Here is a 519599-nt window from a genome sequence, read left to right on the forward strand (position 1 = left end):
CATTCACACTGGATATCTATTGTGTTGGCCCTTGTCATTTTTTAACATGACATTCAAAGGGAAACAAGATCTCCTTGACTAAGTGGTCAGATATTGCATGTTTTAAAATTTTTTGCAGTACACCAGTTGAAAATCACTGCTCTAAACATATTTAGGAGACTACCAACAATTTTTCTATTTTGTCTTGGAAATGCTAATTTCACTTGCAAAAGAGAAGTACCAAAATAGTATTGTTATTATAACATAGAAACATGGAAATATAGCCCTAGCAAGTTTGGCTCAGTGGATAGAGCATTGGCCTGTGAACCTAAAAGTCCTGGGTTCAATTCTGGTCAAGGGCTTATACTTGATTGCAGGCTCCTCCCGACCTAGGTTCTGGTCAGGGCACATGCAGGAGGCAACCAATCAACGTGTTTCTCTCACATCGATGTTTCTCTCTGTCTCTCTCTCTTCCATGCTCTCTAAAAGAGAGGGTTTTTACACCCATGTTTGTCAGCTCTTGGATTCATTGATCTTTTGTATTGTTATGGGTTTTTTTTTTTTAGATTCTATTTTATTTCTGCTCTGACATTTATTATTCCTTCCTTCTACTCACTTTGGGATTTGTTTGTTGTTCTTTTTCTAGTTCCTTAGATGCTAGGCAAGGTTTTTTTTTTTTTTTTTTTGAGATTTGTCTTATTTTGGGCGGTAGGCCTGTATTGCTATGAATTTCCTCTTAGGACTGTTTTCACTGTGTCCCATAGTTTTGGAGTTACATTTTCATTTTAATTTGTCTCAAGATTTCTTACTTGATCTCATTGTTAATGCATTTATTATTTAGTAACATGTTATTTATCCTCTATGTGTTTGTATGTTTTTCTGTTTTTTCTTGTAATTGATTTCTAGTTTCATACCACTATGGTCAGAAACGATAACTTGATATGATTTCAATCTTCTTAAATTCACTGAGACTTGTCTTGTGGCCTGATATGTGGCCTATCCTAAAAAATATTCCATATGCACTTGAAAAGAATACATACTATATTTAAAAGTTGCTAAGAGAGTAGTTCTCATCACAAGAAAAAAAATGTAATATATGAGGTGATGATATTAACTAAACTTATTGTGATAATCATTTCCCCATATGTACACATATCAAATAATTATGTTGTACACTTTAAACTAACACAATATTTTATGCCAATTATATCTCAATAAAAGTGGATGGGGGTGGGTGAGACTGTTGCTCTTTGGAGGCCAATTGCTTCCAAATATACATCCAGAGCCCATTATTGTATGTGGATTATTTTTTATTATTATTTTTTAATTTTTAAAAAATATATTTTATTGAGTTTTTACAGAGAGGAAGGGAGAGAGATAGAGCGCCAGAAACGTCGATGAGAGAGAAATATCGACCAGCTGCCTTCTGCACACCCCCTACCGGGGATGTGCCCGCAACCAATGCACATGCCCCTGCCCGGAATTGAACCTGGGCAATGCACATGCCCCTGCCCGGAATTGACTCTACCACTGAGCCAAACCGGCTTCGGCTATTTTTTATTCTTTAATATATAGATGGCTGGATCTGGGTTGAGGCCAGGAAATCTATACTTTCACAAGCCTCCCAGTGATTCTGATGCAAGGCCAGTTTGAAAGACACTGGAGCAGATCACCTGTTCCTGTCACTTAGTCCTCCAGATGAGGAGTATTGAGTGGGCCTGTGCTGCCCTCTAGTGTCCATGGCTGCTTGCCACATTTCTGCATGGTAGAGAGCCAGATGCATGAGCGAGTGCTGGTGAGCTTGCTGCCTGACACTACTCTGGGGCTTCCAGTCCAACACTCTGTAAATCTTAGATCTTGGGTGTTAATAAAGACGCTCACATAAAAAAATGTTGCTGTTGAATAACAACAATGATGCTTCTCTAACCGAGCTCCTTGGCATATCCAAGGTGTTCCATAATGTATTCTGAGAAGGAGACACAGCAAAACTTCACAAGGCTTGTCTTTGAGGAACAAAGTAACACCCGTGGCATGTCTGTATGACCCATGGTTCCTATGAATCAGAAACTGTAAACAGTTTACTGGGGAAATTCTATTACAATAATGGTGGTGCTGTAACATTATAATGGAAGCAGCGTCTGGCTTAGAGGTTTTCTAGAAATAGATGAATATGAACCCTTTCGAGTTGTGTAGTCCTCCAGAGTTCAGAGACTTTTCCTGTACTTCACCTCCAGTGTTTGCTGTTCACTAGGAACCATGAGTCGGGAAGAGCAAAAGTGAAGATCCACACCCACATCATTAAAAGTGACAGGCAGGGCTTTCATTACACGAATGTGCCTTGTTTGAAAGGCAATGGTTCCACTGTCCACGCAAGCACCCTTTGTCCACAAGAACCAAACCAATAAGTAAACTTTCACTGAATGCCAATTCTGAAAAAGGCATAAGATTATCTTTGATTCTAGCTCCACAGCTCTGAGACAGAGAAGCAAGGGCTGGTGAGTTGCTGGAGAGATTCCAGCAGATGGTTTTAATGGCTTGCAGTGTCTCCCAAACTTCTCTCAGGATGAGAATCACCTGGTGGAGTTGTTAAACTACAGATTCCTGAATCCCAACTAAGAAGTGCTAAACTATAATTTTGGGGAACATAGAGGTAAAATTGTATACTTAACTAGTGCTCTAAGCTTAGAGTATACAATTTTACCGATATGTTCCCAAAAATTCTAGTTTAGCACTTCTTAGTTGGGATTCAGGAATCTGTAGTTTAACAACTCCACCAGGTGATTCTCATCCTGAGAGAAGTTTGGGAGACACTGGAGTGGATTAAAAGTACCTGTGGGTAAGTGCTCTGGTTGTAGCAGGTGTGAAGTTTGCAGAATTTGATGATTTTGCCTGGAGCAAGGGGTGGGGCTAATGTAGCAAATGCAATTGCAGTTAAAAGGTGGCAGCAGTTGCTGGAAGCAAGAGCTGATTGGTAGGATCCATGGTATTCTGTTTACCTCCTCTACAGCCCATTGGTGAGGGAGAGCGGCCCACTCTAGAGCCCTGGGGATGGCTGAACGCACGACACTGGCACTGGACCTATGAGGGTGATAGTAGCTTATTAAGCACATATGTTCAGAGACCAGAGGACACCAAATACCACACAGCACCACACTGGACCAGGTTCATGGGAGGCAGGACTATTGCAGCCCCAGAGAGAGAAGTAGCAGCTGCAGGAAGCAGGACCAGGTTGGGTAGTAATCGTAAAGGAACGTAAGAGTCAAACCAGCCCAGCCAGCATGGCTTCCATAAGGTTGAGCCAGGAGGTCACGGTTCCATTCCCAATTAGCACCCATGTCCGGGTGTGGGCTCGATCCCCAGTGCAGGGCGTGCAGGAGGCAGCCAATCAGTGATTCTCTCTTATCATTGATGTTTCTATCTCTCTCTCTTCCACTTCCTTCCTCTCTGAAATCAATTTAAAAAAATGTTTTTAAAAAAGAGTCAAGCTACTTTGTAGGTTCCTGACCTGCTACTGAAAAGCTGATGCAAGCTGCTTTTAAATTGATTTTTTGTTAACCTGTCATTTGGTGCTCTTTGGTTTAAAAAAGTCTTCTCTTTCCTGTACTATGGAATTTGCAAGTTTGGAAAAAATGTCGAAATGGCTCAAATCCATCCTATCTTCAAGGATGAAATGTAAGGATCTATTTTTAAAATTTTCTTCTATATAAAAATAATATTTAAAAAAACCTCTTATCCAATATTTCATCAAATCATTTTCAGAATATTCTTCCTTATAGCTAGCAAAAAGTCCCTTATGCTAAGGATTTTTAAATATATATATTTCATTGATTTTTTTCAGAGAGGAAAGGAGAAGGATAGAGAGAATCATTGATCAGCTGCCTCCTGCACACCTCCCACTGGGGATGTGCCCGCAACCCAGACACATGCCCCTGACCGGAATTGAACCCGGGACCCCTCAGTCCGCAGGCTGACGCTCTATCCACTGGAGCCAAACTGGTTTCGGCTAAGGATTTATTTATTTATTTATTTTTTAAACTGTGGTTAAATATACTTAACATAAAATAAACTATTTTAATCATTTTAAGTGTATAGTTCAATGTCATTAAGTACATTTATATATTGTGCAACCATCACCACTACCCTTTTCAGAACTCTTTCATAGTTTCAAACAGAAACTCTGTACCCATCTATACTAATGAAAGGTAGTATGCTCATTAGACCAGACGTCTTCCGGACGTCCTTCCGGACAAAGCTGCAGCGGCTGCTGCTGTGAGGGCCGGGCCGCGGCTCAGGCAGCCTCGGGTGACCTGCAGCAGCAGCAGTGTGATGGGGGTGTCGCCTTCCCCTGACCAGCAGTTGCCTCCCGCAGAGGGAGGCCAGAGGCAGCAGCAGTGAGAGGGTGATGGGGTCGGTGCCTTTCCATGATGGGCTGGTGGCCTCCTGAGAGGGAGGCCAGACTGCGGCTTAGCCCAGACGGTGAGAGTGGGCAGGCCTGGCTGAGTGGTCCCCCTCCCCAGTGCAAGAACTTTGTGCACTGGGCCTCTAGTTAAATAATAACCCCCCTACTCTCCTCTTCCCAGACCCCTGGTAAGGTTAGTTCTTGATTCATGTGAATTAGTTTTGTCTTTAAAACTAGAGTTTTTAAGTGTCTTGTGAACAGGCAGGTAATACAACTCAATGTCTTTGTGCTTTGACATACTCACTGCACTTGTTAGGCGGGAGACTGGATGCTGGAGGCAGGACCAAAAGCCTCTTCAGAGAGTTGAGCTTAAGAATATTTGGGCTGTAGGATCACTCTCATCAGGGCAAGAACTTATTTTAAAAAAATATTTTTATTGATTTCAGAGAGGAAGGGAGAAGGAGAGACAGAAATATCAATGATAAGAGAGAATCATTGATAGGCTGCCTTTTGCATGACCCCTACTAGGAATCAATCCTGCAACCCGAGCATGTGCTCTTGACTGGAATCAAACCAAGAACCCTTCAGTCCGCAGGCCGACATTCTATCCACTGAGCCAAACCAGCTAGGGCTGGGCAAGAACTTCCTAAGGAAATTCAGAAATCCAGGAGTGTTGGAGCCATATCACACTGTCAACAAGGACCATGAAGGTTAACATTAATATGTGAATCAGTGGATACAAGGTGTGGTGGGTATTGAAGTTGAACAGGAATAAACTTGCTCTGCCTAAATGTGTCCAAATTCAGATTTTCATAGCACATTCAGCCAAACATTCCAACCATGATGGAATCAACCAAAGAGCCACAAGTTTGTGGTTCTTAATAAAAAAATAAATAAATAAAATAAAAAAAAACCTTGCTGAGACCGGTTTGGCTCAGTAGATAGAGCGTCAGCTTGCGGACTGAGGGGTCCTGGGTTCGATTCCAGTCAAGGGCATGTACCTTGGTTGCGGGCACATCCCCAGTAGGGGGTGTGCAAGAGGCAGCTGATCAATGATTCTCTCTCATTGATGTTTCTAACTCTCTATCCCTCTCCCTTCCTTTCTGTAAAAAAATCAATAAAAATATATTTTAAAAAAATAATAAAATAGGGTGTTATAAGATCTGTTAGGCCATTCTGGAACATCAAGCTCCAGAGGTAAGCCTCCTTCACGTGCCTCCCTCAAAGGCACTTTACAGTCTCCCTTGTCCATCTCAAGCTTGGCCAGAGTGGAAAGTGCCTTTTTTAGTAATTTAGAAAGTTATTTAAAAGCACAGCAGTTATTTCCTTTCCTTGCCACATCAGACACAGTGCTCTTTCTGAATTTTTCCACACTGACCACCTATTTATTGCCTGTGACATCAAAACCCTCACTTTCCAAGACTTAACAAGACATTGGGTGCCCTATCCTCTTGGCGTTTTTGTTTGTTTGTTTGTTTTGTTTTGTTTTGATCTTCTCACTACAGGTGATGTTGTTTATGGAGTTCCTCTGACCTAGCCACTCTCTCACTCTTACAGGGCAATGCAGCATACATAAAGACTCAGTTACCGGGGATAGATGTCCAACTACCGTCTTAAAGGAGCGAAGTGAGTCATCAAGATATAGGAAATAGAAAGAGCATGAAAAAATATATGCTTCCCGTGACCTTGGCATCTTTAGGCTTACACCCTGCACTCCATATAGACAACCAGATACTCTCATCTGAATACTGAATCACATGAGCTTTTCCTAGACCAGAGATTTTCAACTGGTGTGCCACGAGAGTTTTAAAGCATGCAAACATGACTAGTCAGGAATACTGATCTCTTTTCCCTTAAATTGTCAATTTTTTAAAAATGACAACAGGCAATGCAACAATAACCATCTGGTGTGAATGAATCAAGATTATAGATTTCTTTTTCTTTTTTTTTCTTTTTTGTCAGATTGGCAAAAATATGTACTTTTTGGTGTGCTGCAGAGTTTTAGCAACTTGCTTATACGTACCATGAGATGAAAAAGGTTGAAAGTCACTGTTTGGACAGATAAAGGTCTGTAATGATCCACATACCTTGTGAAACAGGAGGCTTTGTGATGTAGTCTGTTGGTCTGTTGCATCCTCTGTGAGGCGGAGATGACAAGGCCTAGAATGTGGACTCATTAGGTTTTAAGATCTTGAAAGCCTAGGAAGAGGATGGCTAGGTTTAGATCATGTTGAACCCTACATTTGTTCTGTGGGAAATAGGATATCCCATATACACTTATGGCTCCATCATCATTATTGCATTAATTATTTGGCAAGCGAAGAAGAACCATCCAAGATTGAAGTTGGGACCTAACAAGAGCGGTTGCCGGGTAGAGAAAATCTATATCCATGACTGAACCGATTAAACCTCAAATGAGATTTTATTTCCTTATTTTCTCTTGTACTCTTACTCTCTGCCTTTTTAAATGGGGGTATCTTTATTGGATCCCATAACTGCTCTAAATGTGGGTAATTCTTGCTGTTGGTAGGCATTTTAAAAACATATTTTGTTGATTTTAGAGAGGAAGGGAGAGGGAGAGGGAGATAGAAATATCAACAATGAGAGAGAATCATTGATTGGCTGCCTCCTGCACACCCCACATTGGAGATTGAGCCCTCAATCCAGGCATGTGCCCTGACCAGGAATTGAACTTTGACCTCCTGACTCATAGGTCAATGCTCAACCAACCACTGAGCCCTGCCAGCCGGGCTGGTGGGTAAGCACTTAGAGACTTGGATGGCTAAAGTCCCTTGGCTGCTAGACCATCTATCCTTTAATCTGCTCTACTTTTTTCTCCTGTCTCCTGATTTCTCCACAGAACTTGTTCAGGGAATGGGGGTGGAAGTATGGAGTATGGAAGTGCCTCAAATGAACCAGAAATAAGAGAAAGAAAATGATGGGGTGAAAAGGGCAGAGTAGGGAAAAGAAAGGTAGAAGAATATGTAACATTGGTTTACAGAAAAAAGTTGGGAAATGTTTGCAGGTTTTGTCTCATTTTGACATGAAAAAAAAGTACGCTCCAGCTTCATACTCAAACTTTTTTGTTGTTTTGTTTTTAGCATCAACGGAAAGTCAAACAAAGGACTAAAGATAGAACATCAAGAGGTAAAGTCCCAGGCTCTTCTCTGGCTCCCCTCCACTGTGGGCCAGGTTCCTGTGGAACACTTCTCTGACCTTCAGCTTCCTATAGTATGTCCCTGACTCCTCTCCCATCCCATGTAACACTGTCTCCTGGTTTCTCAGCCAGAAAACATTCCCACAAAGAAGACGAGAAGCCATGGGAGCTGCTCTCTGTCATGAAAAGGTGATCACTTGCTCTTTGTAGTCTTCCCACTCCAGCCTGAATTGTGACGGTTTCTCTGCTTGGCCTGGGACAGGGATGAAAAGAGGGCTGATGACTGGGAGGGAGTCAGACACAGCAGAGGCTGGATGGAGCATTGGTTGAGGGGCTTGCCAGGGCAAGGGAGGCCTCACATATCTCAGGAGGAGGAGTCCTGGTTCTGCTCTGGGCTGAGCTCACAGTGCTCCTGAAATTCAGAATTTGATGTGCACTTAATTCCTAAAAGGCTCTATATGGATGTGCACTCAGCCACAAGACAAGTTATTCAGCCAAGAGAATGTATAAATAAGTGCATACATAAGTCATCACTGTCATATATTCCTACAGCTCCACCCTTTCAAGGGCAGACCCCTGGGCCCTGCTGATATTACTTCCTCTGGTTCTGACTTCAGGGAGCCCAGTTCCTGAAACAGCCCTCTGCCAGGAGCTTGTCCTTTCGTCCTCTTCTTAAAATTCCTAGAGAATGGGATTGGCTCACAAGAGATTTTTATTTATAGATACAACTCATTAGAGTCCCTAGAATGCAGAATTCTCACAAGTACCTCATTTCCCACAGGTTGGAAACACTAAATACCAGGCCGTGGCCTTCTTAGCCTTAAATGAGATTGAGTCCAGGTTCTAGCTGGTGATGGCCCTGGCGATGCCCCATCAGCTAACCATTGCTCCCCCATCCTTTGTTCCCATCTCTGGTTCAGCTTCTCAGCCCAGGTCAACAAAGAACTCACCCACCTCTCAGTCACTCATGGCTCTGTGCTCCATGGGTTGTCTGAAACCTTGCCCAACAAGCCCCAGACCCTCAGCCCAGCACACAATAACTTGCCAAGTGGCAATTTCCTGGAAGAAAAGTAGGGGAGTAACCACTGGGTGGGGCGTATGCCCCAGGGTGTCAAGGACTCTGAGGCAGGGCCAACCCTCAGGCCACAGCTTCCAAAGAGGCAGCTGTCACCCCATCACTAACAGTTGCCATGTTTCCTCTTCCAGCCAGAGCTGGTTTCCTCAGGAGGGAAGTGTGCGGAGGATCCTGTGTGCAGATCCCTCCTGCCCTGTCTGCGATGCTATGGCTCTGGAGATTAAGCAGTTGCTGGCCAGTGAGAAAACCCCGATCTCTCCCGCTTCATCGAGGCGATCGCAGGGCTCCTCTTGCCTAGATATTTTGTCCATTTCTGATCTGTCTTTTGGCCAAAGTCAGAGTTCCCAGCACTCCGGAGAGCTTTCAGTTCCACCTGTAACCCTCTCAAAGACACAACTAAAGGATCACAAATCCTTAACCCAGTCAGCTCCCCAGTCAATGGGCGCAATCAGCATCCAAGATTACTGGGCTGACCACCAACTAAGGCGGGAATTCCAAGCACCGGATGTGTTCTGGGATGCAAGAGACCCGAATTCTTTAAGCCTTGAGGAGTGCAGGATTCCTGTGGACCAGCAGAACAAGAAGAGCAACACCCACCGTGCCTCAGAGAAGCAAGGTCAGCAGCCCTTGAGTACCTTTTCCTTCCCTGAACCCAAAGCTCACAACCTAAAATACCCCCATGGCCTTGCACTCCCTTCACCTGTTGTTCCTGTGTCACAAAAGGTGTGAGGCATCTTTAAATGCAGATAGATAAATTCAGGTATTTCTGTAGCTGAGGGCTTCCAAGACGGTGCGGAAGAGGCCCCGTGGCAGCTTATATCACGCTGCCTGAATAGTTTCCAAGCATGGAGGGAGAAAACAACCTTTTCTTTCATCAGAACACTGCCTGTAAGGCCTTCTTTGTCTCACTGACTCAGCAGGCGATCAGTGACAGCCTCTGGTGAGATTTGTTGCTGCTGGTCAAGACCTGTCAGTATTCAGGGTGTCAGTTCCTGATCCATGTAAGGGCTTATTGCTGCCTCCACGAAGGGGCTAACTTTTTAGGGTGTCAAAGAACCAAGTTGCTTCCAGGGCCCCTGGGGTCATGGGAGGTCAGCCAGTCCACCCAGACTTTCTGGGGTTTTGGAGGATCCACTATGGATCTAGAGCAAATATCACTGCAAGCAAATCCCAAACTCCATGACTCACTCTTTGGTTACTAGGTGGTCTCTGTTCATTACCTCGGCAACACACTGAGGACTCAGTGTATTAACTGCAGCATAAGCACAGCTGTTTGTCTATGGTTCCTCTTTTCTGCACAGTCCCTGGTCCATCCCTGGGGATCTCTCCACAAAAGGGGTGTCCCCAGTCCCTTTTTCTTCAATGATTTCTCCTTAATCTCTACTGTCGGTTAGCTCTATCTTCTTCCCACATTTCTGAATTTGGGCTCCTCCATCTGACTATCAACAAGCCCCTATCAATGTCCTACTTCCAACTCTGGCCAATTGTGAAGCCTTGGAGTGGCCCATGGCAAAGGAAGTTCCAGCTTCGGTGTGACTTGCCAGCTGTTGCCCAGAGATCTCTGTAGATACACAGAACCCTGCAATATAAGCCCTGACACATGTTAAGCAACCGGTCTCCTGAGAATCAGGGGCCTGCCTGTTGGGGAAGCCTATTTCAGTCAGGAAGAGGCAGGCAGTGTTTTCCTGGAGCAGCCCAAGAGCTGCTAGAGCTCCACCTTCAGAAGGGGTCAGTTTAGCAGGTCAATTCACCATTGCTAGGGCCTGCACCAGAAGACCCAACAGTCCATCTGGTTTCTTCTGTCCCCTGATGACCAGCAGCCCTTTCCCTGGAGCAGCACACTAACCGGTGTGAGTGTCCCCTAGTCTGCAGACTTAGAAGCCAGTGGGGACAGGGACCTGTTCTAATACATTGTGGCAACAGGACCAGTTCACAGTTGTTTGCCCTGGCCAAGGCAATGTTGCAGAGCCAGACTCCAAATGAGGGAGATCTACTGAGGTATTGTCCCTGCCCATGTCTGCACTGGGGAGACTGTAAATCACTGGTCTGTAGCATTTCAGGGGCTTTGGAAGCAACTTTGTTCCCTTACACCCCAGAAAATAAACTCCTGTGTGGAGGCAGCAATCAACCCTTAATCAGGAAATAACACCCTGAATACTGACAGGTCTTGACCAGCAGCAACAAACCTCACCAGATGCTGTCACTGATCACCCTGGTTGGCACCTGGATGGGTATCTTTGTAGTGAGTCACTGAGAAACTGAGTCAGTGAGACAAGTTTTGGCCTTTCTGTCAGGGGTGCTGTCTCTTTACTATATGGCTTTCTCCAAGGTCATGGCCCCAGCAATCAGTAGCCAATCAGCAAGCACAGAGATGGAGCCTGGGTTTGTTGGGGGTCCAATAGAGCCTCTGACTCAATCTCATGTAAACGGCAATGTATAAGTCCTTGGCCATGCTTTCAGGATGCCATGAAACTTGTGCAGACAGTGCTCGAGCATTCCAGACTGAAGTACAGGTGAATGGATATGGAGCCTCTAGGTAGCCAGACAGATCCTAGAACCCTGTTCACTCAATACACCCATCTTGGCCAAACTAAATTTTTTCCTTAAAAAGAAATTCATGGAAATACATTTGGGACATCTCATAATGACAAAGGAGTCCAGGGAAGGAACTGTGGCTATCTCCAGGAAGAGCTGTGCCAAGGAGTCCTTTAGGAGTCTAAACAACCAAGGGAAAACATTGCCCCAGAAGCTCCCCATCCCACCAGGCATCCCATGTGCTCCAGAAGGGTCCACTCTAAAGAAGAGCTTGCAAATAAACTAAACTAATTAGCTTGCACAGAACCAAAAGCAAGCTAATTCCAGAGCAGTCCTTATGGTTCTGCTCACTGGGCCTTCAAGATCTCACAACCCAGTGGGGACATGACAGAAATTCAGGTGCTTTGTGTTCAGTTGGAGGCCAGTGTGAATAACCTCAGCCAGGAGGAGCCCTAGGCTCCTTAGCCCCAGGTCTCTACAAGATAAAGACAACTCCCTACTCCAGCAGATAAAATAGACGATCCAGGGAAACTCAAAACAGCAGAGAGATGAAACCGGTTTGGCTCAGTGGATAGAGTGTCGGCCTGCAGACTCAAGCGTCCCGGGTTCGATTCTGGTCAAGGGCATGTACCTTGGCAACTGGTCGATGATTCCTCTCATCGATGTTTCTAACTCTCTATTCCTCTCTCTTCCTCTCTGTAAGAAAATCAATAAAATAGATATTTAAAAAAAAAGTAATATTAAAACAACAACAACAACACACACACATACACACACACAGCAGAGAATTACAGATAAGAGAGTGCAATACGGAGGCTCCCCAACCAGGACATCTGCTGTGCCAAAATTCAAGGTTAAATAGGGACACTTCTAAGTCGGACACCGGAGCCCCTGACTTCCCAAATGCATCTCCAGGATCTTTCTCAAATAGAATTTTAGTTTGACCAAGATGGTTGCCTTGAGTGAGTAGGGACTAGCAATGACAAGTCTGGATCTATAGGGTCACCATCTCCATCCTTTCACTTACTACTCCTTGTTAGCACATTCACCAGCTTCTCCCTCTCCTTGAGCTCTTAGACCGTCCTCCAGGATTTCTTGGGGCAGAATGTCCACATAAGAATGGTCTGTAGGGCTGGTAGAGCAAGCCGAATGACCTCATCCAAATAAAGATTCCTGAGAATGCCAGATCTGGAATGCCCAGAGCTGAAATGGCCTGACCTTACAGGATCAACTTACTGGACCACAATTCACTAGGTCAAGTTTTACAAGTCCAGCATTTGAAGGGGCCCACATTTTTCAGATCCATACTTTTCAGGAAGAAAATTTTCAGGGTCACACTTTCTAGGGTCAGGAACTTTAGGGTCTGGTAAAGGCAGCTCATACTCACAAGAGCCCTACCCTTCCAGAAGCTGCAGGAGCTGGCTTGGGAAGTAAGACGAAGCATTTTCCACACTGGATTAAACCCAACGTGAAAGATCAAAGGCATAAAGAACCCATTCTCCTTTATAAGGATGAGCTAGTGGCCAAAACCACAACCAAAAAGGTTGAGAAGAGTCCACCCTCCACCAGAAGCCAGGTGAAGCATGTACAAGAACCCCACCTTCTTTGATGCCCACCGGTGCCTACACAATGAACTCCAGCAACACCCCTTTGAGCCTGGCCACTCCTGGTCCCAGTGCCTTTCCCACATCCGATCTAAGCACTATCCTCAGCTGACTTGTGCTACTCAACCGAAAATCCATCCCAGATCTCAACTCTCACCTGTATAGAAGGTCTATACAGGGAGAAAACCCATTCTGGAAAAAAAGGAGCTCCGGGGTTTCCAAAACCTCTTCACATCCCTGAAAAAGGCTGTCATCATTTCCATTTATGTACAGGTGAGGGCAGTACCTTTTCCAAATATACACTAAAACCTGTTTTTGCCTCCTTATTTTCAACGTGATAAGTAATGAAGAGAGTAGAGGAGGTAGATAGTACGTCCACTATGGTATAAGAGCTTAAATTCGTATTTCAGATGGATTAGCATTCCATGTAACTCAGCTCCACCCTGAACTACAGAGAAAGGGACCTCAGCAGAAAAGGAAGACCCTTCTCTAAGGTGCACTGAAGCCAAAGATCAGGCTAGAATTTCTTCTGATAGTATCTTTGGGCCCCAGAGGAGCAATGTGAACATGAAGACAGCACAGGAAGTAGTGGCCAGGAATCCAGTGCATGTTCGGCCCATAGACACAATGTATGGATAACCTCTCTCTATCCAGAACCTGGAGAAGGTTTTTAGAGGAGTGTGCACCATCCTCGGCGAGGTGCTTTGTGTTTATCAAAAGCACAAAGCTAATATGACAGATGTCAAAAGTAAATGATAGCCCCTTCCCTCTCTGTGCCCTGTTGTTGTTGATTAACTCCTTAAGGGTAAGCCACCTGGGAACCTGCTATAGCTGTTGCCTATTTGACCCTCATTGCCTTTCAGTTGCATGAGTGAGTGCCTCCTAAAATGAAGAACAGTTGATGAGAAGTTCCTCAAAAGGGTCACAATAAAATGACTTTTAGCTGAATTTTTCATTCAACAATTCAAATATCCGAGTACTTTCTATCTTAATATGCTAGGTACTATGCCAGACCCTAGGGACATAATAGTGAAGAGCACACAGGCCTTCCTCCAATGGCGCTCAGGGAATCATAGAGGAGACAGTTAGGTAAAAAGTCACTAAAAGCCCAGCCAGCCTGGCTCAGTGGTTGAGTCAGGAGGTCACAGTTTGATTCCTGTTCAGGGCATATGCCCAGGTTGCAGGCTCAATCCCCAGTGTGAGGCTTGTAGGAGGCAGCCAATCAATGATTATCTCTCATCATTGATGCTTTTGTCTCTCTCTTCCTCTCCCTTCCTATCTGTAATCAATAAAAATATATATTTTTAAAGTCACTAAAAGCTGTTTAGATAAATAAGTGACAGGGAGATATAAAGTATAGCATAGGGAATATAGTCAATAATATTGTAATAAATATGTGTAGTGTCAGATGGCTACTAGATTTATCAGAGTGATCCCTTCCTAAGTTATATAATGTCCAACCACTGGGTTATACACCTGAAATTAATGTAATATTGTATGTCAACTGTAATTGTAAAATTAAAATTGTATTTTGAAAAAGAAATGTGACAGACACAGAGGACACTTAACCTAGGCTTGGAAATTTTCCTGGAAGACATGACGCATAGACTGAGTTTCAAAGAATGAGCAGAAGTTAGCCAGCAAGGAGGTGGGGTAGAGAGGTTCCCCAGGCTGAGTACAGCATAGGCAAAGGCATGGTGTCAAACTAATGGGCATGCCATATCAAAAAACAGTGACTTGCTCCAGAAGTACCTGCAATAATCAAGAGTATATTAAAATGGTTGAAGGTTCAGAATGAGGTTGGCGAGTGGGAGAATGAATGATATTCAATCATTTATTTTTTCATTTCCCTAACTAATATGAGAGCTTATTCTATGCCAAGCACTTGTGGGCACTGGGAATACAGCAGTGAACAAAAGAGGGGGGAAACTGTGTCCCCAGTGAGCTTTCATTGGTGGTGCATTAGAGAGAGAGACAAAAAGAAGCATAAGTAAAAAATAGAGCATGTACACTAAGATTGCAACATATATGCAAAAAAAAATCAGGGTAAGAATCTTGGGGAAGATATAGGTGGGATACAGTTTAAATAGGGGATTCAGCCAAAACCGGTTTGGCTCAGTGGATAGAACATCAGCCTGCGGACTGAAGGGTCCCAGGTTCGATTCCGGTTAAGGGCATGTACCTTGGTTGTGGGCATGTCCCCGGTTGGGGGTGTGCAAGAGGCAGCTAATTGATGATTCTCTCTCATCGATGTTTCTAGCACTCTGTCCCTCTCTCTTCCTCTCTGTAAAAAATCAATAAAATATATATTTAAAAATAAATAAAATAAATAGGGGATTCAGGGCAGGTGTTTCTAGGCCATCAACATATGAACATGGCTAGAGGGAGAGAGAAAACCACATGGATAACTGAGGAAGAGGACATAGCTAATGCACATGTCTGGAGGCTGGGGCATGCCTAATCCAGTGGTCTGCAAACTCATTGGTCAACAGAGCCAACGATTAAAATTTCTTTTGAGAGCCAAATTTTTTAAACTTAAACTTCTAATGCCACTTCAAAATAGACTCGCCTAGGCCATGGTATTTTGTGGAAGAGCCACACTCAAGGGGCCAAAGAGCTGCATGTGGCTCTTGAGCCGCAGTTTGCTGACCATGGGCCTAACCTATTCTAAGGAGCAAGGGCAGTGAAATTGAAGCAGAATAATCCTATATAATGAAAGAGTAATATGAAATCGACCAAATGGCAGAATTACCTGTCACTATGATGTGCACTGACCACCAGGTGGCAGACTCTCAACACAGGGAGCACCGCTCGGCCAGAAGCCAGGCTCACCTGAGCCCAGCTGTGGTGGCAGGAGCCTCTCCTGCCTCTGCTGCAGGTGGGTGGACATCCCCCAAGGGTCCCGGACTGCGAGAGGGTGCAGGCCAGGCTGAGCTCCCCCACCCCCCACCCAGTGCACAAATCTCATGCACTGGTCCTCTAGTCAAGGGATAAAGTACTAGAGTATGAGGTCAGAGTGGTAAAGGATGCAGATGAGGTAAGGCCTAGAAGGTCATTGCAAAGATATGGACTCTGAGTAAATGGGGGAGTTATCAGAGGATCTGCTTAGATCTGACTTATTTTATTCTTAATTTTAAAATAATACAGGTATACATTTTATTTTTTATTTTTTTTAAATCCTCACCTAAGGATATTTTTTCTATTGATTTCTGGAGAGAAATGGAAAGGAGGAAGAAGAAGAAAAGAGAGACACATCAATTGGTTGCCTCTTGCACATGGTTCTGCTGGGATGAGGGAACCTGCAACTGAGGTTGGTGCCCTTGACCAAGAATCGAACCCACCCTTGACCAAGAATCGAATCCAAGACCCTGGTTGTCCTTAGGCTGCCACTTTAACCACTGAGCCAAAGCAGCTAGGGTCTGACTTCTATTTTAAAAGGATCACTTAGGCTGTGGTGCTAGTAGAGGGTTGAGTGTATAGACTTGGGTAGAAGCAGGGAGGTTAGTTATCAGGTTACTCCAGTAATGGTAGTAGTAGAGGAGATTGGAAGTGTTTAGATGCTGGATTCTTTTTGAAGGTAAAGACAACAGGATATATATAGATAAGATTCGATGTGGGCAGTTAGAGAAGAAAAAGTCAAGGATGACACCAATGTTTTCGGCCTAAATAAATGGCAAGATGAGGTTGCCATTAACTGATGTGAGAAATGCCAGGATTGGAGTAGGGAAGCGATTTTTAACCTGTATGTCAAAATAATTTTTAAAACATGCAATACCTGACTATTTAGATGGTCAAATAAAAAAAAAATAACAACTGACACAATGATAGCAATCCAATTTGAATGAAATGAAATTATACCAATTTTTAAAATCAGATCAGCAAAACATATATTTTAGTGTGCTGCAGAAGTTTAGTAATTAGATTATGTATGCTATGAGATGAAAAAGGTTGAAAATCACTGGAGTAGGGTGATGTGTGTGATTGGTTGTATGTGTGGTTGAGTAATTAGGAGTTCGGTTTTGTACAGTTAGAGATGGATATTGGACATTCAAGTGTTTACGTTGAGTAGATGTTTTGGACATATGAATCTAGAGTTCTGGGAAGGGCCCAGTCTTTGGGCAGGCAAGAAAACAGCTAGAGAAATAGATATACATAGATGATGATGATAGATAACAGATAGATACATAGTTAGAAAGATGAATTTAAAAACGTGAACCATTGGTCGGGGAAGCAGACCAATGACTACATCAATGTGACGAGTGCTATGGTGTGTGGGGTCCTACCACAGGAGGACGTACTCAGCTGATGAGAAAAAACCTAGAGTCACATAAAGGGGTCACAATAAAAATGACCTTAAGAGGCACAGTTCGATGCCAGGTTGCAGGCTCACTCCCTAGTGTGGGGCACGTGGAAGGCGGCCAGTGATGATCCTCTCTCACGATTGGTGTGTTTCTCTCTCTCTCTCAAAAAGACATATATTTTTATAAAGAGGCATATTGCACTCAACCATTAAAATATTTGAGTAACTGACTATGTTCCAGGAACTATGCCAGACACAACATTCACCAAGACACAGGCCTTGCTTCCATGGAGGTCATTATCTTATGGGGTAGACAGTCTCACATGCCCAAATTGTCTAATCAAAATAAACACTTGCATGTCCAATATTCATCTCAAAAGTGAACACCTGATTCCACGCATCCACCACCACCACCCAATCACACATACCAAACCTGTTTTCACCGCAGTAATTCCCACATCTGTGAATGGCACCTGTCTCTTGCCAGTTGTTCAGGCCAAAAACATTGGTGTCGTCAATGACTTGTTTCTAACAGTCCACTCCCAATCCATCAGTAAATCCTTTTGTCTCTACCTTCACAACAAATGCGGAAACATGAGCACTTCTCACCTCCCCTGCTGCTACGATTACTGCAAATACTATCATAACTAATCTCCCAGCTTCTTCCTGCCACAATATCTCCAATGGTCTGTCCTCAACACAGAATCCTGATGGTCCCCAGGGAAGGTCTTGGCTACAGATGAATGGTTGGTTGGTTAATTGACTGATGTATATAAAACCATGAGACCAGGTGGTCACAAAGGAATAAGTATAAATGAAGGAGAGAAGCATCGGAAGGGCTGTTGTTTCCTTATGATGTAATGGGGACTGTGGGATGCCCCTGCCTCTCTAATTCCTGAGGAAATCCAGGATTAATCAACAACATTCTATCAAATGAGGAGGAGGTAGGTGGTGGCAGGATGGGAAGAAGCAAGAATGTGTCCCTTCTCCGAATGGCGATTTTGTGCCTAAGGGATGGGGGCTCCTAGTGTGGCCTCTAGAAAAGAAGGCACAAGCCCCAGATCTGCTGAGACAACACCCTCCAGGTGTTTTCCTAAAGCATCCCCAGAGATAATAGGAGGCCTGGTGACAGGCACATCCTCTCTGCCTGGTGGGATTTGGGTAGAGAGTCGTGTGAAGGGATGCCCGGGAAATGGAAAGTGACTCGTGGGGGGGGGGGGGGGGTCTCAACAGCATCAGATGGGAAGCCAAGGTCAATGTGCACACATCCTGTTTTATGTGGAGCAGGTCCTTCCCATGGTCCCTCCCCCCTCCCCCAGGCTTTTACCTGCCCCAGCAGATTTCTATTATGGAATTTCAGGCAACTGAGCACCACAATTGCCTGACTTTTTACCTGCTCACTCCACCCTTGCCGGGAAGTCATAGAAATATGCTGAGCCACAGGAGTGAGTGTGAGACCTCTCCTTGCTCTTGCTCAATCCTGTCATGCCAGCCTCTTGCCAGCAGGGGGCCAGAGTCTCTATGTAATAAACTGAAAGTCCCTGCCCTGCTAGAATTCAAGGGCCCTGTTAGCTCTACCTGTCCTCTCAAATTCTAGTTCTTCTCTGTGGGCCTTTGAGTACCACATCCCCTACCTCTATATCCCCACGTCCTCTGGATCTCATCCTCCTTCCGCAGCTTCATCTTTATTTTGGTTAACCTTCCCATTGTCACCCTATATTTGCCTCTGCCTGTGTAGGCTGAACCCATAGGAAGATGTTGATAATGTATGAACAGTGAAAAAAGTTAGAAAAATATGCCTATTATAGTATAATTTTTAATTATATTAAAATTTAATAAATATTGAACAGCAAGTACAGAGTTTTCAATATGTCCACTTCCCACCCTTAGTCACATACAGTTTCCCATATTATTAACATCTTGCATTTAGTGTGGGGTGTTCGTTACAATTGATGGGCCAATACCAATATATCATTGCTAAAGTTAATAGTTTACAGTAGGTTCACTTTTGGGTTTTGGCCAATGTATCCACCATTACAATGTCATATAGAATATTTCAGTGCCCTAAAAATACTATGTTCTATCTCTTCATCCCTTTTTCCTTTTTTTTTTTTTTTTTTAAACCCCTGGAAACCCCTGATCTTTTTTTTTTTTTTTTTTTAATTGTGGTAAGATATACATTACATTTTCACCATTTTTTATTGATTTTATTGGGCTGGCATTGATTAATAAAATTACCAATGTTGTATAACCATCACTACTACCTACTTCCAAAACTTTTCATCAACCCAAACAGAAACTCTATACTCATTAAACAACTCCCCTTCCCCCCCCACCCCTAGTACCTGTTAACTTGTACTCTATAATTTGTCTCTATCAATTTCCTCCTTGTAGGTACTTCATATAAGTGGAATCATAAATATTTGTCCTTTGGGGTCTGGCTTATTTTGCATAGCACAATGCAATCAGGGTTCATCCATGCTGAAGCATCATGCATACGAATTTAATTTTAATGGCTAAAATAATATTCAATTATATGTATACCAGAGGCCCAGTGCACGAAGTCATGTATGGGTGGGGTCCCTCTGGGTGGCCTGTGGGGATCAAGCTGAAACCCGCAGTCCAATGCCGCCTACAGCTCCTACCTGCTGCTCCCACTCATCCTGACCCCACTGCACCTGCAGTGGGCTCACGCCCAATCAGTCCCAATCAAGAGAGGCTCATGCTGCTCTCAGCAGCACTTGCCAGCTGTGAACCTTGTGTCTGGCACCCTCCAGAGGGGAGTGGCCTGCAGGATCTGGCCAAAACCGGCTCTCTGACATCCCCTGAGGGTTCCTGGATTGTGAGAGGGCGCAGACCATGCCAAGGGACCCCACTGGTGCATGATCAGGGCCAGGGAGGGACTGCTGGAGGGCTCCAGGGTATGTCCGGCCCATCTCGCTCAGCCCTGTTCCTCCAAACCCCAGCAGCAAGCTAACCTACTGGTCAGAGTGTCTGCCTCCTGGTGGTGCATGTCATAGCGAGCGGTTGAGCGGCCTTAGCATATCATTAGCATATTATGCTTTGATTGGTTGAACAGTTGATTGGTCACTGGATGACTGGACAGTTAGCTTATTAGGCTTTTATTATATAGGATAGCACGTTTAATTTATTCATTCATCTGTTGATGGACATTTGGGTTGTTTCAATCATTTGGCTATCATGAAAAATGCTTTCTATGAACATGATGTGCAAGTATGTTTTTGAATTCCTACTTCCAGTTTTTTTTGGATATATACCTAGGAGTGGAATTGCTGGATAATATGGTAATTCTATGTTTAATTTTTAAGGGAATCCCTGCTAATTTTTTGTCATAGCAGCTGCACCAACAGTGCACAAGGGTTCCAATTTTTTCACATCTTTGCCAACACTTGTTCTCTCTTTTTTTAAAATAATAGCTATGTTAATGGGTATTAAATGTTATCTTATTGTAATTTTGATTTGCATTTCTTTAATGACTAATTATGTTGAGCAACTTTTTATGTGTTTATTGGCTATGGGTATCTTCTTTGGAGAAATGTTTAAGTCCAATGTCCAGTTTAAAATTGGTTTGGGGTTTTTTGTGTGTGTTTTGGTTGTTGACCACCAATTTTTTTATTGTCTTTAGAGTTTTGCCTTTTCCAGTATGGTTCAGAGTTGGAATCATATAGGATGTAGTCTTTTCAGTTTGACTTCTTTCACTTAGCAAAATATACTTCCTCCATGTCTTAAATAGATTGCTAGCTCATTTCTTCTTAATGCTGAATAATATTCCATTGTATAGATTTACTATGGTTTGATTATTCATTTGCCTATTGAAGGATATTTTGGTTGCTTCTAAAGTCTAGCAATTATGAAAAACGCTGTTATAAACATTTAAGTGCAGGGGTTTTTGTGTGCACATACATTTTCAGTAAATTTGGTTAATAAGAAAGAGCACCATTGCTGGATCCATATGGTAAGAGTACTTTAGTTTTGTAAGAAACTGCCAAACTGTTTTTCAAAGAAGTAATACCGTTGTGCATTCCCACCAACAGTGAATGAGAGTTCTTGTTGCTTTACATTTTTACCAGCATTTGGTGGTGTCAGTGTTCTAGATTTTGGCAATTTTAATAGTGTGTAGTGGTATCTTGTAGTTGCTTTAATTTTCAATTCTCTATCATTGGATATGCTTACTTGCTATTTGTACATATTTGGTGAGGTGTTCAGGTCTTTTGTCCATTTCTAAATTGGATTGTTCATTTTCTTATTATTGAATTTTAAGAGTTTGTTGTATATTTTGGGTACCAGTCCTTTATTAAATAGATGTTTTGCAAATATTCTCTCTCAGTGTATATTATCTTTTCATTTTCTCTTAACAATGTCTTTTGGAGAACAGAAGATTTTGATTTTAATGAAGTCAGACTTAATTTTTTTTCATGGATTGTGCTTTTGGTTATATATCTAAAAAGTCATCACTAAACCCAATATATATTTTCTCATAATTTCATTCTTGAAAGAAAAAAATGTATGTATGGCTGTATTTTTTATCTTTTCATTAATCTGTTCTTTTAATTTTCTTGCATTGCAATTTTTAAATATATTTTATTGATTTTTTTACAGAGAGGAAGAGAGAGGGATAGAGAGTTAGAAACATCGATGAGAGAGAAACATCGATCAGCTGCCTCCTGCACACCTCCTACTGGGGATGTGCCCACAACCAAGATACAAGCCTTTGACTGGAATCAAACCTGGGACCTTTCAGTCCGCAGGCCAACACTCTATCCACTGAGCCAAACCAGTTTAGGCTTGCATTGCAAATTAATTTTTTTGTTAGGTAATAAAATAACCTGGGTTGGCAACATAGTGGCTTTTTAAAGTTATCTATAACACTCTGTGACCCAGAAAACAGATTTATTGCCCTGAATTCCATTTTCTCTATCAGTGAGCATTAGAGAGTCAGAGTGCCCTTTCTGTCATAAACATCTAGAATGCTCATGCCTTTAAAAAAAAATTCTTTTAATGGGCCTAATTGGGGCAGAGGAGGTGTGTGTGTGTGTGTGTATAAGTGTTTTAAAGGCTATTCACCTAGAAGTTTCTTTTCTTTTCTTTCTTTTTTAATCCTCACCCGAGGATTTGTTTTGCATTGGTTTTGCAGAGAAAGGGAAGGAGAGGGAGAGAGAGAGAAACATCTGTGAGAGAGAAACCTTCGATGGGTTGCCCAGGCATGTGTCCCAACCAGGGATGGAACCCACAGTCTGTGTAGGTGCCCTGACTGAGAATCAAGCCAATAAACCTTCAGTATATGGGTCGAAGCTCTAACTATTGGATAACACCAGCCAGTGCTCGTCTAGAAGTTTCTTAAAGTGAGAGGTGAACCTATAGTCCCTAGACACTGCCCACGTGCCTCACAAGCACAGCTGTACTCTGTGGTTAGGTGGGAAAGGAAGTTCTCAACACGTGAGAGGAACAGGCATAGGCACACCACACCAAGAGGAACAATGCAGCCCTGCTCGTGTGGCTCTGTGGTTGAGTATTGATCATTCCATGCACTGAGAGGTTGTTGGTTCAATTCCCAGTCAGGGCACATGCTCAGATTGCAGACTATATCCCTGATAGGTGGCGTGCAGTAGGCAGCTGATTGATGTTTCTCTCTCTCTCTCTCTCTCTCTCTCTCTCTCTCTCTCTCTCTCTCTCTCTCTCTCCTCTCCATCTCCCTTCCTCTCTTTTTAAAATCAATTTAAAAAGCATATTAAAAATAAAGTGATTATTGATAGGTATGTATTTATTGACATTTTATTCTTTTAACTATGCTCTTCCGTGGTTTTCTTTTTCTTCTACTTCTTAAAGCAGGCCCTTTAACATTTCTTGTAATACTGGTTTAATGGTAACAAAGTCACTTAGATTTTTCTTGTCGGGGAAACTCTATATTCCTCCTTCAGTTTTAAGTGATAGCTTTGCTGGGTAAAGTAGTCTTGGTTTTATGTCCTTGCTTTTCATCACTTTGAATATTTTATGCCAATCTCTTCTGGCCTGAAAAGTTTCTGTTGAAAAATCAGCTGACAGTCTTATGGGAGCTCCCTTGTAGGCAACTAACTGCTTTTCTCTTGTCATTTTAAAGATTCTTTCTTTGTCTTTAACCTTTACCATTTTAATCATGAGGTATCTTAGTGTGGACCATCAGTAGATGAGTGGATAAAAAAAAAAACTTTGGTACATTTACACAATGGAATACTACTCAGCTGTTAAAAAGAAGGGAATCTTACCTTTTGTGACAGCAAAGATGGACCTGAAGAGTATTATGCTAAGTGAAATAAGCCAGTCAGAGAAAGACAAATACCATACGTGGAATCTAATGAGCAAAATAAACCAACAAACAAAGTGGCGACAGACTCGTGGATACAGAGAACAGACTGACAGCTGTCAGAGAAGAGGGGGCTGGGGGATGGGTGAGAAGAGACAATAGTATGGTGATTGCCACAGGGAAGCGAGGAGGGCAAGGAAGAAGGGAGAGAGGGCAAAATGGTAATAGAAAGAGACTTGACTTGGGGTGGTAAAACACAATACAATATACAGTGATGGATTGTAGAATTGTATTCCTAAATCATATATAATTTTATTAACCAATGTCACCCCCATAAGTTCAATTTTTTTTAAAAAAAAAGATCCCAAACAAACAAACAAAAAAAGAATATGAAATTATGTTTAGATTGTTGACTCTTTCTTCTTTAGTCTTATCTTGGAAGCTACATTAAATATCTTGAGAGCAGGAAAGCAACTCCACTGAAATGTCTTTGTACACTTGGCGCTACCCAGCTTAGGGATGAATGCAGATTGGGAGTTCACAATACCAGTTGGGTGGAGGATTGAATACTGAGGAAAGGACCAATTAGCCTCTGCATATATTTTGAGCTCAAGGATTTTTGGCTGTGAGACCAAGTCATCTAGGGCAAGACTCTCTCAAGGAAAATTCAGAAAACCTGGAATGTTAGAGAAATATGACAGTATCCACTGAGGTAGGGAAGGTAACATAAATGGAAAGAGTATAGGAGTGATGGGTCTTGAGGATGAATTAAGAAACAAGAAGCCTCCTTGATGGTTTTAAATACCCAGGTAAAAAAAAATTATATATATAATTTTTCCCCCCAAGCAAATAGCAGACATCCAGAGTAGATCAATACATTGAACCAGGTCAGCAACTAGTTTATCATCTTAAACCAGAAGTGGCCACTAACCCATCTCTGCAGGTAGTCATCTCCATGAGCAGATAGAGTTCTATAACATGGTAACAAACAAACAAAAACCAGCTCTACAAAATCAACTGTTAAAAGTACTTCATACATGAGTCTCATTAGAGTATCTCCACGAAATAGTGTTTACAATCTCTTCCCAGTCATCTGCAAGCTTAAGGCCACATAGCAATTGGAGATACTACCACCTTGGCCATACTGAGGAGTTTTCAGAGATACCTGCCCTGCCATGTTAGCCATGGTCCCCTTTATGCACCTCTGATTTCCCATCACACATTGCTGATAATATCAAAGCTCTCAATTTCCAAGCCATAACCAGATTCTACCCACCCTCAGTTTGTATATGCTTCTTACATATATTTCCAGTATAGATGGGGGTGAAGATCCTTCTGTACCTCTTTCTTAAGAGGTGTCCTGTGTCCCTAGACACTCAGTTTTCTGGGGACAGGTGGCCAGAAAACTGTCGTGATGGAGAGGACCAAGTCATCAGGCTGGCGTAGAGGGTGGAAAGTGAAGACAAAGTGGGCACAAAGACACTGCCTATGCGTGGGTACCTTTAGTCTCTGGCTCTGTAATCTTTACAGAAAACCAGACACACTCATTGACAGACTGAATCATCACACAAACTTCCCGAAGGCACGAAAGTCTTTGGCCCTTTGTCTTGTGAAGCAGAAAGACTTTGTGATGCAGTCGGGTGCCATGGTTCCATCCTCTGTGATGTGGGAATGACAAGGCATGGCACTGAGGGTCATTAGGTGCTAATGACCTAGATATAAAGAAGGGTCATCTCCTCGTTCTTAGAAGTTTTAGACCATGTTGAATCCTACTTTTATCCTATGGGATTTGATGTATCCCTTATATGCCTATGGCTCCATCTTTATTATCGTACTAATTATCTGGCAAGTGAAAAGTAGTTACCATGGATTAAGGTTAGAAACTAGAAGGAGCTGCTGTCAGGTAGGGAAATACTATGATTAAACTGATTAAGCCTTGGATAAGAAGCTTTTAAGACCTCAGAGTCTCTCCTTTTACCTTCCCCACCCATTTTTATACCATACATTTATTTACTTTAATATGGTACTTTTTTTCTCAGAAACTAGAGTAATTCCTGACTAGACTATCCCGGCAATGTATTCTAATGGAAAAGTCAAGAACCTTTCTATTAACCTTGTTTGGAGACCTAGATTAAATGAAATCTATATCACTAGATCTTAGAAAACTCCCCGATATGAAGGATTCTTTCCATTAGTGGTCCATTAAGGTATTTGTTAGCAAAGGTCCTTTGGCTATTAGATCTACACACCCTTTCTCATTTCATCATAAACCTCACATAGAACTTCCCTTGAAAATGAAAGGGAGATTAAAGAGTATGGAAGTCTTTTTTTTTTTTTCCATGCTAACACATAAAGGCAATATTAGATGAAAGTCTATGTGTTTTCATAGAAATCCTGGTGAAGCCCCAAGTTGGTTTGCATATATAATTTTTTAAAAATAATTATTGTTGAAAGTATTACATATGTCTTCTTTTCCCCCCACTGACCTCCTCTAGCCTTCTCCTTCTTCCTCCTCTCCCCCAAGCCTTCAGCACCCTATTATCTGTGTCCATGGGTTATGCATATATACATACAAGGTCTTTGGTTGATTACCTCCCACCCACTCTCCCCCACCTACCCACCCTCACCTGCCTTCCCTTTGAGATTCCACACACTGTCCCATGCTTTGAGTATGGAAGAGTTTTGAAATAAATCAGAAGCAAGCAGAGAAAGGAAATGTTGGGGTGAAAAGGATGAAGACAGAAATGAAAGTAAATAAAAATATAGAGATATAAATAGAAAGGGATTAGTAAACAGATTTGTCTCATTTTGGACATAAAAATGTCCCAGTTTCATGCTTTAACTTTTTTGTCTTTAAGCGTCACCGAAAACTCAGACAAAGGGCTAGAGATGCAGCACCAAGAGGTAAAGTCCTAGTCTCTTCTCTGACTTCCCTCCCATTCCATGCAACAATGTCTCCTGGTTTATTTTTATTGTTTATTTTTTTGTCTCCTGGTTTTTCAGCCAGAAAACATTCCTGCAAAGAAGATGAGAAGCCATGGGAGCTGCTCTCTGTCATGAAAAGGTGATCACTTGCTCTTTGTAGTCTTCCCACTTCAGCCTGAACTGTGATGATTTCTATACTTGGCCTGGGACAGGGATGAAAAGAGGGCTGATGACTGGGAGAGAGTCAGACACAGCAGAGGCTGGAGCATTGGTTGAGGGGGTTGCCAGGACGAGGAAGGCTCAGACATCTCAGAAAAGAGGAGTCTCCTACTTCTGCTCTGGGCTAAGCTCACAGTGCTCCTGGAATTCAGAATTTGAAATTGTACTTAATTCCTAAAAGGCTCTACATGGAACTGCACTCAGCTACAAGAGTTTTTCAGCCAAGATAATCTAATCTAATAATACAGTAATATGCAAATTAACCATCACTCTGCTACATGAGCCACTTCCATCAGCCACACCCACCAACCAATCAGAGCACATATGCAAATAAACCCAACAAAGATGGTGGTTAATTTGCATATGCGGAGGGAGGGAGGAGTGAAGACTGAAGACAGCATAGAAGGAAGAGGGAGGGAAGTGGAAAGCAAGGCAGCTGCAGTTGCTGGAGAGAAAGCACTGGCAGTGCATGTGGGGCAGGGAGGAGTGAGGTGCACGCAGCAGTGGAGGTGGCAGCAGGAGGCAGTGGGAGTGGTGGGCAGGGCTGGGCACACAGCAGCGAGAGAGGTGGGGGGGAGGAGAAGTGGGGGTGGTGAGAGGGAAGCCCGCTGGAAGTCTTGCAGGAATATTCCTACAACAGGTGCCTAGTGTATAAATAAGGGCATACATAAGTCATCACTGTCATATTCTTCTTACAGCTCCACCCTTTCAAGGGAAGACCCCCGGGCCCTACTGACGTTATCTCCTCTGGTTCTGTCTTCAGGGAGCCCAGTTTCTGAGGCAGCCCCCAGGCAGGAGCCAATTATCTCATATTCTTCTTAAAACCCCTAGAGAAAGGGATTGGCTCCCAAGAGATGTCATTTATAGATACAGCAACTCATCAGAGTCCCTAGAATGCAGAGTTTCCACAAGTACCTTATTTTTCCAGAGCTTGGAAATATTGAATACCAGTCTGTAGCCTTTTTAACCCAAATGAGACTGACTCCAGGTTCTACTTGGTGATGTTCCAGGTGATGCCCCGTCAGCTAAGCATTGGCTCCCCCATCTGCCATATTCCCTTCTCCTGGTCAGCCGAGAATTCACCCCACTTCCCAGTTGTTCATGGCCCTGTGTTCTCATGAATGGCCTGAGACCTTACCCTACAGGCCCCACACGCTCAGTTCAGCACACTATCACCTGCCAAATGGCATTTTCCTACAAAGAAAGGTTTAGGAGTACGCACTAGAGTCGGGGAGAGGCCCCAGGGTGTCCAGGACTAGGTAGGACAGGATCAATCTTCTTCGGGCCACAACTTCCAAAGAGGAAGATGTCACTCCATCGTTAACAGTAACCATGTGTTCTCTTCCAGCCACAGCTGGCTTCCTCAGGAGGGCAGTGTGCGGAGCCTCCTCTGTGCCGACACCTACTGCCAAATCTGCAACGCCGCGGCCCTGGAGATCCAGCGGTTGCTTGTGGGTGAGAACAGCCCGGTCTCTGCCACTTCACCAGGACCGTCAGAGGGCTCTTCTTGCGTAGAGATGTTGTCCAAGTCCAATTTGTCTCTTGAGCAGAGTCTAGAGTATCATTCCATGCTCCCAAAGGAGCTTTCATTTCCTTCTGCAGCCCCTTCAGTGTCACCATTTATGGATCAGAAATCCTTAACCTTGTCACCGGCACAGCCGGTTAGTTCAGATAGCATCAAAGATTGTGAGGCTGAACACTCCCAGCTAGAGCAGGCATCTCAGGTGCAAGAAATTCCAGTGGATTCAGAGACTATAGTTTCTTCAAGGTTTGAGGAGCCTAGGAGTACATTGAACCAGCAGAATATTATGAAGAGCAACTGCAACCTTGTGTATGGGAACCAAGGTCACCTGCCCTTGCATTCCCAGGTCCCTCTGCTGATCCTGAACCAAGAAAGCACCACCCTGACACATCCTATGGCCTTGCCTGTGGTCACTGTCCTCCCTTCCTACCTGCCATTCTCCAGCCCCGAAGTCCTGAGGCTCCTTGAGGTGCATGTAAAAAAATGGAGGCATTTCCAGAGGTGGGGGCTACCCAGACGTGTGGAGGAGTCCCTGAGGCAGCTGATGCCAAAAGAGCCATTGCTTTACCAACCTCTAAACAGCCAACCAGTTTCTTTCATACAAAATGATATTGCTAAATTCTCTGTAGAGAAATTTGCGAACATTTCTTACCAGATCTGGGGTTCATATATGGCTGGCCAGGCTACCCAGTCATTCTGGGTTTCTGAATGGTCCATGATAAACCCAATACAAAGACACCACTTCCAGCAAAACCCACACCACGTGGTGACTCTAGACTTGCCGTCTACAGCTGTTAGAGATGTAAATAGCCGCAACATATTTCCCGGGCAACAGGCTAACAACTCAGTGAGCCACTCACAGCAGAAATACATCCAGCTATTCTGCGGCTTACCTTCTCTGCACAGCGAGTCTCTGGCTGACACCTCCTTGGGCTCTCAAGATCACTCCGCACATGGGAGCGTGTCCAAGCTCTCCGTGGAGGATCCTTTACTCTTCAAGGAGCTCTCCTTCCCCCCTCTGCTGCCTAAAACTCCACCTCACTCAGCCCCACCCTCTTCCCCAAGATCCCCAAATTGGGTCATGCCATCTGGCCTTCAACAAGCTCAGATCCATGTCCCGTTTCTGACTCTGGCTGAGTGTGAAGCCTTAGAGTGTCACCTGCTGCAGAGGCAGCTCCAGCGTCAGGGAGGTCTGCCAGCTGTTCTCCAGCGAGCTCAGCACACCCAGAACCCCGTGCACTATAAGCCTTGTGGCAGAGCCCAGTCTCCCCGGACTGTGAAAACTTCCTGGCCGGGAAAGCCCACTTCTGCCCTCACAAGGGAGCTGTCCTGGTCAGAGCATGCCCGGAGGCTGCTGGACTTCCACCTCCAGAGGCAGCTGATTCACCATCGCTGGGGCCTGCCCCCGATGATCCAGCAGTCCTTCCAGTTGCTCCTGGCCCCCACTCACCAGCAGACTCCATCCTGGAGCAGCACAGCCCTAGCCAAGGGGAGTGTTTCCCAACATTCAGCCCTAGAGGCTCCTGGCGCTGATGACCCTTTCTCACCCTCTAAGGACTCAGTGTCAGTCCTCATGCCACACTTATTTGATGAGGTCAAGGCAATACTGCAGAGCCACATCAACTCCAAATGTGGGCAGATCCATGAGGGTAAGGTCCCTGCCCACGTGTATTGGTCTGGTGAGGGCCTAATTCCTGGGGGCATCCCAGAAAGCAAGCTCCCAGAACTACAGGCAGCAACCCACCCTGACCTACAACAGAAAGCTAGGCCCTGGATGCCAACAGGCCTTGATCAGCAGCAACAGATCTCCCCAGATGCAGTCACTGAGCCTCGTAAGCTACCTCAAGCCCTGTCCAAGGAAGTCCTTGAGAAACTGGAGATGATTTTCAGGCACAAGTATCTGGCCTTCTTGTCAGGGCTGAATCCTCTTTATTACCTGGCCCAATCTGCCCATGGGCCCTCCAAGGTGACCCAACCCTGTAGAGACATGACACAGGGCTCAGTGCTTGATGTGCAGCTGGAGGCCAGTGTGGACCACCCCGGCCTGGAGGAGTCCCAGATCCCTGAGTCCCAAAGCCCTGACAAGAGCAAGTCCTCAGCCCCAGTCCCCATGCTGACTGAAAAGCAAGAAAACCCAAGGAAACCCAAATCACCAGGAAAACGTGGAGAAGGAGATGCATGGTTTGTGCTCCCCTCTATAAGAAAAAAAGGCTACCCTGCTGGAGCCCAGCAGTCAAAAGGGATGCTTCTGAACAGGATATCCCAAAGACCTTGGCTACAGAGACATGGCTTTCACCTTGGTGCTCTCTGTCAGCACAGTTCCCAGCATCGCCCTCAGCTTAAGCCCCCAGACCTCCTTCCAGGAGTCCTTGGTAGGAAGGAATCTAAGAAGGATGACCTGCAAGACAATCGAGCCAGGCTCAATGTCAGCCTCCGGGGAGCGAGGACTCCTGAGAATGCCCAGCCTGCTGGGCCCCAGGCGTCACAGGCCCAGCCTGTCCTGCCCCGACTCATTCAGCCTAAGTCATTACAGGGCCAAACTTCGCAAGGTCAGGTATTGCAGGGGTCGGTGATGCCAGCCCATACTGGCAAGAGGCCCAGCTCTCCGGAATCAAAATTGAGATATAAGATGAAATCCTTTCTGCAGTATATAAGCCTCAAGGCAAAAGGCAAAGAGCACAAGGAATCCATGTTTGTGGCAGCTGTGCAAGTGGCCCCCTCCAGCAAAGAACATGGAGCAAAGAGGCTGGCTCCAGCCAAAAGTCCCACGGAGCAAACTAAGACAAAGATGCAGATAAGAGGGGACCCCAAAGCCCAGTCTCCCCTGACTGAGAAGCAGGTGGGCCTGGCCTCCTTGGCAGGCTCCCATTCCCCACACAGTAAGCTCCTCTGCTCCTGCTCCCATCAACTCCCATCTGCCTCAGGCTTAGGCCACCCCACCACTGCCTTTGGCACTTTCCTTGAGTGGCTTGTGCTACCCAGCCTGGATCCCACACCAGTTCTCAACTCTTATCTCTAAGGAAATGTTGGCCTGCTCAAGGAGATCTAGCACAATCAAAGGACTTTGTAGGCTCCTTCAGGTCTTCATCCCTTGAATGGGCAGCTACTGTCCTTTTCATTAATGTGCAATGGGACAGACAGCACTCCACCCAAAGTACAGTCTGTATCTCTAAGCAAATAATTGTCTGTCTGTTTCTTCCCTCCACTGTTGCGTGATAAGGGAAAGCGTGAGGGGAGCTAAAATGTCATTTCTATCTAGGGAAAGAGCTTTAATCCACATTTATGTGGGGTCAGCATTCTATACCACTCCTCCAAGCCCCACCCTGGACAGTGGATAAAGGGACTTGAGCAGAAAAGGAAGACTCTCATTTAAGGTGCATTGAAGGGAAAGATCAGACTTAAATTCTAGTATGGTTTCCCATGGTTTCCTTGGGCCCAGAGAACCAATATGGACATGAGGATAGTTCTGACAAGGAGGAGTGGAGAGGAATCCCATAGGCAAAATTCACTGGTGACTTTTATATATGGCCATATCTGGAGAGGACCTTTTTAGAGAAGTGTCACCGTGATCCAACCTTGAGAAGGGGCTTTGTGTTTATCAAAAGCACATAGCTGCTGAGACCGGTTTGGTTCAATGGATAGAGCGTCGGCTTGGGGACTGAAGGGTCCCGGGTTTGATTCTGGTCAAGGGCATGTACCTTGGTTGTGGGCATATCCCCAGTAGGAGGTGTGCAAGAGGCAGCTGATCGATGTCTCTCTCTCATCGATGTTTCTAGCTTTCTATCCCTCTCTCTTCCTCTCTGTAAAAAAATCAATAAAATATATTAAAAAAAAAAAAAAAAGCACGTAGCTAATGTGATGTAATGTCCAAAGTAAATGTTAGAATCTCTCCCTCTCTGCTCCCTCTTGGTTATTGGTTAGATCTTTCTGGAGAACTCATCTGGGAGGCTGCTGTAGCTCTCTTGCCTATATCCCACCTCCACTGCCTGCCATCTACATGGAGTGAATCCTGCAATGAAGATCCCACTAGGATATGGAGAGGGGCTTGTTTCCCATCCCCAAGGGCAGGTAGGAGGAAGGCAGGGAGGGGAGCATATAGACAAACAGAGGTCTGAGTATTTGGGACAGAAACTGACATGTTCTGACCAGGCTGTGTAAGGGAACAAAACCAATTTGATTTGTACTCACAAGAACCTAAAGCCAGAAGGCCAACCAAGGCCCAAGTGCTTTGCGGGGAATTAATTAAATCTGAGCTTCAATCTGCTTGCATGTGGTGTTACAAAGGGAAGTGAGTCCTGGCAAGGAACCACAAACTGAAGGGGTTTGCTAACGGTCTGGGCTTGTCAAGTTACCACCAGCAGCTTGTACTTGGCACTATTGCTGTCTCATTTCTACATCACCTACGCCTGGGATTCTGCTCCACTTTCTTCTTTTCCACCAACCTTGTCTTGTTGGGGGGAAAAATCATACATAGATAGATAGACTTTAATGTATTTCATGTATATTACATGGTGTTGAACTTAGCTATATCCCCTTCCCAGGACCTACCTAGTTGCCTCCTTTGGTGACTTCCCCAGATGGTGACTCCCGTCCTTTCGCCAATGAAAGGCTGAATCATATAAGCCTGCTAACTCTTTGCCTTTTGCCTTGAGATTTATGTACTGTGGAAACGGTTTCATCTTATATCTCACGCCTGATTCCTGTCATCCTTTCCCATATATTAATGTCCCATCGCATTTCATAAAAGCACCAGAACTATTCACCTTGACTTTCAAAGTTTAAAGGCTTTAAAGGCTTTTGGAAAGTAATTTGTGCCATTAACCAACCACAGAAAGTGGCCAGAATCTAGAATGTAATGGTATACACATGAGTCTCTAGCAACAAGATAGCTTTTGCTCAGAACAAAACTGGAATTGCCCTCTCTGAGACTGTCCAAATTTTCTATTCCAGAGAAATAACTGTTTATCATTAATGGACATATAATGTGAAATTCTCTGAAACCCTTGATATGAAATGCTGAAACCCAAGAGAAAGGCCGAGAGGCATGCTGAGATCTGTAAGCAGCTTTTAAGAAATGTAAGCCCACACACACTCCCATCTCCACAAAAAACACAACAAAACAAAACAAAACAAAAAAAAAACACAAAAAAATATATATCTTGTCCACTCCCTCACACAGAGACTCAATGAAGTTCCTCATGTAGACCTATTTCAGGAGGCCTCCCAAATAACTTGTCACACTGAGACATATAGTGCTCTTTCCTGCTTTCTGTTCAGTTGGTCTACACGTTTTATTTTTATTTTTTTATTTTATTGATTTTTTACAGCGAGGAAGAGAGAGGGATAGATAGATAGAAACATCAATGAGAGAGAAACATCAATCAGCTGCCTCTTGCACACTCCCTACCGGGGATGTGCCCGCAACCAAGGTACATGCCCTTGTCCGGAATTGAACCTGGGACCCTTCAGTCCGCAGGCCGACGCTCTATCCACTGAGCCAAATCGGTTTCGGCTATCTACACTTTCATCTCTAACCCCCAGAACCATCACCAAATAGGTAACCTACCACCACCAGTAGCCTCTGTAGTACCGCACGGAATGGATCTCTTAACAGTGGCCATCATACTCATGTTCTCTTGACCTCCTGAAGAGGTGTGAAGTGGACGAAGTGGATCTTGTCCTACCTTCTCTAGTTAACTGGGATGGAGCAGGTATTGGTCTCCCTGGAAGGAATACTGAGACCCTGGACCCTTAAGGAGGCTATAGCAGAACAGCATAGCTCAAGGCTGTGCTTGTTCTACTCAATATAAGCTTAAGTTTCAGTGAAATACTTGGGTCAGCTTTAGAAGGTAACTTCTGGCTGAAGTGGATGGAGAATGATTTCAGAGACAGATGATAAACATGAACAAAGGGCAGCAAAACTACACCACCAGGAAAACATTACAAAATTCTCGAGCATGTGTTTTCATGATTTTCAGCCCAAATGTGTGACCCTTGGAGAGGATGCAGATTTTAAGGTCAAAATCACAAGATGGAATGTGGAAAAAAATTGTAAGTTAGAATCCTAACTCTGACATTTGACAAGTTATTTAACATTACTGAGCTTCAGTCTGCTTGCCTATGACCCCCTACTGCGGTCTCATTTCTGCATCACCTACACCTGGGACTCTGCTCCACTTTCTTCATCTTGGAAAGAGGGATATAGCTGGACATCCATACCCTAAACTTCAATTACTATTAAAGTACTGGTGATTCCCAAAGCCACTTCTCTATGCTAGTCTTTCCTCTGAGTCCCAACTATAGTGCCAGTAACTGGGCAGGAGCCAATCTTGTTCCTAAGACAATGTAAATTAATTCAAAATTTCCAAATGCCTTCCACCCCATCACGTTATTTTCCAGTGTCAGGGAATAGTATCACTGCACATCCATTTTCCCCCATACATCAAATCAGTCACTGGTTTCCAATTTTGGTGTCTCTTAAGTTGTCCCCTTTCCTGTTTTTACTGCCTCTACTTATAGTTCAGTTTTGTTTTTGTTATTGTTTTTATCCTTTCTTTCCTGAGTAATTACTATTAGTGTCTTGTATACCCAGGGTTTAGGGTAGGGTGGCACCTTATTAGTAATAGTAACACCTTATTAATAATAGAGTCTAAAGTCTGGGCTGCGGAGGTAGATAAATTATTACATCCATGTGTGTGAGTGCTATGGTGTGTGGGGTCCTGCCGCAGGAGGAAGTACTCAGCTGATGAAGAGAACCCTAGGGGTCACATAACGAGGTAACAGTAAAAATGACCTTTAGAGGCATCTTGTATACAATAATTAAAGTATTTAAGTTCTTACTATGTGCCATGGATGATGCCACACACAACAGTCACCAAAATACAGGTCTTGCTTCCATGGAGATAATTATTTATAGGGTAGATAGTCTCACATGCCCAAATTATCTAATTAACATGTATACTTGGATGTCCAATATTTATCTCAAAAGTGAACTACTGATTCCCTATACCTCCACACCTCCACCCAATCACGAACACCAAAACTGCTCCAATTGTAATAATTCACACATCTGTTAATGGCACCTGTCTCTTGACAGTTGTCAAGGCAAAAAACATTGGCGTCATCTTTAATGTATTTTCTTTTAATAATCCACCTCCAATTCATCAGAAAATCTTGTCATCTCACCTTCAAAATGAATTCAGAACATTACCACTTCTTACTTCCTCTACTGCTGCAATTATTGCACTAATTAATCTCCCTGCTTCTTCCTGAGACTATAGATGATTAGTTGGTTGACTGACTGCTTGACTGATGTATATAAAACCAAGAGGCCAGATAAGAACAGCTAGGGAATGAGTGTGAAAGAAGGAGCGATCTAAGGACTGGGCTCTGAAACATCCCAAATGTTAAGAAATTGGGAAGAGGGAAGCAAGCAGAGGAGACTGAGAAGCCAAGAAGGGAGAAAAACTAGAAGAATATATATAATACTGGAAGCCAAAACAGGAAAGTATTGCAAGGAGAATGCATAAAAAGTTATGAATTGGCCAAAAGAGATGAGGACTCAGATTTGACGGTTAGGTTTAGAAACAGAGATCATTCATCACGTTGAAAAGAACTGGCTCAGGTCAGGTGGAGATGTGACTGTAGTAAATTCAAAAGAGAACGATTGGTGATAGAAAGTATAATCAATTCTTTCAAGGAGGTTGGCTCCACAGAGGAACAGAAAATGAGGAAACAGCTGTAGGAGGAAGTGTGAACCAGAGAGGGTTTTGTGTTTGTTTGTTTCTTAAGGTGAGAGACATAGTATGCTGAATGTTTCTCGAACTGATGCAGTCAGGGGGAATAAAAATGATAATGCAGGAGAGCAAGGCAAGAACTGTTAGAGCAATGTGATGTAAAGGTAAGGGATAGGAGTGAAGGCCGAATCCAAGAGATGGCCTTGGCTAAAGCTCGGACACTTTGCTGCTTGTAAGTAGAAAGAAGGTAGCACAAATGAGGAAAGACTTTCTTTTAGCTTAGAATAAAGGTTTCTCTCACTTCTAAGAGAGTTTGTACAGAAACCAAAAAGGGTGAGAGAAGAGCTGGAAGGGACCATGGCAGTGGGTGGAGGAAGGGAAGAACAAAACCCAAAAGCCAGAGGTGAAGATGGATTCTGGAAGTTACCATTGCGACCATCAAAGCTTAGGTAGTGTGTGTCAAACTGAGAGTCCAGGTGGGCATAAAAAAGATGGTTTGAAGGCTGGCTGGTGTGGTCCAGTGGTTAAGTGTCAACCTATGAACCAGGGGGTCATGGTTTGACTCCTGGTCAGGGCACATGCCCGGGTGGCTGCCTCATTCCCCAGTGTGGGGCGTGCAGGAGGCAACTGATCAATGATTCTCTCTCATCATTGGTGTTCTCTCTCTCCTTCCCTCTTCCCTCCTCTCTGAAATCAATAAAAAAAATATATTTTTAAAAATAAAATTAAAATACCATGGTTGAAGTTGCTGATCATGTGTGTGAAGCAGGTGCTCTTAGAAGACGGAAGCAGCAGGAGAGAAGTTCTGGATGCATGGAGCCCAGAAAGAGGGCAGGTGTGGCATCTAGTGCTCAGCAAGGGGCAATGGAGCCTGGGAGTAGGGAGGAGAGAACTAGAAAACAGAAAGACAAAGAGGCTGCCCTGAGTAAATAGGATGGACCTCTGATGTGGACACCTCTTATCTCCCAGAAGGTGGCACCTCTGCATCCCCACCTTCTGACCTACTGCCGAGCAGCCAAGAGCTGGAGGAAGCATAGGAAGTGCCGTCACTTCGTTATGATGTGTTGGGGGGGACTTCCTATGCTTCCTTCAGTACAAGTGAGGCAGGGACTTCCTATGCCCCTGCCTCACTGATTCCTAAGGAAACCCAGGACCACTCAACATTCCACCAAATGAAGAGAAGGTTGTGGCAGGACTCCCTTCCTCTGCGTAAGGCCCAGCACTTACAAGCAGAAAAGCCAGGATGGGGGAAAAGCAGGAATGTGTCCCTCCTCTGAGTGGCGATTCTGTGCTTAAAGGATGGGGCCGCCCTCCTAATGTGGCCTCCAGGACAAGAAGGCACCCCTGCTGAGCCAACACCCTCAGGTGTTTTCCTAAAGCATCCCCAAAGAACATCAGGGGTTGTGACAGGCACATCCTCCCTGCCTGGTGGGAACTGGGCAGAGTGCCACAGAGCAAGGAGACATGAGGCCCAGAATGAAGGGAATGACCCAGAGAAGTCACAGCAGCACCAGGTGGGAGACAGAGGTTAATGTGCACACATCCTGCTTTAGAGTAGAGCAGAACCTTCCCATGAAACCTACCTGCCACATGCCAGCGCTGGTGATGCTGTCAAATCCAGTAACAAGGGGATCGGAGAAGAAAGATGAGCTAGAATCAAGACCTTCAGGATTCTTAATTCTCATTAAAGTCAAGAGCTGAGAAAAGACAGGATCAGAACCTATGACTCATATAGGGTCTTGAGAGAGCCTTGATCATCCCATCGCATAACCCTAGCACCACCACTATTCACAAGCACCCCCTAGGCTCAAGAGAGAGAAATTTAGAAGAAAACAAAAACCTGATGAAAGGCAAAAACTCAAGAATTTACTACTACAGAATTGGTGGTAGGTGCTAGAAATGTATCGATGCTTGTTTACAAACACTGGAGCTCACCTCTGCGCCTCTGAGGTATGGATCATCATGCCATGGTGAGGGCTCTGGCCTTCTGAAGCCCTTCCCGTGCTCGCTGCAGAGGACACCACAAAATTCTAGGGAGGGAAGCTCAGGCCACTGACCACCTTCCATGGAGGATAGTGGCTTCTCCACTAAATTACTTCTTCTGTTAAACACTGGGCTCTGGAGCATAGGGACCACGTCTGTCCATTTCTGTACCTGCTCACCCCAGCCCACACAGCGAGGACAACAAGCACAGGATGAGCTCAGGCATAAACCCCAGGGAGACACTGCTTCCTGCTTTCCCAACCACCCAAAGCCCAGCGTTCCACCTGGGCTCAGGGGCCCATGGCATAGGCCAGGGCTGCCAGGGAGTTAAGGACAAGCACGGTTCCTGTGTTCACTGCAGGGAGAGAAAAGAGGGGAGGACAGCTGAGTTCAGGTGGGGATGTGAGGAATGAGCCCACTGCAGGCATGTAAGATGCTGGGAACAGAGAGCGCCAGAGCCCTAACAGGTCTGGCTGGGCTTGTGGACAACTGTCCATTCTCATCTCCAGAGACACGGAGGCCAGGACCCCAAATACTTGGTCTGGATAAGAGCACGGGGGGAAAATAGGGACCTGGGAAGGGGCCAGATCTCAGTTTCCAGAAGGAGGGCTGGGTATTGCCAATTGGCGCCCTTTCCCGCCTTCCCCTCTCCTGCACTATAATTCCTCTGGGTTCATGGCCAAACAAGAAGCATATTGGGGGCTTTCCACTGACAAGGCCAAGCCTGCAGTAGGGGCAGTAGGGGCAAGGCCCTGGGCAGGCAGTTAGGCCCATGGGAATCCAGATGGCAGCGGGAAGGAAAGGGAAGGGAAGCCATTGCTGTGTGAACAGTGCTAGCAGCTGGCGTGCATCAGGGGAGAGGGCCAGGCTACAGTGAGAGGCCAGGCAGAACCTCACACACGGCCGAAGTCACACAGACACAGACATGGGCCACACCGATACAAAACAGAACAATTTCCGACACCAGTTCGGCTCAGTGGATAGTGTGTCGGCCTGTGGACTGAAAGGTCAAGGGCATGTACCTTGGTTGAGGGCACATCCCCATTAGGGGGTGTGCAGAAGGCACGATGTTTCTCTCTCATCAATGTTTCTAACTCTCTATTCCTCACTCTTCCTCTCTGTAAAAAATGAATAAAATATATTTAAAAACCAAAACCAAAACAAACAAACAAACAAAAACAGAACAATGTCACATAGAAATTAGTTCAGAGTTACAAGAGACATGTCCAGGAAACACAGCTACCCAGACTGGGAACAGCCTGAGTTTGTTACGATCACACAGGCACAGGCACAGGCACAGGCACACGTGCAGACACAAAGACAGCCTTGCACACATGCACACAGACACACCCATCTTGCAGACCCACAGACACAAATGCAGTGCAAACCCACCCCTCAAAGCTGCTCTCCTCCATAAAGCCTCCTCCCCACCTCACACCAGGACTGCTTGTCTTTCCTCTAAACGCTGCTTGGACATTTCTGCCCTTCGCTTGTGCTTGAACAAGGATCGTCTCACATCCCAACAACTTGGCTGTCTGCTTTCAAAGAACTGTCCAGATCAGCAGCCCCATCCATCCATCCATCCATCCATCCATCCATCCATCCCCACCGGTGTCCCCAGTTTACTGCAGAGTCCGGACCCCCCAGCCTCTCTGACACAGCTGACACGGACTCAAAGGAAAGAGTGAACCAGACAGACACAGCCTGTCAAGGTAATGCTGGTGGGTGTTACCCCAGTCACCTCCACCTGGCCCTGTGCTTTCCACCTCCAACTGCAACCACTGCATCATGCTAGTCCAGCAGAGCCCTAACCCAGGTTGCTATCCATTGAGTAAAATCGGCGCTAGGCACACAAATATCACACACTCGGGAAGGTTTGGGGTCATTTGTGCTCAGGAACTCAGAGGCTCCTTCAGTAACAGCTGCACAGTCACCAGGGCAGCGTGTCCCTGGAGGGCTCTGAGCTCCTCTGAGAGCCCAGGAGCACCCAGGCACCCAGGCCTCTGACCTGTGTTATCGCGCCCACAGTAGCCCCGAGCACCCAAGCTCTGTTCCGGGATGAGCCCAGCCTCTGAGCTGAAATTCCTGCCATACCCCTCCCAGCTCCTGCCTGTCAAACTGGGAGCATCTGTTGCTCTGAAGCCCCCAGCAGGCTCGAGCAAATGTGCATGGGGCCTGGGGCCAGAGGGATGTGACCACTTCTCAGTGTGGGGCTTTCCAGACTCTTGCAGCACCACACCTAGACCTCTCCGCCCACGGACCTGTCTTAAAGAGGCAGTGGGCCTTGTGACACTGTGGGCGAGCAGGGGTTAATTAACACACCTTCTCTCCCCGGATTCAGGCTCTCCATATGGTGATAGGGTGTGTTCGTTGTGAACTCATCTGCAGAGGTAAAGGCCAAGTCAGCTGTGTGTACCTCCCAACCCCTCCCCCACCCACAGGCCCCAGGACCTCCAGGTCAGCATTCCTCTGCACCTCGGCCACCCCAGAGACTGTCGCACACGACTTGGGCTCTCTCAAGAGCTCACCAAGCCATACCTTCACCCAAGTATCTTAATTACAGCGTGTGAGACCATAACCAGAGGCCTAAGCTAGACTCCTGATCCACGGAGACTGAGACAATGAATTGGGAGCTGTTTTAAACCACCGCGGCCATCGTTACACAGTACCATAGCATGCACACACTGCTGGGGCCCTGCGGATAAGAGCAGTGTCTGTCAGGAAAACCGGGAGCTCCTTTTTCTACCTGTGAAACCCAGTGGCTTGGGTTGCTTTCCCGTTTCATTTTTTTCAGAAGTTTCTTTTGCTTCATTACTTCCATGTTCTACATTTTTTGGTCCTTTACAAATATCTGCCACTGCCACATCAATTGAAAGCACGTAAGGGTAATTTACATTTAACACGTGGGATGAGGTGGTTCCAGCCCATTAGACAGCTGCAGCTTCTCCGCAGCTCTGCATCTTTATAGAACCAACCGAGGGAGAGAAGTTCCCTGGATCCCTTTTCCTCCCCTAGCTCAGTCTGTGGAACAGTTTCCACTTGCCCTTGTAAATAATCCCACTGCATTTTTATTTATTTATTTTTTTAAATATATTTTATTGATTTTTTACAAAGAGGAAGAGAGAGGGATAGAGAGCTAGAAATATCGATGTGAGAGAAACATTGACCAGCTGCCTCTTGCACACCCCCTACTGGGGATGTGCCCGCAACCAAGGTACATGCCCTGACTGGAATCGAACCCAGGACCTTTCAGTCCGCAGGCTGACACTCTATCCACTGAGCCAAACCGGTTTTGGCCCCATTGCATTTTTAGCAGATGAAGAGCCTGAATTCGGGGAGAGAAGGTGTGCTAATTCACCCCTACTTGCCCACAGTGTCACAGGGCCCACTACCTCTTTAAGACAGGTCCTAGGGGGTGGAGGGGGGAGGGGGGATAAGATGGCTGCAGCATAGGTAAACAGCTAAACTGATACTTGGCACACTAATTTCAAAACTACAACTAAAAGAAAAAATGGACATCATCCAGAACCACAGGAAGGCTGGCTGAGTGGAAATTCTACAACTAGAAGGAAAGAGAAAATCACACTGAGACTCAGAGGAGCTGCAGGAGGCAGAGGTACTGAGACATGCATGAGGAGGACTGGCAACTGAGTTCGTGGCTGGCTTTCTTAAGTGGGAGGGAGACAAAAGCTCCCGACTGCACTGAACTCCAGACTGACAATTCTTGGGTGGGGGGTAAGGACTGTGGGGGGTGCGGGAAGAGACTGGACAAAAATTGAACACCTATGGATGAGGACAGTGGGGGGGTGGGTAACGGCAGAGGGTAGGATGGGAAGCGGATGAAGGGGAGCTATGAGGATAAAAAGAGGAACAATTGTAATAATCTGAACAATAAAGATTTATTAATTTTTTTAAAAAAAAGCCAAAACCGGTTTGGCTCAGTGGATAGAGCGTTGGCCTGCGGACTGAAAGGTCCCAGGTTTGATTCCGGTCAAGGGCCTGTACATTGGTTGTGGGCACATCCCCAGTGGGAGGTGTGCAAGAGGCAGCTGGTTGATGTTTCTCTCATCATCGATGTTTCTAGCTCTCTATCCCTCTCCCTTCCTCTCTGAAAGAAAAATCAATAAAATATTTTTTTAAATTTTTTTTAAAAAAGACAGGTCCATGGGCCAGGCTCTGGCGGAGAGGTCTAGGTGTGGTGCTGCAAGAGTCTGGAAAGCCCCACACTGAGAAGTGGTCACATCCCTCTGGCCCCAGGCCCCATGCACATGTGCTCGAGCCTGCTGGGGGGCTTCAGGGCAACAGATGCTCCCAGTTTGACAGGCAGGAGCTGGGAGGGGTATGGCAGGAATTCCAGCTCAGAGGCTGGGCTCGTCCCGGAACAGAGCTTGGGTGCTCGGGCTACTGTGGGCGCGATAACACAGGTCAGAGGCCTGGGCGCCTGGGTGCTCCTGGGCTTTCAGAGGAGCTCAGAGCCCTCCAGGGACACGCTGCCCTGATGACTGTGCAGCTGTTACTGAAGGAGCCTCTGAGTTCCTGGACACAAATGACCCCAAACCTTCCCGAGTGTGTGATATTTGTGTGCCTAGCGCCGATTTTACTCAATGGGTAGCAGCCTGGGTTAGGGCTCTGCTGGACTAGCATGATGCAGTGGTTGCAGTTGGAGGTGGAAAGCAGAGGGCCAGGTGGAGGTGACTGGGGTAACACCCACCAGCATTACCTTGACAGGCTGTGTCTGTCTGGTTCACTCTTTCCTTTGAGTCCGTGTCAGCTGTGTCAGAGAGGCTGGGGGGTCCGGACTCTGCAGTAAACTGGGGACACCGGTGGGGATGGATGGATGGATGGATGGATGGATGGATGGATGGTGGGGCTGCTTATCTGGACAGTTCTTTGAAAGCAGACGGCCAAGTTGTTGGGATGTGAGACGATCCTTGTTCAAGCACAAGCGAAGGGCAGAAATGTCCAAGCAGCGTTTAGAGAAAGGACAAGCAGTCCTGGTCTGAGGTGGGGAGGAGGCTTTATGGAGGAGAGCAGCTTTGAGGGGTGGGTTTGCACTGCATTTGTGTCTGTGGGTCTGCAAGATGGGTGTGTCTGTGTGCATGTGTGCAAGGCTGTCTTTGTGTCTGCACGTGTGCCTGGGCCTGTGCCTGTGCCTGTGTGATCGTAACAAACTCAGGCTGTTCCCAGTCTGGGTAGCTGTGTTTCCTGGACATGTCTCTTGTAACTCTGAACTAATTTTTATTTGACATTGTTCTGTTTTTGTTTTTTTGATATATTTTATTGATTTTTTTACAGAAGGGAAGAGAGAGGAATAGAAAGTTAGAAACATTGATGAGAGAGAAACATCGATCAACTGCTTCCTGCACACCCCCTACTGGGAATGTGCCCGCAACCAATGTACATGCCCCTGACTAGAATCGAACCTGGGACCTTTCAGTCCGCAGACCAATGCTCTATCCACTGACCAAACTGGTTTCGGCAATTGCTCTTTTTTTGTATCTATATGGCCTGGTATGCAATTCTGCCTGGCCTCTCACTGTAGCCTGGCCCTCTCCCCTGATGCACGCCAGCTGCTAGCACTGTTCACACAGCAATGGCTTTCCTTCCCTTCCCTTTCCTTCCCGCTGCCATCTGGATTCCCATGGGCCTGCCTGCCTGCCCCAGGGCCTTGCCCCTACTGCCCCTACTGCAGGCTTGGCCTTGTCAGTGGAAAGCCCCCAATATGCTTCTTGTTTGGCCATGAACCCAGAGGAATTATAGTGCAGGAGAGGGGAAGGCGGGAAAGGGCGCCAATTGGCAATACCCAGCCCTCCTTCTGGAAACTGAGATCTGGCCCCTTCCCAGGTCCCTATTTTTCCCCCGTGCTCTTATCCAGACCAAGTATTTGGGGTCCTGGCCTCCGTGTCTCTGGAGATGAGAATGGACAGTCCTCCACAAGCCCAGCCAGACCTGTTAGGGCTCTGGCGCTCTCTGTTCCCAGCATCTTACATGCCTGCAGTGGGCTCATTCCTCACATCCCCACCTGAACTCAGCTGTCCTCCCCTCTTTTCTCTCCCTGCAGTGAACACAGGAACCATGCTTGTCCTTAACTCCCTGGCAGCCCTGGCCTATGCCATGGGCCCCTGAGCCCAGGTGGAACGCTGGGCTTTGGGTGGTTGGGAAAGCACAGAGGGCCTGTCCCCTCTCCCCTGTAGCAGGAAGCAGTGTCTCCCTGGGGTTTATGCCTGAGCTCATCCTGTGCTTGTTGTCCTCGCCGTGTGGGCTGCGGTGAGCAGGTACAGAAATGGACAGACGTGGTCCCTATGCTCCAGAGCCCAGTGTTTAACAGAAGAAGTAATTTAGTGGAGAAGCCACTATCCTCCATGGAAGGTGGTCAGTGGCCTGAGCTTCCCTCCCTAGAATTTTGTGGTGTCCTCTGCAGCGAGCACGGGAAGGGCTTCAGAAGGCCAGAGCTGGTCACCATGGCATGATGATCCATACCTCAGAGGCACAGAGGTGAGCTCCAGTGTTTGTAAACAAGCATTGATACATTTCTTTCACCTGCTATAGAATCTACAGTTGTAAATTCTTGAATTTGTGTTCTTCTCGAGGCTTTTAATTCTGATGTTCTCCCTCTTGAGCCTAGTGTTTATGCCATGGTTATAGGATGCGAAGAGCAAGGCCTCATCTCTCATCAACATCCTGAATGAAGTCATAGGCTCTGACCCTATCTTTTCTCAGCTCTTGGCTTTGCTGAGAAACCAAACCTGTTACTGGACTTTGGTCAGCACTATGAATTCAGGATGCTCTGGGACAGGTAGAATCCTATGGGAGATCATGGGAAGGGCCCAATTCCTGTAAACTAGAACGCATGCACATTAATCTCGTCTTCCCACCCGATGTTGCTGTGACCTTTCTGGACATTGCCTTCATTCTGTTGTGATCTGCCTTGCTCTGTAGCTGTCTGCTCAGTTCCCACCAGGCAGGGAGGATGTGCCTGTCACGAGACCCGATGATCTCTGGGAATGCTTTAGGAAAACATCTGGAGGGTGTTGGCTCAGCAGGCCTGGATCTTGTGCCTCCTCATCCTGGAGGCCATATTAGGGGCGAGACCCCGACCCCTTAGGCGCAGCATCACCATCCAGAGGAAGAACACATTCCCATCCTGGCTTTTCTGTATCCTGCTAGCAGCGAACACATTGTGCTACCCACTGTCCCTTGTTGAACTCCAGGGTGGCACACCTGCCCTCTTTCTCTATCTCTGGGCTCCATGCAACTGGAACTTCTCTGCAATCTCTCCTGATGCTTCAGTCTTCTAAGACTTCTAAGAGCACCTGCTTCACACTCTGTACTGCCTTCGCTCTCTGTACTGCCCCTCCATCTACTCCAGTCATGCCTTTCCCTCCATCACTCACCTGAGTCTATTCTTCCCAAAGTCATGAATGATCTCTATGTTGTTAAATCTAATACTCAACTCCAAGTCCTCATCTCACTTGACACATGGGAAACTTTTCATGCAATTGCTCACCTTCTCCTTGCTTTCCTCTCAGCTTCCATTATACCACACTCTCCTGGTTTAGCTCCCACCTACGTGGCTATTACTACTCAGTCTCTGCTTATTTTTTCTGTTTCCCCCTCCATTTTTTAAAATATATTTTATTGATTTTTTACAGAGAGGAAGGGAGAGGGATTGAGAGTTAGAAACATCGATGAGAGAGACACCGATCAGCTGCCTCCTACACACTCCCTACTGGGGATGTACCTGCAACCAAGGTACATGCCCTTGACTGGAATTGAACTTGGGACCCTTGAGTCTGCAGTCGGATGCTGTATCCACTGAGCCAAACCAGTTAGGGCCCCCCTCCATTTCTTAATGTTGGAGTGTCCTGGAGCCTGGTCTTCAGTCGCTTCTTCATTTACACTCATTCCCTTGTCATCTTATCCAGTCCCATGGTTTTTACATCTATCTAGCTATCTATCATATATCTACCTACCAACCACCTGTATTTCAAGCAATAATCTATAGCACATGTGTCAAACACAAGGCCCGCGGGCCAAATCCAGCCCGCCAGGCCTTGCAATGTGGCCCGCACCGCGCTGTCATCACTGCACTCCGCTGTCAGTTTATGACATTGTCAGTTTATGACTGTTCAGTAAACCATTCGGCCTGCGATTTAGGCTGGATTTTAGATTTTGGCCCCTTCTCTGATTGAGTTCGACACCCCTAATCTATAGCCAGAACCTTTCCTGAAGATCATCGGTCTTCCATGTTGGTCTAGACTATTAAAAGTATGGTCTCAGGAAAAAGCTAAGAGATCAGTTATGTTACTGCTGTACTCATAGCAACAGAGGGAGTGAGAAGTGATCATGTTATGAATTCATATGAAGGTAGAGACAGCTAGATTTACTGATGGATTGAATGTAGACTATTAGGAAAAAATGTCAAGGATCACGTCAATATTTTGTCCTAAAGAAATGAATAGATGGAGTTGCCATTTACTGATATGGTGAATGCTGTAATTGGAGCAAGTTTTTCATGTGTGATTAGGCAATAGTGGTAGGTGGGGAATCAGTAGCTCAATTTTAAATTTTGAGATTAATATTAGATATCCAAAATATATGTTGATTAGACAATTTGGACATGTGACATTCATGAGATCATGAGCTCCTGTGTCATGTCCATTGTGGGTTTTTTAAAATTATTTTTTACATATGTGTCCTTATGTCCATTGTTGTGTTTGCTATATATTAAGTACTTGCATATTTTAATTGTTAAACATAAAATGCTTATCAAGGCCAATTTTATTGTGATTCTTTGGGGTTTTTACCAGCAGGGTATTTTCTCCTATGTCAAGATCCCCCATTTCACAGTTTTTATCACACTAACGTAATGATTTGTCTGCCTCCCCAGCCCAGGCTTTTGATCCAAGTACTATTAAGGTGTTACTATGTGCCAGCCATCATCCTAAGACCTGGGTATATGACACACTATTGCAATTATTCAGGTAAGAACAAATGAGAATCAGAACACAAGCTGAAGTAGTAAAAAATAGAGAAAAGGAGCAGGATTAAGATATATCAAGATTAGAACCCATTGACTAACTTTGTGTTTGGGGTGAGCAAAAACATGGATTTATACATAAAGGATGAATTTCAGATTTTTAATTATTTTGCATTGTTTTTTCATAACAAAGTTCAACTTAGTGCTCTTCATCACATCATGGGCAGAAGACCTAATCTCAGGGTTGTTCACCTCCCACCCACCAACCCCCTTCCTGGCCCCCACCCAAAGCACATGGGCCTTTCATTGGCTTCCTGGGTCTAGATTCTTGTGAGTACAAATCAAATTGGTTTTGTTCCCTTACACAGCCTGGTCAGAACATGTCAGTTTCTGTCCCAAATACTCAGACCTCTGTTTGTCTATATGCTCCCCTCCCTGCCTTCCTCCTTCCTGCCCGTGGGGATGGGAAACAAATCTCTCTCCATATCTTACTGGGATCTTCATTGCAGGACTCACTCCATGCAGATGGCAGGCAGTGGAGGTGGGATATAGGCAAGAGAGCTACAGCAGCCTCCCAGATGAGTTCTCCAGAAAGATCTAACCAATAACCAAGAGGGAGCAGAGAGGGGGAGATTCTAACATTTGCTTTGGTCATTCCACACATTAGCTACATGCTTTTGAAAGGGCAGGGCAGGGCTAACTCCTTGGGCAGAATGAGAGGGCAGGGCAGAACTCCTGGTAACTGGACCCTAGCCCTCACCCAACCAATCAGGGTCAGCCAAAGCAGTGACATCACCACCCCTATAAAACCCCTTGATCTGTTGAAGCTCGCTCTCTTCCACCATGTCGATGTCGGTGTAAGTGGGACAGAGCCCATGGTAGCATGGAACAGGCTTTCTGCTATTGCATCGGACTCAGCTCCCTGGTGGTCCTTGGGGATCACGAAATCTGGGCATAACACTTTTGATAAACACAAAGCACCTCCTGAAGGTTGGATCACCCTGACACTTCCCTACAAAGCTGCTCTCCAGATATGGCCATATATAGCAGTCATCAATGAATTTTGCCTGTGGGATTCCTCGCCACTCCTTCTTGTCAGTACTAGCCTCATGTCCACATTGCTCCTCTGGGCCCAAGGAAAACATGGGAAGCCATGCTAGAATTTAAGAGATCAACTAAAGAACGTGTATGCATGATATAAACATAACCAATGGACACAGACAATAAGAGTCAGTGCTGGGGCTTGGGAGAGGGCTGACAAAGGTCAATGGCTGAAAAATGAAACATATGCAATACTTTCAACAATAAATAATTTTTTTAAAATTAAAAAAGCTCCTTCCCTAGATAGGAAGAGCATTTTAGCCTCACTCATGCCTTCCCTTAACAAACAACAGTGGAGGGAATGAGCAGACAGACAGCTCTTTGCTTAAATATATAGACTGTATTTTGGGTGGTGTGGTGCCCCACTTACATATTAATGACAAAGACAATAGCTATCCCTTCGAGGGATGCAGACCTGGAGGAGCCTACAGAGTCCTTTGATTGTGTTGGATCTTCCTTGGGCAGGCCAACATTTCCCTCTGAGGAGAGAGTTGAGAATTGGGGTGGGATCCTGGTTGGGTGGCACAAGCCACTTGAGGACAGTGCTGTGGACAACGAAGGGTGGGGCCTAAGCCTGAGGCAGACGGGAGTTGATGGGAGCTGGAGCAGAGGAGCTTACTGTGTGGGGAATGGGAGCCTGCCAAGGAGGCCAGGCCCACCTGCTTCTCAGTCAGGGGAGACTGGGCTTTGGGGTCCCCTCTTATCTGCATCTTTGTCTTAGTTTGCTCCGTGGGACTTTTGGCTGGAGCCAGCCTCTTTGCTCCATGTTCTTTGCTGGAGGGGGCCACTTGCACAGCTGCCACAAACGTGGATTCCTTGTGCTCTTTGCCTTTTGCCTTGAGGCTTATATACTGCAGAAAGGATTTCATCTTATATCTCAGTTTTGATTCCGGAGAGCTGGGCCTCTTGCCAGTATGGGCTGGCATCACTGGCCCCTGCAATACCTGACCTTGCGAAGTTTGGCCCTGTAATGACTTAGGCTGAATGAGTCGGGGCAGGACAGGCTGGGCCTGTGACGCCTGGGGCCCAACAGGCTGGGCATTCTCAGGAGTCCTCGCCCCCTGGAGGCTGACATTGAGCCTGGCTCGACTGTCCTGCAGGTCATCCTTCTTAGATTCCTTCCTACCAAGGACTCCTGGAAGGAGGTCTGGGGGCTTAAGCTGAGGGCGATGCTGGGAACTGTGCTGACAGAGAGCACCAAGGTGAAAGCCATGTCTCTGTAGCCAAGGTCTTTGGGATATCCTGTTCAGAAGCATCCCTTTTGACTGCTGGGCTCCAGCAGGGTAGCCTTTTTTTCTTATAGAGGGGAGCACAAACCATGCATCTCCTTCTCCACGTTTTCCTGGTGATTTGGGTTTCCTTGGGTTTTCTTTCTTTTCAGTCAGCATGGGGACTGGGGCTGAGGACTTGCTCTTGCCAGGGCTTTGGGACTCAGGGATCTGGGACTCCTCCAGGCCGGGCTGGTCCACCCTGGCCTCCAGCTGCACATCAAGCACTGGGCGTTGTGTCATGCCTCTACAGGAGGGCCCATGGGCAGATCCATGCAGTGCCGCTCTGGAACTAGGTTGCTTTTGGTCCTGCTGCACTGCCTTTAACTCAGTGGACAACTGTCCCTTAAGGTAGAGCCGCTTTGCATGTGGGGCACAGGGAGTGTCTGGTGAGATGGGCAGCTCCTGGAGGTATGTTTTTCCTTGGTTGTTTAGACTCCTAAGAGACTCCTGGGTGGATGTGTTCTCTGGGATTTGTAAAGTTTGCTCCCTGGACTCCCTTGCCTTTGTGGGAATTCCCCATTGTATCTCTAAAACCTTCCTTCTCAGGTGGAAATTTAGTTTGGCCAAGATGTGCTTCTTGAGTAGGCAGAGCCTAGCAGACTCTGTCTGCCTCTCTAGAGGCTCCATCTCAATCATTCCTTCCACTTGCCCTTCAGACTGAAAATCATCTGCAATTTCTGCACAAGTCTCATTGGTACCTTGAAAAGATGGTTCACGACTTAGGCACGGCTCTTCAAGTGAGATCTTCTGAGTCAGAGGTTCTGTTAAGAGTTTGACAGCCTCTGTGCCAGCAGCATGAGTAGTGATTGCTGGGGCCGTGGCCTTAGAGGGAGGCACGTAATAAAGAGGATTCAGCCCTGACAAGAAGGCCAGATACTTGTGCCGGAAAATCATCTCCAGTTTCTCAAGGACTTCCTTGGACAGGGCTTGAAGTAGCTTACGAGGCTCAGTGACTGCATCTGGGGAGATCTGTTGCTGCTGATCAAGGCCTGTTGGCATCCAGGGCCTAGCTTTCTGTTGTAGGTCAGGGTGGGTTGCTGCCTGTAGTTCTGGGAGCTTGCTTTCTGGGATGCCCACAGGAATTAGGCCCTCACCAGACCAATACACGTGGGCAGGGACCTTGCCCTCATGGATCTGCCCATATTTGGAATTGATGTGGCTCTGTAGTATTGCCTTGACCTCGTCAAATAAGTGTGGCATGAGGACTGACACTGAGTCCTTAGAGGGCAAGAAAGGGTCATCAGCGCCAGGAGCCTCTAAGGCTGAATGTTGGAAAACACTCCCCTTGGCTAGGGCTGTGCTGCTCCAGGATGGAGTCTGCTGGTGAGCGGGGGCCAGGAGCAACTGGAAGGACTGCTGGATCATCGGGGGCAGGCCCCAGCGATGGTGAATCAGCTGCCTCTGGAGGTGGAAGTCCAGCAGCCTCCGGGCATGCTCTGACCAGGACAGCTCCCTTGTGAGGACAGAAGTGGGCGGCCAGGAAGTTTTCACAGTCCGAGGAGACTGGGCTCTGCCACAAGGCTTATAGTGCACGGGGTTCTGGGTGTGCTGAGCTCGCTGGAGAACAGCTGGCAGACCCCCCTGACGCTGGAGCTGCCTCTGCAGCAGGTGACACTCTAAGGCTTCACACTCAGCCAGAGTCAGAAACGGGACATGGATCTGAGCTTGTTGAAGGCCAGATGGCATGACCCAATTTGGGGATCTTGGGGAAGAGGGTGGGGCTGAGTGAGGTGGAGTTTTAGGCAGCAGAGGGGGGGAGGAGGGCTCCTTGAAGATAAAAGGATCCTCCTCGGAGAGCTTGGACATGCTCCCATGTGCGGAGTGATCTTGAGAGCCCAAGGAGGTGTCAGCCAGAGACTCGCTGTGCAGAGAAGGTAAGCCGCAGAATAGCTGGATGTATTTCTGCTGTGAGTGGCTCACTGAGTCATTAGCCTGTTGCCCAGGAAGTGGGTAGAGGCCGCTTGAGTCTTTAAATATTGGAGAGGGCAAGGCTAGAGCCCTGTGGTTTGGGTTTTGCTGGAAGTGGTGTCTTTGTATTGGGTTTATCATGGACCATTCAGAAACCCAGAATGCCTGGGTAGACTGGCCAGCCATACATGGACCCCAGGTCTGATAAGAAATGGGCACAAAAGTCTCTACAGATAATTCATTTTGGATGAAAGAAACTGGCTGGCTGTTTAGAGGTTGGTAAAGCAAAGGCAGGTTTGGCATACGCTGCCTCAGGGACTCCTCTACGCGTCTGGGCAGCCCCCACCTCTGGAAATGCATCCATTTTTTTACATGCACCTCAAGGAGCCTCAGGACTTCGGGGCTGGAGAATGGCAGGTAGGAAGGGAGGATAGTGACCATAGGCAAGGTCATAGGATGTGTCAGGGTGGTGCTTTCTTGGTTCATGGTCAGCAGAGGGACCTGGGAATGCAAAGGTGGCTGACCTTGGTTCCCATACGCAAAGTTGCGATTGTGTGGTGTCACCTTCTGCTGGTTCACTGGAATCCTAGGCCCTTCAGTCTCATGCCCCCTGGGCCTATCTTGACATTGAATTCTCTGTCCTAGATGGACATTTTTAGCCAAGTAATCTTGCGTACTCACTGGATCGGCTGATTGGCCAGCTGACCCGGTAAATGACTGGGATAAGGATTTCTTAGCTGTTAACTGTGGCACTGTTTGGGTTGCAGATGCAAGTTTGGGCTTTTGAGTATGTGTGGAATGATGCTCCAGACTCTGCTCAAAAGGCACATTGGACTTGGGCAAAGTCTTTGGGCAAGGAGAGCCCTCCGATGGCCCTGGTGAAGTTGCAGAGATCGGGGTGTTCTCACCCACCAGTAACTGCTGGATCTCCAGGGCCGTGGCATTGCAGACAGGGCAGTAGGTATCTGCACACAGGACCCTCCGCACACTTCCCTCCTGAGGAAGCCAGCCCTGGCTGGAAAAGGAAACACGGCAACTGTTACTGATGGAGTGACAGCTTCTTCTCTGGAAGTTGTGGCCTGACTATTGGCCCTGACCTTCCTGTAAGCCCTGAGTCCTACCCACCTAGGGCTTAGTCCTCTACTTCTCTTCCTAGGAAATTGCCACTTGGCAAGTTATTGTGTGCTGGGCTGAGGGTCTGGGGCTCGTTGGGCAAGGTTGCAGACAACCCATGGAGCACAGAGCCATGAGTGACTGAGAGGTGGGTGAGTTCTTTGTTGACCTGGGCTGAGAAGCTGAACCAGAGATGGGAACAAAGGATGGGGGAGCCAATGGTTAGCTGATGGGGCATCGCCAGGGCCATCACCAGGTGGAACCTGGACTCAGTCTCATTTCTGGCTAAGAAGGACACAGGCTGGTACTTAGTATTTCCGAGCTGTGGAAAATGAGGTCCCATGGAAATTCTGCTTTCAGGGGACTGTGTTGTGTACACAACAGCTCTTGGGAGTCCATCCCTTTCTCTAGCCTGTTAACCGGGGAATTCCCTTTTTAATTGCGCAACATATAATGGGTGTGTACTCTTTCACTAGGATGTGTCAGTACATCACGCCCGGAGAATGTAATTTCATATTATTTTTTTTTATTTATACTTAAAATAAATGAAAAGACTATGAAATATATATTTTTTCATTTACTTATATATAAAGCAGAAAGGAAAATACAAAATTACAAACAAATAAAAAAGAATACCAACAAAAAAAATGGAAACATCGAATTTAAAAAAATTATAAATTTTACAATTATAAAGATTACAAAAAATATATTTTTTTCAATACACAATAAAAAATATAAAAACGTTAATAATTACAGAACAATAAACAAAAGCATACAAATAAAATAGAAATATTGAGTTTAAAAAATTAAAATATAGATGTAAAAATTCAAAACTCAACTTCCGTGTTATATATAATATTTTAAAACAATTGTTGATACATAGTGCTACCTTACAATCCAGACACCAGTATGTAGATTCTTTCCTAATACCTTTTTTGTAGCAAACTCGGCATTTCCTGGATTTATTGTAGTTTTTCCTATATCGCTTTTCATTTGTTCTGGAAAATGCCTTTCAACTAAGTGTGATGGTTTAGATGTAGAGCTGCTTGTTGATGTCTTGGGTGGGTTTTCACTATGTTGTTATCTACCAATTTCTCTACACACTCTATCAAAAAGTGTAATCAATCCAAATGATCTTTATCTTTTTTGTATATAATATATGCATTGAAGGAGCACATATCAGTTAATCATAGAAAAAAATTTTTATAAAATTTTTTTACCCTATTACGGGCAGCTGTGTAGGCCACCATAACTCCATCTCCCAAATCTATGCCGCCCATATTCTTGTTATAATCCAGGACAACATTCGGTTTTTCTTGCCTTCTTCCTCTCTTTTCAATCATTGTCTTTTCGTCATTATGAATAGAACTGAGCATCAATACGTCTTTTTTATCCTTCCATTTTAAAACCATAAGTTTGTCTTTGAATCTTACTATATGTTCATTTTTCTGTAATTTTTTTTGTTTTTATTTCACTGGGGATTCCAACTCTGTTTATCCTCATTGTCCCAACAATGTCTGTATTGTTTTGACACAAGAGTTCAGCCAAATGAATTGACGTATAGAAATTACCTAAGTAAATCCTATACCCTTTATTCAGTAAGTCATGTGTTCACTCCAAAACAATTCTTGTTGAACACTTCCACCACTCTCACTAGGAAATTATACTGATTCCCTCCGTGTCTTAATTTCATGTCTGTTGGGAGCCATCAGAGTTGAGACAAGCAACTCTGTCTTAAGAAAATACAACTCTGTCTTAGAATTAAGTTCCTTCTAGCAGAAGTTATGCGGTGCCCTGCGGGTTTGGCCAGAAGCTAAAGATTAACCTGCCGCTTAGCACATCTTGCCCCAGAGGATCTCTGCAAAGTCCCCTTCCTGGTCCTCCCCCATAGCTAGCCCAGCCTTGGAATGTTACGCCGCCCTGGCAGTTAGCCAATCCTGTGTTGCCAGATACCTTACCACCTTGCCACTCAGTGCCTAAACCAGTTATACACTGCCAAAGACCCCACTGCGTAGGCAACCCTGCCCCCCTTTGTTCCTGCTGTATATATACTGCCATTCCAAAAATAAAGTTTGAGGCTTGATCAGAACTTTGTCTTGCCTCCATTTCTCCTGTCCCTTGTCCCTTCTTTTCATCCTCCACAGGTCCTCCTTCTCCCCACGTTGTTGTGCCCCGCGGGCCGGGGCACATGTTCAGACAGTATGGATGACTAATACTTTTGTTGTTCGGAAATATACATCCAGCCCAATATATTTCAAGGACGTATTCATATGTCCTACCCGTACCCGATATTGTTTACGTTTGACGTATTTATACGTCCCGCTCGGTTAACAGGCTAGAGATCTTAAGAAGAGAATGAGAGGACAAACTCCTGCCTGGGGGCTGTCTCGAGAACTGGGCTTCCTGAAGACACAACCAGAGGAGGTAATGTCAGCAAGGTGTAGGGTTCTGCCCTTGAAAGGGTGGAGCTGTAAGAGGAATGTGACAGTGATGACTTATGTATGCTTATTTATCCATTCTCTTAGCTGGATAACTGGTCTTTTGGCTGAATATCAATCCCTTTAGGATCTTTTGTGAATTAAACACTAGTCAAATTTTGGATTCCAGGAGCACTGTGAGCTTAGCCCAGAGCAGAACTGGGACTCCTCCCTCCTGAGATGTCTGAGCCCCCTTTGCCCTGGCAACCCTCTCAACCAGTGCTCCAGCCTCCGCGGTGTCTGACTCCATCCCAGTCGTCAGCCCTCACCCCTGTCCCAGGCCGAGCAGTCCAGGCTGGCGTTGGAAGACTACAAAGAGCAAACAATCACCTTTTCATGACAGAAAGCAGCTCCCACGGCGTCTCCGTTTCTTTCCATAAATGTCTCCTAGCTGAAAACCCAGGAGACAGTGTTACATGGAGCGAGAGGATTGAGGGCATACTATAGGAATCTGAAGATTGGAAATCCCACAGCCAATGCTCTGAGGCACGTCTGTATAAAACGTAGCCAGTTACAATGAGTTGTCCAGGACCTAATCTCACTTAGATGGTCATGGCCGCACTGTGAGCGAAGCAAAATCTTCAAATGGGCATTTAATGAACCAAGGACTGAAAAATGAAGGGACTTACACAGGGTCATAAAACTAGTAAATGACTTAGGTGGGAGAATGTGTCAACTTGTGGAATTGGAGCAATCCCTTGATTTAGGGGACTCTGCAGAGTCCCATATTCAATCCATCAAACATATGGCTCCCACTCACCAGCTCCCACTCTCCACGGTGTTTAGAGAACCTGTCCCAAGCACCAGAGATCAAAGAGGGACAAAACCCACGGAAACCGCATCTGCAGGAAAGGGGAGTCAGAGAAGAGACTGGTACTTTACCTCTGGATGCTGCATCTCTAGCCTTTTGCCTGAGCTTTTGTTGACACTTAAAGAGAAAAGAGTGAGTGTGAGGTTGGGACACTTCATTTTTATGTCCAAAATGAGTCAGAACGAATGAATATAAATTTCCAAAATCCTGTCTATGTATGTAATGCACTCACATTCCCTGCCTCTACTCCACCCTTTCACCCCGACTTATTTCACTTTCCTACTTATTTCTCAGCTCAAGAGTCTCCACATTCCTTACTTCCTGAGAAAGGTTAGGACAGGTTCTTTAGAGGGCTAAGCGTGACACAGGAGGGAAAGTGAAATGAATTAAAAGGTGATGGCTTAGTAGGAAATTACGTCTAGGCTCTGAGAAAAGCACCATATTGGAGTAACTGAATGTATAGTATAAAAATTGGCAAGAGCCGAAACTGGTTTGGCTCAGTGGATAGAGCGTCAGCCTGCAGACTGAAAGGTCCCAGGTTCGATTCCGGCCAAGGGCATGTACCTTGGTTGTGGGCACATCCCCAGTAGGGGATGTGCAGGAGGCAGCTGATTGATGTCTCTCATCGATGTTTCTAACTCTCTATCCCTCTCCCTTCCTCTCTGTAAAAAATCAATAAAATATATATATATATTTTAAATTGGCAAGAAAGGTAGAAGGAAGTTCTGAGATCTTAAAAAGCTTCTTATCTAAAACTTAACTAGTTCAATTACGGTGTTACTATTTCCCTACCTGGTAGCAGCTCCTTTTAGGTTCCAACCTTAACCCAAAGTAACTCCTTTTCACTTTCCAGGTAATTAGGATAATAAGGAAGATGGCGCCATATGTATATAAGAAATTTCCAACATTCTGAAGATCATAAGTGAAGCTCAACATGACTTTCACATGAGGGGAGGAGCCATCCCTCTATCTAGGCGTTCAGGTTCCTCCTAATGATTCCCCATGCTCTCTGCCTTGTCATCTCCGCCTCACAGAGAATAGAACCCGGTCAGCAGATTGTATCACAAAGCCCTTCTGTTCCACAAGGCCGGGGCAGCCTCGAAGAGCATACGTCCTAGGGAAGCTTGTGTGGTGATTCAGTCTGTCCGTGAGGACGTCTGAAGTCGGGGTTTGTAAAGGTTACAGAGCCAGAGGCTAAACATGCTGGCTCACAGGCCTGTCTGTGCTCCCACGTTCTCTTCATTCTCCACACCGACACCAGCCTGACAGCTTGGCGTTCTCCTTCACGGCTACTGTCTGGCCATCGGTCCCAGAAAATTGAGTGTTTAGGGACACAAGCATCTCTTGAGGGAGAGGGACAGAAGACTCTCCGTGAGCAACAATTAGGTTGTGACCCTGAACTGAAAGTGTCACTTCCCTCTACAAAGAGGCATAGTCCAGGTGGGGAGAAACTCGTCAACATGCAGAGCACTTAACATTTGGCAGTAGGAAAGGCAGTCTGGTTTGTTTGTTTGTTTGTTTGTTTGTTTTTTAAATATATTTTATTGATTTTTCACAGAGAGGAAGAGAGAAGGACAGATAGTTAGAAACATCGATGAGAGAGAAACATCTACTCAGCTGCCTCTGCACATCTCTGAATGGGGATGTGCCCTCAACCCGTGTTCATGCCCTTGACCGGAATCGAACCTGGGACCCTTCAGTCTGCAAGCCGATGCTCTATCCACTGAGCCAAACCGGTTTCGGCAGGCAGTCTGTTTTTACCAGACAATTAAGTGGGTGGATTGGAGAGAGCTTGTGAGAAAGACTGGAGGAAGAGGTGAGGCCTCAGGATGAAGGGCCAGAGCATTTACTTGACTTCAGTCACCAAAAATAATCTAGTTTATAAAAGCCACAGCGACCTTTATGGCAGAAGGACCGGAATGACCAGCCGCTATGATGCACACTGACCACCAGGGAGCAGATGCTCATCACAGGAGCTGCCCCTGGTGGTCAGTGCGCTCTCACAGGGGGGGTGCGGCTCAGCCAGAAGCCGGGCTCATGGCTGGCGAGCACGTGGCAGTGATGGGAGCCTCTCCCACCCCCGCTGCAGTCAGGTGGTAAGGAGCAAGGGGTCCCAGACCACGAGCCCCAGACTGCGAGAGCCCCAAACCCCCTCAGCCCAAACAGCCCCCAACTGGAGATCGGGCCTAAGCCGAAAGGCAGACACCACCTGCGGGGTCCCCGACTTCCAGAGGGTGCAGGCTGGGCTGAGGGACTCCCCCCACACACACTTTATAATAACGACATAAATATACTTTTTTAAAATATATATATATATATTATTGATTTTTTACAGAGAGGAAGGGAGAGAGATAGAGAGTTAGAAACATCGATGAGAGAGAGTCATCGATCAGCTGCCTCTTGCACACCCCTACTGGGGATATGCCCGCAACCAAGGTACATGCCCTTGACCGGAATCGAACCCGGGACCCTTCAGTCCCCAAGCCGACGCTCTATCCATTGAGCCAAACCGGTTTGGGCATAAATATAAATATACTTTTTTTAAAAAGCATGTACTATGCCTCTTTCCCACCTTTGTCTCCTCTTTTGTTTCCCCATGTATCTTTCAAATTAGCTTAGCAAAGGACGCACAAATAAACTGATACATTTTCTGCACCAATGAAAAGATGTGATGGACCTGTTTTCCCTCTTTCTTGTTTTATTTAATCATATAAATATATTTTTCCATTGCCCTAGGAACAATCAAGGAGAAAATAAACAAATGGGACTACATCAAAATAGAAAGCTTCTGCACCATCAACAAAACCATCAACAAAGAAACCACCAACAAAACAACAAGAAAGCCCACTGCATGGGAGAAAGCCCAATGCTTTCTCAGATGAGGGTTTAATTTCCAAAATCTACAGGGAACTCATGCAACTTAACAAAAGGAAGATAAACAATGCAATCAAAAAATGGGCAAAGGACTCTTTTCGAAAGAGGATATACAGAAAGCCAAGAGACATATGAAAACACACTCCAAGTCAGTAATCATCTGAGAGATGCAAATCAAAACAACAATGAGGTACCAACTCACACCTGTCAGAATGGCTATCATCAACAAACAAGTGCTGGCGAGGATGCGGAGAAAAAGGAACCCTCGTGCACTGCTGGTGGGAATGCAAACTGATGCAGCCACTGTGGAAAGTGGTATGGAGTTTCCTCAAAAAAGTAGGAACATATCCCCAAAAGCCAGAAACATCAATTAGAAAGGACATGTGCACCCCTATATTCATAGCAGCACAATTTACAAGGAAATAGCCTAAGTGCCCATCAGCAGATGAGTGGATTAAAAACCTGTGGTTGATACACAATGGAATACTACACCACTATAAAAAAGAAGGAACTTGTACTACCATTTGCAACAGCATGGATGGACCTGGAGAGCATTATGCTAAGCAAAACAAGCCAGTCGGAGAAAGATAAATATCACATGATCTCACTCATGTGTGGGATATAATGAACAATATAAACTGATTATAGGACTCTCTTTCACGCCCGCGTAGAAAGAGTTCCAATTCAGGGTTCAGGTTCTGGAGAAGGGCCGCACACAAATGAAAAGAGACTTGAAGAAATTCAATTTGGCGATTTGGGGGGCCAGGCGGCAGTCCAACTCTAGTGGGAGAACTACTCCTGCTCTGGCCCTGCCATCCCCTTTTATTGAGGCTTTGGGGAACACATCTTAAGCAACATAAACAGAAATTTACATGTAGCCCTTAGGCAGGAAATAACAGAAACTTTCACAGACAAGGTAGATTCTGCTTCAGCTAACAAAATCTCAACTAAAGGTTAGAGTAGGGGTGTCGAACTCAGAGAAGGGGCCAAAATCTAAAATCCAGCCTAAATCGCAGGCCGAATGGTTTACTGAACAGTCATAAACTGACAATGTCATAAACTGACAGCCGAGTGCAGTGATGACAGCGCGGTGCGGGCCACATTGCAAGGCCTGGCGGGCTGGATTTGGCCCGAGGGCCTTGTGTTTGACACATGTGGGTTAGAGCAATTAAGGTTTTTGACCAGCCTTCCTGGCGTCCTGTCAATATCTCTTTTTCAGTGAAACTGATTTGGTTTCCAGCATCTCCCCCGTTTTCTTTCCTTAAAAAATTTTGCATATGTAGACTAGAAATAAACAAAAAATGAAACAAGCAATGCTGAGAGTCAAATGAAATCAGTCTGCAGTAAGTTTCTTTCTGGGCCAACAGTTTTTGAATCCCAGATTCAATGTCCAACAGTTTTTTTTAGTCCAAATTTTAATGTCCAACAGTTCTGAGTCCATGTCAGCAATGGTATCCGGATGGTGTAAAAATGGTGGCAATGCAGGTCCGACCTCTGGTTTGGTCCTGGACAACCTGCAGCGACGCACATCTGCTGACTGCTAGTATGGCAAGGCGTCGTCAGCATCTTCCATCTCTGGTCTGTTTTTCCTCCTGTCTTTATGGCTGGAGTATTCCTGTCAATTCTTCTCTGTTGCAGGAATCCACATGGTCTTGGAGTTGTTTTCTGAAAATATACAAACATATCTCGACCAAAATTAATAAAGGAATCTTTTCTATAAATTTTACTTGGGATACTTTTAATTTTTTGCCCAAACAATTTTTCTTTGACTTATTTTGGTACTATGTGTGTTTTTCATGGCTGTCTTACTGTTATCATTACAAATGAAAATTGGTTTTCAAAAGAAAAAAAAAATTTCTAGATGTAATTTACTTACAGGACATTTTTTCTTACATGGTATTTTCCACTATCCCCCTTTTTTCTATTTAATTATTAAGAGGCTTTTGGAAAAAATTTTTATAATGCTGTTTTGATAACTTTTAATTTTTAATTTTTTGTACAAAAACTATGACTGTTTTAGGGTTTATTGTATGTTAAACAATTTTACCACGAAATGGACTACCAATAGAAATTTTGGTTAATACTTTAGGAACAGCCTGTTGTACAATTAAATTTTCTTGAATATTAACTCATTTCATTTAGCCAATTTAAATTAATCTGAAAACTTGACTATTTTACTGTCAAATTAGTACTTTAACAACAATTTTAGTTTACTCTGTAAATATTAATGGAAAAGATTATATGCATCCTTGAGAAAGCCCTGAGCACTCGTAGATTTAGGCTGGATTTAGATGTAGGACAGTCGCCATCAGCCACTTCTCTGTTGCTTGGGTCTCAATATGAGCCGTGCCAAGTCTCTTGTTTGGAGCTGGGTCTCAATCTGAGCTGGACCAAATCTGTTTGTTGCCTGGGTCCCAATCTGAGCTGGGTATGGGAAGCGTGAAGCAGCCATGGGGCAGGAGACATCCCTCAAAAGGGCGAGTGTTCAAGCCTCTGCAGCGTTGGGGGGGTGAGGATCTGTGCCCCACCTCTGTTGGCCCCCAGGTCCTCTCCTGATGGCCCTCTGCGGCTGTGCCTGTCTTAGGTTGTCCCTCCCTTGAGGAATCTTACCCGTCATTGGCTAACCAGCCATCCTCTGGGGCCAAGCAGGGTGATGTGAGGTTCAGTTCTGTCTCCTTGGTAGCCTATGCCCCTATGGCCTCCATGCCCAGTACCTGCCTTGGGATCCCCTCGCCTGCTGGCAGGGCCCCGGCATTGATCACATATCTTGGGGAACCCAGGTTTCTTCTCCAGGGAGGATCCAGCTCACCCCATTGTGTGAGAGACGGATCCATGGTACCAGCCACCATGAGGTTTTAACCTCAGCATGAACTGAAAACTCAAGCAACAGCTGTGGGCAATTGAATTGTGACGAGAGGGTCCCTCTTCTCAAATAAGGCAAGAAAGGCCAATATAGAATGCTCAAGCGCCTTCCCAGTGAGGCTTTCCACACAGTGGAAGGGATTAAATCCTTTCATGTCCTTTTAAATTGCTGCCAAACATTCGAAAATTAGATTTTTAATTTTGTTTGGAATAATTGTACAATATGCTGTTGTAAAATATCAAAAATTATAAATGACATTGTAGAATAATACCATGCAAGGATATTCTTTGCTTTAATCCATGATAATTCAATTTCAAACTGGAAGAAATATTTAGTTACTTCATTTTGCCCATCTTAAGAGGCCAAAACCTTCATAACATTTAAAATATATCTTAATTTTTATTTGATAAGGCTTTCCATGCAATTTCAAGTATATTAAATCTGTTTTAAATCATTTAAGAAGAGAATAAATTTCTTGTATTTCTCCGGGCCCTTGGAGCTTTCCAAGAATCATCTCTGTTAAGGCCTTGAAATTTTAATATGGGAAAAGACCATCAAACAAATATCTATATATGATTTAAATATTATAATACATGTTATTATTATCTATTGTTATCTTAAGATATCAATTAGATTTAGAGTAGTTTTTGCATAGAAAATTTTTGGTTGAGATCACAGAATTAATACTCTTTTTTAATTAAACCAATAATAAGCATCTTATTTTGAATTCTTAATCATTAAAGAAAACCCATTTTAACTATATAATTTCTCCTCATTTAATTTCCACTTTGAGCTTTTAAAGCTGGCAAGTCAAATATATTTTGCATGTCCTAGATTAATAACACTTTACATTTCTAAGAAAATACAAGACATAGTCAATTAAGAGCTTCCATTCTGTCCTCTAGATTTTTTATGAGGCAACTTTAAACTTTTACTTTATTTTTATAATTAAGCAAACTTCCACAAAAATTTTGCCACAGGAGTTTGGAGGAAGTTTGTAGCCATTCAAATGCAAGTTACCACATTCCTTAGCTTACTGGGAGAGTGGTCTTCCTTATAGGATTGCCTGGTCTCTCCCTTCCCCCACATCAAGCTTACTTTGGGAGAAGTTTCAACAACAGATCTGGCCACACTTTTTCATGCTTAAAAGATAAAGACAGGTCTTAAATTTTTTCTTTCTTTTTTGCTTTCTGAAGTAGTAACTATCACCCAATTTGGCCAAGATAACACCCAACTTGCAAGTTCTTTTATAACTTTTAAACAAAGCATTAAGTAATCTCATTTTCGGAGAGCAGATGGCTCTGCCCTCTCCTGCCACCTTTGAATTTCTCTGCACCAGAGGCGGTTCCAATGGTGGAGTTTCATTTCTTATTACAGATTTTAAATTCCAAATACAAACTAAGACTTTAATTTGCACAATAAACCACATTCTTTAATCATACAAACCAAAATTCTATAATAAAGTTTACTTTATTTTTATAACCTAATTCTTCCCCATTAGCCTGGCTGAAAAAAGACGTTCCCACCCTGCTTACAGTTCGCGACGCTGCAGCTGGCCGTGGGCTTTGAGTGCGGTGAATTTCCCTCACCTTTTTTCTGGTGAATCTTCCACACCTTTTCTCGGTGTATTTTTCCTCCTTTGCTCTAGGCGAAAAATACCTTCTCCTCCAGAAGCCCCGCGTTGAAGGCGCCAGATATTGGACTCTCTTTCACGCCCGCGTAGAAAGAGTTCCAATTCAGGGTTCAGGTTCTGGAGAAGGGCCGCACACAAATGAAAAGAGACTTGAAGAAATTCAATTTGGCGATTTGGGGGGCCAGGCGGCAGTCCAACTCTAGTGGGAGAACTACTCCTGCTCTGGCCCTGCCATCCCCTTTTATTGAGGCTTTGGGGAACACATCTTAAGCAACATAAACAGAAATTTACATGTAGCCCTTAGGCAGGAAATAACAGAAACTTTCACAGACAAGGTAGATTCTGCTTCAGCTAACAAAATCTCAACTAAAGGTTAGAGTAGGGGTGTCGAACTCAATCAGAGAAGGGGCCAAAATCTAAAATCCAGCCTAAATCGCAGGCCGAATGGTTTACTGAACAGTCATAAACTGACAATGTCATAAACTGACAGCGGAGTGCAGTGATGACAGCGCGGTGCGGGCCACATTGCAAGGCCTGGCGGGCTGGATTTGGCCCGAGGGCCTTGTGTTTGACACATGTGGGTTAGAGCAATTAAGGTTTTTGACCAGCCTTCCTGGCTTCCTGTCAATATCTCTTTTTCAGTGAAACTGATTTGGTTTCCAGCAACTGATGAACAAAAATAGATCCAGCCTCAGAGAGGGCAGGAGAGGGGTAAGAGAGCAACCAAAGAACTTGTATGCATGAATATTAGCATAAACAATGGACATGGACCCTGGGGCCTTGTCCTAGGGGGTGGGAGTGGTGGGGCAGGGTGAGGGTGAGGGTGGAAATGAGACATACGTAATACTTTAAACAATAAAAAAAAATAAATAAATAAAAAATAAAAAAAAATAAAAAAACATTTGCTAAGGAATAACCTTTGTACCAGCCTAGATCAGGAAAGGAGAGGCATGCGTAGTATCGAGAGAATAGTTCATTTCCTGGTGTCCCCCCCCGCCCCCGCCCCCAAGGAAGTACTGCATAAAAGGCCTGCCCACTCCAGGACCCCCAACTGCAGCTGACACCTCACCCACAGCTGTGGCCTTCTACTCACCCTCCGCCACAGCCATGGCTCAGTCACTGGCTCTGAGCCTCCTTTTCCTGGTCCTGGCCTTCTGCATCCCCTGGGCCCAAGGTATCAGGGAAGGGGCCGCCTGGGGTGGATGGGGAGGGGCTGGAGAGGCCTGGCTGGGAGCCTGTAAGCAGCCCCCCGGCGCCCTGTGACCGCCCTCTGCAGGCAGCGATGGAGGGGCGCAGGACTGCTGTCTCAGGTACAGCGTGAAGAAGATTCCTGGCCACTTTGTTAAAGGCTACAGGAAGCAGGAGCCGAGCCTGGGCTGCCCCATCCCGGCTATCCTGTGAGTTGGGTGCCAGGGCGTGGGCGAAGCTGGGTGGGCTGGGCGAGGCGGCCGAGGTCAGGACAGGCTTGCGAATGCCCGAATGCCCCGCTCCAGGTTCTCACCTCGGAAGCGCTCTCAGGCGGAGCTGTGCGCGGACCCGAAGGAGGCCTGGGTGCAGAAGTTGATGCAGCGTCTGGACTCACCACCTGCCCCACAGAAACCACGGAAACCACGCCACAAGAAGGACAAGGCTGGCGAGAAGAGAAAGAGCTCCAAAGGCTCTAAGAGGTAAGGAAGCTGAAGGGACTGGGGGGCAGGGGAGTGAAGAGAGCCTCTGTCAGTCCTTCAAGCCCCTCTTCTCCCTTTCCAGGACTGAAGAGCCGCGGACCCTCCAGACCCCCCGGACCCCCCGAACCCCCCAGACCTCCGAGACGCCCCAGACCCCCCAGACCCCAGAGACCCCCCAAAAACCATAGCCCAGTGCCCGGCCCGGAGCCCAGGGAGCCCCCATCAGCCGCACCAGGATTCGGAGCTCCAACCCAAGGGACGAGAAGAGGACTGGACGACAGGGAGGACTCGGGGGCCCCAGAGCAGTGCTTCTGCCCCCACGCTGGCCTTGCCTCCGCCCTTCTCCTGCTTCAGCTCTCCCTTCTGTACTTGTAGCCCCCGCCCGCCTGCAGGGCTGAGCTGCCCGCCCCAGGCCAGGCCCAGAGAGGCAGAGGAGGCAGAGTGAGAGGAGGCAGCAGGACTGTCCCCTCTGAGGAATGGTCAGCCAGGACCCTGGACCTGACCCTGCTCCCCACTGCACCCACCTCTTCCTTGTAAATATGACGTATAAGCTGAATAAAAAGCTGCTCCGGCTTCCTGCCCAGGTATCTGTTCCTGCACGTTTGTGTCCCCGGGGAAGCCAGTGTCACTAAGGGGGCGAGGGCGTCAGGAGCTCAGGCTGGTGAGTGGTATGTCCTCACCACCACCACCCCGGAGTTTCCTCCTGGCCCAGGTGCCCAGACCTGTGGGCAGTAGAAGGGAAGGGGACGGGTAGGGTGGGACCTGGGCTGCTCTTGGTCTCTGAGAAATTCCTCTCAACGAGAGATGGAGAGCCTGCAGAGATCCCTTCCCTGATTCCATGCAGCACTCTCTCACTCCCCCCCCCCCCTACCCTTCAGAGACTGCCCTCTTTGGCTCACAAACTCCCAAGGACCTCTTGGGAGGGTCCCCAGGAGGGAGGCTGGCACCTGGGCCCACCGACAACACAGGTCTACTGAGATCTACCCTAAGCAGAGTCCCAGCATTCCCTCTCCCAAACCCCCAAACCCCAAAGCCCAGAAGGACTCCCTTCTGCCCCCATCAGTGAGGCGGGCTCCCTGTCCTCTCCTCTTTGTTTGCTGCGACTGTGCGCTCCCCATTCCCATCTGGGCTTCTGGACTCCCTCCGACTCCTTCCTGTTGGGAAAGTCTCCTCCCTTCCCTTCTGTTTCCCTTCCATCAGTCCACACCGAGGACTGGTCTCCGAGGGCAGGCACTTAAAACCCAGGATCCAGATGTAAATCCAGGTTCCCCTCCCAGAGGGCACCTGCCTGGCTCTCCTCTACCTGCTCCTCCCCAGAGAAGACTCCCCCATTCCCTGCGACCCCCGGTGTGGGAGAGGGAGGACCATCGAGGGGCGGGGCAGGACGTGAGGGAAAGAAGGGCCCAGGGCTTGAGAAGGGGCCAGCGCTCTGGCCTAACGGCTCCGTTAGTTGGAGCGATGCCCCCTACACCGAAGGGTCCTGAGTTCCGTTTCCGGTCTGGGAAAAGAACCAGGTTGGGGGCATACATAGGAGAGGCGACTGCTAAGTGTTTCTTTCTCTCCCTCTCTCCCTCCCTCCACCTCCCTCTCTTTCTGAAATTAATAAAAACATATCCTTGGGTGAGGATTTTTTTTTTTTAAAGATCCATATTTTTAATTTTTTTTTTTTTTAAAGAAAGGGGCAAGAAGCTGGAGGTGGCTGTCCCACCACCTTCTCCTTCCCCCAGAGCCTGAGCCACAGCGCTCACCACTTACCACCAAGTTTTATGATGTCTGTGAAGGCAGGGCTCCTCCCTGCCTGTCCTCAGGCAGCAGGTGTGATCACAGTCGACAAACACAGATGTGCAGGAGTGACTGCTTTTTTAAATGTTCTTCCAAGGAACTTGGTTCCCACTCCCACCCCCTGGCCGGAGTGCTGGTGGGAAATAGATCCTGTCTCCCTGGCGGGGCCGTGCCCAAGTCCCAGAGACAAGCCACCAGAGAGGCTTCTCACCGCCCCTCCCCAGCCGCTCACTGGACGCCCACCTCACCGGTGAACGCTGTGGTCCCTGGGGTTCCAGCAGGTCTGGCTCTCCAGGTCCTGGACTCCCAAGCCTTTAGCTCCTTTTTTTTTGGTTTTGTTTGTTTTTTTAGATACAGGAATTCGGTTATGAAAACCACTGCCTGACCTTGGACGTAGTTTCCCCGGACAGATCCCAGAGCCCTGGCTGTCTGGCCCTCCCATCCCCTCCGCTGTCTTAAAAAATCTCCAAAACCCTCCCTGAGTCCAGCCTCGTCAGGGCATAACCTCTTCCCAGACTTGCTTTCGACTTTTATGAAGATAGAAGGGCCTTTGACATCAGGATGTCTCTTCTCTCGGCCCTGCCAAAACCCTTGCTTGTTTTTAAAGAGAAAAGACACTCGCCAAAACCGGTTTGGCTCATTGGATAGAGCGTCAGCCTGTGGACTGAAGGGTCCTGGGGTTCGATTCCGGTCAAGGGCATGTACCTTGGTTGTGGGCACATCCCCAGTAGGAGGTGTGCAGGAGGCAGCTGATCGATGACTCTCTCTCATTGATGTTTCTAGCTCTCTATCTTTTTCCTTTCCTCTCTGTAAAAAATCAATAAAATATATTTTAAAATAAAAAAATAAAAAATAAAGAGAAAAGATACTCATATGCAGAACAGATAAAACTTTGCATCTCACTAAATTATCCTGCCACGCTTGCATGCCTAGTATTTACCGCAAGTCCTGTCTTGAGCAGGCATACCGTCTGTTATTTGTGCCATCAAGAGAATAAGTAGTCACTCTCCTTGTCTGCCTTCCTGTTCTTTCTTCTTTCTGTAAGATGTGTGATTCAAAACACAAACAAACAAAAAATAATACGTACTGTTTATTTATATAGTTTATATCTACACTAATAAAAGGGTAATATGCTAATTAGACCGGGAGACCTTCCACAAGTCCTTCTGGTCAAAGCCATGGTGGTGGGACGGAGGCAGAGGCGGTTAGGGGTGAGCAGGCTGGCAAGGGGGGGCAGTGGGGTGGTCAGGCTGGCAGGGTGTCGGGGGAGACAATTGGGGAAAAGCAAGCCAGCAAGGGAGGCAGTTGGGGGCTATCAGGCTGGGGGGGCAGTTGAGGGCAAGCAGGTTGGCAGGCAGAGTGGATAGTGGCGATCAGGCAGGTGCACAGTTAGGAGCCAGCAGTCCCAGATTGTGAGAGGGATGGCCGACTGCCAGGTGGACATCTCCCGAGGAGGTCCCATATTGGAGAGGGTGCAGGCAAGGCTGAGGGACACCCCTCCCCCCATGCAGAAATATCGTGCATTGGGCCACTAGTACGTAGTTATATAAAGGCTTATTCTGAAGAGTATCCATTTACTGCAACTTTTATCTCAAAGCTACTACTTCTAGGATATTGCTATATGTATAGACGAGAGGCCTGTACACTGGGAGGGGAGTCCCTTAGCCCGGCCTGTGCCTTCTCATAATCTGGGACCCCTCAGGGGATGTCTGACTGCTGCGTGAGGCTGAGGCGGGAGAGGCTCCCACCACTGCCGCTGTGCTCACCAGCCCTGAGCCTGCTTCTGGCTGAGAGGAGTGTCTGCCCCCTGGTGGTCAGTGCATGTCAGAGTGACCAGCCATTCTGCTCTTTGGTTGATTTGCATATTAACCTTTTATTATATAGGATACTTTGTTCATATCTCTGTTTCTTTATCTATTTTAAACAGTACCAACTGACTGCATAGCATTAAAAAAAGGAAAGATACCAACCCTCCTCTCCTATCACTCTATCCTAAAATATAGTTATACCACTATAATTGGATCATGATCAGAATTTACATTATTATGACCATGTAAATGTTCACTGCAGAGTAGGGTACTGCTTTTCATTCTTTCTCTCTCTCTCTCTCTCTCTCTCTCTCTCTCTCTCTCTCTCTCTCTCTTTCTTCCTTCCTTTCTTTTTTTCTTCCTTTCTTTCCCTTCCTTCCTTCCTTCCTTTCCTTCCTTTCCTTCCTTCCTTCCTTCCTTCCTTCCTTCCTTCTTTCTTTCTTTCTTTATTTCTTTCTTTCTTTCTGTGTTTTTTTGTTTGTTAATCCTAAACTGAGGATATTTTTCCATTGATTTTTAGGGAGAATAGAAGAGAGAGGGAAAGACAGAAACATTGATGCCAAAGTAACACATCTATTGGTTGCCTCCTGCACTAGCCCTGATCAGGGGGCTGGCTGGGAAGGAGTCTGCAACCCTTGACCGGAAGCGAACCCAGGACCATTTGGTCTGCAGATTCACACGCTATCCTCTGAGCCAAATGGGCTAGGACCCTTTGTCACTCACTTTTTTATTTTTCTTAAAAGTTCTAATTGTTGCCAAAACGAGTTTGGCTCAGTGGATAGAGCACATATGTCAAACACAAGGCCCGCGGGCCAAATCCAGCCCGCCAGGCCTTGCAATGTGGCCCGCACCGCGCTGTCATCACTGCACTCCGCTGTCAGTTTATGACATTGTCAGTTTATGACTGTTCAGTAAACCATTCGGCCCGCGATTTAGACTGGATTTTAGATTTTGGCCCCTTCTCTGATTGAGTTCGACACCCCTAGGATAGAGCATCGGCCTGCGGACTGAAGGGTCCCAGGCTCAATTCCAGTCAAGGGGATGTATCTTGGTTGCGAGCACATCCCCAGTAGGGAGTGTGCAGGAGGCAGCTGATCGATGTTTCTCTCTCATCGATGTTTCTAGCTCTCTATATCTATCCCTCTTCCTTCCCCTCTGTAAAAAAAAAATAAAAATTTTAATAAAACATTTTTTAAAAAAGAAAAAAGTTCTAATTGTTGCCCTAACCGGTTTGGCTCAGTGGAGAGAGCAGCGGCCTGAGGACTGAAGGATCCTGAGTTCGATTCCAGTTAAGGGCACATGCCTGGGTTGCATGCTTGATCCCCAGTAGGGAGCATGCAGGAGGCAGCCAATCATTGATTTCCTCTAATCACTGATGTTTCTCTCTCTCTCTTCTATCCCTTCCCCTCTGAAATCAATAAAATAACATTATCAGGGCCTCAATATATATATATTGTAATTTAAGATTACTATATTTCCTTACAAGAGGAACGGTTTAACAGATTTTACAGGTGTCAATTCAACCCTTGCTCAAACTGGGCACACATCAAATCTAGCATTATGGGAGTTTTATTCGGAAGTGAACTTAACTATTATTAATACAAACGTCAAGATACTACACAAAACATCCACAGAAACTTCCCCCCCCCCTTTTTTTTTTTTAATTGTTCACAAACATTTCCTACATAATCCAACATACAACAAAGAAATGGTACATCTTTTTCTTTCACTTTGCATACAATGGAAAAACAAGAATATATATATATATATATATATATATATATATATATATATATATATAATTTTTTTACAGAGTTTAACTAATAGACACTAAGCAGGCTGACAGTTTAAATTTGTTGATAAGAAATTATCTAATAAAAAATAATCAGAATGTATTTAGCATCAGTCACTTCCATAACCAAGTATTACTCCAATTAATAAAACTTGCTATCAGGCTGCTGGTATACATTTATGCAATTAATTAATTTTTAGTAGTGCTCCCCACCTTGGTTCTTCACAATTACTAACATAGGAAACTGTTGCAAAGTAGGGGTAAGCATTTACAAAAACAAAATCCCCAGCTGATTATAAGCTTGAGTGCGTATGATGGGATTTCTTCCCAAGCTATGGACGTTCAAACCATCCAGAAATCACCAGAACTGAATTTGCAAAGATTATTTTTTTTGCCTAAGTCCAAGTCCAACAGAGGAGCTGAAAATCAAACTTAGTGTTTAGTTGGGGGTAGGTTGGAGAATTCAGCCATTTGAAAAATGACCATCTTAAAAAAAAAAAAAATGAACACCAAAAATAGGTTCACTAAATTTATTTTAAAAATCATAAAACGTTTCTTACAAAAGAGCATTACATTCTGCACACTGCTCTGAATAGATGCCAGGGACATATGGACTATTATCACTTTTCCTCCCTGTCCCACCCTCCCCCCCCCAATGTCACAGTGACCACAAAGCAAAGTGTTCACAATAATTCCATAGGGGGAATTTTCTAACCACCAACAATGAACACAAATTAAAATTCACTCACTCTGCTGCTGTTTCAAAATTTCAATGTTAGTTTTGCACACTCTCCCCCCTGTTTGTAAGGAACTAGAACATTACATCTGGTGAACAGCCAAGATTTCACTACACCTCAAATGCAGAACACCTATGAAGCAGAGGGATGTTGGCTTTTTAAACAGAAGCAGATAAAAAAAAAATTTTTTTAAAAGATGCAGGACTCCTTCAGTCCTTCACTAGTCTTAGAAAAACTTCCCGGATACTGCTGCACACTGTTCTGCAGCAAACACTGTGCCTTCTGTATCTGGTCCTGCGTTCCTGTAATGGTAACGATCCGATCTTCAGACCCTTCGAAAGGCTCATCAAATTTGATCGAGGTTCCTGACTCAGGACGAATGTGTTTAATCCTCTGACCACCTTTGCCAATGATAGACCCAGCCAAAGCTTTGGGAATAGTCACTTGTGTTGTAATAATAGGTCCACCAAGATCACCATAGGAGCCACGACCCCCTGCACAGGAGTCATCACACCCAGAGCCACCCTGTGGTTCCTCAGCACCTGCCATTCTGAAAGGCTCCACGGATCTATTGCCGAGTCCCAGGCGCCGTCAGCACTGAAGCCCACCATGCCGTCACAATGATCTCCGGGGCTTCCTCTCCTGTCAGAGGCCATCAGACCCCTGCAAACACAGCACTGGCTGTAACCTCAGCTTATTAACATCACGCACATCAAATGAAAAGAACCTAACCCCGCTCGCCCCCTAAACGGCAGCCTCTTGCATGTTAGTAACATACGGATGAAAAGAAACTCACCCTCCTCGCGGCGGTGGTGGTGGAGGACGAAGAGGAAGATTGCGAGCTCTGCCACCACCCCGGCCACCTCGTCCGGGAGGAGGGGGAGGGGGTCCTCGCCACCGAGGGCTCAAATCATCATAATCTCTTCTAGACGGAGGCACGGGATGCCCGCCCCGACCAGGACGCTTTCTGTCAGAACCACCTCTTGCCGAAACCGGTGTGGCTCAGCGGTAGAGTGTCGGTCTGCGGACTGAAGGGGGTCCCGGGTTCGATTCAGGTCAAGGGCATGTACCTTGGTTGCGGGCACATCCCCAGTAGGGGGTGTGCAGGAGGCAGCTGGTCGATGTTTCTCTCTCATAGACGTTTCTAGCTCTCTATCTCTCTTCCTTCCTCTCTGTAAAAAATCAATAAAATATATTTTTAAAAAAACAAAAACAAAAAAACCACTTCTTCCCCACATGGGAAACCCCACAGGAAGTCACGGCGGTCATCAGGTGTCATGGTGAAGCCGCCGTAATCATAGGTCTCCTCATAGAAGTTGGGATCATGAGGCTGTGCACGTCCTTTGATGGGCGACTCTGATATAGGATCAAGGATGGTCTTCCTGCACTCTACAACCCTATCAGCTTTTCCTCCAATAAGAACGACTGTTGTCAGTGGGATGAGGACAGCATTCCTGGAAAAGCATGATTGTTGTCTGAGTGTTCTCTCAAGAAGTTCTTTGATTTTAGCACCTTTGACCCCAATAATCCCTCCTGCCAGACTCTGATGAATCAACAGTCTCAACTCGCAGTCAACGTCGCTTCCTTTATAGTGCTGGTCATAGAAGCATTCATTCCACAGTGTCAGAGTCGGCGGGAGCTGGCTGGTCGCAGTGGGTGACGGCAGCTGCAGGTCCTCTTCCAAGGTAGGGATGATTTCCTTCAGAATTCCTCCAATTGTTTCAGTATCGGCACTGATACTCAATATGCGCTTGAGGCCACTGCTGTCTGGGACTGAGACACTGGCGTTGTGGTCTGTACGCAGGGCCTTAATAGGCTTGCCTCCTTTTCCAATCACTGCCCCCGCGTTCTTGCTCTGAAGCAGAATGCGTAATCCAACCACCTCATCAGTGCTCCTACCCTGTTTCCCCGAAAATAAGACAGTGTCATATTAATTTTTGCTCCCAAAGATGCGCTAGGTCTTATTTTCAGAGGATGTCTTATTTTTCCATGAAGAAGAATACGGTACATATTTATTGTTAAATGAAAATAAAGGAAATTTATTACCTGTATACGGTACAGTAGTACGGTAGTTGTCAACACAAACCAGACAAACTGTGAATCCTACAGTATCAAGAATTTACTCATTTATTTAATGACAACCATGTCATCATCTTCTGGAACATCATCATAACAATCCAATTCCTGAATTTCCTGGTGAATTTCTTTTGGTGAAAGACTCCATTTCTTTCAGAATCAGTGGACCAAATCTCTCATGTTTAGCCTAGGGGGGCCTTATTTTCAGGGGGGGGGGATGCCTTATATTTCACTCAGAAGGAAACTTGTAAGTAGGTCTTATTTTCGGAGGATGTCTTATTTTCGGGGAAACACAGTAGATCTTTTAAAAGCTTCTTCCTCCTCCATATCTTCTGCGGGGCGTTTACCAAACTCACCATCGGTTTTGGAGTTGGGGAAGGTTTCCTCTGGCTGTTCAGTTTCCATTTTCCTGGATGAGATGCACACACCGATCTACAGGCTGTAAACGAGCGGGACGTAGAGGCCAGTGCAGCAGAGACACAGAGGATAATGGCTCCTGCAGCCGGGCCTCAATATTTTTAAATGCTTCGTTATATTGGGATTGAGATTTAATGTTTAAAATACTATGTAATAGCCAAACTCAGTGGATAGAGTGTCGGCCTGCGGACTGAAAAGGTCCCAGGTTCGATTCCGGTCAAGGGCATGTACCGTGGTTGCAGGCACATCCCCAGTAGGGAGTGTGCAGGAGGCAGCTGATGGATGTTTCTAACTCTCTATCCCTCTACCTTCCTCTCTGTAAAAAAAAAAAAAAATCAATAAAAAAAATTTTTTTTTAAATACTATGTGATAGAAAAAATAATAGGCGGGGATGTTTACAACCTTGAGGTAGAAAAGAACTTCTTAAACAGGATGTAAAACCATTGAAACATAAGTCATAAGGGAAAAGCCCTGGCCAGTGTGGCTCAGTTGGTTGGGTGTCGTCCCATGCAAGAAAGATTGCTGGTTCTAGTCCTGGTCAGGCCGGATGCCTGGGTTTTGGGTTTGATCCCTAGTACCGTAGGAGGCAGCTGATCCATGTTTTGCTCTCACATCCATGTTTACCTCTCTCTCCCAAACCCTTAACCACCTGAACGCTTCCGGCTGTCCACGTGGTCCCGCCCCCTTCGTGACGTCAGCACTTCCAGCAGGTGTCAGGGCCCCAAACCCTTAACCACTTCGGACTCTCCACGTGGCCAATCCCCCTTGATGATGTCAGTGCTTCCAGCTGGTCCCCAGTCTACAACCCTTGTCCACCAGAGCACCTCCCGCTGTTCACCTGGGCGAGGCCATATCCTAGGTCATCTCAGCACTTCCGGCTCTCCACCTGGCCCCTCCCCATTGATGACATGAACACTTCAAACTGGTCACCAGGCTCCAACCCTAGTTCACGTGACTATTTCTGGCTGTTCCCCAGGCCCTAGTTTGCCTACCAATGAGCCACACTGGCCAGCTACATACCTCCTAAGAAAAGGGGTGACTTCCAGTCTCTGGAAGTTGTATTAAGGGCCTAACACCCAGAGCCCAGGTCACCTTAGGGTCACAGGCTGCCTTGTCCCCGGTGGGGAGGGTGGCAAGCAGGGGGCCACCCGCACTCCTTTCGGACAATCAGGGGCGTATACATGAGCACAGGGACACCCCAGGCTCCTCAATACAGGAGCGTCTCATCCTGGAATGGCCTGAGACGCAGACAGCCCTGCCTCTGGACTTTGAAATCCAAAAAAAAGCCCCGAAAACCCTTTCCATCCTGGGAGCAGGTGGGCAGGGTGGCTCTGGACTCCTGCCACCCTGACCTGGCATGAGAGGGATGGAAAGTCAAGGTGTTTCCCTCAAAACACCTGAGGGAAACTACATGCCATATTCTTGAAGACTTTTGCTTTATTTTATTTTCATTTCTATTGATTGATTTTAGAGAGGAAGAGGGAGAGAAACAGAGAGAGAACACGATTCATGGTTGCACTCATTTCTGCATTCAGAATCAGAAGCCTCTGGCTTCCCCTGGTCCCCCTGGTTCTTGTGTGGGAGGGGGATTCAACCGGCAGCCTTAGCCTAGCAGTTCGGCGCTCTAACCTTAGCTGAGCTACCAGCCAGGGCCATTGAAGGCTTTTGCTTTAGAGCCATGGATTGTGCTAATAATAAATTCCAACCCAATATTAAGAGAATAGCCAAACTCCCTTCTGACCACCTGAGCGAGCCATGGGCTCAGAATATATTTGGTTGGGAGGCCGTCATTGCCCCGCTCCGCCACAGGGAGGCAGCATCGTCGTTGAGATCCTCGGTGGGCTGAAACCGACAGCGGGCGTGTGAGCTGAATTTTTCTGGTCTCATTTCCTTAGTCTTTCTGGAATCAATTTATTCTTATTTGTCCTCAAATATGCCCCAGGCAAGGCCAAACGTCTGGCATTTTCCTGTGCGCATTGGTGAACAGGACAAGCTCGCGTTCCGCCTTGTGTCCAGGGCACCCTCAGGCTCTGAGCATCACCGAGCCGAGCCGTCAGCCTCTCGGTCAGTCTCCGTGGAATAAAGAAACCTTTCCTGCCGAAATCGGTTTGGCTCAGTGGATAGAGCATCGGTTTGTGGACTGAAAGGTCCCAGGTTCGATTCCAGTCAAGGGCATGTACCCAGGTTGCGGACACATCCCCAGTGGGGGGTGTGCAAGAGGCAGCTGATGGATGATTCTCTCTCATCGATGTTTCTAACTCTCTGTCCCTCTCTGTAAAAATCAATAAAATATATCTTTTTTTTAATAATGATTTTGTCAGCCAAATATCAATTTTTAAAAATATATATATTTTATTGATTTTGTACAGAGAGGAAGGGAGAGAGAGAGCTAGAAACATGGATGAGAGTCATTGATGAGCTGCCTCTTGCACACCCCCTACTGGGGATATGCCCGAAATCGAACCTGGGTCCCTTCAGTCCCCAAGCCGACGCTCTATCCATTGAGCCAAACCGGTTTCGGCAATAAAATATATCTTTTTCAAAAAGGAAAAAGAAACCTTTCCTTAGAGCTGACACCGTCATTAAGTGGCTTTAGGAATCGATTGGGTGCATGATATTTATGCTGTGAAGCAAGTGCCGGGGGTGAAGTGAGCTTCCTTTGGCCTTTTTAAGGCAAACATGATTTCAGAATTTAGCGTTGGATGCCTTGGACTCCGGGTAACTTGGCAATGGGGGGAAGAGGGAAAGGGAGGGTTATATTCGCAGACAACACCAGTGTCCTCGGTTCAGAGGCCTGAGCGGCTGGGGTCTGGCTGCAGGGCCGCCCTGCCAGGCTCGGGGACGCAGCCTCCGGGGGACTTCCAGGGCCACGCGGAGCCCGGGTCCCGGGGTGCGGTCTCACGCACAGCCCAGCTCTCCGCTCCGCACGCGGGGCCGCACCCCGGGCCTCGGACCCGTGGGTACCCGAAGCCCCGGGGACCAGGGGCCAGCAGCGTCCTTCGCAGACGCTAAGCAGCCGGCGGGCGGGGTCGGGCCACACCTGCTCCCTGCAGGACCCCACAGAGCGCCCCCACCAAAGCGCCCGAGCCGCGCGCCGCTCCGCAGCCTCCCTCCCTGGGCTGGAGCGCCCTCTGCTGGCCTGAGAGGGCACACGTCAGACACACAGGTGGCCGAACGACACACGTGATCCTCAGTAAGGTCGTTTCTTTCTACTCTTTTCTTTATAACGTTGTTGGGGGGCGGGGAAGGAGGGTAGAATCGGTTCTCGGGGGCTATTGGTGTGTGGAATTTGCACACTTTCTTTTTAAAAAATATATATTTTTATTGATTTTTTTTACAGAGAGGAAAGGAGAGGGATAGAAAGCTAGAAACATCGATGAGAGAGACATCGACCAGCTGCCTCCTGCACCCCTCCCTCCCCCCAACCAGGGATGTGCCTGCAGCCAATGTACTGTACATGCCGCCGAAACCGGTTTGGCTCAGTGGTAGAGCGTCAGTCTGTGGGCTGAAAGGTCCCTGGTTCGATTCTGGTCAAGGACATGTACCTTGGTTGCGGGCACATCCCCGGTAGGGTGTGTGCAAGAGGCAACTGGTAGATGTTTCTCTCTCATCGATGTTTCTAGCTATCTCTCTTCCTTCCTCTTTGTAAAAATTCAATAAAATATATATATTTTTTAAAATGTAGATGCCCTTGACCGGAATCGAACCTGGGACGCTTCAATCCAGTTTAGGCAGGAATTTGCACACTTTTTAAAAAATATATATTTTATTGATTTTGTACAGAGAGGAAGGGAGAGAGATAGTTAGAAATATCGATGAGAGAGAGTCATCGATCAGCTGCCTCTTGCACACCCCCTACTGGGGATATGCCCGCAACCAAGGTACATGCCCTTGACTGGAATCGAACCTGGGACCTTTCAGTCCCCAAGCCGATGCTCTATCCATTGAGCCAAACCGGTTTCGGCAGGAATTTGCACACTTTCCCCACATCTGCATGGGTCTTCTCAGGGTACTTGGGTTGCCATCCCCATCCCAAAGCCATGCAGGTGAGGTGAGTTGGGCGTGCCTAAATTGTCCCAGTCTTGGCGATCGTGGGTGTGTGATGCACCCTGCCGTAGAATGACACCCTGTCAGGAGCGGTTTACACCCTGCACCCCGGAGCTGCCGCCAGGAGAGGCTCTGGACCCCTGCCACCCTGACCTGGCCTAAGGGGGTCGGAAAATCATTATCTTGTTTATATTAACCTTTCTTAAATACTATATGCACAGCTCATTTTATTTCAGTGCTGTTAGTATTAGAAGTGTTAGAATTTTGTTGATGTTTTGTGACTAGAAATATGCCCTGGGAACTTAACTCTTGTTTATCTCAGTTAGCCTACGGTAATGTTGGCTTTGTTATACCTCGTTTCTCTTAAGTCACAGTTTCCAAGAACCTATCGATGGCATCAAGTGAGGACTTGCTGTACACCTGGCGTGCTCATGAATCAGGAGGTCACAGTTTGATTCCCAGTCAGGGCACATGCCTGGGGCTCGGTCCCCACTAGGGAGCATGCAGGAAGCAGTCGATCAATGATTATCTCTCATCATTGATGTTTCTCTCTCTCTCTCCCTCTCCCTTTCTCTCTTTGAAATAAGTAAAAATGTATTTTGACCCTCCCTTCCAATACTTCCTCTCCCTCTAGCCTTCTTTATTTTTCTTATAGCAATTATTGCCATCTGATATACTGTATGTTTTTCTTGTTTGTTTCTTGCCTGTCTCCTTCATTAGAATAAAAATACTGCAAAAGCAGGAATATCTGTTTGTTTGTGTTTTTTTAATATATATTTATTGATTTCAGAGAGAAGAGAGAGATCAATGATGAGAGAGAATCATTGATTGGCTGTCTCCTGTATGCCCCACACTGGGGATCAAGCCCACAGCCCAGGCATGTGCCCTTGACCAGAATCAAAACTGGGAACCTTCAGTCGACAGAACCTCCAGTTCCACTGGGCCAGACCAGCTAGGGCTGTTTGTTTGTTTTCTTAATTGCTGTATCCCAGTGCCAAGAGCACTGTCTGGAACATAGAAGCCCCTCAGTAAATATTTACCGAATAAATGTGATACAAATGTCTTTTTTATTATTTCATTATTTCACTCTCCCTTGCCAATTCTCAGGATATTTCACAACAAGCTTTCCAGGCAGATAGCATTAAATTGTAATTAAAACCTCTCCACCAGCTCTGCACTCCAACCTTGTGTCACTCAGGATCTTGGTGGGAAACCAAGGACACGCTCAGAAAGGTCTGACGGAAATGAAGTCAGTGACGGGGCCGTTTACAGAGGGGAGGGCAGGGTGCGATGCGGGCAGCCACTGCGCGTGATTACCATAACTTCAACCCTCAGGCCGTCTCCCTCCTGACAGCGTGGACATTGAAGGTTCTCCTGCCCACTAAGAAGACTGCCCTTCACCAGGGTCTTTCAGGCTGTGCCTGGATGTAAGCAACTGTCCACTTCTGACTGGGGCCAGCATCCTTTAGAGACCCCTCTGAAAATCAAGACCATGCATTTTCTCCCTCTGGTAACTGTTTATAAAAAACTTCCCCACGAAGGCCCAAGTGTGATCAAAAGAGGAAGACAACAACACGAGTAGGAATCTGAGCCACCAGCCAATGCTTCCACAGTCTCACAGGCACAATGTCTATATGACAATGGAATGCAGCTGTGCACACCCAGCAGCATGATTTGCTATAATTATACCCTTAGGTTGCCTGGTCACCGGGTGATCACTAGTCTTGAGTTTTAGGCCAGGGCCCAGGGGCACATCAGGAGTAGCTTCCCAAATAGGAAATAATCGTTAGCAGAGGTGCAGCCTACTCCAACAGCCAAGGGGACTTCGCTGGGACTCCTACGTGCCCTTCTCTGCCGCCGACAATCCGAGGTTCACGGGACTTAAAATGCATAAGAGTCAAGCAGCAGAGCAACTTGCCACGGAGCCTAGGCCTGCTGCCAACACCTTCCCTGCTCTGGACCTCATTCAGAGCTATCAGCTCTGTGTCACACCCAGCCAATGGTTTGCGGCAGTAGACCAAAATACGGAATATGTTGCCTCCAAAATCCTTGTGCCTCCTTCTTCATGGGGAAGGTACAACAAGCCCCAGACCATTGTTTTTCAGCTTCTGCCTACCCCTGATAGCCTAGAAGCCTCACCTATAGGGCAGGACGCTGAATTTTTGTAGGATTCCTTTCTCTCCCTCTGGCAAACACGGGTCCATCTAAGGTATTTAAGGTTATTGTTAATTTTTTTTTTTAAATATATTTTATTGATTTTTTTTTTTTTTTTTTTTTTTTTTTTTTTTTTACAGAGAGGAAGGGAGGAGGATAGAGAGTCAGAAACATCAATGAGAGAGAAACATGGATCAGCTGCCTCCTGCACACCCCCTAGTGGGGATGTGCCCTCAACCAAGGTACATGTCCTTGACCAGAATCGAACCCAGGACCCTTCAGTTCATAGGCCGACACTCTATCCACTGAGCCAGATCGGTCAGGGCAGGTTATTGCTAATTCTTATAAGCATAATGGCATCAGTTTAAAAGAACAGTTTGATATTCTGTGGGATGTCAAGATTATATTTTGATATCAGAGTAGGAAAGTTGCCATATCCCTGAGGAACAACAGTGAAGGTGTATGGCTGTCACTCCCGTTGAAAAGGGCTGATATCAGTGGTCTTTAATTGACTGTACAGAAAGAAGGCATGTGCTAGATTGTTAGCTGTAACGTGCTGTACCAAGGGCTGCAGCATCCTTTAAGTCTTTGAAGGTGCTCTAATCCATGCGACTCCTCTAGCAGCGTAGCGGTGCTTCGGGTTTAGTAGTGTAAGCAGGAACGTGGTGGGGCAAATACTGTTCAAAGGACTTCCACTGGTCGCATAATTTTCCTTACTCCGTGGTCAAGGAACCATTGTGGAGATTTTGTTAATTATGAGATATATCTATTCCCACTGTGCACTCTGAAACTAGAGAAATAACCACTGGACAGGTCTTACAGACTCACCGTGAAATGTCACTGGACCAAGATCCTCCTATCACTTGGCCTCCGTAAAACCTCCTTCTGACTGGCAGACCACAATGAGGTTTTGGGTCCCCAAGTCTGGTCTTATCACAATACGGTATCTAATAATCCCCCCAAAGGTCTGGCTATTTCCTGTTCCCCATTCATAGTCAGCCTCGCAAATGGCTACAGGTCTCTGGGGAGGAGGTGTAGACCAGTGATTCTCAAAGTGTAGCATATGTCAGAATCGCCAGAAAGGCCAATGGAAACACCGGTTGCTGGGCCACTACCAGAGTTCCTGATTCAGTGGAGATGGTTGGGGCAGAGCCCAAGAATGTGTTGTTCTTGCAAGTTCCCATGTGATGCTACTGCTGCTGACCCAGGGACCACACTTTGAAAGTCACTGACTAACAGTGTTTCCCAATCTTCTCTCACGATGAAAATCACCTGGTGGAGTTGTTAAACTACAGATTCCTGAATCCCAACTAAGAAGGTAAAATTGTATACTTAGAGCACTAAGCTTAGAGCACTAGTTAAGTATACAATTTTACCTATATGTTCCCCAAAATTCTAGTTTAGCACTTCTTAGCTGGGATTCAGGAATCTGTAGTTTAACAACTCCACCAGGTGATTCTCATCATGAGAGAAGTTTGGGAAACACTGGACTAACAGAAGGATTTATACAATCCACCTGTGAAAGAAACGCAGGCTTTCCTCAATCCAATCTAGGGACTTTGTAAAAGACTAGAAATCCTCTATATCCGCGGTCAGCAAACTGCGGCTCTCAAGCCACATGCAGCTCTTTGGCCCCTTAAGTGTGGCTCTTCCACAAAATACCACGGCTTGGGGGAATCTATTTTGAAGAACTGGCATTAGAAGAACTTTAAGTTTAAAAAATTGGGCTCTCAAAAGAAATTTCAATCGTTGTACTGTTGATATTTGGCTCTGTTGACTGAGTTTGCCGACCACTGCTCTATATAATTTGCATCAAGTTTCTCCTCATCAGACGTAGAAATTTTCCACTTACAGGGGTCAGGTAGGACAGCCGTAAGCTGTCCATGGATGCTATCCAGGGGTCTTCAAACTACGGCCCGCGGGCCACATGCAGCCCCCAGGGGAGTCTGATCCTGCCCGCCAGGTTTTTTGGACAGTGAGCGCAGCCAAGGTGTTACAGTAGGGATTAGTAGTTCATATAGTCCGGCCCTCCAGCTCTCTGAGGGACCGTGATCTGGCCCCCACTTTAAAAAGTTTGAGGACCCTGCATCAATTAGCTACTATCAGAGATCCCCGTGCGCAAAGCGTATTGATTACCACTTGTCCCTGCAACTGATTAGTCATTTCATTCACCTTCGTGCTCATGGTTAAGTGCCAACATCTGTCCTCCGCCACTCAAGGTTTCCATTATTTCTTCCTCTCTTTCTCTCTCCTCTCCCTCTTATTCCTCCTGAAATAAGATTGCCCAGTCCCATCTCCCATCCTCATAGTCTGCCTACTAAAGAAGGCACGATAGAGCTTCTTAAAGAAGCTAGTGTTCCCCTCACCAATGGTGTTCTTATTGCCTTGGAGAAGGAAGTGTCTTTTTGGGCCCTTCAGAGATGTCCATCTTTCCAACTTTTGCACTTCTTCCTCCATTTTGCTACTCAAAGTATCATCTAAGGACTGGCAGCATCAGCATCACTTAGAAGTTTGATAGAAATGCAACAATTTAGGCTCCACGCTAGACCTACTGCATAAGAATCTACAGCTTGTCAAGACCCCAGAATGAACCTTATGCACCTCAAAGTCTAAGGAGCACTCCACAATATGTCAGTGAGGTTCTAGCATCTCAGCCTCATTGATCATAGTGAACCCACGCTTCCAACAGACTACACCCAAATCCTGGGTGAGGACACTCATATCAATAAATTTGTCCTCGCCAAAACTGGTTTGGCTCAGTGGATAGAGCGTAGGCCTGCGGACTAAAAGGTCCCAGGTAGATTCCGGTCAAGGGCATGTACCTTGGTTGGGGGCACATTCCCAGTAGAGGGTGTGCAAGAGGCAGCTGATCGATGATTTTTTCTCTCATCCATGTTTCTAACTCTATCCCTCTCTCTTCCTCTCTGTAAAAAAAATCAATAAAATATATTTTAAAAATAAATAAATAAAATAAAAATAAATTTGTCCTCGCTTGTCCCCAGGATTCTCCCAGTACAGTTGACAACTTCCTGCTACAATATTTCTCAGTGTATATGCTCTTGTTCTTGGAGCACACCTGATACACCTTGTCTGAGCCATATTAGAATCAAACTCTCGCTATGGCTATGGAGACTATGTGGAATGGTCAGGATGAGTCCTGAAGAGAAAATGCATGCCCCTTGCCAGGGAGTTATTAATAACTATTTTTTAAATATGGTTTTATTGATTTTTAGAGAGAGAGGAAGGGAGAGGGATAGAGAGATAGAAACATTGATGAGAAAGAAACATCAGTCAGCTGCCTCCTACATGCCCCCTAATGGAGAGTAAGCCCACGGTGCAGGTGTGTGCCCCGACTGGGAATCAGGCAGGTGACATCTTGGTTCATGGATCCATGCTCAACCACTGAGCCACATTGGCTAGGCTAATAACTTTTTTAATGATATGGAAGGCTGTAGCATTCACAGTTTTCAGAGAGAGGGAGAGGGAGGATGTTCTTCTACCAGCAAAGAAGATTCAAAGGGATTTGAAAGTCCAAATTCCCAGCTTTGTTCATCTCTGCCCAAATGCCCCCTTACCAAGTCTCAGAGTCCTACTCCTTCTCAACAATGCCCTATTCTAGCATAAGGGATGTGGTGGGGTTGGGTATTCACCTGGTGTTGCAACTCAACACCATATCATCAGGTCTTGCGCTTGATCCTTAGCCATACCTGCTATGTGGTCACATAAAATAAAGATTCCTTAAGAATTCCATGGAGGTTGTTGGGATCGCCACCCAAACCTTAAGTTAGAAGTTCATGATCTTAAACTTACCTTTTTCTCATGTAACTTTGCTAGCACAATCAGAAGCAGGCTGCCAGCTGGGCCGACATGGCTCAGTGGTTGAGTGTCGACCTATGAACCAGGAGGTCAAGGTTCAATTCCCAGTCAGGGCACATGCCAAGGTTGCAGACTCTATCCCCAGTGTGGGGTGTGCAGGAGGCAGCCAATCAATGATTCTCTCACATCATTGATTTTCTATCTCTCTCCCTCTTCCTTCCTCTCTGAAATCAATTATTTAAAAAATCAATCATCTCTAAAAAAGAAAGAAAAAAAGAAAGAAAGAAAAAGAAAAGAAACAGGCTGCCCACCCAACAATATATGCAATCACCATTTGAAATCACCATTTGTGACCATAGTGATCAAGTGCCTCGAGCGTTTTATCTCCTAATGCCTCTCCCTCCACCAGCATTCCACCCTAGACTATCACTGATGATAGTCTGAGTGATTGCGATGCTTCTCGTGCTCCAAATTATTAGTGTCCTCTTGTCTTATGCAAGGAAATTATCTGTTTGCTTATCGGACATATGAACAACCCAGTCCATTTTGGGTGTCTATTTCCTGGGATCTCTTCTGGTACATTTACTGTATCTGTCGGGATCCTGGCACAAAACAGATGGCACACTCAAAAAAGTTTAACCAGCCCTGGCTGGTTTGGCTCAGTGGATGGAGCGTCAGCCTGAGGACTGTAGGGTCTCAGGTTCAATTCCGGTCAAGGGCATCTACCTTGGTTGCAGGCACATAGCCAGTGGGGAGTGTGCAGGAGGCAGCTGATTGATGTTTCAAAAAAAAATCAATAAAATATATTTTAAAAATAAAGTTTAACCAGAAAGATTTTAATAAAGGATTTTAATAATCTATTTAAGATGTGGAGTCAGGATTAAGGAACCAACAGGGGATGATGAAACACTCAGGGTTTAACAAATACTGGGAAGTTATTACTGTACCAAGGCCTGAGGGAGTAAGAGGAAGGACAGACTAATGAAGAGGAAGCCGCCCGAATGCATCTGTAAATGGTCAATCAGTGCTTCTCACAGTTCAGCACAGATAAGGGTCCCTGGAGGGTGTGTCAACCTGCAGATTACTCTAGGAGGTCTGGAGCAGGACATGAGAATTGGCATTTCTAACAAGTCCCCGGTGCTGCTGCTGCTGCTATTGCTGTCCAAAGACAGTTCTTTGAGAACAACTGCCCCAGAGGAAATTGTTCACTTTCAGAACTGCAGAAAGAGGAAGGATTTGCGGAATTCATACTTCAACTGACTTGGCCTCCAGTGGGCCAAATCCAAACAAGAGCTAGAGGGCAAGGGGTCTTAAGTAATGCTGAGTGCAAAGGTTAGCCTTCCAGAGTCCAGAGCAGGGCACAGAAGAGTGGATAATGGGGCGGGGGTTGGGGGATGGGGTTAAGGGGACAAAAGAGACTAATCAGAACCACTGGTGGATAAGTGATGAAGAAGATGGGTAGCTCAGTAGAAAGATGGCTAGATGAATTAACTGACAAATATTTCCATAAAAGGGTACATTTTAATAATGGTTAGTAGTTAATGAATGTTTATTATATGCCAGCCTAAACTAAATCCTTGACTCAGATTACCTAACTTTATCCCAAGAAGTAGGTCTATTACTACTCCTGATTTACAGGTAAGGACATTGAGATACAAAAACTGGATCATTTGCACATGGTCTCACAGCTAGCAAGTGGTAGGATCTGAATCCCAACCCACGCATGCTAACTGTGGAGTCTTACTCCTCTCTACTCATCTATGATCAACGGACAGGTGGTAGGCAGGCAGTATGGGACAGTAGAAGAGTGTAAATTTTACAGCAAAATACACCTATATTCAAGGCACTTGTTTGCTGTGTGACCTAGTATTCTAAGTATGTGTAAAACACAGATAATCCTATATAATAAAGAGGTAATATGCAAATTGACCCTCATGCTCTTGTACAAAATGGCTGCCCACATGTGGTCAAAGATGGCTGCCACAAGATGGCCAGCAGGGGAGGGTAGCTGTGGGTGATCAGACCAGCAGAGGAGAGCAGTTGGGGGTTACTGGGCCAGCAGGGGAGGGCAGTTGGAGGCAATCGGGCTGGCAGGGGAGCAGTTAGTGGCAATCAGGCAGGCAGGCAAGAAAGTGAGCAGTTGGGAGCTAGCAGTCCCAGATTGTGAGAGGGACGTCTGACTGCCGGGATTGGGCCTAAACCAACAGATGGACATTCCCCAAAGGGTCCCAGATTGGAGAAGGTGCAGGCTGGGCTGAGGGTCAACCCTCAGAGATTGGGCTAATGGGGCAGTGGGAAGGCATTTGAGGGGCTCCACACAAATTTTGTGCACTGGGCCTCCAGTAATATGATAATAATAAAAATGACTTTATGGTTTTCTTGGGAAAGTTAAGTAAGACAATAGTGGTAAAGTCCTTAATATGGATTATATTACTATATTACCTAGAATATAGTAAAGAAACAAGAATGCTAATACTACTATTATTGTTATTATTAATGATGGAAAGAAAGATAAATTAAAAACTTATGAGGGAATCACCACCCCATCCAGAAGAGGGTCCAGAGTTTAGCTCGGCTGATTGAATGGGTATCCCACATATTAATTTCTCTTTATTTTAATGTACATATTTTATTGATTTTTTTATTTTAATTTTATTTTTTTAATATATTTTATTGATTTTTTTACAGAGAGGAAGAGAGAGGAATAGAGAGTTAGAAACATCGATGAGAGAGAATCATCAATCAGCTGCCTCTTGCACACCCCCTACTGGGGATATGCCCGCAACCAAGGTACATGCCCTTGACCGGAATCGAACCTGGGACCTGTCAGTCCACAGGCCGAGGCTCTATCCACTGAGCCAAACCAGTTTAGGCAGAGAGAGTATTTTATTGATTTTTTACAGAGAGGAAGGGAGAGGGATAGAGAGTTAGAAACATTGATGAGAGAGAAATATCAACCAGCTGCCTCCTGCACACCCCCACTGGAGATGTGCCCGCAACCAATGTACATGCCCTTGACCGGAATCGAACCTTGACCGGAATAGAGCGTCAGTCCGCAGACCGACCCTCTATCCACTGAGCCAAACTGGTTTCGGCTAATTTCTCTTTTGAGGCCTTCTCTCCTGGCCTATCTCTAGTCTTTCTTATAAGGATGGGAAATCGCTTGTCCCCTTCCCCATCTGTTAATTCCTTGAAATTTGGAAATCTGTCTGAATATGAGCTGGCCAGCTTCTCTCCTTAGAAATCCCCTCTTGGTTCCCAGGCTGGAGAGGAGGGGAGAGACGAAGGGGGCTGTTCTGGGCCAGGCTCCCTCCAGCTATTGCATCGACCAGGTGTCGGACAACGGAAATTGGTCAGTAGAGAAAGGGTCAGAGCTCACTGAGCCAGGAAGCTGAATCCTAAAGGTCTGACCTGTGGGATGCGGGTGCTGGGCCTCCTTCAAAGCAACATGCCCTTTCAGTTCTGCTTGCCTCAAGGGAGGGCCTAGATGACGGTTCCCAGATGACGGATGGGCAGGCACCGTGATGACTTGGGGGCTACCCCAGCCTCCATGCTTGTGCTGAGGGCACCAGGAAGCCTTCTTTTCCTCCTGCACCAGAGAGAAGAGAAGAACCACAAAGAACAGAATGAGGATGAGGGATAAACCTAGAGAAGGGGGCCCTAGCCTGTATTGTGCGTGGTTAGAGCATCAGTTGTGCACTGAAGGGTCGCTGGTTCCATTCCTTGTCAAGGGCGTGTACCTGGGTTGCAGGTTCCATCCTCTCATTGGGGCACAGGCAGGAGGCAACCAATCAACGTGTCTCTCTCACATTGATGTTTCTCTCTTTCTCTTCCCTCAGTCCTCCTCTCTCTCCTCTTCTCACTTTCTCCCCTCTCCCCAGCTTTCCTCCTCCTGCTCTCTCTCCCTATCCCCCCTCCCTTCCACTTCCTGAAAATCAATGGGAAAAATATCCTCACGTGAGGCTTGACAACAACTCCAAAAAACGACCTAGAGAAGGGGGCACAGCTCCTCGCTCTGCCCCCCGTCCCCCAATCCTGGCCACCACCCCTGAAGGCCAGCTCTGTGGTTCATAATGCGAATGCCACCACACCACTGCGACAACAGTTCAGGCCCTCTTAGATTCTCAGAGCTAAAGCCAAGGCTGCTGAGGGGAGGAGGGGAGAGGGAGGGAAAGAAAGGTCACATTCCCAGAAAGAGGCGGAGCTGGGGGGAGGGGGGGGCAAAGGGGAATCCACAGAATGAATTTGGAGGGGAATTTTTTATGAGAGATAGTGAAAGTTCTGGTCCACTTTAAAATAAGAAGCAGTCGCAACCTCACACAGCCTTCCACACTCTGACTTCCAGGCCCCTGCACACTGCACGCCTGTGGCATCCCAACTCCCAGCCAACCTCAGCCTCACGCAGTCTCCTGCCGAAGCTCAGAGACGCTCACACGCACACTCCGCTCTCGCTGTCCGTCAGCCTCCGCTCACCCTCCATGGCATCCCCTGCAGCCGCACTGCTGGCCATCAGCCTGCTGGTCCTGTGGGCCTCCCCAGGTAAGGCTGAGGGGAGGCTGGCGGGGTGGGGAGGGGAGAGGGGATGTCTGGCCCCCAGACTGCTCGGCACTGGGCACGCGGGACGCTGGGAGTTAGGTCTGCCTGGGTCAGTGAACCTGGAGTGCCCTGAGTGTATGCCAGTGAGGGCGGGTATATCTGGGCCCTGAATTCCAACATGTGTCTGTCTCTTCACGTATCGTAGGGCCTCTGGCCGCCCCTCTCTCTGTGAGCTCTACTTCCTGCTGCCTCAGTATCCCAGGCAGAAAGAGAGAAATGTATTTGCTCAAGGTGGGGATAATGAGAGATGCTGAGGCAGAACTAATAGTCAAAATATTTAACAAGTCAGCTGAAACCGGTTTGGCTCAGTGGATAGAACGTAGGTCTGTGGACTGAAGGGTCCCAGGTTCAATTCCAGTCAAGGGCATGTACAGTGGTTGCAGGCACATCCCCGATAAGGGGGTGTGCAGCAGGCGGCTGGTTGATGTTTCTCTCTCATCGATGTTTCTGGCTCTCTATCCCTCTCCCTTCCTCTCTGTAAAAACTCAATAAAATATATTTTTAAAAATATATTTAACAATTCCTAAGTCCTCTAACCCAGCCTCCTATCCCACACTCACCCCTTCCCCGTCAATTCCATGCTGTGACCAACATTAACTCTTTGTTTGTGGGGGAGTCGAGAAGCCCTGAGTGAGAGACTGGGGTATTGGGGCAGCAGGAAGGCATTTGTGGGGTAGTTATTTACCAAAGAGCGTGTAAGTATTTCAATAAATTTTGCGCACACACACACACACACACACACACACACACACAACTGTCCTGAATCCCAATGAGGGCTGTGGCCTCCCTCCTCAGGGTCCCTATGTTCTAACACTACCTTCTCTGGCCCCTGGCCACCCAGCTCAGGGTGGTGCCAACGATGCGGAAGACTGCTGCCTGTCTGTGGCCCAGAAGCCCATCCCTGGGAATATCGTGAGAGACTTTCGGTACCTCCGCATCCAGGATGGCTGCCGAGTGCCCGCCGTCGTGTGAGTTGTGGGGAGGAGTGCATCAAGCCTCACCTCCCATCGACCCCCACCCCCACCCCGCCTCCTTCTCTCTCTTCTTCTGGCCAAGCCCAACCCTTCAAGGAAGCCCCTGAGACACTTTTAGGATGTGGTCCTCAGCTTCTGCCCCACACACCTGGGTCTGCCAGGAAGCTGGGTTCCAGGGCTCCGTTCTCTCTGACCTCTGACCTCTGACCCCAGGTTCACCACCAAGAGGGGTCGCAAGCTTTGCGCGCCGCCAGACCAGCCCTGGGTGAACCTCATCATCCACAGACTGCTGAGGAAATCTGCCAAGGCAAGCCCGCCCTCCCCACCCGCCTCCCCGCTCCGAACCCCTGCCCGGGACCCCAGCCCAACACCTCCCTCTCCTTCCTCCCCCAGAGCAAGCGCCACAGCAGTTAGCCCCTGAGCCTCCCAGGAAGCCCTGCGTCTGGGTGAAGGGATGTGAATCGCTGCCGTCCGGAAGACCCAAGGACCAGAAGAGAGAACCTCAGCTCCTCTGCACCAGACCTGACAAAGCCGGGCAGGGCCTGGAGTGTCTGAGTGTGAGTGTGAGTGTGAGTGCGAGTGTGAGAGGGTGAGTGGCAGGAGCACAGTTTCTCCACACCCAGACTGCAATGCTTCCAATAAAGCCCACTGGCACCACAGATTCGTCTGTTTGCTGTTTGTCCAGGATGACTGGGTAGGAAGGGGGAGATGGAATGGCAGGATCTATTCCAGGGGTCCTCAAACTTTTTAAAGTGGGGGCCAGATCACGGTCCCTCAGAGGGCTGGAGGGCCGGACTATATGAACTACTAATTCCTACTGTAACACCTCGGCTGCGCTCACTGCCCAAAAAACCTGGCGGGCCGGATCAGACTCCTCTGCGGGCCGTAGTTTGAAGACCCCTGATCTATTCTTTCCTTGTTTTTAATAATTCTTTATTGTTGAAACTACTATATATGTCCCCATTCGCCCTCCAGTCCACCCTCACACCCCTCCCACCACCCCAGGGGCTTACCACCCCATTGTCTGTGTCCATGGGCCACGCACACATCCACACAAGGTCCTTGGTTGATTACCTCCCACCCATCCACGCTCGCCCACCTTCCCTCCTAGATCCCACACTCTGTCCCATGCTTGGCAGGATCTACTTTCCTCTCTGCAACCTGAGCAACCTTCTCATCCACCTTCTCCTAATGCCCTGTATTCTCAAGAGAAGCTGCCACAACCAGGGCCCGCCGCCTGTCTCCTCAAAATCCTGTCACACTCCATGGTTCAGCGACACTAACTCTGTGTCAGTCCCCTGAACAAGCCGAACTCTCCACCTCCCAGCCTCAGCTCATCACAGGCGTCTCGTGGATCAGGTGTCAGTGGGGGAAGGGAGCTGCCAGGGACTTGCTCTAATGGCCAGAGGAGAGACCGGGACCAGCTCCCCTGCCTGGGGGAAGGTCCCATCTACCCATGCCATCCCCTCTGTTTGGAACGCTCTTCTCTCTCCTGCTCAGAGGACTGCCCATCTAGGTCTGGATGTCAAGGAAGCATTCCTGACCCTGGGCTGGGGTTAGACAGCCTTCCTCTCTCCCCAGCTCCCAGAGACCCTGTCCCTCCTCCTCACAGCACCCATCACACTGAGCTATAATGAACAGTTTGTCCGCCTTCCGGGACAGGGGCTTTTGTCTATTTGGTTCCCACTGACTCCCTGGTGCTCAGCACGCTGCCTGGCACAAAGTAGTTACTCAGAGATTTTTCTAGATAATGAACACATATGTGGAAAAGACTTTACAGCCAGGCTCATCTGTCCATACAGGCTCTAACCTCCAGGCCAGCTCTCCTCTCTCATCCAGACAGTCCGGGCCAGGCCCAGCGCCATCTGAGGCCACCCTTCTCAGGATACTGACAGACAAGCCTAGGAGCCAGGAGTGAGAGATGGGAGAGAAGGAGGGGCAGCCCGGGAAGCTAGAGCGGTTCTGTCTGAAGGAAGCTCCCCAACCCCTGAAGCCCTTAGGGGCGCCAGGGCTGAGGCAACAATGATTCGAGGGGGTTCCCAGGGGAGGAACCTCGGCTCTGGGAGACCAAAGTCCTAGAACTCCCGCGTCCCGGGACAAATCGTTAAAAATCGGGACTGTCCCGCCAAAAGCGGGACGTCTGGTCACCTTACCCTAGGGCAGCTCTGCGGGGAGTAAACCTCTTGTGGGTGGGAAATCCCCGGGGACAGCTGGCTGGCCTCCCAGCCATGGCCTCTGAGGTCCAGTTGGGAGCAGCAAGTCTGAGCCGCTGGGGTTGAATGGCAGCTGGAATGCCAGACTACGCATGTTCACTTGGCAAGAGCGGCCAACATTTTACCAGATGTAACTCATCTGGTAACAAAGCCAGGCCTGCACAGGCCTGGGCACCTGGGAAGGGGAGAAGCAGGGAGCGGGCTGTGCCTGCCTGTGCCGCGCCAGCACGGCCAAGGGTGGACCCCAGGAGGGGCGGCGAAGGATTGAAGAAGAGACAGACGAGAGAATACAGCAGCTGGGGCTCGTGGATCCCCCGTGCCTGGATGAGGAGACCCAGCTGCAAGCAGATGCTTTACTTTATAGTCCGATTAAAACAAGGGTAGAATGATATGTATACAAATGCTCTTGTTTTGGCACTACTTGCTGCACCTCCCACAGCCCATTAGCTACTTAGGAAGGAATTAGGGAGGTCGACAAGGCCAGGCTTAATTGTGCTGAGAGAGCTCTGACCTCCGGGCTGGGACTTGTTGGTGGCCCAGCCACAGGTCAGCCCGGGCTTGGCCCTAGAGCCGCTCCCTGCACCAGACCTGCCTCCCTGAGCTGAGAGCATGACAGCTTCTTCCCCCCTCTGCTCCCAGAGTAAGGTGTTTACAGCCTCGGGTTTCTCAGGTCTCAGAGTTACAAGGAGTGGAAGGGATGGGGATTTTTCAAGAACACTGTTATGGCTGGGAAGTTTGGCTCTGCTGCCTGGGGGGAAATTACCCATCCATTCATGCATCCATGCATCCATCCACCTAATGTCCCTGCATCCATTAGACCTCCATCCACCCTCCCCTGCACACACACATCCATCCATTAAACCATCCATCAAGTCAGCCAGCCATGGAGTTCAAAGGCCCCAGGTGTGAATGCCATTTTTATCCTATCCCCTGCACCCCAGCAGGCATAGAACAAACATAGGTGGGGGTGGGGGGCACCCTGCCTCAACTCCTTCTCAGTTCTCAGTGAAGCCATGCAGAGGCCAGCTAACCACAAAGGCAGACACGGACTGTCCCTCCGGACCCTCAGGAGGACACGCAGATAGAGTAGGGGAGGGGAAGAGGGGAGGCCTGAGGAAGATGCTACCAAGACAGAGATCCCTGGACACTACTTCCCTGCCACTGCCACTGCCACTGCCACTGCCACTGCCACTGCCACTGCCATTGCCACTGCCACTGGGTGTTACAGGAATAGGCTTTGGGCTCAGTGCTCAGCCATCAGTCCCACAATCCTGTTCCCACCCCTCACTGTTCAATTCTAGGCAAGATTTTTCCTTACCAAGTCCCCTGCCCAACGCCTTAGTTCCCCCATCTGTCAGGTGTGTGTGAGTGTGTGTGTGTGTGTGTGTGTGTGTGTAGTGGGGTGGGAGGCTTAACTTTTTAGTCCCTCCAAAGACTTAACTCATAAATCTTTGGATCCCCCTGTGGTTCATATGGGCTTCCCCAAAGTCACACATGTTCATACATGTCGCCACTTCCTAGGGCCACAGGGAATCCCTCTGGGAACGTAGGAGAAACGGAGATGGGAAGGGAGATAATGCAGGAGCAAGCGAGAATGAAGAACTTAGAGGAAGTCTGGGGGCACACAGCAAAGTCCCAGAGAGAGCAGGCACACAGCCCTCCTGCCTTTTCTCCACCCAGTGCCTTTCCTCCTGGCTTGCTCCCTTCCTTTGTCCGCATGCCCAGCCACCAATCCTTCTGGGCGCAGGTTTGTCTTCTCATCGCCCACCAGAAACATGAGAGCTTAGCCCAGCAATTCGGGGCTTGTCCCGGCTCACTCAAACATTCTCAGTTCTGTGACTTCATCCGACCAACACCTGCTCTCTGTTTCACTGTCATTCACTGGTAAATGTGGCGTCTTTTTTTTTCCAATACGTTTTTATTGTTGTTGTTTTGTTAATATATTTTATTGATTTTTTTTTTTTTTTTTTTTTTTTTACAGAGAGAAAGGGAAAGAAATAGAGAATTAGGAACATCAATGAGAGGGAAACATCGATCAGCTGCCTCCTGCACACCTCCTACTGGGGTTGTGCCTGCAACCAACGTACATGCCCTTGACTGGAATCAAACCTGGGACCTTTCCATCCGCAGGCCGACGCTCTATCCACTGAGCCAAACTGGTTAGGGTTGTTTTGTTTGTGGGTTGGTTTTGGTTTTTTTTAGAGAAAAAGAATAAGGGAGAGGGAGAGAGAGAAACATTGGTAAGAGAGAAACATTAATTAGAGAGAAACATTGATCAGCTGCCTCCTACAGGCAACCAACCAGAATCAAACCTGCAACCTTTCAGGACACAGGATGATGCTCAACCAACTGGGCCACACGGGCCAGGGCTGTGGCATTTATTTATCCTGAGTTCTGGTGGGCCAGAAGCCAATCTGCCTCCCTGACAATGATGAAGCTGCCACCAGCTAAGGGGTGGTGTGGACTCCTAGCTCCCCAACCAGGATACGGGGACCTTGCTGCCTGTCTATAAGTAAACACCTTTCTCTCTAGGGCGAAGGGTCATCAACAAGTGGTCCACGAGGTCCAAAAGGTTGGCGACCACGGGTTTAAGAAAACCTTTCACATGGTACCTGCTACAGGCTTTTTTGTTTGTTTTTTATCTGACACCATCTTTAATGGGCAGTGTGGGCACGGGGCGGGCAGCAAACTGGCTTGAAGGTCCTCCGGGGTTGGGGGAGGGCACGACGGGGTCCCCACTCCCAGCCAGCTGGAGGCCAGGCTGGGCCCATGTGGGGAGCCCACCTCATGCCTCCTTGGGCAGCCAGGGGAGAGGTGGAGCAGCTCAGGGCTGGGGGGCTGGGGACAGCCGCCCCCCTGCTACAGGTTTAAGGCCAGCAGCCGAGTGAGACCTCTCTACCCAACAGCCAGCATCTCCCTAAAGGGACTGTCATCCCTGCTTTATCGGCGAACAAAAAGCTCCCTGTCCGGTCTTTTTTTTTTCTTTTTTTTCTTTTTTTTTAATTTATTGTTGACAGTCCCCATCCTGTCTATTGATAAAGTTCCCAGGGGCTGGCACAGAACAACAACGAATGGAATGAGCATGGCTCTTTCCCACAATGCACCTGGAGCACATCCAGTTCTCACAGCGGTGTTGTGGGTAATTGGTCAGAGCCAGCCACGCAGTTTTGATCATATTTTCATCATCTCGTGTCAATTTCTTGGTAAGCCCCCACCCTTGTGCCCCCCTTCTCTGGCCTCCGGGAAACTCAGAACCAGCCAGAAACCCTTGGAATTAGTCTCACAGAGGGACAGGGTTCCCAAGTAGGGAGTTTCCTTCACAGGCTCCTCCGTAAATCAAGCAGGCACCTCTCTGATTAGAGAACTGGCTCGATGGCCCCTGAGCCTTCACCCACGGGGTGAGAGATGGCTCTGTAGTACCAGCTAATTCACCCCTAAGTGCTCAGTAGGTGCCGGGCACTGCCTTCGGAGCTCCTGGCATTCCATGTAACTTCCCCAGGCTGGACAGCTGGTAAAGCCACAGAGCGGAGGGTCCTCGCTGGGCAGTTTGGCTTCAGAATCTGTACTACATACACTGCCTCCCTTAGTTGACCTATCTCCTAAGTAAAAATGGGGAGCAATACAGCAGGCCCAGGTCTGAGGAAGCAGCCCTCAGGAAAAGAGGGAAAGCCATTATTGTGAGGTACTGACCATGTGCCAGCCTCCAAGCTGGGTCCTTTATGTGAATGACATACTGCATCTTTAAACAACCCTGTAAGTTGGGGATCACTGGTCCCATTCTATGTCTGAGAAAACTGAGGCATGGAGAGGTAGAGTGACAAAGCTGAGACTGCAGCCCAAGTCGGTCTGGTGGGTAGCACTTGGGAAGAGGGCTGGGGTCTGCGATGTCCACTTGGGGTGGAAAGGCTTGACCTGCGAGGAAGAGTTGGGGGGAAACAGGAAGAGAAGCTGAAGGCCTCAGGCAAGACCCCAGTGCTTGAGCCAGACACAGAAGCCCCTGGAGGGCCTCCTGCCTCCTGGGCCTCTCCAGCAGAAGGGGAACTGGTTTCCCCAGAGTCTCCCGGAGGAAGTAGGCACAGTTTCTCGAGGCCTGCCCAGGCCTCAGTTTCTCCAAGTGGAACAGTGGAGAAGGGATCAGGCTACAACTGTGCCTACCTTCTTACCTCCATTCTCAGGGAGTAACAGAGGCCAGGTGATGTTGCAATAAAAATGGGAATGAAGGGACAGGGCAGCGTTGGGATCCAGAGGGTGGGAGTAGGGGCAGGACCAAGGGGCCTGTGGGCAAGGCTTTTAAAAGGGGCAGGTCTCTCGGGGGGACGAAGAGGGGGTACCTCTTCAGAGCAGAGCATCTCACTGGGACGGCTTTAACCCCAGGGCTCTGGATATCAGAACCGTAGTCCCGAGAAACCTGTAGTCCCTTGAAAGACATTTCTGATTGGGCAAGCCTAAGTCATCTGTTCAAATCCTCAGGAGTGAGATTAGACTCCTGAATGACCCTCTCCAAGGATAACTTCTATCTCTTGAGGGGTCAGGTATAGGCAGGACAGGGGAGAATGACAAAGGTTAGGGCAGAGACTCTGAGGATCAGAGTAGATGAGGGAGTCAGACACCCAGCCCTGCTTCTGTTCCTATGACCCATGGCTCCGGGGGGTGGGGGGTTGGGCCGAAAATATGAGCTGCCCTGGGCTCCAACCCACCAAAGCGGGTGGCTTTACCCCCCAGGGCTCTGGATATCAGAACCGTAGTCCCTGGAAATCTGAACCCAACACTTACCAAAACCCCAATCACTTTGCTGATCCCATACCTGTCAGACCATCATTTCAAGGATCCTCTCCCAAAAGGAAGCCACCCGTTCCCACAGGGGCACCACACTCAAGCCCTCCATCAATTCGGGAACCCTGACAGGTCATACCAATGCCTATTGGTGCCCCCATTGCTGACAGGACTCCACTGATGTCAAGGTCCCCCCATCACTATCAGGCCACCATTCCTCCTGGGAAACTCGAGCACTGTCAGGGGCACCCATGCCTGTCAGGCGGGACAGCACCATTGCGCATTCCAGGGACACCGTTTTCGCTGGAGTGTGTGTAAATGGCGCCTCCTGCCATGGCAGCCCTAAGCATCAGAATGTCTGTGAGAGTGGGGCCCTCAGCAAGCTCGGAGCTGCCATGATATAGCGTTACCCCCACCCAAAAAAGGGCAAATACAAAGTTATCAATCAGGATTCTTACTTTCAAGCCACTGAAAATCACTAGATGATTTGAACAGAAAAGTAAGTTATTTTTTTTAATGTATTTTATTGATTTTTTTACAGAGATGAAAGGAGAAGGATAGAGAGCTAGAAAAATCGATGAGAGAGAAACATCCATCAGCTGCCTCCTGCACAGCCCCCACTGGGGATGTGCCCACAACCAGGTACATGCCCTTGACCAGAATCAAACCTGGGACTTTTCAGTCCGCAGATCGATGCTCTATCCACTGAGCCAAACCGGTTTTGGCAAGTAAGTTATTTAAAAAAAAAAAAAAAAAAAAAACCCTGAAGGTACAGAAAATGAGAGAATAAAGGGGCCTAGGCAGCCAGAACCACTGGCAAAGCATGCAGGAGAGCCAGGACAGTCCAGACAGCCCTCCAAGACAGCGTGGTGGCACAGAAGGGGATGCCAAATGCCAGTACCACCCTAACATCCAGATAACTGAGGCCCTTGTTCTATAGTGCATGGTTTAGGGGACCTTGTTCTGTCCCTCTTCCAGTCATACCTCTGGACGTGGCATAAACAGTACTCAAGGCTAAGGGGGCATGCCCTCCTGGAGCTAGTGCTTCTCCTTCTAGACCACATGTCAGGGATTGAAAACTGGAGAATCCCCTGCCCAAAAGGCCCCAAACAACTTCAAGAATCCATAGAGACCTCTTCCTTAGACCTGTCCTTCCCATGATAGACTATGTCATTGCTGTGCACACTGCTAGGTCCAGCGAATGACCATGCAGTAGCTATTGCCAGATAACATGAGAGAAACTTGTGTGTGGGGGGCTGGGGTGTCTACATCAGGTTTATGAGACCCTTCATGGTGCAATTGGAACTGAGGTTAGTAAGGGAAGAAAGTGGGTGGACAAGTTGGGACTGGAGCTTGGTTCTCCCGTTGCCACATCTCTCCATCAAGGAACTCCAAGGATTCCAAGAATTCTAAATTTGAACCTGGTCTCCAAGTTGTTTTGAAAGTATGCTTTTCAAGATGGTAAGACAGACCATTTTTATTTGGCAGTCTGTCAGCTTGATTTGTAACTTTTAAATATTTAGGTATATGCTATGTGGGCCTCCATTTGTACTGTGGTCACAAGCCCTTCAGATATTGGGTGATCAGCCTGCCAGCTTCCACTCCTAGAATCACAGCTCAGCTGCCCATGAGAAACAGACCTCACCTCTGCCACCACTCCTACCACCATGAAAATGGATGTTCTACTAACCCTGCTCCTTTGCATCATTGCTAGCTTCCCACTCACAGTCCTCAAAAGGCACTTCTGATTGGATGAGCCTAAGGCATGTGTTCACATCCTAGCTGGAAAGGAAGCTAGGAAAATTAGTATGTGACCCCTAGGGGACTCTACCATATGTTGGAAGGTAACTAAAACTCATATAATAGGAAATTCCTCAAACCATAGAGAGGAATTAAGTTTGTGGGCAGTGAAAAAAAAAAACTCTATAGTCCACCCTATGGCTATCCTACATCAACATACATCCTTCTTCCCAAATCCTAGACTCCTTAAAAATTTAAGGATATCACCTAACAAATATCTGCCTCAGTCAGCCTAAGCTGTCATAATAAAACACCATCGGCTGTGTTGTTTAAACAACAGAAATTTTATTTTCTCACAGTTCTGGAGGTTAGAAGTTCAAGATCCAGATGCCTGGTGAGAGCCCTCTTCCTGGCATGCAGATAGCTGCCTTCTCACTGTGTCCTCACTGTGCCCTCTCTCTTCCTATTCTTTTAAGGCTACAGTCCTATCAGATTAGGACCCTTCCATTACGGCCTCATTTAGCCTAAATTACTTCCTTAAAAGCCTATCTCTAGATACAGTCACATTGAAGGTTAGGGCTTCAATTATGAATTATTGGGGGGGGGGAGAAACACAATTCAGCTGGGAGCAAAATCCCATTCTAAATCCAAGATCTCAGGCTGACATCCAGTCCTTTCCTAGTTCTCTTGCAACTTCATCTCTCTATTCTACAATACCTGAAAGCCACCACCAACACACCTGATTGGTCAGGGTAGACGGAGTTATGCTGCAGTAATAAATGACACCCAAGTCTGAGTGGCTTAACACAACAAAATTCTACTCCCCATACATACCAAGCCTACTGTGGGCCTAGGCAGGTCTGTAGTGCCACTCTATTCCATGAGGTGGTTCAAAAGATTCCAGGCCACCTGGATCTCTTGGCGTGCTCCTTCTTCTCAACAAATGTTTCCATGGTCGTTCCAGCCAGGTAAAACAGCAAGGAGAACCCTGGCTTAAATGCTTCCATCCACAAATGACACATGCCACTTCTGCACACAGTTAACTGACCAAAGTAGGTCACGCAGCCAGGCCAAACTTCAAGTGGGGGTACTGCCAGGAAAAATAAACAGCCGTCTTGATGAGCAGAAGTCCTCTACACAACAACCTATAATGAAGAACGGAATAAAGGCGGATGACAGAAAAAGGGAGTCGGTTAAAGAAACAGTGACATTTCGCAACCTGGAAGGCAGTAGGAATAAAAGCTCTCGTCAACAGTTCTGAAACTGGTCCTGGGGCTTAATTGGCATTCATTCCTTCGTCTTTATATTAGTTTCCTATGGCTGTGTAACAAAATTGCCACAAACTTAGCAGCTTCATCGTTTCTGTGGGTCAAGAGTTCAAGTACTTGTTGCCTGGGTCCTCTGTTCCGGGATCAGCCAGGGCTGCAATCTCATCTCAGGCTCAGAATCCTCTTCCCAGCTCACTGGGTGCTGGCAGTCGTGGTTGCAGGACTGAGGCCTTGCGTGCCTAGAGCCGCCTGCCGCGGCCTGCTGCAGGGCCCTCTCCACTGCACGGCAGTTCGCTTCTTCCAGGCCAAATAAGAGCATCTGCTGCCGCTTCTTACTTCTTATCTCTAGACACTTTTTACAAGGGTTCGCCCGATTTAGTCAGGCCCACCTAAGGCAACCTCCCTTTTGAAGAACTGAAAGTCAACAGATTTGAGACCTTAATTATACCTGCAAAATCCCTTCATTTTGCCCTATCTAATCACCTAATCCCATCATATTCAAAGGTGGATTGTCAAAAACAAACAAACAAACAAACAAAAAACCCTCAAAGCAGGATTAGACAGGGCATGCACACCAGGGGGCAGGGAACTCAGAATTCTGTTTACTGTATTTTCTGTATAACTCATTCCCTTCATCCCCAACTGGCACTTCAGCCGATCCTGTGCTGCTAAGGAACTCAAACCTTCACACTCAAAGGATGTGAAGCTCCTATTGGTCCTGCCTGATTAAGGTACCGGAGTCTTCCATTAACTTTGACCACTGCGCCTGGCATCATCAGGAAGTACCCCAAGGACTACCCCTATATGCATAGCTTCTTTCACCAATTACCCTTCCCCTGCCTCACTGGGATTAGTCACAAACCCCTGTCCTTCCTCTGAGCCTTTGCTTCCCCACAGGGCTCCCCATCTCCAGCCACACAGGTCACCTTCTGCTTTGGGTTCAAGGACCCTTGTTCCCTGCATTTCTCCCAAGCAAGATCAGTCCAAACCCAGGAACCCTGGGATCCAGAGTGGCCCAAATTGCAGGAAGTAAAGGAGGGGGTTGTTCAGGAAACCCTGGCAGTGATTTTACTTCAAGCTCCAGGGGGTAAGAGGCAGGGAAGAGGGGGGTGTACTATTGCTCAAGAGTTCCCCCATTCTGATGACCAATCACCTCTGGAAGTCCTGTGCAATGTTCTACCCACACCGCCCCTCTGGCTGGCCAGAAGCCTCTGGTGGAGGTTTTGGACACGAATGGAGTGTGAAGCAGATCTCTTCCCAGGATCAGGGACTTTCAAGACCTGACTCATCATTTCCAGTAAGAAATTCTGGAGCAAGACAACTGAGACTCCTCAGGCCAGAGCCCTCTTCCACCGCCCAGGAGTCACTCATCCTGTTTTCTCTCTATACCAGATGCCTTCTGCAGGCCCATGAGATTGAGGGAGCCTCATATCCTCTTTCCCTTTGCACTGGGCGCCCCCTGCAGGCCCTATGAGGCTGAGAGCCACAAAGTGGATTGAACAAACAGCTAGCAGGCTCATGCACGCAAGCGCACACACACACAACACACACACACATGCACACACACATACACACACGCCCGAGCCCGCGCACTCCAACACCTTAATCCACCTACACGTCTGTCCACACAGTCAGATAATCAATCACACAATCATTTACATACCCCAAGGACACAGCACAGATAGTGAAGCATATACATTATTACAATACAGATACAAGGACATAGACAGACACACATAATTACACACAGGCATGTGCACACAGACACTCGCTCACACAAGGACACAATCTTTTCTCCTAGAAAGGAGTATTTGTTTGCGGGAAATAGGTTGTAAAGCCATCTGAGAAACAGGGCAATATCCTGAGTGGTGGACTTAAGAAAAAGGTGGCTAGAGCCCGGCCAGCGTAGCTCAGTGTTTGAGCGTCACACCTATAAACCAGGAGGTTACAGTTCGATTCCTGTCAGGACACATGCCTGGGTGGTGGGCTCAGATCCCCAGGGTGCATCATGCAGGAGGCAGCCGATCAATGATTCTCTCTCATCATTGATGTTTCTCTCTCTCCCTCTCCCTTCCTCTCTGAAATCAATAAAAAGATATTTTTAAAAAACAGCCGAATGAAAACACGCACAGGGTGAATTGTGAGAGGGTCTCTCTCAAATGCTCTGTCCTCTTAGAGACATGCAGGGCACATAGCCCTCCCAGCATATTGTTTCATTCACCGAACAGGAAGTCCCAGGAGCTTTGGTGTCCAGAGTTTTTACTGAGATTTCATTACATAGGCATCATTGAGCCACATGACTGAACTCAATCTCCAGCCCCTTTCTTTGGAGCTTGGGCTGGCTCAAAGCCCCAATTCTCCAAGGACATAGTTGATCTTTCAGTGATGAGCCCCCATCCTAAGTTATCTCATCTCCAACCAAAAACCCAGGTGTAATCCAAGGAGCTCATAAATAACAAAAACATCCTATTGCTTGGAAAATTCCAAAGATTTAGAGTCTCTTGCTCAGAAACCAGGGACAGAGGTCAGTGGAATCCTATATATATATATATATATATATATATATATATATATATATATATATATATATATAAAAAGCCAGGGACCAGAGGCTATAATGACCAGAATGACTGGTTGCTATGACACCCACTGCCACCAACGAATTGGTCCCATCAGGGATGGGTCCAGCTAACCTCTCTAGATCTATCTGTCACCTGTCTGTGGCCCAGACAAGGCAAGACGGGAATGAGAGGGAGAAAGGGTGGGATGCAGGGAGAGAGTAGATGTATCCATTCTCCACTTCAGGCTGAGGGAACTTTCACTTCACTCGTTTATACAATAGTCACTCTTTCTCCTTCAGTGCAGCCACAGAGCTCCCGTCCTCCCTCCAAAGACCATCTAGGGCAGCTATTCCCAACCTCAGATGATTGCTCTTTCCAGGTTCTGCCACAGCACCCTCTACTGTGCCAGTCTTCCAGATTCATTCTCTTTCAATTCCCCCAACTCCAGCCCAGATGATAAGCCCTCTGAGGGTGGAGACTGTGCCTTTCTTCTTCTTTTTAAATTTTATTTGAGAGAGAGGAAGGGGAAAAGAAATATTGATGTGAGCAACATTGATTGGTCGCCTCCTGCACACACCACCTGACCTGGCTATGTACCCTGACCGAGAATCAAACCTGCCACCTTTTGGTGTACAGGACAACACTCCAACTGAGCCACACCAGCCAGGGCTGTGCCTGTCCTCTTCACAGTTGTCTCCCCACACCCAGCACAGTGCCTGCATGTAGCAGACACTAGATAAATAGTTGTTGATTGAATGACTGTAGGAACAAAAATCACAGGAAGGTAGGTCTCAGCCCAGATAGGAAGGGCTTTGACCCTCTGGCCCCATTAAGTGACTTGGCCAAGGCCACTCATCCGAGAAGTATTTCCATAGCCTGGCCTGTCTAGACTGAGCCCTCTCTGGAGGCCTATCCCTCCTCAGCCCAGGGTCACACAAGTAGCACAGGGCAGATAAGAAAAGGCCATTGTTGGGGCAGAAGCCAAGGAGATTGAGAGAAGAAGAGAGAATTGAGGAAAACAGCACTGAACAGGTCTCAAAGCTCTTTTCTTTTTAATATATTTTTTTTATTGTTGACAGTATTATAGATATCTCCAACCCCTTCCCCCCCCCAAAAAAAAACTCTTTTCTTGCTGCCTATTACTGAGGTCTCCATCTCCCAGGGTAGACCTCCAAAATCGACTCCATCCTTATAAAAGAGAGTCCAGAGCCTCGCATCTTGGCAATAAATAAAAACTTGATCCTTTAGGGACAGGCCCTACCTCCACCTCCTGGAGACACTTTGACCCCGCCCCCTCTGAAGAGATGCTTTGACCCCGCCCCTTCCGGGCAGAGGGAGCCCCGCCCCGGTGCGCGGAGTCCCTGTGACGTCACGGTAACGGTCTGTTTCCGGGGTGGAGCCAGGGAGGGCGGAGTTTAGGCTGCACCGACCCCTCAGCCCCCCTCCAGGTGACCCAGTCCCCGAACATCCTCACCTGGGGCCCCAAATACCCCCAACTCCATGGCCGCAAAGCCTGTCGCCCTGACCCCGTAAATGCCGCAGGCCCCTGCGGTGGCCGACCTCCTAATCCCATAACATCTCGTGCCTCCGAAATCCTCCTCCCCATCCCCTCCCCGATGTGCAACTGAGCCTTCCCGGGGGCGCCTGCCTCGGGTCACCCGGGAGCCAGTCAGGCCGATCCGGAGGATGCCGGAGAAGGGGGCCGGGAGCGGGGAAGTGCTTGATCCGATCATTCCGCCCCCCAGGAGACGTGCGGAGCCCGAGACATGCCGGGATTGAGGAGATACGAGGTGGCGCTGGAGGCGGAGGAGGAGTGAGTGGAGGCGGGTTCTGCGGGGGAGAAGCGAGCGGCTCGGGGTGGGGGGAGGGCGCGAGTCCTCCGGGGGCGGGGGGAGCGGGAGGGGCGGGGCCTCCGATGTGAGGGGCGGGGTCTCCGAGGGGAGGGGAGGGGCCTCCGCGGGGCGGGGCGGGGCCTCCGGGAGACCCGCGGAGTGCGGCGGGGTCAGCCGCCCCGCCTGGCCCGGCTCTGCCTTCTCTCCGCAGGATCTACTGGGGCTGCTTCTACTTTTTCCCGTGGCTGCGCATGTGGCGGAGGGAGCGGAGGTGAGGGGGCTGCGAGGCCGCGGACCCTCCCCGGGCACGGACGGAGCACAGATCTGGGGGGGCGTCCGGGAGAGCCTGCCCAGCCTCAGATGCCCGTGTCGTGTCGCCCCACAGCTCGGCACACCCCCGGGAGCCGAAGCTGGAGCCTCTGCGGGGCCTGATGAGCTGCCTGTCGAGCGGCCTGGGCCCCGTGCCCCAGCGCTCCGGTCTCACCCTCCCCCGCCGCACGCCCGCCGCCACTGCCCAGCCCGCCAGTGCATTAAAGGTTTAAACCGGAGCCGCCGCCGCGCCGCCCTCCTGACTGCCGCCGCCGCTGCCGCCGCGTTTACGCGGGGAGCCCCTCTCCGTGCTGGCTGTGTCCTTCACTGGCGGGGCCTCGCTCCTCAATAGGGTGCCCCTCCATGTCTTAGTTTCCTGTTACATCTAAGGGTCTCCCATCGGTGTCAGGCCCTCATGACCGTCAGTGACTGCCCTTCACTCCCTACACCTGCACTCACCACGGAGCAGCCTGTGGGGAGGGTTGGTCTTCCTCCCAACTTTATGCCCACACCCTTGTGTCCTCACAACCCCAGCTCTCTGTCTGCTACCACCTTCCTCCTCGCTAAGACTGTGCCAGATCTTCTTTTCCTAGGAGTGGACCTAAAAGATCTTAATGCCGAAACCGGTTTGGCTCAGCGGATAGAGCGTCGGCGGCGGTCCCAGGTTCGATTCTGGTCAAGGGCATGTACCTTGGTGGCGGACACATCCCCAGTGGGGTGTGTGCGGGAGGCAGCTGATCCATGTCTCTTTCTCATTAATGTTTCTGACTCTCTATTCCTCTCCCTCTTCCTTCCTCTCTGTAAAAAATCAATAAAGATATATTTAAAATAAAATAAAATAAAAGATCTTAAGGCCAGAGTTGTGGAAGTAGGCTGTGAGGGCAGGGGAAAGAGTCCTAGAAGCTGCCTCCCTCAGCCTGCCATAGGGAAGAGACTTGGGACTGTGGGAGGGCTTTCCCTGTAATGAATACCCCAACTTCCAGCTCCTCCATCTGACCCCAAGTTTAAAGACACTTGGAATCCACCTACCTAGAAGTTCTTACTGCTCCTTAGGTCACAGGGGTCTTCAAACTACGGCCCGCGGGCCACATGCGGCCCGCAGAGGAGTCTGATCCGGCCCGCCAGGTTTTTTGGGCAGTGAGCTCAGCCGAGGTGTTATAGTAGGAATTAGTAGTTCATATAGTCCGGCCCTCCAGCTCTCTGAGGGACCGTGATCTGGCCCCCACTTTAAAAAGTTTGAGGACCCCTGCCTTAGGACAACCTAAGGGCCACTGTTCCCTGTCATCCCTTTCTCTCTCGTCACCCAGTTGACCACTATCTCCTAAAGGGCTGAGGGTCAGGGACTCCAGTAGGCCAACCCCCCCATCAGTTAGGGGCTGGCCCCCGCACCAGAAAGGGCACGAAAGGATTACGTTAAAGAGACAGCCCAGTTTGTGGGTTGGGGGCAAAGCTAACTTTCAGCCTGGGGCGGCCCCTGCCACAGCAGGTTGTGGCTGAGGAGACCTGGCCCTGTCTACAGAGAAGCCAATGGGAAGAGTACCTGGAAGAACCCATTTCTTGCCTTCTCAGGTCTCTGGACTGACTTGCCCAGGAGACAGACAGCTGACGCAGGTGTGTGACAGGACAATGGCACCTCAATCACTGCACCCAAGCTCTGGGCCACACGTCCAGACTGGAGGGTGGAGAGAGCCCCTCAGGCTCTGGCACTAGAAGTTCAAGATGTCTCTGGTTGTGTCCACCTTCAGAAATGGACCCGGGTCTTGAGCCATTTTATCACAATGTCTACATCAAGAACCCTATCACAAGGGAGGACCCTGTCTAACCCCGGGCCTATGCCTCACCAGGAAACTGTCAGAACTCCTGAGTGGCCACAAGGCAATTCCCGGGAAGGGCCTTCAAGTTCCACCTGGACCAGAGGGAGAAGCTCCGTTGTTCAGCCTGAGAGGGGGCTCGTTTCTGCTCTCGGAGCCGATGGTCCCCCTGATTGCTGCAGCAGAACAAGTTACCCAGCAAAGGTGTGAGTCCCCAGGCTGAGAGAAGGCTAAAACAGCGGAAATGCTGCAGACAGCGCTCCTGCAACAACTAGATAAGGACTTGATTACTGGGTTATGACTCAGTTTATACTTCAAATACAGATCAGGACGTGAGGGTTGAAATCCCCAGACCTGGTGTGGGAAATTCTTCAAGTTGCCAAGGGCACTAAACACCTAGGCCAGTGGAAGGCAAACCTCGGCTCACGAGCCACATGCGGCTCTTTGGCCCCTTGAGTGTGGCTCTTCCACAAAATACCACGTGCGGGTGTGCATGTACAGTGCGATTAAAACTTGGTGGCCCATGCTGAAACCGGTTTGGCTCAGTGGATAGAGCGTCTCGGCCTGCAGACTAAAAGGTCCTGGGTTCGATTCCGGTCAAGGGCACGTACCTTGGTTGCAAGCACATCCCCAGTGGGAGTGTGCAGGAAGCAGCTGGTAGATGTATCTCTCTCATCAATGTTTCTAACTCTCTATTCCTCTCTGTGTAAAAATCAATAAAATATATTTTTTTAAAAATTAAATAAAAAGCAATGGAAGATCAACCAAAGGGGGAAAAAATATTTAAAAAAAAAAAAAAAAAAAAAGCTTGGTAGCCCATGCGCGAAGTTGGTTTTCGGCTCTCAAAAGGAATTTCAGTCATACTGTGGATATTTGGCTCCGTTGACTAATGAGTTTGCCGACCACTGCCCTAGGCAGTTCCCAGCTTCCTGGAAAGGACCGGAGGAGGAGTTTCTCTTTGACTCAAAAGACTTTGAGGGGTAAGGGGAAGCAGGGAGTGAGGGCTGGGTATGGGAATAGAAGGGACAGGAAGTAGATGGGAGGTTGGGGTGTTAGCAAGAAGATGGGGTGCGGAGGGCGTTGGTGTTCCTGGGTATTACTGAGCCTGGGTGGGGACAGGGAGTGTTTTCCCAGGCCCACAGTGGAGAGAAGCCAGAATCTGAACAGAACAAAAGAGAAGCAATTGAGCTCTTGAGTCTGGTGTCTCCATAAGCCAAGTAAGGACGGAGTATGGAAACCCCAGGCCAGGCCCCTTTTGCCAAGAAGCTGGCATTTCTGGGACAGGACTAGGCAAAAACAAAAAGATTTCTTGTTTTTTGTGTGGGTTTTTATTGTTGTTTGTTTTTACTTTAGTAGCAACCTGGCACCAAAGAACTTTTATCTTCCCTCATCTGCCCTCTCCTACCCACGCCACCCTTCCTTCCTGTCTCATCTTGCTGGGGAAAGCAGCGCCCACCTCAACATCTCCAAGGCACCCAAATACCACCAAAGGGGCTTCCCAGACCCGCCCATCAATGTCTCCTGATAAGATAAGCAGGCTAGGGCGGGAAGTGGGGAGGGGAAAATGAAGGCACTTGTGCTGGCTTGGCCTCAGCTCCAGCCTACCCCCAACACCCCCGTCAGAATTTGTGTGCTAGTCCGACTCGAATATTGTGAAAACAGCTGTGTGGCAGTGGGATTTTGCATAATTCTGTCTATGGTTAGTCTGACCATGTGAGGTTGATGGAGTGAGGTGTGACTGTGAGTGTGTAGCTGTGGGTATATGAGTGTGAATGTCCATCCTTGGATGCCACTGCGGACTCTTGGCTGCTCTTATTCAGTCGCTGTCCCTTCGGGCCCCACATCATGCACGATCCCTCTCCCCAGCCTCTCTGCCCAGGGCTTAGGAGCCCATGGGAAAAGGCTTTCCTAAAAGAAGAAGGGTCCTCTGGCCCAGAGCCCAGGAATGCCACAGGCTGAGGCGTCATCTTCACCCGCCTCTGACTCACCTGGCGCCCCAGGTTAAAGGTATCCGATAAAAGATAGGGGAGACGGAGGAGAGAGAAAGACGTATCCAGGCTGCGCAGCATGAAGGCGCCCTCACCCACCCTCAGTCTCCTGCTGCTTCTGTTGCTTCTGATTCCAGACCTGGGAGCAGGTCAGTGCTTGGGAGTCTAGAAGGCCAAGGATCTGGGTGAATGGGATGGGGGGAGGGGGGGCAGGGGGCCAGGAAGTCCAGCTTCCAGCTGTCTGAGTGAGGGGCTTTCGGGCAGGAGCCCTCTGAACATGTGGGCCCATTATTCCCTAGCAGTGCTACTGCCATCCAGCACTACCTGCTGTACTCAGCTCTACCGACAGCCACTCTCGAGAAAGCTACTGAAGAAGGTCACCGGGGTGGAGCTGCAGGAGGCTAATGGGGACTGTCACCTCCAGGCTTTTGTGTGAGCTCTGACCCTGCCCTTGACACTGACCCCTAACTCTGACCCCAATCCCGGATGCAGATCCCAACCCCAGTCCCACCTGCTACTTCGGATGCCAGCCCAGGCTGTCATCCGGCCTCTGCCCCTCATCCCTGGACCCTCACCTAATCTGCCAACTATGACCATGGCTTTGGGCCTTTCCTTTCCCAGGCTTCACCTGCCTCGGCGCAGTGTCTGCATCCACCCCCAGAACCGCAGCCTGGCTCGATGGTTTGAGCGCCAGGGAAGGAGGTTCCAGGGGACTCTGCCCAAACTGAATTTCAAATAGGGAAAGTGGGCCGGGACCCCCACCGTCAAAATAATAAAGCTGTATTGAACAATGGTCTCTGATGGTGGTCTCCAAGTTCTATGTATTCTCCTGCGAGCCCTGAACCTGAAGCTGGGAGACATGTAATTAAGCAAAGAACCTCCTCATTCTCTTTATTCACACCTTTCACAACCCCCGCCAGGGGCAAGGCAAACAGCCAAGGACCCACACACACTCCCCAGGTAAGTACATACATACATACATACATACATGCAGAGAACACATTTTCCCTGCCTCACATACACATGGGCATACATGGCCACAGATATACACATCTATAAACATTCCACTGGTGGACCTCTGGCTCTGGGATAACATCAGAGGTCCAGGTACCTTTCATCTGGCAAGTTGGAACAGAGAGACTCATAGAAATGGGCTCCAAACAAAACTTCAGCTGAGACACCTCCCTCATGAGGATCCACTGTCCTGCCTGGGTTCTATCTATCCGTCCATCCAAACCAGCAAGACAGAGTTATATGTGGAATTAGCTGAAGTCTTCCTGGGTTCTCTATAGGTTTGGGGCTCCTAGAAAAAGGAAAAGGCAAATCAAGGGAGATAATTGGACCAGATTTCGGCCCAGACACCCTGAGTATGAGGAAGGAGACCCAGCTCTGAGCTTAACATTCCAAGAATGAATAGGGGAACTTAGCTCTGAATGAGCTCCAACACCCTAAAAATGAGGGAGAGAACCTAGCTCTAGTGCAGGCACATCAAGAATAAGGGAGGCTGAAAACAGTATGGCTCAGTGGATAGAGCGTTGGTCTGCAGACTGGGAGGTCCTAGGTTCGATTCCGATCAAGGGCATGTACACTGGTTGCGAGCACATCCCCAGTAGGGGGTGTGCAGGAGGTAGCTGGTCGATGTTTCTCTCTCATCGTTGTTTCTAGCTCTCTATCCCTCTCTCTTCCTCTCTGTAAAAAATCATATATATATATGAATAAGGGAGAGGCCCTGACCAGGTAGGTCAGTTGGTTAGAGCAGTGGTCGGCAAACTGCGGCTCTCGAGCCACCTGCGGCTCTTTGGATCCTTGAGTGTAGCTCTTCACAAAATACCATGGCCTGGGCAAGTCTGTTTTAAAGAAGTGGTGTTAGAAGAAGTTTAAGTTTAAAAAAAATTTGGCTCTCAAAAGAAATTTCAATTGTTGTACTGTTGATATTTGGCTCTGCTGACTAATGAGTTTGCCGACCACTGTCCAAGGCCAAACCTCCCGGAGGTCTTAACTCACCTGGAAGCTTGTCCACTGGAATCATCGGGGCCAAGAAGCCAGGCTTCTGGGGTCCATCTTTCCCATCTGGCCTCAGCCTCAGCCTGGAGCATAAAAAGGCAGCTAGCTGTTTTCCTGACAAGGTGGGGCATCTCAGGCTCCTCCAAAAGGGTTTATTAGGAAAGGTTAGGAGAGGAATCAGAGAGCATCATGAAAGTTGAGGAGAAGAAAGAAAAGTGGTTCCAGAATCATGTTCAGCGGGAAGTCATGAGGGGCGGGGAAGGGTATGGTCTGTGGCTATCTGAGCATCTGTGTGAGATCAGAGGCTAAGGCACCAATGACAGGCACTTACCAGAGCCCCAGTGCCAGGGCCCCAGCTGCCAGTCCCAGGAAAGAGAAGATTCCCAAAGATGCCAGGACAGCCACCTGCTCCAGAGGGTCCCTGTGGACTGGAGGGGCGCGGATCACACATGAGAGTGAGCCTGACCAAACTCAGTGCCCCCTTCTCTCTGGAACTTTCCCATCCTCTACCACCTTAGCCCATCTACCCAAGCTCACCAAGTGGCTGGAGGTCTGGCAGGAGGGAGGGCCTTGGGGGAGCAGGGCTGTCTGCTTGAGGCTCCTTCTCCAGCTGCATGTAGGGCTGACCCCCAGCAGGTATCTCCTTAGGTAGGGGCCCTGAAGAGAGGCAAGACCGGAGGAGAATTGTCCGCACAGGGTAGAGGCAGAGGCCAGGGCCTGCCCGTTGAAGCCAGGGGCCTGGCTTGGACACAGGGGCACCTAGGAAGCGGGGCCTGAAAGGCCAGAGTCGATTTCTGGAGATGTACCAGGGGTGGAGGCTGAGGAGCAGGGCGGCAGGCAGCCAAGGCTGAAGCCTGGAACAGCGATTGCCATGCCTACGTATGTGGGTGGGGCATGTGCCCCGCAGGCCTGTTCGTGCCAACCTGCCCGGCTGAGGGCCAAGGCGCATTCCTGGGTTCTGTCTCTCACCGGTGCTCGGAGTCCCCCAGGCCTCGGGGCTCCAGGCGCTCCAGCTGCCAGCATCCAGAAAGTCCCGGGCACTGACCCGGACAGCATGGGGCAGCCCCGCCACAGCATCTGTGATCACCTCCTCCAATCCAGCTGGCTCCACCTGGCGGTGAGGGTGGTTCGCCGTTGAGTCATCCGGATTATAAGCACTGAGCCTCCCTGGCCAGGGGGCCCCCCAGTCTGCAGAGTCCCCCTTCCTCCCTGCCCTGTCCCTGTCAGCCTGGGAGAGCCATGTGGGCCTCAGGGAGAATGGCTGGTGGTATCGGGTCTACACACAGTGTGTGGAAGACAAAACGTAGTGTTTATATAGACAGGCTGTGCTGTCAGACTGCCTGGGTTCAAATCTTCCTGGGTAACCCTGAGCCTCTCTATGCCTCAGTTCCTTCATTTGTAAAATAGAGGTGAAGCTGAAACCGGTTTGGCTCAATGGATAGAGCGTCAGCTTGGGGACTGAAAGGTCCCGGGTTCGATTCCGGTCAAGGGCATGTACCTTGGTTGCGGGCATATCCCCGGTAGGGGGTGTGCAAGAGGCGGCTGATTGATGACTCTCTCTCATCGATGTTTCTGACTCTCTATCCCTTCCTCTCTGTACAAAATCAATATATATATATAAAATCAAAATATATATATATAAAACTTTGGTTTCCTTATTAAATAAATAAATAAATAAATAAAGTTGCTCTATTCCTGTTTAAAAAAATTTAAAATTAAAATTAAAAAAAATAAAATAGAGGTGAAAACACCTCAGTGAAATAATGCCTATACAAATGTGTGGCTGGTGCCTGGCGGGCAGACAGCGCTCAGTAAATACCGGTTATTAGCTGAGGCAGCCACTCCCCAGGCGTGATGCGGCCCACCTTTGGCATCTCCCGAGGTGGGAATTCCCTGCGATCTTTATCTGGGATATGAGTGTTTTGTATCTGGGCATACGAGGATGTGCTTCTGGATGAAAGGCACTTCCAATTATAGTATATGTGATGCCCGAGTGAGCACGACACTTCTTTTCCTAGAAAAGTTATTTTTAAAAAGCCACTGCTGCCTCCCCACAGATAGGCTTACATCAGAGTTCCATCCCACAGGACAGAGGCTTGGCTTACTGCTCCCGCTGCAACCCCCGCCCCCAGACCCCAGCACCAAGCCTGGCCCGTGGGAAGCCCTCTCTATGGGGAGCCAACAAGGCTCCAGGGACCCGCCAATGCCAGAAACCCATGCAGAACATCAGAAACAGGAAACCAGAGGCAGGACCCGCAGCCCTGGGACACATCCAGGCCTCACCGTAGACCAGGTGGGATGCTGCACTGGACGGTACTGCAGCCGGAACTTGAGCAGGAAGTGGGGCTGGCGGGGCCAGGAGGCAGGGTACGTCCAGCTGGCACGCAGGCGGCGGGGGTAACCAGGTACTGGCTCTACCCGCAGCCCCTGGGGTGGGTCAGGACGCACTGCGGTGGTGGAGACACAAAGTCAGGGCAGGGGGCAGGTACCCATCCCTCACCCACCACCTCCCACGGGAAGGGGGTGGTGTGCCTAAAGGTGCCTGAAGGAGGCACTTCCAAGTGGGAGGGGAAATCTTAGGATTGATCATTCTTTAGGCTCAGGACCTATCTGTTATCCTTGGTATACAGTGAGCTGAGATCTGGAGACAGGTTTTTGGAAGCTTTGTGAGTGGTTTGTTTTTGTTTTTTGTTAATCCTCACCAAAGGATATTTTTTCCATTGACTTTTAGAGAGAGTGGAATGGAGAGGTAGAGACACAGAGAGAAAAACATGGATGTGAGAGAGACACATCGATTGGTTGTCTCTTGCACACTTCCTGACTGGGCCAAGGATTGAGTCTGCAACCAAAGTATGTACCTGTGAACAGAATTGAACCCACAACCCTTCAGTCTAAAGGCCGACACTTGCCGAGGCCGGTTTGGCTCGGTGGATAGAGCGTCAGCCTGCGGACTGAAGGGTCCCAGGTTCCATTCCGGTCAAGGGCATATACCTTGGTTGCAGGCACATCCCCAGTAGGAAGTGTGCAGGAGGCAGCTGATCTATGTTTCTGACTCTCTATCTCTCTCCCTTCCTCTCTGTAAAAAATCAACAAAATATATTTTTTTAAATAAAATAAAATAATAAAATAAATGCCAACACTCTAACTACAGAGCCAACACAGCTAGGGCTGTAGAGGGGATTAAAAAGTAACCCTGCTTTCCATCAAGGAAGAAGAGGAGTTAGCCCAAATTCCAGCCAGAGCTCCAGTGCCCCGTCCCACGTACAGATGGAGAGGAAGGAGGGCCAGTGATGGCTTCCAGTGGACAGGGAGGACTTGAGACGTGGCTGCCTTCAGCTCAGAGCTCAGAAGCGGAGAGACCGCTCTGAGGCTCGGTGGCTAAGAAGGACTCATGGGGAGAGGGGAGGGGCAACCGCCCTGGGCTCCGATCGCTTTGGCTCCTTGGTCTCCACAGGGCCCATCTGTGTGCTGGAACAGGGGTCTGTGCTGGGAGGGAACTGTCCGGGCGCTCCGGGGAGTTCTGTGTTGGGACACGGAGCCCCTGCGGTGAGGATCGGGGAGGGGGGACTCCAAGGCTGGGTACTCACAGATGCTCTGCAAGCTCACGTCCAGCAGGCGGGTGCTGGCTCCCAGCGGGTTCACCTCCGTCACATTGATGCGGTACTGGCTCCAGAACTCCGCCCCGTAGACCACACAGCGGGCAGCCCCGGGGGGGTCCTGTGGGCACGGCCAGGGCCCTGTCGATGGGCTTGTCCTGCGAGAGAGGAAGTGGTCTTGGGCTTCGGAAAAGCTCATGGTGGGATCCAGCTGTAGCCCCCAGCCTCTCCCACAGGTCCTACCTCTGGCCATCAGCTCCTGGCACTGTCTTCTTCCTGGCAGGGAGGGGGCCACCTGAGGTCAGGTAGGAAAAGAGGGTCCTCCCTCTTTCCAAGGCTTTCCCCGGAAACTCCCTCCCGGCCTCCCAGCCGCCCACACCCACGTTGTGCTGGCACACGTAAATGTACAGACCTACACGCCCCGTCACGCACGCACCTGTAGGAAGTAAGGTAGCGGGTGGGCAAACCGCTGACCTGGCTGGGACTCCACGCGCAGGAGAAGTTCTCATAGTCGGCTGCTCGGCAGGAGACGACAGGCCGAGCCGGGGGGTCTGGAGGCAGAGGGTGCAGCTGGAGACTGAGAAGTCCCCCACCTCCCACCTCAGAGGGCTTACTCCGGACCTCGATTCCCTCAGGAGCCCCATGTCTCAGCACTGCCACCCCATACTCCCTCCCCAACTCACAGCCCAGCTGCAGGGTCACTGTGCCCCCCAGTGCGCCATCCAGGCTCCGGCAGATGTAGGTCCCCTCGTCAGTGCTGTCTGCCCGGGCCAGGACCAGCTCATGCCCCAGCCCAGAGTCAGGGCCCTGGAGCAGCCTTGTCTCCCCGTCCCGAAACCAGGACACGGGGGTCCTGCGGGGGAGACAGGGTGATGGTGACAGACAGAGGAAAGGTTTCAAGTGTAAGTCGGACCAGGCCACAGCTCTCCGTGTCTTCTCGCTCACCTGCATTAAAGCCCACGCTCCTTTCGCTGATCCACAAAGCCTCTGGTTAACTCAGCCCTTCCATTCCTTCTTCAGCTCCTCCTTCCACCCCCTCACCTACTGTGCCCCCATCCTGTCCCGTTAGTCCCTTTTTCTGTTTGGGAGTGCTGAGCTCGCCCAGCTGGTGTGGCTCTGTGATTGGGCGCCGACCCATGAATCAGGAGGTCACGGCTCGATTCCTGGTCAGGGCACGGGCCCAGGTTGTGGGCTCCATTCTCGCGTGGGGCTGTGCAGGAGGCAGCCCATCAATGATTCTCATCATTGATGTTTCTCTCTGTGTGTGCCTCTCCCTTCCTCTCTCTGAAGTTTAAAGAAGATAAAGTGTTGAGCTCATTCCCACCTCAGGGCATTTGCACTGGCCTTTGACAGAAATGCTTCTACCTCCATCTGTGCCTGGTTTTCCTGACCTTCACAGATCAGCTTCAGTGTTACTTCTTCAGAGCCCTTCCCTGATTACCAAGAAAAAGGAGCCACTCAGTTATCCTCTTTCCATTGTCTGCCCAGCAGGTATTACTAGCTGGCAAGATTCTTTTTAAATATATATATAATTGATTTTTTATAGAGAGGAAGAGAGAGGGATAGAGAGTTAGAAACATGAATCAGCTGCCTCCTGCACACCTCCTACTGGGGATGTGCCCGCAACCAAGGTACATGCCCTTGACCGGAATCGAACCTGGGACCTTTCAGTCCGGAGGCCGATGCTCTCTATCCACTGAGCCAAACTGGTTAGGGCTGGCAAGATTCTTATTTGCTTATTGAGTGACTGCCCCACTGGGATGTAAGCTCTGTGAGGGCTGACGTCTTGCCTGGCTGGTGCACGGCTGTATCACAGGAACTAGAATAGACCAGGCACTTAGCGGGTGCTCGATACATGTTGGTTGAAATTGTCTGATGAATAAGGATGGTTTGAAGATTAGGGCAGATACAGAGGCGACAATTACAGACACCGGGGGCAAAGGTGGGAGGGGCATGAGGACTGGGCAGGGTCAAGAAAGGGTCGTGAGTGTCGCCCCAACAGGCAGGAGGGCACTTACCCAGCAGTCACTCCAGGGCAGCACAGCGTCATGGGCCTTCCAGGCTGCCCATACTGGACCCCTGTGGAGGGCACTTCTGAGGAGAGGCTCTTCCTTTCCCTCCCCCCAAACACCCCATTTTATGAGAGTGAAGGGGCAAGGAGTAGACTTTTAAGCCCTGGGTAGAGTCATTGGGTCAGAGTATCATGTTATAATGAGGAGGCAGAGGTCCGAGGACAGGTTGGAAAGGGGATGGTGCCAGGTTGAATGTCAGGAGTTTGGGGGCCACAGATCAGATTTGGGGTGGGGACCGCAATGAGGGTGGCAGGCCATAAATCGGAGTTGGGTTCACGCAGCAGGGCTCTCACCTGGGGGGCCCCAGGCCTGGGGACAGGAGGAGGAGGCGGACACGAGGGCTGCAGCTACGGCCACCAAGACCCTGCTCAGTCCTGAACAGCTGCTGCTCATCTGTGGGGGGAGAGGCAGTGTCAGCAACCCCGTACCCCCAAGATAAGAGGCTGACTTCAGCTTCTTCTTCTTCTAAACTGTGGCTTTCTAGGAGGAAAACTGAGGCATCAAGTTGGGGTAAATATATCAGAAATCACTGGGGGATCTGATCTAAGATCCCCCTTTCCACCACACATCCCTGTGCTGTGGCATATCACACACACACACACACACACACACACGCACACAGTGCTGTGCGCGCACAAGCACACACACACACCCTTCGTCTCCATCTCAGTCCTGGGCTTAGAGCCCAGAACAAAAGCTGGAAGCGACAGACTGCCAGCACCACCCCCCTGCACCACCCTTGGCGCCCACTCCCTGGCACCAAATGCCAGCACCGGCTCCGTCATTCCTATTAACTCCTCCAAGCCAGCTGTCAGGAATCCTGGCATCCACCTGGCCCACGGCGAACCACAGCCTCTGACTGACCTGAGGCAGCCCCCGTCACCCCCGAGCTGTCCTGGTGGGTCTGAGCCCACCCTGCACGCCTGCCACAGAGCCTCGCCCTGCTCCAGCTGCCAAGCCTTTTCTCGCCTGGACCTGCCTGGCCTCCTGCTCTGGCTCCTTGAGCCACTCATCTGGCCCAACTCTGCAGTCTTGGTCGCAAGCCTATGAGGCTGGATGGGGCCAGGGTGCAGGCTCGGGCTGTAGAGTTAAGCAGATCCAGATGCCCTGGCTGCTGCCAGAGGCTGGGGGCAGGCGGGGAGCCAGCAGATGGAGACAGGGTGGCGGGAAAGAGAGAGGAGGCTGAGGGGAGCTGGGGGCCTGCAGGGACAGGGGTCTGGGTGGGGTCCACAGGACCAGGATCGGGATGGGGCCGGTGGGACTCAGTGAGGTGAGAGCTGAGCCGGGGCAGCAGGAATTCAGGAAGGCAGAGGAAGTAACCAACTATGTGATATGGGGTTTGGAAGGTGCTAAGAGAGAGGGATTCTGGATGGACAGGAAGCAGGAGGAGGAAGGCAGTGGGGAAGTGGCCATGGGGACAGGAGAAGGGCAGATGGGGGAAGGGCCCTGGGCAAGGGCTACAGACCCCTCCCAAGAAGAGCAGAACAGGGACCTCCATGCGTCTGTGTGTCTGTCTGGGTGTCTAGTGGCTCACCCCAGGCTCCCCAGCCACATCTACCCTGCTCAGCCCCACCCTACCTCGGTGATCCCCGTGGCTACGGGTCCATGGCCTCCAAGACTTCCTCCCACCAGCCACAGCACCCGTCTGAGCTCCACAAGTTCTGAGACCCCAGAGCTATCTCCTCCTCCCCCTTCCCCTTCCCCGCCCCTCTGAGTGCTGGATCTCAGCCACTCATAGCCAAGCCCCCTCCCCCGTCCTGCCTTCAACCCCATTCTCCTCCCTCCTCCCTTCCCACCCTCTTAACCTCCTCCCCGCCGAGGCCCTGGGAAGGGAAGAGGCCTACCCCCAGTCTGGAGAGGAAGCCACAGGCACAGCCAGGACCAGCGAGAGGGAGAGGAGGGCTGCTTAAGTCCCCATCAGTGACCGATTCCCTACGTTCTCACAGAGCCAGACACAGCCACACGTACGCGTGTGCTCACCAGGCGCAGTCCACAAAAAAGATACTGCCCTTGAACAAACGCCAGCGCAGTCAGATGAAAAATCAGATACTCTTTCCCCTCCCCAGAAAAGGCTTCCTGAGGGCACAGCCAGGGGGTGTGTTTGAGGGGAAGGGAGGCCCAGGTTGGGGGATATAAAGAAAAGCCAAAGAGTCCAGCTTCCCCTCCCCTGGATGTTCCAGCCATTTCTCACCTCCCCCTCCACTCCTTGGGCCCCAGCACCAGGAAATGCCTTCGGTCCCTTGGTGCCAGATACACAAGACCCACGCTTACCCTCAGACACACACTCTCAGATACGGCCACTCACAGCCGCACCAGTGTGCTCAGATATCCTCTCTCAGGCTCAGGCTCACGTACGTGTACACATGCCCACACCCTCACACAGATACACACGTCTCGCTCTCCCTCCCACAGTCACACGCACACACTTAGCATTCTGCCTCTGGAATGGGGTCACCGCATTTCCTAAAGGCAGCGTCTCGTCCTTCTCCTCGGAGTGCAGGCCCCATCTCCCCGGGAGCCCTTATCACGGCAGATCCCGCATCTCATCGCTGTTACGGGGCAGCAGGTCAGAGAGGAGGGTGAACAGGAAAGTCAGGCCTAGAAGTGCTGAGAGAGACAGAGATGGAAGAACCGGAGAGGCAGAGTTATAACACAGATACGCAGATCCCCGAGGAGACAGACCCGTGAAGAGAGGCAGCGAGCCATAGCTCTAGGGAGACAGGAGTCGGGGAGAAAAAGAAATATAAGGAGCCCGGCCGGCATGGCCCAGTGGGTGAGCTCGTCCTGTGAACCAGGAGGTCACAGTTCAATTCCCGGGCGGGTGGCAGGCTCCATCCCCCGTCTGGGCCATGCCGGAGACAGCCGGTCAATGATTCTCTCTCATCATTGATGTTTCTCTCTCTCCCTCTCCCTTCCTCTCTGAAATAAATACAAGTATATTTTAAAGAAATAAATATAAGGAAACTGAGTCAGGCAGAGAAACAGGAAATAAAGAAGCAATACACCAGCGACAGGGGCTCTTGAGCACAGAAAGGAGAGGGAGCCACATGTGCTGGGAACGGTCCTGTCTACGGGGACATCGGTAGGAAGGTCGGTCCCCTCGTGTTTATACTGACCCCCCAAATATAAACACAGCTCGGCTCCCGCACAGCCTAACACTTAGGACACAGGACACACACACAGAGTTCAAGCCTCGCTCTTGCTCTCTAAGACTCCTTGCTCGGCCGTTCCTGAAGTCACACTCTGGCTTACACAAACCCAGCCACGCACTCTTACCCTGGCAGAACAGACCTCAAAGATTTCAGTCTTGCTGCTCCCGAAACACATTCCCCGGGTGGTCACAGGACCTCTCACAAACACCCGACCCAGTCCCTCACCACAAACTTCACACTGACACATATACCATAATCCCTGGCGCAGCCACATGCACAGTGACAGTTACATTTGCTGGCACTTGCAGCAAGTGACACACACAGATGCGGAGCTTCACACAGACATCATCACACACGGACACACACATACACACACCCACACGCACGCACGCACACTGACAGTCCCTCAGCCACACTGAGCCCTTCATCGCACTTCACCCTGCCCGGCCCTCTGCTGGCCGGGCTCCCCGTGCACGCCCACGGCCCCCCCCCCAGGCCTCACCTTCCGCGGCCGCCGCCGCCAGCGCCCTCCGCCCTCGCCCTCTGCCCCGGCCTCTGCTCCCTGCAGCCCCGGGGCCCGCTTTGGGGTGGCTCCGCCCAGGCACCAATGGAAGGAGAGGGGTGAAATAGGGGGGCGGTGTCCGGCCCATTGGAGCCTCCAACTGCCAATCACCTCCTCCCCCACCTCTGCCGGACACTTCCTGTCCCGTCCCGGGGCCGAGCAGGCTGCTAGGGGACAGAGGCCCGGGCTGGATCCCTGGGTCCTTGCCTGAAGGCTTCTCCTCCAGGAATGGCAAGACTGAAATCTTCCAGGTCCCTCCCCCTCCCTACTGTCCGCAAACAAAGCCTCAAGTTCGGTGGCTCAGGAGCCGCCGCCGGACAGGTGACTGGACAAGCTTGAAGGTGCCCCTGACTGCAAATAAGGAAGAATGGTGCAGGGCTGAGGTTCTCAAACGTTGCTGAACATTGCGGTTTTAAACTGCAAGCCACACTCCAAACCAATTAAACCAGAAGCTCTGGAGGCTGGACCGAGGCATCAGTTATTGTTTAAAACTCCCCCAGATGATTCCACAATGCAGCCCAAAGGTGAAGGGAATGGTTCTGTTTACAACTTCTGCAGGGTGTAGGCGGGTGGCTGAAGGAACAGGGTTCCCATCCACGATCCCGGCACCGGGGGCTTAAAGAAAGTGTGTGCCATGCCTGTCTGCGCTCCTTCCAGACCAGGGCAGCACTCCAAGTCCCAGACCCTGCCCCTCGGGGTCTCCAGAAAGAGCCTTGGGCTGGAAGGCAGGGTTCTCCTGGGCCAGATCACTGCTGTGTGGCCTTGGCACGATTTCCCCTCCCGGAGACTCAATTCCCTTAAGAGAAGAAGGGAAACAAAGAGCATTCTGGCCAGCCTGGCGTTGTCCACAAGCCCTGTCCTCACCTGAAAGTGGGAAGGACACTCGGTGGCATCAGGTCTCCTGGGTTGTGTGGCCTATGGTTCCCACACAGGAACAGTCTTCCCGAGGAAACAGGTCCAGAAGGGATGGGGCCAGACTCCACAGACCATCCCACCCTTCCAGGCCCTGGGGCTCCTAACTGCGGCGGCCTCTCTCCTGCCATAGCTGTTTATTACCCTGAGCAGCGATGAGGCACCGGGAGGGACCACAGAGGTGTGTGGAGCCTGCGCATACATGCTGCACATGGAAGTCTGGAGAAGCCAAGGACACAAAGCCACGTACACGCTCCCTCCCGGCCCCTTTAGCCCCTGTGGGCTGGAGCAGAGCCAAGCTGCAGCCACTCCACAAAGCCAGGGTTCTGGCCAGCAGCCCATGGTCTGGCCGCTGACCACTGGGACCGGGATCCTGCTCCCCCCCGCTCCCCACCAAACACCCAGGGCCCAGGCTTGGTGAGCTGACGCCCTATGGGTGGTGGTGAGGGGGCCTCTGGCCTTCTCCAAATCCTCAGCCACAGACAAGTGCCTGGGAGTTTTAATTGTTTTTCTTAAATTGGGATGCTTTTGTTACTCCAGGAGTGAGAGAATCCATTAGACAAGACATAACCCTTAGTGTTAATTTTGTTCAGAGATGTAGAGGAGATGATTTTTATCCTTAAGTTTTTCACATCCGTGGACAAAGGAAAGTCGTGGTTGAGGCTGTGCCTTCAGCCGTTAACCCAGAACTCCCGAGGGTTAGCGTTCACACGCCTCTGGCATTAGAATATGTGATTATAAAGTTTGAGAAGTTTTATTGATCCCACATCTGCCCAAACCATAGGCTCTGGTTCTCTTGGGCAGAAAGGCCTTGAGGTCAGTGTGGTCAGGCGATGACTACTGTCGCCCTGTCCTTCGGTCTCAGGCGGTAATGAACTTCAGGAAGTGCCCTCAGTCTCTCCGCAGCCTGAAAGGGGAAGAGGGAGGGTAAGAGCTGCCCAGAAGGGTGGTATGGAGCTCTGTGTGCCTAAGAGACACTGAAGGAGGGCTTGTAGGACCAGGAGGCTGGTGGTAAGGATTGCTGGAATAACCAGAGGAGGAAGGAGTTGAGCGGCTCCTGGGGCCTTCAGAATGCCTAGGTTATAGGGATTCTCGAGGTCCCGATTGCTGGGATCTTTTGAGGAAATGGGAGAGAAGAGGGGACCTAGGATGCTCCGAGTCTTGACCTGCTCAGGAGTGAGGTCCCTCTGAGCCTGGGCAAGCATTTCGTAGCCAACCATGAATTTCCGCACAGTGGCAGAGCGCAGGAGAGGAGGGTAGTAGTGAGCGTGCAGCTGCCAGTGGTCCCAGTTGGCTCCGGCCTCTGGTCCTGTGGGAGCCCCTGAGAGGAAGAAGGCAGAGACAGTAGAAACAGCCCTTTCCTAGTTCTACAGCCTAGCCATGATCCCCCGACCCCATAACTAGGCAAGGTACTCGAAAACTATATTTCCCAGCATTCTCTGCCAGAGAGCAGACCAGGCATTGGAAAGCTTACCAAGCCCCTGCTCCAGCCTCAGGCCTAGCAGCCCTGCTCCGGACATTTCCCCCAGCAAGAGCTCAAAGGCCTGCCAGGGGCTGCAGTCCCCCAGGCTGGGCCACGGTAGCCCCCAGATGATGTTAGGGCTAGATATGGGTGCTCAGAGAGCCTCACCGTGCCAGCCCATGGAGTAGGGAAAGGATGTCTCAAACAGGTTGTCGTACTTGGTCAAGAGCTTCTTCATGATGCAGGCTAGATCTGGAAGCAAAGCCTGACTCTCAGCCTGGGGCCTGGATGTTTGCCCTACCAGAGCAACCCCCCGATCCAGAGCCTGGTCCCCCCCTCCCCGCAGCGAGGAGGCTCGAGGAGGCTCACCATCCCGCTCCTCGGGCGTCAGCTCCGGCAGCCGCCGCACATGCCGGCGGGGGAGCAGCAGTGTCTGGAAGGGCCACACTGCCCAGAAGGGGACCAGCACTAACCAGTGCTCACTGGTTAGGACCAGACGCTCCTGAGCAAACCAGATGGAGATGAGGTCATCAGGCGGGCGTTGGTGGTCAGCAAACAGGCAAAGGGAAGCAGAAGGGAAAAAATGTACTCAGAGTCTTACAGTTTCCCACCACCGTCACCATTATCACCCTGGTCTAAGACACCACCACCTTTCGTTGATCACTGCTATGGCCTCCTGACAAGTCTCTCTTCTATTATCCTTCGACCCTTCCCCTTCACACACCTGTCTCTTTCGAGGCGTGAGGTTAGAGACCCCTGGGGACAGGGCCTAGCTTTCTCCCACCTTCCTGAGCAGCTCCTGGCGGCCATATTCCATTAACAGGGGCTCTCCGTGCTGACTCCGATAGGCTTGCTGAGATTTCTCCTCGCGCTGGGCAATATCTGGCAGGAAGCTGCTGGCCCACACCTGTCAGAGAGCAGAAGAGAGAGAGAAAAAAAAGGCAGGTCCCTCATCCCCAATCCTCCGCATCAGTAGCATATTCCCTCTGTCCCATCTCCTACTTCAGTTCCCCTCCCCACAGTGCTGGCTTAGACTCAGCCTAGAAATGTACTGGAGCCCCCGACACACCTACCTGGCAGTGGGGGTGAGGGTTGGAACAACCCATCATGGCTCCTTTGTTTTCAAAGATCTATTGAGTAGGAGGGTAGGGGTGGGGGTTAGGGAGTTTTAGTAGCCAAGAAGACACCAAGTCAACCCTTCCAAACCACACCCTGTGGAAATAGGAATGCCAGTTCCCAGAACCAAAGCTGCACCACCCCCTCCCTGCTCATCCAGGGGAGGGGGTCACCTCACAGACCTGTACCCAAGGGTACCGGGCACCCAGATCCTCTGTGATTGAGGCCCACACATCGATGACAGTCCGGATCTCAGGGATTGACATGAGTGGCAGTGTCACATCCGACCAGGGGTGGAAGCACAAGACCTTACTATGTAGTGCGGGAGGGAGGGATGACAGAAACATAGGGCTTGGACGTGCTAGGGGCAGGGTCCAACCCCAGCGCTCGGTCTCTGGGACATGGGTTGAAGGTTATAAAGAGAGGAAATCCATAGTTACCAAACGCCTCGAGCAGCCTCGGCTACAAAAAGCGGGTGATCACTGGGTCCTGAGATAAAAGGGTATCATTCTCTGCAACAGAAGTCCCCCCACAAAGTCCAGCCTCCTTCCCTCCCCAAAAGCAGTAGAGCCAAGTTACCTGGATCGGGGGCATCCGGCTGCAGAGCTGGAAAGTCATTGTCAAACAGGAAAGTGCCCTCGTACTGGGGATTCACCTGCAGACAAGGGTGAGCTAGAAGTAGTCACGGCCCCCTACCACCAGTCACCTGGTGGGCTTCAATGACGGACAGGGTACAAGAGGGTGGGGAAGGCCCACTCTGGGGTCAAAAAGACCTGATGAGATATGACCCAGACCCGGAAGGAAGTTCACTGCCCTCTGGGTGAGGGGCAGCTCTGAGCGGGAGCACTTCCCCTGGCCCAGCCTGCAGAGCGAGGCTCTCAAGGCTTACCTCCCCGTTGGCCCGCGTGGCCCCCGGGCACAGAGGGTTGCGGGGGTCATGGCGGGGCACCCTCTCCGGGGGCGAGGGCTCTACTTGCCCCTGCCAGGGTCGCTTCATACGGTGAGCTGACACCAGCACCCACTCATCCTGCAGCGGGTTGTAGCGGATATGCTGATGCTCTGGGGGCCAGGAGACAAGATCAGTCAGCAAAGCTCTCTGTCCACCTCTCCAGTGGACCTCACCCCCACCCCCACCCCCACCCACCCCCGCAGGCCCAAGCTCGGAGGCACCTCCTGGGCCCATCTGGCTCAGGAACTAAAGGACCGGGCCAGGGCGTTCCCAGTGCACATGAGTGTGCAATCCCACAAGGGTGTGTCTCTTCGCCCTCGGGCCTGGCCGGGTGGGCGCGCCCCCCTGGGGGCACGGACGACAAGGTCCTAAGGGCGGAGAGGGCTGGGCTCCGCGTCCCCGCGCGTCCCCGCCGCCCCAGATACCGCTCGCCCGGAAGGTGGCGGTGGCGTCCGGCTCGGACGCCCGCTGGCGCCGCTCGGGATCCGCTCCGGGGCCTGCTCCGCCGCGCGACATGAGGCCAACGTCGGGACCTCCGGGAGCGTCTGCCCCCCTGCCGGGCACCCACCTAGGCCAGGCCAGCCCCGCCTCGCCCCCCGGTGATTGGCCGGTCGCCAGCACGTGACTGTCGGAGGGGCCGACCGGCCACCAAGGGGCGGGACTCAGGGCGACCTAGCGCTATAGGGGGCGACTGGGATAATTCCGTGGCCAAAGTCAGTCCCTGGGGGAAAATCTCTGTGAAAACTGCTGCTTCCTGCAGATCCCTCGGCTTCGGATGCCTACGAGATTTCTTTACTGCTTTCAGGCATCGTTTGGTCATTCATTCATTCATTCAGCAAATATTTACTGAGTCTCTACCCTGGGCCAGGCACCGAGGCTGCGTGTGAGGCCAAGGCATGCCCCTGTGTGCACCAGTCAGGCATGGCCTCTGCCCTCCTGGAGCTTATGATCTAGGGCAAAGGAAAGGTATAACCCTGGATCCGCAATTACCTCACTTACCTGCCCCGTGACTGTGGTGGGGGAGGAGAGGCAGTTGGAGGGATGGGAGAGGGTGGTGCTGAAGCAGAACCCTGGCCTCAAATATCCCCTGGAGGAGTGTGCACTACACTAGAATCATCCCCGACAGTCAGCAGAAACAGGTTTGGGGAAATAGGACTAAGTAACTGTGAATGAAAAGGGGGCTATGCAACACGCCTGGCAAGTTCCAGGGTGGAAGGTGCACGCGGCAGGCAGGCCTGGCAAGTTCAGTGACTGAAAGTAACTGTGAAAGAAAAGAGCCACATGCTAACCTGACAGGCTCAGGGAAGGCCTGCGGGGCAGGCCTAGCAAGTTCAGTGACTGAAAGTAAGTACACAGGATGGTCCGATCACAAGCTCCTAACTGGACAGTTTCTAGCGGGTAATCATGTCCCAGACCTACAGCTAAAGGTCAACCTTTTTACCTCAAGTGAGCTCTATGCATTGTCCTTGTGCATCTAGGATAGCATAACTTTGAAATGTCAGAGTAATTTTCTTTCTCAGGCCCTTTGATGGCACAACCACAGGCCTCAGAACACAAGATCATCAGACCCCTCATTGTTTTCTTGTTCCTGGAATACCATCTCTATGTACAGTGAATGTTAATTATTAGCTATAGTGTACCCACCAATGTACAAGAAGTATGTGTTCCTCCGTTTTGCTGTTTATCCAGACCTGGAGATTTCTCTGCTTTGCTTTCTCCTGCCTCTTTAATTTACCACCAATGGACTTAATGTAGCTCCTTTACATTTCTCCTTTGATTCTAAATGCTTAAAAGGAACAGCGAAACTGCCATTCTGTTGTGCATTTTCTCAACCCATTTAGATTTTACTTCTGGGCACATCCTAAAAATTTGGCTCAAATAAACTCTTACAAAACTTTTCTAAAGGTTTGGACATTCTTTTGTTGACATAACCATCTCTCTCTTTCTGTGTGTGTGTGTGTGTGTGTGTGTGTGTGTATTACATGCACACATCAAAAGCAAAAGAAGTGGGTGAGGTAAGAGGTATAAGAAATCTGAACATGTGAGAAAGACAGGACTATCAGTAACTCTGGCCACCGTCTGGGTGGGACCGAGAGGCTTACACACCCCTTTTTCTTCTCCAACTTTTCCCTGAATCAAACCAATTGGTTAACATTAGAATAAAATTCAAATTAATTCTTCACTGGCATTCTTTCTTTCTTTCTTTCTTTCTTTTTTAATAAATGTTTTTATTGATTTTTAGAGAAAGAGGAAGGGCATGTGTCCTGAGGGGAATCTTGCCAGCAGCCTTTTGGTGCACAGGACGTCACTAAAAAAAAATCTAAATATTGAGTGAACATTTTTCCCATTTCATAGTGGGAAACAGAGGCTTCAAGGTCATCCAGGGGACAAGTGGCCAACCTAGGATTTGAACTCAAATTTCCAGTCTCTTCCCACTGCTCTAAAACGCCTCTGAGACTTAGGTGATACTCAAGATAGAAAAATAGTGGACTGGAATCTGGGCAGTAGCAGGAAGGCCCCTTCCCCCAAGCCAGATGTTTTGTGGCTCAGACACAAAAACTGGGTCATTGGTCATTTACCTAATCTCTGCCCTAGGGTCCTCTGACTGAAATCTGGAGAGGCCACCGGGTAGGAGGCAGGAAGCAGGGAGCTGAAAAATGGAGGTGGGGAGTACCTGTCCCACTGGCTACTCCTGGTTGTGGGGGAAAGGGATAGAAGATCTGCTTTTCTACTCTCTCAGGTGTCTTTGTTGTTTGAGTGATTGGATTTCAGAGGCAGCCCCATTTTTTCAAGAACACAGCGTTTCAGTGACACTCCCAGGATCATGCCAAGTCACTCCTGACCCCTTCAGAAACATCTCTTCAGGACTATCACCAAACCTCTCCTTTCTCTGTGTCTCTCCGAGGTCAGGTTCTGGGGGATGTGGAGAATGGCTGAGATGGGGCCCATCCAGCCACTTCCCTTCAAGATCCCAGAAGTGTGATCTCTTCAATGATATTTAGGGAAGGTGTGTGTGATGCCTGATTACTTAGTCCCCTTCCTTAGACCCTCTTAAGGCTATGGAGTGGAAGAAACTTTCCTCTATCCTTCTAGGTTCTTCAGGCTGGCTTAATAAAAGATTAACAAGAGAAAACAATGGAATTTAATTACATATGTGCATATAACATGAGAGAGTCAGAGACCCCACATGCATGAGAGGTTCAGAGACAGAAAGTTAAAATGAGGTATACATGGCATTCTGAGCTAAGGATGAGGTAAGGCATGTTGGGTCTTCAGAGGGGAGGGAGGTCATTGCAGGATAGAGCAGCAGTTCAGTAATTAGAAGTTTGCCCTGGCATATAGATAGGTCATGAAAAGTTATTTCTGGTAATAACTCTTATTATGAGCAAGGCCCCAAATTCAAATTCTTTAAGGAAGAGGTAATAGTTTTTCGTGAGCCCACAGGGTCTTGATTACCTTCAGTTCATAATAATTCATGTATCAAAGTGACATGCCTTGGGGAGTCCTGTTCTGAACCCTTCCAAGGCCAAAGGACAATTGGGTGTTTGTTTTTTTGTTTTTGTGTTAATATTGTGTGTAGGAAAAGCTTTCTGAAAGACCAGGTAGGGGAACTGCAGGCCTAGATAGTCCCAGAAGGCTTTACGTAGAATTGAGGGGCAGAAAGCAGATTTTTGGGCTAGTCCTTATTATTCGAAGTTCTTAGAGAATGGTCAGCTCAGAAGTATCACAGAAACTAGAGTCAATAATAAATAAATAAATAAATAAATAAATAAATAAATAAATAATAAAAACACATCTCATCAATTCTGCATTCTTCTTCAGATAATCACTTCATTACCTTTCCTTTCTTGGCCAAGTTTCTCAAAAAATAGTGCAACTTCCCAGCCTCTACCCTTATCTGCATAGTATACTATAACATGTCTTTTGCCCTATATTAATCAGGGTAAGTAATCTTAGTTGCTATAACAAAGAATACCCAAGCTTAGCACCATACATAGTCCATGGTGGGTAGAAAGAGAGCTCTATCCCAGGCAGCATTCAGAATTCTCCACTAACTAGTTATTTCAATATAATTATGAAAATAGGTCAGGGAAGAGAGAGAATGTAAGAAATTTCACGGAAGATCTTAGGAGCCAGAACTGGAAGTGGCATACATCATTTCTGCTTATACTTCATTAGCCAGAACATAATCGCATGGCCTTATTTAATAATCAATTAGAGTAGACTATGGAATGTAATCTGGCTGCATACCCTACTGAGAAAGCTAACCACCATTTCTCATCATTGTACTGGATGGAATACTCAATTATATTTGACTGTGTTAACCCTTCATTTCATTACTCTCATGTTTGAGGCCATGTTCCTCCAGTTCCCTTCTCCTTTGTTTTATTTATATAACTAACACATATGACACCACATGCCAGATATTAACTGCTTTAAAAATATTAATTCACTTAATATTCATCACAATGAAGGTATGTACTATGAGATAGGTACTTTTTATTCATCCCATTTTACTGATGGGAGAACCAAGTCACAAGAACTTAAGTAACTTGGCCAACATCACACAATTAGTAGGTGGCAGGAGCCAGGCTTTTAATCCAGGCAATTGAGTCCAGAGATTTTTTTCCTTGACATTGCACAATGCTGCCCTTTTCTCTCTTTTGTTTCTCTTCTGCTTTATTACTCCCCTACCATAACCGTTGTTGGTTTACAGGGACTCCTCTCACATTTTGTGCTTCAGAATAATTCATTGTAGGCCCCTGGAGGCCCAGGCTTCTCCTCATTGCCTTTGCTCTTGGAGTGGGTCTCAGTGTCTGGAATGCCCTTCCCATTTCTCTCTCATTCTCTCTCTCTCTCTCTCTCTCTCTCTCTCTCTCTCTCTATATATATATATATATATATATATATATATATATATATATATATATGGAAGGGAGAGGGAGGGAGAGATAGAAACATAAAAAATGAGAGAGGCCGAAGCTGGTTTGGCTCAGTGGTAGAGCGTCGGTCTGCGGACTGAAAGGTCCCAGGTTCGATTCCGGTCAAGGGCATGTACATTGGTTACGGGCACATCCCCGGTAGGGGGTGTGCAAGAGGCAGCTGGTCGATGTTTCTCTCTCATCGACGTTTCTAGCTCTCTATTTCTCTCCCTTTCTCCCTGTTAAAAATCAATAAAATATATATTTAAAAATAAATAAATAAATAAAAGAGAAAAAAAATGAGAGAGAATCATTGATTGACTGCAACCCGGGCGACTTGGAATCGAACCGTGACCTCCTAGTTCATAGGTGGACACTCAACTACTGAGCCGCGCCGGCCAGGCCCTTCCCAACTTTCTTTTTCTTTTTATTTTCGGCATTTAAATTTTCTTATCATATTTTTTTAATTGTTTAAGGTATTACAAATAGTAGTACATATGTCTCTTCCCCCGCCCCACTGACCTCCCCCGCCCCGGCCTCCCCTATCCCTCCACCCACGCACTTGCCCCCTCGCCCCCAGTGTCTTGCGTCTGCTGGTTGTGCCTATATGCGTGCCTACAAGTCCTTCGGTTCCTCCCTATCTTTCTTAAAGACCCCGCTCAGATGTCACCGCCTCCAGGAAGTCTCCCGTGACATTCCCGGGCTGAAGCGCCCCCTCGCACCCTCTGCGCTAGCCGAGGCGGGCCTTCAGCATTGGGAGTCCTGCTTCCGGGCTCGCCGGGCTCACTAGTTAGTGAGTCCAGGGCGGCTCCCTTTCTGGGTCTCACAGCCTCCAGCCCCTAACCTATGTGGGATGGCGCTATGAGAGGTTCTACCTAGATGTCCTACTGCAGGCAGCTGGGAGGGCCCGGTTCCGCCCCATTTGCAATGTGCCCACGGCGCCGCCCCACGTCCATGGGTGCTCCCCGCCCCCCGTACGAAAGTGGTACAGCCCAAGGGGGCGGGGCCCGGCCTCCCGGGCAGCTCCGATTGGCCAGGGAGAGCCGTACCACGGCGGTGGCGGGGCAACAGGACGCGGGCGGCGGGCGGTGGGCTGCCAGGCGGTGGGAAGCGGAGCCTCGGGCCCAGCTGGCTTCTGTGCGGCCGAGTGGTGCCCGCTGCCCGCAGGAATGCAGTGGGCCGTGGGCCGGCGGTGGGTGTGGGCCGCGCTGCTCCTGGCCGCCGCGGCCGTGCTGGCCCAGGCGGTGTGGCTGTGGCTGGGCACGCAGAGTTTCGTCTTCCAGCACGAAGAGATCGCGCAGCTGGCGCGGCAGTACGCGGGTGAGCGGGCGATCGGGCGGGCTGATGCACGGATGGAGGGCTGGGAAGGCCCGGTCCGAACCGGGGGTCCCGGGGACGTCGTCTCCTAATTCGGGACCGGTGCCGGCTCTTAACGGTGTGACTCTTCTGCCCCCGCCAGGGTTGGACCACGAGCTGGCCTTCTCTCGGCTCATCGTGGAGCTGCGGCGGCTGCACCCAGGCCACGTGCTGCCCGACGAGGAGCTGCAGTGGGTGTTCGTGAACGCGGGCGGCTGGATGGGCGCCATGTGCCTCCTGCATGCCTCGCTGTCGGAGTACGTGCTGCTGTTCGGCACCGCCCTCGGCTCTAGGGGCCACTCTGGTCAGTGCTGGCGGCGGCGGGCCGGACTGGGAGGCTGGGGGTGTACAAGGGCCCATGGACCCTCCTTTCTGTTGTGCCAACCCGTGCAATGGCGTGGGATACTCTGATATTTGGTGTGTCCATCTGATTGTCCCGCAGGACGCTACTGGGCTGAGATCTCGGACACCATAATCTCCGGCACCTTCCACCAGTGGAGAGAGGGCACGACCAAGAGTGAGGTCTTCTACCCAGGTGGGTAGGGCGGTTCTGCCAGAGAAGTGGCTTCCTTCGTTGTGGTATGCTCATAGTTGGGGGAGGGAGCCATGGCATGCGGAAGGGGTGCATTGAGGGACCCTCTCCCTTTGTCCCCCCCATCCTCTAGATAAGCCACAGGTAGTTAGTTGAGGCCGGACGTAGGGCCCCGGTTGCTTTCCTCTGTCAAAAGGAAACAAAACAAAAGAGTTTCTTGTTAAATGTTCATCTGATTTTTATCTGCTGAGACACTTGTACTCATCATTTTCCAGCAATTGTTGGGGAAACAGTTGGGTGATCAGAAATGTTTTCTTATCTCCAAAAGCAAGGCAGATTGTTGTCTCCCACCCCCGTTTTTTTTTTTTTTTTAATCCTCACCCAAGGATATGCTTTTATTGATTTTAGAGAGAGAGGAAGGGAAAGAGATAGAGAAACATCCATTGACTGCCCCCCATACCCACCCCGACTGGGGATCGAACCCACGACCTTTTGTTATACAAGACCATACTCCAACCAACTGAGCCACACTGGCCACGCTGTCTTCCTTTTTTATAATAGTGAAATATTTTACATAAAACGTAGAGGTATGGATTTCCAACTAAGTTTGAGGTTGTGTTAAAGCACAGCAGGCATTGTAATTGAACAGTTACATTTCTCAGAAAGCCTCACAAATCTTATAACCACCCCTCTGTATCTAACTGGCCCAAATTTAGCTAAATTTCTGCTTGACATGACTGAGGCTTGGGAATGACCCCTGTATACAGTGGCCCACAGTCAGTAGGTGCTCCTCCTTGGCTTCCTTCAAGAGAGGATATGAGCCAGGTGAAGCCACAGAGGAAAATTTAGGAGTCGCCATCTTGGCCTCTTACCCCTCCAGATAGGGGACTTGGCCAATGAGGTCAGACTTTTTCCTTTCCTTAAACGCTCCTTACCATTCGATAGCCCATGGGCCAGGGAGGGGGCAACCATGGAAGGACAGGGCTGGGCTCCTCACATGGGTGCTCCCTATCCCCCAGGGGAGACAGTGGTGCACGGGCCTGGAGAGGCGACAGCTGTGGAGTGGGGGCCAAACACATGGATGGTGGAGTATGGCCGGGGAGTCATCCCATCTACCTTGACCTTCGCTCTGGCGGACACCGTCTTCAGCACCCAGGACTTCCTCACCCTCTTCTACACTCTTCGCGCCTATGCCCGGGGACTCCGGCTTGAGCTCACTACCTACCTCTTCGGCCAGGACCCCTGAGTAGCCGGGCCTGAAGGAGGACCTGTGGGTGGACAGGAGCGGGCAGGCCCGCACACACCCACTTGCTGGAGCCCATGTGAAAAAATGGACCTACAATATATGTAGAGTTCCTGGTATCAAGTAGGGACATACATGCTTATACCACCGAACACAGGGACTTATGGGAACATATGGGACACACATTCAGATCATGAATCCCCATGTACACCAGGGGGTCCAGTCATGTTCAAACATAACACAAGCTTGACTCATTAACTCAGGCCTTTCTAGAGCTTCCCTTCGCCCAGTCAGAGCTCTGGAGTTAGGGCTGGTGGGGTATTATACTCTGCCAGGATTTTACCCCTCAACCCAGCAGCAGTTGGGGAAAGGATGAGGAAGAAGAGGAGTTGCCTTTGGAGGTCCCCTTCACCTGCAGCTACCATGCGCTTTCTTTCCCTTGATCTCCCTGTCCTCACCATATGCCTTACCCCTGCTCTGTTCCCCTGCTATGCAAGTCCCCTCATGGCCTGTCCTCCATCCTCAGCAACCACGTCAGTCGGGGAGCCAGGAGAATGGAGGATGCTGAGGTCAGGGTCCATTCTATCCTGAAAGACGACTCTTCTTCCCTCAGGAGTATGGTGGGGTGGCTGATCTCAGACTAGGGCCCACCCTGATGAGAAATCCTGAAGATGTGGGCCTAGACCCAAGGGATCATCCCTGGCCTAGAGAGAAGGCCTTTTCTGTGTGTGTGCGCCCACACACATACACACACACACCCATCACAGCTTTCAGACACTACCGGCATTTTCTGTCCATCTGACTGTTAATAAAGACTTGTTGAACAGTTCCATTTCTTTGTGTATCTGAGCAGCAAGAAAACATGCGGTATGATTGAGTTTGTCTTTATACTTTAGTGTGCACACAATCACCCAGGAGGCTCATTGACTACAGATTACTGTGCCCAAGTCCCCAGAGGTTCAATTCTGGGTTGAGGCCTTGAGATCACTATGTTTAATAAGATCCTTTCCACAAGTTTTGAATGTGACAGTTTAAGAAATTCAGGGCTGGATGAGGTATGTATCTTGATCTTGCTTCTGCCATTGCAGGCCTGGAAACAGCCTTGGGAGTCCTGCCCTGTATAGCCACGAGATGGCAGTGTGTACCCACTTTTGAGGCGATCTGAAAGAGAACTGGTCATTTTCCATTTGCTTGCCTCTGTGTTTCCAGACAGAAGTTTCTCTCCAGTCTGCCTTCTGCAGGACCCCTCTCCTGTGGGGAGGCTCCTGGGGGTGGAGTGCAGGTGGTATCTGAGGTAGTGTGGGAAAGAGGTGCCCAAGGTGTACTCCCAGGGACCTTGCACTTGCCCTCTTAAATTTTGTGCTCTGGTTGCATCACTTGTCCCATCCTGCTGGCCCTGCTCTGAGGGTAAGGCCCAGATCACTCTTAGAATTCCTGGTATATTGAAAAATGAAAGGAACATGATTACAAAAATTCTATATTCTAGAAAGTTGACATTCTAATGAACAAAAATACAGGAGACTGCATGTATAACCACTTGTAAGCAACATCAAGTCTAAATTTGTGGATCTGAATGAATATAAGGTTCAGGCAAGATTGCCATCCTGACATCTGTCATAGTCACCACCATCTTGGCCATGACAGAGCCTGGCTGGGGCCTCTCCATAGATTGTGGGTTGTAAAGTCAAGCATTCAAGGATTTCTCCCACCCTAAAACCCAGCTCTGCCTCTAGGTTCATCCCACATCTATCAGGGATGTCCAGCTCCCCTGTCATCCCTTCCTCTCACATGTACTAGATTCCCAGGGTCCTCCTCATCTCTGTTAAGCCCAGAATTGTTTCTTCCCAACTTTCATTTGAGACAATCACTCTTAAAATACTTGTTTTCCAGTACATTTCTCCTTTACTAGATCCTAACCTGTCCAACCTCTGTTGACTTGCCAGGACTTAATCCTCAAAGTTCTGTCTACACCCCTCTCTGGTGCTCTCAATCATTTTAAGACTTTAAATAGCATCTGTGTCTTCCCTCCTCCCAGTTCTATTGAGCTATAATTGACATATAATGTTAGTTTAAGGTGTACAACATGGTGATATACGTATACATTGTGAAATGGTTACCACAATAAGTTTAGCGCCTCACAATGACATTTCTTTTTAAATGAGAACTTTCAAGATCTACACTCTTAGCAACTTTCAAATATATAGTGTAGTATTAACTATAGTTACTATGTTGTACATTACATCTCCAGGACTTACTTCTCTTACAACTGGAAGTTTGTGCCTTTGGACCACATTCAACCATATCATCCATCTCGGGCCTCTGGCATCTACCAATCTGTTGTCTCTAAGAGTTTGTTCTTTTGAGATTCCACATATAAGTGAGAACATGGAGTATTTGTCTTCCTGGCTTATTTCACAGCATAATGTCCTCAAGGATGAATGGATAAAGAAAATGTGATCTATATAATGGAATATCATTCAGCCATAAAAAAGAAATCCTGCCCAGACCGGTTTGGCTCAATGGATAGAGCGTCGGCTTGGGTACTGAAAGGTCCCGGGTTCGATTCCGGTCAAGGACATGTACCTTGGTTGCGGGCATATCCCCAGTAGGGGTGTGCAAGAGGCAACTGATCGATGACTCTCTCTCATCGATGTTTCTAACTCTCTATCTCTCTCCCTTCCTCTCTGTACAAAATCAATAAAATATATTTAAAAAAAAAAAAAAGAAATCCTGTCATTTGCAACATCATGGAAGGTCCTTGAGGACCATCTATATGATTCAACTCCTAATTTCTTGTCTCAGCCTAAACCTCTTCTCTGACCTCCAGATATCAGCTTCACATATCTGACTGCCAACATCTCCACCTGGTTGTCTAATTGGCATCTCAAACTTAAAATGTCCAACATAAAGTTATTTCTCCCAATCCTGTACCTCCTACAGGCTTTACTGTCTCAGTTAAGTATACCTCCATTTACCTACCTGCCCAGGCCAAAAGCCAGGGAGTCATCTTGAATACCTCTTATTCTCTCACATCTCATATTCAGGACATCAACAGAGCATGTCAGCTCTATCTTTGAAACATTCAGAATCTAACCACCCTTGTTCAAGCTGTCAACATCTTGCATGGATGACTGCAATGGCCTGATTGATCCGCAGGCTTGCGTGCTGTGCATGGGGTTCACCACGCAACAGCTAGACTCAGCCTTCCACTCTGTGCAGACATTTCTATCAGCTTCCCACTCATTGTTTTTACTGCCTCCAGGAACCTACGCCAAGGTCCATGTTACCTCTGACCATATATCTCACCACTCACCTCAGCCACCCTTGCTTTTTTTTTTACTTTTACTTTTTGACAAAACAAGCAAACTTCCACCATTGGATAGTTGCATCTACTATTCTGTCTGTAGTGTTCTCTAGGTATCTTCCTGGCTCTATTCTTCCACGCCTTCCCAATTCAGTTCCTGCTCTGAGTCCTTCCCTTAATCTGTGAATTAGATGCCCTCCTGTGGTGGTTTTTAAATACCTCCATAGCCTGGCCAGTGTAGTTCAGTGGTTGAGCATTGACCTGTGAACCAGGAGGTCATGGTTCAATTCCTGGTCAGGGCACATGCCCAAGTTGCAGGCTTGATCCCCAGTGTGGGGCAGGTAAGAGACAGCCAATCAGTGATTCTCATCACTAATGTTTATCTGTCCCTCTCCCTTCCTCTCTGATATATATATATATATATATATACCCATAAATATTTTTATATTTCTCCCTTTAAGAAATGAATCCTAATTCCCTTACCCTTTAATGTGAGCTGGACATAGTTACGTTGTTGGTTTTTTTTAACATATAAAAATCTCTACCCTCTGCCCTCTAGTCCCCAGGAGACTCCCAAGCCATGTTTGTCTGCCTCTGCACATTCAGTGGTTCTCCACTCTGGGCTCAGCCTTAGAGAGGGCTTGACTGCCCCAGAACTCACCACATAAAGCTATGTAGGGGATGGCATCAATACTGGCTGGACCACCAAGGCTTCCTGGTGGGGAGGGTGTCTGACACTCAGGTCTGAAATCCGAGTGGGAGGACCCTGGAGTGAGCCAAAGGTGTGAGCAGAACTGAGCCTTAGTGTGGCCAAGGGTGGGCCAAAGAGAGCAAGGACTTAGGACCACAGTGGGATCCAGGCTGGGGACAAAGGTAGAGGCGGGAGATAGGGAGAGCGAGGGTCACCCTGGTCTGAGAGGAGAGGACTGGTTGGGGGGAGGGGAGAGTCACACCTGAATTTCTGCCTCTTGGGGAATCTTGGCCTGGGAGGAATCTTGCCTCACTGGGTATGAGGTCAGGGCGTGATCCTCTGTGCTGGGTTGAGTTTGACATAGCAGTTTCACACCCGGGTCAGGTGTCATCACACGACATCACCTCCAGGTGGCCCTCCTGCTTTTGGTAGGGTGATTCCCTTAGATACAGGAAGAAACTGGGATATGTATGAGGGTGCCAGAGAGGAATGGGGTCCACACTGCTCAGAGCAGGAAAGATGACCTGCCATCAGGACCCCCAAATAAGGAACAGCATCTGGCGGTAAGGGGGGGTAGGGTAGGCCTGAATCAGTGGGCAGAAGGGGTCTGGAGATACAGACTAGAGAGTCACACACATGAGTGAAGATGCTAAAATGCTGATCACTGTTGAAATGTGTGATGAGTATCGCTCTTTTAGTGTATGAGCTTGAAGATGTCTGTAATAAAGCATCCAGAAGAGCTTTAAAAAGAAAAAAAAGAAGAAAGAAAAGAAAAAGAAAAAAGAAAAACAGCAAAGCCCGGCTGACCTGGCTCTGGTTGATCAGTTACCTATGAACCAGGAGGTTATGGTTCGATTCCCATTCAGGGCACATGTCTGGGTTTCGGGCTTGATCCCCAGTGTTGGGTGTTCAGGAGGCAGCAAATCAATGATTCTCATCATTGACGTTTCTATCTCCCTTCCTCTCTGAATAAAAAATATATTTATAAGAAACCTGTGTGGCTGTGTATCTCCATGTAGTATGTGTACCTGCGGCAGGTATGGAATCAGTCAGTGCAGAGATGTCCCAGTGTGTGTACACAGGCGTGCGTCCACCACCATAAGCACATATTGTACAAACCGCAGCATCAGGAGAAGTGTCAGTTCTGTCCAGGCCTTCCGCACCCGCCCCAACATCCTTTGGAGCGACGCCCCTCAGGAGCTCAGCCATCAGCGCTGTGGTGACCTGCAGTGTCCCGTTAACTCAGTATGTGAACCCGGGCAGCAGTGTGCCTGAACTTGGATGGGGTATGTTGGTGTGTGAGCACAGTTGCCTGTGTGTGAATGCCAGGCACTCACTGAGTGTGGGTGTCTGAGCGCCCTGGTCCCCAGTCCAATAGCGGTGGATTCCTCCTTCTCCTTTGCACGATCCCCACCTGCTCCCCAGCGCCCCCTCCCCCGAGGAACCTGGCTGTGCGGAAGGTGGGAGACACCTGTTGGGGGGCTGGGAGCGACAGAGCCCATCGGGGCCTCTCTCCCGGCGTCCCCGCCCGCCCTGCCCCGCTCCGGTCCCGCCCCCGCGGCCTCTCGGAGCAGAGCTGAGAGCGCACGGCGGCCAGCGGAGCGCACGGCGGCGGGAGCGCACAGCGGAGACCCAGCGCGGGAACCGAGCGGAGGCAGCGGCCGCCCCGGAGGCGGGCGCAGAGGGAGAGCCGTGGAGACGCCGGGGCCGGCGGGCCGCGCCAAGCTGGTGAGTGCAGCCGCGGGGTGCCAGAAGCCAGAAAGCGGGCATGGAGACTCCTCAGTCCCCTGCTCACCCTGTCCGGGACTCTGTGCCCGCCCGCCGCCCTCTATTCCTGCACTTCCACTCCTTGGCTCTAGTTCTCTGTGTCTCTGCGGCTCTAGTTCTCTGTGTCTCTGCCGTGTCTGCTTTCCCTGTGCCGGTCTGTCCCCTCCACGGTCTCGCCCTGTCTCTTTTTCATCTCTTCTGTCTCTGTCTCCTGCAGCGTCTGTCTTTCCCGTTCTCTCTCAAGCCCTGGCCCCCTAATTGTCTCTCTGTCTCTGTCTCTGTCTCTCTGGACTGCCTGTTACTCAGATCTTTGATATTTATCTCTTGCTCCCTTCTTTCTCTTATCTCCCCTGTCTCTCTACCTAGTGTCTGTATCTCTGTCAATCTCATCTCTGTCTCTCCATTCTTGAATCTGCCTGATATCTCCATCTTGGTCTCTCTCGGTCTCTGTCTCTTCCCACCTTTGTCTCTCCTTGTCTCTCTGTCCCATCTTGATTTCTATCACCTTGTCATGGTCTCCTCTCTCTCTCTCTCTCTCTCTCTCTCTCTCTCTCTCTCTCTCTCTCTCTCTCTCTCTCTCTCCTCCATCTCTCTCTCTGTTTCTTGGTCCTTGTCATCCTCTTTGGCTCGCTCTCTGCCTGTCCTCCATCAACGCCCATTCCTGTCTCTTGGGCTTTGTCTCTCTTGCTCTGTCTACCCCTCTGTCAATCTCTGAGAAAGCCATCTTTCTGTCCTTTTCCTTATGGCCTCCCTGCTCTTCCCAAACCCATGACCATCTCCCCTCGTGTTGGGGGTTGCAGGCGCAGCAGGGCCCAGCCACCATAATGCCCTCTCCCACAGGCGGCCCTCTCTTCCGGGCCCCGCCTGGTGCCCCCGCCCTCGCCAGCGGGGGGACTGCGCCTGGAAGCTGTGATGGAAGCCCTGCAGAGGCAGCAGGCCGCCAGGCTGGCCCAGGGGATGAAGCCACTGGCCCCTCCACGCCCACCGCACCCACCGCCACCTCCACCACCGCCACCACAGCCTCCCCTGCCTGGCCCTGGGATTCTGCAGGCCCTTGAGAGGGCCTCGGGGAAGGTCGGGACTGAGAAAGAGGAGGATACCGGAGAGGATGAGGAGGGGGAGGAAGCTGGAGCCGAGAAAGAGGCAGCTGAGGAGAGTCCTCCAGGAACCCAGGGTCCCAGCTCACCTTCCAGCCAGCCCCCTGGACCTCAGCCCCATGAGTGGACCTACGAGGAACAGTTCAAGCAGGTAGGAGCCCCTCATGTCAGGCCCCCCTCTCTTCCTCCTTTCTGAGCAAAAGCAGAGCCTGGCCCTGAGTAGCCTACCCACCCCTGCTGCCCTCTGGAAAGACAGAGACAGAGACCTGGAGAGAGACAGTGGGAAGATTGAAGGACAGTGACAGGAAGGAAGAGGTAGGCACCCGGAGCACAGAGACAGGGAAAGAAGTGCATAGGCAAATAGTAAGAGGTGCCGGAGACACCCAGAAACATGGAGGCCGGCAGATGGGAGGCTTTTGGTGAGGTCAGAAGGGAAAGTGGGAGGGATGTAGGAGCCCTTAAGAATTCTGAGGATGGGGAATCTGGGGACTAGGCATTCTAATGTCAGCAGCATCCTACTCTAACTTCTCACACACCAAGTCACAAGGTCATATTTTAGCGACCTGTGGGAGTGTCTTGGGCTGCCTACTTCTGGCTTTGGAAGTAGAATGGAGGTTGCCCCTCTTTTGGTATCCCCATCATCTCTTCTCTGTCACATTCCCCCCATCCCAATCCTCTGACTGCCTGAGAGCTATGAGTGACAGTTCCCAGCCTGTGACAGCCACTACAGGCGCAGTGTGACTAACGGGCCATTGTGTGCATCTGGGAGCCACAAGATCTTACTCGTAGGGCTGTGTTTGAGTTCTTCCTCCTTACCGAACCCATTGGGATGTTATTCTAAGGCACTGCTCCAGGCTGTCATCATGAAGCATTCAGCAGGGCTGTGACTCTAGGTGTGCTATTCTGGAGGTGGTACCTGTAGGGCAGGCACGTCAAACGCGTGGCCAGCGGGCCGCATGTTTATTTAAACAGTGTAGGGTGTTAGTCTTGGGTATTTCCCAGAACTGTTCACCTGAGGTTGGTAGTCTGTGACATTAGTGTATAAAGGAGGTTACTCGGGACTGTGTTACTCTGGAGATATGGCTCTGGCGACTGTTCCTCCTGGGTATAAATCTGGGGATTATTACTTAGAGAGGGTGTATGTTATTTGTGGGCATCCATCTAAGGGCTCAGTGCTTGTGGGAGCATAGATCTAAAGGTGAATCTCTGAGGTTTGTTACTAATGGGGTTTTTTACCAAGTTTTTATTGGGGGACTGAGTGTTACCTATAGGTGTTCCTCAGGGACTCTTACTCTGGGGTAAATGGCTATTATTGTAGGGACTGCTCCTCCGGGTGGTGTTTGGGAAGTGATATTGGAGGGGAGGCTGCAGGTGGCTGGGAATGTGTGGGATTACCCCCTGGGCCTTTCAAGTCCTGACCCCACCAGTCCTGGGTGGTGCGGGGCCATTGCCTCTGTGGCAGCTTCTGTAGTGGGAAGGTCACTCACTGTCCCTGGAAGGAGATCAGACTAGACGGTGGGGGCCCTAGGTTTCCATCCTGAAGCTTCTGAGCATCCATCCTGCCTGAGGGATGGGTGAGAGTCATTGTCCCCAACTCTGGCAGAGATGTGACAGGCAAGAAGCCCTTGCAGGAATGACCAAGAGTGAATGAGATAGACCTGTCAGTGTCCTCAGTGGGGAACACAGCTCCAGTTTGACTCCCTCCCTGCACTCTGCACTCCCAGGAGGGCAAGCTGAGCCTCCTCAGCTTCCTCTCTTCCCCTGCTCCCCAGTTGGGCGCTTGACCTGCCCAGGGCACTAGCTGTAGAGGGCCCCTGCACCCAGGGAGAGAGGGCCCAACGTTTGGGAGTTCACATTTCAGATCCTTCTTACCCCTTCAGCTGGGGACTCTTATTCAAGGTACAACCTGGGTTGGGGTCACAGGGGGAGGGAGGTGAGCAGAGCTGGAAAATGACCTGTCCTTCCCCAGCTGTACGAGCTCGATGCAGACCCCAAGAGGAAGGAATTTCTGGACGACCTGTTTAGCTTCATGCAGAAGAGGGGTGAGTGTGGTGACGTAAGGTTTGAGGACGGGAGACCTCAGGGTTCAGTCCCCAGCCTGGGTCCTCCCTGCAGAGGCCTGCGCTGGGCAGCACCTATCCTCTGGACCCTCAATAGCGTCTTTAACCTCTGACCCTGCCCTCCTCCTCCACCCAGCAATTAATTAGTGGCCAGCCCACTGGCAGGTTAATGAGTGTGGGATCAATTGGGAAGGTGGGAAGGGGAACTGGTGGGGGGCTGGCCTGATGGGAGGGGGCTTCCCACGACTAGGGGGCTGGGGACGCCTTGGCCCTCTTTTGCTGACCCTTCTTCCAGCCTCGTCTCTCCCCAGTTTCCCCTCGCTCCGGGCAGGGGACACCCAGCGTGCTCTGCAGCAGAAAGGACTGGGGTTAGACTGCAGGAAGGACTTCTCCAGGGGTAGGCCGAGAGCCGTGTGTGCGTTGGGGCTGTGGAGGAGGAGGAGGAGGAGGAGGAGGAGGAGGAGGAGGAGGAGGAGGAAGAGTCAGGGTGGGTGGCCGTCCATCACTTAGGCTTCTCCCCAGATTCATGGGTCCAAAGACTGACTCATTATCTCTCTCTACAAAGCTAATTAACTCACTCCGAGCGTGGCCTGATAAGCTGCTAATTAACTGGCTGCACGGAGTCCCCCTCCCCAGCGCAGAAGCTGGCCAAAGTCCCTCAGGCCCCGCCCCAGCCAGGCCCCGCACCCCTGAGGGTTCACTCCTAAGGAGGGACCCTCATTGGGGCCCAGATCCTTTTGTCCCCCAGGGAGACCTAGTCACTGTGGTCCCCGTGTACCCTCCCTGCCCCTTTCTTGGGGTCTCCCCTCCACTGGAGGTTGGGAGGTAGGCTGGCCAGAGCAGACCCTCTCACTTCCCCCACCAGGCCCAGAGCCATGCCTCCCTCAAGTCTTCCCTCCCTCGAGTCCTGCCTCCCTCCGCTCCCTCTGCAGGGGGAGGGGGTCTCCCGGGGCCGATAATTTCTCCCCATTAATCAGGCCGCAGCTAATTGTTCGGGTCCAAAGGCGGCAGCGGAAGGGGACGGGATCGGTAAGGAATTAACTGGGGCCCATCGCTCAGCGCAGACAGGCCCCTTTGTCAGGACTGGCCGGCGGGGGCGGGCTGCGCGGGCTGCGGAGTCGGCCAGCCGGGGCTGGGCCGCTTCTCCCTCCACCGCCCTCCGGCTTCGCCCCGCCGGCCGCTGCTCAGGGGAGTCCGGCTGCTCAGCACCGTCAGGAGGTCCTTCTTATGGTCTACCCCAGGGGTCGGCAGACTGAAGCTTGGGGACCAAATCTAGCCTCCTGAGAGTTAAGAATGCCATTGTATTTTTAAATAGTGTAAAAACCTCACTTCCAGACGTGTGAAATTCGAATTTCAGCGTCCATAAACGACGTTTTATTGGGACAGAGCTGCCCAGCTGCTTTCAGCTACCATGCAGGGCGGAGTCGCTCTGGAGAGACCGTTGGGCCCATAAAGCCAGGACATCGCACATCCGGCCCTTTGCAGAAGTTTGCCTGCCCCGGGTCTAGCCTCCGGCGCCTCCTTGGGGCTCTCCGGGCTCTGCCTAGAATACCACCTCCCTCCCACCTCCCCTTCCTTTCCTTTCTCCGTGCCCCGCCCTGTACCCCCCCCCCCCACCTCGTCCCCGCAGCTCACTGCTCCAGCCCCCGCCCCCTCCCCGCACCCCAGGATGCCCGGAGGCTGGGTCCTCTCCTGCGGCCTGACTCCGCTCCCCACCCCGCACCAGGGACGCCGGTGAACCGCGTGCCCATCATGGCGAAGCAGGTGCTGGACCTGTACGCGCTGTTCCGCCTGGTGACGGCCAAAGGCGGCCTGGTGGAGGTCATCAACCGCAAGGTGTGGCGCGAGGTCACGCGCGGCCTCAGCCTGCCCACCACCATCACCTCGGCCGCCTTCACGCTCCGCACCCAGTGAGGCCCGGCGGGGGGGTAGGGGAATGTGGGGGTGGAGGGAGTGCGAGGCGGCTCCGGGTCCCGATCGCGGGGCGCCGCTTCCCCAGCGCACACGCCCCCCTTCCGCCCGCAGGTACATGAAGTATCTGTACCCGTACGAGTGCGAGACGCGCGCGCTCAGCTCCCCCGGGGAGCTCCAGGCCGCCATCGACAGCAACCGGCGCGAGGGCCGTCGCCAGGCTTACACCGCCGCCCCGCTCTTCGGCTCCACCCGGCCGCCCCCTCGGGGCACCCCGGGCCCCGCCTCCGTGCCCGGCTCCGCCCTGCCAGCGCCCCCGCCCGGCCCCCGCCCCGCCCAGGCCTCCGCCTCCAGGCTGCCGGCGCTCGCCTGCGCGCAGCTGAGCCCGAGCCCCATTAAGAAAGGTGTGAGGGGGCGAGGCGCTGGGGTTTTTATGGGGCTCTGAGACCCAGGGGGTACGCTGAGATATAGGGAACATTAACATAGGGGACAATGAAGTGCGGGAGGCGTGGAGGGACGGGGCAGTGGGGACTGATGGGGCACTGAGATTTGATGCACTCTGATCTTAGGGGTCCTGAGGTTTGGGGTCAATGAAGCCTTGTGGACCCCGGAGTAAGGGTTACTGTGGTAAGCGGCTGAAGGTCCTTTATCCAAAGCAATTCCATTTACACCTGTCCACCCAGGGTTCCTATTTGCATGTGGTTTGTGCCTTCTGTGACCTGGGTTATTTAACAACTGAGAACAGGAGATCCTCCAAATTTTGGGCCAATTTAGACATATATTGGCACTTTGAGTCCTAGACGATGTGGCTCAGTTGGTTGGATCGTACTCCTGTACACCAGAGGGTGATGGGTTCTATTGACACATACCTGGGTTACAGAGGCAACTGATTCTCTCATTCTCTCTCTCTCTCTCTCTCTCTCTCTCTCTCTCTCTCTCTCTCTCTCTTTCTCTCCCCCCCCCCCCCCATCTCTCTATCTAAGTAACAACAAATCAACATATTGGCCTTTTGGGCTCTCCAGTTTCAGAGCCTCTAGGCTGAGACTCCGGATGGGAGTGGAGATTGAACATGGTGCTTGAACTTGGGTGACTGACCTCCCTCGGTGCCAGGCCTGGGGAGGGAACTAAATGCAGAGACTGACGTGATTGGGTCAGGGGAGCTGAATTGCCTGTTTTTCCAGAAGAGAGTGGAATCCCAGCTCCTCGACTGGCACTGCCTATGGGCCTGGCCCTGGGACCTGCACGGGAGAAGCTGGCACCAGAGGAGCCTCCAGAGAAGAGGGCTGTGCTGATGGGGCCCATGGAGCCACCTCAACCTGGTGCACCCCCGAGTTTTCTGCCCCATGGCAAGGTTCCCCTAAGGGGTGAGGAAGGGCTTGTTGCTAATAGGGTTTTGGGCCTGTGCACGGTGGGAGGACAGACCCATTACCTGACAGGCATTGGAGGTGGGGCAGGCAGATCCCTAAATAGACAACTGTGTGGTTACAGGTGTGAGGCTGAAGTCGGGGGTATCTATGGAGATGGAGGGGGGAGGTTGTAAGTCTGAAATGTGATTCCCAAAAATGTGACTCCCCTGCTCCCTCCTGGACAGAAGAGCAGCTGGATGGGCCTCTCAATCTGGCGGGCACTGGTATCAGCAGTATCAACATGGCCCTAGAGATCAACGGGGTGGTCTACACAGGTATGGGTACTGCATGCTGTCTGCACTGGCATGGGGTCAGGGGTATTTACATTGGCGTGGGGATTTTAGACTTTTTCTACTTACATGAGATTCAGGGATATCCAAACTTGCATGGGTAATATGGGGTTCAGGGGATTGCTGCATTGGCATGGGTTAAAGGGTCTGTCCACATGGCATTGGGGTCAAGGCATGACCCTCTATAAGTACCATGGTTACCATGGGATGTCAGCCTTGTCATGGGCCTATCTATCAGTGTAAATATTGTTTACCTGTTTGAGGGTATCTATGTTAGCATAGAAGTCTCTGACTGACCCAAGGGTTTGTCCTCATTAGTTTGTGGCAGAGGTGTGTGTGGTGTAGCGATAAGGTCACTAACTTTTGTTTCCTTCTTCTGTTTCCCTGTCATTCCCTCTCCTGCTTGTATTTTCCCTCTACCATCTCCTCACCCCTTTGCCAGGCATCCTCTTTGCCCGCCGCCAGCCTGTGCCAGCTTCCCAGGGCCCAATTAACCCTGTGCCCCCAACCCCTACAGGGCCCCCTTCCAGCACCTCACCCTGAGAGGCCCCACCTTGAATTAGGAGTCCTAGCCCATTGCTGGTGGACGGGGCATGGGGGGAGACACCCCCCCCCCCACTTTGATTCTTCCAGAGGGTTCACCCTAGGACCCAGTCCTGGGAGGTGACCACTCCCCCTACATGCCATGTGGACTTGAAGCCAAAGAGTTGTTTGTTTGTTTGATGTTATATCTACCTCATTGTAAAGGGAGGGCACTTCCTCTCTGGCCAGCTCCAGCAGCATCTACCAAAGAGTCCTGCCCCTAGTAACCCCCATCATCTCCTCACTTTGTCGATGTCATGTCTAGGACCCTACCTCTTGGAGTCAGACCTGCTTCTTCTCTTCAGGAGCCATATGAAGGGTTGCATTGGGAGGTTGTGAAGGAGATGTCCCTCTGGATAATAAAGCTGTAGTCCCTCCCTTCATCCCCAGTGCCTCTTCATGTTTGTATCTGGGGGTTGGAAAAGGAATTATGTGGTTTACAGGCTGCATTGGGCCAAGGGTTCTCAGAGGGAAGACAGAACAGCAAAGGCCTATGAGAATAGAAGAGCTCGGTCTCATGAGTCAGACTGCCGGGGTTCAAATCCTGATTCTGCCACTGTAGTACTGAGTGGTCCCACCGTTTGAACCTTATTAGACTCTAAAAGGTTATGGTATCTATTGATCTAAAGTAGGGGTGTCGAACTCAATCAGAGAAGGGGCCAAAATCTAAAATCCAGCCTAAATCGCGGGCCGAATGGTTTACTGAACAGTCATAAACTGACAATGTCATAAACTGACAGCGGAGTGCAGTGATGACAGCGCGGTGCGGGCCACATTGCAAGGCCTGGCGGGCTGGATTTGGCCCGCGGGCCTTGTGTTTGACACATGTGATCTAAAGGAATGGACCAATCCTGGAATAATGAGTGTATTTATATGTGCAGCTTCGGGGAATGAGGTGGAGAAACCTCTTTGGTACCATGAAACGAGAAGAAGAAAGGTAAAGGTTGTCTTGACAAACAGGCGTAGTCGTTGCCTAGGTAACCAGACAACTTTCGACTCTCTTCGCCGGCCCAGCCGGTCACTTCCGGCACTGAAGGCCTGGGCCGTGAGGTAACTTCCTGAACGGAGGGGAGCCCGTGCACTCGGATTGGCTAGCCTTCTCCTACTTGGACGGACATCCCGCCCTCCAGCTGTTCCGCGGTTGAGGCGGGGCGGAAGCGATGGCGGCTGTGACCGATGTGCAGCGGCTGCAGGCCCGCGTAGAGGAGCTGGAGCGCTGGGTGTACGGACCGGGTGGGGCGCGCGGCTCGCGGAAGGTGAGCGGTTTGAGCCCAGGGGTCCCTTTCTGAGGCAGAGCGAGGGCGGGCTGCTGGCCTGTGCCTCGGGATGGATGCCGTGCCAGTCCCGTCGCCTACCGTCCGGCCTTTGAAATAACAAAGGTCCGAGACCTCCCGGAGCACTTTGGACCCCCTGGGTCCATGCCCTTGCAGGGAACTGCGGGGTATTAGGTATTAGGCCCGTCTGAAACGGGCTCAGGATGAACCCTAAGACTCTGCACCTGCCAGCTGGGGAGACCTGACACCCTCCGGAAGCTGGCTAGCGAGAGTTTCAGAAAGAGCTGCAGCCCACGAAGCCCTTTGTCACGAAGCCCTGTGTAATTAATTGCTAAGTGAATTGTGCAGAAGGAGGTCCATGGGATTAGAGGAAGCAGAGCAGAGGTGCTTAAGAAGGCTCCGGGGCGCGGGAGGGGGGGTTGCCGGGACGGGGCGGGGGGTGGGGGGTAAGAGATGAGGTCACTGGGATTAGGAGGGGAAAGGATTGGACACTGGGTTTTTCGATATGGACTGGCACTTCTTCACACCAGTAACTGAATTTTGACAACTTTGAAGCCTAATCGCCCTCTTATCCCCCTTTTTACTATGGGAAGACCTTTTACTGAAGGTGGAGTGTCAGGGATGTCCTGGATTTAAGTGCATCAGAGGCAGTGATATCTGTACACCCTTGTGGAATTAGTGGGTAGCAGCAGATTGTGCCCCATTTGAGAACAGACTTCTCAAAACATTTTCTCCCTTAGACATCTATGATGCTTACCCTCATGGTTTTCCTTCTACAAGAATGGCTGTGCTGCTCAGTTTTATTTGCCTCCCCATATATTTGAACCTTGAATTTTGGGTGAGATCATTTACTTCCATTGCCTCTCCATCTATTCAGCCCTTTAATATTGGGATTCCTCATCCTCTACCCTTAACGTGTAGGTAGGTTCAGTCAGAGAGGTGGGAACCAGAGAATATACACTGAGTGGCCAGATTATTATGATCTCGGAATACATAATAATCTGGCCACTCGGTGTATATCCTATATAATAATCCTATATAATAAAAGGCTAATATGCAAATTGTTTCCTCAATCAGGAGTTCCACCAGCAGGCAGGCTGGCCAACCACCCATGTCTCCTCCCTCTGGCCAGGCTGGCCGGACCCCACCCATGCACGAATTCATGCACCGGCCCACTAATATATATATATGTACTGAGTGGCCAGATTATTATGTGTTCAAAAATCATAATAATCTGGCCATTCAGTATATAGTATATGCCAGTGTCCCATAAACTGTAAAATAGTTCATTATCTCGCCAATCAAACTAGAAACTCCCCCAAGGAGTACATGATTATCTCCCTGTTCACACTGAGGATTCCTGGAAAGTAGAGTTACATCTCCTTTAATACAGGAGAAAGTGACCAACCTAGATTTCTGGGGCAAAGAGGTTTGGGGGTCTGAGGGAATGAGGATTCTTCATATCTTCCAAGCCTTGAACCAGGTGGTGCATCTTGGAAATAACTTTCACTCCCCTTACAGGTGGCTGATGGCCTGGTCAAGGTGCAGGTAGCTTTGGGGAACATTGCCAGTAAGAGAGAGAGAGTGAAGATTCTCTACAAAAAGAGTAAGTTTCAGTCGGGCGCCTGCCTGCCTTTTTCTTTCCCATGCCTGTACTTCCTGAGGACTGGCCGGGTTCTTCAGCCCCTTAGGTCATTGGAGTTGCCCTTTGGGGATAGAATGTGCAGATGTTTCCCTGCTGAAATGGTGAATGGGGGTACGCTTTCTATTTTGTGGTAAAACTTCAAGCCCATGGCAGTGTCCCAAGTGATGGGATAAGAGCTCTGACTGAGAGATCCCTTTGGTGAAGTATGGAGAACAGGTATGGGATTTCCACAGGCAAGATCTCGAGGCAGGAAATGAATTAGCCACCAGAGTTCTACCTTTGGCTCAGCCAGGCCTTTTTGGTTGTGTCAGAGCTAGCAACCTGCTCAGTAATTAGAAATCAGATAAAGCTCTGGTTGTCTTGGTGGCACTGAGGGGCGAGGGGCCTTCCACCCTTGGTGAACATAGGTCAGTGAGAATACCGAGGGCCCCAGGATACTCCAAGCTCTAAAGTTTGAGGTCAGCCAGCAGGTGATCAGAGGGGAGAGACAGGGAAGTATGGATAGGAGCCCTGGTAGAGGCCCTGCTAACAGACACTGTAGGCGTCAGCTCCTCACTGAAGCCTCTCCCCAAGGTGGACCATTCCCCCAATATCCTTCCTAAAACAGACCCTCACTCCCCAACCCGAATCCGTTTTCCATCTTGTACTTTTCTAGTTGAAGACCTGATCAAATACCTGGATCCCGAGTACATTGACCGCATTGCCATACCTGATGCCTCTAAGCTGCAGTTCATCCTAGCAGGTGTGCATGTGCCTCTGGGGATGCGGATTGTGGGGGAGTTTGGGCACAGAGATGGCCTCCCTGCCAGTGCTAATGGGTAAAGCCCAGGGAACTGCTGTCTGGAATTCTGGCCATCGGCTGGGCTGAAGCTGGGGTGGTCCTGTGGTTCTTGAGTAGCTCTGGGTGTGGGATGCTTCTGAACCACCTGGAGGCCATGGTGCTAGCCCCAGGGGGAGTGACTCCAGTGTTCTATCAGTGGTTTATCTCTAGGATTTTCCTTTAGAATCTTTCCCACTTCTGCTCGCAGGGGACCTTCTAGGAAAGGGAGGAGCAGAGAGCATTGCATTTGGGAGAGGAAAATATTGGCATGAGTTTCTACATCTTTTTTTTTTTTTTTTTTTTTTCATATGAGAAAGCTCTGGGATTTCAGAGTTCTAGGCAATGTCTGCTCATCAGATAGTCAACCACTCTATGAGGCAGGGTTTTCCAAGCACCTGTGCTTGTTCATTCTTTGAAAAGATGTTTAATAATCATCTATTGCATCAAATTCAGAAAATCTTCTCTTGCACTAACTCTTTTTTTAAAAATATATATATATATATATATTATTGATTTTTTACAGAGAGGAAGGGAGAGGGATAGAGAGTTAGAAACATAGATGGGAGAGAAACATCGATCAGCTGCCTCCTGCACACCCCCAACTGGGGATGTGCCTACAACCCAGGTACATGCCCTTGACCGGAATCCAACCTGGGACCCTTCAGTTCGCAGGCCGACGCTCTATCCACTGAGCCAAACCGGTTTTGGCTCTTGGACTAACTTTTGAATCCACCCTCTCCATCCCTCCCTTTGGCTGCTGCCTCAGTGTTCATCCACTCACACTTGAACGGTTACAGTTTCCCAAGTCCTCTTGACCCTAGCAATTCCCTTCTTGCATGTGGTCCAGTGTCATCTTTCCAAAACACATTTCCAACATGCCACTTTGTCTGCTGAGGAACTTCAGTGTCTCTTTCTCTCTCTCCTTGCCAGGATAAAGTCCTAAGTCCTTAGCCTGCCACTCAAAGCCTTCTGCAGTTTGCTGGATCTCCCCTCCCATCCAGCTGTTTCCTGTGCTCTCCTTTGACCAGTTCAGCAAGTTAAATTTTTTTTCCTCTGCTAATTGACAAGCACTCCTGCCTCCAGATGTTTGACATAATAGTCCTCCCTCCTTCGGTGCCCTTCCCACTCTTTGCAACCATTGAAATCCCCTGCACAGGGCCATGCTGTCCTTATTGGACTCTTCTGTCACTGCCCCAGTTCTCCAGAGCCTCTGAGCAGAACCGGCCTGGCAGTGGCCACGCCTCCTCTTTCAGACCCTTCTTTCCCAGGAGCCCTGAGTGCAGGGTCCTAAGTCCGAAGTACTTTGTGTCCTGTGGCCTCCGAGGGGCTCACTGAGTTTGTTGAGGCTGGAGGAAGAGGCCTTCAAGTTAAAAATTGGAGAAAGGTTGGATTTGGAGAAACTTAGAGGCTCCTTGGGCTCAAGATGGGTCAGACCAGAGGCATTCAGGGAGGTTGGGGGCAGAATGGGGGAATGTGCCCCTTGAGGAGGGGGCAGTGGCTCCAAGCTCCAGGACCTGGCCATCTCCCCTGCCAGGATCTCAGCCTCCTGCATTGGAGTAGCAGTGCCTAGGCTTGCCTCATTGCCACTATCTTGTCTGTTTCCTCCTCAGAGGAGCAGTTTGTCCTCTCCCAGGTTGCACTTCTGGAGCAGGTGGAGGCTTTGGTGCCCATGCTGGACAGCGCTCATATCAAAGGTACTCCTCCACTATTCCGCCTGGGGAGGTGGGTGGATGGGCAGGACTTCCCTGTGCCTCAGGCTCCCTGGGCTCAGGCTAGGTCTGCTCCTTGTCTTTATCTTTTTTTTTTTTTCCTTTTCATTTTTAACCCTTATCTAAGGATTTATATATTTTTTAATTGATTTCAGTAAGGGAGGGGGAAAGAGAGAGAAACTGATTGGTTGCCTCCCATATACACCCCGACCAGGGATTGAACCCACAGCCTGGGTATATGCCCTGATCAGAAAGTGAACCCATGACCTCCATGGGATGCCGCTCCAACCAACTGAGCCACACCACCAGGGCCCTTATCTTTACCTTGAACCTGGCGGCTACTTGCCTTCTGCGTTGGGATTAGAAATTGCCAAGGCAGAACCCCGCCAATTTTGGCCTAAGGATAGCAATGTAAGCCCAGCAGCCCCGACTCTGAGGATGCCTTCTGCCTTTTATCCCACCTCTCAGCACCTGTCTTTTAGGGTGCTGCAGAGCCCAGCTTTTACTGTCAGAGTCTCTCTGCCAGGTATGTGAATGTGTGTGAATTCCTCCTGCCACGCTGCTGAGAGCAGTCTCTGTGCCTGGGTTTTGACAAGCAGACAGTGACTTTAATTGAATCCAGATATCCATCCTGTCTGTCTCTGGAGGTATTTCTCCCAGCTCCCCCTCCCCGCCCCTGGTGAGCTCCCTGCTGAGCCTCTGACAGCCTTAGGCTTTGGGCCTGGCGTGGTGGCCAAGGCTTTGGGTATTGGATCTCAGGTGGCCAGCGTAGGGACCTGGCACTTATCCTCAGCCCACCCGCAGGCACCCTGTCCCCTCCGTCAGGCAGACCTGGTCCCACTGGCCGAGAGCAAAGGGACAGGTCCCACGATAGGCAAAGCTCTTTTTACCTGCCGCTGCTTCTGATGCTGGAGTGGAGGTATGGGGAACCTCTGGGGACCCCGAGGTTTTGTCTTCTGGGGGCCGGTATCTTCCCCTCCTTCTTGGGTCCTAGAATATGACTGGCCTGAGCAGGGCGTCCTACCACCTCCTCCAGCTGCAGCGGTCGATGAAGCCTGGCGTTTGTTTAGTTTCTCCACTCAATACTCTAATCCTGCCAAAGACCTAATAGACTATTGAGCAGTCTCGGGGGGAGGCACAGGCATCATCGGGCAGTGTGCGTTGTGTTTTACAGCCGTTCCTGAGCACGCCGCCTGCCTGCAGCACTTGGCCCAGATCCACATCCAGCAGCAGGTATGGGGGGAGAGAAGGCGCGGGTGGTGAGGCTCCGAGTCCCCACCCCAGCCGCCGGGGGAAACAGCCTCGGGCTCCCCTGATATCAGCTCCCGCGGAAACTTGGGGATCTATCCTTTATTTTCCATCAGCCTTAGAGAAGGGAAGGCACTCTGCTAGAGCCACATCCAGGTCTCCTGCCTCCCAAAATAGGGTTACCCTGAAACACCAAAAGGTTGAGTTGGGAGGTATCCAAGAATCCCTGGGGATGGTGTATCCTTGACTGTGGGTGGAGAAGCTGTGTGTGTGTGTGTGTGTGTGTGTGTGTGTGTGTTTTACTATTACCAGGCTTTGTTGTAAATTCAAAAAGGGTTCAGAAATAGGGGAGGGGGTGAGGTGAAGATGTTTCCTTGAATGTGCAGTCCATTCCTCCTTCCATCAGCTTTAAAACTGCTGTTTGTGCACCCATTTTGTGGCCTCAGAGTACCCCTTTAGAAATTTGCTTCTTTTGGCTCTGGGGTTAAGCATCGCCTGTCTGGGGGGTGAGGGGCCCTGATGAGGCCGGAAGGTTGTGGGAAACGAGGGCTTTGTCCATCTCCTTCCTTTTCCACCCTTAACTCCGCAGGACCAGTGTGTGGAGCTCACCGAGGAGTCCAAGGCTCTCCTGGAGGAATACAACAAAACAGTATCCTTTCTGCTCTGCCAGGCCCCTGAGGAGTTGTCCAGAGCCCTGTCCTTTTCTCCCATCTTTAGCTCTGTCTCTCAGCCCATCCCAACCAGCTCTATTCCCCTGCTCCCCCACCCTTTTGGCAGATGCAAAATATCTGCACCACCTCACTCAGACTCCTGTTTTCACCTTAACTTGCAACTAGACAATGCTTCTCTCCAAGCAGTTCGTGCAGTGGGATGAGCTTCTTTGCCATCTAGAGGCCGCCAAGCAAGTGAAGCCAGCAGAGGAGTGATGGCTGCTGCCCATCCCACGGTGGGCCAGGGCAGCCAGGCTCTGGGGCCCTGTGCCAGCCTCCCCTCTCTTAGGGCAGAGGCAGCTCTGTATTTATTGGATTCACAGCCTACCTGTCTGCACTCAGATGGGGCCCTGGGGTCACAGGTCAGGCTGCTTTGCATACCCCCCCCTCATCAATGTTCTATTCCAGTGACAATAAACTGTACAGATCACCGGAGGAGTGTGCCGGATTCTTGGTCTAGGATGGGGATGGGATGAGGATGGGGGTGATGGAGGGCAGTGTTGTCAACCTTCGTAGTGGCTGAACCAGGAGCTGTACTCATCCAGGTCTAGCTTGCAGGGAGTGTAGGGCTCTCAGGACGAATGCTCTCATTTGATTAGTGTGAGTGGAACATTCACTTACGTATCTATTTATCCCACATTTCCCAATTATCCCTCTTTATGTATGATTCCATGCCAGGTGGGGAGGATACAGTTAGGGTCCACCTGATCCCTGCTCTGCACAGGCTAGCTGTGAGATAGTCGTGGAAAAGGGCAGTCCCATCAGGTGGACACAAGAAAAGGATGGAGGAGGCAGCCCTAGGCGATATGCAGGGTCTTTGAGAGCCCAAGGAGCAGCAGGTGCAAAGGCAGAAAAAGCCCCTAAGTTTCTTAATTGGTAGCCTTCTTGGTAAGAGGTTTGGACCCATTAAGGAATGAGAAGGACTCATGAGAAAGAGCAGAGATTAAAATTGTCACCTCATTCCACCAAGTGTTTGCTGCCCCCTTGTGGCCTCAGGAAGTGCTGTGGCTCCAGGCTCCTTTTCAAAGGCCTGCCCTGTCATCCCACCTCTGCTGTCTCAGGCATCTCAAATTCAGCTTGTCCGAAACAAGTCTGGAGCTGGGAGTCATCCTAGGCCCTTACCTCCTTTGTCCAAAAAGTCACCAGCTTCTCACCGTGCATACCTCCTAATATCCCAACTTAATCTGCATTTCTCCATTCCCACTGCCATTTTTCTGCTTCGTTCACTAAATAATTTAACAAACATTCGGGTACCTGTTATAAGCCCGGCACCTGAGTGTCTCAGTGGTCACATCCCCAGGACCCAGGGGCCTGTGAATCACTAGCGATTACGGCCAGGTTCTTCCCCCTCCTTCCTTCAATGCAGCCAGAGTGAGCTGTGCACACGAGCTATGTTGACTGGCCCCTGAAGAAAACTCCCTGGCCCGCTAGTGCCCAGGAATGAGGTCAAAGCGCAGAACTCGGCGACCAAGGCTCCGCCCACGCAGCAGCCACTCTAGATGGAGCCTCATGCCCCTGTCCAGAGTGAAGCCTTTGCTATTGCGGTGTGCTCAAGTAGCAGCGTCATGCCTGCTAACGTGCAAAGGCCAAGACCTTCCCGTCCTTCAGATGCGGGGCGCCTCCTCCCGCCCCAGTAGGAGTGCCCCTTCCCCAGGCGGGACACCATAGACAGAGCGTGCTTTGGATCCCTAGACGTCCCAGACGTCCCGGCCATTCCGGCCGAACTTACTCCTAGACTTCCTGGTCACCCAGTCTACCGCAGCGGCTCCGCGGGTCCCGCCCCTCAGGCCCCGCCCCGCCAAGACCACGCCCATCACACCAGGCTCCGCCCCGTCCATCATACTGGGCCCCGCCCTCCTCAGATCTCGCCCCGCAGGCACCGCCCACCACAAAAAACCACGCCCCCAGGATAGGCCCCGCCCACCGGCATGCGCGGTCCCGTGGCCTTGGCGCGCTCCCGGCCCGCGCGCCATCTTGGCTCTGGATCGGGCTTGAGGCGGCACAGTTGCGGCGGTGAGAGCCGGAACCTAGTGGGTTGGGGGTCACCTGGAGGGGAGGGCGGGCAGGAGAGGCCGGCGTTGGGCCGTGCGGCCTGCAGGATCTGGGGCGACCTGTGGCGATAGAGGCAGCCGAGCCGGCGGGCCCGACGCCTGGAGTTCCCCAAGCAAGTCCGCGCCCGCCACTCTCCCCCCATTCCATGGGGTAGGGTGACTGGGAATCTCGGGGTGAGGGGTGCTCGACCCTGTTCTGGGGATTTCGGTGCGACGGAGGGGTTAGTTCTGTCTTTGAGGGTTTTTAAAAAAATAATTTATTGTTGAAAGTGTTACATACGCCCCCTTTTCCTCCCCATTGACTCCTAGCCCGCCCTGGCCCCAGCCCTTCCCCTTGTCCGTGAATTATATATCGATACACACTAGGGCTTCGGTTGATCTCTTCCCACCCACCCTTGAGGGGCATTTGACCGGGGCTCTTGTCTCTGCCTCGGAGCTTGAGGGGATTTGGACCTTTCTTTTCTTCCTTTTTAAAATATATTTTATTGATTTTTTACCGAGAGGAAGAGAGAGGGATAGAGAGTTAGAAACATCGATGGGAGAGAAACATCGATCAGCTGCCTCTTGCACATCCTCTACTGGGGATGTGCCTGCAACCAAGGTACATGCCCTTGACCGGAATCCAACCTGGGACCTTTCAGTCCGCAGGCCGTCGCTCTATCCACTGAGTCAAGCCGGTTTTGGCTGGACCTTTCTTAAAGAGCCCAGTGCAGTGGGAATTTGGTCCAGCCTCTGGCAGAGGGAGGGTTATGGCCCTGCCGGGGGAATGGGGTGTGTGAGGTACAGCCCTTCCCAAGGTGAGGCAGGAGTGGTCCCTGTTGGTTGTCTTGTTCCTGGAGATCGGGGATGCGGAGCGGGGCTCTGTCTGGGAGAGCCAGGGCACACTGCTGAGCATTCATCTGGTTCTTCCTTGCAGTGGGCAGTGAGAGTCAAGGCTACAGCCAGCAGGATGGAGCACTACCGGAAAGCTGGCTCTGTGGAACTCCCGGCGCCGTCCCCGATGCCCCAGCTTCCTCCTGATACCCTGGAGATGCGGGTCCGAGATGGCAGCAAAATCCGCAACCTGCTGGGGCTGGTGCTGGGTCGTTTGGAGGGCGGCGGCACGAGACACGTGGTGTTCTCAGGTTCCGGCCGGGCTGCAGGGAAGGCTGTCAGCTGTGCTGAGATCGTCAAGCGGCGGGTCCCAGGCCTGCACCAGCTTACCAAGCTGCGCTTCCTGCAGACTGAGGACAGCTGGGTACCAACCTCCCCGGACACAGGCCTAGATCCCCTCACAGTGCGCCGACATGTGCCTGCAGTGTGGGTACTGCTGAGCCGGGACCCCCTGGACCCCAATGAATGTGGCTACCAGCCCCCAGGGGCGCCCCCTGGCCTGGGCCCCACACCTAGCTCCAGCTGTGGCCCCCGACCCCGAAGAAGGGCTCGAGACACGCGGTCCTGAAGACCGGCTGAGCAAGCTATTCTCCAAGCCCGAACGTCTCTGACAAGCCTCTAACTGCTCAGCATCCCCAACAAGACTTGAATCCACAGAGTGGGCCTCCCTGTTCTGATTCCCCTTCCCTCTGGCATATGGAAGGGGCTGCTACAAAGAGTGACAGGTGTGGGGTCTCAGCTGGCTTACTCTGCCTTCCATACAGTGCCCCTGATCTGCCTTCAGACAGAGGTCCAGGGAGAGGGTTAGGAAATAAAGGTTTTGCTGTTTGTCTGTCTGATGAGCCGCCTCTGCTTGGTCTGCTATGTGGAAATGGGGTTAAGGGGGTGGGGGTCTCTGCCCTTGTCCCCCAGGAGCTCACAGGCCGGACAGAGACAGGAAGTGTAGGCTCAGGCTATTGCTGGGAGGATCTAGAGTCGTTAACAAGCCTCAAACAGTAACCTGACTAGATCTAGATCTCTGGGTGGGTCTTCTGGGTGCTTTGGGCTGGTTTAAGGACTCTGCCTGGGCGGACATTTTTCTCCGTCTGTGGCATATATAATAGCGGTTATGATTATGGTCTCAGGCACTAGACTGTCTAGATTTGAATCCTGATTCTGCCTCTAGATTATTAGTTACTGCTTGGTGCCTTAGTGTTCTCATCCATAAAACAGGATATAGTGCTTACCTCACAGGGTTTTTATGAGGATTGAATGTAGAAATACACACGTAACTCTTAGACACTACCTGGGCTTGTAGTGCTATGTAAATATTAATTGCCAAATTATTAATGCTCACCTCACAAATGCGCTTTTTCTTTTTTTAATTTTTAAATATATTTTATTTATTTTTTATAGAGAGGAAGAGAGAGGGATAGAGAGCTAGAAACATTGATAAGAGAGAATCATCGATCAGCTGCCTCTTGCACACCCCTTATTGGGGATGTGCCCGAAACCAAGGTACATGCCCTTGACGGGAATCCAACCTGGGACCTTTCAGTATGCAGGCTGACTCTCTATCCACTGAGCCAAACTGGCTTCGGCAAATGTGCTTTTTCTTATCTTAAAAACACACCTTCATCTCATATCTGCCCTTCAGGTTTCATCTTTGCTTTTTTACCCCTGGCTGCTCCTTTTCTGTCTCACATTGGCTTTAGACTCTTAGATTCACCATGGTCAGGTCAGGGGCATGAGGGAAGAGGTAAAGATTGCAATGGGAACCAGGGGCTGCAGGGACCAGAGCAGGATTGTGGGCCGTGGTGGACTTAGTGAAGAGGTGAGCCAATTGGGTCTCCCACTGAATTTTTTTTTAAATTACATTTGAAAAAAATTACATTTGATGTTCAAAATATTAGTTTCAAGTGTAAAGCTTAGTGGTTGGACATGACTTAGGAAGTGATCCCACTGGATTTTGGGGTCTCCAATGTATCTAGTAACCTGGGTGTTCAGTCACCAGGGAAGCACAAAGTTAGGGTTCTTCTGGGCTCATGTTGTAGCAGAATGGGCTCAGCAATTTGAGTATTGAAGTGATGTTTGGCTGAGTGCGGGCAGGAGGGGTTGAGATGTTGGTGAAGACAGAGCTGGGGGGACTTGAGGCCTCAGTAGGGCTTAGAGCAGGAATGAGGAGACCACAGGACCAGCAGGTTGTGGTCAAAACTGAACACTGCTTCACCCTTTGCTTTCTGAGGTATGTTCCCAGAGTGATGAAGACGCTGAGGGAGAGGCAGGTGATGGAGATTCAGGGGTTATTAGGAGAGATGGGGGAAACTCAGCAGCTGCCTGGCCAGGCTTCTCAAATGTAGGGGGTCATGAAACACCCAGTATACTCCTAGCACTGTGGTGATGACTCAGGTGTCTTGCTACCAACAACTGCCAGACTTCTCCCTATGCTCTTTGTGGCTAATCCAGGTGTTTTGCTTGTTGTCTTTTTCTGCATATTGTCTTTTCTCTGAGCATTTCCACTGGTGTGTCTTCGACCATCAACAGCTCTTTGAGTGGCATTGGTCCCCAGAACTTTGGAACCAGGCTACTTGCAGACTGTTGGTCTTTGGCTCAGCATCCCATCCTGATCCAGAGTGGAATGATCGTGTGGAATAAGCATGGTGACTGTGGTGAAGGAACGATTCAGTAAGGTGGCATTACAAGCTCCGGGTGTTCTAGGAGGGGCTCCCAATTAGGTGGCTCATCATCAGAGGACCATCTGGGATCTCCAGGGTGATGGTAGGGGTAGTGCAGAGAGAAACAGCTGGGGTCAAGATCTCTTGGGAAGAACAGTGTCTGCAACTCAGAGAATCAGGAAATAGGCCACAGGCTGAGGAAGGGATGGATGGCTAGTGATTCTGGGTTTTTTTTCCTCTCCTTGGCCTTTATAGGGCCCAACTGGGGCCTAGAGAAGGGAATGTGGGGAGGGAGCAGAGAGAAGGGAGGCCTTTGGAGGTTGGAAAGAGTTTTCGTTGTGTATAAGTGCTGATTCAGGTATTTGGGCTTTTGTTTTTTGTTTTTCACTTTCTACTCTATTGTTAAGCCACTGCAGTATGGCATTTTCCTCCAACATTTTTATTTTTTAAGAAAAGGTTATGCATGCCAGCTGGCATGGTTCAGTGGTTGAGCGTCAACCTAAGAATCAGGAGGTCACAGACACATGCCTGGCTCAATCCCCAGCGTGGAGTATGCAGGAGGCAGCCAATCAATGACTCTCTCTTATCATTGATTTTTTTCCCCCCTCTCTCCCTCTCCCTTCCTCTCTGAAATCAATAAAAATATATTTTTAAAAAGGAAAAGGTTATGCTACTTCTAAACAGCTCTTTCAAGAAGTTGGATTGTGAATTGGTGGAGAGAGGTGATAAATAGCTGGAGAGGAATGTAGACTAAGTGAGAATTTTATTTTTAATGAGTTGGCAGAGATTTGAACATGTTTGCAGTCTAATGGACAAAGCTTCTGATTTTCCTTATCCTGGCCCCTCACCCCATTTTTTTTGTCTTTTAGAAAGAAAGACAAAAAATATATAATTTACTTCTTCAGTGTTTTTGTTTATCTGTCTCCTCCTGATGAGAATGTTAACTCCAAATGGGCAGGAATTTTTGCTTTGTTAATTTTTTTGTTAATCCTCACTGGAGGACATTTTTCTGTAGATTTTTAGAGAGAGAGTAGAAGGGACAGAGGCTGGTAAGAGAGACACAGAGAGAAATATCTATGTTGAGAGATTGATTACTTCCCGTACATGCCCTGACCAGGGAAGGGGATTGAGCCTGCAACCGAGGTATGTGCCTTTGACTGGAATTGAACCCAGGACCCTTCCGTCCACAGGCTGATGCCCTATCCACTGAGTCAAACAGGCTAGGGCTAACCTAAGGATCTTGAACATAGTATGTGCTTGATAAATATTTAATGAGTGAATGAATGAATATTGAGCCTCCAAGTATGTCACCACACCCAGATCTCATCCCATGCCCATTTTAGAGGGAAAGATCCAAATTAATTCACTGGATTGCCTTAAAGGATCCCCTTGATTGGTCATTGCCTTGGTTTGATCTCCTTGGACCCTGGGCTTTGGTCATATTAATGCCTCACTCTTCCCACATGACATGAGATTTTTCTGCCTCTTTGCTCTTCCCATTCTGTCTATCTGGAACTCATCAAGAATGTTCAAGGGAGCCGAAACCGGTTTGGCTCAATGGATAGAGCGTCGGCTTGGGGACTGAAAGGTCCCGGGTTTGATTCCAGTCAAGGGCATGTACCTTGGTTGCGGGCATATCCCCAGTAGGGGGTGTGCAAGAGGCAGCTGATTGATGACTCTCATCGATGTTTCTAACTCTCTCCCTTCCTCTCTGTAAAAATCAGTAAAATATATTAAAAAAAAAAAAGAATGTTCAAAGGATACCAGTGCTAGGCTTTGAGCATTCCTCGGGGCCTACCTCCCCACTCCCCTCTGTTTGCCTAGATCACCAGCCTGGAGCTCACGGATCAGGCCTAGTTCTATTAGTATAGAATATCTCCAGCTCACACTTGGGTGTTTGCACTGGGGTCATGTCTAGTTGCGCTTCTGAGTCTGGCCACCAGGTGGTAGCATTCCCAAAGGGATACCCATTCCTTCCCTTTGCTGTCTGCAGAGGTCCCCATAAACATCAAGACAGAGAGGATAGTCTGGGCTTGAAATTTGGCCCTTAGTGGGCGCAGTAACCTCTCAGTTATTCAACAAATAGTTAATGATCACCCATAATGTAACAAATATCACTGGGTTTGGAACCTCCAGTCCCATGAAGATTATAATCACATATACTAGTATGGATAATTTCACTATTGGTGTTTTGAGTTTAGAGATTAGGGTAGTTCACTAGACTTCAAGGGTTCAGAGCCCCTTGTCCAGTCTTTAGGGACAGGCAAAAAAGAAGAGGAAGTGATGCTTGTATAGAATCGCGAGGAAGAGAGAAGTGGAAAGGGCATTCTGGGTAAAGTGCAGGCATGAACTAGGACATAGAGGTGAGAGGAACAAAGAAGTGATCACTGGAGTTTGAGGTTCAAGGCAGGAGCTTGAGGAATGAGGCTCAGACGTGAGTGGGGACCAGACTGGAAGGACCTAAGTGTCTGGCCAAGGAGCTTGGACTTTTTCTTTAGGGTAATGGAAAGTCACTGAAGGCTTTAAGAAGGAAGTGATATCAAAAATAAGATTAGTATTAGGTAGCTCTGGCTGCTATAGTGTGGAAGGTGGATTGAGGGCACAAGGCAGGAAGAACAGTGAGGAGGCTGTCATAGGGATCCAGGGGGAGATGGTGAAACCAAAATATGGCTGTATCAGGCCCCAGAGAAGCCCTGCCCCGCCCACAAGAATTTTCAAGACCTGGCACTTTGAAAGGATTCTTGGCCCAGCACCCTCTCCCCCACCCTTTGAGCTACTGCAGTCCTTCCTTTTGGCTCTACTCTAGCTCTGATTATTCTGGCTAGAACCCGGGGCTGCCGTTTCCAGAGGGAGGCCACAGTGTCCTAGGTTCCTCTCTGTGGATCTGTCAGCCCTGAGCTCAGCCTACACCCCAGTGGTCCTTTCATGCACTCCCTTCTTTGTCAGAAGCACCCAGATAGACGTGTGACTTAGGAGCCTCCTCCACCAGGGAGCCAGGGTGAGCATTGGTCACTCCCTGCACCAGAGTTCCTGTGTACACACATGTGAGCACATGTGAGTGAGTGCATGCATGCACGTGTACCATTGGCAATACTCATGCTGAGGGAAGGGCACCCCAGGCAGGCAGAGGGGCATCACCTGAGGAAGGGTGTGGAGGTAGGGGAGTGCAAGGCATTGCTTGGGGAGGAAGGGGGAATGTAGTTGGCAGGCTCTGGCAGGGACAGGTCAGAGCCTGTGGGGGGTGGGGCGGTCTGGAGCCATGGCCACGTACTGCATGCAGGGAGCACCAGAGCCAGGTTTTGAGCAGGGACTGGGAGAGTCACCTTCACTCACAGTCTCATGAATATGCACAGAACCTGTTGAATTATGCAGAAAGAAAGGATGTAAATGTATATGCAAATTTGGTGCTGCCCTCCCTGTTGCTATGGAAACCAAAGAAAAGCAAGGGGGGCCCACACCCTGGGGAAACCCGGCTGGAGAGACCGGAGAAAAGGAGACTCTCCCCTGTCCTTCGCTCCTCCCGTTCCTGCTGTTTTGATCTCTTTCTTTGCCTGACTCTGTCTTTGTCTCCCTTTTGCCTTGCTCTCTCTCCATTTCTCTGCCTCTCTTGATCCTTCTGTCTTAATCTTTGTCTCTGTCTTTCTCTGTCTTCTCCCTCTCTATTTATCTCGCCTGTGTGTGTGTGTGTGTGTTTGGGGGTGTTTGTTTGTTTCTCAATCTCTGTCTGTGTCTGTATAGTTGACTCCATGTCACTGTTGTTCTGTGACTGAAACACTGTTTCTCTCTGACTTCATGTGTCTCCCTGTCTCTGTCTCTGTGTCTAATCCCATGGGTCTCCCTCCTGAATCTCTGCATCTCTGTGTCTCTGACTCACTTCTTTCTTTCTCTATATCTCTATTTTGGTGCCTGACTGTCTCTGATTGTGTCTATTTCTTGGTCTCTCCCATAGGTTCTCTTGCCTCTCTTTTGCTCTGAGCTGTCTCTTTTTGTTTTGTTTTGTTTTTTAAAATATATTATATTGATTTTTTACAGAGAGGAAGGAAGAGGGATAGAGAGTTAGAAACATTGATGGGAGAGAAACATCAACCAGCTGCCTCCTGCACACCCCCTCCTGGTACCAAGGTACATGCCCTCGACCGGAATTGAACCTGGGACCTTTCAGTCCGCAGGCCAACGCTCTATCCACTGAGCCAAACTGGTTTCCGTTCTGACCTGTCTCTTTGAGCCTCGTATCCCAATGCTTGTCTCTAACTGATGGGAAGACCAGGAAGCTGCACATCTGTCTTTGCCTGATGGGATGCTCCTCTCCTGGCACGGCTGCCCACGTGCTCGAGGGTTCCTAGGTGCTGTCCCCACATAAAATCCTGTTTCCGGTCTGGCCGTCACTGCTGTTGCAGGAGCTCTGTGCCGGGCCCAGGCTGGCCGCCAGGACACCAGGGCTCCTGTCCCAGCCTGTGCCTGCTGAGTGACCCTGCCTCGTGTTTCTCTCTCTCTGGATCCGTAGGCTCAGCTCTCTCTCTCTTTCTCTCCTTGAAGTTGGTGAGCACCTCGAGGCAATGATGTGTAGGGAATGGGAACTGGGAGACAGGTCTTAGTGGTTCACACACCTGGCCCTTTGCCCAAGGGCTGACGTGAGGGGTCTGGCCGGGGCCCAGGTATGGGGGTGTCTGGGGCTAGTTGAGACCAATCCTGGCCCCCAGAGAAGACTCTTCGCTGAGCCACAGAGTCAAGCAGGAGTCTTCCCACAGTCTGTCCCTGCTTCTGCCTGCTATAGTCTCAGCCATCCAATTCCCTATTTGAGCCCTTTTGTGTGCCCTGCCTTCATTTGCTTTATAGGGCTAGAGCACCTATAAATTTTGTTTTTTATTTTGTTTTTGTTTTTCCATTGCGAGGACATTTTCCCGTTGATTTTTACGGACAGCAAAAGAGAGAGGGAAAGAAAGAAACATTGATGTGAGAGAAATACATTGATTGGTTGCCTCCTGCACGCCCCTGACCATGGACCATGGACCATGGCCCAGGCCGGGGAGGAGCCTGCAGCCAACGTATGTGCCCTTTGGTTCACAGGCCGATGCTCTCTCCACTAAGCCAAACCGACTAGAGCACAGAGCACCTGTCCTACACCATCCTCTGCCTTCACAGGTCCACGGTGATATAGAAATTACATCTGGACTTTCCACGTCCCCCCTCCTTCACAAGAAGAGGCTCTTTGGTCCAGGTGGAGAACACAAGATTCTTCAGCCCCATAGTTTCCTGTCCCTGGCAGCCTCAGTTTGAAGATATAAAGCATATGCAGCTGCCAAAGTCATGGACCAAAGTTAACAGAGAAAGAGATAGAGACAAGAGAAGCTGGATCTACAGGGTTTGGGATGGGGTCTGGGAAGCTCAGGGCAGGACTTGGGATGAGGATGGGCCAGACTATTTTGAGGGCAAGTAAACCTTATGGAGAGGTGGAGGGCTTCTCCTTTTGGTTCTGGACTCTGGGCAGGTTGCCTTACCTCCAGGCAGGCATTAGACATGGGGGGTCTGGCGTGGGCCCAAGTGTGGGGGCGGCCAGTGCAGTCAGGGCAAGTCCCCCTTCCTCCAAGAGGCTGCCAGGCGGAGCCCCCAGCTTTCCTCCCCTTCAGAACGAACACAGACACAATCACTCTTCCCATCGACTGTGATTCACCCATGTTCAGGCCCAGGCGTGATCTTGCTTCCAGGAATTCCATGTTTGAATTAAAAACCTCCCAGACATCCCATTCCCCCCCACCTGGGCCAGTTGTGCCAAAAGGGGGTTGGAGCAGGGTCACACAGGGCTTCCTGGGGGTGGGGGTGGGGAGGTGGGCTTTAGACAGAGCCAGACGCAGGGAGAGAAAAAGGATCAGGAGAAAGGTAGAGAGACAAAGACTTCGAGGCAGAGGATAATGTAGATAGAGAGAATGGGGAGAAAGACAGGCAGCGAGAAGGAGAGACACAGAGACATCAGTGGGGAGAAAGCCAAAGCCTGCAGACGAAGGAGACTAGTACCCACCAGGCTGGTGCTAAACACTTGGCTGGATTACCTCATTTAATTGAATCTTCACAAGGGTCTTGGGAAATACGCACTGCCATGATGCCATTTCACTCCTGAGGCAACTGGGGCACAGAGACATTACATCACACGCCCGAGGCCACAAAGCAGTAAGTGGTGGAGTTAGGTATTTGAACCCTTTGCTCTACTGCGGAGCCAAGGCCACAGACAGATACAGAGATAGACGTGGGGACCGATTCTCATACCAGCACTCCTGGGGACTCTGGAATCCAGGAATCATCTGGCAGGGGGAGGGCCGGAGACATGAGGCTTCCTGTTCTTTCTGTTAGAGAGACACAGAGGGAGAGAGAGACAGAGAAAGACATCAGAGGAGAGAGAGAGAGAGAGAGAGAAGGGGAGCTCCAGGCCTCAGAATCTTTTCCTCCTTCCTGCCCCCCCCCCCCCCCCCCCCCCCCCCCCCCAGCGTGCAGCCTGTCCTGCTTGTGCTTCAGATCCGGCCTGCCAGCACCTTGCCCTGGTGGTGCCCAGGCTCTGAGACTCACTCTTCCTTCCCCACACACTGACCGAGCACCTGCTCGCTGAGAGGTGCTCCTGCCCCACATCTCCTACCTTTCCCTTCTCTTTCTCGATTGAGAAATCCTTTCCGTTGTCTAACTTCCACCCCCTGGGATACGTGCTGCAATAAAACATGGAGATTAGAATTTGGGGACAACTCGCCATATGGGGGGTAGGGATTCGTCTATCACACCCTGAGGTTGTCTGAGCACAGAGACGGGGTCTGGAAGGCTGGCTTTGGGTGCCTTCTCATTGGTTTGGGGAGAAGGGTCCTTGGCCCAGCTGGTGGGGGCCCGGGAGCCGAGCTGTCAGCAGCCGGGAGGATGGGGGAGAGAGGAAAACCAGGAGCTGTCCTGGGGGAGCTGGGGAGTCCACGTTTTGGTTTCTAATGTCTCAGTCCTGGTTTCAATTTCCGCCAGGGCCCCCAGGACTCCCTGACCACTGGAGGCTCCCCAGCCAGAGGAAGGCTCGGGCCCCTCCTGGGAAGGCCGGAAACCACGGCTCGGGGATGGAGGACTGGGGGCAGGGCAGCTCCTTTTCCCCCCGTTTCTTACCTCTTGGTCTGAGAGAGGACCCCAGACCCAGAAGGGCGCTGGGACAGCAGGAAGGCTGGGGAAGGAGGGGCCTGCACTGTGCTCTAGGCCCCTGGTGGAGGGTACACGTCAGCCAGCTCCATCGCACCAGCTCGGTCCCACTGGCCCCACCTCACTCCCAGCTGCTAAAACCCAGGGCCCGTTTTGGCCTCACCTGGCTTCTTTTTGGTCCTGTGACAACCACCCTGACTCCTGGCTCTTCTTGGACCTCTCTGTCTCCTTTTTAAAAAATCCTCAACCGAGGATATCTTTTCATTGATTTTTAGAGTGATTGGAAAGGAGAGCGAAGGACAGAGAGAAACATCGATCGATGTGAGAGAGACACATCAATTGGTTTCCTCCTACACGTACCCCAACCAGGGCCAGGGATCAAGCCTGCAACTGAGGTATGTGCCCTTGACAGGAACTGAACCCTTCAGTCCATGGGCAGACGCTCTGTCCACTGAGCCAAACTGGCTAGGATGAACCCCTCTGTCTTTTAATCACAGTTCCCAGGATTTCAGCTGTAACCCTTTCCTCCCCTCCCTTTCATCACACCCTCTCCCTGCTCCCAGCATCCGCATGGTGCCCAGTGTAAGACTTCGATGAATGCCCATGGCAACCAGCACCAGTACAGGAGCTGTTGAACAGGGACAACACACCTTCAGCCATCCAGTGAGCCCTCTCAGCTCCTCTGTTCTTCCCTCCTTGCCCCTTCTGGCCATCATCCCACAGACCCTTCAACTGGACATGTCAAGCCCCAACTCTCTCTCCTGCTCAGTCCAGCACTGCCATCTCCTAGTCTCTCATGCAAAAACCCGAGAGTCATCTGTGTTTTTGTGTGCAATGCTTCCTCTGTGCCTGGCACACAGTAGGTGCTAATAAATGTCTGTTAAACTGAATTGAATTCTCTTTTCTCTTTTGGACTCCCTGCCACCCCCCCCCCCCCCAATCCCCTACCGCCCATCTCTATCTGTTTCCCTGGGCCTGGGTATCTGTGGCATTGTCTTCAATTCTTTAATTTTTCTCTGTCTAATAAAACACAGAAGTTGAATTTCAAGCGAGGGGGGGGTAGGTTGAGAACCTTTTTTCTCTCCCCCCCCTTCCCCTGCCCCAGGAGAATACAGGCTGGCTGGGAATGGAGCCGTGAAAGACGAAGGGAGGGAACCAATCTCGGGGCCACATGGCCACCAGTTCGTCAGTCCTGTCTGGAAACCCCAGCCCGTTATCAGGGAGGCAGCTTTACCGCAGCAGGGATCAAGATCAGACTCTGGGCTGGCCCTGGAGGAAGTCAGTTCTTTGAAGACATATGCCTCCTCCACGAAGAATGGGTAGTGGAGGAGATCAGGGCCCACTGGGGTGGGAAGAGAGGGAGAGGAGGAGGGAGAGAGGGGGAAGGGAGGGACTTTGTGCTTCTGAGCAGGGAATTAGTTTCATGCAAATTTTTGCAATACAAACTGAAAAACTGCATCTGTGATTTTACAAGTCCGGGTCTCTGTTCCCACCTTCAAACACATGTGCTCGTAGGCCCCTAGTTTCCCCATCCTCCCTTGTGCCTCTCCTCCTCTGGATCTCTACCCCTCCTCTGACGATCTGCTTCTCTTTCCAGACTTAACCCAGACCACAGGGTCACTCAGGAGGAGGGTTCTTGGGAGAGCAGACCCTGAACTAAGTGTCTCGGGGCCCATTCTCCATGTAAACTGTAAAGAGTGAGAGGGGTCATGGGAGCACATGGAGAAGATGAATCTGAGTGCCTCCTGACCTCTGTCGTGAGCCCTATGGCCCTGCCCCAGGTCAGGCTGGAGGTCCCTCGCCTATGGGTCACTGCAAATACCTCCTCCCTGGCAGCCCACTTCCAGCCGTAGCCTTTCTCACCACCCTTTCTCAATGACCTCTCTAAAACAAAAATCAGGTGTCACTCCTCACCTACTTTATGCCTTTCCAGGCCTGCGTAGCCTTGGCAACAAAGGTGCTTTAGGATGTGGTCTGGAAGCCACTCAGCCTGCCTTCTGGGTCTCTGTTTAATCCCCGGCTGGATACCAAGCCCTGTTTCCACCCCTCGAGGCTGCGAAGCACCCAGCTGGGCTTCCTCTCCGTGCCTGGGACTTAACTCCCAGGTCCATGTTGTCCTGCTTGCTTGCTTGCTTGCATCATTCATTATCAGTTTAAAAATATTTTCAGTGTCAGGAGTCCCTGTTTTCTGGCAGACCTAGCTCAGAGGTTTCAGAGGATGGAGCTCACAGGCATCACACAAGTAACTAGGTAGTAAATGCCATACTACTATAAGGAAAGAGTATGGCGCCATGGGAGAGGACAAAGGGGCTTTACCCAGGCTTCTCTTAGATGACACCTGTTGCCTGAGGGGGCTATGGGGTTAGCCACTGCATTCTCACACGGATAAGTTATATCCTCACCTATTCTGGTTGGTATATAACTTATCCATCTTCCCTGACTAGAATGGGAGTCCCAGGAGAGCAGGGGATGTTAAAATATTTTTTAGGCAAAAAGTAAACAGTAAAATGCACAACATTTAAGTGCACAGCTCAAATGTTGACATGTTGTACACTGGTGCACCCCTCCCCCCCACACACTCACGGATAGCTGCAATTCCAGCTTCTATCTCCATAAATGAGTTTTGCCTGCTTTTGAGCTTTATATAAATGAAATCACTCAATATATATTCTTTTATGTCTGGTTCTTACCCCCCCCCCTTTGCTTAACATTTTGTCTGTGAGCTTTATCCAGTTTTGTTGTGTGTAGCTATAGTTGATTCTTTTCCATTGCTGCTGTTCTATCACAATGCATGCATCCATTTTAATTGTTTCCAGTTGGAGGCGATGATGAGTAAAACGGCTATGAATGTTCTTTGTGAATCCTACAATAAGTTCTTTTGGGTATGTATCTAGGAGTGGAATCGCTGGGTCAGGGGGTATACACATGTTCAGCTTAGCAGATCTTGCCAAACAGTTCTTCAAAGTGGTTGTACCAACTTATCCTTGCACCAGCTGAGTGTGGAGTTCTAGCTGCTCCACCTCCTTGATAGGACAGGGATTTTTAAAAATATATATTTTATTGATTTTTTTTTTTTTTTTTTTTTTTTTTTTTTTTACAGAGAGAAAGAGAGAGGGCTAGAGAGTTAGAAACATCGATGAAAGAGAATCACTGATCAGCTGCCTCTTGCACACCCCCTATTGGGGATGTGCCCGCAACCAAGGCACATGCCCTTGACCGGAATCGAACCCGGGACATTTCAGTCCCCAAGCCAATGCTCTATCCACTGAGCCAAACTGGTTTTGGCAGGACAGGGATTTTTTTATTAGTTCAGTGCTGTGTCCAATCACTTAGATCAATGCCTGGCGTGTAGTAGGTGCTCAATAAATATTTATTGACTTCCTCATGAACGGGGGAGCCACCAGCATTCCCGGGTCCTGCTCTGGCCCTGGCACTAACGTGCTGTGTGACTCTGGGCAGGTGACGCTCCCTTTCTGAGCTGTTTCCCTCTCTGCAGCTCCAGGAGATCCACACGAGGGGCTTGGCCGTCCACGGCCAGCTGTGTGCTGTGAAAGCTGGATACCTGCTTATTCACTCACGCCACTTATGTTTGTTAAGGTCCTACTATGTACCAGGACGGTGAGGGCAGGACCTGTGACAGCCCCTGTCAGGTTAGCCAAAACCGGGGGTCACTGTCCATCTTGTCCCCATGTCATCCCCCTGGAGCCTGCCCCACCTCCCTCTGTCCAACCCTGACCCCGGGGGGAGGGGGTCTGGAGCAAGCGTGTGGATGGAAAATGTGATTAATAATCAAAAAAACATCCGAGAGGAAGAGACCAGGAAAACAAAGGCTCCTTGCCCAGGGGAGGGGGGCCATGTCCTGGGCGTTGGGACAGCTCCGGCCGCCCTTCCTGCCGCCCTTTCTGGGAAGCTGCCACAGGAGTGGGTCGTTTTAGCCAAAAGTGGGGGGGGAGAAAAAGCCACCCTAATTATTTATGAAAAATATGCCCCCCCCCCATGTAAATTATGCTTCCCCGGGGGCTATCCCCTATTCTGTTATTTCCATCCGAGCGGTCCCCCTGCTTGGGCAGGCTGGGGGACCCTGGAGACACTGGGCTGGGGGGCAGAGGAGAGATTTCAACATGAAATGTTTTGTTCATTAACAGAGAACTTAGGGGGAAATTCCCTTCTTGCCTGGGCCTCAGCAGCCCAGGCAGATACTCAAAAGCTATTATATTTGAAAAATAAGAAAGAATCTGGGCCACAGAGTGAGGTGGGGGCTTGTGGTGGGGGCGGGGGGCAGGCACAGACGTTCTCTCCCCTCCTCTCCTCTTAGACTCTTGACTTGCTGGGGTTTCCAGGGGCTTAATCCTCCCTCCTTCCGGAGATTTTAACCTCCGTGTCTCAGGTTGTCCTCAAGAGCCTCCTTCTTTGCAAAAACAGAAGGGACTGGGGGTTAGACTAGAGTTAGAACTTCCAGCTAAGGAGGGAGGAAGGATGTTAAGGAGAAGGAGGGGAGGCCTTGGATCTCTCAGATAATTTGGAATTCTGAGAGAATATATTGGGATCCGTTGGCAGCAGATCTGGGGGCGGGGGGCGGGTATGCGGTCTGGAACAGGGGTGAAATCACCTCTTTTTATCAGGGTGGCTTTCGAGGTGAGGAGTGAAGAGGAGCCAGCTCCAGGGAAATTAGGGGCAATAATTCCAGGCTGGCTGCTTCCATTCTCCCTTCTGGCCTTCGCCCTCGCCTATCCTCTCTACCTTGAGGGAACCTTTGCTGTTTTCTGGTGCCAGAGGCTGGGAAGGTCAGGGCACTCTTAGGTGGAGGCTCAGATGATTCCAGAGGATGGGTGTGTTGTGAGTGGGCCCATCCCAAGGCTGGTGCTGGGAGCCCTCTCAGGATGGAAGCACGTCGTCCCAGGGGTTGGGGGGCTGGGCTGGACCCCGAATGTGTGTGTGTGTGTGTGTGTGTGTGTGTGTGTGAGTGTGGGTGCTCTGGGCCCCCCTCCCTCGCTCGGCCTAGGGCTGTGTCAGGATCGGATTTCTCGGCGCCTGGAGCCTCCGAGAGGCCGAGCTGTTCCCGGGCCTCGGCCAAGCCGCCCCGGGCGCTGGCACTGCGTGAGGAAGCAGGGGGGTGGCGAGGAGGAGCGAGGGGGGGTGGCGAGGAGGAGCGAGGGGGAGCTCCGAGGGTGTTTACGTAACCGCCTCCCGGAGCCCGCCCCAGCCCGCCAAACCCGGCGTGGGACTGGGACTGTGTGTGACGGGGAGCGTGTGAGCCTGTGCGACGTGCGCTGTCACCGGCTGAGCACACGGCTGGGTGACTGTGTCTCGGGGTGCGTATTAAGGATGGATAAGAGTGGGGATTGGGGAGTTTCGCCCTCCAGGGACCTCCGGCTCCCAGCCCCAAGCAGGGGACCCTGACTCCCAGGGTGCCACGTCGTCGTTGAGGTTAAATAGAGGCGTTTGGCTCCTGGAGACGGGGCGTGTGACTTTACCTGGGGATGTGCTTGACATTCGCAGGAAAGACACAGAGCAGCCTATGCCTGCGCGTGTGTCCCTGAGTGGCCAGGTATGTGGGTGCCCCGTGGCACAGCAGGTTAGAAATGAGCACCGTTTTGGAAGGAGAACTGGGAAAGGTAGACATGGGAGGAGGGCCTCTCCTTCCTTTAGGACACACATCGGCAGGAACGGGGCAGGGTCCTTGTTGCCCAAAGGCTTGGGGTGGCACAGTTGATTCCTGAGGTGGGAGGAAGAGGGAGGCGGTGAGAAGTTGATTCCTGAGGGCGGGGGGTGAGAAGTGTTCCAAAGTTAGGTCACCTGCCAGGGTGGAGGAGGGTGGAGAGCCTTCCCTAATGGTGGGAATAAAGCTCCAGAAATCCTACGTCCAAGAGAACTTCCCCCAGTTTCCCCAAGGCCTTCTAGGGTTATCGAACATGAGACCCCCATCACTTGCAGGGCACAAGGACTTCCAATTGGGGGCATTGTTTCCTGCTGCCCCTTATGGGAGAGGCATGGGGTAGATGGAATGGGACTGGGGGAGGGTGTCCGTTAACTGGGGTTTGGCTTGAGGATGGGTGAGAGAAGGGGGCTGGTGCAAAGCTGGGGAGGAGACAAAGCCAGAACCTGCCAGGGCTTTTCAGCTCCGTCTAAGAAGCCTGGCTTTGCCCCGCCCAAGCAGTGAGGTCCCTGGAGGAGGGTTCAACAGGGAGGTTTAGGAAGCTCAGGAGCTCATGTGCAGATAAGTCACTGGAGGCGGCGGGAGCGGAAACACAGGAGTGATCTGTTGTCCAGCTCAGGTGGGAAGAGGATGGGTTGTAGGCCAGGTGCTGGCGGCGAGAGGGAGGAAGAGGGGGGAGAGAAGAGGAGGCGCACCCTGGTTGTTTCCTAGGTTGGCGTTGCCTCTGTGCAGGCACCGCAGCCGGAGGGGGAACGCGCGTCCGGCACCGCCCGCCAGGTGGCGCTGCGCCCCCGGGGAAGTGCGCGGGAGCGGCCGCGGGGTGCTGCGCCGGGAGGAGCTGCGGCTGGACACACGCCGGGATCCCGTTCGACCTGCGCCTCTAGTCCCCGCGAATTCTCTGACCACCTACAACCGGCTCCCGGTCCCCGGTTGCCCCGCGCGGGCCCTGCCCCGGAACCCACGGGTTTAGGCACTGCGGACGGCAGGCAGCCTTCGGGTCCCCAGGCGCGGAGACGGTCGGGGCGGAACTCGCCACCGCTCTCAAGCTGGCAGCAGGAGGCAGAGCCCGGGACCTGGAGGATCCCGAGGTCAAACCCGTCCACCAGCGACCTGTGGGGCGCGACGCCCGCTCTCCCTCTAGGAGAGGGCAGCCCCCTGAGCACCGAGCCACGCCCACTCTCGGTGCAGGGGAAGGGGCAACTTCTTTTTAAAAAATATATATTTTATTGAGTTATTCACAGAGAGGAAGAGAGAGGGATAGAGAGTTTAGAAACATCAATGAGAGAGAATCACCGATTAGCTGCCTCTTGCACATCCCCTACTGGGGATGTGCCGGCAACCAAGGTACATGCCCTTGACCGGAATCGAACCTGGGACAGGCCCACGCTCTATCCACTGAGCCAAACCTGTTTCGACAAAGGGGCAAACTTCTGACCCCCTCAAAGACTCAGTCGCCTCCGCTCCTTCCTGGCATCCACCATCTCGTCCCCGCCTGCGACCCAGGGGCCTGGAGGCTGCTGGTGCCCAGGAGAGACCTGATGGAAGGGGGCGGGCTGGTCCCAGCGGGGCGCCACCATTCAGGGCGCTGTGTGTCCTTACACCCAGCCGGCCCTCTCTGAGCCGCAGGCCCCGGGCCCCTGCCGGCTGCACCGAGGGGATTCTGCGGCCCCTGAAGTGAAAGTGAAAAGGCCGGACAGACGGTGGCAGGAAGAAGGTTTTTCCTTCTGCGGGGGGGGGGGGGGGGGGGGGGGGAGTCCCTGAGGCATTTGTTGGGAAAGGGCCCGGGGGAAGGGTGTGAGGAAACGGCGAGGTAGTTCTTTCCCGGCTCCCGCCCCCCCCCCCCCCCCCAGCCCCGGAGCAGCTCCCCGGAGGGGCACGGCGCAGGGATTGTGGGTCAAAGGTCAGGTGAAAAAATCCGCGGGTGGGGATGGGAGTGGGCCACTGGCATTCACTCACCCTTTCTGGTGCGTTCTCTCGCGGCCTGGGGAGTTGGTCGGGGTGTCTAACCTAACCACCTCCTCCCCCCGCTCCTGTACCCACGCGGGAGGCCCGGGGGCTCGTGAGGTGAGCACACCGGCCCCTCGGACGCCCAGGCTGCAGAGGGAAAACTCGAGCCCCTTCATCCCAGGGGAGGTTTCTCCCCGGGCCAGGTGTGGGGTGGCGGGCGGGGGTGAGGACGGAGAGGGTGGTTGTGCCGGTGTCACGGGAGACTGGGTGGGAGGTGAGGACCTGGGCTCCCAGCCTGGTCCCTTACAGGCTACGGGAGCATAAAGCCCCCTCCCCGCCTCTCCAGCGGAGTGTGTGGTGCCGGGGCGGCAGGAGCAGGGGAAGGGCGGGGACCAGTGGCCTCCTCTGCCCAGAGTGGGGCCTGGGCGCTCTGGCGCGCGCCCTCCCGATGGCGATGCGGGCGGGCGGGCCCCGAGAGTTGGCTCGGGGTGTGTGCCAAGGGGTCGGTACGAGGTCGTCGGGGCCTAAACGTGCGGCCGTGTGCGCGGCCGAGACCCGGCGGAGGCTGAGCGAGGCGTGTGAATGGGCGACCCCGGGGGATGGGTGGGCGCGCGCCCAGCGGCCCCGGGGAACCCGGCGGAGTGGGTGTGGGCATGTGCGCGCGCGCGCTCCTTTGAGACCCGCGGTCGGGGCTGCGCGTGAGGCGCGGGGGGTCGCGGCGGTCCGGAGGGCGTTCCCGGGAATGGGCGAATGCGAGGGGGCCACGCGTGCCAATGCGGCCAAGGGTGTCAGCGGGGTGGGGTGGGGGGGTGGCGCGTGCCAACTCGAGGAGCCCGGGAGGGGGGCTCCCAGGCCCGCGCGTGGAAGGAGTGTGCCCGTGCGCGTGCCGGGCGCGGGCGCGGGCCGCGGTGGGGGCGCGCGGGGGCCGCGGCCGGGAGGGGGTCCGTGGCGCGCGGCCGCGGAGGCGCGGGGAGGCGAGGCGGGAGGGGGAGGGGGAGGGGAGCGAGGGCGCGCGCGGCCGAGCGGGCGCCCGCGGTCACATGGGCGAGGGAAGGAGGGAGGGGACGCGCGCGGGAGGGAGGAGGATGGGGGGGTTAAAGCGGCGGAGCGCCGAGGAGCCGGTGCAGAGCGGGCGGCGGCGGCGGCGGCTCCAGCGGCTCCAGCCGGCGCGGTGCAGGGCTCGGCGGCAGGCTCCGGCGGCCAGCGGTGTTCGCCCCGCGCTCCCCGCCTCGCTCCCCGCCGGGGGCGATAGCAGGACGAGGCGCCGAGTCCGGGCTGTCCGAGGGCGCGGTGAGTATCCCGCCGGCGGATCCAGCGCGGCCGAACCCTCAAACCCTCGCGGGCTGACCTACAGACCCGCGGCTCCGGTGCGCGCGGGAAGAGGGAGGGACACGCGTGGGCCCTCCAACGGGTTGGGGAGACAGGAAAGTTCACAGGAAACTTTGCCCGAAAACTCGGGGGCTGGGGTGCCGGAGAAGAGGCCCCCCCCCTTAGGTCCGGGCAAGCAGGGGGGTTGGGCGTGGTGGTAGGGGGGGCGGACGATCGGCTTGGGGAAGGTGGCCCGGGCGGACGGACCTGGCGCCCCTGTCCTCCCTCACCCCTCCGCAGGCCGCGCGGGGTCTGGGAAAATTCCCGAGCGGGGGGCGCAGTGACCCCCGCGCCCGGAGGAGGCGGCTTCCTTCTCCGCCAGAAACCTGGACCTCGGAGCGCCTAGTGGTTTGAACGGACGCGCCTGCCAGCAGTGTCTGTGTGTCCGTGCGAATCCCCGGGCGTGTGTGTGTGTGTGTGTGTGTGTGTGTGTGTGTGTGTGTCTCGGCATGAGCCTCTCTGTAGTTCCCCCGTGAGTGTGCCTGGATGTCTCTCCACGTAGTGGGTCTCCCTCCTCCAGTGCCTCTTTGTAAGTCCTCCGGTGTGGCGTGTCCGTGTGAGTCCGGTTGTGCTGTATTCGCATCGTTGTTGTGAGTCCGCCGGCGTGTGCCTCCTCCCGGGCGGGCGGCTCTGTGGGAGCTGGCCCGGGTGGCCCTGTGTTATTCGGAGTAGTGTGTCTCCCGTGCGTGGGGGCTGGGCCGCAGGGAGGTCACCAGACGGACAGCTCTCCTCTCCGGAGCCTCTCCTCCTGCGTCTAGCTCTCGCGCAGCTCGGCTCCCTTGGCCCCCTCCCCCTCTCTTCAGTAGCTTCAGGCGGGCAGGACTATTTCACGCCTTGTTGAAAATTCAGGATTTTCTTTCTCTTCCCGACCCAGTCTCTCTTTGAGAAGCGCCTGTGTGTGTCGGTGTGGCTGACAGCTTGTCTGAAACCCTGGGTGTGTGTCTGCATGCCTCTCGAGGAGTGTTTCTGTAACAATGTAGTTATTTTGCCTGTAATAGTTGCTGTAATTGTGTTTGTGTCAGGAGGGGTGTTTGGGTTGGCAGTAATCGGTGGGGAGGTGGGAGTCCGAAATGCTGGGTGTGTTTGTGTGTTTGTGTGTCTGTAATTGCTGCATGTCCAGGGGCTCTGAAACAGCCTGTTTTTGTGTGTCTAATTCTGGGTGTGAAGGCTACCATTGCGTGTGTAAGGCTGGGGCTCCAACAATTGTATAGTCCGATGTCTGTAGGGCTTGCTAGGGATGGGGGTGGAGGGGCCTGTTATGTCTTCAATAAACTAAGCCTCCCTGTTGCCACTGTCCAAACCCACACGAATCCTCTGGGTTTTTCTTGGGGCTCCTGGTCAGGATTTGTGACATGGAACTAAGGTTCACACTCCATCAAGGCTAATTCTCCACGGGGGACCCCTAGCCTTATCCAAATACTAGGAATTTAAAGTTCACATTCAAGACTTCTTGGGATTCTGGAATTCATACTCAGATTCACACTGGGACTCTCAAATGCACATGACTCACACTCAGAATGACACCGGGACAATGGACTCACACTCAGATCCACCCTTACATCCTGGGCTTCCTATCCAGCTGTACCCTTCAGTCCTGGAGGTTACAGTCGGACTCACAGGGGGACTCTGTGTCCACACTTAGGCTCACATTTTTATCCTAACGTGGCTCACAGACTTACCTGGAGACCTAGAGACCATGCTCAGGATCTCTCGGGGGTCGTAGGGCTCACAATCGCTAAGACTTCAAAGCTTCTTACTCCATTCACACATTCTAGGGCTCATACTCAGAGTCACGTTAAAACTAGGAGCCCAGTGTTGTTTACGATAGCTAAGTTCTGGAAACAGCCCATGTGCCCATCAGTAGATGAGTGGATTAAAAAAAAGCTGTGGTACATTTACACAATGGAATACTACGCAGCTGTAAAAAAAAAAAAAGAAGAAGAAGAAGGATCTCATGCGTTGTGACTGCATGGATCGACTTGGAGATTACGCTAAGCGAAATAAGCCAGTCAGAGAAAGACAAGTGTCACATGATTTCATTTGTATGTGGAATCTAAGGAACAAAATAAACTGATGAGCAAAATAGGTCCAGAGGCATGGATGGCTGGAACAGACTGACAGATTTCAGAGTGGGAGGGGAGGGGCACAGGAAGGGATTGACCAAAGGATGTATATGGACACAGAAGGCGTGGAGCGGGGTGGGAGCTGGGTGAAAGGGGGAAAATGGGGGACATTGTTTACTGTCAACAATAAAAAAATTATTACAAAAAAAAAGAAAAGATGAAGGGCTCACACTCAGACTCATATGAGGAACCTGGGGCTCACATTTGAACTCGAGGCCCCACATGGGGCAGGGGGTCATAGCCTCACACTTCCATCTTAGAGCTCACACTCAGATTCAAACGAGAGCTCTCGTGATCACACGCAAGATTCTCACTTCCATCCTGGGATCACTTAGGGACCTAGTGTTCACACTCAGACTTACAGACAACCCTAGCATTCACATTCAGAATGCCCTTAAGACTAGGGGCTCACACTCACACTCACACTTACTCTAGGACTCTAACGCTTATTTCTACCGACTTGTGTGGGAATCCTGGAACTGGCCCTTCAGCCCTGCAGCTTAGTGTCAGAGCATACCGTGACGTGGGTTCACACCCAAGCCTGTGCTTCCATCTTAAAGCTCACATTCAGACTCACATCCCTGGTGGTGCCATTAAATGCACCCTTAAACCCAGAGACACACCAGGGCCCTAGTGCTCACATTCAGACTCATTGCTTCCATGTTGAGGTTCTCGTATTCTCGTGGGACCTTCGGTTCACACTTAGAATCACACCCAGTCACACTTGTATCCTGAGGCTCGAACGTTCAACTGCACGCTAAGACTGTGGTTTTCACGCTCCCAGTGGAATTTAGAGCTCATATTCATATACAGCCATGCTTTCTTTTGGCTTACGGTGTATATATCAAGGAAGTTGGGGTGAGGAACCGAGACTGCTGCAAGATCTGTCCCCTCCAAAGGTGCGATAGGGAGGGCAGGGATACGTGTGTGGTCACATCTCTCACGTGGAAAGCGGGCTAATGGAGAGGGTGATGGGAAAATGTTGGCATGGTAGCTGGACGGCACCAGGTGTTATCGGGTTGGATCAGACTGGACCTGGGTTCAGCAACCTCTGTACTTGAGTTCTGGCTAGGAAAGAATTCAGAGCCAAGACTCCCAATAATATATTTAGAGAAAAAAAAATCACAGAGGTGATTACAGAAGAAGTAGTTTGTAGGAGACATGGTTTAGGACACAAGTTGTAGAGGCAAAGGACAGGCCCTTGGAGCTTAGAAAGTGAGGAAGATAAAAGGTGACTGGCCTTGGGGGCGGGAAAGAGGAAGGGGGAAGGGAAAGGTGTGGGCATGCTGCCTGGAGGGAGCCCGCACTGGGTCCTCCATCCTGAAAGCTTTTAAGGGCGGAAATCTCAGGGGAGGTCCCATGGGAGGATCTCAATAGAATATTCCTTCAGGGTCGGGGTCTCCACTGATAGATTGGTCTGCGCTGGCAGGGGCCGGGGGCCATTATTCAATGCTGGTCCTGAGGTCACCCTTGGTGTCCCTTGTCTGGTTTTTCTGCTTTTCTGAGCCTGGAGCTGAAATTCAATTGAAGCCTGATGTTATCTCTATGGAGGGAAGGTCAGGAGGGTCTAAACTCAAGGACCAGTGACATGCTAAGGGAGGAAAGGTAACCCTGGGGATGAGGTCCCCCACTACAATTATCTGTTGCTAGGCACCCAGGGGCTTTTCACCTGGTGACCTTCTGTACCTGGCCCGTCGTCCTTGCTCTGCTCATACCACAGAAACACTGACCCAGTTAAACCGTTCTGCCTTTACTTCCCCAAGGAGGCGAGGCTCTTGGCGGGAAGGTCTGAGTAGCTTTTTGGTAAAGAGATGATATGTACTCTTAGAGTCTCCCATGTGCTTTGTTCATGCACACCCCGTCTGTGGTAGAGAGAGTCCGGTGTGTGGAAATAAGACTCCTGCCCTCCCACGACATCTCCTCCATCCCAGGCACACTTGTCCTGGGAGGGGTACCATGACGATCTGGCGAGGGGGTAGGCCTCTGGCCCGTGGACCCTCTGAGGGTGTTGAGTTTCTGATTCTAAGGGAGGTTGTAGCCCCTGAGAAAGTAGCTGGAGGAAGACACTTCGCTCTCTTCACTGCCCTCTTCCTGGCTGAAGAGGGGGAGAGGCCAAGTTGTGCTATAGCACACAATGCCTCCTGGAACACCTGTTGAGCCCTTTCCTGGTCTCCAGGGAATGCCCAGGGTTCTCCACTCTACCCCTCAGAAGAACAATAGCCCTAGAGCAGTGTTTCCCAAACTTTTGACATTTGTGTACCCCTTCTATAATTTCCGTAACGCTGAGTACCCCTCGTACTCATGAGAACGTAGAATTAGGCGCAGCCAAGCACGGTGCAGTGCATATCCCCACCAAACTCCGGTGCAATGAGTACCCCCACCAAACTCTTCCCGTGCCCCTGCGGGTACGCGTACCACACTTTGGGACACACTGCCCTAGAGGATGGGGGGCTGCCATCAGCCCTAGCACTCTACCTGCGCTGGAGGCTCTGCCTGGGCTTTGCATGCCCTCCCACTACGGGGCCAGCGGGTGGGGTATCTGAGATGCATTATCACCCCACGGGTGCCCAGGAAGTCAGGACGCGGCCCGCAGGCTCAGATGATTGGGCTGTAACAGCTCCTGTCCCTGACGGGGACACATGCTCTCCAGCCCTCCTATGAGGGTGGGGGCTGGAGGAAAGGCGCCCTGCTCTCTGCCCCCCCATGGTGAGTTGAAGTGTAAATGAATCGGAAACATATGGAGTGGATTTTCTTTGAAATGCAGATGGGCTGGGGGGGCACCATGTGTGCCTGGTTTGTAGGGGGGGGGGGGTGTCCCAGAGAGCATGGAGGCTGAGAGAGAGAGCTGACCTCCTCCTCCAGGCCAGCCATGGGACTTCAGCTGTGTAAACTCCCGTGGCCCCGAGTGACCACACCCACCAGGGCTCTTGGCTTCCTGGGGGGAGGAGCTGGGAAGGCAGGTGGTCCCTACGGGCCAAGAGCACCGGGGTGATCACCCCCCACCTCCTTTGCCTCTGCCAAGGGCAGAGAGGCCCCAAAGAACAGAGCCATGCTGGGTTGGGGTTCATCAGAGGTGGGAGCTCTGGGGGACGCAAGGGATAGCAGGAGGAACTGGTGCAGCTGTGGGGACTGATTTATACCGGGCCACTGTGGGAAGCTGGGGCCAGAGCTATCGTGGAAGGAATGGAAGTTAGATTATATGGTGGTGACTTCTAGTCAGTGCAAGGGCTGGGCCTGGGTTTTAGAAGAGTCCTCCCTCCTGCAGGAGGACTGGTTTTCCCAGACCAGAGCCGTCAGTGTACTCCACCAGACACTGTGCCTTGCTCTCACAACCCTCAGCAAGGTTGCATGGTAATTGTCTGTGGGCTCCGGGGGACCCAGGGACTGGGCCTGCTTTGCTCCCCTCGGTACCCTGCCCCTGGCACAGACCTGTGTTGATTAAACAGTGCATCTTTTTCTCTTCCATCAGACTGAGTGCTCCTCGTAGGCAGAACTGTAACGCCAACCCCCAGCATAGTGCCTGAGTGGGATTGGGTGCTCAATACATGTTGAGGAATGAACGACTGTTGAGTGGGACAGACCACAGGGAGGTGTGTGCGTGGGGGCCTCCCTGGGGGTTCTGGCTTGAGACATAACAGCCTCTCAAAGGGCCCCTGAGTAATCTGTAGGCTAGTCTAAAGGAAGGACCTCCTCGGACTTAGGGAAGGAGAGCAGGGATAGGCAGCTTCTCCCTTGAAAAGGTCTGGATGATGGGGAATGGACAGGGCGATGACCCTGACTTTGTGGCCCAGGTCAGAGGCCACCTCTGCTCTCTCCCCAGCTGCAGGGTTTTTCAGGAGGCGAGAAAGCCCTTCCTTCCCATGTTGTTGGGAGCGTGTCCCGTTCTCTAGGTCTGGGCTTCGGGACTCTAGCCGAGGCAGTGGACCCCATCTCTGAGCTTCCGAGGCTGCGCTTTGAAGTTGTTAAGCTGTTGTGGGCACCACGGACTGTCTGTATTGGTTATTAACGGCCGTCTGAGAACACAGGGTTCGGAGCCTAAAAATATCCTGTCCAACCAGAGGCCTAGGAGTTGCCAGTGTTGGCTGGTGTAGTGATGGCTGCATCTTGATCAGAAAGACGCAGGGCCAGGAGAGACCGGGAGAGTGGGGAAACCGAGGCAGCCTGAGCAGGGGGTGCACAGGAGACGGGAATCTTTGTTTGATACAGAATGAAGATTTATAAAATTAGTGATGCCGTTTAGACAAATTACGGGTCATCTGTTATCCTACGCTGCAGAGAACTCCCTTCTGAGATGTATCAGAAGATATGTCTGATATCAGATATAGAAATCAAGTCAGCAATAACTGTTTCAAGTCCAGCTTCTGGAGGTTCCAAAATACGTGTGTGGCAAAGAAAAAAAAAAATTCTCCAAGTTGACTTTTTAAAGATGGTTAAAATTGATTTTTAGACAGAGAGGGAGGGAGAGAGAGAGAAACATCAATGTGAGAGAGAAACATGGATCAGCTGTCTCCTGCACGTCCTAGGAATCCAGGGGCAACCTTTCGGTGCCCACCCAATTGAGTCACACCGGCCAGGGCCAGCTGACTTTTCTGAGCGACTGTCCCCATCTCTTACCTCCTAGCACCCTCTCTTACAGCCCAAGGTTCTTGCAGGCTCGCCCTCCCCACCCCCCCCCACCCCGCCCCTGGTCTTATACGCCCCCTCCACCTGACCTCTGGCTCTCAGGCCTCTGTGTAGCGCCTCTCCCCTGGAGAAGGGAGCTGCCTGGTGGCCTCACAGAGGCAAAAAGAGCCCAGCTCTGGCGGCAGATGCCCTGTGACCTTGGTCCTTGAGCTGACCTTTCTGGGCCCCTTCGTGGGATCATGGGCTGGGGGGCTGGGCCCTGGCCCAGGCCCGGAGAAAGCGCTGTTTTGGCATCCATCCAGGCCCCTGACGTCAATGACTCTCCAAATAATGGAATCAATATTGGGTGGGGTGGGGGGGCAAGCGTGAACCAGGCCCCAGCGATTAGAAACAGATCAGCACAAACCCGCAGCTGATTCTGATAGAGCTGCCTTGGAGAGCTAGGGTGGGAGGCCTGGGCGGAGGTGGACCTGGGTGGGAAGAGGGGGGCCCAGGAATGGGAGGCAGAGCCCCCCGAGTGTCCAGACCGTGAGGGCACACCAGTGGACAGACTGGAGCTGCTTGGGTGGGAAGGAGAGGGTGGGGATCCCTGTCCTGGCCCCTTCCTCCTCTGAGCCTGTGGGGTTCCAAGGCGAGGGGAAGTTTGTGAATGGAAGCTTCTTTCAGCCAGTGAGCGATAAAGAATGGGCAAGGGAAGTTCAGAGTTCGGCTTTCTGCCTCCCAGACTGGGGCCCCTGGACTGGATTGCATTAAGGGTCACAGGTTATATACGGAGGGTAGAGAGAGAATTCTGAGTGAGACCTAAGGGAGATGACCTTTTGCTTGGCGGCAGAAGGCATTAATCTAAGGTTGAGAAATGGGCATTCCCCCTCAGATTGGGAGTGTGGCCTCCTCCACCAGCTCATGTCCTCTCAGCCTCCTAGAAGGCAGCAGGTGAGGATGGAGGGGCCACAGGGTCCATAGAGGGCTGGCCTTGGCGGCAGCTGACAAAAAACAGGAAGAAGGGCTGGGGGAGCAGCTGTAATTATGGGGCATTTATTATTAATCAGATGAAATTGCTCGAAGCAGCTGGTGTAATCTGCGTAGCGATACAGACTCTGCATGCTTCTCCCCCCACCCCCCCAACACACGCATGCCACACACAACCTGAGCCTTGTTTGCTTGCACAGATCTTTTCTTGTGAAGGTTGGATGGCTCTCTGTGTGTCTCTGTCTATGTCTGTTGGTATGTATCTGTCTGCATTTTTTCACGTCCACCTGTACCCTGCTCTCCCTCTGTTGTCTTTTTCCCCAACTAACTCTGTCATTCTTTGGCCTGACATGTGTCTCTTTGTCTCTGCCCCCTTCTCTTTGGGCCTATCTCTTGGTATGTCTGTATCTGTTCCCACCAGCCGGCCTGTCCCTTAACACCTCATTTTAGTCTCTGGCCATCTCTCCCTAGTTGGTGGTTTCTTTGCATCTCTGGGCAGAGGTTGGATGACACGGAATCCCTTTCTCATGAGTATGTGTTTAGGCACCTGATCATACCTTTGGGACCAGTTTTTGGTGAAGAAGAGCAAGACCCAAGGAACTCCTAGGCTAGTGGTCAACAAACTCATTAGGCACCAGAGCCAAATATCAACAGTACAACGATTGAAATTTCTTTTGAGAGCCAAATTTTTTAAACTTCTTCTAACGCCACTTCTTCAAAATAGACTCGCCCAGGCCGTGGTATTTTGCGGAAGAGCCACACTCAAGGGGCCAAAGAGCCGCATGTGGCTCGTGAGCCGCAGTTCGCAGGCCACAGTCCTAGGGTCTTGTAGAAGGTGAGGGCTCTTATTACTGGAGCCTATAGAAGCAGTAATGACTTTTAAGATAGTCCTGAGTACAATGCCAGCTCCCTTACCAACTGTAAGTTGTGTGACTCTGGGCCAGGTGCTTTTGTTCTCTGAGCCTCAGTTTCCTCACCTGTGAAATGTAAAACAGAATCACCTCCAAAGGTTATTCTGATGATTTTGTGCAAAAATGTCTGTTAAGTACTTACCATGGTATCTGGCTCATCAAGAGCCTGAGCAATTGCTAGCTGTTACTGTGTTATTGGAAAAGGCGCCGAGCAGGTAAGAGAGAGAGAGCCTCAGAGGCAAACTGGTATCGCAGAAAAGTCTTCATTCTGGAATGAAGACGCAAATCTGTGTCCTGGAACTAATCAGCTATGTGGTGTTGGGCAAGTTGCTTTAACCTCCCGAAATATCAGGGTTTTTTTTTTTTCTTTTCAACTGTCAAATGTGAATAGTACTACAATCTACCTCATGGAGAAGTGAAGAAAATTAAAGGAAATAATGCATATAAAGTGCCTAGCACTTCCTGGCACATAACAAATGCTCAATAAGTCAGAGTGGTGGCGAGGCAGAGGAAGAGGATGGCAAGATGGTGATTGTGTATGCCCTGCTGGTGGCCATGTGTCTCTGTGTGAGTTCGCCTGTGAGAATGTGTGTGATAGGGAGGTACTTACGTCTGTGAACTGGTTGTGTGGAGATTTTGGGGCGTCTGGGTGACTATGACAGTGTATATCTGTCTGTCTGTGGTGTCAGCCACTAGCTTCTGGCCTCCCTCTGTCCCTGGGGTTCAGAGCCTAAAGCCAGCAAGGGGTGCCAGACGGACATGGGGCAACTCCCAGCTTTTCTTCTTCTGGATGCTTCTGCTGCCTGCCCGAGTCTCCCCTTCTCGCAGTGGGGCTGTGAGTATAGAACAGACCCTTGAGTCAGACTGAGGCCTGTGGCTCCTCGGTGACCTCTGACTTGTGCCCTTTGCCCTTCTAGAATTCAGCCTTGTCGCTTCATCCGCCCCCTTGGTGTTGGAAGTCGCAGGAAGAGTCGGGTCCGGAGGAGGAGGACATTGATGTGCTCGGTGTGTGGCCGGTGGTGAAGAGGTATGTGCTGGGGACCCAGGGGAGGAGGTCAGTCTCGGGGCATCAGGCAGGTATGGTGGGTGGAGCTGTAGGTCGGGAGACGTGAGTGCCGGAGGGCCCCCTGTCTTCGTCCTCCTGCAGCCTTTCATGGTCTCATAACAGGTCTGAAAAGGGGGAGAGGCTTACCCACAATCACACAGGCGAGAGCACAGCCCGAACAGAAAACTGGGTTCTGCATGAGGGGACTGAATCCCGGATGTGGGAGTATGTTTTTGTCTCATTGTCAGGCTCCCTCTCTGCCCCGAAAGCATCTCTCTGGCTTGATTAGGGAAGCAGCTGGGTTTGGAGGAGATGGGATGGAGGTGGGGGTTGGGGGGGGGGTCAGAAAGTCTAACGTATTCTGGGGCCAGCCACAGGGCTGGGTCTAACTCTTCCCGCCTTTCATTCAATCCAGGCGAGGCCCCTGGATTGGCAGCCGGGGGTGGGGCTGTCGGAGGAATTGAGGCACTGGAGCGGAACGGACGGGCCTATTGTCCAAAACCCGCCAGAAGCCCACAAAGGCCAGCCGGGCTTTTCATCTCGGCTCCCAAACAGACTGGCCATTTTCCCGGCTCGGCTCGGGAGCGGTGGGGACGGGCCCCTCAGAACTAGGACCCGGGTGCTGTTCAGTGTGGGGTGAGGCATCCCAGACACACGGCCATTACAGAGCCTTAAAATGGAGCTGGTGTTCTGAAGGGGAGGCAGGCAGGCTCCAGAGGGCTGTGGAGAGTTAAGCTTCCATCTTCACCGTTCCCCAGAGGCCCAGAGGACAGGGAGTGGGGTATCTGATAGAAGTCCGGATTTATTAATAGCTAATAAATATTTATAGGGGACACACCTGGGAGGAGTCTGATGGCTTGTTGGGAAAGGGAGCTACTGAGCTCTGAGGGCACATAATTCCCTCCCCCCCTTAGACTGGGAGCACCTTAGGGAGCCGGAACAGGAGGTGGAAATGCAGGCTAGTGGTCAGGCTAGAGAATGGGCTTCCTGCAGCAGGAGGGATTGAAGCCAGACAGCAGAAAGGACTTCCTGCCAAGGAACAGTAGCACCGATGCCCTGATCCTGTCCCCAGGGATCCCAGAGGATTACAAAGAGCAGGGGAGCTGGAGAACACCCTCTCCCCCCCCCCCCCCCGGAGGTGGGGGTGGGGGTAAGGCTGAGGCAGCTTCTGTGAAGGCTGAGGAGGCTGGAAGGAGGACTTGGCACTTCTGTCCACCCTCCCCCAGCAGCACCTCCAGCTCCACATTTAAAAACGGCTTTTTAATTTAACAAAGTGGATGAAAAACTGTTTTTGGAAATAAAAGATATCTGCTGTCTCCCAGGCTAGACTCAGCCCTTGCCGAGAGCCTCTCTCTGGGTTTCTCCTGCTCCCAGTGGCTCCTTTCCTCTCTCTGTCTCTGTCTCTATTTAGTCCTTTCATTTCTGCTCCTGGGCCCCCTGGCTTTCCTTGGGCCTCCCAACACCCATCTCCCCCATGCTAGCCTCTGCGGGCATCTCATCCATCCCCAGGTGCCTGTCTCCATGCCTCTGCGTCTCCTTCTGTCTTTCTCCCCGTCTCTCTCTCTCTCTCTCTCTCTCTCTCTCCTGGAGCTTGTCTCTCTCCTGATTTGTCTCTGTCTCCCTGCCTGTCTCAATCTCTCTCCCTTCCCCCCTCTGCTTTCTCCCCCAACCCCTGCTCTAAATGGGTCTATTTAAAACACCCGACGCTGCCAAGTCAGAAAAGCGTCTCCTGATAAAGCGCATTAGGCAGAGGGAGGGAGGAGGGGGGAGGAGGGAGCAGCAGGCGGACGGATTGATCCAAGCCCGTAACCCCATTAATCAGGCATCGTGGATCCCCCCCTCCCTCCCCCGGCTTCAGCCCCTTCAGAGCTAAAAGCCCCTGAAATATTTATCACCCCTCCCCCATGGGGACGAGGGGAGGAGTGTGTGGCCCTTGGTGTGAGCATCCCCAGCTGCTCCCCCCCCCACCCCGTGTGTGTATATGCACATGTGTGCGTGTGCTCGTGTCTGCACGCCTGGGTGTGCACACCTGACAGGCCCAGGGGCCAGCTGCCTTCTGGGCACCCCCAACATGAGCAGCTTGGTTCCCTGGGCAGCCCCCCCCCCCCCCCAGACCCTAGAGTCTGGCTGGGCTCCTGCCATGCCTGAAAGGTTGGGCACGCAGAATAGGAAGACTTCAGGGTCAGGTGGGGGTCCTCATGGCCCCCCCAAGAAAAAAAATGGCTGTAGGACTGGGTAGCACTGCACTGCATTCTCAGGTGAGCTTGGGGTTCAGTGCTCAGATTCCCCCACATTTCCTGTGTGAGAAGTAACTTGGGGAATAGAATTGGGGACTCGATGCTTCTAAATGCACGAAGGTAACTTGGAAGGCTAGTTGAAGGAACCCCTTTGTCCTCAGGGAGCAGGAATATGAGGTGAGGTGTTTTTTTTTTTGGGGGGGGGGTCCCATTATCCTAAAAAAATGCAGGAGGTGACCTGGGCCTACCACCACCCAAACAGTAAGAAGGTGGAACTGGGTCCCAGGTTCAGGGCTGACTGACCCCCCTGGCAGCAGAGGTCAGCCCTGAGACAGGCAAGGGTTCTGCCTGCGTTGGCCCCAGCCAGCCTCGCCCTGGGCGGGGTCCCGGAGGCCCCCCCAGCCCGGACCCCGGAGGGTCCCTTCCCCCTCCCATCTCCCCGCATCAAGTGCCACATCTCCTCCTGACTCAGACAATTAGATTCAAAGGATGACCTCACTGCCTGCCGTCCCTCACTCCCCTCTCCGCTCGCTCGGCTCGCTCGCCCGTTCGCTCGCGGCGCGCTCCTTCCCCCGCCTCCCGGCCCGCCCGCCCGCCCGCCGCCCCGCTGGCTCGCTCGCAGCCCGGCGCGGCCCCTCGCCCGCCCCGGGGCTCTCTGGAGGGGGGCGGCTTCTGCCTCCCGGGCCGCTCGGGCCCCAGCCCCGAGCCCCGGGGCCCGGGGGCGGGGGTTGGGGGGGACGGACAGGGCCCGATGCCCGCGGGGGGCCGGGCGGACGCAGGGAGCGCATGAGGCTCCGACGGGGCGTCTGCGCGGGGCTACGGGTCAGCGGCCGCGGGGCCCCGGGGCCCGGGACCGGCCACCTCCGCCGCCGCCGCCAAGACGCCCCCGCCCCGCCCGCCCGCCCGCCGCGGCTTCCCGCTCCCTCCCCGGCCCCCGCCCCCCGCGGCTGCTCCCCGCGCTCCCCCTGCCAAGCTCTCTTCCCTCCGCTCTCCCCCCGACGCCCCCCTGCCTCCGCAGCCGGTGGGAGGGACTGGGACTTCCTGAGGTCTCAGGGATGGGGCCGGGGGCCCGCCGGCTGCAGCCGGCCCAGCCCAGCGGAGGGGGCTCTGGCTGTGTCCCCTGGCCTGGGGGAGGGGCCGCCACCTGGGTGGGAAGGGGGCTACTGAGGGAGAGGCCCGGGATGGGGTTGGGGGGAGGGTGACATCTTCTAGACAGAGGGTTGAGCTCCTGATACCTTTCTTTTCTCACGGCCTGCGCGGGGCCTCTTGCCTGGCTTCACGTGTTCCCACCTCCTAGCTAACTCGAGTCCCCGCTGCCTGGCTTCATTGGGCCCCCACAGCCTGTGTTCTTTTGGGCCCTGCCACCTGGTTCACCCTGAGACCCTGCTGCCTGCCTCCTTTTGTTCCTCCCGCCTGCGTTCCACAGGTCTCTGTCGCCAGGCTTGATGGGATTGCCCTGCCTTCTTCCTGAGGTCCCGTTGCCAGGTGTTTGCTCCCCTGCCTGGTTCCCAGGGAGCCCCTCTCAGGCTCCCTTTAGGATGGGGATTCAGGGTCCAAGCTACACCCGGAGTGGCAAGTGGTGAGGATGTCAACAGCGTTTCCAGTGGTTCCCTGGTTGGGGCCTGGCCAGAATCCATTTTTCCTGGACAGCCACGTGGTGTCCTTTCTTGTCATTGGGGACGGGGTGGGGGCATGGGGGCGCAGGAGGCAGGATCCAAGGACATTTTAGGATTCTTGTCCTCGGAGGTTACTTAGAGGAGGAGGGGAGTACCAGCGTGGCCAGTGCCATCCCCATCTTGCTTTGGGCCTGACAGTGATGACAGTGCTTTGGCTGGGGATGGAGGTTGAGGCCCCATCTCTTTCCCCTTCCTTCCCCTCCTGCAGCCAGGCCTCACATTCGGTGCCCTGTAGACAGTTGTGGGCATACAGCTTTTAAAAACAATTGTTGACACGATTACAGATGTCCCCCCCCCCCCCAGGCCTTGCCATGTTATTGTCTGTGTCCATGGGCTATGCATATATGCACATGTTCTTTGGTTAATCTCTTCCAGTCCCCCCCCCCCCCCCCAGTCCCCTTCCCTCTGAGCTCTGTTGGAAGGGGCCTGGGATCACACAGCCTGTAGCTAGGCTGAGAGCTGCTGCTGATTCTCATCCTAGAGAAGAGCGGGTGAGAAGGCGAGACATAGGGGCCTGGGGGTAAGCTGGTTTCTGGGGTTTTCTGCCTCCTGCTCCTACCAGTGCAACCATCTCTTCACTCCCCCTGCCTGGCCTGGAGGTGCCCTCACTCCCGGATGCTGGTGAATGTGGGGTTAGGGGCAGAAGTAGCTGCCTAGATCAGCCGATCTTCATCCGGGGTGCTACGGCACACTGGTGTGCCAAAAATCACCTTCAGAAGTGCAGTACCTGACTGTTTAGTCCGAGGCACTTACGTTCCCCATTAGATTGTTAAATTAAAAAAAAAAAAAAATGACAAAACAGCCAACACAACAATAGCCACCTGGTGTGAATGAATCAAAATTATACCTAATTTTTTGTTGTTGTCAGATTGGCAAAAGATATGTATTTTGGAGTTCTGCAGAATTTTAGTCATTAGTTTCTGTGTGCCACGAGGCAAACTAGGTTGGAAATCGCTGGCCTAGGGAATAATCAGTTATTTCTTTACTTTTTAAGAGACCAATGAAGGGCATCCCTTTTCCTTCCTGCCTTAGGCCCCAGAATATAGAGTCACCATTCTGAGTGTGGATCTCTGTGTTTCCCATGCCGGCTGTAGGGGTGAGCGAGGCTGGAGGTCACGGGGGGGGTGGGGGGGGAGTGGGGGAGAGGAGCGCTCTGGAGGTGCAGTGGTATCTATGTGGAAGATCAACTGTTCTGAGTGTGTGATGGTGTCCATATGTGAGAACATCGCTGTTCTGAGTAAGCGCATGTGAGAGTGTCTGTGTGTGTGTGACTGTAATGTGTGTGTGCACGCACACCAGCGTGTATGGGGCCGTGGCAGCGGGTGTCCATGTGGGAGGCCGTAATGTGTGGCCATGATGGTAGACTCCGAGTGCCAGTGTCTGCAAGAGGCTTTTGGGTGTGTCTCTGAAGCTCCGGCTGTGTGGACGTGGACGTGGGGACTTTTCGGGGGGAGGTCTGCCAGGTGGTCGTGAGAGCCCGCGTGTGTGCTGGGGCTCCGGGTGACGTGAGCACCGGGTGCTGTCTGACCCCGAATCGCTGGGGTGTGTGTGTGCGAGCATGTGTGTGTGCGTACTCATGCCTGTGTTTACCCATCAGGAACAGATTGCTCTGGCTTCCCCACTGTGAGGAGGGGAGGAGGGGGAGGAGGGTGGCTTGCTTTAGCCCAGCAGACCAGAAGCTTCCTCAGTGTGCGCAGTGTACGTGCGTGGTATGGGGGTAGGGAGGACAGGACACCGTAACACGAAGACAGTCAAAGTTTCTGTCCGTCCCCCTAACCCCCCATCTTCAGTTCTTTTTGTTACAAACCAATGCTTCACGTGCACTGCCTCCCTAGCCCTGTGTGTGTGTGTGTGTGTGTGTGTGTGTACACACAATCTTACAAACATAGGCTTCTGTGTATGTATTGGAGTATATGTGCACCATAGCAGTGTGTGTGTGTGTGTGTGTGTGTGTGTGTGTGTATACACAATCTTACAAACATAGGCTTCTGTGTATGTATTGGAGTATATGTCTGCACCATAGCAGTAGTGGGAGAAGCTGAGGCAAATAGATCTGGAAAGCTTTTGTGTCCATTCTCCTGACTTCATGGAAGGCCCTCAGCCTCCATCCTTCCCCTGCCTCCTTTTCTCCGAGCCCTCTCCCCATCAGCTAAGAGACGTCTCAGTCAGCCCCAGGGGGCCTGCCTTTCACGGAGTTCTCCCAGTGTCTAACCTGCCGCGGCATTCTGTCCCTCCAAGAGGAGCAGCCCCTACTTTCCACAGAATTAACCTGTCTGGTGCGCGGGCCTTTTCTAAGTAGAGGGATCCTCCTCCTAGAAAAGGGACTCAGGACTGGGCTGAGGGGATGGGGGTTTGGTGTTGTGCCCTCACGTTCTGGGATGCTGTCCAGAGCTCATGTGCCCAGAGGGAAGATAGGAACTTACCTGTCTCTCTGCCCACCCCCGTTTCAGAGGCAGGACCAGGTGACTTTTTAAAATGTTTTTATTGATTTCAGAGAGTAAGGGAGAGGGAGAGAGAGATAGAAACATCAATGATGAGAATAACTGATCGGCTGCCTCCTGCACGCCCCCTACTGGGGATCGAGCCCACAACCTGGACATGTGCCCTGACCAGGAATCGAAGCATGACCTCCTGGTTCATAAGTGGATGCTCAACCACTGAGCCACACCAGCCTGGCTGGACCAGCTGACTTTTGAGGGGAAAAGCCCAGGCCTTTTGCACCCAGAGGGCTGCACAAGCACAGGCCTACACAGATGTGCATCTGCAAGCCTGTGCCCCGGTGGCCAGGCAGCTCCCATCTGGAGCCGGGCTCCAGAGGCGGGCACAGGCTGGTGGGGTTTGGATTCCCGCCTCTTCAGCACACCTCCCGGCTGCCCATCCAGGCCCCAGGTTTCCCCCACAAACCACCCCCCCACATACACGTGCAGCAGGGCACGCACATGCTGATCTCAGGGTCCCCATGGTGCAAGAGGCTGGGGGTGGGGGTGGGGGTTGAGCACTCGGAGTCCAGGCTGCTGCCAAAATCCATCGGAATCTTGTCCCCCCCAGGCCCTCATCTCTGGCTGCGGAGGTCACAACGGCAGGTGCGGATACTCACCCCCACCCCCCCGCCCCCTCCGGCTCACTCACATCGGGCTGCCTCCTTTTCCACAACCTCAGCCAAGGGCTAGCGCTGGGGGACCACCCCCTGCCTCTCTCCTGGCCCCCCTCCCACTGGTGCTCAGCTTCTCCTGCCCCCTTCCATGGGGGGGGGTGCGGGGGAGGCTATGTTTGGGTGGGATCTTTCCCCTGAGCACTGTGGTTTGCCCCCTGTACGTGTGGGGTTGTGGTAGCCCAGGGAGAGATAAGGCATGAATCTTGAACCCAGACGTGGCTTTTTGTCCTATGCTGCTTGGGGTGGGGATGCTGAGAGCGGAGAGGAAGGCCAGGTCTGAATTCAGAGCAAAAGGAGAAAGAGCCAGAGACAAGAGACTCCGACGGGAGGGGGCGACGCCACAGGGAGTGGGAGCCTACCCCATGGCCAGCCACCCCGGCCCAGAAGCTGGCCCCTGACCCGGTCCGCCCCCTCCCCGGTGGGGGGCCTGCAGCCAGCTGCCAGGGGCCAGGCCTCCCTCCATGGCCTCGCCCCCGCCCCCAGCCTCTGGACAGCTCAGGCCTCTGCCCCCGCCCCCACCGCCCACGCTGTCCAGGCTGCCTAGGCCTGGTGGGATCTGGGGGCCTCCTGGCCTCAGCCCCTCCTCCCGCTCCTGGAACTTCCCGCCAGCCAGGACTGTCTCTCCCAGGCTCCCCTTCCGCCGGCACTACTCCTCCCTGCCCATCACATCCGTGTCCTCAGTCTCTGCCCCTGCTCTGCCTCTCATTTTCTCTCCATCTCCAAGTGTCTCCCTCTTCCTCACTCCACTCTCATTCCTCTTTAGGTCCGAGGCCTCTAGAAAACCTCTGGCCTTTGGATGAGTTCGTGCTGTGTCCTGTCCCGAGCTCTTGCCTCACTCAGGACAGGGCCTCCAGGGCTGCTGTGGGGGGAGGCCAGGCCAGTCAACTTCCTTGGATCTCAATTTCTTGGAGGTACCACATGGGGCCTCCCTGCTCATTCACTGTCCAGGAAGATTAAGCCGATCCGACCATCCGCACACCCACACCACCCGACTCCTGGAAGCTCCCAACACAGTTTGTGGCACATACACACACACACACACACACACACACACACACGCACACAGTTACAGCTGGGCCAGTGGCGCTAGGTATTTCCCATGTTGGGTTTGTATCATCTGACCTGCCTGCTTCTGCAGAGATGCACAGGGGCTTTCCAAAACTCATCCTTCCCCTTCCTCAGGGTCTGCCTTCGGCTGGGTAGGGGCTGAGGGGGGCGCAGGGCAACTGGGACCTTGCTGGGCCTGGCAGTACTAGAGCAGGCAGATAGAAAGATAGGAGCTGGGAGAGGCAGCTGGGGCTTGGAGGAAGTTGTGGGAGATGCCGCAAATTAAAAATACGCGATGGAGGTGACAGGCCCCTGTGTGAGGAGGAAGGAGCTCCTGTAGGGTGTGGTCTAACCAGCGGCACAACCCCTGGAGAAGGATCCTTATAGTTTGAAGATATATTTTTTGAGACATGAGGGAGGGGATGACTTGCTCCTTGCTTAGGGACCTGCCAGCCCGGGAGTATAAAGCCTCTAAGCTCCCAAATACTGGGGCACTTGGTTATCTCTGGCCAGAGACCACCCCAAACACTGCTAATGGCAAGAGGGATCTGGGACCCTGGATCCTTCGCCAGACTCAGACCTTAGGTCACCGAGGTTCGTGGTCTGGAGTCTGTCATTGTATCTGTCATTGTCACTGCTGGTGACTGTCAGCCTCCACGGTGTAGGCTATTACGGAGTCTTATTAACATCCCTGTAGCACTGTGAATGTCACCATCATTGTTGTTCTATGTGAGTTGCCAGTCTCATTGCATTTTTTATTTTGAGATTCCTGTCACTCCTTGTATGTTGGTGTCATTGTATGTGACTGTCACTGCATCATTGCCATTGTGGTGACTGTCAACACCTGTGTGTAATTGTCAACTAGGTAACTGTGTTATTTATACTGGGTGTTGTTATCAATGTGTAATGGTGTCTTTGTGTCACACTGGGACAGTGACAGTAAGTTCGGGGCCCAGGATCGATCGATCTCTCTCTCTCTTCTTTAAAAATCCTCACCAGAGGATATTTTCCCATTGATTTTTAGAGAGAGTGAGAGAGAGAGGGAAAGACAGAGAGAAATATTGATATGAGAGAAACACATCGATTGGTTGCCTCCTACATGCACCCCAACTAGAACCCAGGCCGGGGAGAAAGCTGCAACGGAGGCATGTGCCCTTGACCGGAATTGATCTCAGGATCATTTGGTCCGCAGGCTGACGCTCTATCCACTAAGCCAAACTGGCTAAGGCCCAGGATTTGACTCCTGATGTGTCACTTGTGTGTGTGTAAAACGATGACCCTGGGTTTCTCTGCCAGGAGAAGTGCTGGGCTCCTTGTGCTGACAAGGGTTTGGGCTGCTGGCACTAGGCTCCTTTCTTGCTACTGGAGCGCCCTCTGTTCTCATCCTGGGGCTGGGGCTGGGGCTGGAGGCCCGGCTGGCCGCTGAAATGGTCTATAGGGAGCCTTGGGTCAGTTTGCATGGCCCTTATCTGGGGCTTTGTGGGACTTATCCTCCGGATCTATCCCAGAGCCATGGGTGTGGACTTGGAAAATTCCTGGGAAAGATGCTCTTTGGCCTGAGATGGGTGGCCTGAGGTGAGGTAGGGCAGGGTGCCTGGATGCCTCTGGCCTCAGCTTCCCTACCTGGGAATGGGCCCAGCGGGGACTTTCCGAGGGACGAAAGGGCACATGCCTCCATTGGGTGTGGAGAGGTGTTCTAGGGTGGCACAGGGACCCTGCCCGTGTCTCTGTCATCTCTCTTGGTCTGTCCTTCTGCCCTTGAATCTCTGCCCATCTTCTATTCCCTTCATCTCTCGTTCCAAGTCTTTCCTTCCGTTTCTCCCTGTTTTGGTCCCTTCTTGTCCCTCAGGGTCTCTGCCCATGTCTTTCCTTCTCTCCCTGCATCAGTGTCCCCCCCTCCCTTTTCCGGGGACCCCAACCTTGCAGTGTCTGCCTTGGTACCCCATCCCCCACCCTCTGCAGTGTGCGCTCTCAGCAGCGCCCGTCTCCCATGGCTGCAGCCCCGTTGGCCCAGGGCCCGGCCCTTACAGTAACTCATCGGGCTGATGGAGACGACTTTGATGAAGAAGCCACCCCTCCCCCTGCGGGGATCCAAGTGTGTGTGTGTGTGTGTGTGTGTGTGTGTTTGCTTGTATGCATGACACCCATGCTGGGCCCTCTCTTCCCCCCCTCCCCCCCGTACTCTTCCCCCAAAACTGGGACCAGGAAGGAGCTAGGAGCAGAGGGCCACCCGGTCCCTCTCCTCCCACCCTGTGATCTAATCTCCATCCACTTCACCTGCCCAGCTGCCTCCCCGTGCCAAGGCTCCTGCTCCATGTGGTGGGCAGTGGGTGGCACTGAGGTGGAGCATTTTCCTGGCTGTGAGGAGAAAGACGGGCAGATGGCAGAGATGGCAGGGGTGAGACTGAGGGCTACCTGCAAGGGTGGAGGTAGGCAACCGGCTCTCGTCTCTCTTTCTCCAGCACCACCTATGAATTCTGACAGTTTGGGGTTCATTTTCCTGGCCTCCCTAATTTGCTGACTGTGACTTTGGCCACTGTCTCCTGGACCTGAGGAGTAACTGAAGATGGGGGAGTGGCTGCTGGTCAGGAGCCAGGCCAAGTGGTAGCTGAGGGACAGCCAAGGCCACATGGGGCCTGTGCCAGGGAGGGGCAGTCAGAGCACCTAAGGCTGTGGCTGGAGGAAAAGCAGGGCAGATGGGGGACTGGCCTGGTGAAGGGCAAGTGTAGCAACAGGCAGGCAGGCGCCCTCTCCCATTAAGGAGCCCCACCCACTGGTGCAGGCTCACACCCACGTTTGTCTCCTCCCGCGTCAGCTGTCTGCAGTGCCTCTGGCAGTATTTCTGACAGTGGCTCTGGCTGTACCTGGCAGTGTGTCCGACTGTGTGTCTGAGTGTCCTTGGCAGTGTTCTGAGCGGTGCAGATCCTGGCTGAGCATCTGGCTGTGTCTCTGGTTCTCTCTCTAGCTGTTTTTTTCTGGGTGTTTGCCTGTTTGTCTCTATCGGTCTCTCTGGTGTTTCTCTGCTTGTGTGTCAGGCGGTTCCTCTGGCAGGGTTTCAGACAGCGTCTCTGGCTCTCTGGCTGTGCCAGTGGTTTCTCCGCTTGTACTTCTTGCTCTTTCTCTAGGGCTCTGCTGGCTTGGGTCTGGCTGAGTCTTTGACCCTGTTCCTGGTGGGTCCCTTGGTTATGGATCAGCTGTTCTCTGGCTTTGTCAGATTCTGCCTCCCAGCCTCCCAGGATACCTCCAACTGTGTGGAGTTGCTTCTTTGGGGTTCTGTTTAGCTGCTGAGGGCAGTGTCTCTGGCCAGCGTCGTTGCTGTGTGTCTGGCTGCACCCTTGACGGTGTCTGGTTGAGTGTCTGGCAGGATTCCTCTCCGGGTTTCTACGTCTGTCTAGTCCCCCTGCTCCTCAGTCTGGGTTGGGAGAATCACAGTTGGAGCCATGTCTGCAGGAAATAGTCATTTCCCTCAGGTGTAAACGCTCTTAGGTGTAAGCGTTGGCTGGGGTAGGATGGCTGGACCCATTCCAGGAAGCAGGACAACAAGTCGGGGGGCCATTGGGTTCTTCCTGGATTCTGGGGACATGTCCTGAGTGTGCTTTATGTACCCACGGGGGGGGGGGGGGGTGGTGTCCACTCTGATGCACATGTGCTGGGCTGGAGGTCCCGGACTGCTGGGGCATGTGGCTAGGGTGAAGGAAGGGCGGAGAGCCCTAACAAGGACCTCTGTGTGAAAACCTCTCCTTCTCCTCTTGGTCGTTGCTGCACACTAAAGCAAAAGCCGCATCAGACCTTGGTCACCCTGGACCCGTCTGCTCTGAACTTCCCAGGGCCAGTGGCAAGGCTCACTGGGGGGCAGAGCTGAGGGCTCCTGAGCATCCTGGTTTTGGGCTCTCTCCCCAGGAGCACAGCAAGGGACCTTCCATTCAAGGCAATTTGGGAGAAGTATAGACCTCCAGCTAAGTTAAAACATCACCCGTTCATTTTGCGACGTTTATAGCTAATTAGCCAACCTCACCAGTAAAGTTATTATTATTTTTTTTTTTAAAGAAAAATGGTTCTATAACTCATCTGCAGTTGACTACAGCCAGCAGCCAGCAGCCTTATTGAGCAGCAAGCTGCTGTAGGTTGCCTTCTATCTACCATCTTAGCGAACCTTTGGGTACAGATGCCAATAACCTTTTCTATTGCTTGAAAGAGGATCCTGAGCCCCATGAAGAAAGGGCATTTGGGATCAAGGTGCCCGGCTCTAGGACTGGGATTTCCTAGTCTTGCCTGAGAAGTGGGGGGCTCCTAGGGGGTTCCTGCCTGGGCTGATGCTGCCCTTTCCTCCCCTCCCGCTACCCCTGTTTCTCCCGACAGATGGCTGTTCCTGTCCCGTGGGCCTGCTGTGCTGTGCTTGCTGCCGCTACTGCCGTTGTCTACACCCAGAGACACAGTCCTCAGGGTGAGTGCTGGCTGCCCGGGGTGGGGGGTGGGGGGTCGGGAGTGTTCCCTGCCGACCCTCTCCCAGAGCTGAGGATGCACCTCCCTTGGCAGAGCTGTAGGCACTCACGTGAGAGCCACACACTGGCCCGTGCTGGCATCATCACCCACGAGCACCCAGGAGGACGTGAGTTACATGACACTGATGTGCAGGGTGACCCACTCCTGATGGTGTATCATAGGCATGGTCCTCCAGTCCCTCCTGGGTGGTCTCATGTTGATGGTGTCTCTGGCTTGAGATGATCTGTCTCTCTCCCCACAAGGACGGACGTAGGGTACAGACAGGTGGGGTGGAAGTTGGGAGCAGCTAGCACCAAGGCCCCTGTACAGTGTCTGGTGAAACGGAGTCTCCTGGGGCCTTTTGGGACACGCGGCGGGAGGCACTGAGAGAGAGAGACAGTGGGCAAGGGAATTTGGAGACCAAGACGATAGATGGAGAACAGGAAGGGGGAATGGGCAGGGTGACAAGTGGGAGAGGCTGGCACATTGTTAGGGGCCTGGTCAGTCAGCTGGAACAGAACGGCTGGAGGAGGCAGGTATGATTCAGGTGGCGCCATGGGCAGCCTCCTGCCCGCCCCCTCCCAATGGCCAGTGGGAGCTGCTGGGAAACAGCATCCTCTTCGCCTGAACACTGGCCCCTCTACTGCATCTGAGGCAGCACCTCAGAGAGCCACATCGGAACAGGGGCTGCCCTCGACACTCCTCAAACAAGGCTCCAAGGAGAGGGAGCTCCCCTTTTGGAGGTGTTCTGCACCACATGCCCCAACCCCAACTGGCTTGGGTAGAGTCAGAGAAGTTGAGGGCATCTCTGAGGCCCAGGCAGAGCTCTGCCACCCTCAAGGCTATGGGTTCAGGGAGGACAGAGGGTCGAGGCTACTGTGGTCTCTTCCCTGTGAGACCAACACTGAACGAGACCCAGCGAGCCCAGCCTGCCCCAGGGCTGCTCCCCAATAGGCAGGGACCAGAGAGACCATTGCTAGTCCAGCCCATCGACCTCCCGCCTGCTCTGGGCCTGCAGTGGTCTCTACCCTTGGCCTGGTCCCTACCCTTTGTTTAAAGCAGAGCCATGTGTGACCAAGGCCACCTCCCTGCACCCATGTGAGACTGTTCTTGTGTGGTAGGCTGTGTTCTCGTGTGGGTGAGACCATGTCCCTGTTCGTGTTTCTCTTTGTGGTTTCATCCGTGCGGGCTGTGCCTCGGTGTGACATTGTCTGAGTGTGTGTGACCCTGCCTTTCGAGGGACCCTGTCCTCGTGGTTGAGATAGCCTCTCTCTGTTTCCGTCTGTGTGCTTGTGCCCCTGTTAAACCGTCTCCCCGTGTGTGAGACCATGCCCCCACATGCTGTATATATCACTGTGCCTGCCTGGGTGTGCACATGACCTTGTGTCAGGTGTTACCATCCCCGAAGTGGACACGTCTCTGTGTGGCTTCGACCTTGTGGACTGTGGTCCTGCGTCCTCGTCCTGTGTGTGTGGCGATGTGAACTCGCGCAGGACGCCCAGGGAGACCGTTTCCGGTAGGTGGTCCCCATGTGAGCCTGTGTGCGCAGGTGTGAGGGAGCCCTCGGCTCTGTCCCTCTGTGTTCTCTGCGTCCATGACCTCATCCTGTCTCTGTCTCTCATCCTGGCTTCTAACAACCTTTTCACAGCTGATTCCTTTGGAGCATTTGTCACCGCGTCGGGGCCAAGAACCTCATCCTCCCCCTGCTGCTTGATTTAATTTCTGAAATGGACAGCACATCAGTAGGGACACCCATGGGGGTGGGGGGAGGAGAGCTGTCCAGAGACAAAGGATTAAATCACTGCCATGCTTGGAGAATGTTTGGTTGCATGGCTGTGCGTCTTGCCATTGTGGTGTGATTGTAGCAGTGTGGCACCGTGGGATTGTCATGTCACGTTGCCCCCTCTACCTCTGCCTGTAGTTGTCTTCCGACATTGTCGCTTTTCACTCCTGTCCTGCCCTGACGTCGTTGTCGTTGGGCTGTGTTTCCGTGTCCTCTGGGAGGTGGACAGGGTGTTGTATGGGTTGTGCAGATGGGTTCCCGTTTCCTCACCTTATAGCTGTGCCTGCCCTCCCACCCCCCCACCCCCCCCAGATTAAAGGGCCATCCTGGGTCCATGTTAGTTCTGAGCTGCTGCTGGTCAGTGTTGATGTGTTGCTGCTGGGACCGTGATGGCCACTCCCCCTCCCCATCGGTCAGTGTTCAGCCTCCTCCTCAGGCAGCTGGACGCAGAGTCTCTGCTGGGGGGTGGGGTGCAGAGAGAGGGGCTTGGCATGTTTCCTGGAAGCTCCAGGTTTTTGGAAGGGAGGATGTAAGGGGGCTCAATGGCTAGGGCTGGTGGATTGGCTGGGGGCTGGGGGGGGGGCTCTATGGCTTGAGCCTTGGACACTGGGCCTCTGGTCAGGGGGAGGCCCCCATTCAGTCTCTAGTCCAGCCTCACAGCTGTGGCCTCCAAGGCCCCCAGCCGCCGCCCTTCCGCCCCGTTCATCCTCTGCTCGGCTGGTCCCAGGCCCCACAGACGAATGGTCAGGGCTGGCTGGGTTTCCTGCTTCCTTCTCCTCCGACAGGGACGGACGGGAGGCTCAGAGAGGGGCAAGACAGAGACGAGCAGCGGGGGGAGAGACCTGGAGCTATGGAGAGACCCCAGCACAGGGAGGCCCGACAGAGGCAACAAACAGGGACAGATGTCCCAGCAGCACAGAGAAAAGCCGGACGGGGAGGGGGCTGCAACGGTGGGAAGGGGTGGCTGGTGACATAGGGGGATCCCTGCCCCCTGCGGTCCTGGTGGTGTTAACAAGTCTAATTAAGAGGCCACTGGCCCAACTTAATTGGCTCGTTAACAGGAGCTGCCTCTGAAAATTTCCTAACTCAGTGGGGTGGCTCTCTGAGGGGAGACTTGAGCGAGTGTTAACGAGGGATCCCGCAGCCCCCCCACCCGGACTCCTCCCCTTTCCCCCCTTCTTCTTACCCTCACTCCACAGAGCTGGCTGAGACCAGGGAAGCATCTGTCCTTCCAGACTTGGGGGGCAGGATGCAGAGTAGATTTGCATCTCCCGGCTCCCTCTGTGCCTGTTTTCTCTGCTGGTGTCCGTGGATGGGTGTCTGGGACTTCTCTGTCCCACATGCCTCCCCCCACCTAGCGCTGCCTCTCGACAGGTGCTCCCTCCCGCCCTTCCACTCCAGTCTCCTGGGCTCTGTCCATCACGCCTGGGTTGCTGAGGCCAGGCCTGGGGTTTGCTTTTGGCTCCGACAGGCCCCTCCTGGGGGCAGGAGAAGAATGGTCAGAGAGCTCCCTCAGTCCCAGCACTCCCCCACCCCCCACCCCAGCAGTTCCTGCCTCATGAAGTTGACAGCTGCCAGGAGTTCCCTAGGGCTCCTGTCCTCCACCCAGCCCATTCTCCCTTCTACTGCTGCCCAAGCCCTGAATGTCTGCTTGGGGGTGGGGAGGTGGGGCCTGTCAGGAAGGCCAGAGGGGGAGAGAGAGAGAAAGGCAAGACAGAAAGAGATAAGGATGGGGAAGAGAAACAGATGGGGAAAGACAGAGAAAGGAGTCCAGGAATGGGGCCCCTCAGCTCCAGCTTGCCTGGGTAGCAGATGTCAGTGACTGGGGCTGGGCCTGTTGGTAGTAAGAGGGTTTTAGGGTCATGGGGTCAGAACAATTTTTTTAAAGGACCTAGGGACTAGAGGTGAACTGGGTTTTCACTGAGTTCTAAAATACTTCCCAGGACTCTACACAATTTTAATCTCTCTCTCTCTCTCTCTCTCTCTCTCTCTCTCTCTCTCTCTCTAATATACACAGAGACAAAAATCACTCATTCATACAGTTTTGGAGACACTCACGTACCTGTGCACTTGCACAGCCTTGGAGACACTCTGCACACTCCTCATCTCCCCTAGACACTCACACCGTCAGACCCAGAGCGTCTTGGCCTGGACTCCTCACGCGTGCACATTCCCAGGCTCTCCTCCGGGCATGGCTGTGACCTGTTCCTTTTGCTCTGTGTCCTCCCCGCCCCCACAGAGGCACCCCACATGCAGTACGAGCGCCTGGGCTCGGACGTGACTCTGCCATGTGGGACAGCCAACTGGGACGCAGCTGTGATGTGGCAGGTAAACGGGACGGACCTGGCCCCTGACTTGCTCAATGGCTCTCAGCTCGTGCTCCGTGGCCTGGAACTGGGCCACAGCGGCCTCTACGCCTGCTTCCACCGTGACTCCTGGCACCCGCGCCACCAAGTCCTTCTCCATGTGGGCTGTAAGTATTGCTCCCGACCCCTCACCCTATCTCCTGCTTCACTCAGAGGGGTTGTCAGTGAGGCCCAGACCCTTGGCGTAGATCAAGGTCCCTTCCTGTTGGAGAGGGGAGGAGGGCTGCCACATCCTGGCCCTGGCCCTCTGATTCCATCCCAGCCTGTTCTTCTGACCTCTGAGCCAAGGCTTGCCCACTGAGTCCGGACCCCTGGCTATTTTGCACATGTATCTTCCCCCGCCACCCCCTGAAACCAAGAAGTCTTTGAGATCCTGAAATCCTGTAATTGTGTCAAGATGGGTAGAGGAGGGCTGGTAGGTCATGGCCCATTTGGGGCCTGGTGGGGAGTAACCCCGGGGTCACAGCTCAGAGCGGGAGCAGTCACATTCCACTGTATGCTCTCAGGGGATGACCATGAGAGCCTTACGGAGGAAAATAGGGCCTGGGGTTCTATGGGTATAGTTATGGGCACTAGGGGGAGGCGCAGGAAAGGAATGGAGGTGGGGACAAGAGAGTAGAGCAAGAGGAGTCAAGACAACTGGCCGGTACCAATCGCTGCAACAAAGACACAGCAAGAGGGTCCATTTGAGCAGAGGATAGTAGGTTCCGTTTGGACAGTGTCTCTTGGTTTGCCTAGACTCAGCTCCCAGGATGAGAACTCATATGCCAGTAGTTTATTTGTCAGGTGACGGAAACACCTTAGGGGAATGGGAAAATGATAGGAAGTTGTTAGTCACTAAAACGTTACCAGCCACTAACTTAAGTCTGGGCTGCTGGAGCTTAATCCACTGGGGGAACTCCGGCCGCCCAGGCAGAACGTGAGCCTCGGAGGTCTCCTGCCAGAGGGCTGAGGGAGCTTGGGTGCTTACACGCCAACTCCTGCCCATCCTCGGTGGGGGGTTCTCCTGGGGTGGGGGCGAGGACGCTGTTCATTCTCCAGCACGTTTGGCTGGTGCATCCGCAGGCAATGCAGGCTTTGGCGGCCAAAGAAAGCTCTTAAGGCAACTAACTGCAGAAGCACCGCGTATGGGTGAGGGGTCTGTGGCACCATCCATCTCTGCTGTGGACACATTTGATGGGGTCCTTGGGCGACAACCAGGAGTTGGTGGCTGGTCGCCAGAGAATCTAATGGTCTGGGATTCAAGGGAGAGACCTGCGCTGGAGACGGGGATTTAGGGAGTTGTCAGCACTCAGGCTATGGGAGGGATGAGATGGCCAAGGGAGAGGCTGTGGGATGTGGAGAGAAGAGAATGAACCCCGAAGACGATCGCGGTACAAGGTGCTGATGGAGAGAAATGAGCCACCAAGGGAGGAGGAGCCAGCAGGGAGGTAGAGGGACGCCCCGGTGAGTGGGGTGTCGCAGAAGACTCTGGAGAAGTCGGAAGGGTGAATTTATCAGTGTTGCTGAGGGTCAGCATCGAGATCCCAGCTCGAGGCTCTCATGGACAAAATAACTACGCAGAAACAGCTTTATTTATTTTCTCCTTGAGCCAATGATTCAAGCTTCTCTGGCCTCGTGCCAATGGGTGATTCCCCACCCCCACCCCCCACCCCGTCTGAAGATGGTGTCTTTACTCTCCCGGGCAGCTACTGAGGGGAGGAGATGCTTGCGGGTCCGGGGAGCAGACCCTGGCCCCTCTCAGGAGATTGGTGTGGAAAACCACAGGGAACGTTAGACTGAAGGGCTGCTCCGGGTCCTCCACTAAAACACGGGCCCACCAGTAGGGCTAGAGGAGGGTGGAATATGTTTTGGTGGGGGTGTTCCTTTCCTCACAAAAGCCTTTGTTTGATATGTTTAAACTCTAGAGACGGCTTTCCTAACCACACAGCTTAGTTGCAAGCCAGGGGTGGAGTGACCCCTGTTGTCCAGACCTAGAAATGCAGGGCCAGCCTAGAGGAGTCTCCCACCACCTACCCAAGTGGAGAATTCAGCCTCCCCCCCCCCCCCCCCCCATACCTGCCCCCAGCGCTTGCTGGAGGTTGAGGTGGGGAGGTTGCATGTACTGAGTGTGAAGCAAAAAGGATGAGGCCAACTTGGCATTGCCACTCACTCTCCTGACTTCTCAGTTGGTTTCCCATAAGTCTTCAGGATGGACAAGGCTGGCACTCATGGCTGGGCCTTGGTGACACGGGGCCCCCATGCCTGATGACTTGTTCTTCTTTGAAGGAATTGGTCTAGAAGTCATTACTAGAGTCCGTACACACAGGACATGCCCACAGCTGCCCTGTTGTGATCAGAGCCCAGACCTTTCACATACAGTCCTGACCACTCCCAGGCCCTGCCTGTCGGAGAACAGCTGGCCATGAATTGGCTGTGGCATTAGTAACAGGTACTTATCTCCCATTACCTTATTTCCTTCTAAAGAGCTGGCCAGAGGAATAGGGGACATTAATCATGATTGTCTCAGTCACTTTCTATTAGTAACAAGAGACTGGGTTTGGCAACACTCAATATCAAATTATCCTTCTTGCCAGCACTCAGAGAACAGGACAAATTTACCCCTGATTTGTGGGTCATTCAAAACAAAAATTATTTAATGTTTATCCTAAACATACATGATTTTTAAGTCTTTTTCCACAGGAACCTGATTATAAAAATATTTTGTTGAGCCCTGGATAGAGCATTGGCCCATGGACTGAAGAGTCCCGGGTTCGATTTCAGTCAAGGACACATACCTCTGTTGCAGGCTCAATCCCTTGCCCGGTTGAGGCATGTGAGGAAGGCAGCCAATTGATGTGTCTCTCTCACATCAATGTTTCTCTCTGAGTCTCTCCCCAGCCTTCCTCCCTTCCACTTTCTAAAAATCAATGGAAAAATATCCTTGGGTGAGGCTTAAAGAAAACAATAAAATAAAATATTCTGTTGAAAGTCATCTTAATCAGACTGATCCCTGAATTGCTTACTCTTGATCCACCTTCCTGCCCTCAGGTTGATCCCCACCAACAGCCCCGAGGAGTCTCCTGCCCAAGATGATGAAGGCTCCTCCCCCATTAGTAAATAGGATCACAGGGTTCCCTTTTAGTCTTTTGTTTACCAGACACAGCTGATGCAGTGTCATTCTGTTTTTAAGCTAAAACAAATCAAAGATTAATCCGCCAACTTTAAATTGGACAGTTCCTTATCCAGTTTTTTTTTTTTTTTTTAACATTCGTGTTTGATTGGTCAGGATGAAAGCTCCCGACCCCCTGTTCAGCATTACTTTGCCCTTAGCCCTGTTGGCTGGGAAGGGAAGAGCAGCCTGTGGGAGGTGGGGGTGGGGGTGGGGAGGGGGGAGCATTTGGGAGTCCAGAAGTTGGGGTGTATCAAGAGATGCCACAAAATGAGGTTGGGACAGGCCATGGTCCTTGAGGAGTGTGGGTAGGGCCTGGACAGGGCTGGAGCTGGAAGGGTCCTGCCCTGCCCTGCCCTGCGCAGCCTGATCTGGGCTGGCCAGGGCTGTGGGCCGCCTGCCCCTCCTCCTCTCCGGGCCTCGGGCAGGCCTCGTGCATGCCGGGGGCTCCAGCCCAGGCGGGCTGGCGAGATGAGAGGAAAAACATGCGGTTTGGTGGGCTGGACATGGAAAAACAAGCCAATTAGGAGGAAAACAAACAAAGCCCGGGCCAGCGAGGGCACACGCACACACACGCGCGCGCACGCGGAGCCACGCGTGGGGCCGGGGGACACTCTGCCACTTGGACAGCATCACTTGGGCATCTCAGGAGTCCCCGCAGGAGGCAGCCCAGGATGCCTGGGCATCAGGAACACGCCTAAGCTCATAAGATACGTGTGCATGTGAGCTCTTCCCAGCACGCTCTCACACAGTGCTCAGCTCATACATGTGCACACACTTAGAGCTCTGGGCACCTCCCCACACCCAGTTTGAAAAACAGACTCAGGCTGAAACTCCCATCTTGCAGGCAGTGTCTCAGGTATGCAGTCTTGCTGTCACTGTGCCCCAGACCCGGCGGCACATTGACACACACACTTGCAGGCTGCCCCCTGCACCGCTTTACACACACACACACACACACACAGGCAGTCTCAACCTCGAGCAGCCTTTCCCTGAGTCCCACGAGCAGCCAATCACACAATTCCACGACTGCCCAGCGCCTCCGTCACACACACGAAGCCTCTCCAGAGTTGCACACACACAGCCTCCCGGCTGCACCGTCTTGAAAAGCTGCACTCGCAGCAGGCCTCCTGCTCGCACACTGTCCCACAGCCTCACACTTGGTCTCTCGCAGCACCCCCACCTCCGCCCACCCGGCCCCTCAGCTGGGCTCCAGCTGCAGCAAGTCACTCCTTTTCTTCCTTTTCTTTGTTTTTCTTTCCTCCTTTTCCCTCTGAGAAACCTGGTCCCTGTCAGGAAACCCAAGCCCTTCCCTACTCAGGGCCCAGGGCCAGGCAGGAATAGCCAGATGACAGACAAAGCCCTGCCTGGCCCCCCAGCCCTCCTCCATGACCTGCCCAGCTAGAGAGAGGGAAACTTGTGTGAGGGGGAGGCTGGTTGGAGGGGGGACCATGGTCTGAGGAGTGGACGAGGCCGGTCGGTGGGGAGGCTGGCCGGGGGAGGGGGCCTGGGAGGCCAGTGCCATGGCCCGCTCTGCCCTCCCGAGAGAGTCCCAGGCGGCAGGGAGCTGACGCTGCAGGCTTCAGTCCCCACCCCACCCCCACCCCAGCGCCCTTCTCCTTTGAAGCTGGGGGTGAGGGGGGGTGGCGGCAGGAGGGAGGAGTGGAAGCTTTTCAGCCGACCTCAGAATGTCCTTTCCTCCTGGGGTGGCTGCCAACTCTGGCCTGGCCCACAGGCCCCCACAAGGCACTTCCTGTGTCCTCGGCCGCCCACCCCACCCCCACCCCACGCCTCCGTGCCCCTGGGCAGATAGGGAAGGGATACGAGAGGCACACAGTAGGAACATGGAACAGACATGAGATGGACACAGGGCCAGGAAGGCTTCCCGGGGAGGCCGACAGCAGCGAGCAGAATGTGCAGGTTGCCCCTCGTGGGGGCTCAGCTGGCTTTCCCGCGCGGGCCTGGGGCATGCAGCTGCCTGTGCCCACAGCATTGCCCGCTCCACCTGCCACACCGAAGCTTCCCTGATGCCTCCCGGAGCCCCTCACCTCTCCTGCTGCAAAGCCAGATGGGGCGCCGGGGGGTCAGCACGAATACATGCGTACATACTCACACATGCCAGGCATGTATGCACACACAGTCACACTGAGTCACTCCCAGTCACGTGCGCCCTGTGTGTCACCACGGCCACTCAGCAAGCACAGACAGGCACTCCCCTTCCCGGTCCCCGGCTCGTTGGACTGCCCCCTCCTGTTTCCTGTCCACCTGTCAGGCAGGGGCGGGGAGGGCGGGAGGGGCACGGCAGGGAGGTGTCAGTGTCCGGAGCCGCTGAGGACATTCCTTGCCTGGGTCAGATCACAGAAGCTGCCTCCTTCCAGGAACCTGAGCCGGCTGTCCTCACGCCTCACCCAGCGCCTGAGGGCGGGACAGCTGGGCTGAGTGCTCATGGCAGCAGAGTGTGGTTAGACAGCAGAAAAGACGCCCCGAGTTACTGTGTGGCCATGTCGGTGGTGTCCTCAGCCAGGGGTACAGTGTGACCCCAGGCAGGTCCCTCTCCCTCTCTGGGCCTCCCCATTTCAAAATGACGACAGCTGCTGACCATGTAAAGGCTTCTTAAAGGGTCTGACGGAGAAGCCAGGGCGAGGGCTGGCATGAGATCCCCTCGGAGGGAACAGCAGCTTCCTCTCCATAGGCAAATGCATGTGTGCAATCATATGTGGGCACACTGAGAGCCATGCACATAGGTGCTCCTACACGTGTACCTACATCCCACCACAGGCCACTTGTTCGTGTCATACATGTAACATAAGCACATGCATGCAGACATGTACAGATACACATGTGGGCAGCCACCCAATGCTGTTCTTCCTGTGGAACCACTAGGCCTGTCCTCATGTTTCTCATTCTCTTCTGAGAGGAAGCCCGGGGGTATCTAATCCAGGGAGTGCACCCTGGTCATCCCGGCAGCCAGACTCCCCCCGGCCTCTGTCTCACACTTTGGGGATGGACCCAGTGTGGCAGGAGATGGGGCTGGTCTGATTCCCCCAGACATCACCTCCATCCTGTGATTGATGAGCTGAGGCCCGCGGCCCCCCTGCTCCCCACAGCTCCCGCCTCCATGGAGCAGGTGGGGGGTGCTCGCTCTCCTCACAGCCCTTGTTTTTCTTTAATTAAACATCTGGCTCTCTGTGGCCTGGGAAGCCTCAGACCCTCGCTGACAGTCCCCCCGCCCCAACCTCTGGCATTGCTGATGGGCTGGAGGCGGGGAGCTGGGGCTCTGGGGCCCACCTGTCCCCATCCTAGTCCAGGGGACTGCGGGGGCTCCACGCATGCCCTGACTGTGCTGTCTTCACCCCAGTGCCGCCACGGGAGCCCGTGCTCAGCTGCCGCTCCAACACGTACCCCAAGGGCTTCTACTGCAGCTGGCACCTGCCCGTCCCCACCTACATCCCCAACACCTTCAACGTGACTGTGATGTGAGTAGACACGCCTGCGACCCGGTGACAACCCTGACCTCTGACCTCTCTCCCCCCACCCCCGCCCCATCTGACCCTTGGTTTTGGTAACGGTGCCTGGGCCTCCCCCCTCCCCAGGCACGGCTCCAAAGTTATGGTCTGTGAGAAGGACCCTGCCCTCAAGAACCGCTGCCACATCCGCTATCTGCACCTGTTCTCCACCATCAAGTACAAGGTCTCCATAAGCGTCAGCAACGCCCTGGGCCACAACGCCACCGCCATCACCTTCGACGAGTTCACCATCGGTACGTGGGAAGAGGGGGTGCCTGCTGCCTGCTGCAGTGGGAGCGTGTGAGTGGGCATGGGCCAGAGGTATATATGAACATTGGGATGCTCACATGTGCGCACAGGTCTGTATGGTATACACACACACACACACACACACACACACTCACACACGTGTGCATATATGCGTGGCATGTGTATATACCTGTAGACATCAGAGTGAGTGTCCAGTACCCTCAGGGGCCAAGAGACCTCTCCAGAAACTCTTCCCATCATCTCTCTGGCTCCCACAGCATCCAGGAGGGGGAAGTGGGGGGGGCTGGGCCAGACCCTTGTGCAGCTGCAGCCTCCACCCCCCCACGCACACACTAATAGCTTCCTTACGGCCTGTGATGAATGAGGTGTCAGAACAGGAGACAGGAGTGGGACAGATACTGCACTCTCCCCAACCCCCATCCCAGCCAGACCCTCTGCCTATCTCTGCTCCATCCCGGGCAGACCTCTCGCCTTCTCTTACTGCTAGCCAGACCCAGCCAGGCCCTCTGCTTGCCTCCCCACCCCATGGTTGAGTCCCCAGGCAGACCGTTTCTACATGAGCTGGGCCCTTCTATGCTCCCAATCAAATCCTCAGCCTTCCTCCAACCCAGATCTGCGCACCTGTGGACTCTCTCTCAACCTTGTCCCACAGAGCACCTTCAAGCCCAGACTCCTCTAAGGGAGGCCGTGTCTCAGTTTGGAAAAGGAAACGTTGAAAAGCCAGGCTTCTGAGGGGGAGTGTATGATGCCAGTGCAGGAGGGGGTGATCCAGGTGACGATGGGGGGGCTGGCACAACCACCATATGGGCTTCGTAATGGGGATACAGGTCATCATCAGGATGGGTGGGGATGATGGAGTGAAATTCGGGATGTTGACCTCATGAGTCAGTGACAGTGACTAGAGTGACAGTCACGTGAGGTGAAAGGAATGAACTGGCTATTAATGGTGTTGCCAGACTTAACAGAGAAGAGGGAGGGCAACCGAGATGACGATGACAGTGGTTGGTGACGTGAGATGGCGGACATGGTGGCCGGGTCGTTCCCAGAGATCCGTGTGGTAACAAAGCTACGTCTCCCGAACAGTGAAGCCGGATCCTCCAGAAAACGTGGTCGCCCGGCCGGTGCCCAACAACCCTCGCAGGCTGGAGGTGACATGGCAGACCCCCTCCACCTGGCCCGACCCCGAGTCCTTCCCTCTCAAGTTCTTTCTGCGCTACCGGCCCCTCATCCAGGACCAGTGGCAGCATGTGAGTGCCCTCCCCTGCCCCGCCCGGAACCCGAGTGCCTGTGTCCCCCCCTGGTGACGGTCCGGTGTGAAGCCTGAGGGCAGCCAGAGGGGCTTTCTGAGGGGAGAAGCCTCCAGGCGGGCCTGGGAGGAGGGATAGGGCTGAGGGAGGGGTCCTCTCTAAGGCCCTGAGGGTTCCTGGTGGCTCCGGTGAGATGGGAGCACGTCCGTCCGTCTTTGTGGCTCCCTCGGGTTGTAGAGAGAGATGCCGGAAGGGAGATGGCAGGCAGGGCAGGCAGCTTCCTGACTTCCGGCTCTCGGCCCTGATCGGGCATCTCCCTCTTACCCTGTGGCCCCGTCTCTGGGCCTGTGCTGGGCCCGGCGTCTGGGACAGTCCCGTCCTCAAGGACTCACTCAAGGATAGGCTCAAAGGGTCAGAATTAGGCAGTGGAGTCAAGTGTGGTGCAGGGTGTGAGTTCAGGCCATGACTAGCGTCAGGACTCCAAAGTCAGGTTTCGCTTAGGGATCAACATTAAGATTATGGGTCAGAAGGTGGCCTGGGCTGGGAACTAAGCCGTGGACAAGGGATAGTGTGGGTCAGGCTGTGGTCTGGGATGTTAATCAAGCTATGATGGAGCGCTCTGGGGAGCAGACAGGGGGTTTGGGACATACTTGAGGTTCTTTCTCCTTGAGAGCCCTGGGTCTGTAGGGTCGTGGGCGCTGTCTTTGGCCCATGAGGTCCATGTGCTAAGACTGGGGCTGGGAGGATGCCCCATGGGGGTCAACTTGTACCCCCACCGCATCCACCAGGCTCCAGCCCCATCTCCTCGTGCCCCCCTCCCAGCTAGCCTTTAAAGTGCGTAATTCGATTCCAGGATGCCTGTCCCGGGTTGCAGGCCTGGCCCCCACAAAGGCTGCTCATGCGCTCACATGTTCCCTGACAGAGTCCGGAGTCCCTCCCGCCTGGCCAGCTGCCCGAGCCTAATGCATTGCTAATAACCAGGGTCTAGTTTCACAAGCCCCCCTCCCCGGCTAACGAGCTACAGGCAGCAGCCCCGCGCGCGTCGCGGCGCACACGCCTTGCAGTGGGCCTGGCATGCTGCCCACCGCACACACGGGAACATGCACACACACACGTGGTCCTCAGGAGGAACCATGCTGCATGCATGCATGTGACGAACACTTCAGAACCGTGCGCCGGCTCGCACCACGGCCAGGGCCGACCCCACGCGGAGGTGGGCAGAGCAACACGCGTGGGGCTCGGTGGTGCTAATGTGCGTGGCCTGTGGCACGTGCTAGCCCTATTCCACGTCTCATTGGTCTTGCGGTTGGCCAGATGTATGGCTTTTTTTGAACTTGCGTTTTTTTCTCTGAATAGGATCTTCTCTCCTGGATTCTTGATCGTAGAGAGAGGCAGGTGTATGTATAATATAATTGAGGGTGGAGTGGGTGGAGCGGAGAGCAGAGAAAAACATCACTTGGGTTTTCAGGAGGAGATGAGAGATGCAGTCCAGGAATCCATGGGCACTGTGAGGCCTGGCAGGGGCTGTCTGCCCATGGACAAGGGGGGAGGCACATACTAGGACCCAGCTTGGGTTTCCCTTCCCAGTGTCTTCTGCTCTGGCCCTCACTGGGCAGGGAGGCCAGGAGCCTGGATGGAGGACTCAGGGGCGAGGCCACCGCCAGCCACTGGAATTCCTGCCAATTGAAGATCCATTCTCTTAAGGAGGTGGATTAAGGGATTAGCGACAACCTAGCAAGAAGGGCCCAGGCCTAGGAGCTGTGGCTGCTGCAGGGCATTGGGCTTCTGGGACACGTTCCTAGAGGGATGGTGCCCACCATGGGCCCACCAAGGGGTAATGTGATCTGCTCCCCATGGCTCTCCCTTTGGGGAAAGGCAGATGTGGAGGTCTGGGAGACAGTCGAAGGAGGGGCTTGGGGGCTGAGTCCGGTTAAGAGGAAGGAGGAGCTGAAGGAGTTGGGGCTGCTCGGCCAGAGGGAGTCTTTGCAGAGCCAAAGGGGACTGGGGACCAGAGATGGAACTGGGGCCCAACTCCAGGAGAGGAGGGTCTGGGGGCCCACCTATCTCCCAGAGCTGGGCGTAGGGCTTACTAAGCCCAGATCTGGGCCTTGACCCTGACCTTTACCAGGGCCTCTTGCCTCAGGGCCACAGGCTCAGAGGGAATAGGAGGGGCTTCCCACTTCACTTGGACTGAGCTGCACACACCCAGATACACATGCACACGCATGCATGTGCTCACAGCCTCTTAGGGCAGGTAGCACAGACCCCAGTTTTCTAGGGTGGGGTGTAGGGGGCTTGGGGGGGTAGGAGGAGATTCGAATGGGGACCAAAGAAGCCCTGTGGCCAGACGTGGCCCAGAGCAGCTCAGCCCCCTCCTCCGCCACCCCCACCGGCTGCCCCTGTTTACGAGGCGGCTTAATGAGGCGGCGGGTGCCGCTGAGATGAACCAGAGCTCTGCCTGGGCCTGGGAGGGGCGCTGGACAGGCAGGCCTGCCCGGAGGGTGGGGATGGGGAGACCTGCTTGATAAGGCCGGCTGGCTGGGGCGGGGGCGGGTGGTGATGCCTCGGGGAGGAAACAGAGCAGCTGTTCTGCTGTCCTGCCACCCTGGAGCTGCCCCCACCCCTTTCCGCCTCAGGCAGGGCCATAACCACGTTGAGGCCTTCCGCAGGGGAGGCCAGATGGGGCCAGGCTGGTGGGTGCACTGGGCACTGGTGCGCTGGAACTCGTGACAGAGCTGACGGAAGTCTGGTGCTTCCCATGTGCGTGAGTCCTCATTACAACTCTGCGAGATGGGTCGTTAACACCGTTTTACAGATGAGGACCGCAAGGCCTGTGGAAGTCAAGTAACCTGATCACCTAGCTGGTAGGGAACGGAGCTGGAATGGGCCTGAGGCAGCCTGGCTCCTTCCCTGCGTGTGTGACCTTCCTCCAAACGGCTCCTGGGTGGGAGCCGGCAGCACAGGGCCGCCCTTCCTCACCCCCTTACTCTCATCCCCTCCAGGCTGGCGCCGAGGGCAGGTCTCAGGCTGGGGCTTGTGACGGAGCTGGGGTGACAGCAGAGCCCAAACTCCGATGAGAGTTCCTCTGGATTCTCCCCTAGGGGTGCTCCCAGTCACCCTACAGATCTCCTCCCTCTCCTTCCCACCATCCTCCCCGAGGGGGGCCTCCTCCCTTAGGAGTCTTTATTCTCCCGCAGGAATATTCTCAATGTCCCCTCACCCTCCCGGGGGAGTCTTCATTCCTCCCAGGGGCACCTTCACTCCTCTCCCCAGAAGCGTTCTCACTTCCTCTGGGGGTGCCTCACTCTCCTGACTCCCAGGGGTCCCTCCCACCGCCCACCCCCACCCCCACCCCTATGCTCTGGCTGCAGGTGGAGCTGTCTGATGGCACAGCACACACCATCACGGATGCCTACGCTGGGAAGGAGTACATCATCCAGGTGGCAGCCAAGGACAACGAGATCGGGACCTGGAGCGACTGGAGCGTGGCTGCCCACGCCACACCCTGGACTGAGGAGCCGCGACACCTCACCACGGAGGCCCAGGCTCCCGGTGAGCCTGTCCCCGCCCCCAGCCTGCACTGCTGCCTGGCTCTATCCTGCTCCCTCCGACTCTTCCTGGGCCCTGGACCCTCTGACCCTCAGCTGTGGCTGCCACATTTCCACTTGTCTGTCCAGCCCCTGCTGTCCCTGGTTCTTTATTAAAAATAAAAAAATAAATAAACAAACAAACATTTATATGTGTGTGTGTGTGTATATATATATGTATATATGTATATATATGTATACATACACATACACTAAGCGGTCAGATTATTATGATCTCTGAACACACAATAATCTGGCCACTCAGTGTATATCCTATATAATAAAAAGCTAATATGCAAATTGTCCCCTAGACCAGGAGTTCGAACAGCAGGCAGGCCAGTCAACTGCCCATGTCCCCTCCCCCTGGCCAGGCTGGCCAGACCCTACCTATGCACGAATTCATGCGACGGGCCTCTAATACACACACACACACACACACACACACACACACACACACTGAGTGGCCATATTATGTGTTCAGAGATAATAATCTGGCCACTCAGTGTGTGTGTGTGTGTGTGTGTGTGTGTGTGTGTGTATTACTGATTTCAGAGAGGAAGGAGAGGGAGAAAGAGATAGAAACATCAGTGATGAGAATCACTGATCAGCTGCCTCCTGCATGCCCCGCACTGGGGATCAAGCCCGCAACTCCAGCATATGCCCTGGACTGTGAACCTCCTGGTTCATAGCTCAACGCTCAACCCCGGAGCCACACCGGCCGGGTTGTTCCTGGTTCTTGCTGTCTGGACGCTCTTGGTGGAGGCTGTTGGGTAGAGGGATCATCTCAGCCTTGGGGAACCAGGATCTGCCTGACGGGGGAGGCAGGGGCGATCTGAGGGGAGTTGGCGCTGGTGTGATGCCGGAAGCAGTCAGGAATCTCCAGCCCTGGCCCTGCCCTGAGTTTCCCCCATGTTCCCCAGAGACCACGACCAGCACCACCAGCTCACTGGCACCCCCGCCCACCACGAAGATCTGTGACAGCGGGGAGCTGGGCAGCGGCGGGGGACCCTCTGCACCCTTCGGGACCAGGGTCCCCGTCACTCTGGCCCTGGCTGCCGCTGCTGCCACCGCCAGCGGTCTCCTGATCTGGTGAGTGACGTGAGGCTGGGCAGCGGAGGGGAGCCCAGCCCTCCCCTCCCTCGTCCCTCACAGCCCCGCCCTGTGTCCCCAGAGCCCGGCACCCTGTGAGGACACGCCAGCGCGCCTGCAGAGGAGCAGGAGGCCGGAGCTGAGCCCGCGGACCCCGGTTTCTATTTTGCACACGGGCAGGAGGACCTTCTGCGTTCTTTTCAGACACAATTTGTAGAGACCCCGGCGGGCCCGGGCCTGCCACCTCCTATCCCTTACCACCCCCCCCACCGGCCCTCCACTCTCCCTCAGAGGAGGAGGGCCACGCAGCTAACCCACCCACCAAAGACCACCTCACCCGGCCCTGCCCCCTCGGGCTGGACCCTCCAACGCCAGCGACTCCCAGGAGCCCGTGGGGGCCTGAGGGGAGCCCTCACACCCACCGTTTCTCCTCCTGCTCCAGCCTCCTGTCTGTCCGTCCCAGGGTCTCTGTTGCCACCATCAGATTATAAGCTCCTGACACTGGGGGGGCCCAGCCATCCCCCTCCCCCCAGCGCCCATACTTTTCAGTCTCCCATACTCTCTATTCCTGTTTTGTACAACCCTCCCCTCCCCTTTCCCTGCTCCGACCCCACAGTATTTAATGCCCCGTCGGTCCCTCCTAGTCTGACTCAGTGGTAACTTGCTGTATTTGAATTTTTTATAGATGTATATACAGGGGAGGGGAGCGGGGGGGGGGGGGATTCTCATTAAACGTCACCATTTCATGAGTCCTCGGAACAGACCTGCTTTGGGAGGGCTTTTCTCTTCCGGGGACCCCTCCTCTCAGGCCTGGAGGAGGAGGAACTTACAGGCGGGGAGAGACTGCTTCTCTGTAGGGGACGGCTCCCTGGAGGTCAGGGCCAGACGTGTGTGTGTGGGGGGGGGGGGGGGGGAATGAGGGGTCGAGAGAGGCAGGTACCATACGGTGTCGTCAGTCAGTCCTGGAGGCTCCTGGGACCTGGCAAGGCAGAAGCCTGTCCAGGGTCATCTCCAGAGCTGCCCTCCACAAGAGCCCAGGCCTGGGCATGACCCACTTGGGGCCGAGAGGCAAGGAGGCGCAGCTGTCAGCCCTGCATCAGGAGACACAGTCCCGAGGTTCCAGCGGGGCAGGCCTGGGGCTCAGCCAGGCCACAGGGCTCGGAGTGCAGGCTCCTGGGCCTGGGCAGATGAGGGCGCCGCTGGAATGTGACCGGGGTCAGACCTGTGCTTCAGGACCAGAAGTGTGGAGGACAGGTTTACCCCGGGTTAGATCGCAGCGAGGCCTCGGTGTGGGCCCGGGGCAAGCCCGGGGCGATCGGCTTTGGTTTTACAGGATGCCCCGTCCATCTCCACAGCCTGTCCACACCCTTCCTGTTCCCAAACTGGGGCTCCTGGGTCCCTTGATTTCTCAAGAGGAGGGCCCCTGGCTGCCACAGGCCTGGTCAGGTCTGGCCCCTCCGGTAGAAGCCTCCTCACGGTGGAGGCTTAGCGGAGAGTGCCCGGGGCGGGGGCCAGGTGGGTGGGCACCCCTGGCTGGCTGGGGGCAGTGTGAGACGAGAGCCCTGGTCTGGGGCACGAGGCATGGCTCTGCTCTGAGTGGCTGGAACCGGAGAAGTGGGATGAAGGCCATGTGCAGGGAACCTGGGCATACACTGCCCCACAGCAGGTACGGACACGGCCCTCCAAGCTGCGAGTCCCCTGTCACCCCTCCCCACCCGGATTCAAATCCTTTTCCTCCGACGGGTTCAAAAATGGGCATTCCTGACTGGCCTCGCGGGCCTGCCTGGGATGGTCCTTAGGACTGATGAGCCGGGCTGGACAGGATTTGGGGCCTGGTGAGGGGCTCATATGAGGTGACTGGCTCTCCTACAGGACTAGAGGAGAGGGGTGTCCCAGGCGGGAGATCCCACGGATGCAAAGGCCCAATGTCAGGGTAGAAAGGCCTGTGGCTCCTCAAGTGGTACAGCCGCAGCGTTAGGAGCACATGGCTCCTTTTCACAAAGAAGCTTCCAGGGTGGACATCTGATGAGTGGCTGTGGACCTGCCTCTGTACCCCAGACCCCCAGTTCTGCCTGTGTGTGTGGTCCCTGTGAAGTGTGGCCCAGGTGTGAACCTCAGGCCCAGTAGCAGTGGAGGGAACGGGGACCACCAACTCTCGCCAAGGACATTGCATCCTGGCGATGGGTCTGAGCCTCCCTCTTCCCTGTCCTCGAGGTAACGGGGCTGCCTTCGGGGGTCTCTGGCCTGTGCTGCCTTCCTGCCTTAAGGGCCTGGGTCAACCCTGACCCACCAGCCGCCCACCCAGGGCTTGGGCATCAGCAATCTGGCCTCCATTAGCAACATGGGAAAGCAATTATGTGGGGTCTGGGGAGGAGGAGGAGGAGGAGGAGGAGGGGAGGGGGCCTGCTGGAGCCTTGGAGGCTGATGGAAAGGAGGACTGGGGCATCTCCCTGCCCCCAGCCCCGGGAGAGACCAGCCCCTTCTCACGCCTCAAGGTGGCTGGGAGGCCAGTGTCCTGCCTCTAACCAGACCTGGCCTGGGCCTGGGTGATCCCTCCCTGGGGGTCCTGCCCTTGGCCTCCCAGAGGCTGCTGGCCTTAGAGGGGCTTGACTGCTATCTGCTGCTGCCTCTGATTGCCCTTCCTTCACACCCGGCATTTCCCATAGTGGTTCTGGGGAGCTGGGGTAAGTACAGACATCATTCCTTTGGAGCGAAGACTGAGTCTGAGCATTGAAACTGCTGGCGAGGGCTGCTGGGGGAAGGGTTGGATCCCAGGCCCAAGGTGCATAGCAGCCCAGCCTCTCAGCTCACAAGTTCTCCTTGTTTTCGCTAGGTGCTCTGGGAATGGGGACCCCCACCCTTCTATGCCCCATTCCCAGAATGCTAATTTGTCTCTGCCCCATCCTATCCTCGCTGAATCCATTCCTATCTCTGTCTCTGTCTCTGCCTCTCCCGTTCCTACCTCTGAATATGTCTTTTTCTGGTCCCAATTGTTGCGTTTCTCTCCTTATGTCTCTATCTCTGTCTCCATCTCCTATCTCAGCTGTCCTCTTTGTCTCTCTCTAGCCATTTCTATCCTGGTCTTTGCCTCTCTGTGGCTCCTCTTTCTCAATCTTCCCTTTTCCTGCCTTTCTCCCTCTGTCTCTGTGTCCATCACCATCTCAGAGTCTCTGTGATTCTATCAGTCCCTCCCTCTCTTTGCCTTCCTCTGTGTGTTCCTGCGCTGGTCCGTCCAGACCCCAGCCTGTGGCCACTGTGCCTCTCTGACCTAAACTGGGGGCTGTACTGGCTTCTGCTGCCCCCTCTCGGCCACCTGCCTGCCCTTCAGCCCTGCTCCTGGACAGGCCTCTATCCGAAAGCCCCCACCCCCACCCCTGCCCCCCATCTGCCTCCCGGCATCCAGCCAGGAGGGAAGGAGGTAGTCAGGAGACACTAGGCAGGAATTTCTCCTGAGTAGCCTCTGGCCGTGAGAACACCCCAGAGCTGCTGAGCTCACTCACTCCGGAGGCTGGGACTCTGAGGAAGTTCCCTCTCACGTGGACAGAACGGAATGTTTGGCTCCAGTCCCCAGCTCTGCACCCTGCACCTGTGTCTCTGTTTTGAGGCCCGCATGTTCACTATGCCCACAGCCCAGAGTTTCTGAACTTGACCCTCCGATGGTAGCGCCTGTTTGGGGGTGCAGGGCTAAAGTCCTGGGGGCAGAAAGGGTGGGGGTGATCTTTACACCCTTCCTTCTCCTGGCGGAGGGCAGAGGCGGGGAGGAAACTGGGGAGGGGGAGAGAGCCAGTCTGAGGAGAGAGGCCAGAGGGAACCCTCTCTGACAGGGTCACTCTGGTGAGGAAGGCTGATGTGAAGGGGAGTGGACCTGAGAGGGCCTGTGTGACACGACACTCGGAGGGAGGCTGGTCTGGCACATGCTGCTGAAGAGATGTTGTTTGGGAGGCCAGTCTGAGGGGTGGGCCAATCTGGAGAGGGTCTGAAGGGTCCAGTCTTAGGAGAGGCCGCTCTGAAGACACATGGGCCTGAGAATAGGATCAACAACTAGTCCTACTTTGCCAGGACTTTCTCGGTTTTAGCACTGAATTCTCAAGTCTTGGAAAACCCCTCAGTCTCAAGCAAACCAGGAGAGGTGGTCACCCTATTTGAGAAGGCCTTGCCTCTCAGCACCGTCTCATGGGGGAAGCCAATCTACTCTATTCAGAGGGGCCTGGCCTGACAATGCCCGTCAGAGGGAAGAGGCTGTTCAAAGGTAGACGTTTTCCTTTGGGCAGAATCAGGCCCAGAAGGGGATGGATAGTTAGGGTCCTTCCAGAAGGGCAGTGGCTTGGGGAGTGGCCACCAGGGGGCAGGGCAAGCTCTCAGGAGAATCAGAGGCCAGGGCCCCAGAGCAGGAGCCAGACAGTGTGCCAAGTGTGCCTGCGATCGCGTGTGTCACTGTGCTGTCATGTGCTAGTGTGTGGTGATGGTGTACAACGGTGTAATTATGTTTTTGTGTGACTGTGTGACCAGGGGCACGTCTGTGGTGTGTTAGTATGTAACCTGTGATGGAGAGTATACTTCGTGTGGTCATGGTAGAGGCCTTACCTGTGACTCTTTTTTGTTGTTAATCCTCACCTGAGAGCATTTTCCCATTGATATTTTGAGAGAGTGGAAGGGAGGGGGAGAGAGAAGCATTGATGAGAGAGACACATTAACTGGTTGCCTCCTGCATGTGCCCCAATCAGGCTGGTTATCGAGCCTGCAACTGGGCTACATGCCCTTGACTGGAATCAAACCCAAGACCCTTCGTCTATGGGCCACTGAGCCAAACCAGCCAGTGCTTTTTTTTTTTTTTTTTTTTTAATTTTTAAATTTTTATTGATTTCCGAGAAAGGGAGAAAGAGATAGAAACATCAATGATGAGAAAGATTCATCAGCTGCCTCCTGCATGCTCCACACCGGAGATGGAGCCTGCAACCTGTACATGTGCCCTGACCAGGCATTGAACCGTTCATAGATCAACACTCAACCACTGAGCATCTTGGGAAACCAGGACAGGGAGGCAGTGGGAGTGAGGCAGTCAGAAGGCTGAGGGGCTGAGATGGAGAGGAGAGACAGGATTCAGGCTTCCCCACCTATGCCTGCCCCTGACTCTCCCTCAGTGTCCAGAGACAAGAGCTAAGTGCTTTGATCACACCAAGAGGCAGCCCCAGGCCAGTCTCCATGCCTGGGCCCTGCTTCTTCCCTCTCCAGCTTCTCTCCTCCCTTCAACTGGCACTCCCCTGCCTTGTTCCCCTATCATTGCGCCTATCTCTCCTACTTCCACACCTGGGTGCCCTGCCCTCCCCTGTGAACCATATGAGTTCCTCTGATGTTGTTTTCATGAAACACTCCCTGCTCAGTCCCTCTTTACCATGGGCTGAACACCCACTATGTGCTGAGGCCTAGTCCTATGGCCTCTCTCACTCCAGGGACTTGAAAGGGCTGGGGACGGGAGCTGCTAAGCTCTTGTCCATAGAGGGGTGGGAGAGGAGAGGTGTGGACCAGCCAAGGCTAGGGACCTTTGGGTTAGGACAGCAGAGTAAAGCCAGTACAGAATCACTTCAACCCGACCTACCCCCACTAACAAAATGAACAATGGCCAAACAAAACAAAACAAAAATGTCCGCCCAAACAAGGAAATTCTTTTTATAAACCTTAAAAATGTGATAGCCAACCTTGGTCATACTTACCCGTGTTTCCCCGAAAATAAGACATCCCCTGAAAATAAGACCTAGCGCAACTTTGGGAGAAAAAATTAATATAAGACACTGTCTTATTTTCAGGGAAACAGGGTAGGTTTTGGGTTTGATCCCCAAAAGGAATGTTTCCCTCTCCCCCTCCCCTCCCCTACCCCTCCCCTACCCCCTCCCCCTCCCCTTCCCCCTCCCCCTCTCCCTCCCCCTCTCCCTCTCCCTCAACATATCTTCAGGTGAGGATTTAAAAAAATGCCCAGCTGGCATGGTTCAGTGGTTGAGCATCAACATATGAACCTGGAGATCATGGTTTGATTCCCTGTCAGGGCATATGCCTGGGTTGTAGGCTTGATCCCCAGTGGGGAGCATGAAGAAGCAGCCAATTCTTTCTCATCATTGTTGTTTCTATCTCTCTCTTCCTTTCCCTTCCTCTCTGAAATAATATATATATGACACACTGCCCTGAACAGTTTGGCTCAGTGGATAGAGCATTGGCCCCTCTGACCGAAGGGTCCCGGGTTCTATTCTGGTCAAAGGTATGTACCTTGGTTGCGGGCTTAATCCCCAGTAGGGGGCATTCAGGAGGCAGCTGATCAATGTTTCTCATGGATGTTTCTAACTCTCCCTCCCTCTGTAAAATCAATAAAAATATTTTTTTAAATAAAAAAGATACACTGATTTCGTTACCAAACTTTGAGGATAAAATAAGAATTTGTTTTTATGCCTAGGTTTAGTAACCTAGGCATAAAATGCAAGTCACATACAGGGGGAAATTCAGTCTGATCTCAGATTTCTCCAATGTAACATTCAACAAAAGATAATGAAGAATCTATCTATCTATCTATCTATTCATTCAACTATTTCTTTGGTTTAAGGCAAAATCACTTTAACTCCATGAGCCTTCGATTCCTAATCTTCATTCTGGGGGTAACAAGATTTACTTTAGAGGATGATTTGAAGATGGTGAAATAATATGCCATCCCTCCTTGTGATAGGCCAAGTAATGGCCCCCAAATATGTCAGCATACTAATCCCCAGAACTTGTGAACGTTAATTTATATGGCCAAGGGATTTTGTAGCTGGGATTAAGGATCTTGACATAGGGAGATTAGCCTGGATTATCAGGTGATCCCAATGTAATCACAACCAATCTAATAGAAGAGAGGCCGGGGGAGATGATAGGATGATGAAAGCAGAAACTGGAAGATGGAAGAAAGGTCTGCAAGCCAAGTGCTAGAAGCTGAAAAGGAAAGGAAATGGACTCTCTGCTCAGAGCCTTCAGAAGGAACCAGCCCTGCCCACACCTTGACTCTAGAACCAATGAAACTGGGCTTCAGACTGTAGAGGAGAAATCTGTGTTGTCTGAAGCCAATAAATGTATGGCAACTTGCTAAAACAGCAACAGGCAATTAATACACCTTCCTAGGAGCTGTTCTCTTGGCCCAAGTTGACCTCCCCATCCATCTCTTTCATTCCAACTCTTATTGCTCAATATTTGATTCAAGTTTCCCTGACACCACCTACCTTCCAAGGCTGCCCAGCGGGGGATCCCCCCTCACAGCACTCACCACCCTGTGTTATAGTTGCTGATGGGTAGGTCTCTTCCCCTCTGTCTACCTAGCCCAGCAGAGGGCCCAATTAATTGACTGTTAAATGGACTGATGAGTAAATGAGGGCTGGGTAAGTAGTTACTACAGTATAAATAACTACTACTCTCCTTGATATCAGGATCTCTCCTCTCTCTCTCCAGCCTTTCTTCCACATATACACACTCCTCCATCTCAGAAAACTGATGTGTCTTTATCTCTTCTTTAGTCATTGGTCCAAAACATTCATTGTTGTATCTGTCAGTAAGTTTCCGTGTGTGTGTGTGTGTGTGTGTGTGTATGTATGTGTGTGTGTGTGTGTGTGTGTGTGTGTGTGTGTGTTTTATGACCTACTTTATGTGTATTTTCCTGGATATGTGACATGTGTGTAGTGAGTGTTAGACATGTGTATCTCTAGGTGTATGTTTTCATTTGCATGCCTGTGTCTGTTAGCAGACTTGTTGTTCCTATATACATGTATCTTTGCTTGTATGTATGTGGGTCCTTGCCTGTGGCTTAGTGTATGCATGGTAGTTTGGGTCTATATATTCAGTGAAGGATACCTTTTGATTTCTGCCCCCAAGGGGTTTGACTGCCTGAGGCAGGAGTTGGTGTGCTGGGATAACTTCCTGCCAGTCTTCCCTTTCCTGTCTCAGCCAGAAGGCTGGGCCTTTTTCTTCCCTCTTGGGATGAGGATCTCAGGCCCAAGGCAGAATCAGCCACAGACATCTTTCTGATTCTGGCCTCTGGAAGCCTAAGCTTCTTGAGGGGATTATGCTAAGGATAGAGGACATGTGGCAAAGCAATCAAGAGAGCCCCCCCCAAATGAAGAGGGGGTGTATTTACATGGACAGGTGGGATCCACAAATATTCTCTAATGGTGTTCTAGGAGTGGGCTTGGGATGGAGGATCCTGGACATTGAACTCCCAATCTGGGCATCTGAGCAGGGACCACGTGAACCACAGCATAAAATGCCCCAGACATCTGCACAGCTTGGGTGAGGATGGGGTGAGGAGGAGCCCACAGAAATGACCTCCCTGCTGGCTCCGGGACCTGGGACCTGGGAGAGGAATTATATTTAGTTTTGTTTTGCTTTATTATTTTAACCATTTTTAAGTGTACAATTCTATGGTACTGAGTATATTCACATTGTTGTGCAATACATATTTATCTAGCATATATATTTTTTCTAAAACAGAGAAACCTGAGACACCCACCACTGGGCTCAGTGTCACTGGAAAAACACACACCAGTGGTGAGAGGGGCACTGTGGAGAGGCAGAAGACACCTGCCCCCTGGGGGAGGAGCAGGGAAGGATGGGAGGAAAAGCAGGAAGGTGAGGACTTTCCTGTGGCCGGTCCTACAGAGTGGCTGCGGAGGAGGTGGGGCCAGGCAGTCTGGGCTTTGAAAACCAAGGGCTTCTGCCCAGTGTCAGGGGGCCCTGGGAGCTGGGGACACCTGGTCAGATTTGTGTTTGGAAAGATGGTTCTGGGCGCTGTGCAGGGGAGGGTAAGGAGGGAAAAGAATGTGGAACGCTTGGTGGCTGAGAGCGTGAGCAGGCCTGAATGAGGTGCTTTTAATGAACAACGTGGGAGGCCTGAGAGCAGGTAGAAGAACTAGGGCCAGGGCAGTGAAAAGGGTGCTTTTTCAAGCACGTAGTCACCAAGCCTTGATGAATGTGGGGTCGGGAGAGAAGAGTCTTGTACAACCCCTGTTGACTGAGAGATGGTAGGACTGTTTATTGATCTAGTTAGCACAGGAGGACGGCAGGTCTTGCAGAAGTTTATAATAACCGTGGCTCAGACATTCAGTCACTTGCCTACAATCACAGAGCAAATAACGGGCAGATGATCTCAGAGGTAGATGTGTCAAGTGTACCTCTTGGGGTACCTCTTGGAGGAAGTCATCGGGTCAGTAGTTAAAAGAACGGATGCTGAGGTCAGACAAACCTGGGCACCTGTTGACTTTGGACAAGTTAATTAATCTAAGGTTTAGTTTCCTTAAGTGGAAAATTGGAAGACAGTGCCTACCTCATAGAGTCATTGTAAGGATTAATGAAATTAATATATAAATTAGAGTGGTGCCTGCCATGTTGAAAACACTCTATAAATCTTAGCTCTTCCAATAACCATAGCAGCAGCAGCAGCAGCAGCAGCAGCAAATTCCAGTCTGGGACTTCGGACTGAACTGAGGTCTGGGCTGGTGTTAAAGCATTGTCAGCACAAAAATGGGGACTGCAGCCACAGTGCAGAGAAGATCACTTAAGGAGATGAGAGAAGGTGGGTGCAGAGAGCACAGCCACCAAAGAAGCCAAGGAGGAACCAGAGAGGAATAGACAGACAGAGTGCTTGAGTTAAGCAAATCTGGGTTTTAATTCAGATTCTATCGTGGCGGCTCAGGGCACCTTAGAAAAATGCCTTGAGCCCAGCTGGTGTGGCTCAGTGGTTGACCAGGAGGTCACAGCTTAATTCCAATCCAGATTGAGGGCTTGATCCTCAGTAATGGGCGTGCAGAAGGCAGCCAATCAATGATTCTCTCTCATCATTGATGTTTCTATCACTCTCTCCCTTTCCCATTCTCTCTCTGAAATAAATACTTTTTTTTTAAAGAAAAATGCCTTGATTGCCTTGAGCCCAGATTCCTTCATCTGTTCCATGGACCTGTCTTCCATGCAGATGAGGAATATCTATGATGATGTAAAACCCTGACAGGCAGTTAGTAAATAATAGTTGTTTTAGAAGGAGAAGTAACTGTTCCCAGTGAGGGTGGAAAGCAAGGGAAGATAGAATTTCAAAAAAAGATCAACAGCCTCAGTGCTATCAAGAAGTTAACAAAGATAAGGCTTAAGAAGTATTCACTGGATGTGACAAGGAGGTGAAAGTGACCTTGATTATCCAGCTTCAGGAATGGTGAGAATGGAAAGTAGAGGCCATGGCTGATGAGTGGTGGGAGGTGAGGAAGTAGAGAAAGGAGGTGGCAGGGATGATGAGGAGTGAGGACGTGGGCTGGGGCAGGGACAGGCAGTTTTGAGATGGGGAAATTGACATGTCAAGTTTGTTTGTCCCAGGTTGTAGCTGCTTTGTGTCCACCCTGCCCCCCTGCCAAAGATTGGCTCCAGCCCTGGGACACTCTGTTCTCCACACAAGGCCTTTCTGTGTAGGGAGAGACCATGTGCAGTCCCAGAGCCCTGGGTCACCCAATACCGAGGCCGGCACCTCCTCTCTCTGCCCTACTTTTCAGTGTGGCCTGGGAAAAGTTGAAACGTTTCACACCTTTTGCCGAGGCCTCAGTTTCTGTCCCTCTCCTTGCCTGCCTAGGTCTGCACAGCTCAGGGGAGATGGACAGTATTAATAAAAAGAGCTATTAATTATATTCTTTCTCCTGGTTCCTTCCTGCCAGTACTTAAATATGGCTACATAAGAAACATATAAGAAATTTTTAGAAATGAAAAAACTTCCTCTGATCCCAAGGATTCTTCCAGTCCTTCCATATTTATTCTCCTTTCTCCTAATTTTTTTTAAAATATTTTTTTTTATTGATTTCAGAGAGGAAGGGAGAGGGAGAGAGAGAGATAGAAACATCAATGATAAGAGAGAATCATTGATTGGCTGTCTCCTGCATGCCCCCTAAATATACTAATTCACGGACATCCTTCACCTTTTATTTTAAAAAAAAATATATATTTTATTGATTTTTCACAGAGAGGAAGAGAGAGGGATAGAGAGTTAGAAACATCGATGAGAGAGAATCATCGATCAGCTGCCTCTTGCACACCCCCCACTGGGGATGTGCCCGCAACCAAGGTACATGCCCTTGACCGGAATCGAACCCAGGACCTTTTAGTCCGCAGGCCGACGCTCTATCCACTGAGCCAAACCGGTCCCGGCCATCCTTCACCTTTTAAATAGTTTTCCTATAAGGGAAAATTCTCGTTTTAAAATCCAGCCTCCTCAACCCTGGCTAGTGTGGCTCAGTTGGTTGAAGTGTAGTCCCAGACACTGAAAGATCATGGGTTCAGTTCCCAGTCAGGGCACATACCCAGGTTGTGGGTTTGATTCCCAGTTGGGGTTTTTACAGCAGACAAATGATTGATGTTTCCCTTTCTCTTCTTTCCTGTCTCTCTAAAATCAATAAACACATATCCTTGGGTATAGATTTTTAAAAAATTAAGAAAAAATAATCCAGCCTCCTCAGTACAGAAGTCAGAACTAAAGTTTCCAGCATCCCTATCGGGGGGTGTGGGGGAGAGAAACAATTGTAATAATTTGAGCAATAAAGATTTATTAAATTTTTTTAAAAAGGAAAAAAAGTTCCCAGCATCCCTTGCAGCTCGTTTATAGGCATACTACTCCCCACAACTGAAACTTGGATGCAGAAATGAGGAATGTGAGTGGAATAAATATTGCCAAAGTTCACCAGAAAGGGCTGTAACTGCTATGTTACCTAGCTAATCCTGACTGATAGGAAGGAAGCAGCAGGTTGGACATAGGGCTTTGATTTCTGCTCGTCCTGCTGTTGGGCATGGTAGTGGTAATAGCGGTGGTTTCCCAGTGGTTGCAATATTGAGTTCCTACCACAGAAGTGCCATAGAGCTTGTAAAGTTGGTAAATTGAACTCCTGGTAATTATTTGGAATGGCAGTGGTGTGGTTTCCTCATCAGGTTGTGTGGTATGGTTTGGGTATTGTTCCTAGAAATTTAGCCTCAAGTCCATTTTCCCAGCCCCCCTAACAAGTCTGAGCTAAGTAATATCTTTTAACAAATCCCTTTTAAGCTTCAGCTATCCAGAGTTGATTCTATTATTTGTAAAAAAAAAAAAAAAAGAACTCTGACGGGCAAAATTACTATATTTAAAAAAATCTCATATTCCATCAGTTATGAGAGTCAAGTTTTTTTATGAACTACTAAGGAAAAACAGGCTAAAAAAACATTACATGCCATTCATTGAAAGACATATTCTGATTTCAGAGTTGTTTCAACTAGGGGAAAAATGTGCTTTAGGGCCAATGAAATATGTTATTAGCAAAAGGAATTCTCCTCCAGATGAAACTGACAGCTGATTATGGTTTATTTCTTTTTTTTCTTTTTACTATGGTTTTAAAAGAACTGTATCATCTGGGAGGAAAAATAAAGCCACACCCAATCCTCATAAATGCAGAGATCTAAGTTTTCTCAACCCCAGAACAATCTCTAAAACACCATCAGGAAGTGTAGTGCTAATCAGTACAGTGCCACACAGAGAAATCCTCCACAACGGAGCTCTCAGAACACTGGAGAAGGGATCTCATCCTTGCGGGCAAGGCTTTGGGGCAGCCAATCAGAAACTCCATCGCCAAAGAAACATGTCAATGAACAGATGCCCAGAGATTTACTAGTCCCATCATTTTCATTGTTATTTGTGGCCAAAAGAATAGAAGTGATGCTTGGGATTCGTGACCACTGTACAGTGCTTTCTTTTTACTCCATTTTATTCTCTATTTCTTCCATCTCTAAATATAAGGTTTGGGGTGTGTTTTTTCTTGGGGGGGGGCGTGGTTTAAAGTAGTTCAAAGACAGTTTAAACAAAGGTAATAGGGTTATTAGAAGCCATGTTCACACCTTGTAGAGATTAAATTATAGTTAGAGCACAAAGGGACATTACCCAGAGAACCTATATTTGAAGAACAGTGTCCTATCAGATAACTTCCAGAAGCAACAGCTGGATGTGTCACTGAGCTGCCCTCGCTAGGAGAGGAGGTGAATTTCCTGGCATATGTATGTAGGATAGTTGGATCATGTATGTAGGTGAAGGCATTTTTTTCAATATATGTGTTGGGCAAAGGGTGAGCCACGGTGAACACCTGCCATTCTGCTTTTGGAGGATCTCTCTTCTCCTGAGAACCCCACCACCATCCCAATGTTTGATGTGGTTATCTTGTGGGCAATGTTAGGCAATTTGATCCTCATTCATTCCTTGACCCAAGTTGATCTAATTAAACTGAGCCAGTCAGAGGAATTTGCAAACTTCAATCAAGAAAAAGAAGTTAGTGAGTGTCTGGTTGGATACCTCAACAATAAAGTTTTAAGCTTTGGGATTGTTTGAAGTTAAGATTTTCAGCATGTGGAGCAAAAGAGCATTGGAAACCAGTCTGTGTGTAGGGATGACAGGGGCTGGGGTGGAGGTAGGGGAGGGAAATGAAGGTGCCAAAAAAAATAATAGAGATGGCAGGTGGAAAGACCTAATGGCTTTTAAGTTCCCGTTGTTCCTGAGGCATCCCTGTCTTTAGGTTTCAGTATCCGATGATAAATGTATCGTTTTTGCTTAAAACAGGTCTTACCTTTCCTGGGTGAGCTCACCCACTTTTCTGGTTTGACTACTACCCTTTGCTGTTAACTCACAAAATGTTAAATTCAGCCTGGACCTCTCTCCTGAATATCAGACCTGCTTGTCAAAATATCGATTGAACATCTGAACTTGGGTGTCCAATTGGTACCGCAAATGCATCATCTCCAAAACCAAACTCATCTTCCCTCCTCCCCAGGCCCTGATGAAACTCACCCTTCTCATGTTCCCTATCTCAATAAATGGCATCACAGTAACTCTAATCATCAGTCTGGGAGTTATCCCACATTTCCCCCCCCCCCCCCCGTTCTCTTACCCCCATATCCTATAGGTGTAGGTCTCTAAGTCGTGCCAATTGTAACTCTCAAATCTCCACAATGCTCTCCTGTTCTCTCCATTCCTACTCCCCCACATCATTTCAGTCCCTGTCATTACTCATTGCCTTCACTCTCAAACGCTTTCAATCCTTCCTTCCACAGAGCTGCTCAAACCATCCTTCTAATTTCTGGATATGATCACATTACTTCTCTGCGCAAAATTCTTCAGTGGCTCCCCACTGTTTTTGGTATGAAATCTGAACTCCTGCAGCTGGGTCACAATTTCACTCACATTATACTTAGATGTACAATGATATAAGTCTCCTCTGTTTGCTAGAACGGATTTGATCTTGCTCACAATGCCCCCACCCTGCTGGGTAACAGGGGCAGCAGAACTAAAATTAATCCACTCTAGTGAACTCAGTGGGTAAAAAAAAAATTTTTTTTTTTTAGACAGTCTCTAGTTCAGGTTTGGATGACTCCATATTTCAGATTAGTTTACCTTTTCCATTCTCATTTTCAAGATTGCATTTGGATTTATAGCAATCTCGTGTGAATTTCATGGCATTTGGGGAAAGGGTCCCTTAGCCATGTAGTCCTTGGGGTTGTGTCAGTTGGCATTTACTGAAATGCGGTTGGTCTGGTGTATCTGAATTAGTGAATTATAACCCTTATAGGAGCTATTATTATAACCATTTTACAGACGAGGAAGCTGAGTCTAAAAGAGGTTAACAGCCCTGGCCAGATATCTGTTCGTTAGAGCACAGACCCAATACGCTAAGGTTGCAGGTTCGATTCCTAGTCAGGAAGCAACCAATGACAGCATTAATAAGTGGAATAACAATTGGATGTGTTTCTCTTTCTCTCTCTCACACCTTTTCTTTCTTTCTTTCTTTCTTTCTTTCTTTCTTTCTTTCTTTCTTTCTTTCTTTCTTTCTTTCTTTCTTTCTTTTTTCCTTCCTTCCTTTTCCCCTTCCTCTTTCTAAAATCATTAAAAAAAGAAAAAGAAAAAGAAAAGGTTAATAACTTGTCCAAAGTCACAAAGTTGGGTAAGTGACAGAACTGGGAATCCATGCCATCCTGATTCTGGTAGGCACTTGCTTCTGAGTTTAGGATTCCAGAAATAAGTTAAGCTGGATGTGAGAGCACTATCTTCATGGTGTAGCTTCAGGGATTTGCTCATCCATCAAGAATATGTAGAATGGGGTGAGAAGAGGGTCCAGTTCAGATCACTTAGGGTTGTGAGGTAGGGTAGGAAGGCAAGCCTGATGGCGCCTGAGCTGATCTTTCCCTCAGGACAGGATCTAGGATGGAGTCATGCCTATTCCAGCCGGGGCTGAGCCATGCCTCAGAGCACCCCATTCCTCTGTCCCAGCTCCCCCAGGGCGGCAGCGCAAAGCACACACCTCAGCCAACAACACTGGGCGGGAATTCAGTGAATGTGTCCGTAGAACTCCTATTGGACGTGAGCTGCTCACATCTCGGGGGCACAGACCCTCTGCAGTGGGGAGGCAGCCTCCACTCCCAGGAGGGAGAGAGAGGACGTGAGGGACAACAGGGAGTCTTCCAATGAGGGGGTTGTCTCTTCCCAGCTGTGGGGAGGCAGAGCCCTCTGCCAGATGTGGAGGGCGGTCTCCTCGGATGTGGGGGTCCCAGAAGCTTTGGCCTTTTTCAGATGCTGGTGAGGGAGGTGCCAGAAGTCCCGGCAAATAGGTGGGCCTCGAGCCCCGCGCTGGCCCGCCCCCGGGAAAAGGACGGGGCAGGATCGCCCTCAGCCCCTCCCGCCCCGCCCCCCGCCCGCACCAGTCCCGCCCCCGCTCCAGCGCAGGGCCAATGAGCACGTGGGCCCGGAGCCGCCAGCCAATCGAATGGCGGCAGCGGCTGGGGATGGCGGCGTCCCCCACAGGCCGCCGGCCGCCGGCCTCCCGGGGGGCGGGGCTCTCGCGGCTCTCGCCGTCCGCCGAGCCGGGCCGAGCCCGTCCGAGCGCCCGGCTGCCCGGCTGGACCGCGTGCCCGAGCCGCCGCCGCCGCCGCCGCCGCCGCCGCCCCGCGAGCGAGCGGCCCCGCGGAGGAGGCGGCGCCCCGGGGGAGGAGGCGCCCGCGCGCCGCAGACCGCCCGCCCGCCCGCGGCTGAGGCCACCGGGTCGCGCCGCGGCGGGAGCGGCCGGCAGAGGCTGCGTGGCCGAAGGGGAGGGTCGGGGGAGGGAACGTCGCCACGACCCGCCTCCCCCACCGCCCGCCCGGCCGCAGGCTCCGAGCCTCAGTCGGCGCCCAGCATCTCGCTGCCCCGGACCCCGCGGCGTGCGTGCACCGGGCTCCGCTCAGGTAAGGGGGCCCCTCTCCCGCGGCCGCGGGCGCCCAGACCCAGAGGCTGAGGTGAAAAGCCCCTCACGGCACAGAGGCACGGCCGGGAGAGAGACAGACAGACACAAAGACACAAGAGACGCACGGAACCACAGAGACAGACCCCCACAGAGAGAGGAAGAGACACACATCTGCAGCGACAGAGGGACACACAGCCACGGAGAAAGGGAGAGACACTAGACACACACACACACACACACACAGGGAGAAAGACACACACAGTCTGATGCAGAGATACACAAAGAGACAGCCTGGGAGAAAAACGAGACATGCAACAGACACTCACAGAGGAGCACACACAGACACACAGATATAGAGGTGGGTCTGCAGAGGCAGAGACACAGACACACACACACCTGACCCGTAAGAGACAATCCCACACAGAGGTCACACCTAGGTACCCAGGCTCCGATGCACAGACCCACACACGCCGGCCAGGGCCCCCACCAAGTTCCCTCTGTGAGCTGGCGTCCTCTGGGCTGGCTGGCTGGCTGGGGTCCGGAGAGTGGGGAGGTGGCTAGGCCCCACTGGAGCTGATCGAGGCCTGGGCTACCTGGGCACACCCACCCACAGCACTGTAGAGGGCTGGAAGCTGGGTGGGCAGGGCCAGAACATGCCAGAACACCTGTTCTAAGGAGAGTGATACAGGCTGCCTGCTCCAGCTGCCCCACTGTGGCTACACCTTCCCCCCTCCCCTCCAGGTGCCCAGAGCCAGGCCTGAGCATGGGGGTATCGGCTCTGTGGAGTACTGGGGCCTACGGGGACCCAGTCCTCTGCCCGGGAGCCGGAGGTGTGGGAGGGGGCTCTTTTGTCTCCTCTCTTAGGCATCACCCTGTCCCTTCTCACCATCCTTTCCTTTCCTCTGTACCCCCCACAGGCTCAGGACTGCAGCTGGACATCTCTCCTGCCCAGGAACCATTGAGTGTGTGGACAGGACCGCCACCTCAGAAGACACCAGCTACACCAGAGTCCCGCCTCGGCATGGGCCTTGCCATTGAGTCAGCCCCGCTTTTGGCTCCGCTGTCTGTGCTGGTCTGAGGGTGCTGCCCATCATGGGGGCAGCCATATCCCAGGGCGCCCTCATCGCCATCGTCTGCAACGGCCTGGTAGGCTTCTTGCTACTGCTCCTCTGGGTCATTCTCTGCTGGGCCTGCCACTCCCGCTCTGCTGACATCGACTCGCTCTCTGAATCCAGTCCCAACTCCAGCCCTGGTCCCTGCCCCGAGAAGGCACCCCCACCCCAGAAACCCAGCCATGAAGGCAGCTACCTACTGCAGCCCTGAAGGCCCCTGGCCTCGCCTGGAGTCTGGGACCTAAGTCCACCTCACCCAGAGCCTGGAATCCGGATCCCAGGACCCAGCCAGCCTGGGGTCCAGAACTCAGAGTCCAGCCTGTCCGGAGCTGGACTTAGCAGCCCAGAGTCTCGCCATCCTGGCTCTAAGAGGGGCTCTGGTGGCCGTGGGGAAACAGGCCCGGGGTGGGGGCTTCATGAGTTGGTGCTAGGGCCTGGGCCATCTGGACTCTGCTCCATCTCCTTGGGCCTAGTGCCTCTAGGCCCTCTCAGTTGGGAAAGCAAACGAATCCTTGGCAATAATGGGAGGGCATCCAGGCTGGGCCCCTCCTCTGGTCCTCCCACTGTTTGCTGGATAATAAATGGAACTATGGTTCTACCCTGAGATGTTCTCCTCTTCCTGAGGGCCCTGCAGTAGCAAAATTAAAGGTGGGGATGGGTTTCCAGACAGGTTTATTTGTGCAAAGTAGGATTGGATAATGGTGATTGAGGGTCAAGTCATGGGATGAGGGACCAGGGCTGAAGTGGGGACCTGATCATGGTGGGGTCACATATTAGGTGCTAAGGCTGGACTTGGTACCAGGGTCAGGGGCTACAAGTATTGGGTTCAAGAAATAGGACAGGGTCCTTAGTTTCTGGGTTTCACTTCCCTCACCAGGTTCAGCAATTTGTCCAATTTTGCGATCTCCACAGCTGGACCCTTCTGCACTTCCTGCCCTTTCTTTTCCTGGGGAGAAGGGAAGTACACAGGGAGGAACGGTGAGGGATGGGCCACCTCTCTCTGGGTCCCAGCAATGCCTCTGCCCAGCCCACTTCACCTGTGCCTTGCCCCTCCCCTGCCCAGTTCCTGCCTTCTCCACCCCTACCTGATCCTTCCCCAACTCAAGATAGGTGACACAACGGCCCAGCTGAAGCTTGCAAGAAGCATACAGATCTGGCTCTGAACCTCACATGGACATAGGGTCTCAATGTTGGGGGGAGTGGGGAAGGGTGTCCTCCCACTGACCCGCAGAAGAACAAGCCTTTAAGCCAGGGGGAGCTAAAAACCTGGGAAGAGGTAGAACTTATGACTATTGAGACCACCCTTCCCACAGGAAGGTCCCTGAGTTCTGACAAGGAGCTAAAAGGTGTGTTTTTGAGGGAGGGGTGTGAAAAAACCACAGACACCCTTCACTAGTATTCTAAGCCAATACTTTAGGTCAGGTTGGGGGAGTGGGGTGCTGTTTGGAGCCAGGCCTGCTGTGTCAGGCATACCCAGGATGGGGGGAAGGTCTCAGGAGACCCAGGGGGGCAGTTGGGATGTGCCATATGATTCTAGATGTCCTTTAGCTGAGATTTCCCCAGAGAAGCAGATCCTGGGTGTATGACCCCTCACCCCTTCCACAGAGCACTCTAATGCTTTAGCTGGTAAGCTGAGCCCTGAGAAAAAGAGTTGGGACACTGGGAGGGGAGGAGTGTCACTCTTAGGCCTCGAGAGGTCCTTGGCAGACCAGCACCAATCCTACCCTTTCTGCCCAGAAAGTGGGGTGTGGGCTAGGCTGGGGCTGCCATTTCCTGCCTTCCCTCTGCTCCAAGCCCCTGCCCTCTCAGCCACCTGTGCTCACTGGCACCTTCCCCGGCCTTGCCTGCTGAGAGCCCCGCCTGGATCTGGCCTGGGCTGTGAGGTGGGAGAGAGTGCAAGGCCAGCAGTCCCCTTCCTGGCCTCATCCTGGCTGCTGACACCATTTGGAGCTCTGATTTCCTGCTGGTGTGACCCCTGCACCTGCTCCCAACCCTGTCTCCCCTCCCCTTGCGGGCCACTGCCTTTGGTACGACCCAGTTTACCTCTGTACTCTCCAGGCAGAGGACAAAGATGTCTTTTTCTCTCCTTCCCACACTCCCAAATTAAGCTCATGTTCTCTTCTTGGCCTCGTCCCATCCCCTGGGAGGTAGGGGACCTGGCTTTAGTTCCAGCTTTGTCATTAACCCCCTGTATGACTTTGGGCAAGTCCCTTGCCTTTTTAAACGTCAATTTCCCACCTATACATGCAGTAGTTAGGGCAAGATAGTCCTTGACCTTTGACAAGCTTCCCATGGGAAGCTCCCTGGGCCAGGAGTTGGGCCTGTGTGGCCAGTCCTGCTTGGGAAGGGCAGGGGACTGCAGCTCCAGAGGAGGGGCAGGAGCAATGACCAGGGGACTTCTGTCTGCACAACCACTTGGTTGCTGATAGGATGGCAATTTCACAGGAACCTCCAGTCCACCCTACTATCAGCTCTCAGTTGGCACATACTCAGGTCCTCTGATCCCAAGGTACCCATGTTCTCAGCTCTCTCAGTCACGACGCCCTCGCTCTGAGAGGAGTTGGATCTGACTGGGAGATCCTGGCCTCTCTGGGTCAAGTGGGCAGAGCAGATCCCACCACATCTATCACCCTCATCTCATGAGGGCTGTCCCCCTACCCCAAGAGATGACCATCATCTCTCTTACAGGCTGTCCAGCTCTGCCAGCTCGAGCCTGGGTCTCTCTCCTCACTAAATTAAGAGCAGATTTTATCTGTTCCACTAATTGTGCTGCCTCCTTCCCTCTCCTCGAGGCCAACTAGCTTGGGCTCAGCAAAGAACTTGGCCACACCCGACTACCCCACCCCCAGCCCCAGCCCACCACAGCCTCTGGGCCACAGCTGCAGGCGCTTAGCAGCCTTCTGAGTATTTATAGCCAAGTCCAGCCCCTCCCCCAGCTGGCTACAATTACAGGCCGGGCCAAACTTCCAGCCCTTGCCTCCCTGGCCTTGGAAGGGAAGACAACAGGCCAGCACCAGAGGGATGGTGTAATGGCCTCTGCCTCGGTAGGGGTGCAGAGGGGCAGGTGTCAGTTGTTAAAAATGACAGCCAGCCCCCCCCCCCTCCCCCGCCCTTGCCTCAAACTGCAGTAAATGCCTCAAATTGCAACTACAAAGTACAGTCATCAGGGCAACTTGGCCCAGCCCTGGCTCACCTCTGATCCTGGCCCAGAAAACAAGTTCCATTTCCTCTCTTAGCAACCAAGTGGGCAGGACTGAACTCTTGAGCTCCTGAGCTTTGGTTTTTTAAGTTGGGTCCTTGGGCTCTGGGTTCTTAAGTCTGAATCTGGACTTTTGAGATGTACCATAGACTTGGAGATCAGGGCTCTGGGCAGCGTGGCTTGTATTTGGGGCCCTTGGGCTCTGAGTAGGGTCTCCACATCATTAGATATCTCTGAAAAGAACAAGAGCTTAAAAGGAGGACTGTCTGGCTGCTGACCTAGTTATCCTCCTCATGGCTCATTTCCCTCTTTCCTATGTGGTCCCACAGTTCCCAGCAAGGGACCGCTGGAGCTGAAGCCTGTGTAAGCCCAGCTAATGACTAAGCCCAAGCACCCTGCCTGGGTGACCTGGTCTACACCAAATAAGCCAATGGTGCCCACGTGCTTCCTCCAGGCTTCAGACCCATATGGTCACCTAGTCACTGCATCTGCACCTGGGGCCCCACAGAGGAAGCTCAGGTTCAGCATGTCCAGTCATCATCTCCCCACAAACCTGTTTCTCCTATGCTCCTCATATGGGCTGTGGCATAACCCTTACCCTGGGTCTCTCAAGCCACAAACCTGGGGGTCACCCCCAGCCCCTCCCATTTCTCCCATCCCCCACTGCCCTGGAGACCATTTCTTTTGGTAGCCCAAACTTCCCAGCATACCTTTGGCATCTTGCGCAGATTGGGTGAGAGTTTGAGGCAGGTGACATGCCCACGGTCGTCGCCCACAATGATGATGGGGTAGACGGGATTGAACCGCACGTGGGTGATCTTGTTCTTCTTTTTGGCCACCACAGGCTGATTGCAGATGGCCTCGTACTTGTTGATGGATAAGTCAAACACGTGGGTCTGTGGAGAGGTGGGTGTCAGCACACTTGGGGCTAACGAGGCTGTAGGGCTAATGGGCCTGTGTGGCCAGTCCCGCTTGGGAAGGGCAGGGGGGCACCCCTGGCCTTTCTGGGGAAACAGGATAGAAGCCTAGCACACTAGAGCTAGAAGCTGTGGAGAGGGAATTTGTGTCTCTTTATGTTTTTCCTGTGGTTGAGGAAATGAAAATAAAAGTTTAGGAGAAAATTAAGTCTATGCAGAATTAACAATAATAGCAGCCACCATTTATTGAACACTTACTATGTCCTAGACTCTGGGTAAGCATGGCACATGGCTTTTATTATCTAATAATCCTCACAGCCACTCTATAAGGTAGATTCTGATATCTCCATTTTATAAATGAGGGGATAGAGGCTCTTAAGGCTAACTTGCTAGTAAGTAGCAGAGTCAGGGTTCCTACCAGTTAATGTATGTAAGGTATTCAGATGGTGCTTGTCAGATAAGTGCTCAACAAATGTTTGCTCTTGTTTTTACCAGGCCCTATGTCCAAACCATTAACAACTTTTGCCTGGACAGCTATGACAGTGTCCTAACCAGACTCACTCTTGCCCTCCTACTACAATCCCATCCTCCATGCAGCTGCCAGACTTACCTTTATAAACAATCTAAAATCCTCCAATAGTCTCCCTTGGCACTATACATAACATCCAGATTCCTTACTCGAGATTCTCCACTCTCATACTCTTTCCCCTTTGTTCACTAGACCCCAGCAACCTTCCCTGCCTATTCCTTAAGCTCCTCAAACTCATTCTCACCTCAGGGCATGTGCACTAGCTATTCCCACGTGTGAAATACCGCTGCTCCTCCCTCCCCCCATCTGCATGTGGCTGGCACTTTCTTGTTATTCACTCTCAACTTGAAGCTTTCCCTGACCACTCTATTTAAGAGACCACCCAGTCCTTTTCTTTTATATCACTCTCTTTCAAAAACATAACAGCTTTATTGAGATATAATGCACCCATTTAAAGTTCAGAATTCTTGCATTTTAGTATATTCAGTTATGCAGCCATCACCACAACCAATTTTAGAACATATTCATCACCCCAGAAGGAACCCTTGTCCCCATTAGCAGTTATCCCCATTTTCTCCCATCACTATCCCTAGACAACCACATATCTACTTCCTGTCTCTATACATTTGCCTATTTAGACAAATATAAATAAAATCATATAATGTGTGGTCTTTTGTGACTGGATTCTTACATTAAGCATATTTTCAAGGTTTACCCAATGTTGTAGCAGGTCTTGTTATTGCTGAATAATAATCCTTTTGGATATACATTTTGTTTATCCAGTCATCAATGGATGGACATTTGGGTTCTTTCTACCTTTTGACCATTAAGAATAATGCTGCTATGAACATTTGCATGCACATCATCCTCTTTTAATTTCTGCCTAGCACGTAAGGCTATGGGGATTTGTTGTTGCTTTTTGACTCTTCCCTTCCTTAGAATATACGCTCCATGAGAGCAGGGACCTGATTCACCAGGCCCTGGCCTGGAGTGGGACGACAGAGTTGGCCCTTAGTAAGCATCTCTTCAGCAAATAGATGACTGACAGACTTTAAAAGGATGCCTTAATCACTATATTCTTTCCTTGAGTAGGTGCCTCTGTTTTATATTAAAGTCCACAAGGAAAATGGGATTGCATCAGAATTTTCTTACAAAATATTTTTTGCTGAGCTCTTACCAGTTCTTGGTGTTGAACTCCCATCTCCTCTTCTCAGACTCACCTTGCACACTTCCAGGGATGGGGACTTAGCACCTTTTAGACACTATTTTGATCACAGGTCAACTCTGGCTCATAAGGTTTTCCTTACGTCAAGCTGGTACTTGCCACCTGTAGCTCCCACCCAGGGGCCTCAGAGAAGATAACTGCTCCTCATGGCATCTCGTTCCCCAGAGCGCTCTCGCCTTCAAGAGGAACAGCCGCATTTTCTGCGCGAGGCCTCATGGGATGAAGTTTCCCTTCTGACGGGCCCTGGGTGGCCTGGCCCTTGAGAATACACACAGAGTCCTTCCATCCTGTCTTCCCCGACCTGAGCTGGGCACAGAGTGTGCTCCCAGGAGGAAAACCACAGGATTCTTCATGCTGTCTCCAGGTCAGAAAGAAGACACTCACCTTCCCGTTGGTGCTGACTGCTGCAAACACAGTGGAAGAGTATGGCGCCCAGGCCACGTCACCCACCGCTGAATTTAGGTCATAGATGAACATTGGGGTCCTGCAGTGGTGGAGGGGTGGAAAGTCCGTGACACAGAAGGTTCCCCGTGCCAGAACCCATAGGCCCCAGCCCAGGGTGGAGCCTGAGGAAGGGCAGGGCCAGGGGCAGGCCTCTCACTTGACAGTGTGGTCCCAGATCTTCACTGTCCAGTCGGAGCTGCAGGATATGAAGACCTTGCTGTGGTATGGGTTCCAGGACACAGCATCCACTGCCATGTTGTGGGCATCATAGGTATCCAGGAATTGGCTGGAGTAGGATTTAGAGCACTGGGGGTTGAGTAAGGGGTCAGAAGTCAGGTATGAAAGAAGGTAAGGAAGCCACTCTTCCTTAGGGTCCCTGGAGGATCAGAACCTGAAACTTCTCCTGTCCTTATCCCACATCACTGTCATAGAGAAGCTGGGGCTAATCCCTAGCTGCTCTTCTCACCCACGACACATCCCAGAGAAAGAAGGGGCTTAGCGGCCTGGGGGTTGGGGTGGGCCGGGGAGCCTTCCTGGAGGGTGGGGGAAAGTGCTTAGTCTGCCCAGCGGGTTCCAGGCCAGGTAGAAAAGGCCTTTTTTTCTGAGCCAAGGCAGAGTAGGTCTGGGGTCCTGTGTCCAGGCCAAGACCTGTGGACAGAGCCCTGGGTTCATCTGCAACTCAGACAGAATCCTTCAACAATGACAAACCTCCCACCTTGCCCAGGTAAGAGCAGGTGCAGAGACAGGAACAAATCCCCATTTCATGATTTCCCATTCTGTTTCTTGCCTGACCAGCAAGTCCCTAGACCCTCCCTCCTGAACATGTGACTGACTAGTCTCATTCCCTCCTGGGCCACCACTGGGAGGGGTGGAGAGGGGGTGGGGACCGCTTTTGCATTCAGACCAGCTCTGGCTGGGCCTCAGGGACTCCTGGGAGGCTGCCTGTAATTAACATTCTGGTCTCTAAGCCTAAGAAAAGCTTGCAGTCGAGCTATTTCTGGATGGATGGAGAGGTTCAAAGGATGTTCACCTACTGACACAGACCTTGTGGAAACTGGCCATGAAGTTTCATCCTGCCGACTAGGATGCACCCCATATTCGGAGATAATGTTTCTTGTTACGTGGCCTTCAAAATTCAGCTCAAGTTCAGATCTACGCCAGGAAATCTCCCCAGAATGTTCTAACTCCCACTCCCACCTCTACCCCTTCAGGGAGGGAGGGCAGGCCCTGAGGGAAAGAGGCTGAGCTGGGCTCAAGTGACCCTCTAGGTTCTTCCTCCCCTTTCCTGCAGCCAGTCCTTCTTCCTGCCACCCAGTCTGCTCAAGAGATGCGTTCTCTTCCCCCAAGAAGCCTTCTAGAACTGATGAGCACTGAGACCTGTCAGAATAGGATCTGCGGAGAATGTTAAGCTCGTGGAGTGTTCAGGTTTAAGCCACCCTGTAAGGAGCTGGCACAGGGGCCAGAGTGCCTCACCTTGTAGATTTTCCCCTCCTCTGTGCCCACCAGGAACATGTAGTCGATCTCTCTGTGGAAGTCAAAAGCAGTGCCACAGCCTTGGGAGAAGAGGAGCAACCTTAGCCCGGTCCTGAGCAGGAGGCTCCCAGCACCTCCCCCTCCCCCACCACCCCAGCAGGCTCCCAGGACAGCCTGAGCCAGCCCCTGTGAGGCCGTGGCCAGCAAGGCAAACAGAAACCGGCCCTCTGGCCTGCTGCTGCTGGTCCCAGGCAGTTGGGACTCTGCAAACGGCCAGGACTTCTGCAGTCAGGAATGGGGCCTGGGTAAACAAGGCAGGGATTGAGTTTAACAGGGTCAGGGTCAGGGTAAACAGGGACAGGGTCTGCAAACAAGGACGTTGTCTGTGCAAACAGGGATGTAGTCTGCATAAACAGGGTGGGGATTGAGTAAACAGAGACAGAATCTGGGAAAGCAGGGGCCTGATCTGCATAAACAGGGTTTGATCTGCATAACAGCACCTGATCTGCATAAACAGGAGCGGGCTGCAAGCAGAGATGGGACCTGCATAAACTGGGAGGGTCTGCAAACAGCCAAGGCCTGGGCAGACCAGGCCAGGCTTCCCATTACCTATAGTCCTAGCTCCAGCACAAGTGGAGGAGGGAGAACTCAGTACTGGGGAGGGCCCCCGTCACTGACCGGCATGGGCCTGAGGGCTGTGGCCAGGCCTGGGTGTGAGTGAGCTGAGGCTCCTACCCACTGTGTGTAGCTGTAGCCCCTCTGGACCTTCCAGGGTGCTGCCCTCCACCTTCAGCTTGATGACATCCGTGTGAACCAGCTCACTCTGTAGTCACAGAGGGGATGGGAGGGCACATGGACAGGGATGAATCAGCAGGGTTGGGGGTATCCCTTTTCCAATCAGCTCCCCCCCACACACACATTCCCCATCAACCCCCGTGTTACCCCTTCTGGGAAACAGGCACCTTCACGAGCGTCCAAGACACAATCCTGCCATCAGATGACACAGAGAAGAAGTTAAGGTTGTTGTCCATGTCATCCTTCTGCCACTTGACCTGAAACATTCAAACTGTGAGCTCCAGTACTCCCGAGTGAGTGTTGTGTTAGGCCTGTGAGCTGAGCAGGGCTCCCTCAAGAACCTATCTGAGCTTCAGAAGCCCATTTCCCAGCACCCCACGATTGGCCCACCCTCCCTCCCACCCTCCAACCCTGTCTCTCTTATCCCTCTCGCCCTGACTATCCAGGGGCAACAGCGCCACGTCAGGGCACTGGCTTGTCGGTGGAGATGCCCTGTTCCTTCTGCGTTGGTTCAACCTCCTCCCGTACACAGGGCCTGGAAAGGACAGGGCCCACACCCAGTTCCCTCGTTTATGAAACAGCAACTGTAACGGCACAGGTTTGTTGTAAGGAAACATTAGATAGTAAATGTGAAGCCCTTAGGTCAGAACACGGCATATATTAAGTGTTCAACAAATGTTAGCTGATGTCCTCATTATCGTTATCATCCTAGGAATTGGGGTGCAAATGTTCTGCAGCTGGCTTTCCCTGTTTGCCCCCTCCCAGATCTCCTCTTCCAGGCTTAGCCTTTCTCTAGGCAGTCTTTCCTCTCTTCTCACCTTCACTTCACCACCAGCTCCTGCTCCCAGAATCTTTCTCTCAAAGCTCAGATTTGAGCTGCATTTCTCCATCTGCAAATTGGGGTTAATAATCCTGCCCCACCCATCTTCTCAGGGCCAGAAGCAAACATATGGGAAAGTGTTTTGGAAACAGAGCTGTTGTCTTATGAAGATGACACGCTTGAGGCTCAAGTTTCTGTTGCCAGATGTGGAGGCTGGGCTGAGCCATGTCCCAGAGGGCTGGGGAGGGGCCGGGTGCCTGAAGCTTTCCATCCTCCTGCTCCCTCCAGACCTCCCATGCTGGGACCACGGTCCCTTCCCTGGTCTCAAGCAGAGGCCCCGGGAGGGAGGGCAGGAACCCAGTGCCATGCTTGTAACCACAGCTGTCACCATGACTGTGGAGGGGTACTGACAGGGGAGAAGGAAGGGGCTGCGCCTCCACTGCTACTCAGGCCTGGCTGATTGGAGCTGCAGAAAGGCAGCCGCTCTTTTGCGCTTTCACTGGGGGCTACGGGGACCGGGTGGGGGGGCGGCAGCGCTAGAACACTACAGAGCCTGTGAGCCACAAGTCAGAGCTAGACCACTTCCCCTCTGTGTAAAGGTAGTCTCTTTAAAGAGGGGAGGGATGGGGATGTCAAAGGCCAGGCTGTAATAGGCGCTAGGGAGCTGCAAAAGGAAGTGTTTAATGAGCAGCCGCCAGCATGCATGGAAATTGTATTTCACACCCCACTTAGCAGCCTGATGCCCAATAGGGGGTGGTGTGTGCATTTGCAAGTGAGTGTGTATGTGTGTGCAAATCACAAACATAATCCTGGGGTAGAGGTGGGAGGGTAGGAATAAAGTGTGTGGGGGTACAGGTAAGAGAAAGAACGAATGCCCAGGAAGCAGGTGGTAGAGAAGAGATGGAGGCTGCTTAACAGCTTCTTTCTCTTCTGCCTTATCTGATTAGGGCAAACCTGCTTGACCCCAATTTGTGCTCATTTATCCTTTTTACCACCTTCCCCAGTGCTGTGCAGATCGCACACATACACACACACACACCCAGCAGAGTGTGGCTAGTTGAGGCTTCACAGTGGGGCATGAGCCGGGCTGGGCTATTCAGGCGGGATCCCTAGGGAAGCAGCCTGTGTCATGAGACAGGAACCCAGTCCTCTTTAAATGGACAGCTTTCTTCCTGGCTCCAAAACCTCCCATGGCTCCCTGCTGCCAGCAGAACAAAGTCCATCTGCCTCAGCCTGGCATTTGAGATCCAAAATAACCTCCTTCGTATCCCTGAGACACAGTCCCTTTGAGAAGGACCTAGGCCCTGATGTCTCTTCTTTCTCTTCAAGCTCCAGGTTCCTATGGCCAACTGGCTATAGGACCCCCTCTGGCACCTTGTATTACCTTCTGGCCAAACCTGTTCCTCTTCTGCATTTCCCGCTTGTACAGATGCCCTACGGGGCACCCCAAACCATGTCCTGGGCACCACAAATCAGAGCTCCAGGCAGCAGCATCAATTCTTCCCTTTCCCATAAGAAATCAGTTGTTTTCTTCTGTTGGTTTTACTGCTTCAACAGCTCTGGACTCTATCTTCTCATCTCTCTCTGCATTGCCTCTGACCTAGCTTGGGCTCCAAGATTTCTCATGCAAGAGCCAGAGGAAATCTCCCAGACTCAAACATAACTGCATTACTCCTCTGCCCCAAACCCTCCGATGGCTGGGCAGGGATTTTCAAACTGTGCTGGGGGAAATCTCAGGAGTCTGGGGAAAGCACCTCAGGGGACAGGGAGTGACAAGAGGCCCTCAAATAAGTAGGACCCTGATCCTACCAGTGCAGCTCCACGCTCATCTTTTTACCATACTGGGCTTCCATACAAACACTTCATTTGCAACCACCAACCTGCAAAGTCCAAGGTTCTAACCTGCCAGAGAAGCACACTCGTGGATGGGTGCCTGTGCTTGTCCCAGGTCCTGCTCCCCGTCCCTGTCTCTCACACGTGTGCCAAATGATGTGCTGTTGTCCAGCAGGCCACTCTGCTTGATGCCTCTGTGTCATTGCACCTGTGACCCCTTTGTATCCATCTTCATCTCACTAATACTTTCTCATCCCTCACAATTCAGCTCAGGTGTTGCTTCCTCTAGAAAGCACTCCCTGGCTCTCTCGGCCCTGCTCCCCATCCCGGACAATCAGAGTGCCCCCTCCTCAGCGCCCCTGTGAGCCCTCTGTACCCACAGCATCACCCTGTCCTGCTCAGCCTGTGGCTATGATTATCTGCCCACTAGGAACTCCAGAGAACAAGCCCTTAAGCATCCTCAGCTCCCAGAGGAGCAAACAGAGAGGAGTTACCAAATGGATGAATGAGCGGGGGGGGGGGGGGGGGGGCGCGCAGGGAAATGAGGGAAAGGAAGCAGGAAGTGAGTAAACAGTGAGAGACAGGCAGGCCCCTCCCATGTCCCAAGCCATGATTCCAGCCAAGAACTCTGAGTCTCCAGTTTTGCAAAGGCAGCAGCCCTGTTTTCCTGACAGGATGGTGGGAGAGCTGAAGGCCACTCTCTCCAGATGGGTTCCAGTCTCCCTGGCACCTGCCCAGTGCGAGGCAGAATGTGGCTTCTGCCTGCCCCATTTCCTTCCCCAACCTGCTGTTTGACTTAGAGAACATAGCAGAGTGGAGCAGGGTGGTTGGCCTTAGCTCTTGGTCTTCTCCTTGGCTTGAAGAGGGTGGTCAGGCCAACCAGAGATGCTCCATGCTTAGCCCTGGACTATCTGAGAGCATAAAAACCCTACAGACATCTCTGGATGGAGACAATGAACTGGGAGGTGCGTTTTTTAGTAGAGAAACTCCGAGGCTGCAAGCTCTGCACCCCTGGAGAGTAGGGTGTGTGTGTGTGTGTGTGTGTGTGTGTGTGTGTGTGTGTGTTGGGAGTATGTAGTTGGGGGCGGGGGGCATTGTTTCCCTCCCTCTGCCCCGGCTCTGGGTGAAGGATGAAGCTAAAAGAGCACCATGTCTTGTGCCTGGACAGTCCTCCCTCTGCTCAGGCCTGTCTAAGAGCTGACAGTCAGTACCTGGAGCAGGTAGGTGTCCACATGACTCAGGGAGCTCAGGGCCAGAAGAGGCAGGGGCGCAGAGCCTGGCTGCAGACTGTGTCAGGGTAGGGGGCAGAATATGAGAAGACAGAGTCCCAACACTGTCTGATGAGCCAGATGCCTTGGGCAACTTGAGGCAAAAATCTATCCCTAGATTACCCCAGACCTGCCCATGAGGTCAAGGTCCCCCCTCAGAAGGAAGGGGACCTTGGAAAACAGTGAGGAATGGCCTGTGAAGCCAGAGCCATGAGAGTGAAACCATGAAATGAAATCCACTCCCAGTGTAATAGATGGGAGATGGGGTGAAATCTAGACCTCATGTCCAAGTAATGGTCCCATTCTATGTCTGCCTGGAGAAATGGAGTGCTACAGAGAAGCCTCAGGCTCAGACCTTGCCTACCAGGCCTATAGTCCCACTCAGAGGGTGGGCAATGGGAGCACCCACTCCTGTCTCTGAGTTCCCCCAAATCTAGCTAGGATGGCAGAGGAGAGCCATGTGGGAAGTTGAGGAACCCCACAGATCAGGAACTGGAGCCCTACACATACTCAGCAGAGGCCTGTCAGGCCCTCGAAGCTTCTAGCCACAGGCTCTGGTCACTAGTCACCATACCTAAGGCAACCTTAGCAGACAGATGGGCCCTTTTCTTTTTAAATCCTCACCCAAGGATATTTTTTCCATTGATTTCTAGAGAATGAAAGGGAGGAAGGAGAGATAGATAGATAGATAGATAGATAGATAGATAGATAAACATCAGCTGAGACAGACATATCAATTAATTGCCTCCCACACTTGCCCCTACAGGAACCTGCACCCGTGACCAGAAAATTGCACTCATGACCCTTTCATCCGTGGGCTGATGCTCTAACCACTGAGAAAAACTGGCCAGTAGATGGTCTTTTAATGGGAGCTCTGGGAAGCAGACACAGCTCTTACTGCAGACCCTCTTACCTGGTGACTCTCACTTCTGCCCTTCTTTGCCCCTTCTCAATACCCTTGGCCTCTGTTATCCCCACCCCTTTGTCCGTGGCCCTCTCCTTCCCAAAGTCCCTTCTTCAGTGGCTCCCAGGCCCACACACTACTCATCCGTGCCCACGTCTGCCCTCCTGGTCTGAGACTGACCTGCCATACAGGGTCTGTGTGCTTGCCAGACTTGGCCGAGCTGCGGAAGACGGGCTGGGAGTGGGGCTTCTTGAGGTTGTAAATGGCCACGTTGCCGTCATAGTGGCCCACCACCACCAGGTAGGGGTGGTCCATGTGCATGTCGAGACACATGATGCCACTCTCACTGCTGAAGGCGTATTCAGGAAAGCTGGGATTCTTCATGCTGTAAAGCAGCAGCATGCCCCGGCTCTGCTTCATGAAGTCATCTGTCCCGGGGAAGATGGGCCTCTGCGGTTAGAGCATCCAGCTGCCCTGCCAGGAAGCCCCTGTGCCCCTTCCCCACCAGATGGACAACCCTTGCCCTGCTCTGCCTCTCCAGGGAGTGGGCTTCTTCTCTGGCTTCATCTTATCTGTCTGAAATGGGATCGTAAGACTTGGTCTACCCTTTCTCAGGGTTCCTGGGAGGATCTAACAACCAGTAAAGGTGACCAGACTTATCTGAGTGACTGACGGTCATTTTCTTTATTGTCCCTGGGGTACAGGAAAGGATGCAGCTCAAAAAATTGCTACATGCTGAAACTGGTTTAGCTCAGTGGATAGAGCGTCGGTCTGTGGACTGAGAGGTCCCAGGTTCGATTCTGGTCAAGGGCATGTACATTGGTTGCGGGCACATCCCCGGTAGGGGGTGTGCAGGAGGCAGCTGGTAGATGTTTCTCTCTCATCAATGTTTCTAGTTCTCTATCCCTCTCCCTTCCTTTCTGTAAAAAATCAATAAAATATATATTGCTACATGAAGAATGTGGGTGGGTTTGGGAAGGAGCAGTATCTTCAGAAAGGGTTCAGATGCCTTAGGCAAGGGGCAGGCTGCTGTCCTTAGATGCCTGTGTGATACCTATGTGCCTCCCAGCCCCCCAACCCCTCAGCCAAGGACAGGGGTTCATTTTGGACTAACAAGGAATTATCTATAGATGTCTCAAACTAGCCACCTCTGGGCATTTCCTCATACCCTTTGGCCTCATAATCCCCAGTTGCAGTCTGAGCCCTCACTCTAGGCATGCTCCCAGAATCAAGAAGTCCCAGACCAGCGAGTTTGGCTTCCACAGGCCATTGTGCCATCCTTCTGGCCTGGACACAGCTTTTGGTGGTCAACCATGGACCCCTCTGCAGAGTTCCTCCTCCCTGGTTTCCCCATGTCAAGGGAGAGCTTTCCATTCTGTCTTTCATTCTTTGCACACTTTGTGACCATCCTGACAGTATAATCACTGAACAGAATCCAGTCCCAAGCCCTCAAGTCCAGCTCTCCTGCCACCAGCTCAGGACCCTTTCCAAGTTCAGAAGAACCAGAGCTGGGCAGGGGGGAGGTTAGAGCCACTCCTCCATCTTGGGGGCCCTATGCTAAGGCAGCCTTTGGTTGAGAAGAGTGCCCTCTCCCCCAAAGGACGGAGTAAGCATGGCCTGCCAGGGCCCAGCAAGCTTGCTCTCTCCAGGGGGAGGGTTGCCTCCTGCTAACCCTGCTCTGCTGCATAATCTCTAAGGCCTCTCTAACTTGGTCTTCAATGATCCACAAGATTTGGAAGAGGAGAATCAACCACCTTCTAGCGCCTCATCTGGCAGTTCTCAGAAAGCCATAGCCTCAGGGGTGGGATAGCTTAATTCCACCATAGACCTCTCATCACCCTCAGCTCCCTAGCTAGGGCCCAGTGAGGAGCATGGATGGATGACTTCTTGAACTGGCAATCACCAGCTCTATCTTTGCCCTGCAAGTAACCGCTCTTCATCGTAGGGGGTCACTCTAGAGAATTCTGGCTGTCAGGAGAAGCCTGGGCTCCTGCTCAGGATTCAGGGAGAACTGGGCAGGCAGAGGGCATGCTGGAGCACCAGGCTAAAGCCAGGTCAGTGAGCACAGTGAAGCAAACGACAAGCTGTAAAGACAAGGATGCTGAGCCAGCCTCGGACAGCCAGCCCCCTCCTCTCTGACGTGGCATCCCCTTCAGGGCTGGCTCTAATGCAGCAGCTGTTCAATGACTCTCTCTAAAGTCATACAAGTGGCACAGGGAGGGGGGGCTGTGGTAGGCTGCAAATGCCCCCCAGAGATATCCATGTCCTAATCCCTAGAACCCATAAACATGTTACTTAGTACAGTAAGAGATTTTACAGATGTGATTAAGTTAAAGACCTTGAGATGGGGAGATTATCCTGGATTATCTGGGTGGACCGAATGTAATTACAGGGGCTCTTATAAGGGAAAGAGGGAGGCAGGAGAGTCAGAGAAGGAGATGTAACGACAGAAGCAAATGTTGGAATGATGCAATTGCTAGCTGGAAGGGAGCCACAAGCCATGGAATGTGGGCAGCTCCTAGAAGCAGGAAAAGGCAAGGAAATGGATGTTCCCCCAGAGCCTTCAGTAACGAAGCCCTGCCAATCTCTGATTCTTGTTCAGTGAAATCCATTTTAGACCTCTGACCTCCAGAATTGTGAGATAATAAGTTTGTGTTGTTTTAAGCCATTAGGTTTGTGGCCATTTGTTACAGCAGGACACTAATTCTGTAGACATTTGGGGAAGGCTGACCCAAACCCCACTTTTAAAAAATCAGAAACAGATGCCCCCCATAGATGGCACCTTTTGGGTGTTTTGGAAGCTGTCCCCCCAGAAGTCAGGAGAGTGGGTGCAATGATCCTCGGCACTTCCGATGACAATAATGAAATCCTCCCTCGGTTTCCTACACCCCAACCCTGCCACCTTGGACTTCAGGGACAGAAATGCCCCTTGGGTTTCATAGTCCCCAAAGGCAGGATACCACCCCAAGGCTGCCCGAAGAAGGGGAATCAGTGCTAGAGGATGCCACATCCCCAGCATGGCGCAGAGGCCATGGTGCCAGGCTGGGCTCAGCCTCCCAGGCAGCTGGGCTCCTCCAAGCACTCTCATCCAATTAGAATTCATATTTAAACAGTGTGGGAAATAAGAGCGAAGCCTTGGAGACAGAATACATCAAGCGGGACATTTAATTTGATTTAGGGAAAATGAGGCAAACATTTGAGAACCTAAATAACTAACCAGTAATTAAACTAACAACAGCGATGCCCTTGCACTACAACCCAGCAAGCACAGTGGCCTTTATGGACTGTATTTACAAAGAGACCTGACAACATAATTAGTCCTGTAAATTTTACGCAGCCTGCAGCCGAGGAGTGATGGATTTTGTGTGTGGAGGATGAACAGGGAGAAATGAGGTGGATGAATTTCCATTTTCAGTAAATGAAATTAACATTGCTTAATTAGTGAAGCTGACAAATAAATGATCAGGAAAGATTTAAATCCCTACAAGTGTATCTTTGGCCTGGGCAGGCGCAGGGACAGGCTGGGTGTGATGTGACTGAGTGGGAATGGGTTTAGTGCTGGGACTCAGGCCTGGCTTTAGCTCCTTTTGATGGTGCGGCCCCCAGAGGGAGGCTGGGCTAAGGGACAGCTGGGAAGTCAGGACCACACTGAGTTCCTAAGATCTGTTCCATCGCCCCTGCCTGACAGACCATAAGGAGTCCCCATTCCCGTGCCATGAACTGGCTAATGAGCTGGAAAGGACCCCATCAGTGCAGCAGGCTGACATAATTGCAACCCAGCGTTGCCCCTCTTCCCGGACCAGCTTCCTTTGCCCTCCAGTGTTCCTCCATCTGCTTTCACTTGCTGATGCCTCTTTCTCCACTCTGCTTGGAACATGGAGCCTGGCCCTAGGAGGTGCCCGGTCTCTGCCCTGTACGCAGCCAGGCATGACCTTCACCTGGCACCCAGCAGCGCCAGAGCGGAGGCAGGTGCGGATGCTTCTGTGCTGCTGCAGGCAACCCTTTTCCCCACCAGCTTACTCCTGGCCTGGCTCCAGGCAGCCTGCCCTGTCCCCCAAATGGGGGCTTGGCCTCCGTCCTTCCTTGGGTACATGGCTATCCCTGCCAAAGTCTTATTTGGCTGGGTCAGAGAATAAACATCCGGGAATTCCAGGCAAAAGGAGGCCTGGGCTGAGATCCTCAGGGTCAAACCCAACAACAAACCCAAACGTTCACTCCTGTGTTTGTTCACATGAGGCAAAATCTGATGGCGGAAGGCTGGCAGTGTGATGGATGCTAGGGAGCCAGTTGCTCCTCACAATGACCCTGTCTAGTAACTGGAAGCCTTTGGCCTGCCTCAGCGTTGCCCTCTTTCTTCCAGGGAAGCACCTGGGTACTCAAGAGCATGGGACTCCCAGAGGCAACCTCAGGAGTAAATGCGGGGGCCCTCCTGAGTCCCAGCCCAGCGTGGCTCTGCTCAGGCCTCTGCAGAGTCGCCTAAGACAAGTGGGCTCTGGAGAAGGATGCCTGTCTGAAAGCTGGTCAGCAATGGTGCCAGCAGCATCAGCACAGACGCCAGGCTGCCACCAGGCCCTGCTCTCTAAAAGATCCCCCTCGGTCCCCACAGCCTTCTTTCTCCTGAGGGAAAGACCTATAGGCAAATCACCAATGATTGTCCTTTGCCTGTGGGTGGTCCCACAGCTTACAGGGCACATTTGTCCCCCTTTTTCCAGGCGTGCCTCACAGTGGCCCTGGGTTGGAGGGCCGGCAGGTGTCAGGCTCTCTCTGTCACCAATGAGAAAGCCGCGGCTCAGAGAGGCTCTGGTTCCAGGTCAGTCCACTGGAAAGTGATCCTCCCGCAGCTGAGTGGCGCCTCCCAGGCATGTGAATGTGGCTGAAAGACCAACAAAGGACCGAGAGGCCGTCCCTGGTGAGTGCCTGTCCAACGGGGCTGCTGGGCCTGTTGGACTTTAGGTCACCTATTCCTGGGGGGCGGGTTACTCCTCCACTTCTCCTGGCACAGGCAGCCTCCATGGGCAGTCTCCACAGGACTCTGAGCAGCCGACCCTGCTTCTGGCCCTGGGTGGGAGGAGGATGGGGCTAGAGCCCAAGCAGCTTCTCCTCCCACCTGCTGGGGAGCCCCCAACACCCCCCACCTCAGGCCTGGACAGAGAGCCTGGGCTGAAAGCAGCCTCATACCCATTCATGTCCACACCCACTCCTGGGAGGGCCTGCCCAGCCCCCCAGCCCTGCCCCAGGCCCAGTAGCTGCAGCAGAGAGGGAGGAATGTGCGAGTTCCCTGCCAGAGGGGGAGGGTGCTTCCAGCTTGGCAGCGGCCCACCCACAGGAGCGGGGACACAAAGCGGGCATTTAGGGCATCCTCCAAGGCAGCCCCAACCATGAGCCTGGGAGCGGCTCCAAGATCTCCTCCCTGAGAGGAATGACAAACACCAACTCCTCCTCGCCCTGCCCCCTCCCCCCCTTCTCCCCACCCTGGTCAAAGAATGGGCAGACAGGCGGTCCGAGGGGCAGAGACCAGGAACTTGTAAGCCTGCCAGAACAACAGCAGCTTGGAGAATGGAAAGGTTTTCCTGTTCACAGAAGCCGATCCTCTCAGCTAGAGAACAAGCTGTGAGCCTGGGAAGCTGCAGCTAACACGAAGTGTGGGGCCCTCTCCTGTTAGGAAGGGGGAACGTCCAGTCCAGCAGGAGGTAGGGGCTTCTGCAGGGACCCAGGATCATGGAGGGGAAGCAAATTACCAAACAATTACCATATAGTGCAGGCTCCTGCTTGGGGCGGGGGGCGGGGGCAGGAGCACCTTGGAAAACAGTGATCTCCTAAACATTGCCCAACCCCTGCCTGCTCCATGATCTGGTCAGGAACACTTCCCTCCCTCAGCTTCCCTATCCTACCCTTCCTGTCTATCCCATCCTTCCCCAGATCTGGTTCAGTAAGCCTTCTCATGCTTCTCAAGCCTGCTTATCCATTCCCACTCCATAGACATGGCTCAGATCCTCACCAGTCTCTTAACTGGTCTCCCAAATCCAGTCTCACCTGCAATTCCACCTACACTGGTCGTGTCCTGCTCTTCTCAAAGTCCTTCGGGGTTTCCTCTTGGGAGAAGATCAGAAACTGTCCTCAGGACAAGAGCCAAGCTTCTGGGAATGGCTTACTAAGCCCTTTCCCCCAAGCTGACCCTGGCCCCCTAGCTTCATTTCCTGCCACGTCTCCGGTGCCTCCAGACCTTTGCACATGCTGGACCCTTTGCCCAAAGTGATCTCCCCTTCTTTCTTCACCACGACAACTCCTTCAAGGCTCACTTGGCATAATTCTCCACCCAGCAGCACAAAGTGCTGGTGTGGATTGTCAGTCTTGAGACATCTAACTATGAGCCCAAGGGCAGTGACTGCATCCTAGTCATCTCTGTCTTTCACACTAGGCGAAGAACTCTGCACTGATTAGGCGCTTAGTGTTTGCCGGTTAAGTGAGCAAATAAATAAATAGCCGGATTACTTACAGGAGCCATGTCCCACTGCAAACAGATCCTTGTACTTTGGATTCCTGCAAAAGAAATATGAACCCATTGACCCAGGAAATGGATATGACTCTCACATGGACACAAGATTTCCCATGAACCTAGCTACACTGAAGACATCTACTGTTGAGCTTAGAGACCTGTTCTTATCCTACAATCCCATAAGAATCCCAATCTCATTTATTCTCATAACGCTACATGTCACCCTCAAGATGGCTAGGCACAGAAGTGAGTTGCTTAGGGGAGGCACCCGGAGGCTCTAGGTTTGCTGCAATGCCTACACTTACCAGCAGAGGGCGGTGACGGCCAGGCGCTTGGCTTTGTCAGTTTGGAACTTCCAGAGAGGCAGCAGCGTACCCTCCTGGTCCCGGTATTCATCAGCAACATCCTCATAGTACTTAAAATCTTAAACATACACAAGTTGTCAGCCCTGGGTCTGCCACCTTATGGCAAATCCAGGTCCACCACCTTCTATCTGTACCTCCTTGGACAAGCAATTAACCTCTGTTTCAGACTATCTCAAAGGACTCTCCTGAGATATGTAAAATGCTTAGAAAAATATCCTGCACATAGTAAGCTCTCTATATGTGTTACTGTTACTGTCACCATTGTTGTTGGAAGTAAATTACAATAATATGGCCAGGTCTGCACGGGTAAAATTCCAGGTTTGCCCATCTTAATAGCCATGACCAAGCCCCACTATAGTGAAACTCCCTGGACCCCTCAGGGGTTCTCTGAACTGAATTTCATCTCCTGCACTAAATTATCCTGCCTCTCTTTTCCTCTAACTTATGTACAAGCCCCATCCATCTTTCTACTTGTCTAAACCAGAAACCTGGAGAATCCTTGACTGATCTCTTTAATCTCTCATATTTTCCTTCTGATTATCTTTTAATCCATTTACTTCTCTCCAAACCCTTAGCCACTGTCCACGTTCAGGCCCCAACAGCCATCACCTGGATCATGACACCGGTTTCCTAACTGGTCTCCCTACCTCCAGTAACTCCTCCTCCAGCCCATGTTCTGCAGAGCTACCAGGGTGAGAAGGAATAAATCTCCTCACCATTCACCTCCCTCAGCTCACTGGGAACTCCTCCATGGCTCCCCTTGCACAGGGGCTCCTAGTCCAACCAAGGCTCCAGCCACTACTTCCATGTCATTTCTGGCCCACTGTTCACGTATCCTCTATATGTCAAATAGTGTCTAGAATGTCCTACTCCTCTGTCTTCCTGGCAAATTCCTACTCACTCAAGATCCAGATCAAACTGCTCCTCTGCTGTGAGGCCTTCATGTTCTTGTTGGTCAGAGTTCATTTATTCCTCTGGTCTAGCCCTGTGCTTCTCTACAGAAACGTCTGACACACTATGCTGCCTCTGTTATCCTTGGCCTGTCTCCCCACGAGACAGCTTCTAGAGAGCAGGGAGGCACATGACTATCAATTCTGAATCCACAGTGCCTCACAGGACCAGCCACAGAGCAAACAACCAAGGACTGTTCAAAGAATGCAATGACATAAATCAACAGAAGTGAATGATACCCAGTCTTCTCTCCAACCAAGGATGACCCATGAGAAAATGAACCCTTTCACTCAACATAGTCAAGGACATGCTCAGGCATGGCCCCAATTTCTCTCACAATGTCCACACCTTGAGACTAAGACTACATTCAAACCTAAAAATGTCTTAGAACAAAAGAAGATTGGAGTGGTCAGAAGCATGAGCTTCGATCACATCAAAGGTCTCAGAGCTTAGACTATCTTTGGAAAATGCCTCCTTTCAGAGAGGCTAATTGGTAACACTTCTCTGTTTTCACGTCTAATTCATGAATACACTTTCCCAGAGGGAAAAGAGTATGCAATTAAAAAAATCAAAATTCAGTGCATTGTTATGTTACTGTGTTCTCATAAATAAAAAAGGTTCACCAGGACCAATTTCTCCACGGATATTAATCATGTTTGCTGCCCTTTGGTGGGCTAGTTGCAGAGACTGGGTTTCAGGAAGCCAAGCTGTGTGAGTGACAAACTCATTCAGAGCTACTGTGTACTTTGACAGCTTTGAAAAGCACTCAAGGTCACTTTCCGGCCTCAATGATAACAAGGGGGCTTGTTTAGGCTTCTGGTCTTGGCAGCCCTGGTTTCTATGTCCCATGGGTGAGCAATGAGCATCAAGTCACCAAGAGGAGCCCTAGGCTGTCAGCAAAGGAGACCAGCCAGCAGCAAGAAGCTGCCAACTCTGGGGACGCAGCTGCTCCAAATAAATGCACAACCTCTTAGGGAAATACAAGCCACTTGGGAATGTGCTGTACATGCCCTGGGAAGGACTCTGTTTTCCTGGCTCTGTCAAAGACACAAGAATTTCCCAGGCCCCCAGGATTTAGGCATTTCTGAATAAATCTCTTTCTTTACCTCATCACTAATTAATCACCAGCATAGACCTATTGAATGTTTATTTGAAATGTCTCTTCCAGCTCAGTGGCTCTGTAGTCTCGTGCTGAAGTGCTTAGGCTATGGATCCAAGGGGCCAGTGTTTAAGCCCTGATTGCACCACTCATACTTCACACTAGCTGTGGTTTTTGAACAAGTGCCAGTAATACAGCCTGAATTTCTCATTTATAACATGGAGATGATAATGGTATTAACCTGAGAGTGTGACTGTCAGGATTAAATAAAATAATACATGTAAATAGCACAGCATAATGCGTGGCACAGAGGCCATTCCCAGGGATTGCTAGTGCTTGTTTTTTGTTTTTTTAACTGCTCCTTTTGCTCCATCCCCTTGATGCAGTCTGGGCAAGGTCTGGCGAGGCCCACTCCACCCCACACCTGTATGTATCTCACCGTTAACCTCTGTCTCTGTATCCTGCCCAATCACATTCTCCCCCAGCCCTGCTCTCATCAAGCTGCATCCCTGCCTGGATAATATCTTTGAACTATCTGCAGAGAAACCTCAGATTCCCTGTGTGACACTCAAGGCCCTCCATTAACTGGCTCCAACCACCTTCTCCAGCCTGAACTCTCATCACTTTCCAACAAAGCCCCTATTTGGGTCACTGAGCCTCCTGCCTGTTGTCCTCAGAGCCCATTGCAATTCATTTTCACTACCAAGTCACTGTTCATGCCATCCCCTGCCCAGAACATCCACCTTTGTGCTACTCAAACTCTGCTTATCCCTGGGCATCTAGCTCATCCCTCCCTGAAGCCTGCCTTGACTGCGGCCATTCATCCCTTACTTTCCTTCCTCCATCTCAAGGATTCCCAGAGAAGTTTCTTTCTTTATCCTAGCACTTATGTTGTCCCCAAGCAGGACAGAGTAGAGAACAGAGCACAGAATTAGGAATTTCAAGGCCTAGTTTTGGGACTTCTCTGCCATTCACTAGTCAGGTGGCCTTGCTTGAACTCCCTCGTGCATGAAGTAGGGTTAATAATCTTGGCTCTGCCTGCCTCCCAGGAATTCCTGGAAGATGACACTGATTCACTAATGTGCACTGATTCACCATTGTCAGGTCTCATAACTACACACATTTTTTCTTATGCCATTTTCATGACTGACCTGTTTAAGTCTTGTCTTCCTAGTCATATCCAGAGGAAAGATAGATTATTTGTTCTCTTCTCACAACGATGGGACCTACCATAGGACACTCAAATACTGACCTTGTATGAGGGATTTTTCATGCAGGTTATAACAGTAATTGCCAGAACTTCAAATCTTACCCTGAGCAACGTCATCATATGTGTTCTGGTTGACCATCCGCTCTACGATTTTAGCAGCTTGCATCACTTTGGTGATATCATCACTCTGTGGAGAGGCAGAGGAAACAGGTTCTCTCATAAGCCAGTGCATGAAAGGTCATGCCCTGAGCCATGGCCCAGACTAGCAATTGGGTCAGCAATGCCTTTCTGACACCACTTACCACTGTTAGCTCCATAAGGCATCTCTTCATGCCTTAAGGCCCAGCTCACCCCATCACACCCTTCTGGAAATGCCTAGCTCACAAGTATCACAAGGAGTCTATACTGCCACACCTGGCTCCTGGGCAGAGCCTGCTTTGTGCTCTTTCATTCTGAGCTTATTCCGGATAAGGAATACCTTTGAGCACAAGACATGGTCTTGAAGAGAGCCCAAGAAGGGTACTAAAGCGGAGAGTGGACAAGGCCAGGAAGAAGGGTTCTTTGGTGGGGACAGAGATATTTTACCAGCTCAGGCAATGACAAAGACTCCAGATAAAGGCCTCAGAGATTTAGTCAGAGTTGAGGAATACACAGAGGTCAAGAAAGGGGAGAGAGACATGCTTGTACACAAGGAGTATCAGGCAGAACTGACACCCATCCCAGGGCCTTATCCACTACCCACAGCAAAAAAAAAAAAAAAAAAAAAAAAAAAAAAAGCAGGAAGTTTTATGTCAGAAAAAGAAATGACTCATTTTGAACCAAAGGACAAGATCATCATTCTGTGGAATTCCACAAGTCCACAAGGTGAACCACCTAGCAGGTTATTAGAGGATCAAAGAGTTTGGGGCTGGCAAGAAAAACCCAAGAGTTTAGGGCAGGTAGCAGGAGTGAACCAGCTGAGTGGGCAGTCCTCCAGAGTGGCCAGGAGAGTCAGATCCCTCTTGAGAAAGAGATTTCCCAGGAGTGGCAGTATCAGGAAGTGGTTATTAAGAGAATGGGTTCTGAAGCCATTCAGTCCTATATTCCCATCCCATTCCGTGGATTAGAAAAACTAATAAGCTAATAAGTGGCAAAGCCAGGATATGCACTCAAGTCTGTGGAACCCAGTGCCTATATTCTCAGCCCTACACAGAGAGCCAGTTCCTCTACAAACTGACCACCTTCCAGTTAAGGTTTCTGTAACCATGGTCCCAGCACAGAGCCCATAGCCAACCACCTGATGGATCTTCAAGTAAACCCTGACCCAGGCCAACAGACCCTCTGAAGTCCCTAACCTCCAAGGGAATGGTGCAGGGGAAGCCAAGGGTCTGGACAGGGAAACCTGAAGGACAGGGACTTCATCTTTCACCTCCAGAATCCTGCATGGTCATGATTACCAAGTACTTGGTCTATAGTTGAATGAAATGGAATTGGGGAAGTTTATATTGAGCCAAGGCAGGGAATCCTCAAACTTCTCCTAAAATGTGGTTTTTATCAGGATCAGAGAATTGAGGTGGAAGTGGGTATACATCAGACAAAGGAAGCAGAACTTCCCTTAACCAATCAATATGACTTTTCTGTTCTGGGGTGGAGCAGAGCCACTCTTTCTCGGTGCTTTCTGGGAGCTCTCCGAGGTGCTGAAACCAGATTAACCAGATCCTAGTTTCCTGTGAACCTTGTTCTTCTCACCCTATTGCAGGCCAAACTCATCCTGATTTCCCTACTGGTCCATGTACTGGTGAAACTCCTTGCAGTGGCCTCTTACTGTAACTCCCAGGAGGATGGCTAAACCTATGCTGGCTACATCCACAGTGAGCCCCCTAAACATGACTTCTGTAACAACTCCTACATGGCTCTTCATGGTAAATCCATCCCAGAGTGGCCACACCCATTGGCTTGGATTTGCTTGTACTTTCAGGACCTCTGACTGGATTCTGGTCCTGAAGACTCACCTAATAATTGAGTGCAATTATACACAAGGACCAAAAGTCAAAGAGCAAATCACTGTCCCAAACCCCATGAGCCCCTGCCCATGAAGAAGGTCCCCTATTGTCACATCCCACCTTACCCTGGGAAAACCCCCCAGCTCTTCCAGGATGTACATTAGGTTTTCAATAGCATTCCTATCTTCTGTTGTCCCTTAGCCCGACAATACTGAATCTCTTCTACCCTTCAGATCTATATAAAATTTAGGGGAGGTGTGGAATGCTGGAGGCAGTTGTTGCTCTCCTCACATCTTCTCATGAGGAAAGAACTATTCATACTTCGGCATTAGGTCCACCTCTTTGCCTGTCTGTGAAGTCCTCCCAGATATCCAGGCTTATGTTTACCTAAGGGCCAAGGGCCAACTCAATCATTCTCTAACAAGGCCATGGGAACCCTCACAAACCTGGGACTCCATAGATGTCATCTTCCTCATGGCCATCGTCCCCATTTTTTTAGCCACTGGTGTCTTTGTCTTCTCCTTCTCTTTGGTCTTTTCCTGCTTCTCGAGTTCCTCTATGTAGGCATCATAGATCTCCCACTAGGCAAGGGCAAAATGAGAAAGATCAATGCAGGGCAAAAACTTCAGCCAGTCAGGTCCTCTTCAGCCTTTAGGTCTTGAGGAGTTGATCACATCAACCCTTGTCACATGCCTCCACATGTTGGCTCACTGTACTTGGCCCACTGTAATTATACATTCAACATCTGTCTTCCCTTCCAGCCTAGGACAGAAATGAAGGAGTTTTCAGGACATCTCTGGGCTGGGCTTTCAGTCCTGCGCCCCAGGGGTTTGGTTGTCAGCTGGAGAGCAGTATTGTTCCAGCCTACAATCCTCACCAGGCAAAATAAATGGGCAAATATCAGGCTAGCTCACATTATTCTCGTTGATTTATACAACTATGCACTAGAAAAATTTTTTTAAAAATCCCCCATGAAGATGGGATAAATTTATTGGCTCAGGCTGGCTGTCCACATTACTGACCATAAAAAAGATAAAAAGTTAGGGAACCTCTGCTAATTGTATCTGATAGGAAAAGAAGCCTAAGAATACTAGCAGAGGAAGCAGCAAGGGCCTGAGGCTGGGCAAATGGCCTAGATCATATTGTGTGCTCTCCAGAGTTGGGCCATCACTGCCACCTGGAGGCCGGATAGGCACACCTTCCATTTAATAATTCACCCACGGGCCAGTACTCTGCACTGCCATGTACTTCAATGATATCTCAGTCTGAGCCCTCCAACAACCCTGCCAGGCTGCTTGTGGTCCTCACTTGACAGAGAAAGAAACAGGCATTAAGGATGGCATGGTTTGGCCAGGATCTTACAGTATGAGAGCAAAGTTGAGACCTGAACTCAGTTCTCTTGTCACCATATCCTGCCTAAATCACCATGCCTATTCAATAGGACTTGGGGGAGGTGGGGAGGAGGGTCAGCAGGAACACTGAAGTTTGTTGGAAGGGCAGAGTTAGACTGTTAATGCTTTAGTCAGCCACGGGATGCCATGAGTTACAGAGAGCCCATGGGAACACATGTTTTCCCCTGGTCTTAAAGGAACTTCCAGAAGCCATACCTCCTTGCCCCTTGGTCAGCCTTGCCCTGGGGGGCATGTGACTGATCCAGGGATCACTGGGTGGGGATCTACTGTCTGATCTAGAGATTGCTGAATAGGAGCCTAGTGTCTCATGTGCATGGTGTTCAGAGACTGAACAAGGAGCAGGGGGAGGATGGATGAGGAGGGCAGAATTTTTGTCACCAAGCCAGAAGAGTATGCATGGGCAAAAGGGCAGGGAGGATAGGAGAAAGTGATGATATTTAGACTGGTTCAGGGTCTCACCTGATTGGCTGTGGCTGAAAAGTTTGTCCTGGGAGGAGGTTCCATCTGGCATTCTCGGTCCTACAGAACAATGACAACAGGAAACCCACAAGAAGCCCTCAGCTCCTTCTCACTTATCTCAGTGAGACCCAACTGTCCATGGGTGAAGCATTTCTGCTAGAGCTGAGGGCAGGGTAGGACACAGAACAGGGGAAGTAAAGAGGGCCAGGGCCGGAGCCAGGGAAGTAAAAAATACCAAATGATGCAGTGAAAGTCTACATTTTCCACCCAAGCATCCTCAGAAGGAGCCTAAGCTAGAGAACAGGGGTAGTGAAGCCTGATTGTGCCAGTTTCAACCAACAAAAACTCCAAGCAGGGTATGGACGGACCTGCAATAAATTGGGCCTGTGGCAGCTCCAGACCAGGACAAAGAGGTCTGTCTCTGGCATGCCATTGGGCTAATTAAAAACCTTTACCCTGAGAAGCCTTCTCCCTAACACTGGGGTCTCTGGCTCCACCAGGAAAATGTACTCCCTCCCATTGTGTACCACCTAGATTTCCAAGTGTCAGCATAGGGACTACAGAGGGTGATTAAGAGCTGCCAAAAAACCCACCCTGTAGACCTCTGGCCTCCACTCACAGACTCATTTCTGTAGAACACTGCCTGGGACATGTGAGTCTCTCACCTGAAATCCTGAAAGGCTCTTTCAGCCTGGTGCTCAGGGCCCTCCTCCTCCATGCTTATGAGCCAGGGAACTTGTCTAGCCCTCTTCAACTAGGCTATCACAAAGACTGTCAACTTTGGTCAAACTGGCACCTAGCCTCACCTCCTGGCACATCTGGCCTCCTGTCTCTTCCCAGATTCTGACCTCCTCAAGGGCAATTCACACTTCACTGTCTTAGTGAAGGGCTTCAGTCTCCTTGTTACTCCCTCTGAACTCCTGCCTGGATGACTTATAAACCTAAACACATGTTCCCGGCTCTTCTTGGAGAGAGTAACCATGGTGCCTACCCTGTCACCCTGCCAAGGCTGAAGTTGAGGCTGGGCCAGGCCTGCTTCTTCCCTCCCATGCACAGGGCAGAGTTGTGAGATAAAGGGGCCGGGGCGGGGGCTGTACCCGGAGAGGGTTGTTGAAGGTCTGTGAAGCTCTCTCACTGAAGTTGAACTGGTTGGTAAGCTTACTCTCCTTGGGCTGCTTCGGAGTCATCAATTCTTCTTCAATCACTTTTTCAGATGCCTGGCGGGGGGGTGAGGAGGGAGAGATGCACAGGATCAGGACTTGGCCATGAGAAAAAGGTGGCAGGGAATTGGGAGTGGGGAGAAGTCATATCCTGGAATAGGATGGTAGTGGGACAGGGTGATGATGTCAGAGGCACTGGTACTTGCAGCCTCTGACTTCTCCCTTTCAGCCCCACCCTCAATAAGTCAGCCTTGAAGCCTTCACCTACAGCTGGAGCTGGAAGGCATGGGTAGGTAGGTTGGAGAGCAATACTACAGTGTACCTCAGCTGTAGGAATATCTGTTTGACTCCCAGGTTCAGTTTCTCCTTCCTTGGTCTCTTCTTCTTCTTCAAGGTTTTCTGTGTCTGAATACACCAACCTGGCAGACTCCTGAGAACCTTGGTAGGACAGTGGTAATGAGCTCCAAGTTCAGGCCCACTTCCCCATCCCCTTCTGGGTTCCTGCCTTTCAGACCCCACCTGCCCCAGGGTTCTTCTCGGCCTGAGCCTCATGGGTTAGCTTCCAGACCTGTCCAGGGCAGCCAGCTGTTGGATTTTTTTACATAAGTAGATACCCTGAAGATTTCTGATGTAGCAATGTACTCCGAGGAACCAGAGAAAGGGGACCAGGCTGCAGCCTCAGGCTGCCCAGAGGCCTACCTGTTGCTAACTCATCCTGGTAGTGCTGCCGCCGTCCTTCATCTGAGTCTTTGGGGATCAGGTTCCCCACATGGCTGTAATGAACAGCTAGTTGGTTCACAAAACCAATAAGCTTATAAGTGCCTTCCTGAGAAGAGATGGGGCTGAGTCAGACCAAGTGTCCTCAAAAGAGCTGGAGTCAGAATGTAGTCTGCCTTCATTCTCTAAGGCCTAACACAGTTTGTTAACAGAAATATAACTCACCAGATCCTCAGTTAGCCTGAAGTTCTCAATGCATTCCAGTATAAAGAGGAGAAAGAAAATGGAATAAAGTTTGCTAATCTTTTTAAGTTCTCATTAAAGATGTATTTTTAAATATCTCTCCTTCCAACTTTGAGCACTTCTGGATTTACCTATCACTGGCTCCTATATCTATGCCGAGAGATCTGGCTCACCTGCTTCACCACACACCTCAGGTCACTTAGTCGTCAAACACATCTGGCCTGGCCTTCTTTCCATGTATTTAGTGGATGCCCGGGCTGGGAAAAAACCTCTGAGACACCAAATCCATAATTCCCCTTTTTCATAAAAGAGGACAAAAAAATTGTAGAAAAAGTTGGGGTTTGGCACTTGTGAAGGTCACATAGCAAATTAGAAGCAGGGATAACCTTAAAGTCCAGGGAACCTGGTTCGTTCCTTTTGCAACAAATAATTTTTGAATAGATACAATGTACCAGTAGTTCCCAGGTTCCAGGAATATAAAGCTTAGCAAAAACAGACCTAACCCCTGCTTTCTTTCTTTCTTTCTTTTTTTTAATATATATTTTATTGATTTTTTGAAGAGAGAGAGACAGAAAGCTAGAAACATCAATGAGAGAGACAAATAGATCAGCTGCCTCTTGCACACCCCCTACTGGGCATGTGCCTGCAACCAAGGTACATGCCCTTGACCGGAATTGAACGTAGGACCTTTCAGTCTGCAGGCCAATGCTCTATCCACTGAGCCAAACCGGTTTCGGCCTAACCCCTGCTTTCATAGAGCCTATAGTCTCATTCCCCTAGATTAGGGATTTTTCAACCTTTCTATCTATGACACACATAAACTAATTACTAAAATTCTGCCGCACACCAAAATTGGTTGTGGTGATAGTTGCACAACTTGAGAATATCCTAAAAGTCATTGAATTGTACAATTTAAATGGGTAATTGCATTGTATATGAATTATATCTCAATCAAACTGTGGGATTTTTTAGAGAAAGAAACTATTAATAGTGGTGGTCTCTAGGGAAAAGGACAGGATTGGGGAAGGTTTAGTTTTCACTGTACTTTTGAATCTTTTTAAATTGATACCATGGGTTTCTATTATATATTCAAAATAATTTTATATATAATATATATATATATATATATATATATATATATATATATATATTTAAAGAAGAAGTGTAATGTTGCTTTAGAGTCAGACAAATTAGTTTAAATCTTGCTTTGAATCCTGGTATGACCTTTGTCATTTGTTTTTTCTAGATTAACTTCAGTTTCCATAAAATAAAGATAAAAAATAGTGCCGGTGTTTCACAGTGGTTAGAGCGTTGGCCTTCACACCAAAGGGTCTCAGGTTAAATTCTCAGTCAAGGGCATGTACCTGGGTTGCAGATTCCATTATCAGCCCATATAGGAGGGTGCATATAGGAAGAAATTAAGAAATCAATTGATGTATCTCTCATCTCTCTCTCTCATCTCACCTCCCTCCCTCCCTCTCTCCCTCCCTCCCTTCCTCTTCTTCTCCCTCCCTTCCATTCTTCCATTCTCTGGTGAGGATTAACAACAATGACAAAAAGTTCTTATATTAAAGAAACCTGAGGATTATTTGAGATATATGTAAAAGGTCTAATATAGGACCTATCACTAGCACACAGTAAATATGGAACAAATGGATCTTTAAGATAATAAAAAAGCCAAAACAGGTTTGGCTCAGTGGATAGAGCGTCGGCCTGCGGACTGAAGGGTCCCGGGTTCAATTCCGGTCGGGGGTGTGTACCTTGGTTGCAGGCACATCCCCAGTCGGGGGGGGTGCAGGAGGCAGCTGATCGATGATTCTCTCTCATCGATGTTTCTGACTCTCTATTCCTCTCTCTTCCTCTCTGTGAAAAATCAATAAAATATATTTTTTTAAAAAGATAATAAAACACACACACACACTTCCACCTTACTCAGATTGTGCTTAGAAGTTTTCTTCAGTCAGTACTCACAGGAGCTGACTTTGCTAATGGCTGAAAACAGTGTTGTCCCCTTTAAAGATGTGCCACATAAGTGTCTACTAAGTGAGAAGGTGCCCATACCACATGCACCGAGGGAAGGCGCTGATGGAGTCAGCTGCCTACCTGGATGAGATGTCAGCGGATACCGAGAACAGAGCCTACTGGGGCTTTCTCCCAAGCAGGAATGCTGGGGCAAAGGCCAGCTCCTGCCCGGAGGGGAGCTTGCACTCCACCTAGGTGTCTGGCTAGAGGACGACTCAGCTTCCAAAGACCCAATAGTTGATTTAGTGGGAAATATATTTACACACGTTGGAAACATATTTTTCTAACCAAATGATTGACTTCAGGCTCCTTGAAAAGAGTGGCTGGACAAGGCTTAAGACAATGCAATTAGCAAGACTGAAAGGGAGATTCAAAAAGAAATTTCAAACATCTCTGGAAAATTCCATGTAAAATCTCAGAGTCCCAGCCAAAGAGCTCAGTTTAAAGCCAACCTCTGTAACGACTGAGAGGCTTTCTCAATGCAGCAAATCACTGCCAACCAAGGAGCATCTAGAGGTGCCTGCCCCAGAGGGATGACTTACTTTAAAGCTGTACCTGACGATGTTCTGGGGTGCATGTGGGTTGTTGGCTGTCAGAATTCGGGTAATCTCCTCCTTTAGCTCCTAAGGAAAAGAAATACCAAGCGGGTCATACATGGAGGGCCTCACCCCACTCTGAGGCTTGGGAGAAATCTCCCAGGGGGCCAGCAGACATCTCACACCCAGGTTCTGTGCAGGCTCATAATCAGTATTATGGAACAACACACCTTGAAGCTGGAGGAGGTGAAAGGAACAAGAGTAGGATGCTACTAACTCACCGCATCAGTCAAATCCAGCTGGTCAGGGGGTCTGATCGTGGTTTTGGACTGGGCCCAGTCATCTGTCCCTTCTCCCACATCAGTTCCTGAATCTTCATCCTGGACAAAAACCTCATGAGGATCAGGAATGCCCAATCTGCTTGAAAAAGTGAGCATGCTGCAGGAAGCCCCTCATTCAGAAACCCCGGAAGCCAAGCTCTGCCCTGATACATAGAATAGAAAATATACAACAGACCACTCATGAAAGAGCCCAAAGCAAAAGCTCAGGCCAGAGTTCACATTGCCTTTAAGATCATGGCCACCTCAGCCCGAGGAGTCACAGCTTAGCTGGAACACTGTGGCGGGCCCTTGGCCCCGGTGGTGGACCAGAGGCGGCTCCTCCCCACCGTCTCCCACACAGCCCAGAAGGTGGTGGCCAGGATAGGCTGCCAAAGACAGGGCTTTATGCAGAATGAAAGGAAATCCAGCTGTTCTTTAAGCTACTTCAATTTTCATTCCTATTTTACCTTCCAATTTGCCACCTTAAGGTTACTCTTACAGCAATACTTTCAGTACTTGGTAACTTTAAGCCTCATCAGATCCTTGGAGCAAAAAAATAAAAAATAAAATAAAGCAAGGACTAGAAGTTTTTCCTTTTCCTGATAGACAGTTGAACACCTTGCCAAGGTGGTCCATGACATAATAAAAAATATTCACTGTCACAAGCAGTTAAAGATGTACAAAATAAGATAATGCAGTTTTTAATTATGAAACTGGCAAAAACTAAAAATGAATACCAACAAAACAAAAAAAAAAAAAAAAAAAAGAAAGAAAGAAAGAAAGAAAGAAAAGAAAACCAACCAAACAAAACTAATATCCAAGGTGGGTGAGGCTGTGAGAAAATGAGCACCTATAAATTATCATGCCCATAAAAGAGCAATTTGGAACTACTTATCAAAAGCCCAATAAGTGTTTATACTCTTTATTTTTTTTAGTGTTTATACTCTTTAAGTCAGATTTCTATGCATAAAAATGTATATTAAAAAAAAATAACCCCATATATGCCCAAAGACTTAAATGCATGAATGTTTTTTGAAGGATTGATTATATTAGTGAAAAAGGGGAACATCACATGGATGAATTGAATATGGTATGGCCTTAAGGAATATATAATAAAATACTATGCAGTAATTTTAAATGATGCTATAAAAGTATATTTACTGCCAATGAAAGGCACTCTAATATATCATGTAAAAAGAAGATTATAAAATAACATATGCAATTTAAAATTCTATTTAAAAATAAATACATGTAATTTTATATATGCATGGAAATATCTGGGAGAATATGATACCATATATTAACTAAGAAGTTCCCAGGTGGTAGGTTTAAGAGTGATTTTAATGTTCTTTTTGCTCATTTGAATTTTCTAAAAAATATATAGTGCTATTCGCTTCCTGTTGAGAGATTGTGGTGGTTTCAGTACTTACTCTCTTCCTGGATCCTTTGGCCGTAGTGGTGCTCTGAAAGAAAGGAAACAGAAAGTAAGTCATCAGCAGATCTCCCAGGGGGTATCAGAGATAGTATTACGGGGAGGCTTCTGCCCAGGGACCTTGCAGAGAGGGGACATTGAGCTTTTCCAAATCTCAAAAATAGTCCTCTCGGTGGCAATATGTGCTTCTTAGCCCAGCCTAGGAAGACTTGTATCTCAGGCAACCCCATTCCACCATCACTGGGACTGATCCATGGAGAGCAGCCAGGTAACTTAGCACTGGGCACATCTTATTTGTAGCTAGAGTTCAAAAGATCCTTTTTTAAAGCCAATTTTAAGTGCTCAGCTCTGTACTAGGCATTAAGGGGATTTTTAAGGGAAGACTAGATTCCTAAACACTGGGATGATTGTAAGTTCTTTATGAGCATGGACTTTTCTTTGTAGACTGCTGGCTCACAATATAGTAGGTGTTCAAAAATACTTGTTAAATAAATGAATGAATGCCATCAAACCTGTTAGTAATCATGACCCTGAAAAAAAAAAAAAGTTTTTTCTCTCTGGGCCTAAGTTTCCTTATCAGTAAAGTGCATAGAATTGGATGTGATGACCTTCCAGTTCTAACGTGCTCAATTCAACTTGCTAAACATTTGTTTAGCATCTATGCATGTGTCAGGCACTAAGCTAAGCAGTGGGACAAAGACGAAGAGAGATGATGTCCCTATCCCAGTTTGCTCAGGGTCCGTGGAGGGCAGAGTATGATCAGTGCTCATCATTTACTTACTCATTCAGCGTATGTTCCTTTGGAAGCCTGCTCTGTGCCAGTAATAGCAATACGTACGCACATCGTGCTGTAGGGATACATGGAGGCACCTACCCAGCCTTAGGTGCACAAGGCTTCTAGAGGTGGAAATTTCTTAGCTGGGTATCCAAGAACAGATAGGGGTATAAAAGTGGAGAAAATGTTTTTCAGAAGTGCTTTTCAGAAGAATACAGCATGTAAAAAGTCAAGAGGACGAAAGAGATAATAAAAACAAACAAAAACCCTGCAGTAGCTACATAGAACAATAGGTGTTTCAGATGACCCAACAAGAGAGAGATCAGTGAAGGCTGGAAATGTGAGGGAGGGGCTCCAGGAGAAAGCCAGCCTAGAGCACTGGGGGCAAGGTAGCAGAGAGGCCAAAGGGCATATGTTGGTGGCAGCAGAGAAAGAGACCTCTGCTCCCAGCTCTCGCTGACTACCTGTCTGACCTTGGGGAAGTCTTTAGGCTTCAGTTTCTCAAATTGTAAACTGTGAGCATTTGACTAGATGGACTCTTACAGCCTTACGTGATAGGGTCTGTGGGAGAGGTTTTGGTGGTGGAGGGGAGAAAGAGGATTGGGGAGGGGGGAGGGGGGGAATAGAGTATGTCTCAGCTTGAGCTGAGATTGTTGCTGCTAGGGCAGGCAGCAGGATTCAGTTTTCTGCCAGGTTACCAAGGTTTCCAATGATGGGAACCCTTCTCTGAAGCTAAGCTGCACGAGCCAGAAAGCTGCTTTCCCTTGAAGGGCCTCTGATCCCTACAGTAACGAAATGGAAGCGCCACAATGCCCAACAGCTTTCTGGCCCACATCAGAGCACTGGAGGGCCAATCACAACCCAAACTGCCAGCTTTAAATAGAAAATGAGATCCAGTTACCACTGCCCCCATAAATATGTCTGTAAAACATTTATCTGGCAATAAAAGAACTGACAAGGCAATTTGAGTGTAATTGTTTTTGGCAGTTGGACATATTTCAATTAACACACTATAAAAGCCACACTATAATAAATGCAAAACAGGCCAATGAAATCAGCTACAGCCCTGACTTCCCAACCATGGTGGAGATTGAATGTCAGGCTGCCACTTTGGGCCCTTGGTCTTCAGAAGGAGAAGCCTGAGACAGACAAGCCTGAATTCCTGAGAAGTTTTTGATGATTCCTCCCAGAAGCCATCAAACCACGGAAGAAGGAAGTTCAAACTCCCCGCCCTGGCCCTCAGAACTCTACCATCTGGCCGCAAGTCTTGGTTCCAGCCTGCTCTTCCGCCCTGCATGTGCTAGGACTTGAAGATGCCCAGAGAGGCTGCTCGCATTTCCTGAGCTTGGCCTGTGCCTTCCCGCCTCTATACTTTGCTTTGACCATTCCTCCTTCCTAGGAACGCCAGCTTCCCCCTTCCTCCTCCCTGCACCCACTGTCTGCCTAACAAAACCCTACCCAACTAGCCTCTACTGTCCTTCATCTAACACTGCCATGTCATCACCTTCCTCTTCCCTCCCTCTACTCCCCCCTTCTCACTTTAAGCAAAGCTCTGCTCCACTTTCCATTCCTACCACAGGAGCTGGTCAAATAGACATTCTGTTGTCTCTGGGTTTTGGTCTGCAAATAGGGACCATATTACAAAAAGGAACACAATACTGCAGTATTATGTATAGACGGAAGCTTGGAAATTCCAGCAAGGGAGGTCCACCATTCTATACTATTAACCAAAGAAGGTCCTCTACTGTTGGACAGATCATTCTATTTGGCCAAGGAGTGATTCAGGAAGAGGAACCATCCCCCAATCCCCTCCCACCATGGCAGCCAAATTAACCCAGGCAATCAACGGGATTACAGATGTCCTAGCCTGAATTCCTTCATATTAGCGCATTTTTCTATTCTAGTGTGAGCTTTTAGTGTGAGCATCCTAAGGGCAGCAATTGGTAACAACACAGCTGCCTAGTAGTCACTTCTCAATTCTCTTATAGGACCTGACATTGCTGAGTGCTCCCTTACTCCCTCTTGAAACTTCTCCAACTTTATTTGCATGTCACCAATCTCTCCAATAGTTCTTCTCAACATCCTTGACCCCTCTAGGAATGTGTGCTTGACCCTATAGTCTTCTTATTCTACACTGTCCTCTCTTGGGGAGTGTGTACAATATTCCCACCCATAACTTCATCTTCTCCTTATGGTAAAGCTCAAATCTATTTCTGTAGCTTGGATTTCCCAGAACCTCACATTTAAATTGATGACAGAGTATTCAAACTCGATGTCTTAAAAACTGACCTTATTATGTTCTTTATCCACTCCAATCATCATATTCTTTTTTCACCCCAAACTTCTATTTTTTTCTAGTATTTCTCATCTCACTCAGCCCACCACCATCCATTCAGTCACCCAGGTTGGAAATTGGGAGCCATCAAAGAAACCTGCCTTTTCCTCACCCTCCCATTAGCATCAGATTTCAAAGTCTAACAATTCTCTTTTATATCTTTCCTATCTTTTCCAGTTATACCCCTCTTAATTTAAGCCCTTACTATCTCTTGCCTAACTACATTTGATTCCCCTGATTTTAAGAATAATTATATCATTATCATCATGTTGAGTTATTGGGTACTTATTCTGGGACAGTCACTAATTTATATTTTTTAATTATCTCATTTAATCTTCACAAACCTCCTATGGGGCAGGAGCTATCATTATTCATATTTTACAGATAAGAAACTGAGGCATAGAGAGATCAGGTAACTGACTAACAATAACCAGGATTTGAACCCTAACTAATCACTACTTATAAGTGATCTTTCTAAAACAAATCTGATCATGTCACTCTCCTGATTTAAAGCCTCCAAAGACGCCCTCAGTCATGAGATGAACCCCAAGTTCCCTAACAGCATCCACTTCATCTCTGACTCCTTTCTTCCCACAGCAGTGGGAGGATACTATGAAAATAAAAGTTTTGGTCAAAATGTAACATGATTATTGTTGCCACCCATTGGGCATTTGCCTTCACTTAGGGCTGTTTTGGTATATGAATCATAGAATAGTATAAGCAGCCCATTTGTCCCTGAGCATATTTTAGGGGTAAGGAAATAAGAAATTCTTAAACTGTTCCTAATCATGAAGATTTATTTTTTTTTATTTGGACTTCAAATGTGGGCTTTGAAGTCAACTATACCAGAGTTTGAGTCCCCACTCTGCTAGTTCTATAACTCTAAACTTGCCTTCTCTGAACCTCAGTATCCTTACCTTTAAAATAAGCATCATAATGACACCCTTTCAGACAACCATAGGCTTGTTAGAAGGATTAAATGAGTTGATGCACAAAAAGTTCAGTGTTGGCTGACCAGAGTTTGTGTCCAGAACATGGTAGCTGACAGTATTATACTTCCATTTTAGGCCCTCCCTCCTCTGCCCTCAGCCACACAGGAACTATGTGGCCCTTTGTCTACTAGGAAGCACCCACCACAGGAATGACTAGACCCTTCAACAGTTCACATCTCCACAGAAGAGTTAAACGCTGAAACATGATTGTTCCTGGAAAGAGGGGCTCTTCGAAGCACGTAAACCCACAGGCACTGCATCCTTCTGCCTGGGGCCCAAGAGACTTCCTTTACCATTTCAGTTGTCTTGGTCCTTATTTTAAAACTCACTAACAGGTTTCCATTAAGCTAATTTGAAACTAAATACCTCACCAGCTTGCAGTTTCCTGTTTCTAAAAGGGTAAAAGCTCTTAGTCCCAAAGGAGCAGTAATTCACCAACAGATCTTCCTCTTACTAAACAGACTGCATTTCAACTTTCTGAGCCTAGTACAGTGTCTAAAGTACACAGAAGGCACTTAATAAGTGTAGTGGGAAGAGATCTCTAAATTTTGAAACATCATACACTATTTTGGAAGTGCCAACTGACACAAACTTTTTATAGGGTTATTTGAATACCTATCCAGCTTAAATGCAAATACCCCTGAACTAAAAAAAAAAAAAAATTCTTGTATTTTTCCTGTAGAAATATTCATACACATGCATAAGATATATGTACATAATTGCTCACTGCAGAATGAGAGCTTTGCAGGGTAGAATAATCTTGGCTGTAAGTCCTTACTATTCATCACTTTGAATGTTTCTTGCCACTCCCATCTGGTCTGCAAAGTTTCTGTTGAGAAATCAGCAGTCAGTCATATGGGTGCTCCCTTATAGGTAATTAACTGCTTTTCTCTTGCTGCTTTTAAGATTTTCTCTTTGTCTTTTGCCCTTGGCATTTTAATTATGATGTGTTTTGGTGTGGGCCTCTTTGGGTTCCTTTTGTTTGGTATTCTCTGTGTTTCCTGGACTTGTAAGTCTATTTTTTTTACCAGATAGGGAAAGTTTTCTGACATTATTTTTTCAAATAGGTTTTTAATACCTTGCTCTCTCTCATCTCCTTCTGGCACCCCATAATAGGAATGTTGGTATCTTTGAAGTTGTCCCAGAGGCTCCTTATACTTTCTTCATATACAATACTTGGATTCTTTTAACATTTTGCTCTTCTGATTAGGTGTTTTTTGCTTTCTCATATTCCAGGTTGTTGACTTGATTCTTGGAATTCTCTGCTCCATTGTTGAATCCCTGTAAATTGTTCTTTATTTCATTTGGTGTATGCTTAATTTCTGATTGGTCCTTTTTCATGTTACTGAAATTCTCGCATAGCCTGGCCGGCATGGCTCAGTGGCTGAGCATCAACCTATGAACCAAGAGGTCACGGTTTAATTCCTGGTCAGGGCACATGCCCAGGTTGCAGGCTTACTCCCCGGTAAGGGTCATGCAGGAGGCAGCCAATCAATAACTCCTATTATTAATGTCTTTCCCTTCCCCTTCCTCTCTCTCTAAAATAAATAAAAACATGTGTTTGTTTTTTTAAAATCTCACTAAGATCCTTGAAAGCCTCACTAAATCCCTTGAAGCTCTCATGAAGATCCTCCCCAGTCACCTGAGCTGGGCACTCTAGGTATGCCCCTGTGTAGACTGAGTGCACAGTCTTGTAGTTGAGCCTTGATTGCTGTTGGCATCTCTGGGAGGAGATGACCTTCAGGCCAATTGGCTGTGAGGACCATCTGCAGTACAGTGGGAGATCTGCTGTGCAGGAGGTGAGGACCCGCTGTGAAGCAAGGCAGGCTGGTACTAGAGCCTTGTCTTGGGCCTTTTATTGATAAGTTTGGGGCACACTGTCACCAGCTGCAACTTGAGATTTTAGCAGTCTGAAGTTTGAGCTGGACAGGTTATTCATACGGAAAAGCTGCTGCAAACAGCTTGGACAGGGCTGTAATTTGGATGGGGCGGGGTCTCAGGGAATTCCCAGGGTGGAGCTAACAGTGTGCTCCAGGCAGATTGAGACTCTGATGTGGCTGCAGCTGGTGAGAAAGCCACTCTGGGAAAAAGCCATTCCTGAGTTCCTGCCCCGATGCCAGACACTCCAGTTCCTCTCCCAGAGCCGCCTGGTGCTGGAGCTCAGAGGTAACAAGTCTGAGTGAGTTTGTGCACGGGCCCTTGAAATGGAACGCCTGGGTCTTCAGCATCCTTGTGTCAGTCAGTCACAATCCCTGCTGGTTTTTACAGCCCGTAGTTGCAGGGACTTCTCTTCCCAGTTCTGGAACCTTGGACTGGGTGTCTGGTGTGGGGCTGGGATCCCTACCTCCTCACGTGCAGCCTTTGCAGAGATGATCTCCCTCCCCATAAAATAAAAAATAAAAAAGAGCACAAGATAAAAAAAATATATTTTTTTAAAAGCAGCCCATTCCACACCTCCCACTAGTCTCAATGTGCTTTCTTCTTTATTTCTGTAGCTGTGGGACTGTGATTTTGAATGATAGTTTTCTGTATTTTAGTTGTAATTTTGATGTGATTGTGTGAGACAGTGAGTACAGGTGGTTACCTACACCGCCATCTTGGTTCTTTGTCCTATTTGTAATATTTTAAAATGTAAAAGCACAAATATTCATCCATGGAAATCTAATCAAATAAATTATGGCATAGAATGGATTATTGTGCATATTATTAATTTTTTTTATCCTCACCTGAGGATATGTTTTTATTGATTGATTTCAGAGAGAGAGGAAGGAAGAGAGAGGGTGAGAAACGTCACTTGTCTCCTGTACATGTTCCGACCAGGGATCAGGAAATTAACCCATAACATTTATGTGGATGGGACCACTGAACCACCCAGCCAGGGCTTCTATGCATATTTTAAAAAGGATGACATAAACTTGCATGTATTGTTATGGAAAGCTCTCCAAGATGTATTACTAATTTTTTAAAGTGCCAGGCATAGACCCATCTGCTTACTTTAAGCATGTGTGTATGCCTGTTGAAATGGCTGTCTTCAACAAATCAACAAACAACTGTTGGCAAGGATGTAAAGAAAAGGGAACCCTTGTGCACTTTTGGTGGGAATGCAGATTGGTGCTCGGAAAACTGGACACAACAGGGGGATGACAATAGAAATACTTTCCTGTTATACTGGTATAGCATCTTTCAGTTTACTAAACATTTGCAAGTTTACCATCTTATTTGACTCACTGTTTTGTGGATTAATGTTGAATTTTTGTCAAAATTATTTTTTGAATCTATTGAGATGTCATCCTTTTTTTCTATTAATGTGAAGCAGTACTTTGATTTTATTTTTAAGTATATTTCTTTATTGATTTCAGAGAGGAAGGGAGAAGGAGAGATAGAAACATCAATGATAAGAGTCATTGATCGGCTGCCTCCTACACGCCTCCCACTGGGGATTGAGCCCCGCAACCCAGGCAAGTGCCCTTGGCCGGAATCGAACCTGGGACCCTTCAGTCTGCAGGCTGACTATCCACTAAGCCAAGCCAGCTAGGGCAGTACCTTGATTTTTTTTTTTTTAATGTTGAGCTAAGTTTGTGTTATTCAGTAAACCCTACTTGGTCTGATATATTCTTCTCTTTATATATTGCTGGAACAGATTTATAATTATATTTAAATTAATTATATTTTGTTGGATGTTTTACATTTATGTTCATGAGGAATATTGGCCTCTCATTTTCTTTGCTTACAATAGCTTTTATTTTGTCATCATCAAATGAGTTGGGTCTTGTTTAGTTCTCCTCCACTTTCTGTGAGACTTTGTGTAAGATTGGTGCTATTTCTTTCTTTTTTTTTTTAATTTATTTTATTGAACTTTTACAGAGAGGAAGGGAGAGGGATAGAGAGTTAGAAACATCAATCAGCTGCCTCCTGCACACTCCCTACTGAGGATGTGCCCGCAACCAAGGCACATGCCCTTGACAGAATCGAACCTGGAACCTTTGAGTTTGCAGGCCGATGCTCTATCCACTGAGCCAAACCAGTCAGGGCGGTGCTATTTATTTCTTACATATTTGATACAATGAAACCATTTGGGCCTGAAGTTTCTTTGTGGAAAGGTTTTATATTATGAATTCAATTTTTTTAAATAGGTGCAATATTTTCATATTTTCCATTTCTTTCTCTGTCACTTGAGGTAAATCGTTATTTTTTAAATTTATTTGTTCCATCTAAACTTTTAAATGTATTGAAATAAAGTTGCTGATAATATTCCCTATTAAGGATATTAATCCTTTTTAATGTCTGGGGATTTATAGTGATATCTCATTTTTCATCTCTAATATTGGCTATTCTACTTTCTTTTTTATCTTGATAAGCCTTGCTAGGTTTTACCAATTTTATCAATCTTTTCAAAGAATCAACTCTGGTTTTGTTAATTTTCTTTATTATTTTTCTCATTGTTTCTATTAAATAATAAAATAAGTGAGTAAGTCAATAAAATTCATGGAAAAGCTCTAACTGGTTTGGCTCAGTGGATAGGGCTAAGGGGTCCCAGGTTCGATTCCAGTCAAGGGCATGTACCTTGGTTGCGGGCATGTCCCTAGTGGGAGATGTGCGGGAGGCACCTGATCGAGGTTTCTAGCCCTCTATCCCCCTCCCTTCCTCTCTGTAAAAAATCAATAAGATATATTTTTAAAAATAAAACAAAATAAATGGAATCGATTAAATAAATCTTGCTTTTATCACTTTGGATTTAATTTGCTCATCTTTCCCTATTTTCTTAAGGTAGAAACTTAGAACATTAATTTTAAATATTTCTTCTTTTCTACAATAGGCATTTAAAGCTATACATTTCCATTAAGCACAACTTTTGCAGCTCCCCACAATTTGTGATGTTATATATTCATGAAATTTGTGCACAGGTAGGGTCCCTAGGCCTGGCTGGCAATCAGAGCCTTTCCTGCCTCCATAGTAGCACTAAGAAGCAGTGAGCAGGCAGGCAGTAAGAAACAAGGGGTCCTGGACTGTGAGAGGGATGTCTGACTGCTGGCTTAGACCATTGAACCTGCAACCGAGGTATGTGCCCTTGGCTGGGAATCAAACTCATGACCCTTCAGTCCGGGGGCCAAGACTCTAACCACTAGGGACTGTAGTATGTATTTTTTCATCATTCATTTATTTACTTAGTAAATTCATTCAGTCATTACTCACTCATCCAGTATTTATTAGCACTGACTATGTGCCAGATCCTAGGATAATAGCTAAAGAAGAACCAAGACTGAGTTGGTTCCACTTCAAGGGTTCTCAACCTAGGAGGTGAGATGAATGGAGCACAAAAGCCCACTATACAAACCAGAATCCAGTTACTCCATAGTAGGACAAAGTATTGCGAGGTGCAAAGCAGTGAAACCAAAGTTTGATCAGTTTGCTTGCTTCTTCCGTACAACTCTGTCTTAGCAATTGGAAAGATTGAGTACTCCCTACAAATTCCTAGGTGACAGGAAACAATTTCATGTGGCTTGCTCACAGCTGGAGCCAAAGAATCAAAATTACTCTTCAACATTAGCTTGCAGGCTGCAAATCCCAGGGATAAGCACAAGAGCTCTCTGCCTTTATTATTTGAGTTCCTGGCATGCACTGAGTACTAACAATGTACTAGGTTCCACAGCAAACAGGAGATGAGACCAAGTTCTGGCCTCAGATGCTCACAGCTGTTTTGTAATATGATAATTGTGCATGACAAACCTCAGACTGTAAATCTGAAAATAGCATGACTGTAATCATAACAAAATGGAACAGCCATTGGCAAAATTTGTTTTCTAGTTATCACTTCCATAAGGAATTCCATAACAGTTCTAGAGGAAGAGAAGAGAAAACTCTCAACTTCCTGCCACCAAACCTCTGAATTGTCATCATTTGCATGCAAGCCTTTCTTTTTTCTCCTCTCCTGTTACACTCTTCTACCTTCTGTCATAACTCATCCACTCCCATCTCCTCAGAGACTTGGCTTTACCCATTATTTTATCCATCTCCTTCATCTTCAACATCTTCTATCTGTGCCAGGGTCCTTCCCCATTTAACATATTGAATTTCACTTTTATCTTTAAAAAATCCTGTCTACGTGGTCTTTACTGCCTTTTTAGCTCAATTCAGTCTGGCTTTTACCTCTGAAATTGTATTTTTCCAAGGTCCCCAATAACTTACCAATTATTCTATGTCTAGTTCTTGGCTTCATTGACCCCATACTGACCACATACTCTATAAACACTATAAACTCATAAATATGCTCTTCCTTAAGCTTCTCGGACATTATTCTTCCTTTGTCTTCTAGCTTCTATTCTTACTCCTTATCCTACATTTTGAACTCCTTTGTCTTTCCAAACCTTCCATCATGTAATTTCTCTTAGAAGTATTCCCTGATTCCCCCAGAATCAGTGTTAGGACTCCTACCACATGCTTCCATCGCACCCTATGCTATCTCCCCAACCACGGTCCATCATCCATTCAATAAGCATTCATTGAGGTGAATGTGATGGCCACTGTGCTAGGAACTGAGAATACAGATGTGAGCAAAAATATCCACAGGCCCTGCTCTCAAGGAGCTCCAGTCTAATAAGAGACACATACAGTAATAATTATACAAACAAATGAATAATTATATACTGTGATGTATGCTATAGATGAAAGGATCAAGAGCAATTAGACTATATAATAGAGGAACCTTAACCCTATCATCATTAACAAGGCAGAAGGCACTGGAGTGGGTTGTAAGGATTGATGTTTGGGCTGAAATCTTAGGAGTGAGTACCTGTGTAAGGGAAGGTGTGAAGGGTGTTCCAGAAAGAGGAAACAGCACATAGAACTGAAGGACAGCAATCATAGGGGAAAAGTGGTACAAGTGAAAGCTTAGACATTCAAGAAGGCCTTGGCCCATATAGGCACCTGAAGAGTTATCTAAAAAGTTAGTCCCTGTCCTGACCAGTTTGGCTCAGTGGATAGAGCATTGGCCTTTGGACCAGGGGGTCCCGGGTTCGATTCCAGTCAGGGGCATGTGCCTTGGTTGTGGGCACATACCCAGTGGGAAGTATGCAGGAGGCAGCTGATTGATGTTTCTCTCTCATCGATGTTTCTAACTCTCTATCCCTCTCCCTTTCTCTCTGGAAAAAAATCAATAAAAAAAATATCTTTTTAAAAAGTTAGTCCCTGTCATAAGGACAATGGGAAGACACTGAAGGGTTCTGAGTGGAAGATGACAATTAGGTTGATAGTTTTTTTGTGTTTTTTTTTTAAATATGTTTTATTGATTTTAAAAAAATATTTTATTGATTTTTTACAGGGAGGAAGAGAGAATGATAGAGAGTCAGAAACATCTATGAGAGAGAATCATCGATCAGCTGCCTCTTGCACACCCCCCACTGGGGATGTGCCTGCAACCAAGGTACATGCCCTGGACCGGAATCAAACCTGGGACCTTTCAGTCCGCAGGCCGACGCTCTATCCACTGAGCCAAACCGGTTTCAGCTGTTTTATTGATTTTTTACAGAGAGGAAGAGAGAGGGATGGAGAGTAAGAAACATTGATGAGAGAGAATCATCGATCAGCTGCCTCTTGCACAACCCCTACTGGGGATATGCCCGCAACCAAGGTACATGCCCTTGACCGGAATCGAACCCAGGACCTTTCAGTCTGCAGACCGATGCTCTATCCATTGAGCCAAACCGGTTTCGGCTAGGTTGATAGTTTGAAAATATCACTTGATGCAGTGTAGAGAATAGATTGTAAGGAGCGTGAGTAGGTGAGGGGAATACCAGTTACAAGGCTTTCACAGCACTCGGGGAGAGAGATGATTGTAAGTTGGGCTAGAGGGGTGCAATGAGTGTGAAAAAAAATTGGTTTAATTCAAGAGATATTTAGGAGGTTTAGGGGCAAAGGTTTCTCTTTAAGACTTGAGAAACGAGAGAGGTATAAGGATAATACTAAAGAGAAAAGTCACGAGAGTGAGGATATCATACTTTGGACATATAGAAACATATCAACTTCTCTTAGATTCTGCTCACCCTCTCCTGTCCTCTTTTCTATGGATCCCAGGCCCAGTCACCAGATTCAAAATCTCTGAATTATCTAATGCTCTCTTTTGGCCTTGTACCCATTCTTGGCCACTCGCCCCTACCTAGTCAGCCCTCATCAAGATCAATAATACTACAGGTATTGTCTCAGAGGGATCTCTGGAGGGACAAAATGATCAAAAAATGTGAGTCTTTTATTTAGCTCTTACAGACAACTGACTCAAAATTCTAGACTTTCAAATTTTTTATGGTAACCAACTGAGTTACAAAGGAGTACTAAAATTTGTTAGCCATAAACTAAAATTAGCTTTTAACTGGAGTCCACAGAAGACTCCAATTCAGTTCTCTACTAAGAAGTCTGGCTGCCAGGCACTATTTGGCAACTTTGCAAAGCTCCTCCTGCACATACACACATGCAGCTAGTTAGAATTCTTGCAATTTTCAGGAAGGACACTTTGTTATTGGGGCATTACTAGTGATGTTTTGAGCTGGTCATGGTTTATGGTGCTTGACATTCATGCATTTTAATGACATTATTATTCATGCAGCTTCATCATGAGCAATTTAATATGCCATGAGTTATCTGATTAACCCTCTAGGGTAGAGGGATACACTTCTCTGAACTTATTTCCTGCCACTTCCCTCCTCCCATTTCCTTGCTGATCCAGAACATGTGTAGCAAGCTCCTATCTCAGGTTCTGTACTTGCTGTGCCCTTTGTCTGGGATGCTTTCCCCCCAGATATCACATAGCTAACTCTTTAATTTCCTTCAGTTCTTTCTCAATGTCACATGCATGAGGCCTTCCCTGACCACTGTATTTATTTATTTATTTGTTTGTTTGTTTGTTTGTTTTAATATATTTTATTGATTTTTTTACAGAGAGGAAGAGAGAGGTATAGAGAGTTAGAAACATCAATGAGAGAGAATCATCGATCAGCTGCCTCTTGCACACCCCCTTCTGGGGATGTGCCTGCAACCAATGTACATGCCCTTGACTGGAATAGAACCTGGGACCTTTCGGTCTGCAGGCTGATGCTCTATCCACTGAGCCAAACAGATTTCGGCCTGACCACTGTATTTAAATCATAATCTTCTGAACCCCTGAACTTCCTAGTCTATTTTCCTGTTTTATTTTTCTTCTTGACACCTACCACACCATCTGACAAACTATATTTTACTTATTTGTTTACTGACAACTTACCTCCAAAAAGTTAAAGTCCATGAAAGCACGGTTTTTTGTTTCTTTTGTTTGTTGCTCTATTACTAATACCTAGAACAGTACCTTGTACATAGCAGCACTCCACAAATTAAAAAAAAATTTTTTTTTTAAAGGAGAATGGCTATTTATCATCAGAATTTCTGATCTCTTAATCTCCAACACCCAAATTCTAAGGCATGGGTATATGTGGTTCAAATATTAATCATCCATTGCCCTGTCAAAGCAGATATTTGCATGAACCTGGAAAAACATGCTTCTACTGTGACATTCCCTTATTATCTCTCCCCACTTGTCTCCCCATCCCAGGTTCATCCCTTCCTATCCTGCAAACACTCAGAGCAAAATTTCCAAGCAACAGTTTCCAAATTTTCCAAATTAACTCATTTTCAGAAGTTAATATATTCCAGACATTGTGTTAGGTTCAGGAGAATCAACATGAACAAGACAAACGTGATCCTTGTCTTCACAGAGTTTATATTCTAGGGGGGATATCACCTGTTCCTGCCTCCTAAAAGGGTACTTAATCCCTTGTGGAGAATATGGTAGCAAATATGAGACCTGATATATGAAGAGCAGATAAAAAAGAGATTTGGGGCCAAAGCCGGTTTGGCTCAGTGGTAGAGCGTCGGTCTGCAGACTGAAGGGTCCCGGGTTCGATTCGGTCAAGGGCATGTGCATTGGTTGCGGGCATATACCCGGTGGGGGGTGTGCAAGAGGCAGCTGATCGATGACTCTCTCTCTCATCGACGTTTCTAGCTCTCTATCTCTCTCTCTTCCTCTCTGTGAAGAATCAATAAAATATATTCAAAAAAAAAAAAAAGAGAGAGAGAGAGAGAGATTTGGGGCCGAAACCGGTTTGGCTCAGTGGATAGAGCGTCGGTCTGAGGACTGAAAGGTCTCGGGTTCAATTCCAGACAAGGGCATGTACCTTGGTTTCGGGCATATACCTGGTGGGGGGTGTGCAAGAGGCAGCTGATCGATGACTCTCTCTCTCATCAATGTTTCTAGCTCTCTTCCTCTCTGTAAAAAAATCAATTATATACATATACATACATACATACATACATACATATATATATATATATATATATATATATATATATATATTTTTTTTTTTTTTTTTTTTTAAGAGAGATTTGGGGCGCGGTGGCATGGAGCAGGTGGTAATAGAAAAGATTGTACTCAGCAGGCAGGCAGGCAGAGGGAACAGCATTTTCAGAGGCCTAGAGGAGAAAGAGTGGATGGCACTTTCCAGGAAGTGAGGGCAGTTCAGTGTGGAATTTTCACAGAGCGATGGTGAGATCTGAAGTAGGGTAGGTAGCGAAGGCTAACCCTTGCAAGGCCTTGCAGACCATACAAAGCAAGTTGGACTTTAGGGAGTTTTTTCTAAGAGCAAGAGGGAGCTACTGAAAGGTCTGATCAGTGAACAGTGTAGTCTAAACATGTCTCTGTCCCCTAACAAACCCAACACTGATCTTCCCTCTCCAGTGCAGGCATCCGAGTCATAGCTGCCTCCTTCCTAAAGCTTTTCTGCTGCTCCAACCTGCATGGCTCCCTCCTCAGCTCCAGGGATCCCACTCGCTTGTAATTGTATACTTGGGTTCGGTCTCCCCTCATTAGACTGATTTGCTCATCACTGACCCAGACTGGGCTTTACTGAAAGGAGAAGGTGATGAATACAACCTTGCACAACCCAGCCTTTTCTCACGCCCCACCTACCGATATTTACATTGCACTAAAACAACCCTGAGGGCGGGGGGAGGGGAAAGCATCGGTATTTGCTGGGCCAGGTAACCTAGGTTTCTCTGCTTCCTGTCCGCAGCCACCTCTCTCTGCTCTCAGTGTAATTAGCCTCTAATGTCTCCCCTAATGGGCTATCAAAACTCATCCCAAGCTTGTTCAAACCGCAAGTGCTAGAAAAGACAAATCTAACCTGTAGTGACAGAAAGCAGATCAGTGGTTATCTGGGGTGGGGGGTTCAGGAGAACTGACTGCGATGAGGCACGGGGGAACTTATCTGGGTAGAGGAAATGTCCTATATCTTCATTGTAGTGGTGGTTCACAAATGTACAAATTTGTCAAACCTTGTCAACATGGACAACTAAAATGGTTCATTTTATTGTATGTAAACCAGACCTCAGTAATGCTGAACTTAAAACAAACTGGACCCAGACAATAGTGTATAGAATGCCTGGGTAGGGTGAGGGATGGGTGGAGGGGGGAAAGGGGGAATAATGGAGGATATCTATAATACTGTCAACAATAGCCGAAGCCAGTTTGGCTCAGTGGTAGAGCGTCGGTCTGCAGACTGAAAGGTCCCAGGTTCGATTCCGGTCAAGGGCATGTGCATTGGTTGCGGGCACATCCCCGGTAGGGGGTGTGCAAGAGGCAGCTGGTCCATGTTTCTCTCTCACCCCCGGTAGGGGGTGTGCAAGAGGCAGCTGGTCCATGTTTCTCTCTCATCGATGTTTCTAGCTCTCTATCTCTCTCCGTTCCTCTCTGTAAAAAAAAAATCAATAAAATATATTTTAAAAAAACAAAACAAATACTGTCAATAATAAATAAATTGAAAAACAATAAGAAGGCCCAAACACAGTACATATATGAGCTTCGAAACAAAAGTTCAGCCTTAACCGGTTTGGCTCAGTGGACAGAGCATTGGCCTGTGGACTGAAGGGTCCCAGTTTCAATCCCAATCAGGGAAACATGCCCAGGTTGCAGGCTTGATCCCCAGTAGGAGACATGCAGAATGCAGCCAATCAATGATTTTCTAACATCATTGATGTTTCTATCTCTCTCCCCTTCTCACTTCCTCTCTGAAATCAATAAAAATACATTTAAAAAAAAAAAAAAGTTCAACCCCAACATAAGACTAGGGCATGGCCATATGGAAAAACCAGCCTCCTCATGGTTGCAGAGATCTAAGAAATATGAGTCCACCTGCTATGCAAGCCCAGGTAAAAAATGCAAGGAACAAAGACTAATATGGAGGAGGCAAGACCAAAATACAATATGGACAAATATTTTCTCTCAAACTTCAAAATACTTAGGCATGAGTGAGGGAAATCCTATCTAGTGAAAGAGTAAAATGCAAATTAACTATCACTCTGCTACACCACAAGCCATACCCCCAGACAATCAGAAACGAGTATGCAAATTAACCCAACCAAGATGGCTGCAGCCACGGAGTGAGCAGGAGGCTTGAGTTTTCTCGGCAATGGAGGAAGCCAAGATTTCCGCACACCCTGGCAGGCCCAGGCCTCCATTCAAGGCTACAAAGTTTCTATTATAGAAGATAAATAAATCCCAACAAAAATGGCTGCAGCCAAGGAGCAAGCAGGAGGCTTGACTCCGCTAGGCTATAAAGTTTCTTTCTTTTTTTTCTTTTTTTTAAAAAAATATTTTATTGATATTTTACAGAGAGGAAGGGAGAAGGATAGAGAGTTAGAAACAACGATGTGAGAGAAACATCGATCAGCTGCCTCTTGCACACCCCTACTGGGGATGTCCCCGCAACCAAGGTACATGCCCTTGACTGGAATAGAACCTGGGACCTTTCAGTCTGCAGGCCAACGCTCTACCCACTGAGCCAAACCGGTTTCGGCTAGGCTATAAAGTTTCAATTATAGAAGATAAATAAATCCCAGATACCAGGGCCTCCACTTGAGTCACTGGGGGCATGGCCTGCCTGCAGACCACCACAGGCCTCTCGTCCAGGCCATCCCATGCCCCAAGGAATCCCCCACCTGATCCGAGACACCCTTCAGGGCAAACCAGCTGGTCCCTACCCATGCACCAGGCCTCTATCCTATCTAATCCTATCTCATAAAAGAGTACTGTACAAATTGACCCTCACTTCAACATACAAGATGGCTGCCCCATGTGGACACAAGATGGCTGCCACAAGATGACCAGCAGGGGAGGGCAGTTGGGAGGGACCAGGTCTGCAAGGGAGGACAGTTGTGGGCAATCAGGCCAGCAGGGGAGGGCAGTTGGGAGGGACCAGGCCTGCAAGGGAGGACAGTTGGGGGCAATCAAGCCTGCAGGGGAGGGCAGTTAGGGGTGACCAGGCCTGCAGGGGAGGGCAGGTAGGGGTGACCAGGCCTGCAAGGGAGGTCAGATAGGGGCAAACAGGCTGGCAGGGGTGTGGTTAAGGGGTGATCAGGCTGGCAGGCAGAAGCAGTTAGGGGCAATCAGAAGGCAGGCAGGCGAGCAGTTGGGAGCCAGCAATCCTGGATTGTGAGAGGGGTCCCAGATTGGAGAGGGTGCAGGCTGGGCTGAGGGACACCCTCCCCCCGCCCCTCTAGGTTAGAATTAATACATAGAAATCCTGCCTCACAGAGCCAGAAACTGCATATTAGTCCCAGGGTGTTAATTCATAAAAGGTTGGGGAAAGTGATTTTTAAAAATACATTTTATTGATTTCAGAGAGGAAGGGAGATAGAGCGAGAGATAGAAACATCAATGATAGAGAAAATCATCAATTGGCTACACTCCACACTGGAGATCAAACCCACAACCCAGGCATATGGCCTGACCGGGAATAGAACAATGACCTCCTGGTTCATAGTTCAACGCTCATCCACTGAGCTATGCTGGCCAGGCAGGAAAGGTGATTCTTGAAGGACTGAGTACCTTCACCACAGAGGGCTCCTCAAGAAGCTGGGCCTTACCTCACCTTCTAGGTGATGCTGGGGAGGAAAGCTTTCTGTGCTGAATGGGTAAGGGGGAAGGGGGTGACTCTCGGGTTTCCTGTGAGAAGGATTGACATCTGGCCAGTTGGCAACAAGAACAAGTTCACACAGCTGGATGGACCAGGGGCTCCCAAGGAAGAGAGACATATGAGGCTCCAGAAGTAGTTGGGGGGAAATGTCTGGGGTGTGCAATGTGTGAATGGGGGCAGGGATGGGAAAGAGGACTCTCTCCTCTTCCTCTTTACCTGACCTGTCTCTCTTCACAAGTCTCCCAGCACAGAATATCTAAACCAAACTCTGGCGCACAATCTGTCCTGTGTCTCCTGTACAGTTAGTTCTCTTGTACTTCCTTTGTGGGCTCCCAAAGGTCTGTGTCCACACTTAGCCCAGCACTGGTTCACACAGCAAAGTGCTGGAAAAATAATTTTTTGGGACACGAATGTGAGGGCAATAGTGGTACATGTTGGCCTAGTAGTGGGAGTGGGGGTGGGGAGTTAAGGAGGATGGGCTGGTCAGGATGGATCAGTGGAGTCGAGTGAGGTAATGGAATGGTGAGGGAGGACGAGTGAACTGTAGGAAACAGTGGATCCGTGGCAGTGTGGGAGAGAAGGCTAGGACTAGTAGGAGAGAATAGAAAAGGGTCCGAGATCTTGTGGGGGACACAGGCCAGGAGTCACAAGGAGAGAGAAGGTTAGGGGTCAACAGGGAAAAGAATTTGAGGGACCAGTAGGAGAGGTCTGATCAGTAGTCATTGGCGGTGAAGGTCAGAGTTCACAAGAGAACAAGTTGGAGTGTTACCAGCTTACGTTGCTGCGGTTTGTAGGGCATCTTCAAAGAAGCAGGTAGCACCTTAACACTTGGGAGCGTCTACAAAACGCTCCCTTTCCTGAAGACAGGAAGCTTGTCCGTCCCCTCGATCACGCACGAGAAATCCGGATTCACTTTCACTTCAATTCTCGGTCCCAGGAAACAGCGATCTTTGGGGAACAGCGATCGTTGTGGGTCTCCCCACCTTTGCCAGAGCTAATCGGCTCCTCCCGGACGCGGTTACCTAGCAACCAACCCGCAGCCAGGGCGCAGGCGCCTCGGACGCCCCCTAACGGCTTCAGCGGGTGGCGGGGCAGGGCGTGCGGGGAAGCTCAGCTCCGCTAAGTCCCGCCCCCTCAGAATGAGTGGACCCGCGGCCGCGCGCATTCGTAGCCCCTGCGTGTGGGCGGGGCCGGGGCGCCCAGACACCGCCCACTCATGAATAATGCACATCCAGGCGGTGCCCGGACCCGGAAGTGGAGTTGCCGAGTCACCGCAGTGGCTGAGCTGTTGACAGGAGGCGGTGGCGGAGGAGGAGGCGAGGCCAGGCCGGCGGCTCTGCCCCGCCACAGCCGCGGTGGTGCTAGGCAAGTCCACGGAGCCACGCGGGCCTCACCCCGCCAGCGAAACTCCTGCCCCGCCGCTCCCACCCGCCGGTCTGCTCGGCCGCCGCCCGGCCGCCCGCCCTCCTCGTCCAGGGCGGCCTAGTCTGCACCACCCCACCGGCTCCTGGGGCTGCCGCCCCGCGCGGTCCCGTTGGCGTCCCCGGCCGCGCCCGGCCTGGGTTCGCTCGCTCGCCGGCACCATGATGGAGGAGATCGACCGGTTCCAGGTGCCCACCGCGCACTCGGAGATGCAGCCGCTGGTGAGGGGGCGGGCGGCGGGCAGGCCAGGCTGGGAGGGGGCGCCGCCCGAGGAGGAGGAGGAGGAGGAGGAGGAGGAGGAGGGGGGGGGGAGGAGGAAGGGAATCAGGCCTCGGGAACTAAGGGAGCATCTTCTATGGGGCAGAGAGAGCCATGAAAACATATCACTTGGGGAGGGTGACCTACAGGACCTGAAAACCGTGGGAGAATCCGCGAGGTGACCGCAAAGGGGCCTGTAAGGGCGGGGAGCACGGCCTGAGGAGGCAGGCCGAGGGAGCTACGGGGAGCACTGTCGGGTGGAACCGAGAGGGCCACAATGGTGCACACCACCAACGGAGGCCCGTGGCGGGGAAAGAAAGGGAATTGTCATGGGGCGCCGTGGGCGGCAGGCCCGGTGGGCAGGCGTGAGCGATGGGAAGGCGTTTCGCCCTGGAGGCCTGTGATGCTCAGAGCGGGGGAGGGGACTGGAGGGCCGTCGGCTGAGTGACACTGGGAATAGGCTCGTAGCGGAGGAGGGGCCGGCCCGCCAGTTTGCTGGGTATGGATGGGAACGCGGGGGCCGGGGTCTGTGGGGACAGGGAGCTGTGGGGGCCGGGATCTGTGGGCGCAGGGATCCGTAGGGGCAGAGGTCGGTGCAGGACCAGGGAATTCCCTTTTCCGGAGGAGAGCGCAGGTAGTCTAAGCCGGCGGCACGGTAGCCGGGAAGGAGAGCGCGCAGAGACGAGATGGAGAATCTGAGGCGCGGATGAGAGGGGCTCCCGAACCGACAGGCGAGGGGACAGGGCTGCGCCGGGGCCTTTTGGAAGAGCCCCCATCATCCTAGGCCTACGTGTTTGGAGCCCTTGCTGGGCGCCAGATCCGACCGCCGGCCCGCGGTCCCCGAGTCTGGGAGGAATGATGTCATCGCTGCCGGCGCAGAGGGCATGGAAGGGGGAGGGCAAGGCGGGCGCACCGTGGCCAGGCCCAGGGCAGGCCGAGCCCGCTGCCCACCGCGGCGGGGGGAGAGGGGGAGCACCTGACTGGCTTGCCCGCCGCCTAGTGGGAGAGAGAGAAAGAGAGAGAGAGAGAGAGAGAGAGAGAGAGAGAGAGAGAGAGAGAGAGAGAGAGAGAGAGAGAGAGAGGAGATCCAGGGAGTGCCCTGTGTTCTCAGTTCGCTTTTCCTTCTCTTTCCCCCTGGAGTCTTATGGGGAGCTGGAAGGAGTCAGGGCAGGCCAGGCACCTAAAGGTTGGAGCCCTATTCTCTGAGTTCTGTTGGAACCTAGCAGAGCTCTCAGGACTTGCAGATACGTACTGGGCTCCCTAAGGCTCTTCCCTCTGTGCTAGGCCAGGAGGTGAGGAACAGGTTCTAGCTTGGGCCTCCAGGCCCCTGGCTGACAGATGTGCTTTGTGGCTTCCCGAGCAACCTGCCCATTACAGCAGCCAAGACAGGCCTTGGTAGGAATCCATGACCTACTCTAAGCCACACTTTCTGGGAGATGGCAGAGAGAATCGCTAGAGGCTACCTGGCAGGAGATACAGTAAGTCATTTCCCCCGTTTGTGACTACTTAGACAGTTCCAGAAGCCAAAAGAGAAGCTGCACAGAGTGTACCATATTAAAGTGGGAGAGGGATGCCAGCCTATGCCATCGTTGGATTATTTAGGGGGTCAGAAAAACTTGGTGCCAAGTGTATCCCATAATATTGAAGAACTTTGGGCTGGGTTAAGAGGACTTTCCTTTCTGGATTATTTTCCCAGCCAACCTGGTTTGTCAAACTAGATTACCCTTCCAATTCTAAGGACCTAATCAAGAACCCAAAGGGAGGGTGGATGGAGGAGGAGGAGGACGTCCAAGTGAGTCAGAAGAGCCCATTGAATTGGTTCTTGCCTCCCATCTGGGGTTCCTGAAAAGGGAGGCAATAACTGTGCAGGGAAAGGGGGGAAAGAACTGAATCACTGGGCTCTCTCAGTTGTCCTTGGTGCCTCCAGCATTGCCGAAAGTTTTTAATGATGGTTTGAGGGAGTAGTGGTCCTGGAAGACGCCCAAGCAGTGGCTCTGGAGTAGAAGTGCAAGGAGATATTAATCAGAAAAACTAATTGCCTTCAGACCTTTTTCTTGAAGCTTAAAGGAGTCCTTCTCTGCTAGGGGCTGCTTTGTTGCAGTTGAATGAGAGCCTTATGGGGGTAATAATACAGCCATCCCCCATTTGAGGGCCATCGGCATTGACCTACAGATTTCTGTTACTTGATTGTTGTCCCCAGGTTGAGGCCCAAAGGACTCCCAAAACTCCTTAAATGCTCTGAATGTTGTTGAGACCAGCAGAATTTTGTGTGGTGTTTCCCCAAGAGCCTTCATTTCAGGGTATAAGGAATCAAGATGGTATACCATAGAAGAGAAAGGCAAAAATGGCTTGTTAGGAATATTTGGGTGGACCATAAAAACTAGGGCCCCAGCCTTGAACTCAGCTGTGACCAATTTTATTTCTTGCCATTATTTATTGAGACCTCTGTCAAGGAAGTCTCTCCTCTTCTTTGGACTTAGTTTTCCCATTTACTAAATGAAGACAAATGATCTCTTTAAAGTTTAAACAAAGCTCCTCACTCTCTCTTCCAAAGAATCTCATAGGGACTTGATATTACTGATTCTGAAAATTCATCCACCTTATATTTATTGAGCATCTGCTCTGTTCTAAATACTGCATTAGGTGTTAGGAACACAGTGGTTAACAACAAGATGCAAATATGGCCCTGCCCTCCTGAAGCTCACAGTTCAACAGAAGTTTATTGTTCTTGCTTACTCCCTCAGGGTGAGCCTCTCTGAGGGCAGAAAGGGGGCTGTCTCCTTAAACCCTAAAGGAAATGAGGCAATGCTGGTGTCAGCATCATTCCCTCTTTCCGGACTAAGCTGTACTTGCATAGGCCTGTCATATGGGCTCGATCATCAAATAAACCTCCCCTACTCACAGTAGTGGGAAGAATCCAGAGGCCATCCCTCACTTGGAAAAATGAGCTCTGAGGGGAGAGTATCTTTATTTATTTATTTTTTTATCATTTACTTGAAAGAGAAACTCGAGCTTAAAAAGGAGGCCCAGAGGAGTGGCATGAGCTGGAAGAGAAGGCACAGCGGGCAGATCTGGGTGTTTCCAAGGTGCTAATTTAAGCATTAGTTCTCAGCTTAGTGGGAAGCAGCCATCCCTGCCCTGTTCATGCTACTGCTGCTGTAGCAGCTGCAAGGAGCCTTCCTCTGCTGGGGGGAGGTGGGGAGGGAGTTGGCCTGAGGGCGTGGCCTCCCTCTTTTCCCATCACACCAATTATTTAATTGGCCTGGCGGCATCTCGGCAGCTGAACCAGACTTGGGCTTATCTCTAAGAGCTCCCCACGGTCTCTTCCTGTCTCTTATGAAAAGAACGAGAGCTCCTCTTGGAGACCTGGTCCCTGGGCTCCACTCCTGCTCTTTCCTAGATAATCCTTAGTGTGTTTGAGCACAGATTTTCCCAAAGAAACTGCCAGGGAGAGGCACATCTTGTATGTCAGTTCTGTGTCCAAACCACATAACTCACTGATCTGGGGACACACCCATCTGTCAAGGCTCTCTGTTGAGCAATTGGGTTGAATTTGGGCTATTGTTTGTGGCTCTATGTCTGTCTGCTGGGCTGGTTGGTGCAGTCTCACAGTCTGCCTTCTACTTGGCTATAATTGGAGAAGAAGAGATTTGTGGAAAGCAAATCACAAAAATGGAGCTTTTAAGCACTTAATTGTGTTGGGCAAAACTCTGCCTCCTATGCTTTCAGAGACCAAAAAATGGCATATGGCACCAGACAGGGTCTCTATACACTTGACCGAAATGCTAGCCTGAGCTCCCTGAAACCTAGGTTGTCTGTTAACTCCTTTGTTTAATTCATGAGCATATGCTCAGTTCCAGGTACTTTAAGACTAAGACAATGAGATCTCTCCGGTGGTTGGCCAGAAGGATGGATTCAAAGGCTATAGGAAGGTTTTAGATACATGCCAGGAAAGAATGGAGATCAATGGAGGGTGCTCCTGAGAAAGGATGACACCTCTCTTGGGAGAAGATGAAAAATGCTGAAGTTCTGACCCTTTGGCCATCTGAGTCTTAAAAGTAGTTTCAGACTCCTCCTGCCTCTTGACACTCAGGGGTGGGGGATGGTCAGGACATCAATTCAGTGAATAGACCATAATAGCTCCTGAAAAGTGGCAAGAGTCACTATGCAAAATTAACCTGCATGTATTATGTGCTCAGAGAGCCTTAAGTTGCCTCCTGCTGGTCAGATGACTTTTCAGTTTAAGGGTGGACTCTTCTAATGGGTCCATATGGCTTATGACCTAATAGTATTTCTCAGGTTCTGGAATGAGGCCCTTTCCTCTTTTCCTGTATTGCAAAGTGAGGATCAGGTTTACTTAGACCTCTACCTCATCCCTGACTACTTATCACCTCAATCAACAAATACTAAACCTACCTTCTGCCTGCTAGATGTTGTGCTGGGCTCCATAACATAGAATTTTACTCCAGGGATAAACATAATCAAGATGGACTGAGGTACAACAGAGTAGTGAGCACTGCAAAAGGAAGAACCAGGTCCCCCAGGGCCAAAGGAAAACAGAAAGGGCTTCCATTAAGTGGTCAGAGAAGGCTTCACAGAGGAGTCACTGCTGGACTGACTTTTAGAAGAAGTGTAGAAGGTTGGCAGATGAGACGAGTTCAAGAGTTCCAGGCAAAGGACATGGAGGAAAAAACAAAAAGGTGCATTTAAATGATGGATGGGTTTTTCTTAAGGGAATAACATCATCAAATTTGAGTTTAGGACTAAACTTCAGTAGTGGATAAGAGATTAGACAAGGTAAGATTGGAGGTCAGAAAATGAATATGAAGGTGGGTACAATAATAATACAGGAAGAAATTATTTCAGCCTAGAGCTAAAAAAGAGGAAAGTATATATATATATATATATATATATATATATATATATATATATATATAACCTAAGCGACTGTCCAACTGTCTGACCAGTAGCTAGGATGCACAATGATCACCAGGGAGAAGACTGCTCAACACAGGAGCTACCCAGCTGCAGTGACTTGGCAGATACATTTCTTGGGTGACACACCCAGAACCCGAGAGGAGGGAGCCCAATTCCAGGGTGCACCACGGGAGACCCTCCCTCTCATAATCCTGGACTCCTCCGGGGATGGCAGAGAGCCGGTTTCACCCGATCCCCACAGGCCAGGCTGAGGGACCCCACCGGTGCACACGTATCTGTGTCCTGGGCCTCTAGAATACAGATATTAATTAAGTGGAATAGGCAGGATGTAGTACCTATTTGGAGGTGGGATGGAGAGTTTGGTAGCGAAGGATGCATCTCAGGTTTCTGGCATATCTGGATGCCAAGAGGCACCATCACCACCTCCAGACAACTCAGAGGTTTGTGTATTTGCTTATGGGAGAAGGTTGCTATTTTCCTTTGCTGTGTGGTTGGAGCTGCATTCTTGGGGTTATGGGGGACTCAGAGTCCTAGAAAGCAGAGGAGCAGAGTGAGACCGGTCCCTCAGCTTCAAAAGGATACAGAGAAAAGCCTGCCAATGAGTACTTTTCCCCTGTGATGGATGCAAGTGAATTAGTGACAGCAAGAGGCCATGGTGTTTTATTCATTTTTTATTTTTATTTTTTCTGGCAGCACTTTGATAAAGAAAAATAAAATCATTTCTTGGCTAAGAGAATGTTTTATGTTGTAGCCTTTTACCATCATTCTGGTCAAATCTACAGTTTTCTGACTGATTGGCTGAGCTGGGCCCTTTTACTGATTTCTTCTAGAATGAATGTATGAATTACTGCTTCACCTGCAAGAGTCAGAATGGAAAAGGACACATATCTCCTTTCTCTAAGACAAGCCTGGAAAGCTTCAATTGGAATAGAAGTAGTGCCCAAGCTGCTGTCTTCAGGCAAGGTGTGCCAAGGGAGCAGCCTTCTGGGATAGATTGCTCAGAGGTGACTTGGCTATTTAAAGGCCCCAGTGTAGCCTCTGTAGTCAGGCACTTCCATAGTAGCTGGGAGTCAGGCTGAGTCATTTCCACCCCGGAGCTGGCTGCTGCCTCCCGGACTATAGCCCCGAGTGAACGGAAATGTAAATCAGAGCTTTCTCCAGTTGGACCTGATTAGCCCCAGGGACTCTCTCCCCTCCTTGAAAGGGCGAATGGAGCCTTGTGTCTGGGAAGGGAACAGGGGAGACTCAGCTTCTTGGGCTCGGCAGGCTCTCAAGGCATTGTTTCCTAAGGAGACTCTGGTGGGAATCTGGCCATCAGGGCGCGAGAAAGGAAGGAAGGAAGCAGGCGGAGCTGAAACCAGCTCTGATCTGACTCTGCTCTGGAATTCAGAAGCTGGAACTTGACCAAAGGCCTCACTGTGGGGCAGCCTAGTGACCTAGGGAGGGACTCTGGAGTAGTGAAGCAGTGGAGGAAGGAGGTCTAGAGAGTCTGGCCTGGGGGAAGGGTAGATGGGGATATGTTGGAGTTTCCCTTTACATTCTTAGAAGCCAGTTCAAGCAAATATGTACTTGCATATTTGTTGTTATTCAAAGATATCAAATTGAGGATCAGATGGTTGACTGTCTCTCTCTCTCTCTTCTGTCTCTCCATCTCTCCTCTCTCTCATCTCACCTGCTGATATTTCCCATTGCTTTCAGATAGAGAAGGGAGGTGGGGCTGAGGGAGAGAAACATCGATGTGAGGAGACACATCGATTGGATGCCTTTGTTCAGAAATTGAAACAGCCACCTTTGGTGCATTGGCTGATGCTCTAACCACTGAATAAACTGGCCAGGACTAGTTGTACTTCTTGAGGGTCAAGTTTCTGTGATGATGATGATGATGATGATGATGATGATGTTGTATGAGAGTGCGTGCACAAATAAGAGGGCAGTAATGGCCATAAAGGGTGTTCTCTGAATGACTGTTCTAGCCCTGAGAAGTGTAACTATGACGAGAGGCCACATCCAGGCAGAAGGAGTCCAGCTGCTGTGGTTCCTGGCCTGATTTTGCCTGTTTTCATCACCAGACTCTTGGCCGTCATAACCAGAGTCCGCCCAGCTATCTATTTAGAACAATACCTGAAGGGGCACTTTAAGATTTATTGTATTAACTGCACCCAAACTGTGCAATGGGAACCATATATATTTTACTATGTAGTAAACTTAAACATAATTATGTACAAACTAAAAATTATTTATAGTTCCCATATTAATTTCCAATTTTAGCTTATAAAGGAATTGGTGAAGCACTCAGCCAACCATGGCTTAGGCCAATATTGCCTGTATTATAGCTTTAGGAATATTGGTCCTTTGAGATACTTTATGGAAGAAAAAAGAATCTGTAGACAAATTCCTTTGGGGAACACTACACACTATCCTGTCGCAATGTTTACTAGCATTATAAAGGCTCTGAGAAGTTCTGCAGTAAGTAAACTTTTCCAGCTTTATTTAACCCAATGTTTCCCAAGATTAAGTAACCATGGAAACTTTTTTCATGTTACATCTATTAATATCTTACAGAACCAATGTGTTTTGGGGAAACTCTGTCTTAGAAATTAGTGTTTCTTCTGATTCCGTTTGGAATTATTTTCTTTTAAATTCTTTTGAGCCTCTTTTATAACCCACACCATTTCCCCATGCTAGTCTCAATGTGATGTTGCTGCTTTGAATCAGGGTCTGAACTATTTCCATCAGTAGGAAGATTTTAGTGAACTTTGCTCAGGTGCGGAAGCCAATACTAAGTGCCCAGTTTTTCTCAATATATTCTTTTTAAGGGGGTTTATTTCCCTTCAAGTTCCTCTACTAACTGTTGATGTGGCAGCATTTTCACCTTTAACTCTTTTTGACAGCTTCATTGAGATATTATTCATACACTGTACACTACCCATTTAGCACTTTGAGTTCCAGAGTGGCTGCTGCATGTTTCTCCTTTTTACCTATGGGGTATGCGCTGCCCTTTTGTGTTCTGCTAAGGAGGAGAGAATATAAAGATTATAGTCCAAAGCTCTCATCAGGAAGAATCCATCTCAGTTGGGATTTAAACTGAAAAATGGATTCCCTGATTAGGGTTTCTCAGTACTTCCTCTGCAGTACTATTAAATGTCCCCGCTGATCACAGCAGCCCAAGAGCCATTCCTGCATAATCACGTTACATATGTAAAACGTGGCCTACTTCATGTGCTATAAAAAGCATGGGTGATAAGCAGATTTCATTCCTTATGCCAATGCCCATTGACCAGTAGTGGCTGCCTGGAGCATGTACTAAGGTGGATTCTGAGGCAGAGTCCTGGCTCAGTAAGGAAGAATGACATGGTTGTTCTTCCATGTCTTCATGGTCTTCGGCAGGGGAAACAAACATCACTTTTAGGTCTCTGCTTGCCATTCTGGCAGCCCTGAATCATCACAGTTATCCCAGGCAAAGAGCACAGGAAAGAAAGACTTTAGGAGATGTTAGCTAGCTCGGCTTCACTGAGGGGCTGGACTCTTATGATGTAGCTCTTTAAGAAGTGAATGGAGAAAAATGATCTTTCCTGCTCTGACATTCAGCATGGGTTTTTAAAATATTGACTTGATACAAAGTTAATAATCCTATATAATAAAAGGCTAATATGCAAATCGACCAAACGGTGGAACGACCTGTCCCTGTGATGCACACTGACCACCATGGGGCAGACGCTCAATGCAGGAATTTCCCCCTGGTGGTCAGTGCACTCCCACAGGGGAGCACCACTCGGCCAGAGCCGAGCATACGGCTGGCAAGTGCAGTGGTGGTGGCAGAAGCCTCTCTCGCCTCCACAGCAGCGCTAAGGATATCTGACTCGAGTGGGCCTAAGCCATTAGTCAGACATCCCCGAGGGCTCCCAGACTGCCAGAGGATGCAGGTTAGGCTGAGGGACTCGCGCGCGCGCACACGCACGCACTCTCCCCACCCCCACCCAGGGTGCACAAATTCCATGCTCCAGGCCTCCAGTCTTTCATAAATAGATAGGCCAGGTAAGAGAATATCCTTGACTCTGCTTTATACTGTACACTTTATTCAGTGGACCCTGCAGAGCAGATAAGAGGGGGAAAGAGACGGATTCGGGAAGAAATCTCATAAATTTCACATAAATGGTTAGTCAAATTTAAGGTGAAAATATAAGCCTTGACCAAAGAGGCAAGAAAAAGGAATAGGCTATTAGAGGAGACCCTTAAGCCAGCAGTTACTGGAGAGGAAAGGCCCAGCCATGAGCTATACAGCCTTAGCACTCTTTCCCCCCACCCCCACCCCAGGCTTAAACAAGCCCTGTTTCTTTCCTCTATCATTTTCCAGGAGACGGGTTTCCCAATCCCCAGTCACCCTGGCTGCTCTAGTGGGTACTTTTGAGTTTCTCACTGCTGGAACTAGACACAGGCCTCTCCTTGTGACCTAATCAGCCCAAACTGCTGTAGGGCTGCCATTCTCCATAATAATGGTATTATACTTCTTCTATTGGGAGTTGAGGTTTATGATCATAATTAATAACTGTACCTATTGTTACACTGGACTTAGGGCACATCTGAAATAAGCAAGAACCTGGAAGGACATCTTGGATTAGGCTGGCTGCAGGTTAGGGTCCACTGGGGGTAGTGAGATGGTGAATTTATACTTATTAGAAACTATGTCACATGTGTGTATTTTGGCTCTTATTCTCAGAACAGTAGCTGGCTGAATTCAGCAATGGAATTTAAATAAAAATATAAGTAAAGCTATGTGGTTAGGCAGCCTACAGTAGACCTTCAAAGAGGGATGTGTTTATATGGACAGGAAACTTGCATAAGTTTACTATATGACATAAGTCCCAGAAAAGTTAATGTGCTGTTAGGCTGCATCAATAGAAGTATAAAATTAGTTCTTAGGAGGTGATAGTCCTATTCTGCACTAGTCAGCATTATCTGAAGTCCTGCACTCTATGCTGATGTCATCATTCAAGAGAGGAAGTGACTGGTATGATGAAAGGAATCAAAACCATATCATGTATGGGGGCGGGGGTCATATCATGTGAGAACAGTTGGGAAAACTGAGGCTGTTCAATCTATTTAATAAAACAGTCTCAGGGAGCCCTGACTAGTTTGGCTCAGTGGATAGAGCGTTGGCCTATGGACTGAAGGGTCCCAGATTCGATTCCAGTCAAGGGCATTTACCTTGGTTGTGGGCACATCCCCAGTAAGTGCCTGATCGATGGCAGCTGATGGATGTTTCTCTCTCATCGATGTTTCTAACTCTCTGTCCCTCTCCCTTCCTCTCTGTAAAAAATCAATAAAATATATATTTTTAAAAACAGTCTCAGGGAAAGCATTTTATGGTTTTCAAATGCTTACAAAGGACTGGAGTTAAGGAAGGAAAGAAGGCTAGACTTTTTATTATTTATGGCTACACAGGGAGGAACCAGGGCCATTGGATGGGAGTGTGAATATGCTTTTACCTCTGAACTTCATTGCTTCCTGTTCCCTGGAGTAGCAGTTTTTAAACTGAGTTCCTGCAGAGAGCCACACTCTTTCTAAAGTAGGAGCTAGGAACAACATTCTAGCAATAAAAATGGCTTATTATGTATGTGTAATATAAACATATCAAAATATCCACTATGGAACTTAATATTGGCACCAAAGGGAACCAATCAGGAACTAAGGTTGACCACCAATCGGCCTCCTTAAAAACTTCCTAATGGAATCTCATGTTTCAGATCCTTCATTTAGTCAGGAGCTGAACTAAGGGGTGAGTCAATCTCTAGGAACTCCCATGAGAGGATTTCATTTGAGTATCAGTGAAGGGGTGTGGCTGTCAGGGTGAACTAAAGAGGGGCATGGGCCTCAGGGCAGGAAGGGGCTGTGTTTTGTGGTTGTAGGAAGTTGGCTAGTACATTCTAGGTCTACCACTTTTGTTCTGACCTTTGTCCAGGCTCCTAACCTCTTTCAGGCTATTTATAAAATAAATAAGATCATGTAAGTGAAAATGAACTGTAAATTGCTGTATCATTTCTGATCTAAGGATTGATCCTGTTTAAGGGAATCGTGATTTCCATTTCTATTTGTTTGTTTTTAATTGTCTAAAGTTTTATATATGTCTTCGCAGCCCTATTTCCAACTTTTGTCAGTGTTTCCCAATGGAGCTTTTATGGGGAGAGGGTAAGAAGATGGTTTATTCTTCTCATTACCAAATGATAAGAGTCCTTAGCCTACTTGATAGCACCATGATGAGGCTGGGCTAGAGATGGAAGTGCTTTGTGTTTCCATTGATTCCCAGAGGGGGTTCCATTGAGTGGGTCTGGATTGGAGGAGGCCTTGTCCCTGCCCCTTCCTGCCATGGCTGTTTCAGAGTCCCATTGGAGTGGAGTCTTCCTGAAGCACCCGCTCCTGATGCCAGTGGAATATGTCCTTCTGCTGTCACTGCCCCCAAAGGCCAACTCTCATGGCTCAAGAAACATTTGAAAAAGTCCACATTGCTACTCCGGCTACTACTCTCCCCACAGAATAGTAGGCTAGAGAAGGAGGCCATTTCCAGTCTACAGACCTTCTTCAAAATTTTAAAACATTTTGTCATGGAGAATTCTAATGTATACAAAGTAAAGAAAAGATGAAGTGAACCCCCTAGTACTCATCACCCAACTTAGACAATTATCAGCCCAGGACTAATCTTGTTTCACCTATACCCCACCCACTGGACTACTGTGAATAATTGCTTCATCTGTAGTTCTCTGTCTACTGTATTTATGCAAACTGCTAATTACATCTCAGGGTTTGATCCGATTCAAATTTAATTTTTGTGTGAAGAATACTTCTGAGTGTGTCCTGTGTACTTCCTATTGCATCATATCAGGAGGCACAGGACATATCGTTGTCCTACTTTTTGTGTTGTTCAGATTGGTTAGTGGTGTAGTTAGGCTGATCTCTTCATCACAAAGATTCCCCTTCAGTCTTTTCTAATGTTTTAGCAGCAAAGGATAGTCATTGCCTCAATCCATTATTTATTTTTTTAAAATATATTTTTATTGATTTTTTACAGAGAGGAAGGGAGAGAGATAGAGAGCTAGAAATGTCGATGAGAGAGAAACATCAATCAGCTGCCTCTTGCATACCCCCTACCGGAGATGTGCCCGCAACCAAGGTACATGCCTTTGACCGGAATCGAACCCGGGACCTTTCAGTCCGCAGACCGACGCTCTACCACTGAGCCAAACCGGTTTCGGCTCAATCCATTATTTCATCAAGAGTTCCCTTCACATTTAGACAACAAAGAGCCCCTCTCAATTATCTGCCTTCATCCCTCAAGGTATCACATATATCTCTAGCACTTTCTCCTTGGGTCTTCTTTTTCTATGACTTCTTTTATCCTATACCATCATTTCCTTCCTTATCAACCCAAGGAAATGATGGCCCTAGGAAGTCTTCAGGCCACGGGTACCCGCCCTGCTTCACTGCAGACTGTGTTTCTGAGGGGGGAGGGTCTTTACTTGGCGTCTCTTATCACTGAGACAGCATATTCCCTCCATGGAGCTCTTGGTTCTGCTCTGTGAATTCTGCTATAACCATACTGGGGAGTAATGGCAGCTCTCCTGGGAAAGAGAAGAGATTTTTCTCTGTGGGAGAAAGTGCAATAGGGCCTGGGTTTAGTTTACCTTCCCAGGAATTTCTGAGCAGCCTTCTTCTATGCTGAAGAGGGTCTTTCTCACTTGTTTCCTGAACTTTCTGCCCCAGCAGGAGCCCTGGCAGGTAGCCAAGCCTGGTTTCTTGTTTAGCAGGGCTGTGGTCTGGGAGAGGCTGGAGGAGGGGTGGGGTGGGCAGCACTCTTAGGTCCTTTTCTCCTTCCAACCAACTTCAAAAACCCACGAGGACTAGGAAACAGTTGCCACCTTCTGGTACTTTAGATTCCTGTGCTGCCCAGGATCTCCACTCCTGGTTTCTCTCTTCACATAGGAGAGAATGTGGAAACTATGCCCTTCTGTGTGTGCACATGCCCCCGAACAAACAGTGCATGCACCAAGGGCCCTGCGAACCAGCTCACCGGGAAGGCCTGCAGAGGCTGAGTGCTGCTTCCTGCAAACCTGAAGCCCTCCCTCCCCCCAGGCTCTGTCTGCCCACAAAAGTGTTGCAACTCTGTCAGCCCAGGCTGTTAGTCTCCGTAGTTATTATGTCCAACTGAAGCATCTGAAGGGACAGGAAGTCTGAGATGTGGAGGCTGACTAGGGACTGGTGCTGCGTCTAAAAAACATTGGGGGTTTTATAGTGACAGCCCATCACGCAGTATAGGATTTCTGATCAGAGCCTCACCGCCCTGGATGTCCCACTTGCATCCCTCCACATACCTAATTCTCCTTTGGGTAATGAGGATGTTGAGGGACTCATTCCGTCTTGGTTAAGAGACCTATTGTAGATTACTTCTTTGTTCCCCTCTCTTGGATGGCCACAGCAGAAATTGTGTGAAACCCTCTCCCATTCCTTCCCATGAAAGGAGATATCAGAGCCTAACTGGTTTGGCTCAGTGAATAGAGCGTCAGCCTGCGGACTGAAAGGTCCCAGGTTCCGGTCAAGGGCATGTACCTTGGTTGTGGGCACATCCTCAGTAGGGGGTGTGCAGGAGGCACCTGATCAATGTTTCTCTCTCATCGATGTTTCTAATTCTCTATCCCTCCCCCTTCCTCTCTGTAAAAAAAAAAAAAATTTTTAAAAAGAAAGAAAGAAAGGAGATATCAGAGCAGCGTACTGCCAAGTAGCGGGGATGCCCAGTGCATCCCTTTACATTTCAACAGCTTCCCCCCTGCTCCTGTTCTAAGGATTCTAATCCTTATCATGGCCTGCAAGGCCTTATGTGGTCGAGCTCTGCCTGCCTCCCTCTCCAACTCATTTCATATCACATTAACCCCCATCACTGCATCCAACCTTGTTGGCTTCTCCTCCACTTCTCTGATGTTCCACGTTCCCTTCTGCCTGGAATGCTTTCTCTTCCCCTTTTTCAGTTGACTCTTACCCATCTTTCAGATCTTAGCTTAGCTAGAATTTCATCACAGAAGAATTCCCTTAAACTCTAGGCTTTGTCAGTAGCCTTATTCCTATTGCACTTTTATATTTATCATTTTTCATATGCTTGTATTATTTATTCTACTCACATGGATTCTTCTGAAAGCCAAGTTTCACGAAGGCAGAGACCATGTCTATTTTTACTTCCTATTATGTCTCCTGTGACTTATAAGGTGCCCTATGCATAGTAAACATTCACTAGACATCTATTAAATGAGTGAATGAATTAGCTGAATAAATTCAATCTTTTATCTCCTTTACTTGGTAACTATGTCATATCTACCATATTCAACCATACACCCTACAGATGTGTGTCCTGCTGTTTATAAGCACTTACTGTGCATCGGCTACCAGACACACATTCATTTAATCCTTTCAACAATATGAAGATGGCATACCCTTAATCAACAGAGAAGGCAAGTGACACCCAAGGTCATGCAGCTAGTAAACAGCAAAGCCCAGTTTCAAGTCCAGGTGTGTGGAGTCTAGACTCATGTTCTTAACCATAACACTACACTGCCCCCTTTTGGCAGTTTGGAGAGTTGTCCCTGGGAGCCTTCTGTCCCAGCCTTGGTTCATTTCATCCCTAAATCAATACTTTTTGGAATTTAAAGCTCCAAGAAGCCATGATCCAGCTTCAGCCCTCCTGGTTTTAGGAGGGGCTGTGGGAAGGGAATTTAACCGGACTCCCCAACGTCCCAGGGTGCATGTGTCTCAGGGTCTGCCTCCCATCTGTTTTCCACGGTCCCTTTGTTGCCTTCAGGGCTTAATGAAATGTCCTGTTTTAAAGACCAGAACATTTCACATTTGGAATGGCCTGGTCAGCAGTGTACTGGAGAGTAAGAATGGCCTGATTAAGATCCTAAGAAAGATCATTGAGAGTGGGAGAGTTGGTCTCTGTGATTTAGTCACTAAAGATAGAACTCTGGAAATTGGCTTCAGTGCTTTCCTGGGAACTCAGACTCAATAAGGGCAATATCTCTTGTTGATTAGAAAAGCTCCTTTTGGTGGCCAGAGAATTTGGGACTGATGAACACTTTAAACTGGATGGAAACAAAGTAAATGAGGAGAGAGCAACATAAAACAAAAAGCAGCTACCATTTTGTTGTGTTAGGCACGCTGCAAAGCATTCTACATATATTATTTCATTTAGTTATAATACTAGCCCTGCAAAGTAGATAATGGTACACCCATGGAAAGGCAAGAGACATTAACAAAGGTAAACTGCCAAAGGTCAGACAACCAGCTGGCCTTTAGAACTAATCCAGGTCTTTCTGACTTCAAAATTTGAATAACCCCTCCCCTTCCCAATTTGTGAGAAATATATAGTGTCCCCCCAAAAATTGAATAATTGTAAAGGTAGTATTTATTAAAATACATTTCATTTTCAAAATTGAACTATCAGCTGTTAAAGTGTGTATATATTTTTTTTGTGGGGGGGTACCCTATATATTGCCACATTCTCTCTGGAAAGAAAACCAGAAACAGAATGTGTGCATGCCCATTGATCCCCTCAGTGATTCCACTTCTAGGGATTTATTGGATCTGAAAAAATTATCAGACAAGTGTATAAAAAGTTTTTGAACAAAACATAATAGTTATAAATAAATATGCTAGTGTTATAACATTATAATAGTTGCAACATTATGATAGTGAGAGGAGAAAAAGCATAATAATATAAATTTCCATCAGTGGAGACTGATTAAATAGGAAGGCTTTTTTTAAAAGTCCTCATCCAAGGATATGTTTATTGAATTTAGAGAGAGAGAAACATTAATCAATTGTCTCCCATACATGTCCAACCAGGGATTGAACCTGCAAACTGGGTATGTGCCCTGGTCAGGAATCGAACCCACCACCTGTCAGTGTATGGGACGATGCTCCAAACTAACTGAGCCACGCTGGCCAGGGCCATATAGGAAGCCTTTTATAAGAAGCAGGTAAAATCTAATATAGATATAGAAAAGGTATTCAAGATAGATATTTGTTTTTTGTGGTAAAATGCATGTAACATAAAAGTTATCATTTTCACATACATTTCTGATTCATCTATGCTTAAACTCGTGTATATAAATATACATTTTAAAATTCTGAGAAGATATAATATACTAGTCATCCTGACTTACAGGAGAATTTCTGTTATTTTTTATATTTGAATTTGTTTACCTCAAAGTGTTTGAATTTATGACAAACCAATATTATGTTTTCTCTAATCATTTTTTCCATTTTAGGAAACAAATGATCAAAAATCATGCTCTTTCTCCTGTATCATGCCTACCCAGGAGATAGCTTGTGCCTCATAATTCCCATATTTTTCAATTGGGTATGCACACCAACAAACGGGCGAGATGACCTGGCTATGGAAATGCTGCCAAATACCTGTATGCCACTTGTCTGGCCAATCTTATTCCTGCTGGGCACCACCTGGTGACTGGCCACATCTGACTCCGTTCTATTCACTCCCTTCTCACGGCTGCAGAACCCTGTAGCTTTGGGAGGCAGGACATTTCTTTGCAAATAGAAAGGCTCCACACTGATCAGATACATTCCTGTCTCTTATTTCCTATTTAGAGATCTCCCGCAGTCTCACCTTCACCATAAAAGAGAAGCACAGGGACAAAATTATTCTCACATTCCCTGAGGCAGAGCTATGGCCACTGATGTGTCGACGGTCTGAGTGGTTCTCTTTGGCTCTGACCTCTGCTGTTAGTGCTGCTGCTCACTACGCTATGGTTTGCAGTATGGCCTTTTTATGGGGTAGAGTAGGAAAGGGATCAGGAGACTTGGAACCAAGACCTGGTTAGGTGAGGGGAGCTGCTCAGCTTTATAGGGCATGAGCTTTTTTACTCGGTAAAACTGGGATAAATAATATATGCTGGATTTTTAGGACAGTGAAAATATTCTGTATGATTCCATAGTGATGGATGCATGTCATTTTACATTTGTCCAAACCCATAGAATGTACAACAAACACAAAAAGTGAATCATAATGTAAACTGTGAACTTTGGGTGATGGTAATGCGGCACCAGGTTCACCAGTTGTAACAAATGTCCCACTCTGGTGGGGAATATTAATAATGGGGGAGGATGGCTATGCATAGGGGTATTAGGTAAATCTCTGGGCCTTCTCAATTTTGCTGTAAACCTAAAACTGCTCTTTAAAAAGTTTTAATTGAAAAAGAAGATACTCTTTCTCTCTCTTAGGATTGTCAGAGATTAAATGAGAAAGTAATAAGGAAAAGGCTTTGAAAATGTAAGTTACAAACATAAAGATCTGTTTTTCTGAACTTAACCTTTTATGTATGATTTGCATTACAAATTCTTTTTTAAATATACTTTATTGATTTTTTTTTTATCTCAGAGAAGAAGGGAGAGGGATAGAGAGTTAGAAACATCAATGAGAGAGAAACATCTATCAGCTGCCTCCTGCACACCCCCTACTGGGGATGTGCCCACAACCAAGGTACATGCCCTTGACCGGAATTGAACCTGGGACCCTTTAGTACCCAGGCCGACGCTCTATCCACTGAGCAAAACCGGTTAGGGCTGCACTACAAATTCTTAAGTCAAAGAGCATGTCTTCAAAATCTGTTGCTATGATGTAGTAACTGAATAGGGGTTGGGAAAGATACTGAAAAATCTGAAAAGGTCATTTCATTCTTAAAACCAACCTGAGGAAGGCAGGAAGAGGAGAATCAGAGACTTATTTTCTGTATTATTTTTATTTATCCCATCAAATATGTATTAATTTTGTAAGTTAAAGAAATCAATAAAGATTTTTTGCAATATAGTCAAAACTAGAGATAGGAATTGGAAGTTATCTGCATATAGGGCTGAAAGCTGGAGCAAAGAGAACAAAGATTATAGAAAGATTATCAATTGAAGAAGCAGCCAGATTGGCAACTTGGAGCCATGTTGTTAAAACTATTGAATGTCAGATTGAGTTTTAAGTGGTGAGAGCCATTGAAAGGTCTGGAGCAAGGGATACTGTAATCGGAGTAGTATTTAATTCACAGGAGAGTAATTTAAGAATAATGTACAGGATGAGTTGGGGGAAGAAGAGGCAAGTTGGAGAGATGAGTGAGTTACCACTACGGGGGTCCTAGAACATGTTACTAAGGACATGAAGCAGGATGCTGGCTGAGAATATGCAAAAAAATTAATGAAATGATAAAAAGATGAATGTCAGATATTTTGAAGAAAGTGCTATCATAGGCTCATGACTAGTTTACCCGAGGAATAAAGGGAAAGAGGTGGGTCAATAGGAAACAGAAGCCAACTTGAAATGGCTCCCAGGGGCCAAAGCTGGAACAAGTTGAGCAACCTGTTAACAGTATGACAATATTGGGCTATAGCCCTAAAAGAAAATAAATGTACATTAATTCATGCTGATATAAATAAATGACTGGATAAGTGAATAAATAAACTGGAAAGAATGGGCAAATTATTCATTTAGAATATAATTTTTATATATGAAAAGTTATTTATTAAAATGTATTTAGAAGTTTTATTTGTAGAAAGAATGAGATATATTTAAAAATAGCTTTAGAACATCATAGTAATAATTGCTGCTGGCAGGATCCACTGAATGCCAAAGGGCTGAGGCCCGAAGCTCAAGAAGAAGAGAGAACTTTGACCAAAAGGAAGATCCTGCTGTTTTCTGGCTGCAGAGTCAGCCTAAAAGCTGGACGTCCTGGGTCAAAGGTTACTTTTTTCCTTTCTGAACCAGGAAGACATTCTGTTTCCCAAATCCCACTGTGGCCTAGAAAGTTAAGCCTCACAGAAAATGAAGTAAACTGAATTTATTTATCCTGTTTTCAATTTTTACCTGAGATAGAGAATAATTTGTGTATTAAAGGTAGGCATTAAACAGCATTACTGTATACTGTATACCTTATAGAATGGTTTCTATAAGGTATACAGTATATGTGTGTAATAAAAGCTACCTTTTATTGACTACTTACCATGTGTCAGGGACTGTGCATATATTATTCCATTTAATCCTTCCAACAACACTATAAGATAAGTACTATTATTTTCCTCATGTTAAAGATTAAAAAAACAGACCTAAAGAGATTAGAAATTTGATCAAGATCACACAGATAATGGGGGAAATGAAGGTTTTCAGTAATACTGACAAAAAAATCACACAGATAAATGGCATAGTTAGGACTTACTCCAAAACACATTCTCTCTCTCTCTCTCTCTCTCTCTATATATATATATATATATATATGTATATATATATATATATATATATATATATATATATATATATTGGAGAAAGAGAGAGGGAGATAGAAACATCAACGATAAGAGAGACTCATAGATTGGCTGCTTCCTGTACACCCCCACTAGGGATCAAGCCCACAACCCAATCGTGTCCTGACCAGGAATTGAACCATGACCTCCTTGTTCATAGGTCAGTGCTCAACCACTGAGCCATGCCAGTCAGGCCCAAACTCACTTTTAACCACTGCTCCATACTGCCTCTTACAAACACTCACATATGTGTGTGCACATGGACAAACAAGAACCTGGCTATGTGCTAGGAGGTTAACATGGGATATAGCTCTGGATGGTATGACTAAGGGTGAGGTTTTTTAAAAAGATTCTTTTGTTCTTATCTTGATTTTTATAGTAAATGTATTCCTCTTGAATTCATAAAATAAATCAGTATTTTATTTCATTTATGTAAGTTTTAAGTTTGGGTGCTCTTTGCCAAAATTCTGTAATACCCATAATGGGAACAAAGCAGGTGCATTCTGCTCAACTGCAGACAAAGGAGACTCTGCCTTCTCTGCAGCAGCACAGACTCTGCAGTGACAGGACGGAGAATCTGGCATGTGTGTGTGCGTGCATGCAGGTGTGTGTGCGTGCAGCGGCTGCGGAGGTGAGGGAGGAGCTCTCTGAGGATGTGCCAGAGGATGTGAGGAAAACTCTTTCTTTCACCTAGAGCCACCTTGTCCCTGAGCCAGGCCCATTTAGTCCTGAGCATGCGGGGGTACTGGAGATATTTTTCACACATACCAAGATCCTCAGCTTTACCCTTTATTGAAAATCTGGCCAAGGAGCCAGGCTGCTGGCATAAAGCACAGGCTGCAGCCATAGAGAGAGATTGGAGTAATTCTGGAGCTACTTCAGGCCATGCAGGCAGTTGGTTTTAAGAATGGGCAGAGAGGAACCAGCATCATTTAAGGGTGGCATTAACCAACAGGTGAAGCTCTTGTCCAAAGCTGCCAAGGTCTTCAGGTGGAGATGATTCAGTACCCTGGATAGCTCCTGGAGGAGGGTCCAGTCCTTGCCAGGTCTGAAAAGCCTAACTGCCGGAATTCTTAAGGCCCTTGCTTATTTAGTTTCAAACAGCCTTCCTGCACATGTCTCTAGCTGTGAAATGGCCTGTCCTCCTCCCTTTTGAAGTTAAGCCCTATGGATCCAGGGACACCACCCCCTTAATTCCTCCAGCCCCTGTCCCACCTTCCCTCACAAACAGCTAGTCTGACTGAGCTCTCTGTTGAGGTTATCATCATTCTGAAGGTGAAATAAGCTTTCAAAACAACCACGTCAGCTCCTGAGGTGTGCTTAGCCAGGGCCTAACACCTTGATTATCTCAAAGCTGTAATATTCTGGGGATCAGTGTACATTCCTGATAACCTATAATTAAGTCACTACAAAAATAAAATAAAATAAAAGATTCTGAGGGGAGTGGAACAAGGGAATGTGAAATGGGCCTTTGTCTTAGTGCCCCTGCACTGCCCTCTTCGATGTAAGAATGGGGAGTATGAGGCAGGGGAAACTAAAGGGAAATGCCGAGTAAGTTTCAAGGCCTGAAGCTGCAACTTTGCATCACTGTACCTTTGGCCTGGCATCGGGAATACACTGGATTTGAAGACATCCTTTTTAGGGGAAGGACATTGAAAATAAGGTGGAAGGTGGTAGATGTAGCAAATAGAAGCAGAAATTAAACTGGTGAGTCTGGAGCCTCACAACCTGCCACCTCCACCCTAGCCATACACATGGTCCCTAGAGAGAGAGGAGAGTTAAATTACCACTGTAGAGGGGTTCTTCCCAATCCCCCCAAATCATCTAGAGGAGAAGTGTGTGTGAGGAGTCTGGAAGGGCTGAGGAATCATAATCATTTACCAGGGATTTGATTTTCTAGTTGAAATTTCCTCCTCTACCTCCAGGCCTCTTCCATGGCTAAATGAATCGGAACCAGCAAATGAAATTACTATGCTCTCACTTTGATTGTCTGCCTGGTGAGTGAGGAGGAAGGTAAGTCTGTCTAAATTGAAGCTGAGTGAAAAAACTCAGGATCCCATCCCTGCCAAGCAGCCCTGCTCTGGGCCTTGTGCAAGGCTCTCTCCCATTGCTTTCTTCGCCTTTTAGAGGCTTGTGGATCCCTTATTGAAGGCATCTCTGAGCCCAAAGATCATTTGACATGTCTTATACCTCAAAGAACTTTCTGGCCAAAGAAATGGGTGTTAAAGCAAAAGTGAAACTGCAGGCAGCCTCCCTCTCTTAGCACCAGCCAGTCTTAGTGGGGTAGGAAAGAGCAGGAAGGAGAAAAGAATATCTGGTGTTTCCTAAGCTATGAGTGGACCTATCAGAGTTTGAGCTGGAAGGGCTAAGGTCGCCCCTACCCCTGACACTCCTGGAGATGGGAACATTAACAATGTAGTAACTAATTTATTGATGGAAAGATGCTAAGAGGATCTGGATCAGACTGTACCTCAACCTAGCTCCTCTCTTGCCTCTAGAAATAGTGTATTCCAGCTTCCAGGAGAGACCCTTACTATGGAATCAAGCACAGGCTTTTTGATATACAAGGAAGCCTGGAAAGGAGGGGGAGAGAGAGAGAGAGAGAGAGAGAGAGAGAGAGAGAGAGAGCGAGCGGAGAGAGAGAGAGAACAGATGAGGACTGTCAGATTCCCAAGAGAGTTATTTGTGTTGGTTTTTGTTAAAGTAGAACAGGCCTAACCTGATCCACGGCTTGCTTTTGGCCTGTTCTCTCAGGGGCAAAGGTGCCCACCCCCTCCACATCCCCCATGTTTGCCTTCCTTACAGCGGATGCTCTGCAGTCATTGTTTTATTAGGAGCAGTGATTATGTGACCACAAACCTTACTAAATTGAATACAATCCTGAGCATTCAAGAGAAGAAACATTTCAGGACTCAGGGGAGGGAACAGCTGGCTGGGAAGAAGGGCCCATGAATTCTAATCCCAGGACTGCCATCTGGCATTGACCTGGGACAACTCATTTACTTCCTGCCCTGGAGGCTCTTTCTAGAATCTCAGTGTCTGAATAAAAACAGGCTTGTGAGCTCAGAGAGTGAAATGATCTGTCTAGACTCTCAAAGTCAGTGCCGTTCACAGGCAAAACTGGAATACACAGGCCTACTCTCTAGCTAGAGGTTTGTTTACCGTTCAGGGAGGCTTCTTCTGTTTTCCTTTGCCATCACCTTACCCTTATGCCTGAACTCCCAAGGGCTTCCCTGCTTCATAAACATGGTTGCACATCCCACACTGTCAAAAAGCCCTTTGAACAAAGGATCGGAGCAGCCCTATTTCTCTATCCCTCCCAAAGGTTTCCTGATAATTTACTAGTAGCTTCCAAGTTGGCTGCCCACTCCTCTAATATCCAACAATGAGTTAGGCCTCACTCATATAAAGGCCCAAGTAGGAGTCCATATCTGATCTGCAAGCAAAATCAGAGCTTGGCCTTTGAGTCACAGAGGAAGCTCTGTCTGCTCCGCTGGTGATTAGTCCTGAGAAGAAGTTTTCCTGGGGTTGAGCTGCTGCTTTGGCCAGGGACCTTACGTGCGAATGAGTGAAGGTTTTGAGGACTCCTACTTTGGCTGTTCTCCAAAATAATTTCCTGGAAGGTAATCTTTCAGCCCCTAGCCAGAGGCTTACATAGATGAAGTGGCACTACCAGAAGCACACAATGCAACATCTCTCTGGACCATCAGACAAGCCCCGGCGCAGCCTGGCAGGCTACTGGCCATTCACCACCTCTCCGTTACAGGAATATCATTGGTGTGGCTACAAAGTGGAAGGAAATCTGTTTATCTAAGATTATGGCCCCTCATTCTCTATGCTAGGTACTGGGGGATACAGTAGATAAAGGCATTGTCCCTACCTTTATGAAGATTTATCCTATATAATAAAGAGGTAATATTCAAATTAACCCTCATGCCCTCACAAGATAGCTACCTACAACCAGGCCTGCAGGGGGGTTAGTGAGGAACGACCAAACAATTGAACAGCAGACTGTGTGGGGTGACCAGGTTGGCAGAGGGTGACCAGGCCAGCAGGATTGGGCAGTTGGGGGCGACCAGGCCGGCCGGGGGGGGGGGGGGGCGGTAGTTAGGGGTGATCAGGCCAACAAGCAGAGGCAGTGAGGGGCAATCAGGCCAGCAGGAAGGGGCAGTTAGGGGCAGCCAGGCAGGCAGGCAGGTAAGCAATTAGGAGCCAGCAGTCCAGGATTGTGAGAGGGATGTCTGACTGCTGATTTAGGGATCAGGCCTAAACCAACTCGGACCTAAACCGGCAGTCGGACATCCCCCAAGGGGTCCCAAATTGGAGAGGGTGCAGGCTGGGCTGAGGGGACCCCCCATGAACGAATTTCATGCACCAGGCCTCTAGTTAAATAATTATACAAGTAATCATTTAAGTAAAATTTGATACATGTATGAAATAAATGTATGGGAGGGAGGGACTGTGAGTAGTATATTATAGAGAGGCCTGTTCTCTGTTACAGGAATTGATGGGAAACTTCTTTTAAGGGGTGATGTGTCACCCAAGGCCTGAAGGATGAGTAAGATCTAGCCATGAGGTGGGAAGGTAATCTACCAGAAGCAAAGAGGACTGTATACAAAGTATACTGCGGTGGGGAAGAGTGCAGGAGATGAGGCTGAGGAAACAGAGGGGAAGGCAAGTGACTACTTCTTTGCCACCATTCTTAGCTTAGTTTGAATGACTCCTTTCAAAAACAGAGCTAGTTGAGACTCACTTAAAATGCCATGGCATGCCCTTGGGGGAGGCTGGTGCTTGTTCTGTCTCCATAGCACAGGGGACTCTCACAGGAATGCTCACGAGACACTTCTACCCCTCCCCCCACCCCCCCCACCCCCCGCCGGGGTTCACACAGATGGAGTGGTCCTCACCTGGCAGCACAGCTCAGAGGAGGGAGGAGGGAGGAGGCAAGAAAGACTAGGCACTTATTTTCCCTACAATCCTCTCTGTGTGTTTTTCCATTGCTTTGAACTGTTTATTAATACATGACATAAACCACTTCCCCATTTAAATGGTTCCGCTGGGAATTTCAAACCATCACACCCCTCCTGAGGTAGATAAAAAAGTCAGCTTTCAAGATTTTATACTTGGATTTCAGAAACTAAATTACATTACTGCGTCCGGTGAGACGGCGCCATTGCCTGTTCCTATCTGCATGCTCCAGGCACTGTGAGTCCGATAACATCAGTGTGTCGAAGCAGCTCCATCCAGACAATCTGCAGCTGGCTGGAGCCAGGCCAGGGAGGGGTAGGGTGGGGGGCAAAATTGTTTCAGAATCCAGAGCAGCCAGGGGTTGACTATACTGGCATCCATGGATTTTCAGGTTCTTTTTCCATAGACCATCAGTTCTCTCCTGTCTGTAGAGAAAGAACTGGTCTAAGTCCTACCTAGATGAACAAGGAGTTGAAAATTACTCTCCTAAACACTGGAATAAGATAAAATCACTGAGGATCCAATGCTCAGGTGTTCATTGAAGTGAAAGACAGGAGGTATTAGGAGGGGGAAGTAGACAAAGCAGGTTTCTCCTTCCTGTGAAATTAGGTGTTCATATAAAAGCCAAAATATGGACCATGCCTGGAAATAGTTATTCTGTGCTTCTTTGAAGCCCAGATGTGAGGCCTTGTAACTAACCTTCCAACTGCTACAAGGCTGTGGAGTGAAGAGAAAGCATTGTTCCCCTGCCAGGAAAGCCAGGAACTTTTGAAGTTTTCTTTCTAATTGTATCCGAGATTTAACCCTGCAGAATGAGTGAGCATCCTATCACAGCAAAATTTAAAAAAAATAATAAAATAAATGAGCTTATTTCTAATACATCAAATAGCATAAAACTTGCATTCAACTCCGGCAGCATTTTCAGACCTATTTCTGTAAATAGCCAAACACAGTCTCTCCATCCCCAAAACGTGTTTTCAAAAAGCAGTAAGCCCCCAAGGTCAAGATTTTGGGAGCAGTCAGTTTGACCTCGTTGAGGTTTCCAGTCCTCTGCCCTAATGCAAACCTGGCTTTAATATACCTCAGCGTCCTGCCTGCTCACCTGTAGGTTCTAGTGTTTGGATGCAGGAGACTAAAGAACTAGGATCCACCCCAACTTTAACTGCATGGTTTTTAACTTTTCTCACAATGGAGTAGTGTAGTTACTGACTCCGTTACTATACCTGAGGGATGGATTCATAATGAAGTCAAGTGTTTCTTCAGTTTTACTTTGTTTTTATAGAAAAATATTATTGAAGGTTTTTAAAGTGAGAAATCATAATCATCACATAATCATAAACACTTGGAGTATAGGTTCCCAGGTTGAGCCTCTGCTGGAAATTCATAGTTGGTGGAACAGGTATTCAGGGTTCTAGAAAAATCTCAATGCAGCCTGCTCTACTCTGTTCTGGATTCCCAGGCTACTCCTGCTAGGTCTGTGTAGGCCTCCTGCCCCAAGAATTAGAAGCCCAGGGTCTTTGCTGCTTTTTGCCATTGTCTGGGGTGGTGACCCAAGGCTTAGTCAGGGGACTGTGATGCGGCCAGAAATTGGGGAGATTACTCAACCTCTCTTCTTTCTGTTACTTCAAGGTTGGCCAGGCCCAGCCCACCCTTGCCTATATATATAATTGATTTCAGAGCGGAAGGAAGAGGGAGAGAGAGATAGAAACATCAATGACGAGAAAGAATCATTGATTGGCTGCCTCCTGCACGCTCCCTATTGGGGATTGAGCTCACAACCTGGGCATGTGCCCTTGACCAGAATTGAACCTGGGATCCTTCAGTCCACAGGCCAATGCTCTATCCACTGAGCCAAATCAGCTAGGGCTTGCCCACACTTCTTAAGAAATAGCAGACCTGCCATGATCTCTGGACCATGGCTGGACTTATCTACTGAATGGCTTTTCTCTGTGGGGAGTCTCAAGCCTCCCAAGGATCAGACCCATAACTCTTAAGAACAAAATAAAAGTCTTGCTGAGACCTCAGCAAACAGGAGAACAGTGTGTCTTGAGTTCTCTTACTTGGTGTATTCAAACATCTGGTCCTTCTCTGCCGGTTCTTTCCCCTTTGCCCACCATCCTCTAGTTTCTCCCATCATGTAAGTGCTCCTCCAAGAGTTCTTTCCTCCGACCCTTCATATCTATAGACACACATATCCCTGCGAAAACAAAATCATTGGAACTTGCTCTTATGTCTGTTTCTCTCTCTTGTTAGCTGGCATCACAGTTCTCCCAGTCACTCAAGCCAGGAGGAAACCTGGGGGTCATCTGTGCCTGGTTTTACCCTCGAACCCAGATCTCATCAGCCACTGAGGCCTGGCAGTGTGACTTCCCCTTCTTCCAAGCCCACGGACTCTGACTTTTTAAAACTTTTATCACCTCTTGCAATGCCTCTTATCTGGTCTCCTGCCTACAGTGTAATCATTCCTTCCCATTCTCTCCACATGGCCCTCAGAGTGATCTGTCTATAAAAAACTGACAATGAAAAAATATCTGAAAATCCTTCAATAGCTCCCCATTATTCCCAGCTAAAGTCCAAAGCCTCAAACATGACTTATAAAACTCTTCATGATATTAAGTCTTCCTCCTGTTCTAGTCTCCTCACCTTGCCACTTTAACCCCTACCATTCCAGCAAAATTGAGCTATTCCTTTTGCCTGCTATATAGTCATGCATGTCTTCCTCACTTCTTTCATTTTTACTCCCTATTTCTTTCTTCTTCATCTGGTTCACTTTTACCTTCTGGTTCACTTTTACCTTCTAGCATCCTTCATTCTTTGAAGAAGTCTTCCCAAATTTCCCAGGGAGGATAGGTGTTTCTGTCCTGTGTACTTACAACACTCTATACAAAGCTGTGTCCTAGCACTTGGCATATTATTAAAATTATCTGCTTATTCATTTGCCCTACTCACTGGTCTATGAGCTCTTCATGGTCAGAGATAATATTACCTTTGTATCCACACCACCTACTATAGTGCCTAAAATATAAGTGCCCTGAAATGTGAGACCAGAACTGAATTTTGGTGGCTGAGACTTTTTATCTCCTTTTCTTATACTGCTCTCTCTCTCTCTCTCTCTCTCTCTCTCTCTCTCTCTCTCTCCTTTTTGAGTTATTGACTACTTCAATGGCTTCAATATTTCCTTCCTATGGAGAATTCATTGAGCAGAAAGTTGGTGAACAGAAAGCATCATGTTATTTTCTAAAGAGAAGCTCTATGTGTGTGTTGAGCACTGAAGACATAATTAGGCTAGTAGCCTTCAAGTACCTGCTGTATACAAAACAGCAGTTCTATAGTTGTGTAGTTCTGATATGCTGCTAAGCTCATGACTTTATCTGATGTCTCTGAGGAGGGTACAAGAAATGAGCAAATTAGATTCAAATCCTAGTGTTACTACCTTCAAGGTGTGACTTTGAATATATTACTTTATACAACCTGGTTATTCACTTTTAAAATGGGGATGATATATACCTTACTTAGTCTTTTAGGAGAATTGAATGAGAAATTATATATAAAGCACCCAGCACCATAGCTGTACATATAGCAGGTATTCAAGCAATATTATCTAAATGATTTGATAAATTCTAGAAGAACCACAGTGGGGCTAAGTTGTTTTGAACTACTCCCTTCCTGGGCCCAGCCAGAGCTCCAAGCTGAGCTGCCTCTCCAACATCTGCTTTGGGTGGTCTCCCTATTTCCTCCCCTACCAAACCATGTCCTCTTTTCACAATAAGGATATAACCAAATTAAGGTTGGGGAAGAGATGTCTTAAGGGGCTTATCTGGGATGGTGTGGTTGAAGAGGCTGGCCTAGAGCCCTGCCATTCAAAGTGTGGCCCCTGTGCTGAGAGCATTGGTATCACCTGGGAGCTCCTATAAAATGTAGACACTCAGGCTCCATTCCAAACTTACCGAGTGAGAATCTGCATTTAAACAATATCCCCAGGTGACTTGAATGCACATTAATGTTTATAAAACACTATCCTAAAGATACATAGAAAGGCTTAGCAGGTGCGAAGTGATGCAGGCAGTGCAGGTGTGTCAGAGCTGTCTAGAAGGGAAGGCAGCACAGGTGGGGAGGACCTGGGTAGAGATGTAGTCAGAGCAAAGGAGGTATTCCTCAGAGGTGTGGGCTGCTGAGTGGTAGGGGAGCTTTTTGGATGGGTGTTAATTATTGGTTGTTCCAGGATTATTAAAATTATCTGCTTATAATTCCCTTCCTATGGATTCCTCAGGAATGAGGTTGTACCCTTGAGTTAGCCAGTCAGTGTAACTGCACCAGACAGAAAGTGACAGGTGGGCAGGGACAGGCTCTCTATCACCCTGAGTCAGGGACCCCCGGACCATCTAGCTTAACAGATGAGTATGCTTGGAGAGGTGCATAGCTCCATGGCTAAAAACTTGCCTTGAGCTTGTGCTAGGCTAGAATCTCCCTTCCCTCTACTGTTCCCCGACCAACTGGCTACTCCTGTCTCTCCTGTCACCCTCCCCTTCCCCCGCCTTTCACACACACACACAAACTCACCAACTGACCTTTTGGCTAACCTTCTCCAACCTCCTTTACTTTTGGACTGAGCTTCCAGGGGCCCTTTGCATTGACTTCCCTGCTAAGCAAAGCAGGTCCTGGTGACAGTGATTGCTGGCCCTAGGCTTAGCTGGATGCAGTGAGAATTTGCTTCAACAAAGCCACACATCTGTCTGTTAAACACTGTAGGACTGAATCTCTATTTGCCTTCCCAATAAAAACACTTCCCCAGCCGAAACCGGTTTGGCTCAGTGGATAAAGCATCGGTCTGCAGACTGAAAGGTCCCAGGTTCTATTCCGGTCAAGGGCATGTACCTTGGTTGCAGGCACATCCCCAGTAATGGATGTGTAGGAAGCAGCTGGTCGATGTTTCTCTCATCGATGTTTCTAGGTCTCTATCCCTCTCCCTTCCTCTCTGTAAAAAATCAATAAAATATATTTTTTTAAAAACAAAAAAAAAAACAAAAAACACCACTTCCCCAGCCACCCACTTAGAGCCTCTTAACCCTCCTCTGTGGGAGGCTTGTTTGTGTATCCCAGCGGTAAAGGAAAGCCCCTTCTGTACTCAGCCCACCCTTGTGGCAGAGTAGGGGTTGTAGCAGCAGCAGCAGTAGCAGCAGCAGCAACTAAAAGTAGCAAAAATAGGGTCTGAGCCCCAGAGCTGAGCCAGTCATTGCTCTAAATCCTCTTGCCAAAGTACCCAGTTACCTAAGGCCCAGAATTCTGGTTTAGCCAGGCTCCTGCCCAGGCCAGACCACCCTTCATGCATTCCTGCCTCTCACGCTCCTTTCTCCACCTTAAATATGCTAGTTTGTGTGCTTATCATCTCCCATATTTATACTGAAGTCTTTTTTGGCAAGAATCAGGTCTTGATGTTTTTCTCTCCCAAAATACATTGTGCCCTGCCTGTCCCTTATTGGTGTTCATGAATATCAAGCTTTTTTAACATGTGGCAAGCTCACCAATGTTTAATTATTGGGATGAAAAAAAGGAACAATAGGAAGCTGCTCTGGCCAGAGAACTGAACTTTAGAGCTGTCTTTGTGAGCAGAAAGTGGGGCTTGCCAGGCATAATGGAAGCGAGAAAGTTAGAACAGGCTGAAGGGAGAGGTAGGGCAGGAGCAGGAAATGCCACAGGGGAGAAGCTGTTCAATACCAGCCCTCCGAGTCACAGGCTTCCCTCACGCCACAGCCACGACAGTGGGTATTCCTGAATCGAAGTATTTGTCCTATATCCCAAACGAAGGCTTCCTGGTTATCGGGATTCCCTGTGTGTGGGAACAGGAATGCATCGCAGAACATCAATCTAGGAAAGCAGTCCTACCCATGAAGAAGGCAGAACAGGATTCTAAATCTCCTTCTTTACAACTCACTGGTATTTTGTCTCCCCGTTTCAAAAATGAATCCAGTTCTTTGACATCCTAGTACTAGCTTCATATATTTGATTATCCTGTGTTTCTGAATAGTTGTTTGTTTTTTTCAAAAATAAATAATGGGAAAGGGAGTAGGAGCTGATGCTCCCACTGGAATAACTCCAGAGCAATGTGGCTAATTATCCATGCCAAGTCTGAAAGCAAGGGAGGCTCACTCTGTGAAGTTTGCCTCCTGGCTCTTCAGTTACAGCTCCTCTGGCTGACATGCTGGCCTGGGCCAAGTACCAGCTGAAGCACAGTAACCAGCTACTAGGCAGTACTGGTGCTCCAGTTAGAGCCATTCCCAAGCTTCAGTGCAGCGAAGTCTTCCTGCCTTTTGTTTTTAATCGGTAGCCTCCAGTCAGGAGTATTTTGTCTTTGAAAGAAGATTCCCCAGAGGGAACCAGGTAGGTAAAGATTGGGGCAGAGCTCTCTTGGAAAATGATGGCTAGATATGATAACCTGAAATTCCCTGACACAGAGTGAAAAGTAAAATATTAAAAACCAGCTATAGCTCTCAGACATGACTCAATGCATTATAAATGGGAATAGTCCTTTGGGAAAGCAGTTTGGAAATGTGTATCAAGAATCTTAAAAATGCTCGTGTTTTTTACTTAGTAATTTTACTTGTTGTGGGAAATGATCCTAAATTCAAATACATATGGATTTCAGTGTATATAAAATTCAAATATATATGGATCTCTTTTTTAAAATATATTTTATTGATTTTTTTTTTAACAGAAAGGAAGGGAGAGAGATAGAGAGTTAGAAACATCGATGAGAGAAAAACATCAATCAGCTGCCTCCTGCACACTCCCTACTGGGTATGTGCCCGCAACCAAGGTGCATGCCTTTAACTACAGCGTAATAGCTGTCATTGTCCAAATGATTCTCATGTTGAGGTGTGGAGGTCTGAACATATGGGAATTCTTTAGAGGCTGAATGAACAGCCATCTTCAGGAAAGTAAAGAAGTCTAACCAATGCCTAATTGCTACTGAATATTCTTGGACACGAGATTAAGGTTCTGCCCAACCATGGATATTGGACATAAAGGTATTGTATATCTCTCTAAAACATGTTTTCTAAACATGCTTATTCCATCCACTGCCAAAAGATATTTTGAGAGAGTGACATATCCTGAACAAGGAAACCACAGCCCCAGGACGTTTCTGAGCTGACCTCTGGACAGACTGACAGAAACAGAGTCAGTCTTTGATGCCAACATCAGGCTGTGCTCACCTGTCAAAGAGTGGTCTGAGTTCCTGATCTTACCTGCTTTTCTGTTTCCTTATCAGCACTATCTGTCTTGCTGGCCCTGGTTATGCTCTAAGTCTATTCTACTTCCTGGTTATGCCCAGGGGAACTGAATAGGCTATAGACATGACTCTATTCTAGAAGTAGCCTTCCAGCATTTCACAACTCAGAACTGCCTCTGCTCCTAAAACTAGAGGAAAAGTCATGTGTGTTCAGCAAAGAAAGGTTAGATTATGTTTGTATAATTGCTATGCCTCTTCATATCTCATTTTAAATCCGTTTCAATTTCTGTCACCCTGAGAATTAGTGCTTGGAGGCTAGGACAGGGGTTGCCTTTCCTGTGGGAACACTAAAATCAAGTCATGTCTCTACCGTGAATCATTCATGGTCACTCCACAAAACAAAGGCAGAATTGTTCAGCACCACGGAGAGCATCTTTCATCCTGTCGAAGATCAAGGGTGGGTGAAAGATGAGAATTTGTAGCTGGGAGCCCAGCCAGTCTGATCTTCCATTCCTGGCCAGCCACCAAGTATCCCCCTCTTTTTCCATCCCTGTAGTATTCAATTCCTTCCTTTACCTAACTAGGCTTTTAGGAATGAACGCCCTTAACCTACCCCCCATCTTTCTGCCTCCATATTATCTGCACCCCCCCCCCACCGACCCATCTTCACCTCCCTTCCATTTCAATGAGGAGCCTTCCTCCTCTGATCCATCTCCTCTTGTTCTTGTTCCATCTCCTCTTGACTCTTCAAAGATCATTTCTCATCAAACATCTTTTCTACCCAGCTTCTTTCCCCTCAGCCCAGCACAGTGGTGTTCAGTAGCTCCAAAGTAATCCTTCAACTCCAAAGCCGCCTCTGGTTGTTATTCATTCTCATTTCTTCACTCCTCAGTCTGGTTGAAAGAATAGCCTGTGTTCCATTTTCTACTTTTTTATCTCCCATTTCCTCGTAAATCCCCTGTAATCTGGACTCTGTTTCTACCCTTTAATTAAAACTGTGCTTGCTGAGGCCATCTATGACTTTCTGAATATTGTCTTTATCTTATAGATCCATCTGTTTATTTGACACTGCTGATTTCTTCCACCTTGAAACTCTATTTAAATGGTTTCCTAGCTATTTTTCCACACCTCATCTTTCTGCTTCTCCTCAGTCTCCTTCTTCCACTCATTCCCTAAAGTTGGATATGCCCCAGAGTCCCATCCTTGATTCTTGTCTTTAATCACTGTCCTCAGTCTCTCTGAGGTGGCTTGTTCTCCTTTGTGGCTTCCATCACCAGCAGCCCATATCCCTTTCCTGAGATCCCAAACTTCAAATGCTACTGACTAATGATATCTTCTGATGTCCAAAAGACACTTTTTAAAAAAATCCTCACCTGAGGTTATGTTTTTTAAAATGAATTGAGAGAGAGAAATAGTGAGAGTGAGATAGAGAGGGAGAGCAAAAGACACTTTAGAAATCAGCATGTCCCAGCCCTGTTTGAAAGAGCATCAGCCTGTGGACCAAAGGGCCCTGGCATGTCTCTCAGTTGCAGGCTCAATCCCAGCCCTGGTTGGGGGCATGTTGGAAGGCAACCAATCACTGTGTCTCTATCACACTGATGTTTCGCTCTCACTTTGTCTCTGTCTCCCTTCCACCCTTTCTAAAAATCAATGGAAAAATAGCACAGCCCGTGTGGTTCAGGGGTTGAGCATGAATCTATGAACCAGGAGATCACACGGTTCGATTTCCAGTCAGGGCACATGCCCTGGTTGTGAGCTTGATCCCTAGTGTGGGGCATGTGGGAGGTGGCAGCCAATCAATGTTTCTCTCTCATCATTGATGTTTTTCTCTCTCCCTCTCCCTTCCTCTCAGAAATAGTTAGGTAGGTAGGTAGGTAGGTAGATAGATAGATAGATAGATAGATAGATAGATAGATGGAAAAAATATCCTTAGGTGAGGATAACCAAAAAAAATTTTTTTTTTAAACTCAGCATGTCCCAAACTGAACTCATCTGATTTCTCCTGGCAGAGTAGCTATGCCTTCCCCTTCATTGTCTGTCTTATTAATTAGTATCCCTTTCCCAATTACTCCAGGCAGAAAACTAGGAATGTATAGACTCCTCTTTCTACATTTTATCTTGAAAGCCCACCAATTTTACCCTCCTTATCATCCTCCTTCCTGTCCTTTTATCTTCTGCTTCTGCTCAGTGCAAGTCCCTGCCATCTTTTTTTAGCCCTGTTGCAATAGTTTCCTAATTATCCTTACTTCCAGTCTCATTCCCCTGCCATCCATCTTCTGTGTGGCTATCAGCAGATCCTTCGACATCTCAAATCTGATCATGTTACTCTCTTGCTTAAGGCTTTGTTGGTTTCCCATTATCTTCTGAGTAAAGAACAAAGTCAAGGCCCATCTTCCACTTCCATCTGAGCCCTCCTGACACCATGACTTTATTTCCTGCCACTTTTCATCATACCTCTAGGTTTCAACTATAACAAACTGCCTTTCCTGTGAATATGCAATGTTACTTCTATGCCTCAGAGCCGTTGCAGATGTTTCCTGACTGTCCTTTCTCCTTCCTCTTCAGCTAACTGCTGAGCTGATGTTTTGAGAACTATTGAAGTAGCTTCCTCTGTGAAGTTTTCCTCTGATTACCCTCTTTGTTACTTTCTTCTACTTTTCTATGGCTTCAGTTGCCTTTATTGATAATTACTGGGAGCTCCTTAAGAATGGGCCTATTTTCTATTTATCTTTATGGGCCCCCGGGCCTGCCATTGTTAAATAAGTGAGAGAGGACTGCAGGATAGTGGAGTAAGGAAAGAAAGGAGTCAGAATGTCCCCTTGGTTAGACCCCTCCTCACCCTGTGGGGAAAACACCTTCTCCACAGCTACCTTCCCACATAAGCCAGGCCCCAACCTATGTGGTGCCTGTGGTGCCAGGGCTACGGTGTGGGTAAGTCACTCCCAGGGCACACTGTCCGGGATTGTGTGGGCCAGCACACATGGAGTGCTCAGTGTGTACTATACTGAGTGCTATTCTAAGTGGTTGCATATATTAACTCATGTTAGCTTCACAAGAACCTTTGGCAATGGCATTAGAATTAGGACCATTTTATTTATTTATTTATTTATTTATTTATTTATTTATTTATAATATGTTTTATTGATTTTTTAGAGAGAGGAAGAGAGAGGGATAGAGAGTTAGAAACATCAATGAGAGAGAAACATCGATCAGCTGCCTCCTGCACACTTCCTACTGGGGATGTGCCCGCAACCAAGGTACATGCCCTTGACCGGAATCGAACCTGGGACCCTTGAGTCCGCAGGCCGACGCTCTATCCACCAAACCGGCTAGGGCAGGACCATTTTAAAGATGAGGAAATTGACGCCCAGATCACATAGCTAGTAAATGGAGGAGCTGGGATTTATAAAAAAAATGGGTTAAGTTGATATTTGTTGAAGCTAAGGATAGTTAACTGGAATCTCACTATTCAGTATTGTTTTCTCTACTTTTGTGTAAGTTTAATAAATTTCTATAATAAAACATTTTTTTAAAACTAGATTGGATTAAATCAGTGGGTTTTAACCTTTTTTTTTTTTTTTTTTTAAAGGAACAGAACCCTTTCTGCAACCAAAATCCTGTGGAAAGGCTGTTATGTAAATGAAATAAAAGTAGATCTACTCTGGTTTAAGAGAAGCCAGACCTCCTCCCATTGGTCCCTTCTTGCACTCAGCCCCTCCCAGGGCACAGGGTTAGGGAACATAATTTAATGAAAATTACTGGACTAAGTCTAAGAATTCTTCTGGCACTTTTGCCTTCCTGTAGTTATATTGGCTCTGCACTAGCCATTAGCCTATATATATCCTGTTCCAGAAACAGTAAGACAGGGCTATTAATCATTTCTATAGTCGGTGGAGAATTTGAAGGGTTGCAGAAACATGGGTTGCTATTAGGGATGAATTTCAATGTCTGTCTCTGCTGAGTGTTTATTAATAATCTTGCTAATCCCCACTCTGGTTCCCGGATCTAACTCCTGTCAGATGTCCTTGGGGACATTTTAAATTCTCCCTGACTTCTTGGAGCCAGATGCTTCCTTCTGCCTGGGTTCCTCTCTGATACTTATATTCATGAATATTTCACATTTAATCTCCCTGATTACATTTCCATGTGATGATCATAGTGCATTGGCTACATCTCTCAGGAAAGACATACAGGAAGCCCACAGAAAGGCTTGAGTTTGCAGGCACGGTGCCCAAGATCTTTGTTTTTGCCACTCAGATGGCCTTCCATCATGGACAGTGACAGGGAGATGCTGCCTGGTATGTTTTTCATGTGACCTCTTGGTCTGGGGCTTTGCACCCTGGCTCATGACCTAAAGGGACTGGCATTTTCACTCAGGGATCAAATGGCACCAGGACCCGCCCAGTGTCCTCAAGGACCACATACGGGTCCCTGAGACCAGAATTGCTCAATAGCTTCCCAGCCCCCAGTCCGGCCCCATTCCTTCCTGCAATGTTATCATTGCTGCCAAGTACCTCCAGCCTGAGAGAAGAAACTGATGAACTCATCTGTACTGGAAGGAAAACATTAGCCCCAAATGCCCAAAGGTTTGGTTTTAAAAGTCAGCCCGGGGAAACGAGAGTGAGGCTTAACACTCTCCTGGGATGGATGGGGTGCAGGGTTATGGAGAGGGTGCATGGTTGGAGGGCTATAGGTTCAGAAGTCACCAGTGTAAACCTGTTAATCTAAACTGTAGGCGATATCAGGGTCCCCCAGAGAGAGCGGAGGACTGAGGGCAGGACCCTGCAGAGGAAGCAAAGGACAGTGGATGAGAGAGAAATGAGTGCCCTGAAAGCCAGTGAAGGAACCTACTTCCAAATGGATGTGGTATGTGTGACATGTGACAAACGCTACAGAAAGAGGAATGTGACTAGGAAAGTGTAAATGTGCCGATGCTCCCCTGGTCGGGTCCCACAGGTACCTTTGAGAAGCCTCCTCAGGTTGCTTTGGGAGTGAGCCCTTCCTGTGGCCTGAAGGGAAAGCCAGAGCCCAAACTGTCAGGTCTCCATGTTTCCTACCCGTAGCCCCTGCCAGGCTGTTTTGCTGCAGAGAGGCATGTAAGGGCCACTAGAGGCCTGCTTCTCCAAGGCTTCAGGGAATGGGTGCTGTCAGGAAAAAGTCTCCCAAGGAGAAGCTGAGCCAGGGAGGCAAAGGATGAAGGATTGGGAAGGTCTGTGGCATGGGAAGTTGTTTGAGATGCAGCTACTGCAGCACACAACCTTTCCAGCACAGAGCCTCCTGCCAGGTCCACCTCAACCACAGCTAAGGGTTGGCAGTCAGAGCAGAGGACAGAAGCCCAGGTTCTGCCCTCAGGAACTTGCTAACACAGCCCACCCAGGGCTTTGTGCTTTAGGTGTCTTGAATGAATACAAATAAGGTCAGGATTTCCTTCCCAAATATTCTAGACTTTTCCCTTTCCCCTTGGTGACAAGCATGTTTTCTTTTCCACTGCCTCATTCTAAAGGGAACAGAAGCTACCATAATAAGTATACTAGGTATACTGGTTAATAATGCAGATTTTTTCAATAGATGGAATTACACATATGTTGATATATGCGATTTGATATATATGCTATTTGGTTGTATTGAAGCTTCAAAACTTTATATGTCAAATTTTCTTTTTAAAAAAAATATATTTTATTGATTTTGTACAGAGAGGAAGGGAGAGAGATAATTAGAAACATCGATGAGAGAAAGTCATCGATCAGCTGCCTCCTGCACGCCCCCTACTGGGGATGTGCCTGCAACCAAAGTACATGCCCTTGACGGGAATCGAACCTGGGACCTTTCAGTCCCCAAGCCAACGCTCTATCCACTGAACCACACCGATCTCGGCTATATGTCAAATTTTCTGAAGGCGTAAACATCATAGATATTTTTACACTTAAAAATGTCGAATTTTGTGCCAAAAAAAGAGCATTTGTGGGAAGTTTTAATTCATTACTTTATTTTGAAGAAAAATGCTGCTAAAAGTTATCATATACTTCGGGAAGCTTATGGTGAACATGCTTCATGCTCCATCTCAAGATACCTGTGAACGTTAGTTTAAAAGCTTTAAAAGTGATGATTTCAATGTGAAAGACAAAAAATGTCCAGGTCAGCTGAAAAAGTTTGAAGATCAACAATTACAAGCAGTATTAGTGTCAAACTCAAAAAAAACTTGCAGGAAGATTACACATTGCTCAGCAAACTATTTCCAATCATTTACAAGCAGTGGGAAAGATTTTAAAGGAAGGAAAACGGGTGCCACATCAACTGAACAAAAGACAAATGGAAAACCGAAAAGTCATCAGTAAAATGTTGCTTCAACAGCACGAAAGAAAGTCTTTTTTGCATCGAATTGTGACTTGCGATGAAAAGTGGATTTATTTTGAGAATCCCGAATGCACAAAATCATGGGTTGATCCAGGTTAACCATCAACAACAACTGCAAGGCCAGATTGCTTTGGGAAGAAGACAATGCTCTGTGTTTGGTGGGATCAGGAAGGTGTGGTGTGTTATGAGCTTCTAAAACCAGGTGAAACCATGAATACTGATCTCTATTAACAACAAATAATCAATTTGAACTCTATTGAAAAAAATTCGCATTATTAACCGATACACTAGTATATCCTTCCTTTGCTGAGTCACCAGTAGCCACTCAGATCTCCGTCCTGCAGCATTCTACCTGCCTCTGACTGCTCTCTGCATCCCCAGAGACAGACCAGACACAGCCTTGGATCCACTCTGCAGTCCTCAGATTCTGTAGTTCTAGGCAGATACGTTGGATGGCAGTACTCATGTCCACAGGTCATCAGTTTCTCATGGAGAACGTGAATGACTCCTTCCACCTGACTGAGGCAGGGTGGGCCAGGCACCTGGCTCTTGTAGCAGGGGTTTGTGGTGTGTTGGAGGGAAGAGTGAGGCTAGATTAATGAGCAAGCAACTCGGGACTAACTTACCACCAGCTGATTTGTCGGTATTTGTCTTCTCACCTACCATACACAGCCAACCTTTTAGCTTTCGAGAAGACATTTTTAAGACTCATCTGTGAAACAGAGAAGTCCTCATGAGAACTCTTTTTTGTATGGCCTGGCTGGCCAGTCAGTTCTCTGGATCCTGTGAAGGGGCCTGTCCCATGCTAGAGGCAATGAGTGGGGGCGGGGAGGAGAAGGCCCGTCTTAGGGAGGAGCTACTCTGACCTTAATGCAGACTTACTCACAGGAACCTAGAAAGACCTTTCCAAACAAGTACACGGGAAGGGCCCTGGTGTGCAAGCAACTAGTATGGGAGCTTAGAGAAGGAGATCCTGTGGGTTTCAAGAATTGGGATGGGCTTTCTACAGGAGGCCAGATTACCCAGGACTTTGAACATAGACATGCAGGTGAGTGTAAGTGAAGCCGGGATCCTTGGCTCTTTTACCCAGTTCAGGATCTTCCTCTCAAGATGGACCGGTCTGCCTCTCCCTCCCTGAATCTCCTTCCTGCTGTCAGGGGCAGATACCCTCCGAGATCCAGGGGGCAGATGGGAAGGGCAACGTCAGGGCTGAGAGCAGCAGCCTCCTGTGTTCACTTCCTTAAACTCCCTGTCTCTCTGCTTTCTCCCTGCCAGGACCCAGCCGCCGCCTCCATCTCAGACGGAGACTGTGATGCCCAGGAGGGTGAGTCAGTAGCCATGAATTACAAACCATCCCCGCTCCAAGTAAAGCTGGGTGAGTGGGTCTGGGGGGTGAGAGAGATGCGGGGAATGGACGAGGTGCTCTGGGCTGGGTCTGCAGCATGGTGCCACACATGAAACCACCTAGGGCCAAATGGTTCCAAGACTCAAGCCACCAAGTCGCTGTCACTGCCAGGTACCTTATTTCTTGCAAAGCAAAGAGGGACATTACAGTTCTCTGCAGGACCCACAACTCTGGGAGGCATCTCTGAGGCCAAGATGGCTCCAGATATTCAAGGGGAGAGCTGCAGGGCTAGAGGCATGGCAGTGCCATTCAACACTGAACCAGGCTAAGAAGCTGCCCTAGAGGTGGGTGGCAGTTGCTATGCCTGAGGGGTAGAAAGAATGAGGATTCCAAAGCCTAGAAGCTGAGCCCCTCACCCCATTCCATCCTCAGCCCATCTGGACATCTCAGAGCCTAGTGGGCTCCAGTTTTGGGGAGCTTTTTCTCAGCGTTTTTTAGTAAACTCAAGTATCTCTCCCCCTTTCCAGGGTCACCTTTCCCTTGGGGTTTTTCTCATGTCCATTCTGGAGTCAGTTGATGCCACAGCCTGCTCTTTGAAGTCACTTGGGTCCCAGCCACTGCCCATAGCTCCAGCAGCTGCTGTTCTCACTTCACCCTAGGCCGAACACTGCCCCTCTCTCTTCAGGGACCAAGGCTGCTTCCTATAACAGACTTTTATTTTTTAAAAATTGGTTTGTTAAGAGAAATTACAACACAGTACATCCAGGAGAGTTTACAATTAAATGCAGGTAATCACTAGCCTTCAGAACTCCTCTGCCATTCCTTTCTCCTCAGGCTCCAGCTGCCCACCCCTCAGCTGTCCTAAGAGCCTAAACCTCCGATCCTAACCCTTCTCCCACCGCAGCTGCCAGGACTCCCTTTTCATAGAATTCTGTTCTTTAATTTTTTTAAAAAAAGTTGTGTGTCTTTTACCTTGCTTTTCTCCTTCCAGACCACAGCTAGAGAACCCCCACGCTGTTTTTCTAAACAAGAGAGCAGTTCTCTCAGCGGAATTTGTTCCTCTTCCAAAGATATCAGACTCAAAGTACAGCAAGTTTTGTGTATTGTTGTTTAATTTAACAATACAAGTGTTCTAACAAGTATAACTTCTTTTAATCATTCCAAGTTTTTGTTTCTTACTTTTAATATTAAATTTCAGAGAGGAAGAGAGAGGGGAGAAAGAGAGAGAGAGAGAGAAACATTAATAATGAAAGAGAATCACTCCCCCCACTGGGTTTGGAATATGCTCTGACTGGGAATTCAACCATGACTTCCTGGTTCATAAATCGATGCTTAACCACTGAGCCACACCCATTAGGCTGTCTTTTAGTTTTTGTTGTATTTAATATAAGTGGTACCATATTGTACCCATTTTCTGAAACTTCTTTTGTTTTTGTTTTCCACTTACTGTCTTGGAGCTTCTTCCAATGTCAGTATATAGAGAATGATTTCATTCTTTTAAGTAGTTGCATAGTAGACTGTAGTTTGGTTTTGCCAGTTTATTCTTTGCATGTTTTTCACTTTCAAACATGCTTTTAAAATAACAATTTTTTCCTTTTCCGTTACATTACCACCAAACTCCTCATTAAAATTCAAAACCTTGCCCAGTAGCACTCAGGGGGAAAATCACCATCACCACCTCCAGGAATTTTAAGGCAAATTGCACCCCCTAGAGGCTTGGAGTGGTAATGGTAGCTGCTGCCTGCTGAAAAGAGGCTGGGGAAAAACTGAAGGAGTCAGATGAGCGGTGGTAAAGTAAAGAGGGTCAGCCACTTGGCGATGAGAGAGTCAGAGACATGACAGTCAGAGGAGGTTCCAGAGTCACAGTTGCTAGAAACGCCCACCCATTCTTTCCCCTAGCTTCCCTCTCCACCCAACAGTCCCTTTCCCAGCATCTAAGCTCTACTTGGGGTGAGTAGGAAGGGGTACACAGGCCCCTTCCAGGGCCCCGGCAGATTGCTGTTCCTGGTAACAGTGCCACACACGCCAGACAGTAGGTCACCTGGTGGCCACTCCCATGAATCTGGTGGGCTCTGGAGCCTCAGAGAACTCAAGAGGCTAGAGGAGAGTCAGAGTATAGCCAGAGCGGCTCCTCCAGCCTCTTGCCCCTTCGCTCGCCATCCCCATTCTGCCCCTCCTATTCCATAACACTTGGTGGCTCCTTTTCCTTCCACATTCATCCCAAGCCCCGCTGTCTGGCATTCAAAGTCATGCCCTGAGCACAGGTCCTGGGATTGGTGACACAGATGTTGTTAATAAACAAATGACTGAATAAATGTATCTTTTTCAACCTGTCCTCCATCTTCACCCTCCAGCCCATCCAGATCCACACTTCCTATGCTCACTTCTACTGTAAATGCATTTTTTGTGTACATTATCCCTCCTTCCTAGCATGCCCTGCTCTCTCCAGTTCTAGATGTCGTCTGTAGGAAGCCCTGACAGCCCCAGCCTTCTGCTCCATCTCTCCCTCTCTAGCCTTTCTCTGGCATTGAGGACACACTAACTGCTCCACATGGGAGTACAGCTCCTGGAAGACAGGGGTCAGCTTTCCCCGATTGCCCCTCACTCTCTGCCTCAGGTTATGCAGGGCCAAGTCATGTCTCTACTGAGCAGCAGAGCCTGGAATTAGGATCCCTGCCACAGTGCTTACAGAAGCAAAGAGTTTCCCAATGGAGGCCCAGCCTAGGCTGCCCTGAGCAGTAAGGTAGGATGGCCCTGGGGGCAGGACACAGCTTCCTTCCCATATTCCCCTGCAGAGAAGCAACGGGAGCTGGCCCGGAAGGGCTCCCTGAAGAACGGAAGTATGGGTAGCCCTGTACTCCAGCAACCCAAGAAGAACACTGTCATGGCCCGGACAAGGTAGACACCCCCACACACACACCCCGCCTGGTCCCTGCCAGTCAGCATCTGTCCCGATGTTGGTCCGGAGCCTTTTCCCGCTTCCCCCCTTCCTCAGGCCGAGCTCCTCTCTGAGAGCAGAGAATCTCAGCAGAATCCACGGGGGAGGGGGAGGGGGAGTGGTGGGGCAGGGCCCAACACAGTTCCTCACCAAGCTTGTGTGTTCCCGTTGCCAATCCAATCCCCCCATTTCTCCACCCAGGCTGGTCGTTCCCAATAAAGGCTATTCCTCGCTTGACCAGAGCCCAGACGAGAAGCCACTGGTAGCCCTTGACACTGACAGGTGTGTGCAGGGGTGTTGGGGCAGCTGGGCAAGCCACAGGAGCCTGTGAGCACACAGGCGGACTGGACAGGCCACACCTGCCAGAGTGTCAGAATCGAGAGATTCCTCAGACAGCCAGGAACTCTCCGAGGAGGAAGCCCCCAGGGACTGGAATGTTTTACCTGGAGGTGGGGAAGAGTAGAGAGAGAGAAATGGGACTGGTACAATCTATTGCTATTCTGGGACAGCTGACCCAATGGCTGCCCTGAGAATGGGCACTGATTCAGTGCTTAACACCCTGCCCCTGCGAGGGAGCAGCCCTGCTGCTGGGAGCACACCTGGCTAGACCTGGACTTTGGGAAAACTCAACAAGCCAGGGCGATTTGAGCCCAGACAAAAAGGGGGCGGGGGGGGGGGCGGGGGGGAAAGGAGTAGCATTTCCACTCAGAAAGAGGTAAGGGTGGCAATTTATTTAGAAAGCTGGGGCTAGGGAACTTGTCTTCGAACTGCATTTGTACAGCAAGCAGTTTTCATTTAGATTGTGCTGTTTATTTGGAAGTGTGCGAGAAGGGTGGGGTATTGACTGGTGGGGGTTAGGGAGGCAGTGCAGGGAGTTTTCTATTTAATTTCTATTTAATCACTTCCCTCTGTCTCCTTTTCTCCGTGGCCAGCGATGATGACTTTGACATGTCCAGATATTCCTCTTCTGGCTACTCCTCTGCTGAGGTGAGGCCCTAGACACACCCCTCCGAGCAGGGATGGGCCAATGCCAAATCACACCTGAGGGGTGCTATGGGCAAAGCTAGGCTGAGCCGCTGTGGGGTGGGTCCTAAAGGGGGCAGAGCTGAATAAAGGTGAGGCTGTTAGCCCTTGGCCTCAATTTAAGGGATCCTGAGATTAGGGGTGGGACTTGAACCAAGGGTTGTTACTTAAATAGAATGCAATGAGAAAAACAGATCACACCTTATGGGGATGTGCCTCAAGTAGGAGCAGGACCCTAATAGAGACAGGGCCTGAGGTGGGAAGTTACCTGTAGAATGGGCGGGGGGAGAGGGGGGTTCTGTCATGGGACAGAGCCTCATAAGGAACTGCCTGTAAAGAAAGTGAGGCCAGAACTGAATTGGGGGTGAAGCCAGGGGTTTTTGGAGAGACCTGGGATGGGACAGATCTGGGGAAGGCCTGGGGATGTGGTCAGGCTGTGGGTGGTGCCCCTGGGTCCTTGGAGCCTGACCTCCCTCCCCTTTGTCTACAGCAGATCAACCAAGATTTGAACATCCAGCTGCTGAAGGATGGCTACCGGTTAGACGAGATCCCCGACGACGAAGACCTGGACCTCATTCCCCCCAAGTCCGTGAACCCCACTTGCATGTGCTGCCAGGCCACGTCCTCCACTGCCTGCCACATTCAGTAGTGGGTGGGGCCGCCGCAGCCAACGGAGCCGGGCCGCCGGGGTCCAGGTCAGACAGGGCAGGGGCGGACCCCTCCCCAGCTCTCCTGCCAGCCCCCCGGCCCCGCGTCCCCTACAGCCGCCAACCTCGTAACAGTCATTGCTTCCTCCTATGGTAGGACGTGTACCTCTGTGTGTTCATGGAGCCGGAGAAACCAAGCCCGGGTCTCTCTCTACCCCAGAGACTGAGGCGGGGAAGGGGCTGTTTGTTCAGTCACTCGGGGGACTTTGCCCAGCACCTTTTTGCTCTCCCCGAAGCTACGGTCCAGTGGGAGAGTGGGGGACTGGACAGCAGGGAGGCCAACAGTAATGAGTGGGAGGGACCACAAAGCCAGGGGCTTGGCCCCACCCCATGAAGCCATGAACCCCCAGCCCAGAAAGGAAAGGGACTCTGAGGTAGAAAGGAAAGGGACTCAGTGGAGTGGGGGCAAGGCCTGGTACCTGGGAGCCCCTCCAGCAGCCCCTGTTGGCCACGTACCTATTTGCATTTCTCCCCTCATCTCCAGATGGGAAGCCTGGCAAAGTTGCCCAGTGAAATATTGTCCCCTACTTATCGGATCACTGCCTATTTCCTCCTCTTTGCCCCATTCACCTCCTCCCTCTTTCCTTCCTTCCTTCCTTTCTTCCTTCCTTCCTTCCTTCCTTCCTTCCTTCCTTCCTTCCTTCCTTCCTTCCTTCCTTGTTCTCTGAGTTGAGGGTAAGAGGCCTTAGAGACAGGCTAAAGTTTGAGATGGCTGGGATGATATGATCTGTCCTCCCCTGCCCTTAACCAATGTATCTCTCTGCCAACCCCTGCACACACACACACACACACACACACACACACACACACACAAATGCTTCTGTTCATTGGTCTCTGTCCCAGGCTAGAAGCAGGAGATAACACTAGCCTCGAATGCCCCATTCCCATCTCACTCCAGCCCAAGATCCTCTGAACGACATCTCACTCTGCTCTGGTCTATGCCCCCACACACCCCATATCCCAGGCCAGGGTGCGTGCTCTCCAGCCTTCCATGCTGCCACCTCGCAGCCCATTCCCGGGGAGGCGGAGCTGGAGGAGGGAGAGGGAAGGAGAGAATACGGCTGCCGGCTGAGGAGGGGCAGCAGCTCTCCTGTACTGCACCCAGGGGCTGCCGGCTCCCACGTGCCAAGGTGAAGCGCTCCAACCCCCAACCTCCCCCTACCTCCCCCTACCTCCTCTGGTAGCAGGGGCCCTTGTTAGCTGATGAGAAAATGCCGAAGGGAGCAAGGACAGAGGCCGAACCTTCAGGGCCCACGAGGCCCAGACCAGCCCCCAAACGCACCCATTTCTCCTGCCAAGGTCAGGTTCCCGCACCCTGTCATCTGGGCCCAGAGCCAACCCTCCCACTACCGTCACCGCCAACCTGGGCTTCTCGGCTCCCTCTTCGAGAACGTGGTCACTTCCTCTTTTCCAAGAGGGCCCCACCAAGGCTCGCTTAGACTGCTACCTTCGCTGCTGATTTGCTGTGTGACTACAGCCCACTGCTGAGCCCCTCTGGCCCTGAGGAGCCAGGGAAGAACTCCCTCCCCACAGGACATGCCTCGTTCCCGGGCAGGCAAGGGCTCCCACTGCGGCAGTGAGAGGTAGGACGCTGGCAGCCAGCACCTCTGGGTCTAGGAAGCGTGTCTGGGAGGGTGGAGGGGAGGAACTGAGGCCTTAGCTTGCCCCCTGCCCCTCTGCCCCCTTGTAGATACTGCCTTAACACTCCCTCCCCCTCAGCTCTGGCTGCCGCCCGGCCAGGTTTCTCCGTGCTCACTAATTTATTTCCGGGAAGGTGTGTGGAAGACATGAGCCGTGTATAATATTTTTTTTAACATTTCCATCGCAGTATTGACCATCACCCTTGACTGTGTATCGTGTAACACAAATAACGATATTAAAGGCTTCAAACAAGCCCGCCTTAGCTCCCTGACTGGGGTGTGGGCAAGGGGCAGGGGGGCTGGGATGGGGAGAAAACGGATCCTCTGAACGCACATTTCACTCTGCCTCCACTCGTGGGTTCCCAGGCCAAGCCTGCCACTGACCTGCTGCATCCCCCCGGTGAGTCACTTGGCCCACAGAGCCTCCAGTTCTGTTCATCAAAGCGAGAAGGTTGGCCCAGAAGATCTCCAGGGGCCCTCTGATCTCTTGGAAACCGAGTTCTTTTGAGAGGACTTGAGGGAGGACAAGGCTGGAGTAGGAAGAGAATCGGACCTCCTCACTTCCTCAGGGCTGGGACTGAGCCAGGTGATATCATAATGGGCAGTGCCCATCCTGGAGGGGGCAGCAGGGTGGGGTAGGAGCAGGAAAGCTGTGAGGGGGAAGTTGAGAGTCCTCCAGAGGAGGGAATCACAGCAGCTAAAGGCGCCTGCTGGGCTGGCGGCGTGGGCTACCTGGGAGGGGGATCACTGATGGTTTGCAGGACCCCTGGGTAGGTAGAGCCCACCTGGGCATTCCCTAGACCCCACTATGTTCCTCTTCTCCCGAAAGACCAAGACCCCCATCAGCACCTACACTGACTCCTACAGGGCTCCTACCTCCATCAAGAAGGTCTATAACGACCCACCTCTGTGGGCCTGGGAACCCAACAAGTTTGTGACCCGGGTAAGTAGAGGTTGGGGTGGGGACAGGGGCAGGCTAATGCGTATGGCCGTGCCTGTCTGGATGACTGGCAGTGTGTGGTTATAGTTATGTTTGTAATTATTTGTAGCGTTGCATGTGTGTTTTTTATTCTTTTGCCTAGGTGTGGAATTTATAATGATATATAAAATAATGCAGGAGCCTGCTTTCATGTAAAGAGTTAAGAAATAAGACTTTTATGCCCTAAAGGAAGTAAAAAGGGTAGTGGAAATGAAAAGTAACCAGAGAGAGTTACTCAAATAGAGGTCATAGAAGACCTAGATGAGAGCCAGGTGAAGAGCTGAAAGAACAGAGATATCTCAGAAAATATCCAATAGCCATGTTTTTGTGTATGCATATCAGTCTCCTTGTGTCTGTGCCACTTGCACAAAACGGAGAGATGTGTGAGTCTGATTGTGACTGTGTAAGGGAATTTAGCTGTATGCACCACCCAACAAACTTTGTTGGGGATCTACATGTGCCAGGCTGTCTTTCAGGAGCGCTCAGCAAACAAGTGAATAAAGTAGGGCTGTGCTGTGTGGAGCATGCCCCAGCAAAGACATGGGCACTGGTCCAAGAGCCGGAAAGAGGAGAGCATTCCTGGGCCTTTAGGGCAGGTCTATGAGAGATGCAGGGGGAGGAGGCTTCCACAGGGCAGCCTGGGGCCAGGGGCCCACCGGGGACGGAGAAGTACAAGTGCAGAGGGAGGGCGAGCCCTGTGGTAAGAGAGGAGCCTGCAGACATGAAGGGCCTCAGGCTGTGTTAAGAAATAAGGACAGCCGAAACCGGTTTGGCTCAATGGATAGAGCGTCTGCTTGGGGACCGAAGGGTCCCAGGTTCGATTCCGGTCAAGGGCATGTACCTTGGTTGCGGGCATATCCCCAGTAGGGGGTGTGCAAGAGGCAGCTGATTGATGATTCTCTCTCATCGATGTTTCTAACTCTCTATCTCTCTCCCTTCCTCTCTGTAAAAAATCAATAAAATATATTTTTAAAAAAAAGAAAAAAAGAAATAAGGACAAAATGCTCCAGTTTTATAAATCTGTGAGTGTCATGATTAGTTTGTGAGTTATGCCACTCTAGCTACTGTGGCAGGAGATTGAAGGGGTTGGGGCTGAGGGCAGGAAGCAGAGTGAGATGGCAGAGGATGTATGTGGGAGACAAGGATAGACTGTGGCAGAAAAAAGGGGAATTTGTTGCTTAATGCAGAAAATGGGGATAACTCAGAGGCACAAAGGAAAAAAGGCCTATAATCTCACTACCACAAATGACCACTGTTCATTTATCATTATATGCCCATTTAGGAAGCAAATATATTTTATGAAAATTGTATACTAATATTTTGAATCTTGCTTTTTTTGTATAGCAGGTCATTTTCCTTGTGAAACATAATTTTAATGACTCTATACTATTTTATTTTATGAATGTACTATGAAATCATATGTTATTATGGAAGTTTAGATTATTTATAAAATTTAGATTATTTATAAAATTTTGTTAATATTATTCTGTATATATCTATCTTTTTATGCATCAACTGTTCCCTAAAGACAAATTCTTAGACATGAAATTGTTAGGAGGAAGGACATACACATTTTAAAAACGTTTGATATACACTTCAAATTTCTGTAATAAGGTTTGTAATAATTTACATGCTGACCAGCAAAATATGAGCATGCCTACCTGCTTTTCCACACTCAATAGAAAAAAAAATTAAGAAATAGCCAAAACCAGTTTGGCTCAGTGGATAGAGCATCAGCCTGCAGACTGAAAGATCCCAGGTTCGATTCCGGTCAAGGGCACGTACCTTGGTTGTGGGCATATCCCTAGTGGGAAGTGTGCAGGAGGCAGCTGATCGATGTATCTAACTCTCTATCCCTCTCAATTCCTCTCTGTAAAAAAACAATAAAATGTATTTTTAAAAAGGCAACTACTGCATTTAAAAAAATACTTCATATTAAAAAAAAATAGATCAACATGTCTTGTTCACCACCAGTATATAAAGAAGAGGGGAGAGATTAGGATGATTCCTGGATTGGGGGCTCTGGCAACTAGAGGAATGGATAGTGCTACAAATTGAGATTTGGAATCATAGATATTTGGAATGGATTTGGGGGCAAAATATTCAAGGACTTTCAGGAAAATATGTCTAGTGGATAGTTGGCTATACTTAGCTCTGAAGCAAAGGAAAGTGGTTTGGACTACAGATATATATATATTTTAAATCATCAATATATCAGTAGTAGCTGAAGCCATAGGAGTGAATAGGATTGTGAAGGAAGAATAAGAAAATGACCAATCTCAGAATTGTGGAGAATGTCAATATTTAAAGGGTAAATAAAGGAAGAAGAGCCATAAAAGGAGACAGTGATAGGAAGAAAGTCAAAGAGAAGCTAACCAAGATAGCATTGTTAGACAAAAATCAGTATCAAATGTCAAACAGAAAAGAATCACTTGGATATAGTAACACTTAGTAACCTGGCCAGACGCTTCAGTGAGTAGCAGTGGGATTAAGAACGGAAGCCTGCCGGCGAGGCTCAGTGGATGAGCGCCTCGGTTCCACTCCCGGTCAGGGCACATGCTCGATCCAATCAATGATTATCTCTCATTATTGATGTCTCTCTCCCTTCCTCTCTGAAATCAACAAAAATATATTTTTTAAAAAAGGAATGAAGGAAAGGGTTTTGCTTCTGGCAGTACGGTGATCTAGAAAACTCTGAAAACCCTCCTGCTTCAAAACAGCTAGATCCTGCATAAAGTTATTTTGTACTCTCATGGAGGTGAGTGGTAAGTATACTTAGAAGACAGGATTGTCCTGAAGACAAATGTCAGCACTACAAGCAGGAGTTTAAGTCTTCAGCTAGCTAAAAGATGGAAGAACTAAACCTACAAATTCCAAACTGAACCAGAAAGTTTAGTAATCTCTAGCTCCCTACCCCCAACACACACACACACACACACACAATTAATGTATGTATCTCTTCTATGGTGAAAAATATTCTCAATGTATGTTTCCAGGTATCCTTTAGAATAAAGGCCAATCAAATCTGAGCTCAAGAGATATAAGAAAACAAACCACCATGTGACAGTCAGCAGAAACAACCGTCTTAAACCTCCAAGGACTTCAGATATTGAAATTAATAGTTAGTGAATATGAAATAATTATGAAATTTTTAAATAAAATGTGAAATTATTAAAATGAGCAAACAACAGGAGATTGTATTTTTAAAATATCAGACAAATGTAAGAAAAGAACTGAATAGCAATTTTAAAAATGAAAACCATATGTGTTAAAACCAAATATTCATATTGGGATACTGGATGGTTTAAAGAACAGATTAGACACAGCTTAAAAAGCCTCACTGGAATGAAAGATAGAAATTTTCCAAAATGCAGCACAGAAAGACAAAGAGATAGGATATGTGAAAGAAACTTTAATCAGTATAAAAGAAGCAAATTTACACACATCTACTTGGTGTCCAAAAAAAAAAGCAGAAAGAATAAGAATTATCTGAAGAGAGGAAAGCTCTGAATTTTCCGGAACTAATGAAAGAAATGAATCCACAGCCACAGAATAAACTAAAGGAATTCCACATTTAGATGCCTCACAGTGAAACTGCACAACATCCAGACTTGGGTGACATTGCAAATCTGTGGGAGAAGATAGATACTTAATGGGACCATTGGTTATCCATATAGACAAAAATGAAATTTATCCCTAAATCACACCAAACTCCAAAAGCAATACATCACAGATTAAAAGCTTAAGGAAAATAAACTGTGGCTTGTAATTAGAGGAAAATATAAGACATTATCTCCATTATCTTAGCATGTGGATGGATTTCTCAAACAAATCACAAAAGCACTACATAACAGGTTCATAAATTCAACTATGTTAATATTAGGAACTTTTGTTCATCAAAAGATACCACAGAGAAAATGAAGATACAACAAGCCAAAAATCGAGAGGAGGTATTTGCAACATGTGACTGACAAGGAATTAGTATATAGAAGAGATAAAGAATCACAGTTTTCTGAGTTAAAATTAAACACAGGCAGTGTCGCCGAAACCGGTTTGGCTCAGTGGTAGAACGTCAGTCTGCGGACTGAAAGGTCCCGGGTTCAATTCTGGTCAAGGGCATGTACATTGGTTGCAGACACATCCCTGGTAGGGGGTGTGCAAGAGGCAGCTGGTCGATGTTTCTCTCTCATCGATGTTTCTAGCTCTCTATCTCTCTCCCTTCCTCTCTGTAAGAAAATCAATAAAATATATTTTAATAAATAAATAAATAAATAAATAAATAAATAAATAAATAAAAATAAACACAGGCAGTGTGCAATCTGAAGAAAGAGGACAGGAGCTTCCAACTCTGTCCTTCAGAACCACCCAGTCAAAAAAAAATGACAGAAATGAAAACATCAGAAACCCATTCTGACTGAAGTCAAGTGCCTGGCTCTAAGCCCTGGTCTTAGATGAAAAGAAAGAAGCAAAGGGCAATTCAAATAAGAGAACTATTCAGAGGGGCCCAAGGCTGGTATGGGAGTGCTCAGGCACAGGTGGTGGTTTTGAAATCTGGGACTTTTTCTAATTTCTTTTTCTTACTTTTGGGGGAAGAAAATATTCATGTGTTATCCTGTTTGGTGTTTTGTTTTGTTTTGTTTTCGTGGAATTTAATTATTTTATACATTCACCAAATACCTTGGCATTTCAAACAAAGAATTTTCCATAACTTTTTAGTTTGCCTTTTGTTATTTATAATATATTTTGTCTCTGATACTCATCATGCAAGGCCAAAACTGTTTGGTTTGTTAGAAGTGTAGCAACTTTTTAGCATAAATAAAAATTTAAAAGGGGAGGCGGTTGGGAGACCCACCTGGGCTGACCTCAATAGTGGCTGGACTTAAGTCCAATGGGACTCCAAAGCTGGAGTCTCTGGCCAAAACCGGTTTGGCTCAGTGGTAGAGCGTCGGTCTGCGGACTGAGGGGTCCCAGGTTCGATTCCGGTCAGGGGCATGTACGTTGGCTGTGGGCACATCCCCGGTAGGGGGTGTGCAAGAGGCAGCTAGTCGATGTTTCTCTCTCATCGACGTTTCTAGCTCTCTAGCTCTCTCCCTCTCTGTAAAAAATCAATAAAATAAAATAAAAAAATATTTAAAAAAAAAAAAAAAAAGCTGGAGTCTCTGTGCACTCAGCCATTTCCTTCCTCTCCCCTTGCACAGGGCCTGACTAGGACTTTTCATCGCAATGTGGATCAGGAAGCCCTGGAGAAGATGGTTAAATGTGCTGTGCGGGACTACACCTATAAGAGTTCCATACCAGGCCACCCCTACTTGCCTGAGAAATACTGGCTCTCTCGAGAGGAAGGTAGGGCCTCACCCCTTGCCCAAATCTAACCCTACTCAGTGACCCCAACAATGACACTCTATCTGAACCCAACTTAGATCCTGAACTCTACCCCAATCATATATCAGTCTTATCTCCTCCATGACCGGGGCTTCTTCCCTAACTATCCCCACTCCAGCTTAGCTCCCAAACCACTTGACCTGACATTAACCTTGAAAGAGATTCAGCCCTGTCTTTTGGGAGCTCCCTGTCTATGCCAAAGAACTGGAACAGGCCTAGGTCTCATCCCCAGATATAGAGGAAGTATTAACCTCCTCCAAACAAATCCAAGTGCCATCTCCTCCCAACTTCTTAGTGACCCTTTTTCATCAAGTTCCTCATCTCTCCTGCATCCCTCTGCCTTACCACACCTCTTCCCCTTCCACCTGTAAGTCTTTTCCAATATATTCCTGCCTAAAAAGTCTCTCTTCCTTCTCCCCTTCACAACCAAGATTTTCAGAAACAGTCTATACTCACTGTTTCTACTTCCTCACTCCTTCTTACACCTTATGAGAAATTATCTCTCTCATTTGATTAGATGTTAATGATCTGTTGCTCTGTACATTCCAAAAGAGCAGGGAGTCATGTCTTAATCACAGCTGTGCCTCCTCCATAAAAAAAAATAAAAATAAATAAAAATAAAAAAAATCACCAAGCTTCATAAGTACTTATTGAATGAATTAATGAAAAATCTTCGTCCAGTTGAAACTGGGCCCAGGTCTGCATCTTCCACACTCAAAACTGCTCTTGTGTGGTTCTAACTGCCACATCTATGATACTCTTCAATCTTTACCTTATGAGACCCACCTTATTCATTTCACTCTCTGACTGCTCTCTACTTCTTGAAACTCCTTCCTTACCCAGCTTCTCTCATGCCTCAACTTCCTGGGTATCTTGTCAACTCGCTCTGGAAAAATTGGGTCCCTCCAAGTGCTAATCCTAGCCCTCTTCTCTCCTTATTCCTCTTCTGAGACCCTTTCCACATCTTTACTGACAACTCCAAGTCTTTATTTCTAGCCTCCACCTCTCATCAGAATTCCACTCTCCATCTGACTATAGTCATCTTTACATGAATGTCCCAAACTCAGTGTGTCCAACCCACCAACCAAAACTCCAAATCCCAAAACCACGACGCATACACACACTTGCCCTTTCTCTAGGGCTCCTAGACCTCCTTTCCTGATGTCTCTCCTATGTGTTCTTTCAGACTGTTAGGAGAGTGGATCACAGAGGGGCTTGTTGGACAAACTTAGGTGATTGCGTGAAGAGGGCTTTGAAAGGTTTTAAGTAGGGAAGTGTCTTGATCAGACTTATATCTGTAAAAAATGTGCCAAAGCTTTTGTGTAGAGATTGGATTGTAGGATTTCAAAAATGAGGTAGGGAGACCAGTAGACTAATAAAATAATAGTTTTCTAAGTTCCAAGTATTTACATATATTAATTCATTTCAATCTCACAACAACCCTATAAAGTAGACAGTACCCCATTTTAAACTTGAGTAAACAGTTACAGTGAAATTAACTCAGGCAAATAACACACAGCTAATATCTGGCAGAGCTGAAATCTAAAGACAAGCAGCCTGTCTGCAGAGTTCATTCTGTTGATCACAACATTGTATAGTCTCCGGGTTAAGGCACTGCAGAGATACAGAGAGGTCATGGGAGACTGGAAGAGGGGGTAGATTCACGTGGTTTTAAGGAGGCAGAATAAGCAAACTTGGGAAACTAAATGTGGAAGATGAGTGAGAGGGAGCAATTGGAAAGAGGCCCAGCTTCCAGATTGGCTCATTCAGAAAGGGTTGTGCCAAGATAAAAAGCAATCAGCTCAAAGCACCCAGACCCACGTAGAAGCAAGCTTGAGGTAGAAAAGGGGCTGTAGCCCTAGCTGGTTTGGCTCAGTGGATAGAACATTGGTCCGTGGACTAAAGTTTCCCCGGGTTGATTCCTGTCAAGGGTCAAGAGCATGTACATGGGTTGCAGGCTCAACCCAGGTTGGAGCACATGCAAGAGGCAAGCAATTGATGTGTCTCTCTCACCACCACGATTATTTCTTTCTCTTTCTCTCTCCCCCTCCCATTCTCTCTTTAAAAAAAAAAAAAAATCAATGGAAAAATATCCTTAGGTGATTAACAAAATAAAATAAAATAAAAATAAAGAAAATGGTATGTATCTCAGTGTCTAAGACAATTATGGGGCCAGGCTGGGCTTTGATTGGCCTGAGGGAAATTGGGGAGAGTGCAGTTTTGTGCTGGGGATCAAAGGAGAAACATTTAGGAAGTCTGGGATCCTGGGGTAGAATAAGGAGTAACACTGTCTTATGTCTCCACCCTGACAATCCAGCGGACAGATGCAACCCCAACTATTTGTGTGGTGACTGGGGTAACTCGTGGAGAATGGGGCCTTGCTGCTGCAGTGGCTGGAACAAGTGTACCACGTGCCTTCGCCGGCTGCCAAAGGTATCTGCCCGGCTAAGCACAGGTGGTGTCTCGGCACACGCACCTCCACCTCCCAAACCACAGTGACATGTCCATCAGCACTGCTCCAGGTCTCTTTCCCATCCACGACATTGTGAAACTAGGGTTTGTATTTTCCAGGAGACAAAGGAACCCAGGAATGGAGCTGTGCTAGGTCATCAGGAGTAATTTCTGCCTGGGTTCTATGGGGCTAGGCCAGTGTGCACTCCTCCACACGCTACTCCGGAAGCTTGCTCCTTGGCTCCTCCCACACGTCTGGCCGAGGAGGAGGCAGTGTTAGGCTGTCTACCTGCTCTGCTCTGCCTTCCTTTGTGATGTCAGCACTGACAAAAGAGAGAAAATAAGGTCCCTCGGAGGCAATGCAGATAAACAGAGGGGAGTGACCCAGGAGGGAAGAAGGAGTCCAGGGCAGCCCCGGTCTGAGGGAGGGTGGGAGACTCTGAAGCCTCTGAGGCTCTCGCTGTAGGCTGATGGCTGGCTGACCTTGGATTGACTGAACCCTTTTGAATCTGAACTTCCTCGAGAAGCAGAACTTTTCACAAATCCCCAGGGGATTCTCCTGGGCAGGCAATATTGAAAACGCTCTGTTAGAGAGACGCAGAGGCATAGCTAGGCAGCGTCAGCTAGACAAAAAGGGGCAAAATCAAAGGCAAACGCTGAGAGAGGGTTGTCAGACGCTCAGGTGCCTACCCGCTCCAACTAGTTTCATTCCTTCCCCCGTCCCCTTCCCAGGTAGACGGAGTAAAAGCTTTGCCTGACGACAATTCCAAACAGGGCGGGGCAGAGAGGGGAGCGTCTGGAGGGCGGGATTGGGCGGGGCCTGGGACTGGTCTGGGGTGCTGGGAGGGAGGACCCCAAAAGAGGGTCCTTCTAGGCCAGAGCTTGAGTGTGTGCCATTTCCAGGAAGCCGGGATGGAGACAGCAGTTCGAGGAATGCCCTTGGAGTACCCTCCTAAGCCGGAGCGACTCAATGCCTATGGTAACGAGGGGAGGGGGCAGGTGGGAGGAGAGATGGGGGAGGGGGAGAGGAGGCGGGACGGGTATAAGGAGGCCATAAAGTGTGGGATGGGGACCTGTGGGACGAGGTGGGGACCGGAGGCCCTGGAGAGGGTGTAACTCTGTCTCTGTCCCTATTTCTCTCTCTCTCTCTCTCTCCCTCTCTCTCTCTCTCTCTGACCCTGTCTCTTCCCATTCCTGTGACTCTCTGCCTGGGCCTCCCGGGCTGGGGACCTGCGGACCCAGAGCGCGAGGTGGTGGCGAACATGCTGAACTCGCTGTCGCGGTACCAGACGCTGCCGCAGATCACGCCCCGGTGCGGGTGCGTGGACCCGCTGCCGGGCCGCCTGCCTTTCCAGGGCTACGAGAGCCCTTGCTCGGGCCGCCACTACTGCCTGCGCGGGATAGACTACTGCGTCTCCGGGGCGCCGTGCATGGAGCGCCGCCTGCAGCCTCAGTGCCCCATGCAGCCCACTGTAAGGTTCGCAGGGCCCCGCCCAGTTCAGCCGGGCCCCGCCCCCAGACCAGCGGGTCCCGAGTGCAGCCCTCCCCCTGCTCCCTCCGAGCCTCTGCCAGCCTCCGCCTCCGCGCCAGGCCCCGCCCCCTCCAGCCCGCCCCGCCCAGTCCCGCTAGGCCCCGCCCAGCCCCGCCTCGGGCCCCTAGTCTGGAACCCACCCCCGAAGCGGCAGAACCTGCACGAAGATTTCCCCCGCGTTTCCGATCCTGTCCCTCCGGTGCTGTGGCCAAGGTCACCCCAGCTCCTGCATCTGTTCTGGAGGGTTCTGTTCTAAGAACTGCATCCCCTTCCCATGCCCGCCAGCCCCACTCCCTACCCGAACACCCGGTCCTGGGGACGTGTTCTCCGGAGCATCTGTTCCTGGGCCCCGGGCCATCGTCAGCAAGGGGCAGGGTCATTGCTGAGCGCTAAAGGAGCGAGGAAATGGTGACGGAGCGACCAGGAGGAGCCCGGTCTCCTCGGAGCCCCGCACCGTCTCCTCCGCAGGGAGACAGCCTTGGGTGTCGCTGCAGGGTAAACTGAGGCCCGAGCGCTCAGCCGCAGCAGCCCAGACTGTAGTGCAGCCTTCTCTCCGCACCAGGCGGCAGGCAGGGCGGGCTGACCCTGGGAACCCTGTCCCTAACCCCCTGGTGATCCCCTGCGCCCCTCCCTTGGCAGAGAGGCTGAGTCCTTGAGTGAGACTGGGTCCGTCCCTGACAAGGGAATGGGGGAGAGAGAAAGTTCCTGAGGCTCAGAAACACCACTCCCTGGATAGGTAGTGTCCCATATGGGGAGGACCCTGGGACTCCAGGCCCGGCCCTCGCTAGAGTGCAGGTGCTTCCCTCCACGGCACAACTCAGGCTGCAGAAAACAAGGCCTTGCAGGGAGGGGACACTCAGGTGCCTGCCCAGAGGCGATGCTCAGGAGACCTGAGGGGAGGATCTCCGAGCCGTAGGACTGACACCTGAGGCGTCGACCAGAGTCCCGGTCTGGGCTTGGGGGTTTGGGAAAATCAAAAGGCCCAACCATTCCCCGCCGGCCGCTTCCTCCTCCAGGAGTGTGTTGCCCTGCGAGCACCGGCCCGGGATGCACTGTGCTGTAATAACTCCCCAGCGGCCGTACTACCCTTGTCCGAACCTTAGGTAAGTCTGGCGCGTGGAGGACCCGGGGCGAGCAGAGGGGGGGTTGGAGGAGTGGGTGTGTGTGGAACTCTTGGGGGTGGATACTGTCCCCTGCGGTGCATTGACTAAAATATGCCACCAGGAGGCGCTAGTGCCATGGGGAAGTCAAAACTAGCAAGGAGATGGAGGACTCCATGAAGGCGTGGAGGCCAGCATTGAAGGGTTACAGGTTGGCAGTGGGGCATAGAAGAGTCAAGATTTCAGTGTGTTAGGTTCAGGGACTAAAGTAGAGGGTGAAATGTCAATGTTATAGGGACTGGGATTTGGAAATAAAAGATTTGACTATAGAACCTGAGGTCAGTGTTGGAACCTAGGGTCAGGATTAGGGGCAAACGTTGGGATAAGGTTGGCATTGAGAGTTGGAATCAGATGGATAAGAGTCCAAAAGGGCTGGCCCATCTCTTCCCACAGGTGGGACACAAGTCACTTTAAGAAGACCGGTGGCTACCAGAGAAACAGCTATATTATCCACCCTGAGTTTTTGTCCGAGAATTACCCTGGCAACCCCTACTGGTAGAGGAGGGGGCCAGGCCAAGGGGGCTGAGCAATAAATAAACTTTTCACCCCATAGGCTGCCTTTGACATTTCCACATATTCCCCTGCCTCCTGTGTCCTCATCCAGCAAGATCTAGCAATGAGGAACCAGTTACAACCAGTTACTCAGGCCTCTGCCAAGTCCCTTACACTAAGATGCAGTTTCTCCGAGTCAACCTGCCCTGAGCCCTTCCCACTCCCATCACCTCAGCACTTCCCTTAGGTGGCCCTGAGTGCCCTCCTGACACATAGAAGTAGCCCTGGAGCTGAAACCGGTTTGGCTCAGTGGATAGAGCATCAGCCTGCAGACTGAAAGGTCCCAGGTTTGATTCTGGTCAGGGGCATGTACCTTGGTTGCGGGCACATTCCCAGTAGGGGGTGTGCAAGAGACAGCTGATCCATGATTCTCTCTCATCGATGTTTCTAACTATCCCTCTCTCTTCTGCTCTGTAAAAAAAAAAATCAATAAAATATATATATTTTTAAAAAGTAGCCCTAGATCCACCTGGTGTCCTCCTCCCCTCCACCCCAGAGCCCAAACAAATGGGTCCACCTAGTCATGCAGAAAGGACCCTCCAGCTAACATTCCTCTAATATTCTCATCCCAGAATCCTCCATTCTGCAGTCAGAGCCCTGTCCCTGTACCCAAAGCTCTCGATCTCTACTCCGCGAGTCTCCATCACAGAAGAGCCCCGCAGAAGCCTGTGTTCATATACCTTACTGTCCTCCCCAACCCAGGGGAAGGGGCCCACAACAATTTTGGAGGGTTTTATGACCAAGGAAGTTCAAATGGCAAAACGAAGCCCTGCTTTTATGTCCCTCGGGAAGCACGGAGTGGGGTGTTCTGGAATCTCTGGGATCTTCAGTACTTTTGCACCCCATTCCTCCCTGGGGCAGGGGTATGGCGGGACACGCTCACTTCCTCGTAGTACAGCCATTTCCAACGCCTGTCGCTAGGGAGTGGGGGTTGCGGAACGCTGCAAAACGCTCCGGGGGCAGCCAGTCTTCTAGGTCCCTGACCTCCATGCTGGCGGTCTGGGCTGGTGAGAACCGACAACTCAGGCCTCCCTGCTGGTGAAACCAAGGTCCCTCCGTGGAGTCCTTGATTGGATCCGCCTTATATCGGGCCGCTGAGATTCTCCAGGAATTCCGCTACCCTTTTCCCATATAAGAAACTTTTTTCTCTCCCCCCCCCCCCCCCCCCCCCGTATGGGAGAGCTAGTAAGAGCGTTATACCAAGACCACCTCCACTTACCCAAATCTGGAGGGGGACGAATCCCTCACACACATATCCCAAATTTAGCTTGGTGGTGCAAGAAGCCTAACATTCTACAGCTGCTCCTTCCTTCAAACCTACATTTCCCTGCAGACCTGGAGCAGACCCTCTCCCTTTTCCCCCCACCTTACCCTCTTCCAGCTCCCCTATACTCTGCCCCCCCCACCCCCGCTCCCCGCATGCGGGTCAGCACCGCCCCTGTGGGGCGGGCCTGCCGGCGAGGGCGGACCCAGGAGGCACTGGGCTTGCTGCTGGCCTGTGATACCGGGAGTTGAGCCCAGAGGAGGAGGAGGAAGGTAGGGGCTAAAGAGCGGAGCCTCAAGTCCGCGAGACACTGAGGGAGGAGGGTCCGGCGCCTGGGGCGGGGCTGGACTCGGAGGTCCTGGGCGAGACCACAGGACCTGGGCGTGGCCAGCCCGGGGGCGGGGCCTCCGCTGTCCCCTAGCTGGGCGGCGCTCCGCTTTGCGCGGTGGCAGCTCAGCTCTGGCTCGCGTGGAGATCTGCAGGAGCCTACCTTCACCCCCACTTTTGGGGTCACTGCCGGTGAGTGAGCCCAGGGGGAGGGCCTTGAGGGAGGGGGCGGGTTCTGAGGAAGCGCACTTAACTTTTGCTCCTATTGCTGAGTGAGTGAGGAGAGTCTGGACACCTGAGTCGCCTTGGTTTCCAGTGGGAGACGGGCCCCTTGACCTCAGTCTGTCCCTTTGGACTCTGCAGCTGTTGGGCGGCCACTGAGGGTGGCGGTGGAGCATTCCAGGCTGGAGGCCCAGTCACTCGATCTCCCGGATCCCTCCGCTGAGCAGGGAAATGGGCCGGATCGAGTTGCCTTTGACATTTCCACATATTCCCCTGGGAACTGTGTTCGCGAGAAATGAATCCACTTGGAGTGGCCTCCCCTCACATGGGCCTGTCGGGTCATCGTCCTCATACCCGACTAGGGACTGGCAGCCAAGATTGAGGTTGACCCTTGCCTAGCCAAGTGGGGAGAAGTCTTGGCTAGAGACAAACCCACCTGCCGACATTAGCCTGTGGTTAGTCTGATGGTGGAGGCAGCAGATTACAGGAGTCTGTATCGCCACCGTTAACACTAGAATCGCTGTTCTTCTCCCATAGTCCTGGTACCAGATGCTATTAAAATTGCCCCTTTCCCACTCTCAAGAATCCTTCCTGGAGCTAGCAGCAGCAGCAGCCCGTGGAAAAACACGCCTTACCATGCCCACACCCACTTGATAGAAGCCTGTGCCAGCCTCTTGACCACAAAGCTCCTTTCCTCTGCTGCATTCAGCCTGTCAGACCATTATGTCCTGTCTCCTAAGCCTGAGGCTGTGGAGGAGTAAGTTGACTTTTTGGATTGAGGCAATCTACTTGGGTGACTTCAAACAAATTCCCTTTTTTCTGATTTGGCCACTGTTTCCTCATATGTACAATGGGCACTGTAGCTATGCCTCCTTTTTGGCATTACTGTTAGGGTGGGTGCTCTGCTGGCATTTGGGAGACCAGCACAGGGCCTGCGTGGAGTGGGTGCTCAGGCCTGTAGGCTCCTGTCCATCAAAGGACCTCCAAATTCTAGAAAGTTATGCTTCTCAGAAATTAAGTGTTGGAAAGGCTTCTAAGAAGGTCACTTTGGTGGCCTCTCCAGGGGTCATGAAATGGTCTGATTTAATATGAATGTTTTGAGAATGAGGGGGCCCTATCCCGCTGTGGACCTTTACCATTTATTTTCTTGGTGCCCAGAATGGGGCCTTGAATGAATGAATGAATGAATGAATGAATATAAATATATAGCAGCTCTGGCCTGGGCCACCTAAGACCATCTTTAGATTTTGTTTAGCTTGAGGTCATCAGCAATGCAGTTCCAGCCTGCATTTCTCAGGAGAACTTCTCTAATTTGTACCTACAGGAAAGGGAATCCATACTGGGGTGGGAGGTTTGAAAGCTAAGTTATGGGGGCTGAAAGGAAGGGATTAAGAGGCTTTTCCAGACCAGCCAGAACCAACTAGCTTAGGGCTTGGGGGGGCAGAGAGCACAGAGACTGAGGCCCTGAGACAGCACATGGGGGGGGGAGGAGGGGAAGGCTGTATATTGAAATCTGAAATCAGAGTTCTGATCTGCACCTGGCATTCTTTTTAAAAAAAATTTTTTAATTAAATTATTATCTTTGTACATATACCATTGCCCCCCCCCATACATACCCTCCCTCCCCAGAGTTTTGTGTCCATTGGTTGTACTTATATGCATATATACAAGTCCTTCGGTTGATCTCTTATCTACCCCAGATTCCCTACCCTCCCAGCTGTAATTTGACAGTCTGCTTGTTGCTTTGCACCTGGCATTCTTCATGGTCCCTTCAAAAAAGTGGTGGGGGTGGTAAAGGTCCCGAACAGTTCTGACACCTCCTGGGGGACTTAGAGACAGACACTGGCATCCGGGAGGAGACTAATTACTGTTTGCCAGTCTCCCTCTCTCCCCGCGCTGGTGCAGCTGACTGGCTGGCAGTGTGTATGTCTGTGTATGCACCTGGCTATTTCTCCGTTGGACTTTGTCCTGAGGGCTAAATCAGGAAGAGTCGGTGGCCTTGAGCAGCAGGTTGCAACACACACCTCCCCCCAAGTCTATGTTTCCCAGTCATATCTGGGCGTTTAGCACACTGTGCGCGAGAGTATATGTGTGTGGTTGGGGAGGGGGTTGGCGTCTGATCCCTTGGAGACCTGGTAGGCTGGGGAGAGATGTTGGCCCAAGGTGGGTCGGTGAAATCTCCTAAAGCAAGTGGCCTGAAGGATTTAGGTTGGGGTAAAAATGAGCTTGGTAGTCATAAGATAGGCCTGGCTGGACATGGAATCAAAAAAGCAGATGAGATCATATTATGCCTTGAACCTCAGTTGCAAAATTTATGCTTCTGAACTTCATCCCAGGGGTTTTGAGAAGCTCTGTAAACTAGGAGGAGATGTGGTCAGATAAGTTTGTTTTTAATCCTCACCCAGTGACATGCTTCTATTGATTTTGGAGAGAGAGGAGGAAGGGGGGAGGGAGAGAAACATCAATGTGAGAATGAGACATCAATCTGTTGCTTCCTGCATGCGCCCCAAATCCACCCTCACTGGGATTCCAACCCACGACCTCCTTGTGCACTGGATGACACCCCAACCAACGGAACCACACCTTTGGGAGGATCTCTACGACTGCTATAAGCAGAAGGCATTGGGGGAAAGAAATTAGGGCATGGAGTTCTATAGGGGGAGTATTGCAATAATACCAGGTACAGGGGAGAAGAGACAGTGTCCAAAACCAGGGCAGGGGCATCAGGATAGTGGCTGAGTGGCAGAGACAAAGCCAGGTGGCAGCTGGCCGAAGGTATGGTGCTGGGAGCAGAGCAGGAAGGTGGGCAGGGAACTGGGTTGGTGAACAGTGGCTGAAAGCAGAACAGAATTTGAGGACAAAGACGGGAAGATCTGAGAAGCCAGCCACCATGACTTTTGAGCCAGGCTCCTGACCCCAGCCCTAATGTCTGAACCCAATCCTGCCTCCCTCCAAACCAAGCCCTAGGACAGAACTAATCTCCAGATTCAATCGGGCTTCTGATTACATTCCATGCCTGAGCTGTTTGTTTCTTCTTGCTCTCTCCTCTCCCCTTCTGGGGACAAGGAAACTCATCCTACTGCCCTACGATGCCTCCCCTCTCCCACCATGGCACATCTCTGGGGAACCATGTCCTCTCCAGATCCCTCCCCTCCTCTTCAGCTTGAACTGCTCCCATGTGCGATCCCATGAAGTCTGATACTCTGTGATCTGGCCTTCTCCCTGACCCCGTGTGGGTGTGTTTCTTCCCCACACGAATGGGATGCAGGCCACCTGCCCCTCCCCATTCAGAGTCCTGACTAATGTCGACAAACATTAGGGCCCTTGGCAAAGGGTAAGATACAAATTGTCCTCGTAAGTCTCACCTTTGCCACGTCTTAAACCCTTATGTGCCCGAATACACCTTTCCAAAGTGTACATACACCTCTTCTCTCTTGCTGCAGCACATGGAAATACTGTGGAATGAGAAGGTCCGTTCCGCCTCTCCCTTCCCCTTCCAGACACTCTGGCAGGCCAGGCTCAGATGGGCTTTGTCAAGTTGCCCTCTGCCTGTTCCTTCCTTAACTGAGGGCTAATGTCCCAAAATCTGGAGAAGAGCCAGGCCTACCCCCGCCGACGCCCTGGGCCTCACCCAGGCCTTGAGAGTCCCGAGGCCGCCTCAGCCACAGCCATGTACACCTTCCTGCCTGACAACATCTCGTCCGTGAAGCCCAAAGCGTCCAAGGAGGTGAGGCCGATGCTGGGCTCGGTGGTGCTGGGGCTGCTGCTGGTGCTGGCAGCGGTGGTGGCCTGGTGCTACTACAGCGCCTCCCTGCGCAAGGCCGAGCGTCTGCGCCTGGAGCAGCTGGACCTGAAACTCGGAGGCTTCTCCATCAGCAACCAGAAGGGCGAGCAGGTCTTCCGCATGGCCTTCCGCTCGGGGGCGCTGGACCTCGACTCCTGCAGCCGCGACGGCGCCCTGCTGGGCTGCTCCCGCAGGGCGGACGGGCGGCCGCTGCACTTCTTCATCCAGACGGTGCGGCCCAAGGACACCGTCATGTGCTACCGCGTGCGCTGGGAGGAGGCGGAGCCGGGGCTGGCCGTGGAGCACGCCATGTTCCTGGGAGACGACGGGGAGGCGCACTGGTACGGCGGCGCGGAGATGAGGACCCAGCACTGGCCCATCCGGCTGGAGGGCCAGCAGGAGCCGCAGCCCTTCGTCACCAGCGACGTGTACTCCTCCGACGCGGCGTTCGGCGGCATCCTCGAGCGCTACTGGCTGTCGTCTCGCGCGGTGGCCATCAAGGTCAACGGCTCGGTGCCCTTCCACCTGGGCTGGAACGGCACGGAGCGCTCGCTGCGGCTGCAGGCCCGCTACCGCCGCACGCCCTACAAGCCGCCCGCCGGCCTGCCCGCGGCCCCCGAGCTCAGCTACCGCGTGTGCGTGGGCTCCGACATCACCTCCATCCACAAGTACATGGTGCGGCGCTACTTCAACAAGCCATCGCGGGTGCCCGCGCCCGAGACCTTCCGCGACCCCATCTGGTCCACGTGGGTGCTGTTCGGGCGCGAGGTGGACCAGGACAAGGTGCAGCGCTTCGCGCGGCAGATCCGGCAGCACGGCTTCAACAGCAGCCACCTGGAGATCGACGACACGTACACGCCCGCCTACGGCGACTTCCGCTTCGACGAGGCCAAGTTCCCCAACGCCAGCGACATGTTCCGCCGCCTGCGCGGCGCCGGCTTCCAGGTCACGCTGTGGGTGCACCCGTTCGTCAACTACAACGCGTCGTCGTTCGGCGAGGGCGTGGAGCGGGAGCTGTTCGTGCGCGAGCCCTCGGGCCGGCTGCCGGCGCTGGTGCGCTGGTGGAACGGCATCGGCGCCGTGCTCGACTTCACGCGCCCGGAGGCGCGAGACTGGTTCCAGGGCCACCTGCGGCGCCTGCGCGCGCAATACGGCGTCGCCTCCTTCAAGTTCGACGCGGGCGAGGTGAGCTACCTCCCGCGAGACTTCAGCACCTACCGGCCACTGCCGGACCCCAACCTGTGGAGCCGGCGCTACACGGAGATGGCGCTGCCCTTCTTCTCGCTGGCCGAGGTGCGCGTCGGCTACCAGTCCCAGAACATCTCGTGCTTCTTCCGCCTGGTGGACCGTGACTCCGTGTGGGGCTACGACCTGGGGCTGCGCTCGCTCATCCCCGCCGTGCTCACCGTCAGCATGCTGGGCTACCCGTTCATCCTGCCGGACATGGTGGGCGGCAACGTGGTGCTGGAGCGCACGGCGGGCGGCGGCCGGGTGCCGGAGCGCGAGCTGTACGTGCGCTGGCTGGAGGTGGCCGCCTTCATGCCCGCCATGCAGTTCTCGGTGCCCCCCTGGCAGTACGACGCCGAGGTGGTGGCCATCGCGCACAAGTTCACCGCCCTGAGGGCCTCGCTCGTGGCGCCGCTGCTGCTGGAGCTGGCCGGCGAGGTCACGGACACGGGCGACCCCATCGTGCGCCCCCTGTGGTGGATCGCGCCGGCCGACGAGACGGCGCACCGCATCGACTCGCAGTTCCTCATCGGGGACACGCTGCTGGTGGCGCCGGTCCTGGAGCCCGGCAAGCAGGAGCGCGACGTCTACCTGCCCGCGGGCAAGTGGCGCAGCTACAAGGGTGAGCTTTTCGACAAGACCCCGGTGCTGCTCACCGATTACCCCGTCGACCTGGATGAGATCGCCTACTTCATCTGGGTATCCTGAGCCAGCCCCGGGGACCCCACAGCTCTCACCGGTCTTTATGCAGGCCGTTTACCCTCCATCACAGCCACCCCGTGTATCATCCCCAGGAAAGTCCCCACCTCTGTGCCACCCACTCCCTGGGTGCTAACGTAAATATGCTCCACCCGCTCCTGCAGGGCCAGAGGAGGGGCACGGAAGCAACCTCCCACCCCTACGCACGGTCCTGACAACCCTCTTTCCTCCACTCACCCTTGTCTACAGAAACCTCTGCTCACCCTTGTCTATGGAAACCTTTCTCTGGGGTGGGGGTGTGTGAGCTCCGAGGGAAAAGGTCAGTTCCTGTTACACATGGTTGGATTTTAAAAGCACAAAGAAAAAACCTCACTTTCCACTCTGGCCTGAGTGGCCATCTTATCCCTCTGAAGTGGGGACTTGATCCTCTTTCAGGTCCCAAAATAGCCCCCCTGCCACACTGAGAAAGGAGTTGGAAGCCAGGTCCTGAGTTCTCAGCCCTGGCCTGAACTGTGACTGACCTGGTCCCACTCCAGCTGCTGAGAAGAGATGGGGTTGGCTGGCCAACTGGAAGACTTGATTCAGCACAACGCTATCATCTTTGTCCCTTATGTGTGAAGAGACTCCTAACGCTGCACTAACCCATCTGTGTGCACACATGCACCCAGCCTTGTGCACATAAATGTGCTCAGCACAAAGACTTACAAGACCACGAAGGCTAGACTTGGTGCCTTACCCCAAGACCCTGTGTCTGTGTGCCTGTGTGTGTGCCTGTGTGTGTGTGTGTGTGTGTATACGTATGAGAGAAAAAGGCATCATGTGTCATCCCTGGATCTACAGAATGAACAAACACAACATCCCTGAGACTAGGTAACCCCTGGAGGTAGGGGGCAGGGAGCAAATTTGAGGCTTTGATTGTTGAGTTGGCCTCTTCCCAGGCAATGTCCCTGGAACTCTGGTAGGAAATAAACAGCCCCTTCCAGATTGCTCAGCTGCCTCAGTCCCTGCACAGGTGGCAGGGGCGTGGCCCAAAAGGAAGCCGTAGTCCTCCTCTGCTGGCAGCGTGCTTCACCCAGCACATGTACACCTCACATCTCTGCCTGCAAACGCACATACAGGGGAAGGTCTTTCATTTCAGCCATTTGTCCGTCCTAAGAAGATCAATCTCAGCCAGAGCATTGTTTTTCTTTCTGACTTTTCAGCTAAGTCTGGAGAAGTAGCTTGCCAGAGCTCGGAGGAGCTAACACCTGCCCTACATTCCTGGAGCCCTAGTAGCAAGGGAAAAGAGGGCTGAGACCCAACTCTTGCGCCTCTGGGTCTTACAGTTGAGTTGTGGAGAAAGGGAGTAGGCTGACTGGAAGACTTGATTCAGCCCGGAGGTGGGAAACGGCATGGCTCAGCCTCCTTCTACAGCTTGGGCAGCAGAACCAGTCCCTCAGCCCCTAGAGAAGGCATCTCCTTGCCCAGCCCCCACCCCTCTATTTTCTCAATGTGAAGAATGCCTAATACAATTTTTTTTTTTAATAAGTTTTTATTTTTCATATTATTACAAATGTTCCTTCCCCCCCCCCCCCCATTGCTCTCCTCCACCAGGTTCCCACCCCACCCTCTGCCCTTTCCCCTCTCCCCATTGTCCTCATCCATAGGTGCACAGTTTATGTTCAGTCTCTTCCCACGCCCCCCTCTCCCCTTTTCCCCAAGAATCGTCAGTTCACTCCCCTTCCATACCTCTGATTCTATTATATTCAACAGTTAATATTGTTCATCAGATTTTTTTAATTTCCTTGGTTTTTAGATTCACTTGTTGATAATTACGTATTTGTTGTTCATAATTTTTATCTTTGTTTACTTTCTCTTCTGAAAGAACCCCCTTCAGCAATTCATATAATTCTGGTTTGGTGGTGATGAACTCCTTTAGCTTTTTTTTATTAGTGAAGCTCTTTATCTGGCCTTCGATTCTGAGTGATAGCTTTGCTGGGTAGCTTATTTTTGGCTGTAGGTTCTTGCTATTCATCACCTTGAATATTTCTTGCCATTCCCTTCTGGCCTGCATGGTTTCTGTTGAGAAGTCAGCTGACAATCGTATAGGTGCTCTTTTATAAGTTACTACCTTCTTTGCTCTTGCTTCTTTTAGTATTCTCTCTTTATCTTTTGCTCTTGGAATTTTAATAATGATGTGTCTCGGTGTGGTCCTCTTTGGATTCCTTTTGTTTGGAGTTCTGTGCGCTTCCTGGACTTGTAAGTCAAATTCTTTCACCAGGTGGGGGAAGTTTTCTGTCACTATTTCTTTCAGTATGTTTTCGATATCTTGCTCTCTCTCATCTTCTGGAACCCCCATAATTCTGATGTTGGTTCGCTTGAAGTTGTCCCAGAGGTTTCTTACATTATCTTCAATTTTCTGGATTCTCTTGCCTTCTAGCTTCTGTGGAGGAGTGTCTTCTGGCTCTTTATGTTCCAAATCTTTGACTTGATTCTTGCGATCTTCCCTTCTATTTTTAGGACTCTGTAGAATATTTTTTATTTCAGACAATGTATTCTTTATTTCTTGTTGATCCCTTATCATTTCTTGTTGACTCCTTATTAATTCTAGTTGATCTCTTTTCATATCCTCATAGGCCTTATCCATCTTTTCTAGGAAATTCTTGAAAAACCTTATAAGCGTAGATTTGAACTCTATATCCAGACGCTTTTTGTCCTCCATTTCTTTTGTTTGTGATCTATTTTGTTGTCGCATTTCGCAGTTACAGATGGGACGGGGTTTCAGGGTGGAGCCTGCAGCTTTGGCTTCCGTCAGCCCCGCCCTATGCGGGTCCTTCAGTGCTCGCTGCCGGCGCCTCTGAGAGAAAGGTGCCCTCGATTTTCGCCTGCTGCCAAACAGTCTATGCTCTCCCACACTGAGCCCCGTATTGGGGTTCAGTTCAGTTGGAAGTGGAGTTGGAGGTGGCGTTCACAGCAGTCTGGAGCCCCAGTCTCCTTCCCGTCAGAGCAATCCCGCGGCACAGCCGACCGTCCCTTCTCTGGGGGCAGTGTGCGCGCCTCCGGGACCTCCTTTCTCCGCTACCCGGGGTTCCGACTTACAGCCCAGCTCCCTATGGCTGAGCCTGAGTCCCCGGGGTCTGGCCCAGAACTGGGGTTCAGAGCAGTCAGGGGCCCAGCACAGTCGGAGTTTTATCTCCTTTCCGCTAGGGAACGCCCGCCAGGCACTTGGCCTCCCTCCTCTCCGGCTCCGTCCTCTTCGCGTGCGCCGCGTGTCTCCGTACCTTAGGCTTTTACAGCTCCTCCGTGCTTCCTTCTGGTTTTCTCCTTGCTTCTTGTTGTAGGATTTCCAGTCAGTCGACTTTCCTGTAGTTCTGGATAATGTCCATTTTATATTTTAGTTGTATTTTATTAAAATTGTTGTGTGCGGCTGCGGCTAGTTGCCTACCCGAGCAGCCATCTTGGATTCTCCCCTGCCTAATACAATTTTAAGGGAACTCACAGATGCCTATCTCCCATGCTGGCTCTACCACTCTTCAACAAGCTGTGTGACCTTGAGCAAGCTGCTTAACCTCTCTGAGCCTCAGTTTCCTCATATGTAAAATGGTGATAATAATGCCTAACTCCCAGGTTGTTGTTGTGGGAATTACAAGCACGGATGTATGTAAAGTGCCTGGCACAAGTAGGTGCTCAATAAAAGGTAGCTATTATAATACAATTTCTTGTTTTCTTGTTTATAAATGTCAAGGATTTTTCCAGGTCCCACTTCCCAGCCCAACGGGTTTCCTCTGGGTCTGCAGGTGAATCCTCTCCAAACCTCTGAACACAGAATCCATTGAGGTGGGTCTGTATTCCAAAGGACACTGTCCAGGAGAAAGACAAGAGAAGAGATATGGGAAAGTAGGATGCCGGGAGACATACCTCCAAGGTGGGAAGCCAGCTGAAATGTGTGTGTGTGTGTGAAGCTGCCACCCAGTGGGCCTGATTCTAGCCAAGAAGTGTTTTCCCTTCCCTCATTGAGACCATAAAAGAGGGATTCAAGAAGTTGAGGTGGGGGTTGGAGCTGGAATGGCAGACTGTGAGAACTGACTCTTGGGGACAGGTTGAGGGGAGGGAATTCGGCTGGAAGCAACTGCTACCCCTATTCCACAGGATGCCAGGAACGCTGGCCCCTTCCGGCCTTGTCCAACCCCCTCCCTGCCAGCACCTCCTGTGCATTCCAAATTTCTCTCTCTGGCTCTACACATCTGGGTTGGGATGGGGGCTGTCCCTCCTCCAATGGAGATTTCAGCAGCCTTTTAATGGCTAGAATTCTTCATTGGTCTCCCCTTCACCCTTGGGCTGATGGGGGACAGGGCAAGAATAATATAACAAAATGGGAACTCCCTTCTCCAGAGGTAATGGAGAGGACTGAGTGGCCACTGAAGGAAATCTAGGGCTGGGGCCTAATATCCTCATTCTGCTGCCTTATGTGCTATGAGAGTCTGACTCAGTGTCCCATCCAACACCACACGAATCAGCTGAACCCTGGCTAAGTCCTTTCTCTGAGACCAAGATGTGAGTTTTCTGGAAGGGTCTTTGCCCTTTTTCCTCCAGATTTGGGTAAAGTGTCTCTCACTCTAGCTCCAGAGCAAGTCTTCTTCTGCTGGTTCCCCCCAATGAGCTTTCTGGTCCTTTCTCCCCTCCTTAAGCCCAAGGTCAGTGTTGACCTCTCTATCCCCTGGTCACTACCCCACATCAGACCTTATCAATTCTAGTCTGGACCACTGCAGTGGCCTCGTAACTCTTTTTTTTTTTTTTAAATATATTTTATTGATTTTTTTACAGAGAGGAAGAGGGATAGAGAGCCAGAAACATTGATGAGAGAGAAACATCTATCAGCTGCCTCCTGCACACCTCCTACTGGGGATGTGCCCACAACCAAGGTACATGCCTTTGACCGGAATTGAACCTGAGACCTTTCAGTCTGCAGGCCGACTGAGCTCTTTCCACTGAGCCAAACCAGTTTTGGCTGCCTCATAACTCTTTCTGCTCTGTGACCTTTCAACTCAATCCACATAGTATCCAAGGAACTCTTTTTGAAGTTTAATTATGTCACATTGGCATTAAATCAAGCTCTGGTGTTCAAGGCCTCTAAGATCTGAATCCTCCTCTCACCTCTGTTTCCATTTTACACACCCGCACCCACACACACACACACACACACATATTTTGAAAAGCATTTGAAGAAACACTACCTTCTGTTTTTGGAATAGCTCCATAGCACAACCTAGCAAGGGGCAGCCTGCCTACACCCAACCACAGCGGCAACTGGGCGATTTCCTTTCTTTCTTTTTTTTTTTAATTTCCTTTCCTACCATTGTCTGACTCAGTAGGACTTCTGCTGACACCACACACCTCCCCCTCCCCCCGCCCCTCTCTGACACACCCCAGTTCCCAAGGAACAACCTGGTTTTTATCTTAAGGCTAGTTATTATTGTACTTCATGATACCCAACAATCTTCCCAGCAGCTTGAGCAGAGGGGAAAATTCTTTCTTTTTCTCAATGCACTTCACCATTTTAATAGGGGAAAACAGAGGCTGATAGCTCTTTTTTGTTAATTGAGCTATAATTGACATAACATTGTATTAGTTGCAGGTATACAACATAAGATTCAATATTTGTGTATATTATATTACTACAATAAGTCCAATTAACATTTGACAAGAAAAAACTTTTTTCTTGTATTAAGAACATTCAAGATCCACTCTCCTAGCTACTTTCAAATATGCAAGATGGTATTATTAACTATAGCCACCAGGCTGTGCTTACATCCCTAGGTCTTACTCATTTTATAACTGGAAGTTTGGCCGAAACCGGTTTGGCTCAGTGGATAGAGTGTCGACCTGCAGACTGAAAGGTCCCGGGTTCGATTCCGGTCAAGGGCATGTACCTTGGTTGCGGGCACATGCAAGAGGCAGCTGTTCGATGATTCTCTCTCGTCGATGTTTCTAACTCTCTATCCCTTTCTCTTCCTCTCTGTGAAATATCAATAAAATATATTTTAAAAAATAAATAATAAATAACTGGAAGTTTGTCCCTTTTGACCCCCTTCACCCATTAGGGGAGGGGAGAATTCTTAGCCTTATGTGGCAAGCCCTGACTTTGGCTGGGGGTGAGGTTAGGGGAGGAATGGGAAGGAAGAGGGGGAGACCCTGTCCCTGGAGTTCCTGGTCTTAAGAACAGGAAGAGGTTGTGTCTCTGTGTTTTGTATCCTTGTGCTGTTTTCCCCTCCCTAGCCCCCTTTCCCCTCCTCAGAGAGCCCAGCTGGGAATTTCCTATTACGTAATTCTGAGCAGGAGGTGGGATGGGAGGGGAAGGGAAGCAAAGGGGGGGGCAAGTTGGGAGGAAGGGAGAGCAGGTCTCTGTGGGCACCTATAGCACGGTGTGAAGGCGGCAGCAGCCTGGCTGGAGTGGCCCTCCTCTACAAAAGAAGGCGGGTTGGGCCCCACGCTGGGCCTGTGGAGAAGTCAGCTTCTGCTGTCCAAACATTTGGGAAGGCAGCAAACAAGTGCCTACTGTGGGGTGTGAGGTGTTGCTTTTGGGAAGCAAGAAGGAACTTTGGCCAAAACCGGTTTTGCTCAGTGGATAGAGCCTCGGCCTGCAGACTCAAGGGTCCCAGGTTCAATTGCGGTCAAGGGCATGTACTTGGTTGCGGGCACATGCCCAGTGGCGGGGGGGGGGGGGGGGGGGGGCAGGAGGCAGCTGATCGATGATTCTAACTCTCTATCCCTCTCCCTTCCTCTCTGTAAAAAAAATCAATAAAATATAAAAAAAGAAGAAAAAAAAAAGGCACTTTGGTTTTCCAGAGCCTCTGTTAAATCCCCCCGTTAGAGGGGGAAGCTTAAGACCACCCTAATGGGGATAAGTTATTAGATGCTTCTACACCCTGGGGTGGTGGAAGGGGCTTTGGGAACAACCGGTGGAGTTCCAAGGGGAGCCTCTTTGGGTGCAGATGGGGAAACTAGGACGGTGTTTATAGGATTGGTGGTTATTAGGAAAAACTTCCAGAAGGAGATGGATGCTCTGGAGCTTGAAGGGCCTCCGATTAAAGGGGAAATTGTGACCTCAGACTCACAGCTCTTGAACAAGCCCAGCTGGTGAGAAGCAAAGTGGTGCTGACAACAAAGCCTGCTCCCTTGCTACATCCCAGTCTCAGATCCACTCTCTCCCTCCCTTATCCACCTCCCACAACCTGCCTAGTCCAATGCTGTTAATTCTTCCTGCAAAGTGAGCAAATGAATACAATTCAAGCCCTCCCTTTCTCCAAAGAAGCTGTGTGTTGTTTTGTTTTTGTTAATCTTCACCGGAGGATATTTTTTTCCATTGATCTTTTTAGAGAGAATGGAAGGGAGGGAGGAGAGAGAGAGAGAGAGAGACAGGTGAGAGAGACACACAAATGGTTGCCTCCCACACACACCCTGACCCGGTCAGGGAACAAGTCTGCAACCAAGGTGCGTGCCCTTGATTGGGAATGAAACCTGTGACCCTTTGGTTCATGGGCTCACGTTGTAACCATTGAACAACACCAGCCAGGGCCATAGTACATGTTTTAATGGACAACTCTGTGAGGCCCAGAGGAATGACCCCAAAACTATACAAGAGCCGAAACCGGTTTGGCTCAGTGGATAGAGCGTCGACCTGCGGACTGAAAGGTCCCAGTTTGATTCCGGTCAAGGGCATGCACCTTGGTTGCAGGCACATCCCCAGTAGGGGATGTGCAAGAGGCAGTTGATCAATGATTCTCTCTCATCGATGTTTCTAACTCTCTATCCCTCTCTCTTCCTCTGTAAAAATCAATAAAATTTATTAAAAAAAAAAAAAGCTATACAAGATATTCTAAAGCAGTTTTTCCTCTGGCACCCCATCCTCAAAGCATACCTTCTTAAGCCTCAGTTTTCCCAACTATAAAAACAAGCAGCAAAATCAGGTCATTTTCCAGATGCCTTCCCACTCTGACACATGAGGTCTTAGCATCTTGAAATTCCACAGCCTCCCATGCTGAGAGCACAGGGCCGGCCAGCCCTTGTTAGGAGGCAGCGAGTCTGTGGTTTGGCACCACTGCCCAGCAAGGCATTTATTAAATCAATGGGATGTGGTCCCTGCTGGCCAAGAAAGAGAACATTAAGCTCTAAAAACTTCCTGCAGCAGGCCTCCTTCAGAGTGCTGCTCAGAGGGGTGAGGAACAAAACCATTCAGGTCCCTGGCGGTGCTCCAAGATCCTGTTCACTAATACTTCTGCCCTGTCTGCACGGAGAACTGGGGACTGAGAACATCTGGAAGCCGCTTACGACCTGGGTGACTTCTCTTTCCTTCCTCTGGAGGTGATAGTTCTTGACCCTGGTAATCTGGGTTGACCCTTGCCAATGACCCTTCCCACCCAATCTTCTGAACTTTGTTGGGCAACAACCCTCTAATAAAATCCACATGAACTCAACTGCTAACAGCTTCTGGAAGGGCTAGAGGATCTAACACCTGCCCTACATTCCTGGAGCCCTAGTAGCAAGGGAAAAGAGGGCTGAGACCCAACTCTTGCGCCTCTGGGTCTTACAGTTGAGTTGTGGAGAAGGGGAGTAGGAGGGAAGAGAGAAAAACCAATGCTGAGGGTTGCTAAAGGTGGGAAGGCAGCTGCAAGCGAGGAGTGCACATGTGTAGTGACAGGGCTGCTGGGTAACACAGCAGAGTCTCTCTGACCTGCTACTTGCCAGTGACCTCAGTCATGCTGACAAGGCCCATGGTGACTCTGGGAGGCAGGTCTGGGCCAACAGGTTGGAGTGCATGTGTCACCGATGTGGTGGCCCAGAGTTGACTATACCTCTTCTCCCTGCTGTGATCTGGACTATGTCCCCAAGTTCCTTGGATCTCTAATTATTTTAGAAAAAATTTACTGAGCACCTACAACATATGTGACTGGTGCTGGGTTAGATACATTAGTGAGCCAAACAGACCCCGTCCTTGTGCTCTAGTTCCACTCACTTGGATATCCCATCCGACTACAGGCAGAAAAGTCTCAGGGGAGGTGGGGTGAGAGTGCTTGGAGTTCCGGAGGCAGGAGAGCCCCACTCCCTTAGCTTCTCTGGGGTACAATGCATGGATACAGGATTCCTTCTGGCTAGGGCCAGAGTTCCAATTCACTTTAGAGTTTCTCCCACCAAGAGCAAGAGTCCAAGAAATAAATACAACAGCTTGAAGGACAGATAGGCAAATTAAGGTTTATTTTGTACAAGGATGCACTTTAAAAAAAAAATCTTCCTTCACCTTCCTTTCCACCCAGCTAAGATTTTTGCCTGCTTGCCTCTGAGTGATATAATAATGTATCTGTTCTCTGCTATGATGAGCCAAAGACCAGCACAACCTTCCCTGGAGCTGAAGGTGAGTTCATCACAGAAAGGCCCTCAAGGATCCTCCTGAGGCAAATGACTGTGTTTCAGCTCAGGCCACTGCGGAGCAGAGAAACTGGTGTCCCTCGTGGAGTAATGCCTCCATATCCTTGAATTGAGCCAACTGGCAGGCCTCCTCCAGTCCCAGCCAGCGGTAAGCTTGGTGCTCATGGGAGAGGCGGATCTCTACGTCATAGTCCTTCACCTCTGCCAGCCAGTAGATGACTGTTTTAGGCTGCTTCCTGGCCACATAATTGAGCTCCCTTCTGAACCCCTCAATGATGGTCAGCTGGCTTGCTTTTAGGCCTGCTTCCTCTTGAGTCTCCCGCAGGGCTGTTTCCAATTCATTTTCCCCGGGTTCCACATGGCCTGGTTAGGAGAAAACAGAAAGAGGAGGGGGAGATAATCTTCCACAAAGCTGGATTTTCCAGGTTAGGTGATTTAAAGATGGGATCTTTGGTGACTTTTCTAGCTGTTGCTAGGCTGAAGGAAGTCTAGAGATTGGTACTATCTGAACATGCCTAGGAACGGGGTGCAGGGCAGGTAGTGTTTGGCTCTGCAGTGTCCGGGAAACCCCTCCTCCTCACCCCATCTTCTCTACAGAGAGTGAAACAGACCATGTGCTTGGCAAGTCTGGTCTAGAATACTGCTCCTTTGATGGTGAGAGAGATGGCTTCCCTCAGACGTCTGCTTTCTTATTCTTTGGAGCTTTCCTCATCCCATATTCTTAGGGAGACCTTTCCCTTGGAGACCTTAAAGTGATTTTCCCAAGGAGGGGCAGTCCCTTCTTGGCAGGTGGGAGCGAGCTGAGAGTGAGCACTTGGCCTAAAACCCACAGTGAGGAGTTAACACTGTCTGCAGTTGGTCTCTAAAGTCCCAGGGCCAACAGACAGGCTCAAAACCACGCACTGCAGCATCAGCAGCTGTTTCCAAGTAGCTATCAAGGCTTTCCAAATTGTTTTCATCTTTCTAACTGAGCAAGACCAGATTCCAGTTTCACAGGGAAAGTCCTGATGGGAACTCAGACTAAGGACAAGCCGAGAAACAGTTCTAAGAAAATTTGTTGGCAAGACCTAAACCCCAGCAGACAGCTGCCAAGAAACTGTTATAGGAGAACTTGAAGCTCTGCAGACTGGGAGCAGCCCTCAGCCCTGCCGCTAGGCCCTTCCTGCAAATTCTCAGTTTGCCCAGAAGAGCCAAGAAGGACTGGGAAGAGTCTGGCAGCCTCTGTCAACACATGGCTCCAGCAGTTGCTGGGGGCCTCCTGGTTTGGGAGCTCACGGGGAGCAGGAATTGTTAGCTGTTCCCTTCTTGGTTCGGAGACAGGGCTATCGTCTGGCCTTCCTCGTTCCTGGGGTCCTCACAGCACTGCCCTGACTCAGCTGCTGCTGCACAGCTCCGACAGAAAGCAGCCGGCAGTTTGGACTTAAAGACCATTTGAGCTCATGGCTTCTGGAGAATGTCCTCTGTATGGCACCTCCTATGGCGTCATGCACACAAAGACAGGTAGGTAATGCATCAAGGACGAAGGTGAGAGGGGTGCTGGAGGTGGCAGAAGTGACTCTCATCCAGGATGTCTACCTTCCCTCAGGAGTGTGTGGGAGTCTCTAAGCACACCTTCCCAACATCAGCATTCTGCCCACCAACATTAACAGGGTAACTTCCCCCCAGGCCCACGCCTCTCAAAATTGGGAGGGGCCCTTTGAAATCTTTCAGTGTGACATAGGAGATCAGGAGACAAATGTGACTATTCCTATACAGAGTATTCGCAACATTTCTTTTCCTTTTTGTCATCTCGTCTTTCCTTAGTGAAACTTAAATGTGCAAATTTTATTTACTGTTCCCATTTCCTTGTTTTCCTCCAACCCTGGGTTATTTTTCACCTCCCCCTCCCCTACCCAACTTGCCCATCCTGCTCCCTTCTGTCTAGGAGCTGTTCACTCTGAGCACCTGACCTGTAGCCACAAGGACCTCAATGCCCAGCCTTTCCTCCTTTCAGCCATTCATCAGAGTCCTGGCGCTCTGGTGAATGATACTCACAAAAACCAGGTCCTGCTTCTGTCCTGGGGTTCAGTCACAGAGTTCTGTTTCCAGTTTTGCTCTAGCCTAGTATGGAGCCCTTGTTTGTAGAAAGGATCAGGGCCTCCTACCCACCTCACACCCTCCTGCTGCACAGCTACTGGGAAGCAAAACTTGTGTGGAGCCTAGCAAGGTGGATTTCTGAGTAACACTTGGCATTTCCCCACGAGCTAGCCCCTCTGGGTACTTGTACCTTTAGGAGGAGTCCAGTGATGAATGCCATCTGATGCCTGCAGCAGTAGAAACTCAATTGAGGTGTTGTCTACCTTGGGAATGAGGCGTCTTCGGAAGATGATCAAGCCACATGCTCTCAGGGCCATGGTCTGTTTGAGAAGAAGGGGACATGGGAAGTTACACAAAGCCGGAAGATCCATTCTGGGGGAGCAGCACTCTAGTGCTGGGGAGTAGCACAGACCAGCTAACAGTGGCCTCATCACCTACAGAAAAAGGCAGAATGCCAAGAGCCAATGGGGGAAAACCAGGAATCAGAGATAGGCCTTTGTGTTGAACTGCAGGATGCTGGCCCTACCCTGCTAGTGTGGCTCTATCCCAACTCCTCCAAGCCTCTCTGCTAAAACACAGGGCTGGTGTGTGTGTTAAGAAACTAGAGATCCCCGGAAGCAAACCCACTGAGACTGGAGAGATGCTGGGAATGGGAGAGATGCAGTACAATATTATCATCAAACCCACAATCCCATTCTCCTCAGCCTCCAGCCTGAGTCTCTGGAGCAAAGAGATCCCAACAACATGTTATCTGATGGCTTAACGGGGGTCACTTAGGAAAGGTAGCTTGGTGTACACTTTTTTTTGTCATGGATTTTTTAGTCTTTTATCCATGTTTTGGAATGTTATACACTCATATGGTTCAAAATTTAAAGGGCACACATAGTAAAAAGTCTCTTTCCTACCTCATCAGAGGTAAAACTAGCACGGTGGTCAAGAGTGAACCTAGATGCCAAAACCGGTTTGGCTCAATGGATAGAGTGTTGGCTTAGGGACTGAAGGGTCCCGGGTTCGATTCCGGTCAAGGGCATGTACCTTGGTTGCGGGCATATCCCCGGTAGGGGGTGTGCAGGAGGCAGCTGATCGATGACTCTCTCTCATCGATGTTTCTAGCTCTCTATCTCTCTCCCTTCCTCTGTACAAAATCAATAAAATATATATTTTTTTTTTTTAAAAAAGAGTGAACCTAGAGCCTGGGTTCATGTTTTGGCTCTGCTACTTATTCACAGTGCAGTTACCTCCTAAGCCTCAGTTTCCCCATCTGGAAGACAGGATGATAATAGTTCTACCTCAAGTGTTGCTGTGAGGACTGCGTGACTGAACTTCTGTAAAGTGCTTTAGAATAGAGCCTGGGATGTACATGAGTTTGAATATGCACAGAAAAATGTCCGGAAAGACACATCATTAACAGTGTTTTCTGGAGGATGAGATTATGAGGAGACTTTCATTTTCTACTCCACATATTTCTGTATTGTTTGGAAATTTACAGAGAACATTTACTAATTTTATAATAAGCAATACAATAAAAACTGAAGTTTTTAGTCTTTTCCATTTCATGTAGTCTTTTTTTCTATTTCAGAAAAATATGTGAACAACAACAAAAGACAGAAAGGGAGAACAGTAGAAATATCTGCAGAACTGAAAAAAAAAAAAAATCACCATCTGAAGGTGAACATGTTATCAAGGTAACAAAAATTTTTGAAAGATGTTTTATGTAAGGCCCTGTTAAGAAAAATCTGTGTCATTTGTTCATTCAACAAATATTTATAAAGTACCTACTACGTATGTAGTAAGTACTATTCTAGGCCTTTGCCCTCATGTAGTTTATATTCTAATGGAAGAGGTGGGCTTTAATTAAATAATTAAGCAAATTAAAAAATAATTGCCAATAAAGTATGTCCTACAAAAGAAAAATGTATAATGGGCAACCTGACCTTGTCTAAGGCAGTGGTCAGCAAACTGCGGCTCGAAAGCCACATGCGGCTCTTTGGCCCCTTGAGTGTGGCTCTTCCACAAAATACCACAGCCTGGGTGAGTCTATTCTGAAGAAGTGGTGTTAGAAGAAGTTTAAGTTTAAAAAACTTGGCTCTCAAAAGCAATTTCAATTGTTGTACTGTTGGTATTGAGCTCTGTTGACTAATGAGTTTGACGACCACTGGTCTAAGGGATCAAGGAAGGATTCTTGGAAGAAGGGATGTGTGAGCAGAGAAGTAAATGATGAGTAAAAGATGAGCTGGCAAAGGGAAGGAGGAGAGAGGCGTGCTCCAGGGAAGGAACAGCATAGACAACGGTCCTGAGGTGGATGCAGAACTGAAAGGAAACCAGGTGTCTCACATGCAGTGAAGGCCTGGGAGAGTGTCCCGTGCAGGATGCGGCCTGAGGCAGCAGGGCCTCATCTGCATGATTCCAGGGCCAAAGAAGGAGCTGGTGCTCACAGACAGCAGAGCTAACTGCAGAGAGGGCAGCTGGGGTAGGAGCTGATGGTCTCTATAGCCCCTTTGTTGGTGCTTAATCAAGATGAGCTTGCATCTATCAAAGGCATAAAAATCAGATCCAAACTAAAACCTGTTTCAGGGCAGTTCTTAGGACTGCCAACAGATGGTAATGTTACTCTAGAGAACAGCAGTTCCTTACCAGAAAGCCAAACACACCCAGCACTGCGACCTTTCCAAACCTGTAATGGGCGTTTTAAGGACTGGAACCAATCTCAAAAGGGCTTTCTAAAATGGCCTCTGCTATAATACACTGTTGGTGAGAGTAAATTAGCATATCCTCATAAGAGGGCAATTTACTTATGAATATCAAGACATAGCATATTCCCTTAGACTCAGTAGTCCCATTTCTAGGCATCTGACATCCAGAAATAAATGTTTAAGATGCACACACAAGGATGTTCATTACAACTTTGTTTGTAATATCAAAAAGAAAAAAAGGCAAAAACAAATATCTACCAATAAAGGAATAATGAAATAAAATACAGTACATCTCCATGATAGAAAGTTATGAGTATGCTCTCTCTTCTCCAAAGCACACCCCTGCCTCTCCTTTCTCTTTCATCCCTCAAGGTGTGTGTCTCTCTCTCCCTCTTTCTCCTAAGATCAGAGGGCCCTTCTATTACCTTTGTCACCTTCTAAATAAACTTTCCTTTATAGTTTGGAAGAAAATTATGAAGCCATAAAAAAATGAGGTAGAGCCAATATGCTGCTTGTAAAAATATTTTCAGCCATACTAAAAATATATATATGTTTTAGAATATATGTATAATGTGATCCTGTTTGAGTTTAAAAATTCATTTAAACTGAAAGTGGGTTTTATTAAGCATTGTGTTCTATTTCCCTGGTCTCCCCATTTATGCTGAGAACTTTTCCCATTTTGGAAGCCAGAAATAAAGGTTTCAAATTACTGGTTCGTTATAGGCAGAGACAGGTGTCTGATCCCATCCCCTGTCCCCTCTTGCCCAGGCCCCATCAAGATGCTCAGAAAGTATTAGCAAGTTATAAGTGTAAGGCACCTTATGCTTGCCTTGGGTGGATTCCCGTGGAATAAATGTTAGGATCCCTAGATAAACTCTGCAATCCAAGACTATAGGCACAGTACCCTCCCTGCCTGGGACAGGAAGCCCCAGAGCATTCCTTCACACCACTGCCATCCCAACACAGCCTCGGAAAACAAAGATGGAGGAGCCAAGAAAGACAGGTCTGGAGTGGCTTCGTGGAGCCAACAAGAAGAGGGGAACAGGCCAATATTTTCCTATGGGGAGGGGACTTAGAGGAGTATCAATGATGCATCCTAGCAAAAATGCATCTCAGTAGATACCATTGCACAGGAGTGATAACATCTACCAACAGTTCATCTTAATGAGGCCAGAAGAGCTAAGAACAAGAGCTAGGTCTGACACGTGTCAAACACAAGGCCTGCGGGCCAAATTCAGCCCGCCAGGCCTTGCAATGTGGCCCGCACCGCAATGTCATCTCTGCACTCCGCTGTCAGTTTATGACATTGTCAGTTTATGACTGTTCAGTAAACCATTCGGCCCGCGATTTAGGCTGGATTTTAGATTTTGGCCCCTTCTCTGATTGAGTTCGACACCCCTAAAGGATTAGATGTTCTCTTTCTATCTCTGCTCTCGACTCATGGAGGAGGTCTGAGACAGTTCTAGAAAGGCAGAACTCCTATTTTTCCTTTCAGTTGCTTGGCTTGAGCCAGCTTTTCTCTGGAATTTCTCCCTCCTTCTCCATACACGTAACCTTCTGCTCATTCTTTCAGAAGCAGCTCAGATGTCACCCATTTTCTGGGCCTTTCAAATGGCTATAGAGTTTGATGAGAGAAGCCAAACACTATGAGCAACAGAAAATTAAGGATTTAGTATAGGAATTAGACCTTGTTCAAGGATGAAAGTTGGGGAAAAATCCATGCAGTGCTGCTGCATCTGCATCTGCTGTTGGGCCTGAAGTCTCCATAGGCCAGCAGGCCAGCAGGCCAGCAGCTGGGAAGGGAGGTTGGCTGTGGAGGAGAGCGAGGAAAACTGGAACCTGTGAGAACAAATCGGAACTATTGATAAAAGGACAAGTGGAACTCATGAGGACAAACTGAAACTTGCAACTTCCTTTCCCCATCTGCAAGCTCACTGACGCAGGTGACTTGCAGAAGCTGGAGCTCTTTGCCACAGAGCTGAGCGTTCACCTGGCCCAGGACTCAGAGTAGCTGAAGGAGGAGACTCAGTGGAGTGGTGGAGCTGCAGGCCTCGGTGGGTGGCTGTGCATAAACAACATGCACATCAGTGTCAACGATTATGCACGGCCACCATGCCTGATACCCTGCTCTGCCCCCTTCACAGTGTACTGGGAGCTGCTTCACTTCACTTTACAAATCTCTAATAAAATTTTCTTGAGGTCAATCCTAACTGGAACCATACAGAAAGGGAATCCTGGGAAACCTTGATCCAGCTTAGCTAAGGACACAGTACAAAGCCGCAGGCATGCATTCCTAGTAGGGTAAACCTCTAGCTCTAGCAGGGAACAGCAACATCGTGAACTCTGTCTCCCTGGGACTTAGTAGAGCAGCCCTCAACAGATGTTCATTGATTCACCAGAACTCTCTCTCCCACACCTCACTCAAACAAATGCTCAGGATATGTTCTGGGAATTTGGGAAATAGCCCAGTGTTTTTCTAAAGAGTGCCATTTACATAAAAGTCAATGGAGGTATTGTTGGAGGTTTTTTGGAGTCCACTGAACTGAAACTGTCCTGGGGTTTGAAAGCATCTCTGTGTCTCTCTCTGATACACACACACTCCAAATGATTTCAAATCTCAGGAGGTTAAAGAACACAGCATCCAATATGCAAATACGCCTGCAGCCATCACTGAGATGAGAACGCCAGGCCAGAACAACAGCAGGCAATTCACACTTAAGAAAAAGTGGCAAAATGCCTTAGGTGGTTAAAATAACCTGAACAAAACCAAAAAACACCTCTCCATGTCACTAGAAGGTTTCAGGAGCTAAGGAAAAGTGCCTTGGCTTTCTCTATATATACCACTCCTTCACACCTAGGAGGTTCAGGGTTTAGGTGCCAAAAAATAATTTACAGATAAATGGTTATACTGATGTGCTGTGCTTCTGGTTTTTTTGTTTGTTTGTTTTCCAAATCAGAGTGCTATTGCAAGCATAGATCAACCCCAAAGCTCTCAAATATACCCTTAGATATAGAAAGAGCTCCCCAAATCCTCCCCCAACCTATATTTCATAGCCTAAAATCCCTTTAGTAGAAATGTTTCATGCCACTACCTTTTCAAGTAAGCATCTACACTGTGTCAACTACACTGCACCTGTTTGTTTTGTTTTTTTAATATATTTTATTGATTTTTTTACATAGAGGAAGAGAGAGGGACAAAGAGTTAGAAACATCGATGAGAAACATCGGTCAGCTGCCTCTTGCACACCCCCTACTGGGGATGTGTCCGCAACCAAGGTACATGACCTTGATCAGAATCGAACCCAGGGCCCTTCAGTCCTCAGGCTGACGCTCTATCCACTGACCCAAACCGGTTTCGGCTGCACCTGTTTTTTCTATGTATCTTTTTAAAAAATACGTTTTTATTGACTTTAGGAAGGAAGGGAGAGGGAGAGAGATAGAAACATCAGTGATGAGAGAGAATCATTGATCAGTTCCCCTCCCGCACACCCCCCTCACTGGGAATGGAGCCACCACCGTGTATATGCCCTGATTGGGAATTAAACCATAAATATATATATATATATATTTTTTTAATTGGCTTTTTACAGAGAGGAAGGGAGAGGGATAGTTAGAAATGTCAATGAGAGAGAAACATCTATCAGCTGCCTCCTGCACACCTCCTACTAGGGATGTGCCCACAACCAAGGTACATGCCTTTGACCGGAATCGAACCTGGGACCTTTCAGTCCGCACGCTGACGCTCTATCCACTGAGCCAAACCGCTTAGGGCTACATGTATATTTTTTAATGCTCGAAATAACTCTTCATGATAAGCATAACTATCTTCATTTTATGATGGGGAAACTGAGTTCAAAAAGGTTAAAATACTTGCCCCAAGGCATACCTGGTCTGTGAATGGTGAGATTTGAATCCAAGTAAGCCTAACTCCAAAGGCTATATATATTCTTTTTCCTTATACAGCACTCGTTACCATGAAAGAGCAGGGTTTGGGGCAAAATGGCCCTGACAGAGGACATGCAAATAACTTATAAAAATTACTTCCAGTTCCAAAATTCCCAGTCTTTGATCTATATTCATATGGAGAATTTTTAAAATGCCTGGCTGGAATTCCTTTCTGCAGAACGGGTTTTAGTTGGAAGGGTATGTGAATGAAGGGCCTGGTGCCCAAAGACAACGCTGGAGGGGTAGTGGAGCCTGAGGTACCTAAACTTTTCCTCTCTGACAAGGGTTTCTTTGCCTCTTCTGTCTTCCCCTGGGAAATAGGAACATAAAACCACATGATCAAAACCATACCCAATAGTGTGGGGTTTCCAAATACCAGGTGTTGGGAACACCCGTGATGCTAGCCTTGCACAAGCACACAGCACCTAACTTAAGATGCTAGTGTCCAGAAAATTTGCCCAGGCCACTCCACTGTGAGGAGGTCCAACTATGCTGGCCCACAAGCAGCTCTGCGACTGCTCAGCTTTCCCTTATTTTTTATTTTTTTAAAAATATATATTTTATTGATTTTTTTACAGAGAGGAAGAGAGAGGGATAGAGAGTTAGAAACATTAATGAGAGAGAATCATTGATCAGCTGCCTCTTGCACACCCCTTACTGGGGATGTGCCCGCAACCAAGGTACATGCCTTGACCGGACCTGGGACTTTTCAGTCTGCAGGCCTAGGCTCTATCCACTGAGCCAAACCAGTTTCGGCAGCTTTCCCTTATTTTCCACATCATAATGGTCTTTTCTCTGATTCTCCAACTCCCTTCTTCCCTTCCAAAGGAGTGGACAGAAATGAGCCACCCATCTATGAATAAAGTTCTTTCTTGTAACAACAGCAAAAAGAGAAAAAGAAAACAGAAAAGAAAAAAGCCCCCAACCACCATGATGAAATTGAGACAATGAAAATGTTCCCTCAACTGCACCTTTCCCTGGACATCTGCCACTTTTTCTTCTCAGAGACCAAGCTGCTGAGTCATCTTGCTATCTTTGCTATTTAGCTGCGGGAGGAAAAGAGGTTTCACCTGCAATGACATGAATATTGGCTTCCAGGAGGAGGACAAAGTCAGACAAGGTTGAGACAAAAATCATTTCTAGTGAAGGGAATTCGTTTAGTGGTCTATGAGTGCCATCTGCTGTACAATTCTGGAAAGCAAGCACGGGGAATTCTAATATTAGCCTGAAGGGATTTGTTTATTCATCTTACATCTGTTGAGTGTATCCCATGCGACAGGCAATATAACAGGATTGAAGAGTAGATATGGAGCTGAATACTACAAAACCCGTTTTCTAGGGGTTCACAGTCTAGTGAAAGTGGAAGATATCTAAACAGACAAGTTACCAGAGTGTTTTGTGCATCATAGGGGTTTGTGTAAGTTATCAAAGAAAAAGGAGTGATTATCTTTAGGTCAAAGGGGTACCTTAAAGGATTTTGAAGGATGGCTAGGAGTTGACCAGAAAAGGCTGGAGGCAAGGGGCACCCCAGGTAAAAGGGGTGAGGGCAAAGACCCTCAAGCACAAGATGGCATTCCATTGCCAACAGCTAAGTATATATTCTGTAGGCAGTGAGGAGCCTTTGACAGCAATGACGGCTATAATATGGTCAGACTGACATTTTACAAAGACATTCTGGAAGCCTGTCTGGAAGCAATGAAGGTGGAAATGAATTGCAAGGAAGATAGAAATAAATTAGAAGGGGAGAGGCAAGATCAATTGATTACAAGTCCGTTGCCAACAGTCCAGATGACAAATGATATAGAGTTAAATTAAGGCAGAGGCAGTGAGGAGAAGGGATGTATTTGAAAGATACCTCCAAGAGAAAATCAACACTATTTGATGTTTCATTGTTCAACAGAGAGGCGGGACACACACACACACACACGTATGGTTTGGGTGACCAGATAGAAGTAGGTGGAGTAGGGAGTAGAATGTAAGCTAATGATTTCTGTTTGGGACAAGTTGAACTTAAAGTGTTAAAGATTAACCACAAGGTAAAATGACGTGGGTCTAGAGTTCAGTGATTCTCTGAACCCATCTCTTCATTTCCCAAGGTGGAAATTTCCATTAGAGAAAAATTGTGCTCTCACGGCAGGTACCTCTGTAGCCCACCTCACTCCATTTGGGTGAGTCTGCTTGGGCATCTGTTATTCCAAGCATTTTCATCCTCTTTCAGTCTGAAATAGCATGGCACCAGCCCAGGGAAGCATGGCTGTCTTTGCAGTAAGAAAGACCTAGCTCTTTAAACTGTGCTCCTTTGAGCAAAATACTTTAAATTCACTAAGCCTCATTTTCTCTCATTTGTAAGATGAGAATAACTCTTATTTTTCACAATTGTTGTAATTCAAAATAATGTATACATAGAATCTGACATATCAGAAGTACTGAATGTATGTGTCACTCTCATCCTTGTATCATAAAAGATCAGAAAGTTTTTTTTTATTTATTTTTTATTTTTTTAAGGTATTGTTTTGTTTTTAATCCTCACCCAAGGATATGCTTTTTTTGACCTAAGGGGGAAAGAGAGAGGGGGAGAGACAGAAACATTCATGTGAGAAACAGCGATTAGTTCCTCTCCTATGCACCTTACTGACCAGGAATTGAACCTGTGACCTTCTGGTGTATGGGAGGACACTCCAAACAACCGAGTCACACCAGCCAGGGTTTATGGTGTTTTAATGGCATGCTCTTAAGCTTTTATTAATAGATGAATAACTGGCAGCTGTGGCTCAGTTAAGGACTGTCCCATGTACTAAATCAGGGAGCTGCCAGTTGGATTCCTAGTCAGGGCACATGCCTGGGTTGCAGGCTCAATTCCCAGTAGAGTACATGCAGAAGGCAGCTGATCGATGTTTCTCCTCTATCTGAAATCAATAAACATTTTTAAAAAGATGCTTTTCATATTTTCTGCAAAATTGCTTGGGAACACTGTTCATCATTTCCTTATGTAAAAGGTCCCCCAAGCCTGGCTAGTGTAACTCAGTGGTTGAGCATCGACCTATAAACCAGGAGGTCATGGTTCCATTAACAGTCAGGGAGAATGCCCAGTTGCAAAGTGGAGGCCAATCCCCAGTGGGGGTGTGAAGGAGGCAGCCCATCAATGATTCTCTCCCATCATGGATGTTTCTATCTCTCCTCTTCCCTTCCTCTCTGAAATCAATTGAAAAAAGTAGTTTATAAAGATCCCACAAGATAAATCCTTTTCAATGTAAGTAACTATGAAGAAATTTCACCTTTGAAGAGCAGATTATTTCAATAATTATTTCTTTAACTGACAAGTTTTGAGCTAAATTGGGTACTCAATTACAGTAAGTCTAATTGCCCATTGGTTTGTGTATTTCTTTGTTTCTATTAAGTTAATAGCTACCATTTTTTGAGGAGTTACTACTTGCCCAGCATTGTGGGAAGTGCTTCACCTTCATGATTTCAATTAATCTTCACAACAACTCTCTGAGGCATTACCCACATTTTTCAGAAGAAGAAAAAGGAAGCTATGACTCAGAGAAGTGTCTGAGTAGTAATTCACAATCAGGTCTCTCTGACTCCCACGATCATTGCTCTTTACCTGAACTCTACACTAGTAGTCCACGTTTGGCTATTTGTATGCATTCACTTTACTTTACTTATATATATTAGTATAACAAGTTCATAGGAACCAAACCTTGCCTGAACAAAGAAAAAAGTGATGTTTTATGTAGTGAGACGCTGGTATGACTTTCTTTACTTCGGCTATAATTGTCACGATATTTTCCATTCAATAAATGAAACAATTAGAAAATATAAAATCTCTTTTTGGGAAGGAGGCAGGGTTTTAAGTTTAACAAGGTTAAAACTGAGGCCCAGGGAGGGGAAGGGAGAACGAGATCGGGGCGCTGGGCCTTAAACCCAGGAACTTTGGTATTCCCGAGGACCCATCCTATCAAGAGTTGGGCAAGCAAGACTCCACGGGCACTGAACCCTCCCTCACTGTGTGCACACAGGGAAACTGAGGTCCTGCGAGCGTCTGGGTTTGGCCTGCCCACACTTCACTGACAGCCTGGCGGAGCGCGCGTCCACCTTTGACCCCGCAGCTACGCGAGAGATTAGTCCTAGTCCATTGCTGAGCTGGAGCCTCCGTTGATCCGCAGAGAATTAAACCCACCTGGGCCGTTCTGCTACTCACCCCAAGCAGGAGGAGGAAGTTGGTGGCTCGTGGACGGAGACGAGTACGTCGACCAATCCGGAGAGCACGACTGCGCTTGGGGCGACCAATAATTTGAAGGGGGGAAAAAATTCTCGACCCGCCTCAAAGCTGCCGTCCTCTCACTTAGAACCCTCGCGAGATCACCTCTCGAGTGGACCGATTGGCTGAGAGGCAGAAATTGAGGGTTACGCCCACTGCTTTCTCCTGTTCCTGATTGGTTCTCTTAGAGGAGACGATGGCCAACGTCAGCGAGTCCTCTGGATGCCCATTGGAGGACAATGCGGGACTGCCAGCGCCCGGCACCGGCGCGGGCGTTCGAACCCGAGTTTGGCGGCGTTACCATGGGGATGCGGCCTGGCGGCTGCCTCCGGCTCTTGCCGAGACACCACGGTCGCCACCCTGGGGCCTCTCTCCCGTCGTCTTCTGTCCTTAGACAGGGCTGACTGCGGAGACATTTGGGAGCCTCCGAGGTGAGAAAGGGCTGTGAGGACGGGGGCGGGGTAGACCTGGTCGGGAGCCCTGGCTCCTGCCCCGCGGGAGAGAGGGCTCGGCCGTGAGGGCGGATGCCTGCCGAGCGCGTGAAAGCGGCGGGCGGTTGTGAGTTGGTCTCTCCGGGTTGCACCAGCGCACCTCCCCTACTCTCTGCCCTTCACCCCCATATCTTCGCCTCCTCTTCAGACATTATCTTGAACTCCACTTCTGTGAAGCCTTTTCTGAGCCTAGACGTCCTTCTACCTTTGAACCATAGCCCCGTCTTAGAGCGCTTCTAATTCCTCCCTGGCTTATTGTGTACTTCCGCGAACCCCATTTTCCTACCTTCCTTCTCCCCTGTAATGCTGAGGCCTTTGAGACAGGCCAGCATCTTTCACAATGTCTTACAGACACAGTTCGGCGATATTGCGGGCTGAGTTCCAGACCAACCGTGGTAGGATAGTAATCTGCCGGTGGAGGGCCCTGCCTCCAATTTGTTAGAAACGCAACCCATTGAAGCGTAACGAAGCGAAGCGCAATAAAACGAGATATGCTATAGTAAAATTTGCAGGAAATGAGTTTAACTTACCACACATAGAGGATTCCCCTCTATGCCATATCCCCCTTCCCCCTCCCATACAGAGATTTTTTTTTTTTTTTTAAATGGGAGTAGGGGGTGGAAACCCCAGCCTCATGTGCAAAGGACTTGAAAGGTCAAGGTTGGTCTTTCCACTCTGTGAAAAGGAAAACTTGCTACAACTCTCCCCAAATTGTGGCTTTTAGACTTGACTTCCCAATGCTTTTATTAGACTCCCTCCCCGTTAGTCTTTGCTTAAAACAAAACATTCTGTTGTTGCTATGTGCCAAGAGAGTTTGTCTGTCTCAGTTTCTTAGTGAGCCACAGCTGTTGTCACATTTTAAGTGTGTTTCAGAAAATGCTTGAAATCATTTTCTCCTTTGTGTTTATTTTCTGCTAGTAGTCTAAGTAAGTGCATGTAACAGCTACTCTGGTAACTGCCATTCATCAGGTGTCCATGATAGAATTGCATTATCAAAATTGTTTTATTGTTAACTCCTAAGACAATATATACCCAACCTGCATTGTCAATGATTCTTATATTAAAATCATCGCTCAAGAAGACTTTAATAAGGGGCTGAAAATCCAGGTATAGCAGCTATGTTCCTATTACATTCTTATAAAAGTTTGAACACTACCGAACTGAAGATCTGTGACATGTAATGGAAACCAGACTGGGGATTCAGGGTTAGGTCTTGGCTGGCTTTGCAAGTCACTTAGCCCTTTTAAACCTCTCTTTCCATCTAAAAAAAATAAAAAGGATTGAATTAGGTTCAAATTCCTGTGGCTCTGTTATCAAGTTAAGCAAACAGTGGATGTCAGGTAGACGTCACATAACTCAGCCTTCCAAAGACCATACAGATGGAAGTAATAGTTACCATTTATTGAGCATTTGCCCTACGCAAAGCACTATCTCAGAGGCTTTATCTAAATATTGTATCTTCTTACCATTAGTACATTAATGTGCTGCCCATATAGCATTTCATTAAAAACTTTCATTTTATGTTGTTAATGAAAACTAGGGCATGATCCTCTCATGTTCCAGTTTAGGTAGCATTTTCAACAGAAACAGCAGTTTCTTTCTGTAGACTGCAATTTTGTTGTTCCTAAAGTGAGAGGTTGAACTCTTCTCAGGTCCCTTACAAATTAATTGATCTATTAATTCGGTTTCCCATGCTGACTTAGCAAACCTGTTCATAATTTGTGCAGAATGGATTCTCAACAAATTTTGTTAAATTACATAGTTATATTTCTTGTACTTGTGTTGTGGTCATTTTATAACTAAGTAAGTTATTGTCTTAAGGATTTTGATGTTTATGTTTTATTAAATACTAGGGGCCCAGTACCCGAATTCATGCACTTTGAAAGGAACTATGGGCCAAGAGGCCGTGGTAGGCATAGGGGCAGGTCTCAGCCCATCCTCCATGCCCCCGTCCCGCCCCTTTTGCAGCGGCCCCGCCCCCGGTCCCCTGTCTGCTGGCAGCCCTGCTCCCGCCTGATGGCGCCAGCCCTGCTCACACCTGCTGACCATGCAGAGTGATTGGGGTGTGAGCAGGGCCCGGGCCATTAACTGGTGTGAGCAGTAGCTGTTGCTCTGATCACCCCACAGGAGCAGGGGGAGGTGGAGAAGCCCTCAGGGATGATGAGGGAGGGCCAGCTGCGCTCACACCTGCTGACAGTGCCAAGTGATCGGACCTGCACCAGGTACTGGCAGCGGGTGCAAGGGTGCAAGTGATGGCTCCACACTGGCTACAGGTGCAAGTAGGGCCGGCACCAACAGCAGGTGTGAGTGCTGGGTGGGATCACAGCACGCAGGAGCAAAGAATTTTCAGTAACTACCAGAGGCTCGCCCGATGACAGAAACCATCACCCTGCCTTGGTCTGGTGCCCCTGCTCACCTGCTTCATCATCCCGCCACAGCCAATGCCCAGCATGTTCCGCATACCCCCCTCTGGTGGTCAGCGCACATCATAGCAGCCGATTGCTCGGTTGTTTCAGTTGTTCAGCCGTTTGGTCTATATGCATATTAGCCTTTTATTATATAGGAAGATTTTTCTATAGGCATAAACTAATAATAATAGCTACCATTTGTGTTGGAAAAACTGTTTTCGAACTGTGTGTCTTTTTCCTTTGTAGGGGAAAACCTCAGTTCTTTCCCTTCTATATGTCTCCTTTAGTGCTCACAAAGAACACTTCTAACACCAAACGGGGGGTGGTTCCCCCACCAAACAAATCCCTGTGATATCAGGTGGGTATCCAGCAGTTTAACTCAGTCTGTCTGGAGATAGTGTCAGATCCCACAGGTTAAGGACTCAGTCCGATAGGACTGTTCCCACTCCACTTTACAAGTCAACTGCAAGTAGTAGATCCCCAGGTTTCCCACAACTTTGTCAGATTTGGCTACAAATTGGAGGTTCCCAGGATCCCTTCCTCAAGTTCAATTAATTTGCTAGAGTGACTCACACAATGCAGGCAAACACTAAAATTACATTTATGAGTTTAATAAAGGATACGATAAAGGGTACAGGTGAAGAGATACATTGAGTGAGGTCTGGGAGGGTCCTGGAAAAGGAGCATCTGTGCCCCTCGAGTTGGGGTCCATCATGTTGTAGTATGGATGTGTTCACCAATCTGGAAGCTCACCAAACCCATACTTTAGGAATTTAAAAAAAATTTTTTTTTTTTGTTTTTTTACAGAGAGAAAGGGAGAGGGGAAGAGAGCCAGAAACATCGATGAGAGAGAAACAGCTGCCTTCTGCACACTCCCTACTGGGGGTGCGCCTGCAACTAACGCACATGCCCTTGACCGGAATTGAACCTGGGACCCTTGTTGTGATTTGATTCAATAAAACCAGTGGTATCGAATCATGTAGCTAACATATGGATATCTATTCACTTTCTAAAACAAATTCATAGAGTTGTTTTTAATGAATTATCTATGGTTTGGTTTCTCTTTATTTTTACAAGGGAGATGATGATAATTGACATCTATCATAAGTCTTAGATTAATCAAGTAGCACAATTACATATTAATAATTTAGATTCCAGTGAATGTAATTATAGTTTTAATTCTTTTTTGCTTTCTCAGCATTAGTCCTTTAGAAATAATTCCTCATGCCATTTTGGCAACAGTTCCCAAACGGATGTAACACTGAGTAAAAGAATCTGTATCATCTAATTTATAAAAACTGATTGTCATAGTTATTTTTCCAACTAACCATATGTAATATATTTTTAATATATTTTTATTATTGATCATGTGAGATATATTTTGTAGAAAATATAAAAATATGGCAAAAATCTACAAATGATAGCTCTGCAATTGGATTAGACCATAATTTTAAAAATAAAATACTGCATTCAAACTTAATATTGTTTACCACCTGTTACTGGTGGTAAAATTAAACCTTTATATTTAGAGAAATACTTGCACTGTTTTAAGATAACTGTACTCAACAATTTTTTAATGTTTATTTTTAGGTAATTGCTTTTCACCAGATTTAGAAATTTAATAACCTCATAATGGGGTTCTTGGAAAGAATTGCAGTACTTGCAAGCATTAGCTACTTAACTGTAAACAAACTTGAAACATTTTTTAGTTACAAAAAGAAACCTTTTAAAACTACTTTTGTATGTAATTCATGATTGGTGTCCCAAAATCCACAACTAGCCTTAAGAATTCCATTAAGTATCATATATTCTCATTCCTTCACAGCTGTTATTTTAGGCAGTTGTCTAGTTTCATTTGTGTTCTGTTGAGATCAGTAGTATAGATAGAATAATCCCTGGAGTTTGAAATTTCCTTGTTGGAGAGAAACATATATACTATATTACTCACCTTTTAATCTCCCACTGGTAATACTGAATTTCTTGTGTTCTTAATTAGGGACCTTATGCCTAACATTTTAAGGAAAATTGATTAATAATGTTGGGTTTGTATTGTACCTATTTTTAAAATTATTTTTAATATATATTTTTTATTGATTTCAAAGAGAAAGAGAGAGAGAGAGAGAGAGAGAGAGAAACATCAGTGATGAGAGAGAATCATCAATTGCCTGCCTCCTGCATGCTCCTACTGTGGGGGATCGAGCCTGCAATCTGGGCATGTCCCCTAGGCTGGAATCGAACCTGGGCCTTTCAGTCTGCAGGTTGACGCTCTATCCACTGAGCCAAACTGGCTAGGGCAATGAAAGTTTTAAGTTAATTGAAGCTTACACATAGTGTTACTATTAGTATAATTTGCTAGTATAATACACCTACTTCAGTATGTCTCGTTCCTTATCTTTATATTCAGCCTTTCATCAAATATGGCAGGTTCTTAAATAATGTTTTATTATAACACTGATGAGATGCCATAGGAACTTACCTCTTGTTTTTGTTGTTGTTGCTTTTTTTTTTTTTTTTTTAAATATTTTACTGATTTTTTACAGAGAGGAAGGGAGAGGGATAAAGAGTTAGAAACATCCGAGAGAATCCAAGATGGCTGCTCGGGTAGGCAACTAGCCGCAGCCGCACACAACAATTTTAATAAAATACAACTAAAATATAAAATGGACATTACCCAGAACTACAGGAAAGTCGACTGACTGGAAATCCTACAACAAGAAGCAAGGAGAAAACCAGAAGGAAGCACGGAGGAGCTGTAAAAGCCTAAGGTACGGAGACACGCGGTGCACGCGAAGAGGACGGAGCCGGAGAGGAGGGAGGCCGAGTGCCTGGCGGGCGTTCCCTAGCGGAAAGGAGATAAAACTCCGACTGTGCTGGGCCCCCGACTGCTCTGAACCCCAGTTCTGGGCCAGACCCCGGGGACTCAGGCTCAGCCATAGGGAGCTGGGCTGTAAGTCGGAACCCCGGGGAAGCGGAGAAAGGAGGTCCCGGAGGCGCGCACACTGCCCCCAGAGAAGGGCCGGTCGGCTGTGCCGCGGGATTGCCCTGACGGGAAGGAGACTGGGGCTCCAGACTGCTGTGAACACCACCTCCAACTCCACTTCCAACTGAACTGAACCCCAATACCGGGCTCATTGGGGGAGAGCATAGACTGTTTGGCAGCAGGCGAAAATCGAGGGCACCTTTCTCTCAGAGGCGCCGGCAGCGAGCACTGAAGGACCCGCATAGGGCGGGGCTGACGGAAGCCAAAGCTGCAGGCTCCACCCTGAAACCCCGTCCCGTCTGTAACTGCGAAATGCGACAACAAAATAGATCAGAAACGAAAGAAATGGAGGACAAAGAGCGTCTGGATATAGAGTTCAAATCTACGCTTATAAGGTTTTTCAAGAATTTCCTAGAAAAGATGGATAAGGCCTATGAGAATATGAAAAGAGATCAACTAGAATTAATAAGGAGTCAACAAGAAATGATAAGGGATCAACAAGAAATAAAGAATACATTGTCTGAAATAAAAAATATTCTACAGAGTCCTAAAAACAAAAGGGAAGATCGCAAGAATCAAGTCAAAGATTTGGAACATAAAGAGCCAGAAGACACTCCTCCACAGAAGCTAGAAAGCAAGAGAATCCAGAAAATTGAAGATAATGTAAGAAACCTCTGGGACAACTTCAAGCGAACCAACATCAGAATTATGGGGGTTCCAGAAGATGAGAGAGAGCAAGATATCGAAAACATACTGAAAGAAATAGTGACAGAAAACTTCCCCCACCTGGTGAAAGAATTTGACTTCCAGTCCAGGAAGCGCACAGAACTCCAAACAAAAGGAATCCAAAGAGGACCACACCGAGACACATCATTATTAAAATTCCAAGAGCAAAAGATAAAGAGAGAATACTAAAAGAAGCAAGAGCAAAGAAGGTAGTAACTTATAAAGGAGCACCTATACGATTGTCAGCTGACTTCTCAACAGAAACCATGCAGGCCAGAAGGGAATGGCAAGAAATATTCAAGGTGATGAATAGCAAGAACCTACAGCCAAAAATAAGCTACCCAGCAAAGCTATCACTCAGAATCGAAGGCCAGATAAAGAGCTTCACTAATAAAAAAAAGCTAAAGGAGTTCATCACCACCAAACCAGAATTATATGAATTGCTGAAGGGGGTTCTTTCAGAAGAGAAAGTAAACAAAGATAAAAATTATGAACAACAAATACGTAATTATCAACAAGTGAATCTAAAAACCAAGGAAATTAAAAAAATCTGATGAACAATATTAACTGTTGAATATAATAGAATCAGAGGTATGGAAGGGGAGTGAACTGACGATTCTTGGGGAAAAGGGGAGAGGGGGGCGTGGGAAGAGACTGAACATAAACTGTGCACCTATGGATGAGGACAATGGGGAGGGGAAAGGGCAGAGGGTGGGGTGGGAACCTGGTGGAGGAGAGCAATGGTGGGGGGGGGGGGGAAGGAACATTTGTAATAATATGAAAAATAAAAACTTAAAAAAAAAAAAAAAAAAAAGAGTTAGAAACATCGATGAGAGAGAAACATCAATCAGCTGCCTCCTGAACAACCCCCACTGGGGATGTGCCTGCAACCAAGGTACATGCCCTTGACTGGAATCGAACCTGGGACCCTTCAGTTCGCAGGCCGACGCTCTATCCACTGAACCAAACCGGTTTTGGCTTACCTCTTGTTTTTATCAATTAGTCTATAAAATAAAATTGATTTTGTTACCTGTCAGTTCATTTAGTTACAGAACCTATCAACAGTGTTAAGTGGGGATTTACTGTAAAGAAACCATCTTTTAATAGTGTTAAAAGTCATTTATATGGCACATACTTTTTTCCTAAAAGTAATTTGGTGACCCAATCCTCCTATATAATAAAAGCCTAATATGCAAATTGTCCTTACGGGTGGGAGTTGGACCAACAGGGAGTTAGATGTACACTGACCACCAAACGGTGACACGGAACAAGGCAGGCGTTGGCAATGTGGCACTGGCAACGGGCGGCAGTGGAGGCACTGCCGGCCCCAATGGGTCCTGACGAGAGCAGACCATGGTGGGATGGTGGAGCAAGTAAGCAGGCAGCACCAGCCAAGGCAGGCGCGAAGGGAGGCCTGGGCCAGCAGCCACTAGGGACCCTACCAGTGCACGAATTTTGTGCACTGGGCCTCTAGTGTTGAATAAGAGAACATGGCCCCATCCGTATGGAGTACTTTATAGTTTCAGTTAGTTTTACAAAACTGTCTTACTATATACTTTGAAAGAGGGAAATGGAAATTCAGAGCAACTAAGTGATTTTGCCCAAGGTCACACAGCTAAATGGAATATTATCTGATTCCAAGTTCAGTGTCAGGCAGTTTTAGTGGGTAGAGTTACCTAGTTTAGATAGATAAATGGAGAGTTTGAGGGAGCATATTAAATAGTTGGATTTTTTCCACATCCTGGAATGTGAATAAACTTCCTTAAATTGTGTATAAAGTTTCATGTGTTCCCCCTCCAGTTTATTTTTTCTGCCACCAGGATAAGAAAATTTGAACTTCTGCCAACTGGATTTCTTCCAATACTATTTCTGATTAGTACTCCAACAGCTGAGACCTAGCAGTCTCTGGATTTGTCTCAAAGGTGAACTCTACATACTTGTGGTATTGAATGTAACTGGACCCTACATGTAAAAACCTTATCATCTGTCCGCCATTGTATTTCGCTGATTGCAGGGCATTTTCCTGATGGTAACAGCTGTTATATTCCATGCTCCTAACAGAACTGCAGGAGGCAGCAATCTATGGAGCTGGATAGATAGTGGGCCTATTAGGGCGCCTGGCAATGGTGCTGTCTTTGCAGCTACTTCTGAAAGAGGCAGCATAGTGAAAAGAACATGGGCTTAGCCGTGAGAAGACCTAAGTCTTCTCTTATTCTGATCTTTCTCCTCGTAAGTGAAATGTGTGTGTGTGTGTATGTGTATGTGAGATATGTACATCATGCATAAGTCTTAAATCATTGTGCTGAGAAAAGCCAGATACAAAAGAGAATAAATGGTATAATTCCATTTATATTTAACTTTTAGAAAATGCAAAATAATATATAATGACAAAACAGATCAGTGGTTGCCTAGGTCCAGAGGCAGCAGGAAGGATGGATGTATAGAGGTATGAGGAATCTTTTGAGGGTGATATTCTGTATTTTAATTGTGGAGGTGGTTTTACAAGTGTATATATAACTGTCAAAATTCATGGAATTGCACAGTATTGTGCACACCACCCCTTCTCCCTCCCGCAAAAAATAAGGGACATTTTAAAACTGTTTTAGAGTTTAGTAAGAACGAACAGTGAGCCCTGGCTGGTAAGATCAGTGGTTAGAGCACCAGCCCATGCACCAAAGGATTGCAGGTTTGGTTCCGGTCAAGTGTATAGAACCTGGGTTTCAGATTCAATCCTCAGCCCCAGAGATTGGGGGGCATGAGAGGCAACCAATTGATGTGTCTCTCTCATATCAATGTTTCTCACTCTATCCCTCTTTCCCTCATCTCCTCCCCCCTTCCCCTGCCTTCTACTGTAAAAATCAATGAAAAAAATATCCTTGGGTGAGGATTAACAAAAAAAAACAAAAAAAAAGAAAGAAAAGAAAAGAAAGAGAAAAAAGGAGAAAAGAAGAACATTGAAATGGATTTAGATTATTTACTATGGATATGGAAAGAGAAAAAGCAGCACAGATATGTATCAATAGGCCGTGTATTTTCCCTCTTTCCTCTAAGTTACCCAGTAAAATTAGAGCTATAATAGTAGGAATGCTCAAATAAACCAAATCAACAATCATCAGTCTTGGCATCTAACTCTTCTTTTACTCATTTGTCATTTTTATATGAATCTTTACGAACTAGTAGTGGTAGAAGACATTTGAGATCAGATAAATTTCTAATATATTTGAAATGTATAATTCACTATAAATTTTGGCCCTATGTTCCATTTGTCTGGTTATTCTGCTTCTTAATGATTATTATATCCTATCATTTTAAGATGAAGAACTCTATTTACATCCTTTTGTCACAGTATGACAAAAGAAGGGCACTAGAAATAAAATGGAAATAAATTGATACCTCCAGCCCCAGATTCTCATCTCTATGATTATAAATACCCCAAAATCCTTCTCTTAATAAGTCCTTCCAGAAGCCACAACTAATTGTTTGGAGTTTATAGGAAGTTGGAAATTGACCAAGAATGACTATTCAGTAACTCAAATATGAAAAAATAAATGACCTTTCTGGATTAGCTACTTGTGGTTGTAGAAGAGCTGTTCCTGATCTCCAAAGTGAAGAGAAGGGCCAATGTGGTTGTGCTCATTCTTTCCTTAATCCCCAAGCCCTCTCCACTTTCTTTATCCTTTCTTGCTAGGAATGCATAACCTTTAGCTGGATGTGCACAATGGGCAGCTGCTTCTAGTTTACTGGAGGAAAGCCAATTTTAGGTTTTGACTAGGAAATACTAAGATGTGAAAAGACTTTAGACAATTAATTGGAATACATGAAATATATAAAAACTCACGAGTTAATAAGGAATTTGACATACACACACACACACACACACACACACACACACACACACAAAACAAAACAAACACCTGAAAGTTCTCATGAACTTGAACTTAACAGTGGTATGGAGAAACTCCTCAGGGTCCTGACTTTATTAATAGGCCAGGATTATATGTTATATCACTTGTTAGTATTTAATTAAATACCTTGGTATATTAAGTATTTTAATATGCAGTCATCTAAAATCTTGACCATAGCCCTCGCCGGTTTGGCTCAGTGGATGGAGCGTTGACCTGTGGACTGAAGGGTTCCAGGTTCGATTCCAGTCAAGGGCGTATGCCTGGGTTGTGGGCTTCCATCCCTAGTGGGGCGAGGGGCCGTGTGGGAGGCAGTGGATCAGTGGTTCTCTTCTTTGATGTTTCTATTTTTCTCCCTTCCTCTCTGAATTAAATAAAAATATATTTTTTTAAATAAAAGAAAATCTTGACAATAGTATTAATTTCCTAGGTAAGCCCCTACTTATGTTCTGTACAGGTAGGCATCTACAACTACCTACCTTTTAGAATGATCTGAAATTATGAATCAGATTTCAAATTGATGATGTTTTTACCTCTTTAAACAACTGTTACGTACTCAGCAAATACAAATGGGATTTTCTCAGAGTTACTTAATTTGTAATCCTCTGTCATTTGCTATTTAATTCTGCTCGCATTCTAAAAGAGTTCTTAGCCTTTGTTCATTAATCATGGAAACAGTTGTGCAACATGCCTTGGAGTTAACTTGAACATCTAAAATTAGTCCTGCTACAGTCAGTGGTTGGGAGCAGTGTTTCAGTAGTTTGTAGCATGTGTGAAGTAGACATTGAAAGATTGGAAAGAACTCCTTAGAAGTAAGTTACTTGTATAACGTGTGTGTGCATGTAGCTATGTGTATGTACAAATGAAAGTCTCTTTTATTAAGCAGATGAACAAATTATATCTGTTTCTACAAATGCATCGTAAGCATCTTTGTTTATGCCAAGGATGGGGAACCTTTTTTCTGCCAAAGGCCATTTGGATATTTATAACATCATTTTTTTGGCTACATAAAATTGTAATTTAAAAACTAGCCTGCTCTATTTGATCAAACATTTAATTAACGCACCGCTAATACCTTGGCAGGGCCAGACCAAATTATTTCCTGGGCGCAAGGACCGGATATTCCCTAACCCTGTTATGTACCATGTTGTTTAATCAATTCAGAAGAAAAATATATTTATTGAAAACTTGGTATGCTAGAATGGATTTTTCTGCATTTTTTGTGGTTTTTGTTTTTTTTAAGGAATAAATTGTATAGTATATGCTGTATTTCAAATGAATGACTTGTGTGTGTTTTTCTCTTTACAGTTTATAGAAACCTATTCACAAAAATGACATCCTGGTTGTATGAATGTCTTTGTGAAGCTGAACTTGCACAGTATTATCCTCATTTTACTACCCTTGGCCTTCAGAAAATAGATGAATTAGCAAAGGTTACAATGAAGGACTACTCCAAATTGGGAGTACATGACATGAATGACCGAAAACGTCTTTTCCAACTTATCAAAATCATTAAGATTATGCAAGAAGAAGATAAAGCAGTCAGTAGCCCAGAGCATCCACTTCAGACAAGCAGCCTATACAGCAAGCCTCGGGAACCCAGATCTGGACCTCGCAGACAATTGCATTTTGATTCTCTTGCTGACAACACAGACAAAACTACCAACAACTGTGGATTTGAAATGTGCAATTTATCAGATTTTTCTGCAAATGAACAGAAATCTGGTTACCTAAAAGTGCTGGAGCACACGCTACCAGATGATTCCCATTACCAAACAAAAACAAGAATTCTGAATGCCACAGCTGCTGATTCCTATGGGCTAACAGAGACTAACACTTCACTCTTGTCATCAAATCACTTTTCTCCAATATTGGGTGATTGTGATATTCCCATTATTCAAAGAGTCTCTCATGGTTCAGGATATAACTATGGAATCCCTCATTCTGTTACCAGGTAATATTTTGTTTATTTGTTAGTTTGTTTTTGAATGTGGGGAGCCTCAGGCAAGGGCCTCTTCATGACCAAAGTAGTACAGCCAACTCCTCTTTTACAGAAAATGATAGTGAGCAGCGTCTGCATTGATAGGAAAAATTAATGTGGACTTGGGACTTTCCAGATGTGAGAAAGATGATATTGTTCATGTACATCAAGCATCTGTTACTTGCCAGGATTCACTATTATTCCTATTGCAGATCTATTTCTATAATTTATAGTGTAACATGATACAATACATCTAGTGCATCCATTAATGTAAAATAGTTAACCAGCCTTATACAGTGGGGGGGAAATTACACAATCCATAGGATATGTATATTTTTAAGGATTATCAGATTCACTTCAACCAACCAGGAGACGTAAAGCTTATTAAAAAAAAGAAATAATAGTGTGTAGTTTAATTAAGTAGGTCTTTGGAGCAGTTAATTTTTTTTTGTTAGAGTTTAGGGTTTGAGAGCCAGGGTGACAATAAGTTATTTTCACCCAATGCTTCAAATTAGAATTTTAAATAAGGTTCTTAAAGAGGCGATTACTAACATTGGCATAATAGGAAACGTTTTTTAAAAATAACATGTATTGCTTGTTTTGTTACTTTACAACTTTAGATGGTGAGTTATGGAGAAACAAAATAATTTGTTAAGCCACATTTCCTCTTTTTAAAGCTATTCATTTCTTAAAATAAGATATTAGTCTTATATTGGCTAAGGTTTCAGAGGATCTCATAATCAACCAGTTCTTTTATTTAAAAAAAAAAAAAAAAGAAGAAGAAGAAGCCTCAATGTTTCAGATAAAAGTACCTTTAATAATTTGAAATACATAAGAGAATTTCATAGTGTTTCTGAAAACTTTTGGGAGGGATTGGTTTAGCAGAGCATAGAACCTAAAGTACTGTTTTCTTTCAATTGTGATAGGACTAGTCTTGTTACCATAAAAAAATTTCTTAAAAAAAACGCATAAAAGTTAGTAATAAAAATATATATTTGTTCTTGGTGAAAATTATTCTCTTGGCTATTACAGTCTTTTGTTGAATAACACACAAAAATTAAATTGGAGTTATTTATAAATATATTACAGATACCACTTTGCATTATTAATTTGGACAGAATGAATATTTTAGTTTAAATACTAGCTGAAACCGGTTTGGCTCAGTGAATAGAGCGTCGGCCTTCGGACTGAAGGATCCAGGGTTCAATTCCGGTCAAGGGCATGTACCTTGATTGCGGGCACATCCCAAGTGGAGGGTGTGCAGGAGGCAGCTGGTCGATGTTTCTTTCTCATTGATGTTTCTAGCTCCCTATCTCTTTCCCTTCCTCTCTGTAAAAAATCAATAAAATATATTTAAATAAGTAAGTAAATAAATAAATACCACCTCTGCTAGGCTCAATTCTAGATATAAAGATTAGGATATCTGTAGACTCTTAATCTCTTAGGGGGCAGGGTAAGTAGGAAGACTTAAATTAGGTCCTTTCAAAAAATCATTTTCTAGCCAATTAGAGGGTTCATAAAAATTGAAATTGACATGAAATAATTATATAGTGAAATAGCTTATTTAAAATCTATATATATAAAAGCCAAGCAATCAGAACGACTGGAACGACTGGTTGCTGTGATGCACACTGTGGCCAGCCAATGGGCGATTGGGGGACGGCCCCTCCCCTGGCTGGCCCTGCCCCTGATTGGTCCCCCAAATCCCAATTGGGGGCGAGGGCAGCCGATGAACTCCCTGTGGCCCCTCGCCCCAGCTGGCCCCGTTAATGATCAGGCCCCAATCAGAGGTGGGCCAGTGGCCAACCTCCTGAGCCCCCTATCTCCCACTGGCTTGGCCCAATTGGCCCCATTGGGGCAGGCTGGCTGGCTAGACTCCACCCATGTATGAATTCATGCACCCGGCCACTAATATGTTATAAAAGGCTTTTTAGGGGTTATTAATCAAATTCTAAAGTGCAAAAGAAGGAAATCATTTGTCTTGCTAAGACATTCTTAGTATCTTCCAAAGCATTGTTTCTTGTAAACTCCTACTTTCAAGAATCCTATTTTCTTGTTACCTAGCTTAATAGGAATTTATAGGTAAGTGGTCAATTCTTAGATATATACATATATACCATCATTAGGCTCAGCAAGTAAACCTGATGAATTTTGTATCCCTAACCCAAGGGACTATTTGCCTGAAATATTCTAGATATAAAGATTGATTAGAGCCCTAACCAATTTGGCTCAGTGGATAGAGCATCGGCCTGCAGACTCAAGGGTCCCAGGTTTGATTCTGGTCAAGGGCATGTACCTTGGTTGTGGGCACATTCCCAGTAGGGGGTGTGCAGAAGGCAGCTAATGGATGTTTCTAACTCTATCCCTCTTCCTTCTTCTCTGTAAAAAAATCAATAAAATATATTTTAAAAAAAGATTGATTAGTTAAAATAAAATAAATTTAAAGAATTGATATAAAGATCAGTGAGTTTACTGAAGAAATGCATCTGTATAGAAGAATGAATTTATTTATTTTATTATTTTTTTTAAAATATATTTTATTGATTTTATACAGAGAGGAAGGAAGAGGGAGAGAGCGAGAAACATCGATGAGAGAGAATCATCGACCAGCTGCCTCTTGCACACCCCCTACTGGGGATGTGCCCGCAACCATGGTACATGCCCTTGACCGGAATCGAACCTGGGACCTTTCAGTCTGCAGGCCGATGCTCTATCCATTGAGCTAAACCTGTTTCGGCAGAAGAATGAATTTAGTAGTGGACAGAATCAGTCATAAAATCATGTTCTAAAATAAATACATATCGCCCTAGCTGGTTTGGCTTAGTGCCAGCTTGTGGACTGAAGGGTCCCAAGTTTGATTCCGGTCAAGGGCACATGCCCAGGTTATGGGCTCGATCCCCAGTAGGGGGCATGCAGGAGATACCTGACCAGTGATTCTCATCATTGATGTTTCTATCTTTTCTCCCTCTTCCTCTCTAAAATCAATAAAAATATATTTTAAAATAAATACACATCAGGGTGGGCAGAAAGAAAGTACGAGAACAAGACAGGCAGAATATATTTGGGAGGAAAAAGGGAAAAGTGCATAAAAACATACCACCTAATTAATTCAAGGTAAATTCAGGTAAGATTAAAAAAACAAATTATATTGAATGATCAAGAAAATGGTAGATGTACAAGAATAATGGGATTGAAAGGAAACAAGGGTTCAGATCTTTACTGCATTCTGTTTTGAAGTTTTGATAGCCTGAGTTTTGAGGGCATAAAGAAAGAGCATCCATCATCCATCATTAGAAACTTTTTGGAAGACCACATCTGGAAGCCAAACACATGTTTTAGAGCTAAAGCATACTTTTAGGGTTTTGTTGTTTTTTCACTAAGGACAAAGGGTGGGGTGTAATAGGGATAGAGAGAAGTAATCAGGAGGATTTAGCTAATAACTTTCTCAGACTTGCATTCTTCTTTTTCTTTGGTTCTTTAATATACAACTATATATATGTGTGTGTGTGTGTGTGTGTGTGTGTGTGTGTGTGTGTGTTTGTGTATATATAAAATGTTTTACAACAAAATGTACTGATACTTTGCTCTCTTAAGTAGCCTTATCCTATTATAAAAAATTAAAGCCCACTATGAACATATTATATCAGACAGAACACCTCAGAGAAAGAGAATCCTTGGACTGAGATGGAGAAAATCAGAGTTTGTGTTCGAAAACGTCCTCTGGGCATAAGGGAGGTACGTCGTGGAGAAATTAATATTATTACTGTAGAAGACAAAGAAACTCTACTTGTTCATGAGAAGAAAGAAGCAGTTGACCTCACACAATATATTCTGCAGGTATGATGCTTTCCTTTTGTGTTTGAAACTAATATTATCAAGTACGTCAAATTTTTGCTTTTTGTTTGAATGGCAGCATACAAATCCCAATTTTCAGTTTCTGGTTTGGGTATTGTCATTCATCTCTGATGTGATAGTGCATTAAATCATTGATACCCTGAAATTTTTTTTAATATCATGCAGTGGCAGATACTAAAACATAATTTCTCCACTTTGGTACAGTAGGGTTGTATCATATATCCACTTAACATGCTTTAAGTGAACTTAATGATACAATGGAACCTTGTTTCTTGAACTTAATTTGTTTCAGAAGGCTGTTAGAAAACTGAATCATTTTTCCCATTAGAAAAATATAAATGGAATTAATTCGTTCTAGACCCCCAAATGGTTCCCTGGTTTTTATTTTTTTTATTTTTATTTTTTAAATATATTTTATTGATTTTTACAGAGAGGAAGGGAGATGGATAGAGAGTTAGAAACATCGATGAGAGAGAGACATTGATCAGCTGCTTCCTGCACACCCCCTACTCAAGATGTGCCCTCAACCAAGGAATCGAACCCGGGACCTTTCAGTCTGTAGGCCGACGCTCTATCCCAGTGTTTTTCAACCTTTTTTGGGCAAAGGCACACTTGTTTCATGAAAAAAATCACGAGGCACACCACCATTAAAAAATGTTAAAAAATTTAACTCTGTGCCTACATTGACTATATATAAAGTAATTCTCTTGAATAGGAATCAAATAAACACAAAGAAAGTATTTTATAATTACTTTATTATGAAATATTAAGTAAACAAAATAGTGAAAAATTATAAAATTCTTGTCTTGTCTGCACCTATGGCACACCAGGCAACATTGTGCCGCGGAACAGCGGTTGAAAAACGCTGCTCTATCCACTGAGCCAAACTGGTTTTGGCTGGTCACAAATTCTTAATTCTCACCTGTCTCTCACAGTGTGAACTCACTCTATTGAGTGTGAGGCTGGAGTTTAATAATAGGGGATTTATTTTCAAGCAACAAAGCCCTAGGTTGCAAGCCAACTGCTTATTTTTATGCCCAACTGTCTTCAAATTTAGACTTCATTTGGTGGAAATTGGGCTCTTTGAACATATCTCTTTGTAGTGGGTAGTGGGTGAACATAATCCAGGGATATAATTTCGCATGTAACATATAAGGGTTTAAATAAAACACTAGTTGCTCGGACACACAAAAAATGTTCAGTCATTGCCAGAATGATCATAAAAAGTCCAACGAGAAAGGATTTGATATTGAAATAAGTTCTAAACTGATAACTCTTCAGTCTCAGAGGGAAGCAGCAAACCCCATAGATGGAAGATACTGTAACTTAGGTACTCCTAAAATTGTGAAGCAGTTGTGAATCATCTAAATGGGAATTAAGACTTTCTCTTGCTCTGAATCTGCCCCCCTATGACATTCATATTATATTCATCCTACTCTTCTCTGCTCTCACTCTCTTGCCTCAAAACCCAGTGATTGGTAGAAAGAAAAAAAGTGGTAAGTAATCTGGTGAGCTTACTCTACTGGAACAAACGCTTTAACATTGAAGTCAAATTGTTACCACTTTCCCCTCTTTTACACTTGCATTCCTCTTCTTTTTCTTTGGTTACCAAAATTGGGTTTAAAAGTAACATTCAAAATAATCCACTGACTCTTTCTATGGGCACTAAATTACTAGGCCACTATATAACTAAGCCAGACACTTTAATAGCTTTATCGATTGCTGATCAATGCACAGTCTATTAGGTTTAGGTGGGAGGTATTTATTTAGAAGATGGTCCAAATGATCAATTACTTATAATGATATCTAGTTCCATAGTTACTTTCAGCCATGGTAATAGCCCTATCCAATCACTATCTACCCAAGACTGCCTTAATGATGCTCCTGTCACAATAATTCCCTCTGGGAGGCATCAGCTTATCTTTTGTATTTTTCCATTATACCAAAACACAATAACCTTACTTCTTTGTTATTACCATTGATCAATATTTATTGAATACCTATAGTTTCCATAGCACTTTTTCTGCTGTTTGAACTTTGGACCTTTGCTCTCATAGGTCAAAGTCCTTACCTATCAATGTTATAATATAAGTGTTGGGAGGGCTCCCTCACCTTTCCTTTTCTTCAGTAGAGGGAAAAAAAGGGGGAAATTTATAGCCAATAAATATTGATCCAAGATTCTTTATTTTAAACTTATTTGGGAATTAAAACAATGTGTTTGTGTTCGTTAAATATTCTATCCTTTCACATCTTTTGTGACTTAGTCTATATGATTATATACATGTAGTGTGCTATACTGCCTTCCATTAAATTTTATTTCAATATAGTAAGTGAAAAAACAAGGAAACAAAGCTGTATGTTTCAATCTAATTTTTTTTATTTTTGCTTATTGATTGATTTTTTTAGTGAGAGAGAGGGAAACATCAACTTGTTGTTCCACTTATTTATACATTCATTGGTTGATTTATGTATATGCCTTGACTGGGATCGAACCCACAACCTTGGTGTAACAGGACAACACTTCAACCATCTGAGCTACCTAATCGGGGCTCCAATTTCTTGAATAAAGAAAAAATATTAGAGGGGGAAAAAGATGGTACTGAAACATATCAAAAGTCAACAGTGGTGAGAGCATTTAAAATCTTGCTTTCTAGCAATGCCATCAGTTTGGCTGAAATAAACTCTTATAAAAAAATTTTTAAGTCTACAGTGGCTATCTCTGAGTAGTAAGATTTACAAATAATTTTAATTTCTTCTCTATTGTTTTCCATGCTTTTGAATCTAGAGTTAGCTGTGTTATTAATTTTATATGGACAAAGAAAAACTTTAGGATATGATAGATTCACCTATTTCAAAATTAAAAGGCACAAAAATGTATGCAATGAGAGTGTCTCTCTAATCCTATTTCCTCTTTGAAGGCAACCAATATTACCTGTTACAAGATACAAGATTACCTGTATCTTCCCAGAGATATTTTATAAATATACATTATTTTTATAATCTGAAAAAAAACTTTAAACATAAACTATGGAGCTCTGATTATATCAAGGCCAAAGTGTGTATAAATCCACTCTCATTGATAAAGTATGATCAAATTAAAGTATATGTGATGCAAAGGACTTTATGAATTATAATAATCTTGCATATTCACATATCCTTCATGAAAAATACCTATAAAAGTACTAGAAAACTTGATACCTAAATTCTATTGAAAGGTAGATAAATGCATCAATAAATGCTTTTCTAAGGTGTTTTACTCAAGATCTAAAGTTATTTACTAATACTTAGAGAAGAAAAGGAAAATCAGCCATTAAATAAAAGCCAAAAAATGTATTCCCACATTTATTTCTGTCCATTTGTTTCTTATTTTCTTGAGAAGTGTCAAATATATAAAATGTATTTTGTTTTTTATCTCATACTTAACTATAAAGATCATTGATGATATTTGAGCAATGAATGGATTTGACTCCTTGCTTAAAGACCAGTTATGAATTAGATATAAATCACGTTCACTAAAGCCAGATTTTAGGTATATATTTTATTCTTTATTATTGCCATTTCCAAGCTTAATAAAAAATATAATGAACCCATATATACCTTATCACCCAAATTCAACAATTATGAACATTTTACTGCTCTTGAAATCATATATTTTCAAAGTACTTAAAGTTCATAGATCTCTCTTTTTTAAAATTTTTTATTAAATTATTTTCTTTGTACATATACCATTGCCCCAGATCTCTCTTTTTTTATGCCTCTTAAATACTTTATTGTTTATTTATATTTACTTTTTAAAAAGTATTTTACTGATTTTTTTACAGAGAGGAGGAGAGAGGGATAGAGAGTTAGAAACATCGATGAGAGAGAATCATCGATTAGCTGCCTCTTGCACATCCCCTACCGGGGATGTGCCGGCAACCAATGTATAATACATGCCCTTGACCGGAATCAAACCTGGGACCTTTCATTCCGCAGGCCGACGCTCTATCCATTAAGCCAAACGGGTTTCGGGTATTTATTTACTTTTTAAAAATTTTATTTACAGATCTCTTTATCATGCTGCACAGATTCATTATTTTCTCACCTCCCAACTTTTGGAGATTTTTTTCCTGATAAATTTGGCTTTGTGGCCCCAGTTTCTTCTTAGATGACCTAGCAAATTTCCATTGTAATGTAATGTAATGTAACATGAAACAGTATTGAACCTGAGGTAGAATCACCCCCACAGTAAATTAATCCAAGTTGACTTTTCTGGACTTGCCCATACTATTTTTCCTTAACCAGATATTATAGCAGGTCCAAGAAGTAGCAGACAGTAGGACCTCATATCTCATTCATTATTAATGGACAGCCATTATGATGCTGTCCATTCAGGCTTGAGATTTGGGAATCATCTTGGATTCCTTTTTCCAACTTCAGTCAGTTGCCAACTTTTTCATGCATTTATCTCCTTTATTTCTATTATTATCATCTCATTTAGATCCTTTTCACCTCACCCTAAACTACCTAATATTCCTGTTCCCCAGTCCATTCACAGTGTGAAGCCAGATTAATCTTCTAATAAAGTGGCTCAGATCATGATCCCTTTCCCTGTAAAGTTTTTTTATTGTCCTTTTTTACTGTTGCTGAATTAAATATGAACATTTCACCACCACCCTTAGTCTTAAGACCTCTCTACAGCGTAGTCATAACTCATTATTCTAGTCTTCTTTACTTTTCTACTTACCAAGATCCTATATTTCAATCACATTGAATTCCCTAAACATTCCTTGTGGTTTCCTGCTTTGACTCTGCTCATGTTCCCACAGTGCTTACTTAGAATACCTTTATCACTACCTCTCAAATTCCTCTTCTTTCCCCATGGCTCATTCCCAGTACAGTCTTTCCCAACCAGAAAATAGGTTTCTCCTTTGAATTTCACATGTACATATCTTTCAAGTTTTTTCTACCTTATAGTAATCTGTATTAACATCTTTAGGTGGTAGAGTGGAGTAATGACAGGTAATATCTTTATCTTTGGATCCCTTGAAGTGCCTACTGTAATACACATCCTACCAGAAGAGCAGTCAATGTTTATGAAATGAAAAGTTAAGCTATATAGCCCTGGCTAATGTTACTCAGTAGTTAGAATGTCGGCCCACCCACCAAAAGGTCTCAGGTTTGATTCCTGATCAAGAGCATGTACCTGGGTTTCAGGTTCATCCCCAGCCAGGTGGGGGGAAGGGCATGCAGGAAACAACCAGTCAATGTGTTTCTCATGTCAGTGTTCTCCCCATCTCCTTTCCCCTTCCCTCCCTCGCCCCCTCCTGCCCTCCCTTCCACTCTCTCTAAAAATCAATGGAAAAAATATGAACATTTGATCCTCTATGTGGATTAAAAAAAAAAAAAAGTTGAGCTATATATTGGGTCGGCAACTAAGTAATTGCGGGTTTCACACATATATGGCTTCAGTTGAATTTTTAGGTTTGCAGACGTAGTACAAATGTAAAACACATTTTGTTATTTGATAGTTGGCTATTCAGCTGTTAATCAGTAAAAAAAGTTTTTTGATCTGTTTTGTAGTTTTCGTTTGGCGTTTGTTAAAAAATGGAAAATCAAAAGGAACATTTTCGTCATATTTTGCTTTTTTATTTCCTCAAAGGAAAAAACGCATCGCAAGCTCATAAAAAGTTATGTGCTGTTTATGGTGACGAAGCCTTAAAAGAACGGCAGTGTCAAAATTGGTTTGCCAAATTTCGTCCTGGTGATTTTTCACTCAAAGATGAAAAACGCTCTGGTCGTCCAGTTGAAGTTGATGACGCCCTAATCAAAGCAATAATCAATTCAGACTGTCACAGTACAACACGTGAGATTGCAGAGAAGCTTCATGTATCACATACATGCATTGAAAATCACTTAAAACAACTTGGCTATGTTTTAAAACTCGATACATGGGTTCCTCACGAAATTAAAGAATCACAGTTAACGCAACGCATTAGCAGCTGCGATTTGCTAAAGAAACGTAATGAAAATGATCCATTTTTAAAATGACTGATAACTGGCAATGAAAAATGGGTTGTTTACAACAATATCAAGCGGAAAAGATCGTGGAGCAGGCCAGGTGAACCAACTCAAACAACATCAAAAGCTGATATTCATCAAAAGAAGGTTTTGTTATCAGTTTGGTGGGATTACAAAGGAATTGTCTACTTTGAACTCTTACCACCCAACCGAACGATCAATTCAGATGTCTACATTGAACAACTAACGAAATTAAACAATGCAGTTGAAGAAAAGCGGCCCGAATTGACAAATTGAAAAGGTGTTGTATTCCATCATGACAATGCAAGGCCACACACATCTTTGGTCACTCGGCAAAAATTAATGGAGCTTGGTTGGGATGTTTTGCCACATCCACCATATAGTCCTGACCTTGCACCATCTGATTACTTTTTGTTTCGATCTTTACAAAACTCCTTGAATGGTAAAAATTTCAATAATGATGATGATGTCAAATCGTACCTGATTCAGTTTTTTGCTAATAAAAACCAGAAGTTTTTTGAACGTGGGATTATGATGCTGCCTGAAAGATGGCAAAAGGTCATTGATCAAAATGGGCAATACATTACAGAATAAAGTTATTTAGTTCCATGAAAAAATTGTCTTTGATTTTCTTTAAAAAATCCGCAATTACTTAGCTGCCGACCCAATATATATATCTTTTTGTAAATATATATTTTATTGATTTTTTTACAGAGAGGAAGAGAGAGGGATAGAGAGTCAGAAACATTAATGAGAGAGAATCATGGATCAGCTGCTTCTTGAATGCCCCCACTGGGGATGTGCCCGCAGCCAAGGTACATGCCCTTGACCGGAATTGAACCTGGGACCTTTCAGTCTGCAGGCTGACACTCTATTCTCTGAGCCAAACAGGTTTCTGCAGAGTTGAGCTATATATTCCTCCATAATTTCTCCCAAATGTCAAATGCATTAGTAGTAGCTGGGATATGAAGATAATCTCCATAGAATTCAGTCTCTCCTGGATCTACAGAGGATTGGCTCACTCTTGTATTCATCAATTTAATTTACTTCACTTAAGAGAACAAAAATTGTGTGTCTTCATTTTTTATATTATAAGAATATGTCTAACAGAGATCTCAAGTAAAAGAAGACCCTACCCTGTCACTTGACAGTTATTGATTGCTTGTTTATTCCTAAGTTTGTCACCGTCAGTTACTATTAGTTTAAAGATTTATTTATGCCTTTATCATGTGCTAACTAGAATAGTGGTGAATAAAATGTCTCTTTCTATAAAAACTTCTTTTTCAGCATGTTTTTTATTTTGATGAAGTCTTTGGTGAGGCATGCACCAATCAGGATGTATATATGAAGACTACTCACCCACTCATTCAGCATGTTTTCAATGGGTATGATAGTAATTTTTTGCTTCTCTTGTTTCTTATTTTCTGTTTTCCATAAGTTATATTTTAAAAAACAAACATGAGCTATGCCTTTTTGTTTCTTTGAATTAAATATTAATTTGTGTTTTAATCTTATAAATTTAAATTACTCTCTTCTGAAAAATTTTGTGTCTCTATAGAATTTACCAAGCATTTAGGAATTTTCAGCAAAATTTTCTTTTATACTGATGATATTGATTCTCTGTGCTTAGTGGAAAAATATAAGCTGACAACAATATAATTTCATCAAAGTCCTCAGAATAAAAAGGTTTTAGTGGTCATAGTTAGTTTGAACTTTTGATACTAGGAGTTATATATTCTGACTATTAATTTTTTTCCTTGGAGTAGGATAGGTAAGTGACTATAAGTTATTCACCATTCATAAATATATTTTTAAAAATTTGAAATAATTATTTGCATTTAGTAAATACTAAGGTAGTAGGGGCTTCTGTTGTATATTTAAAATGTAGGCATGTATGTCAAAAATTTGCTAGAGTCACAGATTTCAGAATATTTTCACTTTTATTTTTTAAAATAACTTTTACAATATTAAAAAAAAAATTGAAGTGTAATTTATGTGCAATAAGATACACAGATGTTAAGAAGTATTTAGGTTTGATGAGTTTTGATAATTGTATACATTCAACTAATCAATACCTGGAACAAGATACAGAACATTTCCACCACCCCAGAAAGTTTTTTTGTGTCCCTTTTAGTTAATTCCACACCATCATCCTCAAGTCTTATATAACCTCGGACCTGCTTTCTGTCCCTAGAAATTAGTTTTTCTTGTTCTAGAATGTCATAGAAATAGAAATAATATATTTTTTGTATTAGTACATCTTGTTGCATGTACCTGTTGTTTTTTACTCCTGGGTAATATTTCCTTCTATGAATATACCAAAATTTGTTTATTATTTTTCTGTTGATTTACATTTGGGTTTCGACTTTCTTATACAAGTCTTTTTGTAGACATCTTTTCATTTATCTTGGGTAAAAATCTAGAAATGGAATTGTTGGGTTATAGGGTAGGTTGTTTAAAAAAAGTCAAACAGGATCAGCAGATGTGGTTCAGTGGTTGAGCATTGACATAAGAATCAGGAGGTCATGGTTCAATTCCCTAACAGGGCACATGCCTGGGTTTCAGACTCAACCCCCCAGTAGAGGGCACTCAGGAGGCAGGCAGTCGATGATTCTCTCTCATCATTGATGTTTGTCTCTCCCTCTCTCTTTCTCCCTGAAATCAATTAAAAAAAAAAAAAAAGTCAAGCCGAAACCGGTTTGGCTCAGTGGATAGAGTGTCGGCCTACAGACAGAAGGGTCCCGGGTTCGATTCCGGTCAAGGGCATATACCTTGGTTGCAGGCACATCCCCAATGGGCGATGTGCAGGAGGCAGCTAATCGATGTGTCTCTCTCATCTATGTTTCTGACTCTCTATTCCTCTCTCTTCCTCTCTGTAAAAAATCAATAAGATATATATATTTTTTTTTTTTTTTAAATATATTTTTATTGATTTTTATACAGAGAGGAAGGGAGAGAGATAGAGAGTTAGAAACATCGATGAGAGAGAGTCAACGATCAGCCGCCTCTTGCACACCCCCCACTGGGGATATGCCCGCAACCAAGGCACATGCCCTTGACCGGAATCGAACCCGGGACCCTTCAGTCCCCAAGCCGACGCTCTATCCATTGAGCCAAACCGGTCCCGGCAAGATATATTTTAAAAAATAAAAAAAGTCAAACAATTTTTCCATGCATTACTTTATAGTCCCAACAGAAATATATGAGAATTGCAGTTCTGCATCCTCACCATACTTGGCATTGTCAGCCTTTTTTATTTTAGCCAATCTAATTGGTATGGAACTGTATGTATCTCAATGTGTTTTTAATTTTAATTTTCCTATTGCCTAATGATGTTAAGCATCTTTTCATGTGCTTATTGGTCATTTATATATCTTAATTTGTTCATTTTTATTGTCTTTTTATTATTGTTTTGTAGAAGTCATTTACATTTTTTATTATTATTCGTATCACTAGGCTAGAAAAGTAAAATATCGTTCAGATTCAGTTTCTTATGCACCAAATCTGTTTGAGAGAGTAAGTTTTTAAAATAAGTTAGAATTTGAATGTTAAAGACAGTACCAATAAAAAATAAAAGATTTGTGCATGGTACAGATCTCAGAGTGATTTAGTACTACATTGTTTGGTCCCATAATACTCCGGTAATCTTAGCTTCCAACTCCTCTTAAAATGTACTATGATTGGCAGGTGGTCTTTTAACTATCCTTTCCACCTCATTCTGTATACAAACAAAGTGTATACACACATCTATCCAAATGCAAGGATAGTGATTCTCACTTAGAATCACAGGACATCAGAACTAGAAAGGATCTTAGAAATTAAGTAACCCAGCAATTTATTGCTAAAAGTGAAAACTTTGTGAGTTATTACTCAAATATTTTTCTTACATTGATTTCACCTTTGCCTAAACGTCTTTAATATTCGTATGAATGGTCACTACCATCATATTTTTCTTAATATCTATTATTTATTGATTTGATTCTCATTACTTTTTTCACCAAATGTGTCTTTCCAAATTAACACAAAATCACGTTCTCTGGGATCCTCTAAGGCAGCGGTCGCCAACCTTTCGGATCCCACGGACCACCAGTGGTCCGCAGGTCACCAGTGGGCGACCGCTGCTCTAAGGCATCCAGCAGGAGTTCTTATTTCCTTATCTTCCAGAGTTGTCCTGCGGTCTTACCAGTTCCATAAAAATCCCTGTCAGAAAACTGATGTGCTGCTTTGAGAATTATTTTTCCTCTTCCTGTGTTTTTAGCATGTAAAGCCCTCCTCTCTTTAAAGGATGTATGTTATAGCTGAATTTTGCCCAGTATTCTTTTTCAAGCTGACTTTTGTCATTAAAAACCTATGGGTAGATCAGTATTTCTCTCATATATTAGTAATGCAAATTATTCTTCCCTCAGAGGCAGTGCCACTTGCTTTGCATATGGGCAGACAGGTGCTGGAAAGACCTACACCATGATAGGAACTCATCAGAACCCAGGACTGTATGCTCTGGCTGCGAAAGACATCTTCAGACAACTGGAAGTGCCGCAGCCAAGAAGGCACCTCTTTGTGTGGATCAGCTTCTATGAAATCTACTGCGGACAGCTTTATGACCTCCTAAATAGAAGAAAAAGGTACTGGATATGAGTGGGAAACTGTGAATCTGTTCATTATTGTTTTCAGCTAGAGTCCACTGAATCATGGTATTTAATGACAGTGTTTGGTTCATTAATGCCCTTTCATGAAATGAGAGTCTCCTGAATCAGATACATATTTTTTAAACTGTCAGTTTAGCTAGAGAAAGATATAAATTAGCCTTTCATTGGTAATTTTTCAAGTGATCAATATCCTAATATTTACCCAAAGATTATCCCTTTTATTTTGGTTTTTGAAAAAGATCTAATTTGAGGAGGTCAGGAAATCAACATATATGTAAATCCCTTTTTATTCTTTTGACCTATTATTACATAAACTATAATGTTTTCTACTTTCTCTTATTTTTCCTCTTCAATAATCTTAGGGTAAGTTTTGTGATAGTTCTGCTAAGTCAGTAAATAGAGAAGAAAATCTCATTAGACTTATAATTCTTATAAAGCTTAAACTGTTGCCCTTGCAACATAATAGTAATTTAGAAAGTATTCAGCAATTCTGATTTTAAATCCCTATTGTATTTTGATGGCCTAAAATTTTACTTAGGTTGAAACAGATGACAGAGTAGGAGGGAACAAAGTTGTGAAGGTATCTACTTGGGGGGGGGAAAGGGAGAAGAGAAGTAGGGGAGATGAAGGGATAAGAGTTTGTAATGACAGAATTAACCAGACATGAGACATGTTAGGAATAGAATAGCAACACCAAGTGGAGAGGAGTGAGTCGAGGCTGAACATGGTAGAAGGCTGGGGAAACCAAATCAGTGAAATAACCCATAGCAAAGGTTTCCGAAAGGACATGAAGTTCTGTGTGCTCCAGGCAAGTCCTGGAGGGGAGGGGAGGTGAGGAGCTGCTCCCGCTCAGCAGTGAAAGCATGATAGGTCAGCTCCATTGTAGAGGGGCACTAGAATATTGAGTAGCACAACCAGAGAGGCCACTGAGTGGGTTTAGGCAAGCCATAATCCTGTGGACTCTTCCAACAAAGAGGGACAGGTATGCCACAATCAGAAAATATATAGATCTTGGTGGTTCAGCTGTGCCAGATTAAGGAGGGCGCTATTCTAGGGCTGTTTGACGAAGAGTTGCCTTTCTTTTTTACCCTCTTTGTTTTGGTTTTAAAGCCTCAAGTTAGCTTAATCACAGCTTCTCTCCCAAGTCCCAGTAACCTTATTAGGGGCTCTTTCCAGTCAGAATGGCCACTTCCTCTAAACAATAGTTGGCCTGAGAATAAAGGCCACTGTTGTGTTGTGTATGTGGTTCATTTGTTTGTGGGAAGGGACAGATTATTCAACCATTGTGATGTGATTCTTTAATGAATGACCCGGGTATATTACCCTGTATATTTGCATTCTCTGATTATAGCCAAGGGGATGGGAATGCTTAGTCCTGGGTTTAAGCTTCTCTAGGGCTCACCCAGACTTATTCTATAAGTGTCTTGTGCTGTGGGTTTTTTTGTGATTTTTTGTTTGTTTGGTTTTGTATCTCTGGTTAATTAGCTAATATCTGTTTCCTCCCATTCTAGAACTTCTAAAATGTCCTGGTCCACTGATGGCACCCTCCTTGTTTGTTTAGAGCTTTTCTTTTAAAAAAAAAAAAAAAGAAAGTTAGAAACATCGATGAGAGAGAGACATCGATCAGCTGCTCCCTGAACACCCCCCACTGGGGATGTGCCCACAACCAAGGTACATGCCCCCGACTGAAATTGAACCTGGGACCCATCAGTCCATAAGCCGATGCTCTATCCACTGAGCCAAACCGGTTTTGGCTGTTTAGAGCTTTTTAAATTTGACCTGTTGTTTTCTTAATAAAATATATTTTCTATATTAATAGTCAGGCTTTGATAAATGTAGATAAAAGTATATATGCTCAGTCCACCTCTTAAACTAGAAACCAGAGTTTAAGGATCTTTAAATTAACTCTTAAATATAGAGGACAAATTGTTCTTATACCCTTGCATAAAAAGTGATGGAATCTTGCTTATAGGATTTAAAAATCTAGCAGTATATTTTAGGGTGTCCATTAGTAACCTTTCTGGGGGTGAGCTCAGGGCATAGGGCCTGGGAAGTATGTTCAGGAATAACATGTTCTTGCCTCTGCAGGCTCTTCGCAAGAGAAGATAGCAAGCATGTGGTACAGATCGTGGGACTGCGAGAGCTGCAGGTGGATAGCGTGGAGCTCCTCTTAGAGGTAACCCTCCCTTCTTCAGTGCACCATTGTAGCAGCCCAAGTACAGGGAAGAATTCATTTTGCTCTCGAACAAGCATAATGGACTCAGATTTAGTTAGGAAAATGTCGCTGCTTTCTCTAAGTTGGTTGTCTCACTGCCATGGTAGTGGGAGGAAGGGCAAGTGAGAGAACCAAATCATGAGAGGATTCTCTTGGGCCAGTTTCAAAAGCTGCTAATGAGTATTTCTCTGGTAGTAGGCTCTATGAAAAGCTGCTAGACAGAAATATTCTTATTTTAAATAAAAATTTAAATAGGTAATACTCTCACAGGGATTCAAAATTCAAAAGGTACAATGAAAATATCCCTTCCATTGCCTTTTCCTGAGGCAGCTAGTTCTGTTTGTTTTTTTATACCCTTCCAAAGGCATTTTAAAATTCTCTTTTATTAAAAGTTATCTTTTTATTATAACCAAAGTAACACTTGCTCATTATTACATCTAAGCATTAAAAATATGTAAAATAGCCTAAACCGGTTTGGCTCAGTGGTAGAGCGTCGGTCTGCGGACTGAAAGGTCCCAGGTTCGATTCCGGTCAGGGGCATGTACCTGAGTTGCAGGCAAGAGGCAGCTGGTTGATGTTTCTCTCTCATCGACGTTTCTAGCTCTCTCTCTCCCTTCCTCTCTGTGAAAAATCAATAAAATATATTATTTTAGAAAAATATGTAAAGTAGAAAAATAAAGTCTCCTCTAACTTACTGTACATTCTCCACTGAGATATCCACTGTTAATAGTTTAGAATAGTTAGATTTTTTTTCTCTTCTGGAATTTTATTAACTTACTATAGTTCACATACCGTAGAACTCACCTTGTTAAAGTGTATGCTTCAGTGGTTTCTTAATGTAGTTTTCTTATTAAGATACTAGAGGCCCGGTGCACAAAATGTGTGCACTGGGGCGGGAGGGGGGCGCTCCTCAGCCCAGCCCGCACCCTCTCACAGTCCGGGACCCCTTGCTCCTTACTGCTCTGCTCGCTGCTCCTTAGTGCTGCCACGGAGGTGGGAGAGGCTCCCGCCACGGCCGCTTCGCTCATCAGCCGTGAGCCCGGCTTCTGGCTGAGCGGCGCTCCTCCTGTGGGAGCGCACTGACCACCAGGGGGCAGCTCTGTCCTTTGGTGGTCAGTGCACGGCATAGCAACTGGTCATTCCACCATTCAGTCCGTTTGCATATTAGCCTTTTATTATGTAGCATTGATTTCAGAGAGGAAGGGAGAAGGAGAGAGGGAGGGAGAGGGGAGAGAGAGAAATAGAAACAATGATGAGAGACAATCATTGATCAGCTCCCTCCTGCACACCTCCTACTGGGGATCGAGTCTACAACCAGGCATGTGCCTTTGACTGGAATCTTTTGGTCCGCAGGCCAGCACTCTATCCACTGAACCAAACTGGCTAGGGTAAACTTTTAAAATAATACCCACCTTGCCCTAGCTGGTTTGGCTCAGTGCATAGAGTGTTGGCCTGCAGATTGAAGGGTCCTGGATTCTGTTCTGGTCAAGGGCACATGCCTGGGTTGTGGGCTCGGTCCAACGTGCAGGAGGTAGCCAATCAATGATTCCCTCTCATCATTGATGTTTCTATCTCTCTCTTCCTCTCTGAAATTAAAAATATATATATTTAAAAGTTCCCCAGGTGATTCTAATGTGCAGCCATCATAGTTATCTTCTAATATATCCAACAAGCTTGGTTTAGAGTCAGGGAGAAGGCTGGAAGGACAGATTGGGTACTTGACAATACTTACCTTTAGAACAGCTTCACTATATACCTCTCCACAGGCTTGGGTGCATGAAATGGAAGGGTGGCCCGCCAATGTTATATCTTTTTCTAATGGTTTCTTTATCCTGGGACAAACAGGCAAATTTGTTTAAGGGATGGGCCTCATACTTGTGTCATCATTAGACTGACCATTCTTACCTGTCTAGAACTCCCTCCAGTGTGGAGCCCTAAGGAAATTGTTTCTCATATACCTGTTCCCTTGGCCCCACTTTCCCCAGCCATTTGTTCTTTTGCCCCGAGTTTCAAGAGATTTGGTCCTCACGATGTGTTTGTCCCTGGAGATTAGACCAATTCAGTGGGAAAGGAGAAAACACTTAAGAGGAATCCCCTTTCCTTTGCTCTGGTGTCAAATCACACTCTTCACCCTGGAAGAGTATAAGGCACTGCTCTATCCTAAGGTATGTTTCCTAAGAAAAGCAGAAAGAAGTTTCTTGTTAGTCAACATATTATTGCCATTGATACACTCCATCGATAGTACATACAAAGTTGTACAAGAAGGAAGCCCAGCTGAGATCAAACTGGAAAGTTGGTATAAATTATGAATATCTGACACAGTTACCCTCATAAACATTTATTGACTCGAAACAACAGCACTTGCAAACTCAGATGTCACACTTTCACCGTCTCTCAGGTGTCGTACTAACTAAAGTATCACCTGTGTGTTTGCTCAAGTGTCACTCTGCGGTATCATCTTCAAGTGTTATCCTCAGAGATCACTCTCGGGCTCACTCAGATAGGGCCACCTGTTACTGGTCTCACCACTGGCAGCTTTATTTTATTTTTTATCATTTCCTTGGCTATGATTGGTATAGCAGAGGCCACATAGCAAGAACCTCCCCTAAAAGAGCCTCAGTTGTATATACATTGCCTATCTTACTGACGTACTCATAAGCCTTCTTTGATATTCATACAAGAAACTTAGTGATTGAATCCTTATAACCAGTCAGAGCTGGGTCCCAGTGCCATGTATCTTTGAGTATACCTTTACTTTCCTGAACTTGAAATATATACAGTGGTGCCTCGCATAAAGAACGCCTCGCACAGAGAACTTTGGACAGGTTTTTCATGAAACCATCGGCCAAAAAGCAGAAAATGGATGAACATGTGCAAGATTCGGTAGACTCTACTTAGTCTGTCTTAAAATTTAAAAAAATGTGTGTTTTTTTTAAAAAAAATTGTTTTTAGATGTATCTAAATAAAAATAATAACAAAAAATTTATCTTTTTTTATGTCATCTTAGCATATTTTATGCTACAGAACGAATTATTTTTTTTAACATGTATTGTTATGGGAAAACGCGTTTCACATAACGAACTTTCCGCATAACAAGCTTGCTCCTGGAACGAATTAAGTTCGTTGTGTGAGGCACCACTGTAGATGATAGTAGATGACTGGGTCTAGTAATAGATAAGGACATTAGATAACATACATGAAATGTTTACTGTGATGCTAGTTCAGTTTGTCATATCTATTATTCTTATTAAGAAATCACTGATTGTTTCCAGTACCACAGAATTCAGCAGTTGCCTCTACTTTTTATTGTAGCAGGTCCCCATTTCACTACTCACACGTTTTGTTTAAAGTTCCTAGATTTAGAAACTTGTACTATAGACTTCAATTACTACAAATACTTCCTTCAGAAGAAAGAATTTGAGAAGGGGGGCGGGGAAGGGAACCTAGTATTTTTTACAGTGATTGCACTAATTGTGCTCCTAGACTTTAAAAAATATGTATATTTTTATTGATTTTAGAGAGGAAGACAGAGGGAGAGAAAAATAGAAATATCAATGATGAGAGAAAATCATTGGTCAGCTGCCTCCTGCACACCCCATACTGAAGATTGAGCCCACAACCTGGGCATATGCCCTTGACTGGAATCGAACCCAGAACCTTTAGCCAGCAGGCTGATGCTCTGTCCACTGAGTCAAACCAACGAGGGTTACTCCTAGATTTATTTTATTTTATTTTTTATTGATTTCAGAGAGGAAGGGAAAGAGATAGAGAGATAGAAACATCAATGGTGAGAGGTATTGAACCTGGGACCCTTCAGTCCATAGGCTGATGCTCTATCCACTGAGCCAAACCAGCTAGGGCTAGACTTTATTTATTTATTTATTTGTTTGTTTTTATTGATTTTAGAGAGGGAAAAAGAAACATCAATGTAAGATGAGCATCAGTGTGAGAGAAATATTGATCAATTGCCTCCTGCATGCCCACAACCAAAGCATGTGCCCCCACCCAGAGTCAAACCAGTGGCTTTGTGTGTGTGTGTGTGTGTGTGTGTGTGTGTGTGTACCAACTGAGCCACACTGGCCACAGCTACTACTAGACTTTTATTTCCTCCAAGTAAATTGTCTTTCTTTTCTCTCTTTCTCCCTCCCTCACTTCTTTTTCTTCCTTTTTTTTTTTTTTTTTTTTTAAATATATTTTTATTGATTTCAGAAAGGAAGGGAGAAGAGATGGACAGAGAGATAGAAGCATCAATGAGAGAGAATCATTGACCAGCTGCCACTGGGACCAAGCCTGCAACCCTGGCATGTGCCCTGACTGGGATCGAACCATGACCTCCTGGTTCACAGTCGATGCTCAACCATTGAGCCACGCGGGACAGGCTTTCCCTTTACTTCTACTGGGGAGCCCATGGAATCGCATGTTGATCTTATTTCCCCACGAAACTGATTTATTTATATTTATGAAAATAGTTTAAGTTTTGGAAGTTTACATGGAAATGTTAGTTCTTTAGTATCTTTTTTAAAATGAATATTTGTTGAAAACTTACTATGTACCAATCATGGTACTAAGTGCTTTACATGTATTATCTTTTTAATTCTCATAAGTAACCTATGAGATTACCATTTTTATAGATAAGAAACTGAGACCCTAAAAATGTAAGTGATTTTCAAGTGTTCATACATTGCAAAAGTTCACACAGTCACGTGCCAGAGCTGGCTTGTGAACCCAGATAGTCTAACTTAAGATTTCAATCCCTTAACTACTACACTTGAGTTGTATGTCATTTACAAAAGTTTGTCTGATGATCTTCACAAACTATCTAGTTTTTTACTCCTCAGAGCTCAGCTGCTTTATTCCACAGTTTCTGAAAGTCATGATGATTTCAAGCTATTACTGAAGCTGAGGAAACTGACCACGGACCAGAAATTCCTTCATGCCTTCCCTAAAAGGCATTTAGTCAGGAAAGGTTGCCTCAATATGTTAGGTTTTCTGAGACGTTACTCATGGGTACCTAGTACCTCATGGTAGACAAAGTGCAGTGAAAAGCCAAGTAAAAAACTCTGTAATAGAACCCAGAAACCAGCCTTTGGGGGTGAACTTCACCACAGAGCTATCCTTTCTGCTTCCTGTCAGTATCCACTGCTCCTGATGCCTCTCAAAGTTCTCCTAGGTCCCAGCAGAAGTATCATCATTACTCATATGTGACAGGGGGCACCTGGCTTCTATCCCTAGACTGTATTCTACCAGTATGACCTTGGATAAGTCACTTAACTTAACCACATGGGCTTTGGAGTCATACATACTGAAAGTGGAATTTGGTTCTGCCACACAACAGCTGTTTGTGAGGAAATCAACCTCTGAGTTTATTCCTCAACTGTAAACTGGGTCTAATAATACTCACCTCGCATTAGGCTGTTGTGAGGATTCTATCAAATATTATATTTAAAGTTGTTCACCTTTTGAGTCTCAGAAATTAATACTCCTTCCCCTATCCAAAATCAGGGCAGCATATTCATATATGGCTGTGTTTTCAATGGCTAGAGGCCAATCCTGAGAATTTCCCCATTCCCAGGGGCCAGAGGCACCTAGGTTAATCTTTATTCCTAATTGGGGGAGGGGAGGCATTGGTCTCAAGGGAAATCATGGGTTTATAGCAAGTGCAATAACTCATCAGTTCCATGTTCCCAGACATCAAGCTTGACTCCCTTTATGACTACATACTTGTGAAACGGGTGGATGTGATCAGTCATTCCATGATGCACATTTCGGTCCTTCGCTTCAATTACTAGAATAGGTGGGAATTATGGGAACTTGCTTTGGAACCAAGTTATGCCCTAGGGATTTTTGTCATACTAAATCCATCAAAGATATTAAAAAATATATGAGATCAAGAAGTATTAGCAAGAATTAGTATTCCACATTATTTTCATTGCTGTTGGGTACTTACTGTATGATTTAGTGTTTGGGTCCCTTTCAACGTGGAGGGGGAAAACTGCAGTGTAATGACAGAGTTACATGTCTGGTCTCTTGGGAGCCAGAGGGCTTTGTTTACTCCTTGGGGAGGTCACTCTATGGACTTTATTTTTTAGGTGATTCTGAAGGGCAGCAAGGAGCGCAGCACCGGGGCCACTGGAGTTAATGCAGACTCCTCCCGCTCTCATGCTATCATCCAAATCCAAATTAAAGATTCAGCCAAGAGAACATTTGGCAGGTGAGCTGAAAATATTCAGGAATTGCATTGTCTGCCTTTTCCTAATGTGACTTTGAAATATGTGCTATCAACAACAGGACATCATGCCACCACAGAGTTCTTTATTTCAAGAATAGAGTCGAGTTGTTAGCCCTGAAATAAATCATTGTACTAAAGTGCCATCAGTTGATTAATCATGAAGTAATGGCCTATTGTTGGTCAACCCTAAGTTATTAAAAGGAACATTGATTGCTTCTAACGTGAAGCACGGTATCAGCAGAGGAAGGGCAGAAAATGCATCTCAGAGCGCTTACAGGCCAAAGAAAGAAAAAGGAAAATTAATCCATCCTGCTTGAAAGAAACCATAAGACAATTGGGTACATTCATTGCTTCTCTGGTGCTATCTTAGCAAACTCTGCCACACTGATGGATGAGCCTATCTCACCTCTGAGTAATGAGTCTTTTTCCCCCCTTCCTTCCTTCCCTTTTTTTTGGCTGGAAAGCAGCCCAAAAGTTTCTGTTTAATTATCTAAGTGGTCTCCTAAGTGATTTACATTGTGGTCTTTTAGCCTGCTGGGAAGAATGTTTTATTAATTTCAATCATACTTTCTCACGAATGATTAAAACCAATGAAAGTGTCGGGTTGAACAGTGCCAGCAGCAGCAGACAGATCAGAATCTTGCAATACTTTTGGAAAACTGACAGTAATGTGTGTTTTTTCCTGAGTATAGGCCAGTGTTGATTTCTTCCGGATGTCACAAAATGCTGACTGATATAAAAATAAACCAACGCTCCATAGAAATCATCCCTGCTGTGTCTTTTCTCTAGGATCTCTTTCATTGACTTGGCTGGCAGTGAAAGAGCAGCAGATGCCAGAGACTCAGATAGACAGACAAAGATGGAAGGTGCAGAAATTAACCAGAGTCTTCTGGCTGTAAGTTGTTCTAAAGCTTTCATCTGAAAATCCTTCTTGAGAGATGTTTCCACTCTTTACATGCAGCCAGAGTGGGTAAGGATGGGATGGAATCAACAGAGCAAGGGCATGCTTTTATCTGGCAATGAATTCCAGGAATGGAGATGGAGGCTGCCCAATCAGATTCTCAGCAATTCTAGGCAACTCTTTCCTACTCTCTCTGTCTTCTCTTCCTGTGGTCACTGCCTGCCAATGAGGAATAGAGAAGTATTTCTAAAATTACTGAATGGTTAACTTAGGGAAGCTTTCTCCTTCTCATCAAGTTTTAAAATTGCATTAATTTTGCAAACATACAAAATTAGAAAAATAATATAATGATCTCCCGAATACTTGTCACCCCGCTTCAACACGTGAAAAATCTACCCAATACTTTTTCCTCCCCTAGTTGAATTATTTTAAAGCAAGTCCTGTCATCATGTTATTTTCCCTCAAATATTATGAGATAATATTTTAATATAATTATACCAGTATCATACTAGAGAAATAATCATTTAATGTTATCTATTATCCATTAAGTAGTATAGTTTCTCCAGTTATCCCATAAATGTCTTTTTATAATTGGTTTGTTCAAATCAATATGCAAGCAAGATACTTTGGTTGATATGTCTCTTTTATTTCTTTATCAGTTCTCTCTTTCTATTTCTGTCCTTATATCAATGTATTCATTATCCTACAAGATTTCCTACAGTCTGGATTAGACTGACTGCATCTCCATGTTGATGTGTAACATAGTACTCTATCCTTTATCGTTTCTATAAAGTGGTTAAGAACTATATTTGTGCTGTTCAGTATGGTAGCCACTAAGTTACATGTGCCATTGAGCACTTGAAATGTAGTGAGTCTAAATTGAGATGTACTCTTACTGTAAAGTACACACTGGATTTTGATGCATATAAAATAACTATTTTTTCCATGTTGATTACATATTGAAATAATATTTTTGGATGAATTAGTTTAACTAAAACATAATTAAGTTATGTATTTAATATTATAATTAATGTGGATATTAGTAATTTAAATTAACATATGGTTTATATTTGTAGCTCACATATTTCTCTTATGAAAGTGCTGATCTAGAGGACTGATCAGATTTAGGTTTTATATTTTCTTGGCAGAAATAATTCATGGGTCATTCTTAGACTTCCTAAATAGGTACATCCTCCATCGCCACAGGAACCCAAGCCTCCTGCTCACTCCAGCTCTGTGGCTGGCCACCATCTTGGTTTGGTTAATTTGCATACTTGCTCCTGATTGGCTAGTGGGCATGGCTTATAGGTGTAGTTGAGTGGTGGTTAATTTGCATGTTTTTCTTTTATTATAACAGCAAATAGATTTTTTATTGCTAGATTATAATCCATTTGTATCATTATTTTCTTGCTCAAATTATCCTAGAACCAGTATATTTTAAGCACTTACTATATGCTAGTCAGTTTAGCCTTCACAACTCTGTGAAGTTAAGCAAGTTCTCTTTATCCCCACTTTATAGTTCAGGATTCTGAGGCTCAGATGGATTAAATAAATTAGCCAAGGATCCACAGTCTCCAGCTAGAAATCTGTGATTCTCATTTTAAAACTATGGTCCAACTCAGCCAGTGTGGCTCAGCGGTTGAGCATTGATACAGGAACCAAGAGGTCCCTGATTCGATTCCTGGTCAGGGCACGTGCCTGGTTTGTGGGCTTGCTCCCCAGTAAGGAGTGTGCAGGAGGCAGCTGATGGACAATGATCCTCTCTCCTTGATGTTTGTTTCTATCCCTCTCCCTTCCTCTCTCTCCAAAAATCAATTTTAAAACATTTTTTAAACTATGGTCCAGGAATCAACTATGAAATTGGGAAGGAATATCTATGGAACCCTACAACCCTCTGGGGCTTGACTGTGCCTGTCTCACGTGGGCAATAGCATGTAAAGGGGCCTGGGAACAAGCCATTCAGAATAGGATAAAAACTTGTATTCTGTGAGATGCACAAAGGTGCCCCTTGTTTCTTATTGTCCTTGGATAGTCTTAGTGTTTAGTAAAATCTACTTTCCATTTCCCAAAGACTCATAGGGCTTGGTGGCCACACTTAGACTTGAGTATTTAAGGGGCAGGTGGAACTCGGGGGCATGGCTTGGTTATCTGTTCGTCCATTCTGAAGATTCTTCCCAGTGCTAAAGTTTGGGGATATTGAATTGATTTGCAACAAAAAAGGACATTGAAACTTCCTTATGCTTTCTTATACCCTGCAGCTTCTTTGATAGAGAGGGCTAAACTGCAGGCATCTATGGTTGCAACCAAGAACAGCCACAGCAAAGCTACTTACCTGTTCTTGGTGAATTCCCAGCTCTGGCACTTCCAAGGAATTCCTTCCTTCCTTTTCTTTACTGCCTTTCAGCGCTGATGCATGATCAGAAATAGATCTTTCCTCCCTTATCTTGTTCCCCACCCTTGCTCTATCTGTTGCCCCTGGAGGTCTGCATATCCAGGTCTCTGCTGGCACTAATGATGTCTTGGGAGCACTTCTCTGACTTGCTTTTTTAGGCCACAGACCCTGCTTTTTTAAAATGAGGAGGTAGACCTAGGTATTCTCAGTTCCTTTCGAGCTCTGACTCCAGAATTTTTCCTGTCCCATTCAGACAACTTATATTTTAATCTACACTTGAGGCTACAGTTGTAGGTGTGTACGTGTGAGCAGAGTGGAGTAGATATTTTCTCTAAATGCTTCTGCAGTTGGGAGTAGTGTGGGGAGAGAAAGGCCAGCTGCCACTATGTAAGTTTAGACTCGGGACCTGTGGGAAGGTCTGTGGGTTTGTCTGTACCGTACTGTCAGGGCTATTTACTGCTTTTAAGTTGGGGGCCCTTATCTAGGCACAGCCAGCATAATGTTTCCCAGTCTAGCTTGATTTTTCTTGTTGATCAGGAAACAACCAGGGCATTTGACTTTTTGGAGAATTAACTCTCGTTTGAATATAAGAAAAATCTGATCTGTTGCTCTCTCGTTGCATATGATTTTTGATGTGCTTCTTGTTTGCAGCTGAAGGAATGTATCCGAGCACTGGATCAGGAACACACCCATACTCCCTTCCGGCAAAGCAAATTAACTCAGGTAATGCTAAATGTGAGTTTTGAGTTTGTTCTGATTCTCATTGTTCCTCCTTCCATTCATCTGTTCATTCAGCGGAGCCTCCGCTGCCAGTAAGGCATGATGCTAAGCGTGGCAAGGGGTGGGGAGAGGAGGAATCACGTTCCTTCCAGAATTCTCACGTATAGGAGGAGAGGGAGCACACTCAGGCATAGAAACTTGGAGTAAGAGGTAGCCAGGCTCCCACAGGGGTAGCAAAGCTCTTCTGGCCATCATCCACAGCTTTCCGCTTATTTCTAAGTACGTAGGGGTACTTCCTTAGCTGTAAGACTTAGACCAGTGTTTCAATACAAAAACTAATGGCTGCAGTTAAAAAAGAATGATAGAGTTTTTTTTTTTTTACCTGTATTGATAGGAAAGATGATCAAGATCTATAATTTAAAATAAATGAGAAAAAAACTATACAGAAAAGTGTACATTTGTTAACTGATTATTCTGAGAGGTAGAACTATATATAGGTAATTTTTTTCTGCTTTTCTGTCACGAAAAATGTGCTTCAGACTTATTAACAGAAAACACCAATAAGACAGCATCTGTAATTGCTGCGGAGTCTGCCTGGTGCAATCACTTGTGAAGACAGTGTGGGTGCCCCTGGTTCCTTTCTCCCCTAGTCCTGTGCCACTAGAGGGCAGACTAGGTGAAGGGCGTTTTAGGTGAAGATTGTGTTCAGGAAGAAGTTTTAACTAGACTAGCAGCTCCACAGGGGCTGGAGCAGACCCTGTAATAACATAGCTACTTCTTAGGCAGAGTTGGTGATTTAGGATTCAATTGTGTCTTACCAAACCTTTCAGCACTAGGAAACCCTTCTTAAAGGTGATTGATTAGTCCTCATCTCAGAAAATGTGTTCCTATTTACCGGTAGTTAAAATAATAATAATTCAAACAGTACATACGAATACAAAGAAGACGGGAAGGGTACCAGAAAAATCCCACCTCCCAGTGACACTGCTGAACATTCTCCCACACATCTCTCTGCACTTGTATATGAAGATCCACCTGTATCCCCAAGTTCCTCAGTGGTTAGAGTTTCGGCCCTGAAGACTGACAGGTTGCAGGTTCGATTCCGGTCAAGGGCACGTACCTCGGTTGCAGGCACCGTCGTGGTTGCATGCGGGAGGCAACCTGTCGATGTGTCTCTCTCACGTCAATTTTTCTCTGTCTATCCCCTTCTCTTCCACTCTCTGTGAAAATCAATGGAAAGCATTTCCTCCTGTGAGGATTAACAATAAAAAAGATCCACCTGCAGAGTAATGGAATCATACCTTTTCCCTTCTACAATAATTTTAGGTCTTTCTGTGTAGCTAAGTACATCATTATTTTGAATGATTGTATTGAGTTTACAGTTATCTAGTTTGTTCTGTTTATAAACTCTTCAATTTGCCAAACCAGTGTGTGCATTTTTTACATTTTCATACATATTTCCAAATGGCTCTCCCAAATGCTTGTACCAGTTCATGGTACACAGTACATTGGCAGTTTAGCAGTTTATAAGAGCCCATTTCCCTAGGCCCTCAGAAAGAGTCTTTCTTAATCTTAAAGGTGAAAAGAATATTTGTTTTTATAATAGTTTATTTGCTTTTCTTTTTTATTAATTTTTATAATATTTTTTCTATTTCAGAGAGGAAGGGAGAGGGAAAGATAGAAACATCAATGATGAGAGAGAATAACTGATTGACTGCCTCCTGCACACCCCCAACTGGGGATCAAGCAACCTGGGCATGTACCCTGATCAGGAATCGAACCATGAACCCCTCGTTCATAGGTCAAAGCTCAACCACTGAGCAACACTGGTGGGCTGTTTGCATTTCTTTAATGGTGAAGGGAATACCTTTTTTTTTTTTTTTTTGTATTTATTAGTTGTGTTTCTTTTGTGAATTGCCTTTTTGTAGACAGGGGAACTGGGGCCCACTGTCCTGGATACAATGGTCAGTATGCCCTTTGTCAGTTGATTTCATTGGCCTACCTTCTGTTTTGGACAGGTCCTGAAAGACTCTTTCATCGGCAATGCCAAAACCTGCATGATTGCCAACATCTCACCAAGCCACGTTGCCACTGAACACACTCTGAATACCTTGCGCTATGCTGACCGGTGAGTCCTTCTCAGGTGGCAGGTCATGCACACATGCGTGTGTGACTCTGTGTGTGTGTGTGTGTGTGTGTGTGTGTGTGTGTGTCTGTCTGTCTGTCTCATACACACACAGACACAGAGAACTGACCTTGGGGAAATGATACTACCATCAGGGATTGTGCACTTGGTCATTTGAAAACTGTGGTCCGGTAGGCCCCAGCATTTTACAAATGTGACTGTGACAGAGGAAGGTGACACATTGCCTTTAAATGGCTAACGGGAGATGAAATATTTTTCTGGAGTAGAATCTTCTCGCTAGCCTCTGCCCTAATTATGAGAGATATAATACATATTACTTGTCAAGGCAGAAACACTAAGAACAAGTGGTTCTCAACCTTTCTAATGCCACGATCCTTTAATACAGTTCCTCATGTTGTGGTGACCCCCAACCATAAAATTATTTTCATTGCTAGTTCATAACTGTAATTTTGCTACTGTTAATGAATCGTAACGTAAATATCTGTGTTTACCGATGGTCTTAGGCTCTACAGCAGCCGTTTTCAACCTGTGGGTCGCTAGCAGGGTTGTAATATTAGTAGGTTCCCTTGAAGGAGGTTTCTTTTATTACATGGCTTTCCTAATGCCAGCACACTAGCCTTGCTAGAAGGAAGTGGCTACTTCACAAACTAGAAGATGCGTGATGATCCAAAATTGTTTCCATAAAACCACTATGTCTTGAAGTTCTCCCCCTTGTTTTCATTAACCAGCTTCAACAGTTATGAACTCTAAGGTGGTATTGTTTCCTAACTCCACCCAGTCCCCAAATCATAGCCATCGTATTAATTGCTTGAACTTTATCATTAGGAACAGACATTCCTCTCAGTGCTCAGTAAAGGAAGCTGGAAATAACCCTTCATCATAGGGGATGTACTGAGTACAATTGAAAAAAAATTTGAAATAATTTTGGTTAAAAAAAAAAAAGAATAGAAAAAATACAATAGAAACAGTCTCTCCCATTCAAAGTAATCTGATAAATTATTGAAAATAAATATGAAAAACATTTGTTTTATATGCTCAAATGAGGCCTAATTTTAGGCAATAATCTATGCACTCGTAGAATAATGATGATTTTATTGCTTAAAACTTCCTGTTTTAAAATTTCCACCTCTCCACATACTAGAAAAATGTTGCTAAGCAGTCCAAAAATAAAGTTCCAGTTGGACACCAACAGGTATATCAGAAGAGAACTCTGTGACAGGAGTGACTTTGGTCAGAGGCAGAGTATATTGGAAGCATTTAGTATTGATGACCAAATTACCTGTAAGACTTCTGACACCAAGGTTTCTAGAAATATTTTCTAGGAGGAATTTTTGTTTCTCTCTTAATGAAACTAAAATAGCTCAGATTTTAATAACAAGAATAATCTGGAACCATTTAGACTTGCTGTGGCACCTGCCAACCTATTCTTTGTACAGTATGCGTGCCCTACTGCAACACCTCAGCAAAGGTCCATCCATGGACACAATTCAGGTCTTGCTACATCTCTTTGCTTAGCTGTGTTAACTGCTAGCCTTGCTTCTCAGACTAAAAGGAATATCTAAATCAAGTTTCAGTGTCAGATTTACTTCCTGGTTTTCAGAAATGGTCAGAGGGGTCATTTAGCCCCCATTGAGGATTGTATTAAAATCAAAGCAATGGAAAAGACATTTTCCAGGAGCCCCCAGGCAGAAGTACTGCTCCCTCTTAGAGGATTTTAATGCGAATCTATTATACAAACCAATCACCGGAGAGTTACATTTTTACTTGAAGTCTCCTTGTAATTCCTAATTTTTATACTGTTTGTGTTAAGTATTACAGAGTAAGAGACTTTAATCTTGGCAACTGAATCCTAGCAGAGAACTAATTCTGGATTTTTCTATGTTCTCCTAAATTTCTCTGTGGAATAGAGAAATTTAGGAGAACATATTTCTCTATCTGGGGTGATTTTGCCTCCCTAGGAACATTTGGCAATGTCTGGAGACCATTCTGATTGTCGTAATTGGGGAGAAGTGCTACTGGCATGAAGTGGGTGGTGGCCAACGATGCTGTCAAACATCCCACAGTGCACAGGAGCCCCCCACCCCACCAACAAAGAATTTCCTGGCCCCAAATATCACTAGTGCTAAGGTTGAGAAACCCTGGGAATAGATAGGTCATTTTCCCCCTAACTAATATTAACACAAGCCTGTTTATTTCCATAAGGCAGTGGTCAGCAAACTGCAGCTCAGGAGCCGCGGTTTGCTGCTCTGTTGACTAATGAGTTTGCCGACCACTGGTAGACTAAATGTTACCGTTCAATTGGAAGCTGTGAGGATTAGGCAATTGTGGCATATTGTGTTCAAAGAGGTAAAGGATAGTATGACATGGTCGGCAAACGACGACTCTCGAGCCGCAGTTTGCCGACCACTGCCATAGGGCTTTTGCTTCCTGAAGTGTCCGGCAGGTTTGAGGGAACTCATTTTCTCAGAAGGCTGAAAGTGGATGGTTTTCAGGAAAAGAGGCCACAGTTTGTGGAACGGTGAGTGGGTGGGTGGGTGGGTTGGCCCACCTTCAGGAAGCGTGGAGTGGGCCCTGCGTGGACGTAGTGAAGTCCTGGCACTGGCTCCTCTGACGGGACTGTGTGATTTCTAAAACGTCTGATTATGGAATGTTGGGTGCATGTTTACATCCTTAGAGAAGACAGTGATCCTTTTTGTTCAAGTAAAGAGGGCTCCCAGTCTTTGTAAGTCTTTGCTTTGGTTTTATTTCCCTGAAAGTTGTAGAAACGGTATTATAAAACATGAAGAATCACATTTAACATAAAGTGGTCCTTTACAGGGTCAAAGAACTAAAGAAAGGCATCAGATGTTGCACTTCAGCTGCCAGTCGAAATCGGACAACTGGAAACGCTTCTCCAAAACGAATTCAGAACTCCCCTGTGGCCCTGTCGGGGGATAAGTGTTCTCCCAAAAAAGTCAAGCTGGGGCTTCAGCAGTCACTCCCGGCGGCACCCGGCTCCACAAGAGGGAAGGCCCGTCCTCTGGCCAGCCACTCGCCAAACGTCCCTTTCACTTCTGTGCCCAAAGGCTCCGGTAAAAAGGGCAGTTCCAGAGGGAGTCCTCGGGAGTGGGTCCTTCAGACCAGCCCTGTCAAAGGAGCTGTGCAGTCTGGACAGCCAGCCAAAAAAAGGGAAGAAGAGCCGGCTTCGTTGTGCTGTGAGAAAAACCAAAGCGGCAACAGAACTGCCCTCGGGTGCGGAAGCAGGGCCCCTGGCCCAGGACTAGACCTGGTGCACGGTAAGCTGACCAACAAGTGCAAGAAAGTGCAGACTGTGCAGCCAGTGCAGAAGCAGCTTGTGTCACGGGCTGCGCACTCCTCTGGCAATGTCCACCACCTAGCAGAGTGCAGTCAGGGCGGCAAGGGGGACACGCCTGCTGGGCCTGCTTCTGAAGCTTGGACCAGCATCCCTCCACATCAGAAGGAGAGGGAGGAGCATTTGCGCTTTTATCACCAGCAGTTCCAGCAGCCACCTCTCTTCCAACAGAAGTTAAAGTACCAACCACTAGAAAGGCTCTTATGCCAGTACAGGCCCCGAGAGGGGCAGCTCCAGAACGAGACCCCTCCTCCCTTGCACTCTTATTCTGAGAGTCATGATGGAGCCCAAGCTGAGGACCTTGATGACAGCGATTTCAGTGAAGATTCCTTCTCTCATGTCTCCAGTCAGAGGACCACGAAGCGCAGGAACACCCTGGAGAACAGCGAAGGCTCCTTCTTCCTTCATCAGAGAGAACCAGGGCCTGAAAGGCGGCAGAGTCTGCTTTTCAGCCCCAGGTTAGAGGGTGATGAGAATTTAACTGGAAGCTGGATGTACGCCAGGAATCCCACAAGCCACAGAAGAGCAGCAGGTGATCACGGCCACGGCCCAAGTAAAGTGCCCTTGGACTGGAGCCAAGAGGAGGACTCTTCCTCCTCAGGGCCTTCTCCCAGGGACACCCTGGCAGAGAGGCCTTACTGCTCACAGGGAGACTTTGTTTATAACCTGAAAAGGGGCAGTGGCTCAGCCTCGGATTTCAAACAGGATGCCTTCAGAAGTGACGATCCTGGACAGGCCGAGGGCAGCTCACCAGCCCTGAAGGAAGAGGATTTCACTTCCTCACTCTCCCTCATTGCTGTTGCTGGGTCCCCAGACCAAAGAGACACAGATGGCATACCTCTGAAGGAACTCGGTGAAGCCAGCCTAAATGTGGCAACCAGAACCATGAAAACCAGTCATCCTTTCCGAGGAGAAGACTCTCAGGAGGAGCTGGGCATGTGCTCTGACTCTGCCTCTGGGCTGATGGCTCCCCTCACTGTGTCCCTCCTGGAGAACCCCGACGATGAGGGCCCTCCTCCCTTGGACCAGCCAGCCCAGGACGGGGCTACACACAGCCTAGCGGGCACAGAGGGGCCAGCTGTGGGCCACACAGTGTCATCTGGTGACCAAGAGGTAGTCCTGCCAATGTCTCTGACAAGTGGGCACCTGTGGCTCTCATCATCTCCCCCTGACAATAAGCCTGGTGCTGCTCTGCCAGCCCTGTCCCCATCACCCATCCGTCAGTACCCACCTGACAAGCTGCCCAGCAGGGAGGCTGACCTGGGAGAGGGCAACCAGAGCAGAGGGACTGCACTTCTCTCCCTGAAGCATGTGGCTAGTGAACAGCACGATGCCAGTGCCGAGGAGGCAGCACTGAACAGTTCCCAGGGTTTCTCAGGAAAGCCCTTCCCCACCATACATGCAGGAGGACCCCACTGTGAGCCTGCACCCACCGCACAAACAGGAAGCAGTGGTGTGGCTGAGCAGCCCTGGGTTCAGGAGAGAGAGCATCTGGCAGGGCTCGGTTGGCGGGAGCTGGATTTGTCCATAGACTCCATCAAGTTGCCCTGTTACAGTGAGGACACTGCGTGGCTCAAACATAGGCCAGTCCGAAGGTGCTTAGGAAGGCCAGGCTCTCCCAAGACCGCCGGGACACTGCACCAGCCCACCCTGGGGCACGCACAGTAAGTCGGACTCTCGCCCTGAGACCTGAGCTCCTTTGGCACCCTCTCCCACCCCCGTTTAATGTTTTACCTATTCTGGGAATGGCTATGGTTAGCTGTGTCAGAGCTATACTGCAGCCAGAGAAAGGCTTTGTTCAGCTTTTCAAGGAAATCTGTCTAGATGCACCTGATAGGAATAAAACGTATTGGAGCAGGCCTACCAGGGTGGGTGGACCCTCTGCCTGGGAAAACAGATGTGAGAGGGGAGGACCTGTCCCCATAAGCAGGCCTATGGCCTCTGGTGAGATCAGAATCCTCTTCGTTCTGTTGGGTCTGTGGTCCCAGAAGCATTGCCCAGCAACCCATTAGCTGTGGTGTCGTGCCCTCAAAGCTCAGGTTGGGTACCTCCCAAGGTAGGGAAAGTAAAAATGGGGTGGGGCTGTCATTGTGCTGCTTGCCCCAAAGGATACTGTGTGTGGATGGTGCAGCAGAGATGCGATAACAGCCTCCGAGGATGTGAAAGAAAGGAGGTGGAAGATCTAGCAGACGGCCTCACAGTATCAGAAGCCTCAGAGCTGGAGGGCAGGGTGAACAAGTACTTCCTTTAGAGGATACAGCCCTTTGTTGGGGCTCCTGTTACCTAGGCCAGCTGTCTGTCTGCTACTCGCAGATGCTCAGGCCAGGGCTATGGACAGAGGCATACAGGGGAGGGGGGCCTGCCTCTCCTTGGTAGACAATCTGGTTGTCTCCATGGTCTCTACTCATCACTATGGTCTGGCAAAAGGCAGATCCCCTGGCTTCTAGGTCAAATACTCATGTTTTGGTCCTGGACCCCCCAGAAGTAGAAATGACAGCAGGCTAGACAGCAGGCTCTACCTTGTGCCAAGTATGCCAGCTGGAGTGGCACTACCTTGATCCTTTCTGCAGAGAAGCTTAGTGTATCTGGGAGGTAGGAGACAGCTCTAGAAGCCCCGTCTCTCACTGGTATTTCCTAGTCTCTTGACAAGTCCTGAGAACAGGTGAGAGGGGAGAAGGTCGGGTGAGTGGGTCCTTGTCAAAGCCTTGACCACTTTGGGTAGCGCCAGCTCCTGGCTTGGAAATGGGGCTCAGCTCCTAAAAGCTACCCAGGAGAGATGGGAGGCCGAGGTTCACAGCATCCCCTCTGGTGTTCCCAGGCAGGTGGTCATCCGAGCACACCAGGAACAGCTGGATGAAATGGCCGAGTTGGGCTTCAAAGAGGAGATGCTGATGAGCCAGCTGGCTCCTAATGTAAGTGACCTTGGCTGGACACTCAGGGGCTGGTGGCCATTAGTCTGTAGTAATATGATGGTCAGCTTTGTTTGCCGTGGTTAGATGTGGGGTAGGGGTCTGCGCCACACGCTAACCATTGTTGAGGCCTCGGGCCTCCTCTTGCACTCCTCTGGGATAGCTTCAGGGAGTACAAGGACAGGCGGGAGATGATGCTCCACTCCCCAGTCCCAGTCTAAAACGTTTCTGGCCTCTACCCTTCACCGTTCTGCCTTCCCAGTGGCTTACTTGGGGCCCTCCTTGTGACAGTAACCGTGAGCCACATGCAGACTAGTACTTCTCTGCAAAAACACCCGCTACCCTGAAAAATACGTCTGTATATAAAGTGTCCCAAATGCAGAGAAGTGGGACACACCCTGTGCCATAGGAACTAAGCTGCAGGTTTTCCAGCTGGAGGGCCTGGGCTCTGAAGTTTTCCTGCAAGAAAAAAAGCAGGTCTGGGAGAGGTCCAGCAACAGCACCATTTGTCCTTTGTTTCCTATCTCAGGATTTTGAAGATTTTGTCACCCAGTTGGATGAAATCATGGTTCTGAAGTCCAAGTGCATCCAGAGTCTGAGGAACCAGCTGCAGTTATACCTGGCCTGCCATAGGCTGTCTGAGGCCCCTGAGAGGACAGTGGTGTCTTAGAGCAAGATCCAGTATGGGATGGTGGGGGCAGCCCGAGCCTGCGCTAGGTTCTCAGGGCTTGAAGGGGCTTCTGCCAGATCGTACGGATATCAGAACCCCCTCCCTGGTCCTGCCCATGCCTGCCTCTCCACAGCCACGCGGGGCCTAGGCTGGGCCCCTGCTCCTCTCTCAGGGACAAGCCTCTATCCTTCAGTTCCAAGTACTGGAGCATCTTAATGTGCCTCACTTTTCTTTGAGGCTGGAAGAGAATTTGTCTTACTAACCCCTTGTCTGTAGAAACACACGTGACAACCCTATAGATGTTTCTGAATTTGAAACTAAGAGTATGGGTGGTCAGTGGAAACCTACAGGCCAGAGGTTACAAGCTGGGGAAGATAACATGCTCAGCCCAGGAGCTTTATCAGGTGGGTTCTGTGCCTGTTGTTGAGCCAAAAACGAAAACATTGATACTAGTGGGGCAGGGGCAGGGGCAGGGTGAGCTCTGCCCCATTATTTGGGGGTTAAGTTGGCTTTTGAAATGTAAAATGAATAAACTTTGACTTGCTGTGTCTTTCTTTAACAGCAGAAGATGTGAGACAGACTTTATGCTTTCGGTTCTCCCTTTCTGCAATCCAGTTCTTTGTCCATCTCTGCCTTTTGCTGGGATGATCAGCCTTTACAAGCCCCAAAAGCCCTCATAATCCTGTTGGCATTCCCTGCCTCCAATCTGAGACTCCTCACCCACCACACCCACTCATGGAACAGTTGAAGAGCTGGTGGTTCTCAGGCAAGTCCATCTCCTAGCTTACCTTCATCCAGAAAACCCTGCTCTACTCCCCCTTCTCAAAATAGCCTGTGTTCAGTATCTTGGCAATGAGTATTTTAGTCAACAGTCTGAGACTCTGAAGCAGAATTTTTACACAGTCTTCTGCTTGCTATCATTTTAGCAGGAAGAAGCTTAAGACAAGAAATGCAAAGTGGCCTCCAGGTGGCCATCATTTGCCAAGGCCACCATGGGTCAGATCAAGATTCGTGTGTCACAGCCTTGGCCCTGAAAAATTATACTGTGAAAGTTTTAGTTGCTACAGATAATAATTTTTAATGGCTTTAAAAAGGGGGCTTAATTAATTTTTAAAGGCCAAAAGAAGAGGGGCTAGCTGGCTTTCTGAGACTATAGCCCTGCTACCTTTTGTCAACTTGTCAACCTCTGGCCACGCCTGATCTGACCACAAGGGGGCAGCCTCTTTCCACTTTGGTGCTTCCTGGCCCAAAGGCTCTGCAGTCCCTTAAGTGATCACTAAAAGAATTAAACCCACCTCCACCCAAGAGCACAAGAGGGACTATAGGACAATTTTAGGTAAAAGAAGAAGAAACTTTAGGGATAAATCTAGTTCTGTCAGCTACAACAGCACCACTGAGAGAGCTGGTGCAACAGTTTGCATCCAGTCCTACCTGTGGCGGAGTCCATAAATGGGATCACAGGAAGAAGGACTTCTTCCTCATTTCTGGGTAAATTACCCCAAAGGCCCAGCCTGTCTCACCTCAACAGCCAGTCTCACAGGAAGGCATATGTCCTTGGTCCAGAGACCAAGCTAGGTCAGGTTTAAACAGGTCTTCCTCTCGGCCTGCCTTTGTGAACCAAAACCAGGGCAAACTGGAGGGCCAGCTCCTGGGTCCCACAGGCCCCTAGAGTAGGAAGAAAGTATTGAAGTGACAAAGTGGTTAGGTCCTGTTTCATCCCCAGCAAGCAAATCTAAGCAGGAAACTCACACACACGTAAAATAGCCCTTAGCAATAAAGGAGTTGATAGCGGGACATACTTTTTAGATTTTTTATTAGTTTTCTCTGAAGAATCAAAATAGTTATTAGCAAATTACTTTAGATTCATCAAGACTGTATATCCTTCGTATTTAGATATTTAATGATGTACAGCATAATACAAAACAAACCAGAGACTGATTTCTATGACTAGCTGTTATTCATTGTGTCATCCTAGAGCAGGGGAGAGGCTGTTCTCCAAGGAGAACTGAGGTGGAGTTAGTGCTGGGCAACTAAATCATAGCCCATTTCTCCCCAACTCAGTGTGCTGGGAAGGGGCCAATGATTTCTTAATGTGACAACTGTTTCCTAGAGCAGGGGGCTCTAAGATCCTGGTAGCCCCCAGAGGATTGTGGTCCAATCCAAACCCAAAGAAACAGGCGGGGTCAGGGAAGCATGGTAACTGCCTAGCAGAAGAGGCAAACTCAGGGCCCCATGGGGAAAAGGGCATTCTTTGCACCTCAGTGACATTGCAGAACCAGTGTAACACTAAGAGACTTTGTTAAAAGGGAGGAAAATAAAACCCTGGAAGAACCTTTCAATTGCACTCAACCTGTAGTACAGTTCAGTCCACCAATGCGGGGGAGGGAAGCAACTAGCCCCAAAGCAGCACTGAGTCTGGGCCTCCTGCCGCTTGTCCCTGGCTCCTTTTGGCAGCCAGCCCAGGTTTCAGCTAAGGGCATACGCCAGAAAAACCAGAGGCATCTCTGGGGGGCCGCGGTGGGAAGGACACTTCTCAAAATACAAATATATTTAATACAGAAGGAGCCAGGACGGTTCTAAGGGCATTCACATGCCCAAATATTCCCCCATTTCTCCCCAGCTCAGGGCCTAGGCTCATAGAGACTGGCAGACAGTCTCCACATCTGACCTTCCACCCCCAAAAGAAAATCTGGACATGTGCCCCTTCTCCTTCCCCACAGGTGGGCTGCTCAGGGCCTCCTGCAGGGGTGGTTCCGTGGCAGGGTTTAGGCAGGGCCTGGTCTCAGCTGGCTCCGGCCCGAGCCATGAGGTCTTCCAAAGCATTGTCCTGGTCATTGTTGTGTAAGAGCAGAACTTCCTTAATGTCTTTCAGTTCAAAACCCATTTCCTTAAATTTGCTCATTAACTGAAGAAACTCCAGCATCTAAGGGACAGAAGAGAGTACAGATTAAAGGAAGGGGTCTGGCCACACAGCGGAGTGGAGAAATATACGTGTAGGGGGCTGTTTGGGGGGGTCTGTATCCTTCACCAGCCATCTGAGCCTCTCTGAGGTCCCCTAGCACAGTGGTCGCCAACCTTTCGGACCTCACAGACCACCAGTGGTCTGCAGACCACCGAATGGCAACCGCTGCCCGCAGGGTAGGGCTATGGAAGAAGCTGGGACCGACAGCTTGATGCCACAGTGCCAACTCTTACTAACCTTTGTTCCAATCCCACCACCCACATTCACAGTTCCACCAAGGCAATTTACTGAACCCAGAAGCAGACTAGGCAGTGACTAACAATCTTCCTAGTCATCCAAAAGTACGCTTTGTAAGTCCAGATCACTTTCTCCTTCCCTTCTCTGGAATTCCAGATATCGTCTTCAACCCAACGTTTCACCTGAGCCAAAGCTAACGTATCTGGACATTTCGGAAATTCTGTGCTTCAACTGTCTCTGCTTGCAGTCACTGGTAGGGAAAGGGTACTGTGGGGTGAGGGGAACCCGATTATATTGTTTCTTCTTTCCAGAGGGCACGAAGTTTCCTACCTTTTCCTCTGAGCACTGGTGCATTTCCAGAGCCTCTTCCACTAAGAGAGGGTCGAAGCCCTTCTCACAGAGCTGTCCATGTACAAAGAGATAGTCGAGAATCTAAGGCGGGGGGGAAAAATCAAGAAGTCTAAGCACCTACTGCCACTCCTATTTGTTTCCCACGAGTCTTACACAAGCCAGCAAGTGTGACATCTCCCAAACCTGGCTATTAGATCCTGGACAGGACTTGATTTTGTGCCTTGAACTGTATTCAACGCAACAGGACCTCAGTGACTATCTGCTGAACAGACGGGCACACCCTTCTAAACATGAGTAGCCATTTTTTAAACGAATTCCTGTCATAGCTGACTCATATCTCCTAGAACAGTGGTTGGCAAACTCATTAGTCAACCAAGCCAATATCAACAGTATAACGATTGAAATTTCTTTTGAGAGCCAAATTTTTTAAACAACTTCTAAGGCCACTTCTTCAAAATAGTCTTGCCCAGGCCGTGATATTTTGTGGAAGAGCCACACTCCAGGGGCCAAAGAGCCACATATAGCTAGCTTGCTAGCCGCAGTTGCCGACCACAGTTCTAGAACATAAACTCCACAGCCTGGGCAGGGTATTCCTCTAAGAAATAGCTTGAGTCATCATATGTAGAATCTGAGCAATAAACTGATGAATGGAGTGGCTCCAGAGACATGGAAGTATGGAACACGGTGTGGAATCTCCGGGAGAAGGCGTGGGTGTTGTGTTCATATATGCATGGCCCTGAACACAGAAAATGGGGTGGTGAGGGCCTGGGGAGAACTGGAGGGGGTCAATGGGGAGGAAAAGGGGGAACATATAGTAATCATTTCAATAAGAATTATTTTTAAAAAGAAATGGCTCAAGTCAGAAAATGCATCTAAGGTTTAAGACTCTGGTACCCTATTTTGGAACTCCCTGGGCAACTATGACACGATAAAAATTTTTGGAAGAAATCTGACCATAACTTAACCCTAGGATGCGCTCTCAGGAGGAGCAGAAGAGGGAGAGGAGTTGGATAATAGTCCAACAGCTCCAATACTCCCAAGATTTTCCTACAGCCTAGGTTCCAGAGCAGCCCCAAAGCAGAAACACTGCTGCTGTTTCCCCCAAGAAAGTGCCTGAGTCCCCCAAACTCACAGGAACAGACATTGATGCTGTAAGTCTGAGGGGCTCCGGACAGAGGCAGAATACTACTTCAGCTCCAGAGGACTGAACATCTCTGGCTGATCACACACCACCTCACTTTCCCTTCCCCACCAACCAAATGCTCACCTGCTCAATATTCTCTCCTTTTTTCTTCATGGCTCTCAGGACACACTCAAAGGAGTAGCCCATGTTGACCACCGTCTCCACACACTGCCGCTCACTGGGGGACAGCATCTGCAGTTCAGAATAAGCCGGGGGACAGCTGGGAGTGTTGGGCACTTGTGACATTGAGAAATTAGGAGGTGTGGCCTAGTGGAGGAGAAACAGGATCAAGGCAAGATGTGGACCCCAGAAGACATGTTATTGAAATGACCCAGTTTAGGTGTTTGCCACTTTTGACTCTAATCAAAGCCCCGGTTGAAGCAGACTACCTGGGAGAAAGGGCCAGGTTGCTGGGCAGACGTCCTGAAGAGGAATGAAGAGGGGTAGGGGAGCTCCAGCTACGGAGAGAGAAGCTGGCAAGACATAGTGCGGCTGTCCTCTACCCCACCCCACCTTGCAGAATGAGAAAGCATGAGAATCACATGCCCATCCATACCCAAATCCTCCAAGCCTCAAGTTCTGAGACTGCCCACAGGACTGAAGCCCAAGCTGGCTGCTATGGTTTCTTTCCAGAGCTCCAGAGTCTGGAGCTGCCTCTTCCAACAAGGTCTCTATCCTCATTTCTTTCACTGGTCTGCTCACACATGGCCAGCTCAGGGACCCAGAGCTTTGAGGGTAGTCCATCTTTGCCCCACACTATGCTTCAATTCCCTGCTAGAGCTGCTGTCCTTACAGAGCCAGGGCTGAAGGAATATTAGCCACCCCAGGCTGTGCCTCAAGGACTGGAATGTGGAATGCTCTGACTACAGGCAGCCTGCTCCCTGCCACCCCGTCGTACTAACCCGGCCTTCGCTGTTGGACAGAATCCCACAGCTAACTCCTCCCATCACTTCTGACAATGACTCAGGCCCAAGGCATGAAGGCCAAAGGACCAAACTTCCATGGGAACAAGGTCACTAGCTGTTCTGCAGTTTGGCCCATCTCCCAAGAACCACGAAAAATGTTTCAACAAATGTTTCTTTATTTTTTATGTGGTTATGGGGTTAGGAGACAGGGAGTCTGCTGTCCTACAAGCAAGTTCAAAATTATAGAGCTAAAACCAGATGCTCTTCTCAAAGTCAGCTAGAAAAAGCCAAGATTACAGGCCTCAAAATCCATTGTTTCCACTCAAGCATTTAACCCACAGGCACAGGGCTCAGTCATTAGGTTATAGGAGTCAATACACAGATCATGGGGACTGGATCACACTAATCTGGCCACTTTTGCACGCCCCAAGATTGTCTCCCCAGGGTCAGACTCTGCCTGGGCACCAGAATACCAACAGCCAAACAGTATTTTGATCACACTGGTGGCACAGTACTTTTCACATCAAACTATATTAATGTGAGCTCCCAGAGGTTAGTTACCAGGCATTTCTGAATCCTGGGGGCCTCGCTATATGGGCTTGACACATGGTCTGATCATCAGTTGAAAAACGGAAGTATATTAAAATTTCATTTTAACAGCAAACTAACACTGATCCTCCCCAAAGCCTACTAAAATAATAAAACAATGAAAACTATTAACCTTTAATGTCAAAGAAACGAAACAGCAGGGAAAAATCTGAAGCTAAAAGGCAATTACAAGTGAGAGACAGGAGAGGGGTTCAGTATTTGGAAGCAAGAGGTACTGATGGAATAAAGCAAGAGCCCAAAATGAGTGCTCAGAGCAGTAAAAACCTCAGGCAATAAATACCTTTCCCACCCATCTTCACCCTCCACAGGAGGCAGAAGGTTTAGTCTCTAGAAAATGAGAACCAAACAACAAAAAGGTTAAGACACCAGGCATAGCATACAGCAGAGAGAGACAAGAACCAAAATGGGGATTAAATAAAAGTCGATAGAAGCCTTACCCAAGCTTCCTTAGCCCTCAAGCACAATTCTCTGGAGAAATAATAGCAGCCACAAAGACCTCCACATGTTGACATTTTGTAGAGTTCCCCTCAAAGCCAATTAACTTTCAACCTATAGTGAAGTTTAACTATTAGCACGAATAGTGGGAAGAGACACTGACTAGAGTTAAGTCAGGCAGTTTTATACTGACTCAGAATAAAGGCACATTATAAGCTTGTTCTCTCAAGATGATCCCATGGATTTCTCAACTATTAAGGTTAGTTTATATAAGCACTAAAACATGAAGTCAAAATCTGAAAACTAAGACCCAAACATTGGGCCTAAAATAGCCAACAAGAACCAAATTCCAGGAATACTTCCCTGGGAGTTCCTAAGGGAAGTGAGTGTACAGCCCTGTTGACCACACCATCACTTCCCTCTGGCCTCGAGTCACTATCTTAGAGAAAAGAGCTTCTCTCACAGAGAAAGGTTCTCATAGTGGGTTTCAAACACTTATAACTAAGAGAGAGGGCCAGGATGGAAACTAGGCTTTGCTCCCTGAGGGTAAGGGTCCTGACTTCCTTAGAGAACAGTTTTGTTTCTTTGGGCCCTTGAAGGTAGCAAGTCCTCAGGCCAGCAAGAAACAGTGCCCCTCCCACCCTAAAACGAATGGATCTAAAAGAAACTTCACCATCAGATGGATCAAAGAATGATGAGTATTCTGGTTTGAGAAAGAGCTGTCACTAGTTCATCTAAATGGTTGCTACAACTTTAAGGGGAGTATCTGAGGAACCCTAATATTTCCCAGAGTGCATTTAATTTCTAAAATATACAGTATATTGCCCTAGACAGTTTGGTTCAGTGGATAGAGTTCCACCTGCAGACTGAAAGGTCCTGGGTTCAATTCCGGTCAAGGGCACATGCCCAGGTTGCAGGTTCAGTTCCCAGTAGGGGGTGTGCAGGAGGCAGCATATCAATTATTCATATTGATGTTTCTATTTCCTTCTCCTTTCCTCTCTGAAATCAACAAAAATTTTTTTAAAGAAATACTGTCCTGGGGAGCCAACAGAGTGCCCCCTAAAGTCTCCTCTGAGGAACTGGATTTCTCTTTAAATTATACACAAACACACACACAGTATATCATGAAGGAGTACCCTGCTGACCACAGCCCAATAATGAACCAGGAGGAATTAGTACAAAAGCCCATTCCTAGAAGGTAGCACCAGAGTACTTGTGTAGTTTTTTTGTGTGAATCCTCTCCAAAGGATATTTTTCCATTGATTTTTAGAGATAGTAAAAGGGAGTAGGGGAGAGACAGAGAGAGAAGAATCAATATGAGAAAGATATAACAACTGGTTGCCTCTGCAACTGAGGTTATGTGCCCTTGACCAGAATTGAACCTGGGACCTTTTAGTCCAAGGGTGGACACTCCTTCTACTGAGCCAAACCAGCTAGGGCCCATGGAAATTTATCAGCAGCAGTGAGCTGACAATAGAAGCACTGACACAGAGACAATAATTTACCAAGATTGCTATTGCTGGGAACTTACTCTCACTGTGCAGGCCAAGGCTCATCCTTTGACCAACTAATAGCAGGCCTCTTATGGTGTCTGAGAGATAGCCCAACAATACAATCAGGCTCCTTTCTGGCTCTAAATACTGTCTTTGATAGGCTGTCATTTTAAGAATCTGTGGACTGTACAGCAGAAAGTTCTTGGACTTCCATGGTTTCTATCCTAGAATGCAACAATGTATTATTCTGTGTTGTCGAAACAACCACATCAAGAGCTAAGCATACACTCTGTGACAAAGTAAGCTCACCGCACATGAAACTTTTGTGTATGTGACAAAACCAGATTTTCTAAAAGATGATACAAGATGCACCTCTTTTATCAACCCATACTTCAACATTAAATCTAAATTCCCACCTTCCCCTCTCACTCCCTTTGGAGAAAACTGCAAAATTCTTAGCAGAGAAAGAAAAAAAGGAATTGCACCATTAAAACCATTGGGTTTAAAGTAACAAATTTCTATGTTTTTCTTGGACTTCCAATACAAATTATCTCCCAGGTACTAAAGCAACACCCAGTCTGGAGAAACACCACAAACTGGCAGAACCATGGTACACATAAATTTCAAGACAGGATGAGGCAGGGAAAAGATATAATGAAGAGTACCAAGCAATCTTAACAAAAAACAAAGAAGGCAATAGGGCCGAAACCGGTTTGGTTCAGTGGCTAGAGCGTCGGCCTGCGGACTGAAAGGACCCAGGTTCGATTCCGGTCAAGGGCATGTACCTTGGTTGCAGGCACATCTCCAGTGAGGTGTGCAAGAGGCAGCTGATTGATGATTCTCTCTCTCATCGATGTTTTTAACTCTTCTATCCCTCTCTCTTCCCCTCTGTAAAAAAATCAATAAAATATATTTTTTTAAAAATAGAAGGCAATACGAAACAGTTAAAGGATACAAAAAAAAAAGAAAGCCTTTAAAAAAATGCAAACGCAAGATATGCAGCACAGAAAAGAAATTGATTAGGCAGGAAAACACCAAAATATGCAGGCAGGAACAAGCCAACATCAACCAGGGTAGGTGGAGAGCTAATAATCCTTGTCCTCAGGAAAAACCAGAACTACATATACTTATAGTATAAGCAAGGTCCATTTGGTCAGGCCCATCTTGCCCTACACCTTGAAAAGAAGAATGTGAGGATGTCAACTGCTAAATAGAATTTAAAACTCTTTGGAGCTTTAGCTTAGGGGGATTTAAGACTTACCGTGGAACCTGTATTTGGAGGTGATGATTCTTCTGTGCACACAGACAAGACAGAGAGGGAAGGCATCTGGGATTTCATATCAGAAGGGGCCAGGGCTGGCACTTCTGTGCCACTGTCCAAGTTCAAAGTTGAAAGCCCAAGACTCTGATGCCCACTGTGCTCAATGGCACTGCTTTGGGTGGAAGGCTTTGGGGAATTCTGGAACGTGCCATTGCGGAGGCAGGATGTGCTATGGAAAGTGCTTGCCAACTTGGCTGTCTTCTGATTGCTGTCATCAGAGTCAAGTTTGGGGAAGGACAAGGATTTGATATTGCTTACTGCAGGTACGGGGGGGAGGGACACTTTGGAAGACAGCGACATCTTTTCACAGTTGCCCAACTGTGGTAAGGTTATAAAGCCATTGGGTTTATGAAGAGGCTTGAAATCTAGTGTTGCCCGCTCCAAGGATGCCAGGACTTCTTCATCCTGTAACACAGACTCAGAGCCGCCTCTAGGCAAGTTACTGTCCAGTAACTGAGCCATAATGGGTCCAGTGGTTCCTACCAGAATGTTTCTCAGTTCTTCCTTCTCATCAATAGTTTTTAACTCAAGATTATCAAATGGGTCTTCTTCACACTCAAAGTCAGCAGGATTGAAATCTGCCTTTGTGTGGGGTGGGCTGAGAACTTTCTGTTTCATGGTACTGCTGCTGACCCGAGTCGGGGTGAGGATGCTGTTGTGCTGTAAGGTGGCAAGGATGGGGTTAATAGGAGGTGGCATTGCGGTGGTACTGTGAGTCTTGGAGAAGCTCATTTGGTTATCGCCCTCTGGGCCACTCTTAGAATTCACTTTAGCTTCTGCTTCTTCAGCCTTCCGCTCTGCTTCCCGCTGGGCTTCTTGGATTTTCTTAATATCTGCAGCCCACTCAATGGTTTTCTTTTCCAAGGAGAAGTCATACTGCAAAGATATATCAGAGAAAGAAGATGTGAACCTAAGTGGCTGCCCCTCCCAATGCAGCATTTCAGGTGTACTGGATGATCTGCACTCAAGAAGACTAAGGCTTCCTAATCGTATAGGATTTAATCAAGTATGCTCCCAGATTACTTCTAGAAATTAACTAAAAAGAGCTCCCACACCTCTAGTCCTATGCACCAGGCCGAAAATTACAGTGACATGCCCTTGCTTCTCTCCCCTCAGGCAATGTCCCTTCCTAGATTTCTTCATTGGTGGCTTAAAGCTCAGCCAGCCTCCTCTATGATGCTTTGCTGATGACATATTCCTCTGAAGTTTTACAAAGATCTGTCTCTATCATTTGATGCAGAGCACATGTGACCACAATAGCTTTAATCTTTCTCTAAACCAGGGATGAGGCACCTTTTTTCTGCCCAGTGCCATTTGTATATTTGTAACATCATTCGCAGACCATACAAAATTATCAATTTAAAAATTAGCCTGCTTCCCCTGGCTGGCTTGGCTCAGTGAATAGAGTGTTGGCCTGTAGACTGAAGGATCCCAGGTTCGATTCCGGTCAAGGGCATGTACCTTAGTTGCGGGCACATCCCCAGTGAAGAGTGTGCAGGGGGCAGCTGATCAATGTTTCTCTCTCATCAATGTTTCTAGCTCTCTATCCCTCTCCCTTCCTCTCTGTAAAAAAATAAAAAAATAATATATATTTTTTAAAATCAGCCTGCTATATTTGGTCAAACATTTAATTAATGCCTTGGCAAGGCCAGACCAACCAAATGATTCCACAGGCCTGATATGGCCTGCGGGCCAGATGATTTCACCCTTGCTCTAACACTTCCCCAGCAATGTCACATGTCCCTTATGGGCAGCAAACTGGGCTTTAGGCCTTAAGGTCTCTATTATCTAGCACAAATGTCCTAATAGATCATGTGCTGGATGATGATAATCCCTAACACTTAAGAAGCACTTACAAGGTACCATGCATGATTTGAAGCAGAGTTTATGTAATGACTCTAGATTTCTCAACAACCCTTTAAAGAAGGTACCACTGCCCCAGGTAATAAAGCTGTTAAGAGGTAGAGCCTGGATTTGAACCCAGGCAATCTAACTAAATACTCTATGCTTCTTAAACCACAATCAACTTATAATGAGTAGATTGTACTCAAAGTGCAGGAAAACTGCTTATTAAATCTAGACATATTCAAATTAAGATTTTTACAAAGTAAATTGCATAAGAATTTACTTAATGGATTCTTAACAATACCTTACAGTATACAGCTCAATTTACAAAAATGTCATTTGCACACCTGAAAAAATATACTATTATATGAAACTAAATCCATATAATTTTTTTCTCCAGGAATAGGAAGAAAAAACCTCCGATGCTCACCCTAAAGCACCAAAGCTAATCAATGTCTTGTGTGCACGTTCAAGGTTGAAGACACATTAAGAGTGAAAGAAGGGGAAAGAAGAGAAAAGAGAAGAAAACTCTGGTCATTTCCAAGCCTTTCAGCTTCAAACAACACAAAAGAAGCCTGGAAATGCGCCTATCAGGTTAACTTACACCCCTGAGCCAGCTGCTGGGCATCAGGAAGGCGCCTGGGGATTACAGTGCTTCCTTTCTATCACTAACAGCATAGTAAGAAAACAGCACTTGGGCAAAGACTGCTGTTTGTAACTGTGGAGGAAATCCAATTTTGCAAGTGGTTTCCTCTAACAAAAACTGAGGCTGTAACCAACTTCCTGATGCCTGTGAACACAGGTGTCCGATGTTTTATTCCCCAAAATAACCGGAAATGTCTTTCCTTTTTAATAAAACCTTTACCAAGCTTTTGGTTTTTAATTACTAAAGTAATATAGAACATAGAAAAATACAGGGGGGGGAAATAACAGGAATATTACAGTGAAAAAAATAAGAGTGTGGTTTGAGTGTACTATAATAAGTAGTAAAAAATAAATAAATAAATAAATTATGGAATATTAGGAACCAGAATAAGCATTATAAGTGCATTATTTGGTTTAATTCTTACAATAACTTTAAAAGCTAATTATTCCCATTTTATAGATAAGGAAATGAAGGCTTGGGGAGTTTAATCAATCTGTACAGGATGACACAGCAATTCCAGCCCCTTGAGTGACACCAGAATCCACTCTAAACCTTTACACTAAGGACCACCCCCCACTGCTGTGGCTCCCACTACCACCTGGACCCTGGGGGCAAGGGTTATATATGTTTTTTCCACTTGCTCCCTTGATGAACTTTCAATTGAAAAATGGAGTTCATACTACTATATAAGAGCAAATAAGGCAAAGTTATAGGAAACTTCAAGTTAGCCGTCTATGACTCTAGGTCTGATTCTTCTCTGTATTGGGAGGGATCCAGCAACAATACCACAGCCAAATTCCCCATGGAGACCCCATGCAGTCCAAATTTAATGATAATCTGCAATTACAGAACAAAAAAATTTCAGCTGGCCCATACTGGAATAGAACTCAGAGCCTAGATTTCCCTTTTTGTTACTACTGGGTGTTATGAGTATAGTGAACACTGATCAAATAAACAGAAAATTCACAGCATTCAAAACAAGTTTTCTGAATCTGTCAACGAAGTGGTGAATAATATGAGAATAAAAGGTGGAGGTGTACAGCCAAAGTGCCCATCAGCAAGTGAGTGGATTAAAAAACTGTGGCACATCTACACAATGGAATACTACGCTGCTATAAAAAAGAAGGATCTCTTACCATTTGCAACAGCATAGATGGACCTGGAGAGCATTATGCTAAGCAAAATAAGCCAGTCAGAGAACGATAAATATCATATGATCTCACTCATTTGTGGAATATAATGAACATTATAAACTGATGGACAAAATAGATTCAGAGACATAGAAGCATCAAACAGACCGTCCAACCTCAGAGGGAAAGCAAAGGTGGGGTGGGGTAAAAGATCAACCAAAGGACTTGTATGCATGCATATAAGCATAACGCATGGACACAGACAGTAGAGGGGTGAGGGCATGTGCTGGGGGTGGGAACAGGTGGGGAGAGGTTAATAGGGGGAAAAGGAGACATATGTAATACTTTAAACAATAAAGAATTATAAAAAAAAAAAAAGGATGGAGGTGTTTTTTAATTATATTGCTAATAGTATCCTGTACACAGAGAGGTATTTACCAAATACTTGTTGTTGCAAATAAAAGTCACCAAACAAAACAAGGTAAAACATTATAAGGGAAATCTATATCTTTCTGGTCCAATAGTCTCCAAACACAAAAGGAGTATCAATCAATTCAGTATTCAAAAATATATAAATACTCAATATCATTAGTAATTAAGGAAATGTACATCAAAACCACAATAAGAGACTATTACAGAATATAATGAGAGCTGGCAAGGATATGGAGGAATTAAAACCCTCCTGCAGTGTGTGTGTGATTATAAAATAATGCAACCATTTTGGAAAACAGTCTGCCAATTCCTCAACAGGTTAGTTACCATGTGGCCCAGCAATTCCACTCCTAGGTATATACCCAAGAAAACTGAAAGCCTATGTCCACACAAAAACCTGTATACAAATGTTCAGAGCAGCATTACTCCTAATAGTCAAAAAGTAGAACCCACTAAAATATGTACCAACTGATGAATAAAATATGGTATTGATACAATGAAGTTATTCAGTTATAAAAATAAATGAAGTACTAATATTTCATTCATACAATATGGACAAACCTTGAAAACATTATGCTAGGTGAAATAAGCGAGTTATAAAAGGCTATATGTTGTATTATTCCATTTATATGATATGTCCAGAACAGGCAAATTTATAGAGACAGAAAGTAAACAGTGTTTGCGAGGGGCTGGGGGGGTAAGGGAAAACAGGGAGTAACTACTGTTCGTGGGCACGGGGGGTTTGTTGGGGGAGATGAAAATGCTCTGAAATTAGATCATAATAATGGTCACACAACTCTGAATATACAAAAACCACTTATGTGCACACTTTAAAAGGGTGATTTTTATGGTTTGTGAATTATATCTTAGTAAAGCTGTTATTTTTAAAAATATAACTGATATATTCCCACTATGCTTACTCACTGCATATAGACTAAAAGATACAACAAAGAATCCTTTTTAGAATGACATACTAATGCCTTATTAAATTCCCCATAAACAGAACAACTTTGAAAAAAAAAAAAAGTATACCTATTTTAAAAAATCTTAAGTTACAGGAAGAAGTGTTTGAATGAGCAGTGGACTGTTTTTCCACTTGACTCCTCTAAACTGTAGCTCCTTGAGGACAGTAATTAAGGCATTTCTCTCTATCCTCAGCCTTGTAGACACCACTCAAAGGCAAGCATTCAATAAATGTGTACCGAAGGAAGAAAGGAAGTCGTATAACATCGGTCTCTTTGCTGTTTTCAAGAATTCTATATATACATTTATATATAACTGAGCTTTAAAGATGAGAGGGTTGAGAAAGGTTTTGAGAAGATGGCATTTCAGCACAATTCTAGAAGAGCAACAGCTTTTAGTACGGTGAGAAAGAGAAAAATACCCCAAGTGGAAGTAACAGCTCATGAAAAAAAGCATATTATATACACAGTATATTCAACAAATTGCTAGTAACCTAGTTTGGAGGGAACATGAATAGACTAGACAGTAATGGGGAGATACAACAGAGAGAGAAATGTTATCTAACTCTAGTGACAGAGATAATGAGGATATTAATAAAGAAAAGGAAAAGAAGTAAATAAATAAAATAGGCAATGGGAATTCATTTTAGACAAGGCACAGAATTCCAGGAATATACAATCTAACAGATTACACAAGATCTGTAATAGATATATAGACACATGTGTGTGTGTGTGTGTGTGTGTGTGTGTGTGTATGTGTGTGTGACACACAATGTAAGCCAAGCAATAACAAGCTATAAAAAATACAGATATGAGAATGGGTTTTTTTCCATTTCACTGCACATCAAATTCTTACTCATTAAATTTTTAAATGCACTAAACTTTAACTAAATATCACCACTTACCTGTACTTCTCTGACAACCTGCAAACAATCAGGCAGGGAGAAGCCAATAGGTAGACCAACTTTAGCTGGTGTTTTGAATTTGTCTCCTATCTTAAATGGGACATCATCAAGGTAACTGAAAGTCCCTACAATCAAAAATAAAGTAGAAAATATCAGCAAAAATCTTATTTGTTTTGCTATAAACTTATGGCTAGGATACAACATTAATATATGCTATCCTAAGACTACAAGTTCCTTCTCTGACTGCTTACCTTCTCTCCTGACCCCAGATCTCTAAAGAAAAATCCTATTTGATCTTAATAGGGTTTATTTTCAAATATACATAGTGTAAAAGCCAAAGTACTAGAGGACTAAAAGGTCTCCTCAATGCTCACAACCTCTCTTCCTTCAATCTCTAATAGTCGCCTCCTAGCTCACACTCACTAAGTCACAGTCACAACTCGCTCAAATGCAAGTCACAAATTCTGCACTGGCTGCTCTATCTGGGATGTTCTTCTCAGATATTCATGTGACTTATTCCGTTATCCCTTTAAAGTATTTGCTCAAATATTACTCTCTCAGTGAGGTTTACCCTGACCACCCTATTTAAAATTACTACCACACCCTTACCACAATACTCCCATGTTACCATCTATCTTTTCCCCATAGCATTCACTCCCTTCTAACATATTATATAACTCACTTTATAATTATACTTATTGTCTATTTTGCCCAATGAAATGTAAGTTCCTTGTAGGCAAGTACTTAAGATGATTTTACTCACTAGTCTCAAAACCTACAACACTGCCTGGCACATATTGGGCATTTAGTAAATACTGTTGAATTGATGATAGAATCTCCACAAAAGAACCTCCATCCTAAGAACCTTTTTAATTACTATAAAGAATTACTCTAGGTTTTTGTTTTCAAGGCTACATTCTGGATAGATGTGTAAATATTTTAAGCACAGCACTTATGAAAAAAGGAAAGCCCTGAGCAATGTTGCTCAGTAGTTGACTGACCACATACCTATGGGTCACTGGTTAAGGGCACATACCTGGATTGTAGGTTAGATCCCCAACCTCAGTTGGGACACAGGGACAAGGCAACCAATCAATGTATCCCTCTCACTGAGATGTTTTTCCCCTTCTCTCTCTCCCCCTCCCCATTCCACTCTCTAAAAATCAATGGAAAAAATAACCTCAGGTGAGGATTAACAAAAAAAAAAAGAAAAACCACAGGAACCAGATTAGGATTATCTTTAACTCCCTAGAGCACGTGTGTCAAACACAAGGCCCGCGGGCCAAATCCAGCCCGCCAGGCCTTGCAATGTGGCCCGCACTTCGCTGTCATCACTGCACTCTGCTGTCAGTTTATGACATTGTCAGTTTATGACTGTTCAGTAAACCATTCGGCCCGCGATTTAGGCTGGATTTTAGATTTTGGCCCCTTCTCTGATTGAGTTCGACACCCCTACCCTAGAGGTTGTCTGCCAACCTGGCCAGTGTGGTTCAAAGGTTGAACATCAACCTATGAACCAGGTAACAGGATAATCCCCAGGTTGGTGGTTCAGAGCATGGGTTTGATCCCCAATAAGGGGGCTTGGAGGAGGCAGGCAGTCAATTATTATTTCTCATTATTGATGTTTCTATCTCTTCCTCTCCCTTCCTCTCTGAAATAAGTTTTAAAAAATATCCTATAGCTCTGGCCAGTTTGGCTCAGTAGATAGAGCGTCAGCCTGCAAACTGAAGGGTCCCAGGTTCAATTGTTGTCAAGGGCATGTACCTTGGTTGTGGGCACAACCCCATTAGGGGGTGTGCAAGAGGTAGCTGATTGATGTTTATCATCAATGTTTCTAACTCTATATCCCTCTCCCTTCCTCTCTGTAAAAAATCAATATATATATTTTTAAATATCCTATAATATAAAAGGATAATATGCAAATTGACTGAACAGCAGAATGAATGGTCGCTATGACATGCACTGACCATCAGGGGGTGGGCACTTAACTCAGGAGCTTCCCCCTGGTGGTCAGTGCACTCCCACGGCTGGTGAGCCTCTCCCACCTCTGTGGCAGCGCTAAGGATGTCAGTCAGACATCCCCCAAAGGCTCCCAGACTCCAAGAGGGCACAGGCCAAGCTGAGGGATTCCACCCTAACCCCAGTGCACAAAATTCGTGCACTGGGTCTCTAGTATTTAAATAAATAAAGGTTGTTTGTCTATCACAGCTGAATAATACAGAAAGACCAGGATACCATCACAGATTTATATAGTCAGACAAAATGAGAGTGCCTCTTATATGATTCTCATTACCTATACCAGGGGTGTGGAATGTCTGACCCAGGCCGTACAAGGCCCACGAAATCATTTGGTCTAGCCCACCAAGGCATTAGGGGTTGGTTAATGAAATGTTCGATCACATATAGCAGGCTAATATTTAAGTTTATAATCTTGTATGACCCATGAATGATGTTATAAATATACAAATGGCCCTTGGCAGAAAAAAGGTTCCCCACCCCTGATCTATACACTCTAAACTGGACAGTGGGCTCTTTCCTGGACCAGATTTGTGGCTAAGTTACTGGTAGACCATCACAGACAATGAAACATACTTGATAAAATGAATTTTGGCTGTAGCCAGTTTGGCTCAGTGGGTAGAGCATTGGCCTGTAGACTGAAGGGTCCTGGATTCGATTCCGGTCAAGGGCATAGGCCCAGGTTGTGGCCTCAATCGCCAGTTGGGGGCCATACGACAGCGGGCATGCAGGAGGCAGCCAATCAATGATTAGATATTAGCAACTACTAAAATAAGGTTTAATTCTATGCCTCACACTAGTGTATTTTCTTGAGTCCTAACAGACAGAATAAAAGACCTCTGCCATGAGGATGACTTCTTTCCCTTTTAAGAACCCTATAGATTAAAAGACCTAGCAAGGACAAGATATATTTGTAATCTTGTCATCATATCCAATCTTGTGTAGGTATTGGTCTGATACACCTGCAACCTCCATCAGGAAGAAGACCCCTGCTCCCTGCCCCTGCCCACAGCTGGAATCAAAACATTCTCATTCAGCTTGCAAATTAAATCCATAAGTATTCAATTTAATAATTTTTCTGGGGCATAAGCATAATTATTAACACTAGGGAAATTTCCAAGTTGGTCATACCCTTATAAGTACTGTTTTCTCAGCTGGCAATAGCTATCACATTCCCACCCTTATTTACTTGATTGAAAAATTTTAGTCCTTTAAGAATGAGCACCTCCCTTCTCAATCTCAGAATACCTAATTCATGCCACCTCATATCTTACCTGTGTTATTAATATTTTGTTTCCATTGACAATATTTATCAAATGATGAGAATGAATCATTGATCAGCTGTCTTCTCCATGCCCCCTAGGGGAGGATCGTACTTCCCCCAGAGACTATAAGTGATCATTTGAATGTTCCTTAGTAAGAGATAAATGTCTCATCTCTACATCCCCCAAGTTCAGTATAATGTCTGGCAGATGAAATTTGCTCAATAAGTGAAGAACAAATAAAGAAGATATGGTCTTCTACTTCTTTCATATTTAACTCTCAGCCCCACACTAACTCACATTCAATTAATATTAAAATTCAAAATTATTTACCTAAAATGACAAAGCTAGTCATGAAAATGTTTTAATAGAGTACTCATATAAGACACAGCACATTTATAAAATTCTGGACAAAGTCACAAAAATGTAACAGGTGAAAAAAAAAAAAAAATCACCTAGCATCACCTAGCTTGCCAACAAAACCAAGTGCTGGTTACAACACTAAAATCTTCTGCAACTAATAAAATCTTTATGTTATGGAGTTTAAAAACAAAGCTCTTTTTAATTTTAAACAATTTTTATCTGTCTTCCATGAAAATGAGTGCTCAAATGTTCCTGAAAATAATAGTCTATTTTTGGCTAGTATCCTGATTAATTGGAAACAAAGTTGAAATTAGCATTTTCTAAGCAGTACTAGAAAAAATAAAATCAAGTTAACAATAAAAAAATTAAGTATTTTGTTTAAGGTACGACACATATTACAAAAAAACCCTACCCATAGTAACACAGGCCTATACAATATACAAGTATAAGAAAATCTATCCACATTAATCCTAACAAAATTTTCTTAAACAGTTCTATTATATAGTAATGAAAAATTTGGGGGAGACTATAAAAATTACTAAAGATATCTGAGACTGAGACTATCTCTCAAGAAAGTTGTTCAGTTTCCTTGTCTACCTTTCAATTAGGAAACTCTAACAGTGTTGCATACATCAATGACTTAACCCTTTGCACTCCGAACCATTCTGGACATTGGCTACCAGCTACTCGGAACCATTCTGGACATTGGCTACCAGCTACTCGACGCTACTTTGCGAAACGTGCGTTGAATTAACTCAATTCCCCGTAATCACTAATAAACTGCAATGTCCCCTGAGAGGGGACATCCGAGTGATATGCTAGAATTCTGATGTCCCCTGAGAGGGGACAGCGGAGTGCAAAGGGTTAATATTCTATAGATGGAACTAGGCCCTGGTTTAGGGACAGACAAAATCAACTAGAACACCTTTAACATCTAACTAAGCACCAGTTACAGGTATCTGCTTTAAAAAGTAGTTTTAGACTGGCCAGCATGGCTCTGCATTTGAGCATCTACTTATGCATCAGAAGGCTCAAGGCGCATGGCCAGGTTGCAGGCTTGATACCCAGTGAGGGGATACCCAGTGTGAGGCATAGAGGAGGCAGGCAATCAATGATTATCTCCCCCTCTCTAAAATCAATAAAAATGTTTTTTAAACGTAAATAAAATAAAAATCAGCTTCATTTCACTAACAAAGTCAATGCCATGGTGATTTAGCACATTCCCTAACCTTCCCTTAGTCCTTTAAACTTTGTTAACTGGGATTGAAAGTTGTGTAATTATTGGGAGGAGGAGATAGAAATAAAGAACAAAAAGGCATTTAAAGAGATGGCAACAAAAAAAAGCAACATTTTGAATAATTACAAAGAATATATTTTGCAAATATAACCATGCCTTAGGAACTATTCATTTTTTTCCAACATATCAGAATATATATTTAAACACATCAATTTCTCTTTTTTTCTCAATACATTTTCATTTTTAAATAGATTCAATAAAAACTCAACCTATATGGACCAGAGAACTAAGCATTGTGGCTAACAATTTCCTGGCTCACCCCAAACACCTTTAGTTTCAGTCTTTGTTACCGAAAATCTTTCTAAAACGTCTGAGCCCATTTTTCTATGTTCAATTTAGAAAAAGAAAGTGTATCTCTGATAACTGGGGCTATGGCAGTCCTTGAAGTCAGGTTCTGCACATCACTTTGCATTATATCATGGTGGAAAAGACTGGGCTGCATGTGTAATGACTCATTATAAATTCCGGGAAGACTTCATTCTGTTCTCTTTCTTTCTAAATTGCTAATATGCTTATGATCTTGTGACCTATTTGTTTTTCTGGGGGGGGAAAGCTACAATTCCATGTGGAAGAGAAATTCCTAATAGAAGGAAGCAAATGGATTATGCTCAATTCTGGTTTTACTGTTAATTCAAATTTATCCAAATAGGTTTTGAAAAAGAACAGATCAAACAAAATTAGCCCTAACCAGTTTGGCTCAGTGGATAGAACGTCAGCCTGCAGACTCAAGGGTCCCAGGTTCAATTCTGGTCAAGGGCATGTACCTTGTTTGCAGGCACATCCCCAGTAGAGGGAGTGCAGGAGGCAGCTGATCGATGTTTCTAACTTCTCTATCCCTCTCCCTTCCTCTCTGTAAAAATCAATAAAATATATATTTTTTAAAATTATGTGGAAAATTGCAATTTCATGATTGGGTAATCACTACCTTAAAGGCTAAATCAGGTAACACTTGCAAAATCAGATAGATAGGTATATAGATTGTGTGTGATTGTGTGTGTGTGTCTCTCTTTCTTTCACACACACAACACACACACACACACACACACACTTACATAGAGATCTGCTAGAAAAAGTAGGAAGGAAATGTTACTCATACCCTAACAACAGAAACAAGCCAGATAACCTGCAAAATGAACTTTTTAATATACACTATTAGGTAAAAAAAATAAGACACACAAGCAAGAAAACATGATCCATCAAGAAAGGAACCAATCATCAGACTCAAATCCAGAGATGGCTAAGAAATTGGAATTATTAGTTTTAAAAATAACTCTAATAAACATGTTAAAGGATCTAATAGAAAAGATAAACATGTGTGAGCAGAAGGGGAATTTCAACAGAGATGGAAATATAAAGAGACAACTGGAGATGCTAGAAATAAAAAAATGCAGTATCAGAGAAGAAAATTTTAATAGTTCATAAGCCAGGCTATTCACTAATTAGATGATAATACTCAGCAGAGGAAAGAAGCAGAGAACTTAGGTTAAAAAAACTTTTTTGTTTTTGCCGAAACCGATTTGGCTCAGTGGATAGAGAGCATCGGTCTGCGGACTGAAAGATCCCGGGTTCGATTACGGTCAAGAGCATGTACATTGGTTGCAGGCACATCCCCGGTCGGGGGGTGTGCAGGAGGCAGCAGGCCAATGTTTCTCTCTCATCGATGTTTCTAGCTCTCTATCCCTCTCTCTTCCTCTCTATAAAAAAATCAATAAAAAAAATATATATTTTTTTTAAATTGTTTTTTTACCTGAATGGTGCCTGGCCAGGTGGTTCAGCTGATTGGAGTGCTGTCCCATACACCAAATGGTTGTGGGTTCTACTGTCTAGTAGGGGCATGTTCCCTAGTCAGGACACATACCTAGGTTGCAGGTTAGATCCCTAGTAGGGGTATATTCAGGAGGCAAACAATCAGTGTTTTTCTCTTTCTCTCCTTCTCCCTTCCTCTCTCTCTAAAAAAGCAATAAAAACATATCACCAAGTGAGGATTAAAAAAAAAAAAAGAGAGAGAGAGAGAATAGAAATACAAAGAGAAAACAAAAATGAAACAAAACCTTAAGAGATCTCTGGAACATTATCAAACAATCTAATGCATATGTAATTAGAGTTTCAAAAGGTTAAGAAAAAGATAATGGGGCAGAAGAAATGTGATAAGAGATAATGGCTGCAAATTTTCTAAAAGTGATTAAAAAAGAAAAATCAACCCGCAGACCCCAGAAGTTTAGCTAACGCTAAGCAAAATAAATACATAGAAATCACACCAAGGTACATAATAGTCAAAATATTGAAAACAAAAAAGAAAATCTTGAAAAAAGGGTGGCAGCATATGACATACAGGAGAACAATTAAATGATGGTCAACTTCTCTAACACTATAAAGCATTAACAGGTGAACATTTAAAACCTTTTTCTAAAATATAAAATACCTTTTTTATTACTAATCAGAAAAAGTATTTCAATATCTTAGCAGAAGTTAAATCAAGAGCAAAGTGCACCTCCTTAGAGGTTAGCTAAATGGTCATAAATTGGACAGTTAGGCCTTTCAAAGGAGGAAGTTTACTTTTACTAAGTCTAATTAATTATAGAGACATGTTTTCCTAAATTAGAATCTCAAGGTATTTTTTTCAGATATTGAAAAAATAATTTGTTGAAATATTTTTTAGATTCTCTTAAGTAACTTCTGGAAAATAACTTTTCTTTTCAGGTGAGACAAGTAGTTAATGAGCTAAAAATGAGGATTGCCATAGCTGGTTTGGCTCAGTGGGTAGAGTGTCTGCCCTCAGACTGAAGGGTGGGAGTTGACTCTCATCAACAGGGAGACCCGAATCAACCCTGGATCCCAGCCCCCATTGGGGCACGTGCAGGAGGCAATCAATCAATGTGTCTCTCTCACATTGATGCTTCTCTCTATCTCTCCCCCTCCCTTCCACTCTCTCTAAAAATCAATAGAAAAACATCCTCAGATGAGGAATAGCAAAATAAAAAATTGAACAGGACTGACATTTTAAAGCACTAGAATCCAAGAAAGGCCTGATTTAAACTAAGCCAAGGGTTTGTAATGTACATAAGGACAATATTTTTAAAGGTCTTCGAAAAGTAACTGTTTATATCTCTCATTGTGCTATTTAAGAACACTGTATATGGTTATTAATGACAGTGGAAGAAGTTCGACCTTGATTTGAAAGATGGTAAATCAAATATGAGTCATAAGACAGCACAGCACAAGAGCTGATCAGCCCAAATATGTAAATAGAAAAAAAAGCATTTATGTGAGAGCAGTTATCTCCTTGTCCACACCCCAAATGTGATAGAAGACTTACACACACTACACACACACACACACACACACACACACACACACACACACTGACACCCCCCCCCCAATGGATTACTTAGGGGAATACTCTAAATTTCTATCAGACACTCTCTTGACCAAAAGATACAAATCGAGCTATATGATGCTAGCCACTAAAGCTGAAAAGATCAAGTAGCAAGACACAACATAACTGGGGTGCCCATTTTTGACCTGGTGCATTCTACACAAGGAAGCCAAGAAAGCAAGACTATGTATGTAACAGAAGAATTAAAATGGATCATATTCACAAAGAAAACAGTGAGGAAAATCTATTTAGCTTTCTGAGGGACAAAGAAAATAGTTTTCTGGTTTTCTAAGTTCAGCCTTATATGACCAGGCTGAACTTGATTTCCTTCACTCAGATATCTGCAAGATTGCCAATTATTCTCCAACTATTACCTTTAATTTTTATTTCTTAAACTACATAATACTTAAAAATAAGATTCTTAATCTAAAAACCCAACCAAAGTCACTGAAACTCAAATGAGAGCTCAGCATATAAAAGCAGAAGAAGCCAAAGAGAGAAAGAGAAAATCTTTTCTCAAGTTTTACTCAGGTAGAATGTTTCATTCAACAATAAAACTCTGGTTAGGAATATAAGAGATAGAGGAAGTTCTAGAAAAGCCTTTATTGATTAGACAACCTCAGTTTATAGTCTCTCTAAATGGTTTAACAGAAACACATAACTTGGGGTCCAACTTATTTTCACTCCAACCAAAAAAAGAGTTCCCGCCGAAACCGGTTTGGCTCAGTGGATAGAGCTTCAGCCTGCGGACTGAAAGGTCCTGGGTTCGATTCCGGTCAAGGGCATGTACCTGGGTTGCGGGCACATCCCCAGTAGGAGGTGTGCAAGAGGCAGCTGATTGGTAATTCTATCTCATCGATTTTTCTAACTCTCTATCCCTCGCCTTTCCTCTCTGTAAAAAAATCAATAAAATATATATATATATATATTTTTTTTAAAAAAGAGTTCCCTAAAGTTAAAGATAGAAAGCTTTCTTTTTAAAATAAAACTCTAAATTTAAATTTTTAATTTTTGCTATTTCCTATCACATGGCATTTGCTCTCTGTCCTTGGTTCTGTCCTCTCTTTTCTCCTAAAAAAGGAGTGCAGAGGCAACTTCAGATCTGCCTCTCTTATCATTTAAATACAATCATGGGTCACTTAACAACAGAGACACATTCTGATACCTTGGAGGGTGGTTTCATCACTGTACAAACTAATCAGAAAGTACACTCACACAAACCTAGACACTACAGCCCACTACACATATAGACTTTACTAGTGGCCCAGTGCATAAAATTCATGCATGGAGGGGGGTTCCCTCAGCCCACCCTGTAAACTCTCCAATCGGGAACCCCTTGGGGGATGTCCAACTGCTGGTTTAAGCCCGATCCCACAACGGGCCTAAGCCAGCATTTGGACATCCCTCTCACAATCTGGGACCGCTGGCTCCTACCACTCACCTACCTGCCTGCCTGATTGCCCCTAAGCTCTCTGCCTGCCTGCCTCTAACTGCTCTTCCCTGCCGGCCTGATCTCACCCCCAACTGCTCTTCCCTGCCAACTTGATCGCCCCTAAATGCCTCTGCCTGCCTGACCACCCCTAACTGCTCTCCCCTGCCAGCCAATTTAGTTTTGATTGGTCCGTTTCTATGCCAGTCAGTGTCTCTGGGCTTATCTCTGGGCCTGATCAGAGCTGATCAGCAGCCCCCAAGGAGGCCCAGGGAGAAACAGAGTCATGGCTGCTGGCAAAACCTGGAGAGAAAGAGAGAGGCAAAGCTGATCAACAGCTGCCACAGAGGCTGCAGATCAGACCCTGCCTCTCTCTTCGAGCCTGATCTGCAAGCCCCCTCAGCAGTCAGTGCTGGGTCACCACAGCAGTTGAGCCTTTGGTTGGTCGTATGGATCTTGGATTTTTATATATTAGGATGGTTTAGCTTATGGCTCCTAGACTACAAACCTATATGTATAGCATGTTAATGCACTGAATACTGATGCAACTATAGCACAATGGTAAGTATTTGTTTATCTAAATGTAACAAGAGTACAATAAAAGTATGGTATAAAAGATAGAAAACGATACACCTGTGTAGGGCACTAACCATGAACAAAGCTCGCAGGACTGAAAATTGTTCTAAGTCAGTGAGTGAGTGGTTCATAGGGTTGACATTTAACCACTGAACCATGCTGACCAGGCTGATCATACAATCTTGAAGAACAAGAACAAAGTGATGGAAGGATTTGTATCGGGCTCATCCTGAGATGTCAATCTTCAGAAAACATGTCCACAAGGTTTGCTTGGTTTCTTTTTTCCATCAGATTTGCTTCTAAGCAGATACTGTACCATAAACATTTCTGTTAATGAAAGTGCTGAAGGTCCCTATTTTGAACTTTTTAAGGAGCTTGTTATAAGGTCTACAAAAGCTTTTGCTAAACCCTCCATTGTAAATTTTATTGGGGGGATGGGGGTCTTCTTTTTCCTTTCCTGCAATTTTGCTTTCTCTTGCCTCGTTTTCAGGTATGTGTTCCTGTTCCAATTACAATAACTCCCCATTAGTCAACTATTCAGGAACCACCTTTAAAAGCTGATTAATGTCATCCTTATCCAGATAGGTTAAAGTTGTTTGCCTCTTAACCACATCTTGTTGATTTTTGCAACCTCCTCATGCTTGGCAAATCCTCTGAAGTCACACAAGAACCTCTTGAATGTCTGCTTCCAGATGCCATTCATACACTCTTTGGTGACACCATCCCAAGCTTGAGTAAGGTTCTTGTTGCAGTCATAGATGTTATAATCCTTCCAGGAATGCATCAGTGTCTTCCTCAGCTATAGAAAAGCCTGGGAAAGGTCCTCCACCAGGTGGTAGGCCTTAAAAGCTGCTATAACTCCTTGACTGCATCAAAGAGTTGTTTCTGGAGGGAGATTTATATACCCTTAATTCTATAAGCTTTTCCCTATTTAAATTTTTTTTAATTTAATTTTTTTATTTTGTGTGCAAGAGGCAGCAGATTAATAATTCTCTCTCATCACTCCCTTTCTCTCTGAAATCAATCAAAATATATATGTATATATAAAAGATTATATGATCACTCACTCAATTTCATTTCTAGAGCAACCACTCAATGTGGCTGCTTAGTGACAACATTAGCAGTGGATATTTGTACACTAGAGGCCAAGATGAGCAAAACACAAGATTAAATCAAGCACTAAAGAAAATGACACAATCAAGAGATGCAGCCCTAGCCGGTTTGGCTCAGTGGATAGAGCATCAGCCTGCAGACTGAAGGGTCCCAGGTTCAATTCCGGTCAAAGGTACATGCCCAGGTTGGAGGCTTAATCCCCAGTAGAGGGCATGCAGGAGGGAGCCAATCAATGATTCTCTCTCATCATTGATGTTTCTTCCTCTCTGAAATCAATAAAAATGTATTAAAAAGCAAAGAAGTGCAGTAAACATGAGATATATAATCTGTTCCCAGCATAAAAAGGCATACTGTGCTATGGCAAACTTTTTTTATGTAAATACAGTAGTCTCTAAAATAATAAAGTGTCCTGGCCAGTATGGCTCAGCGGATATAGCATCAGCCTGCAGACTGAAGGGTCCAGGGTTTGATTCTGGTCAATGGCACATGCCTGGGTTGCAGGCTTGATCCCCAGTGGGGATGGGGGGTGGGAGAGGTGTGCAGAAGGCAACCGATCAATGATTCTTTATCATCAATTATGTTTCTATCTCTTTCTCCCTCTCCCTTCCTTTATGAAATAAAAATGCTTTTTAAAAAATAATAAAAAGCATAATACAGTAAATTCATAAACCAATAGCACAGTTGTGTACTATTATCAAGCATTATGTACTGTGTACTAGTATTATTGTGTGCTATCCTACCTTATAAAAGAGTAGCATGCAAATTAACAATCACTCTGCTCAAGCCACGCCCACCAGCCGATCAGAGCGAGTATGTAAATTAACCCCAGCCAACATGGCTGTAGCCACAGAGAGCAATTGAGAGAGGCTGGGGTTTCCCCGGCAAGGGAAGCCAAGCTTTCCATACTCCCTGGCCAGCCTAGGCCTCCACTCAAAGCTACAAAGTTTCAATTATAGAAGATACATGAATCCCAACAGAAGGCTCCGCTCCAGGCTACAAAGTTTCAATTGTAGAAGGTAAATAAATTCCAGGTACCAGGAACTCTGCTTGGGTCACCATGGGGCGTGGCCAGCCTGCAAACTACCACAGGCCCCTCGCCCAGGCCACCCCACATCCCAATGGAACCCCCACCCTGATCCAGGACACCCTTCAGGGCAAACCAGCTGGCCCTCACCCATGCACCAGGCCTCTATACTATCTAATAAAAGAGTAATATGCAGATTGACCATCACTCCAACACACAAGCTGGCTACTACCTGGTCAAAGATCCTGCCCCCATGTGGACACAAGATGGCCAGCAGGGGAGGGCAGTTGGGAGGCACCAGGCCTGCAATGGAGGGCAGTTGAGAGGGACCAGGTCTGCAAGGAGAGCAGTTGGAGGCGATCAATCCTGCAGGGGAGGGCAGTTAGGGGTGGCCAGGCAAGCAGGGGGAAGTTGGGCACAAACAGGCTGGCAGGAGAGCAGTTAGACATCAATTAGGCTGGCATGGGAGTGGTTAGGGGTGATCAGGCTGGCAGGCAGAAGTGGTTAGGGACAATCAGGAAGGCAGACAGGCGAGAAGTTGGGGGCCAGCAGTCCTGGATTGTGAGAGGGATGTCCGACTGCCCGTTTACACCCGATCCTGGTAGTGTCCCAGATTGGAGAGGGTGAAGGCTGGGCTGAGGGACACCTCCCTATCCCGTGCATGAATTTCATGCCCTGGGCCTCTAGTATTATTATAGTGTCTTCCTCATACTAGCATCACCACAAACACAAGTAATGCATTTTTATCCTACATGATGACACAGCTATCACATCACTAGGTGACAAGAATATTTTAGCTCCATTGTAATTTATGGGACTTCCATCCTATATTAAATTTATTAACTAAAACATCATTATTTACTGTGCTTTGAAGGAGTCCTATAATAATCCTTACATAGGATAACTTATACAGGAGATCTGATGGCTGACCTGTATGTTAAATGCAAATTCCAGAATTTGAATTACTTAACCCCAAAGGGATTTAACAAAATATATGCAAGTAATGAGTGTATGTATATGTACAATGGCGATCTGAAATATTAAAGCTGTTGTATAGTGTATATAAGCAAGTTGACAGCACAGTACCTGCTGTACCACCCTAAGGTCAATCATACAATCAAACAACTTCATAATCAGAAGAGCAGACAAACACATGTTGCAAAGTTGTCTAGCAAATCATTCTTACAATGACATGATTTATAAAATGGAAGACCAGTTTTAAAACCCTTTTAAAGCTAGGCCAGCGTGACTCAGCGGTTGATCATGGACCTAAGAAACAGGAGGTCACAGGCAGCCAATCCATGATTCTCTCTCATCATGGATGTCTATCTCTCCCTTCCTCTCCGAAATAAAAACATTAAAAAAAAAAAAAAAAAAAAACTTTCAAAAATAATTGTGTTGTTTGGATATTTCTGTTCTTTCATTCTTATCTTTGACTATATGAAAAGAGTTCTTTAATTATGACTTCTTAGGCACCTCCATTCCTCCCAAGTGCAGATAATGAAGTTTATAAATGCCATATCTTAGAAAAAGATAGTAAACTATTAGTATTAGTGCAAAATTGTAATTACTACTATTGATACTTCTATAATACATTGATCTACTGATCATGGTTTATTTGTAGTATATTACTGCCTTTTGGGGAGGGGCAACTAAATCAAAATATTAGCTAAAGGTTTAGAATTTCTCATACCTGAAATGGAGAAGAGCTATGACCAGGGAATGGTAAGTATTTCAAAATACTGCCAAAGAACAATGAAGCCCTTGCCAATGTGGTTCAGTGATTAGAGCCCTGGCCCATGCACCAAAGGGTCTCAGGTTTGGTTCGATCAGAGCACATATATCCATGTTGTGAGTTCAATCCCCAGTTGCGGCATGTGCAATGAGGCAATCAATCACATCAATGTTTCTCCCTCCCTCCCTCCTCCTCTTGAATCAACAACAAAAAATTCCAACAGTGAGGATTTAAGAAAAAGAACAACAAAAAGAGGCAGCTTCCCTAACCAACTCTAGGAATTTCAAGTACAATAACCACAGAGAAACAAACTCCATTTGATGAACTACTTCAATATTAAAGCAACCTATAGAAACAGACTCATAGAGAACATACTGACAATTGCCAAAGGAAAGGGAGATTGGGGGAGGGCGCACTGGATAAAAAAAGGTGAAGGGATTAAGAAGTAAAAATTGACAGTTACAGGATAGTCCTGGGGATGTAAATTAAAGCATCAGGCATACAGTCAATAATATTGTAATAACAATGTATGGTATACTTGAAATATTTGGGGACCACCTTGTAAAGTTTATGATTATCTAACCACTATGCTGTACACCTTAAACTAATACAGAATACTGAATGTAAATAGTAATGGGAATAAAAATCCAAAGTAAAAAATATATATATTAAAGTTATCTGAAGTCCTAGGGAATGTATATGCTACCTTATACACTTTTATTTTTCTCAAGCTGTTCATTTAAATAAAAAGGAGCACTTAAGTGATTTCAAATTTCTGATCAAATCAAAACTTAAAGCATAATATCTAATAGTCTACTTACCATGAAAATCTGCACCCAACTTCTTAGAAGCCATTTAGAACCTGAAAAACAAAGAAATATTTCTTAGACTTATGATGTCTTGAGAAAATATAAACAAATAGTTACAAGAAAATTGGCTGGGTGGCTTAGTTGGTTAGACCAACAGAACAGAGTCCAGAAATAGACTCATTCATATATAGCCAAATGATTTGTTTGTTAATCCTTACCAAAGGATATTTTTTCCACTGAGTTTGAGAGAGAGTGGAAGGAGGGAAGTAGGAGTGGTGGGGAAGAGAGACTCACACGGATTAGTAACCTCCCACAGGTGCCCCAACTGGGGCTGGGGATCAAACCTGAAACCCAGGTACATGCCCTTGACAGGAAATCAAATCTGCAGGCTGAGACACTGCAGCGCTCAGGCTGACAGGGCCAGCCAAATGACTTTAAACAAAGGTACAAAGGAATTTCAAAGGGGAAAGGTCGGTCTTCTCAAAAAATGGTGCCAAACATTCATATGCAAAAACAAAAACGAAAAAAACACCTGCCCTTAATCCATACCTTGCACTATATATAAAAATTGACTGAGAAGGATGGAAAAATCATAGCTAAGGGCTACAAGGGTTCTTTCTGGGGTGATGAAAATGTTCTAAAAATGATTGTGGTGAGCCAGGCTGGGGTAGCTCTATGGACTAAGCATCATCCTATGGACCAAGAGGTTCTGGGTTCAATACCAGGCTGCGGACTCAATCCCCAGTAGGGGGCATGCAGGAAGCACCCAATCAATCGATGTGTCTCTCTCAACATTGATGTTTCCATCTCTCCCTCTCCCTTCCGCTCTGAAATCAAAATATATTTTTTAAAAATAAAAGTGATTGTGGTGATGACTGCACAACTTAATATTCTAAAAGCCACTAAACTATACATTTTAAATGGGTAAACTAAATGTGGTATACTGAAGCACCACAACCCCATGGATGAATCTCAAATGTATCATGGTAAGTCAAAGAAGCCAGACTCAAAAGGTTACGTACGGTACTATGTCATTCCATTTATGATATTCTGGAATGGGGGACAGAAAAGGAATCTAGCTACCAGGGACTGATAACGGATGGAACTGACTATAAAAAAGAACACAATAATTTTTTTAGGTTGACAGAACTGTTCTATATTTTATTGTATACTGTTTACATGACTATACGCATCTATCACAATTCACAGAAAACAGGATAAAATTTACTACATGTAAACTGAATGTACTCCAACGTTTAAAATACATATATGTCCATCACACTGAAATTAGATAAAATAGAATCACTGAGTAAATACTAGTAATATTTTTAACCCATCCTAGTGGAAGAAAATTTTATTTTTTAAAATGCCAGAATTCAAAATAACAAGTTATACAGCTGTATCAAATTCTATTAGTATGCTTTCTCACTGATGGATAAGGGTTTTCTACAATGATATATATGGTTTCTAACAATGGATTTCTTCCCTATTTAAAAGCAAAACAAAAATGTAAGTCGAAAAAAAAATTGATTTTAGAGAGAGGGAGGGAGGGAAAAAGAAACATTGGTCAGTTGCCTCCCACCCACGCCCCGACCAAGGTTTTGAACCTGCAAACTGGATATGTGCCCTCACCAGGAATCAAACCCACAACCTTTTTGATGTACAGGACAACACTCCAACCAACTGAGCCACAATAACCAGAGCTGAACACTGTTGAATTGTATTTTTTTTTAATTTATATTTACCGAAACCGGTTTGGCTCAGTGGATAGAACATCGGCCTGCGGACTGAAGGGTCCTGGGTTCGATACTGGTCAAGGGCATGTGCCTTGGTTGCGGGCACATCCCCAGTAGGGGGTGTGCAAGAGGCAGCTGATCAATGATTCTTTCTCATCGATGTTTCTAACTCTCTATCCCTCTCTCTTCCTCTCTGTAAAAAATCAATAAAATATATTAAAAAAATAAATATATATATATATATATATATATATATATATATATATATATATTGATTGATTTCAGAGAGAAAGGGAGAGGGAGAAAGAAACACCAATGATGAGAGAGAATCACTGATAGGCTGTCTCCTGCACACCCAACACTGGTTATTGAGCCTACAACCTGGGCATGTGCCCTAAACCGGAATTGAACCATGACCTCCTAGTTCACAGGTCGATGCTCAACCACTGGGCCACACCAGCTGGGCAAACTGTATTCTTAAATGGGTGAATTGTATGACATATGGATTATATCAATAAAGCTTTTACCAGGAGAAAGTAGCTCTAAATTTGAGAGCTGTGCAACTAAAAAATGATTATTTAGGAATAGAGAAAGGAAACAAATGAATAACATCTTTTCACTTTCACAATGGCTATTATGAATGAAATAACTAATAGTTTTGTTTTGTTTTGTTTTGTTTTTTAAAAAAACCAACGCTCTACCACTGAGCCAAACCGGTTTCGGCAATAACTAATAGTTTTACTTATTGGTAAAATAATTTTATTCATTGCCGAAACCGGTTTGGCTCAGTGGATAGAGCATTGGCCTGCGGACTCAAGGGTCCCAGGTTCAATTCCAGTCAAGAGCATGTACCTTGGTTGTGGCCACATCCCTGGTAGGGGGTGTGCTGGAGGCAGCTGATCAATGTTTCTCTCTCATCAACGTTTCTGGCTCTCTGTCCCTCTCTCTTCCTCTCTGTAAAGAATCAATAAAATATATATTTTTAAATAACAATAATTTTATTCATTAATTTTATAATCTGTAGAATAATAAATTCTCTTCAGTCTCATGCAACCCATAAATTAACAAATAATTAGTATTCAAAGTATATAAAGAATTCTTAAAAATCAATCAAATAAAGAAACAACTCAATAAAAATAGACAAAAAACTTCATAGGAGCACAAATGTCCAATGAACATCTGAAAAGATGCTCAACTTCAGAAAATGCTAATTAAAACGTAATATATACCATTTCAAACCCACTACATTAGAAAAAAATTTTCAAGTCTGACAATATCAAATGTTAGGGAAGAAATGAAGCACCCAAAACACACACTGCTGGCTCTTGACTCTATAAGCACAATATTCACATTTACCATGAGCCAATTCAATGACTCAAGAACTGGAAGTGTTTGGTAAGTATTAAGCAACTGATAATGACCAATCCAGAATTCTGAGAACATGTTCGGAATACTGCCAAATACAAATTTTGGCCCTTAATGAACTGGATCCAACTGACTCAGCAATACAAATAAGAAAACTTTTAGTCCCTTATCCAGTTTCTCTAGCATATTTTGTTAAGTACAAAATAATCATTTACTCATAGAATACTGATGACATCTTAATTGACTAAAATTTTAATGAAGTATTTATCATTACAGTAATACGTACTTCTATTTCAATGAGAAGCAGTTTTAAATGACATAACTTTAAAATTAAAAAGTGCTTACACTTTAAATTTGACAGGGATTAGAATGGCTGTGACCACTTTAGAAGGACAAAATGGTGTAACAGATGCAGAAAATACTTGAGAGAATTTTAGTCACTGAATTAAACTTTGAAATCGCATTTTAAATACCTTACTCTAGTCAAAACATAAGAGATAAACAAGATAAAGTGACATTTGCCAATCCTATATAAAAGTGCTCTCGCAACCATTATTGAGAATTGTTTACAGACCTAATATTATTTTATCAGGATACTATGATTATCTTCTTCAAAATCAAAATGAAAAATAAAATCTCAGATATACATAAAATATGCCATAATGAGGTAATGCATCAAATACAAAAGAAAAATTCAGAAATTTCTTTTATTCATACTTTAATTTTCTTCCTGTCTTTATTTCTAAAACTAGAGGCCCAGTGCATGATTTTGTGCATGGGTGTGCCGATTGAGAAGGCTGGCCAGCCATGGGGAGGGACTGCAGGAGGTTGGCCCCAGCAGCAAGCTAACCACAAGGAATCAGGCTCCCTCCTCCCTCCTATCTGGGTCCAGGAGAACCAGATTCGGGTTGTCAGGGCCCCAGCAGCAAGGTTTGGGTCAGTACGCATCATAGCTACCAGCCAGTCATTTGGTCGTCCCAGTTGTTCATTCGATCATAATAGTCGCTTCGGCTTTTATATATATAGATAACACTTTATCTTCCAATGAGGCCATAGAAAGTTATTTGCTACACAGTGATAGAGATGCTCACTAAAGAAACAAACTTTCCTATTTCCATAATTATAATGACTCATTAATGCAACAATACAGGCATTCAATAAATGTTAAATAAGTAACAGAAAGAATAACTAGGACAGAAAAAAAAATTAATAGGATGGATTAGAAACAAAAATTTAATTGATAAAATTCCACTTAAAGCCCTGGCCAGGTAGTTCAGTTGGCTAGAGCAGTGGTTGGCAAACTCACAAGTCAACAGAGCCAAATATCAATAGTACAACAATTGAAATTTCTTTTGAGAGTCAAATTTTTTTTAACTTTAACTTTTTCTAATGCCACTTCTTCAAAATAGACTCACCCAGGCCATGGTATTTTGTGGAAGAGCCACACTCAAAGGGTCAAAGAACCGCAGTTTGCCAACCACGGGGTTAGAGCATCATCAAGATATGCCATGGTTGTGGCTCATCCTGGTCAGGGCACATACAAGAATCAACCACTATCCTGGCCAGTGTGGCTCGGTTGGTTGAGCAACAGGTTCAATTCCTGGTCAGGGTACATGCCCAGGTTGTGGGCTCTATTCCCTGTGGGGGGCTTGCAGGAGGCAGTCCATCCATATTTCTCTTTCTTTCTCTCCCTCTCTCTCTCTCTCTCTCTCTCTCTCTCTCTCTCTCTCTCTCTCCCCCCCCTTCTGTTTCTCTTTCTAAAATCAATAAAAAACATAAAATAAAATAATCAACCACTGGATGTATAAATAAGTGGAACAAACTAAAGTTTCTCTCCCCCTCCCTCTCTCTAAAATCCTATATAATAAAAGCCTAATATGCAAATTGTCCCCTCAGGTGGTCATTCAACCAGAAGTTTGACCACTCACTCACTATGACGAGCATTGACCACCAGGGGGCGGCGAGGAACATGGTGGGAGTCAGTGACATGGTGCTTCTGGACCCGATGGGCCCCAAAGAGAGCAGGACCATGGCGGGATGGTGGAGCAGGTGAACAGGCAGCACAGGGCCAAGGTGGGTGAGAGCGGGGGCCCGAGTGCCCCACTGATCACCCCACAGACAGCGGCCAGCAGCAGTGGCAGGGGACCTGGCCCTGATCGATTGCCCCACATGTGGGACAGTGGAGCAGGTAAGGGGGCAGCGCTAAACCAAAGTGGGGTGCCAGATGGGGCTATGGGGCTGCCGGGCTGGGGGCACAAGCTGCGGCCCGATCTCTTCAGGCCACCCAAAGGGACTCCACCCATGCATGAATTTGTACACTGGGTCTCTAGTGCCAGTGTTTCCCAAAGTGTGGTACGCGAACCCCCAGGGGTAGGGGAAGAGTTTGGTGGGGATATGCACTGCACCATGCTTAGCTGCACCTAATTCTACGTTCTCATGAGTACGAGGGGTATTCAGCGTTACGAAAATTATAGAAGGGGTACACAAATGTCAAAAGTTTGGGAAACACTGCTAGTCAATAAATAAAATTTTTTAATTCCACTTAAAAGTAAATAATGACCAATTTCAGAGGGAAGAGGGACAGAAGGTGATTAACAAAAGAACGTATATGCACATGTGCATAACCCATGGACAGACAATAGCACAGTGAAAGGGGGGGGGGGGGACAGGAGTGGGGTTGTGGGAGTCAATGAGAGTTAAAAAGGGGACATCTGTGCCGAAACCGGTTTGGCTCAGTGGTAGAGCGTCGGTCTGCAGACTGAAGGGTCCGGGGTTCGATTCCGGTCAGGGGCATGTACGTTGGTTGCGGGGACATCCCCGGTAGGGGATGTGTAAGAGGCAGCTGGTTGATATTTCTCTCTCGTCAACATTTCTAGCTCTCTATCTCTCTCCCTTCCTCTCTGTAAAAAATCAATAAAATATATTTTTAGAAAGGGGACATCTGTAATACTTTCAACAATAAAGATAAATAAATTTTAAAAAGTTAATGCAGACAATGTAATTCTTTATAGACTTTGGACACTTTTAGTCCAAAACATTTGCTATAAAAATTCAGAAAGTTTCAGTTTAACTTGTTTGACTAGAAAGAGCTAGCTATCACTGGAGACTAAGTGCCCTGCTTTCCCCACCACCAAATCTAATAAAACTAAAGAGAAAAACATCCATCATATGATCTAACCTAATTCTCAAATACTAATACACAACTGAGGAGTGGACTAGTAAGTGGAGTTAGAACAGAATTATTTAGCCGAAACCGGTTTGGCTCAGTAGATAAGAGTGTCGGCCTGCGGACTGAAAGGATACAGGTTCGATTCTGGTTAAGGGCATGTACCTTGGTTGCAGGCACATCCCCAGTAGGGGGTGTGCAGGAGGCAGCTCACTGATGATTCTCTTCCATTGATGTTCCTAACTCTACCCCTCTCTCTGTAAAAAAATCAATAAAATATATTTTTAAAAGAACAGAATTATTTAATAGTTCACTAAATTACCAAATCTGGTCGCCAACAATGGTGCCTTAAAAACTCTCAAAATTTTCGGCTTACTATAAAACCCATTTTTTATGTCCAGTTGTACTTCCAGAATCTGGAATCCAGTACATGTGGCCAGAACACAAAGGCCAGAGAGCACTGATACAGATCAATAAACCAACTATAACTGGATGTTCCGCAAGAAAGAACCTGCGGTTGTTTCGGAGGCCCAGGTGGACGGTGCAGGTAAGTCTCCACCCAGAGCAAAGCAAACACACCTGGGGAAGGCCTGCCATGTCAAAGCTATATCCCCCAAAGACCACTCCCCCCGCGTCTGGTCTAACTCCCTCTCTCCCAAACCTCAGGAAGAACTCAATCTGCCCCTCGCGTCCCCAACTCACCCTCAACTCCACATCACTTACCTTCTTCCCGGAACCCGGACCCACCTCCTCGGCATCCTCTAGCTCCCACCGAGCTCCCACTCCACCAGCAAGACAGACAGATGTCTACACAGCCTGTCCCCTTAATCCGAATTCACTTTCCCACAACCCACCCGCCCTCGCCTCTTCAACTCCGGTCTCCTCACTCCGACCCCTCTCCCCGAATCCTCCCCCAGTCACGGATCTCCGGCCTCTTCTCACTCCTACTCCCTCAGCGGCGCTTCCTTTCACCCAGCTGGGCCTCTCGCCTCTTCCCCGGGTCCCCTCCCTCACCCGAATCCCGGTACCGGCGCCCTACCCCCCATCTCACCCCTCTCCTCCCCTCCCCGCCCGGCCCCAGAAGGAGGCGCCTCCCCCCTCACCTGAGCACCGCCACCGCCGCCGTCCCAGAAGCCGAAAGGTGCTGGCGCCGCCGACCCCCCCACGTCCGGTCCCCGCTGACGGCTCCTAGGGAGAGCGAACACCACCGCCTTCAACTCTGTTCGCCCCGGGCCGGGCAGTCGCGGTAGCCGAAGCCAGTACCACAGCCGCCATGTTGAAGTCCTACTTCCCTCCTCCTTCCCCTCGCCGCCCCGCCCCCTTAGGCGTCTGACGTCATGACGGCCCGCTCCACGCCCCTCGGGCCAATGGGAGGAGCCGACGTGATGTGACTAATCTCCCGTCTAGTTAGTGCTAAACAACTCCTCCTACCCAGGGTGTTGCAATTGGAATGGGTGAATCCTGCTGACCCTAAGGCGTAGTAGAAGCGGATTTAGGGAGACTGGTCGAAAAGCAGGGACCAGAGTTAAAGGGGCAGAGGGCAGATGAGATGCGACCTCTGACCTCTTCTCGCTCCCATACCCTCAGCTGCATCTCCTTTCATCCAGCTGGGCCTCTAGCCTCTTCTCCAGGTTCCCTCCAAGTAAGGGGATTAAACCACTAATGGTGGTCCAGTCGTACTTTCAGAGGCTACTCTGGAATTCAGTATGTGGCCAGAACACAAAGGCCAGAGAGCACTGATACAGATCAAATAAACCAACTATAACTGGATGTTCCGGGCCGGGCAGTCGCGGTAGCCGAAGCCAGTACCACAGCCTAGAAGATAGGCATCTATCTGGTGGGAACCAAGAGCCTTGAAACACGAAGGGAAACAGAAATATTTACCAACGAGACCTACTTGGGAATCAGGATGTCTCGCTTCTGGTCCCAGGCCCCTGACCTGGTACAAGACTTAATCCTTTCTGATAATGGCTTCACTTTCCACATTTATAGGTAAATGGGTTGAAAGGCAACCTCTAAATCCTCCCATTCTGGCATTCAACCAGTTTAATCCAATCCCAAACCTTTACTGCCTTGTGCAGTTTATTGGATGTCTTCTGGAATCAGGTGCATGGCGGATTCATAAATGAATAAGGTGAATCTTTGTTCCCAAAAGTTCCTAAATGGTGGGAGAAATAGAAGCCTCTCCTCTCAAAGCAGGAAAAGTCAGAGGGTAATAATAATAGCACATCAATAGATCTGGAAAACTTGACTAAAAGATTAGGAAAGATTTACATCGACACTTTCTGGATAGTACGTAAAGAGTGTGCACACTCTCACGTTTAATTCGCCAGCCCTGTTTTCTCTTCAGAACTTCAAAGGAGATAATATACATACTTTGAACGTGCAGCAATTTTTAACTCACAATGACAGAGTTCCAGAAGGGGGGTGTTAGAATAAGCAAACAATAACAAATCTTGAATTCTATATTATTTGCCTACTTAATTCAACAGATAATAGAAAGCCATAGAAGATTTGTGGAGAGAGCAGTGAACTGATCAAAGCTCTGCATCAGGAGAATTAAAATGACAGTAGTGAATAAAATGGAGAAGACATGGTAATTTTTTGCATTGAATAAGAGACTCATACCTGAACTAAAGTAGAAACAGTGGGGATGGAGACAAGGGGATGATTGGAGCAAGATTTACGAGATTTTCTCAACAAGAAACCAGCTATATGGGAGAAATCGTGAAAAGGGGCCACATTTTGGGGGTCTCATACTAAACAAAACAAGAAAGACCTAAGGTTTACTGAAGCCCTATGGGAAATAATAAGGAATTCATCTGGCCAAATTCATTCAGGAGGGAATGTGAGTTTCTTTTTTTATTTATTTTTTGGGGGGAATGTGAGTTTACATGTGTACTGTATTGATACTCTGAGGATATATTTTTATTTTTGTAGAAGAAGGGAGAAAGAAAGAGATAAAAACATCAATGTGAGTGAAATTGGCTGCCTCCCGAATGTAACCTGACTGTGGATCAACAAATTCACAACCTAAATATATGCCCTGACCCACAACTTTTTGGTGTACAGGATGATGCTCCAACTAACTGAGCCACCCGGCCAGGGCCAAATAAACTTTTTATTCATTCATTCATTTAACAAGTATTATTGAGTTCCTGCAATATACCAGTCATCGTTCTACACACTGGGTATACAGCAGTACATAAAAAAAGACCCTGCAAAAAAAAAAAAAAAAGGGGGGGGGGGAATAAAGCACAAGAAAGAAAGTATCCATAGCTGAAATTTCTTATTTTTTGTGCGTTAATCCTCACCTGAGGATATTTTTCCATTGATTTTTAAAGAGCGTGGAAGGGAGAAAGACAGAGAAAAACATCTATGTGAAAGAGACACATCGATTAGTTGTCTTCGCACACACACTAGCCTGCAACTGAGGTACATGCCCTTGACCAGAGTCAAACCCAGGACCCTTCAGTCCCCAGGCCGACACTCTTTCCACTGAGCCAAACCAGCTAGGGACATGGTTGAAATTTATAAAGGATGGCCAGGGAAAGGTGACACTGAGTGAAGACTGAAGGAAGTGAAGAGCCCTGGCCAAAAAGAAAACCCCTGAAGGCAGTGAGGAAATGAGCCATGTAAATATCTCATGTAAATATCTAAAAGAAGAAAATGCCGGGCCAAGGCAAGGGAACGGTAAATATTAAGGCCCTGAGGTAGGAGCTCACCTTCTGCGTTCTAGAAAAACTAAGCATTCCAGTGTGACTGGAATGGAGTGAGCCAAGAAAGGAATAGTAGGCGATGAAATGACAAAGAGGTAACAGTTGGCTACATCACAGAGTGTCTTATAGATAGTTTTTAAGGACTTTGGCTTTCTCTCTTAAGTGAGCTGAAAACCATAGGAGAGTTTTGAGCAGAAAATGGAAATGACCTAACTTTTTAGTAAAATCATTGTAGCAGCTACACTGAGCAAGAAGGGCAAGTGTGGACCCACATTATGGTTATTGCAGTAATCTGGGAAGGAAGTGATAGCACTGTGGAGCAGAGTGATAGCAGCAGTGAAAGTGTTTAGAAATGGTCAGGTTGTGGGTACATTTTTAAGGTAGAGCCATAAGAATTTGCTCACATTAGCCCTGGCTGGGTGTTTCAGTTAAAGGATCGTCCACACACCAAAAGCTTTTGGATTCAATTCCTGGTCAGGACACGAGTTTAAGTTTTGGGTTTGATCCCCAGGCAAGGCTTGTACAGGAGGCAGTTGATAGTTGTTTTTCTCTCACATTGATGTTTCTCTCTCTCCCCCTTCAACTCTCTCTAAAAAATCAATAAACATATCCTCAGATGAGGATGAAAAAGAAAAAAGAATTTGCTCACAAATTAGTTGCATGGTGTGAGGGAATGAGAGGACTCAGGATGACATAAAGGTTTTTGACCTGAGTCAAATTCTTGAAGGTTTGGCTAGAAGAATGGAAATTCAAATGAATGATAACTTCTGAGGATAGGATCCTTTGGAGCATTGACAAGTAGGGCATGGGAAGAGGAAGCAGAGAAAAAGGTGGAAAAGTAGTGGCCAGAGAAGCAGAAAAGGAATCAGGAGACTAAGGTGCCAAGGAGGATTAGGAAGGAAAAACCTTTGGAGGGTTGGGCCTCTGCCTCTCCTAGCCTAGAGACAAGCTTCCCCCATCAGACAGGGGCTTCCTGAGATTCCCCATCAGCCTCAGTATGCTGATCTGATAACATTTCTTTCTCTGCCTTTTTGCTTTAAGTGGGACCAGGTTGCTGACTACTCACTCCTAGGCCAGCCTGCTATGTGCCACCCTGCCCCTATGGAGGCAACCCATCCTTAAAAAATAAGGGCATGGGGAGAGAGAGGGGGAGAGAGACAAAGAAATAGGGAGTAAGTGGGGACATTTCCTAGAAAATCAAATATTTTTTCTCCTACTTAGGAGTGACTCATATGTGTCAGTTTCCAGGTATTAATCCCAGTAGTAACTCAGCCTGTGACCAGAAAAGGCTGAACAGGAAGCCAGTCCTCTACTAACCCTTCCCTGTGTCTGTTTCCTCCCAGTGCGACTAGAAATTGATCTACAAATAGCATTTCAGTCCAAGGAACAGTAGCTCACAACTTCCCCCCTCTTTTTTCTACTCTTTCTCCCTCCCTTTATACACCTCTAAACTTCTGGGGAGTCTAAGAGCAGAGGCAGGAAAAATATAATCAGCTCTACAATTTTTTATTCATTTTGCCATCCAGCAGTGGCTAAATCCTACCAAGTGTCAGGCACCATGAGTCCACAAAGATGCTCTGAGGGAGGTCAAGTGAGGGAATCACATAGTTAGTTGTACAGATAATGACAGTACCTGGCAAATAATCATCTGAGTAACACATTCCATGGCTGAAGAGTAGAGAGGTAAGCGTATTTAGGTGGATTGAGAAATCATGGAAGACTTCATGGAGAACTGAGGCATTTAAGTTAGACCTTACAGAGCAGAACGAATGACACCCAAAGCAATTAGAACAAAGCAGCTTGAGCAAAGGCATGGATGGAGGAAAGTTCCAGGAAAATAAGAATCCATAAGTAGAGCAAAGGGAGCAGAGGGAGATAAGGTTGGAGAGACCCGGAGGGAAGAGGCTTGGCTTGGGTTTAACAGTTCTAAGGCTGTAGAAGAAAAGTCGCTGGCATCGTCTGTGAAATCCAAAAGAAAACTCAGGATGAATCCTGAGAACCTTGGAGGTCAGGTTGAAACCCTTTATCCTTTTTCATAAGCTCAAGTTACAATTAAGGACTCAGGTTTCTGGTCACCTCTGAAGTTCCTTCAGATCTTCGAGATGACCATCAAATGAAGATGCAATTATCCTAATGATCATGAATGGGTAAAGATGATTTCAGGTTCCAAAAGCATGAAAATATAAACACAACAACAACTCTAAAATATTAGAATAGAATATTTTGAATCATGGGTGAGAATAACGTTTCTAATCATGACATCAAATTCAGAAGCCCTAAAGGAAATGGTTGACAGAGTTGATGATAGCAAAAGACCCCATACACAAAGTGAAAAGATAAACTGGGAGAAAATATTTGTGATCTTATAACAGGAAAAGGACTAATTTCCCCAATACAAAAAGTGCCCCTGCAGATGAATAAGAAAAACAGAATGATTCAATAGAAAAAAATATAGATGAAACTTGTTCAAAAGGCAATTCACCAAAGAAGAAACAAATATCTAATGAACAAAATATCTGGTAAAAAAAAAAAATGTTCAGCCAAGATGCTCTGAAGGAGGTCAAGTGAGGGAATCACATAGTTAGTTGTACAGATAATGACAGTACCTGGCAAATAATCATCTGAGTAACACATTTCATGGCTGAAGAGTAGAGAGGAAAGCGTATTTAGGTGGACTGAGAAATCATGAAAGACTTCATGGAGAAGTCTTGAGATCGGTTTGGCTCAGTGGATAGAGCGTCAGCCTGCGGACTGAAAGATCCCAGGTTCGATTCCGGTCAAGGGCATGTACGTTGGTTGTGGGCACATCCCTGGTAGGGGTTGTGCAAGAGGCAGCTGATCAATGGTTCTCTCTCATCGATGTTTCTAACTCTCTATTCCTCTCTCTTCCTCTCTGTAAAAAATCAATAAAATATATATATTTTTTAAAGGTTCAACATCACTAATAACTTTTAAAAATTAAACAAGGACCCATTTTTTCACTTCACCAAATTGGCAAAAGCTAAAAAGGATTCATTATATTCAATGCTGGCATTCCCTAGTAATGAATTGAGCTAATATACTACGGTCTACTCTACATCTATCCCTGTGCTGCAATGGGAATAAAGATTAAGTAAGACCAGATTTCACTCATCAAGAACCTTAGGAGGAAGACAAACATGTAAACAGACAATTACAATAGGGTCAAATAAACTCCAGGACAAAGCCAGCCACTACGCTAAACTGTGCCTTTGTGCAGGATAGAAAAAGGCACCCTCTCTGAGGGGATGCAATGCCAGGGTATAAAGCTTGGCGAACTGAGTGCAGCAGGGTTTCAGTTGTCTCTGGACCCCTCAGCTGGGCACTTTTTTTTTTCTTTTTTTTTTTTCAGAATTTAACCTGATTAAATATTTAGTTCAGTCCTGAGCTTTTGATACTTAATACAATAAAAAGTAATAGCAAAAAAAAAAAAAAAAGATTTTAAATTTATTTGATTTGCATGCGACAGAGATTCAGCTAAACGTTGTTCATTTGGCTAGCAGTATGCTTGTTGTACCTGTAATACTTAGATTCTGATATACAAAATTGTAGTAACATGTTGATAATTCAAACTTGAGAACTAAATATTACATTCTTTTTACCCTGTGCAGAATAAATTCTACCTTTAAAAAATAGCATTTATAATATTAAAATTCATATTGTCCATACGGTTTTGTGATCAAGTTATTAAAATGTGACTCTGTGAATCATTTGGGTTAGTACAAATATGATAGGGCTGTTAAAAGCTTCCTATAAATGCATAACACTATTGCTGATTTTTAAAGTGTGGAAAAGGATTATATTAAAATAAGTTCATCTCTCGTGTTAGAAATGAGCAAATTTTGTAAAATAAAACTGAAAGCTTCTTGGTCATATCAGCTGGGCACTTTTGTGCAGAGAACAAAGTGCACATCCGTACATGGCTGCCCTGCTTGAGGAGGTGGAGACTGGCACCTATGGAAGGAGGGTAGAGATAGTCTGTGAGGCTGTACACCTGTGCAGCAGGAAGCCTTCAGAGCCCAGCCTCCTAACCAGACATCATTAAAACTTCAATAATTTAATTTGCTGCTGGTGCTACTATGACAAGGCCTTGTCAAGGAGAACCCCCAGAAATTTGGAAAGCCTCCTTTGAAAGGATAAATTGACAGATGGTGTTTACAGCTTTGCTTTGGTTCTCCCATCAGAGGGAGTGCCAGATGTTTTCTTTCGATTTCCAAGGTAGAGTGTGAGATCAAAAAGGCTCTTTTGCCCAAAGATAATGAAACGCGGAAATACAGAGCTAAGTGTGAGCCACATGGGCAAGTGAATCCTGTGCCAGGTCAGCAAAGTTTGATTTGCTCCTATTGTGAATCTAAGGTTTGTTGTTACCATTCTGGTCTTTTCTTTGTCATATAACAGCATTAGTGGATTCATCCAGCCAGAAAACACAGAATTATGCAGCCATTAAAAAGAATGTTATAGCCCTAGCCAGTTGGGCTCAGTGGATAGAGAGAGTGTTGGCCTGCGGACTAAAGGGTCCCAGGTTCAATTCTGGTCAGGGGCATATGGCCTGGTTGCAGGTTTGATCCTCAGTGGGGGTGTGTGCAGGAGGCAGCTGGCCAATGATTCTTTCTCATAATTGATGTTTCTAAATCTCTCTTCCACTCCCTTCCTCTCTGAAATAAATAAAAATATGTTTTAAAAAATTTTATAGCCTGGCTGGCATGGATCAGTTGGTTGAGCATAGTCCTGTGCACCAAAAGGTTGCCAGTTTGATTCCTAATTAGGACACATAACCTAGATTGCGGGTTTGATCCCTGGTTGGGGCATATATGGGAAGCAATCTAATGATTCTCTCTCTCTCTTTCTCTCTCCTTTTCCTTCCTCTCTCTCTTGAGTCAATTAAAGACATATCCTCAGGTAAGGATTAAAAACAAGGTTATAAAAGGCAAAATTATAGACAGTAAGTGGCTACCAAGGGTTAGGAAAGGGGATAAATAAGTGAAGTATAGAGCATTTTTAGGACTATAAAACTATTCTATATGATACTGTAACAGTGTTTACATGACATTATGCATTTGTCAAAGTCCATAGAACTGTACAACACAAGAAATAATCTTAATGTAAACTCTGGACTTTACTTAATAATAATGCATCAATACTGGCTCATCAATTGTAACATTAAATGCAGTACATTAATGCAAGGTGTCAGTAACAAGGGAAATTGTGGTGGGGTTAGGAGAATATGGGAAATCTCTGTACTATCTGTTCAACTTTTTCTGTTAGTCTAAAACTTTTCTTTTAAAATGTTTTTAAAAAGATACTATAGAAGTATGTAATTATGAAAAGGTGCTTATAAAACATTAAGTGTCAGGATTGCTATGGGAGATGATGAAATTAAGGATCAAAAGGTCAGAGAAGAGCAAAGTTGAAGTGGATATAGAATGTAATACCAGCAAACTCACCAAATGACTCTGCCACATTAAGGCCCTAAAGAAAGCTCTGGGGAAAGGGGCATTACCAGCAAGCTCAGTCATGGCTGTCCCTGCACTTTCAGAACAGGGGTCCTAGGAAGCAATGGAAATAGACCCCAGAATAACAGAGGCAAGATGGCAGCACTTAACCACCAGAAGCAACATAGATGTAATTATCATAATGAGCTATGAGGTTGGAATGGCAGCCAGAAAGGCCTGACCTGCAGAGAGCTATGGAGATGACTAATAGTACACGATGTTCCTAAGGTAAAGATGGCCCTCCTAGCAATCAAAAGAAATCAAGGTTAGAAGATCAAGGAGCTGAGTTATGATTCATTGCCCAGTTTCCGGGCCAGAACTAGCTTTCAGGCATAGAATCCAATGACTGAAGGAGAGGCCAGGTCTCCAGGAGGAAAGACCCTGCAACACCATGGCAAGTGTATATAGCTATGGTAGCCCCAATCCTTTCACAGAGGTGTCTACTAGCATTTACTTGGACAATCATACAGGAGACAGGGGGATATTATCCAAGCAATTCAAGGACTGTTGGACACAGAGCCTGAGATAAATGAAACAACAAATTGGTGTCTCTCCCTCTCTCAAACCAATAAATAAAATGAAAAACAACAACGTCATTATGGTAAGAGTCAGTGATCAGTGATACTCTTGAAGATTTAAAGGATACAGAAATAGCGGTCCCTATCATATTTACATTTGATTCAGCAGAATCCTAGACAGATTCTGGAGGATCAGTGGTCTATTGCAAACTCACAAAAGTAATAGCTCAAATTGAAGCTGCTGTACCAGACTTAGTATCTTTGCTAAAGCAGATTAACATTGCCTCAAATATGTGGTATGTGACCACTGATCTGGTGAATGTATTATTTCCCATTCTAATCAGAAAGGAGGATCAGAACTAACTGTCATGTGGTCAGTAGAATGAACAATAGTATTCATTTATAGTCTTGTACCAGAGTTATGTTACCTTTCATGCCCACAAAAATTTCCAACATATTTTCCCCTTTTCATACATCTAGTCAGACTTATATTCTGTCCTAAATATTGAGACCAATGTGATATATTCTTTTATTCTTTTTGAAAAATATTATATTCTTTAAAAGAATATTTTTAATGATTTCAGAAAAAAAGGGAGAAGGAGAGAGAGATAGAAACATCAATGAGAGAGGCACATTGGTCAGCTGCCTCCTGCAAGCCCCCCACTGGGGATGGAGCTCACAACCCAGGCATATGCCCTGACAGGGAATCAAACCCAGGACCTCTTGGTCCAAGAGACAACAACACTTAATCCACTGAGCCACAGAAGCTGGACTAACATAACATATTCTGAAGGGTCTTGGACCCTCTGGACACACCTCAGAACATCACATTGGTGTGCTTTCAAGGGTGGGATAAAGCCAGGGGCCCACCACAACAATTAATTTTTGGGGTAGTCAGTGGTCTGGAACATCCCCTCCAAAGAAAAAGACAAGTTATTGCATCTCTCACCCTCCTATCCCCCAATGAAGGTGACTTTTTTTCTGGAAGCTGAATATTATTCTGGGTTGAAAATACCACTCCAACCCATGGACTGAGTGACACAAAAGGCTGCCAGCTTTGAGTGGGGCCCAGAGCAGGGAAGCTCTCAGCAGCGAGTCTAGGCTGGGGTGTAAATGGCCCTCCTGCTTGATCCATACAACCCAGCAGAACCTATAGCAGATCTCATGTGGAATTTCTGGCAAACCCCTGTAAGAAAATCACAATCTAGCCCAGGCCAGTCTGGCTCAGATGGCTGAGTGTCCTCCCATGCACCAAAAGGTTGTGGAACATCTGGGAGGCATCTGATACATATTTCACTCTCACGTTGATGTTTCTCTCTCTCTACAAATCAGTAAAAATATATTTTTTAAAATTTAAATCACAATCTAGGCCACTGGGTTTCCATTGTAGGGCTATGAAATTTTGCCAGAAGGGTGATAATTTTTCTTTTTATTTTTAATCCTCACCTGAAGATATATTTTTATTGATTTTTTTTTTTTTTTTTTTTTTTTTTTTTAGAGAGAAACATCAATTCATTGCATCCCACAGGTGCCCCAACCCGAGATAGAACCCCAAACTTTGGGTGTATGGGATGACTCTATGATACTCCAACCAACTGAGCCACCTGACGAGGGCTCCAAACCTCTACACAGCAGAACCCATCTGGAGTTTGACACTGAAGCCTGAGGACTGACACTTTGCCAACCCACTCCTGATCAGAGGAGGTGGTCTCAGTTTTCTCACCTACAAAATAAGGGAGTCGAATTTGCTTATCTCTGAGGCCCCTCTAACTCTGGTTTCTGCTTCCACTGGCAAGGCAAAACGCTGAGTTCTGTGTTAAGCAAGGAGAGGAATTCTGTTCTGTCCACTGGCTAAAACGACTGCTTAACACTGACATTACACCGCGCTGTTTCAAGTGCTTCAGACCCTCGAATGCTTGAAGGGATTCCTCCAACCTTCAAGGTCCTTGCCCCGGTACCTCCAGGCTCCCAGAACCAGCCTGTCGTCAGGTGACCAGAACTCTAGTGATTCTATCTCAGGCCAGAAGGTTTACAGGAAAAGGAGAAGCATTTCTAACTCCCGAGAGAGAAAGAAAAACTCTAAGCTCAGGTCCCTGGGAGTATTGCGCTCAGAAACACAACAAGGTTCTTGTAAAGCACGGACAGAGGGGAGCACAAGATCCACTTAATGGACTTTGTACAGGACCAGTCCCAGCCCTGAACCAAAAGGTGCCGCTTATTCCAGTAAGAAGGGGACGCTCCGGAAGGCTGGTGGTAGAGTAGTTGAGAAATGGCTGGGTAAAGTGAACAATGACACACAGGAAAGAAAAGTTGATTAAAAAAAAAATAGACAACTTCCCTCTTTTCCACTCCTTTTGTTTCACGTTTAGCTCTGTTTTATTTCTCCCCCATATTCTTGGGAAAGAAGGGAGGGATAATAGCATTACTAAGATTCTGCTATACTGTCCTTAGCCTGTATTTAGGTATAGAAGAGATATTCTCATGCTCACCCTGATGACTCAGCCTTGAGCTTACGTCAGGCCTGCAAAAGGGAGATAAAGCTGCAAAGGTCTCCTTGGAGAGGGGGTGAAATAGTCCTTTAGGCAGAGTAGGCGTCTACCCAGGTGCAGTACTTGGATATTGGTTGGTGGTCAGGAGTGGGCTGTTCTGGTTGGGTATCGTCCAATGCACCCAAATAAGGCTATGAAATTTTGCCAGAGGATATATTTTCATTGATTTTTTTTTAGAAAGGTAGAGGAAAGGAGGTTTCATTGATTTTTTTTGAGAGAGAGAGAAAGGTTCAGTTCTTGGTCAGGGCACGTGCTGGGGTCGTTGGTAGGGGGTGTGCAGGAGGCAGTCTATTGATGTTTTACTCTCACATCAATGTTTTGTTTTGTTTTTTTCTCTCTCTAAAAATCAATAAAAAATACTTTTTTAAAACAAATTGTGGGCTGCCGAAGCCGGTTTGGCTCAGTGGTAGAGCGTCAGTCTGCGGACTGAAAGGTCCCAGGTTCGATTCCGGTCAAAGGCATGTACATTGGTTGCGGGCACATCCCCGGTAGGGGGTGTGCAAGAGGCAACTGGTCGATATTTCTCTCTCATCGACGTTTCTAGCTCTCTATCTCTCTCCCTTCCTCTCTGTAAAAAAAATGAAATAAAAAAATAAAAAAAAATTGTGGGCTGATGTCAAATGGTCCTCTGATGTTTGCCAGTCCCCATAGTATCAGGGCACAAATGGCTAGGGAAAATTTCTAGAGCTCCATCTCCCATCCCTACTCTCTAACAAAAGTGATCCCATCGCCAGATGTTAGGAGGTGAGGAGTGGCGACGGCTGGAGAAAGGGAGAACTGACTAGATTAGCACATGGTTCCTTTGTCAGAGCAGTGGCTCATGCATCAAAGTGGGGCACAGATGGGCTTCTAAGAAATGAGAGAAATTCAATCCCCAGCATTTCTGTTGTTGTTAATCCTCACTTGAGGATATTTTTTCACTGACTTTTAGAGAGAGTGGAAGGGAGAAGAAGAGAGAGAAAGAGAGAAACATCAATGTGCGAGAGACACACACCCAGACCGGGCCGAGGATAGTGCCTGCAACTCAGGTACATGTCCTTGACCAGGAATTGAACTGGGTCCCTTCAGTCCACGGGTGACACGCTATCCGCTGAGCCAAACCGGCTAAGGCCCCAACATTTTTAAATTTCTATTCAACCAGATTGCTAAAAAAAAAAAAAAGGAAGGAAGGAAGGAAAACATGAAAGACCTTTGCTTCAGCAAAGTGCTACATTTTGACATTCCTTCCCAGAAACACTAGAATTCCTCTTCTCCCTCTTTTATAACTTCCTGAATCATGTTTCATCCTTTGCCTCTTCCTCTGGCCCCACCATCTCCCATCTGGCTCATATATTAAGGAGAATCCAGCTGAAATATGATCTCTCGACTGCAGCCAGAAATTTCTCTCTTGTGGTTTCTTGCCTATTATTTCAGCTGAAGTCCCATTAATGGTAGGAAAAACTCCATTATCAACATACTCATTAATGTTAAGACTTGATCTGGGAGCCTGGAATAGTGATTACTGCTTGATTCTGACCCCATCCTTAACTAGTTGTGAAGTGGGAGAGAACCACTTGTCACTAGCACTGACTGTACCCTCATAGTGACAGGTGTGCAAAATCTGGTGTAAGAGATACCCCTTGGCTCTGACCAAGGAGAGGGGGCTTTACAAAGGACTAGAGGGATAAACGACTTAACAGAATTACCTGTGCCTAGAGTTCGATGGGCCTTTGTGTTGATCTCCCCACTACAGAGGGTAAACGATGTCCCTAACAGTGTAATGTGGGAGAAACACTGTTGGATTGGGTGACAATTAATATGGTTTGAGTCCTGCCTCTACAAGTAATTTGCTATGTGGCTTTTGCAAGTTGTCTTACCTCTCTGAGTCTCAAATTCCTCCCCTATAGAATGGGGATGATACTGTCTATTTCTCAGGGTTTTTGAGAGACTCAAGGGTAACAGGGCTATGATAGAGTTTTAAAAAGCATAAAGGGTTATAAAGTAGAATAGACTATGAGGTTCCCAGACTAACTGTCTCTTGGTCTATTTTTCTTGGTGTTGACTTTATTCTTAGATGTGTTCCCTTCATGGGATGGCAAATTGATCCCAGCAGCTCCAGCCTTATATTCTCCTAGTGTAGTAATCCCATCTTTATTTTTTAAAATATATTTTTATTCATTTCCAAGAGGAAGGGAAAGGGTGAGAGAGATAGAAACATCAATGATGAGAAAGAATCATTGATTGTCTGCCTCCTGCATGCCTCCTACTGGGAATCGAGCCTGCAACCCAAGCATGTGCCCTTGGCAGGAATCGAACCTGGGATTCTTCAATCCGAAGGCCGATGCTCTAGCTACTGAGCCAAACCAGCTAGAGCTAACCTCATCATTTTAAAAGCATTTTTCCCACCGAAGCTGGTTTGGCTCAGTGGATGGAGTGTTGGCCTGTGGACTGAGGGATCCCAGGTTCGATTCCAGTCAAGGGCATGTAATGGTGGGGGGTGTGCAGGAGGCAGCTGATCTGGTGTTTCTCTCTCATCGATATTTCTGACTTTCTATCCCTCTCCCTTCCTCTCTGTAAAAAAATCAATAAAATATATTTTAAAAAATGATTTAAAAGCATTTCCTCCCCCAAATATCTCCAGCTTTGGCCAGAACTAGATTATGTGTTCAATCCTAGAGTCAAATGGCAATGTCAGCCCCAAGCCAAACCACATGAATTAAAATTAAGAGTAAAATCAGATTCTGTGACCAAATGCATGAATACTAGGAAGACTACAACAATACTTACAAATACCCTCTAAGGTAAAGTAGAGAAACTAGAAGTTTTGATGAAAAGGAAAAACATAAGGCATTTGTGATTGCCCACATTGAAGACTTCCTCAAAATGCCCTTTTATGGAACGAGAGAAAGCTTCCCAGGAACAATACAACTCCTCTATTCCTTACAAATCTTATTGTACAAAGAAAACAATACCCTCTGCCCAGTGTGACCAGAGAGATGTGCCTGTCCACAGCTTGGTCAGATGCCTCCTGCCTCACTGTGCTCTGGGGAGAGCCTCTGCAGAAGCACATGATGTCCATGTTCAGGGCTGTTTCACTAGTATCTGGATTAAGCAGGAAAAACACAGCACAGAAGATGTGAGTCTATTAACATATGGAGCTGCCGAAACCGGTTTGGCTCATTGGATAGAGCATGGGTCTGAGGACTTAAAGGTCCAAGGTTCGATTCCAGTCAAGGGCATGTAACTTGGTTGCGGGCACATTCCCAGTGGAGGGTGTGCAGGAGGCAGCTGGTCGATGTTTCTCTCTCATCGATGTTTCTAGCTCTCTATCCCTCTCCTTTCCTCTCTGTAGAAAATCAATAAAATATATTTAAAATATATATATATGGAGCTAAAAAATCTGGAACCATGGCATATGAAAGAGCGCGTGTGTGTGTGTGTGTGTGTGTGTGTGTACATATATGTTTAACTACAGAAAAAGGAGAATGGATTAGAAGAGAAGCAGTGAAGAAGAAAAAAAGAGAAGACAGAGGAGTTTGACTTTCTAAGTAGATTTTATTTCCTCATTGCCTTTCTCTCAACTATTAGTTAGGATATTGAGTAGGTGGAGACAAAAATATCAGTGGCTTACTCAATATAAAAATTCTGTTTTTCTCCCAGGTAAAAGTCTGAGCTGTTAGACCATGCAGGACTGGTCCGGGGCTCTGTTCCCTGGAACTCAGTTCTGTCTAACTTGTCACTCCACCCTGGTATTACACTCAGTCCATGGGTCAAGGTTGACTCACCATTAATACGCTGCAAAGAGGAAGAGAGGGTCAAGCAGCTTCCTGTTAAAGGTGTCACCTGAGACTTACCAAAATCACTGCCGCTCACTTTCCTTTGGCAGCCGGAATGTAGTCACATTGTCACATATCTGCACGAAAAGTTAAAATGTGTTATAGCTGCCCAGCCATTGTGGCTCAGTTGGCTGAGCATAGTTTCATGTGCCAGGAGGTCGCCAAGTTGATTCTGGGTCTGGGCCCCTTGGGCTTGATCCCTCGTGGGGGACATTTGGGAAGTGGCTGATCAAAGTTTCTCTCTCATCTCTCTCTTCCCTCCTCTCTTTGAAATCAATAAAATCATATTTCAATGTAGTATAGCTGACTGCCAAACACCCAGCTAAATGTAGAGAGGAATCCTTCAGTAACTGATAGACAGGTATATAGCAATCACTTTCCTTTGCCCTGCAAATTAAAGTCAGCTTCTACTATCTTTCTTCCTTGAAACTCTGCATCCTTCAAAACTTGGCTTCTGTTATCTATTTGAAGAAGTCATTTATTTACCTCTTCCTCCACTGATGATTCTGTCTCTCATTCTTTCATTCTAAAAAAATAAAAAATAAACCGCCGAAACCAGTTTGGCTCAATGGATAGAGCATCGGCCTGCGGACTGAAGAGTTCTGGGTTTGATTCCGGTCAAGGGTATGTACCTTGGTTGTGGGCACATCCTCAGTAGGGGGTGTGCAAGAGGCAGCTAGCTGATCGATGTTTCTCTCTTATCGATGTTTCTGACTCTCTGTCCTTCTCTCTTCCTCTCTGTAAAAAATCAATAAAATATATTTAAAAAATAAATCAATAAATCAATAAATGAAATTTAAAGTAAATAAATTATAGCACATTCTTTTGTTGAATTAGTTTTCAGCATCAAAAATCATGTTTTGAAAAGATATATAAATAACATGGGAAAGTTCTCATAATATGTTAAATAGGGAGAATTTATGTCTATGGTGTTTGTTTTTTTTTTAAAATAAACACATCCTTACATGAAAGAAATACACATGCACACTAATGGAAGGAGAATCACAAGAATATTTATAGCATTTATTTCCTGGTAATAGTTTTAAAAATAGAATTTCTGCACTCAAAATAGTTGATGTTCTAGATTAAACATTTCAGACACTGAAAAAAGAGAAAGCATGAGAGTACTAGAAAAATGCTAAAATAAATACTACTTGCAACTTCAAATGAACCCAGATTGTTTCTGTGACAGAGTTGAAAATAAGGTAGACCAGAGGCCCTCAGGTAGAAAGTAAGGTAGACCAGAGGCCCTCAGTTCTAGTTCTCAATCATTTGCTGTCTGACTGAAATGACTTAACTTTTTTTGGCTTCAGTTTTCTGTAAAAGAATGAGCTCTACTTTTAGTAATATATGCCCCAAGACCTGCAAAAGATTGATACAGTGGGTGAAATAATTACCATTCACATGTCTCAGAGAACTCTAACATCTTCACATCATAAGAAAGCACTTCTTAAGGGCTTATCATCTATGCCAGTTCATGCTCCTGTGTTCTCCAGGTCTCTTTTCTTCCTAGGTTTTTATTATGGTTTACTTAAATTAAAATCCCAAGTCCTTTTCCCTAACAGAAATGCTTTCCTCCTGAGCCCTTAGCCAACAAGGACCATTAATTAGCTCCATCACATTAAAGTACATTACATTAAGATCACAGAGAATTGTGGCAACCTCTGCTTTGTTTTAATTTAAAATAGAATCTATGCGAGCAAACAAGAGAAATTACTGTTACTAAGCATGTATGATACAATTCGACTTGTCCAAACTATTTTATAGTATTTCTTCTTTTTCTCCTTTTTTTTTTTTTTTGAAATGTAGATATTTAATGATATTAAGGAATTATTGACTTTTTCTAGGTGTGAAAAGTTTTGTGATTATGTTTTAATTTTCTGAGTGTGTGTGTGTGTGTGTCTGTGATTATGTTTTAAAAAGCCTTTATTTTGGAGAGATGTAGAGATGTATTCTTAAACACTTATAGAAGAAAAAAAAAAAAAAAAACCAGAGATCTGCTTTTTAAAAAAATCACAGGAGAGTCCAGCTGCAGTGGCTCAGTGGTTGAGCGTTAACCTAAGAACCAGGAGCTCATGATTTCATTCCTGGTCAGAGCACTTGCCCAGGTGGCAGGCCAGATCCCCAGTGTGGGGTGTGAAGGAGGCAGCCAATCAGTGATTCCCTCTCATCATTGTTTCTGTCTCTTTCTCTCTCTCTCTCTCTCTCTCTCTCTCTCTCTCTCTCTCTCTCTCTCTCTCTCTTCCTCTCTCCCTCTTTCCCTCTCCCTTCTTCTCTGAAATCAATAAAAAGATATATTTTAAAAAATCACAGCAGAGGACAAAACTGGTTATGAGCAATTGGTGATCAGAAATGGGTAGGTACATGAGAGTCACTGTGGACTTGTGCCATATGTTGGAAATTTGGCTTTGAGATCTTGCTCTGTGGCATATGTCATCAGTTTGGCTCAAATAAACCCCTAAAAGCCCTGACCAGTGTGATTCAAAGAGTAGAGCTTCAGCTGAAACCAGTTTGGCTCAGTGGTAGAACGTTGGTCTGCGGACTGAAGGGTCCCAGGTTTGATTCTGGTCAAGGGCATGTAGGTTGGTTGCAGCCATGTCCCCGGTATGTGCAGGAGGCAGCTGGTCGATGTTTCTCTCTCATTGATGTTTCTAGCTCTCTATCCCTCTCCCTTCCTCTCTGTAAAAAATCAATAAAAAGATATTAAAACAAAAGGAGAGAGAGAGAGAGAGAGAGTAGAGTTTCAGCGGGCACACCAAAGCATCATGGGTTCAATTCCTAGTCAAAGGTACATACCTGGATTCGATCCCCAGCCCCAGTTGGGGCACGTGTGGAAGGCAACCAATTGATATGTCTCTCTCATATTGGTGTTTCTCTCTCTCTCTCTCTCTCTCTCTCTCTTTCTCTCTCTCTCTCTCTCTCCTCTCTCCCTCTCTCCTTTCCACTCTCTCTAAAATCAAATGGAAAAAATAAACTCAAAAATTTTCTCTGCAGGTTTGGATGTGCTTCTTATGTCGACATGACAAAAGGAAACTAGATTTTGTATGGTGAGCATGCAATGGAATATACAGATGTTGTATTATAAAGTTGTATACCAGAAAGTTAACTAATGTTACCCCATAAACTTATTTACAAAAAAAAAAAAGTTTGCTGTAAAACATGCCATGTTATCTCTCTTGATTGCATCATTTCCCCTTGTGCACGATTTAATTTTGTGTTGTTTGGCTTGTCATGGCCCCTAAGTTACAAAAGTCCACCACCAACGTTACCAGTAAACAGCCACATTAAGTGATTGATCTGGAAAAAAAATTAAGAGTGATTAAGGACTACAAAGATGGAAATCAGTGATGATTATTGCTCACCAGTCAGCTATGTCCCATTCCACCATAGCTATAATAATGTTGAGGAACAAGAACAAAGTGACGGAAGCTGTTAAAGGATCTGCTTCATTGAAGGCAATAAGACTAACAAAAATTTGAGAAGGGCTTATATCTGACATGGAGAAACTTCTAATGACCAGACATATAAGCATATTTACCCTCTCATGGCCAAAAGCAAAAAAATGATCATGGTCAAAGCAAAAAAATCTGTGATATTGAAAGAAAAGCTGTGTCCTGACTACAATGTTGAATTTACTGCTAGTTCTGCGTGGTTTAAGTGACTTAAGAATTGTTATTCATTATATAATGAAAAGTGAGCGGTGAGTCTGACAGACGACTAAAAAATTTTTGAAAACTCTAGATGTGCTGATTATGGAGGAAAATTACTTGCCAGCGCAAATATTCAATGTGGATGAAAACTCCCTATTCTGGAAACAGATGCCTGAAAGGACTTTCTTGTACTGAGGAGGCCAAGTTAGTGCCCGTTTTTAAGACTTTTAAGGACAAGACAATTGTATGCTTGGGGCAATGCTGCTGGCTACAAATTGAAACCTTATGTGATTGGCACAGTGAGAACCCCAAGGCTTTCAAGCATATCAATAAGTACACACTAACAGAAATATTAAAGACAAGCAAGGTCCTTTTTAAGATGCCCTCTTGGATTGCTATACCAGCAAAATGGAAAGTACAATTTGGAAAATAGCATACCGTTTAAGATTTTGACTTTTTTTAAAAACATGTTTTTATTGATATTAGAGAGAAACATCCATGTAAAAGAGAAACAATGATCAGTTGCCTCTCTTACTGCTGAACCTGCAGCATGGGCATGTGACCTAATTGGGAATCAAGCTGATAACCCTTTGGTGTATGTAAGGATGCTCAACCAACGGAACCTCACCAGTCAGGCCAGATTTTGTTTATTGTTGATAACATTCCAGAACATTATCCTTTTATTGGTGATTTTTAAAATATACATTTTATTTTTTTACAGAGAGAAGGGAGAGGGATAGAGAGCTAGAAACATCGATGAGAGGGAAACATCGACCAGCTGCCTCCTGCACATCCTGATGTGCCCACAACCAAGGTACATGCCCTTGACCGAAATCAAACCTGGGACCTTTCAGTACGCTGCTCTATCCACTGAGCCAAACCGGTTTCGGCTGTTGGTGATCTTCATCCCAAAATCAAATCTTCCTCCAAATACCACTCTTTGATGCAATCAATGGGCCAAGGAGTTATAGCAGATTTAAGGCCTATCACCTGAGGAGGACCTTTGCCCAGGCTTTCGCTGCAGCTGAGGAAGACACTGATGCATTGCTGGAAGGTTGATAACATCTATGACTGCAACAAGAACCTTGCTCAAGCTTGGGGTGGTGTCACCAAGGAGTGTATGATTGACATCTGGAAGCAGACAACTTTAACCTGAGTGTGGATAAAGGATGACACTGAGGAGCTCCTAGAGGTGGTTCCTGAGCAATTGGCTAATAAAGGTTTGTTAGAACGAGAACCAGGAATGCATAGCTGAAGAAGATGTAAAAGAAAGAGAAATTGCAGGAGAAGAAAAATAAGAACCCCCAAGAAAATTCAGTGTTTAGCAAAAGCTATTTTAGAACTTCGTAAGTCCTTAAAAAGTTTAAAACATGGACTCCAACACTGCAAGGGTTTCATTCATCAGCATATTTATGATGCATTAGCTGGTGAGAAGCAAATCTGATGGAAAAAATAAGCACACCAAGCAAACGCCCATGGAAACATTTCTAAAAAGAGTGACACTTCCTCAAGAAGAGCCTGAGGCAGGTCCTTCAGGAGGTATTTTATTTTATTTTATTTTTAAAGATATATTTTATTGATTTTTTACAGAGAGGAAAGGAGAGGGATAGAGAGTTAGAAACTTCAATGAGAGAGAATCATTGATCAGCTGCCTCTTGCACACCTCCTACTGGGGATGTGCCCGCAACCCAGGTACATGCCCTTGACCGGAATCAAACCCGGGACCTTTCAGTCCGCAGGCTGACGCTCTATCCACTGAGCCAAACCGGTTTTGGCAGGCAGGTCCTTCAGGAGGTATTTTAGAAGGCAGCACTGTTATCATAGGGGATGACAGCTCCATGCATGTTATTTCCCTTGCAGACCTTGTAGTGGGACAAGATGTGGATGTGGAAGACAGTGATGTTGATGCTCCTGATGATACTATGTAGGCCTAGGCTAATGTGTGTGTATGTAACTTAGTAGTTGTTTTTTAAGAACAACAATCTTTTTTTTTTTAATTATTAATTGCCGAATTCAGTTTGATCAGAAAGAACAAAACATCAGTTTGTTGTCTCACTTATTTGTGCATTCACTAGTTGATTCTTATATGTACCTAGACTGGGCATCAAACCTGCAACCTTGATATATCGGATGACACTCTAATGATCTCCCCAGCCAAGGCTTGTGTCTCAGTTTTTGTGTTTTGTTTTGTTTTGTTTTAAATATATTTTATTGATTTTTTATAGAGAGGAAGAGAGAGAGATAGAGAGATAGAAACATCGATGAGAGAAACATTGATCAGCTGCCTCTTGCACACCCCCTACTGGATATGTGCCCATAAGCAAGGAACATGCCCTTGACCAGAATCGAACCCGGGACCTTTCAGTCTGGAGGCTGACGCTCTATCCACTGAGCCAAACCGGTTTCGGTGCATTATCAGTCTTTTAAAAGCAATTGTTGACTTTTTAAAAAAAATATATTTTATTGATTTTTAACAGAGAGAAAGGGAGAGAGATAGAGAGCTAGAAACGTCAATGAGAGAAACATTGACCAGCTGCCTCTTGCACACCCCCTACTGGGGATGTGCCCGCAACCAAGGTACATGCCCTTGACCAGAATTGAACCTGGGACCTTTCAGTCCGCAGACCGACGCTCTACCACTGAGCCAAATCGGCTTCAGCCAATTGTTGACTTTTAATCTTCCAAATGAATGTTAATTTTATCTCCGTAGAAATGGTGAGTTTTGCTGTGAGGGGCAGAGATAGTTATTGGGATGTCAAGGCGAAGTGTGTCAACTTTGAGGATGTACAGCCTCTGATATGAGCAAAGGAGACCAGAATCCAAGCACACCCAGCAAGAGCCTAGAGCAGGTGTTGGCAACCTGCGGCTCCAGAGCCGCATGCGGCTCTTTTTTGTTAAGTGAAAAAATCCTTTTTCTGCACGATCCGGTATATAGCATTAAGGTAAGAAACAATATATGCAGTGTTATATTTGTTTTAAATGTCACAATGGTTTTGCGGCTCCCAGGTTTTTTTTTTTTCCTTCGAAAACAGGTCCAAGTGGCTCTTTATGTCTTAAAGGTTGCCGACCCCTGGAGAGATTCTCAAGGAATTCCAGATTCTTGCTCAACAGATTCCTGCATTCAGGCCATTGTGAGGCAAGAGAGAACTAGAACAACAGGCTAAAACACAAAAAGGAGCTGACCCACTTCTGACCCATTCACTGTGTGTATGTCTCTAAAGGGAACAGGCCTGACCAAGTGAGATGAGGCTGCCTTTCCCAAGGTGGCATTAGGGGTTAGTGGCCGTGCTGATCTGTGATGGCGAAGGATCCTATCTCCATCTGGTCTCTGGTCTCTGGTTCAACTTGGAAAACAAACCCAAACCTCTTTGGAAGCAGAACTTCAGATGGGCCAGCAGAGCTCCCTGAAGGTATGAGGCCTGAAGCCTGAAGGGACCTGCAGGTAACTGGGCATTGCAGCCTGAGTCTGGTCAGCCACAAGAAAGCATTCCTGCTTCCTTGCAGGGTGTTTTTTTTGTTTTGTCTGAGGGATGTAGAGGCTGGCCTCAAGCTCCTACAGGATCTTCTGACAATGCAGACCAGGATCATCCTGAAGAAACCTTCTTGCCTGGTGACCAATGCCAACCCTACCTGAACTGAGAAGCCAATGGCCACTTTCTTCTCTATGGTTCAGAATTTGACCCAATCTGCCCTGATGGAGATATAACCCGGGCCCCCAGAGGGAGGCAGGCAGGCAGGCAGGCAGTGGCCATCCCCTATTCCAGTCCTCAGTTTAGGACTGCATTGGAAATGTAAGAAACATAAATTATGGGGTGAAGCCTATCTTTAAAAATGCTTTTTGATTTTATTTATTTATTTATTTATTTATTTATTTATTTAATTTATTGAGAGAAACATCCGCACGTTCCCTACTGGGGATCAAGCCCGAAACCCGGCCATGTGGTGCCCTGACCGGAATCCAACCCGTGACCTCTGGGTGCATGGGACGAAGCTCAACCAACTGAGCCACACCGGCCAGGGCGGAGTGAGGACTATTTCACAAAACACAAAAGACCATGTGGCCGACAAGTCCAGGGGCTCTAAAGGGAGGCGAGGTGACTGAGGGGCTGTTACCGGTTAGGGCTGAAGAGAAGGTAGGCGGGGGCGGGGGGCGGGGGCTCGCCGGGTGAGGGCTCCTCCGGCTGGGGGGTCGGTTGTGGCGGGCAGGGCAGGTTTCTGCAGAGGGGCAAGTACGACCATACTGGCAAGGTGAGCGTGGAGGGGAGCAGGTTCTGTCTCCTCCCCCAGGGCCCAGCCCTTCGTGCCACAGGCTCGGGGAAACCTGCGGCGCGGGGAGGGAGATAACCAGTGGTGGCTGCCGGGTAAAGGCCGGTGCTGGGAGGGGTTCCTCCCCCGCTGGGGCTCAGTTGCCCTCACTTCCGGGAGCCGGAGGATGGGCGGGCGGGGTCTGAGGTCGGCGGAGCGGCGGGAACCCAGATTCCTGCGGCCTCAGGCCGCCGGCCTGCCTGCGGCCACCTTCCTGCCGTTAGAGAGGGAGGGGCGGGCGGGCGGCCGCCGTGCAGCGCGGGCGGACGCTCCTCGGAGCTTGAAGCCCCGCCCCGCTAGGCCCCCGCGGCGTCTCCATGGCGACGCGCTGCGAAGTGCGGCTGCGCAGGGGTGACGGAACGCGGACGAGGCGGGGGGGGGGGGGGCGGTGTTTTGGTTCTAGCCGCTCGCCGTCCTTTCTGGACTGGGTCGTCCGAAAGCTTCTTCTTGTTCCTGCTTTCTTTTCCTTTCCCCTTTTCCAGCCTCGGGTTCTCCTTCTCTCCTTCCTTTCTGCCTGATTCCCCTGTTTTTCTATTGACGTCCCGGGTCCGGGCCATTTTCCGGGCCGGGCACACAGAAGTGCACGGCTCCGGGGGTCCGGTATATGACCCGCCGTCTGGCTGCCCCCCCTCGCTCCCCCCGCCCCATGTGGCCGCGGGGCCGCGCCGGCGCTGCCCACTATGGCCCGGAAAGCAGTTAGCAGGAAGCGGAAAGCGCCGGCCTCGCCGAGAACCGGGAGTGACGCTCAGGGCCCGCAGGTGAGGGCTGCGAGGGTTGGGACTCGGGTGGTAAGGCCGGGGCACCCCGAGGAGGGGATATAAGGTTTGCAGATTGGGGAACCGGTACCGGGATCCAAGGTCTGTAGTTAGGGATGAGATCGGGGTGGTGGTGGTGGGGGAGTGGAGCCCCGACCTACAGAGTCAGGGCTGGGCCATCAGTTCACGGGAGAGCAGGGAGGCCGGGGTGAGGAGCTCAAGGGGAACCTCAAAATGGTGCATATGCTGCGTAAGGTCTGCAGTCGGGAATGAGGCTTGAGAAACCAGATCTGAGCTTTGGAGGAAAGAACACCGAAGTCGAGGGACATCGGGAACAAACCTCCCAGAAAACTGGGGGATGGGAGAGAGAAGTCCTTACAAGGGCCCCGGGAAGCAGGGATGATTGCGTTTCTGATATGGGGAGGAGTCTCGCTACGGATACACAAGCCCTGAGCTGTGTATCCCAGGTATCATCTCTATACCGCCCCCTTTGGAGGGGAAGACCTTGTTGGACGCGTATTCGGACTCTGATTTCCCGTGCTTCCCACCCCGTTGGTGTCTGAGTTTGGAATTCTACAACTGCCTGGAGCGTGGGGCCTCGTGACATGCGGGTGGCCATTAATAGTGCATCCTGGAAGACCTGGGACCCTAAATCTGGCTCCTTGGGCCGCATCCTTCATGCTCTGAGGGGAGTACAGGCTGAGAGGGAGAAGGGGGCTGGGTAGAGATGAACCCAGGTTACTATGGTAATCATTCAGCCCAGTCATTCCCTTCCCTATCCAGGATATCTTTTAGGGACTCTGAATCTTTCACTCCTAAAAGGCCTAGTAAACCTTTTGTCCTTGTTGGTCTCTGCTTCCATTTCCTTGTCTTTCCTTTCTCATAGGTAGGTTTGACTTTGAGGAGCATCTTTACTGTGTTGGAAGAGTTAAACTGAATAGTCTGGGTTGAGATTCCTGTTCTTATATTTCTGTTGCATGTAAATCCTGCAGGATGAGTTCTTGGTGATTTCCTTAATACAGTAGGATCCCTTGTTCTGAAGGAAGGTAGCCAAAGCCCTGATTTCTAATATTGCTTTCCACAGTTTGGCTGGGATCACTCCCTTCACAAAAGGAAAAGGCTCCCCCCAGTGAAGAGATCCTTAGTGTACTACCTGAAGAACCGAGAAGTCATGCTACAGAATGAAACCAGCTACTCTCGCGTGTTGCATGGCTATGCAGCACAGCAACTTCCCAGTCTCCTGAAGGAGAGAGAGTTTCATCTTGGGACCCTTAATAAAGTGTTTGCATCTCAGTGGCTGAATCATAGGCAGGTGGTGTGTGGCACAAAATGCAACACGGTAAGTGTCCGGAGGATGCGAACTTTATCCTAGGCCCTGGATATATGGCTCCACGGCTCTAGAGCCTCTCATTGCTCATTCCCCCATCAGTTTCTCTTGGGGGGAGATTGCTTTACGCTCCTTTACGTTTCCTTCTATTTGTTGGTGATTTCTTTCCTCTCTTTTTCTGTTCCTTTTCCAGCTCTACTTTTCTGATAAATCTTTAGAGGAGTCTGTTTCTGTAGGCCTCTTGCCATATAGTTACTATGCCCGTGCTTCTAGATGTTTTTTGTCTTCATTTTTAAATTGATGTTGCTTTTTAAGTCAGAGGCCTCAAAGGAAAGATGGAGGAAAGACACCTCAGAGGAAAGACTGAGCATCGTTCAGGATACATGATAGGGAAAGCCTGCTAGCCTAAAGGCATATGTAGAAGCATTTGAAATAGCACTTGACAAACATTCACTTTTAGGGAATAGAATTGGAAAGATGTTTATCTTATAAGAATAGGCAGGGAATGTGTGTCTGGTGGTATCTTTCAGGATGTACGTGCTTTCTCTCTGCTCTGTAGTCTCAGAAGAGAAAAATTAAGTGTAAGTAGGAGAATATTTTAATATAGAATGACAGAAGACAGTTATAAGTGAATGAAGGGGAAAATTTATCAGTAAGCTATATAACCAGCACAATTACAGACATGGATAAAATAAGTCAATCTATGATTGGGTATGGTAGATATGATTGGAACAGAATGGCACAAATAGAATGATGTCAGATGACTGACAAGTGAAAAGAGGCAGGGCCTGGCAGTGGGAAATGATTCTTTAAGAAGTGTGAGATAAGATAAGATGAGGTGTGGCCTAGCTGCTCTCTCCATGTTTACCTCACTCTCAGTGAATAGACAGGTAATGTCATAAATTTACCCTGGACAGAAACATCTTGATTAATTGGAAGAGAGATGGTTGCTGTAAATGAAGAAAGTCTTAAGTACTAGAAGTGTTTTTTTTGTAAAGGATACTAGAGGCCTGATGCACGAAATAAATTCCTGCAAGAGTAGTCCCTCCCTTCCCCCCCTGACTGCTGGCACCGCCTTCCCTAGCAGCCCTGACTTGGTCCGGAAGGAAGTCCGGTGTCATTAGCATATTAGGCTTTTATTATTATAGATAGGCAAAGATATAAATGTGAGTTTTAAGGAAGGAATTAATACCGTGGTGGTTGGGGCCAAACTTTCATTTCCTCTTATGTTGAAGGCTGCTTGTCATACAGAAGCGTTTCAAAACTATGTAGTTGTGGCAAGCAAACTTCATTTTTCTAGTCTCATTGTCACTCGGAATAGAAAGAATATCTTATTTGGAGAAATTAGTTCCATTTTCCACACATACCATTATAGTGTTTTGCCCAGCAAATGTTGCTTAGTTGTAAATTAATCATCATAGTGTCTTGCTTCTGGCACTTATTATTTTGAAGGTGAGAATAATATTAAGTAATAATTTAACCTATTGTTAATATGGATGATTTCTGTCTTCCTATGTCCCCAAGGCCTTAAGTCTGTTTTCTTTTTATTGTTAGGGTTTTTGTTTTGTTTTGTTTAGTTTCCAGAAGCAAAGCAGGGAACCAGGAACACTGCTTTTCTCTGAAATTTGTGACATTTGGCAAATGATTCCCTTAGCTGTGCCTTTGTTTCCCTCTCTCCAAAATGGCTATTACCACTTATCAAGTGCTGATAAGGTGGTGTGGACATCTTGGGAAATACTTCAATTGAAAAATATCTTATTCAAAAATAGTATTAGTGATAGTGAGTCCAAAGTTTTTCCAATGCTCTTGGCAAATTCAGACTTCCCTCAGTTTGAAAGAAAGGAAAATTATTTAAACAATGAGCACTGTCTTTGGATAATATGTGAGAATTTGGGGGGGAGGGGGAGAGTTCAAGTTTGATTCTCAATAGTAAGTTAAGTTTCAATGTCTTGAAATTTTGTCATCAATAAAATGATTTAAATGTATTCAGATCGATGTTTCAGTAGGAAAAGTATGCCACAACCATTTATATTCTAAAATCACCTATTCATATGTACCTAAGTTTCCTCAGCACTAAACTGAGGGTACACAAATGCTAAAAAGCCAGGTCCTTTCCTCGTTACCTGGCTTGGGGTTATAATATTGAAATCTCTGCTGAGGCAGTGGGTCTTCCTCTGATAAAAGCAGCAGAGATATTTTGTAAAGTTTTCTGTAGCCTGATTCCTGGGGTGGGACTTGCCTTGTGCTATGGAATGACACGCAAACTGGAAGGCCAATAAGCTCAGGAATAATAGCAGAGATGGCCAGCCTATTTTTTTTTTTTAAATGTTTCGGCATGATTGCCTTTTTAAACCTTTCTTATACATAATGCATGTCTCATGTACTAGTACTGTTTAATCTATAAACACCCCCTGCTGCCCTTAGAAGGACCACTGCCAGCACTCCTTCCAGGGGTGTCTTTTGGGACTTCTGGATGTAACGCCTTCGCTTTTTCAGGTATCACACTGCCTTGGGAATCCTGTCACCAGCTAATTGCTTTTTGTTTATCCAAATCAACCCCAGTTTTTCTACCTCTTCAGTTGCCTGTGATGTGGTTTGGTGAGCACTTTCACACCTTTGGCAACATTAGCATTCTTGATGGCCTCTTTATGTTTTAAAATTGTGCTAATCTTTGATGCCAGTGACAAAAGCATTGTCTCCTTTGGTGCCCGAGAGGAAGCTTTTTGTCCTGCTGAGGTATCAGCATTGAAAGTGTTGTCAAGTCAAAAAAAAAAAAAAAAAAAAAATTTGTCAAGTCAAAAATCCAAAGTTTTTCCCCCACAACCTAGATATTTTTTTCTGTGACAACTTGGTTGAAAACTGAATTGTTCGAGATGGGAGATGTTGGAGAACCGAGGTTTAATGTATATTCTAAGCCTTCTCTTACCTTTAAGATAAATGGAGAAAGTAGCAGAGTTATTGAAAGATTAAAGTTGGTGATGTGCAGGCAGGCTAAATAGCCATCTCAGATGGTGATTTAAGAAAAATTGAATTTAAGGTAAAGGGGTTGAGGGATGGGCTATCCAAAGGGAAGGGCTATGCAGAGAAAAGGGGGCCTTTGGGACAGACTCAGGGCCTAAGCCCAGGACGGATGAGCTGCCATTGCCCATTGCTCCCTTAGTTTCAAGTCTCACGGATCCCTTCGAGGCCAGGGGATATGTGCTTGTGGGGGAAAGGTATAGGCTTGCTCCTTGGAAGGAGAGAGGGCTGGGTCCTTTGTCCTGAGCGTTATTTACTAGTATCTCTTTCTGGCTGGGGAAATCTTAGGGGAGATCTCAGGGGAGGCTCTTAATAGAATATTCATTAGCTTTCCAGGTGTTTTGTTTCAGGGTCCTGGTCTCCACTGATTGGTCACTGTCAGGGGGGTCATTAGTCAATGTAGCTGGTCTTGAGGCAGCCACTTGTCTGGTTTTGCTGTTCTTTTGGGTCTGAAGCTCAAATACAACTGAAGCCTCGATGTTATCTTTAGGGAGGAAGAGGTCAGGGAGTGTAAACCTGACCAGTGATGTGCTAAGGGGAGGATAGGTTGCTCTCGGGGCCACATTCTTGTTTTCCAAGTTTTGTTCCTGGCTAGGCGCTAGGCGCTAGGCTTCGGGGCTTTCTGCTCTGGTGAGTTTTTGTGCCTGGTCCATTGTCCTTGCTCTGGGGGTCTAACAGTCCTGAAGAGCATTAAAGAGATGTTAGCACAGTGCCTAGAACATGTGCTTAATAAAATTGTTGATGTAGTGGTGGTGGTGAAGGAGGAGGAAGTATGGAAGTGGTTTTATGATTGTAGGTTCTAGGTATATTTTTGGCCAGATTCAGGTACATTTAAGAAGTGACTATTTCTCTACCCTATAAATGTCATTCTCATCCCAAACAGCTTAAATATTTAAAAATGATTCATTGAGCCAAGACTGGTTTGGCTCAGTGGATAGAGTGTTGGCTTGCGGACTAAGGGGTCCCGAGTTAGATTCTGGTCAAGGGCATGTACCTTGGATGCGGGCATATCCCCAGTTGTGGGTGTGTAGGAGGCAGCTGATCGATGTTTCTGACTATTTCTCCCTTCCTCTCTGTAAAAAAATCAATAAAATATATATTTTAAAAAAATGATTCCTTGAGATATAATTGATTTAAGAGGATGTACAATTTGTAAATTATAGGAAATTGTATTTAAATTTCATTATAGAATGAATATAGATAAAAGGAAAATATTTTTCTGTGTGTAAATTAGAAATAAAGTAATATCCAGGTTTTTTTGGATTTGAGAGAGAGCTTGCATAAGAGAAGAAGGTAGAAACATCGATTTGTTGTTCCACTTATTTACTCATTCATTGGTTGCTGCTTGTGTGTGTCCTGAGCAGAGATCAAACCTGCAACCTTGGCTTATCTGGATGACGCTCTGACTGACTGAGGTGCATGCCCAGGGTAGTAATACCCAGTTCTGATAGAGAGGTGGTGGAACAACAATGTTGCCACTAAAACTTTTTTTAAAGTAATTTGGCATTATGCTTCAAAAGCCTGGTACATGTCATGTGTTGAATGAATAAAAATATACCCTTTGACCTAATATTTTCAGACTAGGGAATTTATCCAAAGGAAAAGTCTTTTAAAAAAAAAAAATAATAATAATAATTATTAGAAGCTATTTTAGCTAAATGCTAACAGTAGAATACTTGAGTAATTTATGGTAAATCAAGTCTGCATGACATTATGTAGTTATTAACATAAAGAGTAAACATGCAAAGCATTTGATATGTTAAATGGAATGAAATAAAATTGATCTCTGCTGATTGTAGCTATGCACAGTTATACATGCATGTGGCAAAGGACTAAACAAACTTGACAAATGAAAACAGACTTGGAAAAAAGAGGACATGAGTGATCTTTTACACTTTTTATTTCTATTATTGCTGATACAGTATTATAAATGAACTCTTATTTTTTAAAAATGTTACTTCAGCTAGATAAATCTTGTTTTTTCTTAGCCTAAAGAAACAGTGAAAGTAGCCTTGATCAGTTACCATTCATTACTTGTCTTGTTTACTGATAAAAATTGAACACATTTATGTATTATATATCTTCTCGGGGGAGAGTGAAGTAGAGGTTTGAAAATACAGTGATAGGATATACAGCAAAAGGAGTTTCCCTTTTTGGCCACAAGGGAGGTTTTTGGAGCTCAATGAAACTAGAGAGTCCTGACTCTGTGCTTCAGTGGGGCATCATCCTATGCACCAAAACAAAAGGCTGCTGGTTGATTCTCGGTCAGGACACATACGCACATACCTGGGTTTTGGGCTTGATCCCAGGTAGGGGTTGTGTAGGAAGCAGCCAATCCATGTTTCACTCTCATTGATGTTTCTCTTTATCCCTCTCCCTTCCTTCCTCTCTCTCTCTCTGAAATCAATTAAAAAAATAAATAGCACCACCCGGTCAGTGTAGTTCAGTGTTGAGTGTTGACCTATGAACCAGGAGATCAAGGTTTGATTCCCAGTCAGGGCACCTACCCAGGTTGTGGGCTCAATCCCCAGTAAAGGGCATGTAGAAGGCAGGCAATCAATGATTCTCTCTCATTATTGATGTTTCTATCTCTCTATCCCTCTTCCTTCCTCTCTGAAATCAATACAAATATATTAAATAAATAGCACCTAGAGAGAGATTTTGCTTCTCATTGGGCAAGTACACAAACCATATTGTTCTTACGTTTTTGTGCTGTAATGCTCAAGAAGTAAGAGCGTGTCTTTTATTTATTTATTTACTTTATAAAGGTGTTATATGTGTACATATCTTTCCATTGAAGAGTGTGTCTTTACCCAATTCCCCTGTGGTGTTTCACTGATTTAAATTGTTGCACTATAATTAACACTGCTTACCTGTCAGTATTTCCTTAGCATAAATTCCTGACATTGAAACTGCAGAGTTTACACATTTTTAATTTTTGATACATATTGTCTGACCATTTCCTGTTGTGTTTCTTGGTCTTAGGTCTGTTTTGCTCTCCCACATTTTCTGGGTTTGAAATAGGAAATGAATTCCTCTTATTTGATTTTGGTTGTCTTTCCTTCCCCCAACTTTCAGCAAACTTAGGCTGCCCACTTGCCTTTTATTGTCTAACCCAGTAGAGTCCAGGGGTCCTCAAACTTTTTAAAGTGGGGGCCAGATCACGGTCCCTCAGAGAGCTGGAGGGCCAGACTATATGAACTACTAATTCCTACTGTAACACCTCGGCTTCGCTCACTGCCCAAAAAACCTGGTGGGCAGGATCAGACTCCTCTGCGGGCCGCATGTGGCCCGCGGGCCGTAGTTTGAAGACCCCTGCAGTAGACTTTATCTTGAAGTCTGCAGTAGACTTTATCTGTGTGACCTATGTGGATTTGCTTTCCTTTCTCTGATAGGCTCCAGCTAAAATACTCTTGAGTTTTAGAAACTTTGTGAGTTCACAAAGTTTCCTTACTTGGTCTTTCTCGGTAAACACATTTGCATGTGTCTACAAACACATTCATACATGCAGAGATATACCCACTAGTCTTATAATCTTCCTGATTGTAAGGCTTTTGCTTTCTTTTTTCTTCTTCTGTTCTAGAATGTAAAGTACAGGGAGCCATTGAAGCTCCAGTTTACCTTGCCATTGCAGCTAGTTTCTGGCAGGGATCCCAGTAGGCTAATGCATGAAGCCTTGGCCCCTTGTCAGAGAGCTTGGAGAGAGATTCTGTGACAGCTCCTCCACATCATTGTCCCTTCCTTTGAAGAAGAAAAAGAACTCTGTCCTTCACATGGTGCTTTTTCATTCCTATGCAAGAATGAGGTGAGATTGGGATAAAGTCTTGGTTTCCTAGGCCTTCTGCAGACCCAATTCTTACCAGTTTTTTCTTTCTTTTTTTTTTTTAAAATATATTTTATTGATTTTGTACAGAGAGGAAGGGAGAGAGATATAGAGCTAGAAACATCGATGAGAGAGAGTCATCAATCAGCTGCCTCTTGCACACCCCCTACTGGGGATATGCCTGCAACCAAGGTACATGCCCTTGACCGGAATCGAACCCAGGTCCCTTCAGTCCCCAAGCCGACGCTCTATCCATTGAGCCAAACCGGTTTCGGCATCTTACCAGTTTTTTCATTGCCCATGTATCAAATGTTTTTCATATAGAATAGCTTTTTCTTATAACCTGCAAAACTAAATGAATATGAGCATGGTATAGTATTGTTACCTATCACTTGTTAAGCACTTATTCTGTGCTGAGCCCTTGCTAAACACTTTACATTTCTTAGCAACCCAATGAGATAGATAATATTAAAACACTTTACATTTCTTAGCAACCCAATGAGATAGATAATATTATTCAAGTTTTATAGATAATAATATTCAGAAAGATTAAATGACTTGCCCAAGATCACACAGCTAATAGGTAACTAATTTGGCTAGATCTTTCCTAACTCCAAAACTGCAGGGGTTGAACTTTAGACTTTCTTGGATATGAATAGATGGAACTTCTTTTCCTCACCTTTTTGGATGGCAGTGAAGAGAATGGCAAAGGAATGGACTAAAATAATTCTTAAAAATTTTAGCCTGCCCTCAAATTCACAGGAGAAACTCAGATCTTTGTAGGTTGCAGTTTAGTTTACTCTTGTGTTTGTTTGTCTTTTAAATATATATATTTTATCGCTTTTTTACAGAGAGGAAGGGAGAGGGATAGAGTTAGAAACATCAGTGAGAGAGAAACATTGACCAGCTGCCTCCTGCACACCCCCCACTAGGGATTTGCCGCAACCAAGGTACAGGCCCTTGCCCGGAATTGAACCTGGGACCCCTCAATCCGCAGGCCAACACTCTATCCACTGTGCCAAACCGGTTAGGGCTAGGGCAATATAATTCTTATTCAAAAATTGAATTCCTATTCACATGGAAGAAGCCTAAAAGGCCATTAACTTCGTCTAAACAAGCTTCCAAAGAACATGGCATCCATAAAAGAGAAAAATAAGAGGAAAGGACAGTTGAAGTACTAAGGAAGAAATCACTAAGAAATTAAAAAAAAAAAAAAGTGATATGAAAAAATAGTAAATAAAGTTTCAAAACATATACTAGAGAACTGAAATGTACAAATATGTAACAATAATATTTCTATACCGTATATGAGGCCCCTAGCACCATAAGAAATGCAAAAAATTCACTGTTAATAACTCATTCTCGAATTGCCCCCCGTGGGGCTTGTGCCCCACGTTAGAAACCACTGAGCTAGAAAGATACAGGTAGGGGCCAGATTGAGGAGAATCTTTATGCCACGATAAGGCTCTTGGATGTAGGTAAAGGGGAACTGTTGGAGATTTTTTTAATTGACATGGAGGATTCCCATGTTTATGAAGATGACTGATTATGGAGAAGAGTCTTTTTAGGGTGGCCTTGCCTGGAAGCACAAAGACTAATTGCAATTGTCCAGAGGAGAGGTGGTGAGAGAAGAGAGGATGGAGAGGAAGGAGCCAACTGTAAGAATATTTAAGGAGGTAGATTTGGCAGGACTGGATTGGATGATGGAATGAGGGAGAAAGAATCCTAGGATAAATCCAGGCTTGGGTGACTGGGTGGATTGTGGCGTTAGATGAAATGAGCAGTTTGGGGAGGAAGAGGGTTCTTTTAGACATGTTGAATTTTAAAATGCCTGTGGGACACACAAGCAATGGTTCAAGTTAGGCAGAGCATCTGCCTTATGCAGTCTGCCTTAGGGGTTATGTCATTCCCTTCTCCCGTCTCCACTGCCTTTGTAAAAATTTTCCTCAGTCCTCTCTGCCTGGCACTCTTGGTCCAGCTACTTTCCTTTTCGTATTTTAAGTTTAAGGTTTATCTAATTTCTCCTTTCATACTAGTAGATCTCCTTCTGCACATGCACTAGATTACTTTATACAAAGATTTGACGTGATCTGGCTTTGGCACAATTGCTGACAAGATTTTAAATCAACTTCTGAAACTATAAAATATAGGAGGGCAGAGATTATTTCTCTCTTACTCGTAGCTACATTCCTAGCATCTAGAATACATGAGTGAATGAAGGAGTGAATCCTTAAATCACATAAAGAATTATCAGCGGTCTTCAAACTACGGCCCGCGGGCCACATGCGGCCCGCAGAGGAGTCTGATCCGGCCCGCCAGGTTTTTTGGGCAGTGAGCGCAGCCGAGGTGTTACAGTAGGAATTAGTAGTTCATATAGTCCGGCCCTCCAGCTCTCTGAGGGACCGTGATCTGGCCCCCACTTTAAAAAGTTTGAGGACCCCTGAATTAAATAGTAGATTTTCTTGAGTGTCCTTTATCTTATCGATAAAACGTTTCTCAGAGTTGAAAATCTTGGTGAGTGAAAAAGGGTTAGATTGGTAAATGGGGTAGAGAAGAGCATTTCAGGCAGAAGCAGCAGCATGAGCAAAGGCATGGAGGCACAGAACAAAATGATGTGATAGACATAAGCAGTGAGACGTTAATAACCTGTACTTTGTTATATGTCTTAGGTCACTCCTGCAAACGTAGTAGCATTTATAGGTATGTTTAATAGTGTTTGTGATGTGCTCTGGGAATTGTGATTTGTTTCTAAGTTTCTATGCATGTGTGGATAGAAATTTGATATTGAAAATATGCCCAGACCAGCAGAAAAACCTTTAGTGAAGCAATTTTTAAAAATTTAATTTTACAGGGAGAGAGAAACATCGATTTGTTGTTCCATTCACTTATGCATTCATTGGTTGATTCTTTTATTTGTCCTGATAGATTAAACCCATAACCTTGGCATATCTAGATAACTCTCCAAACGACTGAGCTGCCTGCTATGGCTAGGCAGGTTCTTTAGGTCCATAGTCTAATGCAAGTCCTCTTTGAAGCTATCTTTGAATCCCAAGCAAAATTTACTGCTTCCTAATCTGTGTGCATGGAGCATATTATACTTGTCTCTGTTATATTATCTTCATGTTTGATATGACTGGTAGCGCTGCTGGTGCCTTTAATAATTCCCAGTATCTAGCATGTGGTAGGCATTAATTAAATGTCTGATGGCCAATGGATGTTTGTACTCGGGATTAGCCACATTAAAGAGGAATGACTTAGCTTATATCCCTTTTCTCTTATAGCTCTTTGTAGTGGATATCCAGACGAGCCAGATCACCAAGATTCCCATTCTGAAGGACCGGGAGCCTGGCGGTATCACTCAGCAGGGCTGTGGTATCCATGCCATCGAGCTGAATCCCTCTAGAACACTGTTAGCCACTGGAGGAGACAACCCCAACAGTCTTGCCATCTACCGGCTGCCTACACTAGATCCTGTGTGTGTGGGAGATGTAAGTTTCCCCAATGACTGTAGTTAGAGGTAGTCTTGTTTTTTCACATTGACCCTCTCCCACAGCCCCCTGGTGGTAAGGTGTGGGGGTAAGATTTCAGAAATCGGGACGACTCCCCAGAGGAAGTAGCAGGTATATTGACAGAGCTTATGTGTTTGGTGAAGGGGCGAGCAGTGTACCTCAGGAGCCAGCAGCAGTTGTTTTGTGTTTGAGTCCAGTTTCCACACACATCCCTACTGCCCTTAGTCAGAGCAAAAGTTATTAAAGCATTCATTCAGCAACTATTTACTGAGAGCCTTCTATGGCCAGGCATTATTTTAGACACTTGGGGTCCACCAGTAAATAAAACAGATAAAACCCCTATCCTCTTGAAGCCTGCAATCTAGTGAAGGAAGGCAATATATAAACCAACAAGTACTCACCAGAGTTTGATAAGTACCATGGATAAGGCAGGCTAAAGCAATAGAAAGTGGTAGAAAATACTATTTCAGAAGATGGCCTCATTGATGAGAATGGCATTTGACTTGACATACAAAATAATATTGAGTATAAACTGTAATTAAAAAAAATTGTACATCAGCTATAATTGAAAATTTAAAAATATATAAAAAGAAAAGATGACATTTGAGCAGGGAGACTTAAAGGAAATGAGGGAGCAGCCATGTTCATGACTGGAGGAAGAAAGTTTCAGAAAGAAGGAACAGCAAAGAAGGTTGGTTATAGGTGTTGTCACAAGGAGCAAGGAAGAGACTGAGGAGGCTGGAGGGATGAGAGGTGAGTAATTATATGTAGGAGCCCCAAATAAGACATCAGAGAATGAAGGCCAGAGCTGTGTGTCGACTAGACATGCTTGTAGTTCACAGGAATGCCAGTTCTATCCCAGCCTTGCACCTCCAGACAGAAGTTAAAGATTATGAGATCATGCCCTAGGGGTTGAAATCACCAGAGATAGAGTTGTAATTTTTACAGAGATATTTTCAGCCAGACTTGTGTGCTTCTCAAGAGTGTGCACTGTAATTCTTATTTTACTAATTTCCTTTTTTTTCTCCCTCCCCTCTCTGTATCTGTCATTTCCTCCTCCCCAAGGATGGGCACAAAGACTGGATCTTTTCAATTGCATGGATCAATGACACTATGGCTGTGTCTGGTAAATTGCCTTTTTGTAAGGATTTTTGGTGTGGCCGGGAGGGAGGGAAGCTAGAAATTGAAAAGGAATAATGTGAATGAAAATAGACCAGTAAACAGAAAATCAACTAGGAGTCAGGAAATTTTATTTATTATTCATACTCTGTCGTGTTCCAAAAGAGCATGTGTGATGGTATGTTAGCCTAATGGTTTTGTTGGGCTTCATTAAAATAATGGTTGTTAATATGTTTCGGAAAAGTTGACATGTTCTATAAAGTATTAGGAGCAAAAAACATTTTTTGTACAACTAACTATATAGTGTTAAGTTTCTAATTCATAAAAACTATGTATCTCTTTCCCAGTGATAGGGCAGAAAAAGATGTATGGAAATAAGTGTAGAGAAGTTAACCTAGAGATATACAAATGCTTTCTAGATACCCACAGTAGCCTAGAAGGTAGGCTTAGAGTGCTAAACATTTTTATTGGATACTCATGTGTAAAAATATAATTCCCTACTCCAGATCCCCCAATAAAAATAATCTTACTAGTTGCTAATGTAAGTACTTCACATATGTTATATAATCCTCAGAACAGTAGTAGAGGGTCTGCATTACTAGGCTCATTAAACAAATGAGAAAATTTAGATTCTAAGAGGTTACTTAATTCTTTGCAAGGCAATTAAATGTTTTTCCCCCCTCTCCCTTCTTCTCTGAAATCAATAAAAATATATTTAAAAAAATAAAAATAAATCCTAGACTTTAGTCAAATCACTCCCTTGGTGTTGCTGTTTGCATATTGCTGTTTTGAGGTGGGCCACCTGAACAAGCACCAGCACATATGAGGATGATGTACAAAGAGCTAGACTAAAATAGCCCATCTTAGCTTCTGCTGGACTGTCCTTTAGAGAGTTGAGTATATCTGACATTTGTGGTCTCGACCTGCAGGCTCACGCGATGGTTCTATGGGACTTTGGGAGGTGACAGATGATGTGTTAAACAGAAGTGATGCAAGGCACAGTGTGTCACAGGTCCCTGTGTATGCTCACATCACTCACAAGATCCTAAAGGACATCCCCAAGGAAGACACAAACCCTGACAACTGCAAGGTCCGTGCTCTGGCCTTCAACAACAAAAACAAGGTATGAGCTTGCCAAAGGTTTCCTGAAGCCCATTACTCTTCAACTTCTTGGCTTATGTCTTGGAAGATGTACTTTCCTTCTCTTTCCCCGAGGCAGTGCTTGCTGCATAGCTTGGTTCTGAGCCCACAGAGCACCTCTTGAAGGCTAAGGGATGCTGATGAGAAATTATAACAGGTTTTGAAACCAATCCTGTGTATTGAGCTGTGCTGTATTTCTCTGGATGGTCTATATTTATGGGTCAGCCTCTCAAGAGTTTCCCCAGGATCACTATGCCTTTGCAGGGGCTTTTATCTCTTTGGTATTCAGTTTCTTTTCATTCTTCACTTCCTCTTCTGAACACTGCCACCAGATCTTATCTAATCACTGCATTAGATCTCCTGAAACTGGGGTCTTCAGTAGTGTTGGGATGGAGAACCAGAGCCAGAAGAGGAAAAGGCTTCTCCCAAAATCTGAGTCAGGCCACAATGAAGGGTAGTTCTCTTAGCCTTCTATTTCCCTTCCATACTTATGGCTTCGGGATAAGCTTAGACCTTTCACTTACATTAGTAAAAGCTCTCATACTGGACACACAAAACTGTCCTTCATGTGTGTGCTCTGCTCTATCAAACATGATGTCTTGGGAATGATTGTATAGTAAGGGCTTTATGTTATTAGTAGAAAATGGAATTACTTGAGTTCTTTTAAGGAGAAGCATCAGTTTAATAAGCTGTCCATCTGCATTTCATAGGGCTGATAATGAGATGATACTCCCTGGCACCAGCTGAAATCATCATGGGATAGGAATGAAGAATGGGAGGATCTGAACTTTAAGTCTTCTGCTTACTGTTGTATATTAGTTGCTACAGATTGGAAAATAACCTATTTTTCATTGCTCTTGTAGGAATTGGGAGCAGTGTCTCTAGATGGCTATTTTCATCTCTGGAAGGCTGAAAATACACTGTTTAAGGTATGATGAGCATGACTTAATAGTTTTACCTAAAAATTCACCTGATGTTTAAAATACTTTAATTCTCCCTGAGCCTTTTCCTTCTTGTCTAAAGCACCAATCAAGGGTTTGGGCATGTGGTTCCATGGTGCATGAAATTCTGAGTCTGGCATGCCTCTCCTAAAAGTCTTTAAGCCCTAGCTGGTTTGGCTAAGAGCATTGGTCTGCAGATTGAAGGGTCCCAGGTTCGGTTCTGGTGAAGGGCACATGCTCAGCTCAGTCCCCAGTAGGGGGCGTGCAGGGGTCAGCTGATCAGTGATTCTCATTGATGTTTCTATCCCTCTCATTTCTGAAATCAAACATACACACACACACACACACACACACACACACACACACACACACACATATATATATATATATATATATATATATATATATATATTTAATTCTTTAAAGGAGATCATAGGGGGCACTTTTTTCACTTTGCAAGGGCTTGCTGAGAGATTCAGTCCCCAATCCACAATGCATTTAAACATTTGCTTATGGATTGTTGACTCTGGCATGTTGTGAGTTCAGGAAAGCGTAAATGTTAGGAACCACTGGCAACTGAAGATCAATTAAACTAAGATAAGTCATTTCTGAAATAATAAGATAATTAGAATATTTAATTGGATTTATAATGTTTACATTGGTTTGGTATCTCTTTGGTATTCAGTTTCTTTTCATTCTTCACTTCCTCTTCTGAACACTGCCACCAGATCTTATCTAATCACTGCATTAGATCTCCTGAAACTGGGGTCTTCAGTAGTGTTGGGATGGAGAACCAGAGCCAGAAGAGGAAAAGGCTTCTCCCAAAATCTGAGTCAGGCCACAATGAAGGGTAGTTCTCTTAGCCTTCTATTTCCCTTCCATACTTATGGCTTCGGGATAAGCTTAGACCTTTCACTTACATTAGTAAAAGTTCTCATACTGGACACACAAAACTGTCCAGTATGAGATTTATAATGGTTTGGATTTATAATGTTTACAAGCAAATTTTGCATGAAGTTGAGCCTACCTTGGATCCTTTGCCCTTTTCTCATCCCAGAGGCCTTTGATACTTATTACGTCTGTGATAAACTCTTTTCAAGAAGAATCAGAGTCTTAGGAATGATTGATTCCTTCATATCTTAGTAGTTTTGTTTTGAATATATTTTATTGATTTTTATATATATATATTTTATTGATTTTTTGCAGAGAGGAAGGAAGAGGAAAGAGATAGAAAGCTAGAAACATTGATGAGAGAGAGACATCAGTCAGCTGCCTCCTGCATACCCCACTCCGGGGATGTGCCCACACCAATGTACATGCCCTTGATCAGAATTGAACCTGGGACCTTTCAGTCCGCAGACCGATGCTCTATCCACTGAGCTAAACCGGTTTGGCTATTTTATTGATATTTTTACAGAGAGGAAGAGAGAGGGATAAAAAGTTAGAAACATTGATAAGAGAGAATCATCAATCAGCTGCCTCTTGCACACCCCCTACTAGGGATGTGCCCGCAACCAATGTACATGCCCTAGACCGGAGTCGAACCTAGGACCTTTCAGTCCGCAGGCCGAGGCTCTATCTACTGAGCCAAACCGGTTTCGGCGTTAATAGTTTTTTAACCCCACTTGCTTGGTGCCTTACATGCAATAGGCAATCATTGAGAATTGGTTTAACAACAAGGACCAGGGTTAAGACAGATTGGGACCCTAGCCGGTTTGGCTCGGTGGATAGAGAGAGCATCAGCCTGCGGACTGAAGGGTCCCAGGTTTTATTCCAGTCAAGGGCACATGCCTGGGTTGCAGGCTCGATCCCCAGTGGGGGGTGTACAGGAGGCAACTGATCAATGATTCTCATAATTGATGTTTCTATCTCTCCCTCTTCCTTCCTCCCTCTCTGAAATCAATAAAAATATATTAAAAAATAAAATTTATATATATATTTTTAAAAAGACAGATTGGGGTTACCTGGGGTTAAGCCAATCCTATGAGTGTGTTTTCTATAGTCTACAACCCCCATACAATTGGGAAGTTAGGCTTGAGGGTAGCCAGAATTGAGTCTCTTTGTCTGAAGAGCAGTGAGAAAGGTGGAGAACAGAGTGGGACCTTGGTTTTAGAGCCCTGGGGTTATCCCGTGAAACCACCTATGGGTCTTGGCCTTTCTCTCTACTTCTGATTATTTAATTCCAGCTTGAGTTTTTCCCTAACCAATCCTATCCAGTACCTGCATATTGTTTATTACAATCATTCTCTTACATACCTAGTTGTGGAACAGTTTTTTATTTCCTTAGTTGGGGCTTGTCCTTTTGGCTCTGACTTTGTGTCCTTGTACATGAGGGAAACCAGAGGTGAGCGTCTAAAAACAGTGCCCTGCTCCGTACTCTCAGGTAATGCCATGGGTGCATCTCTTTTCTGTGTTTTCAGCTCCTCTCCACCAAACTCCCTTACTGCCGTGAGAATGTGTGTCTGGCTTATGGAAGTGAATGGTCAGTATATGCAGTGGGCTCCCAAGCTCATGTCTCCTTCTTGGATCCACGGCAGCCATCATACAACATCAAGTCTGTCTGCTCCCGGGAGCGAGGCAGTGGTAAGAGTCCTTGTGTTTTGGGTTTGTTTTTTTCCAATTATAATGAAGATGTTCATATTTCAGACAGGGAGAATAGTGTGTATAATGGAGAGTAGAAAGGGAAAGAATAAATAGGCTTTGCTGCAATGATGCTTACAATGATGCTTACAATGTGAACAGTTTTTAAGATATTTTGATCACTGTTACAGTAGACTTTATACCTAGTACAGAAATACTGATTACACAAATGTTATCCAGCAGTTCTTATGTGCCAAAAGACTTTTTTTTTTTTTTTTTTTTTTTTTGTTAATCCTCACTTGAGGATATATATATTTTTTCATTTCTTTTTAGAGAGAATGGAAGGGAGAGGAAGAGAAAAATATCGATGTGAGAGACACATTGATTGGTTGCCTCCTGCATTGGCCGTACTGGTGCTAGGGATGGAGTTAACGTGTCCTTGAACGGGAACCGAACCAGGAACCTTTAGTCTGCAAGCCTGTGCACTAACCACTGAGCAACTGGCTAGGGCTAGAAGGAAGTCTTGATATGTTTTTTGGTGTTTCCCCCTCCAATTGATTGCAGAGAGAGAAAGGGAGAGGGAACAGGAGATGGAAACATCCACGATGAGAGAGAATCATCAATAGGCTGCCTCCTGCACACCCCTACTGGGGAGTGAACCTGCAACCTGGGCATGTGCCTTGACTGGGAATCAAACCGTGACCTCTTGGTTCATGGGTCAATGCTTGACCACCGAGCCACATTAGCCTGGCAAGAAAGTCTTTATTAATGTAATGATTTGTAAATATGCAGGACTCAGTTTCAGTATAAGTTAGAAACATATAGTGGAGAAGAGCTTAGAGTTATGAATGATAACTTCAGACTGAGTCTAGGGGAGGCAAGGAGGTTCAGAGTGCACTTACAATATCAGGCCAAAAGCATCTTGGGCATCATCAGGTGTGTGGCCTTTCTCTGAGGATTACGGGAAGTTTCCTGTTAGGTATATGGATGGCAGTATGGCATCAGGGTTCTTCAGCTTTCTCATGAACTCTGCTGCCATAGGAAAGGCGCTGCCTGGTATTTGGGGGTACTATGTGAACCCGGTGTCAGAGAAATTCAGATTAACAGATTTACGTACATGCTCCCCCTTTACTTTTTTAAGTGTCCTTTACTTTTCTCTCTCTCAGGGATCCGATCAGTGAGCTTCTATGAGCACATCATCACTGTAGGCACAGGGCACGGCTCCCTGCTGTTCTATGACATCCGAGCTCAGAGATTCCTAGAAGAGAGGCTCTCGGCTTGTTATGGGTCCAAGCCCAGACTAGCAGGGGAGAATCTGAAACTAACCACTGGCAAAGGCTGGCTGGTAAGTAAGCCCCTGCCCGACATGTTTACTAGACAGAGACAGAAAAATTGTCTTTGCTGTACCACCCACTCCCACTCACACACCCTTACCCACATACTTTTGCATGAGTAAGAGACATTTCTTGGACAAGAGGTACTTTCACTTGATTTTGCTTTTCTGTCTGCATATCCCTCAGAAAACAGGTCCAATAATACACACTAGTTGACATAGGGTTTCCCCCAAAGTCAGAGGTGGGGAACCTTTTTTTCTGACAAGGGCCATTTGAACATTTATAACATAATTTGTGGGCCATACAAAATTAACTTAAAAATTAGCCTGCTATATATATTTGGTCAAATATTTAATTAACTCACCCATAATGCCTTGGCAGGGCCAGACAAAATGATTTTGCAGGCATTATACGGCCCAAGGGCTGGACGTTCCCCACCCCTGCCCCAGGTGATAATAGAGGAGGAAGGAGAAGGAACATGCTGCTGAGGCTGCCAGGGCATCAGGGGTGATTTCTTAAAGAGTTTGATTCTAGCTGTCTTGAGAAGACCTTCGATTTGTATAGCAACTCTTCAGCCTGCTCACTTCCTCTTTAATGTTCATTTGGAAAAGTGAGGTCCCTATTCACATATGCATCAGTCTCCTGACATCAGGTAACAGGTACAGGACCCTCTGCTCTTAGAGAGACCAGAAAGCATTCCTGTCCATTCCTGCCCCATGGCCTAGAGGTGCTAACAGTCTCTTTCTCTTCCCATAGAATCATGATGAAACCTGGAGGAATTACTTTTCAGACATCGATTTCTTCCCCAATGCTGTTTACACCCACTGCTACGACTCATCCGGAACAAAACTCTTTGTGGCAGGGGGTCCTCTCCCTTCAGGGCTCCATGGAAACTATGCTGGGCTCTGGAGTTAATGACAACTAACTCTTTCCCAAAATGCAGAGATTTACACTAACTTCCACCCTCTGTTTCCTTGTTTCTTCTTTTGATTTTTTCCAATTGTGTGAGGCCCTCATATTAGTGGGAACACGAGTTTGCCTATCATTTAGGTTCTTTGACAGAAAGAAGCTCCATATAGAAATCTGAAGGTTTTGTTGGTTTGTTTTTCCATTTTGGTAATCAGAATTTCACTTTGTTTTTTCTTTCCGGCTTCTCATCCAAACATTTTAAATCCCTACTTGTATTTTTTTCCCCAGTGACACACACTTTCCCCTCTGTGATTTCTTTAGGCTGACATAGTCACTCTCACCCTTACTTCATTCTTGAGAGGTAGGGCTCCTTTACAATTATGTGGTTGCTGTCAGACTTTCTGTGAAAGTTTGGGGGCTATGTGTTCATTGTGCATGTGAACTTGTGTACCTGCAAGTACTGTGTGTTACTGAAATTACCTGGAGTGAGGATTACTTGTAATTAAAATATTTATAAAAGAAACAACTTTCTTCACAGAGTCCAGCTTTGGGACTAGTCTTTATCTTGTTTTTTAAAGTCTAATAACACTGATTATAAAAAGTAAAAAACAAAGAAAAATCAGGAAAACCTTTTGAGTTAGATTGCAGACTTCCTGGGGACTCTAAAATGATCCATCCCCTACCTGTCTTTCCATCTGTGTGTCCCCCAGGTGAGAACACTTCTGTTGATGCATCACCTCCACTTCAACTTTTTGTCTGCTTAGCCAGAGGCCATGCCCCTAAAACACCAGTCTCCATCCATATGCAGCTCTGGAGGCCGCAGAAGGCTTGATATAACTTGGTAAAGAAAATCCCCATCCCAGCCTCCTTTGCCCTTCCCTCAAACAAGACCTTATCTGGTGTCTCAGGGGCCTGGAGCTGGAGGCCTCAAGTCAGCTAAAATTAGCATACTCAGTTCCCTTGGCTTTGAGGAGAAACTACTTTGCCTTTCTTCTGGTCTTCCCAATGGGTTTTACTTTTTCTAAATTGGGTTCAATCCAGGAAGGGAGGAGTGATAGGGGTTTTATCTGTGTATAGAGTGCGCTTCGTGTGGAATGTTAGTTAATACAGTGGGGCAGGGCTTGAAGCCACCTCTTCTACTTGGTTGGCTCAGCCTTGGGGTGCTGATGGGGTGGCCAACATCCGCCTGCATTGTGCATGTTAAAAGCTTCGATGTAATTAGTAATTTGTTCCTCCCTTGAACTATTTAGTCTGGGGTTTTTAAACTTGCAGGCAACTGACTGAACGTGATGTCCAGTTATTCTCTGCCTTTTATGCATCATGTTGCAGATAACAGCTGTCTCCACCCACGTATTCCTCTTCCATTTTAAGTACATATTTGGCTTCTGTCAACAGCCCATTCTGGGGAAAGGAAAAGTCAGGTTTATTCCTGCACTCCAGGTCCTAAGTTGCTCTCCTAGTCATCCCTCTTTGTTCCAGGTGTAAGTGGGGAGATTGAAAAGAGTGTCTTGATGATGGGGGCTGGTGGGAGGGAAGTCAGAAGTCACCGTGTCTTGGTGGTATAATACATACATCATAGGTTCTAGAATTCTCATCTTCTAACCTAGAGAAATAGGTGCTATAAACGGGGAATTAAGCAAAATGCTAGATGCTGAAGATCTTTTGTCTTAATTTTTTTTTCTATTAAACTACAGGCTGTAGATTTCTTAGTTCTCACAGAACTTATATCATTTTAAACCAACTTGTATATATATATTAAAAAAAAATCTTAAGTTCTTAAGTAGAATGTTTTGTACTGTTTCCAGACCCTCTGCTGTGATGGGTAATGAGTTTGATTGAGTTTTTTGTTTTAAAAAATGTAACACTTGACTTTTTGCCAAGTAAAAAATAAATATTATTTCAGTGCAAAGTTGTTTGCGTGAGTATGTATAGCCAAAAGGCAGCAGGGAAAAGGCCCTAAATTACTGTTTGAGGTGCTACAATTGTTTAGAGCAGAAGGGAAGTGCTCAAGTTCACTCAAGGTTAAAGGCAGGTCAAGTGCAAACACACAAACACTAAGACCTACTTGCTCTTGCCCCATCTCAGGGATCCAGTTGAAGGTGGATATACCCACTGAAAGTACTTTGGTGCTTGAAAAACATATATAGACTTGGCCCTGGCCAGGAAGATCAGTGGGTTAGAGCATCATCCTGATATGCCAAGGTTGTAGATTCCATTCCCGGGTTGGACACACATAAGAATCAACTAATGGATGCATAAATAAATAAGTCGATCTCTCTCAAATCAATTTTTAAAATTCTGACAAAAAAATACAGGCTGGCTTGGATGGAGTATACTAGCCCTTGCTCCTAATTACTATGGATTTGAACAAGCTGACCTCTTATATACCGGGTTGTTGATAGGCGCTATGTATTTTGGTGGAAGGTGTCCTGAGAACGACTGTGAAAGTGGGTGCACAGTGTTCTGGGGGGGAAAGACTTCATTTTTTTAGGCTAGGACCACAGCTGCCCTTTGTAAGAAGACACAGTGAATGCTGCTCTTCCCAGGGCCTGGTGAGGGCTGTAACTAAGAAAGACAGCTAAGTCATACCACCCTCCTCCGCCATCTCTGGAAGAGGATCAGCGCTGGGCCACAGAGCAAGCAAGGCAAGGCAATAGCTGTTTCACATGACACTTGTTCCTTTCCAGGACAAGCTGGATACAGCTGCCGTTGCCCCAACCTTTTAGAGACTGGTTGAAAACATGACTCACACCTATATGATTAAAGGTGGCAAAGTAGGAAGGGGGAGGCAAATGAATTGAAGCAATTCAGAGGGCTTCCTAGAGAAGAGTTATTGAAAGGGATTGGCATTAGCCTTTGCCAAAATGAGGATTTTTAGAATTCCCAACCCATGGAATAGTCATTGGTGTTTGCACAATGTTCCATGGTCAAATTACTTTGGGGAGATAGATTAAAATAAAGATACGCTTCACAGCCTCAGGGTTTTGGTTACTATGAGATGCATGTTCATGGAACTTGCTCAGAAAAAGGTGACAGTATGTGGGGTGGGCCTGGCCTGGGCCTCTGGCCTCCATGGAATCTTGGCCCTGCTCCCATTTTCCAGTGAGACTTTCCAGCAAAGTATGTATCACAGAAGGGCTTTGTGGATTTTATGGGGTCCCTCCCTTTCCTGCCAGCAGTTCCTATTCCCAGGCCATGAAATAACTTCCTTGTTTCCTGTCAGGCCACATGACTCATTCCAAATAGCTTACTGGCTCCTCAGGTCATCCTTCGAGTCCTTTTGCAGAGGCTCTGGAACCTCATTTTTTGCTCCAGGTTCCCTGCTTCTACCACTCCAAGAGTTGATTAGTATTTTTGTAATGTTAGAAATTTTCTTTCTTTTTAATATATATATATATATATATATATATATGTGTGTGTGTGTGTGTGTGTGTGTGTGTGTGTGTGTATATATATATAATATATTTTTATTGATTTTGTACAGAGAGGAAGGGAGAGAGATAGAGAGTTAGAAACATTGATGAGAGAGAGTCATCGATCAGCTGCCTCTTGCACACCCCTACTGGGTATATGCCCGAAACCACGGAACATGCCCCTGACCGGAATCGAACGCGGGGCCCTTCAGTCCCCAAGCCAACGCTTTATCCATTGAGCCAAACCGGTCTCGGCTCTTTTTAATATATTTTTATTGATTTTCAGAGAGGAAGGGAGAGGGGGAGAGAGAGAAACATCAATGATGACAGAAAATCATTGACTGGCTGCCTCCTGCATGCCCCCTACTGGGGATCCAGCCCAGGCACGTGCTCTGATCAGGAATCAAATCATGACCTCCTGGTTCATACTAGTTGGTCCACACTCAACCACTTGGATGGGTGTTAGAAATTTTCCATAATAAAAACTTTAAAAAATGGTACATAAAAACAAATCTATATTTACTGGCATATAATGATATAGTAGAAAGACTCATGGACACAGACAACATTTGGTGATTGCCAGAGGGAAGAGGGGGTAGGGGTAAGTAGAAAAAGGTAAAGGGGGGATAAATGGTGTTGGAGTGATAAACACACAATACAATAGACAGATGATGTACTGTAGAATTGTATACTTAAAATCTGAATAATTTTATAACCAATGCCACCCCAATAAATTAAATTTAATAAAGAAAAATAAACATGTAGTATAATAGTGTGTGCAAACCAGCTTCTAAAGCAGGATATCTTGTAAAGTTCACATATATCTATATTTAGGTCTAGAAAAAACCTAAAATGTTATCACTAGAATGTCAATAGTCTCTTGGCAGCAGAGTGTCAATGGTACTTTTTTATTCTTTGGCCTATCTGTACTTTCTAGTAGTGTCACTTCAAATGCTCCTTTCCCAGTTGTTCTTCAACATGTGCTGGCTGTAAGAAATTAATAATAAAGGAGGGCCGAAACTGGTTTGGCTCAGCGGTAGAGCGTCGGTCTGCGGACTGAAAGGTCCCGGGTTCGATTCCGGTCAGGGGCATGTACATTGGTTGCGGGCACATCCCCGGTGGGGGGTGTGCAAGAGGCAGCTGGTTGATGTTTCTCTCTCGATGTTTCTAACTACCTCTCTCCCTTCCTCTCTATAAAAAATCAATAAAATATATTTACAAAATAAAAAAAATAAAAAAAATAAAAATAATTAAGGAGGGAATAATAATAATAATAATAATGAGGGTATAATAATAACAGAGAATCTTGATTGCTCCTTTACTCAAAAAGCCTACAACAAAATTTCTCACTTCACTTTCCTTTGTTAAAAATCTGCTTAGGTCTCAACTTATACTCAAAATTGCTTTCAACCAAAAAAGAAATTACTCATAACCAATTCTGTCAAAAAATTTTAAGGTGTAGTTCAGGTCCTAAGTTTTCTAGAAAGTGTCCCATGATCACATCCTTCCTCAGGAAGTCCTCCTTTCCAGGGTCTTTCCAAGTACTGGCAGGTACAGAGTTGTTGGGAGAGCTGGAGAGTTTTTTGGGGAGATTGAGACAAGTCCTTTGGGCCAATGAATCCATCCTACATCCAGTAGGGGGAGTCAGAGCTTAGTTTCCAAGCTCTGGAGGAATTAGCCCTGCACAAACTCCATATGGGGTGTGATCAGGTATGCAGGAAACCTATTGTGTTTTGCCTTCCCTTCTCCCACCCCAGTATGTGCCCTGACCAGGAATGGAACCTAAAACCCAATTATGTGCCCTTATTGGGAATCAAACCTACAATCCTGGGTGTACTGGATGCTCTAACCAACTGAGCCACACTGGCCAGGACAGAAACGTTTTTGTTTTTTTGTTTTGTTTTAAAATATATTTTTATTGATTTTTTACAGAGAGGAAGAGAGAGGGATAGTTAGAAACATCGATGAGAGCCAAAACAGGTTTGGCTCAATGGATAGAGCGTCGGCTTGGGGACTAAAGGGTCCTGGGTTCGATTCTGGTCAAGGGCATGTACCTTGGTTGCGGGCATATCCCCAGTAGGGGGTGTGCAAGAGGCAGCTGATCGATGACTCTCTCATCGATGTTTCTAACTCTCCCTTCCTCTCTGCACCAAATCAATAAAATATATTAAAAAAAAAAAAAAAAAAAAGCCTCTTGCACACCCCCTCCTGGGGATGTGCCCGCAACCAAGGTACATGCCCTTGACCGGAATTGAACCCGGGACCTTTCAGTCCGCAGGCTGATGCTCTATCCACTGAGCCAAACTGGTTTCGGTCTGAAACATGTTTTTCAAGGGTATAGGGGAAAGGGAAGTCAGAGCCATAAGGTCAGCCTTGAAGGAGGTAGTTTTTTGTTTGTTTTTTAATATAATAAACTTTTCAAAGGGGCAGTCTTTGAACCAGACTTGCCTGTATATTTATGTGCAGATCTGCTTTACAAAAATATATGCACAAGACTTCCAAATATCTAAATATATATATGCACAGGACTTCTCAAAAGTATGTGTGGCCCTGGCCCTGGTGTGGCTCAGTCAGTTGAGTATCATCCATACACCGAGAGGTTTTTGGTTCCATTCCCGGTTAGGATATGTGCCTGGCTTGCCGGCTCTATCCTCAGTAGGGGGTGTGCAGGAGGCAGCTGATTGATGTTTCCCTCTTTCCCTCTCCCTTCCTCTCTTTTTAAAGTGTGTGTGTATGTGTTGCTTAAAGTCAGATATACCTTACTGTACAAGGAATGAACAAGATATTACCAGTGGATCTTCAAATTCAATAAACAGAGCAATGGTTAGAGGAGTTAGGTAGGAGTCAGTTTGGAGAAAGCACTGGATCTGAGGTTGATGTTTCTTTTCTTTTTTTTCTTTTTAAAGCAAAAATGAACATTTTGTTTTATGCTTTTATAGGATAACATATAAAAAAAGGATACTTAACCAAGCAGTATCTGGTTTCCGACAGATTAGGGTGCAGATTGTATGACATCATCTCTGCAGGGGTACAACTTAATCATGTGGTGTTATGACACCATGAGGTGATTGAAAATACATTTGGAAAAGATCTTGAACTTGTGTGCCACATATAGAAGCAAATGCATTTTTGAATCCCTGGAAAAGATGGAAAGGAAATTGCTAGATATATTCCTTTGAAAGCAATCTACAAAGAAACAACAATTCTATGAGGTTAATGTTTCTAGCTAAATCCTATTTAATTATTAATCAACTGTTTTACTTTAGGCTGTTGAATCTATCTGGGCTGATGGTGAACTTCCGAAATAAGGGATGTGAAATGCTTTGAAAGAGAGCATAACTGTAAAGCTTTCTTAAGGCTCAACAGGTTGAGCCATCTGTTGAGATTTCACAGTCCCAGGGAGATGGCAGATCTCCCTCACTTAAACTCAGTCCAAATAATTGTAACCATGGGACAGCCAGGAGCATGGGAACTAGTTGGAGTTAACTTTGACAAAAACCTCCAAGCTTTTTATTTTTTAAAATATATTTTTATTGATTTGAGAGAGAGAGAGAGAGAGAGAGAGAGAGAGAGAGAGAGAGAGAGAAACATTAATGAAAGAGAAACACTGATCAGCTGCCTCCTGCATGGCCCCTTACTGGGGATCAAGCCCGAATCCTGGGTATGTGCCCTGATGATTATTTGGATTGAATTTAAGTGAGGGAGATCTGCCATCTCCCTGGGACTGTGAAACCTGCATAGAAAGATGCGCAACCAACTGAGCCACAGCAAACAGGCCCTGGCCAAGTTTTCCCCCAAACAGGAGTCAGGAGCTGCTTTATGTCTCCTGGTTGCAGCCTCCCCCGCTAACCGCAGAGCTGATGAGCGAGGCCAGGCTGCCCACACTGGAGGAAGAAGCCACGAGTGGCCTTTCCCCGGCTCAGGGACCTGAACCACATTGGAGAGGAGCTGAAAGCTGGGCCACTGACGAGGCTGGGAGGCATCTTCCAGAGAATACCAAGAACTCTGCTAGGAGTTCACTGGTAAAATGGAGCAAGAAAAGAGGTGCTGGTACTTGTAGGAAATGCCCTCTCTGGCAGAGTGGCCACTGCTGACAAGGATTAGGGGGTGACAAACAATAGCTTTGCCCTGCAGACAAGACCCCAGCACCCACAGGGCCAGTTTGGGTCCATCTGTGTTTGTAATCAGGTGCTGATTGTTTTCCCTGAGATCTTTCCCCTCACCAGGTCTTTATCTGCACCCTGGTAGCTGGCTGTGGGGAGAGTGGTAGTCATTTTATGTTGGGGCTATTTTTCAACAGGGCACATCCAGGAACTGGTTTAACCTGCTTCTGAGAATCTGGACTCCACCTCTTTCTCCTTTGGCTTCAGAAAAGGGAGGTGGAGGTATGGGGAGGAGGAGATGGGACTTAGCCAAAGGAAACTATGAAGTCAGGAGATTCCTGCAGAGGTAACTTTGAGGGAGGAAAGGGCTCCGAGGCTTCTCTGAGCTTCCACCAAACTATCTCCTCACAGATCACAGGCCAGAGACCCCAGCCCCTTTCGGCCTCTCTTATAGTTAGTATCACTGTTGAGAGAAGTCTTCCCTGCTCATCACCATCTTGCCGGTCTCCAGGTACAGTCACCCATGGTCAGGCCTCACCCTCTGTAGACCAGACTTAGCTCCTTGAGGGCAGGGCCTGAGCTGTTGTCTGAACCTCCACCAGATCTATGTGGAGTCAGTGTTGGGCTGAGAAGCAGAGCAGCCTCTGGAAACTCCCATCTACCCATCTAGTCTTCTGCTTCCATCGCTATATGATAGCTCAGTGACCTAACTTGCAGCTTTCTTGACTCCTATTGTACCTTCTGTTTCTGGCAGCTGGCTGTGTTGCACACTTTAAGGCCAAATTATAGGGCATCAACAGCATTGTTTGAAATTTCAGTAAATAAAATGCCGATAGGTACGCTTCCTTGTATGCCTCCAAATCTGCTTTCCTCCTTCCTCAGTGCCTCTGGTCTTATCAACAGGCTTCCTTGTCCTCTGGTTTCTGGTTAAGTTCAGCCAATAGGGATTAGAAGGAGGGTGGAGAGAGATGTGATTGTTTATTGGCCTTCACACACCCCACCTTCTTAAAAGCAGGGTCTCTGCAAACCCCTGTCCAGTGGCCCTTTCCATATACTCTCTGCTCCCTCCCTGTGGTCCCCTCAAGTCCAGTAGTGGTCTGGTTTTCCCATTGTTGGCTCGGGGGTTTTGCAACATTTCTTGTTGCCTTTCCTTTATTATACTCCCCTCAATTACCCATTGGTTTCTTTCTGGGACCCTGAAAAATGATACAGGTACCACTAGATATGTGAATCACCTAACCCTAACCTAGGTCTGTCACTTGTCTGTGGGAACTTAACAAGTTACCTAGCCTCCCTGAAGCTTGGTTTTCTCTTATGTCAAACACATTAGAAAGAAGAGGAGTGCTCTGAGATCACTATCGGCTCTTAGAACCTTTGGTTTTAAGTGTAGCTCCTATAAAATTCAACCAGAAGAATATGGGCCTGAATGGAAAAAATATACATATAATTAATTCCATTAGGCATTTGGATGTAGAGTTTAGCGGAGTTCCCCAGAGTTAAGAGTGAGTTAGCAGGGCCCTGGCTAGGTAGCTCAGTTGGTTAGAGCATCATCCACCATATGCCAAGGATGCAGGTTCATTCCCCCAAAACAACTCGATGTTTTTCTCTTAAAAAAAAAAAAAGCAAAAGAAAGAAAGAAAGAAAAAAAAAAGCCCTGGCTCATGTGGCTAGGTGGATAGCACTGTCCTATACACCAAAAGGTGGCTGGTTCAATTCTTGGTCAGGACACATACTTAAGTTGCAGGTTTGATCCCTGGTCAAGGTGTGTAGGGGAGGCAACCGATTGATGTCTCTCTCACAGTGATGTATTTCTCTCTCCCACTTCCTTTTTCTAAAATCAATTAAAATTTGTTTTAAAAATATATTTTTATTGATTTCAGAGAGGGATAGAAACATCAATGATGAGAATCACCAATTGGCTGCCTCCTGCACGCCCCCTACTGGGGATTGAGCCCACAATCCAGGTACATGCCCTTGACTGGAATCAAACCCGGGACCCTTCAGTCCTCAGGCCAGTGCTCTATCCACTGAGCCAAACCAGCTAGGGCTCTAAAATCAATTTTTAAAAATCTTTGTTAAAAAAGAGTAGGGAGCCGAAACCGGTTTGGCTCAATGGATAGAGCGTCAGCTTGGGGACTGAAGGGCCCTGGGTTCGATTCTGGTCAAGGGCATGTACCTTGGTTGCGGGCATATCCCCAGAAGGGGGTGTGCAAGAGGCAGCTGATCGATGACTCTCTCATAGATGTTTCTGGCTCTCTATCTCTTTCCCTTCCTCTCTGTACAAAATAAAATATATTAAAAAAAAAAAGAGTAGGGAAAAAGGCAAGAAACACCTCCATCTGTGCTGCATGTGTATTTTAAACATGTCCTTTCCAAGGAATTCTTCAGATGTGGTAGGAATGAACTTTTATTTTAATCTGTATTTTTGTTGTTAGAAAATGTAGGAAAAATCTCTTTCTTCTGGCATTTCTCAATCTCTGTTTCTATTAATCTACTCTCTTTGTATTTTTCTTATTATTTCTGTTTCTCTCCATTAAAACAAAGAAAAGAAAAAGGGTATTTCCTTCAGAACCTACAGAGCAGGGGAGAATCAGAATGTTCCTAAACAAAGGCACAAGGCAGGGATAAACGAGACAGCCAGAACGGACAGGCACCTGGAGCTGTCCGTTAGAAGGAAAGAGTCCCAGATGCTGGAAACTTTTGGCCACAGACAAGTTTTCCCAAGCTGAAACCAAGCCTGACAATTAATTTTAATTTTGTACTTTGGACTGAATCCACTTTGGACAAACTCTGCATGGCTGTCTCTTGCACCACTCAAATACCTTATGCCTGTGATTTCAGGGGAAGTGCTTAAAAACCAGAGAGGGAGGCTGAGATTTCTCTGAAAGGGAAGGACTTTGAAGATTATGATAAAACCTCTTTGCTTTACAAATAAAGGAATATCCACAGATAGGAAGGGCCCAAGGTCACACAGTGAAAGATACATAATGCTGGGTTCTGCTCTAAGTGCTTTCTACATATTCATTCACTCAATCTTCCTAACAACTCTGTGGAGGAAGCAATATTATCATCCCATTTTACAGATGAGGAAAAAGGCCCAGAGAGGTAAAGAAACTGGCCTGCACTGGAGTCTGTTTCTCCACTACTTCATTCTACCACCTTCAGGATTACAATGTAGCTTTATATATCCTGTAGCTAGAAGCAGGCTATGGTGGGAGTCTTTATGTCACAAATCAGCAAATGCTACAAATCAAGGCTTGTTTTGTTGACTGTCAAGGCTTAAGAAAGAGATGAAGCTGCAAAGGCACAGGGAAGTAAATGCAAGGATTCATGAGAAAGATGGATCACCTTGGACTCAACAACTTCCAGATAGACCCCATTCCCATCATGTGTAACCTTTAAAGACTCCCTTTTAAAAAAAGAATTTTTATTGATTTCAGAGAGGAAGGGAGAAGAAGAGAGAGAAACATCAACGATGACAGAGTATCTCTCATCAGCTGCCTTCTGCATGCCTCCTACTGGAGATAGAGCCCGCAACCCAGGCGTGTGACCTCCTGACTAGGAATCAAACTGTGACTTCCGGGTTCATGGGTCTATGTTCAACCACTAAGCCACACTGGCCAGGCAGTTCATTGAGTTTTGACAGGGTATACACCCATGCAACCATTCAAAATGAGACATATTTCCATCACCTCAGAAAGTTCATTCAAGCCTCAAACCAATAGATTTCTACCATGGCTTCCAACTTGCTTTCCCCAACCACTTTTTGATTTTAACCTTCCAATCGCTCAGGCCAAAACCTTGGAGTCATCCTTGATTCATCTCTTTCTCTTTCACCCCACTTCTAATCTATCAGCATTTCCTATGAAGTAGATTTCAAAATACATCTAAATTCTAACTGCTTCTTATCAACTCCACTGCTTCCTCCTTGGTCCAAGTCACATCCTCTCACCTCCTGGCTGTCTCCAGCTTCCTCACATTCACATGCTCACTCCCCTGTAGTCTGTTCACATGGCAGCCTGAGTGATCTTTTTTATTTTATTTATTTATTTATTATTTTTTTTTAAAAATATATTTTATTGATTTTGTACAGAGAGGAAGGGAGAGAGATAGAGAGTTAGAAACATCGATGAGAGAGAGTCATGAGAGAGAGTCGATCAGCTGCCTCTTGCACACCCCCCACCGGGGATATGCCCGCAACCAAGGTACATGCCCTTGACCGGAATCGAACCCGGGTCCCTTCAGTCCCCAAGCCGACGCTCTATCCATTGAGCCAAACCGGTCTCGGCCTTTTTTATTTATTTATTTATTTATTTTATTTTATTTTATTGATTTTCTACAGAGAGGAAGAGAGGGATAGAGAGTTAGAAACATCAATCAGAGAGAAACATCAATCAGCTGCCTTCTGCACACTCCCTACTGGGGATGTGCCTGCAACCAAGGTACATGTCCTTGACCGGAATCGAACCTGGGACCTTTCAGTCCACAGGCTGACGCTCTATCCACTGAGCCAAAATGGTTTTGGCCTGAGTGATTTTTAAGAATGTAAGTTGAGATCATAGTCCTGGCTGGGTAGCTCAGTCATTTAGAGTGTTGTCTGGATATGTCAAAGGTTTAATCCCCAGTTAGGACACACACAAGAATCAACCTTTGAAAGCATAAATAAATGGAACAAAAACCTCTCTCTCACACTAAAACAAATTATTTAGCTCAGAAGCAATGGCTCAGCATCTGAGTGTTGACCTATGAACCAGGGGTAATGGTCACATTCCTAGTCAGGGCACATACCTATATAGTGGGTTCGATCCCTGGTCGGGGTGTGAAAATTAGTAAAATGTAAATATATGAAAATCTTCCTCCTGTCAGATTCTGGGGCGTGCCACGGGAACCAGAGTTAAGACCCTGTCCACTCATGTGTGCCTTGAAATTGAGCGAGACCCAGACCTGGCTGGCCTCACCACTATCAAGCCCCACTAGGTGGGGGGCGTGGCATCAGGTCGCCTGGCCCAGTCCCTGGGCCAGGGGGTGCGCCTTGAGGTCCCCTGGCCCGGGGTAGGGGCACACCTTGAGATCCCCATCAAGCCCCTCAGGCGGGGCATTGCCTCAAGTTCCCCATCAATCCTTGCATGGTGGGGGATGCACCTCAGGTCCCTGCTGATTGCTCGTTAAGGCTAATTATGGGAGCTTGGCCTCTGCTGTGGGCGCAGCCATCTTGTATTATGGAATCCCTGCCTCCACTGTGGGCACAGCCATCTTGTTATGGCGTGACTGTCAGTTTGCATATTCCCTATTTATTAGATAGGATAAGGATGTTTTGGTGGTTGAACATTGACCTGTGAAATAGGAGCTCACAGTTCAATTCCTGGTCAGGGCACATGCCCAGGTTGTAGACTCAATTCCCAGTGGGAGGCATGCAGGAGGCAGCTGTTCAATGACTCTCTCATCATTGATGTTTCTATCTCTCCCTCTCCTTTCCTCTCTGAAATAAAAAAACAAACAAAAACATTCCACAAAATGTATTTAAAATAAAAAAGGATGTTTCCTTACCTGTCAGGAAGCTAAAGACGAACTCACAAGTCATTTCCCAGATCCATGACCTACTTAACAATTTTCCCTAGAACAGAGCCCAGTACGAGAAGCATTGTGTCAAAAGGCACAATGCCTTCAATCAAGAGGCATTTGATCTTTAAGAAGTCAGCAGGTGTAGCCTTTCTGTCCCTGCAAAAAGCCATAGTGAACTATCTTTGGCACGGAACAGGGCCCAAGCCGCCGGGAGATTATCATTTGGCTGGGAGAATGTTAGGGGAGGTCTGAGCTGACAGGTTGTTAAACCTTTTCCTTCCCTCCCTAGTGTGCTGTGTGTGTGTGTGGGTGGAGAGGGGTGTCCTGGGGGGCATTTTCTTCCTCGGGCAGGCTGGGAACCATTCTCATCTTCGTCAGGGCAGATTTTTCCTGATGGCAACATGAGTACATTTTTCAAAGCTCAACAGAAAAGTTGTGCTTAAATTTATTCACTTAAGATTGATATGCAAGTGAGTGCTCAATGAAAATATTCTTTCTTTAGTGATCACAGCTGGCCCACTCTCAGTGGCAGAACTGGCACCGTATCAGCAGATCTTAGGGGGTGGCCTCATCTATTATAAAATATCCACCCCTCCACCTGTCATTCCACCATTATAGCTTAATTCCTCAGGGTCTCTAAGGAGGCTTTGCCGCTTCTAGAGACATTCAGTTTCTACTGACATACAAATTCCCCCTCAAAAAGCATTTTAGCAAGGATTAGTAACAGAAAGAAACAAATTCCTTAGCCTAGCAGTCAAGACACTAAACAATCAGATGTTACCTCTATAATTTTCTCTTCCACTACACTGAACAACCCCTTCAACCAGACTTGTCTTTGAGCTTGCCCTGCATTTACTATTCACACAATTTCCTCTGCCTGGAATATCTGGCCACCCACCTTCCCCTAGTTTGTCTCTTCTATTTTTCATTAGCCATTTATTTATCACCTACTATAGTGAAGCACTATGTCAAGGATTTTTTTTTTTTTTTTTAAATCCTCACCTGAGGATATGTTTATTGATTTCAGAGAGAGCAGGAGAGAGATACATCAATGTAAGAGAGAAACATCAATCAGTTGCTTCCTGTAAGAACCTAGGTACGGCCAAGACTGGTTTGGCTTAGTGGATAGAGCGTTGGCCTGCAGACTGAAGGGTCCCAGGTTCGATTCCAGTTAGGGGCATGTGCCTTGGTTGCGGGCGCATCCCCAGTGGGGGGTTGTGCGGGAGGCAGCTGATCGATGTTTCTCTTCTCATCAATTTTTCTAACTCTCTATACCTCTACCTTCCTCTCTGTAAAAAAATCAAAATATATAATACATGCCCTTGACCAGAATGGAACCTGGGACCCTTCAGTCTGCAGGCCGACGCTCTTATCCAGAGCCAAACCGGTTAGGGCAGTGGTCGGCAAAATCATTAATCAACAGGACGACGATTGAAATTTAAGAGCCAAATTTTTTAAACTTAAACTTCTTCTAATGCCACTTCTTCAAAATAGACTAGCCCAGGCCATGGTATTTTGTGGAAGAGCCATACTCAAGGGACCACAGTTTGCAGACCATTGGGTTAGGGCAACACTTTATTTTCTTTAAAAAGTTTTAATTTTATTTTACCGAGGAATGGAGAGAAAGAGAGAGAGAGAGAAATATGAATTTGTTGTTGCATTTATTTATGCATTCATTGGTTGTTTCAATGCATTCAATGCCCTGACTGGGGATTGAACCTGAAACCTTGGTGTATTGGGACAATGCTTTAAACAACTGAGCTACCTGGGCCAAGGCAAAAATTTAATTTCTCTATGCATTTAAAATGTACTCCCTCTATAAAAGATGAATATGCAATCATCTTTTAAGGAAATATGTGTTAAGTAGGGTCTTTGACTTTTAGGACCAATGAAAAGTTGGATACAGGGTAATCAGACAGTGATGGCCCTAGGTCTTTCTATTTCCCAAACTGGTATTACCAGAATGAAAATAATCTCTTCCGAAAAGAAGGCAATTCTTTGCCAGTCCCTATTCTTCATGCTTAATAGAACTCCTAATGTCCCATCTGTATTAATTGCTAGTGCTGTTCTAAGATAGCACCACAGACTGGGAAACTTAACAGAAATCTCTTTCTCACAGTTTTGGAGGACAGATGTAGATCCAGGCATTGGCAGGATTGTTTTGTGGTTTTTTTTCAGAGGCCTCTCTCCTTGGTTTGTAGATGGCCATTTTCTCCCTTTGTGTCTTTAAAAAAAAAAATTTTTTTTTCAGAGAGGGAGAGAGCGACAGACACATCAATGATGAGAGAGAATCATTAATTAGCTGCCTCCTGCACTCCCTCTACTGGGGGATCGAGCCTGCAACCAGGGCATGTGCCCTGAAAGGGAATCAAACCATGATCTCCTGGTTCATAGGTTGATGCTCAACCACTGTGCCACACCACACTGGCTAGACCTCCCTGTCTTCACATGGTCTTTTCTCTGATTCCCTGTGACCTGACATCAATCATATTGGATTACTGCCTACCCTAATGACTTTATTAAACGTTAATTACTTCTTTAAATACTTTATCTCCAAATATCTTCTGCATTACTTGGGATTAGGACTTCAGCATAAGAATCCCCCCTGCCTTGCTGGTGTGACTTAGTTGGTTGGAGTGTTGTCCTGTACACCAAAAGGTCTCGGATTTGATTCTGTCAAGGCACATACCTAGGTTGAGGATTTGGTCCAGGGTTGGGGTGAGTATGGGAGGCAACCAATAGATGTTTTTCACGTAGATATCTCTCTCTCTTACCCTTACTCTCTCTATGATCAACAAACATATTCTAGGGTGAAGATTAAAAAAAAAATTTTTTTTTTTTTTCAAATTGTAAGAGAAAGTTTATTTATAGATTTAGAGGTAGCAAAAGTTAGCCAGCTGGATTGCAAAGGCTTGGAAAACAAGTTATCAAGGTAGAAAGGCCTTTGGAACTTAGGAGAGGAAAGGCAAAGGTAATGTGCCTACGGGTAAGAAGAGGAGGAAAGGAAAGGTGCAGGCATACTCCCCTGAGAGGGAGAGCCCACTGAAGGGAACATAAATCAACCATAAACCATTTATCTAGAAATTTCAGAATATCACAGAAATTTCAGTATTATCAAAAAGAGTAAAATCTAAAACCAAAACCCAACATTATAACTGAACAAGAGGCCCAATGCACGAAATTCGTGCAAGAGTAGGCCTTCCTTCGGCCTCCTGGGCTTCCCTGGCAGCCCTGCTTGGTCTGGAAGGTCGTCCGGTCTAATTAGCATATTACGCTTTTATTATTATAGATGCTTAATCTCTAGACAATTCACTGGTATAGTTATTATTATCCCCATTTTGCAGATGAGAAAACTAAGCGGGATGAAATAGAAGTACTTTGTCTAAGGTCATACATTTAGATTCTTCTAGAATAGGGGTTGGCAAACTTTTGTGTAAAAGGCCAGCATGTAAATATTTTAGGCTTTCTGGGCTACTCGGTTTCTTTAGAAACTCTGCTATTATATTGTGAAGACAATCATAGACAATATATAAATAAACATGGATGTGTTCCAATAGAACTTAATAGATACTAAAAATGGAATTTCATATGTTTTGTGTGTCACAAAACATTATTTTTTTAATTTTTCTTTAGCCATTTCTCTCTCTCAAATCAATCAATCAAAGAAATAATATATGCACCCTTTGTTCATTGCAGAATTATTTATGATAGCCAAGATTGGAAGCAGCCCAAGTGCCCATCAGTAGATGAATGGTTAAAAAAGCTGTGATACATTTACACAATGGAATACTACTTGGCCATAACACATAATGAAATCTTTTTGCCACAGCATCGATGGGTCTGGAAAGTATTATGCTAAGTGAAATAAGCCAGTCGGAGAAAGACAAATACCATATGGTTTTAGTTATATGTGGAATCTAATGAATCAAATAAACAAACAAAATAGAAATAGACTCATATATACAAAGAACAAACTAATGGCTGTAAGAGGGGGGAGAGTGGTGCTCGGGATGAAAAAGGTGAAAGGATTAAGGATAAAAAAAACACAAGAAAAAAACAACTGTATAGACACAGATACAAACAGTATGGTAATTATCAGAAGGAAAGGGGTGGGGGAGTTAGGAGAGGGTAAAGGGGTAATAAATGGTGATGAAAGGAGACATGACTTCGGGTGGTGAACACAATACAATATACAGATGATGTATTATAGAACTATTCACCTGAAACCTCTATAAGTTTATAAATCAATGTGACCCCAATAAATTCAATAAGGAAAAAAACCCAACACCTTCTCCATGTAAATAATTAAAACATTACAGATTAGATTGATTATAGTTCCTTTTGACTAGCACCCTCAATCACAAACCATTTTTCCCACTATTAACAAACTGTTACTGTTACCAGGTTTGTATACATCCTTTCAGAATTGTTTTCTTGTGTTCTTGCTATTAAGTTTTTACCTCTCAAGGGTAGTTTATCTTTAATTCTCCCACACATTTCTATAAAGCAGTACTACAAAGAGGAGGAAGACTGTACAGAGCAGACACAGTCCTAGCTCACTGTCAAAAGGGGCGAGATAAGAAACATCTACATATGAATAAGTTCTATTTGTTAAAGGCACAGTCTGAGCATTCTTTGATCAATTTGGATGAGTTACAAAGCCCTCACTTTAACTGGGCTGGACTGTTAAGGTTTCCATTGTTTTTATCAGGTAATTGAACCTATAACTAGTCTAGTAGTTAACTAGCAAGTTAGTAATGTTAATTCCCTTACCTACCTTACTTAGACCGGTTGTGCCCAAATGGTACAAACGGGGTGTGGAAATAATTATATTTATTGAGTATTTACTATGTGTGAAGCAGATACTTTATATATCTCATTTAATTTTCACCATCTGGTGAAGCAGTGTTATCACAAAGGAACACTTGAATTGAGAGGTCAGGCCTGCTGGACTCCAAAGTGCATGGATCGAATAGTCTGGGATACTGCTTTTTAAGATCAGATAAGCCAGCAAATGAGAAAATACTTCAAACTGCATAACAATGTACTACAATTATAAACCATTATCTCCTCCATTTTTCTTTTTTTAAAATTGATTTTAGAGAGGAAAAGGGGGGTGGAGAGCGAGAGAGGAAAACATGGGTTGCCTCCCCTCTGGTGCCCCGGGATCAAACCCGGAACCTAGGTATGTGCCCTGACCAGAATGGAACCGTGACCTTCCGGTGCATAGGACCACGCTCCTACCAATTAAGCCACACCAGAATGATAGGGCTCCATCATTCTGAATTCGTAAAGTTAAAATAGGTGAGGTAGTTTTGAGAGGATTATTCATTGTTTGGAAAAGGGAAAATCTTGAGTATGAGGCAGGGGACAGCTGAACCTCTCTAATCCCTTTTTCATGCTTAAAACGGGGAAATCCCTTTATCGAAGGGTTTACATGACTTAATGACAGTAATAACTGACATCGAACAGGCGTTCAAAAAGTGTTCATCTTTTCACGGAGGAGACTTGGGAATGCAGAATTCGACCCCATGTTTAATAAGAAAGGAGGTTCCGTCTGAAGCCCGCTTGGTGCCGCCGGTACCGTGACTGGCCGTTGGCGTTTTCCCGCGCAGGGAGCGGGGAGGAGCGCGAGCTTGGGCTGTGGGTGTGGAAGCCTCCTCCCGCCTGGACTGTTCGCGCAGCAAGAACCACGTTCCGCCACCTGGCAGGAGGCACCCACGGGCGTTCGTCTCAAATGACAGACCTATCCGCTTACCCTTTTGGCCTTCGCTCTGTATTAAGTCTGCGTCGCATCGCGGGTGAACGTGAGGGGGAAAGGGCTGCACGCGTGGAGGCCTACGCCGCGCAGCAAGCTGGGAGTCGTAGTCCCCTCCCGCAACGTTCGTTG

At 47.4% G+C, this 519599-nt stretch overlaps 22 protein-coding genes and 1 pseudogene across 55 annotated transcripts; 16 read left to right on the forward strand and 7 right to left on the reverse strand.

Moving 5' to 3' along the window:
- Positions 1–6605: 6605 nt before the first annotated feature.
- SPATA31F3 (SPATA31 subfamily F member 3) lies at positions 6606–26404 on the forward strand (the record flags this gene model as incomplete). The annotated part of the gene is made up of 7 exons (XM_084899148.1): positions 6606–6749; positions 7480–7525; positions 7664–7724; positions 8742–9226; positions 12552–13022; positions 26209–26254; positions 26354–26404. The coding sequence occupies 5 exons, from the start codon at positions 6606–6608 to the stop codon at positions 12752–12754; spliced, it is 939 nt and encodes a 312-aa protein (XP_084755274.1). The 3' UTR covers positions 12755–13022; positions 26209–26254; positions 26354–26404.
- Positions 26405–28731: 2327 nt separating this feature from the next.
- LOC311630285 (putative protein SPATA31F2P) lies at positions 28732–43861 on the forward strand (the record flags this gene model as incomplete). Its single annotated transcript, XM_084899149.1, has 2 exons — positions 28732–30103; positions 43797–43861. The coding sequence occupies 2 exons, from the start codon at positions 28732–28734 to the stop codon at positions 43859–43861; spliced, it is 1437 nt and encodes a 478-aa protein (XP_084755275.1).
- Positions 43862–48163: 4302 nt separating this feature from the next.
- On the reverse strand, positions 48164–86643 carry LOC311630070 (protein SPATA31F1-like). Its single transcript, XM_084898810.1, has 4 exons — positions 86474–86643; positions 55468–55513; positions 54916–54976; positions 48164–52010 (listed from the first exon to the last, which is right to left on the reverse strand). Exons 3-4 carry the CDS (start codon positions 54921–54923, stop codon positions 48242–48244), a joined length of 3777 nt encoding a protein of 1258 aa, XP_084754936.1. The 5' UTR covers positions 54924–54976; positions 55468–55513; positions 86474–86643; the 3' UTR covers positions 48164–48241.
- CCL21 (C-C motif chemokine ligand 21) lies at positions 63780–65016 on the forward strand. The gene is made up of 4 exons (XM_084898865.1): positions 63780–63940; positions 64043–64163; positions 64260–64433; positions 64516–65016. Exons 1-4 carry the CDS (start codon positions 63874–63876, stop codon positions 64619–64621), a joined length of 468 nt encoding a protein of 155 aa, XP_084754991.1. The 5' UTR covers positions 63780–63873; the 3' UTR covers positions 64622–65016.
- Positions 70647–98238, reverse strand: LOC311630098 (heterogeneous nuclear ribonucleoprotein K-like; annotated as a pseudogene). Its single transcript, XR_014797081.1, has 5 exons — positions 98193–98238; positions 72929–73067; positions 71778–72452; positions 71349–71532; positions 70647–71215 (listed from the first exon to the last, which is right to left on the reverse strand). The product of XR_014797081.1 is annotated as a heterogeneous nuclear ribonucleoprotein K-like (transcript).
- On the forward strand, positions 87280–89291 carry CCL19 (C-C motif chemokine ligand 19). The gene is made up of 4 exons (XM_084898870.1): positions 87280–87601; positions 88500–88626; positions 88846–88939; positions 89026–89291. The coding sequence occupies exons 1-4, from the start codon at positions 87541–87543 to the stop codon at positions 89044–89046; spliced, it is 303 nt and encodes a 100-aa protein (XP_084754996.1). The 5' UTR covers positions 87280–87540; the 3' UTR covers positions 89047–89291.
- Positions 98239–98373: 135 nt separating the features above from the next.
- CCL27 (C-C motif chemokine ligand 27) lies at positions 98374–107866 on the forward strand (the record flags this gene model as incomplete). 3 transcript variants are annotated; one of them, XM_084898868.1, is made up of 4 exons in its annotated part: positions 98374–98486; positions 104850–107276; positions 107427–107559; positions 107749–107866. In XM_084898868.1, exons 2-4 carry the CDS (start codon positions 107207–107209, stop codon positions 107864–107866), a joined length of 321 nt encoding a protein of 106 aa, XP_084754994.1. In that variant the 5' UTR covers positions 98374–98486; positions 104850–107206. The 3 variants fall into 3 exon arrangements, with proteins under 3 accessions (XP_084754994.1, XP_084754993.1, XP_084754995.1); XM_084898867.1 differs by lacking the exon at positions 98374–98486 and adding an exon at positions 103867–103992 and having other exon boundaries at positions 104898–107276; XM_084898869.1 differs by lacking the exon at positions 98374–98486 and adding an exon at positions 103867–103992 and having other exon boundaries at positions 104898–107276; positions 107430–107559.
- On the forward strand, positions 102543–103567 carry LOC311630097 (uncharacterized protein). 2 transcript variants are annotated; one of them, XM_084898872.1, is made up of 4 exons: positions 102543–102561; positions 102933–103000; positions 103231–103290; positions 103405–103567. In XM_084898872.1, exons 2-4 carry the CDS (start codon positions 102954–102956, stop codon positions 103559–103561), a joined length of 264 nt encoding a protein of 87 aa, XP_084754998.1. In that variant the 5' UTR covers positions 102543–102561; positions 102933–102953; the 3' UTR covers positions 103562–103567. The 2 variants fall into 2 exon arrangements, with proteins under 2 accessions (XP_084754998.1, XP_084754997.1); XM_084898871.1 differs by lacking the exon at positions 102543–102561 and adding an exon at positions 102584–102635.
- A 126-nt stretch (positions 107867–107992) lies between the features above and the next one.
- IL11RA (interleukin 11 receptor subunit alpha) lies at positions 107993–118567 on the reverse strand. Of its 8 annotated transcripts, XM_084898832.1 has the most exons (15): positions 118454–118535; positions 117226–117406; positions 116644–116808; positions 115093–115192; positions 114746–114806; positions 113411–113580; positions 113164–113278; positions 112971–113003; positions 112719–112885; positions 111415–111578; positions 110101–110242; positions 109669–109788; positions 109463–109559; positions 109132–109214; positions 107993–108430 (listed from the first exon to the last, which is right to left on the reverse strand). In XM_084898832.1, exons 4-15 carry the CDS (start codon positions 115190–115192, stop codon positions 108414–108416), a joined length of 1269 nt encoding a protein of 422 aa, XP_084754958.1. In that variant the 5' UTR covers positions 116644–116808; positions 117226–117406; positions 118454–118535; the 3' UTR covers positions 107993–108413. The 8 variants fall into 8 exon arrangements, with proteins under 8 accessions (XP_084754958.1, XP_084754957.1, XP_084754953.1 ...); XM_084898831.1 differs by lacking the exon at positions 116644–116808 and having other exon boundaries at positions 118454–118545; XM_084898827.1 differs by lacking the exons at positions 116644–116808; positions 117226–117406 and having other exon boundaries at positions 118454–118567.
- A 1593-nt stretch (positions 118568–120160) lies between these two features.
- On the reverse strand, positions 120161–123885 carry GALT (galactose-1-phosphate uridylyltransferase). Its single transcript, XM_084898852.1, has 11 exons — positions 123378–123885; positions 122893–123062; positions 122583–122658; positions 122444–122492; positions 122186–122315; positions 121961–122017; positions 121672–121794; positions 121257–121389; positions 121056–121139; positions 120592–120746; positions 120161–120332 (listed from the first exon to the last, which is right to left on the reverse strand). Exons 1-11 carry the CDS (start codon positions 123466–123468, stop codon positions 120252–120254), a joined length of 1149 nt encoding a protein of 382 aa, XP_084754978.1. The 5' UTR covers positions 123469–123885; the 3' UTR covers positions 120161–120251.
- A 5023-nt stretch (positions 123886–128908) lies between these two features.
- Positions 128909–131837, forward strand: SIGMAR1 (sigma non-opioid intracellular receptor 1). Its single transcript, XM_084898539.1, has 4 exons — positions 128909–129194; positions 129334–129534; positions 129673–129765; positions 130782–131837. The coding sequence occupies exons 1-4, from the start codon at positions 129044–129046 to the stop codon at positions 131006–131008; spliced, it is 672 nt and encodes a 223-aa protein (XP_084754665.1). The 5' UTR covers positions 128909–129043; the 3' UTR covers positions 131009–131837.
- Positions 131838–136666: 4829 nt separating this feature from the next.
- On the forward strand, positions 136667–144074 carry ARID3C (AT-rich interaction domain 3C; the record flags this gene model as incomplete). Of its 3 annotated transcripts, XM_084898465.1 has the most annotated exons (8): positions 136667–136728; positions 137608–138015; positions 139834–139906; positions 141651–141834; positions 141950–142239; positions 143017–143199; positions 143427–143516; positions 143974–144074. In XM_084898465.1, the coding sequence occupies 7 exons, from the start codon at positions 137680–137682 to the stop codon at positions 144072–144074; spliced, it is 1257 nt and encodes a 418-aa protein (XP_084754591.1). The 3 variants fall into 3 exon arrangements, with proteins under 3 accessions (XP_084754591.1, XP_084754589.1, XP_084754590.1); XM_084898463.1 differs by lacking the exons at positions 136667–136728; positions 143427–143516 and having other exon boundaries at positions 137680–138015; XM_084898464.1 differs by lacking the exons at positions 136667–136728; positions 143017–143199 and having other exon boundaries at positions 137680–138015.
- Positions 144075–145173: 1099 nt separating this feature from the next.
- DCTN3 (dynactin subunit 3) lies at positions 145174–151950 on the forward strand. Its single transcript, XM_084897924.1, has 7 exons — positions 145174–145369; positions 146909–146993; positions 147688–147774; positions 149463–149546; positions 150736–150794; positions 151399–151458; positions 151646–151950. The coding sequence occupies exons 1-7, from the start codon at positions 145274–145276 to the stop codon at positions 151733–151735; spliced, it is 561 nt and encodes a 186-aa protein (XP_084754050.1). The 5' UTR covers positions 145174–145273; the 3' UTR covers positions 151736–151950.
- Positions 151951–153386: 1436 nt separating this feature from the next.
- RPP25L (ribonuclease P/MRP subunit p25 like) lies at positions 153387–155282 on the forward strand. The gene is made up of 2 exons (XM_084897925.1): positions 153387–153532; positions 154487–155282. Exon 2 carries the CDS (start codon positions 154520–154522, stop codon positions 155009–155011), a length of 492 nt encoding a protein of 163 aa, XP_084754051.1. The 5' UTR covers positions 153387–153532; positions 154487–154519; the 3' UTR covers positions 155012–155282.
- A 14189-nt stretch (positions 155283–169471) lies between these two features.
- CNTFR (ciliary neurotrophic factor receptor) lies at positions 169472–213238 on the forward strand. 3 transcript variants are annotated; one of them, XM_084897927.1, is made up of 10 exons: positions 169472–169564; positions 182767–182876; positions 195368–195452; positions 199513–199746; positions 206149–206266; positions 206384–206550; positions 207650–207813; positions 211185–211365; positions 212321–212489; positions 212572–213238. In XM_084897927.1, coding segments are annotated over exons 3-10 (1119 nt in total). In that variant the 5' UTR covers positions 169472–169564; positions 182767–182876; the 3' UTR covers positions 212573–213238. The 3 variants fall into 3 exon arrangements, with proteins under 3 accessions (XP_084754053.1, XP_084754052.1, XP_084754054.1); XM_084897926.1 differs by lacking the exon at positions 169472–169564 and adding an exon at positions 172948–173145; XM_084897928.1 differs by lacking the exons at positions 169472–169564; positions 182767–182876 and adding an exon at positions 172948–173145.
- Positions 213239–229843: 16605 nt separating this feature from the next.
- Positions 229844–230467, forward strand: ENHO (energy homeostasis associated; the record flags this gene model as incomplete). The annotated part of the gene is made up of 1 exon (XM_084898046.1): positions 229844–230467. The coding sequence occupies one exon, from the start codon at positions 229844–229846 to the stop codon at positions 230072–230074; it is 231 nt and encodes a 76-aa protein (XP_084754172.1). The 3' UTR covers positions 230075–230467.
- Positions 230468–230512: 45 nt separating this feature from the next.
- DNAI1 (dynein axonemal intermediate chain 1) lies at positions 230513–282781 on the reverse strand. Its single transcript, XM_084897988.1, has 20 exons — positions 282537–282781; positions 263673–263705; positions 262204–262302; positions 261929–262009; positions 259104–259230; positions 258727–258842; positions 258342–258461; positions 257245–257304; positions 255820–255954; positions 253494–253578; positions 250072–250189; positions 249767–249810; positions 243451–243698; positions 238613–238702; positions 238386–238473; positions 237651–237730; positions 236335–236483; positions 236118–236217; positions 233773–233958; positions 230513–230809 (listed from the first exon to the last, which is right to left on the reverse strand). Exons 1-20 carry the CDS (start codon positions 282564–282566, stop codon positions 230711–230713), a joined length of 2088 nt encoding a protein of 695 aa, XP_084754114.1. The 5' UTR covers positions 282567–282781; the 3' UTR covers positions 230513–230710.
- Positions 248105–329178, forward strand: FAM219A (family with sequence similarity 219 member A). Of its 9 annotated transcripts, none has more exons than XM_084898020.1 (6): positions 248105–248179; positions 322548–322647; positions 325413–325515; positions 325757–325837; positions 326488–326542; positions 327069–329178. In XM_084898020.1, exons 1-6 carry the CDS (start codon positions 248138–248140, stop codon positions 327225–327227), a joined length of 540 nt encoding a protein of 179 aa, XP_084754146.1. In that variant the 5' UTR covers positions 248105–248137; the 3' UTR covers positions 327228–329178. The 9 variants fall into 9 exon arrangements, with proteins under 9 accessions (XP_084754146.1, XP_084754150.1, XP_084754144.1 ...); XM_084898024.1 differs by having other exon boundaries at positions 248123–248179; positions 322548–322596; XM_084898018.1 differs by lacking the exon at positions 248105–248179 and adding an exon at positions 283020–283410 and having other exon boundaries at positions 327072–329178.
- A 327-nt stretch (positions 329179–329505) lies between these two features.
- MYORG (myogenesis regulating glycosidase) lies at positions 329506–350005 on the forward strand. Its single transcript, XM_084898031.1, is given in 10 exon segments — positions 329506–329868; positions 335103–335247; positions 337604–337719; positions 338641–338716; positions 338980–339214; positions 340285–340371; positions 343747–343750; positions 346306–346330; positions 346333–346358; positions 346362–350005. Coding segments are annotated over 10 exon segments (3000 nt in total). The 5' UTR covers positions 329506–329733; the 3' UTR covers positions 348513–350005.
- A 7706-nt stretch (positions 350006–357711) lies between these two features.
- On the reverse strand, positions 357712–370982 carry NUDT2 (nudix hydrolase 2). Of its 3 annotated transcripts, none has more exons than XM_084898027.1 (3): positions 370824–370982; positions 360172–360301; positions 357712–358268 (listed from the first exon to the last, which is right to left on the reverse strand). In XM_084898027.1, exons 2-3 carry the CDS (start codon positions 360296–360298, stop codon positions 357952–357954), a joined length of 444 nt encoding a protein of 147 aa, XP_084754153.1. In that variant the 5' UTR covers positions 360299–360301; positions 370824–370982; the 3' UTR covers positions 357712–357951. The 3 variants fall into 3 exon arrangements, with proteins under 3 accessions (XP_084754153.1, XP_084754154.1, XP_084754152.1); XM_084898028.1 differs by lacking the exon at positions 370824–370982 and adding an exon at positions 364362–365336; XM_084898026.1 differs by lacking the exon at positions 370824–370982 and adding an exon at positions 361168–361520 and having other exon boundaries at positions 360172–360926.
- Positions 370983–371143: 161 nt separating this feature from the next.
- KIF24 (kinesin family member 24) lies at positions 371144–433470 on the forward strand. Of its 5 annotated transcripts, none has more exons than XR_014796231.1 (14): positions 371144–371314; positions 382699–383344; positions 387019–387208; positions 394535–394632; positions 397654–397869; positions 399982–400069; positions 406198–406319; positions 407127–407232; positions 410282–410353; positions 412369–412478; positions 415314–417512; positions 418667–418760; positions 419287–420193; positions 431169–433470. XR_014796231.1 is itself a non-coding variant. In XM_084897945.1 (14 exons), exons 3-14 carry the CDS (start codon positions 382722–382724, stop codon positions 419425–419427), a joined length of 4059 nt encoding a protein of 1352 aa, XP_084754071.1. In that variant the 5' UTR covers positions 371144–371314; positions 379309–379410; positions 382699–382721; the 3' UTR covers positions 419428–422103. The 5 variants fall into 5 exon arrangements, 4 of the variants coding, with proteins under 4 accessions (XP_084754071.1, XP_084754069.1, XP_084754072.1 ...); XM_084897945.1 differs by lacking the exon at positions 431169–433470 and adding an exon at positions 379309–379410 and having other exon boundaries at positions 419287–422103; XM_084897943.1 differs by lacking the exon at positions 431169–433470 and having other exon boundaries at positions 419287–422103.
- On the reverse strand, positions 421232–457423 carry UBAP1 (ubiquitin associated protein 1; the record flags this gene model as incomplete). 4 transcript variants are annotated; one of them, XM_084897991.1, is made up of 8 exons in its annotated part: positions 421252–422350; positions 422957–423058; positions 424245–424427; positions 428864–429799; positions 434844–434968; positions 449856–449896; positions 456276–456367; positions 457214–457423. In XM_084897991.1, 6 exons carry the CDS (start codon positions 449887–449889, stop codon positions 422210–422212), a joined length of 1521 nt encoding a protein of 506 aa, XP_084754117.1. In that variant the 3' UTR covers positions 421252–422209. The 4 variants fall into 4 exon arrangements, with proteins under 4 accessions (XP_084754116.1, XP_084754117.1, XP_084754118.1 ...); XM_084897990.1 differs by lacking the exon at positions 456276–456367 and having other exon boundaries at positions 421232–422350; XM_084897992.1 differs by lacking the exons at positions 434844–434968; positions 456276–456367.
- A 23096-nt stretch (positions 457424–480519) lies between these two features.
- DCAF12 (DDB1 and CUL4 associated factor 12) lies at positions 480520–502540 on the forward strand. Of its 2 annotated transcripts, XM_084898543.1 has the most exons (9): positions 480533–480934; positions 482016–482270; positions 492381–492587; positions 493674–493734; positions 494657–494850; positions 495731–495796; positions 498229–498391; positions 499555–499733; positions 500479–502540. In XM_084898543.1, exons 1-9 carry the CDS (start codon positions 480857–480859, stop codon positions 500635–500637), a joined length of 1362 nt encoding a protein of 453 aa, XP_084754669.1. In that variant the 5' UTR covers positions 480533–480856; the 3' UTR covers positions 500638–502540. The 2 variants fall into 2 exon arrangements, with proteins under 2 accessions (XP_084754670.1, XP_084754669.1); XM_084898544.1 differs by lacking the exon at positions 482016–482270 and having other exon boundaries at positions 480520–480934.
- Positions 502541–519599: the final 17059 nt, after the last annotated feature.

Source organism: Pipistrellus hanaki, assembly GCF_964339955.1.
Source record: "Pipistrellus hanaki genome assembly, chromosome: 11".
NCBI classification, from domain to species: domain Eukaryota; kingdom Metazoa; phylum Chordata; class Mammalia; order Chiroptera; family Vespertilionidae; genus Pipistrellus; species Pipistrellus hanaki.

Bases quoted from the DNA above. Each gene is read 5' to 3' on its own strand.
- CCL21 (XM_084898865.1), top strand. From the start codon at position 63,874: ATGGCTCAGTCACTGGCTCTGAGCCTCCTTTTCCTGGTCCTGGCCTTC. The intron at 64,164-64,259 runs GTGAGTTGGGTG...GCCCCGCTCCAG, and splicing joins TGCCCCATCCCGGCTATCCT to GTTCTCACCTCGGAAGCGCT. The intron at 64,434-64,515 runs GTAAGGAAGCTG...CTCCCTTTCCAG, and splicing joins AGCTCCAAAGGCTCTAAGAG to GACTGAAGAGCCGCGGACCC.
- CCL19 (XM_084898870.1), top strand. From the start codon at position 87,541: ATGGCATCCCCTGCAGCCGCACTGCTGGCCATCAGCCTGCTGGTCCTG. The intron at 88,627-88,845 runs GTGAGTTGTGGG...CTCTGACCCCAG, and splicing joins TGCCGAGTGCCCGCCGTCGT to GTTCACCACCAAGAGGGGTC. The intron at 88,940-89,025 runs GCAAGCCCGCCC...TTCCTCCCCCAG, and splicing joins TGCTGAGGAAATCTGCCAAG to AGCAAGCGCCACAGCAGTTA.
- LOC311630097 (XM_084898872.1), top strand. From the start codon at position 102,954: ATGCCGGGATTGAGGAGATACGAGGTGGCGCTGGAGGCGGAGGAGGA. The intron at 103,001-103,230 runs GTGAGTGGAGGC...TTCTCTCCGCAG, and splicing joins GCGCTGGAGGCGGAGGAGGA to GATCTACTGGGGCTGCTTCT. The intron at 103,291-103,404 runs GTGAGGGGGCTG...GTCGCCCCACAG, and splicing joins ATGTGGCGGAGGGAGCGGAG to CTCGGCACACCCCCGGGAGC.
- IL11RA (XM_084898826.1), bottom strand. From the start codon at position 118,225: ATGTGGCTGCGCCAGGGATTATGGTATATGTGTCAGTGTGAAGTTTGT. The intron at 113,004-113,163 runs GTGCGTGCGTGA...CCTCCCTGCCAG, and splicing joins CGCTACCTTACTTCCTACAG to GAAGAAGACAGTGCCAGGAG. The intron at 109,560-109,668 runs GTGAGCTTGGGT...GCGCCCCTCCAG, and splicing joins GCCAGACCTCCAGCCACTTG to TCCACAGGGACCCTCTGGAG.
- GALT (XM_084898852.1), bottom strand. From the start codon at position 123,468: ATGTCGCGCGGCGGAGCAGGCCCCGGAGCGGATCCCGAGCGGCGCCAG. The intron at 122,659-122,892 runs GTAAGCCTTGAG...CCTTGTCTGCAG, and splicing joins CCACGCGGGCCAACGGGGAG to GTGAATCCCCAGTACGAGGG. The intron at 120,747-121,055 runs GTGAGGCTCTCT...TCTTCCTCTCAG, and splicing joins CTACTCCATGGGCTGGCACG to GGGCTCCCACAGGACCAGAG.
- SIGMAR1 (XM_084898539.1), top strand. From the start codon at position 129,044: ATGCAGTGGGCCGTGGGCCGGCGGTGGGTGTGGGCCGCGCTGCTCCTG. The intron at 129,195-129,333 runs GTGAGCGGGCGA...TGCCCCCGCCAG, and splicing joins GCTGGCGCGGCAGTACGCGG to GGTTGGACCACGAGCTGGCC. The intron at 129,766-130,781 runs GTGGGTAGGGCG...CCTATCCCCCAG, and splicing joins GAGTGAGGTCTTCTACCCAG to GGGAGACAGTGGTGCACGGG.
- DCTN3 (XM_084897924.1), top strand. From the start codon at position 145,274: ATGGCGGCTGTGACCGATGTGCAGCGGCTGCAGGCCCGCGTAGAGGAG. The intron at 145,370-146,908 runs GTGAGCGGTTTG...CTCCCCTTACAG, and splicing joins GGGCGCGCGGCTCGCGGAAG to GTGGCTGATGGCCTGGTCAA. The intron at 149,547-150,735 runs GTACTCCTCCAC...TGTGTTTTACAG, and splicing joins GGACAGCGCTCATATCAAAG to CCGTTCCTGAGCACGCCGCC.
- RPP25L (XM_084897925.1), top strand. From the start codon at position 154,520: ATGGAGCACTACCGGAAAGCTGGCTCTGTGGAACTCCCGGCGCCGTCC.
- CNTFR (XM_084897927.1), top strand. From the start codon at position 195,368: ATGGCTGTTCCTGTCCCGTGGGCCTGCTGTGCTGTGCTTGCTGCCGCT. The intron at 195,453-199,512 runs GTGAGTGCTGGC...CCGCCCCCACAG, and splicing joins CCAGAGACACAGTCCTCAGG to AGGCACCCCACATGCAGTAC. The intron at 199,747-206,148 runs GTAAGTATTGCT...TCTTCACCCCAG, and splicing joins AGTCCTTCTCCATGTGGGCT to TGCCGCCACGGGAGCCCGTG.
- DNAI1 (XM_084897988.1), bottom strand. From the start codon at position 282,566: ATGCCCTACAAACCGCAGCAACGTAAGCTG. The intron at 250,190-253,493 runs GTAAGATTTGAA...TGTATGTTTAAG, and splicing joins ATATGATGACGTTGCTCAGG to ATTTTAAGTACTATGAGGAT. The intron at 230,810-233,772 runs GTATGCTGGGAA...CCTTCTCCCCAG, and splicing joins ATCTGCGCAAGATGCCAAAG to GAAAAGAAAGGGCAGGAAGT.
- FAM219A (XM_084898017.1), top strand. From the start codon at position 283,351: ATGATGGAGGAGATCGACCGGTTCCAGGTGCCCACCGCGCACTCGGAG. The intron at 283,411-322,547 runs GTGAGGGGGCGG...TCTCCCTGCCAG, and splicing joins ACTCGGAGATGCAGCCGCTG to GACCCAGCCGCCGCCTCCAT. The intron at 325,838-326,487 runs GTGTGTGCAGGG...CTCCGTGGCCAG, and splicing joins GTAGCCCTTGACACTGACAG to CGATGATGACTTTGACATGT.
- NUDT2 (XM_084898026.1), bottom strand. From the start codon at position 360,412: ATGAGGCCACTGTTAGCTGGTCTGTGCTACTCCCCAGCACTAGAGTGC. The intron at 358,269-360,171 runs GTACAAGTACCC...TCTCCTAACCAG, and splicing joins TCACTGGACTCCTCCTAAAG to GCCATGTGGAACCCGGGGAA.
- KIF24 (XM_084897945.1), top strand. From the start codon at position 382,722: ATGACATCCTGGTTGTATGAATGTCTTTGTGAAGCTGAACTTGCACAG. The intron at 407,233-410,281 runs GTAAGTTGTTCT...TCTTGTTTGCAG, and splicing joins TTAACCAGAGTCTTCTGGCT to CTGAAGGAATGTATCCGAGC. The intron at 410,354-412,368 runs GTAATGCTAAAT...TGTTTTGGACAG, and splicing joins GGCAAAGCAAATTAACTCAG to GTCCTGAAAGACTCTTTCAT.
- DCAF12 (XM_084898543.1), top strand. From the start codon at position 480,857: ATGGCCCGGAAAGCAGTTAGCAGGAAGCGGAAAGCGCCGGCCTCGCCG. The intron at 482,271-492,380 runs GTAAGTGTCCGG...TTTCTCTTATAG, and splicing joins GTGGCACAAAATGCAACACG to CTCTTTGTAGTGGATATCCA. The intron at 499,734-500,478 runs GTAAGTAAGCCC...CTCTTCCCATAG, and splicing joins CCACTGGCAAAGGCTGGCTG to AATCATGATGAAACCTGGAG.